At 40.2% G+C, this 494,872-nt stretch overlaps 3 protein-coding genes across 9 annotated transcripts; 2 read left to right on the top strand and 1 right to left on the bottom strand.

The window, feature by feature from the left end:
• The first annotated feature begins 108,109 nt into the window (after positions 1–108,109).
• Positions 108,110–370,445, top strand: LDLRAD4 (low density lipoprotein receptor class A domain containing 4). 5 transcript variants are annotated; one of them, XM_075213261.1, is made up of 9 exons: positions 108,110–108,259; positions 120,837–120,992; positions 137,302–137,383; positions 166,920–167,027; positions 207,761–208,226; positions 231,371–231,511; positions 345,379–345,533; positions 365,288–365,341; positions 367,749–370,445. In XM_075213261.1, the coding sequence occupies exons 5-9, from the start codon at positions 208,187–208,189 to the stop codon at positions 368,286–368,288; spliced, it is 930 nt and encodes a 309-aa protein (XP_075069362.1). In that variant the 5' UTR covers positions 108,110–108,259; positions 120,837–120,992; positions 137,302–137,383; positions 166,920–167,027; positions 207,761–208,186; the 3' UTR covers positions 368,289–370,445. The 5 variants fall into 5 exon arrangements, with proteins under 5 accessions (XP_075069362.1, XP_075069361.1, XP_075069363.1 ...); XM_075213260.1 differs by lacking the exon at positions 120,837–120,992; XM_075213262.1 differs by lacking the exons at positions 120,837–120,992; positions 137,302–137,383.
• Positions 370,446–410,210: 39,765 nt separating this feature from the next.
• Positions 410,211–431,233, bottom strand: FAM210A (family with sequence similarity 210 member A). Of its 3 annotated transcripts, none has more exons than XM_075213259.1 (5): positions 431,000–431,233; positions 427,389–427,510; positions 426,034–426,465; positions 418,051–418,162; positions 410,211–412,818 (listed from the first exon to the last, which is right to left on the bottom strand). In XM_075213259.1, exons 3-5 carry the CDS (start codon positions 426,450–426,452, stop codon positions 412,549–412,551), a joined length of 801 nt encoding a protein of 266 aa, XP_075069360.1. In that variant the 5' UTR covers positions 426,453–426,465; positions 427,389–427,510; positions 431,000–431,233; the 3' UTR covers positions 410,211–412,548. The 3 variants fall into 3 exon arrangements, with proteins under 3 accessions (XP_075069360.1, XP_075069358.1, XP_075069359.1); XM_075213257.1 differs by having other exon boundaries at positions 431,031–431,233; XM_075213258.1 differs by having other exon boundaries at positions 431,106–431,233.
• A 673-nt stretch (positions 431,234–431,906) lies between these two features.
• On the top strand, positions 431,907–462,670 carry RNMT (RNA guanine-7 methyltransferase). Its single transcript, XM_075213256.1, has 13 exons — positions 431,907–431,949; positions 433,279–433,420; positions 434,035–434,202; positions 434,873–435,040; positions 436,016–436,151; positions 442,144–442,269; positions 443,428–443,540; positions 444,860–445,041; positions 446,241–446,405; positions 451,719–451,836; positions 458,099–458,200; positions 458,611–458,644; positions 461,432–462,670. The coding sequence occupies exons 2-13, from the start codon at positions 433,331–433,333 to the stop codon at positions 461,467–461,469; spliced, it is 1,440 nt and encodes a 479-aa protein (XP_075069357.1). The 5' UTR covers positions 431,907–431,949; positions 433,279–433,330; the 3' UTR covers positions 461,470–462,670.
• Positions 462,671–494,872: the final 32,202 nt, after the last annotated feature.

The raw sequence follows: 494,872 nt of genomic DNA, 5'->3' as shown, positions 1-494,872 counted from the left end.
TCCCTGACAGCATGATTCAGACCATACTCCAGGCTAGAAAGCTGGTTTTAGTCAAGAATTCTCGTGATCTGTTAGTGAAGTTTTGTAACTTGATGATCCAGATGTCTTCTTTATTGGATTTCATTTGTGAAAACTGGTATTACCGGACCGGCAGGCGCTCTTTCCTGGTGTAGTGCATGTACAGATTCCATACATTCACCCAGTAGCTCCTTATCCTGGTGCTGATGGGAAGGATGATCTCAGTCCTCATGACATGATTATCTTGATTTCAGGCTTTACATCATATCACCTGCATTTTCGATAAGTGTGTAGACTTTTTTTATGTCCACTGTACAGTAGGTAATGGGTTTGTCTCTTTCCAGTCAAACTGAGGCTGGATCACAGTGGCAATCTGGCAGGGTTACTGATTCCTTATGGGCCGATGGCACTCTTGAGCAAGGTTGACCTTCTTTTTGTGTGGTACCTTCTGCTGTGTCGAAGGACCAGGTTTCTGAGGTGACTATTTCGTTGTCTGAAGCTCAAAAAAAGAAACGCATAAAGTCTACATTGTCTTTTTAGCGGAGGTTACTCAGGTTTGTGTATCTGTTTTACTTTGCTTATCGAAGTGACAAGAAAATAGAGCAAATTGGGAACAGGGAAACTGACTTGAATGGGAAGAGGGTTTTTATTTAGTTGGCAACTGTCATCATAAAACCATAAAATAATTAGGTGAAAGCTTTATACAATTTAACAGTTTTGCAAAAAGCGCAGGCTTTACAATCGGTAGACCAAATGCACCAACCATACTCGGCCAAGAACGAGACTTGACTCATTTCAGTTTAAAAAACAAAAAACATAAACTCATAATAAAATGTTAAATATTTTCAAAATGAAATATCAATGTGAGGAAATAATCCCTAAACTACATAAGCAAGTAATGGTATAATTAAGGAAAACACCCACATTGTTTCCAGCATAGTACTGACCCCCTTGTCAATAAAAAATTAGGTGTTGAATGATGACAGCCCAAGTGCCATAATAAGCTGTCAAGTCGATCTGCCAAATTCTGCATGGACTTTAACCTTCCTAATTTTTTATATCTAGTGGTTTGCTACCTATAAACATTTTGTGCTGCACTGTTACCACAAAGGATCGACATGCAAGCTGCACCAGTCAAAAAGCTCAACACACTTTAAAGCTTTAGTTATTAGATGCAGTAACAAATCAACATCTATTTATATAGCGCCAATAATTCTGCAGTGCTGCACAGGGAACTCATCCACATCAGTTCTTGCCTCATTGGAGCTTATAATCTAACACACACATGCGCTATAAATCCTAAAAGGAGCATCCCACTATTTCACTCAATGTATCCCATTGCCATAACTATGACTTGATGCTTTGTGTGTAGCAGTGTCTGGTGGCTTTCATGTATTTATACCTACCTGGATAACTACTGGAGCTTTGTAGAATACTTGTTACTACCACCTACTTCTCATTGACCATGGGGAAAGATAAAAGTGGAAGGAATCTACAAGAGGAAGAGATTTCCCCCCATAAATGGACATGCATTAATTTCTCAAGACCTCTCTGCCGCCAATGTTCTCTCCTCATCTCCTGGTTCCTCTCATTATTTTCCAGGACATAACCCCCACCCTTGTCCTCCACGGACATGTCTGCTGATCTTGGTGAGAAAGCAGGGCACAGGAAGTCCCTGTCTACTAAACTAGATCTTTTTACTTTGGAACAGAAATTGCAAGAAACTGTTATCTGCGGTTTCTTCTATTCATGTTGACCTTTCCTCTTTTGCTGACAGAATTACTTCCTTAGAGGACAAAGATATAGCTGCAGACTGTGTTGCAAATCTCCAAGACTCTATAGTTCGCTAAGCTGCAGAATTGAGATATTCACAAGCCAGAGTGGAGGATCTTGACAACCAAGGCAGGCGTAATAACCTCCGTGTCCGAGGTATACCCGAGGACATACCTTCTCGGGATTGTTGATGTCCTCATAAAAGTCTTTAATTAGGTCCTGGAGCAATTTGCACAATTAAGCGTACGAGCTTTGATTTTTGTCGGTCATAACCATCCTCTCAAACGATCGTGACTCACGATCGTACACACTGTGCAGATATATGGCCTCTCAGCTGCAATATGCTAAATAAATGTAAAAAATGCCTTTGATTCATTTGAATATAACGGCCACAATAAATCAACAGAAGATAGTCATTTGTTGCTTCTCGCTATGACAAGAACACTGCAAACACGGAGGGAAAGAAGTAGAAAGAATTGGACTTGTTGGACCAAGGAGTGGTTCCAGAGGAGATATTCCTTTTCACATATGCTCCTGCTGCAGGAGATTCGGGACAACAACCCAGATGCCTTCAGGAATTTCCTGTGGATGACTGATCCCACATTCCAGGAGCTGCTCCTGCTTGTCACCCCCCTCATCCAGAAGGAGTACAGCCATTTAAGGAGACAAATATCTGGCTGCTACCCTACGATGTTTGGACACCGGTAGCACACTGGCTCATCTGAAATACAGCACAGCAATTTCACCTCAAGCTCTGGGTTTGATCATACCTGAGACCTGTCAGGCTATCGTACAAGGTCTGTATGGACAATATATGAAGATCGGTGAAAAATAGTCTCATTTTAAACATTTTTTTTTTTCTTTTTATTAAAATAGAGACTTAACATATTAAAAACCACACAAACAAACCAGCATACAGTAGATGTGCTGATTTGGGCCAATAGGCAGGAAGGGTATGGAGGATACGATAGCGAAAAGAATGTTTGAGTGTTGAAGGCAAACGTGCTTCCACTGTATGGCAGCATGCAGTGTAAGCACTGATTTGGACCTATAGGTGGGAGGGGTATGAGACCCATATCTGGTGTGCAGACCAGAGATGGACTGAAGAAGGGAAAGCAAAAGTAATATTTTAAGTAAAATAGGGCACACATAAAACATATAAAAACATTTAAAAAAAACTTTATTAAAAGATCACGGTTGTCACAGCTGTTCATAATGGTAACGTTCACTATTTTCCAAGGATGACAGACCTCCTGTATACTGTGGCATACATGTGCTTTCCATAGGTGGTGAAGTGCTGTAGCCAGGAGGAGGGGTACTTGTTTGGCTTACCATGACTGGATGTTGCCTGTGAAATGGCAGTTGGTTAATACTTGGCACCTCCTACATCCGGCTCACATACTATACTTTTTATTCACACCCGCATTTGGCCTATTTGAGGGTAGATTATGTATTTGTCAGCCATAGATTTTTTACATTTGGTAAAGAAGGCCAGCAGGGGTCAAATTACTTGGTCGGATCATACCCCTGTATATCTCACTTTGGCCCTGGAGACTGAACGAATTGCAGAACCCAATTGGAATCCGCTATTGATGATGTCGAAGATATTTTTGAATGAAGTCAATTTATCAGCATGAAATATTTACTTTTGTTTTATCTTATTTTAGTGTATCGGGTTTTTTTTATGTGTTTTTTTTTTTTTTTTTATGTAAATTGAATCCTTGTGTTTATGCTGATGAGAGATGTGAACAGTAGTGGAAGAGTTAATTCAAAGAACAGTGTTCCTAATCAATGTTGTTGAACAAATACATTCCAAAATTTCTCAAAATGACCATTGCAGAAATGAGACCCTGATGGACCAAGGAACGCCTACGTGCTTCCTTGACCAATTATAATATGGCACTTGAATTGTAATATTTTGTTCATAAAATCTTTATACTTTTTTTTTTTTTTTTTTTTAAAGCATCTTCTACTGGAGACATTCAATTATTGCTCTATCAATGATTATAGAGTATCTCTCTTAATGATCAACCCAATGTTTCCAAAGTGATCATCTGGGAATGCCATAAGTGAGTCCTGATGGGTGCACTCATTCAATTAGGCTCTATCATGAAACGGGAAAAAGAAACGTATAAGACAGATCTTTTGCTTAAGATTAAAGATCTTGAGACTAGATATAAATCCTCCCTGACTGGAGATGCTCTTGTGAAATTGACGGAGGCACGTTCTACCCTGAATAAACTTTTACAAGATAAAACAAATTTGGTTCTGAAGAAATGTAAACAAGTACTTTTTTTATTCACTCCATAAAAAAAAATCATGAGGGTCAGGATTCTCAATCAAATAATGCAATAGTGAAGGCATTCCATGCGTACTGCACAAAACTATATAATATCCCTGGGGCATCCACCTGCTCTGCCATTTGTACATTGTAAAAAGGAAATAGCAGATTATATGTGTAGTTGTAAGTTTCCCAAAATTTCAGCAGAAGCCAGACTTGCCCTAGATGTGCCCTTCACTTTGCCAGAACTGGAAGCGGCAATTTAGTCTACTCCTTCTGGTCCAGATTGCTTTTCCATTGCATATTTTAAATCCTTTGGACCCAATTGAAACCCTCTCCTGCAAGCCAGTAATGATATTTCAGCTGATGTGGTTTTCCCAACAGTTATTAGAACTCATGTAACAATTATACCAAATTAAAGGAAGGACCTCTCCCATCGCTCCAGTTACAGACTGTTCTCCCTGCTGAATGTCGACCTAAAGCTGTTTGCGAAATTGCTTGCCAATCTCCTTGAGCTGCTTTTATTCTTTTTGATCAGGTTGGTTTTGTGCCAGGTCATGAGGCTCAGGACAACACCACCAAGGTCATTGACTTAATGCATGGTCAGGCATTCCGACTCTACTACTATCGACAGCTGCAGAAAAGGCATTTGACAGGGTCGATTGGTTATTTCTTTCTCGAATGCTGGAGCACTTGGCAGTGGGCACTTATGCAAACATAATTATTTCCCTATATAACAATCCCATCGCTAGAATTTAAATTAATGTTTCTCTTTCCAACCCTGTTAACATTTGAAATGGAACTAGGCAGGAGTGCCCTCTATCCCCTTCGGTGTTTGTCTTGTGCATAGAGGTTATGGCTAACTCCATTAGAATTAATCCTGATATCTTGGGTGTCCAGGTGGGTGGGAATACCCATGATTTGGTCCTTTTAGCAGACGACTTGTTGGCTATTACCAACCTAGTAGTCTCACTACCCAATTTGATGTGGGAAGCCCAAAAATTTGGACGACTTTATAATTTTAAAATAAACTTTTCCAAATCGGTAGCCTTGAACCTCTCGGCCTCTACTAATACACTAGCAGGCATCCAACATGCATTTCCAATTACCTGTCACCAATCACATATCAATTATTTAGGGATACTAATTACCAAAGATCGCCGAGATTTGTTTAGGGAGAATTTTGTTCCGTTATTGGCTAAACTATGAGTTGAACTTGCCATTGGCATCCTCAGTGCTTTTCTATGGCTATGGAGGATAAATATTATCAAAATTAATACATTACCCAAAGCTTATATATTTTGCGGACCTCCAATCTCTCTTTCAAGATTTGGGGCCTGACCCCTTTTGAGTAGTTGCGCTGGGATTCCCAGGACCTCAAACATACTATCTCTACTAACTATATATTTCTGATGGAAAATCTTTACGACTCCCATCTGAGATGTAACAAATTGTGGGATCAAGACTTAGCCAGGTCTGATTCTCCCGAGATTTGGCCTAAGATCTATCAATAATCAATACTATATCCACACAATGGAGGATATCCCTGGTTTAAATTAACCAAAAATTAAACCTTATAATAGTATCATAAATCATATAAAATATGTAAAATTTGTAGCCACCATTATATTACCGGCGAGAAGAACTTATGCAGCTTCTTATAGAGATTGTTGTATAATCAATATTATTGGAAAATAAATGGAGAATAGAAGTGCAAAAAATATATATTCTCGACAATTCTATACCACTAACACAATACTCTTTCGATATTCCCAGGTGAGCTTCTCTAGCATTTCAGTACTGGAGACCCAGTTCAAGGTACTCTCTCTAGGTGATACAAATGCCTGTCTCCGTTATCTAAAATGCATCGGTGTCTCGGGTAAGTGCTGGATGTGTGGATCGGAGTTGGGCAATTCCACATTTGGATAGCAAGAATTGACTTCTACATGGCAATGGATGATCTCTCCCTGTTCAGTACTGGCCATTATACAGATTATGTATCAACTTGGGCTATTTGGGTGGACTTCACAAGAGTCTCTTTCCTATCTGTGACATGAGACCAAATTTGAAAAAGGAAATTGTCCGGTCTCCGGTGCATATTTGGGTGGGTAGCTGGTTCAAGCTGTAACTTGGCTCTGGTGGTTCAACGCTCTTATATCATTTGCACTCCATTTTACCTTATTTGCTGAATTGATACTATACTATTTTAAGGATCAAACCTTTCCCTTCCTTTTCACCTTTCTTCCTATCCGTTTTGAAATTTCTGCATGCTTTTTGCAGACTGAACCGTATAGATATGAACCGTATATATGTTTGTCTTGCTTTCTTATGTACAACTATTGTGATGTCTCTATGCTGTGTTATGTCTCAAATTTAATTATTTTTATATATATATATATATATATATATAAACATTTTAGTGCCTTATTAGGTCAAATTGAGAAGAACAATGTGTACCATTGCCAATATCAGTTCCGTAGATTTGGAAAGGAGGGGGATGTCTTCTTGCTCTGCACACAAACAAAAAAAAAAAATCTTTACTAATGCATATCTCTGTATATTTATCAAAATGAAAGTATGATGTACTAGTTCACATTTCATCAAAATACTTAAGTCTGCAACCTAACTGTGATATTTTCATTTTTCTTGAAATATACTGACTTGCATTATATATATATATATATATATCACAGTTCCATACAGTGATTGTCTAACTCTAAACCACAATAAAATACATTTTCTCAACTGTGTCAATTATAAATGAAAATAATCATTAAGATGTGTCCTGTGTTCATTAGGTAGCTATGTACACTCAGGATTTTACTCAATGTTATTTTTCACCCCCCTACATTCAAATACAACAGTGAGCAGCAGGGGTTATGGTGGATGATGAAAAGACTACACCATGCTACTTTTGTTTTTTTTACCTTTCTTTTAGTATATTTTCTTTTTATAAGCCTGGCGGTAGGTAATGCTTATCTTAGAAAAACTTGTTTCTTATTGTGAGAACTATGTCACTAGTGGGAGCTGTCAGGTATGTCAGTCAAGTGACATTGTTGAGGTGTCAACAACACAATCATAGAGATTACGTGAATATAAAGGGCTGTGAATGTGCTTCTGAAATGCAGTCAGGACAATAAGTGTTAACAAGACTTTCTTTTTTGCCAATGTCTACTAAATAAGTGACGGCTAATATTTTAATGTTGGAACATGGTTATTGTGAATAGAGGATCTTTTCTAATGCCTAATTTATGCCATGTCTGCCAAAAACAAGTTTAGTTTAAAGCCTGGTTCACAAAACTTTCAATAGGGCTTTTTACAATAAAACAAAGCTGATACATGCTTGAACATCTGCTAAAGTAAGTTGAATTGATTTCTCAATAGGTAAAATTTTCTGAGTGACGTTATGAATTGTAGGTGTTTTACACTACCTTTTGTGCCAGTGTACAAAATACACACAAAGATTGCTGTGTGATAGCTCTTAAGACCACACAAGTACCTCTTAATTTAAAACTAACTGAGGCTGATTATTGGGAATGTTTCTTTGCTTCCAGTTTTGTTTTTTTTGCATATATTTTGCATTAGCTTTGCCCATACTTGGAATGGTAAAAGCCCAAATATATCATCTCCGGTTCTGGGCTACAGATGGACCCTGAGAAAGTTTGAGCAATCTTGGATTGGCCATGTCCCGCCACCCTCAAAGCGGTGCAACGCTTCTTCGGGTTCTCAAACTACTACAGACAATTTATCCAGGGGTATTCCACCATTGTTGCCCCCGTCACAGCCCTCACGAAAAAAGGGGCCAATACCAAGGATTAGACGGAGGAAGCCTTGGAGGCATTCACATTTCTGAAACGGGCCTTCTCTTCTGCACCCATCCTCAGACAACCCAATCTCTCGCAACCATTATTTTTTGAAGTGGACGCCTCTGCTATTGGAGTAGGAGCAGTACTCGCCCAGAAGTATCCTCCTAACAAACTTCTTCCTTGTGCCTTTTTCTCCCGCAAGTTTCTACCCGCAGAACGGAATTATACGATTGGAGACAGGGAGCTTTCGGACATGAAGTTGGCTCTGTCAGAGTGGCATTATCTTTTGCAAGGGGCTCAGCATGTGGTTACCATATTTACTGACCATAAAAATTTGTTATACCTACAGTCCGCTCAGTGCGTCAACCCTCGCCAGGCCCGTTGATCACTGTTCTTCTCTCATTTTAACCTCCGTGTGACCTTCAAGCCAGGTCATCTTAACAAGAGAGCAGATGCACTTTCCAGGGCCTTCAACGCTCACCTGAACTCTGATCTACCTCTCAGTCGCCCCATCTTGGATCCTAGATGTTTGGTAGGACTCCCTACGACCAATTCTCCTCCTCCTGGGAAAACATTTGTCCCTACTTCTCTTCGGAAAAAATTACGCCGCTAGTGTCATGCCTTCAAATTCTCTGGACACATGGGGTTTCACAAGACTTATGAGTTGATATACCGCTCGTATTGGTGGCCTACTATTCGATCAGATGTCAAAGATTTTGTAGCTGCTTGTAACGTATGTGCCCAACACAAAAGTCCTCATGCGAGTCCTATGGGTCTATTACAACCCTTGTCCATACCCACCATGCCATGGACTCATATCAGTATGGACTTCGTTACTGACCTTCCACACAGTAAAGGATGTAATACCATCTTGGTCATTGTGGACTGCTTCTCTAAGATGGCCCATTTTGTTCCTCTCACAGGTCTGCCGTCTTCATCAATCCTCGCTCAACACTTCATAAAATAAATATTTCGTCTGCACGGTTGTCCCATGGAAATTGTATCTGACAGAGGGGTTCAATTCACCTCTAAGTTCTGGCGTGCTCTCTGTAAATCCCTCGGTATACAACTCAGCTTTTCCTCGGCTTATCACCCACAATCCAACGTCCAAACTGAAAATGTGAATCAGGATCTGGAGACATGCATCAGGTTATTCTCTTCCGCCTCTCAGGACAATTGGGTTGACCTCCTGCCATGGGCCGAGTTTGCACATAACAATCTCTTCCATGAGTCTTCTGCTTCTTTATCATTCTTTATGGTTACTGGGCTTCATCATCTGTTTCCTAAATTTTCTCCTTTCCCACCTACCCATGTATCGGCTGGTGAGGATACCATTCTTGACTTTTCCACCATATGGAAAAGAAGTGGTTGCAAATCTTAAAAAGTCTTCCTCTCGTTATAAGACATTTGCGGACAAGAAGCGCCGAGCAGTTCCAGCGGGAGACAAGGTCTGGCTATCAACTCGGAATATTCACCTCAAGGTTCCCTCCATGAAGTTTGCTACTCGCTTCATTGGACCCTATAAAATACTTCGGGTCATCAACCCAGTGTCCTACAAGCTTCAGCTGCCCGCTTCCCTTCATATTTCCAACTCCTTCCATATTTCTCTTCTCAAACCCCTCATTATCAACAGGTTCTCCGTTCCAGTATCCACCTCCACAATACCCAAGTTTTCTCAGCAACAGGAGTTTGAGATCACACAGATCCTGGATTCCAAGATCTCCAGAGGAACCACCAAGTATCTGGTAGATTGGAAGGGCTTTGGTCCAGAAGAATGCTCTTGGGTCAACGCTTCTGACATCCATGCTTTAGCGTTGCTCCGAAGATTCCATGCCCCGTTTCCACGGAAGACTTCGTCTAAGCATCCAGTGGCCACTTTTAAAGGGGAGGGGGTACTGTAATGCTCCGGTCCCACAGATAGTACCTGTCTCGTTACCTGCAGCCCATTCATCTGGAAGCTGCCATGTCCCAGCATCAGACATTCTCCAGTTCATTCATTCAGCTATATTCAGATATGTGCAGGTGCAAGCCTATTGCACTTCAGGACCTCCTCCCTCTTTTTCATTGGCTAAGCACTTCTGGAGCACTATTTAAACCTCCTGGATTCACCTGTTTAATGTCTGTTCTTCAAGTTCACTTCCTGCAGCCTGTGGTTCTGGTTCCTGTTCTCCTTGTGGTTTGCCTGTGTTCCAGTCTGCTCTCAGTTTGTGGTCTGAGCTAACCATCGCTGTTCCAGTACCTCTTTTACCATCTCCAGTGTACTTCATTGTGACAGCTTCGGTTCTCTCATCACTACCACTAAGAGCCGCTACTACATATGTGACTCATCAGCTGTTGCCACGGGTTACCTCCGTTACTCCAGTCTGCTCTCAGTCTTAGGCCGTGTTGAACTATTGCTGCTCCAGTACTTCCATTACCATCTCCAGAGTACTTCATAGTGACAGCCTCTGTCCTCTCGTTGTATATCGCAGAGCACCTATTCTCCTAGTGACTAATTGGCTGTTGACCATCAGCCAATATTATTGTTGTGCCTGTATTTATACCACTCATCTGTGGACTCCATCGTCTCCATCCACTTCACCTGGCTCTTCCACATCGTTCTGCTGTACACTCGCTCACGGGGCCGCGTCCTGCAGACTTGGTGCAGCTAAGACCATACCTCCTTGCGGGAGTTCCTGGTGAAAATCACCTGTCTGTTAGACTCCGCGCCCATCGGTGGGCTTAGCCATGTTCAGCAGAGCCTAGAGATCAATTTCCTGTAAGCCAACCGTGACAGACATTTACCTGGCATATATGTTGCAGGTGCAGAGCTGGATGCGTGTGGAGATGACTATGACTTTTCATATGGGTGTAAATAGATTATTTTTTACAGGCTCCTTTTGTTGAGCATTAATTACGCCCAACATGCATCCAACTCTGCATCAGGTCTTTAATGTCTCAACTGACAAATATCATATCCTTTTCCCATTATATAGATTAACATATTCTGATCACATCAGACCTGTCTTTTGTAAAGGGTTTCAACCCAAAAAAGAGGATTAAGGAACAAATCAACATGTTTAGCAATATTGGAAGAGATAGAATTTATCCCCAAAATGATTGGTCTTCCAGAGGGATGCACAAACGTCATAATTTTTTATTTAAAAGACTAACATAACATGCTTTATTAAGCAAAGGTTTAAGACAAGCATTACAACTCCTTATCTAACTTTTAAGTACAATGCTGTAGTTCTAAATCAGAACACAACTTGCACGCAAGTTACAGTTTAAAAGAGCACAAAACATGAGTGTAATTCTGACTGCATTCAAATCCAAGCGGGTCTCAAGATGCATTTCGATTTGAATCTGGGTGTAAGAATGCTCTGCCTTCACTTCTTTGACTTATGTCAACAGACAGAAGAGTGCAGTATACGCACAAGTATATGTGCAATATAAGGTCACATCATAACACATACAAAAAATGTATATTATAAAATAAATTAACAAATCTAAACAGTATAATCATTAATAAAAATATGGTTGGTTTAAAAAAATATATATATTTTTTAATATATATATTTTACATTTAATACATAAATCAAGATGTTCTCCATGTGTACTGTATATATAATGCATTTATATAGTCTATCGTAGTGGTATATGGTCTGTGCTATCTAGTGGTACGTTTCCATACAAAGACTATGCCGTGCCAGTCATAACTATCAGTTGCCCCACATAGCAAGGGCTTGCTGCCTGCGGCTGCACACTATGTGCAGGATCGTTCGGCAGAGACAGGCAGACAGAGTCCTGCCCGGCTGCTCTGATTGTGTTTTTTGTCTCTGACTGTTGGCTTTGCATATTGAAAATTTCCCTCTCTGATTACTTGGTTTGTGTACAGATGACTCCTTTTTGCAGCATGCTACAGGTAGTCTGGATTCTCCTGCTTCACACTGAGGGCCTGTCTCAGGAGTGACCAGTACCTTGTATAGTACTGTGCATACTGATCCCTGCAGCATGGACTTGGCCCAATAAATTGTATTATCATTGTCTTACTTGCATACCAGTTTAATGTCCCATTCATCATCTGTACCAAGTGTGCCAGGTGTTTCCTGCTATACTGCGCCATTCACCATCTGTGTTAGTGACTTATCTATACCGTGTCATATATCATTTTTTGCCAGTGACTTTCCGTGGTTTACTATCCTATCAGTAACCTACAGCAGATTATATCATATTGCCTTGTCTTTTTTCATACTGGCTAATTTCCTATGTTGCTTTTGTGATATCTACATTGATTGTCTATACATATTGAACTACTTTAATAAATATCAATCTAACATTAAAGAGGAGGAACAGTAATTTTGGAGATCTTGATTTTAATGTCATCGTTTTTTCCTCAAGTTCCAGAGATTGGTTCACCTAATATACTGTACAGTACACTGTTTTAATGATTAGTAGTGGCTGTTTTTGGGACTCTACCATGCGCTTTAAGAGCATTTCATAAAGTCATATTGCTAATTTCATGGTTCTGATTTAAAGTAAAATAATCCTCTAGTGTTTGAACAAAGTAAGGTTAAAAATGTTAATAATGCAGGAGAGACTAATTTAAACACCAACCAGATAATAGTGGAAAGAGAGAAAAGTTAAGCTGCTATTGAGGTGTGGTCAGACAAGTTATTTTAAAAATATGATTATTGCCAATATTAGAGGTACCTACCTGGCCTAAGACCATTATATAAATTCTAGTGTAATAGTTGTCAATTGGAGAGCAAAGTTTGGTTTTTGAGCAGGGATATTAAGGCCTTAAAAGAGCATTAGTGGTTGAGTAGGCAGGATGGGGATTAGATTTATTTAATTTACTATCAAGTGTGGTATTATAATCTCCTGCCACAACTACTTCACTTTTCTATGTCGTTGGAGCTTTTGATTAAGGGACAAGAAAAAGGTAGTGAAATCAGACATAATTGAAAACAGTTCAGTCCTAGTCCATAGACAATGCACTACTACATATTTGTCAGCCTTCCCATTGGGAACTGCTATTGTGCGGACAGGATGTAAACCTACCAAATCACTACAGTCTGGACTAGTTGCTGGAATTACTGTTGCAGTACAATGAATGTTTCCCCTTGTATTAATTTCTACATTATTCTCACCAATTTCAGCCGCTGCCCCTGCTGGTGGGACAGTTCCTTTTCCTTGTCCTTGTGGTGTCTCTTGCATGTTACTGGCATGGGCAATGGCTGAAATGCCAGTGGGTTAATTTTATTCTTCGTTACTCTTAACATAACTTAATACATCATACAAATTACTAGTTACACTTTTAACATTTTTAGTATCGGCTGTACTTACCACCCCAACCGCATTTTTCGACGGGGGCGCGCTTGCGCTCAGTTCTCCATGCTTTGCAATACTTACTTCCGGTACGCTTACTTTCAGTACGCTTACTTCCTGTATGCATGTATTATTACCCTGCCACGTGTTGTTACCTTCCTGTTGCCATAGTTTTAAGCAGTCATAATATTTAATTCTCTTTTTCGTTGGTTCAATCAACCATATTTTATCAGTTACAGTATTTAGTGCCTCTAAATCGAAACTACCTTCCTTGGGAAAAGGTCTCACACACTCTCGGGTCATCGTGACCCATCTATCACAGTACGCCGATGCGTACTCGCCATATTCCTTATGCATAATATACCTCACCGAGCCATTCCTTAGGCAACACTTCCCTGACCATCTCTAGTGGTTCCATAACACACCACTACACAACAACTGGGATCATAAAAGTACCAACTTCAATACCCTGCCTTTCCAGTTTGAGTACTTTACAACTGTTAGCACCCGATGTTTATCAAAATATCAGTGGTTGCAGCGTATTTCCTCCCACAACTCCCAAGTCACAATCACGGTTGCACAATCAACCATGCAGTCCGATCGCACCGCTTACAGATACTACCTATCAGTAAGCTTTGCGATTACTATTGGTAATGTCATGAAAACCTCTTGCTTTCGCTCCGACGTCTATTTATACTCTGTTCTGTTTTAGAACAGAACGCCACAAAGGTTTCTTTAACTGTTCTTTTCAAACAGCCTTTATTTCGTTTCCAGTATACCTGCACTGTATACCAATTCTTGGCCGTCCAGTCCGCCTCATCAGGCAGAAACCGATGTTCCCTGTCTCTTTTCAACAGTAAATCAACTCTTCTCTTTAAAATCAAACAACAGAACGCCACAAAGGTTTCTTTAACTGTTCTCTTTTCAAACAGAGCCTTTGTTTCCAGTTTCCTCTCTTTATAATCACACAACAAAACACCACAATATACACCTTTGTATTCTGCACAGAAAAAAAAATCACAAACAATAGTAATATGTTTTCAGAGGCTTTAACAAGTGATTATACTATACATATAACAAACTATCAAAATGACTGTTTAAACACGTAGCAACAACACCGGAAGTACACATACGCTATGCAGGAAATACACATACGCTATGCAATGCAATACATTCAAAACGACAATAAAAAGAACCAGTTTTCTTTCTTGTCCCTAGATTCAAGTTACCGCTCCTTAGATTATGCAAAAATGGACATTCGGTTTCACAACACAGAATGATGAACACGTTTTAAACACATTGCGTTCTTATATGACGCATCTCCACCCTTTGTTGAGGAACCGAAATCCGTAGGCTTTGCGTATCGCCCGGTAGCATAACGTCCAGCTGCGAGCCCCCAAATTATTAAAGTAATTTTATCGTTTTCCAATAAGCATTGTCTATGCGATTTGTGTGGTTCCAAAGCACAAGCAATTTATTTAGCAAAAGTTTAACATTTCAATAAATGAGTACAGTACAGCCGATAAATGTTACATACACTGCGCCTGCTGCGCAATGCTGGGTCGAGCATACAGTCATTCAGTCCTGAAGTCTGTTGCCAATGTGACTGCTTGCTGGTCCCAGAGCTCCTGCTTATATACACTCAGTGATACAGATGATGTGGCTTGCTTCCATAGGTTCAGGCTTCAGGAAGGTCGAGTGTAATGCAGGTCATTGGCCAGTTCAAACGATGCCATCTAAGGGTGGGCTTGGCTTCTCCAGAAGATGCATACTTAGCTTTCCCACAAGAACTGGTTCAAACTGGTCTATTAGCATTACACAGACATCTAATCATTTATTCCCTATCATTGATAACTAGCGCACACAATGTGCGATCCTTTTGGCGAATGAATCGGACAACTGCGTATAAATAGGGGATTATAATGATACTAAACATGACATGCTTCCTGTGACCTGAACGCTAAATATCACTAAAGTGCATATAACATTACAATATTTAACTATAAACTAAATAACAATTGTTCATAAACGACTGTGGATTGGAACTATTATAAAAATTCACTATATACAAGTGAATGTGTAAGTGCAAGTGTATGCGTGCGTGATTTATGGTGCGATTGCGTCATAACAATATCAATCAATATACTTTCTTTCATCCAATTATTTGACTTTGACTCTACTGATTGGGACTAGCCCCTTTAGCTGGAGAAAGAGATACAGCAGAAAACCAAGTAACTTTCTGACAATCAGAGCTTGATTTGAACATGGCACGTCTCTACTAAAAATTCACTACGGTAAAACGCCCATTCCCCGCCTAGTTCACTCCCCAAAATCATAGGCTGTAGTAAGTGTCCTTTGCACTCGCAGGCACAGAGAGCATTCAGCTTTCACTGATGTTTTTGCTGATTATGGGCATGTGGAGAGTGATTTTGTGTATGATGTGCTCAAAATGGTCAGATACGTACCTTGGTGAATCAGGCTCATAAATTGGGCATACGCATATCCGTATTCAACAAGGTGCGAATGTAAAGTTAAGTCTGTTGATGAATACAGGAATAGGTGTGCTTTGCTCTAACAGACAATACACTGCTGGATACGTCCAGTACATATATGAAATATAAAGCCCCAAAAGAATGCACAGAAGAAAAAATAAACTATTTAATGTCACATGTTAATAATATAGTCATAAATGAAAATGTTGTTTTCAAATAAAATACATTTATTAGAGTGTTATGGATGTCTACTGTTCATAAAATGCATTTTTACAGTTGCTCCTAATTGCAAACAGATGTTCTAACTTACATATGCGGCCGTCATCATTATCACTCAGCACTTACATCAAACCTGTAGCTGGTGCAAGTAATACGACAGAAAAACACGTGCCGTTGAGATGCCCAAAGCTTGAATCGGACTTTGCTGCATGCGCTCGAGCTTGACACAACTTAACTGTACATTGGCTACGTGCATTCACACAGTCTCCTCCCTGTTCCGCCAATGAAATTGTAGTCTGTAGAAAGGGTCCTTTGCTCTTGAAGATAAATTGGTTGTTGCTGCGATCTCTGGTGTATGGTTCATTTCTTAGCATGCGCAGAATGCTTTAACTCAAAATATAGAGCGTATTGGCATTTACGTTTCTTAATGAATCGGGCCCAGGATGTTTAGCTCCCCGTTAGCTGTAATTGGCTTGTTGTTATCGTCGGTTGCTCACCTTTTTTTGTGTACCCTATCTAAGGCTTTTATTTGCTCTGAAATATCATGTGTTTTCTGGTTACTCATTTTTTATAATAAGAGGCAGCTCTTTTTAGATTGCCTTGTACCACTGCCTGGTGGGCATCCCATAATGTTCCATCCCATGGGATGGGGGAGATTACTGGGGTAGATTTAATTGAAAAATATTCACACATCTCAGTATAAATTTGCAGTTGGGGGTTTAGGCAGGGCCATCTTTTCCATTAGGCACGATGGGCAGTTGCCTGGGGACCCCACGGGCAAGGGGGCCCCATAGGCACGGCTCTTAATGAGAATAAATAATCCTGTAAAAGAAAAAAACCTGCAAAAAAAACCTACAAGGGTCACTGAGCAAGTACATCTATCTCTATAGATCTATATCTATAGCTGTATCTGTATACATCTATATATCTATATCTATATCTAGGGGCCCTGGTGCACTGCTTTGCCCGGGGACCCATAATGTTGTTAAGATGGCCCTGGGTTTAGGAGGGCTGATCATTTAGGCACCAAGAACATTGGCAAAGACCACAAAAGAGCTCTGCCTGATCTGCTGTAACTGGTTCACGACAAGACCATGTGCTAGGGAATATGGAAGCATTGGTAATGTTCTGGGCTCTCAAAGTACTGAGGAAGATCATTTCTAATCTGGAATGAACATCATGCAATGAGAAAGATAGTTTGTTTAATCTTTTGTGGTGGTGTCTTTAATCCTCCAAGCATTGAACAGGAGATGCTCAGTGAGAAGAAGCGACAAAGGTTTTTAAGGGTAAAAGTCACCTGCCATAACCACATTAAACAATGTGAATTTTGATATCAAAAGTATGATAAATTGTCAAACAGATTACGTGATTTATTTTTTACATAGCAGTTGCAAACTCTAATATGTGATTCAAATTAATCACTCGCTGTATGTGAGATTTTTAGCACATAGAAACGTAATAAAAATGTTACAACACACATTGTCTCACATTATTGTGCTAGATTTCATGATGGAGACCCACATGATTTATATTTAACTGGGTTTGAACATATTGGGCCAGATTCATTAAGGAAAGTAAAGCAAAAAAAAGGAGTAAGTTTTCTCCTGGACAAAACCATGTTACAATGTAAGGGGTGCAAATTAGTTTATTATTTTGCAAGTAAGATAAATACTGGCTGTTTTTTCATGTAGCACACAAATACTTGATAGCTTTATTTGTACACTCAAATATAGATGTGCCATCACATTTCATATTTGCCTTTCCCTCAAATTCAACATGGTTTTGCCAAGGTGCAGAGTTACTCATTTTTTTTTTGCTTTACTTTCCTTATTGAATCAGGCCCATTAAATCTACACAAAGGGGAGGTGATAAATTCCAGATGCTGTGCTGAAGAAAATTTACTGGATCTTTAACTTGAAATCTTCATTTCCCAAAGGATTAAATTAAAATATTGAGTTGAATAATATTTAATGATTCAGCAAGCTTCGAGGTTTGACACCATCCCCTCTTGAAGTATGACATAGTTCATCCTTTATTACACTTTTATGCTTGTAGTCATTGATTACATAAGGTATATGGCCAATTTAGGTGGCAGTTATTATTTATAAAGTTTGGTTCTAACCAATTTTTTTCACAGATATTTGACAATTATAGTTAGTTGTGAAGTGAATTCTTAGCTCTCTTCAATCATTATGGTCCAAATTCTCTTTGTAAAAGTTATTGTTTAATTTATAATTGTGTGTCGAACTTTATTATTTATATTTATTTTAAATTTATATCTTTGGCTTCATTAATGTTTTAATTTTCCTTTCTTTTTTTTCACTTATCTTATTTTTTTATTTAATATTTGTATTTTTCTTTGGTTTTGTTCCTATCATTACAATTAGAATTTAGAATTAAGTATATATACATGACTGTATATCCTTCATACAACAGTATGCATGAATACTACTCCAGCAGAGTCTGTGGTCTGGACTGTAAATCATGTCTATGATATTTTCAACATAATTATACAAAAAAATTACTATTCTAATAGATCCTGTGGTATTCTTTAATATTTAATCTATTTGTAATCATAAATACTGCGCTTAATTAATGTTGTCTTTTTCAGACATGCTCTATTATTATTAGTTAATGTTGGAATCTATATGTTTATAATATTAATGTATAAACTTCAGCTATATTATTCAGTTTAAAATCTAAAAAATTGTTATAACCACACTACATAAACAGTTTTTTTTTTGTTTTTTTTTTTTAATATTTTTATTGAAATATATATTAAACAATAGGGGTAAAGAAAACAAGATAGGGCATCATCTATTTATTTATGTAGCGCCATCAATTCCACAGAGCTGTACAGAGAATATTTGTCATTCATATCCATCCCTGCCCTATTGGAGCTTACAGTCACAGTTTTGAGAATGCCACAAATATTATTTTTCACAAATTTTGCTGCCTCAGTTTTTATGATGGCACTTTGCATATACTCCAGAATGTCATGAAGAGTGATCAGAAGAATTGCAATTAATTTCAATTACCATGAGAATGAACTTTATCCCAAAAACAACATTTCCACTACATTTCAACCCTGCCACAAAGGACCAGCTGACATCAGTGATTCTCTCGTTAGCACAGGTGAGAGTGTTGACGAGGACAAGGCTGTAGATCACTCTGTCATGTTGACTGAGTTAGAATAACAGATGGAAGCTTTAAAAGGAGGGTGGTGCTTGAAATCATTGTTCTATCTGTGTTAACCATAGTTACCTGCAAGGAAATACGTGCATTCATCATTGCTTTGCATAAAAAGGGGCTTCACAGGCAAGGATATTGCTGCTAGTAAGTTTGCACCTAAATCAACCATTTATCGGATCATAAAGAACTTTAAGGAGGGAAGTTCAATGGTTGTGAAGAAGGCTTCAGGGAGCCCAGGATTGTCCAGCAAGCACCAGGACTGTCTCCTAAAGTTGATTCAGCTTCTGGATCGGGGCACCACCAGTGCAGAGCTTGCTCAGGAATGGCAGCAGGCAGGTGTGAGTGCATCTGCACGCACAGTGAGGCAAAGACTTTTGTAGGATGGCCTGGTGTCAAGAAGGCCAGCAAAAAAGCTACTTCTCTCCAGGAAAAACATCAGGGATAGACTGATATTCTGCAAAAGGTACAAGGATTGGACTACTGAGGACTGGGGTAAAGTCATTTTCTCTGATGAATCAGATTGTTTGGGGCATCTGGAAAAACACTTGTCCAGAGCAGGAAAGGTGAGCGCTACCATCAGTCCTGTGTCAAGTCAACAGTAAAGCATCCTGAGTCCATTCATGTGTGTGGTTGCTTCAAGCCTTTGACACTCATGTAATGCTTGTAATTTTACTTCAGTATATCATAGCAATATCTGACAAAAAGGTCTAAAAACACTGAAGCAGCAACCTTTTTGAAAACTTTGTGAAAACCAATGCTTTTGACATTCTCAAAACCTTTGGCCATGAATGTACAGTCTAAATTCCCTAACACACGCACAAAGACTAGGGTTAATTTTGTCAGCAGCCAATTAACCTACCTACTTTTACAGTGTGGGAGGCAACCGAAGCACCTGGAGCAGTGCCGTAACTAGATGTTTTATTGCCCTGGGCGAGACAGGGCACCGGCGCCCCCATCGAAGTGAGAGTGACATTTGACAAGTGGGTGTGGCTAACCTAATGTCAGGGTGTGGCTAGCACTTTACTGAAAGAATTCTGTTACACATATTTGCAAATGCATGATATATATATATATCTATATACATATAGCCATCTCTCTCGCTCATTATATGTATATATATATATATATATATATATTATGACTTTATGACTATTATATTATATATAAAAGAAAATGGAGTATACCAGCGCTCTCCGTATGTATCTAAGAAGGCTGAAAAAACTGTGGGGAGATGGAGAGGAAAGACCTAATCCTCTCTAAATGAATATAAATTATAACAAAATACACTCCTCGGCGCTCAAAAGAAAGAATGCTAAGTAAAGAGGGATAAGGGTAAACGGATTTATATCTAATGAGTGAATGAGAGATCGATAAAACAAAATATTACAAAGGACTAAATACCAATATAATATATAAATAAACACATACCCTATGATAAAAAATATATATAAAATATGTCTGCAGACAAATATATAAAATAACATTTGAAATAATGTAAAAATGATGAAAAAACAGTCCAGAAAATAGTACCTCAGTTGAATAATATGTCCGGGAATGATTTATTCATGCTGACATGGAGACTGGAAACTTTGGACAGTTGAATCAGGTATTGTCCCATTGGAACGCATGTGCTGAAAGTTCAAGTAGGGCGCTGTGTGCAGTATTGAGCCAGGGCACAGAGACAGGTAGCAGGCGGCTGCTGCGCCCCCTTGGGCTTGCGCCCTGGGCGACTGCACCGCCCGCACCTGCCTAGTTACGGCTCTGACCTGGAGGATAGGGGAAAAGGAGTACAACCAAAAGATTTCCTAAAGAAGAGGTAATGTATCTGAAAAAAGTTTGTTGACCATCCGAATCTATTAGGGATTTAAGCTTGAGAGGGTTAAGGTAAATTAAATTGAGAGGTATGTAATGCGGACCACATCTGTGACATATTCATGCCAACTAAGCCATTTCATCAAGGTTAAGGAAACTGCAGTGAATTAGGGCACACCCAGTGTTTCCATATCAAAACTGAGAAAGGATTTTACTAAGAGGTGGAGGTAGTGGGTGTTTCCACTGTTGGACAATAGCTGTCTTAGCCATTTCCCCCCTCACATCCCACAGAAGTTGATTACTATGCTGGCCACAGTGAAAATTTAATAGAACAGGGAAAGCCCAGAAAATATAAGTAGATCACCTGCCATATTAGATTGTCTACAACAAAACATAAAGTGAGAAGGCTACATCTTATGTAACTTCACCAGAAAGATATATAACCTATTGATAAGCTTTATGAGCATTTCCGAGTGGTTGAGAAACCAGGACATACAAAAGGAATTCTAGAATACATGCTCCCACTCAACAAAGGAGAATTCACTACAGAGGTCCATTTCCTATCTCAATTGAACCTGTGACTTCTGTGGATCACCCACGGATGTTGTATATTTATACCAAAAGCTTATACTCACTCTACCATAACCAGTGCCAAGTTGAAAATATTTGTAAAAATAGTGACTAGATAGCTAGCAATGCTCCTGAGTTGGGCAAAAGAAGCAAGACCCTCAGAATCAAATAGATTGTTTAGAGTCAGGGTGCCCTTAGCGATTCAGCAAAAAAGATTAAGGTCTGGTATTAGCTTAGTAATAGCCTGTATTGATAAATTGCTAGCCACCGCGGCTCACTGTTTACATTTGGACCACTCACGGCCGTTGCCATGATGATCGGAATGTCACTTCTTCTTTGTCCCACTGTGCTGCCTGTTGTTCATTGGCCCTTAAGTGTATATTAGGCAGGTAGGGCTTATCCTCCCTGCCGATTATAAATACATCATCTTTGGTCAGAGAATCATCTTGAAAGCTGCTATTCTGCCCAACCGGGAGACCTCTTAACACATTCAAGATTTGGTTAGAGTAGTGAGCTGTAAGGAAAGATTGACAAATGTTATCCAAACTAATAGTGGTTTGTATGCCTAAAAAGATAAGGGCAGAAGTTTTCCAAGAATAAGTAAACTTTTTTAAGATGTGTTATTTTTCCATGAAGGATATTGATTGGAAGAGTATCAGACTTGGAAATATTTAACTTATAGAGGGAGGCCTTGCTATACAGAGCTAGGTTTTCATGTTTGGCCACCATTGAGGTCTCTAGATCAGAAATGAAGGGCAGCACATCGTCGGCAAATAGGCATAGCTTATGTGAAGAATTTTTCAAGGCGGTACCCCCACACTCATGGGAGATTCAAATTCATTTTGCCCAACGTGCGAGGTATAAGGAGCTTTTGCAATACATGCCATATGAGTGCCAGTTCCTGTTTAAGAGAAGTGTATAGACGAGATTTATTCTGAGTTTTCAAGTTTGTTTCTAGATTCTTCTGAAGTTGTAGATATGCCTTTCAAGCCTGGAGCCTATCTGAATAACTATTCCTCGTATAATGGCCTTAAGGGCGCACCAATAAGTAAAAATGGAAGTATCTTCTGGGCTATTAGTTTGCATGAATAAAAGTAGGGCATCTTTGATGGCTGATTTAGCTTCTAAAGAGGATAACAGATACGCAAGAGGGTTCCAAGTTCTAGAGGGGTAGTAAGAGGTTGAGTGGGCTTCCAGGTACATTTTAACGGAGTATTGTCTGACCATGTCGTGGGGAGGATTCAATTTTTTTGTGCATGGTGCGTCTCACCTTCCGATACAGCTTACCGGAAAATCTGGCGGTCCCCGATGAAATATCCATTGCCGGGTAGAGGACCCAGTTGAAATTGCCGCCCGTTATGAGAATGCCTTTCTTAATTGGGTCTACCTTATCTAGGAGCGTATCTAAAAGGTTGGTTAGAATTTGGGCCATATACATTCACAAAAGTGTACATTTGAGTGGAGATTGTGCAAGTCACCACCAAGCACCTACCCTCTTGCAATGTGTGTGTAACTATGTTTTGGACAGGCAAACATCTGGACAAGAGGATTGCCACCCCCAAGGACTTATTCTCAGAGTTGTTACTCGTGAATGAATGTGACTGTGCAACCGAGGGGCCGACCCTTGTTTAAAGTGCGTTTCCTGGAGGAAGGCCACATCAATGTTCTTTGCTATGAGATCTCGCAGCAATCGGGACCGTTTTTATGGTACATTTAAACCCTTAACATTAAGGGTGACACATCTGAGACTACCCACCATTACCAATCGACACTGAGTAGTAACGTGGATACCCAAGGAATAGAAACAAAATAATCACATTGCTGTAAGTGAGAAAAGGGAAGAGAGGGTGGCTAAGGAAAGAAGGGAGGGGAAGAGGATTAGGGAAGTATAAATGTTTACAGTAAAATGACAATAGAAGCATAGAACATAAATTGTGTAACAAATGTATTAGACCGTTCTGGGAAGCCATGTGAGACCGCAGTCCAGACATGACCCTGAAAAAACAAATCGGTCTAGGGGCACTGAGGGGATCAACGACAGCAACAACATAACATAAAAATTGGTATGCACATCCCCTCTAAGCCAGCCCAGGATGGGACGAGCCCAGGGTGATAGCATGGAAGAGCAGTGCAGCAACTTAAATGTGCATATGTATTTTCATAACCATAATAATGATATAGCATGGAGTGAACACATAACATATAGATCGTTAAGGAAAATAGAAAAATAATAAAATAAAATAAATTTGTGAACTAGAGAATAAGAGAACTCCACATTAGATTCGGAAAAAAAAAGGGAGTATATCAAACAAAACAAACTGAGCTATTTCTGCAGGTCAACCAGCACCAAGGTAGACAAAACGAGTACATGTATGTCGACAGGAAGCTAAACCAGAGGAATTTGTTATGGGAGGAGGATTTCACCAAAGTCCTGGTTATGTCGTCCCAACAGCTGAGCAAGATCCGCGCAGCAGGCTACCGATCCCAGCTTGAGCACCTGTAGGACTAGAAATGTAGATCTGGAGAAATATAAATGTCTGTTGACAGATTTTCCTAGAGAACCAGGAGCATCAGATAGGGAGCTGAATATTCACTCCCAGTTGTCAAGGACCACTAGATGCAAATCCCAGGAAAAATCCTCAGTCAGACATTGGAAGTAAACACTCAGAATGTATGGTCAAGTGTCCTCTTGAGTCTGCTGATTTTTACGTTTTTGTAGTTACCGTTTTGGTCTCCCTGATGGAACCTTTCTTCTTGGAAGCCCTCTGCTGCTGGGTATAGACGTTGATGACTGTCCTGCCACTCAGTAAGTGAGACTAGCGGAATGTCCAGAGTGGAACAAAAGGTCAGCAGATCCATTGGTACCCTGAGAACCGCCGATTTCCCTTCATGAGTAACCTGTAATTGAAACGGGAAACCCCACCGATATTTAATGGTCTTCTTCCGGAGCTCCTCCGTGAGAGGTCTGAGCATCCTCCGTTGTTGTAGCGTACTCCAGGAAAGATCCTGAAAAATTTGGATTTCTTGAACATTGAACTCAAGGCCTTGAAGACCCCTCAACTTGCGCACTCTCATCTTTCTGTGTGTAATAGTGTAGACAACAGATTACGTTTCTGGGTCATGCCGAGGGAGATCCCTCAGGACGTAGAGCCCTATGAGCCCTGTCAAATGTGATTACATTTTCTGGTGGTAGCTCCAAGACCTCATTAAACACCTTTGTCATAGCGTCTATCAAACCTTGAGTGGGAACATCCTCCGGTATTCCTCATATTCATAAGGTATTCCGACGGCCCCAGTTGTCCAGGTTGTCCACCCTTTGCTGGAACCATTGCAGGGTCTTTGCCTGTTCAGCCACCGTGTGTTCCAGGGCTGTAAAGCGATCTTCACCCTTTTCTTTGTGCTCCTCTAGGGCTACCAAGCGATGACCAAGGTGGGCAATATCCGTTTTCAACGAGGCCACTTCTTGGTGTACAATATTTTGTAGTTTAGCTTCTAGCGCCTCAGAATCTTTTTTGCATGGTAGATCTTGTTTAGTTGAGAGTGATTTAAGCATTTGCAGGACTTGAGATAGATCTGGTTGTTCCTCCGCCACAGACCCGCCCTGGTGATGTTTTCCCTCCTGATGTGAATCAGGAGAAGATGAGTTAGAGGCGGCATGGGAAGATGCCATTTCAGGTTCTTCTGAAGCCAAGGGAGGTTTCAAATAAGTACGAAGATCAGAGTGTTTAGGAGTTTCGAAGGTTTTTTAGGGTCTTTCTTAGCAGAGCTTTTCCGGTCCTTGCCCATCAGGGCGATTAGAAATCGTGTTCAGCAAAATTGTAAAAGACATTGCTATTGGTACATAATGCAAAGAGAGTGTTGTTGCTGCTCCTGTCCCCCCACGTCTAGTCTAGGCAAAAATCCCAATGGACATAGCCCAGGGTCTACATGGAAGAATATCGCAGTGTGACCACAAAGCGCCCGTCTAGAAAGATAGTCAGGAACAGAGGTGCAGGCTTAGAACCTTTAAATGTCAGATGTAATATTGTTGAACCACCACTAGGTGGCAGCGGTGCTGCACGAGGAAACCTGTAGTTAGATCCAAGTCTTTACTTATACAGGCTGCAATTAGGAGTTAGCAAACACCCCTGCGGTGAGATCAAATATGTGGCAGGTATCTGTTATGGGGAGAGACCAGGGCTGCCCTAACACTGCTCCACTGTCACCCAAAGATTAGTGAAGATCTACTGAAGTTTCCTCCTCCTTACAGCGTTTTTTTTTTCTTTCTCTTTCTGTACCTGTGGTTGGGATCTGTGTCCAGGAAGAGAGGGCAGCAATGGTGGAGCAGGCACTTCCGGTCCCACGGTCGCTGAACAAACTGTTGCTGTACTCAGGTAAATGGAGCCAGAGAGGACCCCACTAGCAGAGCGCCAGATCAGCGCTGCAGAGATCAGCCCCGCTCTCCTGTCAGAGCACCCCAGTCGGCAGCGGAGGCTGCAGGTGTCGGGTCTGAGGTCTGGTGTGCAGGGGATTGAAAAGCCAGCTGTTCTGCTTCATAGATGTTTGGGGCAGAAGTCCAGCATCAGCACAGTGCAGGGGGAGTGTCACGGGCACTAGGAGTCTTTACCCAGGGATCACCAGGTGGTAAGCTTGCCAGAGCAATATAGATGGTAATAGTGTACTCTGGTAGCAGGGTGATCACGGAACAGGCAATAGTAGATGATGAGATGCTCAGGAAAGTCTATGACTAGCAGCACTGGTAATATGGAGGTGATAATACACGAGGAACTGTATGGACAAGGGCAAGTGGAGGTAGTCAGTGGTCTGCGTTAGCAAGTTGTACCACTGCTATAGTGAGGAGGAATGTCCAACAGAAACGAGGAGGTGATGAGAGTCAGCGGTCCGCGGATAGCAAGTGGTACCGCTGTCTGAGTGAAGGAATGGAATCCAAGTGGAGGTATCCGGGAAGTCAGTGGTCTGCGGTAGCAAGTTGTACCACTGCTATGTGAGAGGAATGGAACAGGTGATACTGGAACAGGAATCAGTGGTCTGCCTTCAGCAAGTTGTACCACTGAAAATATATGTGAGGAGGTGTACGGGGAGAGACTGCAACACAGGATGTACACGGGCACATTAAACACGATCCACAGTAATATGCACAATATATATAAATGACTGAACAGGTCTGCAAATGTAGAAAGTCTCTGAAGTAATCCAGCACGAGGTAACACAGTCAATGATGGCAAAAGACTCAGCGGATTGCAAACTCCAGAGGAGAACCAACACAGTCCAGCAAGATATGCAATACACCAGCACAGTCAATGAGAAGTATGCATACCGTGGTTCAGAAGGCAGTCAGACAGGAGTGCAGTGATACCTGGGCGGCAGGAGACCGACAGGATGAGAAGTCCCTGGATGTAAGAAGCAGGAGTCTAGTAGGTGCAGCGCACAGGTAAGTAGACCAACAGGGACACGAATCCAATGCTGACAGGAGGGTAGCGACCAGGGGAGCCAGGAAGGCGTGGAGAGCGGATCAGCAGTAGATGGACGATAGGACTGGCAACGGCAGCAGGACTCTGCGAACCCACGGGAGAGATGAGATGACGCTGAGGTGCACAGGAGCAGCGGATAGAAATCAGCTAGCAGTCACGATGATGAACACAGGCGAGTTGCCAGCTGGAGGCTGTAGTGCACGGAGGCAGCGGATAGGAATCAGCTCACGGTCACGATGATGAACACAGGCGAGTTGCCGGCTGGAGGCTGTAGTGCACGGAGGCAGCGGATAGGAATCAGCTCACAGTCACGATGATGAAGACAGGCGAGTTGCCAGCTGGAGACTGTAGTGCACAGAGGCAGCAGCTAGGAATCAGCTCACAGACTTGATGATGAACACAGGCGAGTTGCCAGCTGGAGGCTGTAGTGCACGGAGGCAGCAGCTAGGAATCAGCTCACAGACTTGATGATGAACACAGGCGAGTTGCCAGCTGGAGGCTGTAGTGCACGGAGGCAGCAGCTAGGAATCAGCTCACAGACTTGATGATGAACAGGTGAGTGGATAAGGAGAGAAGGCTGTAGTGCACGGAGGCAGCGGATAGGAATCAGCAAACATTCACTATGGAATATAATAGCGTTGAAGTGGTATAGGAGACTGTAGTGCACGGAGGCAGCGGATAGGAATCAGCAAACAGTCACTATGGAATATAATAGCGTTGAAGTGGTATAGGAGACTGTAGTGCACGGAGGCAGCGGATAGGAATCAGCAAGCAGTCACTATGGAATATAATAGCGTTGAAGTGGTATAGGAGACTGTAGTGCACGGAGGCAGCGGATAGGAATCAGCAAACAGTCACGATGATACAGTTGATGGTAGAAGTGGTATGGGAACCAAAGTAGGAGAAGTGGTTAGGAAACCACAGAGGTAGAAGTGGTTTGGAAACCACAGGAATCAGCAGCGCTGAATACACGAGGAAACACAGGAACACCTTCAGAGGCTCATGGGGAATGAGACTCCAAGATCAGGCAACGTGGTGTTGACCACAGGTGCTTAATATAGGGAGTGTTGCCTGATCTGCCAATTGAGTTAAAGGGACATACACTAAAGTATAGGAAAGGGCTGCGCATGCGCAGACCCTCAGGATGGAGGACGGCCACGGTTCCTAAATGTCCGGGAAGAGGCACTCACGGTTCGGTGAGTGACAGTACCCCCCCTTTTAAAGGTGGGCACAGAACGCCTGGAACCGGGCTTGTCCGGATTTTTGAAATAAAACTTCTTCAAAAGGGCAGGAGCATTAAGATCTTCAGCTTTGATCCAAGAGCGCTCCTCAGGACCAAAGCCCTTCCAATGAACGAGGAAACGGAGTACTCCTCGAGAAATTTTTGCGTCTAATACCTCAGTAATTTCAAAATCCTCCTCCTGATGAACTTGAACTGGCTGCGGAGCTGAGGGAGGTTTTGAAAAACGGTTGATAATAAGAGGCTTGAGTAAGGACACATGGAAGGCATTAGAAATCCGAAGATTCTTAGGAAGAAGAAGTTTCACACATACTGGATTGATTACTTGAATGATCCTATATGGACCAATAAAACGAGGGGCGAATTTCATAGATGGGACCTTCAAACGAATGTTTTTAGTAGATAACCAGACACGATCTCCAATTTTTAGTGGTGGAATAGCCCGCCTCTTCTTATCTGCGAAAGATTTATATTTGATAGATGTTTTCTTCAAACAGGTTTTGACCTGAGACCAGATATTTTTAAAGGTCTGACAGGCCGTCTCCACCGCTGGAACTTGGGTGGGTGGGAGGGCAGGAAATTCCGGAAAAGACGGATGGTGACCGTAGACCACAAAAAATGGAGTTTTGGATGATGACTCATGGTACATGTTGTTATGGGCGAATTCGGCCCAAGGAAGCAACTCTACCCAGTTGTCTTGATTGGCTGAAGAGAACATCCTTATAAAAGTCTCAAGATCTTGATTGACACGCTCAGTCTGTCCGTTAGATTGCGGATGGTAAGAAGATGAGAGTGCTAATCGTATGCCCAAGGTTTTACAAAGGGCTCGCCAGAATCTGGAAACGAATTGTACTCCTCTATCTGACACAATCTCAGACGGACATCCATGGATGCGAAAGATCTCTTTAATGAAATGTTCGGCCAGGATAGACGAGGAAGGCAAACCAGACAGAGGGACGAAATGAGCCATCTTCGAAAATCTGTCCACCACCACCCAAATAGTGTTATGATTCTTACTAGGTGGTAAGTCAGTAACGAAATCCATACTAATATGGGTCCACGGTTTGGACGGAATGGGTAGTGGTCGCAGCAACCCTGCTGGAGTTCTGCGGGAAGATTTGAATTGGGAACATAATTCACAGGAAGCAATGAACTCTTTGACGTCTCTCCTCATTGAAGGCCACCAGTAAATTCGAGAGAGCATCTCAAAGGTCTTGTGTTCACCGGCGTGTCCAGAAAAACGAGAGGCATGGAACCACGAAAGGATTTTCCTCCTTAGAGTAGGAGGCACGAGAGTCTTCCCAAATGGTAGCGTTTTGGTGGATGAAGCAGCCAGTGAGATACATTTGGGGTCTAGAATGGTATGGTTGGAAACCTCTTCTATATCAGAGGACGTCACAAAAGCTCTAGATAAAGCGTCAGCTTTTTTGTTCTTGGCAGCTGGTTTGAAGGTTATTATTAATTCGAAACGGGAAAAGAAAAGAGACCATCTTGCTTGGCGAGGGTTCAAGCATTGGGCAGACTGAAGATATGACAAGTTCTTATGATCCGTGAAGATCGTCACTGGATGGCGAGCTCCTTCCAATAGGTATCTCCACTCCTCTAATGCAGCTTTGATAGCCAGTAACTCCTTGTCCCCGATAGTATAATTCTTCTCTGCGGGCAGAAGACCCCGAGAATAGAAGGCACAAGGATGGAATTTTTGCTGTTCAGAGCGTTGGGAGAGAATAGCTCCCAAGCCCACATTAGAGGCATCTACTTCTAGAAAGAAGGGGAGTGTCACATCAGGCTGTCGAAGGATTGGAGCCGAAGAGAAGGACTCTTTGAGTGTTTGAAAGGCTTGAGAAGCCTCAGGCGACCATTGCTTAGGATTAGCCCCTTTTCGAGTCAGGGCCACAATAGGAGATGCAATGGAAGAAAAGTCTTGAATGAAGCGTCTATAGTAATTGGCAAAACCTAAAAAACGCTGAATAGCACGAAGAGTAGTTGGCTGGGGCCAATGTAGTACAGCATTCACCTTGTCTGGATCCATCTTCAGGCCAACTCCGGAAACTATATACCCCAAGAATGGAATCTGGGGTAATTCGAATGAACATTTTTCTAATTTACAGAACAATGAATTTTTTCGTAGCCTGGAGAGGACTTCTGCCACATGTTGGTGGTGAGAAGGCAGGTCCTGGGAAAAGATCAATATGTCGTCCAGGTAGACGACGACACATACATATAATAAGTCCCGAAAGATCTCATTGATGAAGCCTTGAAAAACAGCGGGGGCATTACACAGCCCGAAAGGCATTACCAGATATTCGTAATGCCCGTCTCTGGTGTTAAACGCTGTCTTCCATTCGTCACCGGAACGGATTCTGATTAAATTGTAGGCACCACGAAGATCCAACTTAGTGAAAATACGGGCTCCCTTGATGCGATCGAATAGCTCAGTGATCAGCGGAATGGGGTACCGATTCTTGATAGTAATGGCGTTGAGTCCACGAAAATCTATGCAAGGGCGTAATGATCCATCCTTCTTTTTGACGAAGAAGAACCCAGCTCCAGCGGGAGAGGTGGAAGGTCGAATAAACCCACGCTGGAGGTTCTCCTGTATATACTCAGATGTAGCTTGAGTCTCAGGTAACGAGAGTGGATAGACCCGGCCCCTGGGGGGAGTCTTGCCAGGTAGAAGGTCGATCGGACAATCCCAAGAACGATGAGGAGGAAGACGTTCAGACTGAGCTTTATCAAACACATCAGTAAATGAAGCATATTGAGGAGGGAGTCCCGGTGAGGTAGATGAGATAGAAGATTGCTGTACTTTGAGAGGAATAACTTGGGAAAGGCAACGATGGTGACATTCAGGCCCCCAAGACGTGACTTGAGGGGTGCGCCAGTCAATCTGGGGAGAGTGACACTGAAGCCATGGAAGGCCTAAGACAATCGGACTTGTCGTAACAGGAAGGATTAAAAACGATATTACTTCATGATGCAGGGCACCAATCTGAAGTGTCACTGGAGACGTACTCTGAGTGATGAGACCGTTGATGAGACGTGATCCATCTATAGCCGTCACAGTAATGGGTGTTTTTAAGGTAATCACTGGTAGAGACCATTGATTTACTAATGATTTGGAAATAAAATTTCCTGCTGCTCCGGAATCAATTAATGCCTGTGACTCAAAGGTTTTGGTAGCAGAGGAAATCGTAACATCAAAAGCGCAGACTTTAGATTTCATGGAAGATGGAGAGGACTCCAGGGACCCTAACTTCACCTCTCCAGAACTAGTTAGGGCCTGGCATTTCCCGATCTCTTAGGGCAGGAGCTGAGAATATGAGTGGAATCAGCACAATAGATACAGAGTCTATTCTTTACTCTTCGTTTTCTCTCCTCGGAAGATAATTTGGAACGTCCTATCTCCATGGGAATCACAGAGGGTGAAACTGGACGAAATTGAGGGTTAGAACGAAGAGGTGCTTTAGCAGAAGTTGTTTTCTCAGCCTCTCTTTCACGAAATCTCATATCAACACGATGGCATAGAGAGATCAAATCTTCAAGTGATGAAGGAAGCTCTTGAGTAGTCAGTGCATCTTTAATTTTATCGGAGAGCCCCTGCCAGAAGGCGGCAACTAGGGCTTCAGTGTTCCACTGAAGTTCAGAGGCTAAGATCCTAAATTGAATGACGTACTGGCCTACTGTATGAGATCCTTGTCGTAGGCGGAGGATGCTGGAAGCAGCGGAGGTCACACGACCTGGTTCATCGAACACACTTCGGAATGTAGAAATGAATTTGGCACTATCTTGTAATATCGGATCATTTCTTTCCCACAGAGGGGAGGCCCAAGCCAGGGCTTGTCCTGAAAACAAAGAGATAAGATAGGCCACTCTGGAACGATGGGTAGAAAAATTTTGAGGTTGGAGCTCAAAATGGACTGAACATTGGTTCAGGAAACCCCTACAAGTTTTGGGGTCTCCATCGTACTTTGACGGAGTAGGCAGGTGAAGCGTGGAAGCTGTAGACACCTGGGATGGCACTGGGGAAACGGAGGAAAGCACAGAAGCCTCAGGAGTAGCTGTCACAGTCTGTCCAGATGTTCCTTGGGAGGTTAATGACTGATAACACTGAAGTAACAGCTGTTGGCGGGCATCCTGTTGCTCCACACTGCTGACCAGATGCTGCAGCATCTCCTTGGCTGTAGGTTCCGTATCTGGGTCTGTCATGGCCTGATCTTACTGTCACGGGCACTAGGAGTCTTTACCCAGGGATCACCAGGTGGTAAGCTTGCCAGAGCAATATAGATGGTAATAGTGTACTCTGGTAGCAGGGTGATCACGGAACAGGCAATAGTAGATGATGAGATGCTCAGGAAAGTCTATGACTAGCAGCACTGGTAATATGGAGGTGATAATACACGAGGAACTGTATGGACAAGGGCAAGTGGAGGTAGTCAGTGGTCTGCGTTAGCAAGTTGTACCACTGCTATAGTGAGGAGGAATGTCCAACAGAAACGAGGAGGTGATGAGAGTCAGCGGTCTGCGGATAGCAAGTGGTACCGCTGTCTGAGTGAAGGAATGGAATCCAAGTGGAGGTATCCGGGAAGTCAGTGGTCTGCGGTAGCAAGTTGTACCACTGCTATGTGAGAGGAATGGAACAGGTGATACTGGAACAGGAATCAGTGGTCTGCCTTCAGCAAGTTGTACCACTGAAAATATATGTGAGGAGGTGTACGGGGAGAGACTGCAACACAGGATGTACACGGGCACATTAAACACGATCCACAGTAATATGCACAATATATATAAATGACTGAACAGGTCTGCAAATGTAGAAAGTCTCTGAAGTAATCCAGCACGAGGTAACACAGTCAATGATGGCAAAAGACTCAGCGAATTGCAAACTCCAGAGGAGAACCAACACAGTCCAGCAAGATATGCAATACACCAGCACAGTCAATGAGAAGTATGCATACCGTGGTTCAGAAGGCAGTCAGACAGGAGTGCAGTGATACCTGGGCGGCAGGAGACCGACAGGATGAGAAGTCCCTGGATGTAAGAAGCAGGAGTCTAGTAGGTGCAGCGCACAGGTAAGTAGACCAACAGGGACACGAATCCAATGCTGACAGGAGGGTAGCGACCAGGGGAGCCAGGAAGGCGTGGAGAGCGGATCAGCAGTAGATGGACGATAGGACTGGCAACGGCAGCAGGACTCTGCGAACCCACGGGAGAGATGAGATGACGCTGAGGTGCACAGGAGCAGCGGATAGAAATCAGCTAGCAGTCACGATGATGAACACAGGCGAGTTGCCAGCTGGAGGCTGTAGTGCACGGAGGCAGCGGATAGGAATCAGCTCACGGTAACGATGATGAACACAGGCGAGTTGCCGGCTGGAGGCTGTAGTGCACGGAGGCAGCGGATAGGAATCAGCTCACAGTCACGATGATGAAGACAGGCGAGTTGCCAGCTGGAGACTGTAGTGCACAGAGGCAGCAGCTAGGAATCAGCTCACAGACTTGATGATGAACACAGGCGAGTTGCCAGCTGGAGGCTGTAGTGCACGGAGGCAGCAGCTAGGAATCAGCTCACAGACTTGATGATGAACACAGGCGAGTTGCCAGCTGGAGGCTGTAGTGCACGGAGGCAGCAGCTAGGAATCAGCTCACAGACTTGATGATGAACAGGTGAGTGGATAAGGAGAGAAGGCTGTAGTGCACGGAGGCAGCGGATAGGAATCAGCAAACATTCACTATGGAATATAATAGCGTTGAAGTGGTATAGGAGACTGTAGTGCACGGAGGCAGCGGATAGGAATCAGCAAACAGTCACTATGGAATATAATAGCGTTGAAGTGGTATAGGAGACTGTAGTGCACGGAGGCAGCGGATAGGAATCAGCAAACAGTCACTATGGAATATAATAGCGTTGAAGTGGTATAGGAGACTGTAGTGCACGGAGGCAGCGGATAGGAATCAGCAAACAGTCACGATGATACAGTTGATGGTAGAAGTGGTATGGGAACCAAAGTAGGAGAAGTGGTTAGGAAACCACAGAGGTAGAAGTGGTTTGGAAACCACAGGAATCAGCAGCGCTGAATACACGAGGAAACACAGGAACACCTTCAGAGGCTCATGGGGAATGAGACTCCAAGATCAGGCAACGTGGTGTTGACCACAGGTGCTTAATATAGGGAGTGTTGCCTGATCTGCCAATTGAGTTAAAGGGACATACACTAAAGTATAGGAAAGGGCTGCGCATGCGCAGACCCTCAGGATGGAGGACGGCCACGGTTCCTAAATGTCCGGGAAGAGGCACTCACGGTCCGGTGAGTGACAGGGAGCCACCTCTCGCCTGGTGTGAGCCTGATATTTTAGATTTTTATGGCCAGTTCCGCAGAGCCGAGGTGAAGCGCAGATGGCCGCCAAGCCACGCCCCCGAGGATTCAATTTTTTAAAGTATTCTGCAGAGTCCATTTATCCCAAAAAATAAGATCCTCTGGAGCAAAAACCCTCCAAATGTCATATAAAACATACTACACCATGAGTGTCTCGAAAGCTATAGAAGGATTAGTGAGCTTCAAACTTACATACGGGCATTGATTAGAGGATCTGTCCAACTAAGTGTCGGCTACAATATTAAAATCAACCAAGCTTATCAAGCTACTTTGTTTATAAATGAAGAAAAAATGCACTGCTATCTCAAGCCACAAAAACTGAAAATGCACTGTGAATATTTCTAAATAAGTTTTATTAAACACATGAAAAATCACACATAAATAGTAGAGACTCTACTCAATATCAGACAGATTGGATAGCAGTAGCTATAGTGTAAACAGTCCACAAAATCTATACTGTTGGCTCATGCGACCTATTCAATCCTTAAGGGAAATGGGTGATAAAATGTCAATTAGATGTCTAGATTTATGTAAAGTCTCGATTGTTAGAGAGTCAGTGATATCAATTGCCAAATTAATTTTGTAATATCCAAATAGATAGTCAATTCCGGAGATTTCATTCCATACAATTTATAGAAAATATGACAATTTCTTACCAGGGAACCGGATTAATACTGAAGCATTCAAAGGTCAGGATAATAAACCATAAACTGCAGCGATCAGTCGTTTAGCAGATCCCTGGAATAGTAATATGACATCCGACTAGTGGTATGCGGCGGCTCTGTAAATTCTCGTTCAGTGTATGAGTATGAAGAGAGATCTTAAAGCGCTTCTATCCTGGTAATGATAGTTAAATATTCTGTAGCCTCCGTGTAATTAACGGTACCTCTTCCGCCAGAGAATCAAATGGGTATTAAAGCGTTCAAAAGTCAGGGTACCGATCCGTAAGCTGCAGCGGTCAGTAGCTTACCAGAGTCCTGGATTAATGGTATAACATCTGACTTTTGTTTGTTCAGCAACTCTGAGTTTTCGCTCAGTGAGTTAGTTTGGATAGAGATCCCAGGCGCTTCTACCTTGGTAATAGTCGTTGTATGTTCTGTAGCCTCCGTGTAATTAGCGGCACCTCTTCTGACTGAGGTTATAAGATATCACTGGTAATCTCGTTAAAATTGAAGATACGATTCTTAAAAATAAAACAAAAAAATCTCGAGTAGTTGATAAATCGTCCTAGACACCCAAATATCCGTGCTGACAGGATAATAAAATGCTTGATTAGAGTGGGTAGCGATCATAAAAACAATTTAAAGCCTTCTAACGCGTTTCATTACCAACAGGTAACTTCCTCAGAGATAGGATACATGTTTATCAAAAACATGTAACCATTCAGATTACATTTATAAAGTGCAGTGGAGCATGACATGTTATATGCAAGTGTATTCCGCAGGGTCAATAAGAGTTGGCCGTCGAATGCTGAGAAAGAGGTCACCTATTGTGTTCCGGTAAGGAAGCGCAGGGGGAAAGGAAAGATAAAAGGGGGCACACCAACGGGTAGGGAAACTGAAATAACCCAAAACAAGAGAGAAGACCAGCCAAATATGTAACTTGGGTTGCATGGCTTGAACTAAGGAAAGCCATCACCCATGTATCGAAAATGACTTCAAGAACACTATGAACCTATATGAACCTATCACAACCTACGTTTGGAAATGTGACTGTGCATATTAAAAAAAACAATGACGTTTAAACGAAGTTTAAATCAAACTTCATAATAAGCCATATCAAATAACAATTGTGAAAATCACTCACATAATATTGTAGAACTTCTTCAGAGAGAGTCGGTGGTAGTAAAATAGGTAGAGGAAGACTTGATGATATAGCAAAATATGTAAGTATACAATGACGGAAGAAAAAAACCAAAACCTTGAAACATGTTAAATACAAAAAAGAAACAAAATATCTTATATATTAACATATAAGTAGATGTAACATTCTGAAAAAGACAGACATCAAGGCCCTGTGAAGAAAAGGGCAAACGGTAAAACAATATTTCGAGGACCATACCTAGGTGTAAATTTATCAAGCTGCGGGTTTTATAAAGTGGAGATGTTTCCTATAGCAAGCAATCAGATTCTAGTGATCATTTATTTAGTACATCCTACAAAATGACAGCTGGGTCATTCCACATCAGATCACCCAAAAAAACATGATTTGTCCACCACCCATCTCCAATTTTTTGGAAAATTTTTTAGTTAAGAGAGGATGTCAAAACAACTATTTCTGCCAAATATCTCGACTGTCTGACAATTAGTTGATTAAATATTGATTTTTTTAATTTATTAAATAATTCACTAATCGCGGCTTCTTTATCCAGTTTATTTGAAGTATTACAGGTGTTTATTAAGTAATCGACACAAAATTTGGACCCCTAAGGTAACTCTTCCCCCCGAATCCAAAAATCCAAACCAAATTACTTTATCTGCCTCATGTTTTGCGTTATGGCAAAAACACACGTTTTTCAAATATAATTAAAACCACTAGATTCAATTGACATTAGGGATCAAATATTTTTTTTTTGGGGGGGGGTTAAAAAAGGTATAAATTACTACCACAAAAAAAAACAGCTGGGTACTCTGTTTCATAGTGGAGAAAAAAAATATTGAAGTTGATGCTCTATTACTGCTGTACAGCATACATAATTTACACATTGTTAAAAACCATACCAAAAAAGTGAACTAAACTGAGGCAATGGGATAAAACTCCCATACAGGAAATGCAACAAACAGAAACTGATGGGAAGGGGATTCCCTTTAGAGAGACCAAAACTGAAACTTTCCAGAGAAAGAAAGAGGGAGACACAGAAAGAGTCAGTCATGGCAGCTGCTCATTTGGTAGTCTTTCAAATACGGACTGAGGAGAAAAAAATGAGGACGTAAAGGAGTTATATCCGGAAATGATGGCACATCCGATATCTGTTAATGAAGATTGGTCTAAAGCCAATTGTTATTGGCAAAGTATCATGGAGCATGCGTGTACAGCATAGTTATCGAATAACAGGCATAGAATTGTGGAAACTATACATTGTTGAATGATACTGCAGAGTTATGAAGAATGCTTGTGAAGTATTGGTGGTAGGGGAATCAGATCTGTTTAACAATTGTAGCAAGCTGAGGAGGGACAGGGTATCTCTAGATAGCTTTGAGATGGCACACAACAGCAATAAGTATGTGATAGTTTGTAGGCATTTTCCTTAATACATATGCATAATACTAAACCAACTGTCGGAATCAAAAGTCACCCCATCTCAATTTCCCAGTTAGCTTCATGGATTGTGGGACAGAAATAGAGTTCAGCCTGATGTAAAGGATAGTGATTAGGTCTTTAGAGGATGGATAGAACGGTGGTAGTCATTATAACGATGAGGGAAACACTGACATGAATACACTGAAGGTGTATTAATGTCAAAATCATGTCAGATATAAGAGGTGGAATATCTCTAAGGTAGATCTTACATAATTGGACAAAAGTGGGCCTCTAGAATGGAAAAAAGGATGAATAAGAACAAACTGGTAGAAATGCTTGTTTGATATGTGGAGCCTGGGCTGTAACACAATGAAGTCAGAGAGGTTTTGTGAGTTCATTTAAGAATCTTATTTTCCAATTGATCCAAGTTGACTAATGCTTGAACATACCTGCAGAAAATGGAGTATTAATGCAGAAGAGACAAATTGAATCAGGGAGGGAAGTATTTGATACTTTCTAGTGGCTAGATCCCACATTGAGCATGAGAAAGAGGTAACCAGGTTAAATCTTAAAATGAAGGGATTTTGAGTGATTGTGTTTACGGAGACAGGAGGATTTAATGTATATCCAAGATTTAGCACCAGGGAGAGAATTCATGTCTGCATTGTTTTTAACATGGAAGTGCAGAGTTCTCATTCTTATAGGCAGCTTCCTACCATATACCATACTTGCCAATATTTCATATTTTTTTTCTGGGAGCTGCTAGTAGGAGGTAGGCGTGTAGGGGGCGGGGCCCCGAAAATCGTGTAATTTCAGCCCCGCCCCGTTACGTAATGACGCAAATCGCGTCATTTTACAGGTGAATTGCGGCGTTTGAACCGTATTCTGCCCACTTCTGGGCAGATCAGGGAGATTGCCACACTCTCTCGGGAGTCCGGGAGACTCTCGCAAAATGCGGGAGTCTCCCGGACATTCCGAGAGAGTTGGCAAGTATGCCATATACTAATGCAGAGATCTGTTTTTGGATGCCCTGCAGAAACTTATTAGGAACTTTGACAAGATCTGGAACAGATATAGGAGACAAGGGATAACATTAATCTTAACAGATGCAATATGTTGATAAATGAAATAAGGAATTTGTTCCATCTGTTAAGATCTTTTTTGACAATGTGGAAAAGGGGAGGTCTGAGTATAATTGATTGTATTGTTTAGTGACAATATAATTGAATTTTGGGGCTGCCAGTTATAGTTAAATCTAAGCTCTAACAATTGTTTGGTATATGGTGGGATATTTAGGTCAAGGATTTCTGTTTTGTCAGCATTGATCTTATAACATGTCAAAGCCCAGTAATTCTGGATTTTCCAGGTCATGGGTCAAGTGAGCATAAGTAATATGACATCTGCATAGAGTTCTATGTTGTGGTCGGTAGGTCCTGCCTGGATGTGTGGAGGGACAGAAGATGCCGGAGCCGGTGCCCGTGAAGAGGGCGAAGATGTCCGGCAGCGCTGTGCCCCTGGAGGGGCTGAAGAGGTCCCCGATGGTGCCCAGCAGGAAGAAAGAAGAGAAGAAGAACTTACCCGTCCATCGATCCAGCGGCGGTGAGTATAACTTCTTTCTTGCAGGTCCTGTGCGCGGGGGAAGGATGAGCCAATCAGGGCTCATCTTTCCCCGCTGGCCAATCAGCGGCCGGATGCGCGAGCCAATCGCGGCTCGCGCCCGGCCATTCAAAAGATTGGCGCCGACGCGAGCCAATCAGCGCTCGCGCCGGCTAATGACGTCACGCCGGCGACTATATAAGTCGCCGGGTGGCGCCATTTTGGCAGAAGTCCGTCGGCGGAGAAGAGAGAGGACGTCTCTTCCAGACGTCCAGCAACTGAGCCAGCAGCAGCGGCGGCAGGGGGCCCTTGTAAGGGCCGTGAGCTACCCTGCCGCCAGAAGACTTCAAGCAAGCCGCCGGAGCGGAGATCGCCGGCGGGGAGCCCTTGTCAGGGCTGAGAGCGCCCCCGCCCCAGCTGCAACAGGAGACCCAGCGCCGAAGCGGAGAAGAGGCGCCGCCGGCTGGAGGGTCTGGAAGACCCGGAGAAAGAAACAGAAGACGGCGTGGCAAGTTGAGTATCCTGCGCAGAGCAGGTAAGTATACTCAACGATAAAGTCGGGCACTAGGCCCGTGGGCACAGTCGGGCACAAGGCCCGTGGCACGCTAAATTAGGGGCACAAGGCCCAGGGACCTGGGCACTAGGCCCCAACGAAGTAGTGGGCCAGTAGGCCATTAGTATATTGATATAAAAGGGGACAAGCCCCTGTTAGCTAGTGAGGGGGGACTCTGAGCCCCAGGTATACAAGGGCACAAGGCCCTTAGGTAGTTAGTGGCCTAGAGGCCATAGGAAGGCCAAAGGGCCTGGTTAGAGGCTGGTAGCCTGTAGGCTATTAAGGGCACAAGGCCCTCAGTTAGTTAGGGAGGCCACAGGCCTCAGGCAGGGGCTAGGACCCCCTAGGTAGTAGGGCATAAGGCCCTAGTGAGTGGGCTCAGAGCCCTGAGGTAGAGAGGGGGCTGAGGCCCAGGAAACAGAGCAGAAGGCTCTGTGTGTAGCTGGGCAGAGACCCATGGTGTGTAGGGCATAAGGCCCTGGTGGTGTGAGGTAGAGGCGTGAGAGCCTTATGAGTGTAGGCGCGGTCCTGTGTGAGGTGAGCACACGTGGTTAGGAGGTACGGTCGAGCGTAGGCTCCTGTGGTGCTGTAGCAACCTGCTGGTTGGCTAGCAGCGGTGTGTTCGGGTAAGTAGCGGGCAAAGTACTGTAGACTGTATTTATTCTGTCTGTGTGGCGAGTGTAGTTTACGTTACAGTATTTTGGTGTGCTATATAACTGTGTCCAGGGGCAAGACGTCAGGCCCCCATTAAAGGTAGGCTCTTGTTCCTGTGGTTTTCCTGTGCTAACCCGTGCTGTGGGGGACAAGTGTAAGTACCAGCATACACATAGTCAGGGGAGAACACACGTAGTTTTCCTGTCCCTTAGGTCCCCGGGGTCACACTGGTACCCAGAGGGGGTGGCTGAGTGAGTTGGTGGCAGTGCAGCACACCTTGAGGCAGTTCCAGGGGCGGCCGTGGTTCTGATCAAGGGTCCTCAAGGCCGGTTCCGTGCAGGTGGACCTGTGGTTCCGGACGTAGGGACACGTGTGAGATACCCGAGTACAGGCAGTCGGGCGGTTCAGTTCGATCGGCTGTTCCGTGCGGCAGTCGGCCCGCGGGTTAGTGTGCTGTTCTACTGAGCCTCAGCCGGGCTTAAAGAACCCGTACTTAGGGCCTGTGTGTGACTCCATAGCAAGAAGGCAGCTTCTTGGTACGACCTGGGTGAGGGGGTTAGGAACCGCCCTCCGGTTTAGGCTGTGAACACCGGCTGGTGTTCCCCGTAGCGTGTAACTGAGCAGTTCCGTTAGTGCACCACACCTGGTTAGTCCTAGTGTTTTGACTAGTTGCGTTGCCGACCATTAGAACGTTGTTAGGGTCGGGTCGCCGTTGTAGTCAGTTCAGTTTTGTGGGTGCCATCTTAGGCTCACGGAGAGAGTAGAGGGAGGCTGTGTGTTCTTGTCATCCGCAGGAGTCGGGAAGGTGCAGGAGAACCGGATCGGAAGTGGGAGTGTCCCGGTGAGTATCACGCTCGATTCCCCCTTTCGGTTAGGCCCTCACCGGCAGGTGTGTGAGGTACTTGAGGCGGGATTAGTCCTCGGATTAGTCTTGGCCTTCAGTGCCTGTAGTCCCCCGCGTCTTGGCAAGAACAAAGTGAGGAGGCGGCAAGGAGCTTGGACTGACTGTGCCCTTGTTCTTTGCCGTAGTCTCGGACAGCCCTTACCTGGTAGGCACGGCCGTAATCCCTGTCTCTATCTTAGAGGGACGTGATTGGAGGTGACTGCGGCTGCGGATCTGCTGGGATTGGATCGCAGCTGGGACATCGGAAGCGGACTGGAGGTGACCATCGTTTACAAGGTGAGTTCTTTTCTGTTGCGTCTGTCCCTGTCTTTCCCCGCAGGGGGCGTTACAGATGCCTGAAATATTGTTTCTGATCTTCACTGTAAGTCTCTATGACAAGGGAAAAGATGAAAAGCAAGAGATGGCCACAGCAGCGTGTACTGTTAGATATTTTAAGAGGGATGTTGAGAAACCACTGACAAAATGTAAAGTTGCCATTTAAGATGTTGCCTATAGCAACCAATCAGATTCTAGTTATAATTAATTTAGTACATTCTACAAAATGACTGCTAGAATCTGATTGGTTGATACAGGCAACATCTCCACTTTTTCAAACCAGCAGCTTGATAAATGTCTCCCTAGGACTGGGGTGGAAAGAGACTTAATATTTAATTACTGAACAAAACTTTGGCGCATAGAAAGCTGTCCACCTTTGACTTGTCAAGAATGTAGTAAAAGAAAACAATACCACCTTAGTTCACAAACCAATACATGATTATTGTAAAAAGAAAAAATCTTAATTCTTTAACATATTCAATAACATACATATAAATATAAGAATAGCTTAAAGTCTCTTTCTCTCAGTTTCAAGAACTCACAACCTTATTCAGAACACATATATAGGTGCTCCAGTTCCGTCTATAGCTAAAGTATTTGCTGTTCTAAGATCCAGTCAATGTAGAAAAACAGTATACCTGTGACCACATATACTTTGCTAAGTCCCCTGTAAGGATGTTTACACACCTTTCAGTTTACACACTTTCCTAAAGTTGATTTCATCCCAGGGGGTAAATGTATTAATGTCCAGATTCTTCAACTCCGGCGTGTTCAGCGTCTTCGGCAATTAAATTTAAAGTGGCGCTGCATTGTAAAGGGAAACTTCCCTTTACAATGCAGCGCCGCTTTAAATTTAATCGCCGAAGACGCTGAACACGCCGGAGTTGAAGAATCCGGACATTAATACATTTACCCCCTGATGTCTTTTACATCATAATTCAATGTGCATGGGGGCGTGACCTGGCGGCCATATTAGGCAGACGTGTGTCGCTCCAGGTCTGTGACTTCGGGGGAATTATTTAACAAACATTAGTGCCCACCCCGCTAATAAAAGAGCCAGCCCCTGTCTAAAATATCTTCTAACACTGGAGGCACCTGCTATTCCCATTCGGGTCGCGCAGAAATCACCTGGACCCTCTAGGAGACCCGAGGCCTATCCTATCTGTGCCTGACTAAAGTGCGCCCACTGCTTGTCCCAGCTCAGCCACTTGTGGGGACATTGCGCAGAGTGAGACCCTCGCGCCGGCACCCCCTCCATCTGAGGACTGACCTGAGCGCTGCACCGTTGGTGTTGGTGCACCTGCACTCATCCAGGACCCGATTTGCAGGCTGAACATCCTGACTTGTTGGCGGCTGTCTCCGGTGCCCGCTCTTGCGCCCATCCAAGGTCTGACTCGCCCGCTCACCGGCTGAACCCCCCACCCACTGCTGCGCCCTCTGGCAGGTGAAAATTCTGCATACCTAGCCAAGAAGCGCCCACACTGCAGCTCACCTGGTGGATCCCCGTCGGGTCAATTCTGGTCTGTGGAGTCATCCTCTTGGGTCTGCTACACCTGGAGCTCCGGTGAGAAGTTGGGCACTCTCCTTTATGTGTTATTGTAGATGGCAGCAGCCTAAAACACTTTGTTACTCTGCAGTTTCAATATAGTGAAGAATATGTATGCTGATTGCCTGCATTTCCATATAACTAATGAGACACTGCCATCTGGTGGCCAATTTTAGGTATTGCAGCCTTCATCAACATAGTCATTATTCTTACTCTTGTGCAAAATTCTGTTCCCCTTTAGTGACAACTTCACTCTCACTATATTACATCATCGATTTCACTGGGGACTCACTTTTCACCTCCTATAAGGAGCCGCGGGCCCTCCACTCCTGCAGGCTTTAAATGATCTAACCACCCACTAAATGCTGGCAGGGGGAGGAGCCTCCTGCATGCTGATGTACTGCCCAATGTTTCTGTGAGTCTCCTCATCTACGTGCACTCGTTTATTGCATTTTACTCTCACACTGTAACCCGGGGCTGTTGTCCAGCAAACCTTATCTCTCCTAATCATATCCTCCTTCACCATGCCTAAGGGCAAAAAGATCCACTCCAAAGGCCTTCCTTAGTATTTTGCAAGCAGAAGACTCCTACCTCCCGCCCAGAGAGAATGGACTCTCCACATACCTCCGCTGATGCTGACTCTGACGAAGATGACACTGCTCCTATCACTAGACGGGACTTCCTGACCCTAATTAAAGAAATGAAGGAGCTCAAGTCATCTGTCCAAACTGCTCTTCATTCACTGCGAGCAGAAGTGACCTCTATTGGGGATCGTACTGACGAGGTGGAGAAGAGATTAGAGACGGTTGTGACCTCCCAGACTGGAATGGAGGAAGACATCCGGCATATCAGAAACTAACTTGCCTCAGTTCAGGAGCAACAGGAGGACATGGACAACCGGGCCAGACGGAACAATCTACGTATCAAGGGCATACCTGAGTCAGTTGAGCTTCCGCAACTTGACCTATACCTTAAAAAGCTTTTCTCTCAGCTTGCCCCTGAGGTCCTGGAGGAACATTTGCTACTGCACAGAGCTCATAGGGCACTAAAACCCAGGTTGCCCGATCAAAACCAACCCAGGGATGTTATTCTGTGCCTACATTTCTTCACAGCTAAGGAGATGATCCTACAAGATCCCAGAAAGCTGTCCACACTCATGTATGAAGGCTCTACCCTGCAGATTTTCCAGGACCTCTCGCCGGTTACTCTAGCCAGGTGCCGGGAATTGGCCCCTGTGACGCAGATCCTAAGAGCCCGCAATATACAATACAGATGGGGCTTTCCCTTCCGCCTCTTCCTCTGGCACGAAGAATGTCAAGTCTCTGCAAGATCTCTCCCCGAAGCTCAGGCCCTTTTCCAGCGACTGGGCATTGCCCCAGGGTCTACCCCTGGTGCCTCGCAATCATCTGACTCAGAGACTTCTTCAGCTACCCCTCGACCTCAAAGAGCTCCTAAAAGTGAATGGTCCACAACAGGAAGACCTTCCACCTCACACAGGCCTGCCTCTTAATGCTGTAACTTTCTATCTTCTCACCAGTGAAGGCAAATCTACATAACAGTGGGTCCCTACAGACTCCTGCAGGCCACCGTATGCCCCCACGGGCAGGCATAGGAGACATGCAACAGGCCCGCTCTGTCCTGTTGTTGACTCACCAAAGTTTTGATTCCCCGTTGCATTGTTTAGATGTTATGGTTTGGTTGTTTCTCTCTTTTTCCTTATTATAGGTTGTTCATCTAGACTGAAGCCCTCCAAGCATGCCGCCTGTACTGGCCTTCCTATTCTCCCTTCTTCACTAACATGCAGGCCTGTTTGTTTCTATTTTTATTGCTGTTCTATTTTTGTTTTTGTTTTTACTTTGTATTTTATTATTTGCTATTGTTTTCTCTTTTTGTTTAAGGCCACGTGCTTTTCTCTTTCTCTTTTCTCTGTTTTTATACTTGATAATTGGAACTGTCGAAGTCATATAATTGGATGAACTAAAGTATATTGGTTAATATTGTTTTACCGTGCGATTGCGATCAGTATGCCACGTAACACATGGCATGGCACGATCACACGGTAAAATATGCATGCACACACTCGCACTCTCACATTTAGTTATTTATATATTTCATATTTATATTGGTTCCATTCCACAGCGATTTATGAGCAGATGGTATTTAGGTTATAGTTATATATATTTTATGATTATATGTACACTTCATTGATATTTGAGGTTCAGGTTGCAGGAACTATGTCATGTTTAGTATCATTTTAATCCCCTATTTATCAGCAGTTGTCCGATTCATTCGCTGAAGAGATCGCACAATGCATATTCTAGTTAGCGATGTTAGGGAATAAATGTTTAAAGTGATACAGACTGTAAAATGCTAATAGATAGTTAAAACTGGATTCTTGGCGGGAAAGTCGGAGCACATCCCCTGGAGAGATGACCCCCACCTTTGGATATTTTGGTTTGAACTGGCCTATGACCTGCAGCACACTGGACTTTCCTGAAACCTGGATCAATAGAAGCAAGCCACATCTTTTGCATTGTTTTCTCTGTAACACTGAGTGTATATAATACAGTTTTGCTGGTACTGGTTTCAGTCATTCTCTGACCACAGTATTCTGGAGTGAAGTACTGTAGCTGGTACCAGTGGAGCGCAGCGGGCGAGGTATGTATATATCTTTGGCATTGGCTGTACTGTATTATAATTATGTATTTACCTGCTAAATTTTGCTTCTGCTAAAATAAATTATTTATGCTTTGGAAACACAAGAAATCGCTTAGACAATTCTTATTTGAAAACGATAAAATTACTTTAATAGAACTCCAATGGTTTATCTAGTAGATGCATAGTTGCACCTGTTTGTTGTTTTCATCTCTCACTGAACTGCTCCAGACATGCACCCCCTGAGCCCACTGGAGACATGCTACATCTCCTCCCCCCCTGTCAGCGCCCTTTTTCACGTCACCTGATTTATGTCAACCAGTCACTTCCCCCTTAGAGCTTTCTGCTCTCAGCTGGTCCCCAGATACCTAGAGTATCGATCCCCTCTCCCTACCAGCTTCGTAGGCGGGTGTTCTGCACCACACCCGGCCTTTCCTTCTCTGTCCCTCACCACCCCCTCCATTCCTACCATACCTATTCTCCCCGGATCGTCATGTTTCCCTATCTCCTCAGAATGTAAGCTCCATGCCATTCAGCTCCTGTTTCTCTCATTTAATCCACCATCCCTAACTTTCTCATGACTCTCCGCCTTATATCCTTCAATGTAAAGGGACTTAACTCCCCCCAAAAACGAGTCAAACGCTAAACATCCCTGCAGGCTCTTAAGAAAGATCTAGTTTTCCTTAAGTAAACCCACTTTGTTAAACATCTACACCCAGAACTCAGGTCCAAAGATTCCCTCTCACTTTCTATGCATGCGACTATACTCAGAAGAGACGCGGGGTGGCTATTCTTTTTGTGCATCACCTTATTTTTGAATTACAGGATACACATAGTGACAAGGAGGGTAGATTCCTCATCCTGGTAGGCAATTTGAACAATCTGCCATGCACCCTGGTCACTATTTACGCCCCTAATCAAGACCAGCATAAACCGACAAGACCGCCAAAATTTTGGCCCCCCGACTCCGTACCAAAATCTCAGCTCCTAACCTCCTGGCCATTAGAGACTCCTCCGGAATTCGGGTTTATGACCCAAAAATGATACGTTCCGCTTTCCAAAAGTATTACTTAAAACTATATAACCTCCCACAACTTCTAGCGATGCTGCCCGCCAGAAGCAAAAAGAATGCATAGAGGAATTTTTGTCAAATGCCCTTCTCCCTAAATTATCCCATCAGGCGGCTACCTGTCTTAGTGAATGCATTACCCCAGATGAAGTTGAACAGGTTGTAAAGGCGCAGAAAGCCGGCAAGGCACCTGGGCCTGATGGGTTCTCGGCGGCTTACTATAAGAGGTTTGCGGTCCAGTTGGTCCCCTGTTTGTGCACCCTTTTTAATTCCCTTGGCCCACGGAGTGCTTGGAAGCGAGGATTTCCCTGATTTATAAAGAAGGAAAGGATGCTCATAATTGTGCTAACTACCGCCTGATATCTCTTCTAAATAATGATGTTAAGCTCTACGCCAAAATTCTCGCCAACCAATTTAACTCTGTTAAGTGCAAGCCTTATATTCCTTTCCTTCTGCAAGGGTTATGGTCAATGGCTTCCCTTCGGATTCCATAATGATTAGCAATGGTACACGTCAGGGATGCCCTCTTTCCCCTCTTATTTTTGCCCTTGTTATTGAACCATTGGCGGCTTTTATTCAAGCATGCCCGGATGTAAGAGGTGTGCACACGGGGGACCTGGAGAGCAAGATTTCTCTTTTTCCGACGACGTGCTTTTGACCCTTCAGCAACTGAGGATATCTCTGCCCAACCTATTCTTTATCATGTCCCATTAAGGAGATCTCTCTGGCTACAAAATTAACATTACTAAATCTGAGGCACTGTTCCTTAACCTCCCTTCCCGTGATTATCTCGATATCACCTCTGAATTCCACTTTCAAAAGAAAAAAATAAAGTACCAGGGGATCTACATCACCACCACCTATGAGTCCCTCTACCAGGAGAATTACTCAGCTCTCTTCCTCAAACTTAAATCTGATATCTTCTCTTGGAAGCCCCTAATTATCTCATGGCTGAGCAGGATCATTGCCGTTAAAATGTCTGCTCTCCCTCTGCTCCTTTACCTATTCCAGACACTTCCCGTCAGGGTCCCTATCTCTGACTTGAATACTATGCAACGACACTTAAATTTGTCTGGCGGGGCAGGACTCCCAGGGTCCGACTAGCTCAGCTTAAGAAACCTATAAATTACGGAGGTTGGGGATTTCCGGATCTGAAGGCCTATTACTGGAGGCCCATCTCAGCTCTGTTGTCACCTGCTTTGCTCCTCCGGCCTCCCACGCCTGGGCGGATATAGAAGCAGGCTACCTCTCTCTACCAGACCTCTCTAGTATTTGCGGCCTACCTAAACAATCTAGGCTTGCACGAATCAAGCGATTCCCTACCTTCCTATTTCCTGTCCGGAACAGGGAGACCTGCAAATGCCATCTCTCCGTCACCTCAACTTCTTTTAATATCATGCCCTTATGGCACAACCCTGCTTTCCCCCCCGGTGGACTCCGGTCCTTCTCTCTAACTCCAAATACCCCGAACTAAACCCGCCATTCTATCAATACTCACAAATCAGGCATTTTGTCCTCTCTCTCCTGCCCGGCAATTCACCTCCACTGATCTCCTCCTTTCAGACCCTCTTTCTCTCCTCACCATTTCAGAGAGGCACGATCTCTTCAATCTATAATTTACTTCTAGACAAAATGCTGATCTCTGGGAATGGCCACGAGAGAGAGTGGGACTGCCCCCGAGGAGGACTGCTGGGAGACCATCAGATCGAATGTAGCCTCTGGTCCATCTCCACATTAATTATAGGAAATGCATATAAGATTTTCTACAGATGGCATCTTACGCCTGATAGACTAGCTAAAATGTACCCAACTGCCTCCCCTGCCTGTTGGCGGGAATGCGGTCAAAGAGGTACCCTCTTTCATATCTGGTGGTCTTGCCCTGTCATCTCCTCCTTCTGGGATAAAGTAGCTACCCTCCTTTCCTCCCTTCTTCAATTCCCTATCCAGAAGGATCCTTGTTCCTATACCCTATACAATATGCTGATGTCCACTCTGCAAAATTGGCCTTGCATGTTCTGGCGGCCGCTATGTCTGGTTTATTGCTAGCATGGAAAAAATCACCTTCCACCTGCGAGATAAAGACAAGTTTTACCAAATCTGGGCCCCCTGGTTACACTAGTAATGCCCCCAATACTCCCCCTCCTATAGATTGCCTCTTCCGTGCCAGATACTTCTGCTTATAATATTCCTACAGGCAAAGTTATTCCCTCTGATATCTGAGATACCGCCTTGTATTATTTCACTATGACAGACGACCCCCTCCCATCCCACCTACCCCACCCTTTCCCACCCATTACCCTTTTAATAATATGGATATTGCTTGTGTCAATACAACTCTTCATTTATTTACCATGTTTTGCTATGAATAGCAATTACTTACATGTTTTGTGACAGTGGTTTTTTTTTCCCTGTTATCTTTTATATGTCTGCTGTCACCCATGTTGAAGTAATAAAAATTTGAGTTATAAAAAAAAATAATTCAGTGTGCACACTATAAGCTAATATCTTTACTAGTATTTTGCGTTCCAGTTGGAACTCACCTGGAATGCACAGAGCTTCTTTTTTTGGCTTCAATATGCATACTCCAAAGGGATGTTGACACATGTTTTGCAAACGTAAAAATTTTGTTACAAACATTGCGTAATTAGATGTATATAATAAGTTGCACATGTCTCAAGATACATTCACCTCAAAAAACAGCATTATTTCTTTGTCAAGCGTACAGATGGGTATATTTATTAGAGATGCTCACTGACTCCCGTGGGGTTGGGTACGGCTGGATGATGATAGAAAGTCCGACAGCGAGAAAAAAACAATTTAATGAAAAAACTTCATGAATATTGACAGACTTACCTTCAAAGCGACTCTGCAGATATCCGATGGAGGCAGAAGGATGACAGGAACTCCTTCCGACTGGCCAGCTCTCTGGCAGCACTGTCTGAAGTCAGTGCGACCTCAATTAATTAAAATTTAAAGCGGCAATGTCGGGACCAGGCAGGTTAACTGTTTAAGCAGTTAACCTGCGTGGTCCCGCAGATATAGCCAGCCCTATAATTTCTATTTCAGCACTGACTCTTATCAATGGAGCACTCCTATTTGTCTGTTACCTATATAACACAGTAGAATTTGCCTGCCAATTCAGAAGACAAGCCTGCTAGCCCTCCTATTTGTATTTCAGCAATGACTCTTAGCAATGGAGCTCTTCTCTTTGGGTGTATATAACACCGTACACTTTTTGGTGCAAATTCAGAAGAAAAGCCTGCAAGGACTAGTATTTGTATTTCAGCAATGACAATTAGCAATGGAGCAACGCAGCTTTCCATTATGTGTTACCTATATAACACAGTAGAATCGAACTGTAGAAATACATCAACCTTGTAAGCACTATTGTTTGTATTTTTATGCAATGAGATTTAACACAGGAGCTCCCCTTTCTGTGTGTTACCTATATAACACAATAAATTTGGACTGCAGAATTACACCAACCCTGCCAGTATTTCTATTTTTCTGCAATGAGATTTAGCACTGGAGCTATGGAGCTCTCCTGAATGTCACTGATTACTTTGTTTAACACTGCTACCACCCTTCTCTTTCAATTCTATAACTTTGCCTGCCCAACTGCTCTACACTCTATGCTACCCCTTCTGTGTCCCGTTCTCAAATGGCGCAAGATCGTCGTGGAGGGCGGTATTTATAGATTCCAAAACTCACGAGATCCGATGACATCACGAAAGTACCGAGCAGATTCGGCTCGGTACTTGGATCCTCTATGTTCGGTGTGTTCGGTTCCCGAGGAACCAAGCCTGAGCATCTCTAATATTTATGCTATACTGACTCATGTGGCTTGACAGTGTTAGTAGTAATTGTGAGAGTTGCATTACCCCACTCATTCAGAATATAAAGCAATGAACTGCCTTATAAGTAGAGATGGGCGGGCTCGGTTCCCCGAGATCCAAACCCACCCGAACTTTGCCTATCTGAGTACCGAGCCGAACACGCTCGGTACTTTCCCGCCCGTTCAGCATCGAAATCGAGGCAAAACGTCATTGGGACGTATTCGTATTTCTGAGCTCGGTTCTCGCGAGATTTGAAAAGCATAAATACCTGCCTCCACAGCAATCCATCGCCATTTGACAGAGGGAGAGAGCAGGGATAGGTCACAGGCTATATTAGCGCAGGGACAGAGCAATAATTGTACACATTATTGTTTCAATTCTATTCTATACAATTCTATTATCAATACTAATTCTATTATCAATTGTTAGAGCAGGAAGAGAGGAGGATAGAGGAGGCTTTTTTCAATTTTTTTGCACTACAAGTGCTTTGGGGTGTCCCATATTCCCCAGTGTTTTACACTAATTTTTCTGGCTGTCAAAAAAAGTCATATTTGTCAGCAGTATCTATCTAATACAATTTTTGCCACTACAAGTGCTTTGGGGTGTCCCATATTCCCCAGTGTGAAACAATAATTTTTCTGGCTGTCAAAAAAGTAATATTTGTCAGCAGTATCTATCTAATACAATTTTTTGCACTGCAAGTGCTTTGGGGTGTCACGTATTTCCCAGTTTTTTACACTAAATTTTCTGGCTTTCAAAAAAAAGTCATATTTGTCAGCAGTATCTATCTAAAACAATTTTTGCCACTACAAGTGCTTTGGGGTGTCCCATATTCCCCAGTGTGAAACAATATTTTTTCTGGCTGTCAAAAAAGTAATATTTGTCAGCAGTATCTATCTAATACAATTTTTTGCACTGCAAGTGCTTTGGGGTGTCACGTATTCCCCAGTTTTTTACACTAATTTTTCTGGCAGTCAAAAAAAAGTCATATTTGTCAGCAGGATCTATCTAATACAATTTTTGCACTACAAGTACTTTGGGGTGTCCCATATTCCCCAGTGTGAAACACTAATTTTTCTGGCTGTCAAAAAAAAGTCATATTTGTCAGCAGTATCTATCTAATACAAATTTTGGCACTACAAGGGATTTGGGGTGTCCTGTATTCCCCAGTGTTCTACACAAATTTTTCTGGCTGTCCAAAAAAAAGTCATATTTGTCAGCAGTATCTATCTAATACAATTTTTGGCACTACAAGTGCTTTGGGGTGTCACATATTCCCCAGTGTGAAACAATATTTTTTCTGGCTGTCAAAAAAAAGTCATATTTGTCAGCAGTATCTATACAATTTTTTGCACTACAAGTGGTTTGGGCTCATTAAAATGGATGCAAAACAGTCCACATATGAGCAGAATCAGCAATCAGGTTCTGTCACCAGTCCTAATGGTAGTGTTCCCAGTATGTCATCTGGTAAAGGCGATGTAAAAGTACATAGTCTTTTTAAATCAGGGAAAAGACACACAGCTAAAATTTTTTTACCGTGTTGAAGCGAAAAAGAAGTGTAACTGCCGATAAAAAAAAAATTGCGAACATGCCATTCTACACACGCAGTGTCAAAGAAAGAATGAGGCCTTCGCCTTTCTCTATTAGTGGCAGATCAAAAAATTTTACCGAGCCTTCTTCTTGTACGGTCACTCTTGACCAAGCAAGACCAAGTAATTTGGAGTCTAAAAGTGGTGCACAACTACTGTTACGCGTGAAAGCCGAGCTGCAAGAAAACCGTAAGGCATTAGAGGATAATGTATGCTCTGAATCAGAAATGACAACAATCCCTGTGGAGAGTTCATCCACCTGTGGTATGTCTAATCATGAGCATTCTGTTAGTGTACCCATAAAGAAGGGCCCTTTCAGCAGTTCTGCTGATGTTTGCCTGAACAACACGAGTGTAGCCGGTGATACACAAATTGAGGATGCCACTTTGGAATTAGAAGAGGATGAGGGGGAGATTTGCGTAGGCGACAAGGGCGCTAATGAGGATGTTGATGAGGATGAGGTTGTTTGTGTAAGTCCTGCACCAGTGGCAGCAGTTCTGGCACGTGACAAGAAAAAGGCCATTGTCATGCCTGGCCATAAAACAAAAAAATCCACTTCTTATGTGTGGAATTATTTCTACCCAAATCCAGACAACAATTGTATAGCCATTTGTAGCGTATGTCAAGTCACAGTCAGTCGAGGGAGGGACCTTAACCATCTTGGAACCTCGTCTATGTTACGCCATTTATTGAGAGTTTATGGCAAAGTGTTGGGAAAAGCTGAAAGTTCTTCCAAAAAAATTACAAGCACTCCATCATCAGCTAGGACCCTCCGGTCACCGACATCCCGACGGCTACAAAATACACCCACAACACCATCCTCATCAATATTCTCAGTAGCGCTCAGAGTTAGCCCTGCATCCCACTTATTAAGGCTGGATGTCTCCTGCACTATAATTGATTCCTCTGAAGAAAGTGTTAGTCCCACTGCTGCTGCTGCTGCTGCTGCTGCTGGGGGTGAATAGTCAGCCCAGAGGAAGGCCAAGAAAAAGAGCAGTCCTACATTTCAACAATTAACTGTGAAACAATCATTTGCTATGGGAAGCAAATATGACAGCAGTCACCCAGTCGAAAAGCGAATCACAGACGCCATGGCTGCCATGTTAGTGTTAGATCTGTGTCCAATATCCACAATAAACCCAGCTGGTTTTTTTTTACAGTTAATTGAGGTTTTGTGTCCGCGTTACAGTATTCCATCGGAGACGAACTGCACTCCTCTATCCGAAACAATCTCAGATGGACATCCATGAATCCGAAAGATCTCCTTGATAAAATGGTCAGCCAGAGTAGATGAGGAAGGTAATCCGGTCAAAGGAACAAAATGTGCCATTTTCGAAAATCTATCCACCACTACCCAGATGGTATTGCAACTTTTGCTAGCAGGAAGATCGGTGACAAAGTCCATACTAATATGGGTCCATGGTTTAGAAGGAATGGGTAGTGGTTGAAGTAATCCCGCCGGTGTTCTGCGGGGGGTTTTAAACTGGGAACAAACCTCACACGCGGCCACAAATTCTTTGACATCTCTCCTCATAGAGGGCCACCAGTAGCTTCGAGAAAGGATTTCTAATGTCTTATGTTCTCCCGAATGTCCAGAAAAACGGAAAAATGATACCACGATAATATTTTTTTACGTAGAGATGGAGGCACGAGGGTTCTCCCAAATGGTAGCACCTTGGTGGAAGAAGTGGCCAGAGTCACACATTTGGGATCCAATATGGGATGATTAGGACTATCCTCAGTGTCAGAGGAGGCCACAATCGCCCGAGATAAGGCGTCTGCTTTTCTATTCTTGAAAGCTGGTTTGAAGGTTATGATAAGTTCAAAACGAGAAAAGAAAAGTGACCATCTTGCTTGACGAGGATTCAAACACTGAGCTGACTGCAGATATAACAGGTTTTTGTGGTCAGTAAAAATAGTTACAGGATGACGAGCCCCCTCCAGCAGATATCTCCACTCCTCTAATGCTGCTTTTATGGCCAACAACTCCTTGTCCCCGATGGTATAGTTTCTCTCCGCAGGTAGAAGACCTCGAGAGTAGAAGGCACAAGGATGGAATTTTTGTTGCTCCGATCTTTGAGATAGAATGGCCCCTAGACCAACATTAGAGGCGTCTACTTCCAGAAAGAAAGGAAGGGTCACGTCAGGCTGTCGAAGAACAGGAGCGGTAGAGAACGCCTTCTTGAGGAAGTGAAAGACTTGAAGGGCCTCGGAGGACCATTGTTTAGTATTAGCGCCCTTACGGGTCAGAGCCACTATTGGAGAAGCAATGGAGGAAAAACCTTGAATGAAGCGTCTGTAGTAGTTTGCAAACCCTAAAAAGCGTTGGATTGCTCTGAGGGTAGTTGGCTGGGGCCAACATAGTACAGCGTTCACCTTCTCCGGATCCATCTTTAGACCTACTCCGGACACAATATATCCCAAGAATGGAATCTGGGATAAAGGAACATTTCTCTAACTTGCAGAATAATGAGTTTCTCCGGAGTCTGGAAAGGACCTCTGCCACATGTTGATGATGAGTGGGCAGATCCTGAGAGAAAATTAATATGTCGTCCATGTAGACGACGACACAAACATACAACAAGTCTCGGAAGATCTCATTCACGAATCCCTGGAAGACAGCTGGGGCGTTACACAACCCGAAGGGCATAACTAGATATTCATAGTGTCCATCCCTGGTGTTAAAAGCTGTCTTCCATTCGTCTCCGGACTTGATGCGGATTAAGTTATAAGCGCCTCGGAGATCAAGTTTGGTGAATATCTGGGCTCCCTTAATGCGGTCAAAGAGCTCGGTAATTAGCGGAATAGGGTACAGATTTTAAATGGCAATGGCATTAAGTCCACGATAATCTATACAGGGTCGTAATGACCCATCTTCCTTCTTAACAAAAAAGAACCCCGCTTCAGCGGGAGAAGTGGAAGGTCGAATAAAACCACGATGGAGATTCTCCTTGATATAATCAGATGTTGCTTGGGTCTCTGGTAGCGAGAGAGGATACACACGACCCCTAGGAGGGTACTTGCCAGGTTGTAATACAATCGGACAATCCCACGCCCGATGGGGCGGAAGGCGTTCAGACTGGATTTTATCGAACACATCCGCGAAGGAAGCATACTGTGGAGGAAGACCCAGCGGACAGGGTGTAATAGACGCTTGATTTATTTTGAGTGAAACAACTTGAGACAGACATCTATGATGACAATCCGGACCCCAGGAAGTGACTTGAGGAGTGTTCCAGTCAATCTGAGGAGAATGAAGTTGAAGCCATGGAAGGCCAAGTACAATGGGACTGGTGGTAACAGGAAGGACCAGCAAAGACATTTTCTCCTTGTGTAAGGCTCCGATTTGAAGGGACAATGGAGTCGTACATTGAGTGATGAGTCCATTAATTATGCGAGAACCATTGATAGCGGTGACAGCGATAGCTGCTTTTAAAGAAATCACTGGTAGGGACCATTGATTCACTAGAGAACTAGAGATAAAGTTTCCAGCAGCTCCAGAGTCTAGAAGCGCTTGAGACATAAATGACTTGGTAGCAAAGGAAACGGTAACATCAAAAGCACAGATTTTAAAATCAATAGAACATGGAGAGGACTCCAGGGACCCTAACCTTACCTCTCCAGAACTGGTTAGGGCCTGGCAATTTCCCGACCTTCTAGGGCATGAGTTCAGCATGTGAGTAGAGTCAGCGCAATAGATGCCGAGTCTATTTTTCACTCGTCGCTCCCTCTCTTCAGATGTTAGTTTAGAACGTCCTACCTCCATGGGTTCTACTGGAGGTGGAAGATGACGAACTTGAGATGCTGAGTGAACAGGCGCTTTGGAAGAAGTTACTCTTTCGGAATCTCTCTCACGAAACCTCATGTCTACACGGTGGCATAGAGAAATCAAGTCGTCCAAGGAGGAGGGTAACTCTTGTGAGGTCAGTGCGTCTTTGATCTTGTGGGCAAGACCCTGCCAGAAGGCAGCTATCAGCGCCTCAGTGTTCCATTGGAGCTCAGAGGCAAGAATCCGAAATTGGATGACGTACTGGGCTACTGACCGGGATCCTTGGCGTAGTCGGAGAATACTGGAAGCCGCAGAGATAACACGACCAGGTTCGTCAAAAATTCTTCGAAACGTAGAAATAAACATGGCACTATCTTCCAATAAAGGGTCATTTCTTTCCCACAGAGGGGAGGCCCATGCGAGAGCCTGTCCGGAAAACAAAGAGATGAGATAGGCCACTTTAGAACGATGAGTAGACAAGTTGTGAGGTTGAAGTTCAAAATGAATGGAACATTGGTTAAGAAAACCCCTAAAGGTTTTCGGGTCTCCATCATACTTAGAGGGAGTAGGCAGGTGTAGCGTGGAAACAGTAGACACCTGGGATGGCACTGGGGAAGAAGAAGAAGGTACTGGAGGATCAACAGTAGCTGCTACATTTTGCGCAGGGATTCCTCGGGAGGCTAGAGCCTGACAACATTGTAATAACTGTTGCTGTTGAACATCTTGTTGTTCAATCCGAGTAACCAGGTACTGCAGCATCTCTTTAGCTGTTGGTTCCGATCGTGGGTCTGTCATGGCCTGATCTTACTGTCACGGGCACTAGGAGTTCTGCCCAGGATTCACCAGTTGATAATGCTTACCAGAGGGGCGGGGTTTACACAGTGGTCCTCTGGCAGTAGGGTGAATAGTAGGAACGTATATAACAGCAGATGGAGAGAGAATGCCAATGGAATAGATGAGAGTTAGTGACTTGCAGCTATACTGGTAGGAGAGTCAGCGACTTGCAGCTGTACTGGCAGGAGAGAAGAGTGGACGTGAACAGGTGAAGGAAGGTAACGGGAGAGTCAGTGGTCTGCGGATAGCAAGTTGTACCACTGCTGTGAAAGGAAGACTTGTCCAGGTGCAGGTAGGTAGCGGGAGAGACAGTGGTCTGCGTATAGCAAGTTGTACCACTGCTGTGATGGGAAGACTTGTCCAGGTGCAGGTAGGTAGCGGGAGAGTCAGTGGTCTGCGTATAGCAAGTTGTACCACTGCTGTGAAGGGAAGACTTGTCCAGGTGTAGGTAGGTAGCAGGAGAGTCAGTGGTCTGCGTATAGCAAGTTGTACCACTGCTGTGATGAGGTGAGGACTTGTCCAGGTGCGGATAAGTGGAGGAGTGATAAGAGTCTATAACTGTATAAATACAATTGGAGAGCAGAGGAGCTAGTCCCAAACAGATATGCAGCGTCACAGCTAATAGTCTATAGCGGGTATGTATACTGCTGCTGAGTAGAGAGGCTTGTCCAAAGCGGATATGCAGGATAACAACTGATAGTCAATAACAAGTATGCATATCGCTACTGAGTAGAGAAGCTTGTTCAAATAGATATGCAGCGTAACGGCTAATAGTCTATAGCGGTTATGGATACCGCTGCTGAGTAGAGAAGCTTGTCCAAAGCGGATATGCAGGATAACAGCTGATAGTCAATAACAAGTATGCATACCGCTGCTGAGTAGAGAAGCTTGTCCAATGAGGATATGCAGGCACAGCAGGAGAGCTGAGAGACTGTAGCGGGTATGGGAACCACAGGAGAGCAGAGCAGGTAATCCAGCAGACAGCTGAAGACACGAGCAGGGCATAGGAGTCAGTAGCGGGTATGGGAACCGCCGATGAGCAGAGCAGGTAATCCAGCAGACAGCTGAAGATGCGAGCAGGACACAGGAGTCAGTAGCGGGTACGGGAACCGCCGATTAGCAGAGCAGGTAATCCAGCAGGAAACTGAAGATACGAGCAGGACACAGGAGACACCTTCAGAGACTCACAGGGAATGAGACTCAAGATCAGGCAATGATACAATGGCCACAGGTGCCTTAAATAGGGAGAGGTGATTGATCCACCAATTAGGTTAAAAGCAAGGTCATAAGAGTTCATGGATGCTGCGCATGCGCAGTCCATCAAGATGGCGGACGGCTGCGGCTCAGAACAGGCGCCGGCAGGAAGGATAGAGAACCACGCACCAGCGCAGAGGCACTCACGGTCCGGTGAGTGACACTCCGGGTCAAATCTGCTTGTTTTAACAGATGTCTGTGAAGAAATTTCAGGCCCACAACCAGTGCAACCCACTGTACCTAGGCCCAACTTGTGCCTGCAGGCAGAAATAGAGTAAATTGCAGATAAATGGCTTCTGTGGGTCCCTTCAGTGTCCCTGGTGGCAGCAGATTAACATGCTTTGTAAAGCTGCATCCTGTCTATTCAAAGTCCTGATTATTAATGTTGTGTCTATGTTAATTGCTTTGTGTGTGATATTAATGTTATGTGTGGGTGGGTGTGCAATATTAGCCTGTGTGTGTCATATTAATGTAATGTGTGTGTGTATAGTATTAATGTTGGGTGTGTGAGGCTGGATTTGCTGTTATGTATGGGGTATATTAATGTAGTATATTGGGTGCTGCTTAATGAGTAGTGCGGTGGATGAATATTATGTAGTTGTTGCTACTAAGGTTATATAGGGGGTCTATAAATGTAATGTGGATATTAATTAGAATTTGGCTGCTGTGGGGGCCTATTGATATAATGTGAGGGATATTCAATTAATGTATCAGCAGTTAGTGGCTCTCTATATAAAATATTTGGACTATTAATGTAATGTGGGATGGACGTGGGCTATTTATAGATTGCAGGGGCTAAAAATGCAATTTGGGTCACTGTATTAACTGTGGGAACTCGTAACTTAATGAGGGAACTAGTTAGGGGAAAGGAGGCATATTTATTGATTTAATGTTGAGGCTGATTGGTCTTCCTTTCAACTGCAGGGACAGACTGGAGGTATGTGGCACCAATCCACCCTTAGCAACAGATCTTACCCTGCTGCAGTGTCCAAAGGAGGAGGTGTCAGAGTACTGCTCTGCACTACACAGCTCATGCCGCTACTCCATGATGTGTGCAGATTGTGCAGAGCACCAGTGACATAATCAGTGGTAGTCCCCAGCGTTCTGCACAGAATTCCTTCCAACATGGAGCAGCGTTGGTGGAAAATGTTGTGAAGACTGAACCCACCCCCCCCCCCCCCCCCGGTCCAGCGGGCATTGTGGCAGGGGGTTTGGGACACACATGACAAGGAGAGAATGGTGGGGGTGCATATGTGACAAGGTGAATGTTCCCACACCATTCTCCCCGTGTTACATATACTGTGAGAGAGGGGTTCAAGCACTATTCTTGCACACAGGCCCACTAACTTCATAACACACCACTGCAGCCTGCCCATGGCTAGCTGGAGTACCAGAAAACCACTTTGATTGGCTGTTCATGTATTGATCTGTCAAGATCAATTAAGCTGAAAGTCTCATTTATACTATGACCAGCCCAGCTGGCATAGCCTGGTACTAGTTGCTGATTTTGCAGAGTGACCTCATGCGCGTTATTCCGCTGCTTTAGTTCTGGTTATAGCACTGGTGCTGGTTACTTATTGTAGTTGATGGTGATGACTGCCATATTGTTATCTTGATGTAACCAAATATTTATACCAGGTGAGGCGGGGCAGGTGAGCCCAGACTGGGCTCTTGCTTCTGGCTTCAAGCACGTGGCCGCTCACCAACAAGCGACTGGATTTTAGAATAACGGCAGATGAGAGTACACCTATAACACAGGTGTCCTATGGTGACCACAAGGAGGACAGAAATCTCTCATTGAGCAGAAGGTCACATATCCTAGGTTTGGACTGCAATATATAAATTAAGTCCATTATGTGGGAAAATGTGGTTAGATGTTCAAATGGGAGAGGAAATAAAGACAGTCCTAATGTACACAGGGCTGTTGCTGTCCACAGCACCCCCACATGGAGAACCGACCACTGACATGAAGGAGAAGCAGCCAGCAGTTTCTTACATGCGTAACTGCTGGCTGATGCTCCTTCATGTCAGTATTATGCTGGGAGTGTGGTGCAATGATGTTACAGCTAATCGTAAAAGTTCAATGAGGAGAGGATGCCACCCCCACCTGCTGCCTACTGAAGTCAGCAATGACGGAACAACGCGAGTGGGCTGGAGCAGAGAGGGCATTGCGGCCTTGAATGTACCCTTAATAATGTGGCTTAAAGAGATAAATGAGACAGTAAAATCAGTATTTTAGGAATTAACCTCAGCTGTCCTGCAAATAGCCTCTATTGAGACTACTACAAATGTAGAATAGCAAACAGAAAAGCACAATTTGCAAAACGTGTTCTATATGGCCTGATTTTTTTCTTGTTTCGTAATAACACTATGTAAGTTATTATGATTTTGGGTAGGTATAAGAATGTAGTCAAATGCTGATTTTACCCTTTTCAGGGAAGGAAAAAGCCACTATAAAATTAAAGAACGTGTAATATGAGGGAGAATTAAAAAATAACTGAAATTAACAAGGGAAAAACAGAAAACCGCACCATACACACTGGTCTAGTTCTCAATCACCATATAACATTGACAACACATAAACAAAAAATACTCACTTTGTCAGAGTACACACAAAAAACACTTCTCTCATAACACCGATAATACAAACATAAGCACTCCCCCATAACACTAATATTACACAGACATAAAACTCCCCTACCCTTACTTAATGACAACAAACACAAAAGAAGCACATATCAAGGCCCTGACAGACACAATACTCAATTGACATCCTTTTTGGAAGATCTAATGTGAAAGTCCAAGGGGGTAAATTTATCGAGCTGCTATAGCAACCAAACAGATTCTAGCTGTCATTTTGTAGAATGTACTAAATAAATGATAACTAGAATCTGTTTGGTTGCTATAGGCAACATCTTTACTTTTTCAAACCCACAGTTTAGTAAATATATCCCCAGGCCTTTAGTGCATCACACATGTTTTGATTAATTAGGAAGCACTGACTCCACACTGGAAGATGAGAAACATTCAATTCTGAAAGGTTAACCAACGCTGACAATTTCCAAAGAATCAGAATGCAAAACTATGCATTCCCCTCAAGAAACATAAGAAGCATCAATTGGAACATGCTGAAATCTAATTGTCCAGTAAGTGACATTCAATTCTGATTGGTTGAGCAGACAGAATTCAGTAATGCTCATTGGGCAGTGGTAAACTAGCACTCTCCAAAGAGCATGCTGTAGGTCAAGGGGAGGACACCAGAATTGGACATATACTCTGGGAATAGTTAGTAAAGTTAATTTGGGGAACCAGATGGAGGAAAAACCCAGAAACAAAAAAAATGGATTTCACAGTATGTGGAGAAGTCTATGGCATGTGCAATGACTTGATTATTTACAGCTCCTATCATGATGTTTATTTTCCAAGGTATCTTATTTTCATAAACGTAGTTTCAGCAAGAGGTGAAATATCACATGCAGACATGTAAAATATCACTTGTCTGCATGTGATATTTCACCAACATAAGATGTTTCAATGATAGCGATAATGGCCTGCTAGAAGGTTGAACAAAATAAATTACAACATTTCAGCCTAGGTTATCAATCTTGAAAAACAAAAGATAGGGGCAGACAGGTGTATCTATTTGTTAAGCACAACTTCCAGAGAAATTTATACATATATTCACATTACCTCCACCACAATAAATACTTTATTTTTATTTTTTACCCATAATTAGGAACTAGGAAAAAAACAAATACTTAGCAGGTTTTTATCCTCGCTGTGTTTGTTCACAACAGGGAATATTTGGGTAATTTTTGCTAATAGCAAGTAATAAAATAATTTTGAAATGCCCTAGTTCTCTTCTTCAAATTGTAATCTTTAAACAGTGCAGCCCTTTGGAGTAAATACAATGAAAGGTGTCTCTACTACAACAAGAATACTTATAACATGTCTGCTTACAAACTGTTATTCTACTTTGTGGATAAAATGTATCAAGATATAAAGACCTTACATACTTATTTGTTAGAGTCAAACTCATTTAGATTTTCCTGGGCTTAAACGACTTTTAGTCTATTAGAGAAGTGTTAGATGAACCCTTATTGTGCAGGGTAGTAACACACAATAACAAACATATAATTTATGGAATGTAGAAGGCATTTTCTAATTTACATAATAATTGCAAATGTCTTTTGAATGCATTTTAATATGTTAGTCATGATCTCAGGATGGCATTGGCGGGTCAAAGGACAGGGGTGGAATTAGTCACGGATCAGGCTACACGGCATGAGATTTGTATGCATTGGGGAAGTCTTTCTCATTATCATTCAGTAGGATACAGTTGCTGCCCTGCATGAGTCATTCCATCAGAGTGTGGACCTCAAACTGAATCATTGATACCTGACAGGGTTTCTTGTAATCTACTTTATATTTGTTTGCAGGAAAAGCAGATAAAACTATGTTTCATAAAGATAAAACAGTAAATAAACAACCCTTATTTAAAACTTACTTTGGCTCCCTCTAAATAAAATTGCTTTCATTCCAAAGGTACAAAGCATATAACCTTGTTTGGAATATGTTTAAACACATTCTAAAAAGCTGGAAACACATTCTTTTGAAGCACCATCACAAAACACTGTGTAGTTTTTTTGTGTGTGTGTGTGTGTGAGGGGGGTGGGGGGAGTATAGTTGATTTCCAAAGCAATGTGACTATGTAAGAAGTCTCTCTCTCATGTTATTTAAAGCTGCATAAAAGCACATCACTGGGTATGCTTTAGAGTTGAGGATACAGTTGTAAACGATGTCAAGATGTGCAGTTATTACCTAAGCCAGGCCAGATTTACTTGACATCTGTAAGTTCCTAAACATTCTGGACCTGATTCAGATGTTAAACCCCTTTGTGTGCCGAGTCTCTGCGCATGCGCCAGAACAGTACGCCAATCAACGCAATTGCATGCAATTCATGCCTGAATGCAAATGACTCCTACGGCTGCCTAAGACTTGAAAGAGCTGAACAGGAGGAGGGAAGAGGCAATGTACAGTAAGAGCGTGCGGAGGGCGTGCTAAGGCAGATCTGGTTAATTTAAGTCCTAGGTAAAGTACCTGTTTTTTTACCTGTACCATTGGCACCAGCTCCAGGAAAGGTATAAGTGCCGACTGATAGTGATGACTGTAACAGTATTGTCTTTGCACTAAAAACTACTTGTATGCATGCCACTAGTTAGCATAGAACATGTGTATGTAAGGAAGATAGACTATAAAAATACATTGTATGTACGCATTAGGAACATCCAGATTTATGTATTGTACTGTATTCATTTTTACAAATATGTTTATTAATGATTATAGTATTAGAATTGTTCATTTGCTTTATAAACTATTTTTATGTGCCTTTATATTGCACATAAGCTTGTAGGTATCTTGGTACTTTTCTCTGTCTGTCTATGTAACATTTAGTCTGAGCGTACTTCTACCCAGATTAAAATGAAAACTTATATTGAGATCCGCTTGTATTTGAACACGGTCAGAAATATGCTGAAGTTCCATACTTGTTTTGTAAAAGTAAGTTGTGTGCAGGTTGCATCTGAAGATGAATCAGAACCTCTATTGCTTAATGGTTCCTGGCCTGCTTTCTGTCTTTTACATCCACACACCTAACTGGCTTGTTCACTGATTTTATTTGCTTGAATCCTGTTCCAATGCTTACAAATTGATTCAAATAACTGTATGCAATGAATCAGCTCTTGGCTAAGCATGTGGAAGTAATTTACTAAGCAAACAATTGCCGTTGCATAGTGTAAAAGCAGCTTTGAATTTGCCTTCCATCTTGATTTGTGCAAGTGTACTTAGATTTCTACTAGGGCATATAGGTTTTTGGAGAAAGATGGCTACATTTGCAGAGGAGCCGCAGTTTGCGCAGTGGGAAGGACTTGGGTGGAGTGATTTCTACTGAAGGTCAGTGTAGGTGTACCAATATACTCCATTTTGCTGTACAGAAATGAGATTATATTTTGTGGAGTGAGGTTATTGTAATGATGTAATGGGGTGTAGAGAGTGTATGTTTAGAGGAATTACATGCTAGGCGGAGGAGTGCTTGGCCATTACAAACCTGTAAAAGGATTTTAGTTTTGTACTAGTTCGGAGGTGGTGGCCTTTGGGTCTTGTTGAATACTTTTAATAGGACCTACTTTATGCCATGTTGCGCCTCTGCAGAATTTTCCACTATCTGAACACATTTTTAGGCTGCAGAGACAGTTCCCTAGAGTGGTCGGTATGCATACATTTTGAAGTGTCCTGGTTGGCACTTTAGTGTATTTTCTGTAAAGCCGCCAGAGTTGTGAGTGTGTGCTCAATGTGGTTGGTGTTTCTGAGTCCTGCGATTGAGAGTTTGGGGTTCAGGGTTAAATATTGAGAAGAACAGTTGCAAGATTAACAGATACTCTCAAGTTCCGGGAGAGACTATAGAAAAGAATGAAGCTGCAGGGATTGAGTTAAAGATCCATACAGAACTAAGACAGAATGTGAACCACAGCAAATGTGGCAACTATGAGATGATGAGTAAACAGGTCTATATGTCAGTTGGATGGCAAGAGCTTGGATGCTTCCCCAGAGAGGTGCCCTACAGACTTAGAGGTTGTAATCTTAAATAAACTAAGATATATATACAACAATGAAAGAAGAGCAGAAAATAGTGCAAGTACACAATACAGTACATGTTACAATGTTGCCTCTTGTGTTCTGTAAAATAATGAAAAGGTGGTAAAAATAAAATACTGACAACACAAATATTTCTGTTACTAAAACAACCACAGAAAAATAAGCAAACCCCTTAAAATGTATAAACATTCAAATATTTCAACTTACATAAGTTGTGTTGAGCTCCATCTATAATTCCCTCAGCAATCTTTCATAAGTATCTCAGTATAGGGAGAATACTTTTACTGCACAGTATCATGTACACCATTGCCAGGGGCAGGCTGGGCTGGAGGGGCAGGGGCCACAGTGGGCTACCTTGGGCTGGTTCACTGGGCCAGCTGCATTTTTTTCCATTAAATAGGCTGCTTAGTCGAGTCGTGCCTCCGGGGCTAAAATTTGCCAACCCTACCCTGGCAGAGGTCCACAGTCAGTTATGAGTAGAGACTGCCACAGAAAGAAGATATATACACTAAAGAATTGAAATCAAAACAGAAACATGTTCTATTGTGTTCTGACCTACATGTGTGTACGTTGTGTTTCAGCAAAAAAGAGTTTCATCCAGCCTTGAATAGTGGGTTCAACCAAGGGTTGAAAGCGGAGATAGGGGAAACTCAGATCAGTGGCCCTAAGGCTGCAGTGTAGAAAAATAGGAGTACAGTAAAAGACAGTGGCAGTTCCACCATGCATGAGTGCCAGCTCTTGAGGCCAGTGATGTACTGCAAAGAACTAAGTGAGGAGGTGATTTGTACTGCAAAATAATGTGATGCAATGACATTATTAGTGCTATCAAGATTTTTATATAGTGAAAGTCAAGACATTGTAAATAAGAGACTGATCATAAATGTTAGTAATTTATTAAGCCAAGTTGATCCACCGCCCATGCTATTTCATGACTGGTAACTGCATCATTTCACGTACTGCATGACTTTTATTTTCCCGTTATTAAAAAACGGTTTGTTAATTTTGACCCACATGAGGTGACAAGCGCTGAGCTGCAGGCTGTTGTTTGACCCAAGTGTACTGCATGGTAGAAGTTAAGCCAAGCACACTAGCACCACCGTGATGGTAAGCAGGGGTTACATTTCTTAGATATGACTATTCACCAATTATTTGAAGTTGATAGGGAGTTACGTGACAGTAACTCATTTGAACTGTACCAAAACATTCAGCAGGGGTATAATGTGCACCTTAGTTTTTTGTTCTAATAAACATGTTTATTGCCTAAAAATACTTCTCTCTCTCTCTCTCTCTCTTTGTATATTGGAGTTAAAATTGCAGATACAATTTCATCATTTAATATGCGGGTTTAATAGGCAAACTAGGATTAAAATTGTAGTCTCACTAGGAATAGTGACCAGTGGGAATAGCCAAGGTCAAATCAAAATTCAGACAGAAAAATGTTTTGGTGTTTTACTCAGCAAAATACAACAGTTGCTCAGAAAGATAAGGCTGGTAATAAGCAGTTTATATAGAGCACTAGAGTGATGTCATGGAAAATGCACCCGCAGTACCATGAAATTTGCGTGTAGTTTCTAGATTAAATGAGTACCAGGGGGAAGCTTCAAAATTCATCCCCCAATACTACATAAAGGTGTGGTCATACAAATTAGTGGGCGTGGCCAGTGACGGAACTACCATTGGTGCAGCATGTGTTGTGCAACAGCGCCCATGTAGATAATGGGGCCCACTGCATGGCAGATGCAGAGAGTCGGAGGCCTCAGTTCCCTCCTCCCCGCATCAGGGCCTACAGCTCGCTAGTTCCGCCTTTGGGTGTGGCTATGAGAATAGTGACAAGCACATTGATGCCTCATAATGCCAAGTGGTACCACCCCAGTATTATCTGGAAAGGATTAGTACTGTTTGTGGTCCTCTTGTTCTGTACTGCGTCCAAAATAATAATTAGCTTATAATAATAATAATAATAATAATAATACAGCTCATGTTGTTCACCATATTATACAGCCCTCCAATTATTCAGAATATAATACAACTCACTTTGAAAAACATATTACAGAGCTTCCGGAGGTATGATTTCTCACCCCTGCTTACCTCCTTGTGCTTCCAATTTTTATTACCAGGGATTTAACTGTACTCTGAGTACAACAAAAGCAGGTACTAGCAATTTTTGCTTTTATATGATAACAAACACATTTACATGCTGAATAAACATTCAGTAAGTAATCTACAAGTGCACAGAAACACTATAAAGATCAGCAGTGTAATTCCCATTTTAGACATGTATACATACTCACATCACATCTGTGTTTTCCACCTTGAGATATAGTTTAGTACCTCACACTAGTCTTTGAAGAGCTACCGTCATCACAATACTGAGACTAACCTCTGAGTGTTGGCTTCTGTAATCACCTCTGAGTGGCAGATGACTAAGGCATTCAACAAAAGGCTAAAAATTATTGTCTCCATGGTTGGGTCATCTGTGCTTTCACTTATATCTAAAGCCTATTATCTTCTTAATGTCAAATCTTCAAATCCTTCCTTGTATTTCCTACTGCATATCTGAATGCATATGTTCTCCATGCCTCCTCTTACAGCTGCTTTTTTTGGACCATCTCTACTCTTCCCCGGGGGATGTTTCCTCTGTTCTCTTTGCTAATATTGACCATTTGTGTCTTCCCCATATCTGTTCGGATTGCTGCACCCCTTATGCTTTCCCTTTTGTCTTTTCCATTTGACTTGTGCTATCAGGCTCCCTGCATCAACCAGGTACCCTTTCTGGCACCCTTTTGTATTCAGTGTCCATCTCCTCATGTCTACCCAGTGTTCTTCTTGGCTCCCCCACAGTTTTTCTACTTCTTTTGAATCAACTCTGCCCAATTATCTCACACACCTCATATCTAACCCATTAGTCTTTCCGTGCCTCTTTCACCCTTTGCCCCCTTATTCTATCTATGTCTCTTTGTCCCTGTTCATATCCCCAGTTCTCATGTCTCTAACTTGTCTTATCCTACCCCCTTACCCACGGGTTGCCCGCGAAGAAAGCCCTGATTTTCCCCCTGGGCACTGTATGACCTGTTTTCTACCTTGGCATGAAAACAGTATCAGGAATATGAATACTTAGGAATTAGACCACTGAGCCCGTCTGGCCACCTTGGAGGGAAAATTAAGCCTCCCCACTGAACATTTGCAAGTAAAACACTTTGTTGATTCACTTTTTAAGTCTAATATAACTAGGCATTGACCTCATTTGAATGCATTTGGGCCTGAGTCATTAGGGAGAGTAAGGCAAAAAAAAGGAGTACATTTGATCCTGGACAAACCATGTTACAATGCACGTGGTGCAAATTAGTTTATTATTTTGCACATAAGGAAAATACTGGCTGCTTTACATGTAGCACACAAATACCTTAGCTTTATTTTTACACTGAAATTTAAAGTTGATCTAGGACATGACCTACCCGAAATATAAATCTGTCCCCATATTTAAAATTTACCTCCCCCTCCAATGCAACACGGTTTTGCCAAGGTGCAAAGTTACTCCTTTTTTATGCTTTGCTCTATATGTACACAATCCCCTCTTGAAGGGCATCATCACTGTGCACTATAACTTATTGGTGACCTATAAACAAGCCGCTGCCCTGAAGCATCTTTATGTATATGGTGCCACAGACTCTGCAGAGACGTATGATCAATAAAAAATGAACAGGAAAAAAATACAGATAAGTAAAGGACAAGAGAAACAATAGAATTAGTAAAAATGAATATAAGAGACTAAAGAGAAGTCAACTACATAAAAAGACACTAGAACAAAAGAAACATTACAAAAAGGATGAGGAGTTAGAGAGGGCCAAACTTGTGAGGGCTAAAATTAACAGGATTAGGATAGTTAATATAGAGGCATGAGGAGGAAATTGTTTTAGGATTGAGCCAGGAAGGCAAGTGTGAAAAGTTGAGTATTAACAAAGCGTCTGAAGCATTTGAGGTTGGGGGCGATTGTGATTTAGCAGGGCAGGAAGTTACAAATGTGGAAAGCAGCTTAGACAAAGTCCTGAAGGCGGAAGTGTCAGGTGGTGATAGGTGATGAGGAAGGGTGAAGGTCATGAACAGAACATGGACGAATATTATAATTATTATTATTAATTTTTATTTATAGGGCGCCACAAGGTGTCCATAGCACTGTACAGGGACAACCAATATCACAGTACAGGGTGAGACAGCACGATACAATTAACAATAAGCACAGTAACTCAGGAAGCTCAAAGCACAGCTAGAGAGAGAGGCGGGGAGGGTGGGGGAGGAGGATAATCCACATACGTTGGTAGCCTGAGCCCAAGAAGGAGGGCGCAGATGACAGGTAAGAGTCACAGAGGGGAGAAGGGAAAAGCGAGATTGGTCGAAGGGCAGATGGTCCTCAAGGAGGAGGGCTGAGTAGCTGGAGAGCAGAGTTAAAAGTGGTGGACAAAGGAGGAGAGATGGCACTGCTCAAAAGAGCGTACAATCTAAGGGAGTATTTGAGAATATGGGAGTATTTGTTGACAAGTTTGGAGATCTTGGAGGGGGAGGCCTTAAAGAGTGCTTTACAAGAGAGGGTAAACAACTTGAATTGTATTCTGGAGGAAATGATGAGTCAATGAAGGGTCTTGCAGAAAGGCACAGCGGAAGAGGAGGGCTGGAAGTGGAAGATTAGTCATGATGCTGCTTTCAGCACATATTTCAGGGAGGCAGACATTTGTCAGGCAAGCCAGAGAGAAGACAAAAGCATGGATGATGGTCTTGGCGGCATCAAGGGAGATAAAAAGGCGAATATTGGCAATGTTGTGAGAATGGAGGTTACAGGAATGGGCAAGAGACTGAATGTAGGAAGTGAAATTGAGGGCGTAGTGAATGATAAGGGAACACTAGCAACCTTTAGGTAGATCAGGAGAGGGGGACAGAGAAAGGAGTTGATGGTGGAAAATAGGTGATGTTTTGGGCTGGGAGGAGATAAGAGCTTTGAAATAGGACTGTTTGTCAGTAGAGGGCAGCATAATAGGATGACAGGATGAATTTGAAATGAATCAATTGAAAATCTGAGGTACGCACCCCACCAGATGAGGACTAAGGTCAGGCTGGGCTGGGGGTCAGTCCCATAGTGGGCTACCTTGGGCTGGGTCACTGGGCCACCTGCATTTTTTTCCCTTTAAACTATGCTACTGAGTCAAGTCTTACCCCCCTGGGCTAATATTTGCCAGTCCTCCCCTGATGAGGACACATGGTCTACTACAAGAGAAAGGGTCTCTAGCGGCACAATTTCCTCCCTTATAAAGGAAAACTCCTACAAAGAATATTGTAGGTGGTACCTGGTTCCCACTACATTAAGGAGGATCTACTGTGTTGCCTCTGAAAAATGCTGGAGAGTTTTGAGGAGAGAGGATCCTTCACTCACATCTGGTGGTCTTGCCCAAAGATAGCCCAGGTTGGGACAATGTTGCTAGCCTTATTAGTGATATTATCAAAGATGCAATCTCTAAGAACCCCTGGTCCATTCTTTTCAGTTCCCACTAGAGGAATAAGATAAGCACTTCGATAAACTCTCCATGCAAATTCTTAACACCGCTAAATGCTTAGTTGCAAGTCATTGGAAATGCCTTAATGCCCCCTACCAGTAGAGGCTCCTTAATAAAATCTGATACTTGGAACCATGAAGAAAATCTCTGCATTCTTAAATAACAAATCCCACAAATATACTCAAACCTGGTGCATTTGGTACATTTATAATAATTAATCCTATTCTTTTGTAAGTTATATTGAAGTATTGATCTTTTCAGCCAACCATTAACTTACGTGAGTTTATCTTAGTTGCCTTTACTCCCAACTTTGTGAGCTTTGGAGTGTCAGGGATAGCAGTATTGGCATCACACCCCCTCTGTGAGCCCTTCTCCCCTCCCCCCATTCACAACACCTTTTGCATATTCTGTTCAGTACTGTTTTATACATTTATTTGCCAGTTGAACGCAGAGACTTTTGATATACTTAACCTTGAATTGTTCTAGATACTTATGTCCACCACTATGTATCTCTTGCCCGCTTTGTGCCTCGCTTATATGCCTGTACAACTGATTTCATCTTGTATACTGACAATTGTTATTATACTGCATTCAAAAATATAAAGTTCTTTAAAAATATATATGTTAGGAGGTTTCATGATAGATGGATATATAAGACAAAATTTAACATGGAACACATTTGAAAGCTTTAATTTGATGTTTTTATATATCCTTTATGTATGCAGTTTTCAAAATACACGACAACATAACGAAAAACACCTATAATTAAAAAGAATAAACATAACAAGAAAGTAAAATTCCAGCAAGATAATACACATCGATAAGCGCTGACATTGTAATTAATGCAGAGTGGGTTTATCCCTGACCAAATCTCGCCTATTTACTAACCTGTGTTGACAAGCAATAGTGGGAATGACCATAGTAACCGGCGCACTGCTGAAACGGGCAGACCAAGCCTTTGAGGTGGCGTATTTAGCCCACAGAGTATTTAGCCCACAGAGGGTGTAGTTAACGCTTTACAAGCATTATACCGCTAAAACACGGGTTCCTGTTGTATACCAGCATACTCCTAGCTGTGCAGCAGTGTCACCTCTTCCTGCTCTGGTTACAGCTATGTATATATTAAGCATATAGCAGCACATGCAGCAAAAACCACAGTAAATGTGGCCATGGTAATTAATAGAGATAATAAATAGTAAGGGGCATAATTTTGATGTTTTGCCTAAAACTTATACCTAGATTGTTGCAAATATTTTCCATTTATTTGATAACATAGGCTGAAATAAAACAAACATCTATTCATCCCATATTTTTGCAACTAGAAAATAAGATGAAAAAGCGTTTTCTACATACATTGATCATCCTGTATAAAGAGATGTAAGTAAAATATGTCAGGTATGGCGATTAATTTTGAACACATAACCAGACAGTAAGCTCTACAGGCAGGGAATTCCTCTCTATTGTATCATACTGCTACTTACCTATCCACTCTCCACAGTAGCTTTTTACTTATGTCCAGGATGAGTCTGCCCCCCACTGGCAGCATCGTTACTTTGTTATATCATGTCCGCAATGCTTTTAAGAACCCGCAAGGTAGCAAAGAAAAAAAAGCTTCAGGTGGCATCTGCACCCATACTACTTTAGTTCTGGTGTGATGGGACCCTAAGTGGATGGTGCCGCCGGGGCAATTGAGCACTGGTTGAAGCACAGGGCCATGTGGTGCCTTCTGTATACCGATGCCCTCATTGGCCCACTGGCAGCAGTACCTCTTACACCGCTATCGGTAGAGGTCAATCTTGCTGAATTAAAGTAGTCACATTTTTGTTGGGTAGTGTAATTATTACCCATAGTAATTCTGGGATTGCAGATATAATAGTCTCAGCAATCATATACAGTCCCCTATTGGGGATCTCACTTATCCCTCTAACGAGGATGTCAAAAATAATACATAAAACAAACAAGCATGAATATGCTCTTGTCATGTTGTGGGGGTGATGGAATAAAGCAGACTCAACCGCCTGCCTATGCTAGATGAAACTTTCCCACACCGAGAGCTAGATTTACTAAACGGCGGGTTTGAAAAAGTGGAGATATTGCCTATAGCAACCAATCAGATTCTAGCTGTCATTTTGTAGGATGCACTAAATGAATGAAAGCTAAAATCTGATTGGTTGCTATAGGCAACATCTCCACTTTTCCAAACCCGCCGTTTAGTAAATATACCCCCTAATGTTTTATGAACTGTGATAATACTAAACCACCCCATTCAGTCTTCTGGGTACCCTGAAAACAGTGGGGTAGAGGGCAGAGTAAAGGCCCCCTACACTAGTGATGGGAGCCCTACCTTCTTTATGGAGGTGGTGGGGAAGAGAGAACCAAAGATTGTGCCCTAAAGCTCTATTGTGTAAGGCAAACGGAGCATTGAGAACAAATACCATTCACCACTCTGTGGTCTCAGGTTCATGTGACAGGGGGCTTTCAGGATCCCCATCATTTGCTATATGTAAGGGAAGGTTAGATTAAAAAGGGGTTATCAAAAAGTGAACACCCCTTAAGATTCTTTTTAAATGGAACTCATAGTATTCTTATTTTTTAAACTTTACACATTACATTATTTAATACTAAGTTTAGCCTAGCCTTAGGCCAAGCATGCTAGGAATATAGATCTTCACCCCCCTGAGGGATTCATAATTCTGTCCACTAATTATCACCAGAGGGGGGTGGATACAGCCCCCAGACCAGGGGGCAAGATGTTGGTAAGTAGGGCCTCCTTTGCAAAAGTAACATTTGCTTATGCAATGATTATCATATATCTTTCCTTGAGTGCCCTACATGTCATTGAGTAAAAGACATGCACTTTAATCAGTAAGTCTGATGTTTTATTGAAATTACAAATATATTTTTGATATAATATATATAGAGTTTTGGTGGACTGCATTGTAAACAGATTAATTCAAGTTTATTTAAGTGCAAGAAGAACAGTTCTGTTTTTGGAGCTTTTAATAGCTTGAAAACGTAAAATAAAGGAGCTTTTACTGCTGAGTACATACAGGTCATAGCCCTGCTGGGAGGCAACTGATGAGATATGTGGTCAGAAAACGGTTCAAAGGTCAGCAGCAGGCTGCAATTGTTCCTAAACAATTCAAGGTCAAGGCAGGATAAAACTAGTGAGGTCAGAAGGAACAGCCAAGTTCAAATCCAGAAAATCAGACAGAATGTTTAGCAAAAAACATCTGTTGCTCAGGCACAGAAGACTGGGAATAAACAATTGTACAGAGAACTAGAGTTATATAATGAATAATGTGTCAGGGCACTCGCACCAGTCTTCACCCATAATGACAGAACTGTAGTGGATCAATTGTGACCAGATGGGCACATAAAACTCTAGGGAGAAGTGCAGACAACAGCATGCATGTGGGCACTAGAACAAGAAGGGAACCTGCTAAGGATGGCAGATCTGTGGCCAATATGCAATTTTATCTGGAATAACAGTTATTGTAGTATGAAAACTTTTATATTGTTATTTCTCTTTCAATGAAATCTCAAACATCCTTGCAAATATTCAACATTAAAATTAAGTTATACAACCTGGTTAATTAAAACAGAGAAGAATAAAGTAGATCCAGCAATAAAGAAAAGTCAAATCACACAACAGCATCATATATTCAGAAAAATGGTAGTGGGCGAGGCCGCGCTTCCTTGTGTGTATAGATGCCGCCAGTTGAATGTAAGTGCATTGAGAATCTGTATCGTATATACGGCAACTGCACTTTATGTTTTGAATCTACACACGGATGAGACTTATCGGTATTACCATATATTGAACAACCATACATCTTTACATTTTTATGGACTACAGCTAAACTTATGTTTAGTTGGACTATTTTTACTATTTTTTCTATTTTGGCACACAATTTCCAATAGTGTGCTTTAACTCATCCCAACTCCCTTTTTTCACCAGCTTGTCTTTTCAATATTGAGACACTACCTGCTTACAATACAGACTTTATATTGCACTGCTTAGAGCCATTAATCCTAGACTGTGCCCTCTATTAGGTACATTTCAGTGTTTTATACATGTGTTTGTTCCAGCCGGAACATGTTTATATTCATATATGTGCGCTTACTAATAGAATAAATCCAAGTTTTAAACACACACCTTTTGCGCCCTGAACCTTACTTTGCTTTCTAGCATCATATATTCTTCTGTGGGGAACAGAAAACAGGCTGTCCAGGCTATATACACTTAAACATACAAAGGGGTGTATTTACTAAACTGCGGGTTTGAAAAAGTGGAGATATAGCCTATAGCAAGTAGCAACCAATCCGACTCTAGCTGTCATTTTGTAGAATGTACTAAATAAATGATAACTAGAATCTGATTGGTTGCTATAGGCAACATCTCCTCTTTTTCAAATTCGCAGTTTAGTAAATATATGTGTCATGTAGCAACATGGGCCTGATTCATCCAGACACGTATCTGCCTATTTTGTGCATATTGTACTCAAAATCACTTTGCGCATGCCCAGAACAGACAGCTACGTCTGCGAAACAGAGAGAAACGGTGGTGTACGCAAGCAAAGTACATGCAAAAGCAAGCGCAAGTGGCACTTACAATAGGCTATAACTTTGGGAGGGAAAAGGGAAATATGATGGGCAGACACCCCTAAGAAATACCTGCGAATACGTCAGATTCATACTCTGTCGCAAGCAGCAATTCACGCGTAAATCTTTCACCAGCTCGGGGTCTAGTCCACGCTGATGTTGACAGCGTTGGATAAACACAGCTGGACACTCTGGTCATCTGATGTCAGAGCGGACCATACACCTGCATACACTTCTCTCATTATAAACCATTATAAAAGACTTGTTTGTTTATTTAGTAGAATAGAATTGTTTCAAACATTGGTGTGTGTGCATTTTGCTTTAAATAATAATAATAATAATAATAATAATAATAATAATAATAATAATAATACATGAAATTATTTTATCCCTAGTGCACTACAGGTCCCAGGATGGCTAGTTTGCCATTAGCACAAGCACACGCATACTCCATGACTGCAAGGTGTCCCAAAGAAACACATTAATACAACAAAGCATCATTTTTAATGACATAAATCACACACGCATTATTGATCACCTACATGAAGGGTCTGTTATCTGTAATACATTGTGTGATTCAAATAAAACCAAACCCCTGGCAGATGATGCAAAATCAGCTCCCCTGCAAACTAAGCTCTTTGTAAATAAATTATTTATATTATTTAAAATGTATACAGACCAAAAAGTAATAATATGGCGCTCAACCTAGCAATTCTTATCAACCTATAGACTAGTCCCAAAGTCCAAAGCACTTCCTTATTTAAAATGTATATTACTATACATTTCTCTACATTGAAATAAATAAATAAATAGTTGATTTGAGTTATGCTGAGTTGAGTGTAGTTGTGTTATGTTTATTTTTTAATAAATAGCCTTGAGTTTACTTTGCAAGAGAGTTCTTAGGTAAATACAACATTCTGTATATATACAGTAAAAGCAAAGCATAAATAAGGTAAATAATGTTACATTTACCTAAGCGCTCTACTGCAGAGTAACCTCAAAGCTACTTATTGAAAAACATACTCAGCATAACTCTGCTAAATGGTTCGATTTCGAGATCGGACGCAGGAGTGCGCAGTGTCACTTTTACGTGACGTAAAGGGCTTATGAACTAATTCATCTCGCTACGTATCTTGAAATTCGTTCCTTGATGAATTCAGGAGTGCGCAAGTCATAGGTACGTGCGTAGAATATGGAGCACAAGTTGTACTCACAATGCATGTCCTAATGAATCAGGCCCCATGTGCAGAACTGCGTCGCTGTACCACATTTATAATGTTGAGATATCATGTGCTTATTTGTATGCAAATGCGATCATTATTACAGGAAACACATGGATGCATGTTAAGGTGGCAGCTCTTGCAATGGTGCACAATTTAGTATTTTGAAGGAAGGAATTATATGGATTGGTGTGTTGCTAGCTAAATGTGGGTGGGTTGGTTGCATGTAGGTTCCTTAAATTACAGACACACACAAAATGAGACTTTGTTTTGTGGGGAAGGATATTTAAATGAGATTCAAAAGAAGTAGAAAGCACATTAATGAGGGTGTTGTATGGTCATCATAGGGCCTTAGAGCCTCTTTCTCACGACAAAAGTGCTACTAGTTCAGATAGACTAAGCTAGTAGACTTATACACCATAAGCCATAGCTCAGTGGCGTATCAGTCCTTCGAGGACGCACTGGCAATGGTCAGAACATATGGGAAGGGGGCCCTATTGGCAAAACTTGATGTAGAATCTGCTTTCAAGCTCCTCCTGCTTCACCCAGAATCCTTTCATTTCATGGGTTTTAGATTAAAGGACAGTTTTTATATCGAATGGTGCCTTCCCATGGGCTGTTCAGTCTTATTTTAAACGGTTTAGCTCCTTCCAGCATTGGTATGTACATGCAGGGATGGGCCACACAGGGATAGCCCACTAGTTGGAAGTAATTCTTGTTCATGGGTTCCCCTGCCTCCTCGGTTTGCTCGGTCACCTTCTTAACTGCGCAGACTCTGTTATGGGGGTACCGTTGCGCACAATAAGACCAAGGGACCGTCAGCTTGCCTGTCCTTCCTGGGCAATGAGATAGACACCATTGCAGGATTCTGTTGGCTGCCCAGGGAGAAGATCATAAAGCTCAATTGTCGAGGTGCTTAGCTCACCCATTAGCTCGCTACATCAGGTGCTATCCTTGCTAGGTTCGTTCAACTTCGCGTGCTGGGTTATACCAATAGGCCGGATTTTCTGTAGAAAATTGCAATTGGCCATGTCCGGCTTACAGAGCCACACTGTGGCTGCATTTAATGGCCGAGATACTGGGAGACCTTCAGCTTTGGGCGTAATTCTCGCATAAGTTTTTAACGGAGTCCAAATCTGGCCTATGCCGTAGGTCTCTACCCTAACCCTGGAACTTTACACAGATACCTCCGAGGCCAACCGCTTTGGGGCTTTATTCCTGGGAGAAAGGTGCACTGCCCCTTGGCCAGCAGCTTAGAGACATAACAATGTCCTGAGTAATTTGCTAGTGCTGGAACTGTTCCCAGTTGTTTTATCGATTGAGTAGTGGTCCAAACGCCTTGACAGTCAGTATGTGGTTTTCTGCTGTGATAATATTGGGGTACCATCTCGTTACCAGCAGTAAACCTCTTACGGAAGCTGGTTCTGTGATGTTTGGAGAATGACATTACTTTCCAGAGTTAGCAGATGTGCTACCGCGATTTCAGTGGTGCTGTTTCAGGGACCTGACCCCTTATCTTCAACTAAATAATATACCCTGTCCCCATTATGCTTGGGAGATGGTCGAATTGGGATAATGGGACTGGCAGAAGTGTCCCTGGCCCAGTCTACAAGGAGAGCCTACAGGACGGCCTTGCAACAGTGGGAGCTTTTCATGGGTTCAAAGGCCCCAAGTATTTCAGGTTAGACCAACGAGATTTTAATTTTTATGTGGGACAGTGTTATGGCTACTAGCAATATCATTAGCCTACAGAAATATTGCAGAGGTCTTCACCTATAGCAACCGCCTTTCCAGTACAGCTATATATGCTTACAGGTACCTAAATGCCCCCAGGTCTTAAACTCAACGTAGTGTAAGCTTATAAGTAATGCTGCAGCACAGAAATAGGAGGTGATGCTGGCGCTATATAAGTAAATGTTGATGATGATGATGATGACAGAAGATAACGATGGTCAGGAACAAGACAGATTCCAAGGGCAAGAGAGGTCAATGAGTTCAGGTTCAGGCAGAGATCAGGGCCTGCAGCAAACGAGAGCAATGTCCAAAGTCAGGAAACAAGCCAAAGGTCAAATACAGACAGCAATCCAGAGATAAGTACAACAGGACAGGAGCAAGTCAGCAGCCAGGAACTGATCGCTAAAACCGGCAGGGAGCCTAAGCCCTTCCTGCCTTAAATAGTCTTGCTGCCCAATTAAAATGGGCACCATCTTAATTCGGCAGCAACAACTTTAACATAGCTGCACGTGCGCGTCCGGCTGTTTGACAGCTCGCTGGGCGGGGCGGCAGAGAGGAGAGAGTGTCCCCGGCTGTTGCCCAGACAATCGGGACAAGGAGGCAGAAGTGACATCCCGGTCATCATGGAGAAGGTCGGGACTCAGACAGGCTGGGGGCAGTGAGTCGCGGCGGCTCGTGACAGACAGATAACGAAATGGGGCTAAGAAAACATCCATGGCCTCAACACTAGTAGACAGTTCCTTTATGGCGAGGCTGCACAGTAGGCCAGACCCCACAACAAGCTTCATGATTTCTAAGGCCCTGAGAGGATGGGCAAAAATGCTCCCCACTGAGGCACACAATAGATGGATGAGTTCTGTAGACATCCTAAAGCAATTGATTAGATAGCTAGCGGCAGTAGCGGTCAGTTCATATGAGACCCTCTTATTCAGCGCTGCTTTTTCCCTTGTCTTTCACGGTCTATTTAGTGTTAGCGAACTAGTTGCGCGGTCCAGAGAATCCCTAGTTTTGGCTCTACACACATCTAGCTTGTAAATTGCTGCATTCCAAGACAGATCAATCGGGCAAAGGGCAATGGATAACCTTGCCCGCCCAGGACAACAAGGCCATATGCCCAGTCGCTCTATGTACCAAATTGGTGGGGGTTCGTCCCCGAGGGGGAGGCATGTGGTTGATACATGCTGATGGGTCCTCACTCTCTAAATTTCAATTTAATGCATTTATAAGACGCGCTCTGGTTCAAGTGGGCTTAGACCCAAGTCTCTACGGCACCCACTCTTCTAGGATTGGGGCATATACTACTGCATCCAAAAGAGGCATTTTATCCTCAGCCATTCAATCCCTGGGCCGTTGGAAATCAGAGACTTAGAAGAGATACATTAGGCCACAATCCTAGCTTAATGGCAGACTCACAGCCAAACCTCACTTAGTAACCCAGGGCTCAGCTTCTTGTTCCTTTTAGCAAGGGCATGAAGGGACTTTGTCAGGCGATTTCGCTTTCGTTTCCGCACAGGGATGGGCACCTGTTTCCCGTGACACGCTCGTGTCTGGTCGCTCGGCAACCAGACGCATATCCTCCGGCCACTAGCTAGACAGCTCTGCACAAGTGTGTTCTGTTGTTAGGCAACCTAGCTTAGACCCCTCTGGTAATTACCTTCCTTCCTCTATTTATATTGGACTCTGGCACCATTTAGGTGCCAAAGTATTGGGTCTTCTTACTCCAGCGCTTCCTGTGTGTTGGTATCCTGTTGCTCCTGTGTATTGACCTCAGCTGTATGGTGACCTGCTACTGGTTCACCCTTCTGGTTTAGGTGATATATATTCTTGTGATTGACTACAGCTGCCTGACTAAGTTTATGGATCTTCCTTCGTTACCGTTCCTGCCAGCACAGTTTGACCCGAATTGCCTGACTAAGTTTGTGGATCTCCCTTCGGCTATTGGTGGCAGGCTGTGAATCTGTTAAAAGATCCCAGCAGTAGGCAGGAGAGCAGCGCAGTCAGCGACTAATCAAGACGGTGATTGGCCGCATGTTACTGCCTCTTTCAAAGTAACATGACTCTTGGTCCTTTTGTGTGGAAGATCCCTTGACCTGCTTTGTGTGGGAATGTCAATGTCGAGTCCAGAAGGGATAAAGGTTTATTCCTGGAACCAGTGGTAAGGGCAATTTGAGCTTACACGGTTTTGGTTTAACGATTGGTTGTTAGCTGACTGCTTTGCTCTCGCCACCACCATATATATATATATATTATATATATATATATATATATATATATATATATATATATATATATATATATATATATATATACATATAGAATATAATGATTATTAATAGACTGCAACCTTTTGCCGAGTTAATAAAGTGTCTGTGTGGTTATTTTAGGTTAAGTGATAGTAACATGTATACCATACAAAGGTGACTGAGGTGCATGAAAAAGTCTGATTGAAGCCCCATTTTATGCCTTAAATACCTTATTATGAATTACTACTGAAAAGGTTGTAGTTATTTATTAAGAAGGGCACAGGTGTAATAACCCACAGCAATGAGCTTTGATCAAACTATCGGAAGTTACACTAGATAATAAAAACAGATATCTAATTAGTTGCTATGGTTACCACCCGTATGTAGCACATTTTCTGATTGGTAAGTGTAACTATATTAATGCATTGTGCAGAAGCAGGTTTATGTTACAAAGAGTAATCTCTTGGTCCATCTTTGCAGACACTTTGCATCATCATTATGGGTCTTTATTAATTAATGGCAGACTGGGCATGCTTGGACCTGTAGTGTACCAGGCACAAGATGCATTTTAAAAATTTAAATATTATTATTACCCCATACGCACCATCCAGGGACGTGGGAAAAGTCTGAGTACTATCAGCAAGGGGCTGGGGAAACCTATGGGGGGAGGCACACTTTTTTTTGCGGACCCCATCTCCCTATGCAATCCATTCCCGTACTGACCAGCCTGGGGATGATTGCCATTATGGCAGGGGGACCCCACGCTGCGGGTTTTTCTGCTGTAGTGCCACCAGCCCTGTCTGGCAAAGCCTAGCTCTGGTAATAGTAAAATCAGGGGGACCCCACACTTTTTGTTCCCCCAATTTTGCTACTACCAACCTAGGCTGGCAGCACTAGGTTGGCTAAGCTCTTTGGGAGGGGAGCACGCCATTGTTTTTCTTATTTAATTATTTATTTTCATCTTTTTCATACAGCAAGGTCTGTTGCACCAGCAGAAAGAACCAGCAGCAGATACGTCTCCTAGAGACCTTATCTACAGCTGTGTCCAACTTAGAGCCTGAGCACACATTTACATGCCAGGCTCATTCACTACCCTGTTCCGCCTCGCTAAGCGTAAAGAGGTGCAAGGGGGAGATGCAACTGACATGGGTGCTTTTTTTCCATTTAAGTTGGACTTACATCCGACTCTATAAGACCCTAAGCCTCTACTCATACATTTTTGCCTGTATACATGCCAGAGGGGTACTATCCAAATCAGTATCCATGAGGGATGACATGTACCAGGGAAGTCCCCTTTCATTGTTTATTTTTATCTTGTGCTTGTGCTGTTCTTGCATAAGATTTGCCCAAATTCGGAAATTTTGGAAATGTGAATAGTGAAACAACATAATAATGTTGCCAAATCTTTCACAGTGGAAAAAAAATTTGAATTCTGAAACATCTCTCTTTTCTAATATCCCCACTTACATCAGTCAAATACAGTAAAGAGTTCCCACAAGGTTTAACACCTTCTGCTCTGAAGAGTTTGGGGCTGATTCATTAAGGCACGCAATATGAACGTATTGTGCGTTATTTTTAAATGCACATAAGTTGGATATATGCACGTCCGTATTCAACTACAAAAAGGTCTGAAAAACCGTGTCTTGCTGAATACGGGTCTGGATACGCTCTGCTTATACGGCACTTGCCATATTGAGACAGACACAATACACTGCTGCAAATGTACACTGCATATATGGAATATAAAGTCACAGGAGAACGCACAGAAAAAAGTATTCAACTATTGTCACCTGGTAATAATATAGTCATAAAAACATTCCCCCCCTCCCCCATTTTTTTCCGCCATAAAATACATTTATCATGTTGTTATTACAGTCTATTGTACATAAAATGCATTTTTACAGTTGCTTCTAATTGCAAACACATGTTCTAGCACGCATACGCGACGGTCATCACTATCACTCGGCACTTACATCTGCCCTGTACCTGGTGCAAGTGATATAACAGAAAAACACGTACCTTTGAGATGCCCAAAGCTTGAATTAGGAGCTGCTGCATGTACTCGAGCTTGGCGTGCCCTTACTTTATATTGACTAAGTGCATATGTGATAACCGTAAGCTGTGGGACACTAGGACCGTAAAGAGCAGCAAGGTGTCACAATGTAATACAGTAGAGACAGTAGGACCCAGGGGAAAACCCTGTGCTGATAGGCCACAGAAAAGAAAAAAAAAGTTCCAGCTTTTGAAAGAGAGAAAATACTGTTGATGGAAGGAGCCACAGCGTGTATACTGAGGAGACACTGTCGTGGAGAAAATAGAGATAAACTGATAGAAAAAGACGGCTAACGACCTGGAGTGAGACAGCAGCAGTGAACAGGAAAATTGATAGAGCGACAGATGAGCAACAGTGAACAAAGGTGGTGAGACACAGTGGGAAGGAAATCTAGCATTAAAAAGTGTGGGAGAAATGGCATTATAAAGAGAAATTGATAAATATATAGAAAGAGAGAACAGTAGAGGATGAGACAGTGAATGAGTCGACAGTGAGAAATATATACCTGTTTGCAAGTAGTGATAGTTACTCTGACAGGAAAACGCACCAAATAGATTCATATAGTTATCGGAATATCTGAAAATCACTTGTATTATCGCTAAACTATAACCCAAGATACTTGCCAACTGTGGGAAGATTGAACCTGGGAGATCCGGGAGAAGGTGGGCGTGTGGGGGCGGGGCTCGGTGAATCGTATTACTTAGCCCCACCCTCTAAACGGACCTCATCTCTGACCTATTATTGCAGGGTGAGAGGCCACAATGACGTGTGAATTGCGTCCTATGCCTCGCCCCCTGCCACTTAACTAATGGCCAGAATCTGGGAGGTTGCCCTGCTCTCTCAGGAGTCCAGGAGGATTCCCAGCAATTCAGTGGTCTCACGGATATTCTGGGAGAGTAGGCAGCTATATAGCAGAAATTGTGCAAGAAGCTGCATATGAATTATATACAGTATCAATAGAGTCAATTACCTTAGAAAAGTTGTAGGAAAAAACATCTCAGGTTTATTATTTGTTCCACACAGTGTATCTGAGGAAATATGCGTAACATTTTTGCTGAAAGTTATGTTTAAATCACTAGAGAAGTGTGATGTGTGTCCAGGGACAGAGGCTCTTATCTCACTGTCTCAGTCACACAGAACTTTCATTTAAACCGTAAACTGTAAAGATATTCTCCATCTTGTGGTTGTCACCTCAGAGACATTCTCCATCTTGTGGTTGGCCTCCATATTTCCTAGCAATGTTTATTTTCACAAGCACAACTGATCTGTTGTGCAGAACTATAAAAATGTGTGTAAATCCGCTGTGCGATTTCCATAAACTTGTCGGCAAGGCACTGAAAGACAGTGAATATTGAGTTCAAATGTTTATTAAAAGTGTTTAATTTATTGCAAGAGAGGATGAAAAGACTAAACGTACACTGAGGTAACGACTATAAAACTACTACTACAGAGTTATTAAAGATACATTAAATTTAAAGTTAAAGAGACCTTGAAACGCAAGTCACTTTAGTACTACACTGAAGATGATCAATACAGCTAATAGTACATAGCAACTTATGCAACTACTAAAGGTCTGCTCCATTTTTCCTGTAGGAATACATTTTCTGTTAAGAAGAGTGCATCATGTATCCAGCTTGCATTGAGTTATATTAAGAGTAAAATGTATGTGAATAATATTGCTTTATAATTAGAAAACTATTGTTTTTGTTGCCAATCCTTCTTTGTCCAGACAGATTTTGTGACATACTGCATAATAAATCTGATGTCACTTAATTTAGTTGGTGTCCTACTTGTAGGAGTATCACACATTTGCCCATTGCCTTCCCTGTACTGGCTATGAAATCATAGGCTATCGTAAGTGTCCTTTGCGCTGGAACATTAATTGGATGTTCTTGTGTTCACTCACATATAGTACATTTTGGGCATGCGCAGAGCAATTTTATGCAAAATACGTCATGTATCGGCATTTACGTTCCTTAATGAATCAGTCCCTTGGTGCTTAGTGGAACCTTTATATGTCTGGCAGGTGGTGGGAGGTGGGAATATATCCATACCGGAGTTTATAAGAAGATTTTAACATTTCCAAGGAAAATTTGGGCATACATCCAGATGAAACATTACCTAGAGAGAACTAATGGGAACAGGAAAATATTAAACACAGTTTGAACTTCTTTGTACCATTAAGCGAGAAACTAAACATTTGGTCCCAACTATTAATAAACTACTTATAGAGAATCTCTGGCCCTCTCCTCCTAACACTTGCTTGGGAACAAGACCTAGAAAAACAGCTTGATGATCTACAGTGGTTAAACATTTTTTCCATAGACCCAGGCCCTCGGGTCTGGTTAATTACCCCTTCACTGTCTTTCTGTCAGGCGCCGTCCCTCCGCTCCTTCGGGGCGGCCGTCTTCTACCTCCCCCGATGACTTCACGCTGCCGGCATATCATTGGCTGCCAGTAGTATTTAGGACAGACTCTGACACCATGCTGGTGCCAGAGTATTAGGTCTTCCTTGCTCCAGCGTTCCAGTGTGTTACCTTGGCTTGGCTTGTTTGACTACTCTCCGCTCCTCTGTGTTTCTATTTGACCCGGCTTGTCTGACTATTCTTCTTGGATCCTCCCTGTGCATTACCAGTTATGGACCCGCCTGTCTGCCCATTCTATTTGGATTCCACCCGTGCACTGATGTCTTCTGATAGTTGCTGAACCGGCTATATTGACCATTCTTCTGGATTTCCCCTGCACTACTCCGTTGCCAGCACATTACCGAAGCGGCTTACTACCCTTCTTGTACCTCGCTATATGGCTCAGTAAGGGACCGCGACCTGCGCACCCCCAGCAGCAAAACCCTTACCTCCTTGGGGGCTTCCTGGAGAAGACCAGGGGACACGTTAGACTCCGCACCCTCTACTTGAGCTGTGTCAACGTTAGCAGGTACCCCTCATTCAGAATTGAATGAGGGGTACCTCATAAGCTGTCCCTGCGGTCCTCAGGCTCTGCTGGACTCAGATCTCTCTGCAGGATGCTGCCCAGTCTGTCTCCAATCCAGAGATCCCTCCAAAACCTGTACATGGCGGCTGCCATCTTGGATTCAGTCATCTGCTCTCCCTCAGCCAGTCAGAGTACTTCTTCAGCTCTGCTTACAATCAGGGGATAGCAGGCTCCACTGCGGGGTTGCCTCCAAAACCAGTTCCTGGGCGCAGCTATCTTGGATCTAGTCACCTGATCCCTCTCAGCCAGAGTGCTGCTTCAGCCAGTTGACTGCAGCCTACAATCAGGTGACGAATGTTAGTATAAAAGGACTTCTTGGATCCTTTACCCATTACCAATGCAATATTGATCCTTCAGATGCCAACCTGGTTCCCAGCAGCCTGCAGTCTTCCCAGTTATTCCTGCTCAGACAGTGCAGTCTGCAATCCGGTCCTAGTCCGGTCCAGCATTCCAATTCCAATCTGGTCTCCTTTTCTAAATCCGACCGTTTGCTATTCTTCACTACTTGCCAGTCTGCAGTGCCATTCATATTCTCTAGTCTCCTGAACTCAAAGCAGTGGCGGATCCAGGGGGAGGCGATCGGGGCGATCGCCCCCCCTAGCAGGGGCTAGCTGCTGGCGGCTGCACACTATGGGCAGGTCCGTTCGGCAGTGACAGGTAGGGACAGTGTGCTGCCCGGATGCTCTGATTCACAATCAGAGCATCCGGGCAGCACACTGTCCCTACCTGTCACTGCCGAACGGACCTGCCCATAGTGTGCAGCCGCCGGCAGCCTCAGATGTCAAAAAGGGGGCGTGGCCTAAATCCCCCCCCTAAATCGCCCCAGGTAGAAGTATTCTCTAGATCCGCCCCTGACTCAAAGCAACCATCATCTATACTAGTGCTTTAGGAACCTAATCAAGCCACCCACCTTTTTGCACATAGTCACCAGTTCTGCTCCAGAGACTCAACCCAGCCCGAATACAGACAGGCGGGACAATCTAATATAATGGTCTTAAAATCTAAATATAAGGCTTTTACCCACTGGTACAGACACCCTAGTGTCCTAAGTAAAATGTTTCTGAGCTTTCAAAAAAACTGGTGATGCAAACTTTCAGTAGGCAATTCTTGGCTGGCACATCTGGTTTAGACTGCTCTAAACTTCAGCCATTTTGGAAAAAGGTAAAAGACATTACTAAAAAGATCTTGGGAAATGTAGTGCCGACTGGTCCTGAATTCTGGATTTTAAACTTGCTAAAAACTGTTTCCAGATATAAGAATTTCCCTTGAAGGCATTTCAACAATGCAGCAAATGCCATTATCTCAAGTGGAAATCCTCTACTCCTACAATGACCAGGGACTAATTTGATAGACACAATTTCTATATATCTATGGAAGACATTACTTTGGTTGCCTAAAAATACAGAATTTTCTTCAACTTGGTTCAGATGCTTAGAATTTAAAGAATGGGATGCATACAGAAGATATGCCACTTGAGATATACCTACTACAGGCAGGAATGCAGGACAGCTCTAGAGCTTCGACTGATTAGATTACAATCTCTGTACAAGTACACAAAGGCCCCTCCTCCCTGAATTTCCCCCCTCCCCCCTTGTTTCCATTGTTAATGTTTTCCTCCAAATACATAAGAAAATACCAATAAGAGTATTGTAACAATTTATTAAGCATTGCAAAGCATTGTATATGAGCCTTGTTGGATAAATAAATAAAGTTTACATTAAAACATTGTAACATTCATAGATTACATACTTTTTGTCCTGAAATAGCCAATCATGACATTGCCTTACCTAGCTGTCAAACAGGAACATCAGGGGCGGGCTGGGCCCCGGGCTGCTCAGTCTGACCGCTGTTTGGGCCGGCCGCCCCGCCCCACCCGTGGAGCAATATTAGCTGAACAAGCCACGCGATGCAGCCGCGTCAGCGCACAGGCAGCCACATCACATGATACGCGATGCGGCCACGTCATCAATGGTGACCTTGGCCAGGGCATCATGTGATGCGGCCGCCTGTGCGCCCCCCGGGCTGAAATTTGCCCGCCCGCGCCTGAGGAACATAGTGTGCTTTCAAGAGATGCATATTTTCAAGATGATCATCTCAAAATCAGAAGCACTTAATTCACCTTAAGTACTGACCACGTATTTTTACTCTTTGACCCTGCAACGCTTCACTTGCTAAACTTCTGCAGAGCTACAGAGCCACCAACCTTTTTTGGATTTCGCTGATGCAATATTGCTAACAGCGCCTGATTTATGGTTCAGGCCGCCCTGGGCTTTTTCTGCTCATAGTGCCCCCTTGCCTTCCATGCCAGGCTAATATACAGTAGCTAAAAACGAACCCCTTCTTAATTTAAAATCAATCTTCCTTCACTACCAGCACAAATAATTTTAAGTTTCTGTGTTTTGGAAACTCATCTCTATTGGGCTTTTTAAAAGGGCCACGACAATTTTGCACCCCCTCCCCCTCAAGCCAAGCGACCTAGGCTTCAGCATGTTGGATAATCAGGCCCCGATTACTAAGATGAATATCCATCAACTTGTAATTTATCTTTATCTTCTGATAGGTATACCATAGCAATCTTTCTTCCACCTACAGGCCACACAAAATGTATCAGTATGAGCAAGCCTCACATCTGAATAGAAGTAAAGTTGCTGGATTTCAAAAGCTATGGCTTATCTGTGGATTAGGATAGTAGATTGGTTTCACCACTCTTAAAGAACTCTTGAAGAATGACATGTATGTCGTTCCCTGGCTTGTAGCAAATCAAACTGTTCGCCTTAAGTCACTGTCCTAAAACTGTATCTCCTTCACTCCCTCACTTATTCTATAAGCCTAGCTTCTCTCCAAGGATGGTGTGCCAGCTTTCTAGGCAATGGGAGGTCCAAGGAAACCTGCAAGACAGTCACATAATTAAAGATGACAGATGGGACACTCTAGAAGAATTACAAGTCAGTTTTGTTAACCGAAATCTAGACTCTTGGAAATACACCAATTCTTTAGCTCTATCCAGGGCCATCCTAACAACATTATGGGCCCCGGGTCAAAGCAGTGCACCGGGGCCCCTAGATATAGATATAGATATAGATATATAGATGTATACAGATACAGATATAGATATAGATATATAGAGATAGAGATAGATAGATGTACTTGCTCAGTGACCCTTGTAGGTTTTTTTTGCAGGTTTTTTTCTTTTGCAGGATTATTTATTCTCATTAAGAGCCGTGCCTATGGGGCCCCCTTGCCCGTGGGGCCCCCGGGCAGCTGCCCATCGTGCCCAATGAAAAAGATGGCCCTGGCTCTATCCCAAGACACAGCTCATGCTCAGAGAGCTAACCCTATTCAAAACTCAGGTAGACTGGGACTCTCCTTATCGATGGTTTACAATTATTATCATTATTATTATCGTTTATTTGTTGGGCGCCACAAGGTTTCCGCAGCGCCTTACATAGTACAAACAGTAGACCATACAGGGTGAAACATTACAGAACAATAAACACAAAGTACCAATGCTTCAGAAACTCCGGGCAGACATATGGAGTAAATACGGAGCAGAAGAGTCGGTATGGAGACAGGAGGGGAGAGGGGCCCTGCTCATGCGAGCTTACATCCTAAGGGAAGGTGGACAAAAAGGCACGAAAGGGAGGCAGTTATACGAGGGAGAAAATTGGACAGGGGAGAGGGGGGAGAACTGCAGAGTAGATGAGGGGTTAAGTGGATGGTTGGAAGGCTTTCAGGAACAGGTGAGTTTTGAGTGCCGGTTTGAAGGAGCATAGATTGGGTGCGAGACGGATGGAGCGAGGGAGGTCATTCCAGTGCAGGGGGGCAGCTCGAGAGAAGTCTTGAATTCTGGAGTGGGAAGAGGTAATTAGAGTTGAGGAGAGGCGACAGTCGTTTGCAGAGCGCAGGGAACGGGCAGGAGTGTGGATGGTGAGGAGGTTAGAGATGTAGGGGGCAGTAGACTGGGAGAGAGCTTTGTAAGTGGTAGTAAGGAGTTTAAAGAGGATTCTGTAGGGGAAAGGGAGCCAGTGTAAGGCATGGTAGAGAGGGGAGGCAGAGGAGGAGCGGCGTGAGAGAAAGATGAGTCTAGCAGCCGCATTAAGTACAGATCGGAGGGGGGCAAGATGGAAGAGGGGGAGGCCAGTAGTCAAGGCGGGAGATTATGAGTGCATGGATGAAAGTTTGTGGCGTCTTGTGAGAGGAAGGGTCGGATGCGGGCAATGTTGCGCAGTTGGAAGCGACAGGCTTGAGCAAGGGATTGGATGTGGGGGGTAAAAGAGAGAGAGGAGTCAAGGGTGACACCTAGGCAATGGAGTTGGGTGACAGAGGAGATGGTAGTGTTATTAACAACGATAGAGAGGTTGTGGTGGGAGGGGAGTCTGGAGGGAGGAAAGACAATGAGTTCAATCTTAGAGATGTTAATTTTGAGAAAGCGTGAGGACATCCAGGAGGAGATGGCAGAGAGGCAGTCAGATACGCGAGAGAGGAGGGTGGGAGAGAGGTCAGGAGAAGAGATGTAGAGTTGAATGTTGTCAGCAATAAGGATGATAGTGAAGACCAAAGGAGGAGATGAGCGCACCAAGGGAGGAAGTGTAGAGCGAAAAGAGAAGGGGGCCGAGAACAGAGCCCTGGGGGACTCCAACTTGGAGGGGGAATGGGGCAGAGGAAGAGCCAGAGGTGGAGACAGAGAAGGTGCGGTTGGCGAGGTAAGAGCAGAACCAGGCGTGGATGGAACCAGAGAGGCCGAGAGAGAGAAGAGTTTGCAGAAGGAGGCGGTGGTCCACGGTGTCAAAGGCCGCTGAGAGGTCAAGGAGGATAAGTAAGGAGAAGTGCCCCCTGGATTTGGCTGATAGGAGATCATTGGTGACCTTGGCCAGGGCAGTTTCAGTGGAGTGGAGGGGGCGGTACCCAGATTGGAGAGGGTCAAGGAGGGAATTGTCTGAGAGGTATCTGGTGAGACGACAGCAGACTAACCGCTCAAGTAGTTTGGAGGCGTAGGGGAGAAGTGAGATGGGGCGATAGTTGGCGACGGAGGTGGGGTCAAGATTGGGTTTTTTGAGGATAGGAGAGATAAGAGCGTATTTAAATGAGGAGGGACTACACCAGAGGAGAGTGATAGGTTGAAGAGGTGTGCCAGGTAGGAGCAGGCAGTTGGAGAGAGAGAGCAAAGAAGGTTAGAGGGGATGGGATCAAGAGGACAAGTGGAGGGTGGAGAGGAAAGAGCGGAACCCATCTATTTAATCCTCTTTTTCCCCAATGTTGCTAAGTGGAAAAAAAAACAATCATATGTTTTCAGGGAATCATTTGACTGAAAATAATGTTATTAAAAACAAAGGGCCTATATCTCCCAAAAACAACAGGAGGCAGGACACAAGCTACTATCATTACGTACAAAAAAAAATTGCTGAAGCATCTGATTACAAGAGACCACACCCTACAAGGATATCCTTGAGCCCTAACAGACACAGTAAAGAATATGTTCTTTATCTGACATGGGTCCCGCTCAACCCTACTCATTTATTACTTTTTACTTACTTATTTAGTACCTTTTGGGTGTGAGAGGCACATACATTTGCAAACACACATGTAGAAGGGTCTTCCCAATTCAGATGCCTCCAGATAACCTAGAAATAATCAAGGCACTGCTATGTTAACAGTTTTCTTAATGCCAAATACAATTCATATTATGGTTGTCCCTGTGGGTGTTATTATTCCTGACAAGTTACTCTTTCTGTATCAACATCATCTTCTCTTTAAACTCACTCTCCACAGCATGGTGGGGGTTTTTTTTTACTCTTTTTTCTAATTTATGTTAAAACTTATGCTGATTTATCAAGTTCTTTACTGGCTGTAGACAGTTCATTCTCTTTCAGAAAAAGCTTCCTAAACAGCAAGCAAGATCCGCGATGACTGTAGCTGTCACGTTCCACATGCCAAAAGAGCTAAGATTTGAGCAAGAAATTATGTTAACTGACTACTCTGAGTTTTAATGAGCAAGACTGCATGGGGTTTCTTATGCTGTGTGTTGACATGAGAGCTAAATAGAGACACTAGCTGCTAACCTGTAAGGCTTTTGGGGTTTTACAGTGTCTGGGTATACTGAAGAGAAGAAAAAAAAACTAGGACGGGTTGCAGTAACAAATAACTCTTTCAATGTACTTATGAGAATTGAAAAAGAAAAGGAATCAGCGTGGTTTCTCCTAGACCGTTGGGCTTGTTACCGTGGGCAGCTCTTTTTTTCTGTTTGAGGCTTGTAAACTTCTTTCTACCTTGCTTACTTGCAAAATACTCATGTCACTATCTGGCCTTTGGGTGGTGTTTATTGTAAATTGCAGAAAACTACTGACATGTGAAATGAATTATCTTTACAGTAAAACTAAATAACATATTTACTAGAAAATGCTTAAAAAGTTTCTTTTTAATGTGCAAATTTATGTGCAATAAGGTAAGTGTATCATAAATTAAATCCATAGTATGTAAAAATGTGTTGCCACAATTGATTTTAATTTAGGTATTGGTTCTGTATCCAGGGGTATATTGAGGAACATAGAAAGATAACCACTGGTGGAGGAGCTTCAGACCAGTAAATCAGAAGCTAGGATTCCCACAAGTGTTGTGAATCAGAATTACATTGCGCAGTATATCCCATTGACGTACACAGCACAGCCCATATGGGACTCCCAGCCAACCAGACATCTGATCATTGAAGCCTATGGCTACACACTTATTAATCTGCTGAGAGTATCAGACTGCAATAGAAAACACATTTTCTGACATGCTGGCATTTCTCATGCATATCTATTAAAAAATCATAGGAAAGTCTCTTGTCTAGATAAAGACATGGGTACATATTATGATCATTTCTTTCATTAGCAACTTGTAGATGATTAAACATGAAAGCGAGATTGAATGTATAACACAAGCTCAGTCATTAAGTCTTAGCTGCAGTACTGGTAGGCTATTAGGTTGTCTTTTGACATTTTTTTAAGCAACGCACAAAGCTTAGACACAAATATTTTACAGATCTACGAACACTTTTTTAATGTCACTTGGTATGGTGAGCTGAGACTTGGAAGGAATTAGATTCTCTCTAGCGTCTGCCTTTTGTGCAGTATCCCTATGTCCTGAACAGGATTTTGCACAGTCTAATCCTCCTTTATTCCCTTCCCTCTCTGCATTGGCCATCTAACAAGAACGTGGTGTGCTAGAGATTGAGCGAATGCTTGATTGACAAGCATTCCCCATTCAGAGGCCCCGAGAAAATTCTTAAGTTCCAAAGAGAACAAATCAACAAAATGCATAAGAAAAGCATTTAGTATTTTTATGATGTGCATATGTAGCAAAAACCTAAACACAAATTTGCATTTGTTAATGGTTCGCTTACTATTGCAAACTCATATCCTGCAACTATATGACATTAACAGGTGATTGGTCTGATTTTGGAGAGCTGAAAAGCATGCACTAAGTTCTGAAAAGCATGCACAGAGTGATGACAGTGTCCAGGATTATTTAAACAGCAGTTGTCTAGCTAGAAGTACAATTCATCTGATGCAGCATTCATGCAGCATATAGTTAATGTATTTATGCTAGCTATAACTTACTAGACATTATTCATACTGTAAATTAGATTAACCCTTTCCCTGCTGTAACAATTAGAATGTGGGACAGAAGATTAATCAGAGTGACTTACAGCCACATAATTAATCTCATTCTTGTTCCTTGAAATTATATTTCTTGGCACTATCCCTTCTAATATGGTCCAACTACACAATACTACTATTTTTGTTTTTGGCAATCCAGTTTTTTTTTTTAAGTGTTTATTTTTGAAACCGAAGTGACAGTATACATGAGTTAACAAACATAAATTCCAATCAACATTCTGTTATACTTGGTACAAAAATTCAAACAGATAACAAAAATTAACAAATCTTACTACAGCTAAGCGATGAACAAGTGGAAATAGCGTAGATAAGAGGAGAAGAACAGGCTCATGTACAGAACATAGATGCAGCCATTAGGATGGAGCGCTGGTTTTATGTTTTACGGGGAGGAGGGAGTGAAAAGAGTAGGAGAGTAGGGGGGGGGGGGGTATACACTGGGAAAGGTGGAAGGGGGAGGGAGATGGGTGTATCAATCAGGTAAGCACAGGCACAGAATCGTTCAGAAGGGCAGTGATATATTCCATGGAGGAAACAAACCAAATACGATTAAGAAGTTCTGTCTTTGAGGGTGGAATGGGTTGCTTCCATGCGCATGCAATGAGCAATTTGGATGCTTGACATATATGTGCTATTAACCTGTTGGCGGCCTTGTCGATCCCAGGGATAGGTTGGTTAAGTAGTATCTGTACAGGTATCTTGGGGACTCTAATACCAGTCACTTGGCGAGCAAAAACTAGGGTAAGATTCCAAAAGGTCTGTATAATAGAACATTCCCACCAAATGTGCAAGAAAGTGCCCTGAGCTCCACAAAGGTGCCAACAGCGGTCAGATACTGATGGGTACTGTGACAGGATGGACTGCCTATGCCACCCTGTCTGTTGTTGCTGGGAACCGGCTGGGCTTACTTTGCCACCATCCCCTTTCGTTATTCCGAATACGCTCCTCTTGCAGCAGTGGGAGGGGCTTGCTGTCACCACTGAGCTCATTCTATGGCATTAAGAACCACGTTCCTTCTGGGTAACTGACGCTGCTAACGTTCCTCGTTGCCGGTGTACCTGGGCTGATACTCCTGACCTCTCCCTATAGATCAGGGTTGCTGTGGATTGATCCCCCCTGGCGTATCACACTGACCAGAGCTGCAGGTATCAGGCAGAGCGGTGGTACTGAAAAGCTTGGGTCCAAACCTCAGACAGCCGTAGAACGGATTAGATTTTGGGTCTAATCTGCAGATCACAAGAATACAGCAATATTGAAGATATTTTCAAGCAGGACTTGAAGCAAGATATTTATTTGCTCTCACTGGTTAAAGGTCCCAGTGATCAGATCAGTTGAAATCAGAAGAATACATTTCAGTGTACATGTCAGTGCATTTTACACAGATTTGGACACAGGCTATTTTTACAATCAGGATGTAACCCTGTTTACCAAAACATGGATTTACATGCAATGCAAAACAACTAATATTTACACTTAGCTATGAAATTCTTAAAAACCTTGCTGTGATTTCCTGGATGTTATTTCAGTGGCAGGAGACCCCCTAGCAAGTCAAAAGGTCTGACTGGCATGAATACCTCAGACAGTCGCCGAATATGCATTCCCACAGAACAACAAAAAACCCAAAACAAGCCACTTCACCACATCACAATACACCAAAGGCTTGGTAAACAAAGGACCATTGTATCAGATATATACATCAGAAATAGGCATATCCTATAGCAAGGTTAAACAAGAGATGAATTTCTTCCCTTGGTCTCAGAAATTAAAGATTTCCCTATATTAAAACATACACAATATTAAAAATAAGTGCATTGGCAATTTATATAAATCAGCGGGCTGCGCTATTTCCTTTAAATAAATTCATACCAAAAGTTATTTATCAGTGATCCAGTCACAGGTACATACGGTGAAATTTATCCGGAACCAAGTACCAACGTGTATATATTTTATAACAATTTTCCTGTACACCCGCATTAATGGAGACCTTAGCGGTATGTGCTCAGATGATGGACCACTCCTCGCTGTCCAGTGAGATCCCAAGGTCGTGTTGCCACGCTTCTTCGTGAGGATCAAGTGTTTGATCAGATGTAGCAGTAAGCATGCGATACAAAATTGATATGTTGCATCTGCGTCCAGCAGAATATAAGCAGTTTCGTTCAAAGAAGGAGAGCGCGTGGAATCTTGCAAACTAGTTTTTATTGAAAGTGATTCAGCAGTTGTATTTTACCCAAACAGATTTGTACAGAGAGGTGAGGTGACATTCAAACATCAGTGCATTATTAAAACATGATGTTAGATATTGTCAGCTCTACTGCAAGAAGAAATCATGTTATACAGGAATATGCATATCAGTATATGAAATACAATAAATCACTTAAATTATATAATGGGGTAGGGAGGGTGGAGGAGGAGAGGAGGGAGTGGGAAGAAGAAGGAAAGTAAAGGAAGCTGAGAAGATAACCTGGATGAAGTCGTAGGCCAATTGCTGAAGAAGGAACTATAATTTGACTGACTAAAGCATGAAGGTGGGGAAGTATAGCAAATGAATCCATTGTACCAAAGAGCAAACTGGGAAGTTTATTTTAATTCAATCCAGTTGTACCATGGGGCACATTAATCATGAAATTTGTCTTCAGAGGATAAAATCAAGTCATTCAAAGGCATGTAACTGTCTAGGCCTGCAAACCATTCATTTATGAAAGGCAGCATTGAGGATCTTCAGTGAACTTTGCTGCACAGTTGAGATACTTCAGTGTAGATTTTTTGTATTGGGAGATGGGCATATTATTAGTAATGTTGATCAGCCAAAAACTTGGGCAATTTGAGACCTCGTATCCTGTGATTATTTTAGAGATGTTTATCACCGCCTCCCAAAAGGGGTGAATTTTAGAGCATTCCCACCAAATGTGTAGGGGAGAGCCAAGCGCCAAATTACACCTCCAACATTGGTCTGTAAGGCCTGTATACATCTTTGCCAACAGGCTCGGACATCGGTACCACTGTGATAGGACTTTGTATTGTGTTTCAATTACTCTAATACTAACCAAACTAATATGTGTAGTTCGTAAAATATTAGGCCAGTTTTGATCAGAAAACGATATTCCCTGTGTCCCTCTAGAAGTCTCTGGGGAATTTGGCAATGAGCTAAAGGAATAGTTGATCAGAGATTTGTATATAAAAGAGAGGGTATGTTTAGGGTGCTGTGTGGTCGTGCATAATGCTCTCCTGCCATCTTACGCATCTCTGGCTTCGACAGAAAATGTTTTAGCTGTAGGTATCTCTGTATGTATCTCCAGGCATCAGAATTGGGTAATTCCCATTTTGACAATCAGGTTATTTCCCATTTTCAACTGGGGAAATGGCTGGAATGTTAAACAATGGAGTCAAGGGAGAAGTCAGGGAATATACGCTTTATCGAGTTATTGTCGGTTGAAGCATAGAGAGGGGCATGGAGATCCAGCAAAAGTACTTGACCGAAGCCTTGAGCATAAATTCCTCTATCAAAACCCAATTTGTAACCCTTATCCAATACATGATCTGGTTTAACATAATTACATCATAGTATATGGTGAAGTGTGGTAATTGCATTCCACCTGTCACGTTTCAATGCAAAAATCACAGCTAAGGAGCCTGGAATATGGTGAAACACACACAATGTTTATTGCTGGAAGGTACAAACTGGATGGTGTAGAAATAAGGATTGTAGGGAGATGAAGAAAGCAAATACCAGGAACATGGCTGATGCAGGTAAACAGGTAATATGAAGAAATCCCAGGGAATGGGTGAACCAGGAGCACAGCAGGGAACAGCAACAACAATAACCAGCAAAGTATGCTGGGAGTGACAGGTATAAGTAGAGAGACACCCAGGTGCAAGGGATAATTAATGCAATAAGTTAACCCCTGGTGATGAAAGGAAAGGCACAATAGCAGCACCTCTGGTGAACAGAAGATACATGAAACACAAGTCAAAGTCCAGGAGGCAGGAGTTGCCAATGCAAGCAGCATGTAATGCAGAGGGCTACAGGTAGATCATGACACCACCCAGATGTTTGCATGTGTAAAAAGTGTTGTGCTTAAAGCATACTTACCAACTCTCCCTGAATGTCAGGGAGACTCCCTGAAATAGGGGTGATCTCCCTCACTCCCTGAAGAGTCTAGCATTCTCCCTGATGCTGAGCCAGTACAAGATGTGGTTGGCTTTACCATCTGTGGCATGATGACACAGTTCAGAAATTGTGTCCTATGTCCATGTATTGATGCCTATGGAGGTGGCCATTTTCATGGAGACCAAGATTTAATCAAAGACTGACAGGTAAGACAACATGACTTCAGTAATGGAGACAGAAATGTAAAAGACATTTCAGTCTCTAGATATTCATTAGCTGCTTTTCTTTAACACATAGTTGCCTACTCTCCCGGAATGTCCGGGAGACTCCCACATTTCTCGGAGACCTCCCGGGAGAGCAGGACAACCTCCCGGTTCTCTCCCCTGCAATAGATAAGTGGTGGGGGCGGGGCTTAATGATGCAAATATTGCATCATCTTTGCCATGTCATTGTGACAATCATTTATGGGTGGGGCCAAAATGATGTGATTTGTCACAGCCCCCCCCCCCCACATGCCCACCTCCCCCGGGATGTCCTTGAAGCTAACAAGGAAAAGTTGGCAAGTATGGCTTAAAGCATGACCTTCAGCCTTTACATATACAATCGCATATGTCACTGAACCAGGTGTTGGGGATGTGTAAAGGAAGAGTGTACAGGAAGTAAACAATTATTGGGAGAAGATTCATTTTAACTATAGTAACTCTCCCCTTAAAGGAAAAGCCCTTAGGGTGCCAATCTCTCAGGTCTTTACGTTTTGTTGTTAGCAATAGGTAAAAAATTATCAGCAAATGTCCTGGACAGATTTTTATTAATGATGACCCCCAGGTACTTTATACAGGTAGGATGCCAAGTAAAGGTGACTCAGACCTTCAACCACTCCCAAAGGATTCAATATTTTGAGAGCTACAGATTTCATATCATTAATTTTAAAATTAGACAGACCTCTAAATCTCTGGAGCTCAGACATCAGATTGGGGATTGAGACAATGGGATTTGTAATAACAGCCAGGAGGTCATCAGCAAAAAGAGCGAGCTTAAATTCTCTCTCACCGTCTTAATCCAGAAATATCTGGGTTGGCCCTAATGGATCATGCTAACGCCTCCATACATATTACAAAAATCAAGTAACCCAAAAGGACAATTTTAGCAAATGGGCTGCTGATCTAGCTAATGTGTTAGATATACTCTATAGTAGACTATATCTAGCAATTACCTGTGATTAAAAGATCTACTATGTTTACAATTAAAGGGCTTACAGGCTTAGCACACAGGCCAACACCCAATGCAGCATTATATGTTGCCAACAGTTATTATTATTATTAACATTTATTGATAGAGCGCCAGCATACTCTGTACAATTGGAGACAAACACAACACGGGGTATTAATCGACAGACAAAGCAGTAAGAGGGCCTTACTCACAAACTTATAGTCCATAAGGAAATAGTTGTTGAGCACACTTATTACATATTGGTGCCCTCAAATAGCACTGAGAAAAGTGCTTAGTGGGCTTATGTGATTCAGTAAGGGGTCAGATGGTTTTTGAATGTTAAAGAAAAATAAAGTTTGTGTGAACTGTGTATTATGGAAGTAATCAGGTAAAAGAGACTAAGGCATTAAGAAGGTGGCCCAGGAATTTGGTAAGCTTACATAACGAGATGAGTTTTCAAGGAATGCTTGAAGATTTGGAGGCAAGGGGAAAATCTTCTTGTACAAAGGAGTTAACTCCACAGAATGGGTCCAGCCCAGAAAAGTCTTGTAATCGGGAATGGAAGCAGGTTATGAGTAAGCTGCAGATCTTGGACAGAGCTGACGGGTTAGATATTTTGAGACAAGGAAAGAGATATATGTTGCAGCAATTTTGTTAATTATAGAGGAAAGGCAGAGTGCTGAAAGGAGAAAAGAAGTCTCCAATACATGAAGGGCTAGATTTACTAAACTTTGAAAAAGTGGAGATGTTGCCTATAGCAACCAATCTAGCTGTCATTTATTAAGTGCCTTCTACAAAATGACAGATAGAATCTGATTGGTTGCCATAGGCAACATCTCCACTTTTTTAAACCTGCAGTTTAGTAAATATACCCCCAAGTGTGTTCACAATTAATTTATAATAAAACATAGATGATGAAAGCATCCTTGGTGTTCTCCTGCAACATATCAGGCATGTTTACTTCCTCAATCAATTCAGGGAACATTCTAAGGTCACCATGCTAGAAAAAGAAACATATACTGTATATAGGGAACACATGGGTGTTGATTGCAATTACTGGAATAATGTAGCAGCAGTAGAACAACCTTTTCCAAGGAAAATAGTATAGCAGCTGTATTATAGATTGTAGTGGTGAAGGTCCGGGTAGAGGGAAACCAGTAAAAAAGAAATTGCAATAGTCAATCCTGGAGATTATGAGTGCATGTATTAAAGTTTTGCAGTATCTGAGAACAGAGCTGGATCAAGAGAAGGGGGGTGCTCATGCCCTGGGCCCTCCTCTGTAAGGGGGCCCCCATACCAGGTACTCTCAAGGGGTGCTAGTGGAGGGGGGGGGGGGTAACAGTGTGGTACCTGGTGGCAGGTTCCACCTCGAGGACCAGCCACGGATCTTATGATCTATTCCTCCCTCCCTTCATCTAAGTGTGGCCTCCTCCTATCCCTGTCACTGACAGATGTCACATGGAACATGCACCACATGACAGGTGCCATCCCATGTGTGCACTTCTGCAAGAGAGTCAGACAGCCTCTCCAACACAGCGTGGATGGAGCAAGGTAAGTGTGAGGGAAGAGAGGGGTGGTATCTTAATATGTTAGAGGGAAAGATGGGGGTCTTAATATAATGTGTGAGGGAAGGACGGTGGGAGGTAGGTTATTAATTTAATGGTGGACTGTGGGTCAGAGATAATTATTGAATGGTAGGTGCTAATAATTTATTTGTGGGGTGATGATGGGGCTATTTAATTTAATAGTGGAGCCTATTAATTTAAGGGGAGCTGATGGGACCTTTAATTTAATGCTTGAAGCTAATAATTTAATGTGAGGCTGAGTTTGGGGAGGAGGGCTATCTATTAAATGTGCGTATTAATTATTTAATGCCAGGGATGGTTATGGGAAATGGTTATATTAAATGTAAATGCTATTAATTTATTGCTGTGGCTGTTAGGAGGGAGAGAAATTGGTCTATTTATTAAATGTAGCAATAGGAATTTGAGAACCTGCGCTCCCTGTAGGTGAATATGTGGTGATGCTGCCATGAGGGGCAAAGGGGTATACGGAGAGGAGTTCCAACCTTACTTTGGTAATCAATAATGTTGTATGCCCTTGGCGCAAAGATTATACATCAGAGATGTACCTATGTCTTATAACCATATGACTAAGAGACATGTACCTTCTGTAGAATTTAATGTATTATAACAATGCACATGAGGTGGTGTAATGGTATATAACACTGCTATAGTGATAGCAGCCTAAATAGACCAATATCCCATATGTGCATATATAGCATCTTATGAAGATCTTAAATAGTGCAGTACTTTATAATTGGATATATATCAGTATAGATGCAAAAATTTTGTGTAGATAAAAAAGGCAAGTGGTGTAACATAAGCCTCAATGTCCCGCTGATAATTCAGCAGATAGATGTTAATCGTAGATGAAAAGTCTGTTTTCAGTAGTAGTCGAAATATTGAGAAATGTTCCTTATAGGGAAGGAAAGAATAGACTCCAGAAGATTGTATCAGGTGATGGTAATACGTGGGTGTCTTCCTTCCCCAGTGGGCATTAGGAATAATAAGAGTAATAAGCGTACCTCCTGTCAGTCCAATACGTTCTTGGTCAATGAAAACAGAAGGCAGGTCCTCTAAGATCACACGGTAGCAGGGTAAAAGTAAACCAGAATTATCCTAAATTGGGCTTCTTTGCAGAGATGCTGTGTTTCTTTTGGAGATCCCTCCGTGTGGTCCAAAGCATATGAGTAGCCAGATGTGGAAGCCTTGATTGTAGGGCAGTAATAGCCTCGGCTAGGACTAGTGCGCATGCAGCGATGTAGAACAAGAAAGGGCTGTCCAGCTGCCACGAAGATATCCTAACCCTGGAAATAGTGAACGTCCTTTCTTGTTCTACATCGCCGCTTGCACACTAGTAAAAAGCTAGATCTTGGTCAATGATGGTTTATCAGAGTGTTTTGGGTACGGTGGTTGAGGAGAGTTTTAAATATATTAATGTGGTAGGATAGAATTCCTGAGCAGATATGACAGATTGGAAATACGTTTGCTTTACAGTATCCAGAGCTTTTCAATAGGAGTGGTACATAGCAGTATATATATATTTTTTAAACTCTTTGGTGGGAATTCAATTCCCCCCGAAGTACCGCCGCGTTAAACGTATTACCATTATTACGGTAATATCAACATGGCTTTCTGCTCGCAGCTCAGGGAGCTGCAAGCAAAAAGCTGGCGTTAAAACTACTGTAATAACAGTATTTACCGTATACCGTAATAACGGTAATAGTGCGCAGGCCAATTGAATTCCCCCCTTTATTTATTACAAAAGGAAACAGCATGTAAAAATACAGACAGCAAATAAAACAGAAGATTATAAGTCAACAAGATGTCTCCACTTATTTTAATTTTTATAATAGAGGGGAGGGAGAGGAGAGAGAACAGGGATGAAGGGAAGGAGTAGAGGGAAAATGGGGAGGGGGTGAGGAGGGGGGGGGGGTTGGGGAGAAGTAAAGAAACGTATATCGCCATTACTATTTACTAATGAAATTATATGCAACATGTCCATAGATAAACAACCCATGAAATTAAAAAATAGACGTCAACACATACAGGGCTCTTACCTATGGTGCACGACAGCCTGGAGGATCCAGAGGCGGCCCAGAAGCTATGTGCCCATAGCAGTATATTTGAGAAAGTCATCAGCCAATGACGCTCTGATACGTGGGAGAGTTCTTGATGGCAACATGTTTCCTAAGAATGCTATGGCTGAGACTGTGGTTGATGCAAAAAGGAAAGAGTAGCTGGAGACACCTGACAAAGAGGTAGGGTTTTATTAAGATATGGGACTGTCAGATCAGGAGAGGAGAATGTAGAAATTGGGAAGAGAAGTTGTTAAGAGTGGTGGAAAGTTGTTGAAATATAAAATAATAATAAAAATAGTTGAGATCTCTGTGGGTAGGTGCAGACTTGGTAGAGTGCAAATAGGTTAAGGTACTGGACTGCAGATTGTGGTTTTGGCATGGCTGTCAACTTCAGGGGTGGATCTAGATTTTTTTTTACCCGGGGCGATTTAGTCCCTGCCCCCTTTTTGAAATCTCTTGCTGCCGACGGCTGCACACTATGTGCAGGTCCGTTTGGCAGAGACAGGAAGGGAGAGTGTGCTGCCCGGCTGCTCTGATTGTGTTTAAAATGATCGGATCGGATGAAGAGAAGCAGGGCATTTGTAAATAATGAATTGTTACGCGGACAGAGAAAGTGGGCTATTACGGCAAGAGGTGGTGAAGCCGTTTCCGTAACTAGACATTTTAGTGCCCTGGGCGAAACAGAATTTGGTGCCCCCCCATGTACCTTTATGGGAGTAGATGCTGCCTCTCAGTGGTTAAGCATCGCCAGTGTCTTCTGCCTGCTGGTGTCTTATGCTCCGTTGATGCTTAAACGGATCCTGGAATATTGGGGGCCTGTTTGGAAGATTGTTATTACTCACCTCCTGGAAAGTTGAGTAGTGAGTGAAGAATCTTGGTCTCCCTCCCCACAACCAGACAGACATTAAATCAGTAGCTTTTCTGTTTAAAAACAGGCCTCCTTCCACCCAATCAGCTCCAGAATCTAATTAATAACATGAACAGTAAATGTCTATTTCCCCCCATATAGCCCCAACATCAAATTAATAGCACCCAAGTTTAATAAATAAGCCTCCCCCAACCAGTTCTGACATTAAATTAATAACATTCACATTTAATAAACAGACATACCCCACGCATCAGCCCATGCATTAAATTAGTAGTATTCCCATCTAATTAATAGACATACCTCACCCCTCACCAAAAATCCCCATTTAATAAACCAAATTATTCCTCACCATACCCAACATTAAATTAAAAGCCTCCATATTTAACAAACAGACTCTCACCAGCCACGACATAAAATTATTAACATTTCCATTTAACACAAATCTTACTTCTCCCATCAGCCCCACAAATTGTGACTTCAAATTTCCCCATATTGAATAGCAATTATTATTATATAATTAATATATTCTCTTCTCTCCAGACCCCCGCTCCATTCACTCCAGACACCCTTTTCATCAGACCCCTCAATCCTTCTCTCCAGACCCCCGCCCACCAGACCCCTCACTCCTTCTCTCCAGACCCCCCCCCCACCAGACCATTCACTCCTTCTTACCTGACCCCTCACTCCTTGTTTCCAGACACCCTTCTCACCAGACCACCCCATTCACTCCAGTCACCCTTTTCATCAGACCCCTCACTCCTCTCCAGACCCCTCGCTCCTTCTTTCCTGACCCCTCGCTCCTTCTCTCCTGACCCCTCACTCCTTCTTTCCAGGCCCATCACTTCTTCTTTCCAGACCCCTCACTCCTTCTTTCCAGGCCCATCACTTCTTCTTTCCAGACCCCTCACTCCTTCTTTCCAGACCCCGCCCCATTCACTCCACACATACCTTCCTCTTCAGCCCCCGCTACTGTCCTCTCCAGCCCTCGCTCCTGTCCAGCACTGCAGTATTTTACTCCCCTGAGCGTTTCTTCTTCTATCCTCTTCTTCCTTCTGCGCCGGCTCCTCGTCGCCCGTGTCTTGACAGCGTCCTGACGTCATTATTTGTACGTCAGGACGCTGCAAGAGCAGGAAGCCGGCACCCTCGCCCTGACTGTCTTCAATGGACAAAGTAGTCCTGCGGTGCCAGCACTGGTGATATGAAAAGGGCGGGTGGGTGTTGTGTCCACACTAGGCCTTACGCCCTGGGCGGTCGCACCACCAGCACCACCCTCGTTACAGGTCTGGATGAAGCTGTGAAGGATCTCCACAGAGTCAAGCACTGAATAGCGATAAGTGAAAAAAATAAAAAAGAAAATAGGGTTATCAGAGGACTAAATGTTTAGCATAGCACAGTATTACTATTAACAAAGGGTAACAAAGCTATAATGCCTTATACGATAAAGAAGGGCATTGCAAACATTATACAGATTGTAACATCCACTATTGTATAACCGGGACCCCTCTTGTTATTCCTAGTGTCAGTAAAGTAGTGGAGAAGAGTATAAGAGGGCTTACTGGGAACTCTTAATTGGAGGTACTTATTTATAACTGACATTGCTTGTGACATTATATAGCGGGTGAACTTGGTATTGCTTCTGCAGTAAAGACTTATGACGCTTTAACAGAACGTTAACAAATTAAACTATTTTACTACCAGGATTCTGACATTAAGTATTTTGGAAAATTTAAGTTGTTACATCCTGAATGCAGATTAATCAAGCCCTTCTTGTCCATATAATATACCTCTATACACTGGTACGTGGATTTAAGAGCAGGAGGAAAATCTCTGCACTAAAAGGATGACATTAAAATGAAAAGATAGAGTGCTCTTACCTAAATTAGAACTTTTGTGCTGCTGCTCTTAAAGAGAAAACAAAATACATTATGGTTATGGAGTGCAACAAAAAGTACATGTAAAAGAGAAAGGTATAATAAAACAATATGTTATAAAATGGAAGTAACAAATAGATTCTAGCAAAATCAGGTAAAAATAGACAAATAAATAGAGAACTAATAATAACAATAAATAAATAAATGGCAAATAGATATTGACATTAAATGTTTATAGCTCTTATCAGAAAGTTTGCATGGCGGAGTGGCAATGGACTTGTACCAAAGTTCAATCAGGAACGTTTAAAAGTTCTCACCCTATTGTTTCCTTAACCACATCCCGCTGAAATTGTATATTTATATCAAATACATTTCCATTGGCCCTCATCACTACAAAATATATTGTTTTTAGATGACACTCCCTGATCCAGTCTACTATTTCCCTCCTCCAGCTGTGCTCTACAAATTAAGAAGTCAGCAGCCTGTCAAATTCAAAATCAATCACATCAAATCTGAGGTATTAAAAATATCACCTTACCTCAGCAAGTTGAAAAATCACTAAAAATTAATTTTAATTCAAATGGAAACCTAATTTTGTGTAATATTTGGAAATATGGTTTCCCTCGCATTTGGATTTAACTTATAAAGTCAGTTTCTAATATTAAAAATGCAATTGGTTACCTGGAGCAAGTTCTCTATTGGAGAGGCCATATAGACACAATCAAAATGAACATTTTCCCTTGAATTTTATATCGATTTTGCTCTTTAGTGATCCCTCTCCTACAATCACAGATTCCATTGTTACAAACTGCAATGGGAAAATTTAATTTGGCTAATAAACCCCACTGCATTGGTTTGAATGACCCTGATGATACCTATAGAGATGGCTGTTCTTTGGTTTCTTAGCTACGCAAAACTTGTTCAGGTGGCACAAACTATGCAAAGACATCAGAAGCCTGCTTATAGTAAAAGCGAACAGCATACCTCATTCCCTGATTATTTTGACCCCAATAAAATATCCTCCCTTTTTGTCTGAACACTATGCATGTGTCTTGTACATTCTTTGTTTACGTCTCTGGACTTTGATCTTGATTATTTTGTTTGTGACCCTTTAAAGAGCTGCACTGTATGGTCATGGCCAAAAGTTTTGGGAATGACACAAATATTATTATTCACAAAGTCTGTTGCCTTAGATTTTATGATGCCAATTTGCATATACTCCAGAATGTCATAAAGAGAGATTAGATGAATTGCAATTAATTTCAAAGTCCCACTTTGCCATCAAAATGAACTTTATTCCAAAAACCACATTTCCACTGCATTTCAGCCCTGCCACAAAAGAACTAGCTGACATCAGGTCAGTGATTCTCTCGTTAACACAGGAGAGAGTGTTGAAAAGGACAAGGCTGGAGATCACTCTGTCATGTTGATTGAGTTAGAATAAAAGACTGGAAGCTTTAAAAGGAGGGTGGTGCTTGAAATCATTGTTCTCCTTCTTTTAACCATGGTTAACTGAAAGGAAACACGTGCAGTCATCATTTCTTTGCACAAAAAGGGCTTCATATGAAAGGATATTGTTGCTAGTAAGATTGCACCTAAATCAACCATTTATCGGATCATCAAGAACTTCCAGGAGAGAGGTTCAATAGTTGTGAAGAAGGCTTCAGGGTGCCCAAGAACGTCCAGCAAGCGCCAGGACTGTCTCCTAAGGTTGATTCAGCTTTGGGATCGGGGCACCACCAGTGCAGAGCTTCCTCAGGAATGGCAGCAGGCAGGTGTGAGTGCATCTGCATGCACAGTGAGAAGAGTTTTGGAGGATGGCCTGGTGTCAAGAAGGCCAACAAAGAAACCATTTATCTCCAGGAAAAATATCAAGGACAGACTGATATTCTGCAAAAGATACAGGGATTGGACTGCTGAGGACTGGGGTAAAGTCATTTTCTCTGATGAATCGCCTTTCAGATTATTTGGGGCATCTGGAAAAACGCTTGTCCGGAGAAGGAAAGGTTAGCACTACCATCAGTCCTGTGTGATGCCAACAGTAAAGCATCCTGAGTCCATTCATGTGTGGGGTTGCTTCTCAGCCAAGAGAGTGGGTTCACTCACAATTTTGCCTAAGAACATAGTATTAATAAAGAATGGTACCAAAACATCCTCCAAGAGAAACATCTCCCAACCATCCTAGAACAGTTTGGTAACGAACAATGCCTTTTCAAGCATGATGGAGCATCTTGCCATAAGATAAAAGTGATAACTAAGTGGCTCGGGGAGCAAAACATAGAAATTTTGGGTCCATGGCCAGGAAACTCCCCAGACCTTAGTCCCATTGAGAACTTGTGGTCAATCCTCAAGAGGCGGGTGGACAAACAGAAACCCACAAATTCTGACAAACTCCAAGCATTGATTAGGCAAGAATGGGCGACCATCAGTCAGTATGTGGCCCAGAAGTTGATTGACAGCATGCCAGAGCAAATTGCAGAGGTCTTCAAAAAGAAGGGTCAACACTGCAAATATTGACTCTTTGCATAAACTTAATGTAATTGTCAATACAAGCCTTTGACACTTGTGAAATGTTTGTAATTTTACTTCAGTATAACATAGCAACATCTGGTCTAAAAAAACTGAAGCAGCAAACTTTGTGAAAACCAATACTTGTCATTCTCAAAACTTTTGGCCATGACTGTATAACCTCCCTTCTCCTATTTTCTTTTCTTATTCCTTCATTTGTTACTACCAAGAGAAAAAACACTTTTTTTAAATAAATAATAATAATGATAAATGAGTGTATTAGACTTTCATCCTGGAAGCAAACGAGCTCTGTTTAGTGATGAATTTCAAATGATTTTTTTTTTCCAAATAAACACCTGTAGAGCCTTAACAAAGTAATGACGGTTGATGATCTAATTCAAATCCCTGACGATTAAAAGTGTAAATATCCTCAGTAAATTTCCTGAACAAAACTAAAAGCTGGAACTGTCCCTTTATGTTTGGGATAATTGTCTGTTATAATAGAGAATACTCAAAGCAGGTGAAAACCACTGAATTGGGACACTTTGTACTCATAGATTTGAAGTTGCACTAAACGTACTTTGTGGTTAATAAAACTAACATTTAATTAGATGATTGTCCCAAATGTTAAATTCACAGGCCATAAAGTATTTTTCAGCACTATTATTGTATTATTAATTTTCGAATAATAGTATCCATACTTCGCATGCCATCTATTCACGATAGAGACATTACTAAGAGCAAGTGATCCCAGCGCAGCATTTAAACATCCGCCCAGTAGGTGTCAGTGTAGCCTGTGAATCCGATAGTCAGGGCTGGGCAGGAAGCTTCTCCCCTCCCCCTCACACCTCCCTCTAGAACTTGTCTCCTCTCTCTGGCTGTCAGAGTGAGATCTAGACTGGCTGCAGACAGAGGGCTGGAGGAGCTATTGCTAGTCCCAGACAAGGACCCTGTGTGCGCAGACACACTGCAGGGGGAGGTAAGACCCTTTCATTTGCTCTGCATAAGAACAAGCAACAGCACCGGCAATGAGGGGCAGCTGAAGGGGTGTGAGGGGAGGCAAGTGCAGAGTCAGAAAGCTGCTGTGGGGTTGCAGCTGGAGCTTTTCTGGGAGTCGGGGAGGAGCTGCTGCAGGCAGAAAAGTGTCAGAGGCCCAAGTTTAATTCTGTGTTTGAGAAAGCCACATCTGCCCTGTCTCTGCTAGTCGCATCTATGGATGCGCTCAGTATGAAAGGGATCCAATGTGGGTTTAAGGTGATAATCCCATTATAGGGTGTTAGGGCAGCTGATGCTCAGGAGAGTGGTGCTTGTTCTAAAAAGGGTGCTGCAGCAGTATATGGGTGTCGCAGTGAATGAGTTCAATGAAAGTAAAAGGTATTGCGAGGTATGTGGAGGGGGTGTGCCTTCTGCACATGCTCCCTTCAGCATTGTATACTTGTCCTCACCTACAGGATGTATGCAGCTCACATCTTGCTCAGCTGGGTACCACAGACATCTACTACTGTTTTGATGATCCTTTTGGCAGATCTTTGTCTATATTAATGTAACATGTGATGTTCATTTATGCTGACACTGGTCTCATTTTTACTGTACAGTTTTAAAATATTACAAGGTATAAGTGATGAATTAACCCTAAACTGGGAATTCTCAGTCACCGTAGTGCAAGTGGGCTTTGTGTTATGGTTTTTATTAATTTTAAGGTATATTGTGTTAATCTAGTTTTACTCCTTGTTTTATAAATGCATGTGAGCATTGACTTTTTTTCCCCAAATTTTTTTATTTTTTATTAGTGAATGTTCTTTGGTTTTTATGATTCACTTAGTGATAGAATTAAAATATCTTGCTAAAATGTATAATTATAAACTGGCTCCTGTGGAAGTGAGTGATTTCAGCTGTCTTTCACTTGATAATTGCACAGCATTTGTGTTTTAACTGTCTGATCGACAGGCTGAGGCAGGTAACTTTCGGAAATGTTTGGATGGTTGGTGGTAAGGTTTGTCTTGTCTCAGCATAAGTGTCCACACCCTTTATGGTGTACACACTTCAGAATTCTGGATGCATTTATGTGTAATAGTTTTTCAGGTGTCTACATTCTGGAGTTAACCCTTCTTAAACCAAATTGTGCTAATTTACATTGACTATGTGCCAAAAACTGTTTACTATGTGCAGTAGTTGATTTTTACTGGCCATGTAGTTAACATCATATTCTCTTAACTAGGCTGGTCACAAATTAGCATTATAATAGTTAACGTGCATCTCCCCTGAACAAATCTTGCTGCTTTTATGCTGGTCGCTACAGTTTTAACTAAAAGTAATTTCTAGTATAGTCTATTTCTGATAAATCTATTATGTTTATAAACTGTGGTATCCCTTTGTTTGGGGTGATCACTAGTTGATTAGTGTGTCTATAGTCCAAACAAAACTATACAGTCTTAATCCCCTTCAGTGACATGTATCCAATATGTTTAGTGTTTAACATATTTCATACAATCTTCCATTCTGGAAAGGGTAAAGTTTGAGGCATAGTTCTGTCCTGTATAGTAGCCTCGCAGGGTTGCAATTATAGAACGAAGGACTAAAAGGTGAAACTTTCTTTTCTTCTGCTGGCAATCAGACGTACTTTAAGACCAGCAGGATTGTTGTATGCGTTATAATCCCCTCAAGGTGTGTCTACCAGATACAGAAATCACTGTGGATGCTAGGGGGAGTTCACCTTATGAAACTCACATGTTGATGTAGAGCTCGCAAAATTGAGTGTTAAAACTCCCCTCCCCTCTTCTTCTAAAGCCTTAGCTCCTCAAGTGTGGTACACAAGTCAAACTTCTCTGTCAAAGCTTATGTTTACCTTACGAGCCTGCTCTTATTCCTTGATATATACCATCTTGCTTAGTTCAGAACATCCATCTAATATTCCTCTAGAGCCATCTTGCACATACGGTAACAGTTGTCTTTTATAGTTCCTCATCCTTGGAACTCCCTGCTTACTAATGTCCCACAAGCTTGCATTTCTTTTCCCAGGAAGCTTTTTCAGTAGATTAACTACTTGCTTATTCTATTCACTTTTCTCATTCCTCTTGTTTAACGTTTGTTTCTTCTCCTACAAAGACTGTAAGCTCTTTGGAACAGGGATCTCTAACCTGCATTATCATATTTTTTTCTATTATACTATATTCAGCAGTATTTAAGTAAACTCCTTAGGTTTTGTAATAGTCAAAGACTGGCTAGTTATGTTGTGTATAATAGTCACTTGGCTGTATGTATTCATTAGATTCATTAGTTACAGCTGCTTATCCATCTGAGTAATGGCTGCCCAGTTGCTAAAGGCAGCTGTTGACAGTGGTCAGGGCAGTTTGAATTGTCGGGCCTCTGTGTGCAGTGTGATTGGCTGATTAGGGACCATCAATCAGCCACGCGCGCACACTTCATACAGCCCTGATAACTATCTGTGGAAGCTTTATTCAAGCTTAGACAATGGGGTGAGCGAAGCCAGTTGTTTCTGTGATGGATCGAACTATCAGACAGTTGTATCTAGTATATATATATATATATATATATATATATATATATATATATATATATATATATATATATATATATATATATATATATATATATATATATATATATATATATATATATATCATCATATTGTTTGCCATGTGCATTCATAGACTGCAAATATTTAAATGATTTACCTGTACAAGGTTGTTGGCATCCTTGAAATGTGGACTGATGCTGTTAAAGATGTGATGTATTGTCACTTTCTGCAGAACTAGTAGTTAGATGTAGTTGCACATATTTGAGATAATTGCTATTTTTTTTTCATCCCCCAATAACAGCAGACTATTTGATTTAAGCATGATTTTAACGCTGGGAAAAAATAAATAACTGAAATGCTGCCCTATTTGTCTAACTATTAAAATAGGTGGGCAAAATAATATGGAGTTCAGAAGTCTGTCAAATCTAATAGCCCGCATGATCTTTTAATTAGCCAGGGCAGATAACGTCCACTTTCAGAAGTAGTAATTCCGGAATAGTAGGAGACAGGTTTTTTGTTTTTTTTCTTTAAGGTGCGCTGGTTAGCTGGATCCTTAAATTGGTCCTGGCCTGTATTAAGTACCATACAAAGAAACAAGTGGGTGTGGTCATTGAGGTTACCGTATTTTTATGTAAATGTACTTTTTAGAAAAACAAAACGCATACACACTACTTCTCATGCGGACCATGGTATGTTTCCAAATTCTTGTTACAAAGGAGGGGTTTCTACTCCTGATCCGAGAACTTCAGTATCAACTGCATCTTTGAGACTAAGATAAATGTTTTGACCACATGGACAATATTTCATAAGTTATGCTGCAGAGTTTTTCAAGGTATCCAAAGTCTACAGACAGGGTTTGGGGGGGGGGGGGGCTACCTTTGATTGGCCATAGATAGCTGAAGACGTAAGACTATATTAGTCTACATAGCTATGTCATTATTACATGTTTGATTTAAAATGGCCCTGAAAGTTTGGGGAGACATGCCTAAAATCTCTAAATTATTAGGAATTGCCAATTCCTCCCTGCGCGTCAGTGTTATTACTGCTCTTGTGAGCTTCATCGTCTTTGCATGTTGGATGGAGCGGTTGTGTGGGCTGATACATAATGTATTATGCATCTACATAGTCTATCAATTCACTAAGTACCAGGGGCGGATCTAGAACCTTTTTTTTTTTGTTTAATAGGAGGGGTGATTTAGCATACCCCTTACCCTCCTTCAATCTGATTGGAAATGGGACAGAGAAACAGACAGTGGATCATATCGAGCTGCTCTGATTGTGTTTAAAACCTAATCGGAGCAGCCTCTATGCAAATATATGTGGTGTGCTTCTAGATTAGGTGATTGCACCCCTCTTGATCTGCCTCTATGTACTGGTGCACGTGTATACCATGCTGAGAAGTGTCTGAAATGGTCTTGAGAACAGGAGTCTGGTAACAAAGGTAAAAACATTATATATATTGCAGTGCACATATTTATCCTCTGTGGTGGAAAAAGGTAATAAGAAATTTAGTTTTTATTAAAAAAGAGAAATAAAAAAAACCCAACTCATTTAATGCACACTTTCTAAGTATTAGCCCCGATGTGATGTGTCATCATTGGCCTGGTCACAGCTGTGCATTGATGTAAATCTTGATCTTGTGGGGGGGGGTCTGATGATGCCAATTGCACCCCCCCACCACAAACACTCTACGAAAGAAGATGTGGGATACGTGTATTGGCCTACTCTCCCAGGGGTCTGGGAGGACACCATGAGATTTAAGTGTGTCCTGGACATTTCAGGGAAATAGGCGAGTATTTAATATTTAGCTGCTTAATTCAACTGCTTCTGCCCAATATAAAACTATTCAGCTAAATGTAATTATTTCTTTTGGACTTTACCATTTTTTTTTTTTTTTTCAACTTAGCGCAGGGAGTAAACATTAATTTTAAAAGTGCAAAACAAAACAAAAAACCATGCGTTTCTAGTCGGATTTCTATTTTTGTGTGTGTGTATATATATATATATATATATATATATATATATATATATATATATATATATATATATATATATATATATATATTATTTATTTATTTATTAGTGGGGAGTTTGATTGGGGCGGTACACCTGTCAAACCGTAACGCAGGTGTCCTAAGGCGAGCTCAGGGAGGACAGAAATTTTTTTTAATTTTTTTTTTACTAAGGATGACATGCAGCATATTCACAAAAAATACAGCACACTGCTTTTTACTGCACAAGTGTAAACTATTTACTTGACTTACATTGGATGTATTTGTCATGCAAGAGAATAGCAAGAAATGAAGATGGGAGGCTGAAATGTGTGAATGTTCCATAAAGAAAGGAGAAGAAAAAAAAAAACAGTTTTGCCGAGATTGGGCCTCTCTGCTATTATAGTGGCACATGATTGGATGCCATTTCTCAGGTTCACAGCCAGTCACATGACCTCCTTTTTATACTAGATTGCTTATAAAGTGTCTCCTGTCCAAGTCAGTGGTCTAATTTTTTTTTTTTTTTAATAACTTCCTCCTTTCTTCCCAGTACTCCCCTTTCTTGGACTTATTTTTTACATTTATTTATGAATATATGGTTTAATGGATGCAGTAAATACTGGTTGGTCAGTATAACCATATGTGACATACATGAAAAGCTCTTCATGCCACACCGGATTGTGGAATATTCATTGTTCTCTAAGGCTGTGGTGGGCAACCTGCTAGATCTTGTTGTGGGGTAGGGGACAGACTCACGGGCAGCACATTGCAAAAATGTAAAGCTTTCAGCAAGAATCTAATTTAGTAAAACATTTCCTCTACAATCTACTGGAATGCAATGGGATAAACTGGTACTGTGAGCCACTGATGCAGAGACTCCTCATTGTGGAGCATCAGTAGTACTATATTATAGTATTATGGCGCCTATAGAACGATGCCCATTGATATGTAAAGCAGTAGTAGTAATGGTTGGTAACCTCCACAAAAACAATAAAGGCCACCAATATGCCTGCAGCATAATTGCACCAGTGCTATATAGAACTGTAATTATTAATCAAAATGGATTAGTAAACGTGGGTCTGCCACACCACCACTTCTACTGCTTTCATTGCAAAACTATCAAATTCACATTCCCATTACGTTTTTCTTACTGCCACTTCTAAATTTCCTCTTTGACCACGGCTGGTATATTTAAAACACCAAAACAGATTTTCTTCTTGTACTATGTGTCGTCAAATAAAGTACTATTAAGTTTTGTTTGTTTTTGGTTTTTTTTTGTTCTCGGACAATACAGGACAACCATCCAACTGTTCCAATTTAGGCAGGACATTTCTTGGGGACTGTCCAAACAGTCTGCACTGATTCCCAACTGCCAGGGTTGTTGTGATGTGTCATGCTTACCATGTACCCGTGGAAGATATTTTTCCATACCACCACATCTAAATTTCCCTGTTGACCACTGACTGTAATAATAAGTCGTGAATGTGGCTGTCGGTATTTAATTCTGCTTCTACTGCCGTTGGTAGGAAACTGGCTGCATGTTCTCAACATCATTCTAAGCACTGTGACCCTAGTACTGATATAACATACAGGCTCACTGCAACCTGAGATCAGCGGTCTGTACATACAGGTGGTGGAAGGGGAGAAAAGTAAAATAAAGCATTACAGAATTCTATATAGTCATGTCAATTCACACATGCGTGTAGAAGGGCTGCCAGTTGGGCACTAGTGCTCTAGGCAGTATGAACTTTACAGTACACATCAGTGTTCTCGTTGACGTTCAGTACTGGAAAGTGAGAGCCTTTTCAGCAAGACCCTTCTTAATTTTACAATGAATATAAATGAACCATTTCTACTGAGACGTATGTAGGACATCTGGTTAATACAACATAACAGTAATTAATTTAAAGCCTGTAATTTAAAGTGCAGACCACACACAGGCTAATTAGATTTATTGTGTTAAGTGGCAGATCTACACTTTAAAGTCATTGGTCATTGCCATTAAAATGAAGAGGGACTGAACGCACAATGGTTTGTGCTGATAAAGCACACAATACACTCTTTATAGTATGTAGCCAGCAACTGAGGTAGTAGTACTGATGATTCACACAATAAAACTGTACATTACTATAATTTACAATTTCTAATACCTGAAGCTGTGGTGCAGCGCCTGGTCTTGACAAGTGTGTTTTTACTTCTGATTTATGTGACCTGCCAGTTTCAATACCTGGCATAAGCACCTTAATGTATCTTTATTATGGGGTGTTAAAATGGTTACAGCTTTAGGATTACAGCGTAACCTTTAGATTATTTGAGAATAGTGTGTAGACAGGCGTACGCAAAAAAGAAATCATTGCTGCTGTGCTGATTCATTTATCATTAGTGTCATCGGGTGCTGGCTAAGAACGCTGGAGCATTGGAATGAACAGTTTTTACATGAAAACGAGGCCACAGGTGTCGTGTATTCTGCGTTCACAGCCAGCCAGTAACAAATGAAAAATGTTCTTCTCTTGAGAAGATGATAGCAAGAGGCTAAAATGGGGGACTGTAGAGTAAAGATAAAAGACGAGCCGTCCATGTAAAAGACTAGTAGAGGTGACCTATTTGTTACTCCTTGTGCAGCACAGCATAATTGTAGAAATAATTTGGTAGAGGACGCAAGTCCTTGTCTTGATGTGGATGGAAATTATTGTTTTCAAAATAAACATACTCCTTAGAAGATTGGCTGGTGTGTGTTTTTAAAAAGGAAAACAAAAAGCAAAACAAAATGTGCTTCGTAACTTTTATATAACAGACCCTTGATGATTTTTGTTTTCTTTTTTATTAAAAAAAATAATAATTATCTAACAGTCTTGTAGAATGGGACTTATTTTTGAAATGGAGAATAAAAACCCCCTTTCTGATCAGGAAGTCTGTGGAGTTTCTAAAATAAACTCCTTTCAAATACAATAAATTTATTTAAAATAAATATATTGTAATCTTTTATTCTATTTCCAAAGTTAGTGCCAGTTTTTCTGCAAAAAATCTGTCTTATGAAAACACATGGGTGACTTACACCAATCAGCCACATTAAAACTGACAAGTGAAATTAATGACTTATCTCATTACAATGGCACCTGTCAAGGGGAGCAAGTGGGCAGCAAGTGACCAGTCAGTTGTTGAATACGATGTGTTGAAAGCATGAAAAATGGGTAAGAGTAAGGATCGGAGCAACTTTGACAGGGGTCAAATTGTGGCTAGTACCCACCAAAAGTGGTCCATGGAAGTGCAACTGGTGAACCGGCTTCAGGATTATGGTTGACCAAGGCTCATTGATGCGAATGGGTAGTGTAAGTTAGCCTGTCTGGTCCAATCCCATAGAAGAGCTACTGTTGCACAAATTGCTTAAAAAAAGTTAATGCTGGCTATGATCGAAATGTTGTAGAACACAGTGCACCACAGCTGCGTAGTCGCAGTCTGGTGAGTGCCCATGCTGACCCATGCCCACCAGCCAAAGTGCCTACAATGGGGACGTGAGCACCAGAAATGGAGCAATGGAAGAAGGTGGCCTGGTCTGAATCACGTTTTTCATTTACATCATATGGACAGCCAGGAGCATGTGTGTCTTTTACCTGGGAAAGAGATGGTACCAGGATGAACTATGGGAAGAAGTCAAGCCAATGGAAGCAGTGAGATGCTCTGGGCAATGTTCTGCTGGAAAACGTTGGGTCCTGGCATTCGTATGGATGTTCCTTTTACACATACCACCTACTGAAACGGCTTAATCCAATCAAGCATCCGTTGGATGTTCTGGAAAATCCAAGACCAAGCCATGGAGGCCCCACCTCGCAACTTACTGGACTTAAAGGATCTGCTGATAACGTCTTGGTGCCAGATACCACAGGACACTATCGGAGGTGTTGTGGAGTCCATGCATTGAAGAGTCAACTGGCATGAGGGGGACCTACACAATATTAGGCAGGTGGTTTTAATGTTATGACTGATCAGTGTATATCATAGTGACAGGCAGGATAGTGGGGTTGGAACAAGTGGTTTTTTTATTTTTTTTTTATTTACACTATAATTTTCTAAAATGGGTGAATTGGTATTTCTTTTTAATAGTATTCCAGACAACTTATCGCACGTGTAACCATACAGAGATATGTTGTGCACACCTACTGCCTTACTGAATATATTGGATGTAAATTAAATTCTTATAGCTATATAATATATCGCCTTTAGCTGTGTAAGTCCCTGTGTTGCGATGCTAGTTTCCCTGTAACGTTAGTGGCATTCTATGTAAATTGAAGTAGACCCATCCAGCAGACATTATAGTGGTTACAAGATCAATGGTGCCCTTAAGAAGACAGTTTTGGTTTTGTTTTTTTATTGGTTTTTTTTGCAATTTTTTAGAAAGAAGGTAATTTTTATTCATTTTGAAATGTGAAATGGTTGCCATTCTCTTTCCAAAGTGCTTAACTAAAGTGTTTGTATTGTCTTCCAGAAGCAATCCTAATGGCACTGCTATTTTTAGAGAATTAGGAGGGAGCTGTTGCACACTGTCTTCATTTCAGATCCTGTTGTTGAAATGATTTTGTACTTGACTTAAAAGGCAAAAAACTGTAAGAGAGCTCAAAACTGTCTGTGTACTCAGCCTGTGCCATTATGTAATTGTTCAATGCGCACACAACCCTATGTCTGTGTGTTATTAAACCCTTCAGTGCTTCGGGGGCCTGTGCTGCATTGACTTTATTAGCCTCTTCAGTAGCTAAGGAGCCTGTCTCTCATTAATATCATTAACTCTTGCCACATAAGGAGACCCTGTATTGCTGTGTTAGCTAACCCCTTGTGTGTCATGATAACAAGCATCACAGGTTGCTGTTTTGTTAACTTTCTTCTGTGCAAGTTCTATCATCCGTGGTTTTGACTGTTGCATAAACATTAGAAATATAAAAACAACTTTAATGAAGGAACACCAATTTATACAGTAGCGAATGGGAAGATACATTTAATGTTGCTATAGGCATCAAAACTGCATGGTCCCCAACAACGGCAACAACCTAGATGACCAATTGCAGGCTTGTCAAACCCTGGAAGCAATATTTATACAGTATTACCAGTCCTAAAACGTATACATGTAGATGACCAGGGGAAGCTTAACAAACACAAGTTACGATATGGACGAACAATGAAAGTCACAACTACTCTTCATGCTGTTGTAACACTGTAACAAACTGCAAACAAGCCCTTAAACTGGTTGCATATAGAGCGGTTGCTGTATTTTACATATTTTACATTTAATGTATTTTATGGGAAGGTGTTTCCTACAATGGTTACTCAATATTCCGGTTTATTTTACTTTTTTGTTTTTTTTACCTAGTACTAGACTGACATGAAAAGTTTTTTTTTTTTTCTCTCTTACTGCTTTACAAATCATTTTTCTAATTTCCCTGTAGAAAAAAATATGCCCAAGGGTGAAGCAGTAGTAAATGTTTCAAGATATAAGCCAGTTACATTGGATGCATAGAGCTTGCTATATATTAGTTATAAAATCATTGTCCTTGAGCAAGAAGGGCCGTATGGTTTAATAACAATTAAAGATTCATTATCTTAGCACCTGCATAAATTACACGTTACCATTAATCTTATTTGGCAACTCCTTATTAATTTACAGCAAGCTTACAGATCAGGTTTCAGCAATTGTGGCTCTAATTATATAACTCACAGCATAAATGTACTATACATTTTCTTCAGCTGCATGTCTGTCTTAGCCTTTTGTATCTGCATTTATAAAGAATAAATGCATTTGTCACCATATCTTATATGTTCCAGCTCACTGTATTTACTTCCAAAAGGCTTAAAATAAGCTATTTGATCATCTGTTTCTTTTTTGGCTTGGTTGGCCTTACCCAAAGACTTTTCTCCGTGGGTGGAGTGAAATGACCCTAGCGCTGTTTGCATAACAGTTTGCAAACATTGGGGCAGCCCTTAAATCTGATTGGGCTGTTTTGGGAAGAGGAGTTGACCGCAGCAAGGACTATAATATTATTGGACATTACTGTTCTTGCTGTACTTAATATTGGTGGCTTAATAATGGGCTTTACTATTAGTGCTTGTCTGCTAAGGGCCCTGGTGTAAATGGTAATGTATTGACAGGCATCATTACTGCTGGCATATTACTGGGCACTACTAAAATGGGCGGCATGTTTATGAACCTTACTGCCGACTTACTTTTATTGACATTGCTTTTGCTGCTGTCATTTTATTGGATATTATGACTGTTGGTGGACATATTTGGCATCGTTGGCATATTACTGGGCACTGCTGGTTACTTATTTCTGTTACTGGGTATATTACTGGAGGAAGTTAAGTTTATCCATATCTGACTGTAGCAGTGGCTGCCAAATCACTCTGGAAATACTTGTGGTGGCTAAAGTTATCTGGGAGTGATGAATTTTGTGGTGGCCATGTGTCCTCCATCTTTTAGGATTCCCGCAATATTAGCACTGTGACGTCACCGCTCCTGTACAGGCTGCCTGACCATTCCTATTGCAGAGCACCAATAGCAAATACTTGAAGCTGTTTGGTTCTCAAGTGTCCTTTCAAAGATTCTCTGGTTGTTCTTGACACTGGTACAAGCATCTCTTTTGAACCCCGGAGGCGGTTCCTCCCCCCAATCTTTTGCAGCTGAAAAGTAGGCAAAATATAAATTGTATAATTGTTTTTTGTAATCACAATGAAATTGAAGGAGATGGACATGTGAGGCTTCCAAAAGTATTGCCATTATAAGATATGTTTTTGTGTTTGTTTTAGCCAACAGTTCTGAGAAAAGGCAAACACTAGCTGGCAATTACTTCTACATAGTAGTTTTCCTTCCCATCCTCAGATCTGGAAAAAATGTAGTTACATGCTCCTTGATCTGTTAAACTAATAGATCCTGATATTTGCTCTTAAGGCTGTGGTTAAGTCAAAGACCTTTGGGATTGCTATTGTCTTGCGAGAGTGTCCTGCTGTCTATTAATTTTGTTGCTGGCTCACCTGTATCTCCTGTAGGTAATTATGTGGCACAGTATGCTTAGAAAACAGCTTGTATTTGGAAAATGAAAATAAAGTGTTTTAATTATATCTGTTTATGAAACCAAAATACTGCAAAACAATGTGTAGAGGAAGACCCATAATGCAGATGTTGGCTTTTCTCATAAAATAAGTTCAAGTTCAGTCTCAATCTCTAGTTTTATGCCCATCTGCAGCCTAGCTCTTATTCAATATGTACAGGGGTGAAGCTTGGCTAAGCATTAAGCCTGGAATAAAACCTGGGGCTACGAGTGAATAAAAGTAGCTTGTATGAAGCAGAAGAGGATCTGTTGCCTGTCACTAGGTTAGAGAGTAGGAGATGGCCACCAACTTAATAGGTACAAAAATAGATTTCTGTGCTGCATTAGATATCCCATGCAGGGGTCCATGGCGTGAGTGCAAGTGCTTATGTAACTTTTACAGATGTTTTAAGTATAAGCTTTAAAAATATGAAGAAGGTAGCTATTATGGCTTGTGCAAAGTGGTATTTTTATGTGTTTTGTGCTCCTTTCTCCCTGAGCTGCTTTTACCACTTGGTGGAGGATCAAGTTAGAAACACTGAACCCTATGAGGAATTCTACAGTAAGTATGAGTGTTCAGAATGACTGACAGATGGTATGGTCCATCTAGAGCTTACTCTTAGACTTGCCCTTAATGCCAGAGCATTGTTGGTAAGGTTTAGCAATCTCCAATTGAAGTGCTGGTTATGCGGCGTCGGTCAACTGGTAAACACTGTTCAGACAGAACGTACCAAGGGTGCCTAAAGTGTATTTTGTATGTAATTACTTTTACTACTTTGTATTTGTGATTGTATATGCAAATGATATTCTACTGCCTCTACTCTTGCGTACAAAAACTAGAACTTTATTGTGCTGGTACATTAAAATATCCTCTGTACTTATAGCATTTACAAGTTTTACATGATATATATAGCACAATGCATTAAGCACTTAACATTTTTTTTTTTTCTTTAGTGCTCCCCTGCCTACATTGTTGGGTTTCACTGGAGTGGCACGAATAGCATTTGTGACGCACAGGCCCCAGTACAGCTGCCCCATCTGCAAACTATTACAGTATAGGGATCATATTTGAAGAACGGACCTGTTTTGTTTAGTATTTAGTCTTACAAAGTGAGTCGAACCTGTTTCTATTCATTCGTGCTATATTCATGCTATATAATATTTTTAGGAACACTAATGACCTGTGTTTTTTTTAACAAAAAAACAACCCCATCAATGCTGTTACATTGTCTGAAAAAGCATAATGTATAAACAGAATTAATGCTCTTGTGCTGTGTTCTATTTATTGCGGCAGGTTTATAGAGCTGCGGGGGTGTCTGAGAAATGGACATATGCTTTTATTGCAGCAGTGTAGCATGTAATGTCTAGCAAGGGAAAATGGATAAGTAGGTCATGTCTTGAGAGGAAGAATTGTGTAATAGATATACCTTTTCTCTTTCTAGTAATAGATCTAATTGTGTTGTCGTGGTTTTGGTTTTTTTTTTGTATTCCTTAACTAAAAATAGTCTTGAATCTTTAGAAGACAAAGGGGAGGAGGGAAGGAGAAATAGGAGATGCTGAAGGTGCCTTTTCATAGCCTAGTGAAATGATTTCTTAGAAGGACTGAGATCATTTTTGGCTATTACCACCCACGTGAAACATGTTAATGTAACCAGTATAAGTACGGAGTGCACATCCACAAAGTCTTCTGGTCGGTCTGCACGAGTTGTCAGTAAGAAGCATTGGAGAGTCCTTTCAGTGCTTGGAGGTCTGGGGAGTCATTAATACCTGTAATTCACCCAGCTCATAAAAATTCTAACTGGTTTAGTTAAGGGGCTAATTAGAATTTAAAAGAGCACTGATCCCATTGATTTTAGTCTCATTTAGCCTTCATTGAAATGTTAGACAAGAGGTAGATGGACTGAGAGGTGGGGGCTGCTTAAACCGTTGTGTATTCTTTTGTTCCCTCAACACGCTAGTAGTTGATGATGGCATTTCACATAGTGCTTGCATAGATGACTGTCTCCATGTTCTGCTTACTTGCCTGTTCGTCACAAGTTTTTAAGTGAATCAATCCCTCTAGCTCCAAGGCTCAAATTGGCAACATTTCACAGTAATTTAACTTGGGTCATTTTTCTATATACCCCCAGGTTTTCATTCTTGTCAACAGGGGGAATAGAATCAAAAGGAATTAACAGTTGCTGTGGCAGGCAAAATTAAATTTCTTATTCACTGAGATCTGTTAAGCTTTTGCACCTATATGGAAGAGCTTAATTGGTGTGCTCCACTGACTGAGAGGTAATAAAGAATCATTTGTGGTCGTTATTCATGCCCTGTAGCTAGTATGCGTTACCATTGGTATATAGTATAAGTTAATACAAGCAAATTCTCTTATCGTATTGAGTCAAAGTAGGTTCGGATTTCTGAAAGAAAGCAGCTTTAATATAACTAGTACTACTTTAGTAAACGCAAATTTAGAATTTACTAGAATTCTCTAAATCTACATAGAGCGTGAAAAAATAAACTATTCATAACTGAAAATTAAATGGGAACATTTCTGTTTCTAAACCGTTTCTTATGCCTAAACTCTAGCTAGGTATAATTATTCGTTTTCGAACCGTTTTTTTTGCTCCGTGTGTGACTTTCAGGACCAGAATACTTTGCCTTTTTTATATACATTTTGACAACTGGCTAGTGATGGCTTATAAACAGTTGACTAACCATCTATACATTAACCTAATGTTCAGGCTATGTGAACATTTCATGTTTTTAATATGACCTGATGCTTCTTGATGATGTTTGAACACCTTTTATGGGCCCACAGGTCACTTCTGAGCCTCCTAAAACAAATCTGTTGGCTACCACCAATTATGTTTCCACGGTTTGGATTGTTGATTTTGGTTGATATTACTGCACCTGTAGGTCAGTGATGGTCTATAAGAAATACCCTGACTGGTGATGAACCATTGTTGTAACTACATTCCAGTCTCACTACTTTGAAGAGCTGTTACTTGTTGATTACTCAGGCAAATTGGTACAGTGAGAACAAGACAACTTTGATTGTTTATAAACTTGTACATGGTTTTCAATGATTGTGCCAATAAGACATACTGTATTGTTGGCACTGATTTGTTTTCTGTTCATCTGCATATTTTTGCAATTTCAAAGTAGACTACAACATTTCCATGAATCTGCCTGAGGACTATACTAGGAGGAGGGCTTAATACAGGTGTAATAACTGCTTCTTAAAATATGTACATATCAGAAAATTGTTAATTTTAAAGCAGATTGGTCTAAAAATATTTTTATCTCTGTAGAAGAGTAAAGGCAATAGCTGAAGATCAATTTCTTGTTATATATTGACTTCTCACCCATCTTCACCAGAGACTTTATTTAAGATTAAGTGATCATTGTTGGCTTCCAAAAACAGTACCTATATAGAGATATGCCTCCCACATCGCCTTATATCAGTCTTGTGAGGGGGACAATATTCCTGCTAGCTAGAATATTATCCCAATACATGAATGTAAAGTAAGCACCCCAGTATTTGTATTAATAACGTGATGGGCATCATTACGACAATAAGGTCCACCTCTGCTGGGTTTTGGCAGGGTGCCTGCTCCTCTTGGAGGACTACCCGAAATTCAAGAGCCTATTGGACATTCTGGGAGAGTAGGCTAGAACGTTCTATGGCAAACTGCTGGTTAGGAGGGAGGTACGTCTCTAGCAGAACATTCACAAAATTAATGACAGTTTGGTAGAATTGTTTTGCAGAAATAGAATATGGAGATTGTTTCATTTGTAGACTAGAACGTTTAGTTCACATCAGATCAAATGGCTCCAACCCTGGTCAAAAAGCTGAAAATTAAGTCATTTGGACATTTTTCTAATGTGAGAGGATCTGACTGCTGCAGTGGAATGTCTGATTAACACTGAACAATATATTATACCTTCATGGTTCATAATGGTTCTTTTATGACTGATCTCCAAATCTTAAATTTAGGAGTTTTTGGGTTTACTAGCTATCTTCCTGATGTAATCAGTTTGGTTGTGCTAGGTTGCAATTTACCCTAAACAATCAATGAGGCACTTGGTGAAAGTCACTTACTTTGTGACTTTTGTTATGTTTACATTTTTTATTTTTGTATGTAACTAAAAAAGTCCCACATCATATGTCTGATATATACCAGCTGACTTCTGTTAGGTTTATAGGTGTTACAGCAGGCATCCCAATTTTATGGGTGTTATGTAATTGTTGTTATTGTAATGCAAATTGAGTGTTTGACTAAAAGTACTGTCTAATTTAAATACTGTTTCTTTAAATGCTAACTTTTTTCTTTGCTATATACACTATGTAATGAAGAACCTTTCAATGCTTATTGTATATGAATTGCCCGCCTTCCTTAATCAGTGTCAAATCCAGAAGTCTGACCTCTGAAGCCTTTTTTTGTTAATTGGAATCCTCATACAGTGTTCTAGACAGGCAAGAAAGAGTGTTAACTGTACAGTGTTCTATTTAGGGAAGGTGTTTTGTCCTTTATAAATTCCATATAAATAAATGGGGATGGCAGGCTTTCTGCACTGTTCAATGTAGCATTTATTTAGTTCACAAATGGTCTTTTGTATTCAATAAGTTTACATTTTTGTGCTTGTATTTACATGTCTGAGATGCTGTGCAGCAGCTGATTACAAAATAAAAATAATTTTGATCTGGTAATATTGCATTGCTACAATTTAAAATAAACGCTGTATAGATTCTTCATAAATTTGTCGCTGAAATTGACAAATGTCCTGAAGGCAGTTAACAGGACTAGACAAATCTGATCCATTTCTAGGAACTAGGATGGCTAATATGCAAGTCCTCCACTTACATTAGTTGTCTGTATTTGGTTAAATGGGAGGCCTAAAACAAACCACCTAATGTTTGGGTAATTGGACACTTCTAAAAGTTTGGCTGCATCAAGTTAGGGACATGGGCATATACTACAAATCTAAGTGTGCAACATCCTTCTAAAGAGCTGGCTCAAACCTTTCTTTACCCAAAATATAACCCCTCTATTGTACATGGCACAGCTCCTCTGCTGGTGAGAGAAGCTGTGCAGATTAGGGTATACCTGACTGGGTTGCAGAATCTGTTTCTAATCAAAAAATAATTTGTTGCTCTTTGCACCAGGGTGACATGCGTTATATGATGGTGTTTCTATTGGTACAATTCTACCAGTGTAATAAAACATTGTAGTACAAACTTCACGTTGTAAATGGTCCCGAAAATCTTCTTACACTGAGTTATTGAAAACATGAATGTGGCTCAAACAAGGAGTATTTTAGAAATGAAATGTAGCATTATAATATAAAGTCACAGGCAGGACTTTAAAGCGATCTTGTTACTTTTTTTTTTTCCCACCAATTTTACATATGGGCCTACAGTCTGGCAAGGCTGCAGAAAGTATTTGTACCGAGGCACTTTCCAAAAGCAGAAAATGGAAGTGTACTCCTGTGCTTGTAACACTCAGCTCATTTTTCACAAAGCTGAATGCTCTGTTCTCAATTTGCAGTTTCTAAGTGACATGTAACGTCATGGTAGCGCTTTAATAGGTGTTTCAATAGACAGTTTCTGAGAGAAATGATCACGTTTAGTGTGACTACAGTGGCAAAATAAATACCTGTGGATTTAAATTAATATGTTGCCAAGTGTAAAGGAAAACCAGCACAGTGCGTCCTCTTCAGGAGTCCATTCTTATTTGTTTCTCTCATTCTACCATAAGATCTTATATGGAGTATTGCATATGGAAGAAAAAAACGCTGTTGAAAACTGCATACTTCAAAAAACAGAACATTGTTTCTGATTGAGCAGTTGTCTAGGCAATATTTAGAAAACAGGTTCAGCTTATCGGATATTACTAGGGCTGTCGCTGACATCTCTAGTGACGGAGGCCCCTATTTATTAGACAGCATTTTTAACAAACCCTTTCAATCCTTATCTCAAGATAAGGATTGAAAGATCCTGTGTATTTATTAAAAATCTTCAACAGGAGCAGCAGTCACGAAAAACTGCTGTTCCTGCGAAGACCCATCTCCTATCTTTTCTATAGTCACATTTGCAAAGTGACCACCTTTGCGATGGTGACCGGAGGGGAGAGCAGGAAGATCCGGTGAGGGATCCGAACATCTCTACCACAATGCTCTCCTCATAAAACAGAGCTGAAATTTACACACAAGGTAATGTACACCAGCCTGAGCTGAGTAATTGCCTTTTAATTCCTAATTAAAATGTGGTATTTAGCAGTCCCAGTATACTTCTATGGGGACTGCTCTGTATTTTGAGGGGAAAAAAGCAAAGCGGCAGATATCTGATATCTCCTGTGATGCACTGCTGATACATTTGCACAATACTTTGATTTGTCTGTTCAGTTTTCGGGGAATTTCAATGAAAATGAGAATTAATAAATAGGCCCCAGAGAAACGTACTTTTTATAGACTAATACATGCCAGTGTTTTTGGCAGAGGTGATCACCTGAAATGCTTTTAAGGTGGTCAGTGTTTGAGCACTTGTAATTACACAGTAAAGCAGTGGTTCTCAAACTGTGCACCTAGGTTCCCTGGGGGTGCCTTGGAGATCTCATAGGGGTGCCTTGGCCAGGGCCAGTGATAAGCAAGGTGGGGGACTACTTGGTAATTATTTTGGCTTAGGGCTGCCTTGAAAATTTTTTGGAGACCCTAAGGGTACCTTGAACTGAAAGTTTGGAATCCACTGTATTAAAGGATGTTGACATAATCCACATTTGTTGAAGTTTGTTTCTGGTGTTACTGCCAGGTCTCTAGTAGCTTATTGTGCACCTGAAACTGCCCCAATTTACATAAATTTTTACCCTGATTGTTTTCACAATATATAGGATTGCATTTTTCGTTCTTTATCTGAAGATAATTTGTTTTTGTTTTCTCCAATATGGGCAGCAGAATATACTGCATATGTAAAGCTTTCTTGCACCTATTGTTAAAGTCACAATATATAAAAAAACAGAGGACTGTATATGGTTGATATAAAATTTGTTTATTAAAAATATATTCAGCACAGTAACTAAATACCACCCATACTAGTCTGTAATAAGATATGCAAATTTCATATGTAATGAAGCATAATTTATAAAGGCATATGGGAAGGCTCTCATTTTATTGTTTTTGCCCAGCCCTCCCCCCACTCAAAGTTCAGAGTGAATTGGGAAGGCTTAAAGTGTTTGATGTGTTTGACGTACTTGGTCCAATCCCAAGTACTGTCCCTGGAAAGCTAATGTCAAATTGCCTAAAATGAAAGTTGAATCAATTTGTTTCCTCCTGATATCACAATTGTTTTGTTGTAAAGCGTGAAACATGGGAAGCTCTTTGCATATAGTGATTAATAGAGGTACTAGCAAAAGATGAGTGCAAAATAAAATGACTTTCGATGCAAAGATTCCACATTTGAAGACTAGAAATGTCTATACACCATCTATAGTGTTGGCGTTGTATGGCTTTGTACACAAGTACATATTGTCAGCAGTCGCGGTGGCCACGGGCACCGCCGCGACTCACCTCCTGTCTGCAGGTGTCCCGGCCGTCGCTATGACGACCGGGACGTCACTTCTGGGATTTACCTGGCCGTTGCCTAGGCAACGGTCGGACGCTAACTGCAGCAGCGCCGCGTCCCGGCGGCTGAGGACAGCCGGGCGCAGGAATAGGCAAGCCTGTGGGCTAATTAACTAGGTAATTTGTATTAGGACCTCTGTCCATGTGATTCCACTGCCAGGCTCTGATTGGCTGGTACTGATATTTAAGGCAATGAGGTCTGCTACCTCATTGCCGGTTATAGCTTCTGTACTCCAGTCTGCTGACCTGCTTGTTCCCGCTCCTGTCTTCTGAACCTCTACTGATTTCCCGTGTATGACCCTTGGCTTTGAATTGGACTTCGCTTGTGTATCCTGTGACCCTGACCTTTGGCCTGTTTACCGTTTCTGCTATCCGCTTGTGACCCCTGACCTCAGCTTGTTTACTGGTACTGTTGTCTGCTGCCGGCCCTTGACCTCTGCGTGGACCTCACTCTGCTTGCCTGGGTTCTCCACAGCCGGTACACACTTCACGACCCTCTGTCAGTCTGCGGCCCAGTCTGTCCCCACCATCAGGGGCTCCAGTGAACACCTGATTGCAGAGTAGATTCCGGGTTGTGTTGTGCCGGCTGGAGGGGTTCCTAACACATATGTGTTGGTTTTGTTGGTTTTTTTTTTTCTTCTTTACCCCTTCCACCATTACCCCTAGCCACTTCAGCACAAGAATTGCTAGGAAGAGCTGTTGCATTTGTCAGTGCTGGGCTGGATGTAACTTATTAGAGGAGGGCCACTCTTGTTTGGGCCACTCTTATACTGAAAAACTCTGCACAGTGTAGTCCGACAGCTGGCCACATTGGAGTGAGTAATCTGTGGTGGTGGTTGTCCTCAATTAGTTGGGAGGTCTAGAGCTGGAGGTCTTTTGACCCTCATATCTTACACAGTTTGCCCTATGAAAATGCCATGGCTCAGAAGTGGAGTGTAGCCCTGGAAGTAGATGCATCTGTGCTAGTATCTCATCCAAAATTACTATCCCTATTGAAGTTGGTCCCCTCAGAGATCCAGGATAGGAAAACGGAGAGTTGTTTTAAGAAACTGCTTATTTCATTTGGGGCTTCTTTTGGCTACAGTTGCAGAGCACTTAGATTATGGGGAGACAAACTTTATAAAGAGCCCTGGACTGAATAGAGACGTTCCCTTATCTGTCAGCTGTCGGCTAGGGCAGAAATAGCCTTGCAAAGCTTTGGTTGTCTACAATCGTTACTAAGACTTGTGCAATTTCTCTTGTTCCTGCAAGTCAATACTTTTCCTTATTAGAAAGTCATCAGGGGCTTTTTGCACAGCCCTAGATTTGAAGAGTGTTAACAAGCTTGTTCGTACCACACATTTCTACATGGAGTCTTTCAATGGCATGAGGACAGAATTCACAAAGACTTTTTCTCACATGCATAGACCTTCAGGATATGTGTTTTTCATATCCCTGTTGCAATTCATCACAGGATTTTTCTCAAGTTCTCTATCCTGGGCCAACACTTTCAGTACATGTACCTGCTATTCAGGGTTAAGACATCTGCAATAACTTTTTGCCAAAGTGTTAGTTGGTCTGAAGGCAGAACTGAGGAAGCAAGGAATCAAGGTATGGCCTTGTCTGGATAACATTCTTTTGGGGTGTGCGGGGGAGGGGGGGGGGGGGTAGTTCAGAACTTGTTGTCAATTGCAAGACAGCTCAGGCTATAATTTTCTGCAACATGCCTGTTTGTGAATAGGGGGAAGAAAGTGATCTGTATGGTGTCTGTCTGAGATTAAAGTGCATTTGTTGCAGGAAAGGTGTATCAAGATCCAGTCCCTGGCACGTCAACTCTTCAAGTGTCCATAAGAAAGGTGTTTCAGTTTTTCACCATAGGGATCATCCTGTGGGAAAGTTGGAACATGCAATATCTCTCCTGTGGGGACTTTCAAGAAAATGGCAGACTTCTCTGAATCATGCCATCACCCTGTCAAGACCTCTGGTAATCTCTCAGGTGGTGAAAAATCCCGACTTAAAGGCAGTGTCTTTTTTTTGGAGCCAGGATAGATGATACTCAACAGATGCTAGTATCACACGCTGGTGTCCCCACCCTCAGGGATGAATGGCACAAGACACTGTTATAAAACAAGAAGAGTCTTCACTGTTTTGGAAATGAGAGCAGTGTGGAAGACAATTCAGCACTTAAAGGGAAACTTGTCAAACAGCATGACAGTGGTAGCCTTCAGAAATTGTCAGAGGCACCAGAAGCCACACCTTGATATGAAATTAGCAAATTTCATGTCTTGGCAAGGGAGAAACCTGAAGTCACATGGGGCCTTAAATGTAGCAGGAAAACACAATGTTAGCCGATTACCTGCCGAGAACAAATTCAACCAATAGAATGGCTCCTTCATCAGGAGTGCTCCAGCTGTTGATGGAAAGATCTGGGCTTCTTCAAATAGATCATGGAAACAGGCCATAATGCAAAAGTTCTCAGCATGGGACTCCAATGTCAGAGGGAATAATTTCTCTGACTGTTCCATGGACATTTGACCCTGGGGTATGTCTTTCCTCTATTTTACACATCATTCGCATTTTAAAAAAGAAAAAAAAAAAGGTAGAAGTGAGCAATTCTCTTCCATTTTGGCCTCGACCATCTGTGGCTTCCTGTATTCTGGGAGAAGCTCAAGGAACAGCCTCAGCCTATTACATCATGGGTCAAATCTTTCAAATCCAGAGAGACTAGCTTTGATGGCATGGAGACTGAGTGGAAGTTGATCATGAAAAAGAAAAGTGGCTCTTAGGACAAATCAACATTGTTACAGGCAAGAGAGAAGAATTCTTCAGAGATCTTACTGGATTTGGGAAAAAATGTATGGTATAGCATATGTAAAGCTTTCTTGCACCTATTGTTAAAGTCACAATATATAAAAAAAACAGAGGACTGTATATGGTATATAGTCAGTCCAGCAGCAGCAACCAATGCTTGACTTTCTTCAGCATAGTTTCAGCAAAGGACTTCCTTTATATGCACTCTAAAACACACTCAAAGTAGACACATGTGCTTAAATACCAAGTTAGCCTCATGAGATTTGAGTATTTGTCCTTCCATCAGATTTCTTGTGGCTCCACAGTACCGTAATTTGGTTCTAAACACTCTGATGTCTGAGCCTTTTGAAACACTGCATTAAGTTCATTAAGATGGATGACACTGAAAATGACTTTCCTGGTAGTAATTAGATGGCAGTTGGATAAATGTCGGCATTGTTGTGCAAGGAACCTTTTCTCAACAGCTATGTGGATTAAAATGGTGCTTAGAGCCAATCCAGAATTTCTAGCGAAGGTAGTATTTATGTTCCACATTAATAAGGAATATGTGCTGCCGAATTTCCATTTAGTCGAAAGATTAAAACAAAAGAAAATTGCTTTCAAAAATTTCTTTCTGACCCAATTTGGTGAGAGCAATTTCAAAATATCGCTCCAGGACAGAAGGATTCAGAAACGCTGAACAATACTTTGTGATTCTGACTGGGCCTTGGAAAGAATATGCTCCTTCTAAAAATTGTATTTCCAGATGGATTAGGAAAATTATTATAAAGGTGTATAAGAGTAATAGGTGTAAGGTACCAGAGATTGAGTGATAACTCAACATGTGTAGTGTCAATATATTGAGCAAGCAAGGCTCAGTCTTCTGCAGTGATGCTTTGAAAAGCAACTGGGGGGTTGTCTGTTCATATTTTCGCTAGTTATCATCTGGATATCTTATTCTACTCTAATTCTCCATTTGGGATACGTTCATAGTTCAACCACTAAATAAATTCTTGATTTGCTGTGTGGCCCTCCCTACTATTTTGCCTTGGTATATACCAGAGTTATTGCTACAATGGAGGGGAAGTGTGAATTATGATTACTGATTCCTTTTTCTTGAAAAACGCCATAACAGCCCATTTTCCCACCCATACTTGTAAAGTGGCTTTCTTTTTGTAAAGCTTTTTATGAAGAAACCTTGTGAACTCTCTCTATTACATATGGAAAGTGGAGGAGCTACTTTGTATGCCATCCAGGTTGTGTGTGGTGTGTTTTTGTTTTTTAAACCTGTCTCTACCTAAACTGGAAAAGGAAACTGTACTGAATAATGGCTGCATGGAGTATTTTGAGGAAAAGGAAATAAGGGAAATCATAATTTGCACCTTTTTACTTGTTCTATGACATTCTTGTCTGCACACCCTATTTACTACACGTTTCACTTAAGATACGTTGGGTGTTGTCGCCATGAAGTCATTTAAGTCAGCCTAGTCACCGAGTTACCTTTTTCTTTTAGTTTAAAACCTATAAGGGGGAGGTAAACCTCTCTGCATCTGGTATTGGTCTTTCTAACGCCTTTTTACTTGTACACCGGGATGTTTCATGGACTGGTTTTCTTTATGGAGTCCTTTATAAAAAAAACAAATTGATCATTAATATTGACATCACATAGAACAGTAGAGCTATTTTTAAAATTCCAGAAAATCACGAAAGATGAAGGAAAACCGAACAGGCAATGTACGTATTACCAACAACATGGCAAGAAGTGACAGGGTAATGGTGAAGTGAACTTTGGATCAGGTTAGCGGACAAGTAGGGAGGGGATAGGCTATGGGGAAAAGGGGTTAGAGGGAGAGCATTGGTTAATAGCAAGGTTGATTTTTAGGGCTTTGGAGAGACTGACCAAATTTATTTTTATTTGTTACCGTGCATAAGTAGCTTCCATGTTCAAGTACTTCGTTTAAGTAACATTACTTTGTACAATTATATTATTATTTTGGAATGCAGAGTGTTTTGTTGGCATACTTGTTCTGCCCACCCTCCAGCAACTAATTCAGGCCATTCATTGTGGGGTATTTCAGAATGCTCTTGTTACATATATGTCCTGCATTAACACTGTTCACCATAAAAGTAAAGGTGTTTTTGTTGTCTAGAGCATTTCTTTAGGTTGGTCACCCCTGAGCTTTTTTGTTTTGGAGATCTGTACTTTGATATGCCCTAAACTACAGACTTTGAGAAGAGGCTTCAAGCATATTGTGTAGCTGACAAGACATGGTTTGCTTTGCATGAATACAACTTGACAAGAGTTGACCTGCAGTCTTATCAGCTTGTCATCCATTCCCTCCCATCAGTTGATCCAGACACACTCAAGACCCTTCAGGCTAAAATAACAGCAGAACTGTAATTGGTCATCATGGGTCAGCTGTTAGTGACACATTGGTTATATTTTTAATGCTATGAAGAGTGATAATCTATTGCTGAACAGCAATTATCTTGCTAAATTTTTCTACATAGCCTACTCTACCCTGATATCAAGCAGAAAAGTCTAGCAGGTCTATAATGGATAAAATTAGAGCAATAAATTAAAACTAAAATTGCTACTAGTACTCAACAGTATTCACATGTTTGTGTAACTAAAAATGTTGTATGCAAACTTTTTAGTTAAACATGGATAAATATATAAATAGCCAGTCTTTGCTTCCTTAATTGTTATGACCAACACTAATCCATGTACAGACTTCAATTTTCCTTCTGGCTGCAAAATTCTGTAGGATTTCATATTGTAACTAGCTGTGAGAATAGATTGTCTATGGTTTGTCATTGGAAGTGACAAATCTTAAGAACGTAATTGCAATTATTTTTTCATTGGTGCTTATTTTAAGACTGGTGTTGGTGTCCATAAGGGAACTTGCTTGAGGGATATTCTGAGTAAGTAGCTCTAGACTAAATTTAGCAGTTTAATGTATGACTGCTGATGGTCCATGGTAAGAAATCTTTGTATGGCTTCCAGTAATCACTTGTAACTCAAGTCTATATAAACCCACTAAAATAAAACTTATCAAGTACCTGCTATAAATGTCTAGGAGTATTTGTTATACTTGATTTCTGTGAATATGCTAGAAAACATCTGGACAATGTTGGCATTAGGAAGTCTATATCCTTTTAGAAAGTTTTGTAGTTGGTTTGTAATACTGCATGGCATTGGTGGAAAAAAATGTACAATCTAGGATCTAAGAACTTGTCTGCAGTTATTAAAATTAAATTTCACTCTAGGGTTCCTTAAATTGTGAAAACTTAAATTGGTTACTCATTTTGTAGGGCAGAAAAATGTGAAACAGACTTGGGTTACTAACAAAGCGAGGCAGTTGTTTGCACAAACAATAGTCTGATCCTGTGAAGTTCCACTCTGTGCAGCAACAGAGGTGTCTAGAAGTGACAATGACCCTATGTTAGCCAAGGGCAAACAAATCTTAAAAGAAAATGTTCGACATTGCACACTTTCACTTTTCAGTTCCACTTTTTATCTAGTCTGAGTAGTCTTTAAAAAACACTTTAGGTAGTTAAACAATCACAACAGATAACACAGCCAACTGTTCCTTTCCCACCATACCGGTCAGTGAATCCATGCAGTGCTACCCAAAATAGACAGTAAACACGCTAGATGGTCATTTTTGAAGGTGCCATAAAACTGCAGCTCCGCACAGTCTAAATGTCAAATCCTATAAAAACACAAATCCTACATAAAGACAACCACGTATGAGGTTGATCAAGAAGTTGTTGTGTTTTTATCGCATAAGTGTCTAATTGAACTAACTTGGAATGTATTCTGTTAATTGGTGCACCAAGCTTTTTCATTCCCATAATGTGCATTTTCTTTGTGCAGTCTGATGTAGATGGGGATTCTGGGAACTGCCAGAGTTGAGGCTAAACTTTCTAGCTGTGGCAGAGAAGGGCTGGCTCAGCAGCGGAAGTGGACAAGAAAGCTGTCTCGACTTGACTGACTGGTTACATATAAATGCAAATGTTAAATTCCAAAAAATTGGGTAGCTCATGATCCCTATGGAGTTGTCTAACATTTGTTCCATCTGAGAGAAACCCATACGTAACTCTGGTCATGATTGTAGCTTTTCAGAATCTGGCACACCAGCCCCTTGAGGTGTCTATAGATTGCTATGTTTAAACCTGGAATTGTTGCGGAGACACCCAAGTCTTCCTTCAGTTGCTGAAGGAAGAATCAGAGGATATGATGGGAATCATCTGGAAAATGCAGAGTAACCGGGGAAGCATGGCCATATTTTGTTTTTACTTTGTTCTGCATCTTCTCAAAGTATTAATGTCTTATGCCACTTACCTAGGTCCACTCTTTTTGGCCACATACTATGATCAGATATTGAAGGCTTTTAGCAAACTGGTTCTAAAGTGTCTTATGGCTTTCAATTGCTAAGCAAATTGAAAACCTTCATGTAGGTGTGTGTCTCTTTCTCATGTCATTCTGGCATATGACATACACAAGATGAGCAATGCGTGTAGAAAACGGGAAAGCAGCAACATAGTCTACTTCCTTTTCAGACATTAAGAGTAACAAAATGCCATTACTGTTCATAGTAGTCTTGGGGCCCTGTATATAAGGATTTCACTCTGTCCACTACTTCAGACCAGGCCTGTCCAACCTGCGGCCCTCCAGATGTGAAACTACAAGCCCCAGCATGCTTTGCCAGTAGACAACCAGTTGATATCTGGAAGGGCATGCTGGGACTTGTAGTTTCACAACATCTGGAAGGCCGCAGGTTGGACAGGCCTGCTTTTAGACCCTTGCCAAATCTGGAGCAGGGCTGCCCTCAAAAATGACCAGTGGATCAATTGGATGTTTTCCAAGTAGATGGCGAGGAAGCACATAGGGACATACTATAATTTTGCATGTGAAATTGAGTTGAATCTTTATATTGTCCTGTTTCTCCCTGTGGTGCACCAAACCGCTTTCCTATAGATTAAACTGGGAAATAAAGCCTTTAGTTTGCTAATATTCTGACATCTTAATGTCTACATGTGTAAGGGAGATTTTGTGATGGCAGCCACACATGGAAGTGTCCTTGGCATTAGGAGGAATTGTGATATTGGCTTGGAACGAAAGAAGCATTAGCATTAATTGCCTTTACTACAACCAGTGCCACATGTGCCCTGAAAAATGTATAGAAGCCAATGATGAATCCATCTGGGCTGGGCTCCTGATAGAGGGAGAGGCTTGCATTGTTGAACTCTTAGACCGTTGTTTGGTTATTGATCAGTCTGGTCCAATATAACTAGTAAAGCAGTCTCCTTTTTATATACTCATATTATCTCCTCAAAGCCTGATTGTGGCTGGATTACTTAAAAATAACTTATTAGTGGCTGGATCATGAAGAAATGTATTTCAATCAGTGGTGGAGGCACCAATGTATAGAATTGTAAATGCACTTATCGTGTTACATTGGGATGTTTGGTATGGAACTATCTTGTTTGGGGTTGTAACTTTTCTTTGGGAATTCCCAAGTTAGCAATAGAATGGAGGGGGTGTGTTTTTGAAACTGCCTAGAGACAGGTAAACTCATGTTAATTAGCTCTGTTCATCACTCAGTGACCAACATGTTTGTTTAGCCTGTATACACAACAGGGGGCTGCTGTCTTCCTGTCTGGTGTGGCTGTATTTTCAGATAATACAAGCAGCAAGTTTTAGCATATAAGAGTAGTGTTGTATCCTGATACTGAAAATAGCTCAGACGTGTTGGGGCGGGAGAATCTGGGGGCGGTGTTACGACCTGCTGACATGGGTCAGAATGTGTATAAAAAGCGAGCTGTTTTAGCATGTAGTGTATCGTACCTTTCTGGATGTCACTAGTACCTTCAACTAGTGACTAACTGTCCTTATTAGCACACTGGAGCTAATAAAATATCATCTTGCTTCAAGAACCTGCTTTGATGACTAATTTCCCTGCTGTAAATTCCCGTGACCTACAATTTAGACCCAAATCTAATCCGTTTCAAGCTATTCTGAGGTGGACCCATCATTCCAGTACAAACGTTTTGTCCACTACCTGCAGCTCTGGCTAGTGTGATAAGCCAGGGGGAATCATCCAAAACAACCCTTATCTGAAGGCCAGAGGTCAGGGAAACCAGCCCAGGTGTACCAGCAAGGAGGTACTCTAGCAGCAAGAGTTACCCAGAAGAAAGCGCGTCTAGGTGCCGGAGAAAGAGCCTAGTGGTGGCAGCAGGCTCCTTCTTTTGCCACAGGAGAAGTGGATTTGGGATAAGAGTAAGGTGGGAAAGTAAGCCCAGCTGGTCCCCAGGGACAACAGACAGGGTTGCATAAGCAGTCTATACTGTCACACTGAGGAAGGACTAGATTTTCTTTGTTGTAGAATTCAGAATAAAACTCCTGTAACACTGAAGCGTTTTCGTTTGTTTTTATCAAATTTATGCACAAGGCCTCCCCTGTGTGTGGTCATTTTTGGTATGTAGATGGTACTTGATCACTGATGTAGTAGATTCCCCTGCCTGTTACTAAACATTTTTTAATTTTTTTTTTTTTTAAACCTTTCTGAATGTGAGGCCTATTCTGAAAGATAGTAATTTGGCTCTAATAGTTGTCCACTCTTGGAAGGAGGACGGCTCTGCCCTGATCTACTGATTGCTAGCTGATTTATTGTATTTCCAACTGAAGGTTTTGACAAGTCATGGTACTCTTCATAACACACATGCTTACGGTATGTCTCTATAAAAATGATTGTATCAGACTCTTATCTTAATGTACATTTTTATTTTATAACACTGTTCAGTGTTAGCTGGCTTTCTTTTTTTTCTTTTTTTTTTCATAAAAAGGCCCATTCACACAAGTTCTGTTTACCTATTAAACTTATTTTTTGAAGTTGTAAGGTGTCTGCAACATTTCTTTAGGTTTTATGTGCCTTGCATTATGTGATCTGATTATGCATGTGTCCAGTGACCTCCATAAGCTTGTGTTCATAGGAGTTAATAAAACAATATGTTTCATGTTTTTTTTTTTTTTATCTTTCAGAGCTGATTGTGCTTGCAAAGCAAGAAGTTTCATCTGAAGATATCTGTTTCTCTGGACTGATCGCAACTGGAGAGAACTTTTAGTATGTTTTTATATTTCTATATTTGCCTCGAGTATACCAACAATAATTTATTTATATAGCTCCTTTCTTCCCAGTAGTGTTGAATGCACTTTATATTATTGCAGAAGAGGAGGCAGCCATCTTGGGTGTACTCACCTGCTATTCTATGGAATCCTTAAGATCAGTATCTCCAGCATTGGCGGTAGTCTATAAAAACACACACAGACACTTTTCCATTTTTGTCAGAAGCCAATTAACTTGACTGTTTGGATGTGTTTAAAAAAATATTCTTTTATGCCTAGATGAATCATGCAAAATGTATTTTGGTCCTACAGAGAAAGCTGTCACTTTTGGACAATTTACATATTGCATGACTCCAGCATGAACAGTCCTGGCGACTTCAAATGCAGAAAGTGCCATTTGTTTCTGACACAGGAGCTTATTTGACAGATCCGTGCTTCAGTGGCTTAGAATTAGTGTCCATACCTTCTGTCCGTGGTCGTTCTACCACCACTGCAGGAGAGCTGCTGGGGGCCTGGCGATGTTCCACTCTCCTGAGGCCCCACTCTCAAATTTTGCTGTGAGCCTAGCAATGCAGTTTTCCATACCTGTGTGCTGTGATTTCAACTTGTAATTAGGCCATTCTAGACTTAATTAGCAAATTTGCTGCTTGTATGGGTCCAAAAAGACCACTAATCCATGTTCGCATTTGGTTGGTATCTATTGTATGTCGCAGGACAAATGGTAAATACAGTTGAACAATGGCTGCATCTGATCTGTGTGTCTAGTCCTTTTTTGACTGCGCTAATGGTGCTTTGTCAGATCTGACTGTTCACAGTGCCAAATGACCAGATCTCTCCTATTTGGAGACTTGTGTGTAGATGTAAGGCCAAAGCTCTGGCTGCTCTGCTATTGGGCTGTCTGGCCACATAGATTTGTAAGCATTAGAATTTAGTGGAAGGAATGGGAATGTTTGTTGCTAAGTATAAGACTCTAAAGGAGTAAAAATAATTTATCTATATTTCTCTCACACACACACACACCCTGAAGCCTAGGATTGCTAAGGGTTGGTGTGAAAGCTGTCTCTTGCCAGAATTCTCTTGATAGTCCTATGGAGTTGTAGACCTAAGCTATTTTGTGTCATTTAAAAAAATAAATAAATTGCTACCTGCCTATACTTTTGAAGCCAATTCCCATTAAATCATGCTACAGCATTTGACGCAGGCACTTTCACCAACTCTTCAATTACCAGGCAATAGCATAAATCTGGTGATGACCTTCATTATATGCACACTGTAGCCCTCTGCACTAATAGGATTCATCATTGGCTCCTTCTATAGCGCCACTAATTCTGCAGCACTGTACAGAGAACTCGCTCACATCAGTGCCTGCCTCGTTGGAACTTGTCTAAATTCACACACACACACACACACACACACTCACACTATGGTCAATTTGATAGCAGCCAATTAACCTATTAGTATGTCGTTGGAGTGTGGGAAGGAACCAGAGCACCCGGAGGAAACCCACGTAAATACGAGGAGGATATATAAACTCCACACAGATGAGGCCAATGTTGGAAATTGAAATTGTGATTCTAGTGTTGAGACAGAAGTGCCAACCACTGAGCCACCGTGCTGTCCAGGATTGCACAACACCACCCACAGAATAAGTCCTGTTAAAGCCCCACTCTTAAATTGTGTGAAGTGTTTGGGGCAACTGACGTCCATTCCTAAGCCAGACGAGCTCATGTTAAAATTAGCCAATTAAACTTCAGCAGCAGACTTATTTGTTTTTTACGTGTGCAGTTTTTCCTAATTGGTGCTTATTTCACAATAGCTGTTCAATTCAGTAAAATATTCCTCATCATTCTCTTGGTATATATGCTTGTGTATTATTGAAGGTTCAAACTGTGCCTTTAAACCTTTCAGTACAAAATTGATTAAAACATGTTAGTAAAGCAGTGGTCTCAGCACACATTATGTTATGCTGTCTTTAATTCCTGTAAAGAAGACTTTTATTTTCTTTCACTAATGTTTTCTGCCTTTTTATATGCACAAGCTTCAGTTCAGCTTGTATTGTCACTTTAAATTAACTCTGTTTAATAGGACCATACCCTTTCGTCTGATTTGCACCTACTCCCATGTGTTTAAGCGGTAGGGGTCTCTTTAATGAGATGGTGAAAGCCGGGGTCTTGGGATCTTTTCTGTGCTGCTTGGGCCTTTTTGTTTTTTTGTTTTCTTCTGAGAGTGAGCCCCATAAGAAGCCAGTGCCTGGATCTCTGCTGTATCCAATTTGATGCATCAATAGGGTTTGTTATTTAGGGATGCATTTGTTTTCCTTTTGACACATCAGTCATTTTGCTGAATTGTTGCAGAACACTGGTTGGTCCAATGTGGTACTCAACTTTCAACCTATTAGGTGGAATCATGTATTTGCTTAATTTGGAGAGTTTACCGTAGAGGTTCAGTGGTAACGTGACCACCATCCCTGTGAGTTTCAAGAAAGCAAAATTGAGTACTTAAATGGTGTCTATAGTTATATAGCCTGAAGTACCAGAGAAACCTTATTTTAACAATGTTGTAAGTAAAAACTTTGGATACGTTAATGTACCACATCAGTGCAAATAATTGTGGCCCCTGTGTATTTGGCTGAGAGATTCATGCTTTCAGATCACAGGAGGTTTTGCTTTTCGGAGGTATAATGTACAACTTGAGTTGTTTAATGTTTTTATGCCTTAACATTGTAGACCTGTTTTTTTACAATGCTCTTTCAAAGTGGAGGGCCAGGTTTATGGGTATCCATTGCCTCATGTCTTAAGATGCCTAAACAAAAGATTAGGCCTGACTGCCCAGTGTCCAGATAGATGTCTGTCTTACGTGTTCATATGTACATACACCTGTGTGGTCGACCATTTGGCGTTTGGGCTGAAAGGCCAGATTTATAGGCCACAATTAGCATAGTCATATACACGACTATATGAGCTTTGGTCCAACCAGGTTTACCAGCTATCTGGGCATTCCTGTACAGATGTTGATCAGAATCGGCTATCTTTTTGGTACCCATACACTGCAATTAGTGGCCAAGTAGGTTGACCTGCTCACACATACTGCACATTTACTAGCTGGTTACTTGTACAGTGTAAGCAGTCTTTTAAACTATTTTCTTGTGTATCTAATTTTCAATATATATTTTTTAGAATTGTGTATCGCATTTAGTATTTCTTAGGTAATGTTTTGTGTATAATAAAAAATGACTATATACACAGCTTCTAGATTTGCAAATTTATAATTTTAATAGGGTTGCACAGTTCTTCATTCTTTTTATATATTGCGTGTGTTGAAGGATTATTTTCCCTTTATTCCCATCTGACACCAGAATAAAGAAAAACAATTTAGCTGGTAGCATTTGGAGAAGAACAATACTTGGCAATACTGGTCATTGGCAAAGTTTTCTGTCTCTGTATCTGATAAGCACAATTACATTGGTTTGATTTTTATCCTTTTTTTTGTCATATCCTTGTCTACTCCTGTTTCAGTTGGGGCTGCGGTTGCCTAGATATACAGGGAGTAGCGTGTCCTTCGGTATGTGCGGTGTTTACGGCATCTCAGCCTTGCAGCCAGCAGATTTTAGTACAATCTTGCCTCAGGGTGGCCTTGTCCTATTTTCCTCTTAGATGGTTCTGGCATTTGTAAAGCTTTGGAGATCGAGCTTCCGAATTTTCCAGTCTGAAGAACTCGAGCCAAAACAGCAGGGAGGACAGCAAACCTGCACGTTGGATAGCTGAAGGCAGCTGGGCCTGTTTTTTCTTTGACCTGGAGCGATTGTCGATTTTGGCAGGAGGTGGAAGGAAGAAAAGGAACAAGAGGGGAGCAAATTTCAACAAAGGAGGGTGAAGAAAGCTATGGAATTTCTGTTCTTGTAAAAGTATCATGCTTCAGCTTCATGTAATAGTATAACTGCAGGCAGAATGTGTGTTTAGTGTAAAGTTGCTAATTATACTCTTGGTAAAAATCTCATTAGCTGTCACTTTTCAGGCACCCTAGAAATCTAAATTGGAGATTAATACATTTCGGAGCAGGTCTTATTGTGGTGCTCCATTGTAAGACAATGGTAAAGATGCATATACTAAGCAAATCTATTCTTTTGCAGCTTTATCCACAGGAGAGTAGCACTATAAAACGTAAGCAGCCATGGTTATTGGTAAGGGACTAAGTGGCTATTTATTGTTGCCAAATAGCTTTGAGTCTCTTCACACCTGTGCTGTTGGTGTACTTTTTTTTTTCTTCCTTGCAGTGACTGTAATTGCTTTATAGAGAAATCAGCCCATGCAAAGTGTCAATATAAATAGTTTTCTGTAATGTTTTGTTGTGTATGGTCATAGTCCATACCTGTTTTTTTGCTATATCCATATATTTATGTATACTACATGCATTATCCATACTTTCCTACTCTCCCTCAATGTATGCGATGCTCCTGAATTTCAAGGAGTCCTTCCAGCAGAGTATGTTGCCCTCTTGGATCCCAGTTCACTTTTTTTTTCTGAAGTGGATGGGTCCTTGACGATTCAAAGTAGGCAAGTATGATATTAGACACTGAGAATAATTTTTATGCAGTGCAAAGAAAATGCACTGCCAGTTGTCTTGCCAATGCCTGGGTTTTCTGTAACTTGTATGATGTAGTATAAAAGGAATTGAGACACAAATGTAAAATGTGGAAACATTTATTATTCAGTATAAAATTTTATTTCCTTTAGTTGTTTGCCTGTTTTTTTTTTAATTTAACTGTGTTACTTGTTAAACTCTACTTTGCTTTCCCCTCAACCTGAGTTAGTTGCAATCTCCTGATGTTTTGGATAAAGAGAATAAAAATTAATATTTTCATTAGAGGTTAGTATTTCTTAGGATCTGGGCCTGCTCCTCTGCTCACCTCCAGAAATGCAAGCACCTCCACTTACCTGTACTTCCAGCAGTGTATGGCTGGAGTGTTCCTGATGGAGGCTCTTGCGTTTTGTAGGCATTGAGGCAGACCCTCTCCTTGGGAATGCATTTGAGAGCTAAAATGCAAATTCATTCCAGCCTGGTTTCTGCAGCCATATAAGGCTTCTCACAGCCAGATTTTGCAAAGAAAAGACTGAATTTTAGGAGGGCAACCTACAAGAGAGAAATTATTCAGGTTACGAAAGTTATCGAACTTGCAGTTTAAATTAAGATGACTACTGTGGGATTGCAGCTTCAAGATAGTAACCAGTAATGACCATATAGCATTTATATTTGCCATTGTCCAGAGGCTGTTACAGTGGTTAAGTAGTTCGATGGTAAGTTAAATTTGTACATGCTGTTATAACTCAATCGGGCAAATAAAAACTGATGAAACAAATCTGCAAAAAAGTAAATTTTTGCTTTTTCAGTCTTCATGGCAGCCCACACAAATGGTTTAATTCTTAGTCAGCCGAGTAGACCGGAAAAAAGGAGGAAAGTGTTTGCATACTTTTGCATTGTTGAATACTGGACTCCAAAAGCCAAAGGATATCAAGTCTATGTAATCCTTACTAAGGGGTGTTGGAGGTCTTGGTCTTTCTTCTATATTCCTTCTTGGTACTCTTACAGAGCCTGCTGAAGGAAAGAAGACTGGTAAATTGCATAATCATGTTGGTGGAGCTTGTGATAAAGGGTTATTACATGAAGGCTTTGTTTGGATTATATATAAAGAACAGTATAATAAGTTAATTGGATGAGGAAAACTTGTGTCTAAAGAAGCGGTTTCAGACAACTCAAGAAGCTAAGAGCAAGATCCCACATGGGGATAGACTGACATAATGTACAGGAATTGTCTTTGTAGAAATCTATGTCAGGCAGGTTCAACTGATACTAAAGGGAATAAGATGAAGAGAAATCTGGAACATATAATCCTGAAGTAGAGGATACATTAATCAAAAATATAAATAAGACTGAGGATACAACAGTTACGGTCTTCAACCACTTTACTTTGAATACCCTACGCTATGTGGCTTTTCATAAAAAGTAATCCTGCAAACAGTGATTAAGTAATTCTTGGCTAAAGAATGAGATCCGTTGAAGAAACAACAAGCTAATATGAGAAGTTCGAACATTGAATCCCTTTCAGAGAGTTGAGTCTAATAAATGGAATTCGGTACCTAAAGTGGATTATGCAGGAGCTTACTTGGCCACAAAACCTGCTATACCAGTAGAAAATGGAGGCTCATTTTAAGTTCTTCTGGATAGGAAAATGGAGAGCGGTTTTAAAAACTTGAATGTTTCCACAGATGCTACAATAAAGCATGAGTAGCCAATGCTACCATTTCCAGGGCAATCAGAATCTGGATGGACGGTGTACTATATATGGGGTGTCAAGATAAAGTGGATAATACTAAAATGGAGATTATGAGAAAAGGAATGGACGTTCTAGTTGTGGGCATCACTGAATAGTCTCACTTTCAGCTATAAAGTGTAGTAGCTTCCACAGTGCTGGCTAGAAGAGCCCTCGGGCAGCTGATCATTTGCCCATACACATAGCCAAAGAGCTGCTTTACTGCACTGCCCTCTTTAAGGAGGTATTCTGTCTGGTAGAAAACTGGATATGAGAGTAAATTACATCCATAACTTATTGATAGTAAAGCATACATTATGTTTCTTCAAGGCAACAGTTCAGGAAAGCCATAACTAATTTGCCATGGCAGAGACTATACCAAACTGTATTTAAGTAATCCTTCCATGTGGCTCTTGCAATCATTTTGAGGTTAGGAAGAAAACAAATACACGCACAATGACTGATGGCTATTCCAGTCTCCAGAACCCTGGTGGGTGGTAGCTTGAAATCCTATGTGGAAACTTGGACACTTACTACACAGGGCCGCTTGGTTCAGGACGTTGTAAGCAATGGGTACAAAAAAGATTTTCAGAGAATGCCCAAGATAAATGCCTACAGTCTCTGGTGCAAACAGAAGCATTATGTAGCACTCTACCCGTTTCTACAAAAGTGTTTGTAATTTGTCCAGTGCCTACCAATTAGAGGGAAACCTACATTTAATGCAAACTCCTGGGAGAAAAACAGGAGAATTTCAAATTGTTCTTGATCTTAGAAGCCTTAGTCAGTAAAAACAAGAACTTTCCACTTGGATTCTATAAACTCAGACTCCAACTTACAGGATGCTTACTTTCACATTCCAGTTGTTTTCTCAGATTCTTCGTTAAGGGACACCATTTTCAGTTTACTCATCTACCATTTGACTTCTCACCTTCTCCCAGAAAATGCACAAAGGTTGTGGTCCTGATGGCTTTTCTGAGGAAACGCAGGATTGCAGTGTTGCCATATTTGAATAGTATTCTGGTAATGGGGAAATCGGAAAACCGTGCCAAAAACAATGTACTCAAGGTCATTGTGTTGTACAAGAACATGGTTGGATCATAAACTTTCAGCAAGAGTCATCTCGTGTCTTCTCACCAGCTGCAATTTCTGTGTTAAAGATATAGTGAGACAAATCATTAGTGTCCTAAGACTCCTTAAGATTCATCAACTGATTTATCTAATCTCCACAAAAGTCTTTTGTCAAAGAATATCTCAAGCTCTTGGGAATGTTTTTCCTCAATTTTAGGTATTCTTCCATGGGCGAGGTGGCACGTGAGAAATCTACAACTAGAGGTATTCAAACTATGGGCTCACAATCAGAAATCCTTCGATCTCTGGAATAGTGGAAATACTTCTCTCAGAATCAATGCGGTCTATGGTAATGACCAAGTCAAGCTCCAAAGGTTGGGGTGCTCATTTAAATACAGATTTCTTGCATGGTGCATTGCTCTTGCTTCCAGGATGTTTGCAATACACCACCTTATGCCTCTATTGCAACACAAACGTTTTCAGACACTTTTAGCACTTCCTGTAGCAGTAAAGGACAATAAGGTGGCAGATTCTCAATCTCTCCCAGACCCGTCCAGAAGAAAGAATAGAAGCATTTCAACAAATAGAGAAATTTTGTTCCCACAGAAAAATCTGACACATCAAAATGGCAAAGAAAGAAGATTCTACTTCTGTCTAAATGACTTTCAAATCGTTAAAATTAGAGGGAATAGATGGTCAAAGTTCAAACTGAGGTATGTGTTCCCTCCTGTGCCTTTTATTGCACATACTCAGAAGAGAATAAAGAATGAAGCAGTGGAAGTAATAGCAGTCCTTTCAATTTAGCCTTGCAGACCATAGTTTTCCAATAACATGGGAGATGCTTGTGGAACAACCATGGCCTCTTCCAATTCAGCTGGACCTCTACTCAAATAGCTTTCACTCAAATTTAATATTTTGATAGTAATTGCATCTGCTAGAAGAATGGGAGAGCCTCAGGCTTTGTGCTACAAAGAACCTTTTTTGAACATACTCTGTTTAAAGTGGTGCTGTGAAAATAAATATATATAATTAGGATGGACCTCCTATTCCACCCTAGGTTGCTGGGGATTGGCTGGCCTTGCCTTGTCGCTGTCCCCTTTCTTTATCGCAAATTGCACCCCTCTAACCTCAATAGGAGGGGCCTGTTGCCAACACTAGGCTCTTCCACCAGCGCCTAGAACCGCTTCCTTCAAGGTATCTCTTGCTGCTAGTGTACCCCCTATCTGGGCACCTGGGCTGGTACTCATGACCTCTACCTTTACATCAGTGTTGCAGTGGATGGTTCTCCCTGGCCTATTACACTGGCCAGAGCAGCCGGATAACGGATTAGATTAGTCTAATCTATAGGTCACAAGAATTCTCACAGGTGAGTAGACATCAAAGCAGGATCTTAAAGTAGTGATGTTTTAGTAGCTTAAGTATCCTAATAAGGACACTTACACTAGTTTGTGGTACTAGTGATCTTCAGAAGGTACAGATGGTATAATAATACCACTTGGTCAAACAGTGTGCTTTTTATACAAATTTACAGATACCCTGGCAGAAGGTAATCCAGTCTCCTTCCCCTTTAACCAATCCAGTTGCTTTCATGTAGCCTACACACAAATTGGCCTGGAGGGGTTTAACACCTTTTATACATAGCTGCTAGTGATGTTTTTTTATATTGAATGTTTACTATCGGTATATAACATTTTCTCTAATCTTGCTTTTAATGCAATTTAACTTGCAAAATTCACATTAATCTGCATCCTGAGTCTTACAAACATAGAATGTCTACCAGCAATTACTCCCTCCTGTGCTGGGTGTTGGTCACTCAGTGATGAAAAGGTTACCTCTCTCCAGACAGTTTCAAAAACACATCCCTTCCACACCTATGCCTACTTGGATTTCCTCTAGAAAAGTTACAAAACCCAAACATGACTTACTGTCTTAGAAAGCAATACATTTCCATACGAAACACATACCAATATAAAAAGTACATTTGCAATGTTATAAATTGGCACCTGCTTCACTAAGTGGAATAAATTTCTACAATAATTATTTCTACGTGATCCAGCCACAATATATTAGACTGATCAGCCACAACATTAAACCACCTGCCCAATATTGTGTACCCCTCCTGTCACCAACAGCTCTGATCTGTTGAGTCATGGACTCCACAAGAGCTCTGAAGGTATCCTGGGGTACCTGGCACCAAGATGTTAGCAGATCCTTTAATCGCTGTAAGTTTCGAGGTGAGGCCTCCATTGCTCAGACTTATTTTTCCAGCACATCCCACAGATGCTCTATCATACAGAGAACTGGGGAATTTAAGAAAAATGACAGATATCAAGGTGTTGACTTTGCTTCCAAACTATTCCAGGATTTTTTTTTTTTTTTTGCAGTGTGGCAGGGTGCATTATCCTGCCGAATGAGGCCGCTGCCTTCAGGGAATACCATTGCCATAAAGGGGGTGTACTTGGTCTGCAACAATGTTTAAGTAGGTGATGCATGTCAAAGTAACATCTACATGAATGCCAGGACCTGAGGTTTCCCAGCAGAACAGTGCCCAGAGCATCACACTGCCATCACCGGCTTGACCTCTTCCCATAGTGCATTCTGATGCCAGCTCTTCCTCAGGTAAGCCACGCACCTGGCCACATGATGAAAAAGAAAACATGATTCTTCAGGCCAGGCCTCCTTTCATTGCGCCATGGTCTAGTTCTGACTCTCACGTACCCATTGTTGGCACTTTCGGCAGTGAACAGAGGTCGGCATGGGCATTTGATGGTTTGCGGCTGCGCAGCAAGTTGTGATACACTATGTTTTGATACCTTTTTATCATAGAAATTTGTGGTACAGTAGATCTTCTGTGGGATTGAACCAGAATGCCTAGTCTTCGCTCCCCATGTACATCAGTGAGCTATGGGCACCTATGACTTCTTCACCGGTTGTCCTTCCTTGAGCCACTTTTGGTAGGTACTAACCACTGCCTACCAGGAACTCCCCACTAGACCTACTGTTTTGGAGCTCTGACCCAGTCGTTTAGCCCTTGTCAAAATCTCGAAGATCCTTACGCTTTCCCATTTGTCCTGCTTCCAACACATCTTCAAGAACGAACTGTTCACTTGCTGCCTAATATATCCCACCCTTTGACGGGTGCCATCGTAATATAAGGTTATTCACTTCACTTGACAATTGTTTTAATGTTGTGGGTGATATGTATGTATGTATGTATGTATCTATGTATGTACACATGCGTGTGTGTATATATGTAGCAAATGTTTGGAATTGTTGTGGTAAAGTAGGTATGTATGTTAAAGAAATAAAGCCATGACTGGGTTTTTTAGTTATGCAGAGGTTCTTCAGGCATTATTCCAAAACTAATACGAAATATATAAATATATATATATATATATATATATATATATATATATATATATATATATATATATATATATATATATATATATATATATATATATATATATATATATATATATATATATATATATATATATATAATTTTTTTTTTATTTTTTTTTAATGCTGAATTAGATTCAATAATAAGAATATCACTTATTGGAATGCAATAATGATTGCATGTGGATTTGCAAAGCTTGTCATCACAATGCATTAAATATACAGCCTTTTTATTGTTTTTAGTAGCACACCTTATAAAAATATATTTTCAATTATGTATGGCAAATGATCGGTGTAAAATTATATATATATATATATATATATATATATATATATATATATATATATATATATATATATATATATATATATATATATATATATATAATCATTGTCCTGTTCCCCTTTTTTTTTTTCTCTCCCCCCCCCCCCCCCTTTTTCATAATGCATCAAATAACCCTTGATATTTTGTTAAACATCTCATTACTGCATTTTCAGACCTTGCTCCTTTCCATGGAAATAAATTCTCTAATCTTATTACTATCTCAATAAACCCTTTGGATAAATGGAAAATAATTTTTCTTCCTGTGTGATGACTGGAATATAAATCAGGTTGAAATATTTCTTCTCCCCCCTTTAGGGACAATAAATATGTCAGGAACAGATTTGTTCAGAGTATGAGGCTTAATCAACATGTTACAATATCTTTGCTTTATCTGCTTTTGTTGGTTACATGTATCTTTGGTACACATTTCTTAAAGCCCATTGTTTTGAACAATTGTATATTAACAAGAAGGGAGTAACATTCCAGAGGAATTGTGTACAGATAAATGATAGGAAAGGGATCTGTGTGCACACGGATTAGTAAATTACTCCACTGCAACATACTTAAAGGGTAACATCACTCAAAAATTGTAACAAATATTTTCTATTTAAGAATATTTTTAATTGGGCAAAATCATTTGTGTGATTCCACAGCTGGAATAATTGATACTAGACATATGATTTCTTCCCTAAATCGGCACTTGAAGTCTGACGTGTCTGTTGCTGCAATTTGGCAGATGTTATGAATGTCTGACACTCCTTAGTTATTACTAAGCACAGATGTTAGTTACTGTTTCCATGGTTGGATGTTAAGGTGTGTCAGACGTGTCTGCTGCTGCCACTTGAATAGGAGTATTAAAGGTATGACTTATTCCTATTTCAAGTACCAGGAATTATTTCAGGAAGCCTTGGTACCTGGCATAATTTAACTTCCTCTTCAGCCCTCCATGACAACCTTAACAATGAGTTGGTTTCATCTAGGCTTAAGGTGAGACAGCAAATATTTTCTGTATAGGTGCCTACCTTTATTTAGAGGCCTAGTGACTACATTGCTACTGGTGCAAGCCGAGATGCAGGGTTGACTCGCTGGGGACCGTTCGTTACTACACTGTCATAATGTGCAGTTCGGTACTGGAAGCAGTTGTTGGTCATGGACGCTTCGCAAATCTGCGTGTGCCACGTTCAGGTTTAATGATGCCAACATGGAGTACAGACTAGGCAAAGTGAAGGGCCTCAGAACCATAAGTACTACCGCTCCCTGTACCCCTGGAAAGTACTACTGGCCACCTTGGAATTCTTCTGGAAGGGAAGGAATCTGTTCAGATGTGTTAACAGTAGAATGAAACCTTTGACCAAGACCAAACAAACAAGTGAAGAGCACCCATCCTATATAAGCTGGATAAGGTTACTTTGTTTCAGATCGTTATTTAGTATAATTCCTTTGTGAGAAACATCTTGCCATTTCAGCTAGGTCTATTGGTTCAGCGGAAGTAGTTAAAACTCTGCGTCCATTGGCAGCTGCTCACTCGGGCTTAAAGATGGCCTTTCTCAGCCCTCATTAATTATGGTTGGCAGCAGGATCAGAATTGACAGAAATGTGGACAAATTCTGTTCAGGATCAATAAGTTCTTGAAGTTGTCAGGAGAGGATGCAAATTAAATTCTTTGAAATCCAGAAGCTCATCAGCTCTAGTGGAATTGGAATAGATACGCAACATTGTAGGAAACCCGAGTTGTTGTTTTTTGGGGGGGTTTTTTTGTTCCGATGGACTCAGCAAGGACCCATGTTCAGAGGGAGGGTAACTAGATTAGTGGAGGATTTTACTTTTCCACATTTATTTTTTTTCCTCCTATGCATTAAAGGGACTTAATACTTGTATTAAACCTTTTGTGGCACAATCACAATGTTGTCCTGGATGTTGTAATGTCTATTCCTTTACAAGAGGTCTTAAACTTAAGATGTTTCTGGTTTCAGTCTCGTCTGCACAAATAGTGGTGTAAACTAAATGCTCTATGGTGCAAGCAGCCATTTTTGAATATCTGTACAGACCAGGTGTTGATGCAGGCTAATCCTATTTTGCTACCCAGGGTAGTTCCCACTTGCTACCCAGGGTAGTTCCCACTTTTAATATCAATTGGGGGAATCATACTTCATCTCTCTCGGCCCATAACAAACTATTAACATGGGGAAAGATTACATACACTGTATCTTGTCAGGGCAATCCATCCAAAAATACACTTGCAAGATGGATGAGAGAGGTCATTGCATAGGCGTATAAGTGTAATGGACATAAGATGCTAGAAATCCGTAGGCCTGTGCTTATTACACTGGACTGAGATTTATCTTTTGTCATTTATTTAATATATTCTGATTCAGTTTTATATATTGCTATATCCATTATTACATTTAAGTATTTTTTTTCAGCATAGAGAGACAATGAGTTTTTGTTTTTTTAGTTGTATGTTGTTTTGGAATCAAGAAGGGAGAATTTTACAACAGTGGTTGAGCATGGGTTTGTCTTATCACTGGGTAACCTTTCTGAGAAGTTCTTCCAAACTCCTTGTCCTGTCATGAACTTCGAAGGGATGTTTTGACCTTATCAATAAGTGAAGAAAATGTGGCACAACAGGAACATTGCCAAGTGTTCAATGGAACATGTCATGACTTTGAAATTCTCTTATGCATCTCTTCTGATTTGGTACCTTTTAACTATGATATCCTGTAGATGTTTGAAAGCTCCTTGCGGACCATGGCTATCCCAGTAGGATGCAACCAAGAAAACTGCAAGGAAATCCTGCAACAGCTGATCTTTATTCTGGGTTACTCACAATTGCTTTCACTGCTGTCAGGTGTATGCTATTTATCTTTTCAATGGGATTTTACATGTGATTGGTTAACTCTGACCACAGCTACACCCCCATTATGAAAGAGTGTGCACACTTATGCAGCAAGTGTATTGTGGGTTTTTAATCTTTAATTTTGTTTCCTAACGTTCTTACTTTTCCATTTGAATTTTGTTAGTTGCAATCACATTTAAGGGTGAAAATAATTTGGATTGATCATTATTTTAGACTTTTCATCACAAACTCTTCAATAAGGGTGTGTAGACTTATTATATCCACTGTTGCAATCCAATGTTTGTGTGGATATAAATAAAAATTGAGACTTTGGGTTCTGGCTTTAACTTTCCACCTTAATAAAAATTCATAATCAAATTGTTAGCTTTTATAGCTACACAGGATAACATTCATGTTGATGGGAGTTTATATTTGGGTCTGTTAACAAGAATGTTGATAGACAGATTCCTAGAAAGCAAGTACATTCTTAACCTTGCACATGCAATGAAAACGCTTGATTTAGAGTAATTATCCTGATATGTTTGCTGTGTGTCATGTTCCTGTCACAGACTCTGTAATGAATGCACTTTGCTTGTCTGACTGTTGTAAATTTTCCATTTCCTCCTAACTGCGCCAAATAAAACATTTAGCAAACACTTTAAATGTCTCCGGGACCTCTGTGCTTTATTTATTACAGTGATTAATAATATACAGAGTTAATAATAGTATGAATTGGTTTTAGAGATGGCAAGTTTAGTTGTGTAATGGGAAAAGTATGTATTTTTTTTAAATCTTGAATTTTTTTGTGGTGTTTAGTTTAGTCCTACCTCTGGGTTGGCTGGATGTCACTTGTGATGAAATCATACTTATCTCCTTTTTGAACCTCCCTTATGGGAGATCCACAGGGGAGCAGTTCACGTCCTCATGGGTTGCCTACTCTGCCAGGTGTCTGCTGGCAATAATTCAGCAGAATCTCAGACATTCTGGGAGAGTAGATTATTATGAATGAAATGAAGAAATTGGACAAATGGTTTGTAAAATGGTTTTAGGGTCCTTTTATATACAGGTCCAGTGTTTGGACTCGGGCATGAAGGGCCCACTAGGGATACCAATGACTGGAGCCCACCTAATACCATGTAACGCTGCAAAGGGGGTGTTGGGGGGCCCTGGTGCACTTAAAACAGGGATTATCATATTAGACAAATGCACAGGCAAAATTCTGTGCACTACTGTTAGCACTCAGTTCTGCCTTCATGAGGAGTATAGTGTGAAGCAGGACATACCTCCCAACTGTCCTTGCAATCAGACCAAATCCTGACTAGGCAAGAGTTGACCAAACTCAGGATTGCCCCACCAGATTCAGGACAGTTGGCAGACTGTCCTGCTCTTGCCACTTTCAGCACCTGTGGCTGTTGGTGTCTTCAGATCAGTTGCTGCTTGTCTGGATCCTGGGGAAAAAAATGGGTACATGAAATTTAGAAAATTCCAACCATCCCCTGCATTAAATCAACAGCACCCACATTTAATAATTAGGCCTCTCTCCAGGCCCAACATTAAAGTAATACTAATCACATTTCATAGATAAACCTATTACCCTCCCTCTAAACAGTTCCAGCAATAAATGAATAGCATTTACGTTTAATATAACCATTTTCCACGACTATTCCCAGCATTAGATAATCACATTTAATAAATAGCCGTCCTCCCCAAACACAGCCCCATATTCAATTAATAGCCCATAACCACCCCAGCATTAAAATATAGGTCCCGTCACACTCTTTAATATACCCCACCAATAAATGAAATATCCCCACAATCACTCCCAAATAAAATAGCATCCATTAAATAATTGGCCCCACCTAAACTCCAGCTTTAAATTAATAGCCTACCTTCCTATGTACTCATAAGATAGCCCCCCCCCCCATTCCCTAACACATTAAGGCCCCCCTCCCCTATAGTTTAGCGTAGGCAGCCCCCTGGTCACTTACCTTTTAGTTGGTCTGGCCGACGTTTCTTCTTGGATCAGGAAGTGAAGTGAGACTTCCGGTCTTCTGCACAGCACTGTGGGACCCCATACAGCAACAGGCAGTCCCACCTGCCCGGCGTGTCAACAAAAAAGAGTTGCGCACTGCTCCATCCCATGAACGAAGGGGGCTGGGCTATCGAGCATCCGGGGGCCACTGGGGAATACCCCGGCGGGCCAGTTCGCTGTATAGGTGTATCTTGGTTTTGTTTCTGGGGTGGTTTTTGTCTTTCCTGAAGTGTATTATACCTTACAACTGTCCCGATTATCAGAACTTTTGTGGACAGTTATGGAGATATGTCCCACTTAAGTGCTCCTCCTCTAATTCCAAGCATACTAGTAACATATGCTTTCTGCAGGTATGTTAGGAAGCAGGCTGGTGCAGAAGTGCTGGGGCACGCTATTTTTATGCAAGCGCTTCTGCAGAGCATGCAAACTGTCCCAGTTCCAAATTCATATATATTGGAGGTATGGTGTATCTAAGCTTACCTGAAATACGAAAAATCACATTACGGTCTGTTACACTGGATGAACGCTGAACCCTCCATCCATAATGTCTTTGTAATATAAGGCAGAAGGGTATCATTGCTTTCTGATTTACCCTGCTAAACACCAAGTAAAGTAATTTGTTACCCACATTTCTGCAACAGCCAGGAAATATGTAAATTTGGGTTTTGCTTACTAAAATAGTTTGTGTGCAGAAAGCCATTGGCAAATAAACAGAAGTTGTCTTCACTGCATCCATTGACAAATAGAAGTTTCTAGTTCCAGCATTTTCTTAGTTAACTAAGGCAATGGGGATTACATGCTTAATTTCACAATTCTTCAATATTAAAGATTTCAACTATCTATTTATCGCTTATGTTATTTACCTTAACTCAATACCAATACGTTTATATGTACATTGCATAACTGGTTTATTGTTGCAGCAAGAAGTGAATAATGATAGTTCTGCAGTTGACTGATTGTATTTAGATTGATGCAGATCTGAATGCTATTTGCATTAAAATGTATATAGGAATGTAACTTGTCAAATTATATTGACAAAGTATTTTGATGGCTTTTTCCTTGTTACGTGTGAGAGCTGTGTGATGTCTGGGAGTAACTGAGCCTTCTGCTGCAGCATATGGTATAGATACACTTTAAGGGGCAAGACTTTGTGATGAGACTTCACACAAGACAGATGGTAGGATGATAGCCTGCTTGGGATTGGGAAATTACATAATATCCTCTTTTGGCACCACCAGTAAGTGTGTTGTAGAGTGTGAAGTATTTATTTCAGTCCCACTAATTTTTCCCATTCATTTTTCGAGCATTGGTTTATGGAAGTGCCCCAAAAAAAATTCTGCTTTTTAACTTTTGTGAAAATTGGTTGCAGGTAAGTTTGTGGCTAAATTGATAGGTGGAAGATAGCAGCTAGCATGCCCATGGCTGGTCTGCCAGGCCTCTAGAAATACATGTAAATTCTTTGCACTATGTATGTGAGGCTATTAATAATATATCCTCTTTTCTGTAGTAATCAAACAGCCATCTATATAGTTTAGTGTCTGATTATGAATAAGTGTGCTAGTCTTGCAATAATATCCATGTAAACAATAAACCTCAGTATGAAATGTTGTCTGTTCGCTAAATCAAATGTGCACTGTGGTTTATGGTAGTTTAGGATTTCAGCATATAGTAAACACTTTTTTTTTTTTTTTTTTCTCCTTTTCAAAACTTTTGTGTATCAGATATTTTCTGAGCCACCCAGATTTTAATTTTGACACTTGATCCTTCTGGGCATGATGACCCTATTTGACTCCCCAGAGGCCAACCCCCAAATCACAATGACTTCTTCAGGCAGTGGGTGATGGGGCTATGATGTAAATTGCATCACTAAGGCTTTGCATGGTCTCTTTAAAGGGAGAGATGGAATCAGGAAGTGTGGCCTATTTTACCAGACTCCTGAAAATGAGTCGAGTGTAGAGCTGTTTGGATGTCATTAGAGAGGTTTACTGACCCCCGTGTTTTTGGTTTTGACAAAACCGCCTTCTTGTGTGTTTGTTTGTTTATTTAGAGAGGATGGTATCCACCGGAAACAGTGAAATTGTGTTTTATTTTTGGGGTGGGGGTGTTCAAAAAAAATAAACATCTGCCTCAAAGGGATCTAGTTTTATTAAACGGGTATTGAAACATAGTCTTATACAGGAGCAGTGGGTTTTCTATAAAAGGGGTACCAGTGATCGATAAAATAATAAAAATGTGTTATAATATTCAGCGGCGTAACAATGCCACCGCAGCACAGCACATTTTCCATTTTTTTCATTCTAATTTTTTTTTTTTTTATTGTATTACACTCAGTAGGACTCAAAGCACTTAACGTATTTTATGGAAGATGAGGCAGCTGTCTTGGGCATCCTCATTTGCTGTCCTATGTCATCATTCACCTCAGCCCTTGCCCATTGTAGTATACGGTCTACAGTCATACATGGTGTTTATTGCATCCTGAGGACCTGTCTGGAAGATGGCACATAGGGATGCTCTCCTAATGCTTGGTCAAAAGAACAATCATATGGGTATGTGTAGGAGCGGTTTGTCACCAGAAGTACCACTTGAGATTTACACTTTGAGTTTGCTTAAAGTACTGACATGGTCTGCATGGTGAGAAAAGTTTCATGTATTTTGTCTGTGAGGACATCTGCATACACCGAGCCATATAGATTACAGCCCTGTTCAACCACTGCATATCATTTCAACAAGTTTAATTCCTCTAAAGCTGTTATGCAATTCTTTATGTAGAATTTCACTGTGACAGGATGGACCACCTATGCCACCCTGTCTGTTGCTGGGAACCGGTTGGGCATACTTTGCCTCCGTTCCCTTTCTTTATACCAATTGCACCCTCGCCGTAGTAGGTTGGGCTTACAATGCTGCCACCATTGAACTCCTTAACGGCATCCAGAACCGCGTTCCTTCTTGGTAACTGTCGCTGCTAGTGTACCCTCTTGCTGTTGCACCTGGACTGGTACCCCTGACCTTTTCCTATAGATCAGTGTTGCTGTGGATGGATACCCCCTGGCTTATCACACTGGCCAGAGCTGCTGGGTAGCGGGCAGAACGGTGATACTGGAAATCTGGGTCCAAACCTCAGAGCAGCCGTAGAACGGATTAGATTTAGGTCTAATCTGTAGGTCATGGGAATTACAGCAGGGTAAGTAGTTCTTGAAGCAAAATGATGTTTAACTCAAGTGTTAACACTGGTTGATGGTACCAGTGATCAGAAAGTCAGAACAAACCAGTGATGTTTTATACAGCAGGGGATAAGCCAGCCCCCTGAACTCTTTGCTGGCCCCAAGAAGTTATTTTTAGAATCTGGATGCAATATGTTTCCCTAAACATGGATTTAAATGCAATTTTATACTTGACAAAATTGACACTTATTTGTGATATCCTACATCACGTGCTGTTTACAATGTTCAGACAGGTTCTAACACACTGGACAAAAGGCCACTCGAACACCAACAGACCTCCTGTGGTGCATTTAGACTAAAAAGGACAAGTTTGTTTCCCACATGAATTAGCCTTAATGAGGACTTCCTCTCAAAGCTACACTACAGAATCCTCAAACAAATGCTTTTTGCATCAATGCAACAAAACCAGTACATCTGCAATTATATAAATATGAGCTCTGCGCTATTTCCTTTAAATAAGTTCATACAAGAAGTTATTTATAAGTGATCCAGCCACATTAACCTCTTCCAGTTCCGATCTTTCAGCATGGATGGTTCAGCCATGAGGCACACAGCAGTCACGCATTCCGGGCACCTGGCATTTCTGTATAAACTTCATCAGGTGTTTAACCACAGCCTGGATCTCCTCTCTTTCCCAGGTTTTTTCTCCGCACTACTTTGTATTTTGCAGAGTCCTAATGGACCGCTATACTTCCTTTCAGGTTGCAGAGAAGGCAGAGTGCTTTTACTTAATGAAACTGTGTTATACCTACCTGTGGAAGCCATGGCCGATTACTGGTACCGTGTTGCCCAATTCCTACACTGCCTCTCTAGCTGGACCGGTTCTGAATAGAAACAGAGGGTAAAATTTCCTACTTGCTGTTCGGATCAATGCGCATCTCATCTAAATTCTTGCTTTTGAATTTGGCCAGTCTGCCCCTCTTGAGTCATTAACAGTTTGCTGATCTTGGTAAGTTGGTACCTTCTGGGAGGCAGTAATACTGCCGGGAAACACCCTGATGTTGTGCCCAAGGAAGTACACCAATTGATCCAGCTCTCTGTCGTTAAGGTTGAGGACCTATTGAGCGAGTGGTAACATGCTTTCAAAGCTTTGTTGAAGACAGAGTGTGAGGATGTTTGGCCCCACACTCTCTTGGGCAAACAGTCATATGCAATTTGAGCATCTGAAGATGTGACAAGGCAGCTGGTCTGGCAAACATGTAGATATTTCGATTATCTATTACACTTTGCATGGCTGCTGTCGGCAGGATGGGGACTCTTCTCCCTCCTTTTGCCTGGATTTAAATGCGAATTTAGTACCGGCAGAGATTTTTGTCAATCTCGTAAAGCGTTCGGGCCACATCTTTATGGAGACCTGAAGTATTTCTTGAGAAGGTAGTTAGCAACATCTTGGAAATTTCTCCTTCCCTTCTTCGATGGAACAAGATCACCTGTGCCAGGGTGACTTGCAAGCCATGCTCAGTGGATAAGTGTAGGCACAGTGGATAGACCACTTCAGTAGGCTTGCTGCTTTTCATCGAGGTAAAAGTGCATCTTTTTCACAACGTCTGTGAATGATAAGAACTGAGGCATGTTCCACTTGATCTCATTGACTGCGTTGAAAACACTTAAGGAGTCCAACTCCTTCCATCTCGCCTAGTATATTCCTGACGTTGCATGCATTTTCAAAGGCAGCAGTGCAGCCCTCCATGGCTCGACACTCCACAATGCTTGCTATCTTTCAGGCCGTGCCCGACCTTGAGTGCCAATTAGGGTGTCTTAAATGTACTTGTCTCCTTATCATAGCCAGCTACCAGCTTCACAGCATCTATGTGCAGAAAGTTCGATCTGCTGGAAAAATCTTCCATCCTCTCCAAGGGGGGTAATGCTTCTGGTCTGTAGCAGTAGCCTTCTCATTTCTCTAAGTTTTATGACTGATGGTCAGATCAGATGTTGGCAGGCACGAGTACCAGTTGAAGAGATGCTGCACCATCTGCATGATGCATCGTTCATTTTTGACTGCGAGTAAGACTTTATCTTTTGTCATGTCGCTCAAGAGATTCCAGTAGCTACCACTGATAGGTTTAGCTTACCTATTTTTTTCATGTGTCGCCAGAGGTATTTCTTTGCAAACCAACCTTGGCAGCACAGTGCATGACATCTTTGACATCCATCTCTTTGACTGGATGTTTGCACGGGACCAGAACACCATGTCCTGTTCTCATCTGTGCTGTGTGCAAAGTGGCCCCTATTGCAAAGATGTGGCAGTTGCATGCACCTTTCTTTCGAGTGCTTGGGGAATTTTATGGCCCTTGCAGTGAACATGCTCCATGTGCCGGGCTATTTTTGAGAGGGGCTTCTCACAGTACAGGCAGTACTGCTTTTTGTTATACGCCCTGGAGCCATCACTGTTTCTTGATGGCATTTGGACAGACACCGCGTTGTCTCTCCGACCCTCTGTGTTTTAAGAATCTCTCCTGCCAGCAGGTCGAGAATGGACGTGCGTAGAACAAATCGCTGGGTATCTGCACTTTGCTCCACTGGCGGCCAATGGGGCATCACCGCTGGTGTCATCACTGTTCTCGTGTCAGGGCATACTCGTCTCCACTGCTCTCTGGGCAATCTCTGGTGGGCTCTGTGATGCTCCACTGTCCCCACTTTACTTTCAGCAGCAGAGGGTTGTGACCATATCTTTATCCCCATTGAGTGTAATACGTGTGGGTGTGCTGCACGTGAAACATGTCTGCTTACATATGACCTCTACTCTACATCGGACACACTGTTGATCCAACAAGTGACTCATGGGGTCTTGCCAGATTTTTATGCCGAGCATATCACCAAGGTCCTCTGCATTGATTAGCCTTGGGAAGCTTTGTGGGGACCTCAATTTTCACTACGACTAAGGTCTACACAGTGTTGGTGTGTGTAAACAGGTCAATGTCCCCATAAGCATATGAATAAAAGTACGAACACACACGTCCATTTTTGTCAGAAGCGAATTGGACTGTGAAAAGAAAGCAGAGTACCTGGAGGAAACCCACTGAAACAAGGGAAGAATATGCACTCACCCAGGGCCCTGGTTTGTACTAAGCCCATCTCCCTAGCGATGTGAGGCAGGAGCACTAACCACTGAGCCACCATGCTGGTATAGATAGATGGATATAATATTTCCAACTGTACACAAAGTGAGGTTCTAGTAATCAGACCTATATGTATACATCATTGTATTGTAGCCTAATCAGCAGTGTATTACAAACTACCTCTATTTGTTCACACATGAAATTAGGTATTTATCTCAAAGTTAATCAGCCTTTGTCACCAACCGTTTTTTTCAATCTGTTCATTGTTTAATACACTATTTGTTACCTCTCATACTTTTTCACCTTCATCTAACTTGTTTAAAACAAATGAGCAGCACTGAAGTGTAAAATGTGCTGTTGCCAAGGTCAGTTTCTTGTGATTGCTCGCCTGTGGCAACTACTGCCAGTTGTGACAGACTGAGTCTCAGCAGTCGACAAAGTCACATTGCTGTGCTTGCAGAGGGCATCAATGTAGGTTATGAACAATACCAATACCTTGCAGGGAAAGGGGATGTCAGAACATTGTGCTAGGAATCCAGATTCTTCCTAATATGTTAACCTGCAGCACATTAATCACAAAAACCTAGCTACTTTATCTATAAGGTCATATTGCTTTTAGTACAGTATGAGGGTACATGGACAGTAACTTAGTTTAACATATATGCATAATTCAGTACTGTTGCACTACTAATTTAATTTACTAAGCTGTTAAATGCATCAGTCAATATCTGTAATAAGTAGTTGTTAGAGGACATGCCAGTCATTTTTACATAATGCCTTGTGCACTATGTATGGTCTAGATCAGTGCCGGGCAACTTTTTCAGGAGCGGGCCAAATAAAAAAGAAAAACTTTAGGCGGGCCAATATAATTTATTAAAAAAAGCAAATATCAATATATATAATACAAATTTTTGGAATGGGACGTGAGGGTGTTTATATAGCAGTGTTACCTCTATAAGTGCAGCGATCGTACAGACACAGCACTTATTTCAGCAGGTTGTTGCAGATACGTCTTTCTGGTGAGCCACTAACTGACAACACAGCAGCCAATCGAAATCCGCCTTAGTATATGGCCCAGCCTATCTCTTCTCACATGACTCTCAGCCATTAGGGGGCGGGCAGGTGTTTGAGTGATTGACATACAAAGTGTCCTTTTAGGAAGGAGGATGAAGTGTAATGGAGGAAATAGCTGGGAAGGCATAAAAATGAAGGTTCTGACACACAGGGTCGGCCCTAATAATTTTATGCATATTTTAATGAAATTTTTAAAATATTGGCGGGCCGGATAGAACCTCTAAGTGGGCCGGATCTGGCCCGCTGGCCGTAGTTTTCCCATCACTGGTCTAGATCATAGTGCACAAGTTTGTATGTTAAAAGGACTGTCAGAAGTAACAGGTCGTCTTAAATATATTCCCCAAATTGGTGGCCAGCAATATAGTAATGAGTGACACCCCTTACTTGGAAGTCATGTTTCACCAAATGATATAGTGAGTCAAACAATGGCAATGCCCTCAAGGCAATGGAATGGCAACCATTGATGTCTCAAACACTCCAGTAAATAGGATGTAAACCTGATTATTTTCATTATGCGCAAATTTTGGTTTAACAGCACACCACTTTAACTGCTTTCTGTGGTCCATGGCAGATGCCTGCATCTTCAGACTAAGATTTGGCCAAGTCTAAAGCTGATAATATATGAAAATAAAATCCTCTTCTAACATTCCTGTCAAACTCCAACCAAAGACTAAGTTAGTGTCCTTGTTCTCTTTCTGTCCAACACATTGTTCGATGTATCCTAGTACCTTACACTTTAGTTACTCCAAGGGGTTGTTTCTCACCATCTCATTTGGAATTATCTGGCAAGCATACCTTAGATACTCCAATTTCTAAATACACCATACCTTGCTTTTTCTCATGTATTAACATCCTGCTTGCGCACACAAGTTTTAATCTACACATTCACTACAAGACTTCTCTCATTGTTCGTTGTCTGCTGTAGTTACTGTTGATCACCACCTCATCCAAACCTTGAGCTTATTTGGCAAGTGCTTCCACATATTGCTACATTCTATCATCTCCACTACACCTCTATTGTCTCTTTTGTTAATGATTACAATCTCTGTGATAAACGTAACCTATGAAAAGATTAAACACTTGGTATTCCCTCGTTGTGCTAGTATTGCCCATCTTGCCTCGCTCAAGCGCTTTCAAAGTCCTGTATTTTTCACTGCAATAATTTGCAAATTCAGCTATGCTATTAAAGCGGTTTAGATCTGGTCGTTCTTCAGAATTGCATCAATGGTTAGCATTTGTGCTTTGGAGCACTGGGGTCATAAGTACTATTCCTGACCAGGGCCTTATCTGTAAGGAGTTTGTATGTTCTCCCCATGTTAGTGTGATTTTTTTTTTCCTCCGGATGCTCCAGTTTCCTCCCACACTCCAAAAGCGAAGTAGTAGTTTGACTGCTGTCAAAATTAGCCCTAGTCTGTGTGTTCTGGAATTTAGATTGTAAGATCTAATGTCAAAGACAAATATTCCCTGTACAGAGCTGCGGAATTGTTGGCACTATCTTAATGATTATGGTGTTACTACACTTTGTACTAAAATAAGTTTAATGAAGCAGTAAGGTTACTTTTGACACTGCAGGTAACACGTGCTATAGAGGAAACTTCTTTGAGATTAGTTTGTGGTAACTCCTAATTAACAGACCTTATAACATGGGTACTTTGGGTATCTCCTCCAAAGACCATTATTTTTATGTCTTCTAGGGACTCCACTTCTAGGTCAAGGCCAGTGGAATAATGTTTTCTGTAAAGTGGTCAATAGGTTCTTTAATATAATTCTATGATTTTGTGTTTTGTGTGTTTTTTTTTTTTTTTTGTTTGTTTTTTTTTTGTACCTGTACAGCTGGTGCTTGCTATCAAGCTAGTGGTCCCTTGAACGACCTCCTGCAGCCAGCTCACTAATACCACCAGTGACTCTGGCTTACCTGCTGTAGTTTTAATGGCAGCTGGACAATGGCCATTTGGGGTGAAACATCAGAAACTTGAATTTTTACTGGTCCCTGCCCAATAAATTTGTCTATTGCTGGCGTAGCTCTCCTTTATAAACAAATATATACACTAATGTTTAGGATAGATAAGACTATTACCTTGCGTAATTTGAAAGGGTGGTTGGGGGGGGGGGGGGGGTTCCCATCTCTTGGCAGCATTAATAGGTGCTTTTTATTCAATGCTGTGCCCATAGATCTGGTGGATCTGACAGGCAACATACCTGAGACCTTCATTGCCCTCTGCTGGTAGATCTAACGGATACACTGCATTGTTGCAGGACTAACCTTAATGTATGGAAAATTGCTTATTTAGTGTCTTGTCACACTAAAACGGACAAATCAAATTAAATACATATAATTTATCTTAAAGTGTAACTAAACCTGTAAAACGAAGGAAAATTTTAAACTTGAGTTCTCTAGTCATACATTGATACTGCTCTGCGTAACTTTTGCTAACTGGGGTCAACCATGACTACAGTATATAAGGAAGTTAAAGTAAATTGTATAACAATGGAGATGTGTTAATTGACTGTTGTATAAATAGGCAAAAGATGTAAAATCAATTTTCTTACAGAAAACTGTCATTATTTAGTAAACGGGGCTGTCCTTACATTCTGGGAACCCAACAAGATACTATGTGGTGGTTTTCGAACATACTAACCGTTTAGTGGTATTCTATTTGGTTTTTTCAAGGCTGCTGTGGTTTTTGGGGCGCCCTAGATCTAATTTTTGTTTTGCGTTTTATGTGGTTTTTGTTTATTTGTTTGCAGGAAGAAATTCTTGCACCTGTTATATACTCTTAAGAAAAAGATTTGCATGTAGTCACTGGGCCTGGTTTTACAAGTTTTAATAAGTGTACATGTATTATTAATGTAAGCATCCTGCATCTAGATACATGGCTCTCAGCTATAATTATATTCCACAAGCTTCTGCTTGAAGCAATGTTGCCATTAATACCTTCAGCATTAGAAGCCAAATGACTCATAAGCGTTGGATTATTCTGTGTCCCTTATTGCTGTATAATTCAGGGCTGTAGCAATTGAATTAGCATAAAACCACGCTTCGTGTTAGCAACAGTAGCTGGAAAAATACCGCTGTCAATTTTTTCCTCAGGAATTATCTCCCCCCCCCCCCCCCCCCCCCTTAGATGATATTGTTCCAGTAAGACTGCATATTCACTGGCATTAAAATCATCAATTTTAACATGCGTTTGGTGCATTATTTAGAATGCTCTCTGCTCTATTTTGGTATGTTTGCCGGATGTTGAAAGTTGAAAGCTTACATCTAATTCAGTGGGAGCACATTGTAAACAAAATGAGGTATAGTTAAGAAATGTCTACATGTGTTTGGCTTGTTTAAGATCACTTCCTGCTCTGTCAGATGCATGTATGAAAGACACATTCATAAGTATAATGTAACTGCATATTAAATGCGTACGGTAACGCAGTGCTGCTTAAATGCATTTTACTTGCGTTTTTAAACTTATTAAACACATTACTAACTGCAATGTTTATGTACATACAGTTCAACTTTTTTTTTTTTTTGCACACCTGAATTTTAAGTGCAATATATGTATTATGTAAAATATTTCCTGAAGGAAAAAAAAATTGTAGTGAAACAGCTTTGGTCTATTTACGCTCATGGTTGGCACAGAAGAGCTAAGGATAACACAATAAGCATTTAAAAAAAGTAGTGGTAGGGAAAAGTATTAAAATTGACAGATTGCCATGACAAATTATTGGCACCTTTTTGAGCGATTCAAATGAATTTGAAAAAGAGAGATTGGACTTGTGTGATAAATTAGACATTAGCATCACCTGTAATTGTCAGTGCTCACTTGACTTTAATTGACCAATGAATGATAGCTGTAATGTTTAAAAAGGCTACTTTTGAGTGTTACTTTGCCACAATGAAGACAAGTGCTATTATCACCAAACACGACCTCTAAATTATTCCATGTATTTGGGAGATCTGGTTTCATCTAACAAGAGTCCATGGCTGCGTTTTATGCAAACAGTAGGAATTTTGTTGGACATGGTAATCTCTAGATCGGCTCAGTAACTCGAGCTGATGAAATGGTAGCATTAACTGAAATATATAGACTCTCTGAAAAATAGTTGAGCAGTAGAATACTGTCACTAGATATGCTTCATAGACCCAACTTCAGGTCAACCCCAGAAACAGATAGGAGGAAGTGGAATGAATGAGGATTTTTTTGTGTGTGTGTGTGTGTGTTTTGGTTTTTTTAAAGAAATATTTGGAGATTCTTGTAATATGTATCCATCCTTCTCCCTTTCCAGACCCTTTATACAAGCAAAGGATTCCATCTGTGTATAACCTTACAAACTATACCATGGTAGTACAGTTATTTCTCATTTAGCATGCCTCCTCCATAGGTGTATTGGAGAAATTAGTATTTAATGAAGCCTATGGACCAAAGATAATCCACTCCATCATAACTATATAGTTTTGGCACCAATCGAATCCTGAATTTGCATAAGTTGGAGGGAGCCTTGGTTTCCATGTCAGAATAAACATGAACATAAAAAGGCTCCTTGGGCCAAGGGTCTTGCAATGTGTTTAAGGTTTTTTTTTTTTGTTAACAAATTTATTTATTTTTTCTCAAGATGATGAGTATATTATTGATCAGGTGCTAAATTTCTACAGCTTGTGTGCTGCAATGCTATAAATGGAGCAATTTGGATTTTTAGATGCAATAATAAACTTTTTAATATGGAGTGCTGGTCTCCAGAAGTTACTTGGACAAATATGTGTGTGTGTGTAAATTATAATTTACACTGTTCTCCGGAATAGCCAGTTACAGACAATACATATTTTGTAGGAAAATTGCTGGGGGTGTAAGTGAACAACTCTTAACAGGCAGTGGGAACCATATTCACTATTTAATTTTTGGGGTTAATGCAGAACTGACAGCCTGACTTACAGTACTACATAAGCAGCCATTCAAAAGCGGGTTTTGTAGGTCAGTATTTATGTAGAGTGCAGGACCATTTCATGTTATAAATTTAATAAAACCAAAATAGCTAATGTTTTGTACGTTCATAATTCTGCCTTAGGTTTTCAGATATATACTGAAGGGGTGCGGCATTCAAGTTAAATAGAACAACGAATAACATGCAATATATTAGTAAATGCCAAAACGTTTGCAAAACTAATTGGGAAGAGTATTTATTTTATTTTCTAAAGTCTTTTGAGTGCATAAAGCGTGGCTTGGTATCAATTTGAATAATTTTAGTATTGCACAGGGATACACGTTAAAAATTGAGAAACCCAGTTTTAGAGACTGTCCTTTTTCGAATAACTTAGAAGGTTGATTCTTTTCTATCTTGCATCACACGGGGGAACTCTGAAACCTAGAGTAAAAATTGTTTTGGACAGATTGCGTTCACACACAGGTCAACTTGGTTAGAAATACCATAACACTGTTAAGTGACATGCTATTTTTTTACCATGTGAACTTTTTTACTCTGTGTACTAAATATAAATTTACAGCTGAACTACTACCTGAAAGTAATTTTGCTTTTTCTCATTACTGGAGCCATGGGGTTCGTGCCTGAGCCCTAGGAAAACAATGAGGGTGGAGAGCCAATGAGAAGCAGCACTAGCGTCCATTACAGGTTTTGATTGGTCCTCCTGCTGACATCCACATTCTGCAGCCATTTTACAGTGTTGACAGAAATTATCAATGGAATCTGGGGCTGTGGGACAAGGGGGCATGTGCTCCTGTGGCCAGTCACATACTTGGCTACCTTTGACTGGACCACCTGCATTTTTTTAATAAGAAAAAATACCTGTTTTTAACACTGGATGCTAATTTAGCACACAGATTACTGCACATGTCATAAATGCATGTTCAGATGCCTCTTCCTAGCAAAGTGATCATGGGCATTGTAATAACATTTATAATTTATTGTGTAGATTCCTTTTTTATAGTTGTTGCTGTTTACAATGAAGTGTAGGACATTAACCTTTACTGCAGAGTATTGTTTTGTTTATAAATCACGTGTTTTATTTGTAAAATATTAGTGTTTCCCAAGCCACTATTCCAATTCCTTTTTAATATATTATGTCAGAATGATTTCAAACCATAAACTATTTTATTTTTATTTTTCATTACTAGTTTGGTCCTCACATGTGCTACTTAAAGAGAGAAAAGTGTGTGTGCTATGGTTTTTTTTTATTACATTTTTTTTTTTTTTTAATCCTTGTAGGGCAGCTTGATGAACCCCTGACACCCACAGTTTCATATTTTTCTTCCCGGATTCCGTGATGCTTTGCAGACGCTTGGCGTTCAGCAGAAGAAGATTAAAGTTGAGGATGTGAGTGGAAAAACAGACTGTATTTTATATGAAAAAAATGCATGTGTGAGACTATCTATGCTGTGTAATTGCTTTGCTGCAATATCATGTTTCTAATGGCTATCTGTAATTAAGGTGCATAAACTGATTCAGCTATCATTCAGACATGTGTATGAATTATGCTATATAAATGCTCCCATGAGGAATGGTTGAAGTGGTTAAATCAGTGGTCACTTATTACTTTCATAGTTTGAAATAGAGTTCCGTAGGGAAATAATGCATGTAAATATTTTATACACATGTATTATTCATGACCTTTTTGCCAAACCATCTCTGCAGTTAAACTGACATTCTAGTTTTTTGGTGGTGTTTAATAATTGATTAATGCCTAGGTGTATATTATGAATGCAATATTCCTGCGATTATTCCATGAAAATGGCTTGAATAGCAACACATTTGTCCCATTTCTAGTTTTGGAGTTGATGACCAAGTGAACTGACCTTGTTTAGAGCAGTGAGTTTGTATGATCATCAAGCAGTTAATTATTGTAACTACTGTAGATGTTGCGGGGTACAGCTGCCATAGGAGTCACAGCTGAGGGGGAGGAGGGAGCCTTCTCTGTCAAAGTTCCAGGTGTATGAGTTGTTCACCATTGGGCAGTACAGGGAGGGCCCTTACAAAGCTTTGTTATGGGGACCACATATATCTAATTACACCCCTGGTGTCCAGCAACCATTTCATCTACGTCTTACGTTCATGTTTCTAAAGCTGGGTACACTACACTACAGAATTTTCCACCAATTTTTTATGCTGATCAATTTTACATGCGATCGATGGTCCGATCGCTCAGTCCTTGGACTGCATACACACTAGCCTTGTTTTAGACGATAAAGGGAAGAGCAACTGTCCCGTTAACGACTTTTTACAGCTATGTTGTCGTGAGCAATGACTGTAATTTCGTACTCACTGTTGTGGAGCGGTCGGAAGTTTATACACACTACACAGCGGAAACGAGATTGGAACGAAAATATTAAACTGTACGACCAACCAAATGAGGCGACAATCGTCCATTTTGGCAGACTTTCGACCATAGTGTCACTACACACTGACCCGACTTTTGAACGAGCGGTCGTATGTCGGCTGATTGAGCCGATTATTGGACGAAAACTGTGTAGTGTGTACCCAGCTTAAGTCTTTCAGGTTTGCCACAAATTATTGATGTCTTTCTGTGAAATATTGAATAAGGGATTTTTAGGTTTGATTAGATTTTAGAGATGGTGTCAGTTTTATAATGTACCAAAATGTCTTCATTTCGAAAACCTCATTGCATAAGACTAGCAAAGAGCTTTAAAGATCACTTTCCTATTCATATACTACAGATCAGTTTAAAGTACAAAACAAAAAGCAGGATAGGACTACAGGGCCAAGTAAAAACCACAGAAAAAGAGCAAACTAAATTTAATATTTAAAATGAGGCTCTCCCCTCCCACAATGGGTCATTATTGTCACATTGTGGGTCACCTTGGGAAAGTATGCTTGTCTTGAAGAACCTGTCACTTTTGCTCTTCCTGGTTTACTTAGAGTTTTTCTAGCATTTACGTAGTACGCTTGGCACGGACTCCGAAAAGAGCATTGAAAAACAATGGGCTTTGTATATAAATTCAGACATTCCATAAGATTTCCCTTTAGACAGGAGGCAGTGCCTTCTTTCATCACTGCTACCCTGCTATGTTGGCACTCGAAGCTGAAGACTACAATAGGGTTGCCAACTTGTGTAGGGTGAACAAACCTACATCTCGGCTCAATGGTATGACTCTTGTTTGCCCAGCAGTAAGTTTACTGGCCCCCTTCTGACACTACAATACTGCACATATTTTGCTGCTTCAGGGTGTAAATACATTTACTGATTTTATCGCTTGGCAGTACCTGGGCATATTTTAATTCAGAATGCCTGACAATGCTTAAGCATGCTCTTTCTATGTTCATTTCTAAGCTCTGGGCAATTAATAATTTTATTCTTTACATTTTGCTGCACTAGGTTCCCCATTTAACAATTTATCAAATGTTTTTTTTACTGTAGCAAATTTATTTATACTTCACTGTCAGAGTTGAATTTTTATACTGTATTGTGCATTTGAATATACTCGGCTGCATTAAAAACGCACAGTCTGCTCTAGTTCTGTCATGGTCTTCGAGTTAGTGTACATTTTATGGTCTGGTCATCCCACTGGGGACTTCAGAATTAATTGTTAGTGGGTGTCTTTCGCACCCCTGCCCCCATTTCTGTTCCCCAAGTGTTGTAAGTCCATAATCCAATATCCTGTTTTCGCTCCATGTAATGAAGAGTCACAAAAAAACCCAAAAACTTTGTTTATATAGAAGTTGAAATGCAAGATTCATTGGATTTTCTTCCTATTGGTATTCTATGCTGGTACAATGGGTAAAAACACATGAAGATAAATGCATACTTAGTGATGTGAATTTTATATATGCTGCATCTTTACCAGCAGAATCTAGAGTGCACTGGTGGCACGTGTTAACGTATGAGAATAAGTCGTGCTGCACTTTACAACTTTGAAAATGCAATGGCATTATTGCCATCATTTGTACTATTTTATAAATTCTTCACGAGTTCATAAAAGGGAACGATAGAAGCTCATATCTGTGCCACCCTACTGTGTGTAAAGTTGGTCATTGTACTGCTTGCACCTATCTATAGGGGACTGTTGGCACTTATTTACTTCCTCCTGCTTAAATTCTGTGCTCATGACACAAACTTCTGATTGCCAGTTTTTGTTCCTGATGTTAGAAAACACCCATGTGACACCACTCTTCAGTGGGAATATGATTTAAGTAAATATTAGTGCTGTGCTTCTAACTAAGGAAAATTATATGTATGGCTCCAGAAACTGTACTTTTCCTAGGAGAAAGTTTATTTTCTCTGGTATTGTGTATATTATGATTTGATTATTGTCGTGACTGTAAGAGTGTGCAAATGTCCTGTGCCATAGTCCAGTGTTGGGGCAGGAGACCATGATTGGTTGCTGGCACTGTAGACCAGAGGTGCTCAAACACAGTCCTCGAGCTACGAACAAGTCACCTTTTTAAGAATTTATGTCTGTAGAAACAAGTAGAATAATTACTGACCCAGCCATATAGATTCACCTGTACATGATTTAAGGTTATCCTGAAAACATGATCTGTTAGCTCTTGAGAACTTGGTTTGGGCACCACTGCTGTAAACACTAGAGTTGCTCGGGCTTGGTTGTCGGAAAACCAAGCCCACCCGAACGTCGCAGATCTGAGTACCGAGCCGGCTTGGTACTTTTGCGCGCCCATGGAACTGAAAACAAGGTAAAACGTCATTGTTGCATCATTGAATCTTGTGAGTTTTGGATTCTAAGTACCACCCTCCACGGAGATCCAGTGCCATTTCATAGACACAGAAGGGGGAGCAGTGTTCTTGGCAGTCTCCAGTGTCGGTGCCATTGTAGCATCATTGCTGAAACAGAAACGATAGGGGTGGCAGTGTTCTTGTCGCTCTTCAGTCTCTGTGCCGTTGGTCAAACAGAAACTGGGGTAGCAGTGGTCTTGTCACTCCAGTGTCCAATTACATTGCTCTGTGCCATCGATATGGATTCACATCAGTCCACAGAAGGCCAGGAACACCTATGTTCAAATACATAGTAGTTTTAAATTGGGGAAACAAAAATGTACAAAAAAATTTTTTTTTTTTACATTGGTAAAAAAAAAAACCCCTCACCTGTAATCAAGGCAAAGTTAAATGTAGAAAGACCTAAAATTGTCAATCTAGATAAGCAGTGGCAAGGAAAGAATCAGGCCTTCGCCTTTCTGTATGAGAGCTAATTCTGCAACGGTCAGTGAGGCATCTTCTTGTAAGGTCAGTCATGATGATGCAAGACCTTGTCATTCTTACTCAAAAGAGGTGCCCAAATACTTTTACGTGTAAAAACTGAGCTGGGGAAAGACAGCAAGCTAGTAGAAGAAACTGTATTCAGGTTCAGAAATGACACACATCCCTGAGGAGTCTATCAATGAGTGTTGTGTAAGTCTGACCTTTCTGATACTGTACTCCTAAAGAAACCTCCTTTCAGAATTTCTGCAGATGTGTGGATGAGCAGCCCAAGTGTAGCCAGTGGTACACAAATTGAGGATGTTCCTTTGAATTTGCAACAGGATGAGGGTGCGAATGAGAATGTTGATGACGATGATGTTTGTGTAAGTCCTGCACCAGTGGAAGCAGTTCTTGCTAGTGATAAGGCCATTGTCATGCCTGGGCATAACGCCAAAAAATCCACCTCTTATGTGTGTAATTATTTTTACTCAAATCCTGACAACAGTTGTAAAGCCATTTGTAGCGTTTGGAAAGCCACAGTCAGTAGAAGTGTAGGGACCTTTACCATCTAGGAACCTCATCCATGTTACGCCATTTGAAGAGTCCATGTAAAGCTTTTTGGAAAATCAGAAACTTGTGCTAAAAACAAACAAACAAGCAGTTTAGCATCAGCTTTTTCAATTCTGTCAGCTAGATCCCGGCACCTGCAATCTACACCGACAACACTTTCCTCATCAATATCCGCACTAGTTATTTGAGTTAGTCCTGCATCCTAGTTGCTAAGGCTAGATGACTCCTTCACTATTCAGGAATCCTCTGAATAATTCTTGAACGTTGGTCCTGCTGTTGCTACTGGGGGTGAATCTTCATCCCAGAAGCAGACCAAGAAGAAGACTACTAGTAGTTTACAACAATTGACTGTTAAACAATCCTTTGCAAGAGGAAGTAAGTATGAAAGCTGTCACCCAGTCGCAAATTGGATCACTGACGCCATGGCGACTATGCTAGTATTAGATCTGCGTCCATTATCCACTATTGATGCAGCTGGTTTTAGTCAGTTAATTGAGGTCTTGTGTCCCCGTTGCCAAATTCCATCATGACACCATTTTGCTAGAAAAACTATTCACCTCTACCAGAAGGTTTGTAAAAATGTAATGATTGGGCTACAAAATGCCTTTCTACCCACTGTACACTTAACTGAGTTGGTGATTCGCCTTCACCAGCAGGAACAGCAGCCGCATGTACCCAACTACATCACGTTTTTCATAGGCAGAATACTCTGTGCATCACCAGCTTCACGAAGAGGCATACACCTGACAATCTGGGATGTCATTACAACATGCCTTATCCCACTTGGCACTTATGATATGTCATTTCTGATAGCGCCCTCACATTCCCTGTTTTGCTCGCATAATCAACTTGGTGCTGCAGAGCATTTTGAAAAATGACAGGGATGTTGTCTGTGGCCCAAAAAAATTTCAGCATTCAGCAACGGCATGTAGGAGATAGCAACTACAAGAACAATTTAATTTGCCATGCCACTAACTGAAGCAAGAGGTTGTAACAAGGTGGCATGTTTCGGAGGATGGAGGAACAGCGAAAAGCCATACACGCTTACTCCACAAGCCATGACATTGGGAAAGGAGGGGAAATGTATTTTAATTCACCACAGTGGAGAATACGTTCCGTGTTGCGCTGAAACCATTCGAAGTAGTCACCTGTGAAGTGAGTTCAGAAACTGCTTGCTTATGCCAAGTGATTCCCTCAATTTGACATTTGCAAATGCAGCTTGAGAAATTTGAAGGAGATGAAACAAAGCAATTTCGCTAACTGTCAGACTTGTAGATCAGGTACTTTATTCGCTTCGCCAGGTTCCAAGAATTATCAACATCTTGAAATCGGATTACTACATTTTGGCAACTGTGCTTGATCCTAGGTTTAAGAGCAATGCCTTCTCTTTATTTCCAACTGACCCAGATCACAAGAGATGCAATGAACTCCTCGTGAGCAAGTTGACAGCTCAAGTGGTGCGTGACACAACTGTGTCTCCTCCTTTAGTTTCTCTGGCTACTGCTACTAGGAAATAACTAAGCTTTTCCAAGAGACCCAGGGATGATGCAGATTTGTCAGCACAACATTTTGATGTCTGATCTAAAAGAATTGTCCAAAAATCGTGGCACCTCTGGATGTGGAGGATAGGATCAGGTGGGTTTACAGCAAAGAATGGTGGAAGATTATTTTAACTATGGTATAGAAAGACAGGCAAGACAGTCCCTTTACATACTGGGAGGAAAAAAGGCAATTTAGAGACCCATGTACCAACTCTTTTTGCAATACCTAAGCTTGCCCCCCTTCAGTGTGTACTCAGAGTTTTCAGCACAGCCGGTTACCTTGTCGGCCATTGGCGAAGGACGGTACTCAATAGTGGCACTCCTTGTTGCTGAAGTGCTTGCTTTGTTAAACTGTGCATGTCCTTTTTAAGATTCATCATATAAGGGTAGGTGGGAGGGCCCAAGGGCAATTCAATCTTGCACCACTTTTCTTTTCTGCCGCTGCTGTGTGGAAATGTTTTCTATATGTGCTATGAACTGCTGTGTGTTTGTGTCGTTGCTCTGTCACTTATCATTCAGCTAAATCGTTGCAGACTTTGGCCGAAAGTGTATGAAAATAATATTGTTACCTGTGAAGTGGTCACAATTGACTGTAAATTAGTGTTGTTGGGGTTAATAATGTAGGAACAAAATAAGAGCAAAATTTTGTGGTTTTTTTTTTTAAGCAATTTTTTGAAAAAGATACAGATCCAAAACATGCAAGGGCGGTTTTACCAATATCAAATCATGAAGTTAATATAGATCCAAAACCAAAACTCGCGGGTCAGTGAACATCTCCAGTAAACAGATCTGCAATTGTATATTGGTTACATGTTCATTGAAAAGCAATGTGGTTTGTGTTTTTTGTTTTTTTCTTATCTTTTGTTTTAGAAAAAAAAATAAAATGGCAATTACATTGTGCAAATGTTCTAGTTAAACTGTGTTAAATAATGTGGGAGATGACAGATGTTACTGTCTATATTTTGCGTTTCATAAATGGTTGTCAGATACTGACATCAGTCTTCTGAAAAATTATTATAAAAGCTAGGAGATTACTGTGACCATCCAATGCTATCTAGGAAAATAGAGTGCAGACAATCTGTTCAGATATGGTAAGGCTGTAGGTTTTGACATGGAAATGATTACCAGCTATTATCCGCACTGTGACTCCACAATTGTGGACTGTAATATGACTGTTACCTGAATGTCTAACATTGAGTGAATCATCCCAAAGATTGAACACAGATAAGAGGAGCAATTGGTCCATGAGATGATCATTCACTGCAGTTCCTATAATTGTGGGCTGCACAGACAACCCACTTGTCAGGATTTTCCCCTCTCATTAGTGCAGAATACGATTTGAAATGCCTTTTGATGGATGGTCACCAGGCAGTTTGCAGCTTTTTAATGGCAAGATTGTGAAAGGAATTGCATGCCGCTATTTGAGTCTATTGAGTAGAATTGCTATAAAACTGTACAGATTGAAGCAATAAGGTTTTATCTTTCCCTCTTTATGGAACATACATGCTGCTGATGTCAGATTGTGCATGGGGTTTCATTTGGCCTGAAAAATGTGCTTTGTGATTTTGTTTGTTTTTTTTGAGTGGGTGAAAGGGGATCATGGGTGTTTTTTCCATGAGCTCTTCAGACGTGTTTTTTTGTGGAGAATAACCTTTTGAAATGCAGCTTGCAAAGTCTTGCATAGCTCTATAGACACACTAGTACGTATCACTGTAGTACATTCGTAAGTAAAAATGTGTTAATGATGCCGCTGTGAACAGTGCTATATGCTTGCATTAGTGAGGCCAAACAAAAATACGTTTTATTAAAGATTGGCCCATTGGCTAGGGGCCATCTACACCAATATTGTTACAAAGTGTAGCTATATCTGTTGTGCTGAATAGGATTTGGGAGTGAGAATTGCAAGCTGAAGGCATAAAACAGATGCATGTCTTTTGTCAGACTTTAAGATACAAAGTTTTATTTCAAATTTGATTTTAATTTTATGACTTTTTTTTTTTCTTTTTTGCTTTGAATAGGCTTGACTTATTTATAAGGGATTATGAACTTGTGGGCTTCATGTCCATTATACGGTCTCTGGTTTCACTGTACCCTTCTTGGAGCATTCCTACATACAAAACCCAAACCTGTGAAGTCTCAGACTTGCCAGCCAGAGACTGGGTGGTATATTTTGAAGGGCCCTAGTTGTCTCATGTTGCATTCATAATTATAACTTCTAACCTGTAGCTGTCAATACCTTCTGATGTTTAGAATGGAGACCTACACACTTCATGGTTTCATCCTAGTGATATTAAGCAACCTAGCCAATCTTTTATGGAGACTTTAGTTCATACCGTACATGGGCACTTATTTCTACAATATTCTGTATGCTTCTCCTACTATAGAAAGTTGTCTTGGCAAAACATGTTTAGGAGCTGTCTCCCTCTGTGTGAAAAAGTAATATGTTAAATAGCTTAATTGCCTTATCTTTGGCTAAAGAAATCCTAGAAATATTATCTGCTGGGATTAATTAAGGATGAGAGAAGTCCTGCACTATAGCCGTAGATCTATAATAGATGGTAATAGACAAATGGTCTACTGTGTAGAATGTCAGCCCAGAGATGTGTTTAATTTAAATAAAACTAAAGGTCAAGGTTTTTTTTTTCCCCCTCTTAGCTTTGCCCTTGCAAAATCGATTTTCCAGGTTTAGCATTGTATACATGACATGTTTTATGCCAGTTTTTGGCTTTTGAGGTTCTCAATTATGCATTTAAAGTCCTTTCCATTACTGGCCTCTGTGGGGTACTCCCTGTGCATTCAAAGATCTAGCAATCATATTATGCCTTACTCCAATACATTTAATGTCTTCATACAGACATCTATCAAGTTAAGGCCATAGACAAACTTTCTTGAAAGAGTTTGGAGTCAAGTGTTGGCAGTAAACTGCCTTAAGAAATCCTCAATGGAATGACGAGTACAGACACACATAATTGGGGTAGGGAACAAACTTGCTCTCCCAAACTTAAAAATGGACCAGTTTTTGTATAGAAGTTTAAAATGCTACATAAAACAAATGATTAGTTATTTCTGTTTTTATTATGACTAATGGCATTAAGTTATTGAGAATAATGGTGATATAACTAATGAGATTCATCACTGTTAAAATTAGAAAAGTACTTTTAACAGCTTGCAGTGAGAAATATTGGTGATGGCACCATTTGCACTTAAGCAGGCACTTCTTAAGCTACATACTACAATCCAACATGTCTGGGGCTTCACCAATGATGCTCAAACTGTTAAAATCATCCAGATTTTAGATATTTTCAGGCATAAATCCAGTCAGCCAGTGACTGCTATCACTAAGTAAATAAATAAGCATATAGGTATGTCTAATTGCACTGTAATATGGAACTCTAGTAAGCCCAATAGGGTGTTGTGACTGGATCACTGATAAATAACTTCTGGTATGAATTTACTTAAAGGAAATAGCGCAGGGCACATATTTATATAATTGCATATGCACTTATTTTTTTTATTGTATATATTCTGAGATGGGAAATTGTTGTTTCTGAGACCAGGGTAGAAACTGTTTTTTTCCCTGTTTTCACCTTACTAAAGGATATGCCTTATTTCTGATGCTTATATCTGATACAATAGGCCTTTGTGTATGGAGGTCTTGGGTGTATTGGGATGTATTTTGTATGGAAGTGTGATTGTTTGGGATTTGTAAGGTTGCTAGTGGAAACCTCCAATTAGGCATATGTGGAAGGGAGACTGATAGCAGGAAGTACTAACGAAGTGTCATGCCTGCTCTGGCCAAAGGCCCAGCAGGGAGTCGTTACTGTGTGGCCTTTTGTCAAGAGTGAATTTCATAGATAAGCGCAAATTTTGTTAGTTTTGCAATGCATGTAAATCCATGTTTGTGTAAATAGAGTATATCCTGATGCTAAAAATATCCTGTGTCTGAATTGTATAAATGCACTGACTTGTACACTGAAATGTGTTCTTCTGATTTTCATCTGAACTGATCACACTGGTATCTTCCACCAGTGTGTGAGAGCAAATAAACATCTCTCTTCAAGACCTGCTTGAAAACCTCTTCAATATTGCTGTATTCCTGTGATCTACAGATTAGACCCTAAATCTAGTTCATTCTCCGGCTGTCTGAGGTTTGGACCCAAGCTTTTCCAGTACCACCGCTCTGCTCGCTACCCAGCAGCCCTGGCCAGTGTGATAGGCCAGGGGGGGGGGGGGGGGGGGGAATCCATCCACAGCAACCCTGATCTATCGTGAGAGGTCAGGGGTACCAGCCCAGGTACACCAGCAACGAGGTACGCTAGCAGCGTCAACTACCCAGAAGAAACCCGGTTCTGGTTGCCGGTATAGGAGTCCAATGGTGGCAGCCTTTGCAAGCCCCTCCTTCTGCTGCAAGAGGGCGCATTTGGGATAACGAAAGGGAATGGTGGCAAAGTAAGCCCAGCCGGTTCCCAGCAACAACAGACAGGGTGGCATAGGCGGTCCATCCTGTCACAGGTGTCCAATGAAAATGGGAATTGGTGTAATAAGACCAGCAGTCACTGGTTGGGCACTTGTATGATTATCTCTGTCATTTCTTGGTGGTAAAGTAATAATACATTTTGAACCTATTACAATATTTTCATTTTATTTTCTCCTTCTGTTTTTTGAGTGGAATATACGTCTATGGAGAATACTAAATGTGAATGAAGGAGGAGTTTTACATGTCACACAAGTTATGTGAATTACTCATGTGAAAAAGTTTGAATAATGGACCGATTTTGAATGGTAACATCGAGCACACCATTACACACGGCAATAGGGGCAAGTATGAGGTCACAGACTTTGACGTAGTTGAAGGACTGTGCTCCTTTCACTATATCAAAGTACTGAGGTTGAGGTTCCTGTCAAACTGATGGTGGAAAATTGTGTGGTCAAATGCACCTCCTGATATAAAAAGCTTTATACAGCCAACTTTTATTCATGTTTATTATATCTGAATTTCTTTTAGTCACAGGCTAAACCTCTTCTTATGTATACTAATGACTGCAGTGGCACTTACAGGTAATAAAAAAAAAAAAAAAAAAAATGGGAAATATGACTAGTATTTTAATTTGCTTAATTTCCCCACAGCGTTTTTAAAAATGTTTTTGATATTGTTCCCTGCATGATTTCAGCAGCTGCAAATGTATACATGAAGATACATTTGTTCATTAACTTGCTCTAACTGTATACCTTAACCTGGCGGTTCCCAAACTGTGCGGTAGCCGCGGCGCTGTCACTGGGGTGCCGCAGGCCAGACAAAAAAAAAAACTAAAAAAAAAAAACTTACCAATCCGCCGGGCACCGGGACCCAACAGCCTCCTCTCTCCTGCAGCTGTCACTGAATATCGACGTCAGTAACAAGCTGCAGGAGAGAGGAGGCTGCTGGGTCCCGGCGCCCGGCGGATTGGTAAGTTTCTGTGGGGTTTTTTTTGTTTTTTTTATGGCTGGCGCGGGGCAGAGTGAGAGGGATCGTGGCAGAGGATGGTGACAGCGGGACAGAGGATGGTGACAGCGGAACAGAGGAGGAGAGCAGAGGATGGTGACAGCGGAACAGAGGAGGAGAGCAGAGGATGGTGACAGCGGAACAGAGGAGGAGAGCAGAGGATGGTGACAGCGGGACAGAGGAGAGCAGCAGAGGATGGTGACAGCGGGACAGAGGAGGAGAGCAGAGGATGGGGACAGAGGTGGGTGACAGCGGGACAGAGGAGGAGAGCAGAGGATGGTGACAGCGGGACAGAGGATGGTGACAGCGGGACAGAGGGGGGCAGAGGATGGTGACAGCGGGACAGAGGAGGAGAGCAGAGGATGGTGACAGCGGGACAGAGGTGGGTGACAGCAGGACAGAGGAGGAGAGCAGAGGATGGTGACAGCGGGACAGAGGATGGTGACAGCGGGACAGAGGAGGAGAGCAGAGGATGGTGACAGCGGGACAGAGGATGGTGACAGCGGGACAGAGGGGGGCAGAGGATGGTGACAGCGGGACAGAGGAGGAGGGCAGAGGATGGTGACAGCGGGACAGAGGATGGTGACAGCGGGACAGAGGATGGTGACAGCGGGACAGAGGAGGAGAGCAGAGGATGGTGACAGCGGGACAGAGGATGGTGACAGCGGGACAGAGGATGGTGACAGCGGGACAGAGGATGGTGACAGCGGGACAGAGGATGGTGACAGCGGGACAGAGGATGGTGACAGCGGGACAGAGGAGGAGAGCAGAGGTGGGTGACAGCGGGACAGAGGTGGGTGACAGCGGGACAGAGGTGGGTGACAGCGGGACAGAGGTGGGTGACAGCGGGACAGAGGTGGAGAGCAGAGGATGGTGACAGCGGGACAGAGGTGGGTGACAGCGGGATAGAGGAGGAGAGCAGAGGATGGTGACAGCGGGACAGAGGTGGGTGACAGCGGGACAGAGGAGGAGAGCAGAGGATGGTGACAGCGGGACAGAGGTGGGTGACAGCGGGACAGAGGAGGAGAGCAGAGGATGGTGACAGCGGGACAGAGGTGGGTGACAGCGGGACAGAGGAGGAGAGCAGAGGATGGTGACAGCGGGACAGAGGATGGTGACAGCGGGACAGAGGATGGTGACAGCGGGACAGAGGATGGTGACAGCGGGACAGAGGATGGTGACAGCGGGACAGAGGATGGTGACAGCGGGACAGAGGATGGTGACAGCGGGACAGAGGAGGAGAGCAGAGGTGGGTGACAGCGGGACAGAGGTGGGTGACAGCGGGACAGAGGTGGGTGACAGCGGGACAGAGGTGGAGAGCAGAGGATGGTGACAGCGGGACAGAGGTGGGTGACAGCGGGATAGAGGAGGAGAGCAGAGGATGGTGACAGCGGGACAGAGGTGGGTGACAGCGGGACAGAGGAGGAGAGCAGAGGATGGTGACAGCGGGACAGAGGTGGGTGACAGCGGGACAGAGGAGGAGAGCAGAGGATGGTGACAGCGGGACAGAGGTGGGTGACAGCGGGACAGAGGAGGAGAGCAGAGGATGGTGACAGCGGGACAGAGGTGGGTGACAGCGGGACAGAGGAGGAGAGCAGAGGATGGTGACAGCGGGACAGAGGTGGGTGACAGCGGGACAGAGGAGGAGAGCAGAGGATGGTGACAGCGGGACAGAGGTGGGTGACAGCGGGACAGAGGAGGAGAGCAGAGGATGGTGACAGCGGGACAGAGGATGGTGACAGCGGGACAGAGGAGGAGAGCAGAGGATGGTGACAGCGGGACAGAGGAGGAGAGCAGAGGATGGTGACAGCGGGACAGAGGAGGAGAGCAGAGGATGGTGACAGCGGGACAGAGGAGGAGAGCAGAGGATGGTGACAGCGGGACAGAGGAGGAGAGCAGAGGATGGTGACAGCGGGACAGAGGAGGAGAGCAGAGGATGGTGACAGCGGGACAGAGGAGGAGAGCAGAGGATGGTGACAGCGGGACAGAGGAGGAGAGCAGAGGATGGTGACAGCGGGACAGAGGAGGAGAGCAGAGGATGGTGACAGCGGGACAGAGGTGGGTGACAGCGGGACAGAGGAGGAGAGCAGAGGATGGTGACAGCGGGACAGAGGTGGGTGACAGCGGGACAGAGGAGGAGAGCAGAGGATGGTGACAGCGGGACAGAGGTGGGTGACAGCGGGACAGAGGAGGAGAGCAGAGGATCGGGACAGAGGAGGAGAGCAGAGGATGGTGACAGCGGGACAGAGGAGAGGAGCAGAGGATGGTGACAGCGGGACAGAGGATGGTGACAGCGGGACAGAGGAGGAGAGCAGAGGATGGTGACAGCGGGGCAGAGGATGGTGACAGCGGGACAGAGGAGGAGAGCAGAGGATGGTGACAGCGGGACAGAGGAGGAGAGCAGAGGATGGTGACAGCGGGACAGAGGTGGGTGACAGCGGGACAGAGGAGGAGAGCAGAGGATGGTGACAGCGGGACAGAGGAGGAGAGCAGAGGATGGTGACAGCGGGACAGAGGAGGAGAGCAGAGGATGGTGACAGCGGGACAGAGGTGGGTGACAGCGGGACAGAGGAGGAGAGCAGAGGATGGTGACAGCGGGACAGAGGTGGGTGACAGCGGGACAGAGGTGGGTGACAGCGGGACAGAGGTGGGTGACAGCGGGACAGAGGAGGAGAGCAGAGGATGGTGACAGCGGGACAGAGGTGGGTGACAGCGGGACAGAGGAGGAGAGCAGAGGATCGGGACAGAGGAGGAGAGCAGAGGATGGTGACAGCGGGACAGAGGAGGAGAGCAGAGGATGGTGACAGCGGGACAGAGGATGGTGACAGCGGGACAGAGGATGGTGACAGCGGGACAGAGGATGGTGACAGCGGGACAGAGGAGGAGAGCAGAGGATGGTGACAGCGGGACAGAGGAGGAGAGCAGAGGATGGTGACAGCGGGACAGAGGAGGAGAGCAGAGGATGGTGACAGCGGGACAGAGGAGGAGAGCAGAGGATGGTGACAGCGGGACAGAGGAGGAGAGCAGAGGATGGTGACAGCGGGACAGAGGAGGAGAGCAGAGGATGGTGACAGCGGGACAGAGGAGGAGAGCAGAGGATGGTGACAGCGGGACAGAGGAGGAGAGCAGAGGATGGTGACAGCGGGACAGAGGATGGTGACAGCGGGACAGAGGGGGGCAGAGGATGGTGACAGCGGGACAGAGGGGGGCAGAGGATGGTGACAGCGGGACAGAGGAGGGGGACAGAGGTGGGTGACAGCGGGACAGAGGAGGAGAGCAGAGGATGGTGACAGCGGGACAGAGGTGGGTGACAGCGGGACAGAGGAGGAGAGCAGAGGATGGTGACAGCGGGACAGAGGTGGGTGACAGCGGGACAGAGGGGGGCAGAGGATGGTGACAGCGGGACAGAGGAGGGGGACAGAGGTGGGTGACAGCGGGACAGAGGAGGAGAGCAGAGGATGGTGACAGCGGGACAGAGGTGGGTGACAGCGGGACAGAGGAGGAGAGCAGAGGATGGTGACAGCGGGACAGAGGAGGAGAGCAGAGGTGGGTGACAGCTGGACAGAGGAGGAGAGCAGAGGATGGTGACAGCGGGACAGAGGTGGGTGACAGCGGGACAGAGGAGAGCAGAGGATGGTGACAGCGGGACAGAGGTGGGTGACAGCGGGACAGAGGAGGAGAGCAGAGGATGGTGACAGCGGGACAGAGGAGGAGAGCAGAGGATGGTGACAGCGGGACAGAGGAGGAGAGCAGAGGATGGTGACAGCGGGACAGAGGATGGTGACAGCGGGACAGAGGATGGTGACAGCGGGACAGAGGATGGTGACAGAGGTGGGTGACAGCGGGACAGAGGAGGAGAGCAGAGGATGGTGACAGCGGGACAGAGGTGGGTGACAGCGGGACAGAGGAGGAGAGCAGAGGATGGTGACAGCGGGACAGAGGATGGTGACAGCGGGACAGAGGATGGTGACAGCGGGACAGAGGATGGTGACAGAGGATGGTGACAGCGGGACAGAGGAGGAGAGCAGAGGATGGTGACAGCGGGACAGAGGAGGAGAGCAGAGGATGGTGACAGCGGGACAGAGGAGGAGAGCAGAGGATGGTGACAGCGGGACAGAGGAGGAGAGCAGAGGATGGTGACAGCGGGACAGAGGAGGGGGACAGAGGAGAAGAGCAGAGGATGGTGACAGCGGGACAGAGGAGGGGGACAGAGGAGAAGAGCAGAGGATGGTGACAGCGGGACAGAGGAGGGGGACAGAGGAGGAGAGCAGAGGATGGTGACAGCGGGACAGAGGAGGAGAGCAGAGGATGGTGACAGCGGGACAGAGGATGGTGACAGAGGTGGGTGACAGCGGGACAGAGGATGGTGACAGCGGGACAGAGGATGGTGACAGAGGTGGGTGACAGCGGGACAGAGGAGGAGGGCAGAGGATGGTGACAGCGGGACAGAGGAGGGGGACAGAGGATGGTGACAGCGGGACAGAGGAGGAGGGCAGAGGATGGTGACAGCGGGACAGAGGAGGGGGACAGAGGATGGTGACAGCGGGACAGAGGAGGGGGACAGAGGATGGTGACAGCGGGACAGAGGAGGAGAGCAGAGGATGGTGACAGCGGGACAGAGGTGGGTGACAGCGGGACAGAGGAGGAGAGCAGAGGATGGTGACAGCGGGACAGAGGTGGGTGACAGCGGGACAGAGGTGGGTGACAGCGGGACAGAGGTGGGTGACAGCGGGACAGAGGAGGAGAGCAGAGGATGGTGACAGCGGGACAGAGGTGGGTGACAGCGGGACAGAGGAGGAGAGCAGAGGATCGGGACAGAGGAGGAGAGCAGAGGATGGTGACAGCGGGACAGAGGAGGAGAGCAGAGGATGGTGACAGCGGGACAGAGGATGGTGACAGCGGGACAGAGGATGGTGACAGCGGGACAGAGGATGGTGACAGCGGGACAGAGGAGGAGAGCAGAGGATGGTGACAGCGGGACAGAGGAGGAGAGCAGAGGATGGTGACAGCGGGACAGAGGAGGAGAGCAGAGGATGGTGACAGCGGGACAGAGGAGGAGAGCAGAGGATGGTGACAGCGGGACAGAGGAGGAGAGCAGAGGATGGTGACAGCGGGACAGAGGAGGAGAGCAGAGGATGGTGACAGCGGGACAGAGGAGGAGAGCAGAGGATGGTGACAGCGGGACAGAGGAGGAGAGCAGAGGATGGTGACAGCGGGACAGAGGATGGTGACAGCGGGACAGAGGGGGGCAGAGGATGGTGACAGCGGGACAGAGGAGGGGGACAGAGGTGGGTGACAGCGGGACAGAGGAGGAGAGCAGAGGATGGTGACAGCGGGACAGAGGTGGGTGACAGCGGGACAGAGGAGGAGAGCAGAGGATGGTGACAGCGGGACAGAGGTGGGTGACAGCGGGACAGAGGGGGGCAGAGGATGGTGACAGCGGGACAGAGGAGGGGGACAGAGGTGGGTGACAGCGGGACAGAGGAGGAGAGCAGAGGATGGTGACAGCGGGACAGAGGTGGGTGACAGCGGGACAGAGGAGGAGAGCAGAGGATGGTGACAGCGGGACAGAGGAGGAGAGCAGAGGTGGGTGACAGCTGGACAGAGGAGGAGAGCAGAGGATGGTGACAGCGGGACAGAGGTGGGTGACAGCGGGACAGAGGAGAGCAGAGGATGGTGACAGCGGGACAGAGGTGGGTGACAGCGGGACAGAGGAGGAGAGCAGAGGATGGTGACAGCGGGACAGAGGAGGAGAGCAGAGGATGGTGACAGCGGGACAGAGGAGGAGAGCAGAGGATGGTGACAGCGGGACAGAGGATGGTGACAGCGGGACAGAGGATGGTGACAGCGGGACAGAGGATGGTGACAGAGGTGGGTGACAGCGGGACAGAGGAGGAGAGCAGAGGATGGTGACAGCGGGACAGAGGTGGGTGACAGCGGGACAGAGGAGGAGAGCAGAGGATGGTGACAGCGGGACAGAGGATGGTGACAGCGGGACAGAGGATGGTGACAGCGGGACAGAGGATGGTGACAGAGGATGGTGACAGCGGGACAGAGGAGGAGAGCAGAGGATGGTGACAGCGGGACAGAGGAGGAGAGCAGAGGATGGTGACAGCGGGACAGAGGAGGAGAGCAGAGGATGGTGACAGCGGGACAGAGGAGGAGAGCAGAGGATGGTGACAGCGGGACAGAGGAGGGGGACAGAGGAGAAGAGCAGAGGATGGTGACAGCGGGACAGAGGAGGGGGACAGAGGAGAAGAGCAGAGGATGGTGACAGCGGGACAGAGGAGGGGGACAGAGGAGGAGAGCAGAGGATGGTGACAGCGGGACAGAGGAGGAGAGCAGAGGATGGTGACAGCGGGACAGAGGATGGTGACAGAGGTGGGTGACAGCGGGACAGAGGATGGTGACAGCGGGACAGAGGATGGTGACAGAGGTGGGTGACAGCGGGACAGAGGAGGAGGGCAGAGGATGGTGACAGCGGGACAGAGGAGGGGGACAGAGGATGGTGACAGCGGGACAGAGGAGGAGGGCAGAGGATGGTGACAGCGGGACAGAGGAGGGGGACAGAGGATGGTGACAGCGGGACAGAGGAGGGGGACAGAGGATGGTGACAGCGGGACAGAGGAGGAGAGCAGAGGATGGTGACAGCGGGACAGAGGAGGAGAGCAGAGGATGGTGACAGCGGGACAGAGGATGGTGACAGCGGGACAGAGGAGGAGAGCAGAGGATGGTGACAGCGGGACAGAGGAGGAGAGCAGAGGATGGTGACAGCGGGACAGAGGAGGAGAGCAGAGGATGGTGACAGCGGGACAGAGGAGGAGAGCAGAGGATGGTGACAGCGGGACAGAGGAGGAGAGCAGAGGATGGTGACAGCGGGACAGAGGAGGAGAGCAGAGGATGGTGACAGCGGGACAGAGGAGGAGAGCAGAGGATGGTGACAGCGGGACAGAGGAGGAGAGCAGAGGATGGTGACAGCGGGACAGAGGAGGAGAGCAGAGGATGGTGACAGCGGGACAGAGGAGGAGAGCAGAGGATGGTGACAGCGGGGCAGAGGATGGTGACAGCGGGACAGAGGAGGAGAGCAGAGGATGGTGACAGCGGGACAGAGGAGAGCAGCAGAGGATGGTGACAGCGGGACAGAGGAGGAGAGCAGAGGATGGTGACAGCGGGACAGAGGAGGAGAGCAGAGGATGGTGACAGCGGGACAGAGGAGGAGAGCAGAGGATGGTGACAGCGGGACAGAGGAGGGGGACAGAGGAGAAGAGCAGAGGATGGTGACAGCGGGACAGAGGAGGGGGACAGAGGAGAAGAGCAGAGGATGGTGACAGCGGGACAGAGGAGGGGGACAGAGGAGGAGAGCAGAGGATGGTGACAGCGGGACAGAGGAGGAGAGCAGAGGATGGTGACAGAGGATGGTGACAGCGGGACAGAGGATGGTGACAGCGGGACAGAGGATGGTGACAGCGGGACAGAGGATGGTGACAGCGGGACAGAGGATGGTGACAGCGGGACAGAGGATGGTGACAGCGGGACAGAGGATGGTGACAGCGGGACAGAGGATGGTGACAGCGGGACAGAGGATGGTGACAGAGGTGGGTGACAGCGGGACAGAGGATGGTGACAGCGGGACAGAGGATGGTGACAGAGGTGGGTGACAGCGGGACAGAGGAGGAGGGCAGAGGATGGTGACAGCGGGACAGAGGAGGGGGACAGAGGATGGTGACAGCGGGACAGAGGAGGAGGGCAGAGGATGGTGACAGCGGGACAGAGGAGGGGGACAGAGGATGGTGACAGCGGGACAGAGGAGGGGGACAGAGGATGGTGACAGCGGGACAGAGGAGGAGAGCAGAGGATGGTGACAGCGGGACAGAGGAGGAGAGCAGAGGATGGTGACAGCGGGACAGAGGATGGTGACAGCGGGACAGGAGGAGAGCAGAGGATGGTGACAGCGGGACAGAGGAGGAGAGCAGAGGATGGTGACAGCGGGACAGAGGAGGAGAGCAGAGGATGGTGACAGCGGGACAGAGGAGGAGAGCAGAGGATGGTGACAGCGGGACAGAGGAGGAGAGCAGAGGATGGTGACAGCGGGACAGAGGAGGAGAGCAGAGGATGGTGACAGCGGGACAGAGGAGGAGAGCAGAGGATGGTGACAGCGGGACAGAGGAGGAGAGCAGAGGATGGTGACAGCGGGACAGAGGAGGAGAGCAGAGGATGGTGACAGCGGGACAGAGGAGGAGAGCAGAGGATGGTGACAGCGGGACAGAGGAGGAGAGCAGAGGATGGTGACAGCGGGACAGAGGAGGAGAGCAGAGGATGGTGACAGCGGGACAGAGGAGGAGAGCAGAGGATGGTGACAGCGGGACAGAGGAGGAGAGCAGAGGATGGTGACAGCGGGACAGAGGAGGAGAGCAGAGGATGGTGACAGCGGGACAGAGGAGGGGAGCAGAGGATGGTGACAGCGGGACAGAGGAGGGGGACAGAGGAGGGGGACACAGCGTTTGAGGGGGCAGTGGAGGGGGACACAGCGTGACAGAGGGGGCAGTGTGTCTGGATGCAGAGGGGGCAGAGTGCCTGGATGCAGAGGGGGCATTTTTGCATACAACTAAATAAGTATTTCTGTCCTGACCCAAATACTTATTACAATTTTTTGACCCAACTACTTCTAAAACAGGACTGCTCAATAATTATTTTGGAGGGGTGCCTTGAAAAAATTTGGAGACTCTAAGGGTGCTGCGAACTGCAAAAGTTTGGGAACCACTGCCTTAACCATTTGCTTAGGGTATGTTTGTGTGTGCGTGTGTGTCATATACAATGTGTGAGTATTTTTCCATACACATTTACCAAGGAGACTTGTAATATTTTATAAATAAAATGGTAATGGGAGCTACATAAACTAAATCTGTGTTGGTATGGTTCACTTGGGGTCAGGGGGCCATTTCATGTGATCTTCATATTCACCTTTCCCTTACTTGACACCTTTTTGTAACCGTAACCATACTCGAAACCTTCACATCTTATTATAGCATCTTACTACGTGCTAGTTTGTGTTAATGCCAATCACACCTAAAATATCACCAGATAAATATGTAAAAACAATAGTGATCCATAAAAAGCAATTTGCTGGTGATTAGTGGCTGCTTGCATTCAGTGAACTCGACATGCATGTTTTTATGCAGTATAAAGTTAATTGTTGCCACGTGTTTGTGTGTTGTGTTTATTAAAAAAAAAAATAAAGAAGATTCTGGTAAAAAGGACTTTCAACATTTTTACTCTGATCCTGGACTTCCAGGGAAGCCCAGTTTAAACTGTAGTAGTGATTTAGATGTTTATGTTTAAGTAGCACATTGTAGCTTGAAATTATAGTGCTTTAAAATTTAAAGATGTCACAATCTGGTCCACTACGTGCTAGGTAGCCTTTATTCCCACGTTTGGTACTATTTGGGCTTGTGAGCTGGACTTGTATAGCAGGTTATAGGGAAAAAAATGGCACCATATAGATTTTTTTTTTTTTACATTTTTTTTTTTTTTTTTAAATGATATACTGACTTGTATGTCTAGTAAAGTAGTTGGGGTGGTGCTTAACTAAAATCCACACGAGTAAGTAAAAATAAACTGCACTGAAGGTGTGACTTGGAGTGCTCCTAAACACAGTGCTCCTAAATGAAATGTATTTGTCTCACCATGGGATGTCACAACGAAGACCAAAAATAACTGAACATTGTTTGAATTCTATTTATAACTATAAAACACTTTTTTTTTTTTTTTTTTTTTAGTCTAAAGGCAGAGTGGTCAAGGTTCTTGAGGTTAGGCATTTGAAGATGGTTACACAGTCCCACCTTGTCTAAAATTGGCCTTTATCTATTGAGATTAAGACAGAAAATTGCCTTGCTCCCCTCTCTTGCACGCACACAGACTTGTTTTTATTGCGTTGTGAGGAAAATGTGTCCCTATGAGCCATGTTCCAAATGCACCATCAATAGAACAGTCATATGGGTATTTGTAGGAGCAGTTTGTTACCAGAGGTACCACTTGAGATATACACTTTGAGTTTGCTTAAAGTACTGACATGGACTGCATGGTGGGGAAGGTTTCATGTATTTTGACCATCTGAGGACATCCACATTCCTGCATACATAAATAACAATGGTAGGAAAAGGTTTGTGTATTTTGGCTGTCTGAGAACATGCACAGACAGACACTTAGCCCTGGAGGTTACAGCCCTGTTCAACCACTGCATATGATTTCAACAAGTTTGAGCGCTCTTTAAAGCTGTTATGCAGGTCTTAATGTTGAATTTCACCCCTAACCAGTTCCGATCTTTCAGTATGGATGATTCAGTCATGAAGCACACAACAGTTGCGCTTGCTGGGCACCCGGAATGTTTGGATAAACTTCATCATGTGCTTCTCCACAGCTTGGATTTCCTCTCTGTTCCAGGTTTTTTGACGCACTGCTGTACAACCTGAAAGGAAGTATAGCAGTCCATTGCGACCCTGCGAAATACAGAGAAGGCAAAGAACTTTTGCCTAACGAAACTGTGCGCTAAACCTACTTGTGAAAGAGTTGGCTGGTAATAGTCCCGTATTACCAGGTCCCTACACAGTCTTTCTTCTGACCTGGGAAGTGTCGACCGAACACTTGACCACTTGTCCCTCTGTCACTGGGGATTGCTCATCATCCGGTATGTTGCTCTGTAGCTGAAGCGGTTCGGAAAAATAAAAGATATGTAATTGACTAAGGTAAAAGTCAAAAGCATACATCAGATCACAACATGCTGATGTTATGCCCAAGGAAGTCCACCAACTGATCCATTTCTGTGTCATTTAGTTTGAGGACTTTTCATAGAGTGGTAACATGCTTTTGAAGCTTCGTGGAACACCATGTGGGGATGTTTGGCTCCACGCGCTCAGACAAACAGCCGTATGTAATTGGAGCCTCTGAAGTGTCACAAGGCAGCTAGTCTGGCAAATATGTAGACATTTTGGATATCCATTCTGCATTCTACACACTTCTTTGCCATTGCAGCTTGTATGCCTGGTGTCAGCAGGATGGGGACTTTTCTACCTCCCTCTTCCCGGATTATAATGCAAATGAAGTGCCGTCAGAGCTTCCTCTCAACCTTGGAAAGTGCTATGGCCACATCTTCTCAAGAAATACTTCAGATCTCAACGAAGGTAGTCGGCAACATCTCGGAAACTTCCCCTTCCATTCTTTGATTGAACAAGATCACCTGTGCCAGGGTGACTTTTGCAAACAGTGCCCAGTGGTTAAGTGTAGGCTCAGTGGATAGACTACTTGCTGCTTCTCATCGAGGTACAAGTGCATCTTTTTCACATCTTCTGTGAAATGTAAGGGATGAGGCATGTTTCACTTGGCGTTTTCAAGGCAGCCGATGAGATCAACTCGTTCCATCTTGCTTAATGTATCTTCCTGAAGGTGCCTGTGTTTTCAACCACAGCAGTGCGGCTCTCATCATAGTTCGACACTCCACAATGCCCACCATCCTTTGCAGGCGATGCCCGACCTTGAATGCCAGTGAGGGTGTCCTAAATGTACCAGTCTCCTTGTTACAGCCAGCTACATAGCATCTATTACGTGCAGAAAGTTCGATGGGATTGAAAACTCTTCCATCCTCTCCAATGGCGTAGCTCTTTTGGCCTGTAGCAGTAGCCTCCCGTTTCTCTAAGTCTATAACGGATGTACTCGTGCTTGCCAACATCTGAACCGACTCAGTTGAATAGATGTTGCTCCATCTGCATGATGCATTATTTTTGACTGAATAAGATTTCATCTAGGGTCATGACGCTCAAGAGCTTTTTGTTTTTTTTTTGGACGCCCTGGAGCCATCACTGTTTCTGCATAGCGTTTGGCCAGACACTGCATTGTTTGTCAGACACTCTGTTTTAAAATGGCACTTCCAGAAGGTCGAGAACTTATCTCTGGATACCTGCACTTTGCTCCACGGACAGGCAATTGGGCATTACTGCTGGTGTCTGAACTGCTCTCCTCTGAAATGTCAGGGGCATACTCCTCTCCACTGCTACCTGGACTATAGTGTGAGCCACTGGTGGGCTCTGTCAGGTTCCACTATCCCCACTTTATCTTCAACAGCAGACTGATGCAATCATGTCTAGACTCATTTGGTGTATAAAGCCTTCCCGGGAAAGCTGCAGTCACTTCTACTTCCTGCTCCTTCTATATGTGGATGGTATACTTCTAGCAGTGGAATGCAAACATAATGTCCCCTTCACATTGAACAGACGCACACTTTTGATCTGAAAAGTGACTCGCAGGGACATGCCAGATTTTTATGCCAAGCATATCCGCAAGGTCCCCTGCATTCTTTAGCCTGGGGAACCTTTGTTGGGACCTCAGTTTTTGTCCCTAATATGACTAAGGTTACCACAGTGTTTGCGTGTAAACAGGTCAATATCCCCACAAACATATGAATGCAAGTACACAAACTACATGGCCAAAAGTATGTGGACACCGGATCCCCACCATCTATGGGCATTAATATCAAGCCGGTCCCCCCCCTTTGCTGTTATAACTGCATCCACCTTTCTGGGAGGACTTTCCACTAGATTTTGGAACAAGGCTGCAGGGATTTACATCCATTCAGCCACGAGCATTATTCCTCCCCCCACCAAACTTCACGGTTGGCGGTATACTGTCGGGAAGGAAGCATTCTACTAACATCCGCAAAAAAGGATTCAGCCGTCAGACTGCCAGATGGTAAAGTATAATTAATCACTCCATACAACACACTTACACTGCTAGAGTATAATGGTGGTGTGCTTTACACCACTCCAGTCAACATTTGGTATTACTCATGGTGATCTGAGGCCTGTGTTCCAATGCTCGGTATTGGAAACCCAATCCATGAAGTGCTTGACAAACCCTTCTTGTGCTGATGTTTCTTCCAGAGGCAGTTTGGAACTTTGTAGTTAGTGTTGCAACTGAGGACAGATTTTTACACATATGCGCTTCATTACTCGGCAGTCCCATTGTGTACTTTGACAGTCAGAGTCCTAGTAACTCCCACTCTTTGTTTTTTATAAACTTATTGGCAATGACTGTGGCTTAAATGGCCATGTAACGCACTTTGACCCCCTGTATGCTACATATATGAAATTAACTACTAAATTACAGCCAGTTTTTCTAAGTTTCTCGCTCCCCCCACCAACGAAGAGGGGAGCGATTCAGGTTCGGAGCCTACTGGTGGATAGCCCGGTCCTCTGGTGGGCCAGTCCAACCCTGCACAAGACTGCAGCCTCCACTTTGTGTAGTTTTGATGGGTACACTTTCAGCTTTTGGATAGGTCTCGTATTTAATAAATGTTGCCTTTTTCAAAGCAGATGCCATTGTTTTAGACCTTTTTGTGTTAGAACAGGTTTGCTTGGTTTATGGCAATAATACACCACTATGCTTCTCCCATGGCCCCTCCGTTATTTTAGTGTATATGTTGAAGTGCACTTCAGGCCTATGGTTTAATGCTTTTTAATGTATTATTCATGTGCAGAAGACTTTCAAAGATTTTTCTGCTGATTGTGTTCTTTAATGTTCATGTCTGTAGAAAAAAAAATTCTATAGAATATTTTAATTGTAGCAAAATGTGACTGTTTAATGTAATGGATAACTGACTCACTGTATCAGAATATAATCTGTAATGAAAGAAATAAAGATGCTCTCTGCCTGATTTGTTTGAGGACCTTGAAGTAATGTAAGGAGTTGATTGGAATTTTTGCTAAGGGTCAATTTCTTTGATTTATGACGTGATATATTTGTACTTTGTTTTTATGTATAGCTTTTTCTGATCAACTTCTCTTATCTGTGTGTGTGTGTGTGTGTGTGTGTGTATGTATGTGTATATATATGTGTGTATGTGTGTGTGTATATTTATATATGTATATATATATAATATATATATATATATAATGTATGTATGTGTGTATATATATATATATATATATATATATATATATATATATATATATATATATATATATATATATATATATATGTATGTATATGTGTATATCTATATCTATATCATATGCATGCATGCACTGAATATTTATTTTTTTGGTTCCTAGGTAGGCAGCTAGGTAACAGAGGGTAACAGGCTACACCTGGCACAAATAATAATAATAATAAAAAAGTAAATATGCGAATTTGATTGTATTGGGAATTTCAGGTTATTAGTAGAATTACTGGAGCAGATTTTTATATTTTGTATAAAATATTACACAGAACTTAACATAGAATATTCAGTCCTTCACGTCACATTAGTCCCTGCCTTTATTGGAGATTACAATTTAAATTCCTTCACACATGCTCAACTAGAAATGGACTTTTTTTTTATACTATTAGACAATAACCTGAGCCAAGTTATAATTAAACTGGATGGGTGGTATTTGGAGTTAAGTTAGTGAATCGTAACACAACTAATGTCTAAATATTATGGTATTATTCAGGCAGAGTTTGATATATTTTTTTTTTTTATTTCTGCAAACGACATAGATTTCTAGTGTTTCATTAGCTGTCCAAAATACATAAGAACCCTCAGAAAGACCCTTTATTTCAGAGGTATGATCTTTTACACCTTGCCTCTCTAAATATTTAAATTTCATTCTGCAGCCAATAGCATACTCCTGGTTGTCATTTACTAAAGATTCCACTTCTGCCATTAAAGAATTTGAGGCCGTTCCATGGGAACCTCATTATGCGTTGGTAACATGCAACATAAAATCCTTGTATTCAGTAATTTACCACACACAGTGGACTGATGTAAAAACCATAAAACAGCTTTGGTACAATCTCCCTGGGAAGATTACCTTTTTAATGGAATGTATTCAAATTTTAATTACTCATAATGATGAGGAATGGGTTCTACTTGCAACATTCCAGAGTTGCAATGGGAACTTTGGTGGCTGGAAGTTTGGCAAATCTTCACATATTTTATGGGAGCTTTTTTTTTTTTTTTTTTAAATATAGCCCAACGATCCTTTTTAAGCGACCAGATCTGTAAATGGAAACAGTAAATTTGACAATTTGATCTTAATTTGGACTGGCAATTTGGTGGAATTACAAAGTGTCATTAGCTGTTTGTATTGTAGTAATTTTTAACCTTATTTTTACGCCTCTGGTCAGTCAAACATCAATGGTATTTTTAAATCTTCTGGGAGGTCACAATATTTCTCTGCACACCTCCAGGTCTGTGGCATCATTACCTGTACCTGCCTTTGTCATTACCTCTGGATGTATCTGTCACTGTCAAGGCAATCCTTGTATATTTGCCCATCTACCACTCTAGATACCCCCAGAAATATACACTGCTTGTATTCATCAGGTAGAGCAAGTACATGCAAAGACACATGTGCTTGACCTAGTCCTTACAAATATAGAAAAACCTAAGATTTATGGTTCAAATTAGTGTAACTTAACAAGCCATTGTTTTTTTTGTTTTTATTTGCGTCTGTTTTTTGCCTGCACATATACAGATTAATGGGCACACATGGATACACAAATATAGACACTTGCACGCATGCACACACACAAGAGGATAAGCTATTGAAACTACTTGATTTTAAATTCTAAAACAGATACCTTTCTGAGATGAGGTATTTTGGGATGAGGAATACCATTGAAAATGCAATGTGTTACCTCTAGGCACTCACACGATATAGATAGCTATAGAGAGATCCACTGTTGTGGTCACTACACAATTATCTGTTTTCAAGAATGCGAACATTGATTTATTTTTTTTATTTTATTTTTTAAAAATAGATCATCAGTCCATAAAATGCTATATGTTTAGATGTTGACTTACGACATTTATGCATATATAAACAACAAAAAATCAATTAATTGCAAGCCAGACTATAGGAAATTGTTGCACCTGAATATGAAATTATGTCCTCCTGACTGGTTCACTGGTCTTAACCTGCCAATGTCCCATGACATGCAGCCCATGAAAACTGTTGTAGACACACAAGGACTGTGCCAATGTAGATGGGCAACATCCAGGGCCGCAAATGGCCATCCGACCATTCACCTGTGGCCTTTATTTCCTTGCCTTTGTCAGCTTGTTTAAAATGCCTGCTGATGGCTATAAATCTGCGTAGGCTTTTTTGTCATCTGCAGCTGCCCCACCCTGCGGAGGAGGCGGTGGTGGAGTCCTTAGATGCTGCTAGGGCCTTTTACTCTGTAGAGTGGTGGTACTTGTGGGCGATGTTGTTGAAATTCAGGTTTGGACCGGTTTTTATTCAGTGGGTTCGATTGCTGTACTCCTGCCCTACAGCTAGAGTCTGTGTAAATGGCTTCGTGTCCCGTCAGTTTGTTATGGGCAGAGGTACCAGACAGGGGTGTCCTCTGTCCCCCACTATATTTGCCCTGGCCATAGAGCCGTTGGCATGTGTGGTTAGAATGCAGTCAGATATTACTGGATTGAGGATGGGCTGCAGGACTGACAAAATTGCACTTTATGCAGATGATATGCTGCTTTTTTTGTCATATACTGATAAATTGTTGCCAATCCTACTCCGTGTGGTCTCAGTGTTCGGTGGGTACTTGGGGCTTTTGATCAATTGGAATAAATCCAGTGTAACTCCGATTAAGGGTACTTGCACTACGGGTCAAGTTTTGCAGACTCCTCTTAAATAGACCCCGGTATTTAAATATCTTTGTATCTGGATTTCTAGTGATATGGGTCAATATATTCAGCGTAATGTTCAGCCTCAGATTGACTATCTTAAGAGCCGGATTGGGGTATGGAAACAGCTGCCATTGACGGTCACAGGTAGAATTAATCTAGTCAAAATGATAATTCAACCAAAGTTTCTGTATGTTTTGCAGCAGTCACCGATATATATCCCTCATAGTATATTCCGTTACATTGAACGTCTCATGGCTTCTTTGGTGTGGGCAGGCAAGAGAGCAAGAGTTAAGCTTACCACTTTATATCATTCTCGAGGGTCTGGGGCTTGGCTTTGCCGAATCTGCGGCTTTATTATTTTGCCTCCCAGCTGACACATATTGAGGTATGTTTCCGGTTGCGGTTGGGTATAGATTTGCATGATTTTCTAGTCTCTGAGACTGGTTCTAATCATACACTGGTGCAGTTTCTTCTGGCTGGTAGAAAGGTTAGGAGGACCCCCCTTTATTAATACAGGCCATGAAGGTTTGGCGATTGTCATCCCAGATTGGGGGTGGATTGGACTTGGATCCGTGCATGCCACTCTGGGATAATTTGGACTTTGGAGAGTTGATTAGGATGGGAGGGAGCTGGAGCTTGGCGAATCTATAATATAATACATATTGGACAACTGTATGAGAATGGGATATTATATTCATTTGAGCAACTTCAGGGATTATATGAGCTACCTAGGGGTTACTTTTATAGATATTTGCAGTTAAGACATGCTCTGGCCTCGCAGTTTCGGGGAGCTGCCCCGAGCTTCAATGTAGATTCTTTTGAGGGTGCAACTGGCAAGGTTGGGCCAAAGGCAGCAAATTTCATTTTTGTATTCAATATTGGTGGAAGGATCTGGTGTGTGGGGCTTGACGGAGCTGCGATGCAGGTGGGAGGGTGATCTGGGGCGAATTAGTGACAAGGCATGGGATATGGTGTTGTGTAGCCCGAAAGAGATCACTGCATCAGTCAAATTTCGCCAGGTCCAGTTTTTTCTGTTGCACAGAACGTATCTTACCCCTCTTCGGCTTTCTAAGTTTAGTGGGGGTCAGGTGGTTCTGTGTCCTAAGTGTAGGAGTGAGAGGGGACTTTTGGCATATGCTCTGGGAGTGCCCATTAGTCTCATGTTTTTGGGGAGAGGTGGAAGACTGTCTTAAAAGATTGGAGGTGGGAGTAGTTGCCTTGACCCCAAAACTCTGTATATTTGGTTTAGGCTTGAACAAAAAAACCTGTAGACTTATTAGACTGCTTATTAATAGGTTACTTATGTTGGCAAAAGTGGTCATAGCTAGGAAATGGATGGCACCTGAAGGCCCGACTTAGCTGGATTGACCTTGTTAACGATACAGTGGGCCATGAAAGGTTCATGTACACCAGCAGAAACCTAGTGAATAAATAGGAAAGAATATGGTACAGGTGGAGGATATCCCCATATGTCAAGGAAGGATTGAGGGAGGTGGAGCTCTCCTAATGTAATGCTCAGGGCAGACATCCAGCCGCCTACTCTGTTGTTAAAGTCAACGATTTATATTTTGTATTAGTAAAATTGTGCTATTTCATTGTACCCTGAAATTTTGGATGTGCATACCCTGGTTTGAAAATCTGAATGTCAATGCATTCTTTTGATCTTATTATATATGAATACTTGACACTACTTGTATCACTGTGTGGGCTATAGTTGTTGGTTTAGCCTAATGTTATGGGCTTTTATGATAAAAGTGTAAAGAAAAGCTAAAAAAATTCAATAAAATTTTACCTGATTTAAAAAAAAATAAAAAATGCCTGCTGATATGTTGTTGCAGATAGGTGTTCCTTTATTTGGATAAAGGTATTGTTTACTTATTACTGTGTGCCTACTTTAGAATATAGTGGCACAAGTAGCTATATTTGGTATAACAGGTTACCAATAATGATGATGTATACTATAAAATATTGCAACCTTTGACACTTGCTTTCTACTCTGGAAAACAAACTGGAGTTGGTCATGAACATTTAGCATATGGGGTTGTCTTTATTAAAACAGCATGGAAAAAAAGTACAAAAACATTGAGTGCATAATGTACAACTGTGTGAAGTAATCTATTGTGTAGTTCAGTGTTAAAAATGAACACATTATGTTGTACATGTTCCATTTATTGGCAGTTTTGCTTATTTCTTGTTCCCACTCCTAACTGCTTGAGCCTTAGAATATTGTAACATGGATAGTGATGATAAATAGGGACTCCCAGCTGGATAAATTGGACTGTTAATGGAGATCAGGGACATGATGGCGATCTATACAATTTAAACAAGACGGATATGGTGTAGTGTACCTTTCTTTTACTGGTTTTTGTCTTGACATTGTCTCATCTAAGGTAGCAGCAGCGAATGAACAGCAGGTTGTGTTCATTGGATTGTTTGGTTATGATAATATTGTTTAATGAAAAGCCATACATCCATTCAATGCCCAAAGTAGTGTTTGAGACTACCCTGGATACTTTAATTATTTAGTATTTTTTGAAAACTGATGTTTGTGTTTGAAACAAATAACTGTTCAGAGAAGTGGGGCTAATCAGAACACTAATCTTTATCCTATTAATATATAACCTAGAGTGATAGACTATATAGAGAAGTTTGCTAATTACCATTTTTCTTTTTTCTTTTCCTCATGTCACTACTAATTATGTATAATTCTGCACCATTTCACCAGTGTCAAGTGATTACCATAGCAACCAGTCACATGACATGTGTTGTAGTTAGACAGACTTTAATGGCCCACTGAGTTCTGTCTGCACTGTAAGATCTCACCCTCTGCCTTCACATGCTGAGTCTGTGTATGTGACTGCCGACCAGAGAGACTTTAAAAAGGGGATAATGATTTCATATATATGCTTAAAAGGTACTTAAAGGTACTTATTGCTGCTGTAATAGTCTGCTTAATAGTTGTCATAAGACATCACTTGGTCAGATAAGGGAATATCTGTACTTGGTAAGTGAGGATCTAAATTTGCATGTGGCACCATGACATCAACTCGGCAGCTACTGATTGGTCATGTGTTCATTACATGTTTATGCACTCTTGTCTCTATGGAAACGCTTGTAAATAGGCTTGCTCTGAACAGCCAATCAGATGTTTGCTTTCATTTCCTAACATGCGCAACAAAAATAACAGAACATAATTGATATGGGCAACAGTCTTCCTGTGCACTAGATTTTATTTTAGAAACGGTATCTAGTATTAAGCCCACTAGCGTTGGCATAAAAAAAATACAGGTGAAAACACAAATACTATGTAAATGCGCATGTGTTTGGTATCAGCTTTACTATCTGTATACCCAAGGTGGACATGGACTGAATTCATTTCAATGAGGTTACCTGTATGTGCGCTTCATGTAGAGCAGGGTTTCTCCAGTCCTCACGCACTCCTAGCAACTCAGAATTTCTTTAATCCTGCACAAATGGCTTATCTACTTGGTTGGGTTTGTAATCATCCTACCTGTCTCCACAGACAGAAACCCTAAAAACATAAGCTGCTGGGGTGCTTGTAGCGTAAAGAAACCCTGATGTAGAGTCTCCATTTTTGTAGATAGATCAAATTGGGCCATTTGGCTGAAGGAGAATTCCAGACACACCTTTTGTTTTAATTGAACTTTTGATTTGAAACTCGACTCAAAACTTGATGTTGGGGGGTGAAGATAATTTACAATGTTGGGGAGCTCCATTTAAGTCAGTGGTCAATAATTTCATAGACTATTGCAATGGAGTTTCTATGTTTAGTGGACAGCTATATTGTTCATAATGTAGGTTTATAGTGCACATTATTGGGCCGTTACCATGAATGTGGAAAAATAAGGCCCAACCCTAGTTAACCCCTAGTTGGTATGTGACACGCTTTGAGCTCACTGAAATGAAGTTGGGGCAATGTTTAAAGGCCAGTAGGTAACGTCCCTTGTGTATACAAATCCTACAACCCGTGTGCATTTTTTTGCCACTGTTGAATTTCATATTGGAAATAAAAGCTCTCTGCAACACCATTTAACCACCAACACCCAGGTCTGTTGCAAACTGACTACATGGTTCCACTAGCACATCCTGCTTTTTGCCTGCACAGTCCACTTATATTTCTTGAATATTTTGTTGTATTTGTAGCCATGTTGCCACTGCCCCATTCTTATATTCAGGATGATCAGTCAAATTTAGTTGTCACGACCAGTTTTTACATTTCACTAATTTACTTTTCTTTACTCATCATTGGTATTGTGCAGTTACTCATACCATTTTTTGCTTGAGAGCATAATGTTTTTTTGATTGAAGAAGCTTGTTTACTAAAGAGAAAAAAAACCCTGCATAAATTTATACTATAAATCCATATATACCACACTAAACACATTAATATGCGCTTTTTTCTTTAGAACATCAAGTTGCAATTTCTCTTTAAGGGGAAGAGTGATTTGCTTGTCCTTATCTGATATGTTTGACATTTAAGGTCCCTTCTCTTTTCATGTGACCTACCGCCCTACATTTTAGGCTTGTAACTTTGGGCGTGGAGAGTGATCACATGGCATTGGGTGCATGACTGTCATGTTTAAGTTTCTATAACACCCCTAACCTGGTAAAATCTCTGCATTGCTGCACATGCCATTGGTAAATACTTGCAGCACCCACTCGCTGCTTTCTTTTTCTGCCCTGAGCAGCTTCCCCCAAAATCGTTTTACCTTCTAAACTCTCCAGTAGCACCACCTGCTGAATAAACCCTGCTCTGGACGAAGACCTTTGTCGAGGTTGATATACGCAGACAATGACAACCTGTTTTTATGGTTTTCCTATTAACCGAACTACTGTGTCCGTTCATTATAGCAGGTACCCCCTCCATATGTTTCATCTATGCCTGCTTTTTTTCTTTTTATTTCTCTGTATTCTTAAAAATAAAAGGCTGCATACTTAGTATTGCCAGGTCCATTCACTTGTACGTATCTGAAAAGCAAATGAAAAATAACTTTGGATTTTATGGTAACTCAATTGTGGTGGTTTATTTATTGTAAAATTGTACTTTTGTGTAGATGGACTTTGTCACAGTTTTAAGGATAAAAAGTACTGCATTCTGAAGCAGAATGCTGGATTGCTTTCACTAGCTACCGTCTTACAATGCAAATTTCTTTTATTCAGTAAGCAAATCCCGTAGCTAGGATTTCCCATTCCCTGAGTACTTTTTTTATAGGAACAGAATACAAAAAACTTACTTTGAAAAGACTTTTCTGATAAACCACCCATAGCAGACAGAATTCATTCACTTTTATGTTCTGCAGAAATTCAGCCGCTACTACCACCACCAATATGTAATGTGCTCAGAGATAGTGAGATACCTCTACAGAAACACATTTTAATTAATGTCCATCCAGACAGCAATTGTACTGTGAACACACTAGGCTGGATTCCTCTGTTCTCTTCCTCTCTCTTTCTCTCCAACTCTATTAGGATTTGTCTGCATATTTTAATGATTTTCTTTTAAACTGCAGTAATAGGGCTTATGCACAGTGGGAAATTGATTAATTTGGTTTCAGCAGCCACCTGCTTTTTAAATTGCATGCGACTAAAACTCTGCTCGTGACAGAGTACAATAGAAAATTAGTTTGGACTGTGGGTGGGCTGTGAAACAAAAAGAATTTACTTCAAATTGCTCAACCCAGTCAACATGGATTGACAGAATTCTGTACAGAGCAAAGGGGGAAAAGGCTGCTCTCTGTTCAGTAGAACTCCAGAAGTTGGCATTTCCATGAAGCTGCCAATAGGTTGCAACATTTTGTACTTGTTACTAGTTGCCTGCTATGTAAGATCATTGATTGGTTGACAATGCTTGTAGTGGTGCACGGCAAACCAGACGTAAAGAGCTGTAAAAAAAAAAAAATAATTCTGGCTGAGTTGATTGGCATGTTCTTATGGAGCCTTTCTGCTTCCGATTGTTTGACTATAGATCAAGTTGGCAGACATTATAGGTCATTAATATCAAATGGATGTTCTGTGGCTATATATCCAATGTTACTTTGATATACCTGGTGACTAAAGATGGCCACAAGAACACAGATATCAAAGTGTTGGTCCATTGCTTCAACTCATGAAATATGCTATGATAGGGCTTGCTTTCTCTGGTATTGACCCCAACACCAACTAGGGGGTTGCTGAAGTGGTTATTGAAATAAAGCTGCTGTTTTTGCATACATGCCTCTGAGCCCCACACCAACATTGTTGTGTAATTAGTTCACAAAGCACCTTGCCAATTTGAATCTGGCTGCATTAATTTGCAATATATGGCACATTACCTCATGTATCAAACTACCATTTTCCTATACTTTGTAAGCTTTGGAGCAGTGCCCTCTCACCCGTTTGCTTTTTAATACCCAGTTTTGTTTTTTTTTTTACTGTATTTTGTTCCAAATTGTAAAGACCTGAGTCTTATTGGGCGTTATAGAGAAATGCATGGGAGAAGTCTTGTAGGTGGGAGTGAGAGGTGGTTACCAGAGATGTGGCGAGGTGCAGGCCAGATGTAGATTTAACAGGGCAAGATGGATAGTCTATTATGACATCTGAGATTGGGGATGGCATTGTATGTTGGTGTGTAATTTGAATTGGATTATTTAAGACGTGGGAAGTCCAGTGTAGAGATTTACACAGTGATGCTGTAAGAGGTCAGACTTGCTGCAGAATTTAAATTGGATTGAAGCTGGGATAGATAGATAGATGAGGGGAATACCAGATAAGAGGAAGTTGCAGTAGTCAAGGCCGGAGATGACTGTACGGATTAGAGTTTTGGTATCATCTTGGGTAAGAAAAGGGTGTAAATATAAATAGTTGTTAATAACCACACACTGCAAGGAAATCCCTCACTCTGTCTAGCTTCTCCTATTGACCAGTGCTAACTTATACAGCCCTGTGGGCACATAAATCCATTCACGTCCCCTCGGGACCAGTTGCAAATATCCAAAAGTAGGCATGGTATGTTGCCAAAGAGCATTTCTGCTGTGATTTTACATTTTTGCCCTTTGTAAATGACGCTTACTGAAGAGTTCTGGCAGTTGGGCTCCACAACTTTGGATTTGCTGAATTTAAGGGGCAAACCTTGGTTCGCATTTTGGGTGTTGTGATGTTATAGTTATGAATACTTTATTGAATGCGTCATTCTATGTTGTATGTATGTGCTTCAGTCAAGCAAAGCGCATATTTCAACTGTGGTTAAGAATAGCTGCACAAGGCATTTGTTGTGCATACTGCCTCTTAATAAGTAGTTAATTGATTATATGTTCCAGGGTTCACTAAGGCTACCATATATTATGTACAAGTGCGCTTCTTTACCATCTGTTTCATGGCATTTGTATGATGATCCTTTCAATGTAGTGTTGTGTAATATGTTGTTGCTTCCTAAATAAAGGATGAGTTGAAACAAGACAGAAAAAAAACCTCAGGGATATTCTTTCAGTAATGACTTATTATATTTAAACTTGTGCAAATATATTAGAAACTGGATAAAGTCCAACTCAATCTCTGCTCTGCATAACTGCTCCTACACTCAGGGTCTGATACCAGTGAGACATTCTTAGAAAGCAGTGTGTGTGTGCACCATTAATGCAGTAGCTGCTTGCATTATTCTGCTTTCTCGTTGAAAACCTATAAATCTCTTGGAGCATACTGACATTGTAAAGTAACACATAATGACATCTATGGTAGATGATCTGCCCAAAGGTCCTAGTTTACCCGTTTATCACAATATGTTTAAGATTTCCCTGAAAGCCTTCCACAGCCTGAGCGTGTTGATGCTCAGTCAAGCCAAACAGCACTAAAACAGAAATTAACACATACTTTATTCTTCTGCAAACTGAATCTGACACTTCCTTATGATTCGGTTGTTAGTAAATTAGTAAGCGGGGACCTTGAACAGAAGAAACAGCTTTATTGAATTAACTTTCTGCCTACTGAGCAAGGGCATCTTTATTTGATATTGTTTTAGTAACGTTTTACTTTTTATCAAATTAATATTTCATTAACCCAATTTATTTGCTCTTGTAGTAGTGCTGTAAAAATGTACAGGTATTTAGTAAAACATAGTTAAAGTGGAGCATCACCTACAGAGAATTCTGTTGTCCACCTAGATTTGTGTCATGAAGATTTGGGGCCAATTTGATATAAATTGGCAAACGCTGTTAGAATTGTATTTATGGTTAGCCAAAATAAAAAATATAATTCTCTGATTTTATTACACTGTGTAATAGATTGGTTGACCCGTCTGATTATGTATCACTGGTTTGGTTATTGTGGTGAGGAAAGGGGCAGGATTGGAATTGATCGTGTATTAGCAAGATTCATATTCATGGAGGAATAGCTGGATTTCTCTGAGCACTGGGTGTGAGAAACCCTGCTCTAAAGGACCCCTTACACTGCAGGTTTTACAGGTGACCAGGGATATACCACCTGTGGATGTGTTACAATGTGTCAGTCTGTAATGAATACACCTGTGCTAAAGCAAGGAGATATGGAAAACATGTACTGTTAGATCCTGAGGACCAGGTTTAAGAAACACTGGTCTAGAGGTCCAGGCAGGTCAGGTAACTAGTCACTTGTGGGCCCCACAGCAAAAATTTGATAAGGGCCCACATGAACTGCCTTGTGGTGAAAACCTTGCATGAATATAGGTATTTGACAGGATAGGCAGGCCTCATAGCAGCTGCACACTTTGCACCTATGGTTGTTACGCCCACTCATGTCATCCCCACTACTAACAACATGGAGATGTTTGTTCTCCAGGTAAATATGTTAAAGATAGTGCCTGAAACAGAGGTTTTTTCTTTCTTTGGTTTTTTTGTCTCCCTCCTTTTTAAACGATTACAGAAAAATATCAAACCAGTTCCTATAGGCAGCCACATTTATTTCAAGTGTCACTAGATACCTTCTATTTAAGTGGAATGTGCCTTCATTAATATATTCCCATAATGGAACAGTCTAAAAGAAAGTGTTTCGTAAGTTTTTAAATAGGCTACATACCAAGTACAGGATTGGCCAGTCGCAGGTATTTTTAAACTAAAAATGGCATAACAATTTTTCTCTAAAGTTCATTGTAATTATGGAAAAATACAAAGTTTAGTTGATTTTTTTTTTTTTTTTTTTTTTCTATTACAGATTGTTTATGTTCTTTACTTAGAAATTATGTGCACTTCTATCCACGTGTACCCACCATGGGAACAATAATTAGATCTTGGTTCTGAATATTACACTGCTGCTTCCTGAGTTCCATTTCAGGACAGTTACACACAGTACTTAGTTTTAGACAGATTAGTCTTATTAATTCAGTGAATGCAGCATAATAAACGAAAATTGCTCATATGTGAAAATCTGAGAATATAATTACTTATACACTAAATCAACTAAATGACTTATCCCAAAATAGAGTAATGGAACATGAACACCTCTTGATGCATAGTAGTCAAATTGGTGGTGTATTTCCAAACATACCTTGGTATGATGTTTGCTTCCACATGGAAATTGGTTTTCATGAATTGTAGACAATCATGTTTATATTTAAATGTGTATATTGGATTGTACGCAAGGGAGGGCTGGCAAACTTTATCCTGGGGGGCAAGCCTGGCAGCCTATTGGGAGCATTTTGATGGGAAAAAGATTCAGATGACCCAGCCCAGGGTAGCCCACTATGGGATCGGCCTGGGGGGCAGATGTCCCCCTGCCCTTGATTGTACTGTTCACCTGTAATCAGTGGTCAAAGGGGGCGGGGGGTGTTTGTGGTTGTGCCATACTCCCCCCTTCTCCTGCTGCCTTCTTTGTAAATCTGTCAAATTCCGTTCACTTACTCATTTAAATTTTTTATGCCGCCACTTCTAAATTTCCACGATGACCACTGCCGGTAATGATCTAAAATTTCACAATATTTTACCATAATTAGAACTATATTAAAAAAAAGAAATACACTATAACACATTGATACATGGCTTAAATTTCCATGTGGTTTAAAATCTAGGAAGCATGGATAAATGTCATTGGTTGATGCATTGCACTTAGGTTGTGAAGGATAAGCCACAGAAGGATGGAGAGTTAACATGAAATTTTAAGGGTGGTTTACGATGCCTCTGCACAAATATCCTTTTCAAAGTACATACACATGCAGTTTGCAGCATGTGATCCTTTTACATTAACCATGTACTGTATGTTGAGCAATGAACAGCATACTGTGATAAGATATTTTAAGTAATGCACATAGAATGTGTTTGTGTCTCTGGTGTCTTCCCATATGAAATGAACCATACTCTCAATGTTTCTGTGGACACTAGTTTAATTGAAATATCATTAGTCACTTTCCCAGTCCATTTTAAGAAGAGGCTTTTTAATACAATTGTGATCTCCTGGTGCAGTGTTTATGCTTCTTCATGGGCCGCATGATAGTTTTGTCTCAAAATACTGTTTGTTAACCTAAATATATATTCTAGCCCATATTGAGGAGAATGCACTTAAAGAATTGTTGGTGACCGTCTTCATATTTGTGCAGAACATTGTCCTATTAGTGTGTGCAGGGAACGGTTTGCTATATTTTTCACAGGTAAAGAAATGGTAGCTGCAGCTGAGTATGCTGGCGGTTATAGTTGGTGGCTGTTGTTGTTCCTTGGCTGGCTTTCAGTAAGCATAATACTGTACTGTATATTCCTTTTCATGTAAAGCTTTAGAAATACAGCCGTAAAACCCAGAAACGGTTGTATGATATGATGCTGGTATACAGTACTGTAGTTGCTTTAAATCCAGTTTGTGAATGGCAGAACATCACATCTCCTGTTCTTAGTGTACGATATTGTACATGTAGGTTATGCTCACATCAGGTATGCTTCAGTGTTTGGATTAAAGTGATTTATATTTTCCAAGGTTTTCAGCCCTTTATGGCCTTCCTTACATTGTCAATATGTAATCTTCCTTTTTGAAATGACAGCACAGGCTTTGATCAAGCAAGACACACTGATCTATAGTGGGGTACTGTATGCTTATAGGGCCCAAATACATCTTTTTTTTACTTTTTGTATAGATGATATTGTTCAGAGTACTCATCATTTTGAAAGCAATCTCTTGGCGTAAACTTATATTTGATTAGTACAATGTTTTTTCTATTTCATTTATTGCCCTGTACTCCTAGTAGTGTCTGTTCATTGCGTTAGACTTCATAGGTTGGAATCAATTAATCAAAATTTTAATAAAATTGCTAAAACTGAAATGCCCAATTCTATTGAAACCATTAAAGAAACAATAACAAACTGGTAAGTATCCTAAATCAGCCATTATACAGTGACTGTTTGCAAATTGTAGAGCAGGCCTTTGCTCCAATAGTTTGAGCGCGCTTCTTGGTTCTATTAAGGGAGCATTTTCAATAGCTGAACCAGGAATTCCAATCAAGCAGCCTGTTGTAGTCATCTGTAAAGGTTTCTCTGCATGCTGCCTTGACTATTTTATGTATTAATTCAGTGCTACACTAGTTATGCATTATTTTATTTTTTTGTGTTTGGTATACCAACTTAAAGGAACATCATTCAGGCGTTATGTAGCACACAATCATGCTTGACCTTTAGCCACTGCACTAACTGACTGTATAAAGTAAACAGAGCGCCTGCCAGTGTGTACTACTGTAGGTGTAGGGTTTGCAGCATCGGCAATGCCATCCTATTACCCCCAGCCCACCTTCCCCCTCGAGTTCCCTGCTTGTTACTCCCCCGAACAGACTGATTTGCCTTCATTTCCTATGAGTTTCTACCTCCTGTAACTGGAATCCAGACTTTTGTGGTTTATAAATACCCCTCTTCACAGAACTGAAAATAAAATGGAATAAGCTTTGTGGTGCTGCTAAAATGTATTGTGAAAACTTTACAGAAAACATTGCTTATGTTTGTTATTACTATTTTTGCCATTACATTATTAGAGACACTTAATCCAAAATGTCTGGTGCATTTAAAGTGTGGATTAACTACAAAGGTGTGTGAATTTCGTCTTATAAATTCTATTTGTTTTTCTGCAAAGCTTCTAACAACATTCACTCAATTTCAATGAATACATTTCGTCCACATTGTGGGAACATGTTTGATTTTGCTGTGAATTCTGCTTTTGCAGGAGGGGATAATGTTTTTCACTTGGCAATAAATCTAGCCCAAAATGTCCTAATTGTTACAATCCTATTGCATTTTTCACCAAAACTGGTATTGCATGCTAAAATCAATGGGTGTTTTGTGCACATTTATTCCACTGTTTGATTTATTTTTTTATCCTCCATATCTGTGTTTTATTTCAGTTCTGTTGTTGTTTCGCCCCCACCTCTCCCTCTGTGTCTCTTCGATCTATAGTAACTATGGCTTTGAAGTGAAAAGATAAACAGAGCTCAGGGGGTAATATGCAACGCCAAGCTCATGATGAGATTTACATTTCAAAGTGCTGTGTGGTCACACTTAGCATCTCAGCAAAATTGTAATATTTACCTATTGAAAATCCGTTCTAATGTGGACCACCATTTCCAGAGGGTTTTCTTTTTTCTTTTTGCTTTGTTCACTGTTGGCAGAGACCATTGGGTAACCTAATCTCCACATTTCTTTTCTCATCTCTTAGTTTGCATGCCTGAGGGACTAGTGATGCTCTACACAGAGTGAAGGCCAGAAACTGTCTGAAGTCAGCACTAGACAAACTCTGCAAGATCAAGGCAACTTCGGACCGATGGGATTTCTGCTGGAAAAGGATAATACTGCACCATCTTTATAATATCTGGCTTTCCGCTTCAGTCTTGTATTTACCATCATGGCGACATATTTTTGGTTGGATGGGTAAACTGTGTTAAACCCTTTTCTACTAACAAACTTTGCATTGCCCTATCCCACCAGCCATTTGGGTCTTGTGATAACTGTAATTGGATGAATGGAGACACAGTAAACAATGGACTCTGACTAAAATGGAAGTCACCTGACAGTTTCCTGCCCATCCGTTATCTCTGGGAAGGACAGGCTAAATTTGGACATATACCTTTGCTGGAAAAGCAGTATGCAGGAAGCTGGTTTTCAGGCCACAAATGCTTTCACAGGTAATAGTCTATATCTTTTGGATGGGGTTGAATTTAAAGCTGAAATGGGTTACTTTGCCAACAGTAGATTTGTACCTATTAAACCATATGTATATTTTTAAATCGGTGGGAATAATTCAGATAATGTTCACTACTTTTCACATCAATCCTTCTAAATACTTCCAAGCCTTTTTTAAAAAAAATTATTTTTCACAATTAATGGTCCAAAAAACTGTGTGTGTGCGCAAATGGGCCTCAGTCTGTCGTCTTAGCGCCTGTGTAAGTGCATGACCACATTCTGCTTTTGGGAACTGACGCTGTATAATCGCCCTGTGGTACTTTTACAAATATTCATGGAAATGTGCATAGGGTGGAAAGCCTTGCCTAGTACATCTTTAGGACCTACTCATTCAATAATTTAAATCCTGGTTGATCCTCATATGTTCTAATAATCTACCTATTTTCCCATGTCTGTCTACTGTCTGACTGCCTCGTGCTTCCTGTCATGTCTTTTCCTGCAGGCTGTGGTAGTCCCTATAGCATTACTCGCACTCATTGGTGCTATGTATCTATCTGTATTACCACATCTATTTGTTACTTGCTTCTGTATCCGACACTACAGAATCTGTGGTGCCTTATAAATAAAAAAAGACAGGCTCGATGCCCTTCACTTCATTATTATTAAGTACATCTGTCACACTCTTACAACTGAATGTCTATACATTAGCAATAAATATAAAAGTACATTCTTTGTGGGGAGAAAATGTCACTGCAATGTTAGTTGTGAAATTTTTTTTTTGTTGTATAAATACAATACACTTTTTTTTAATGAAAAATATCCACCTAATTTGGTATATATTTAATTATATTGGCTAGACTGACACTTTTTTTTTTTTGTTTTTTTTGTTTTTGACTTATTGGTTATCCTGCTTTTAATTGTCGGATGGATGGTATTGTGTAAAATTGCTAAATCTCACTGCAAAAGGACAGTTGGCTTTGAAAGATGGAAGGGGAGTGAATTTATAATAATGAAGTTGGACAGCCTTCACATAGTGTCTGATTTTTTTTTTTTGCCCATTCATGTAATATCTATATTCTGCAGTACTGTGCAGCAACCTAGTTTATTTTACACTGTTGATAAAGTTACAGATGGCTGCTCAATAAGGACACACCTCATTGAGTATTGGGAGTAAAAATGATTATAATTGTAATGTTGCTACTTGGGTACCGCTCTGATACAGTTAGAATACCAAGTGGCCAGTTGGATTGGTTTAAAAAGTTGAATTATATTTACCTTCTTTTGAAGGGTGGTGGTATTTTGACATAATTGGTAAGTTTGGATGTCATCACTTCTATGTATATTGGGAACAATTGTGTATTATAGGGCATAATATACCCATCTAGTGTAATTTTATGAATGTTAGAAGGCACCTTAGTTGTCTGTGACCAGTATAAAAAACTGCAGCCTTAGTGACTTCTATTTTTTTATCATGTTTTATTGTGTAATTTGTGTCCTGCATAAATTACTAGTGGTTGAACTATGTATATTGGCAGGTAACCACATACCTTGCAATGGACAGGAAATGTTTTCTTCAAAAATTGTATGGTAAGCAACCCAACTGCACAAAAAAAATACACAGCCTGCATTCATTATTTCTCTTTTTTTCCGATTTGTGTGACCCCAGACATTGGTGTATTATAGCAGCAAGGACACTTTAAATTTAATTAGCTGTAACTTCTCCCCTTCCTTCTCCGTACCCCGGGCCTGCCGGAGCAATAACCATTTTTGTTTTTTAAAGTGCCCTTAGAGCGGGACCTTTTAACAGCTGCTATTGCAGACCCGACCATGCAAGTGAAATGTCAGGTGTTAGGAGCAACAATGCATTGCACAGAACGGACAGCTGTGCAATGCAGAAGCAGGGAGTGGAGGTGCAGAGATGTGCCTCCGATGCTGCCTCCCTACTCCCAGTGATGGATAACTCTGGGGGAACCAGTCATTGCTGTTGCAAGTAGTGACTGGGAGTCCCATGGGGTAAATGCAGGAGGCAGCAAAAGCTGTGGTGAGGCTCCAGTGTTGGGAACTGTTTATTGTTTTGTTTTTTAAGTGTATTAATAATTTATTTGACTTTTTAAATGGCAGTTCATTAGTTGGCCTGAACCAGGTCAGGTAGAGGTTACTATGACAGTAAGCCCCTGCTAGGCACTAATTTGGTTGAAGGGGTGGTCCTTCGTGACTGTATCCATCTTGGTGTTGGGTTGTTCCTTCATAAGGTAGATCCTTAGGCCGTCCTCCTTGGCATGCAATTTCACTGTAATAGAAGCAGCAGACTTCCTTTTTTTTTTTTCTTCTTTAATCCCCAAGCCTTGCTCTCCGCTTCTATACCAGCTGGTGTTGTGAGTATTAGTTGGGGGGTAGTTTACGAGTGAAGTATAACTCTGTGTACCGGGCTTGGGTCTGTTATACATGTTCACTTTCTGTGTTCTGTTATTGATTTCTATAGTCTGCCTTTCTGCTATGTCTGACAAGGGGAGTTCTTCCAAAGCACAAATGAGTTCTGTAATGGTTTTTACATGTTGTAAATGTCATGTTACATTACCTCTAGGGCATTAAGGTGCAGATGTCTTATGCACACCCTGAGGATCTTAAGCTGTGTGCACCAGAGGGCTCTGGTACCGATGTAGTGGAACGGAAACCAGCCTGGGATAGATCCTTAGCTACTGCAATTGCTGAGCTTGCTCAGCTGACCTCTTCTCGTGAGAAGAGTCCTTTTTAGATTCCCTCAGGCCCAGAGTTAGTTTCTGGCGGACTTGTGTCAGCTTTGGTCATGCTTAGCCAGGTATCAGTGGGGACCATGAAGGCATCCCAGTAGGAGCCGTTGGGGCAAAAAAAATCTGTCAACTTCTGTGCAGGGATTAGTAAGGGTTTCCTCCTCTTTAGAAAAGATGTTGGATTCTGCAACCCCTCCCACCTCTCTCAATAGTAGAGGTATGGTTCCTCATTGTGAATTGGAGTCAGATTCTGACGAGTTCTCCCATGAGGGGGATGAGGTAGTTGGTGGTTCGACTCTAGAGGATACTTCATACTTTATAGAAGATCCTTATAGCCGACATGGGGGTGGATGATCTGATACAGGCTGTGCACCTGGTATTGGACATCCAAGACACAGTGGTTCCTTTTAAATAGAGAAGTTTCTGAGGAATGAGGGAGACAGTTTTTTTTTTGTTTGTTTTGAATTTCTCTTCCCTTTCTCTCCCCAGCTATAAGATTTGGGTGTGGTTGTTCTGGTTTGCCAAAAAGGTTTTAGGAAAACCCAAAACTATAATTTCTGGTTCGAAAACCAGACAGTTCTTTCAGGCCCATCTTGAATCTGGAAACCCTGAACACCCAACTCTGGGTGGATAGATTGAAGATGGAGACCCGGAAGTTGGTAGTGAACGGCATGGAAAAGAACGAGTATATGATGTCCTTGGGTATCAAGGACTCTAATTTACACATTCTTATTTGCAAAGGACATCATTGTGTTAGGTTTGCGCTACAGTCCCACCACTTACAATTTTGAGCAGTTTCATGATGGTTTTAATTAGAACTTCTCTTAGTGGAAAGTATCACACCTTTATCTGTCCAGCCAGGTAATACGCCTTTCCCAGAGTGTGCGTCACTCGCTCCTTTGATGGCTGAGGGAGGCTCTCAACAGTGGTCGCCTGCTCTTCATTAGCGTTTGTAGTCGCCAGAGTCCAGTCCTAAGTCTTCAGGGGCTGTTATTAGTCAGGTCTGTTTTCAGGGCCTTTGGACTTCGGAGGAGTGAAAGCTCTCAAACATGTTAGAATTGTGAGCAGTGTTCTGTATTCTATTAAGTGCAGAACATTTGCTGAGGGGGGCATCTGTAAAAATAGTCTGACAATGCCACAGCTGTGGCATAACTCCTACTACCAAGGAGGGACAAGAAATTATCCCACCATGTGCGAGTCTAACAGGATTTTTCGATGGGCGGATCGGAATATCCAGGCCATCATGGCAGTCTTAATCCCAGGGGTGTAGACAACTGGGAGGCAGACTTACTGAGCAGACAGACTGTTCAGCCAGGTGAATGGACTCTTCACCTAAGGGTTCTTTCACCAGATTTTGAGCAGATGGGTCATCCAGAGATCGATATGATAGCATCACGGTTCAACCACAAAGTGTAACTGTTTTGTTGAAGGGCAAGAGACCCAAGGGCAGTCTTGGTAGACGCCATGTCATTCCCTTGGCAGTCATCCCTGGTTTTTGATTGTGTAAAAGGAGGAGAGGGGGTTCAGGTCATCTTGGTGGCTCCAGACTGGTCGCTTTGTCCTACGACAGACATCCACCCCATGTCAGCGAGTCAGTCATCGCATGTGTGTCTCAGAACAGACTCTTTAAGTCGAGGGCCATTTTTGCACTACTGTTTACAGTGGCTAGCTTTGACGGTGTGGCTTCTGAAGTCTTTATTCTGAGAGCAAAGGGTTTGCCAGATACAGTAATCCAAACCATGCTTGAGGCAAGGAAACTGGTTTCAGCAAAAAATTATCACTGAATGTGGAGACATTTTATTGCCTGGTGTGAGAGGAAGGGTTTCCCACCTCTTCTCCAAGTGCTCAGGCTCCCTATGTTCGTACAGGAGGATGTGCTGGATGCCGAGCTGAGCCTTGACTCCCTGTAAGTTCTGGTGTTCGCTCTCTCTGGGGTTTTTTTCAAAGAAGACTGGCTTTATTGCCAGATATTAAGACATTTTTTACGGGGGGTCTGCATATTATTTCCTCTAACGTTTTTCCTGTGACTGCATGGGAACTAAATTTGGTGTTGGATGCTTGACACCATTTGAACTGTTGAGGTTGAATTAAAATCCCAGATTTGGAAAACTTTCTTTTAGGTCATATGAACGGCGAGAAGAGTTTCACAGATGGCAGCTTTGTCCTGCAAGCGATTTTCTAGATCACATTAACCAGGATATAGTGATTCCGGCTTTGGTCCACGGTAGGCCTCCAGAGAAAGAGGGCTCTCTTCAATATCTGGTTTGAACAGAGGTCCTCAGAACCCCAGCAACAGAGTACAAAGTCTCTTGTTCCCATTATGAGACCCATAGGAAGGGTTGACCAGCGTCCAAGGTATCTATTGCAAGATGGAATATGTCCGTAATCCATCAGGCTTACAGGGGAGCAGGGCATCTTGTTCCAGAAATTATCAGGGCTCAATCCGCCAGGTCAGTGGGGGCCTCTTGGGTGGCACAGTATGGTCCTCTATTCACACATTTAGCAAATTGTATAGGTTTAATGTGTCTGCATCTAAGTGTGCCAGTTCTGGGAGGAGGGTCCTTTGTCCTTTGCACTGCGCAAGACCTGCCTGTAAGGGTAGCTTGGGGATGTCCACAATGGTCAGGGTCAGCCAATCAGGGGACAGAGTAATTTAAGACTTTATATCTGCGTTAAATGCTTTTCTCTTAATCCAATGGGGGACACCGGACGCCCTCCCTTTTTACACTTACTCCTCTCCTAGTTTTTGTGTTTTTCCTACTCTGTCCTGTAGGCACATGGTATTGAGCTGTAAGGGGAGGAGCTTCAATTACATTTTTAAATTTAAAGTGCCCTGACTCCTATACTTCTCAATATCCCAATGTCTAGTGTCCCCCCAATGGACTAAGAGAAAAGGATTTAACGCAAGTATAAATTATACATCATACAACACCCTAAACTAATGTGCCCAAATCTCTGCCTCTAAAAATGTATTATCTGCCACCCTTACTTGCCAAGCCACATCTGTTTTTGGTGCATGGTGCTGTACACTTCTGAACAGAAATTCATTCTCGCACGTATGGCATCCTGTGTCTTCAAATGGTATAGAATACTGTGTGCAGCCAAAAGAAATTGTAGTTTAAGCTTTTTGTGTTTTTCCGTTTTCTTTTTCCCCCTAATTGTAATTGGGATCTTTGATCTCGAAACTGTTTGACAGTTGACCGACAGACCTTGTTACAATCTAATCTCCTGTCAATTTCAGAATCTTTGTGGCTATAGTCGGAGCTAGGAGGCTAAGCTCGCTTCCGTGCAAATCCTGTTGTCTGTGAGAAGGAGGCTGTTTTAATTTGTCTCATTAGGGGCCTGTGTTGTGGTTATATTTTTGGTCTTTATTTTAGATATAAGGTTACATATCTGTGCTTTATAACTGATAAATAATCATTTATTTACAGCATATTATGTAGCTCTTTACAATTGGGAACAAACAGCGTTTTAAAACAATACTGGGTAATACAGACAGAGAGAAAGGTATGAGGGTCCTGCTTGCAAGTTATAATCTATCGCACAATGGTAGTTTTTTACAGGAGGTTATGTGCTGTGTGTTGCTTATTGCACCAACCAGATGGCAAAGATTAAAAAGTACTGTATGATCCAGTCAACAGCCCTCTGACCAGCACTGCTGTGTGTCTAGTGTGAGCTGTATAAAGGATGGTTATAGGGTCCTCTAGCAAGGTTAAGAGGTGGTTGAGGAATTTTATAATCTTGCCTGAAGAGATAAGTTTTCAGAGAATTCTCGAAAGTTTGAAGACTAGTGGAAAGTCTTACTGTGTGAGGGAGGGCATTCCACAAAGTGGGTGCAGCCTGAAAATAAAAGACTTGTAACAGGGAATGGGAGCATGTAATGTGTGGATGAGAGATGCAGATCTTGTGTAAAACGGAGGTGTTAAGTTGGGAGATATTTTGAGACAAGTGGAGAGATGTATGTTGATGCACGTGTCTTTGGGGGTCTTTATGGCTTGGGTTTTTTTCCTACCGAAATTTGCATGGTTATACCTGAAATATAAGAGTGTTTACATTAAAACATGCTTTTACACATTTTCTCTTCTCACTTGTTTGCTAATTATCTTGTTTAACAGCTCTCCTTGCAATGTGACTATGGCCTTTTCAGTAAGCAACTGCATCTATTTTCCTTCTTGGTTTTCAGAATTTCCTGGATAATAAAAACCCCCAAAACATCTTGATGTATTTCCAAAATATCTGCAGGAGGGTCAAATAATAATGGATTTAAGGCAGAGTACTCCTGTGATAATTCAGAAATGGTTTTGAATACAATATCTACTCTTGCATTTCCATGGAGCCCCAGCTTAGATTTTTAGGCAAAGGCACGAAGCACTTGGCTACGGCAATAATCATGCTAAATTGATCATTTCTTCTATTGTTACCATATCTTCTGAGATCTGACTGTAGTCATTGCATCAACCATAGTGGGGAAATAAAGAAGCAAGTGGATCTTGCAGCAGAGAATTTACAAAATTGTTAGCTTGGTTGATAGCAGATTTAGACCGCCATTGATTTTAAGCTTTTGGGTTTATTATTTTTGTTTGTGGGGAAATGTAACATGGGATTTTGTTCTACACATGAGTCATCCTTTTGAAGCTCCCAATATTATTTTTGTGTTGTGTAATATTTGTGGCTGAGCACAGTGAGCAGTCTTGTCGAAATTGAAGGTTTGAAATATTTTCATTGTGCTTCTGTCAAGAATAAGCAATGGTGGGAATGTGCAGTCCCTGTGATTAAATACCCTAACTGCCATTATGTAATTTGACAGAGCACACCATCTCTGCAACACTTCAGGGATCTTTCATATATGGTTTGATTGTAGTTTTCCTGTAAAGCCCTTTGTATTGTACTTTCATAAAAAAAATCAGCTTAGTTAGTGCAATCCAAAGTTTTCATAGAATAGTGTATTTATTATGAATACTCTTAACAGGCCTCATCCAATTTGTAAGCAAAACAAACATATAAAAAACAAACAAACACTCAGGTTAATTTGGGTTATGACGGACCACATCTTGGACATCGCTGCTGGCAGGGGAGGGCTGGCAAATTTTGGCCCGAGGGACAAGATTTGATCCACAGCCTGTTTTAAAGGAAAAAAAAATGCAGGTGGCCCAGTAACCCAGCCCAAGGTAGCCCACTATGGGATCAGCCCGGGGGGCAGATGCCCCTGTCTGCTGGGTATTAAGTAAATAGTATGCACTGGAAATGCACTGGCACACTCTCACTTGTGGCACTAGACTAAGGTCTTAATCTTAAACAATTAAGTCTGGTATTAAGGTGCTGAGTACGTTGGGAGTGTGTTAGCAATCCTTATTCATTGTGACTTATGTCTAATGAACATGGATATGCCATGTGTGCATTAGACACATTAGGGACGTTTGTAGGTATGCTTTCTATAGCTGTGGGTGCATATGCTACCTCTGTCGGTGTTTTCACCTGTTCTAATTTTAGGTTTAAAAGATCAGATGGAAGCCAAGTAAATGAATGGGTTTATTAATAGCCATGTGTTCTTTAGAAAGAGGTACTTCATCTTAATCTTATCCTAGTTGCAGTATTGATGATAAAGTCTTTAATTTTTTTTATATGCTCCATGAAACAGCTGGCAAAATAAAATTAATCCACACCCGGTTTTCATCCACAAATACATGACGCGCAAGACAGATGGTCTCTTCAGAAGAGATCTTCCCTCAGACTTCATTATACACTATTGCCAGAAGAAAACATTTTGTCCTGTTCTTTGTATAGTATATAAAAATAAAATTACATTCTGAAAGGAGAACTAAAGGCAGAAACTGAGATTAAAAGAAAACGTTTGTGAAACTTCCATGTGTTTTTTTTTATTTTTGTCATTGCATACTCAAAATACACATTTCGAGAATGGATCTTCAACAGGTCACAGTAATTTGCATAAAAATATAGGCAATACAAAATGCGTAGTCAACACCATATTTGTTGGTCTGTTTCTGCATATGTTTGGTAGGGAGCAGCTGAGGGCTCACATGTGACTAATATGGTCTTCAATCAATTTTTGCTTGCTCCTTAACTGAGAATCTCTTGATCTATTGTCTACTTTTAATGGTTTGCCTTTTGTCTAACTGCAAGATACAAATTTTTCCTGAATGCTGAAAGGAATTATCAGTATCTGTTTTAAGTCTGTATCGTCTAACTAGTTTTACTCTTTTCATATCCAAGACAAAGTACTGAATTCTCCCATTGCGAATTCGCCATCCGATTCATGCGTATACACGTACGCGATTTATTGTCGGATTTGTGATTTTCGTCTGTCACAACCATCGGCTCAAACGATCGTGACTCCGTACACACTGTACAGATGTCGTTCCAGCAGCAATATGGTAAATTAAGTTAAAGCTATGAACCTCGGTGCCCACAAACATACATCCTGAAATAGGCAGTACCATCATTTTCATTCATTCCATTCAGCTTTGTGTATAGCGTATATTCAGCAACTCCATTCACAACTGTACCCTTGCTCTCATTTATTGAAATATAATGATCACCGCTTCAAATAAACGAATAGCTTATGCTTTGTTGCTTCTCGTCTTGGTAAGAATGCGGCATACACTGAACCAGAGGGAAAAAATCGGACTTGTTGAACCAAGGAATGATTCCAGAGGAGTCTCCTTTTTCACATATGCCACTGCTATAGGAAATAGGTGAAACAATCCTGATGACTTCAGGAACTTCAGATATCCATATCTGCAGAGCAGAGACTGGTTGCTACCTTTATGATTTTTGGCCTCGGGAAGGATATTGGATGATCTCAAGTACATATCGGCTATTTCATGGGTGCTAAAGGCATTAATAGGACCCATATCTGCATTGCGAAGACTTGTCACATTTTCTAAGCAGCATCAATAGTTCATTTGCTTTCGGTGATGGAACAGGTGTGGCTGAGAAAATGGCAATTCAAAGAATATTTTAACTGAGGGCAAATATTAAACTTAAAAAAAATAAGTAAAAAAAAAATACAAACTCAAACTTTAGTAATAAAAATATAAACAGTACACAGGGGTTCATAGTAGTAGTATTCCATGGCTTTCCTTGAGGATGGACTTCCAGTGTAGTGTAGCATATTTACACTGCTGGTTGGCTTGGAACTCCTATAAGCAGAAGGGATACTGCCTTTACTTCCCATCGTTGGACGTTGTCTAAGGGGTGGGAGCGTCTGAAATGTATGGGATGGGTGCAGGTCGGAAGAAATCTTACTAGTGTGTTGGGGGCAGTCTGTCAATCTAATGTGTGTCGTAATTTCCCACCTCGGCACCCTATAGAGCACCTCCGTAACTAAACGGTCTACTTCCAGTCTGCTCTCAACTGGCAGCAGTTTCATTTTTGACAGCCTCTTTTTTGCATGAAATGGTTTGCTGATTCTGTTATCTGGCGAGTCAATGTTCTTTTGTTCGTGCTCATGTTGCCTTTTCTTTCCTCTCGACAGTTTGTTGCCCTTGTTGCTGGGTGGCTTGCACAGTGTACTACATAAATAGATAATACATGTATTGAGTCAACATTACAACAATCTTGTGTTCCCTTCGACAGTCGAGCAATGGCGAACTATTGCTGAAGATCTTGACAAATTGTGGAATTTCCCAAACTGTGGCTAGGCTTTAGCTGGCAAACATGTAAGAATTATTCCACCCTGGATCATATTTCTATAACTGCAAGGGGTTCTTCAGCTTTATCCTCATGGCCATAGTGGATGTCAAATACTAATTTGTTTGTGGACATTGGGAAAAATGGAAAAGTGTCAGATGGTGGGGTATTGGAGCAGACTCCCTAATATGACCGTTATAGACACAGCCCAAAAAATTCTCACACCTGAAAGGAGGATCTTTAATTACTGATTAGCAAGAGCTTTGCAAGTAGTGGAAAATGCTTTTGGTATTTTGAGTAATAGATTTAAGATTTTCCATACTCCATAAATCTGCACCTTGACAAAATCGAGAAGGTGGTGATGTCTTGCATCGTACAGAACTTTCTTAGGTGTAAAAACCCCATTATGCGTAGCACAGCTTCTACTATGAAGCATACTGTAGAAGTTTGAAGTGATGAGGTTGACACCACAGGAGTTTTCTCAGATGAGAAATGTCAGCAAAACGGCAGAAGTAAAGAGGGAAGAGTATTTGCAATATTTTAATGGTGAGGGCCCTGTGTCTGGCAGAATGAGATGTTATCTACAAAGATTGAAATTCTGTGTTGGAAGTACTCCTGTTTACCAAAATGTGCATAAATATTTTATGCATTCATGATTTTGTGTTTACTTGTGTAATTTGCCAGTATGTCTTCAGTTTCCGGGGGGACAGATGAGGAACTCTGCTCCATTTGGAGCACGTTGCTAGTTGATGGTCTGGCTATATCCAGGTCCGCTGTGAAGCGCAGGAAGTCAAAGTGCCACAACCTTGGTAAATACAAAACTTGAGTCCCTGCCCCAGATCTTTTGGAGGACTCCAATTTACGGAGTTCCTCCTTGAACACAGTCATGTTTTGGATCTTCTCCTTGACCAAATCTACAGTAGCCTCTGGAGAGTGGGTAAGGCTCATTCTCACAAAGTCCAAATAAGCAAAGATCCTCTTTTGCCTCAACACTTGTCAGATGCCATCCTAAAAATTCTATAAAAAATTTAGCATGTATCATATTTTCATAAGTAGATAAAAGGATCAAAATAAAGTCTCATCTAGAAAGCGTTTGAATCCATTTATTCTTAAACATTAATAAAAGGTATGAAAACGTTAATAAATATCAATGCAGAGCTGCAAATTCCACTGCTGGAGGCGAATTAACGTTCGCTTACAATGCTCCACTCTGCAACTAGAGCTGCCGTGATTGGTCCATTCCAACTGCTAATGCCCACATAAACATTAGAAGCGTCTACATAAACAGAGGGGAGCCAACAGTGTATGGCAGATGAGCAAGGGGAAAATAAGTGAGGGAGGGGGAAGAGATGTCATTTGAATAAGTTAGAAGAGCCAAACTAGGGAGATGGAGATTTTAATTTTTCAGCTGGTTAGAGCAGTGTTGTCTAACCTGTGACACTCCAGCTGTTGTGAAACTAGAATGCTTTGCCAATATATAGCAACTTATTGCTGGAAGGGTATGCTGGGACTTGTAGTTTCACAACACCTGGAGTGTCACAGGTTAGCCAACACTGCTCTAACCAGCTGAAAAATTAAAATATGTAGTTATATCACGGTACAGTCATGGCCAAAAGTTTTGAGAATCACACAATTAGTTTTCACCAAGGTTGCTGTTTCAGTGTTTTTAGACCTTTTTCAGTTTATGCTATGGTATACTGATACTGTATTACAAGCATTTCATAAATGTCAAAGGCTTTTATTGACAATTACATTAATACCCTGGCATGCTGTCAATCAACTTCTGGGCCACATACTAACTGATGGACACCCATTCTTGCCTAATTAATGCTTGGAGTTTGTCAGAATTTGTGGGATTTTGTTTGTTCACCCGCCTCTTGAGGATTGACCACAAGTTCTCAATGGGATTAAGGTCTGGGAGTTTCCTGGCCATGGACCCAAAAATTTTGATGTTTTGATCCCCGGGCCACTTATCACTTTTATCTTATGGCAAGATGCTCCGTCATGCTGGAAAAGGCATTGTTCGTCACCAAACTGTTCTTGAATGGTTGGGAGGAGTTGCTCTTGGAGGATGTTTCGTACCATTCTTTATTCATGGCTGTGTTCTTAAGCAGAACTGTGAGTGACTCCACTCCCTTGGCTGAGAAACATCCCAACACATGAATGGTCTCAGGATGCTTTACTGTCGGCATGACACAGGACTGATGGTAGCGCACACCTTTCCTTCTCTGGAAAAGTGTTTTACCAGATTCCCTAAATAATATGAAAGGGGATTGATTCATCAGAGAAAATAACTATACCCCAGTTCCTCAGCAGTCCAATTCCTGTACCTTTTGCAGAATGAGTCTGTCCCTTATGTTTTTCCTGGAGAGAAGTGACTTCTTTGCTGGCCTTCTTGATACTAGACCATCCTCCAAAAATCTTCTCATGGTGAGTGCAGATGTACACTCTCCTTTCTGCTGCCATTACTGAGCAAGCTCTGCACTGATGGTTCCTTGATCCTGCAGCTGAATTTAATGTTAGACAGTCCTGGCGTTTGGATGTTCTTGGGCGCCCTGAAGCCACCTTCACAACCATTGAGCCTCTTTGAAGATCCAATAAATGGTTGATTTAGGTGCACAATATTACTAACGGCAATATCCTTGCCTGTGAAGACCTTTTTGTGCAAAGCAATGGTGACCGCATGGGTTTCCTTGCAGTTAACCATGGTTCAGAGGAAGAACAATGATATCAAGCACCACCCTCCTTTTGTCTGTTTTTCTTACTCGATCAGCATGACTGAGTGATCTCAAGATTTGTCCTCGTCAACACACTCACCTGTGTTAATGAGAGAATCCCTGACCTGATGTCAGCTGGTCCTTTTGTGACAGGGCTGAAATGGAGTGGAAATATTTGCAATTAATTTCAAACTCCCCTCAAAAACAATTCATCTGGTCACTTTTCATGACATTCTGGAGTATATGCAAATTGCCATCATAAAAACTGAGGCAGCAGACTTTGTGAAAAATATTTGTCATTCTCAACTTTTGGCCATGACTGTACATACATGCGATATCGAACCAGTCGTTTACTGTGGGATTGGCAGGATAATCTGGTGAAAAACTACTTCTGATGAAATCGCCTTCAGGTGATGAAGCGCGTAATGTTTTTAGTGAGACACAGCGGTCACTGGGGCACATTTATCATTATTCGGCAAAAGTGAGAAATAGTTATCAATCCTTATCGCAAGGATAAGGATTGAACTATTTCTCACATTTATTAAAATGGGAACACAAACAGCAGTTCCGAAAAACTGCTGTTTCTGTGATAGAAAAAATCACACTTACCTCCCTCTTCGGACGCGCTGTCTCGGGATCTCCTCCTCTTCCTTCGCGCATGTGCAGTGCACATGCGCACAAAGTCCCCACTCTCTCTCTGCAACTATCGTTGCAGAGACAGCGCGCTGAGTGACAGGGAGGGATCATGTGATCCCTCTACACATGCGCTGTCCAGCTCTGCTCGTCGGAGCAGAGCTGACAGCAGTGGATTTGTTCAATTAGGATGATGTGCTGGCGTACATTAACATGACAAGTTCCCGAAAAAAAACATTTTTCGGGACTTGTTAGATTGCGGCCAGGAGCAGTCACCATTCTGTTGAATGGTGACTGCTCGCAAAAACGATCAGGAGTGCAAAGCAGCAGATATCCATGATATCTGCTGCGATGCACCTTTAATAAATTTGCGGAGGGCACATCGGGACTTTAATTCCACGGTAAGTGCACAATAGTGCACTACCGTGATTTGTTAAATATGCCCCATAGTTCCTTACAGCTATCTTGGATCGTAGCACGGACTTTTTGTGCAGCATTTGTCTATTATTGAATTATACTCCGCTCGGCTTCGTGAATGGTTGTTTTTCTGAAGTTCTGCAACCTTATTGTAGGACAGTGTTGGTTTCTACACTTCGTGCGAATTAGGACGAGCATCTCCGATCAGGGTAAGACTGCACATCAAAGGCTATCATATGCAATTCATTTTTTGCTAAACATCCCGAAGATTCCCATACCAAGCCACATTGAAAGGGATCGAATTGATTTCACTATCCAGCAGCACGTGTAAAGGTCACATCAGGCTCAGACAGAAACGGACATCTCAAGCCAGGAGGAGACCGTTTTTAACGGTAATTTATATGCATTTTCATTTTTGCCAATACCCTGGGAACTCCATTATATTATCTATTGGATGAACATTCTATTTTCTATCAATGGGAGTCTATTGTCCTGGAGTGATTTATAATATCCAGTGTGGCCACACTATTTTTTACTTCAATATCATAGGTTTTTTGAGCTGACACATTTGATATGCTCCTTCGGGAGCACGCTTATGAATTATTCATTCTGATACTTTGTTGCTTTATACTATAGACATTGAATTATTCAGTCATAGTGATTTCATCCAAAATTGCAATCTGCATGTATATGCTGTATGGACAGCGATTTATTCATTAGTATACTACCATTCACATCTGGTTTTATGCTATAAGAATTGTATTTTTTTTATGTATATTTTCATTTTTATGATATTTTATCTGTTATACAGTGAATAAATATTGTATCCACACTCCACAGATCTATCACTGGGTGTTGAGTTCATTAAGTTTCCAGCGCTGTTGTTTTTATTGGTGTGTATCTAGCTTAAGACTAAGTTTATTTTTGAGAAAATTCTAAAGAAAAATATGGGATAGTGGCAGGCATCTTATGACAATGTGGCTTTATGCTTGAGTTGAGTTTAAATATAGCTTACACTTGCAAATTAATCAAGTGGACCCAACAATGTTCAGAATAGTATTGTGTAGCCAAAAAGTATCCTCCTTAAATGATCCTGAATCTTTAGTACAAGTTAAATGAGGGGTATATGGTATGACGTTTAGTGGATATCTGTAAATTGCTATGGACTACAGACTAGAAGAAAACATTTTTGTGTACCGTGCTCTAATTTATGATTAGCAGAATTTTGTCCTTGACCCAAACAAATTATAGTTGTATGGGCTTTCTGGTTTTGCGTTCTTTTTTTCTTTATTGCTTGTATATGTTGGCATTTTCATTTTTACAGTCTTTATATAATTAAATATTTTTAAAACTACAAATATAAGACATAATTCTTTGATTCACGAAGACCATGCATTACAGCAAGAGAGTAACTATCCAGAAGTATCTAACTCGGATTATATCATGTATAATACGTCTTACAGATGAACGCAGGGGCGTTCTTTGGCATCTTACTCGTAAAACCATCTGTGGTGGCGGCAAAAAAAAAATCCTGGTAAATGTGTGGATTGATAGTATTTGTTTAATAATTGCAACTGGGGTCAGGTCAGTGACTACACAGCAAGCTACCTGATGTGTAGTATCTGTCCTGTAGCAGATACACATAGGACCGTCTTTTAAAGACTTAAAATGGGACCTAAGCTATATATAATGGAGGGGGGGGGGGGAAATTGGTGAATACAGTGTTTTTCAACATTGTTGCACCAGAATAGAATACCTATCGTAAATTTACATTAATAAATGGTCATTGAATAGACTTGGGAGGCAATGGTCACCTGTCTTCCATCCCCCTTCCTCCTCCCCCCCCCCCCATCCCAATTAGAAACTTATTCCAGAGTTTCTAATTGCAGAAAACAAATGCCTATGTATCATGTCACCTATATTTTGTATTGGTTCCATAAAGGTCAGATGCACTGTACAAAAGGAAGTTGAACAAAATAACAAGGAACAGCGTTATATTTGGAGAACATTAGGCGATCTTCCATAGTGCTAAATAAAGCTGGGTACACACTACACTGTTTTCATCCAATAATCGGCTCAAACAGCCGACATACGACTGCTCGTTCAAAAGTCGGGTCAGTGGGTGCAGTGACACGATGGTCGAAAGTCTGCCCAAATGGACGATTATCGCCTCATTTGGTTGGTTGTACCGTTTAATATTTTCGGTCCAATCTCGTTTCCACTGTGTAGTGTGTATAAACTTCCGACCGATCCACAACAGTGAGTATGAAATTAGTCATTGCTCACGACAACATGGCTGTAAAAAATCGCTAAAGGGACGTCCGCTCTTCCCTTTATCGTCCTAAACAAGGCTAGTGTGTATGCAGTCCACGGACCGAGTGAGGGGATCATCGATCGCATGTAAAATCGCTCGGCATAAAAAGTTGGTCGAAATTTCTGTAGTGTGTACCTAGCTTTAAGCTACCAATAGCACAATGCAGTGGGGGACAGAGACATGCTGTGAGCAGACCAGAGTGAGATCCACCTGTCTGCAGCAACATAGGTTGTCTCTTGCACTGCACATTGTGAATAAGTTGAGGCTTAGAGAACCAGACAGAAGGTGACGTGACAGGGGTGTGCAGGTGACAGAATAGGGGTAGGCAGGAAAACAATTGGATAGAGGCCCTTGCTTGTGAGCGCTTACAATCTAAAGAGTTGTCAAACTGCTCGTGTGCCTTCGTCCTAATACTAGCATTGTATCATTAGTGTTAGATAAAATTATTATTCCATTTATCTCACGTTATATATATATATATATATATATATATATAGTGTAAACTAGTCTGTCTCAAAGCTCCAAACGATACAATAAAGTACATTAGACAGAGTTTATAGCTATGAAATCCTGCCCTTGAAATGATTAGACTAACAAATATGGTGTCATATTTCTTAATGGTCTAATACATATTTTCGATTCGTAGCACATCAATACTACTATGCATTGATTGGCAAGATTTAATCATTTATGTGTAACTGTTTCTGATCTATATGTAATTCCTAACCGTTGTTACAGGAGCATTAATAGGGAATTAAGTCCGCTTCACATATTAATCCATTTAAAAAATGGGCAAACATTTTTGCCTTTAAAAGAAAAAAAAAAAATCTAGTATAACAAAGAATATGAACTTTTACTCTCCAACTATGAATAATAAAACCAAAAAGTTGATCGTCCAAGATGCTGCACTAATGGCCAATCGAAAACCTGTTTTTAATGAAGTTGTATAAACTATGCACTTTGTATACCTGCCAATGCTGGGTGCTGTTGCTGCTGCACCCCCTGCATATACACATTACATTGTATTCAATCCTCAAATTCTGCTAATCTGGGATGTCCTTGGTTTGGAAGTGGGCGGGATAGGATAAACTGTACCCAGTTACACCATTGGCTTGACCTGTCCACTTGTGTCATTGCTTTGGTCACATGCAGCCCTGATTGGTCTTTACAGTATATTACCACGTAATCCCCTATACATTTATTCCTTTAAATAATCCTATTTTTAGTTTTATTTACTGTATATTAGACTATATCCCTTTAACATCTAACCTTTGAAGAGTTTGTTTACCTGTGGATTTGTGCTGAAGTGCTTTACAGTTTTTACTTTATTTTCCCAAATCCTTCATATACCAATTTGTTAGTGTGATACGGAAACCTGTGTGTCTGTAGGAGTCCTTTTCAGTTTTAGATTGTGTCTGTCTAGTAGTAGTCTAGTAAGTTAGACACTGAAAAAAGTGTCTTGTTGCTATAGGCTAGTGTAAATTTTGTACCTAACCCAGGGTTTCCCAAACCCAGTCCTCAGGGCTCCCCAACAGTGCAGCATTTTCTGGATCACATGTGACATAATTAGGACCACCTGTGGATCTGTTACAATGTGTCAGTCCGTAATGAATACACCTGTGCTCCAGCAAGGAGATATGGAAAACCTGCACTGTTAGGGAGCCCTGAGGACTGGGTTTGGGAAACACTGACCTAACCGCTAGTATAGTAAAAGATAAATTATGTGTTCAATTTAGAGAGGATCCATACATTTTGGAGCAAATGCTTTGGTTTGTATCCAGTAATGCAATTAAGGGGGACACAAGGAAATCTTTATCCATTTTTATTTTTCCTGCAGTTGGTCAAATCATTACATTTCTCAGTAAAGAGGGATTTTGGTTTTAATTTTCCCAAATATGACCCATCCAGGACTTGGTAACACAGTTTAGTCCAAGCAATATTTTTATAGCTAATGTAGAGTGCCCTTCTCTGGCCATATGAATTATTGGGACCCAGTGCTGCTTATTTCCTGTTCTAAAACTATGCGTCACGGAATTTCTTTTTGTTCCTGCAGCATTTTACTCAAATACCTTTCTATTGCAACATGTCTAAATATTTGATAATACCTTAAATTAAAACTATAATTTAAAAATATAATACTCATGGTTTAAGCCTTAAGGCATAATGCATTGTTATCGTCACCCCCAAAACTCCTAGGTAATATAAAAAAAAGAACGAGGGAAATGATGAAACCTAATGTTCTGCTGTGACCTCACTGTAGATGCTTATGTGTGTGATACTGGGAAGCCAGTCACTCAAGTCCCAGGTACCAAACTGCTACAGGGTGGTCTGTCTCTTTAAAGTGCCTGTGTGCATTGTGTATCCAACGATCACAATGTGAGTGTCTATTCCATTCTTCAGTCAAAATCTAGAACAGATGGGATACTTTACAAAGCTCAATTAGCAGATCTTATCAGATGCTGTAGCTTGCGATAAACATCCAATCATAGGTTCTAAATTGCATTAGAAAAAAATTGCAGAAACTGGGTGCTATGGGCAACACCATTGTTCTCTTTTTGCAACAGTAAGTATAAATATTCCCCTTAAGGTATGCACACATGAACACGCATACAATGTGCACTCTATTTGGCAACACTTTAAAATATGACTCATGGACACTTTTTGCTGCTGAGCCTGTGTACAATGTGATTTTTTTTTTTTTTATTTTTTTTTACTCAGTGGAACAATACTGCATGTTTTTGGCATCTTAAATACCCTTTTCAATAAATCATCTAGCATGCAGAAAATAGGACTCTTATTGTACAGTTGGTAAATACTGATAAATAGGGACATTTCCAGGGTATGTGGTCCACAACTAGACATTCATTTGATCCACAATTCAAATGTCGACAGTATTATGTGGAAAAAGTTATTGTCAACCCAATGCCACAGTCTACATTTGAATTGTTAATACTGTCAATGTAATTGTCTACTTTTCAACCCTGTCTGTATTATGGTGTCGACAATATACATGTCAATCATGTCCCTGGAAACGTGTGTGATAGAAATGTCTGACAGTTACAACTATCTTTTAGTGACAGTTGTAATCTATGAATGCAGCACTAAGCTAGGAGCTGACAAATTCAGGCCTTGTCTCTCTGACCTGTCTGCACAGAATTGAAAGCCTAATGTACTAAGAGCAGATTTAAAAGATTTAGATTGTGGGACTTAATGTAAGCGTTAATTAAATTATCCAGATCTGCTAAACTTTATTGAAAAATGCTGTTCTCCTTACTGATTTTTGTATCCATGTTGCCAGTTTTCCCAGATGCAATCTTTCATCGGTGTTGCTTTAAATAAAATATGGTGGCTCCTCCAAGCCATTTGATTTTTTTTTTCTTAATAGGACTTGTGCTAATATTTTGGAATCAAATTCCCTTGGATAGTAATTCAATTGAAAGTCATTCTCTGTTACACATTCATTGGCCCCAAAGATGCTAATGGTTCCAATTTGCATAAGACCATTGCCCCAGTTATGTTACTGTAACATGTAGTAATTTTATAATTCTTAACTTGCATGTCAGTTAAGACATGGCTAATTAAAAGTATTGTTCATGCATTACTATTCCTTTCAAGAGTCAACTACAACATGCATTAAACCTGAAAGCTATAAAAGATTGTATAAACTTTGCTTATGACATTGACTTGAGATACAGATTCTTAAGTATTTGAGCAGGAAAACTACTGATCACAATACCAAAGTGGAAATTTAGAAGATGCGATATGGAAAATGTAATGAATGGAATTTGATAGCTTTACAATGAAATCAGTAGGAGACTGGCGTTATGACATACCACCATATATAGCACCTAATTTGTCACTGATTGTGATTATAAATGGCTTCCTGCATAAACTGCACTCTTCTGACAACCAAGTAAGTGAAGAAAATACAGCTTCCACTTCAATTCAAAAAATATAAATGCTAAGTGCGAAAACACCATTAAGCAAGCTTTTATGTCCTATTACATAACTAGGTATCCATGACTTTAATAAATTTAACCAATTAAATGAATTTGTTGTTTTAATCAACTCCTGTTTTAATTATGTTTTGAAAGCTTTGTTTAAAATGTGCTTGATTTCAGTACCGCAAGTATTCAACCATGAATATATTGGCCACTTAATTTAGAACACTTGTTTAATGGCATGTATAGAATAGCACATATGGTAATGTTAATTAGCAGTAGTAAGGTTTGTTGTGTAGATTAAATATATCTGCATGTTTCAATGAACATGTAGCAAAAATTAAAGGTACAATTTAAAAAGTCTGTTCCAGAGCGTTTTAGGTAAACACTGGGAATAGGCAATTGGCCTTAAACCTGGAAAATATTTGAACTATGAAAGATACCACATAGAATTCATTTTATTCTTGAATTTGTGTATTTAAGTTATATAATACTGAAGAATTCATATTCCCTCTTTAAACACTGCAATGTTTTTTTTTTTGTGTGTGTGAGGGGGGGGGGGGGGTCTTCTGAAGCTGACAGATGAAAATAGTGTTATTCTATTTATAAAACGTGACTGTGTGGGAGGAGAGGATACATGCTGTGAGAATTATCCCAGATGGGGGAAATATCCCTTGCTATGCTCTTGATATTATCATATTCCATGATATGATTTCCTCTAGTTATTTCCCATTAGACAGCGTTCAGGCAGTCTACACTAAATGTAGAGCTAAATGGGGATGTGATTATACAAGAACAATGATATGGTACTTAATATTTTATTTTTTAAGAAATTTGTTGTATGAGTATGTATAACATGTAGTAGTAGTAGTAACACATGTATTGGACCCAGCTATGGAAATACACTACATTGCCAAAAGTATGTGGACACCCCTTCTAACTAGTGTGTGCCTAATTCAGCCACACCCACTGCCAACAGGTGCATAAAATCAAACATAGAGCCATGCAATCTCCATACTCAAACATAACGGCACCATTGTGAGACTGAAGAGTTCGGTGACTTTCAATGTAGCACTGTCATAGACACCACCTTTTCAACAAGTCGGGTTCATTAAATTTCTGTCCAACCAGTGCTGCCCCCGTTAACTGAAATTGCGGTTATTGTTAAGTGGAAACATGCAAAGCAGTAAGCTACACAAGCTCACAGAATGGGACCATCAAGTGGCGAAGCATGTAAAATAGTCTGACCTCTGTTGCAACACTCATTAAGGCGTTACAAACCATTTCTGGAAGAAAGGTCTGTACAAGAACTGTTTGTTGGGAGCTTCTTTGATTTTGGTTACAATGGCTGAGGGGTCACACACAAGCCCCACGTGCAATGTCAACTGGAGTGATCACTATCACGTCACCATCTGGCAGTCTATTGGCGAAATCAGGATTTCGCAGATGCCAGGAAAATGCTTCCTACCCGAATGCATTTTGCAAACTATACAGTTTGGTGGGGGAGAAGTAATGGTCTGGGACTGATTTTCATGGTTTGGCCTGGGCCCCTTAGTTCCAATAGTGAAATCTTATACGGCTTTCATGCTTCCACAAGGCAATATTCTGGGTATGTGAACTTGGGATATTGCCGGGGAACAGAGGGGGGAAGAAGCTCCTCCGTTGTCAAATTCCCAGGTAGACCGCAATCATACTGAACACAGGTCTGCTCCTCTTGTGATGTCCATGACCACATCGCAAGAGGAGCTCTGATTGGCTCCTCTTGTGATGATTTTTTTTTTTTTCTTTTACATTGTCTGAGACCTGGGTTGAAAAACCCGGGTCGCACCATTCGTAGTGCAGGCTTCGCGGGACGGACCGGGAATTACCCCACCAAAAAACCCGGGTCTGATGACGCGGGAATTAGATCTGGGCCCATTCATACTGCACCTCGATCCGGGTCATCTGAGCTTGCCCCGCAAAAACCCGGGTTTTTGGTGCAGTGTGAATGGGGGTATTAATGACATCTAGAGAGTTGTGTGCTTCCAACTTTGTTGCACTTATTTGAGGAAGGACCTTCCCTGTTTCAGCGTTAAAAAAAAAAAAAAAAAAAGAGTGTTTTGGTGTAGAACTTTGCGGTTGAGGGCTCTGTATAGGCCTGCAAACACCTTTGAGATGAATTGGAACGCCGAGTCGCCCAATGCAAGTGTCTGACCTCTCTAATACTATTGTGTCTGAATAGATGTAGCCATGTTTCAAAATCTAGTGGAAAGCCTTCCCAGAAAAGTTGAGACTGTTATAGCAGAAAAGGGGGGAACCAACTCCATATTAATGCCCATGGTTTTGGAATGAGATGTTCAACAAGCACATATGGATGTGATCGGATAGCACACTTTTTACCATGTTGTCTCATTGGAGATAACGGATGTACTGTAATGTGGCTAATATTACACAGACCACCAGAAACGTTTTAGCTTTTATTGGTACTAAATTGTAGCAGTCAATTCCATCTTTGTTGTCGTCATCAGTTGAGCGGCAATATCTTGTGACAAAGAAATTATTCATTTTATTTTCATGGTTCTGAAATTATTATAGCAATAGACATTTAGTTATCTGAAAAGCAGCTGCATTTTGCATTTCTCTAAGTAGTGGATTGCTACCATTAACATATATTAAAAAAACCTTGTTAGAATTGTATGATCATAAACATTCTAATCAATACCTTCTTTTCTCCCCAAACCTTAGAGTGCAAATTTACCTGCACCAGTGGCAAATGTTTGTATCTTGGATCGCTGATTTGTAACCAGCTAAATGACTGTGGGGATAACAGTGATGAAGAAAACTGCCCCTTAGTGACAGAGCACCCTCCACCTGGAATATTTACCTGTGAGTACTTAAGCTTTTTTTCTAATTGCATGTCATTACATGTCCTTTATATTTGTATTCCATTGTTTTATTTGTCCTTTTTTTTTACAGTGTTTATCATTATTTTGTCTTTTTTTTTTTTTACATTGGTTATTTTTTTCTCTGTAGCCAAAAAATTTCTCTGTTGGCACTGTACATGGGTGGGGTGGCAAACACAGCATTATTTGGTCAGAGCTTGCTTGAGATGTTTGTTTTTCCTACTTTCCTCATTTGTGTGAGTTCACTTTGACATCAGAGATGCTGTGCAATGATTTTTTCTGTTTGCGTTCAATTGCAATTTAGATGTTAACACTGTCATGGCAATATCACACAGGAGGACGTTTTGGGTGGGCATTGATAAGAAAATTACATTTATTCTTTTGCATTGGCGATATCCATTATTGAGGGATGCTTACCAACATAAAATAAAACTGTAAGGAAATGCTCTCTCCCTGTCCAATAAAGATGATTGATGGACATAACTAATTTGTTTATGGTAATATAGATCACGAAGAAAAAACACATTTAGAAATCATCCCTCTCTCGTTTACATTTGCCATTCCATGGTGTACTTGGGAGTAGAAGGCATGGAGCCAAGAGGTGACCAGTTGGTGTCTCCCAGAGGTGCTAATTGCCTTGTGCAACCAAAAGACCTCAATGTAGTTTTTGAAAACTTGGAGGCTTTAGTCTGAAGTGTTGCAAAATAATCTACAGTAGTTAGAGGAAAATTGGGCTGTATTGCAAACAAGGCAAGTCTATTTCCCTGAGGTATCCCAGAAAAGGCCAATGTCATGCTAAAGTTGTCTGCCAAATGATTTATTTTTGAGATATCAAGTGAAGTTTCAACTTAACACTTAATAATAAACTTTTAATAATTAAAGTTTTGGTGGCTACATGATAGGATAGTTGATCTACTTAAAGACCACCTCTTAATCTGTATACCTGCTGAGGTAATCCTTTTAATCACAGAGCTGTCCATAATCATGAACACCAAAAGCATACCAGGAGTCTGTAAAAAATATTAATGACTGTTCTTTGCTGGCTGCTACCGGTGCTAAATACACTGGCGGTAGTAACTCTCAATTACTTTGTACTGGGAACAGACAGCATTAACTACAATAAGCATAATAGTTTTATTTCTTAAACTGGCAACAATATAAGTATTTCCCTGTGATTTGGGTACAGTAATGTCATGATAGTGAAGTGATAAGTACAGAATATTTGGTAATATAATAATTTACAATTAATAAGTAATTCATATGTTGCATGAGGTGTGGGCGCTGAATGTGGGGAGGCTTACATTCTGCCTATCGCTCATCTACCATTAACATCAATTTTCACCTAGGGTTAGATGCACGGTCTCTCAGAGCTTTGTCTCTGATCAGTCTTTATGTTTAGGCCAGCTATTTAATTCATATGAAATCCATGACTTTTCAGACTTAAGAACAAAACTCTCATTAACTGACTCAGATTGTTGGACTTGCCTACAGCTCACACTTTTTTGCTGTAGTGGGCTTGGCTTCTGCTCTAAATAGGGAGGTTTTCACATTTGAAAAACTCTGGCTGATCACTACTCCAAACAGTTTCTATATTATGTAAAATACTAGTGGAAATTCTATTGCCTATCTTTCGTGGGAAACCAAAATGAAGGTATCAGAAAAAGACCTTATAATTTGCTTGAGGCACAATTTTTAAAATGTGTATTTGTTGATTTAGATGCCCAAGCCAATTAAGCAAGATTTTTTTCAGGTCTTCTGAACATTCTCCATTATTTGTTGGAATTTCTACTAGGTGTCTCCCCTGTTTGGACAAATGTTTTTTTTTTAAAAGAAAGAAAAAGGTTGCTGAGGATCTTAGGTGGAGAGGTTCCAGTAGAGAATAATTCTGACTCCTCAACCTAATTGATATTCCGAATTCAAGATACAGAAAAATCCTACTAACACTTAAATAATGCAGCAAAAGCAATCATTCCTATGCACTGGAGTTCACCTTCTGCACCATCTAGGACAGTGTTGGCTAACCTGTGACACCCCAGGTGTTGTGAAACTGCAAGTCCCAGCATGCCCTTCCAGTAATAAGCTGCTATATATTGGCAAAGCATGCTGGGACTTGTAGTTTTACAACACCTGGAGTGTCAAAGGTTAGCAAACACTCATCTAGGAGAAAATGAGTCAATAGGCTACACTTCTATATGTTCATGGATGATATCACATTGTCAGCAAGAGACTGCTATTAAGATTTTGTGAACATGTAGTTTCTGTGGTTTGAATATGAAGAATCGAATATCTACAAATCTATCCGTACCCACCCCCCTCCTGTAGAAGAGAAGATTCCAAGTCTTACAAAGACGAGAAATCCTTAGTTTTGTGGGAAGGCAGTTAAGAGTATACCCCTACATTCAATGTTACTCCCCTTCTGTGTGTTGAGTCTGGGTGGAAACAGCCTCGCTCCCTACGCTCTTGACCTCTGGTCCCCACTACTGTACTGATCCTCATCCTGATTTGTAAATCTAAATGAGCCTATACATTAGGCTTAATGAACGCCTTAAAAAGAAATGCAAGTTATGCAGCTTTGTCCGTACCCAAGCGGTTTCTCAGTTTTGACTGCACCAACCCAAATGTGGAAAATATTCTTTCCACTGAAGCTAATGTTAGAAAAGAATATTGCTCTACTGCTACCAGCTACAGTTTCTGAACCAATGTGTATTTTCCACCAGTCTATTGGTGCCACTGTTGTCACAACATTGTGGTCAAACAAGAGGTCTTTAAACAAGGTTGCTTTTACAGTGATAAGTTACTCCTTTCAACTGTTCTTTCTCTCTGAACTTGAAACACTGGTGTGGTGTTGGTCATTATCTCTGGATTCTGGAATTATCTGTTTCTTGTCTGGACTTGTCTGTTGCCTGTGCCTCTTTGTATCACATGAGTCATAATTAAATTAGGTCAGCAAGCAATAGCCATAGATACAGACCTTTTATTAGTAGAGCAGCTAATGAAACCTCAAAGGACTATGGTCCATATTGCACAGTATGCCAATTACCATTAAAAACTTGTTAAAACCCTGGATTTTTTTGATGATTTAAATCCATGCTTTTTAAAAAAAAAAATCAAAAAAAAATATCGTGATTTAAATCACAATTTAAAACGTGATTCAAATCCAAGTTTATTTAAATCGACACAGCCTGCCAATGTAAGTACCATCGGCTGTTCAAACTAGCTTGCATAAAATTTTATCTACCTCATTCTCCCTTTTCTGGTGATACTGTCAGTTGACTGTCTCCTTTTTTCACATATGGTGGTCATGTCTTCATATACTACCTCCTCCTAAAGTATGCTCTTCTGCCACTCCAAGATCTCCTGAAACATCTCAATAGGTTCGAAAGACTCTTACTAAGCGCATCTACTTGCCTGGTAGCTATCTCTTTGAAAAGCTTATCCTCTCAAAAAATGACTGAGGATAGGGGGGTTGGTATACTTGTAAAATTGAATTGCTCACTAGTGTCCTGAGGAACTTGTTGGCTTCAGTTTATAAACCTGGAGTCCCTGGATTTAGCTCAACAATGACCCTTCATTTCACTTCTAGTTTCTAATTCTCTAATCTCTGGAATTTACAACCCCCTCCTGGTTCTGCATTCCCAGGGCGGTTCCCCTACCTTCCCTCATCCTTCTATTCCTTCACCCCCTCTTAACTCTTCTTACTCCTATGCGAAGGATTTATTTTCTATTTTAATGTTTGTACCGATTTCATGCAGTTACTAAAATGTTTGCGAAACCTGTTATTTCCATCTGGTTTTTATTGCTCATGTTTTATCTCATTAAATTTGATAATGTTGGGGTTGTCTATTGCTCACAGATTTATATTTATACTATTCCGGTTATCTTGACATGTAAGAGACTAGGTTTGTTAAATCCACAAAAGATTGTTTATTGATGTCATAATGTGTTGGAAATGTTGTATTTGTTTTTCTTTTTATCTTTTAATTTATCCCTATAAAAAGATTATACAAAATAAGGTGTTTGAAGCTAAAACAGTATTTGTAAAATATTCCTCCAATATGGCCACAGCTGCTACAACCTTCATGTGTAAGGTAAAAAAGTTTAAGCTAAAATGTCAAGTAATGTGCCATAATAAGCTATTATACTCTATTCCCTATGCTTCTGTGCCAATGCCCCTAATGCAAAATTGAGTTTTCATGACAGAAAAGTGTAAAGTATTTTGTGTAATCAGGGAAACTGAATACTGTAATGCTGTAAATGTTTAATGGTAGAAAAGGCTTCAATCTCATGTGTCAATTTGTAAAAGATTACGGCATAGCCCAGTATCCACTGGTGACAATCACGCATGCCCAAAAAGAAGCATATTTCATATTTTGAAGTTTGTCTAGGAACTCTGATTGTCTGAATCCTGTTCTAAGAAATACATCTTTGTTCATGTGTTCTATCAGGACCCAGATAGCAAACATTAGGCAAACTGTTTTAATTATTCTTTTTGAATCCTTATGACTGTATAATGCAAAATGTATGAATAAATCTAAAGAAACCAGTTTTGTGTTCGTCATAAGAAGCAAATTGTCTACATAGTGTGAGGACAGAACCCCTTGGAAATGAAATGTCATCCAAGTGCTCCTAAAGGGTTTGGGAAAAGAGGGTGGAGTTTTGCATATACCTTGCGAGAATATGGTCAAGGTATATTGTCTTCCTTATCAAATTGAAACTAGCTGTCTGGTGGCACAGAAATACTAAATGTACAATAAAGAATTACTACTGTAAAGTATTTTATCACCTTAATGTGATAAAGTATTGGTACATGATTGAGTACCACAGGGAAGATAGTTAAGCCTACCTTGTTAATAGCTTTAAGATTTTGTGCAAACCTAGAAGTATTTTGCCTGGCATATTTCCTGCTTGCACTGGTATATGACGGGTACCTTTGAACTGGAGTACATAAATCCTTCTAACAATTCCTGTATTACTTGCCTTATGTTCTTATGGGGTATTGTTGCGCTCTCGGAGGGGGCTTGGTAGGGATAACTGGTGATTTTAACCAGTGAGTATTTATCCTGTCTCATTTGTATTTTGGGACATTTGTATTTGAACTAGGATCTCACTCTGCATATCTTTGCTATGTACTTTCTAGAGGGCGATCAACGAAAAGCATGTTCTCAGTTATAGGACCAGTAACTAGTCACAACCTGTGTAATAGTGTTCTATAGTCTGGTGAGAGAGACCCACTGTTATGTGCGATGAGTAAGAACAAAAGATAAGTAATTGTTTTTAAAACAGACTTAAAAGCAGCCATGTCTATTAGACATTTCCCTAAATTTGAGCAAATAACCAATGACTGATCTACTGGAATTTACGTGCAGTAAAATGTATATATGCTGTCAGATTTTAGTCAATAGTATGTCTGGGAATAGACAAGGGTTAATATTTTGTTGCAGGGTTTTTCTATATGAATATTGTGATTTCCAATGACCTATTTCATGTGCCTAAAAACATGCTCCATCTACTTGTTCCCTTATGTGTTTGTCCGTCTGAACGGTTTGACTTCCTAAGTGTACCTTCCTCCACTTCTCTGAGTAGTCAAATTCTCCAATTTTAAAGCCATAAAATTTGTTTCCTTAACTGCTGCCTTAGATTTTTGTGTATTCATTCAGTGGATAGCAATTTACAATTTAACTTTTTTTTTTTTTTTTTCCTGCTATAACCTAGTGCTAGTTATTTGGATAGGGTCTTGAGCGGCGGCAAAAAGCCATTGACGCAGGCAGCAACCACATCCTGCTGAGCTTGGTCAATGGGATCTGTGGTCCTTAAATAATACATGTTGTTTTTAAAAATAGGCTACTGATTTTTTACTATTGCTTTTTTAAAGGCGCAAGTTTCCAGTTTTCCAGCTTTAGTAGATTGTCCCCCATACAGATATGAAGTTGATATTTTCATGGAAAAAGAGAGCCTCTGGGGTCAGTGCATCCCATATTACAATTGGTGCAGGCGTAGATATTGGTGGATTTTGGTACAAAGTAAAAGTGATCAAGGAATCCTGTGTTTGTGTTCTAAGTGTCTGTTTAATGAATGCCATAGGCACAGTGGTGGAGTAGCAGTAAATTCTTGTTATAGTGGCTGAGAAATACTTTTGGACAGTTCTTGATGGGTAAGCTTGTCCCACTTCTGCTCTTGCTCCTATAGTATAGCATACCTCTAATTGTTCCAATTTTGGCGAGACATCCCGATTTAGTAAGTTGCAAAAGCAGCCAGTTTAAACCAAAAGTGGGTGGAGTTTTACACATGTGCCCATTTGTGGATGGCGTATGGGTGAAATGGGGCCGGACTTATTATGCCCCGATTAGTTGATTCTAAATGTTGGGAGGTATGGTTTTAGGTTGGAGGGAGGGGGATGTCTGAGATATGCCATAGACCAGATATTGGATTCTATGCTTTTTGAGGTGGAGGTAGTCTCTACTGGGGAGAAATTCCCTGCAGTGTGTGTTCTTCTCCATCTTCGTTTTCATGTTTATGCAGAAAATCAGAAAATTCTAAAGGGTTCAAAATCTTTCTAGCACCATTGTAATTCATCTCCTGCTAGGGCTGACTTTGCGCTCTCACTGGATGTGGCTGCATCAGTTTCCACCACCTAATAATGTGAGTGTTCATAGTTTAAAGGACTAGGTCTTATGTCCTCCATTTTGGTGTAAATTGTTTTGCTTGTTTTTAAGACTATTTTACCAGATCTAGTTAATGCTGCATAATTTTTCCATGTGAAACATTGAATATGTATTGACCGTTCCAGCAGTATCACTATACATCCACATTTTAATGTAGAAAGAGGGATGGGGAGTGAAGCAAAGAGGTTGTTAAAGTACATCATCATGTCTGGGCAGATGATTTAAATCGGTAGAATTAAGACTGGGATGAAATTATGAGTGTGAATTTCACGTGGGAGTTTATGTTGCTTTGCCAAGAATCGTGCAGGATTCTTGTCACCTCATATACTCCATGGAGTATGTTTGCCAAACTCTGATTATCATGGTGACTGAAGGAGTGGCATGTTAATCCACTTTTAAGAGATTAACCAAATGGTGAAAATTGCAGATATGCCTAATTCATTTATTGGTGTGCTTTGGATTGTTGCGTATGAAGAGAAGGGCTAGCTGTTCCTGGGCAACAATCACCCGGACACTCTTGATTGTCAGGATCAGATCTTTGATTTGGTTACAGAAGGGTCATATTGTCAGGCATACTTAAACATATATGTTGAAAGTGTCAATCTGTCTCCAGCAAAGATTTCAGACAGTCTGGTTTATGGTGCATAATCTGTCCTGGATCAAATATCGGCAGTAATGGAAATTGTAGGATTTTTTTTTTTTAATGTGACCACAAATTAAGTTCTTGGTCTTAAATCGTGAAGATCGGAAGAGTATCGGAAACAATCTTACCAAGTGCTGAATTTAAAATATTGAAAGAATTGACGACTTGATAGCTGAAAGGGTGAGCCTACCTCTGAGAAGTCCAGGAATGAGAGAAGCAATGCTATGTTAGAGATATCGGATGTTCTTGTTCATCCAAGGTTGCAAATTTTCCGGAGACATACACAGTGGACCAATGCTTGGTGGCAACAAAAGTAACAATTGTGTTGCATGCTCTGTTCCATATTTCACATGAGAAGGACACTGTTGGGGAAACATAAAAGTCAGATTGGCAAGATTGTTGATGGGATCCAGAGTATTGTGAGGAGAGAAACCAGCTCTAGCAAAGCGGTTCCATTGTTTACTCATGAACTAGTGCCGGATGCATGTACATCTATTCAGCTCATCTCACCCAGTGAATCTGGATAAGTCTGGATAAGTTTGGATATCTGGCACAGAGTCCGCTATGGAGTGTGAACATTGTTGTCCCGGGCCTTTTTTGCCCAAAGGAAACTAGAAATTACAGGCTGGTGGCCTTTGAAAATTTTAGGCGGGATTTTCAGTGTGAAGAGGTAGAGGAGTTGTAGAAGCAAAATAATTTTTAACCTCATTCATGAGGCCGATCCACGAAATTGTCTGCTCCATTTAGTCAAATCTACTTTTAAGGTCTGCAGAATGGGGAAATAGGGAGATGGCTAATATAGGCCATGGTAGGGTTTGGTGACCTCTTTATCAAGACATTTTAAGCTTAGATGTCTAACTTGAAATTCAATGTTTGCTTCTAGCAGCTTTTTAAGGTACAAGTGAATATTAAGGTCAATTGATTGTGTCCTGAGAGATGGCTGTAAATCTCCAAAAACTGAGTCTCCAAGAGGATATTGGGGAGTGAAGTCATGGGGAGTGAAGTCATGGGGAGTGACAGGGTTAAGAGTATATACGTGTAGAGGAAGATTTTGTTCCCTTGATACCTCAGCTTTTTATCTCCCGCTATGTCAGGGTTCACCCTGATTTTTATCTGCCAATGGCTTTATGGCAAGGGTGAAAATTTATGGGGGAGTTCGTACAGCGTTACCGGCTACCCTTCAGAAATTGGGAAATGGGACGCAGAGAAGATGTCTGTAGTAACTGCAGATGGATTGTGGTAAGGAGCCAGAGCCCGCTTTTTGAAAGTTCTCTTCAAAGCCCATGGCAGATAGTATTATTTTTTTCTCCCCCCTGAACTTCCAGCCAACTGTGTTAAATGCCCTCTCTGCATCTAGTGCCATTATTAAATTGATCTTATCCCCATTACCCAATAGAGTACATTGATAGTTCATCTTGTATTGTCAGAAGTCTGTCTGTTTGGTATGAAACCCACTCGGTTGAGGAGTGAAATGATCCCTTGACTCATTCTGGATGCCAAGACTTTGGCAAATAGCTTAAGATCCATGTTCAAAAAAAACCAAACAAAATTGGTCAGTAACTTGCACGTTGTGTTGGTACCTTACCCAGTGTGTGGTTAAAAATAGACTCCAGGTCGCATTGTGCCCTTTGAGTTGCTTATAGCCTACATCAGTAGTTCATTGGATTTCTTGTAGTATTGAACAGAGAATCCACCCGGGCCACACGCTTAAGACATAGTTTTGATTGCCTGGATGAAGTCTAACTCTAGTGATTTAGCCATGTGATCAAACCAGGAGATAGAGGCAATATCTGTTTCTGGGATTAGGAAGCATCAATATATGTTGCGTCTATACAAGTGTAGATCCGTAGGGTCTTGAATAGTGCATGAAATGTTTAGCTGATTGTGTTTTGTCCACTAGTTGTGTAGAACATGCAATTTCAGCAGTGCTACTATCTTTTATACACCACTAGACAATGCCAGAATACTGGCAATTTGAAGAGACTAGTTTAGGGTTCACAAATTATATTGTAAAGTTGATCAAATAATTTTGAAAATAGGTTTGGTGAGCATAAACAGGTGCCTTTGCTAGTCTGATTATTCTATATACAACTGTTATGACACAGCAAAGGGCACGTTATTGTGGTTCAAAATTGTGAAGCCTCTGTTAGCTAGTTTATAAAGACAAAAAAAATAGCAAAAATAGTTTTCCTAGCAACTGCAAGTGGGGTTTTGTAAAATACATTTCTTGCAAAAACATATCTGCTTTTAGTTTTCTGTTTTTCCTGGTCTAGAGACATTCTACATTTTTTTTTAAGGGTTTTTGACCCATTAAAGTTCAAGGAGTTCCAGTAAAGTTTAGACTCATGAGTGAGGAGAGGAATTGGGAAGGGCAAGCGAACCTAGAAGGGTCCTGGCGAACCTGGGGGGGAGGGGATGGGGCTGAGTAGGGGAGAAACAATATTTAACACCAGCCAGCATCTGAATAAGAACTAGTTGCAGCGTGTTACAGTAATTAGGGTTGTTAAGGGGGTGAAAATCCGCTGTTTAGCAAATGTGAATCAATTGACAGGAATGGTAGGGGGGAGGGCGTTGTTTCATGAGCTATCAAGATTCCCTGACCACATCTTATTCATTACATTATTAAGGAAATTCAGGGAAGGAATAGTAGAACTGCGTCGCAAAGCAGTTTCCCCCAAAGGATTCTTAAACCCACTTGCAGGACTGTGGCTCAGAGTACCACCACTTGGGCTGAATTGAAAAGGCTCACAGTGGGGAATGATGTATTTGAGATGGACTAGTGCTACTATGTGGGGCTGTAGAAGTCTATTTCATAGTCCATCAGAAAATGGTGGTCTCGACCAGGTGCAGGATTTGGAATGATGGAGCTATATCGGCAAATCATTGATGATTTTCACCCTGAAAGGGAATTAAATGTTTGTTTTATTTGGTTGCCATAATCTATCTTATCTCCAGAAAATGTTGACAGCTGGGTGGGGGGTAGTTGTAAAATTTTGGAGATTATTGCCCACATCTGCCAGTACTGGTCAGACTGGTGGTCAGTGATCGAACACACACTACTGACTGTAGTGCTCACATAGTACCTGTTATAATAGGAGAAGCAATGGTTTATCCTATTAAAATAGCACTCTGTTGGGCCCCAAGAGCCGGGTGGCAAGTAAACACAGCTGGGTGGAGCACCCAGGAAATAGGTGCTGCGGAGAACACTGCCATAACTATCTCCTTAATAAAGTAGTAGTATAGTCTATTACTTCACAGGGTGGCTGGACACGAACTCCAGATATGTAGGTAAAGTAGCGGCCTCGGGAGTCTGGTTTATGTGGATAATCCCTCCTGCACTGTTTTCAAGATCTTCCAATTTATTTTTGACTCCTCCATTCATGATATCATGTATTTAAAGTAGCATACTGTAAAAGGTCAACTTGATGTCTTGCACTAATGAGTCCTTCATTGTATTTACATTTGAGAGTAAAAACTACTTATACGAAGTTTACACCAGTCTGGAGCCACTAGTAGAAGGTTGGGTATGATTTGGGTAAGGTTTTGCTTGTCCTTAAAGATTTGAGCTGTCACCCTGGCTTGACTTCTGGTGGTTTACCATTAGAGACCATTCAAAGTACAGACTTAGTGTCTGGAGGATGGTCCAAAGAAGGTTGTGGTGTACCAAATGCTAGGTTACATATAGAATAACATTTTTGCCACCACTATGGACATGGCAGGAATGGAGTATTACTGGTGTAAGGAATGTAAGGCAGGTGAAATGGCCATAAGTGGGATTAATATAGTTGTACTTGACTACGACCTGAATTAAGATATCTGTCTGCAGTGAGGGCTTAAGGTGATTAAGGGTGTACTGTGAATTTGGGGAAGAGAAGAGCAGAGAGACAACATACTGATTTAATGCAAATGTTACATAGTTGCAAGAAAAACACTATGTAAATAGCAACTGATACAAAGGTGCAGTATTAGCAGAGCAATAATAGAGTCCTAACAAAGGTTTTTCTAGGTGCTGTTGGTCTGGATCTGATTTTCTGTAGCACTAGTATTGAAGATATAGCCCAGATTTGCTCAGATCGGCAGAAGGGAGAAGTGACTTTGGAGGGGAGTTGGAAAAAGAAAGGGGGAGAAGCTAATAAAGTAAAGAGAAAAGCAGAGTAGCTACTGTGAGGGAGACAGGTGGGCAGGAAGGAAAGGAGGGGAAAGTTGGATAACTGGAGGGGATACTGAATGGAGAGGGGGGGGGGGATCTGAGAATCTCATTGTGAGAACTTCTATGCTGTTTTGGACCAATGTTGATTTCTCAGCACCAGATCTTTGGTGTCTCCTTTATTGCTGTGCTTGACAGACCTTTGTCTTGAAACAGATATAAAGGGCCTGGAATGCTTGATATAAAGGGCTGTACTCAACCGAACTCTACTCTCTGAGGGGAGAGTAGGGTTTGGTTGAGTACGGTTGTAGGCAGAGGCCCAAAGTGGGGAGAGCAAAAAAATATGAAGTAGATGAATGGAAGGGATGAGACTGGAGGAAAGGATTCAGTGAGGCAGAATGAGATGAATAGCTGTCTTAAAAGGTGGAAGTAGAAATCTATCTAATTACATGTAGGCAACTGCTAGCTAAAATTATTTGTCTAAGAATTATTTAATCAAGTTATGAAAAGAGTCTGCAGCTTATAATTAGTCATTTGAACTATTGTGGTATTTTTTTTTTTTTCGTTTGGTGTTTTTATCTGGCATGTGTTTAGCATATTATGAACCTGCTCTTTGCATTTTCAAAATCTCTCCATATAACAAGTCACTATTCATCTTGTCCACTAAGCAGTAGTTATCTGTATTGGTTCTGCATTAGCTGATCATGATCAGGCTGTCAGCCATAAAACTTATGAAAGCAGCACCCAAGTAATTGTAAATGTGTTAATAGACCATTGTGTTGCTGTGAACATCATCTTTCAGTGGATGGCTTTACTGTGGTGGCAGCTGATAAAACTTGAGTGAATTTTGCAAGATATAAATGTGTATCCTCGGCAACTTTCTAGGAAATTAAATTCCTCAAGGACACACTATTTATAGATGAACTCTGCTTGATCCTGTAGACCAAGGTTTTTATCTTGGTTTATGAAAAAATTAAATCTATATATCAGGCTACTTCTGGAAGAACTGGTCCTAGAGGCACACTACAGTTAGTCACATTACTTATTATTGTATTGCTTTTTCATAGATTAGTTTTAAAGGGACTTAAATTGTTTACACCAGTGGTTATGTAGCAGATTTTAACACCATTAAATCCTGGCACTGTGCAGGTACAGTATGTTTTATGTTTAAATGTAATTTAAATTTCTAACTCACCATGGTGGTTCATTAAACAATTAAGGGGTGGGGGGCTCATCTGGCGTAATTACACAGCGGCTCTGGCTCTGATTTGTAGGAACCAGAGCATTGCCAGACCAAGTTGTTCCTTGACTCATTGTGGTGCAGAGGAGGGCTGCAGGAACACTCAGTCTAGAGGCAGCATGTCACCCCTGCCATCCGTCTTGGCAAAAGGGCTGCCGGAGTGTCTGGTGATGGCTTCTCCTGGGTTCAAATGAATCCAGGAGACTCCAGGCTTTCTGGAAGAACCAGCATGCCAAAAAATATCGGAGCTTAAAGACCTCCAGGAGAGGTAGCAAGAAAATTGCTGTCCCGGTGTCTAGCTGACAACCCTCCAGCGCTGATTTTGACTTGAAGAGGGAGCCAGATCCCGCAGCAGGTTCTTGTTGAGGTATTTTAGACCTTGGATGTGCGGTGCCTGATCCTCCCTCTCCCTGGCAGCTAGCCAGAGGGAGGGAGGCTCCTCCTGCTGTTAGCAACATTGTTAATTGTGTGTAAAGCCCCTCCAGGCTAATGCACAGCAGGGGCGGATCTAGAGAATACTGCTACCCGGGGCGATGTAGGGGGGGGGTGATTTAGGCCACGCCCCCTTTTTGACATCTGAGGCTGCCGGCGGCTGCACATTATGTGCAGGTCCATTCAGCAGTGACAGGCAGGGACAGTGTGCTGCCCGGATGCTCTTATTGTGTTAAATACAAAACAGAGCGGCCGGGCAGCACGCTGGCCCTGCCTGTCACTGCTGAATGGACCTGCACATAATGTGCAGCCGCCGGCAGCCTCAGATGTCAAAAAGGGGGCGTGGCCTAAATCCCCCCCTTCCCCCCCCCCCCCCGGATCCGCCACTGATGCACAGGCTCACTATATTCATCAGCCTGGGTTGATTTTAAGTGGCTGGATTACTTCCTGCCAGGTTGTATGCAAAAACTGTATAAAAAGATATATTGTGTATTCCAATTTTTATTCCATCTGTGTCTCTGGATAATCACCAGTACCTCTAACTGGTGTAAAAACTGCCTTTATAAAGACCATTTAAGAACAATAAACCATTATTGCTTTCAAGATGTTGCCTTATCTTATTGCCTTGTGCATTCCTGTGACCAACAAAAAGGAGCGAGCACATATGTCGTTTATCAGGTGATTGGCCCGATAATCGGCTGAAAACCCTGTAGTGTGTACCCAGCCTTATTTTTGTTGAAAGTGGGGGAGGCTACTAACCGTTTGTTAGGATATCTTTGTGAAGCCAATTACCTGACGCACATGTCAATGTATCGATCATGTTCATCCTCTTCTCTCACTGGCAGGTAACACCAGTAGGAGTGGTCAGTAACGGTGGGTTACTGACGGAAGAAGATCCAGATAAACTGTAGTAAGACCAAAAAGCACAGGGTGGCAGAGTAAGCCCATTCGTCAGACTGCCAAGGTTAATAGTGTGTATACCAAGCACCCGCACAATTTTTTTTATAATCTTTTCGATGTCTCTATAATAGCCTTTGCCATTTTATTGCCAATTTAACTGTTGTCGGAATGATGGACATTGTAAAGTTGTCTACCACCGATCTTACTGGTGGATGTGATTGCATGCCAACATCAGTACATAATATAAATGTCTTTAAAATATGCTATGTAACTTAATTTTACTTGCCACTAGAGCAAAATGTTGTAAACATACCCCTGTCTTTACTAGAGATGAGACGGTAGTTAATGAGTTAGCAGGGACTATGAATGTTGTAGTTGCCTCTCTCTCGGCAAACATAGAGCTCTTGAGCTCCTTATTTTTGTTTTTTTCAATTTCTCTTACCAACATATGCTCTTTTATGGAAACTTCAACCCTGCTTTATTTAGGTTCCGAAATGTTTTCTTAAAGTTGCGTTAGGACATGAAGGAGACCAAGTAAAAAGGTATGATTCCTTCTGAGGTTCAGTTAATCAGTGAAAAGCTTTGGTAAGCCTTATGGTAATCTGTGTGATGAAAGTAAGATACTAATAATGAATATTGCATGTATCTTGTTTTTTTGGAAGGGTACAGCAGCAAGTAATTTTCTAGATATGTAGCCTGCAGTATGAGCTTTATTGAAGTCTACTGTCACAAATCTCACAAATACTTCTGACTGTTTAACATTATGTTTAATTTGTGAATAGTTCTGTTTCAGGTCTGAGTTTAATATGCACCATATGAGCAAAACGCTGCCAGCTGTAGGATTTTTAGAGCTTTTAATGCATCTGCGTTTTTTAAATAAAGAGTATTGCGTGCAGCAGTAAGTGAACAGAAGTGACTCATCATGAGCAACTAAATCAGCAGCTCTGGGTTTTGCTAAATTTTCCTCCTTAAAACAGAAATGAGAAAAATGATTTAAAGCAATACCATTTGTTGCTTCACTGGATATAATTAATAAGTGTAAGGGCAATCACTCTGGCATTAAAAAGCATGTTTTTACTAGTGTTTAATGCAAGGTCAAAGCATGCAAATATAAACGGGATGGAACCCTTGCAGCAATGGGTATGCTGGTGCTTGTAGAACTACAAACACCAGACATGCCCAGACTGTTCATGACAGTCCAGGCTGGCTGGGACCTGTAGTTCAACAATGTAAAATAGCGTTTAATTTGTTTTTGTTTAATTTTTAACCATTTATTACTTCACCCCCACCACCCAGGGGTGTGGGAAGAGTCTGGGTACTCCTGGGGAGGCAATTTCTTTGCGGACCTCAACTTCCTAGGCAATCCAGCCCCGTGCTGACCAGTTTGGGGCTGGTTGGCATCATGGCAATGGGACTCTCTGCTGTGGGTTTCCCTGCTGTAGTGCCACCAGCCCCATTTGGCTAAGCCTAGGTTTGGTTGAAGGAGAATCGGAGGGACCCTACACTTTGTCCCCGCCTATTTTTCTCCGACTAGCACTAGGGTTAACATGATGGGAGGGGGGATGCTGGGTTGTTTTTTTTTTTTTAATTAAATTATTTTTAAGATGGTTTACTGCAGGCAGTTCCAGCACGACCGTGTCGGCCAAATTGAAATACCGACATTTAGCCTGTCTGCATTTTCATGTCGGCAGGATAAGTGTTTGTATTTCTTCCGTCTATGACTACCACCGCCCATATCCACATTCGCTTTCATCTGTAGATGCGAGTTGTTTGCCCAGTTGACTCATGTTCAGGTCTTTGTTAGACATAGATTTTTTTTTTTACATTTAAGTTATAAGTGTATTCATACTATTACCTTGTTAAAGAAATAAACACCTCTAATCAAGGGAAAGTTAAATGTAGAAAAACATAAAATTGCCAAAATGCCATTCTACACACGCATTAGCAAGGAAAGAATCAGGTCTTTGCCTTTCTGTATGAGTGCTAGTTCTGCAACTGCCAGTGAGGCATCTTCTAAGGTCTGTCATGACGATGCAAGGCCTTGTCATTCGAAGTCAAAAAGAGGTGCCAAAAATGTTTTGTCTAAAAGCCGAGCAGTGAAAGAAACTGTTCAGAAATGAGACACAGCACTCGTGAATAGACTCTCCTCAGGCATATGTGTAAGCCTGACCTTTCTGATACTGTACTTCTAAAGAAGCTTCCTTTCACCATTTCTGCAAATGTGTGGATGAGCAACCCAAGTGTATCTGGTGATACACACATTGAGGATGCCCTTTGGATTTGCAACAGGATGAGGGAGATATTTGTGTAACTGTCAACAGCGCAGATGAGGATGATGTTTGTGTAAGTGTGTAAGTCCTGCACCAGTGGAAGCAGTTCTTGCCAGTGATAAGAATGCCGTTGTCATGCCTGGGCATAAGACAAAAAAATCCACCTCTTATGTGTGGAATTATTTTTCCCCCAAATCCTGACAACAGTTGTCTAGCCATTTGTAGCGTTTGTAAAGCCACAGCCAGTAGAGATAGGGACCTTAACCATCTAGGAACCTTATCCATGTTACGCCATTTGAAAAGAGTTCATGGGAAGCTTTTAGAAAAATCTGAAACTTATGCTAAAAAAATAAGCAGTTCAGCATCAGCAAAAACTCCCTTCTCTCACCTAGATCCTGGCACCTGCAATTTGCACAACACCTTCCTCATCAATATCCTCATCATTGATCGGAGTTAGTCCTGTATCCAAGTCTAATGTTATGACTCCTCCCCTGTCCAGGATTCCTCTGAAGAATTCTTGAGCGTTATGCCCGCTTTTGCTGCTGGGGGTGGATCTTCAACCCAGAAGCAGACCAAGAAGAAGAGTACTGTTAAACAATCCTTTGCAAGAGGAAGCAAGTATGAAAGCTGTCACCCAGTCAGAATAATTTTGCGATATTTCTGGAATTCTGCAACAGCGTATAGGAGATAGCAACAACTACAAGAACAATTTAATTTGCCATGCCACCAACTGAAGAAACAGGTGGTAACAAGGTGGCATTTTTCTAAGGATGGAGGAACAGTGAAAAGCCATCCATGCTTACTCCACAAGCCATGACATTGGGAAAGGAGGAGAAATGTATTTGTCCAAAGCAGTGAGAATACTTTCTGTGTTGTGTAAGATGCTGAAACCATTCAAGTAGTCACCTGTGAAGTGAGTTCAGAAACTGCTAGCTTGAGCCAAGTGATTTCCTTAATTAGCCTTTTGGATATGCAGCTTGAAAAATTTGAGTAGATGAAACAAAGCAATTACGCTTAGTATGTTGGACTTGTAGATCAAATACTTTATTTGCTTCGCCAGGTTCCAAGCGTTATCAACATCTTGAAATCGGATCACTACATTTTGGCAACTCTGCTTGATCCTAGGTTTAAGAGCTATGTCTTCTTTTTATTTCCAACTGACCCAGATCACAAGAGATGCAATGAGCTGCTGGTGAGCAAGTTGACAGCTCAAGTGGTATGTGACGACTGCATCTCCTCCTTCAGTTTCTCAGGTAACTGCTGCTAGGAAATAACTTGGCTTTTTCATGAGACCCAGGGATGGTGCAGATGACTCGGCGCAACATTTTGACATCTGGTTTAAAAGAATTGACCAAAAAGCGTAACACCTCTGCCATAATTTAACCTGATTCTACGATCAACATCCAAAGAATGGTGGAGGATTATTTTAATTACCGCATAGAAATGGACACATCAGACAGTCCATTTACATACTGGGAGGAAAAAAGACTTTTTGGAGACCTATGTACAATCTCTATGCAATACCTAAGCTGCCCACCCTCCAGTTTGTATTCAGCTTTTCTTTACTTGCGCTTACATCAAAGTACAAAGTCTTCTGTAATGGTGGATTCCAGCAGGGATGAACTAATATTGTGTGAGAATGATGTACACACTGATGAAGATGACAATAACATCTTGCCACTGTTGGCATACATGCCTTAAGACCAATAGTATCTTGTTTTGTGAGGGCCCAAACAAACCAAGCACTTTAGGCACAAAAATGGCAGTCCTTGTCGCTGAAGTGATTGGTTTGTTAAACTGTACATGTCCATTTTAACATGTATTTCCAAGGACACTTCAATCTTGCACTGTTTGACATTTAGGCCTTTGTCTATCGGCTTGTGTAACACTCGGCAATTCCGGTGTCAACAGTGTTATTAGGTCGCCAATTCTCATGGACAGTATTATAGGGATAGGGACAGGGTTAGTTATGGATGATGTTTACATTTTAATTGTCAACCTAATAAATACTGTCTACATTTCAATTGTCCTAATAATGCTGTTGATGTCATTATATTATTGGCATTATAACCTTCTCTAGTCTGCTGCCCATCAATTATGTCCGTTCGAGATAAGGGTGGGTGGGACCAAGGACAATTCTATCTTGCACCACTTTTCTTTTCTGCCACTCCTATGTGGCAATGTTTTCTAGATGTGCAATGAACTGCCATATGTTTGTGCTGTTGCACTGTCGCTTATTATCCAGCCAGCCCGCTTCAGTATTTGGCTAAAAGTGGATGAAAATAATATTATGACTTGTGAGGTGGTCAAAATTGACTAAAATTTGGTGTTATTGTTCCTACATTATTATTAACCTCAATAAGAGCCAAATTATGAGATTTTTTTTAAAAAAAATACTGAACCAAAACACGGTGGGTCAGTGAACCTCTATATTCAATTTATTTGCTTTTTTGATGAGAACTCTGCTGCAGTGATTTGCAAGGCTTTGTAGATCATGATTCGTGATAAACTATGATACCCGATGCGCAGTTAGAATATCCATTCAGAACAGTATGCTGTCACAGTGCTCTGTATTGCTTGTTTATTACAATAAGTGGTCATAAAAACAAATATAAATGTTTTGAATTATATAGTAACGATCTTTTCTTCCTCACAAAATATTCTTTACCTTTTTTCCTTTACTTTTTTGAGAGGAAACATACAAGCAAATCTATTAGATCCTCTTTAATGTATATAATGTTATATAAAATATATAGTGGCTTTATTGGTTAGTACGTCTGTCTCACAGCACTGCAGTGGCGGATCCAGGGGCTTGTTGCCGACAGCTGCACACTATGCAGGTCCGTTCAGCAGTGACAGTATGCTGCCCGGCTGCTCTGATTGTGTTTTAAACACAATCAGAGCAGCGGGACAGCACACTTTCACTGCTGAACGGACCTGCACATACTGTGCAGCCGCCGGCAGCCTTAGAACACGGGGCGGGGCCTAAATCCCCCCCCCCCCCTAAAATCGCCTGGGGTAGGACAAATGTCTGGGTCCGCCCCTGCAGCACTGAGATCATGAGTTAGATTTCCAACACTGGCCTTATCTGTGTGGAGTTTGTATGTTCTCCCTGTGTTTGTGTGGGTTTTCTCCAGGTGCTCCGGTTTCTTCCCACACTCAAAAAATGCTAGTAGGTTAATTGGCTGCTATAAAATTGACCCGTGTGTGTGTGTGTGTGTGTGTGTGTGTGTGTGTGTGTGTGTGTGTGTGTGTTATAGAATTGAGGCTGTAAACTCCAGTGGGACAGGGACTGATGTGAGCAAGTTCTCTGTACAGCGCTGCAGAATTAGTGGTGCTATATAAATAGTTGATATATATAATTTATACATTTTGATTGTACCCTCTATCAAAGATTTTGTATGTAGAAAAGGTAAAGATGAAGCACATTTTCCTTATAAACTAAAAGTACATTTTTAAACACGACATGGTAAAGTTTTAGATTTTTATTTGGTTATACACTGGCTTTTGTGCGTCTTGCACCCTTTGAAATGAATCTTTTACTTTAAATATTTAGCAGTCTAGTGAAGATGTTAATGCAAGTCTGGCACTGCCATTGTAAGAATTACAACAATGTTAGTAATTTGCAGCATCAGGTTACTGTTTCGTAGAGGGAAAGGAGATGGAACAGAGGAACTAAAATTGTTTGAATTGTTGGTGTTTGCCATCCGCCTGGCTTGCCAGACAGATGGATCATGAATACTGTCTAGACGTATGAAGCGAAGCTGTGGTCTCTCAGAGCAGACTGAGACGGAGGGACACAAGGGAACGCTCTAGTAATATACTAGAAATCAAAGTGGCTTTTGCTGATCGTATCAATAGACCTGTATTTTTGTATATGTAGTTGTGTAAATGGGATTGTGTCCCTGCAAGTGTGTGTGTATATATGTCTGTGTGTATAAACTGGTTATCAGGAGGGCCAATATACTATTAATGCTAATATTGTAATGACCATTTAATAACCACCTTCATTATCACTTACAAAGGGCAAGTTCCAGTTTAAACCCAGTTCTTACAGTAAATAGAGCAGACATTGAAATAGAATTATCTTTCTGATTACCACAATATAATACAGGGAATAATTTATATCCTATCATGAAATGATTTCCACAAAGTCTTAAGATAATATGTATTCTTGTTAACAATAGGTGTTTTCAGTAAGTGTTTGCACATTTAATAGTGTAGAAAGCATAATACATTTTACATAAAATACAATGCATTGCCTGCTTCAGATATTTTATATGTATGTATAAATGGGCCTTTCTTATCTATGTTGCCAAGTTAACCTCATAGTTCTATATGTGTATATCAGATTTCAGTGTGTGGGTGTGCAAGATGGATAGACCAGACTGCTTGGCTCTGAACAAAGCTTCACACACGGCTCTCACAGGAGCCATTGGCGCAAATTCAGTTGGTTGCGATTTTCTCAGGAACATCGCGGGCATGCTTTATTACATTTTGTATATGGCAAAAAGTAACGCTTACTTTTGCTCGCACCTCTGAGGTCCATCTATTAGTCTATATTTCCTATATGCGTTCCAGCCGATTCTGGTTTTGGTTATTTAGGTGTGTTTACTTGGATTGTATAATTTTGCCATTCTGTTTTATTTTTAATAGCTGAAGTACCTAGTATTGCTTTGTTTAAAGCTTATCTTAAGTTATTCATTTATCAATGAATTGGATGTCACTGTTAACCTTGAAAAATTGCTTATTAGCTGTTCCAACACACCATCAAGCAGGATCACACGACGTTGCACGTGTCCGACTTGTAATGTGTAGCAGTTTTTATATCTTAGCAAATTATTTGGTAAATAGACTAAATTACTATATAGAAAATTATATTTGTTGTTTTTGTTGCGTTATGTCGAGGTTTTATTCCCGCAGTAAAACAATTGTTTACAACCCAAAAATATTTTCAATATTTGGTGTTGTCGCTATGTGTGTGGTCAAATAGTTTATTTTTTCGATATTCAATAACTATGTAAGATTTGACAGCATTACCTTTAGCTGTGTAAGATATTTGCCAACAAAGTGTGTATATGTATGTGCATATATGTATTAGTTTATTTTGCCTTCATTTGTTTTTTTTCCTTCCCGTTTATGAACATCTAAACATAAACTAGTTTTGATTTATTTGGTGCTAAAATGGACACTATGTACACCTAGGATTAAGGTTTTGTTTTTTTTCTGTTAGGCACTTTGATATAAATATAAATTTACTCACATGGTAGTTAAATACTTGACAAAGGTCTTAGTATGTGACAGATTTTGAGGGCTTCCACAGGCGTGGCTCATTTATAAGAATGATAGACTGCTATGGTTTCTTAAATATATTTTAATGCGGCTAGCATGGATACAAGAGAACACCTCAGTGACTTTAAAAGAGGGGCTATTGTTTGAGTGCATTTGAGAAAAGCTTCACTGATAAAGATGGCTCAACTTGCAATGGCGTTTAAGGTGTCTCTCTCAGAAGTTTCTTCGCTCTGGGATATTTTTAAATTGTCTTGCATGTTTGAGATCTCCTCACAAATTTTCAATAATATTTAAATTTAGGAATTTCCAAAACTTTAAGCTTTTGTTCCTTAATATTTAGTCTATGAAGATATGGCTTGTTGCTGCTGTTTGTTAAGAAATGGATGCTGAAAACAAACCAGAGTCTAGGGGGTATATTTACTAAACTGCAGGTTTGAAAAGTGGAGATGTTGCCTATAGCAACCATTCAGATTCTAGCTGTCATTTTGTAGAATGTACTAAATAAATAACTAGATTGTGGCTGCTATAGACATCTCCACTTCTTCAAACCCACAGTTTAGTAAATATACCCCTAGAACATTAGATTTTAGGTTTTGCTGATATTTAGATGAATCCATTTTCCTTCCATCCATACAGTATGCTGCAACACCGCACCAAAGCATAAGACATACATCCTTACCTTTGAATTTTCCAAATTTGGATGTTGTGTGCATTCACAAGATGGGTGAGCATGGTCACTATAAATGGGCAATGGTCATATTCCCCAAGTCATCACCAGTGCATCTGAAGTGATGGCCTGTCCCTCCTTTAAAAAGACCCTGGCAATAACTGCACACCATTGGCATGTTCAGGGCAGACATATCTCCTAGCATTCTTGGCAGCTGGGACAAAAATCCTGGCTCGCCGGTCAGTACCTTGGAATCTAGACTATATAGTTGGAAGGTATGAATAAGGCCACTCTATGCTTAACAGCTGGAAAGGTGTATAATTGCTTCACCTGTTTTTCCAAATGTAGGTCTTGTGGCTGTGGTCAAAAAGTAAAATTTTTGTCTCCTCAATCCACATACCTTTTTGTGCCTCGCGTTTAATGGCTTATCAAGATATTTTGCATACATCAGGTGTTGTGTTAGGAGGTTGTAGGTAAGGTTTTTATCTGATATCTATTCCATACAGATAATTTCCATAATTTTTGTGTAAACAGCAGTGTCGGCTTAAACTTTTTGCAGGTCATTTGCCATGATATGTGGGTTCTTATCTGACCATATAACAAGTGGTTCTATTGAGTTTTTCTGGGTCTCCAGATCTTGTCTTTACTTCAAAAGTTATATTTAACTTCCACTCCATAATTACCTGGAACTTTCAAACTGAAAAGTGTTTAGATACCCTTTCTATGCTTTATAACATTCCGTTATCTTTATTTTCAAGTCAGCAGCCTGCTTAGAGGAAATTATGGTGGGAGTTGAGAGTATCCACAGCATCCAGAGGTTAGATGGGTCAGCGTAGTTATTCCACTGACTTTGTGTTCACCAAGCTTATTTAAGGTCTAACACATGTATACAACTGTGTATATGTATCTATAAATATGCGTGTGTGTGTGTATAGGTTTCCTTAGTTTACTACAGCTCAGTGGTAACAGGTTGAGCCATTTACTCTGAAGAATTTTCCTCAATCGGTGGATTGTCAAAAATGGTGCTGCCCTTTTAAGTTCCTCTGCTGTGTAACCTCTGTCAAAGACCTCATCCAAACCAGCATTTGTGTCCTTTTTTAGTCTTAATGGGTATTTTGAGGGAGAGAATTGGCAAGTAGTTTTAGCTACTTGTGACTTTAGACAAAATACTTTGTTTCCCTGTATCCCAGAAACTAAAATGGATAGTAATCTTTATTAGAATATAAATTTAAATATTGTGATAAAATATACAATATTAAAATGGAAGGCATTTCCTCTCTTTTGGAAGTGTGTAAAGCCTTCTACAGGACGATTTGCCTTTTTTTTTTTTTAACATCAGGCTGTTGCTTTATATTTTAACAAGGAGGGTAGGTGCAGAACAATCAGGTAGATCACAGAAAGGTGGAGTCTTCAACAGGTAGACCTCATGGCAACGGGCAAATGCAAATAATTTTTTTTGTTAGGTATGCAGACAACAAGACAGAGGTTTTGGATGCCATCTCAACAAAGTGGCAGTTCAGTTTTGCCCCATACATCCCCTAAAGAACAAAAACAAGGTAAGGGTGATATGAATTCTGCCTTTCTGGCCACGCAAAGTGTGTTAGACAATATGACCAGATATTTAGCAGGGTCAAATATATCATCCAAACCAATAGTTTTTGAAACTGATGGCAAGGCTGCTGAGTGAAGATTCCTGAGATGTCAGGGGTTCTCCTCAAAAGTGATTTCCACTCTACCAAACGCTAGGAAATGGTCTTCGTTCAAAGCAAATTCTGGATTCTAGCACACCCTGGGTTTTTTGGATTTTCCTTAGGCTTGTTAACACTGGTAATCATGGATTTACATAAGTGCCACTTAGGGTTTGAAATCGGTTTGCAAACAATACTATCCTGTTTTACTCTGACTACATATAAATGGATACATGTAGGGGTGTGTGATTTTTTTATTTTTTTTTTTGTTCGTTTTTTTTTTTTTTTTACTCTGCACCATCCTGTTATGTTCCTTCAAAAGGATAGTTAGAAAAGACAGTTGTATGCATTATCCTTAGAATTTCAGTATGTTTACGACAAAACTTGAATGAATGAATGAATTTTCCTTAGTTTGAAGTGTCATTAATTCCTAATGCATTTCCAAAAGCCAATTTTCTTAATTTTAAACTTTTCACACACTTTACACCATAAAAATTACAGCACAGTAATTTTTGTTCGGTTATCACTGCAAGTCTTGAGCGGTCAAAAATTCAGATTTTAAAAATTCAATAAATACTTTGGATAATGTATGATATATGGTCCATACATATATCATACAACCTCCTTCCTACCTTAAGATCTAGTTATGAAATGGAATATGGTTCCCCATGCAGAAGTCGCTAATTTTAGCTGTGTGGAGAAGTCCTCTTTAGGCAAAGCTACAGGTCACAGTGATATGCCCTTTATGTTCTGCTTATCACATACACAGTTAGAGTGCATTTAATAGCGCATGTTCCTGTTTTTTGTTTTCAGCTTTTTAATTTGTATTCCTGATATTATTGGCCCTTTTGTCAATTGGACAGTTTTAACCTCTGTGCTAGTGTGGTGTTAGATTTGTATTCCTTTCGTAGCTTTAGAATCAATTTTTTTTTCTTATTTACTTAGGATAGGTGGCACTCTTAGATTTAATTAGTCTTTTATAATTAAGTCAATATTTCTAGGCTATTATACAAAGTGATCCAGGGTGAAAAAAACAAACAAATTTATTGTAATGAGAAACCTATATTGGGTGGCACAGTTATTAGCATTACTGCTTCAGAGTGCTGGAGTCATGAGTTGGATTCCAAACTGGGCCCTGTCTGTGTGGAGTTATCCCCACATTTGCAGGGTTTCCTACGGGTGCTTCCCATACCCCAAAGACATACTGGTAGGTTAATTTAAATATTAGATTTAGGCTTAATAAATATATAAAATATAAACCATCTTCACCTTTGTATATGGTAAGGTAGCTTTTTCATATAACTGTACCTTTACTTCATCTACCTCCATCCCTTCCCTGGTGACATTTTGTGTATTTTACTATAATATATATATATATATATATATATATATATATATATATATATATATATATATATATATATATATATATATATATATATATATAGTTGATGTTGTTCTTTCACACTAGTTGGACATTGCTCACCTTAGGTCATACTTACCAACTTTCTGTTGGTGAAATCCGGGAGCCTGCAGAGGAGGTGGGCGTGACGGGGGGGCGGGGCTCCAAGTGACGTCATTTTGGACCTGCCCCCATGACGTGATGACGCAAAATGCGTCATTTGACAGCGGGGGGCGGGGCCAAACGCCGCGATTCACCGGGAATCGCGGCGTTTGGGACTTAATTCTGCCCACTTCACTAGGAAGTGGGCAGAATTATCCAGATGCGGGGGATTGCCACACTCGCCCGGGAGCCCGGGAGACTCTCGCAAAATGCGGGAGTCTCCCGGATATTTCGGGAGAGTTGGCAAGTCTGCCTTAGGTTATAGAGGGCACTGTGGGACTAAAGGCACTAAAAAACTTGTCTAGCTTTCTCCCCTCCCCGCTCCCTCCAGCGGAAGTACTCAGTTGTTTTTTTTAATATTGTCTGTGGAGTAGGGCACTTGTTAGTCTGGTCTTTCATTTTTAATTGTAGCTTTTAAATGTGTGTTTTTTTTCACGGCGATCACCCGGTGACCGCTGCAGCTACTTAAAGGAGAGCGCCCATATTGTCTGGTGGGGAACTGTCGCTGGAGCACAGTCCCCACCAGGGTCTCTATGTGGGTGTATGTAGTTGTGCTTTACATAGAGACTGCACTATTACATAGACAAGCCATATTGAAGGCCTGGCTTCACAAGGGTTAACTTCCCCCCCCTTTTTTTTTTTTCCCCCCAGACTTCTGAAGCTCAGCAGTCCTTTTCTCTATATACCTGTGGTGCACACAGATGCGGTTATTACTGGAGACTGAAAACCTGTAGACATAGTGGCTTAGCGTATTCTTTATATCTATTGAGTTTCTACTTTACACCTTTTGAGATACCTTGTAGAGCAGATTTTGGTTCCAGTTATAGATGCTACACTATTATATTATAAATATCCTTAGTGATACAGTTTCACTAAAATACTTATAGTGGTGTTTATATTGTCAGACCTTCTTATCATAGATAGCTTGTAAAACAGAAGATAATGACACACTGTAGAGCTGTTAGAAAGAGGGACCAGTTCCGAGGCTGTCTCTGATGTATTTCACCTGTTCCAGGTGTGATTCCAAATTGCCTGGTGGATGGTCAGACCAGTTAGGCCTGTGCAATGTCGGTGAGGCCGAAGGACCTGGGTGGGCGCTCATCTACGGGTGCAGCAGATATTGTGAAACCAGCCTGGGCGAAGTAACTAGCGTGTTCCATTTCAGAATTGGAGACAACCCACGCCTGGAAACAGTAGGTGCTGATACCATTTCTTCTCTGAGTACACAGTCGTCAGATGCCCCTCCTTCAGGACAGGTGTCTCTGTTATAGCAGGGTGGCTCAGGAGTCTCCCGGGAGCCCGCCTATGTGATTATTTTGGAAAGGTTAGTTCGGGGTTTGACCATTGTGTCCACTACCCTTGAAAAATTGTTCCATACTGGCACAGGGGTAGACAGCATAAATGCTTGCGTCTCCCTATTTCACTGGAGTTTGCAGATTCAGACACTGATCCATCCATCCATACAGTTAGTCTGAATCATCCAGAACCATCTGAGGATCTGTCCATTGTTGAGGAACATCTCTCTAGTGGAAAGGGAAATGAGGACCTGAACCTGGCTGTAAGACAGGTCCTTAATATCTCTGACGTGGAACAAACTGCTTCCCAGACTTCCATGTTCAAATGGGCAAAGAAAAAACTGTTCCTTCCTCCTTATCCCCAACTATTGAAATTTATTATCAGGCTTAAGTCTGATAATAAATTTCCGATACTCAACTTTACTACTTTTTTTTTTTTTTTTCCCCCAGTTTCAGGTATGGGGTCGTGGGAGACACATGCCAGCATTGATGCTCTTTTTGCACGTTTTGCGAAGTCTACTGTCTTTCCATTACCAATGCGCTTCATGTCTACACCTCTTCCCAGGGAGTCTGTATTGCTCTATGAAGGGTCTCTCTTCTGACAATCACTTCGGGATTCAGGAATGATAGTTTTGGTTCTGCTAGGGCAGAGAGGTCAGGGCTTCGACTAATCTTTTTGGTACAAAAACAGGATTGGTCCTTCAATTCTATCCGAAACCTGGAAAACCGCGATTCCCACTTGAGTGATACTCATTGAACAAGGGTGAGTATTTGACCTCCTTGGACATCAAGGATGCTTACTTACACATACCTATATGGGCAGATCACCAGAACCTCCTGCAGTTTGCGTTTGGTCAGGACCATTTTCCGTTCAGGACCCTCCCGCGAGTGTTCACGGAGGTGATGGGTTTCATGGCAGCTCAGTTACCTCTACAGAGGATGACCTTCTTACTTTGTCTGGGCGATATCCTGATAAAGGAGTTGATATCTCGTCTCCAGTTGCATCTGCATCTGACTAAGGACATCTTGCAAGCTCACGGATAGGTGATCAACTTCAAGAAGTCAAGTGTGGTGCCTACCCAGCAGATGGTGTTTCTGGGATTGTTGATCAGATCCTCGTTTGGAAGGACAATTATTCAGGTTGTCAGTGATGACACGCTTGATTCTTCTCTGGTGCCTGAGGAAGGACAACCTCACTCTGGTGTTCCTTCTCTGTTTGGAACTGGACTGTGGTGACCACAAACGCCAGTCTTTTGGGTGAGGTGGACTTAGACACTGGGGCAAGGTTACCCATGAATGTCCTGGAACTTCAGGTAGTATTCAACTCCCTACTTCAGGCACAGTGCTACCTGCAAAATTGGCCAATCCTATTCCAATCTCACAGTGCTATGGCAGTAGCATACATCAATCATCAAAGAGGAACAGAGTTCTCTAGCCATGAGAGGTGTATCAAAATTCTTGAAAGGGGCAGAACAGCAGGTTTCTGCCATTTCATTCCAGGGGTGGAAAACTGGGAGACAGACTATATAAGTTAGCATGCCCTTCACCCAGGGGAATGGTCTCTCCATCCGGACGTGTTTGTGTATATAGTCTATCGATGGGGTCAGCCAGAGATGGACATGATGGTATACTGGCAAAACCGCAAGGTGAAAAAAGTACTGTGCAAGGACCAGGAACCCTCAGGTGTTCTTACTGGATGCCATGACTGTTGACTGGAACTTCAGCTTGCTGTACCTATTCCCACCACTTCTGATGCTACCTTTGATTTTGAAAAAGGCAAGTTGCAAACGAGTTCCAGTGATTTCTGCTGGTGCTTGACTGGTCGAGAAGAGCTTGATACACAGATGTCCTTGACATGTCCATGGTTCTGCCTTGGCATCTTCCTCTCATTGAGGATCTTCTCAGCCAAGGTTCATTCTTCCATAAGGACCTCGCTTGGCTTTAACGACTTGTAGGTTGAATCTTTGATTCTCTGGAATAAAAGGCTTCTCAGAGAGTGTTGTCAAAACTATGATCCAGGCAAGAAAACAATAATCTTCCAACAGCTATCATCCTGTTTGAAAGTCCTACATCGGCTAGTGTGAGAAGCGCAAGGTGTCCACCTGTGTTTTTCGGTTGGCCAGGGTGTTGGCGATCCTTCAGGATGGTCTGGACAAGGGATTGCGGCTGGTATTCCTGTATGGTCCAGGTTTCAGCATTGTCTGTGGATTTCCAGAAACGGCTGACTGTTTGCCAGACGTGCACACTTTTCTGCAAGGGGTGCTAAATGTCCAGCCACCCTTTATTCTCCAGGTGGCTCAGTGGGACCCTAATTTGGTCCTTTCAGCGAAGTAATGTTTTGAACCTTTGACGTCTGTTTTGTTTAAACTTTCTTAGAAGGTGGCCTTTTTGCTTGCCATTTCTTCGGCTAGGCATGTCTTGGAGTTGGCGGCTCTTTCTTGTCGCTCTCCCTTCTTGATTTTTCATGATTGTGTGGTCATCAGGATGAAGTCGTCTTTTCAACTCGTCTTTTCAACTCAGAGGTTTCGAAAGGTCCACACAAATCAAGACCTTGTTCTCCCAGTGTTCCCTCTGGATTTTGGGGCTACCAGTCAGGACTCTGACTCATTTAGATGTGGTTAGATACTTGAGAATTTTTGTGGACTGTACGGCTTCTGTTTGGAAGACTGACAGTCTTCTAGTGTTGTATGACAACCGTAAGTGTGGCTGTCCAGCCACAAAAAAAAGTCGCCAGATGGATCACTGCTACTATACTTCAGGCTTATATTTCTGAGGGATCTCCAGTTCCTGAAGTTTTTACTGCTCATTCCACGAGGTTGATTAGTGCCTCCTGGGTGGCGCGGCAATGTGCCTCAGTTGACCAGTTGTGCAGGGTAGCTACCTGGTCTTCAGTTCACATGTTAGCCAGGTTTTAGAGTTTTCATAGACTCCGGGTTTGGCCTTAAAGTTTTACGTGCCGCTCAGTGTTAGCATTCCTACCCATAGGGGCAGCTTTAGAATGTCCCCAAGGTGACCAGTGTCACCCACCTAGTGTGAAAGTGAGAGCAAGATTTTTGTACTTGCCATAAAATCTTCCTTTTGAACACGAGTTGGGGAACACAGAGCTCCCACTATTTTGATGTTCTGACAGTTTTGTTCAGTGTTCTGTTGGTTGTGTTTCACACTCTATTAATAATAGTAAATAAACGGAGTACTTCCAGTGGAGGGGGCATAGAGGGGAGGTGAGGAGGCTAGACAAATTTTTAGAGCCTTAACTCCCACAGCGCCCTCTATACCCCAAGGTGAGCAGTGTCCCCCAACTATTGTGTTAAACAAGATTTTTCTACTTACTGTAAAATCTCTCTGAAGTGGCAGTTTTGTATGAAGATTAGGGGAAAATATTTTTTACATGAACTGCTTGTCCTTTCCAGCAGAAACAAGACTGGGTAAACAAAAACCTGAAATACATTGAAATGTTTTAATCTAATCAGACAAGATGTTTAACATGCATATATGCATACATGATATAGGATTATCACCATATAGAGTAGGTACTCTGTTATAAGCTTATTTCTTTGTAATCTTTTAATAGGCAAAATACTTTTCAATTGAGATGTCTAGTCGTGGTTTAATTTTCTGTAATATAATTTTTTTCTCTAATTTTGTTTATGATAATTCAGATGACCTTTTGGGGCACACTCAACTCCTGTCTTACCAGAACATAAACATTAATTTTAATTTACTCCAGTGGTTGAATGTGAGCTTGTTTGTCTCAAACTGAACAACCAATGTAGGCTTAGTTGCAGTCAGTTCTTTACTTTAGTGCCCCCGGTATTGCTAAACCTGTTACTTACGAATATATTGTGCCAACTGGTCAAATTCACAATGTATGGAAAATGACTAGTCATCCCGATCCACAAACGTGGTTACAGAAGCATTTTTTCTAATTATAAAACTATCTCTATTATCTAGATTAAAATCCTTGTCAGCGGGGCAGATGTACAGCAGCACCGCGGCTGCTGTACATACTAAAATGGGCGAAATGGAGCTGCAGCAGCTCCTTACAGGCAAGGACAACTGTGAGAGACGTGAGGAGTGGGCTGATCGTGGCTTCCTAGGTGAGTCACACTTTCCCTGGCCAATCTTAGTTGTAATAATAGTTCACTTAAATATATCATATACAATTTTTTTTTTTTTTTACTTTAGAAAGTTTTTATTTGTTTTGAGTTTTTGTTTTTAAAGGGGTACAGAAATAAAAAGAGGGGGGGGGAGGAAGGGAAGGACAATAAAAACAATCGGGGTAGGGGGGGTACATAGTGGGTGAGGAACACATATATCAAACGGTACATGCTTTAGCCAAATGTAACACATCAAAACCCTTGCAATATACTGGCACAGTATCAGACCGGATAGCCCTACAATATTCCCTCTCATGACGGAACTCGTCCAATATATTAAATTTATTTTAATTTAAAGAGGTAGTGAAGAGAATAGGAATAGGTATGTAATAGAATAATCCCCTACTTTATTAATCATTATTAAAGTATTACTGAAGCCAGCCACTTATATTAAAGGTTGCATTAGATTTCAGTGTGTGTATATATAATGTGCAGTATCGATACCCATTTTAATGTGGTTTTGATTATTGTTTTAATGTACAGTATTTTAGTTTGTGGATGCAATGATTTGTCTTATGCAGACAACCTAGGCGAGCGCTCTGGGAGAGCTGTAAGTGTCATACTGTGGGCTGTAGGTGATGTAATGCAGGATGTGTCACTATGCCCTTAATTTTAGATTTTAGGGGCCCCCCTGTCTTAAGTGCCCCGGGCCCCCCGAAGCCTTAATCCAGCTCTGCTCACAGCACCACCTTCTTTGCAGTGTACAGCAGTCTGATTTCTCTCTGTGGAACCCTAGATAACTCAAAATTATTTATTTATTTTTAAACCATATCCATGTTACTTGCAGTGTTGTAATCTGTTTAGAATAAATTCCAACAATTGTCAGACGTAAGTATCCAAATGTAAATACTTGTTCATAACCTTTCATTTGATTTGCATATACACATCTTGACATCCAAAAACATTCCATACTGGGCTTGTCTTTTAAAACGAATCCTGTATAACTGCTATGGCTAAAAAATAGACTGTGGGGATGTAGTTTATGGTACAACTGCACACATTTTGCTTTGGCAAGGTTGATCGTTCTTACAACTTAACCTACCATTTACAAAACAAACAATTGTGATGTGCTAGTCGGTTGTTCACACTGTCTAGATGTAGAGTTCTCTTTTCCTGTTTGTCCTTAACATTCTTTCTGGGCAAGTTACTAAGATATATGAACAGAATCCTTACTCATGCAGCTAACAGCACTTACCACCTAACATCTACCTCCAGAAGCCTTCTATGGTTCCTAAATTCAACAGGAAATATTGACATACGGTCTTCCCTTACCATGCTCCCCATTTTTGGTAAATAACAAGTCCCTTAAATGTGCTACCTGAGTTTGTAACTGTATATGTTAATGCCTTTTGTTTGTAACTTTGTCACAACTATATTTATATCAGTTACAATCTATATTATTCAGGATGTGCTTGAAAACAAGAGTTGACTGTATTTCTTCCTTGTAATACCCAATAAATTTTGTTTTTGTAAAATGCTGTAAGCAGGTTGCTAGCCTAACAGAATTGTTAGAACACTGGCCTCTTAAGTCACAGTCTGGCCAGCAATCTGCCATGATTCAACAGTTGATTTCTATGTTTTTTCTTAGGCTCTTTGCTATAGGCCTGTTTTTTGTTTTTTTTCTTTTTACTAATGAGGCAAAACCATTTTAACTAAATTACCCTATACCAATGTTCAAAGTCCTAAGTACGCAGAGTCCATTGAAAACTGGATATGTAACATCTATAGGATGTCTCTTTCGAATTTGAACACTCAAAGCGGAGGACCAATATGGAAGTGAAAAAAGTGATAATTGGCCGTGGTTTCCGTCAAAAAGTGAATACGCTTGGGGAAATGTTCTTATAGAACAGAAGAGTCTGTTGTGCTCTGCAATGTACAGTCATCTCAATAAGTAGTTGTAGCTTGAGAGCACTCCAGAATGTCTGGTCCATGCCATGCTTTTAATGCCATGTTTGTAAATACATAAGCAATTGAAAATTATTTTCACCTTTTATTCTACATCAGTCTAGTTGCCAGTTAATGTAAAGAGTAATTGATTTCAAGTATACAAGATGGGTCTTTGTATAAACAAATACATTACTATAGAATTATTTGAAATTTGTACTGTTTTTAGCAAGAAGTTTTTGTATTACAAGTGAGTGGAGGAAATTGTAGAATCCAGTGTACGAATGTTGAATCTTTAGAAATGGCATGTATACTATGAAGGGCATGTGCTCAATTTTTCAAGGAAAATTTTGTTGAATTTTCTTTAACTGTGAATTGTTACATGTAGAGGTAACCCTAGAGTTTTGCAGAGCCCTCGGTGAAATATGTAAAAGGGTCTCCGTTTCTGTTAGAGCTACCGCACGACTTACAGCGTATAAATTCTGAGTATTTAATAATGTTGTCTCTACACTGTTCATATATTTTCTCTGAAGTCTAAAGTGGATTCATTGGGGGAAATTCAATTCAATGTGAGGATCTGCCGAACAGTGGCTCAATGTTCAGTTGTGGATATTTACACTATTTACGGCAAGAAATCTCTGCTCATTTTTCTATGCACCTCTGGAGGAGAGCGGAAAATGAGTGGAAATTTAATTCTGATAATAGAAGCAATGTGTCTCGGTGTACGGTCCGTAGACACATTGGGCCTGACTCGTTAAGGAAAGTAAGGCAAAAAATAAGTAACTATAAACCTTGGCAAAACTATGTTGTATTGGAGGGGGTGGTAAATTTTAAATGTTGCGACAGATTTATGGTTGGGATAGGGCATGTTCTAGATCAACTTAAACTTTCAATTTAAATTAAAACTTTCAAGTATTTGTTTGATATATGGAAAGACAGACATTATTTATCAAATGTGCAAAAGAATAAACTAATTTGCACCCCTTGCATTGTAACATGTTTTGTCCAAGAGAACATTTACTCCTTTTTGGCCTTACTTTCCTTAATGACTCGGGTCCTAGGTGTTTTTTTTCATTCATGTCAGAATTCATTATTTTAGGTAGTCGTTTCTTCATGATACTTTAAATAAAACTAGAGTATTTTAATATAATTCTAAAGCAACATTCATGCAGGAACTTTAATCAATGTGTTCCACTAAAAAAAAAAATATTTTAAAATGAGTGGTGCAAAACAAGTGGGAAGTTTGAGCAGACAGATTGAATTGTTTGCATTTTGGATTAGGAAATGCACTTTCTGTTTTTAAATTTTCTTAGAATGCGATCACTCTAATGGCTTCATTCAATTGGCTGCGAGCAAAAATCTGCATTAAAATTACCATAGTAGCGGTAATACTGTGCGGGCCGCGTTATTCCTAGAATAATGCGGCCCAATTGAATCCCCCCCAAGGTGTGTGGCAGTGACAATGATTAGTTTGTGTCTAATCTGCTTGTTTAGAGTTTTTGTTTTTTGACAGACCATTAAAAAAAGCTAATTATATTTTCCATGAATACCTCCTTTCTCTAAATATTCTGATGCTACCTTAACAATGGGTTAGTCCCTTCTAGCCTTAAGTAAACACTGGAAACAGCCCAGGTAGTAGTCGGCAAGTGAACATTCAGTTCTTGAAGTTGTTGTGTTGGAAGCAGTCTAAAATGAGAAGGAATACAGCGCTGACACATATGAGCAACCAGATCAGTGTAATTGATAAAAATATAAGACTCACCCCTAATAAACTCTGGACTATACACTATGGGAAAAGTGTCAAAGTGGTTCTCACAAAAACACTATAATAACATATAAAAATAGACACAGGAAAAATCCACATCATGTTGTGTTGGAAGCAGGGATAATGGGCAAGCGTGAGGATCTGAGTCACTTTGATCAGGGACAAATTTTGATGGCTAGACTGTCAGAACATCTCCAAAAGGCAGGTCTTGTGGGGTATTCCTGTGATGCGGTGGTTTGTACCAACCAAAAGTGGTCCAAGGAAGGACAATCTGTGAACTGGCGAAGCGGTTGTAGGGTGGCCAAGGGTCATTGATGCGCATGGAGAGCGAAGGCTAGCCCGTGTGGTTCACTCCCACTAAAGAGCTATTGTGTCCTTTTTAAAAGAGCACATGCACAGGGATGCATGAATGGAGTACTGCTCGACCTATCAAAATGACTCCATTTAAGTTAGCAAAATCCTGAAAAAGGCTTCAAAAGCACACATGTATTAAGGGTTTTTTTTTGTTGGTTTTTTTGTTTTATAAATTAAGTTGAGCACTTGCTGAACATTGCCAAATATCACTAATCTTCCTACTCCGTTTGTGCTACCCAAGCTGTGATGTGTGCTCAGGTAAATCGGGTGCATCACTGTGTAGAACATGTTGGCCATTCTGTCGCCACCCCACACCCGCTGGGCACGCATAGTTACTGTCTAGGCTGAGCTGGAGCAGCAGTTTTCTTGCCTTTGTTGCAGTAAGTCAGGTGGGTTTATATGGGGGGCAGGGGAATGCACTCCTTGGAATTGGTGTGTGTTGGATGGAGTACAGTCTTGGGTGTATGAGATGGACTTAGTTTTATGAAAGTTGAGTGAAGGCTTATTTGTAGGATGTATTAGAGATGAGTGAGGACTGAATGTATGGTGAAAAAGTGTGTGTGGTTAAAGATTAATCTACTGTTGTCTCTTAATGTACATAAAAAATCTTTTGTTGTGCTGCACATAAACTATTGCGTATAATTCTCATTAAACATGTTTAGCACTACTTTGCACTTTGCTATATACCCATGTATGTATCATGGTAGGTCACAATTAAAAAAGGCTTTTAAAGAACTCATGTTGTATTTTGTACAAGAACATTTTGTGTCCTCTCTAGGTTAAGTACCAATTATGTGCATGAACTTTGGAAAGCACTGTAGTGGCTGAAATCTAAAAGCTTTCTAAATCTTCAAGCACATAGCTACATAACTACAAATGACATATGAAACGTGGATAACCATTGTGCTTGTAAACACAGCAATATTTGAGTCACAAAACATGGAAAAAATAAGTTCTCTTAGGGCGAGGGCAAAAAAGGTAATGCGAGCAATTTCTGGAGTGGTTGTAAGGCAAGGTAAAGTGACCAAACTGTTTTTAATACTCGTAATACAGTAACAGTTATGAACAGTTTCATATTAGTCCCTTGGTCCCATAAGGGACTCCTGTTTCTTTTCAATAGAACTGGAGTACTCATCAAGGCTTAATTTAAGCTGTAAACCCATGTCTATAATGCCCTGCAATATCATGAAGCACTAGTACAATGTTTGTCTTGGCTGTTACGTTTGTAATCATCACCAACACACAATGGAGGGAGTTACTTTATTGGCTGAATCAAAATCATGGTAATGCTGCCTATCGATGAGCTAGTAAACTGTATTTTCACTGAGACCTACACCACAAAACTTCTATTTTAAAGGCCTACCATAAAATGTAATCGTTTCATGTAACACGCACACTGCATTAATACATTGATAAAACACACTGCACTAACACTGAAACACCCATACTATATTGACAACAAACTGAACCACAAACACTGAACAAACTACACATTTTACGACACTGCACTGACACCAAGGTCTGCCAGGTGCCTCGCGCCGTTACAAGTAACTGTGTTTAATCCTTATAGGCATATAAATTGCAAAGATTGTGCAAGCTATGCTGATGCACATTTACAGGAACACACGTAAAAATATACAAATGAGTGCATAGGAATAAATCTCGTTATTGCTAATGTAACCCTTGCACAATGTATATCATGTAAAGTGTTTTTGTAATGTTGGGGATCTTACAGTAAAATGTCACTTGTCCATTATACCATATGACCCAGATCAGTGTAGGTATATATGAACTTGTAACTTGGATAGTCAGTGTCCGCCTGCACCAATGTAGTAGTAAGTGCACAAACCTGAAGCAGTAGGTTAACCCATGATGGTGGATATGTCGGTGATGCCATTTCTGTTCAGCTTGTGTAAATATATAGTTTCCACAAATACCTAGCATAGTTACCTACTTTTGGGACCAAGAGGCAAGTGCAGGGGTTTTGAGGTGTTATGCACGTCAGCATAGTCCATGGGGCCATTATGATGCGATTTGGATCACAGCCCACTTGCGACAGGATGGACCGCCTATGCCACCCTGTTTGTTGTTGCTGGGAACCAGCTGGGCTTACTTTGCCACCGTCCCCTTTCGTTATTGCGAATACGTCCCTCCTGTTGCAGTAGGAGGAGCCTGCTGCCTCCACTGGACTCCTTTATGGCATCCAGAACCACGTTCCTTCTGGGTAACTGTCACTGTTAGTGTACTCCCGTGCTGGTACACTTGGGCTGGTACCCCTGACCGCTTACTATGGATCAGGGTTCTGTAGATGGATCCCCCCTGGCCTATCAGATTGGCCAGAGCTGCTGGTTAGCGGACAAATCGGTGGTACTAGGAGCCGGGTCCAAACTTCAGAACAGCCGGAGGACGGATTAGATTTAGGGTCTAATCTGTAGGTCACAGGATTACAGCAATATTGAAGAAGTTGTCAAGCAGGGTCTTGAAGCAGAGAGCGAATAATTTGTTCAAGTGTACTGACAAGGACAGTTCCAGTGATTAAAGGTATCAGTGGTCAGGTCAGATGGAACATCAGAATGATAAATTTCAGGGTACAAGGGCTTTTTTTTTTTTATATACAGTTTTAGACACCGCCTCATAGGCTGATTTTTAGAATCAGGATGCAATTTGTTTACCTAAACATGGATTTACATGCAATGCAAAGCTAACAATATTTACGCTTATCTGTGATATCCTAAAGCCTTGCTGTGATTTCCTGCTTCTTATTTTGGACACAGTGGACATCTGACAGCAAGTCTAATTACCCCTGCCTTTCCCTTAAGGGGTATTAGACACTCACATCAAAAGGTCTAATTAACATGAGATTAGCATGGGAGATACTATTTGAATTACAAGCGTCAGGTGGGTAATCAAGGCTCATTATGATTACTCTACAGTTCTGCTGCTGTATATCTGGGACTAGATAGCCTTTCCACCTATCCAGGATTGTGAGTATACCTCTTATTATGTTGCCAGTAGGCTCTTCTGCTCTGCCCTATTACTGAACATTATGGTTTAACCAGTATAAATGTACAATAACGAAGTAAAACCTGCTCTGTCTGATAACTAGACACTTGTGTACACACAGACATTCATTTATATCTAATCTTTTCAGCTTGGAGTTATATCTGAGTTATTTGTTTGCATGTGTCCTTGTGTTCCTGTCCGTTAAGCTTGGAACAGTGTAGCTGTTGAAGGCTGTTTAAAAAGTGTTATAAAAGAACCTTGTAGAATTCTGTCTAAAGAAAGGACTCTAATGAAGTGTAGAAAGTCTTGCAGATGGGGGGAAATAACAATGCAGGTTGTAAGAGTGCACATAATTTCCCCCCCACTTACAGTGATGATGCAAGAGACACAGATCCTGTTTGACGATCATTCTTACCTTGGAATGTCACCTACATGTGATTGTTAGATTACAAATGGCTGATGTATAAAAGAGTTCTCATAAGGCTGCTAGCAAGAATAGAATGTGATGAACCATCGTTATTTACAGTCGCTCTGCTTAGATGCTGAATAAAATTGGTCATTACTTCCTTACTGGAAACTGAACTTGATGCTTCACATTCTCAATTCTATTTCCTTTTTCCTGAAAGAAAAATGTTAAGAGCCTATATGGTGAAAAATTGTGGGGGTTATTTTTGTTTTCTTTTTCAAGGCTTTTCCTCAAAAACAAAATCTGTGCTAGAAATAATTTTTGTGGTACATTAAAATTATATTGTTACTATCGTGGCACAAATTAAGGGTGACTGCAGGCCTGCATCCAAGGGGGGGGACTTCAGAGCCACAATGGTCAATAGGGCAGCCCCATGGCCCGCAGATCCTTAACTCAGCCCCCCCCCCCCCTACTTTTTGCTTTACTGTCAGTTTTGTTATTTATAACTTGTAACGCTTGTTTAAAATGCCTGCTGATATGTTATTACAAATAGGTGTGCCTATCTGAGATTAAGGATAATGTGAGGCCCTTTTTAAGATTAAACGGCCTGCTGCCCCAGAAGTGTACCACGTTGCCTATCACTGGTTTAGAGGCTAGCTGCTCTTTTTAACTTATTATTATTATTATTATTATTATTATTATTATTATTATTATTATTATTATTATTATTATTTATTTATAAGGCGCCACAAGGCATCCGCAGCGCCGTACAGAGACAAACAAAATCACAATACAATGGGAGACAGCACAGTACAGTAAACACAGCAACTCAGTACGCTCAATGCACAGCTAGAGGGCGGGGAAGGGGGAGGGAGGATCCGCAAACGACGGGGCCTAAGAAGGAGGGCGCGGAAGACAGGGAGACCCCCAGGGGGGAGGAGAGAGCGAGAGTGGACGTGGGGTGGAGGACCCTCGAGGAGGAGGGCTAAGTAGCTGGAGAGCAGAGTTAGAAGTGGTGGAAACAGGAGGAGAGATGGCCCTGCTCAGAGGAGCGTACAATCTAAGGTTATTAAGCGTTTACAATCTAAACTTATCTATTTAAACTTCAAGCACTCATCCAATACAGCTATATGTGGTTGTTTCCAATACATACCTCATATAATTATGATGAGGTGTGTGTGTTGGGCTGTATACATATTGATCAATCTATCTGCCTGGCTAAGGCAATGATTTCATAGAGTGGCATTGAATATGTGGTGTCACACTAATAACATGCATATTCCTGTGTAAGGCTAAGATTCCATAGAATGGCAGTTGTTATGTGGTGAGATATTACTGATATTTTTTAATCTAATTGTATTTCCATCTTTTTCTTTGAACTGCACTGAGGCATCTTTCGTCTGGTGAAGTACCTATGAAAAAGGAGGATCCATACGTATTAGGATAGAAAGTATGTCATCTGTATTCGATAGGGGTCCGTATTGGGTGTTTTTACTTTAAGAAAACCAGACCTCGTTTTGGAGGAGGAGAGATTTCTGCATAACGTCTCACACCAAGCCTCGGTCTGGAGAAGGGGGGAGGCGGACTAATTAGTGGAGTACTATAAAGGACACTAATGGGATTTAACGTTTACACCTTGATAAAGACTTCAGGAGGAAGTTGAAACGCGTTGGTTTTAATCTATCTGGGAGCCGATCGGTAGAGGAAGTACAAGTGAGAACGATGAGGTCTGTGAGAGGGACTTAACCATTCATATATCCGCTGCTTGACTTACCTGATCTCCGGTACGGTTCCTTATGTGATATCTGGCTATCTGTTTTAAATAAAAGATAAAGCACTAGATTGCTTTCCTTTTTCTTTTATACTTATTACACTGCACGGTCCGAGGGGAGTAACGGTGAAGTAGGTTATCAGACCATCCGGACGGATTCGGGCTGTGTGAGACAAGTTGGTGTGATTCGTGGTCAGGGCCGGATTAAGACACTGTAGGCCCCTGGGCTAGGGGTACTGTGAGGCCCCCATTTTTCAAGCGACTTATGCCTAATCCGATATTATTGGGGGCTCCCCAGTAATATTGGATTGGGCATAAGTAGTTTGAGCTGTGTTCCTTTTAATATACCATATCAGTATTCTCAAAATGCCAAAATGAAGTAAAATACAAAATTTTATTTTTTCTTACAAGGTTACTTATAAACAAATATCACCCCCAAAAGTGCACACTTTGCCGGCAAGCCCCCAAACCCGCCCTGCAAATATCTCCCCCAACACTGCACACTGTGCCAGCCAGCCCCCAAACCCCGCCCTGCAAATATCACCCCCAAAAGTGCACACTATGGTACCAGCCAGCCCCCCCTTGTAATTCTCTGCACCAAAAAGACAATGTCTGAGCCAGCCAGCTTACCTCTGTGTTCTTCAGTCAGCTCACTCCCACTGCCTGCCTGCTTGTAGTGTCCGTTCCGCGGCGCGCACCTATCTTCTTACTGAGCAGATCTCGTGAGAGTGAGACTGGCTCACTCTCACGAGATCTCCATTGCAAGGAGATTAATGAGCGCCGCGGACGGACCATTGCCAGCAGCCTGTCAATGGAGGTGAGTGACGTCGCAGACCGCTGTACAGTCTGTATCGCGGCTCGCGCTACAGCTGAACAAAAAAAGTAATACTTCCAAGAAAGGGCCCCACGGATGCCCGAGGCCCCTGGGCTGTAGCCCAGTTAGACCTCGGGTTAATCCGGCCCTGTTCGTGGTGTAGGAAAGACATCTGGTTATCCAGTTTGGGGCGCATATCCCACATACATCTTGTAAGTGGAAACCCTTAGGGGTGTGAAACGGCGGTGTCAACACGGGGCTGGATGGTGTCATCCTATAAAAAGTCACAAACTTTCCCATAGAAATCCCTTTTCGTATATTTAAAACTGTATTATACTATGCAAAGTTATGTTTTATATTTAGATATTTGCTGCAATAGAACATCATTTCAACTGTGGTGAAATATCATCAGGTGCAAGGAAAGGAAGCGCTTTATGTATGTTTTATCCTCTTTTAGTTATCTATTTAAAATGTTTGAAACCCTGACACAACAAGGTTGCTTGTGTAAAATAATGCCCTATGTGACTATTTTCATTAGTTGGATACTTGCTAAGAAACAACCTGAGGGGGGGTATCCATTCTACAATAGTGAATCTATCCAACAAAAGTAGGCAGGCAGGGACGCACGCAGGGGGGGAGGGGGTTTCTGCGTCTCTAGAAACCCCCTCCCCTCCGCTAACGATGTGCCCCATGTATTGTATACAGCAGCGCCGCGGCTGCTGTATAGTACAGTGCTGCGGAAACGGGGCTTTTGTGTGTTTGTTTTTTTTGTTCGGGTTTTTTTTGGGTGGGGGGGACCCCTAGCAATCCTGCGTGCGCCGCTGGCAGGTATGCCATTCTTACGTTAAATAAGTATGCATGAAATTGTGCAAAGAAGATATTGTCCATATTTTGTCAATGATGTATATTATGGTTTAAATAGAAGATAAAGGACGTAAATATGAAGGCTGTAAATCGAACGAATGGGAGTTCATATTTATCAATGATTTTAAATGGTGAAGGAGGGTTCTCTCTAAAAAAAACAAAAACAGAAAATAACAGACACCAAAACCAATCCAATTTTTTATCCATAAGTTCCTAATTTGGGGGGATAGTTCTTATGCCAACTGTTATTTGTATTTTGAAAATGAGTTGATGAGCAGCATGGTGGCTCAGTGGTTAGCACGTCTGCCTCACAGTACTGGGGTCATGAGTTTGATTCCCAACCATGGCCTCATCTGTGTGGGGTTTGTATGTTTTTTCCTCGTGTTTGCGTGGGTTTCCTCCGGTTTTCTCCCACACTCCAAAAACACTAGTAGGTTAATTGACTAATATCAAATTGACCTTAGTGTCTCTCTCTCTCGGGTACCTCTTAGCGATGACTGTAACCCCGACAACAGATAACACGACATGAATGCACCAGAAGTGTATTCCCCAACAGAGTGGTAATACTGACAGGTTGGAAGACAGACCTCAAACAGTGAGAACTAATGAAGAAGCCTGCAGTCAGCGATTACGTCACTTTCAAGGTGCACACTCTTTCCTGCTGTAAACCTGGTAATTTTAAGGACGCGCCGCCTCTACAATGTACTCGGCTTATTAAACAGTATTGTAGAGGCGGCGCGTCCTTAAAATTACCAGTTTACATCATTTTCAAGGTGCACACTCTGTTTCCTGCTGTTAATCGCTGGCTGATGGCTTCTTCATTCGTTGCCACTGTTTGTGAGGTCTGTCTTCCAACCTGTCAGTATTACCACTCTGTTGGGGAATACACCTCCTGTCATGTTATCTGTTGGAGTTACGGTCATAGGGGTTAAGACTACCACCGTGTGTGTTTGTTAGGGAATTTAGACTGTAAGCTCCAATGGGGGCAGGAATTGATGTACGGTGCTGCGGAATTGTTGACACTATATAAATGATTATATGCTTTGCCTCCTTTTTGTTTAATTATTTTGTTAACTATTTTAGATTCTTGAATGTTTGCTCAAAAAATGATTACATTTAATGTGTATCTGATTGCTTGTACCTTCTCAAGGATTGTCTGATCTGGTGAGAGTGTGTTTGGCTAAAAAAAAAAAAAAATTATCCCTGGAGAAGCTTACAGATTTCCTGTAAGTAATGCGTTATGGGCCTCCCATAGTATGGTAGGTGATGTGTCAGAGCATTTAAGGTAAAATATGCTGTTTAGTAGTAATAGTGGTAGGTTAAAGTCCATTTTGTAGTATGATGGCGAGAAGTTAGATGAGAAAGATCAGCTAAGATTTGGGCATGGTTTGAGCCCTCTATTGGGTGTACATGAACATTAGACAGTTTAAATTTGAAACATGGCTTAGAAGGTTCATTTCTTGAATAAGTATCATGCACAGCAAAATTAAATGTGTTTTCTTTTGTTAATGGCTCTTTAACTCTCCAGGATTTTAAGGAAATTGGCTTGCGCTTTAGATTTTTGAAGGTCAGACATTTCTGTTCAGTGTGCCTCAAGGAAGGATCTATCCATGGTTCTATTTAAGACTGTATTAAACTCGACTGCTATTAGTCTTCTAATTTTGACATAACAGTTTGCAGAGCGCAAGGCCAGATATCGCTGTCAGAATTGGCCTAGTGTGCTGGCAAAGGTAAGTCAAGAACAGAGCAAACAGCTCCCATATGCAAGCAAAGGTCTCTAAGCCCAGAGGGGACATAGCAAGCCTACAGGTGGCATTAGAAATAGTTTGATGGGATGAAAATAAAGATATTCCTGTCCTAGGGGGATCCAGACCCAGCAATATTGAAAAATACAGTATTTATATATAGGATCCAGCCCCATATATACATAGCACGTTTGTGCCATTATGGGTATACATTGTGCAGTATAATTTCAAAACAATGCAATGTGAAGTGGAAAACATTTACAAGGCAATAACATGTACATATATTAACCAGAGGGACTCTAGAGAGTCCCCTAAATAACTAGTACAACGTATTGGAAAGCGTTTCATGCGTTGAGAGAGGGATTGCTTATTTGCCTTCATGTAGGTACTGGGGGTCCTGTTCTTAATTAGTCTGAGGGGAAGGTAACTTGAAGGGTTACCCGGCATTTCTTTATAATGTACATCATGGTACCTGATGGGTTAGTCAGTGGATTGCCAAATAATAAGTAGAGTCTTTTTAGGTGGTCTGAGCCAGCGGGTAGGGGACAGGATCTTCTGAATAAATTCAAAGTTGACATTTATAAATTAACATTTTTAAATACTACTCAGTTGAGTTTCAAACACTAGATGCAAAGTAGATATTTGTTGACAATATCTCTGATGTATCGGGAAGTGAAGTGTGTCCATGTACTATTCCATCTCTAAACCACGTCTGGTAGGACATGATTTAAATTAAAAATGTATATTTAGCACCTTTAGAATTTCCAGGGATCATTTTAAAATGGATCTTCCTCTGAGGTAATTATTTAGAAATCTTCTATAATCCAGTCTCAATCAGCATTTTATTTACTAAAGTATGTGCATCCAATTCATTCACAGAACTCAATGTTCTCTTTAAGTTGTACATCTAGCACTATAGGGCGCATTTATCAAAATGTCCCAAATTGCAGCGATTTAAAAATATTCAATTTAATGATAAAATATTGTGAAGGCAGATAAGTGGTGCTACTTGTTTGTGTGTTGGAAAAAAAAAACCAGAACAGGTGTCGGTCTATTTAACAAATATTTTAGTGGCGCTTGTACTGCACTAAGGAATGAGGAAGCCACCTTCAGCGAATCTTAATGCTTGCAGGGTTATAGTCGGACGTAACGCCTTTTGTTGGCAAAACTAAAATAAGCGCTTTCACTGGCAAAATTTTGACCCTAAGTTGCTAAAGCTTGCCCACTATATTTTGCCTCCAAAGCCACAACTGAAACATGAATGCCTGCCCCTATGTTCTGTCGTCTTTGAACTATTGTAACACCCTGTTTAGTTTCCACACCTCCACTCTTAGTTTTATTGCTAGTATTATCCCCCCCCCCCCCCTCCACACAATGTCTTCCTATTAGTATTCCAGATCTGTCTGAGAACCTTCAGTAGTCTACTGCGTATCCTAAAAAAATCTTCATTCCCTTATTCAAAGCACTACACACATCTGTACCTCCTTACATCTCAGCTCTCATTTCTCCACATATCCCATGGCATGCATGTAACTAGATATTTCTGAGCCCCATAGCACAATTGTATAAGGATCCCCATGTACCCACCACTGGTGAAAAATTCCCATACACAGCAGGGAAGAGCCCCCTCAGCTGTGGGCCGCCATAGCACCTACACCCCCTTCACCTATGCTAGTTATGTTTTTTGTTTTTTTTTCTGTATATATTGTTTGCTCCTCTCAGCTGCCTGTATATATATATATATATATTATCTATTGCTGCTAACTGATTAAAAATAATCATTGAAAGCTCTTGAATGTAATTTCATTATTCAACTACGTAAAAATCTGTCCATATCTAACTTTAAATCCATTTCTCCTAAGGCTACTACAACCCCTGTACAGTGAATGTACTTACCTGTAACTGCTACCTTTTTCTTTTTATTCCATCTTCCATTTAGATTGTAAGCTATTCCAGCAGGGTCCTTTATTTCCCTATTTTTCTTATCGTTGTACTAGTTTCCCAATAACGTGGTGGTTACCTTAATGTTCGAAGGTGCCATATATGTAAATATGTGTAATACTGCTGCTGAAATCACCCATGGGCATTATATAGATACTGATGTTTAACGCTCAGTGCTCTGGACAACAGGACATGTGCGGATCGGTGTACATTTATAAATGGATGACATGAACAAATCCCAAGATGTCCATCTTGTTACATCTTTGGGATCCTGTACAGTTAGTTTACAGATTTATTTTATAAATAGAAGTTTACATTAATAGGTTGCACATTCCACTGTGGGGGGTGAGGGGGGGTATAATGTGCTCTAGGTGGGCTGGTCTTATTTCTTGAATCTTTTGCCTTCACAAACTGGTTTTGTGGGTGTCTTTTGAAAATGCAGTCAGTTCATTAAGGGCCTGTGACACTGCTAAGGCTTCTTCTCAAAGTAATTTGATAGACTTGATTTTTTTTTTAGCTCAATCAATGGATATCGCCACTGTTTTAGGTACCAGTTGCTTTTTTCCCCTTTGGTAAAACACTTAACAGCTATTAGATTTTGCTTGCTAAATGGAGAACTACATTTTATACATGTGCATGGGTTTTTGGTAGGAAGAGCTAAATCAATCACATTCCTGGTATACATGCCAAGTGAATCAGGCACTGTGACTCCATACAGCGGGAAAGGCCATTGCAGTGGAATCTGCACTCTGTGAGATGAGTCAATGCCATGAATAACTGAATCTGCTAATTACTTACATATGCTGTGATGGAAGCAGCAGCATCAATCATAGTCATGTATGTCTATTCGGCTCCTGGTGTTAAGCACAATTTTGCTGACGGCTCTTAAGTTCATGTACAATTAGATGATGCTGGAAAATCAAATGGTTAAAGATAAGGAGTAAAGTTTACAAGGTAGATGGATATGTGTGTGGGCCATAATAGAGCTTTAAGTAAAGATGCAAAACATACAAGGAAAAGGTAGAAGACTTTGATGCAGAACAGCCCACTTATTAGGGTCAGTATTGACTTCTAGTTTCTGAGAGATGAAAATGGGATTCCTGTGGTTCAGGAGATAAGGCATGAAATTTATTTCAGAGAAGGTATTTTCGTAGCAGGATCAAAATGCAAGACAGCATTCAAGAAAGAACATGGTGTTGAAGAGCCCTATAATTTATAAAACACAATTTCTTTTTCATTGGCTGAGATATAGATAGATATATGTATCACTCTATCCAGATCACACACACACTATATGGACAAAAGTATTTTTTATGCCTGACCATTACACCAACAGGGATTGTAAGGACATTGTATTCAAATACATATACTTTAAGGCATTGGTCCCCCTTTTGCAGCGATAACAGCTTCCACTATTCTTGGAAGGCTTTCCACAAGATGCTGCAGTGGTTTCTGTGGAAATTTGTGCCGATTTCATTCTGTAGAGAATTTGAGGTCAGGCACTGATGTTAAATGAGGAGGTCGGTCTTCCAATCTCCATTCCAGTTCATCCCAAAGGTGTTAGATGGGGTTGAGGGCAGGGCTCTGTGTGGACCAGTCAAGATTTTCCTCACCGAACTCCTCAAACCATGTCTTTTGTTGTCTTTGCTTTGTGCACTGGGGCACAGCCATGTTGGGGCCTTCCCCAAAGTGTTGCTACAAAGTTGAAAGTATAGCATTGTCCAAAATTACTTGGTATGCTGACGCATTAAGATTATCATTCACTGGAGATAAGAGGCCTAGTCCAAACCCTGAAAAACAGCCCCTTTCATTATCCCTCCGCCACCAAACTTCACAGTTGGCATAATGCAGTCAGGCAGGTAACATTCTCCCGCTATCCGCCAAACCCAGACTCTCCCATCTGACTGCCAAGCAGAGAACAGTGATTCGTCACTCCATAGAACACATTTCCACTGCGCCACAGACCAGTGTTGGTGTGCTTTATACCAGTCCATCGACACTTTGCATAGGTGATGTGAGGCTTGCATGCAGCTGCTCGGTCATGGAGCACAGTTTTTGTACTTGCATTAATGCCAGTGGAAGTTCGGAACTCTTCAGCTATGGAGTCAGTAGAGCGCTTGCGACTTTTACACACCATGCGCCTTAGCAGTCGTTGACCCTGCTCTGTGGTTTTATGTGGTCGTCGGCTTCATGGCTGAGTTGCTGCTGTTCCTAAACTCTTCCACTTTCTAATAATATCACTTACAGTTGACCGTGGAATATCCAGCAGGGATGAAATTTCACAAATCCTCTTATTGCAAAGGTGGCATCCTCTCACAGTACGACGCTTGAAGTCACTGAGATCTTCAGAATGACCCATTTTGTATCAGAAATCTTTGCAAATGGACTGCATGGCTAGGTGCTTGATCTTATACACCTCTGGCAACGAGTCTGATTGAAACACCTCAATTCAATAATTAACAGGTGTGGCCAAATACTTTTGTCCATATAGTTCATATATGATATGGGCAAGTGGTGAATGGCAGAGGTATATGTCCCAGGCTTTGTCTTGTATGCTTTAAAAACCCTGGGAGACTGGGTAGCGCCTTCCCACACAGAAACAAAGTGTTCGGCTACAGGAAGAGCTGTAGAAGTGCTTCCCAATCTCTCTGGGGCTTTAAAGCATACAAGACAGCTTTGGACGTATACTTCTGCCATTTACCACTTACCCAGTGCTCTCTCTTATGGCTTGTACATACAAATACCTGTCCTGTGCCTTTTGGTTGATCTGTGTTCACAGCATAAATTAGGGGTTATTGAGCAAACTTTCCATATACATGGACAATGGGAAATTATGAATAACTACTTGACAAACATTGGGAACACCAAACATCTGTCAAAATCCTGCAGTTGATCCTGACCTATCAGTAGGGACTTTTGGGACTTTAATGAAAACTGGTGTAAAGGAAAAGGTGGCTGCCCATAGAAATTAGATGTTTGTTTCAATTTGTAAAGTAGACTTGAAAATTAGAACAACTGCCCCCCCCCCCCCCCCCCCAACTGCTGGATTACTGGGGATTGCAGCATTTTAAAGTAAGAAGTACTTATTAAAGGATTGCAGAAGCATTTTTGATCGCAAATATATTACCCATAGGTGACTATGGGGATTGGGAACATGTTACATCCCAAGTTTCAGAGCTTAACCCTCACAGCTGGCTATGCCCTTTTATCCTATGAGGATAGCAGCACAGGAGAGAGGTGTCTTTGGATACCCCCTCGGCAGGCTCTTCATGCTCCTCTTCATTGCGAGTCTACTTTACTTACAGGTTCCGATGGCCATGGACACGTGTTTGCGATTACTTTATATACTATTTGCTGGAGCGGGCTCCTATTTGAGCCACTGTCCCGGCTGAAGTATTTTATTAAATAGCAACTTTAAATAATTTATCATTGTGATAAATTATTAACGTGACTAAAATACAATTGGTAATAAATTGATCCCATAGACACTAACTGACCTAACATCTCAGTGTGCCGATTGCTTTTACCCCATAATCATTGTCATCTAATGTTGATCAGGACGCCTGAAAATCTGGGCAGCATATCACTGCAATTTGCCAGTAATTTTGTGCTCTTTGGTTGACCAAAGTAACTGGGCCCCATGTGTATGCAGGGCCAGATTAAGGGTTCCAGCCACCCTAGGCTATTACAGCCGCAGCGCCCCCAACCCCCACCACCCAATATAAGTGTATAGGAATACTTCTGAATATGTATATTCAGGAGAATTCGCCAGCATTCAAATTCAGATAGATTGTGCATTCTCCCTTACCAGTTCTTGCTCTTCTCTCTTCCCTGTTCTTGCAGCTTTGTTGTCTTTTAGCTGGCTTCTGGAAAGTTAGGGTCCTGTTTTTGAAAATATGCAGCAGTTGTATTATAATGCTAAATGTTAACAAATCCTGAATGATTAGGCTCCAAAACACAACAGTCCATTATAGCCAGATAAAACTACCCCATAGCACAGGCATATGTAGGCAATAGAATATATGAAAATTGTTGTCAGAGATAATCCAATATAAACCTCTATCAGCCCCACCTGACTAATATTTAGCATTGTAATGACCCTAGAACCACAGAGCATTCTCATAACCGCCACACAATAAAAAGATCATGCCCCCCAAAGCTGCTCTATTTTTTTAAATGCCCCCTTATAGCATCGTCCCCTGCCCCCAGACATTAGGACTTACCTGCTATTGTTCTGCCGCAGCAGTATTCTCTCCAGCGCTATACCTGACAGGCAGTCTGGCAGCGATTACTGCTAGCTGCCTGTCGGTGCGCACAAATTTTTACTCTGTTCACATAAGGTGTGGATGTCCTTATCTCACGTGACCACAGTAAGAAGCGCCTGCAGCTAGCGGCGATCAATGCCAGACTGCCTGTCATGTAGTAGTGACTAGGGGCGGTCCCGATGATTTCCGCCCCATTGCTGCCATAATTAAAAGAAATGGCAGGGGGAAAAAAATGAGTCGCTGCGCGCCCCAGGCTGCAGCCTGAGCAGCCTATTGGTTGATCTTCAGCTCTTTTTTGCTCACGTCTCATAGAGGTACGCAGAAAAATGAACAGCGTTTCCCTTCCATAATAGGCAAAAATGTGTGCATCCAAATTATCGAGGCAGTATTTGGCGGCTCCTTGCTCCTATTTGAATCTTTGACTCTACCCCAGTAAGTAGCACCAAAATTATCAACATTATCTGATTAGTTAGAAGGGTACAGAGCTAATAATTCATTTAGGGTGGAGTACTATAATAGATTTTAATTTTTTTTAATAAGCATTTTCTTTTTCAAGGTAGAGATTTAGCTGGCAGCATTTCTTAACCTAAATGTTTCCCAAAAGTTATCCATTGGGGTGGGCCATTTTCTTCTCCTACCTCATTTCATGCCTACTTTGGGATCCCAGAACCTTCTCTAGTAAAATGTTGGAGTATGCAGATCATACCTCTTGTTAGGAAACTTGTGTTAAGAACTAAGAACTTCTTCTGGGTTAGTAGAGCTTAGAAAATATCTCAACTGGACTTATCTAAAAAATCTGAAAAAGAGGTAGGGTCTTTGTTTTATATTGTATTGAATGTGAGCCAGGTGTCCCCTGTAAAAGGACCTGTGGTAGCGCCTCACATGCGCACGCTATCATCTTATTCTGTTCAGATACTTGTTATAAAACTCTTTATGCACTTTTCCTTACACAATGTTGCCTTACTCAATCTTTTGACCACAGTAAATAACACTTAAGCTTTACAGAATTATTTATCCAATAACCACTGTATCGCACCAGTACTTCACAGTATATATTCTTTATAAATAACCAATACTCACAACATATGTATTTACATCAAAGTATTTTACTGTTAACACAGAAAAGCTTGTATTCACAGTTCACACATATCATAACGTTGTTCAACATAACATAGTATATCAATAAAAAAATTAACCCTAGGTTCACCACCATTATTCCTTACACTATCCTAGCTTTACATATGTATCCTTGATAAGAATCAGTATTTATAATATTGATTTAACTATCACAGATATCAAACAATAGCTACAGTCATATGTATATAAATAGTTAAATCCACATTACAAACACACATATAGCTTCATATGTATATATTATCAATGATACTTATAGAATCCTTGTATCCTGGATCCACTTCTTAGTATGCAGTGTAGAGAACGTTCTTGTAGTATAGAATCCTTTCCTGTAGCTTAGTGTAGGTTTTCTGTAGATCTTTCCTGTAGTGCAGTATAATATGTATATTTTCTGTAGTGTATCTATACTATACCTTTTCTGTAGTGTAGTGTGGCCCTAGTGTAGTGCAGTGCAATGTAATGCTCGTTGTCCAGGGGCAGCAGGCAGCAAGAGAAAGGGGCAGTCCCGGGTCTGGCATTTTGTAGTCCAGACCCGGAAACTTCCAGCCTTCCCAGCAGCAACGTGTGTGTGTGTGTGTGTGTGTGTGTGGTGATTCACCATACACTCGTGGAGCTTGAGGGTGTCCAGGGCTTAGCTAGCTGAGAAGTGTCTGTGTCCAACAGTAAAAAGCAAGTGACCCTCCTTTGTGTCTGTTTGGTCAGTTTCAGATAACAGCTTTAATACCTGAGTTGTGTGTGGGGCTTTACAAACACATGCAAAATGGCTAATGTTGCCATGTGGCTGGGAGGAGGGGAGATACTTTGAACAATGCATGAAATGGCTTGAGAATCATATCATAGGAGAAGATTCTTCAACACCCCTGTCTGAAAGGACATAAGCAAAATGGCAGCTTGCCTTTATCCAAGGCTGGGATCAATGAGCTGCGTGCTGGGATTATGTCACGATGGGAGGATAAGTAGATGGGCCAAGTTTGCAGAGAGGTGGGTTTTGCACATGTCCCAAATTTTTGCAGAAAAGCTCAAGGTATGGAGTGTTAAAAATGTTGGTTCTAGTTTGTTTACGAAATCCCCAGATGGGAGAGCTTGGTAAGGTCTGGGGTTGAGGAAGGTTGTATAAGTCAATATAGTATTTTTGAAATTCCAAACGTGTCTTCTGGTGGTCAGGTAGCCTCCCAAATCTCTGAGCCATGATGAGATTTTGGCACTACATTTTAGAGGCTAGAAGCCTATCCTCCTTCTCTCCCTTATAATAACTTTGCCGAAGTCATTAAAGTTTGTTGCTGGTTGAGGTAGAAGGAAGTTGTGTTTCTCTCTAGTTTTAGTGTTAAGATTCCAAAGTATATAGGGTATCCCTTAAGTGCATTGTTTTTACCAGTTTTGGGTTTTTTTGCACTGGAGGTCAAGGAAATCAGATGGCCTCTTAAGGGAACCTTCTGGGTGTCGCAGTGCCTCATTGGGGGAGTATCATTGATTTTGAAATAATGAGAAAGAACGGTCTGAATTTATGAGAGAAGGGAAGAGTCATGGAGCAGAGATTCCATTAAATCCTTGGGAGGATGTAAGACAATGTTTCGCAAACCCAGTCCTCAAGGACCCCTAACTGCTTGTTTTTCATATCTTTTTGCTGGAGTACAGGTGTATTCATTACTGACTGACACACATTTTGAAAGATCGATATGTGGTACTAATTGAATTTGTGACCTGGAAAACATGCATTGTTAAGGGTCCCTGAGGACTGGGTTTGGGAAATGCTGATTTAAGAGCCAAGTTTGAGAGAGAGGCTGTGATAGAAACGTTATCAGACCAGGTCCTGGGAAATATGTGGGTGTCGCATAGTTTCAGTGCGAGATCGAGACTGAGCGGGACTGCGTGGATTCTTAAAAATTCCTGGAAATCTTTGCAGTTATGGTTGTCCTTGGTGTCAAGCAGGGAGGAGGATCTTTCAGAATTAGGTATGAGTACAAAGATAGTCGCCGCCAACTCTCAATTCAACTTTCCTAAGATGTGTTAACAAAGTGCCCAACTTCCTAGAGTGTATACTGATCTTGATTAGGAAAGTAGATGTTTACTGGAGTGCAAGGAAGATTATTCAGTGTACCTAGAATAATCTATGCAATAAGTAGTGATTGGGACCTATAGAAGTATAGCTATGTGACCCTTTGAAGGCGGTCCTCACAAGCTTACACTGTGATGGGAATAAGAGTAATAAGCTCTGAGTCACAGCATCTGCCTAGATCAGATAGTCAATTAGCCACTGAGCCACTGGTATAGGCAAGATAACTGCCCTTAGCGAATCTGGTTCACTACATCTCAATTCTCTGTAATCTGGGGTGTCACCGTTGATGAACACCTGATATTCCTTTTGGATTGAAGGAGCTCTTATACACAGCGTGGTCAGCTCTGGCAGGTGGGAGTACCATGTTTCGTCATGGTTGTCGTGCATGGTAGGCCCAAGTTGTATCCAGAGCTGCAGTTGGATAAATCAGCCCGATAAAAGGATCGGAGAAGACCTCAAGGTGTCAGAGTTGAGGATCTGCAGTAATCCTGAAGTATTTGGAAAGGGGAACTCCTAATATCTTATGTTTTAGGCTGTGTCTAGCAGTGCTCTAGTGAGATATCATCATCATCATTTATTTATATAGCGCCAACATATTCCGTAGCGCTTTACAATTGGGGACAAACGTAATAAACTAATAAACAAACTGGGTAAAACAGACAAAGAGGTGAGAAGGCCCTGCTCGCAAGCTTACAATCTATGGGACAATGGGAGATTGACACATGAGGTTAAGTATACATTTTGCATCTTGGCCCAGCCAGACTGCAAAGGTAGGGTGACTCATAAGCTAAATGATCCTGTCACACAACAATGTTGGTCCGGGGGTAGTTGTCTTGTGTGAAATTGTGTAACAGGCTAAAGGTAGTGAGGTTAAGATGGTGGTTGAGGAATATTATAAGCTTGTCTGAATAGGTAGGTTTTCAGAGAACGCTTGAAAGTTTGTAGAACAGAGGAGAGTCTTATTGTGCGAGGGAGAGAGTTCCATAGAGTGGGTGCAGCCCGAAAAAAGTCCTGTAACCGGGAATGGGAGGATGTAATGAGGGTGGATGAGAGACGCAGATCTTTTGCAGAACGGAGTTGCCGAGTTGGGAGATATTTTGAGACAAGAGAGGAGATGTATGTTGGTGCAGCTTTGTTGATGGCCTTGTAGGTTAGTAAAAGTATTTTATATTGGATTCGGTAGAAGACAGGCAGCCAGTGTAGAGACATACAGAGTGATTCAACAGAGGAATAGCTATTTGCAAGGAAAATCAGTCTTGCCGAAGCATGCAAAATAGATATGACTTCACTAATATGGCCTCCTATCGAGTTATCTGTTTGTTTTAGGTGGATAAAGCTTAACAGCTACAATTGGTAGAATTGTAATTAAGGAGATGCATCTCTGTTTATATCTGAACTGTGGATTAATAGAGAGCAAAGATTTGTAACTGCTTACAGTTTGATCATTTTGTTATGCACTATCAGAGCCAACTTTTGATGAGAACAGGCAAGGCCTTTAGGCCCTTAGGTCTCAGGCTACAAATGAGGTAAACTACTTGTATATTAAATATTGTGTTGGTACTTGTACGGCTGTTAATGCCTGTTCTTTTAACACTGTCAAGGGATTTTAAGAGATTTTTTTTTATTGTTGAAAACATTTTTTTCAGTAGAGATCTGTTGAATAATACCTAATGCATTGTCCCTCCTGAAAATAATACTTCTGAGGGGGAAAATCCAAACTTTTATATTTTATCTAATTTCAATTATGCTTCCTGTGGGTAGCATATATGTATATATTTGTGTAAGGGAACAATGCATTAACATTTAATTTAATAAAATTTAAAGAACAATATAATTTGAAGCTGAAGATGGTACTGGAACCATAAAATAATACATATCTTTATTTTCGTATTACATCCACAATGAATTCATGACTTGTGACTCACTTAATATGCCAACTACTAAACTAAAAGCCAATTATGAAACCAAAATTGAATGTGTGGGTGAAACAGTCTCCTGAAAGTTTAATTTTTATTTTTTTATTTTTTTTTTCATGCAAATTAACTCTGAAATGTTACTATTCAGTAAAACGAATTGTCAATAGTGAAACTGTAGGGTGTATTTAATAATGTGCCAGTATACATTACAACACATTTTTTAAGTTTTTTTTATTTTACACATTTTTGTTTTTTCAATTTGTTTTAGCTTTTCTAAAGTATCCTGATATGGTTGATGTAGTCTCCAGGCCTTGAAAGTAGACATAATGCTTAATGCAATCTTTACCAAATGCAGTCCTCGGGGAGTCCCAACAGTGCATGTTTTCCAAGTAAAATAATTAGTTAACCTTTGGATCATTTAAAATGTCAGTCAGTAATGGATACACCTGTGCTTAAGCAAGGAGATGTGGAAAACCTGCATCAGGATACTTGGTATGGAAACAAAATGCCTAGCAATCTAAATGTCACCAATTGTGTTTCTTAAATCTCAAAGTTGTAGTAGTAAGGGGGATAATCGTAATTTTGTATAACTAATATACCTAAGATGCACCCAATGATTTGTTTTGCATCCAGTAATATGAATATTGTTTAATTTTATTACATAGGCTGTAATACACTAATGCATTTTTAACAGCTGTAGAACAAGCTTCTTACTAGAAAAATAACTTCTAGCATTTGCATCAGGGCTTTTTACATTATTAGCAGCATACTTCTCACTGTCCTGATTTGTGAGCCTCAAAAGAGGTGGGGTATATTTTGGGGGGATTTTAGAAGTTGTGATAGACATGGTGTTTAAATCTTTTGGAAACACAGCTGCAGTGACAGACAGGTAATGGGCACTGTACATTGAGTTGCTACAGATCAATAGCTCTTTAACACGCTTGTAATTAAATGGTGAATATTGCATTAGTAACGTCAGATTTTGTGGCCCTTATGGAGCCAGGCTCCACTTCAGAAATTGATGCTACATTTTTAATTTTAATATGTTTATTTGTGACCCAAACAATAGGGTTTTAAGGTAAACCATCCTATATGCCTGTCATTAAATGCTGACTGACTTTTAGAAAGGAGTAAGTAACAGCCATATAAACTAGATAGACTTGCTATTTGTAAATAGAGTGTAATAAAGAAATATAAACATTTTTTTAACCAAACCTTTTTTTTCCCCCTCAGCTTTTTTTTTTTTTGTCCACTTCTCAAATGTTTTTATTTTTTTAATCTTGTATATACTTTTTAGCTTAAGGTTTGAGTTGTCTGATACATTAGGTAATTGTAAACCACAGCATGTTACATACTCAACTCTGTACAGTAAGTATGTTATCTGACACATTAGTTTTTATTTTGCCTGTATGTACACAAAACTCCGCTGCTTGCAATACACTTTTTATGATTTTTAGCTAAGATATTTAGCATAGGTATTGCGAATGAGACTGGGTTGCGCGTATATCTTGGCTTCACCATTCACCAGTTGAACGTCAAACACTTTATCAGGATGATTTATTGCTCTTTTGTACATGTGGATTAGTCATTATGATGCTGAATAAAGACCATACTTACCAACTTTTTTAAGTTGGTGTCTGGGAGACTCTCTGTAGCAGGTGGGCGTGCGGGGGGCGGGGTGCCAAAATACCGTCTTTTTGGCCCCGCCCCGCGACGTCATGATGCAAATCGCGTCATTTGACCGCGGGGGGCGGAGCTAAACTTCCTAGTGAAGTGGGCAGAATTCAGGAGATTGCCACACTCGCCCGGGAGTCTGGGAGACTCTCGCAAAATGCGGGAGTCTCCCGGACATTCCGGGAGAGTTGGCAAGTATGATAAAGACATGTTTAATTGACTTTGATTGAAATGCACAATTATTAGTTAATTACTACAGTGTGTTACTTAAATGTTACCCAGAAACTAGAAGGTACTTAACTTCTATTTACATAATCACGATTTCAGTGTTTTAAAGACAAACTGTACTGTCTCCAAATTTGTGTTCCTTGTTTGCCTTATAACCCTGGTAACCTTTTTAACTTAGCATGTTTTTTTAATTTTTATTTTAATTGATATTTTGTATTTTTTTTATATATAATATATCTAATATATATAAGCCTAGTGGCGTGTGTTAGTCTGTGTGTAAAAAAAAAAAAACAAGCTGCAGCGCCACCAGCTGGGCGGAGTTATACACTGACCTACTAAATTCTTAGTGTGTGTGGAAAAAAAAATCAGAAAGGGCTGAAATTTGGTATACTAAGAGGTTTTTAATTTGTTAATTGTTAAAAGTGTTTAAAGATTTTAAAAAAAAATATATATATATATTTCTTGAAGGAGAAGTGACAGTGGGGAGTGGTTGGTGGTTGCCGGGGGTGACAGTTGGGAGTGGTTGGTGGTTGCCGGGGGTGACAGTTGGGAGTGGTTGGTGGTTGCCGGGGGTGACAGTGAGAGGAGTGTGATACTCAGGACCGCTGAGAGAGATCCCTGTGTCTGGATAGATGTGGCGATAAAGATGAAGGATGAGGTGGTGGAGAAAAATGATGAGGTGGTGACATGTGGACAAAACCACGTTAAAAAAGGGCGCTTGCGTCGGGAAGTAACGCTCTTCCCCTGAGGAGGCCTGGCCTAGCCCCAAATGCATGACAAGAACCTTTTTAACACCTTAGGTAGCTTGATTTGACTAGAATGCATGAGTATCATGCACGGGTTAACGTGTGTGTATGTATGTATATTTATGTGTATATGTATGTATGTGTGTATATGTATTATATATATATATATATATATATATATATATTATAATTTTTTAAAGCAAAAACAAAACGGGTATTTTATGCGCCTAGATTAACAGGGTAATCAGAAATCGGGTAGTACAAAAAAGGTTTTATTCTGCACTAGGGGTGGAATACGTATTATCGATAATTAGTAATTCAATCTTTTGGTAATGTATTGTATAATAAAATATCATAAAAGAGGAAAAAATATGGCTAAGTTTTGAATAAATGTAATATGGTTTTCAATACATAAGATATAAACACATCATACTCAGATTTATCCTTAATTTGATAACAAATAGGTGTTAATAATATTACACTAACATATACCCATAGTGTGAAAACAAATATACTTTCAATATGAGTCGTATATAGAATCAGTGAAATAGAAGTATAACACATAATAGGGGACAATACATGGAAAACAAAACACATGATAGGCTCTGTGATGCCAATCAATAGCAAAGATATGAGATTGGTTAGATCCAGCAGAAGATAAAACCATTACTTCCAGTCGGGTTACTCCTTTGACAAAGCCAATTGGGTAGTGACGTCGCTTCCGATGACAGCACAAACCCGGAAGTGGGGGCTGGCAGAGGCTGTAAGCCACGTCTCTCGGACACAGAATAACGAGCATTATTTGCCTGAATACGTGATTATTTAGTTTAGAAATGGTTTTCTCAAATATAGCAGTAAGGAAACATGTCAATATAACCTAGTAAGGTTTTGGAGTGATAGTTACGCGAAGTAATAATAGGAGGTGTCATAGATAGTAATAAGTAGTTTTCTGCTGGTGGCATTTAACATTTGTTTTGAGGGGGGAATGCCAATAGGATTCCTTTCTGTATAAGATCTAGTGACAGTATGGCAGGAATTGTGAACCTGTAATGATCCTCATTACATCGCGGCCGTGCACTTTTACCGTTACTATGGTAGTAATCTTGTCTCTATGGAGTGCGAGGGAAAATGAGCGTAGATTTCTGTTGAAATCGCCGCCGCAAAGCGTCTCCAGAATGCCCGTGAGATACTTTGCGGCTAATTGAATTCCCCCCCAATGTATCCCCACCGAATCATATAGTAAGGACATAGCCTACTGTAAAGCTTTGGAGTGACAGTATAAGTAGCAATAAGTTAATGACATACACAGTAATAGGTTCCTACTGGTGATATATAATATCTTGTTTAAAAGGGAGGACTACCAATGTGGAAGGGGGATCCTTCACTCATGATATCACAACCGTATTATGTATAAATAAAAATTACACGAATGATGTAGTTTCTTTACTGTTGATGAGGTCAGGGGCGAACGGAGGATTGTCCGGGGGGTGTTCCCCCCCCCCCCCCCCCCCCGACCCCCCCAAAAAAACACCCCCCGCGAGAGCTGCTGCGCATGCGCAGCAGCTCCATTTCTTCAGCGCTGTCCTATACAGTAGCCGCGGCGCTGTCTAAGAAGCGTCCGCAGCGGTGCTGTATACACTACAGCACCGCCGCGGACGCTTCTTTGACAGCGCCGCGGCTGCTGTATAGGACAGTGCAGCTATAGCGGCCACTTAGTTAGCGCAGGGGGGGGTTTCTGGAGACTCAGAAACTCCCCCTGCGTGCGCCACTGGAGGTAGTTGGATAAAATCTAAAACCTGTGAATTGTAAATATGTTTTAATGAAAGTGTGATATCAGATATCCTCATTTGTGATCTCAGCCTCAATGGAGTGAGGGAGATCCAACTACTGGGTTTATAGGATAACCATACTCTTTGAAAAATACATTGTATATAATCATAAAACTTATTAATGATTAAAAATAGAATACATTGCTGTAATTTTTTAAATAAGTTTGGAAGAACATAACAAACACAAGAGGAATAGCAAGATCAAGGTATAAGATATAATTAAGGAAGTATGATATACTAGAAATTAACTTGTTTGTCCTTGAAATGAGGCATATCTCAATGGTAAAAGAAATATATAGTAAGTTTCTCACCAAACTCCTTTCCTTCTATACTGTACGTCGGTTTCCACCTAAGGGTTTGATATTTTTAATTTTGCACACTATTTTCTTTGTTTCACTTCTATAAATCTTTTTTTTTTATTTTTTTAGATTTTGCCAAGATTTACCTAAAATACGCTAGATATTGCCGTCTTTAGAATATTAATAATTGAAATTGGACTTTTAATGACCAGAGTTATGAATTAGTGGACCGGAGTGCCATCCTATGTCGCTTTCCAACTCTTGTATTTAAATATAATTAGAAATTGGATCATGTCCTTGTTTTGTATTTCAAAATGATCCAAACCTGCTTACTAGCTCCACTATACAAATAGTGTATACCCTCAGCCCATCACTGTGTAATTAGATTATTGAAGTTTTTTTGGACATTGTGGGCCTTTGCCTCCTGTATGCAAACTACATATATCGCCTGAGAGTTAAATGTAAAAATGAGACTCTTGCGTGCGCTCAAAATTGCGCCCTGTAAACTTCTATTTTAGCAGCTGGTCTTTGGGGTGCACATATTTAATAGTTCTGCACTCAAAACACAAAAGGGCTGCACGAATAAGGTGTGTGTAGCGTAAGCTTGTCAACTTGCACATTTTTATGTGTCCGAGATTGAATTCAGTCCATGTGCTGGTTGTCCCCAAATGGTACAAACTTATGTTATCTGTAACAAGCAAGACATTCTCACTGGCTGTCCTGAGCCAGTTTTTTCTTTATCTCTATCCCATATGCAAGTAGTCCTCCTCCAAAGCATGTGCCCATTGGCACAAACTATTACCTAAAGTTAGTGCTGGGATCCTTGTGTGTGATTGATTCTTATCAGCAAATATCAACAGGCCAACATTTTATTACATTCTAAAAGTCTTCTAGATTGTGGTGAGGAATTATTGTGTTCTATACTAATGATGACAGTTCTGAAGCTAAGGGAGACTTATAGTTGTGTTAGAAATAGATCTGCAGAATTGTTATTGTACTCCCAAAGTTCATGTTTTGGGAATTTTTCTTTGTGATTACATTAGATTAACTCACTTGTCCATGAGTTAAGGAAATAATGTCTTGTTTGGGGTACATAAGAACCAGAGTTTAAAGCCTGGACTACAGTCCATCATAAGAAAACACTGGCAATTGTTTATTTCCAAATGGGCAGGGACTTATTTTGTAGCATGTTGACGTTACAAACTCAAAATGGAATGAATTAAGGATGTTACAAAGCAGTATTTCTCAATCCAATACTGACTATTCAATACATGCCACATTTGTTAAAGGTTCAAAGTAGATACTCTAAAGTCTCAAATTACTGCTTGGAATATGGTAGCAGCACCAAACATGCCTGTGGTCCAGCAGAAAGCAATATTCACCAGTGTGTCCTGCTAGTGAGGGAGATTGGCATTAGAGCCAGACATTACCTCATCTCCCTGGGAAGACAGCCGATTTCTATGCTAAGCAAGTCTGCAGTAGTGAGCAGCTCAATACCTGCCTGATTAGTAGCAGATCTGTTTTTGAAGTGATGTCTTTCAGCCCTTTTCTGTTCCCCTCTCCCTCTGCTTGCTTATCTCTGGAAGGTGTGTCATGGTGTTATTATAATACTGCCTGTGAAAGGCACATTGCTGGGTAAAGTCAACAAAATTGCCAGACAGGTCAGCAAATATTATTGCTGATTCACATCAGAAAGGTCAGACGGCACAGAAGTGAATAAAACAAATAACGTGCCTGTTTGTGCCAGCTAGGTGAGACAGCACCTGATATACACTGGGAGCTCAGACAATGCTAAGGATTGAAGTGGAGAAGTTTAACTTGTCAGATTAAATCCTGGCGGCTTCATGTGGCAGTTCTCCTTGTTTTCGGATTTGTGGCAGCAAATACTTTTAAGTACCATTTAGCAAGTGGTATGGACAATGACAAATCTTTCTTCTATGAGAGAGATTTTACAGCAGGAATGGGCAATTTGACTCTGATTAGATATTTAGCCCATGTTGTTCAGGCAGCCGCACCAATATTGTTGGAATTGTAGCTCAACCATTCATATTCATAAGCTAGGTACACACTGCAGGTTTTTCACCTGATTCTCATGCCAATCACATGATAGGTCCAATATCGCATTAGTGTTTACTATGCACATTATTAAGCCTGTTTACAGATGACAAGGTCAGATCATCGGAAATTAGAGAATTTCAGAAATTTACTATAGAAACCCTTGTGGAAGATTTAAAACATGTATTGTAAGAAAAAAATATTCTCTCCTCTGTAATTAATAAAGCTATTACAAGACCAATCAGGTTGCCATGGTTAAGAATAATTTACCCATTACTTTTGTTGGTAATTCCTCAGTGGCTTATCTGGCTCTATAAAGGTGGTTTGTAGAGCCCTGCATCAGCCCCTATCCTGGCGATCGCAATATAATTTCATGTTTGAATACACATTTGAGCAAGAGCATGCAGTAAATCAGGAAGCTACTTCTTCCGAAGTCTCTTGGCTGCATTACAGAGGTAATCCATGCCCCTACTCACCTCTGATTGGCTGAACCTGCTCAACTCCTGAGACTAGTTGAGCAACCAACTGCTAATGTGTATAGATCATAGGACTCCTGAATCCTGGACAGGTCCATTTTAAACAGGACATGGCTCCTGAGTACTTATTTGATCTGGTGGAAACCAAATGGCTGGCAACTGTAACTGGCATTAATTACTGCCCACATTCTAGAATTTCATGGAGAGGAAGAGTATAGAACATATATTTTTGAACAATGACGATCATATGCTCATATAAATCTGAAGTTATTAGTGGTTTCTTTAGATTGTGGTTACAGCAACATGCCATCACTTTATTTATTGTGTAATGTAAGTAAAAACAATTAGGTCCAATTTATCCCATGTAGTCTTTTGTCATACAAATCTATTAAATTCCCTATGGGAAACTGTTTTTGAAGATCGCATAATATTACATTAGTGTCCTATTGGGTGCAAGAAATTCATTGTTGCAGTTCTGCAGATTTTAATAATAAAACCTTTCATGCTGAATATTTTTGGATGGTGAGTAAATTTCCCTACAGAACATAAATTGCTTCTAGATGTTAATATTCAAAGCCATTTGGTAATTTATAAGTTCATGGACTTCATCTGCAGCACAGTCAGTCAGGCAAGAAACATAATTCTAAGAGAGTTGCAGGCTTCTGCAATAAAGAGAGAAAAAATCAATACAGTCTTGTAAGAACATATAAAAATGTAGCTGAACTGAATTCAGAACACCCTTAAAATGTAATTAAAAAGCACACAGAACAGAAGGTGGGCAAAAATTGTCTCTAAACTTAAACACCAATTCATTTGCTGGGACATTGTAATTCATATGTGTGGTTCATGCATCTATTACATGTGACAAATTAGTTAGATTAAAATAGTGAAGCATATGGAAATACATTACTTGGCCAAATGTTGGATTTGTGACCAGTTTATGATAAATTCGCTGATATTTCTGTCATTGTTCTACAACGTACAAGTTTGGGAGTTATTGCTGTATCTAAACTTACATTAATTGATATCTTTTTCTTGGTAAAATGTCTATAGAAAAAGTTGCAGGTTAGAACCTACCAATTATCTGTGTGCTGCAAACGAAAAATAGACAAAAACAACTGACTATTAATCTAGAGTTGACTGCACAAATGGAACTAAATCTATTTTCACAGTATTCAAGATAACACTCCTGAATGTTTTAATACAGCAATTATAACACACTATTAATAACATATATCATCATTACTTGAGGATAAAGCAGTATTCATTTTCTAAACTGTGTGGATGAGAATTAATAGAAATACAATTACTTTACTATCCCAAAGGATCATTCTCTGGTCTGTTACTTGCTACTTTTTCTTTGAGCTTTTTAGTGTATAAAATATAATGTATGTAGTAAGTTAAAGAATTGGCTGAAGCTTTTATTAAAAATGTTAATCTAGTATAGTCAGAACTTTCATTTAGGTTAATTGTGCACTTTTTCTGATGAATAGAAGAACATACAGAACAGATCAAGGGGCATATTCAATTAGGTGCCGGATCACGATGATACGCGGAGTGTGCATTACTGAAGGCAATATGGTACCCCAATAATGCAGATTTTCCTTCGCATCCCTTTGGGGTGCGAAGGAAAATCCGCCTTATTGCGGTGCCGCGGGTTACCTTTGCGCCCCTTTCCAGCATGTTATCGCGATCCTGGGAACTAATTGAATATGCCCCTTAGAATTCTAAAAATATAAAGTTTATTTCGTAAATCTCTTGAATGTTTAATTGTAGTATTACTTCTATTAAAAGCCCAAGACAATCGCAGTATGTTATCGTTGATGCTTGTTTGGACAGCGTTTTTACATGTGAGAGTTTTACTCTACATGGATTTTATTCTGTTAATGATCAACATATTTTATTGTGCACATTTACAGTTTCCATATGTATTTATAACAAGATGTCTCAGTCTGAGGTAAGGATTCAAGTTTTGTAGGCATTTCGCATGACCCTAGAGCTTGCATTCATTATGTAGCAATTATGCAACTCTGTTCCTCATTCCATGTTTTGTGTTGACTTGTTGATCTGACTTGAGAAAATGCGGTTATGCCCTCCTTTCAGTTTTGTTGGCTTTATCGCCTGTGTGACCAAGAATTGAATAGTACATGGCTGGATCCTGTAACAAAAGGCTGCTCCAGCTTCCTTGGCCCCGATCTGCCATTCTCGGCATGTACGGCCTCACTGCGCATGGGCCGGAACGCACAGCAGAAGAGGGGCCTCGGTAGGGTAAACCAGCATCGCCAGGCCCTGTAGCAGCCAATACCACCTGCAGTGGCAGTAGTTCTGCAGCTGACCAGTTTATAACCACACATTCAACACGCCTCTACTCGGGGCTGTATTTTTACTTACTGTGCCCTAAACTGCAAATGTGTACCTGAAGTGCTGCTCTTCTATCCAACAGTACCCTCCTATCATTTTGCTGGAGAAAAGAAGTGGTTTGTAATGCCAAATGGGGAAAAATGCAAACACTTAAATTAACTTTTTTTTTTTTTTTTTTTAAATAAAATGCCTAGGTACTGACTTTCTATCTCGTATGTTTACTGGTGCTAGTTGCAAGAAAGCTCTTCATATACAGATGGCAAATAGACCTGAACTCTTTAAATGCATACTACTACATTAACGTTTCTTCCCCAGTACCTGTGAGTGCCCCCAAATTAGCAAGATAGTGCATGTGGCCACATTATACATTAACCAAAAGTCACCTCTTGCATCAGTATATACCTGCGGTAAGAAGCAAAATAAAGTCGCCTTTACAATGTATATTAATATTTGAATAAAAATAATCTTCCACCGCCAATATATGCAGCCTCTTCTGGTGACCATTACTGACGGAAATTAAATTCACTTGTTAAATTGTTGTCTAATTGACCCTTACTATAAATTCTAAATTTGATCTTTATTACTATGACATTCAAGGCTGTATGTTGCAAAGCATGCCAATCTCGCATGTATTTTTAGAAGACCCCAACAATGCATATTATACTTGACTGGTATATTGGCTGCAATCCTGGGAATAGGCTTTTGCCTTGGTAAACCAGTTAAATTTATATGGTTTTCTCCAACATGACGTGTGTATCCAAAATATGATCTTGCGTTTAGAACTACTCCTTTTTATTTTTTATTTTTTGTCGCCAGTATGCAGAGTAAATAACTGGGATTAATCAATAAATGTGTGTTGACCACCATAACATGATCTTGCATAGCTTTAACTGATTGCAAACAATGATGCAAACCAATCAATGAAATGTAAACAAATGGGATGCAGGCAGGGAGTTGGGATAGAGGGTAAAAGATATGAGTGGTAATAAAGTAGCCTGTCTAGTACCTTCAAAAAAGTTTGGAATCCATGTGCTCACAGTGTACCAGATCCCTGCCATTCTTATTTATTGTTATCCTTTCATATAGGGAAATTATATTGCTCAGCACTTTACATTCATGTTCTCCTACACGCACAAACATGGGGAGGACATAGAAACTCCACAGAGAGACTGCCCTGGTCGATATTGAACCTATGGCTCCACGGCCGCATGAGATATGGCTTATTTAGTGAAGAGAGATTAAAGACAGAAGCATGGGATTATCATAGAAAGGCAGTTATCAAGCAGGTAGAAAATCCCTGGTTTCAGTGCCAAGCAAAGCTCTTGTGTGCCCCTGATGGGTCCTTGGCATTAGGAAACAGGTGTCGTTGAAGAGACTGGTTTCCTTGTCTTTTTTTACTCCAATGCTTGCACGTATCTATCATACTCTCTGTATTCCTGTGCCCGTGAAGTCACAATCATTCAAGGATTTGTCAGGGTTTAAACTGACAAACCTACAGGGCTAGATCTACTAGACAGTGCCGATATCTTTCAAATTACACCTGCTAATTGTTCTGAAATATCAGGAAATTACATAGACCTTAATGAACTGTGATAGAAGGCAATGTGCTCCAAATCATCTAGATTAATTTGAGACGTTAGAATCTGTATAATTTGCAGCATATTGCATTTTTAGCCTGTAACAATTATTGTAAACATGGTTATCCATAGTACTTAGATTTAATAGGTAGCTTTAATTTAGCTTTTTTATGTATCCAATTACTATATTATATATAACACACATTAAATTACATTGTAGGTTAGTTCAAACAAAGAAGGGTATTTATATCCGCACTAACATTTCTTGATAGAAGCATCATCCAAACATTGCCTTCTATTATCCACATCTTAAATGATCATGGGACTCTTGTTTGGCTTTACCACTTAAGTAATACATTGCTCTGATTTTGGATTACATTTATTTTGGAAAGCTGACATACCAAAAAAAAACATTAGTTTAAATATTGTTTATACCTCTTTAATTCTAACAAACGGTCAGTCCACTATGATTGCTCTAAGTTCCCTTTTCTTGCATTCCTTTTGCTGGACCTTTTCAGTTATTTTCTTAGATTTAATGACTGTTTTTTATTTTATTCTTCACACAGCAATAATCGAATAGTGTGCGCACTTTGCTATGTCGGCACAAGCTTGACAACTTGTATTAAACTTTGCTTCCATACAGATTTTGTCTTGCATGTTTAAAAGGCTTTGGTAATAGGAGTGGTTTGAGAGTTCCTACTGTGCTTTCCCTCCCTACGTGAAGGGAGCATTTCAGGGCATGGCTTGTTTTTGTGCACACTTGTTCCGAGGTAATCTTTCCTTCAGTGAATGGGGAGGTTGTCCTCAAGTGACTCATCTGATCTGTAGCAGTTTGAAAATTGCAGAATGAAAGTAGTAATAAGGGGGGAAAAACAAAAACCACTCTCGGTTAATTCAATGTACTGGGAATTACAAACTTTTTAGAATTTCTGCAAACTTTATATTGTTAGTGCGCAGTGACCTCGTGTCTTAACACAGCTCCTACCAAACCGCCCCCACCCTTTTCCCAAGGAATCGCTGCCAAACCATATTCTGTGGGAGCAAGTCCAATTTTTTAGAACTGTCTATTTTCAAACAATTATTACTTATCATTCTGGAACTTCTAATACTATGGTTTATACTGTATGGAGAGAAGACAGTTGTACTGAACTCTGAGTTTGTCTTCAGCTAACTTACTTTAGGTAAATGAATTCCGAAATTCAGAGGAGTCGTTAAGTAGAACTAACATATGCTGTACTCTGCAGGGTAGCTCATAATCCTATAGCAGTTCCTGTACACACATTTTGGGTGTTGTCCAAATCCTAGCCGCCTGGAAACACCCTATGGTTACCTGATATAAACTTGTTACATGAGGAAATACAGATCAGCAAGATTATGTGACTTCTAGGATCTAATTGCCCTCCACATCTTGCTAATGAGCTGCAAAGTACAAAGATTTTTTCTTTTCTGTGTTATGACATGGCAGAGGGCAACTAAAGAAGACCAATTTTGATGGGCAAATTTAACTTTACTACACAAACTATTCTCCTCGCAACTAGTAGAACCATGGTGTGTTCTATCTGTCCGACATCCCCTGTTTTGGAGTTACTTTTTGAATCTGTGCATGTAATAAGACAAGTTGACAATGAAAGCTGATTGAACTAGCTGCTCAGTCGAATGTTTTGTCGAGTGATTGCTAATGCTTACATCCAGCAGGATAAGAATCTCCCAAATAGTGAGGGTCCGTGGGAAATTTCCCTAATTTGTACTTGGGGGCATAACTACTATAGATACAGGGGGTGCAGCTCCTATATTGCCCCCGACTGTCCCTGTCAATGTCTGTGTATATGAGTTTGTCACCATCCTGTCTTTTCATCAACTTTACTGGATTCTATGGTTATGTTCCTTGTTAATGAAGAATGTTTCTTCTTATTTGTGGTTGTGGGTGTTTAGAAACGTTTATTCAACTGGACTTCTACATGGACTGTACCTACCTAAGTTGGAGTACCGCAAGGCTCTGCTGTTTATCTATACTACTTCTCTTGGAAATCGAATAAGTTCCTTTGGATTTCAGTATCATCTCTATGCGGATGATACCCAAATTTATCTATCCTCTTTTGATCTCGCTACGTCTATTGTCCCGTGTAACTGACTGTCTTTCTGCCATTTCATCTTGGATGTCCTCTCGCCAACTCAAACTCAATCTTTCTAAAACAGAGTTAATAATATTTCCACCCACCAACAAGAGCATACCTGACATTTCTATTTCTTTAACATGACCATAAATCCCACCCCACATGCCTGCTGCCTAGGTGTAATCCTCGACTCGCACCTATCCTTTGTTTTACCACATTGACTCTATATCAAAATCATATTATATACATCTTAAAAACATTTCCAGAATTCGCACATATCTCACACAAGACACTGCAAAAACCTTAATTCATGCACTTATCTCCCGCATTGACTATTGCAATTTCCTCCTTAATGGTCTTCCCCAAAACAGACTCAAACCCCTGCAATCTATTTTGCATGCAGCGGCAAAATTGATTTTCCTTGCAAATCGTTATTCCTCTGCTGAATCACTCTGTATGTCTCTACACTGGTTGCCTGTTTTCTTCAGAACCCAATATAAAATACTTTTACTAACCTACAAGGTCATCAACAAAGTTGCACCAACATACATCTCCTCTCGTCTCAAAATATCTCCCATCTCGGCAACTCTGTTCTGCACAAGATGTTCATCTCTCATCCACCCTCATTACATCCTCCCATTCCCGGTTACAGGACTTTTTTTTGGGTTGCACCAACTCTATGGAATTCTCTCCCTCACACAATAATACTCTCCTCTGGTCTACAAACTTACAAGTGTTCTCTGAAAACCCACTTCTTCAGACCAGCTTATAATATTCCTCAACCACCCTCTTAACCTCATAACATTACCTTATTACCATCCGTTACGAAATTTCACACAAGACAACTACCCTCTGACCAACATTGTTGCGTGACAGGATCATTTAGCTTATGAGTCACTTTTACCTTTATAGTTTGGCTGGACCGAAATGCAAAATGTAGATTTAACCTCATGTATCAAACTCCCATCGTCCCATAGATTGTAAGCTTGCGAGCAGGGCCTTCTCACTTCTTTGTCTTTTTGCCCAGTTTGTTTATTAGTTTACTGTGTTTGTCCCCACTTGTAAAGCGCCATGGAATATGTTGGCACTATATAAATAAATGATGATTGGTGGGGCTATATAAATGATGATTTGCAGTACCATGGACCTACAAATGGCGCATTCTCTATTTCCTGGACAATCTCCCACTCATTACGTCCACAGTAAGTGAGGCAGCTCCTTCAGTCCCTTCAATATCACAAATGCTTGTAAGGAGTTAAAAGGAGTTCCTCTTCATCCACAGGGATTAGGAATTTCATTAACCAGTTCAGACCACTATTCTCAACTGGACCTTAACAGTGAGGCTTAGCAGGGGAGGAATGAACGTGTAGAGAATCTTGGTCTCTACCAATCTTCATCCCACTAACACCTCCCAGCTAATCCCATTGTCATTGACTTGTGAATAACCCTGCACAAAGGAATTCCCAGCATGGAAAATTTGGACCCCCTAAAAAGTCTGCAGGAAAGATTTCAGGGTGTTCTAGGATTTCTTTGGCATGGTGTAGAGTGGCGGTTCCCAAACTGTGCTCAGCGGCTCCCAGGGGTGCCGCGGGCCAGCCATATATAAAAAAAAAAAGAAAGAACACAGTAACTTACCAATCTGCCGGGACCCAGTAGACTCCTCTCTCCCGCAGCAGCTGTCACTGATGTCGACATTCAGTAACAGCTGCGGGAGAGAGGAGGCTGCTGGGTCCCGGCGCCCGGCTGATTGGTAAGTTACTGTGTTCGTTCTTTTTTTTTTTTTTTTTTTTATATGGCTGGCCCGCGAGCAGAGGAGTTAGAGGGATCGTGACGGCAGAGGCGGAGGAGGGTGACGGCAGAGTGTCTGGATGCAGAGGGGGGCATTTTTGCATACAACTAAATAAGTATTTCTGTCCTGACCTAAATACTTATTACAATTTTTTGACCCAACTACTTCTAAAACAGGACTGCTCAATAATTATATTGGAGGGGTGCCTTGAAAAAATTTGGAGACTCTAATGGTGCCACGAACTGCAAAAGTTTGGGAACAACTGGTGTAGAGACCTGTCTCTCACCAGCTATTATGTGATTCCTGCTCCATGTTCTGTGATCTAGACACCTATGTGGAACACATCCTTTCTAGCTGGCTAGCTGTGGAGAACCTTTGCTCCATCCAGATATGCTTGTGGATCTGTTTACACCTATTAACCTGCTGGAACAGGGAGATTGGTGTTCGGATAAGTCGATTTAAGCGCTTTTGAGCCAAGTGGCCGGGAATATCAAGCAAGAAGAGGACCGACCATTGCAACTGTTTGGCCAGGAGCGGTGTTTTTGGAAGGAGCCAAGCAATCTAAAAGGATTTGTTGCTTCAGCAACCTATTCAGCACCCAATCACTGGATTACAACTTGCCTGACCGAATAGCTTCACTTGATTTGTGTACAGTAAAGACTTTTATCTTTATAACAGGGTTTTGTTTTTTTAAATACCCTGGGGAATTTAGGGGGTGGTTTTTGGAATGTGGTGACCACTTGGGGGTTGTTTAAAAATGTAATCATCATTTTGGCTAGTGATGTGCAATTGAAGTTTTATATTTTGTAATAACATAGCTTTTTGTGTGATCCCGATCCCCTAGATACCAGGACTTTCCTCTGGGTGCCTATTGTCAAGTTTTTGTATCATAACAGGTGGTACATGGGTCTCTGGGAAGGGGGGGTGGGTGTAGTTTGCTATTGGGCTCATAAATGCCTGGTCACGCGCTTGTGTTTGGTGGGACATGATTTGTTAGAGGGATTCCTCATCAAGAACCCATATTTATATTGATCTGTATCCCTCCTATGTAAGAGGGAAGGAATTAATATCTGCTTATATACTATGTAGCTAGTTATCTTATTTTATTCAGATACAGTATGCCTTTTTACACATTATCCATATTGGGCTGAGTCCAGGGGGCATTTTATTGAACACCATAGCCAGTTTTTAATGGCTGTTTCCTTTATCCTCACTCAGTGTCTAGGAGTCCTCATTTTGTATGCCTGTACCTGGCTTTTACTGAATAAAAATGCTCAAGGTTGTTAAAGAGGGGAGAAGTATTTGTTTTTTGTTTGCCAGGAGTATATCTTGATGTATGAAGGTTCTTCAGATACGTGCCAAAAAATGTTTGTCTAGGCACAACCTGTGGTGATAAAGTTTGGGATTTATTTATGCAAAGGCATATTTAATACAATGTTAACTAATCCTTAGAATAGAGGTGAAATACTGTTTATCCCTTTTTTATCCCTTTTTTTTGTGGTTGTTTCACAGAAGCCATAACAAGACAACATTACCAAAATGCCAGCCCTAAAATGTCCTGTAACCTTATCTAAAACTGGGAATCGAATGCAGAGTTTTTTGCACTTATGAGTTCTTATTTTTCATCACCACTTTTGTTTTTTTTTTAGAAATGTATGTTGATTACTTTTAGATCTATATCTATATATCTATATATCTATATATCTATATATATATATATATATATATATGGAAAGTCAAACAAGGATACGGCGCACAATGGTGTGTTACTAGGAATTTATCCCAGGTTCAGTGGGGAAGTCCTGTTTGAGGACGAAACGCGTAGAGGCTTCTTTCCAACTGTTCCTGTGTATCTGGGTCACCACACCATTAGTCGCTCCTGTGCGGAAGACTGTGGGAGGTTCCTGCTGTACCTGAGGACATGGTATATCTGATACCTGAATTTCAGATAAGCTTACATTATTATTACTCTTTGTGAGTGTGCATTTTATATGTTAATATCCTGATTAAATACTGTTACCTTGAAATACTACACCATATAGTGTATTATCCCCTTTTTTTCTTACCCATTGAGTGGAAGAAAGATATGTTTACAGTATGCTGATGTTTTTGACTGGAGACCAGACTTGCAGTTGCTGAGTATGCTGACCACATAATATTGAAAGTGAAGTGGTTGTTAAGCTGTGTTCCAGTCTTTGGATTAATCATACAGATAAGCGATATAATTTCCTTTGGGTGTGTAATACTATGGTGATGGGCTATCACTAACACACTGCTTCTACTAATCCTATGCCTATATCATTCTGTCTTTTATATGTGCAAACTGGACTTATACCCTTGGTCCTATAAGACCGTCCAGCAAACGTGGAACTTTGATTTATTGACTACATTATTTCCCCACTGAACCTGGGATAAATTCCTAGTAACACACCATTGTGCGCCGTATCCTTGTTTGACTTTCCATTTGACTCTGGACTTACCCACCTATTATAAGGAAGGCTGCCTCCATATGTGGAAGAGGTGTATGTGTGGACTTTCTCTATACTAACTTTATACAATACTGCTGTGAGCGCCATTGTTTATTACGTTTTTGGATATATATATATATATATATATATATATATATATATATATATATATATATATATATATATATATATATATATAATTTTTTCTCCACATAATTTGGAAATCCATTTTGGAGAAAATATACAAAACTGGGTATTAGTTACGGTGTTAATCACTATCCTAAAAGTGACTACACTGACATTTAAAATCCGAAGTGACACACCGATATGATAGAAACAGCGACTTACCATTATATACATATACAGTAGTAAATTCCTGACCTGATCTGTTCCAGACTGTTGAAAATTACGTTACTTGAAAACGTGACTGCTGTTAAAGTGCCAATGCACGGACCCGGCTTACTATAATCTCATGTAAGTAGTGGGTTAGGATTAGTGGTTATGGTTAACCTTACCGTCAAACGCCGGATTCATGTATTGCTTTATAAAAATAAAAACTTCCCAGTCGCATTTTCAAATGACGTAAATTTCAACTGTCGAACAGATCGGATCGCAAATTTACTGTGTCTGTGTAATGGTAAATCGCTGTTTGTCATGGGGCGTCACTCTTCGGATTTTAAATGTCCGTGTAATTACTGTTGGTGTGGTCACTCGCTATCGTTCTGTCGTACCACACCCATTAGTTATCTTTAGGCGCGTGTCTAATCATCATCATAATCATTTATTTATATAGCAGCAACATATTCTGTAGCACTTTACAATTGGGGACAAACATAGTAAACTTATAAACAAACTGGGTAAAACAGACAGAGGTGAGAAGGCCCTGCTCGCAAGCTTACAATCTATGGGACAATGGGAGTTTGACACATGAGGTTAAGTCACTTATACCTCCAAAATGGCACCCTTTCTTCCTGTAAAGTAGGCAGGTACTGATGACGCAGTTCATTTCACCAAGATCCCACAATATTTACAAGATGGAGAGGCGGGTTTCGTAAGGGTGACCTAGTGATTACGCAAATCACATAGTCTCTCCACCCGCATTTGCCCTTTGGACCTTACCTCCAAAAAAAAAGTAGGCAGTATGGACAATGCCAACATGATCTAGATTTCTGATGATTTTCATATGCGGTTTGCCTCTTTATTTTTAAATGATGACAGTGAAAATGCTTGTGGATGAGAGCTGATGGAAGTTCTTGCTGCAAGTTATTAAATATATTTATAGCCATTACTTAGCAGAGCTAGGAGATGATTATTTCCTTCCTTGGCAGCTGTTGGATTATTATGTATTTTTTTAAACTGTTGTGCCCCATGAACATAAAACAAAATAAAGGATTTTGGATCATAATGACCAGTTACAAAGATTAGCACATGTTACGTAACCGTGTACTATAGGAAGTTACTGTTATGTAATGTACAGATAATAAATGACACTAGGTGACTGGTTTTTTGTTGTTTTTTTTTTCATTCTAATGTATTCTAGATAGTTCGGTTTGTAGACTAGTCTTCCTACTACATGGAAAATAGATTGTGGGGGATCTGCGCGATCTACGTGTGGGATGAAATGGGCAGCCAGAGGAACAAACAGAAGAGGTGGTCTCAAACCCCTATGGGATACAACAACAATAGATTTCCCAGCGCGATAGAGGGATAGAAAAAAAGGGGGGGGGGGTTGGTGTCAGTGAAAAACGTAACGTAAGTTACAACGGTAATGTTGGTGAGACTGTTACTTTCTGTTGTAGACTCTACAACAGAAAGTAACAGCCTCTTACTGCCCAGAAACACTTCAGCTTGGTCTCGCCAACATTACCGTTGTAACTTACGTGGATGCAGAGACTTTGAGACTGTTTTCTGTTACATCGCTAAAAGCACCAACTTTCTAGGAATAGGATCGCTACCTAGAAGGAGGACCTCTATACGGACGATCTGGACACATCTGGGGAGGAAGGTAAGTGCACTACCCAACCTTCCCAGACTTGTGGCCCCTTTGTTTCTCTGTGACATTGTTTTAATAGTACCCATAGACTGGCAGTTGCTATTTTGGACTGTGAGACATATACAACTAGCAACCTGTCTCTTACATATAAACGGATATCTTTTACTTTAAAGATGCCTTCTTGTTTTTATCAGTAAGTTAACGTTTATTTTAATACTGTCACATCTATATACACCTACATATCTCTCCCACTTTCCTTTTTCACTGACACCTACCCCCCCCCCCCCCCCACCTTTCTTCTTTCCTACTACATGGGGCATTCATTTTGTTCAGGTGTTTTACAGTTATATGTTTAGGACAAATAATTGAAACATACCAATCAGACACTGGCATAAAATAGTCACCTTTTTCCTTACTCCTACTATTTGGTTAGAGTAACCATGCAGTGGAAATGACCATTTGATTTTCTTGAGCTCAGCTCCTTTATACACCGATCAGCCACAACATTAAAATCACTGACAAGTGAAGTGAATAACATTGGTTATCTCCTAACAATGGCACTTGTCAAGGAGTGGGATATATTAGGTAGCAAGTGAACAGTCTGTTTTTGAAGTTAATGTGTTGGAAGCAGGAAAAATGGGCAAGCATATTGTGATAGCTAGACGACTGGGTCAGAGCATCTCCAAAACAGCAGGTCTTGTGGGGTGTTCCTGGTATACAGTGGTTAGTATGTACAAAAGTGGTTCAAAGAAGGACAACCAGTGAACCGGCAACCGGGTCATGAGCGCCTATGGCTCATTGATGCACATGGAGATCGAACGATAGTTCATCTGGTCCAATCCTACAGAAGAGATACTGTAGCACAAATTGCAGAAAAAGTTATTTCTGGTTATGATAGGTGTCTGAACACACAGTTCATCACAGCTTGCTGCGTAGCCGCAAACCGATCAAATTGGCCTTGATGACCCCTGTCCAACTGCCAAAAGAGCCTACAAATTGGCAGGTGAGCGCCAGAACTGGAACATTCAGCAATGGAAGAAGGTGGCCTGGTTTGATAATTCACGTTTTCTTTTACATCATGTGAACGGCTGGGTTCCTGTGCGTCGTTTACCTGGGGGAAAAAAAGGCACCAGGATACACTATGGGAAGAAGGCAAGCCACAAGTGTGATGCTCTGGGTAATGTTCTGCTGGGAAACATTGGGTCCTGGCATTCACTAGAATGTTACTTTGACACATACCACCTACCTAAACATTGTTTCTGGCCAAGTACACACCTTCATGGCAACAGTATTCCCTGATGGCAGTAACCTCTTTCATCAGTATAATGCGCCCTGCCACACTACAAAAATTGTTCAGGAATGGTTTAAGGAACATGATAGAGTTCAAGGTGTTGACTTTGCCTCCAAATTCTCCAGATCTCAATCTGGTGTGTGCTGGAAAAACAAGTCCAAGCCATGGAGGCCCCACCTCCAAACTTGCCAGACTTAAAGGAACTGCTGCTTATGTCTTGGTGCCAGACACCACAGGACACCCTCAGAGGTCTTGTGAAGTCCTTGCTTTGACGGGTCAGAGCTGTGTTGGTGGCACGATGGGCACCTACACAATATTAGGTAGGTGGTGGTAATGTTGTGACTGATCGGCTTATAGTGTGACTGACTATGCCTTTCCTTCAATGTCATTTTTTTTTTTCCCCTCAGCTGAGTGTAGTAGTGTTTTGTTATGTTGGGGCTTACGGGATCCTGTCAAGTGCGGTACAACTAGTGGTGTCAACAGGGATGTGGTATGCACCCTTGGGTGGCTAGTTTCTATTTCAGAAGCAAACATTGCATCCTACTCACTTCATAAAGCTCCATAGGAAATGGCCCAAATGCACACTCAGAGCGTAACCTCAGTAAAAAGAATGGTTAGATAGTGAAGTTAATAGTTTCTGCTTCTCTGTACTCTCAGGAGCCTATTAGAGAAGAGCAAAGCAGCTAGCCTCATCTTCATGTTTGTGCATCATGTGATGTTTGGCAGAAGATTTTAATGCAGATTTAGGTGTGGAATGTACACTTAAACATAAGAAAAATATTGCCTAGCCCTCTGTGGGTCTTTGGACTAATTTTGCAGGATTGGAAATCCTGCAGTGAACCACAATAAATTGAGGAATATCCCACATCATTTAACCATGGTATTGTGGAGTCTGTCTTAAAGCAGATTGTTAAATCAATGACGATACTCCAGTTAACGTAACTCTCCTCTATTCCAGGAACAACAAAAGCAAGGCAGAGTATTTAAGGTACACCGAGTTATTAAAGAGCATGTCAAAAAGGAGTGGGTGCATCTTTTTATTTATTTCTATTTTTTTTTATTTTTTTTATAAGCTGTACCAACTTAATATAAAAAAAAAACCACATCTGTATTTGTTTTCAAGATGTTTTCCAAAGAGTGTGATTATTACCAGAGTGTTTCCAGACTATAACACATACATGTTATAGTCATGTTATTTGACTTTTCAAACTTCTTCTCGGGGGGAGAGGTCATGGGTCATGTGACGGGGGGAAGGAGGAGGCACGGAGACGTCACTGTGGCCCACCCCTGCTGGGAAATGCCAAATTTCACTGCATTTTATAACAGGTGGGGCTTAATGACACAAAATTGTATCATTAAGCCTCCATCGCAGTACCGGTGGATGCCTACTCTTCTGTGAGTCTGGGAGGACTCAGTGAAATTCTAGGAGAGTAGGTAAGTACGCTGTAGCAAAAAATTCAAGTAACATATATTTTTTCGAGGCCTGAGGACCTGGATCCTAGCAAGGAATACCTGCAGAAATGGCTATTGCTATTACATCCACTTTTTATTTTTTTTTCTTCAGGACATGTGGGAATACTTGGGTAGAATAAGAAATTTAAAGTAATTCTTGGCTAAAACCAAGCCGTGCAGAGCAATAGCAACATAGGCCTGGTCATAGGGGGACAGGGCCGGATTAAGGGAATGGAGGCCCTGGGCTAAGGGGGCCTCCATTCCCCCGCGAGGCCCCCCCCCCCCCCCGTGATCCGAGCTGCCCACCACCCCCCCCCTCCTTCCCCGGCACTTACCTCCTTCTCCGGCACGCTGTACGCTCTTTACTGAGGAGATCTCGCGAGAGCGAGACTCACGAGATCGCCTCAGTAAGGAGACTACAGCAGTGAAGCACTGCAGTGAAAGTGCTCAGCAGCACTGATCGCTCCGGGGGTGCCCCCGCCCCCGACCGATCAATATTGCTGCTGAGCACTTTCAAGGGCCCCCTGGATGCCATAGGCCCCTGGGCTGTAGCCCAGTTAGCCCTATGGTTAATCCGGCCCTGTAGGGGGATAATGTTATGAAATACCTTGGGTATCGCTGGTGGTAAAGTGTGCCACCTTTTCTAGGACACAATGCAAGCCTTTTTTTCTGTGAAAATAACTGTCAAGTGCCATCACTATTGCCAACTCATCCGTTTTAGTTAGACATGTCTAAATTATACAGATTTTTTTTATTAATTAAAAGCAGATAATTTAAAAATTATTTCAATCATATAATTTACATGTGTTGATAAGGAATGTGTTGACATCTTTGATTCAGAGCTGAATACTGAAAAATATTGGTTTTGCTTCATCCATTTTCCCTGTTCTTTAATGTTCTACTTCAGTTGTTTTGAGCAGTATAGCGTTCATATTAGACTCCCACTGCCTTGATAAAGCATGCAACTACTCGCTGGGATGCATTTAAATGCACTTCTAAATGTTGATGATCTGCTTTGCACGGACTATACTAAATTATTCTATGTGCACATTTATAAATGCCATGACCTGCAAGCCTGCCCATTGCAATAACTAATTTGTTCTGATTGAGATTGCTCAAAGGTAATTTTCATATATTATGTGAAACAGTCATTTTAAGTTATATGATTTTGAGTGTGATCTCTCATTTTAAGAGGTGTTTTTTTATTTTTTTCCATTTAACAGGATATTTTATTAAGGAACGTAATAGGATTAATGCACATAAACATTCCTTGAAAAGCAATTCTACATATAAATCTGTAAAATCATAAATTAATTCTGAAAGCAAACTGTGAAGAACCATTTAAAGTGCATTACCCACAATACAGTTCAAGAAAATCGTATAACCTTTGTTGTTTATAACCTTTGTTGTTAAACTCTCCCTGTAATCCTATAAAGTTGAGTCCTCTCCTGTCCCACCATGATCTCGCATATGCATTCAGAGTGCACAATATAAAACAAATCTGACTGAAATAGAGCAGTTTTCTTGTATTGGTGTGGTAATTCTGCAAACTATACAGCTGCTTAGGAAATAATAGCTTTATAGATTGCTTCAAGGAACTCTTGACTGTGGAGTCAGCTCACTTTTCCCAGTATCCATTCTAAAAGCATTAATCTGCAGCAACAATACAAATTTTTTCCACAGGGTTGCACATTTGAAAATAATTTCTTGCTTTATTAGTAATGCTGTAACTGCTTTCACAACCGGCATTCAACAGCACTGTGAAGCTTATACAATAAAGTGCTAAGCATTATTACAGAACGCTTTTGTGTGTGGTATTTTATTTTTTTTCTTCCACCTCCTACCTGCACTGAATCAATGCAGTCAAACTGGTCTACACGTGCAGCCAAATTAAAGGAACACTGCTCCCTTTTAAGTAAAGCCTAAAGGGCTTCTTTCTTGTACGGAGTGTGTATGTGTTTTCGGTACAGCTTTTTTTTTTATGTCCTTAAGAAGTAACCCTATGTTTTGCCACCTTATATGTCTGTCTTCTATCTCCCAAATTATACCTGCTGTCAGTCTAAAGTTGCTTTGATATGCACTATCAACAGAATGTCTTCATATAATACCCTATGTGCAATTCAAAGGCTTGTCCAGCATGGGGAGATCTATCAGATGCCTTCAAAATCAAGTGATATGTATGCTCACTTGCGGACAGTCCTTTAATCAAGAAGAACAAAAAAAGTGTTCAGACCCAAAGTGCAAGGACTACAAGGGGACTGCATTGACTCTGACTGACTCAAGTACACACTGTACAATACATAGTTGGCAATCGTCCCTAATTTCCACGGATCATCACATGATTTAAAAAAAATTGTCATGGCTCAGCAGCAGAAAAGTGTACCTGGAATTTTTTTTTATTTTTTAAAAAAAAAATATTGGAAACTGTGTATAATGTTGAAAGGTTAGTATTAGGTGGAGAAACTATTTTCTTGTCTGAATTACATGCTATATAGTGGTGGTTCAGCAGCTGTGGCATACTCTGCCTTTGTCCTTAGCATGGACTGCAGTTGGGTCCTACTTTTACCTCAGGAACGCAATGATGGCAGAAGCTTTTATTGAAAGAGCCATTATTTAAATTCACACAGTGAATGTCCGGGATGTCACAGCATCCTTTCCCCAAACGTATGAACCAGGAATACAATTCTGACCCCTTATTTGTACACTTTCATTTGGAAGTGCAAGTTAATCGTGCTGATCCATTATACCATGTAATCATAGGGACATGTTGTGATGCACTTACGGTGTAAGCAGATGTGAAAGAACTATATGCCAGTGATCACACGTAGCATCTGATGAAGTCAACACTATTTGAGATTATTGCCAATTATATCCATACAAAGCTTTTAATGTCCCTGGACAAATTAAAGACAGCACTTGCCTCTGTGAATGGGCAAATTATATATAGTTGGAGCGTAAAAAAAGGTTTACTATGATGTGAAATGTGCACAGTGAAGATGAGTGTGTAGGACCTATAAGGCTGTATGTGGTAGTGATGAGATTTGTGATGACAATCCTGGTAATTATTCACAATGTTAGTTGCTACTGACCGTACACCATCTGCAGGGGCTCATGAGACTACTTCATTGCTGGTGGACATCAGTTTAACATCTGCTGTGTGCTGGTTGTTGAATATTCATGATATGTTTTTGGATTTGCTTGGACCAGTGCTTGTGTTCACCACTAACTGTTCTGACTTTTCAATAAAAGCCATGAGTCTCTCACGTGTTGTATCTGTTTTTACGTTTTGGATTTTTTATTTATTTTTTTAGCTTAGATATTACAATTAATTTGATGGCAATGAATTACTGCATTTTACAAACATTGCTCATTATGTTTTTATTATTATCAAAGGAGCAGGTATTACCATAGAAACTCACCAGAGATGCATGGAGATGCACTCATGTTCCCTGTGAGAAATGTTGTTGTTGTGCAGGATGCCTTGGACTCTGCACGACCTTCTGTGTGTCCCGAGACAGTCGAGAGAGAGAAATATAGATATATATATATATATATATATATATATATATATATATATAGATCTAGTGTTTCGAAGAACAGAATATAGGTTTAATAGCATATGTTAATGCACTGACTTTTAGGATTCTGCAAATACCGACTTTTGTATATTGCATTAGCCAAATACTGAACCTACGCCAGGGGAGGGCTGGCAAGTTTTAGCCTGGGGGAAAAGACTTTACTCGGCAGCCAGTTTTTAACGGGAAAAAATGCAGTTGACCCAGCCCAAGGTAGCCCACTATGGGACCGGCCCGGGGGGGGGGGGGGGGGGCGCGGCAGATCCCCCCCCCCCCCCCCCCCCCCCGCCCAGCCTGCCCCTGACCTATGCACAGCAGCTATTTTTAAGGTAAAACTAAGTGTGGCTTAAATCGTATTTTGTCATTTTAGCACATGAAGTGGTTACTATGTTGTGCATGCAGATTATATGGAAATTAGAATCTGGATTTGGTTGACTAAGCCTATTCAGCCAAACCTGATAAAATTTATAATTTAGTTAAATAACAAAAAAAACAGAATCCTACGTTTGGCATCTCCCTAATATAATTAGTTTTTGTTTTTAGTGGTTATTTTTGGAGCATTGAGAGTGTATTACTCCTGATTTCTTCTTTTTCCTTTTTTTGTATGTGCAAAGCAAAACTGTTTCTCATTGTTAATATGTAATATTAATAATATAACACATACTGAGAAATGCCATATCATTTGGTGTTTCATTTCATTTTAACCAGGGTAGGGGGCAGTGGAGAGAGGGTATATAAATCGGGTCTCAGGGAGAGTGTGTCAGGGGACTTGCTGAGATGAGGGTGGCAAGAAAGAGGGTCCCAGGGAGAGGATTTCAGAGGACAAGGAAGAGGGTAGCAGAAGGGAGGTTGTCAAGGGACAAGGGAGAGGACAGTGTGGAAGGGAAGAGGGAGATGGATTATCATCCCACCCTGCTCACCTAGAATAAATGCATTTTTATAGAACAAAAAATATGAATCAGTTATTTTATAATACTTTTTATATACTACACCCAACCTCCAATATAATGGAGATATGGGGCACCTTTTGAGATCAATAAGCATGGTAATTGCTAGCATCGCCAAGTGTTTAATCATCGCTAATTGCAATGGTATTGCACTATAGGGGACTCCAGACTGTCATTTCAATGTGATCCCTCATTGTCCCTGGTACCTCATTTATCAGTGATACAGAAAGAACCGAATGCTGCAGGGGGAACCGAACCACCAATTTTATTTAATTTGTAACCGTACATACCCAGAAAGACCTCCAGTGTGTTTGTTTTGTTTTTTGTTTTGTCTTTTTCCCCAGACTTATTCAATTATGAATAAATATCGATACACCAGTGGTCTGAGAACTGATTTTGCATTTTAGTGAATGTATTTTTCAAGATTTATTGTAATGTTTTTCAATAGCCCCACACTATTTCTGATAAGCCACACGCCTTTTGGGTCCCAAAAATGATTGTTGGCAAGTATTCATTTACTAAGACTCCAAATACATTGGAAAAATGGCAGAGTTGCACTACAATTCATACATTGACAACATGCACTGTAGTGACATGGCGCAGTGTGTTTCAGTTGGATTAAAACGTGTAAATGCCAGAATACCGTGTTACTGACCAACTGAATGCTGCCGGCAATGATCTCATTGTCACAATTGGTGTGGTGGAGATATAGAAAATTTTGTATGCTGCATTTATTTTTCTATATACCGGTAATTCAGTTGGTTTGTTGTGTGTATGGCATCTAATTGTCACATCAGTAATAACTACATGTAGTATTTTTATAGTTCAAACAAATGCAAAAAAAACAAACAAGTTACAGTTGTTGAGTGCATTACTCACTTTCTTTTTCTATTTTTTTAGATTCAATGTATCTGGAAATAATTGTTACTAAAGTTTTTGTGAATGGTCAATATACTTTTATTTACTGCTATACTGTTTTGATTGTTTTGTTATTTCAATCCTTGTGGCTTTAAATATTTTGTTAGCTTGACCTATGAATTGGACTGTTGTCTTTAGGGGAAGTTTGTGCCTTCCAAGATGCCACTGTAAGATCATTTGTACTGTAGTTAAGGAAGAACATAATTCAGAGTTTCTGGGAGATCAGTGCTTTTCGGTCAGCCATTGTGCTGATGAACCCTTGGGAGTTTGTGGTACTACAAAGAAGTGTTGTTGTTATTTTACTACTGTCGCAACCTACAGAATCAAACAGGGTCTACTTCACCTCTTCCTAAAGTATTTAATTTACCTCCGAATAAATCATCTTTAGCACAGCAAGTTCCTCCTCTGGTGTGTGTGTGTGTATATATATGTATATATATATATATATATATATATATATATATATATATATATATATATATATATATATATATATATATATATATATATACATATTACTATTTACTGCAGGGGTCGCCATAGCAGAGGATAGTGAATAGAGTAGTCATTTATATGGTTAAAGATTATTAGTCTCAGACTTTTTATGCTCTTGTTTATACAAGACAGCGATTTAATAATATGTGTTTAAAAGGAAGTTTTTATTTTTTTATTAATGTTTGTGCCGCTTTAGTTTTATGTGCAAAACAGTGTCCTATAATCAGATGTCGAGTTAATGATTTTCCTTCACACATGCCAGTTTGTAAAATAGTTTGAAGTTGTTTGGTTTAGTTCCAAGTTGTTGATGATTAGAGCTTTGGTTAAATCCCATGTTCATGTTTGAAAAGCATTTCTTAGTGTAACTAGAATATTGAAACCGTAGATAGTACCTGTTGCCCTGCACCCCTTTCTTAATACTCTGCGCTGATCACCTTTTAACATTTCATTCTCCTGCTACCATTTGGTAATTTCTGTAGTTTCTTATTGTACACCGTAGGTAGTATAATGGGGTTCCTGTCACTTGGCTTATCCTGCCTGCTGTCTGTCGCTGGTGCCTTAAAGCACAACTGAGATCTGATTAACAATTTATAGTGAGTAGTTTGCTTAATCTAATTGCACTAGTGGTAACCCCCTCTGCTTATGTTCCACACTGTGCAGCCAGAAGCTACGTTTTCATACAGCAAATAACATGAAGGTGATGAGGTAGTGGAATAGAAAGACATGCTCCTAGGTGGTCCTAGATACTCTGTTTCTTGGTGATTCTGTTAGCTGATCCGTGCAATTGGGGAACTATTTGATATATTTCAGTAGTAACTAATATGATTTTTTTTATTGGTTATTTTCACCCATTAAAACACTGACAATCATTGCTCAAAAGTAAAGCTGGAAGATAGGATATTGTTCTCTATTTAAATATAGGCAACTAGTGTCATATTAGCGTTCAAAAATATGTTTATTCTGCCCGGCAGAGAATTGAATTCTTGATACCAGGGACAGTAAATATATAATTTAAGTCACAAGTAGATATTAGATTATTCTAGTCATCTCTGATTTAGTCTTCCCCCATGTTTAATTATACTGTATTATCCTGTTTTTCCTATAGAGGCACATATGTGATTTTTATGGTATACTAAAAAAATGAGCTTGAGGCTGACCACAGTTTGCATACTGTAAGTAACTTTTCTCTATAACACTGCCATGCAATGTTACTAGATTTCATTGTGTATATTGTTCCTGAAACTATTTTTCCTTCTAATCTTTGTATAGCAAAACCAAATAGTTGCAAACCTGAATTTTTGAGCCCAATATAATTTAGCTGAAAATATTCTTATTAAATAAGTAATGGTTGCCCTTTGTTCTAGGAATTCTTTTATTTTTCCTCTCCTTACTGGCAGCCCTTGTCTAATGCTGTAGCAGAAGAGATGAAGGTGGATTCAGCAGGGATGCCGCGCGTTTAACCTCTTTGTCTCTAACAGATGTTTATTAATATCCTGTTTAGGCAGCTTGAGAATCCCATCATGTAAGGTATCCAGTTAATGTCTAATTCTGTTCTTGGCCAACTGATTGTTGCAGGGGAAATGCATATATGTGCACCTACAGTATATCTACTACTGGTAACAAGGGGGCATCTGGGCAACATGTCACTTTTCAGTTGTGCAATCAGAAGTTGGCAGAGCATGCTGGAATATCTACCGCCCCAAAATCTTCCCTCTGAAGTTGAATTTCACCAAATTCATCTGGTTAAAATAATTATGGTAAAATATCCTGGTGCATGACATGCCCAGATAATAATAATAATAATGTATGTCTGTGATTTCACTACTTTTGTTGTTGTAATTTTTCCTATGACATTGTATAGTGTCATCATGGCCACTGCATCACCCTCTTAGTTCGCAAAAAAGTTTGAGATCCGGGAACAATGACAGAAACTTGGAAGAAATAGGGCCGCACAATGGTTTATTGGTTAGCACTTCTGCCTCACAGCACTGGGTTCATGAGTTAAATTCCCGACCATGGCCTTATCTTTCTCAAATTAACTCTACACTCTCTGACTGTGTATGTTAGGGAATTTAGAACAAGCTCCAATGGGGCAGGGACTGATGTGAGCAAGTTCTCTGTACAGTGCTGCAGAATTAATTACTCTATCTAAATAGCTGATGATAAAGTCCTAAACTTTACAGGAGATTAGACAATAATGTCCCAAATAAATACCCAATACCTTATAATCCTGTTTACTATGCATGTTTACCTAACTGACACAGGTACGGATCTATATCTGTGCATTATATGCAGAAGTTAAAGAATTCTATTACACATATAGATTTAATGTAATCACAGTGGGCCCTTTGCTACTGGTTTTTCTTTTGGCTATTGGTCCCTTTATACTGGCAACCCCAATTGCTGTTGCAAAAGCTTCTGTCTACTGTTCTGTAAAATTAAAACAAATGGTATACTTTTTCATTTGTCACTAATTTTTTAGTTATGGCTTAATATTAGGGAAATTTATAGGCTGCTAAAAAATATCAGCATTAAATAAGAGAAGTTGAGAGCGAGTGTCGTCTTTGCAATAAATGTTGCTAAAGGCAATTTTGTCCTTGAATAAATCTGGTCAGTTGCAAAGCATCACATTTACAAGAGTTTAGTAACTAGACCTCACATAGATTTGCAGTTAAGATGTGTGTCATTTAATAAAATATTGTGTTCGCTTGAACAGAAGCAGCTTTTAAAACCTGTTCTGTATGTTTTGTGCTTAAGTGCCCAGAAGCTAACTCCTTTTGACAAAGCTGATTGTGCTCTTAGCAAGTAGTCTGTGCATGTGGAAGTGGCAGGGGTAACATTCGGAAACATTTCACTGCCAAGTTTCCTGAACTGAGGTTTAAAATAGACAAGACTGGGAAAGGAAGTCAGGACTTTAACCAGATGTCTCTGCATGAGACAGACTTGTACTTCATTTTTCAAAATGCTTAAGAACACAACCCACCCATTTCCCATTTTTAATCTATTTAAGTTACTTGTGGGGGTTTTTTGCCTGACCAGCTATAATTTGTAATTGCAGATGAGTTTTTAAAGCGAAATGATTCTTTCTGCAATGTACTAGTAAATAAAATCCCTTCACAGCTCCTTCATTACATAGTTGGCTTAGCATTTAATGCAAATGTATCGCTTTATTGAAGATCAGTTCATTTGAATGTTGTACCGAAACAACAATGTCACAAATGTGGCTTTTTCAGATGGATGTAAGCAACAACTGGAACTTGTTATGCAGTGATAGTCCTGTTTTTATGTTCGACATTGGTCTTGGTCATGTCTGAAAAGTGAAAATGATGCCTGTTAGTGGGAACTGTGGTTTCTTAACTTTTCCTGCAATACCTAATCTTCTGCATGCTTGGTTTCAATATTTTTCCCCCCTAATATTTGGAATGTTTGGGATACATTTGCATGTATGATATAGGATTGGTGTTATCTGTATAGATGAAAATAAGGTAGCAGGTTAATGCAGTGATTAAACAGAAATATTGCTGAAAAGCATGGAGTACAAATAAAAGGGTATGAGGAATAATTAAATCAATTTAGACTCATTTATTTAAAACTTTTAATGAAATATTTTTGAGGATGTTTCAATACAGGTAAGGTGTGGCAGGCAAGAGTGTTAGGTTTATCTGTGTGAGGACTATTCTATTTATCCTTGTTTAACTTTCTCTAGGAGCAAAAACGGACGTTATGGGTTAAATTGAACATTAACTAATTTTGCATTGATAGCCTGTGTTGTGTTTTCTGCCAGTTTCCAAAAGTAAGCTCGGAGTAATTTCAACTTCTTCAGATGAACATTGTTCCAGTGTGTGCCAGTGTGACAGCACAACATTCTTCATATAATAGGACATTATTCCCTGATGCATTCTACACAAAGAATCCGAAAAACGACTCCCATAATCAGAGGCCTGTGGTTGGCACAAGCTAACATTCATATCTAGCAGCTGGGTCGTGACATTGGCGTAGGGTTCCTTACACAGCTGTGTAGTGCCTGTGCCAGTATTTAGTCTCATTGTGAATGCCTGACCCAGCTGCTCTAACATTCATCCTTCACTATGTATATCTATTCTTCTTGATTGTACAAAAAATACAATAGTAATAGGAGGCTGAAGGAGGGAACTGTACAAGAAGGGAATAATGATTAATGCTATATGTAGAGGTGTGTTAAGTCATCTGATTTGGGTCTGAAGGTGTCACTTGTATTTGTGTTTTTCTGATTATGCAAATGGTTGTAATAAGGAAATGGCTAATACAGCGTTCATAGAGCGTTTGTTTTACCGGCGCTTACACGGTCTGCTATGTGCAAGAAAATACAAAGTGTAAGTGCTACAATCCAAGGGCCTGAAATATACAGGCACAACATATGCCCTTTTAGTACTAGACTTACAATTGCTGGGGCTTTGATGGCCATGCTCCCGTGAATGAATCCACACAGTTTGCTCTGAGTAAAGGTAAGTGAGGTTGTGATGGCAGGTCACATGAATCAGGTCGTTTCACATGATTGCAAAGTTCTGGCGATAAGGTCTTTGCGGTCCACTTGAGTTTCTACGTACTTCTAAAGTCAGCATTTCAGAAAATGTTTTAGTCTATAAAGAGCTGGGATGATGCTGGTCATTTCATTCTACTCTGTGGGGTGCTTGGGTTGTAATAAGGGAGAAGTCTGAGTGGATCAAAAATGATAGAGAATTATGCACAGAGGACTTGAGGTCAAATTCTGCTGGAGAAATGCGCGAAATTCCACACACCAGTTTTAGAAATGTCACTAATTTCTAGTAGAGATCATTCCTATAATGCTTCGAAGCAACTTTCTAGAGATAATAAATGTCACAAAAGAAATGGGATAGGTCACATACTGGACAGATTAGTTATGGTTACAGTTACACTATCTTATGACTCATTAATATACAGACATTGATTATATTAATGTCCAACATTGTGTTTAGTTGTTCACACCAAGAGTATATGTCCCAAGGTGACAGATAACTTCAAGCAAGGACTCAAGAAAACAATAAACATTTTCTTGATGAGCTGATAAAGTCTGTTTTTTAAACATCTTGGCACTCATTAAACGCATAGTTGCCAACTCTCCTGGAATGTCCGGGAGACTCATGAATATTTGGGCGTTCTCCCAAACTCCTGGGAGAGCAGGGCAACCTCCTGAGTCCAGCTCACCACGTGTGTGAAGTGGGTGGGGGCAGGGCTAAACATGTCATCCTGGCCTGCCCCCACCCACTGAGCCTGAAATTGACAGATTGGCGGGGGCGTGGCCTAACAACGTGATTCGCGTGGCCACTCCCCCATGATGGAGCCAAAATGACAACTCTGCTATTCCTGCTTGTTGTAAAGAGGCTGTGCAGTGTTATCAACGCCCCTTCCTAGTAAACTTCCCAAAGCCATAGCTTATTATTTGGTGGCGTTCTTCTTTAAAGAGCAGTTGGTTAGCATTTCTGCCTCTCAGTGCTGGGGTCATGAGTGTGATTTCCGACTAGAACTCTAACTGTGTGGAGTTTGTATGTTCTCCCCGTGTTTGCGTGGGTTTTTCCCCACACTTCAAAAACATATTAGTAGGTTACCTGGCTGCTGACAAAATTAACCCTAGTCTGTATCTGTCTGTGTGGATTTTAGACTAAGCTCCAACTTGGCAGGGAGCTTGGCGATATATAAATAAATAGATTATGGTGATAAGTATATAGTACCTGAAGTAAGTTAAATGTTATTACAGGTTATGCTATGATACAACAGTTTACTGAACAGCCTTCTGGTTTTTGAAACCTTATAAACAGTGAGTTTCTGAATTAAAGATCCTACAATCCGTGCATGAATAGAGATGTAAGATGCCCACAGCACATTTTTTGGAGAAGCCTCATGGCAACACAGTGCCTGGGGTGCAAACATATATTTAAGCTGTCGCTGAACACTCCGTTGTATCTATAATGAGAACACACAACCAGCGCACACTATTTTCATCAGTATAAAATAACTTATATATTACCTTTTATAGAGCCTAGAGAATAAGGACAGATGAATGACATCTAACATGCAGAAAAAGATTAATTGTATCCCGCTTTTGGCTAAAAGTGAAAAATAGGCACTTTGCCTTGATAAACATTTCCAGGGACAAATCTTTAAAACCTGGGAATGTCCCTGGAGATTAGGGAAAGTTGGCCACTATAAACACGTGGGATGATACATACAATAAGAACAAATTGGAATAGCAAGGGAGTATATAAGCAGGGCCAAAGAGGCAACATATTTAGGACACATGAGGACAAATTGAACCGCCAGGTTGCACAGAGAAAAAAACCTGTGAATGACTATATATATTCATCGTGCAGCCCTGAGCATTCTGGACAATTTACATCAGTCTCTATCCCATTGAAGCTTACAATCTAAATTTCCTACCACCCACATGCACACCCTAGGGTCTATTTTGTCATTAGCCAAATAACCTACCAGTATGTTTGTGGACTGTGGGAGAGAACTGGGGCAATCGAAAGAAGCCCGCTCATGTGGAACTTACAAATTCTGCAAATATTGGGTTGGAATACTAATACTAGTCTGTCTTCATAGATGCATGCAGTTCTCAGGATTTGTTTTACTAGGTTTACATTTTGATATTTGTTTGAGGAGTTTTTAAAATGCATAAAGTACTACAATATAGAGATGAATTGACCAGAGAGGTAGGGCAGAGGCATATAAAACTTTCTCTGGGCCCCACTCCGAACCATGTAGGTTACAAAGCTTGTGTACGACCATGTAGGTTACAATGCTTGTGTACGACCATGTAGGTTACAATGCTTGTGTACGACCATGTAGGTTACAATGCTTGTGTACGACCATGTAGGTTACAATGCTTGTGTACGGCCATGTAGGCTACAATGCTTGTGTACGGCCATGTAGGCTACAATGCTTGTGTACGGCCATGTAGGCTACAATGCTTGTGTACGGCCATGTAGGCTACAATGCTTGTGTACGGCCATGTAGGCTACAATGCTTGTGTACGACCATGTAGGCTACAATGCTTGTGTACGACCATGTAGGCTACAATGCTTGTGTACGACCATGTAGGCTACAATGCTTGTGTACGACCATGTAGGCTACAATGCTTGTGTACGGCCATGTAGGCTACAATGCTTGTGTACGGCCATGTAGGCTACAATGCTTGTGTACGGCCATGTAGGCTACAATGCTTGTGTACGGCCATGTAGGCTACAATGCTTGTGTACGGCCATGTAGGCTACAATGCTTGTGTACGGCCATGTAGGCTACAATGCTTGTGTACGGCCATGTAGGCTACAATGCTTGTGTACGGCCATGTAGGCTACAATGCTTGTGTACGGCCATGTAGGCTACAATGCTTGTGTACGGCCATGTAGGCTACAATGCTTGTGTACGGCCATGTAGGCTACAATGCTTGTGTACGGCCATGTAGGCTACAATGCTTGTGTACGGCCATGTAGGCTACAATGCTTGTGTACGGCCATGTAGGCTACAATGCTTGTGTACGGCCATGTAGGCTACAATGCTTGTGTACGGCCATGTAGGCTACAATGCTTGTGTACGGCCATGTAGGCTACAATGCTTGTGTACGGCCATGTAGGCTACAATGCTTGTGTACGGCCATGTAGGCTACAATGCTTGTGTACGGCCATGTAGGCTACAATGCTTGTCTACGGCCATGTAGGCTACAATGCTTGTCTACGGCCATGTAGGCTACAATGCTTGTGTACGGCCATGTAGGCTACAATGCTTGTGTACGGCCATGTAGGCTACAATGCTTGTGTACGGCCATGTAGGCTACAATGCTTGTGTACGGCCATGTAGGCTACAATGCTTGTGTACGGCCATGTAGGCTACAATGCTTGTGTACGGCCATGTAGGCTACAATGCTTGTGTACGGCCATGTAGGCTACAATGCTTGTGTACGGCCATGTAGGCTACAATGCTTGTGTACACATGGAAATTTCTTGATGTTAAATATTATTGCCCCTATAGTAGTAGTAGGTTTTGTGACTGGAAAAGACGACATACTCTGTCACAAACACACTCCCAGCTTCCGTGACTTTGAGTGTTTACTGTATGGGGTTACACACGATTCCAGCACTCAGTCTCTCTTACCTATCACACAGTTTATAGATCTGCTCAATCACCCCCGAACCAGAACGCTTTTTTCCTGATATTTTGTCATTAATGACTATAATATTAACAGGTGGTATTAATTGAATTTTTTTACTGTGCTTTCTATTTCACATATGTATTGGACATATCCTGCAATGTCCTTTCTGTTAGAGCAGATCAGACCTAGACCCTTTTGATCAACAGATGTATCTTTACATCCACTCGTTGAATATAGAAGTGCGTATGCCCAATGTACGTGCGTTTTTTAAAAAGCGCACATTACATTCGCTTTGCACTCCTTTATGAATGAGGCCCAGTAGCTGTTAAACCACTTGCATCTGCGAAAACCAACCCTAAGACAGTTGTATTTTTATTTCTTCTTTTATGTTAGGTTGGGCAGTTGGTGAAGAAGTCGTGTCACTATTTTGGCAATACATACACCATTTTCAGAGAGAGAGAACGCTGTTGTATTACAGTATCCTATCCTGGTACTAGATGGCCACTCTAAAGATGTCTGTCTGACATCGCCCTTAACAAGGCTGTGCAACTCTTAAGTATCTAGCTCCAAACTCTAGTGATATTCTCAATATCAATGTAGTAATAAACTTGTCTGCCTCTGTCACGGACAACAATTAAGTAATTGGAATATCTAGAGTTCTGACCAGCTTGTAGCCAACAACTCTAGTTGTGCAACCATGGCTGAAAATGTTTACCAAAATAATTACAAAAACAATGTGGTGTGAAATATATTGATTGCATCATTCAACTCTTATTTTGCATATCACATAAACATATACTTTGATTCTCCTTTAATAAAAATGCAGCATGTTCAAGGAGTGTTAGTGCTGCTTTAATCTGCTTATTGGGCTATCTACTTTCAGGTGCATGTTTAGCAGGTGGTGTGTGTTTAGCCTGTCTGAGCTTAAGCTTGTACTCCTCCCAAACATACCAGTGAATTTGGAATTTGCTTTACCTGAGTGTCTAGACAGGGCTGAAGATCCTTAGCTTGCAGGTTTGCTGTGTGCTCTACCCATTTTGACAGGTGTGTGAAGGATAGAAGAGATGACATCAGCAGTTAAAAGTACAACATTGTTTGTAGTGTTTATAGCTTTGTTCCACTGTGTCTATGGGAACAGACACATCAAACTAAGAAGGCTGTAAACACTGGACTTTAAAGTCTGGTGGACAGTAATATATAACCATATAACTGTCTTAAATCATGCTTGAACATAAGCTGTGGAATATTTTATTGCTACTCAAGGCAAAATGTTAATTGGGTTTTCTTTTTGTCTTTTGTGTCTTGCTCAGTTATTTTACAGAAGCATAATTCATGTTTTAATGGCCGCCTCTTCTTATCTCATTTGCTCCTTTATTGAAAGCTTGCACTTATGGCCCAAACAGAATGTTGTCCATCAGAACATAAATGTAATGTAGCATTCTGTTGGAGTAAGTTATTATCATTATTGGTCCCCATACCAACACTTTTCTGCTGTTACAGCAATGTATACCATGCATCAGACCAGGGTTTCCCAAACCCAGTCCTCAGGGCTCCCTAACAGTGCAGGTTTTCCATATCTCCTTGCTGGAGCACAGGTGTAGTCATTACTGACTGACGCATTGTAGGAGATCCACAGGTGGTCCTAATTATGTCACATGTGATCCAGAAAACCTGCGCTGAGGACTGGGTTTGGGAAACCCTGCATCAAACTAAAACACTATGTTTACCATGAAATTAATTTTACAATCTGATTGCTCTTACCTGATTGCATCTGGCTGTCAAAATCGATTCCCCCAATTGTATGATTGTGCTTAAAACTTGGGTTTTTTATTTAAATTGTCACCCATAGAGAGGGACCTCATATGCAGCGCTGAGCTTAGGGAAAAAAATGTTCACAGGGGTTTGCCTTTTCAGTGTTACGTGAGATTTTCCCACAACTGCATACAACTGGATTTGGTTCATAAAAGTGAATGGATTCCCACCATTGTGAGACAACACCAGCGCTTCTCCTAGGTGATTGTCCGGACAGCCATGGTTTAGGGGACATAATGTCATTCATTCAGTGGCTGTATTGTCACCACCCCACACTACTCCCACCATGCGCCCGTCACTGATATGAAGGGGCAGCTTCTTACCTGTGAAGCAGCCGACTACTGCACCTCTATGTTTGTAATGGGCTAGAAGTGTGGCATTGGGCTATGATGTCACAGCTTGGTGCTACACTCCCAAGAGAGGAACATGCCACCCTGCCTCTGATCCACACAAAGTATGAAGTAGCATGGGAGTGGGGCAGCACCCAAAAGGAAGAAGCAGGGCACCCAAATGGAATGGGAAGGAGAGGGGCACTCACCAGCCCTGTATACACAGATGTGTGTTTTTGTGTTGTTGTTTTTTTCTTTTATAGCCATCCTGTGATTGTTAATTGATGGACTACGGTTTATGTGACAATGTCTTGGATTTAGCATATTTTCCAGACTTGAAAGAGTAACTTGTTGCAGCTACATTCTGTATAGCTGGTCTGGTCACTGCAGTTTAGGTAACACATATGGATCAGTGAATCAAGGACCATGATTCTGTTCTGCTTTAAACTTTGTAACCTCTTTATAGAAATTAAGAGGTTTAATGTTATGTTTATGCACCACAGTGCTAGCTTTAAAATAACAAACTTAATAGCAAATTACATTGCTTTATTATTATAGTGTATTTAGTGCCAATTATACTACATAGAGATGTACAGAGAATATGTCCCTGCCCTATTGGAGCTTACAGTCTAAATTCCCTACCACACAGTGTGGTCCATATTGACAGAAACCAATTAACCTGCCAGTATGTTTTATATACTTGAATATATTCTTCTAATATAACATTGTTTAACATAATCATACAGCCTCCTTACCTTGTATGTTCTATATTCATATGTTATGAACACACTGATCATCTTAAAATATACTTTTTCTTATGTATTTTATGTGATGCTCCTTAGTATTCTCTCCTCATAATGTTTTTCTTGATTTCTGTGTTGTTGTGGCTGCACGGTCTAGCTTCCAGCTGGGATATACAGACAAGAGACTGCTTTATGAGCTGCAGGAATGCTCTCTGAATCAACAGCCAAATAATTCCCATCTTATCTCTGCTTCATCTCAAGTAAAATGACTTATTCTGCAGGCCTGTGATGGCTCTTCTGTGCCTCGTATGCTCTGCGCCAGTTTAGAAAACAACTGCTTAGTCATAACAAGAACTTGCGCACGTACCACTACACATCTACATCGGAAATAAGCTAGACCTAGAATAGAGGACTCTTAAAGTGACGTGACCTGTTATATGAACATTTATTACAATGCTGTGCAAGTTATTGGAAAAGCCATTCTTGAGACATTTGGCTGATCTCATCCAGACACACCGCATTATGTAGAATGTAATTATATGAGTAGTAGCAGAAAATAATTAAAAATATTGGCAGACTACATGTAGAGTTTACTTGTTTTATTTCTCTGAAGATGATGTTCTGTAAAACACATTGTAGTTTATGCTACACCGGTATACTGGTATACACATTAATAAGCCAAGGTAAAAGTAAAGATTTCTTAGTCACAGTGGCTACTTTATTTAAATTATAGTAGCATGTGTTCTTTACTCAGACGAGGGACTCTTTATGGGTGTACTAGTCTTTATCACTGAGAGCAATACAAAATTCTCATGAGTACAAAATACTGTTTGTTTTTGCATGTGGTCTGAGCAAAAGTAAATCTATTTCAAACATGTGATCCTACATAACACTAGTGGCCTATTTAACAATCTTCAGATTTCTGCCCCATTAAGGAACGTAGTGATGACAAATGACTTAACGGGGCAACTTACTAATAAAGGCCTGTTGGGACAACGCATCCAATAGGAGGCTGTCCTGGTGATGACTCTTTTCTAATGACAGCTCCTGGTTCTAACTCGGAGTCTTTGGCAAGTGCACATGTGACCCTACTTTTATCAAGTGCGCAGTGGAGAGCAGGAAGGCTGCCAAAGAGAGATCCGAAAATCCCTCTCCTGCAGTGCTCTCCCCATAGCATTGAAAGGCTAACTCCATCTTTAGATGGCATAACCATCATTGTCAAGTAAGGCCGGTATTTTTTACGAAAAAAAACTAGGCAACTCTTGTTTTGTGACTCACTAATCTGCAAAAGTCTCTTAATTGCTGATGTTGATCATCCTTACCACTCAATAAGTCACTTTCTTCGTTAACACTGAACAGGCTACTATTACACCTATGTTTTCTAGTAATACTACTCAAACTCTTCGCGGCGCAATCAAGAAACACATTGTTCTGCAAACAATGTCCTTCGATTATTTCCTGTAATTTTGTAGGCTTGCGTGTTGTGTATTGACTGCGTCGCCTGAAGAAAATACATCATATAACCTAAAGTACAAAAACAATTTTACACTTTCTGATTACCTTATGAACTCTGTTGACAAAAACATATAAACCTTGTTATTTACAGAGAACATTTTCTTGTTGTCAAGTGTCTGGGTCCTTGACGTGTTAGATTCATTTGCAGCAGCCTGGATGCCAGAGATAGCAAATATGCATCAATACAACACATTGTAAACATTCTTAATAGAGGCTATACAAAACAAGATATCTTTTAAGATTTATTGTAATATATTGTGGTAGTCACACTATTAGCAATAACCCAGTATGTTTATGGTATTCATAGATATTTACGAAGGATGTATTTTTATTATTGGTACCGATGGTTAAATGCTTAGATGCTGTTAAGATGCCATTATAGATGCACAAACCTGCACACAAGTCTAATGTGTTAGAGAAAGGAGCCGTTGATATGAATGTGTCCAGTTGTTATAATTTATTTTTTTTGTAAGGTATGAAGGTTTAAAATGCATTTGTATTCATTCAGTGGTGATATTTACACAGCAACATTGAGGTTTATGCTATGATGATATATGCAAAGAAGACTGGTGTGCGGATAGCATGTTTTTATCCTCATAAGGTATAAGCTGCTTATATCTGACAGCTAGTTCTTAAAAGTTGCTGAGTCTGAGGTTTTGGCACTGGAAAATAGTTGAACGTAGCATACAGTTCAGGAAATGCGCTTGGCAGCTGAGGTATGATCTACATTACATACATTACTTTGTGAATCCGTGAGCCAGCTCATTGGTATTGTATTAGGGGGGAGGGGGCTTCTGTCATTTATGCTACAATATTTTTTTGGGGCACTCATTTGAAGGAAATTAAGAACAGTATGCATTTCATGCTGGTTTTTTTGGATTTTTTTGTGCATTGCTCAAACTAGCTCTTATAAAATGTTAACTATATTTTACTCATAGCAATCTGTGAGAAAGTGTTTAGAAATGTTATATGTGTCTTATCTGCCTCTAATACTAATCTACTTGCAACAGCCATAGTGTATCCTTTACAAAATAGCACCTGATGCGGACTGTAAAATACCTCACTTTTGCATCTTTGAGCCTCGATCTGTCATCATTTGAGTATACCAAATGTGTGTTAACTCATACTTGCCTACTTTCAGTAGGCGACGTCCGGCAGAGGGGCGTGACTAATGGGCGGAAGGGGGTGGGGCCCCTCGAATTGCATCATTTTGGCCCCCACGAGTAAAATGCCGTTTTGTTGCGGGGGGGCGGGGCCGAAATGACGCGATTCTCTGTGAATCGCGTCATTTTAACAAGGGAATTCCGGGGATGCGGGAGAAATGCCAGCTCTCGCGGGAGACTGACCTGAATTTCGGGAGTCTCCCGGACTTTCCGGGAGAGTTGGCAAGTATGTGTTAACTATGTGTATAGTTGGTCAGATAAATATGCATATCTATTATTCTAAACTAGATCTATATACGGTTGATGCAATATTCAGTGCAGCATTTAATTGTCTTGACTGGCCAATTAGCATCTATAGTGGAAAGTGGATATCATTGTCACTTTATTTTCTCTTCTAACATTCACATATATACCACACAGCATAACAATAGCTAAATAGCATGATTTAGTAATCCAAAGATTTTTAGGGCTAAGCTAAATTAGTTGCACCACAGCCTGTGATTCATTTAATTATACCATTGTGAGATCTGTTACTAATAGTTTCCAATGAACTATGCTGCTTTTGTGATTTTGTCCGACAGAGTGCTGCAGTTTAATCTGACCGTAGGGATTCTTAACTTCTGGCCAAGTATATTCACAACACAGCAATACTTTCACATGGGGAATGTTTCATATTTTGACTTACATTAACCTTTTCATATTATCTGTAAATGTATACTCTGGAAATATCACAAAGAAACTTTTTATGCGGTGCCGCCTGGAAAAGGCCACAAATCCCAGAGCCCTGCAAAGAAACCAGTAAAAGTACTAGAAATTGTTTAATGATTTTCCCATTCTCAGGAAACCCTCACTTGCTCCACCCCTGCCTTCCATCTACTTATGTCTTCACATATGTAGCTAATTATTTCTAAATTGTGTTTTATGCGTGTGTGCGAGTGCAGTATAGTAAACATCTTAAAGAATGATTCAGTAATTCTCTACAGTATAATATTCCTGTTTACCTGTTTGCTCTTAGGGTGAATCCATTCATAACCCCAGGTTATACCTTAGTAGCACAGCTGTTACTACTACTGGGGCACTCGCCTCCCTACATTCTCTCTGTATTTAAATATTTGAAGGCAGTGTCTCATTAGAGCAGGACATTTTAAGTTTACCAGCTGAGAAGCCACAGTGGGTTATTGTAAAATATGAATTAATGTGAAATGCTTTTACTTATGGGTATTTTTGTTTTGTGGCGGGTTGTTTGTTTTTTTTAAGGAAAGTTTTTGCTATAAACTAGAGCATGGATTTAGATCTCCCCACGCCTGGAATTAAAAAAAAAAAAAAAAAAAAAATGCTAGGAAAAAAAAAATGAGGATTCCACTGAAAATGTTGATTAAAACAGAATATACAATAAACCTTGAGTTTTATGGCTTTTGAATAGATTACATTTATTTTATAGTTTTAGAATTACTTTGTAAGTTGATGATCTATAAGTCGCCTCTAATGTATGCCCCCCTCAGTTACTGCAACAATTCTAACCAGCCGGCTAGTAGGAGCGACTGAATAGATAAGTTGTCGCCGTATGTTACTGGCAGTGTTAAAGCTGCTTTCTCAGCAGCCAGAGCCCCTGACAGCAGCGCCTGCTATAGCACAGACATGCTCACCAGCTTAAAATAGCAAACAAGGTCAGTACTCAAGGCATAGCTTAGTTGGAAAAAGTCAATATATAAATGAAATTTATTTTATTTACAGCTTTAAACATGAGTGGCAATTTGTTTCAGGCAGCACCCATAGGTAAATGAATATAATAATGTGACCCTTTACACACACTTCAACAACAGTGGTGAACGTTAACACAAGTATGGCAAAACATGAGCTGTTGTATGGGCAGCACAGTGGCCTAGTGGTTAGCACTTGTTCTTCACAGCACTGGGGTCATGAGTTTGATTCCCGACCATGGCCTTATCTGTGTGGAGTTTGTATGTTCTCCCTGTGTTTGCGTGGGTTTTCTCCGGGTGCTCCGGTTTCCTCCCACACTCCAAAAACATACTGGTAGGTTAATAGGCTGCTATCAAAAATTGACCATAGTCTCTACCTCTCTGTATGTATGTATGTATGTATGTGTGTGTGTGTGTGTGTGTCTGTGTCTATATTAGGGAATTTAGACTGTAAGCTCCAATGGGGCAGGGACTGATGTGAATGAGTTCTCTGTACAGTGCTGCAGAATTAGTGGCGCATTTATAAATTGATGATGATTGTATAGTGGCATAAAATGACAAAGATAAATTGCAACCTGGTTAGTTGTAATTAACATACATTTCTTTCCAACTCGATCCCTCGGCTCTGCCCAAGATCTGCTCCCTCATCTACACTCATTGTCTCCCAATTCCAATTAGAGATTGTACATACTCCTATTCCCTCTCTTGTACAAGACTTTCCCCTAGCCTTCAACTATTTAACTGTTCCCTGGATATTCGCCTTTCACTAAGCCCTCTTCACCTCTCTATGCCTTCCTACCCTACCCAATTCTAGCCCTCTAAACATTTCAATCAAAACTTGCATATCTTTTCCTATCTGCACTACTCAAAAATACAAAACATCTGACCCCAAAACCAACATTGCTGTGTGATTGAATCTCCTAGCCCAACTAATATGCACAGCCTAACAATATGCAGTATGTGACACCAAAGCTCACATATCTGACTCCTCTTCTATAGATTGTAAGACCTCTTACAGCTTTTTATGTTTGGACGAGTCAAGCAGGTTCTTTAGGAAACTGAAAAATGTACAGGTAAAAGAACACATTGATGATAGGTATGCACAGGTTATGCATTTTGTGAGGAAAAATTGGGGTAAAGTCATTTTTTAAAGTTAAGTTCTCATAAATTTTGTCAGTGTTTACATTTTAGAAACTTATTTTTGAAATGTTCTGTGTACATCATACCTCCTAACATTTGGGTAGGTGGCCTCAACACTGATGGGGGTGTGGCTACAACACGATGGGGGCTTTTGTACCGCTAGGTTGCCCCTTCCCTCCTCCCCTCCATGTGTGCGGCATGGCAGAGCAGCAGTGAACAGGCAATACATCCATAGTTTCCCACAGATCAGGATAAAGCTGTCACCTACACACCTCGATCTGGTGGCCGACATGGTGGTGGCGTTGCCCTCCCACTATCATCTGGTTACACTTTGTGTGTCATTCCCCAGAATTCCCCATCCTCTTCTTGTAAACTGAAGTCAGTATCAGACGTCATTTCTCTTTGCTCCGCTTCTATGTTGCAGTTATTTATTGCTCTGCAGGCCCAGTCTCCAAATTCAACTTTGCAAATGGGTTTTCTCAGTTCCTATACACTGACCTTTCCTGCTCTCATTCTAGAGGGTCTCAACATCCCCATTGATAACCCTACTGAAACTGCCTCTAAAGTCTTCTCACCATTGGTCTTCCCCAGTGTACTCACCTACCACCCATTCTGATGGACACTTCCTGGATGTAATGTTCTCCTATCTTTTCTCCATCTCCAGCTTCTGCAGCTGTCTTCCCGCTCTACGATCACAACTTCTTTTCCTTCTGCCTCACCTTGTCTCCTGCACACAAATTTGTGTGCACACAGAGGCACCGAAATATATTCAACTTGATTTGCTTCTCAGCCTCACTTGTACCAGTACTTAATCATATTATTACACTGATGTGACAGTCTTTCTACAACACTACTCTCCCTATAGCCGTAGATTAGATCGCCATCAATAAAGTAACCATAAATGTATCCCTAGCTAAGTCAAAGGCTCTCTTATCCCTACTCAAATTCCTTAACCACACAGATCCATCACAGTCTTCTAACCCGCAACCTTGACACTTGAGTAATTTCTCCCTATGCCTCCTCCTTGAACTTTCTGGCACTTTTGGTACAATTGACCACTCTGCAAACAGTTCACTCACTCGGCCTTCAAAATAATGTTCTCTCCTGGTTCCCCTTTACTTTTTGACATCCAAATCTACCTCGTCTCCCCTGACCGCTCTCCTCTTTATCCTCTGTCCCTCAAATCCCTCTGACATTTCCACTTGGAGATCTCAATGCTATCTAAAGTTCAGCATTAAACTCCTTTTCCTCCCAACAGTGTCATGACCCCCTCTCAAGTCTCTCTCTCTAGTTCCACATGCCCTCTGACTTGGCATTATCATAGGCTATGCCCTCAGCTTTACACCACAAATCCAGTCCCTCTCGCTATCAATGTGCCTCCGTAAAAATATAGCCATGATATGCCCCTATCTTACTACAGTTACAAAAACTCTTCTGTTTTGCCATTATCTCCTACTTTAACTAACTACCTTTTACATCCTGTCATCTTCCCCTCACCCAGCTATCCCTGCTACAAAATTTTCTAAATGCCACTCTTGTCCCCTCCCCCCTCCCCCTCCCCCTCCCCCCACTAGCTCCTATTGTCCTCACTTTGCCCTCCACCCCTAGACCGTAAACCTTTCATGATCTTTCACAACCATCTTTATCCCCCATCTCACATCTGTAACTACATCATCCTCACATATACTTGTTTTTGTTTGATTTGTTATACAGTGGCCGGCACTTACAAATATCATAATGTACATTTTGCATAAGGGGCAGTTGTCCTAATCCTTGGTACAGTTGGCACACCATTCACCAAGGTGGTGAGGCTGATTAATAAATAGTGTCCTGTGCATGAGACCAAATAATGAAAATTTCTGTGACTCCCAGGAACACCACAGAGACTTGGTGGCTCAGGTTTAGTATACTTGACACAGACTTTTTTTTTGTGTGTGACCTTTGCACACTGCTCAGTAGGGGAGAGGTTATGCTCAGTATGTACACAGATTCAAGCTGCTTCATGCCAACCTTAAACTATTGTGCATTCCCAGTCTGGCCTTTGTGCTAGACGATGAGGTAATCTGTGTAACAATACCTGATACATACAGGTGTATTGTAAAGGGTCAGCCATTAGATCCTAATTTTCAGACACACAATTAGTTTTAGATTTTTTGTTACAAATTACATCAGTATTTGCTTTTAAATCTAGTTAAGCTAGTAAGAAAGCAACTTTATTGTTGTAATTACTTCTGGGAATGTCATTTATATGTCAGCCCCTTGAATCAGTGGTTTACCAACTGGGTATTCAACAGTCACAGGCAGAAGCGGAGGCATAGTCCTACTTATAGACAGATTGCTACCTACCTAAGACATGCCTGTGTAGAGTAAGGCTCACATTTCTTTATTGGCTGGCACAAAGGCAAGGCTTGGTATTTGCCCCACACCTTAAGAGCTTGTACACATGTGTATTGAAAAACAGCTGTTAAAAGTGTAGACAAAACCTTGTACTTTCCCTCAGTTTTAACAGAGCATTTCAGGAGTAGATCAGGGGCTTTTCTTTCAACATGTTGAGCAGTAACGAGATGGCCTTACTCAAAACGAAAACTGCTTGAGCACTTTTGAACAATTCCCTAAAGATAATATGCAAATATACAATGAACCCCAAACAGGGTGAGAGTTGTGGGTTTCTGACTTTGCACTTGGCTGTATCGTGGGCTGCAGTATTGACTCTTAATGCTTTACAACAAGAACATAGGACTGTCATGTAAATGACGTTCCAAAAAGTAACTGCTGCTGTGCTGGATTTGCTTATTGTCAGTGATGATATGCTAGAGAGGAACAGAAACATGTTTTATGCTGCTTGTTTGCATTGTTTTTTTGTAATTTTTAAGTGGTGGAAAGTGGTTTGGCTTGAATATAAAAATAAAAATAAAAAAAAAATTGAATGCAGGAGAGGAAGTGATTGTTAGGATTACTGAGATTTGCCTGCATCCGTTTTCTGCAGTCTGTATTGGGGTATCTGTCAGGGAGCGTAAAAAAAAAACCAATGGTGTAATGTCAGTGAAGGTTTCCTTTTTCCTTCCCTATTGTGTGCACTATTTATTCTTGCAAATAGATTTCTCCAGAAATGACTCATGCCTTAAGAACAATAAAGTACTTTAAATATATGAATAGATTTTGCGTCTGTTATTAAACTGCTTCTCTCAATCCCAGTGATAAGTTAGCTAGGTTCATGAGTTATGTTGGGATTCATAGTTTTGCAGAACAAAACTTTTATTGTGCTTGCCTATTGCAGTGATAGAACTACTGCCACCACATGGGTGCAGTGGTCATGGGGCCCCGGAGGTTAGTGGGGGGCCTGGCGATTTTTGATCCATCTGCTATTCTAAGCATGCATACTCCCAGCCATTGCCCCCTCCCCACACACACTTCTGCAAAATGTTAGTCTGTTTACTTTGCAGCAATTACAATGTTGCCTGCAGCATTGATAAGTGTTAACGCAATGTAAAAATACATTGGTGTTCTATAATAACGCTCATTACATAAAATAGTAGACTATGATGCAGGGAAACTGACATGTCCGCAAGAAGTACAAGGTTTGCATTGCTTTAGTTTAGTGTAATGCTTTACATCTCCCATATGTACAAAACCTTACTGATGGGTATGTCAGGGTGGATGATTGCAATGAATGTTTTTCCTAGAATTGTGTAAAAGTATCATTTGGGCCATGTGAAAAGATCAAATATATCCTTTTGGTAATTTGTTTAAAGAAGTGTGATACCATATTAATTTGTTTTGTTTACTTAACAAGTAATGCTGCAGTTCTTTAGTCTTCCCCATGCTTTGTATGGGAAAGCTATAGCTGGCGAGACTCTGGCGACAATGGGCGTTATCAATGGGTCACCTTTGGAGAGGAGATTCGCAAACAGAAGGCTTTTCTCCATTTAATAAATAGTCCTAGTCCTCCTTTAGCCATTTTAAATTTTGAGTGTTAAGTACATGACCATATTGCATTTATTTCTGACTGAACTGCCAAATTGTTTTGTTAGTATAATTTGAGTAAATGCTTATCATGGTATAGCAAAAATTAATAGTGGTCAAAATTGTACAGAATGTTATATGGTCACATAACCAGCATATCATAGAGCCCAATGTACAGCACATACAGCCTCACCTAAGTGTACCTTATATTGAGTGTTGCGGTGTTAAAGTTGTATTTCCTCTAGTTAATTAATACAGATTTGAAGCAATCTGCTTTGATTACAACAATGATAGTTTCCAGTTATGTATCTTTTTGTGTAACTGAATCTTATGTATGTTTGTTTTCTCTTATGGAGTTGGGAGGCAAACTGAGAGAAGTGATTTGTAAGACCGCGCAAAGGCTGTACTTCCTAACAAACTTCACACAATGTTCACTGAAAGTACAACTTTAGTGCTGTGTAGACGCTCATAGTGATTGTTATAAGTCTTAGACACATCACGGCACATCCACCGGTATAGACGAGCAGAGTGGAGTAATGTTGCGATGAAGCTCAGAGATGCTTTATTTATTTTTTTCAATTTTATGTGGAGCTTGCAATGCGATGAGCTCTGTATATTTGACTTGGCAACTAATGATATTCCTGGAAAGGTTTTCTGAGTTTTAGACTTCCTAAAAGGCATGGCCCATTTTAAATATTTTAAGGGGGATGCTTTACCAGCTTGTTTGTGTTAAATTTGGAAAATACAATGGTTTTTTACCATACATTGATTTTGTTTTGGTATTCCTGAATTTCAATTTAGCCAGTAGAGCTTCTTTCAGTGCCATCTGCTGGTCACTGTAAGAATAGATTTAGATATAAGAGTAGGTGTGTTTGGTAAAGGAAAGAAGCATCAATTGAGTTTGTTTAGTAGTGTGACATAGTTAAGCTTAAACATTTGTTCTGTGATGCATAACCTTATCTGGCAAAAAAAACAAACAAATGTTTCATACTTTGTGTTTTCACTTCTGCATTTATTTTGTCTACCTTGTATGTCCCTGTTTTATGTATGTTCCGTTGTCCCTACTGTATGGTGCTGCAGAACACAGTGGCGCCTTCCAAATCGAAGATGATATTATTATAACCACACTATTACTATCATCAAGTAAGCCACTTGTTTCTGTGTCTTGGTTTTACAAGTCCGTGCTGTGTCTGTGGGTCGCCAAGTCATTTAGGCTGGATTCTCACCTTTTTGCAAAACTTGTTTTTATAAACAAATACTTGTATTTTTTTATTTGTATTCTATGTACTTGTAGCCTGTAGTCAGTTAAAAATACATTATTTTTTTCCCTGGACTGAAGTATATTTAGTTAGAGCCTCTGTATTGCACACAAGGGAGCGTAGTAATTGGCATGCCCTTATGGCTGCAGCGAGTATAATTTTTTTTTATCAATGTAATCCGCTTCACTAGGCCAATCTGCATTGTTTTGCACATGCGTGAGCCAGCTTGCTGCATTTTTGGTCAACTAATATTGTCAAAACACCACACCGAACCCTTATATTTAATATGAGGTATTGATTAAACAAGTTCAACACCAGCCTAATGTTTTATAAGCATTACATTTCCTTAGGTCAGATTCAGTACCCATCAACAGTCCATCACTGTTGCTCACTGATGAGTAGAGGCACACCATAGGAAGCGTTTATTATAATGACCACATGAACCAGAATTACCCATTGCATGGTATCATACCCCTAGTGAATGCTCCAATGGCTCACCCTACTGTAGGCTGAGCCATTGACAGCTGACAACCTGGTCAGAAAAAAAAAGTAACTCTATTTTAAACAGAATGCATTAACAACAAATACATTTTATTATTTAACCTACTGAAATTTGTGAATTAAATTCTGATAAAATAAGCTCTTGAAAGTAGTGTAAATGCTTCCCCTCCACATACAGCAGTCTGAGCAGGATGCAAGTAGAACTTTGGCCCCATAGCAACATTTTTATTGGACACCCAAGTATCTAAGGATGGACACCGCTGCCCTTCCCTCCCTCCCTTTACTTACCTTAATGGTGGCCACCTGCTCTTTCTCCACCACTGCTCCTGCTGCACTTACTGCTCAGTGAGGAAGGTAACATTAGTTACACTCCGCACTGAACAAAATTTAAAATTAAAGCCTAGAATGCTGGCTCATGTATAAGGTATTCTGGGGTTTTAAATTCCTTGGAGTGTGAGCAGTCGCACAGCAGGGGGTTTAGTGACCATGGACACAGCAGATAGGAGTAGGGCCGCATCATGGGCATAGTTGCCTACTCTCCCGGAATGTCAAAGACTCCCGAATTTCTGGGAGTCCTTCCGGGCAATGCAGAGCAACCTCCCGGTTCCTGGCCCGTGCGATTAGTTGGCTGGTAGGGACAGGGCTTAGGTACATGCGTCATCGCGGCCCTGCCCCCCACTAGAATAGGCCAAACTGACTGTGACACATTAGGGGGTGGGGCCAAGTGACATGTTCCGCTTGGCCAGGCCCCAAAAATTGCCTGCGAGATCTCCCATCCCGGGAAGGAGATCTCAAACATTGGCATGTATGAGCATGGGTGAAAACTATATGGGACCCTGCTAGTCCAACTAGATTTCTAAGCCCTGTAGTATCTGTTACCCTGGTAGTTAATCCTCTGTTGCTGCTGGGATGTCGTCCTTTCCTTGCTACCACCCATGGACTAGCCTTATGATCTATTTTCTGTGTATTGTAAATGCTTAAAGAATGGAGCCACCAGGTAAGAGTCAAATGATTATCATCTGGGTTTGTCCACTAAAAACTGCTCCGGTCGGAGTGCTGTTTCCTGTGCACACTCCCCATTTACAACAAGTTTAAGCTTTCCTGGTGATGTAATCCATCCATCTCTTGGGGGGGCTTAGAAAATGGCAGCAAATATAGATCAGTTGATGATTATAAGGTAAATGATCTGCCCAGTGGAAGGACCCTACTGGCTTCACAGGTGAGAGAGGCTCTCAGTTTGCTATTAAGTTTTACTTAGTTGCCTTCTATAAATTGCTTTTAAATGAACATATCTGAAATTCCACTAAAAGGGTTCTTAACCTAGATAAGTTTCCCCACCCTTCTGTAAGAATTAATGTGCACCTCACTAGGGGTAAACATGTTTGTTTATTGAAAAGCTTGAACGTTACAAAGGAGTTTCATAAAGAAAGCAAAATAACACCCCCACACCCATTCACCAAGGAGAGGGGCCACTTTGACATGAGGTAAAGTCCTGTAAAAAAGTTTTATATATTCATTAAAATATTTACATGATTTTATTATAAAAGTAAGCATGCAGAGCTCGGTATTTTCTACACTTCCACTGTTTACTTTCTCTTCCCTATAATCCCTGTATCTCCTTCGAGAGCCTCATGTCAATCTAATTGAGGTGTGATGGTCTAACACTACAATTGCTTGGGAGCATGGCAAGGGAAATGCATGATATCATTGGGACAGTATATTGTGTCATTAGGGTGTGACAAGGTCAGGAAAGGTGTGAAAATATGACAGAGCAGACAAGTAGGTGTTCCTGTAATATAAGGATGGCTACTCAATAGTCATCTTTAAGTGCTTAACACTGCTGCAGATTGTACACATTGTAATCACCTATAACTATCAGAGCAGCCAGAGACTGTGAACACTGACACATACGGTGTAATAACTTGTGATATTGAGGTCCTAGGAGAAGTGTAAATGCTTCAGTGGTAATGGTCAGGGCTGGTGCACTACTATATGTTAAATATGCTTAGTTACATTTATTGTCTGTCTTAACCCCATTAGTACGTCTCATCGGTGCAAGCTGTGAAGCAGTGGTTTGTAGTGTAGTTGTTGGATATTCTGTTTTGAGAAGGCTTTTCGTAATTGGCTTGCTATAAGTCCCACACTGTAGAAGTAATTACTCCGTATTTAGTGTAAATGAGTTCTAATAATAATAAAGCGGCTGGTTTTTATAGTGGTGGCATGTGATTATTTATTTTATTTTTGGTCCATTGAACCATAATCATACCTCCCAACAATTAAGTTTTGGGAATACAAAAAGAGGGCACAGCCACATCAATGCCACAGACTTGGAGCTTCTGCTCCTCCCTCCCTCCACTAAAAACAACCCTGTATTGCCATGCACACCTTTCACAGATGCTTAGTGAGCAGGACACACAACCCGACAATCCAGGCCTTTGGGAAACCTTCCTGAGTGTTGGGCAGTTGGACAGTCCTCTAGAATTGTCCTGCCTAAATTGGCACAGTTGGAAGGAGCATTGAATGGTTGCCCTATATAGTCTGCGAACAGATACTTAACAGTTCTTTGTATATATATGTGTGTGTGTGTGTGTGTATATATATGTGTGTGTATGTGTGTGTATATGTGTGTGTGTATATGTGTGTGTGTATATGTGTGTGTATATGTGTGTGTATATGTGTGTGTGTATATGTGTGTGTGTATATGTGTGTGTGTATATGTGTGTGTGTATATATGTGTGTGTGTATATATATATATATAATATAATTTATTTTTTCTTTTTACATACATCTTGGGAGGAGCATTTCGTAGGAGAAAAAGTTGTTGTTTTTTACACTTTTTTTTTTTTCTCATGTGTATAAAATTCACATACTGTTTCTTTCTCATTTTCCTCATAGGTCAGTGTTTTTCACTTACTAGTTTTTTGCTACTTTTCTAATTTGTTAGTAATGTCCTAAAAATAATGCCCTTTTGTATGCTGCAAATATTGCAAAACAAATCTTGCATAAAACATGTATGTATCCGTGTTTGTGTCTGACCCAAACTGTGGTTACAGTGTAGCCTGGTTAGCTGCTGTGTGTCATTGTGGATGCGGGTGCACCACTGGCAAGACAATGCTAGCTGGGGAGGGAACAGGAGCAGATGAACTGTTGACAGTGCAGCTGTGACATCCACTTTTTCCAAGGCAGAGCTGGCTTAGCGAGCATGTGTGAGGAACTGCCAGCAGTTGGAGTCGTTTGGCACAGGGAGAGCGGGGAGGGAAGATGAGGGGGTTGCAGAGAACATCAGACAGTCTTCACTAAAGTGTTTGGACTATGGGATGACGCACACTCTGCCCTGTACCAGAAATGCGGAAGAATTAAAGGCCTTTTTACAAGTGTCAACTTCTCCCCGTCTCAGAGAGCAGACAGCCCAGCAGAAAGCATCGCGATTCCCAGACCCAGCTTCTGTGCTCGCCTCAACTTTTTTTTGTTTCCCAAGCTGGTGAAGTTGAAGTGGGTTGTTAGAGGAAGAGCATAGCGCACAGTTTCCTTGTGGTTTTGTATACTGAGGAATGTGAACAAGGAGGACCGCTGTAACCCTTTGCAATGTTCTTCTCTTGACGTGTGTTCAAGCGTTTCTTTCTCTCTGGTAAATGTTGCTAAACAGCTGATGGTTCGCTCCAGACAGCCTGGGGGACATGAGCCTGCATTTCTGTTATCTCCTTCCACAACACAAGCAGTTTCCTGCCACAGCGCCGGTAGCGCTGTCCTGATGGCAGCTGATAATTGGAAGTCGCAGTCTGCTGTTTGAGTCACAGTAGTTTGTGTCTTGCACCTGGGTCCTGCTGATAGAAAACGCAAGAAAAGAGTCAAGAAAGAAAGAAAAGTTTAGGCTACAGACAGGACTTTCACTTTCTTCGGTAGACTTGTCTGAAAGGAAACCGTGGGATGCTATAAGAACAGGGTCTTGTGCATACAGGACCTGAGTATGTCCAGTGATCACTTCAACACCACAACACTGGAAGATGCTAGATTAAAAGACCTGTTTTTGGTAAAAGGTATTAGTATATTTTCATGTTGTACTTGTGTTTGTAACTGCTGCTAGACACATGGCTCCCAGGATTCTTACAATGTTTGATTGTATGCCTTTGTTTTTTTATTATAAGTACCAGCCAGCAGTACAAGTTGCTTTGTATATACACTGTTTTGGAGTTGCATTATTTTGGCAGGTTAAGAAGTCTAAACTTTTACTCTTGTGCTGAAAAAGATGCTTTTGCACTACTATGAATGACTGTGCTCACTAGTGGAAACACCTACCGCTTGGACTCTGTTGGCACACAGTCAAATTACTTATTTTTCCAATTTTAAGCATAAATGCAAGACATTGTATATAATGTTATTACTGTTGTAAACAGCTGATGACGAGCTTATGGGGAGACAATGATTATGAAGCACAGTTGTTAAATCTTTATTTCCTGCATGTACAGTGTGTGTGAATTAGAACTGCAGATTCTCAATAACTATTGTCTATGGAAGTTACTGTAATACAGTATAACTGTAGTGGTTTACATTGAACCTCACATAACGTAACAGATATATCAGAGTTTTACAGTTACAATGCCAACTATGTTGATGCATGTTTTAGGTATGCAAGTGGAGTTCTGTGTTGCTTAAGACAGGTGAATTGAGTTAACTTAATGTACTTTATAAGTGTTATTGAAACTACTGATTACAGCATGTTTCCATGTGCTAGGGTTTTGTTTTTTTTAATGATTCATTTGGTGATTAAATCTTACAGTGAAAAACATAATTTGTTTGTGCTAAGTAAAGTAATTAAATGTAGTAGCTAAGTGACAGAGCCCTAAATGTTTCTGATTCTTCCAAATATACATACAATTTTGAAGTGAAATGAATTCTGCATAATAAGGGTTGAAGTTTACAGTCTGGCATGGGTTTGGTCTGATTACCGATGGAGCTTATGACATCATTACAGAAGAACTTTGTGTTGGTTGTTATGTATTTCTCAGTCAAGTTCATACTATGGGTGAGGTTTAGGCGGAAACTTACCACAAATTTTCCAGACTTCAGACTACTGGAACGCTTTGATGTTCTAATGGTAATTCAGAGAACGGATGTGTCTGTCTCTTCATAGAATCCTCCCCTGAGCCTTGGTAAATTTAGAAGTGGTATCTCTTGGCACTTGTATATGTGCCATTTCGTCCCTGTGAACTCTGCGTTCTAGGAAAGACTGAGTGGACTGTACTTTTTTCTTTTTCTTGTATGTCTGCCCAGAGTTTAATGATAATACTATTGACCGCTGTTGCCTTTGCTTTTTTAGTTTATTTCGGCATTATGTGACCTGCTTAAAGTTAATGCATTCAGCTACTGCAATACACTTATTTTTATTGAAACCAGTGATGTTTTTTTTTGGGGAATTGCACATATACATTGAACATTTATATTGAAAGACAATGTACCGATTGAAATAGTTTAACTGTGTATTCTGTTGACTTTTTATTGGAATCAAATAAGTTCCAGGGTCTAGTAACATTATTTTTGTTTTTGAAAATAATCCTTACATGTTTTATGGGCCCATTGCTTGGTGGAAAATCTTAAACTGTACGTAGCACAATGTATGCTTTAAAAAGAAACTATTTGATCTATAAGGTAATGGGGGTTTGACACATGAAGGGAAAGTCACTTTTTTGTCCTGATATCCAATGCTGTTTTGTTTACGTAGGTTTATCACCTACCTGTGTGTCTTCAGGTAATATGAATTGCCAGTCCAAATTTGTAGGTAAATCTTTCTATAAACAAGATCAAGGGCAATAACTTGGGTAAATACAAATCCTGTATATGAAGATTGTTCAAATTGGTGTATAGTTTAGTCTTTTGTTTCTAGAATGGGCATTGTAAAAAAAAAACACAAAAAAGGTGGTTATGTGCCACAGTTTCTGGGATTTTATTTCAACTGTCCACTTAATGCTGTGTACTGGCTGTGATCCATGTAATATTTTATAGAGGTATAAATGTACAACATAAATTGCATGGAAAAATAGTACAAGAGAAGACTTTGCAGAAGGCTACCGTTCTTTGAGGAGATTGCAGTTGCTTGTAGCTGCAGATGGGGTTAAACAAGCCAGCTGTTAATAGTGTAGCATTGAACATTAACAAAGACCTTTGTTACAAATACTCTAGTATAGGGGTCCTTGGCGCTAGTCCTCTGGCCTCACACTGGCTAAGCTTTTGGGAATAATAGCTACCTCTGAACGGAGGGAGAAAGAGAAGTAGAAATCTTACCTGCCTGCAGCCACCATAGAGGACCCTTGCATATTAACACCTCCCAGATATTAATCAAGTGTTTACATTGTGGTGTGCGAAGTGGCGGGTAGAGTGGGCTTACACCACTTAGCAGCTTCTTCCAAAACAATCTACAATGGGAGTTGTCACCTTCCCTAGTATTGAAATACATGTGCTAATCTGTTAATGATGAGACCTGTTCAGTGTATTATTTCTACAAGAGATGTGATGACACAAATGTAATACAATGAAACTCCCATTCAGTTATGCACATTTCTACCTTAAATGACCATAAGTGTTTTGAAAAGTGAGTGAGTGCATTCAGTCTGTAGTACTTTAGCAGATGCCTTTTTTGTATACTATCAGGAATATAATGGTACTTTAACTTCATTATACATCACTGCTTTTAGTCAGTCAGTTTTACACAATAGTAGTTTACACACTGTGCTTATTTGGATAAAAAATAGAAAAGGGAATTCTTATTTTGAGCTTGTTTTGAATGCAAAATTGAGTTTTTCTTGGTTCTGTAGTGTTTTTCTTTCCTTTCATAATTTCAGTCGATTGTCCTCATGTAATCTGTGACCTGCTTTAATCTTTTGTTTGCTATAATTTCCTAATGGAATCTGGCACTATATTTTAGTATTTCTTCATACCCGGTCTCTTTCGAGTCAAGTATTCAGGGGATTATAGTGCCTATAAAATATTCACACACACGCACACACTGACACTTTTTTCACTTTATTCATAGAATCAAAATGGATTTATCCGGGAATTTATACTACTGATATCCACACAAAATACTCTGTCAAACGAGCAATAACATACAGCTCTTAAACTTTTCATTTCTTCTAGAATAACAGATGATTAGTTCAGAATTTATCCCCCATTCTTAATTCTTAGTAGAAGCACCATTTGCTACTATATTACAGGTGAGTCTATTTGGGAAAATCTATACCGCCTTTGCACCCTGTTGATTGGGGATTGATGGTCAACATTAATTATCAAATCATTCAAGAGATTCTCAATGAGATTGGGATTTGTCTGATTATATTGCTCCAGCCATTTTTCTCTTAACAAGTTTTGCAGTCCCTGAAGCAAAGATGCTTCATGGTAGGTTCAGTGTTCTTGGGAGGGTGTGCATTGTTAAGCTTACTCCAAAGGACATAGCATTGGAGGCTAGACAGGCTATTTAATCTTCACTTAAGATGTTGGGTTGTGCCATATTCTCTCTATTTTTTTTATGGCAGTCTTGGCAGTTCTCAGTAGTCATTTAATAGCCTTTGAAATTTACTTATAGCCTTCTGAGGTGACATTCCAGAAACTCTTCTCAAATTTGCTTTAAATTGCATTGAGGCTTCTTGCTGTAGTGAAAACCTAGCTCAGACTGGTAAAGTCAGCACTATTTCCTCTATGTGTAGGGGGACTGCAAACAGCATGCCCTAAACCCTCCAAGAGACTACCAACACTGCGCTGAAAGAGGCAGCGGGGCTCTTACAACAAACTGGGCTGTGAGGACAGGGGTAATAAAAAAAAAAAAAAAAAAAATCATTGCTCTGTAGAGCTGCAATTTTTCCACCTCAGTGGTCCAAGTGTATTAATCCTAGTTCCTAAGCCTAGTTTTATTCAACGTTGAATAAAACTTTAAAATTGTAATAAAAAGTATTATCTGGATGTACACAATGTTAGTGGTCATTGTATTCAGTGCTGCTTGTACATACTGCATAGAATCTGGAGTTAACGCGCTGGTCGCGTAATAAAGTATTTACACATGGAGTCTAGTGCAAGACACTATAGAAATATATATATATATGAGAGCGCTAGAATGTGACAGATATCCTAGATAGCTGTAGGATAGCCCCTACTCTCTGACAGACTGACACCATGGTCTCATGCAATATCCGTTGTGAAAATGCATTTTTTTTCTAACCAAATTCTAAATTAGTGGTGTTTCTTTGCAATGTTTTCAATACTGAATACAATATTTGTCACAGCTTATAAATGAATGTACTTAAAATATATGGTTATGTTGGTTTGTGTGATGAGTAAGAAGGGGTGTATAGTATTGCAACAAATGGTCCACCCATCGTTTTGTCTGTTTGGTAATACACTTAATAAGTTTTTTATCTTTCTTTTAGCGGAACTGGAGTTTGTCCAGATAATTATCATAATCGTGGTTATAACGGTGATGGTGGTTGTGATCATCTGCCTTTTGAATCACTATAAACTCTCAACGTGGTCCTTCATTAACAGACAAAGCCAAAGCAGAAGACAGGAAGAAGCACTGCAGCCGGTGAGTTCTAGTCTCCTTTCTACTCTCTGCCTGTACAACAGTTACTTTGTGAAAGGAGGTGATTCTTATGATTGCCAATTGTTGCAGTGCATTCTATAAGACTAGTCACTGAAACTTCAATAATCATGGCCAAGTATTCTACAAGTACAGGAAAGTGATTGATTGTGTTTTATGTTTGTTTTTTAACTCAAAAAGATTTTTATTAGGTTTTTCAAAGAAAAAGCGCAAAAAATAACACAAGTGAGGAATGACAGAGTAAATATACCTATGTAAGGGCAAACAAAGGTCAACTGGCGTTTAAAGCTTCAGGTATTAACACATACAAAACATATCAAACCAAAAGAACAGAGATGGTGGAATAGTACAAGCTAAAGGATAAAAGTGGGGAGGATGGGGGGGGGGGTATAAGGGTTGGAGTCAACTTGTGATTGGGTTTTTTTTATGAACAGAATATTTATTAAACTTGAGATGTATGTTGGAATGGTGAATATGTACAGAAAAAAAGAAGGAAATATGGCTTTACAAAAAATAAAAGTAGACATAACTGTTAGCAATCCTCAATATTCTCTACATCAAACGTCAGTCGGAAAGTCTAATTCCAAAAATCCAAATTTGTGTATTAGACAAAAGCAGTATTTTTTTGCCGTTGGTCGAATCAATGTCTCCTTAGTTGATATTAGAAAGTAAATATTGCCTAAACATAAAAAAGGCAGATTGTAGTTAATGAAAAGCCGCTTAGGAGTCTATGCATCAGTTTGATGCGGTACAGCTATATATGCATCGCTGCACATCACAGTGATGCATATTTATGTACGGCTAAGATGCATCATGCTGGGGCTACTCTGGGAGCCCCGGCGAACTCACCACTCTGGAGCAATGTTTTTTTTCCGGCTTACCAGCAGCTTAGCGCTGCCGGTAAAACGAAGTGCTGTGCACATGCGCACAACACTGCCACCGTAATGAGTTCTGCGAAACCAGAGAGGTTTCTGCAGAATCCATTAGGAAATGACAGGTAGCGCCATCCTGAGATGGCACTACCTGTCCAGGCAACAAAGCTTGATGCATTGCAGAACATCGCAGTCTCCATATAAATCTATGGGGACTGCGATGCTGCACGGTATTGGCCTAAATGTAGGAGATTTCTGTGAAATCTACGTTAGGTAGCTAATGCATAGCAAATTTACTTAAAAGATGCGGAAACGGCTGTTTTCGCACCTTTTAAATGGAAATTTTAAAAGGAAATTGGCTTGATGCATAGACCCTAGTGAGCAAACGAGAAGTTGGGAGATCCTACATAAACCAGCCTTAGGCCTTTTGATTTTATCTATATTCATACCTGGCTTAAAGCAAGACTGGGTGATGGTTAGGGACAAAGCTACAAGAGAGACTAAGAGACTAAAGTATCTACTGTAAATTATAGTAGCAACTCCCAACTTAGTTCAAGGACAGCTGATCTAATATAGTTGCATTATAATATCTTTATATGATAGGAATTACTTATCTAAACCATTATCAACATTTATTTACATAGCGCCAACATATTCCATAGCGCTTTACAATTGGGGACAAACACAGTATTCAATACTGGGTAAAACAGACAGAGGTCAGAAGGCCCTGCTTGCAAGATTACAATCTATGGGACAATGGGAGTTGGATACATGAGGTTAAATCTACATATTGCATTTCAGTCCAGCCAGTATATAGTATGCTATATGATCCAGTCACACAGCAATGTTTGTCAGAGGGGTGTTGTCTTGTGTGGATTGTGTAAGGGTGGTAATAGGGTAATTTAGTGAGGTTAATAGGGTGTTTGAGGAATATTATAAGCTTGTCTGAAGAGGTGGATTTTCAGAGAACGCTTGAAAGTTTGTAGTCCAGAGGAAAGTCTTATTACCAGGTAGATAACCTTGGGTAGCTTTTTCCTCTATGAAACAATTAAGTAGGAAGGTGATAGTGCAATTGAGAGCAAATAACATGCTCATGCTCCATTGCACATCACTGTGGAAAGTCTGAGGCAGGAATTACTTTGTCTTCTAATCAAAGCTGTTATTTAATGGGATGGGAAGTTTTTTTTTAGAAAGGTGCAGTGTGACAAATTTAAACAGCTTGTGTAACCATTTAATTGGGAAAAAAACAGTAATACTCGGAGTACACAGAAAAGTTTTCTTCTAACTTGTATTTTATTCAAAGTTTATTTAGTTGTTTTGAGTGTTTGTATTTAACAGTGGAAGGAGTAAATGACAGTTTGTTCATGACTGTGCATTCTAGTGCCGCTCCAGGCATTGAAGTTCCACTTTGCGTTTTGTGATGGAAGGCATGTGTCATGCATGACCCAGACAGCTGACTGAACATTGTGCCTTTGCTCTGTAGTCTGTATGAAAGGCGTTGCTGCGGGAGGCAGTCAGCTCTCATTAGGACAGGCAATGGACAGGATTTTCTGGTGCTCTAGGGGTGCCGCACGGTAAAAGTCCTTTTGTATGTTTGAATTTCATTTTTTTATTTTTATTTTTTTATTTACCAGCCATTTCAGGACAAGAACTGGTCCTTGTATATTAGAGAAAATAAATGTGTCTCTTGATTAATGTGTAGTTTTATTGTAACTGGAGCAGGGTTCCTTAACTTTATTCTTGCAAACCCCTGTTGTAAACCTAAGCCTTTTCTGAACCCCTGTTGTAAGCATCCCTAGGGCAAAAGTAACTATTTCTTTTGTCCTTTTGTGTTTTGTATTGGTCATGTTATTTTTTCTCATTCATCCTATCTGGGGGACACTGCTACCATGGGGTTGTATGTGGGGAGCCTTGGAGTTGGTTCTTAATAAGTTAATAAATTTGTTTGTTTATACTTGCTGACTGAACTCCTCTCCTCTGCAACCCCTCCTAGTCTGTGTATTTTAAGTGCCCAAGGAGTTGGGCTTACTGTGGCTGCTCTGCAGCTATCTTTTGCTGATATTTTATTATATTATCTCTTTTCTTAAACTTAGAAATAGGGGTGTATGTGCTGCACTGCAGCACATGCACTTACTGGGTCAGTAGTGGAAAGTATTGGGGCCCAGCTTCCACAGGAGGTGCACAGGGCATACCATAAAGATATTGCTTTTGCAGTTACAAGCAGTAACAACGGTTTTCTATCTGACCGCTGTCTTTCAGAACCGCGCTAGATGTCTGGCGCTGCCATTAGACAGAGAGCGATGGCCACTAAAAATGTGCATGCTGATTTGGATCATGCCATTCTCCCACGGAGGCGGAGGGGGGACTGGTGGGGATCACCCTCATCCTGTATCTTCTCGAACCATGGGTTAAGATATACTGGGGTCTCAGTTCTTTCTTTGATATCTGATTAGCCCTTATCCGGAAGCAGTATAGCAACAGGACTGGTAGTACTAGGAGAAGGTAGAAGAGCTTGCTCTGGCTACCGCAGGCTCTGATCTGGTATGGCAGTACTCCCAGGACCGGTACTCCACTTCTTAGAATGGGTTTTTCCAAGCGAGGTCTGTACCGGTAGGTGAGAAAGGCATGAACCACATGAGTCCCTGGCTCCCCAGCATTAGGAGAGATGCCTTTAACATTACAATTTCATCTGGATGGCTTTTTGACCTCTTCCCAGTTTACATCAGGGCCCTCGCTTTTCAAGTCTGGCTTTTCATGTAAGCAAGGTCAAATATTATTTGCGCCTCGGCTGGTCTTTGTCAGCACTGAATGTCATTATCAAGGCAGGTTCAACCTGCATGCCATAACAGCTTCCTACCTGGGCTTCATGGTTTTGTCTTCAGTGGATTTACCCAATTTACATCTCGGGTCACCACGACCTAGATCCTGTTCATGGCCGGAGTTCCTACTGTTGAGGTGGCAGTCATGTCCATGCAGTGAAAGTCCCGAAGAGGAGAACCGTTCCCTCCTCTATGCAGATTCCCCTGAATATCCAGTGGGTATATATAGGAGCCTCTGTTTAGAATGCTGATGACTTTGAATCAGGCCTATTGGATCAGAATACAGTATTCTAATCATGTGGTGTCTGTGGGGGAAGAGGTCTTTTGGCTTAACACAGTCCTCCCTTTGGGCCCCCCCCTTACAGCCGTGATCATTCTTGGCTATCCCTCTTGATCAGGATTGTTATGGCTGGCTTCTGATGGTTACAGAGATTTGCATCCAGAATAGTGACCACCCTTGCGGTAGACAGGAAGCCTGTGGCTACCACAGGACGTGCAGGGCCTTCGTGGTGTGGTCACTTTCCATCCTGGTCTTCACTTTCCACAGATCAGTTCCTGACTGATCTGGTATCTGCTCATATTCCTGGACTTCCTCTGTAAAGACAGAGATTTGTGAATGGGCGAAATGTGTGTTCCCTCTGTCTAAGGGCTCGGTCCACCCCTTCACAGTTCCTGCCATGGCTCCAGGAGGAGGCCTGACACTATGTTCTTTTTCTCGAACTAATTCCTTACCATCTATGATTCTGCTGAAGTGTGGTTTCCACATGGAGTTTGATTAGGACCTTGGTGTAAGGCATCAGGCCAGGGGCCACTTGACTGTAAACCTACTTTCCATATCCGTCATGTCAGGGCTATGGCTCACAGTTCACTTATTCAGCCTATGAGGCTGTATAAGGTTCAGTTTAATCTGGAGATTCTGTTCCAGTCTTTCAGGAGGTAATTACCTCTTCGGACCTTATCTCAGCGTTCTCTCACCAATTGGGTCATGTCCTCCATCTTATGTGGAGTGGCTGTCCAGATTTAGGAAGACTGACTTCCACTGGATTGGAATTTTGCAGAGATTGGGAAAATCTGGTGGCTCAGCAGACCATCACCAGGAGTTTCTGTATTATGAACGACACGCATTGCAGGTTCTGTTGGACTCTGTCTATATTGACTTTGTGTTCATTCCTCCCACTCCGTGGGAGTAGACTGGGCTGCACTCATGGGTGCTTTGATGCATCATCTCAGCCGAGAATTCCTATAGTCTCCTGGCTGCTATTCACATGGGTAACCTTGTTACTGTTGTCCCTACAGCCGCTGTTTTTTGGTCGCAGTGTTGCGTGTCGGATTATCAAAGCGTTCCCTCACTTCAAGGGGCTGTTTTGGTATGTCCCCATGATAGCAGTGTCCCCCAGATAGGAGGAATGAGAAAAGAGGATTTATGTACTTACATTAAATCTTTTTCTCTGGATCCATCTGGGGGACACTGCGTTCCCTCCCTTCTGCTCTTCTACTGATTGGTCTTGGTTGTTTGACTTCCCTTTCTTGGAGATTTTGTATTACACTGAGGCTAGGAGGGGTTGCAGAGGGGAGGAGTTCGGTCAGCAAGTATAAACAAATCTAATAACTTGTTAAGTGCAAACTCCCAGGCTCCCCACATACAACCCCATGATAGCAGTGTCCCCCAGATGGATTCAAAGAAAAAGATTTAATGTAAGTACATAAATCCTATTTTCTCCAATTTCTAAGCTAGTAAAGTGTAATTAGCATAATCTATTCAATCTTTTTAAAATAGTCCCATGCTAAAACTACTAAGGCCCCAATTCATAAGCCCAATAAAAAAATATAGAAAATCACTAACACCGTAAATTGTCAGGTTTGCTAAACATAGTGCATATTTCTATCAAAGTACAATTTATACACTCGTATACAGCAGGGACAAAATATTCTTGTTCAAAATGTCAATAACCCACTGGGTAATGAAATTAAATGTTATGATCTTTAGAAAACTAAGACCATGGGGCTGGTTCAATTCTCTGTGATGCAGGTGAAGTTCGGCAGGAAAATTCTCGAAGTTGCTGTTATGTTACAGGAAATGACCCCAGTAAAACTTTGCAATGAGGTTCAGCAGCCCCTAAGGATCAAAATAGGAAGTAAGTGGAAGGTTGACCCTACAGAGAAGACGGGCAAATATAGACATAAATGAGTGTTCAGTGTGTTGCAGCTAAGGGTCTAAATCGGCTAGTGTAAGTAATAACATTAGCAAGTGGCAAACCTGGGATATGTTCTTTCTCCCAGCTGGCACATCCCATGAGCCCATCTCTTTGATCACTTCTTAGATCCTCTTGTTGCTAACAAACCCTGTCTGGTGTCTAAAGATTCCTTGGTGCCATCTCTTGTCAAATGAGGTGGTGATGGTATTAGATATGTCAGTGATATCACTGGAGTTTGTGCAGCAACCCACCAATATATTTTGAGACTAAGCCTTTCTTTTCATAAGGGAATGCTGCTGCCCTGTAATATTCTTTTACAGCGGCTAAGTACAGCAGTCCTAATTACACTTTAATTCAACTTTTGGCTGGAAAGTTGCTTGGAGTACATATAGCATCCTTGGCTTTTTGACTCTAGAGGTGTAAAAACTTTAGATCTCAGCCTCCTCTCTCACACTTGGTTCTCTGCTTAACCCAAATAAACCCTTTCTGACGATAGTTTAGTGCTGAAACCGACGGAAATAATCCGACCTGTCATCTAACTGCATTAGACTTTTCAGAACCATCCTTACTATGCAGCAACATTTAAAGTTGTTCTCGGCTTCTTCAGCCCTGTAGCTGAGAACGGTTACGTCATTTCTTTCATCCTCTTACCTTACATCCTCCTTTCTCCATCCCATTACCTCTAAACTACTGGCTGCTCATTACAACATTTTGGTCCCAGCCTTGTCCAAAACATCCAACCTTTCCTACTCCACGGGATCACTCTGCCTTTCCAACACACACAACAAGCCTTTCTGTTCTCAAGGTATGCTCACGTCAGTCGTTGCTGCCATCTAGCTGCAGACCTGTTTTTCTGCTAACCTCAGATTACAATAGGCTCACTGTCTTTATTGCCCTTAATTTCTTACTGGATCCTCTCTGGCTTAACTCTGACGTTTGTGTTTCACATCTTATAGAAAGTTACCCAATGACTTTCTCACAGCTAAATCAAAGGGCAAAACTTCTTTCCTTATGAATGGCTACACACTTTTACTGCAAACCCTTTTCATTTGGCATCTGTTGTTGTCTCTCGCTTTTCATTATATCTGTCTGATTCCAACTGAAAACATAAACACTGAATAAGCACTCATTTTTACTGTCCTGCAAGGCTCCATCTTTAGCCATCTCGTTTCAGTTTTCATTTGGAGAGCTATTGTCATGCTATGGGTTCCAATATTATGTTCACATAGATGAGATGACACGAAGATCTTGTTATCATCTGCCATTTCCTCATGGATGTCTTGAAAGAACATATAACGAATAGTAGAAAAATTTAACAGATCTTAATTTATATTAGATATCGGCAATATAGATTATAACAGTCATTCTGTCAAACTCCCAAGTTTACTACATAGGAATCACCTGTAACTTTGCACTATCCTTTATATCCTTTAGAGATTGTATGACTAAGTCCTACTATGTTTGCTATGTTTTATGCAACATCTCTACCAATGTGTCCATTTTGCATACAGGATGCAAGGATTCCTGTCATTTCCCATATTAATTACTAGAATAATATCCTTCTAAATGCTTCTCACTGATAAAACTATCACACTCCAGTCAGCCATGAATTCTGCAACATCTGTCTACACACCTATAACAGCTGCTGGTTTTTATGTCTTAATTTTCTCCATAAATACTATTATCCCAGGTGTCGCTCTGCGCTGCTAACTACTATAGCTAACTACTATAGCTAACTACTATAGCTAACTACTATAGCTAACTACTATAGCTAACTACTATAGCTAACTACTATAGCTAACTACTATAGCTAACTACTATAGCTAACTACTATAGCTAACTACTATTACCTTTCATTGTCCTTTTCTCTCTTAAATTGATCCTAACAAGACTACAGAACCTTTCTTGAGAAGCCACCCATGATCGGAATTCTCTACCCTGCCCTATCACTCCCCTTAACCTTAGCATTCTTTTAACGCTTCTTAAATATACACAACTTTATAGAAGTATATTCCTTTATTTTTTTTATTTTTTTGGCCATAATGGCGGTGCACACTCTGTGCACACTGCCTTTGTTAGACCCATGCAATCAGTGACAGTCCAAGGGTTTTCTTAAGGGACAGGGCCTGAGCGAATTCAGTTCTTGCCCCCTTGGCTTCCAGCACACTGTGTCCACCGTGTGCAGAATGAGAAACTGGGAGCCACTTCAACATCCAGCAGTGCGGGAATGCAGGGTAGGGTAACCTGATAATGTCATGGTGACATATAAGTAGCTATTCAAATAACACTGGATCGAATATTGTTGGTGTGAGAGAAGACCCTTTAGAGCTGCCCCTCATTATTGGGTCACAGAATTAATGGTGTCCCAATCCCAAAATGCTAAATTCCTCAATATTTGACTTCCTAATCCTGGACTTATGTCCTCTCTACCAAACTGTAAGAATTTGTGCTCACAAACACATTGTAGCAGTGTGCACTGATGGTGTACCATAAGAGGGGAAAAAAGTAATTTAGAACTGAAATATACACCTTTTAGATTACGGGTCTTGTAACTGTGTCATACCTGATTACATTTTGGGATAGATTGTTTTAATTATATAAAAAGAGTTGTGGGAAGAATCAGAAGAAAAGTGTGTTTTCGTATTAGTATACTTTTATTTTATGCGTGTTATAGAGTGGAAAATTAGCACTAAGATGCTAACAGAAGAAATTTCTATCTGTCCTAAAAAAATAATCTACTAATCTTATTGACTAAAGCATTTCTTTTAATATGTCTGATTGGTCTGTCGGTCTCATCTAGTTTAAGTGCATTCTTTTTCTTTTTGAGTAGGAGGGATAATTTATGGAAACCTAGAACCTGCAGAGAAGTAGTGACCATTATTATCATTTATTTCTATACACCAGTTTACACAGAGCTGTACAACGGATATTTACCAGACACGTCAGGCAATTTAGGCCAAGCTCCAATGGGGCAGGGACTAACACCGAAATACACCTAGTGGCCCTAGTCAGCAGCCAATGAAACGATAAGTATGTTTTGGGTTTTTTGACACTGGGAGGAAACCAATGCAAAAATGGTGACAACATACAAACTTGACACGGGTTCCCCCCTGTGCTGCCCCAAATATGACTACCATGGACATACAGCAGTATGATTTTGTGTTTAAAAATTGTATATTTTTTTTTTTTTTTTACATAGGCTGATGTGTGTGACATTTATAGGAAAAAATACCCTTGATAACTGTGTTGGGAGGTGTCATGGTTTAATTGTTACTGTAAGTGAGTAAAAATTCTAGAACTTGCCAGTTATTGTGTCAGGGTTACATGATCGATATTTATATGATGGACACTATAACATAGACAGGATTGAAAAGTCATCAGTAATGACATTAACAGTATTACTAGGTTGACAATTCCACGTGTAGACAGTATTATATGGTTAGTATTAGGTTGACAATATCCCTATTCTTAACCCTGTCTACCTTTGAATTGTAGACCTAATAACGCGGTCGACCTTTCAGTTGGCGACCAAATAAATGTCTAACCGTCGGCCACATACCTTGTACTAAAAGAGAGTATATACAGCTGCATAACAGTCCTTGTTGTAAACGTGGCTTCATACTTCAGAATTGGTGTTAGTTATCATCTTTTAACAGTTCACATGCAGTATTCCTTATAAACTTCCATCCATTTTACATCCAGCATTCACTCACTGACTGTATGTACTGTCTGTATTTCATAAGGCTCAATGAATTCCTATTTGCAGTTTTGGGTGGGCTGCATTTACTGCACTTGCCATAGTGCCTGGAAAAGCACTTCTATTGAGCCCTAATAAAGTAATGGCTTTCATCAGTGCCATTCACATTGCTTTTGAAGAAGAATTTGGTTTGCATTGCGCTCTTATTTCTAAGAAGCAGCATGTGATGTATAAATGTGGTTTATTTTGGTGCATATATAGGCCTTGTTTGCAGTGTGGTTCAGTATGTAGTATGTGTATTTCTCCCAACTTTTGGAAATCTGAACAAATTTGTGCACACATGAGAAAGGGAAGTGGTCATGCTATAAATGGGATGTGGTCACATTGGGGCATCATTCCCAAAGCACTGATTCACCCACAGCCCCCTTCCCCTCACCTATAAACACCCTTGCAATGTTGCATGCATTGAAGGACCATCAGTCATTGGTGCAATATCTCTTAACCATCACAGAAATCTTGAATCATGGGACAGTCAAATCTGGACTGTCACACCTAAAATGGGACAGTAGGGAAGTATGTATGTGTGAGAGTGATGGGAACATGTTTGCCTAACTAGTAGTATTTTAGATGGTAGGTACCTGGACAGAGCCAAAACTCATGCCCAAAAGGCATGGATTTACATCCATTCAGGTGTGTTTTTATTTGCATGCCTGTGTCTTTATAGCCACTGTGGACATTAATGTAAAGAACAATGATATTTACAGCTTCATTAAGCTCTTTTGATAAGTGGTTAAAACTGATTGTGCAATGGGAACAGAAGTGAGTACTTTCAAAAACATTACTTTGGGTTTGGAAAGTGCACTTTTAGATTTATTTTATTTGAAATGTGTTTGTGTGGCAATGTTATCATTAAGTTTAGATTTAATTAGTTCCCTGTGTTGTTTCCTGGACTACTAACTCCATATTGTTTGTAGTTCCTGCTGAGTGAGTGTGCTGAGTTTGTAATTGGCATTTGTATAAGCACTTGAATAGATAACTCCTCCCACTGTTGTGATTGGTTTGTGAGCATTATATAAGGAACAAATCCGCTATTTTAGAACGCAATTTAAATGGACGTGGAACAGCAGAAGTGAGTGGTTTCAAAAACATTGGTGTTTTCACGCTTATTGAACTGTAAAATAATTACTATTATATGGATTAGTACAGAGCAATGGCTGCTTGGCATTCATATTGTGCAGCATTCTGGAGATGTGAAAATTGTTCAATCTTTTGAAGTTCTTATATTTGCATAGTGAGATTCTGTCACCCCATAAATTGTCACCACTGCTGTAGAAACCACCTATGAAATGAGAAATTTGGGCCACAGTAGGATGTGAAAGAGGTTGGACGGGGACAGCTCGATGGCCTAGTATTCTGGTACTAGGTGAACACATGTTCTCTTAACCTGTAGTGCAACATCTGAACTCTTATTTCAACTATTTTAAGGTGGAGGAGTGAAGGGTTGATCCCTTTTCATCCCTAAAAATTATGAAACTTGTTTGGTAATAGTGGCTGATTAAGGAAGTGTTAATTTAAATGTAATCTGTACACTTGCTAACAGTCTTGGACATGAGCTCCCTGAGAAGATTTAAATCATATCAAAGTATAGTTTAGATATCATAGTTGCCTGTTACTTAGTCAGCAATGGACACGACTGGTACATCTTTATTCAGTTTATACTTTTAGAAAAGACATATGTATGGCCATATTCAATTAAGCCGCCACATCACAGCTACACATATAAAGTGTCAAAAAGTTACCGCAACAACGCAGATTATTTCCGCAGCCTTAAGGGGGGCAAAGGGAAATCTGCAATGTTGCGGTAACACGAAGTCCCGTCCTTTCCAGAGGAACCTCGTGTTTAATTGAATATGCCCTATAGTTATAAATCAATGCCAACTCCCTTTTATTTTTAAGTAAAGAATGAGGTAAAAGCATATTTCACAAAGGGCCCTACAGGTACTATTTAGTGTATTCCAGTAACTTTCAAAAGTGGTGAGAGGTTTTTCGATTAGTACCAATTTAACACCAGGACAAGGTGTGGCATTGGATAGACAATTTATGGAGAAAATCACAGATGGTGAAGTGATTATGGGATGTTGGCAAGGAGTAATGTCGTTCTGTATTGCATGTGTGGGACATTAATAAGGGAAGTATTCCTAGATTTAGTTGCACAAATGCATTTGTAGCTCCAAATGTATCTGTAGGAGATAACTTGTGGTCTAGTGATCATCAGTCAGTGTGGTTTTATTGTACAAGCAGCAGTATAACTGAACCACACCAAAACAGAGGTTGTAGATTTTAGAAAAAAAATATTTAATCATCATGAAAATTTGTTTATCTGTGAATCTGATTGGAGACCAGGAATGGTGGAATAAACTAAATATATGCATTATTATATGCGACAGAGCTATGTGTCAGATATGTTAATAAAAGCACAATGAAGAGAAAGCCAACGTGGTTTTCAAATAAGATTGCAATTGTTTTAGGAAAATTACATACAAGTAAGAAATAGACATCCTCATTCAGAGGAGGATTAAAACGCACATAATCTAAAAGAGACAGTGACAAAATGTTCTTTAAATGCGTAAGTGAAAGGTAAAGGAGACAAAAGTTGAGTACACACCTATGCAATCATACTTCAGAAGCAATGTCTCCGATGATTACACCAATGATTGAAAGTCCCAAAGAGCATGCCGATTCATGTGTACACAATTTACCTTCATCTGTCATAACCATCTGCTGAAACAATTGGGATTCTACACACACTACAGATATCTGCCTTTGCTGCCGGTCGTCACAATTCCACTTTTGCCCAACATCTTTCTATCGATGACCGCGTTTGTTAGGCAGTTTAGAAAACGTAATCAACAGATGCAATGTGTTTATGTACAATAAAACACAATCGTGGGCGTGTACACACTTGCAATATCGGACCAAACGATTGTGAATCGTGTGATCTGCACGATAATTGCATAGATATGTACTCGGCTAAAAAAAAAAGTAACTTTAGAACTATAGTCCAACAAATGACCCAAAAAAATATAGTGTGCTGTTTTTGGGGTTTTTTTTGTTTTGTTTTGTTTTTATTTAAACTCTGGTAGACTGGTAGATAAAGCTTGCTTAGATTTTTAGCAAGGCATTTCACACGATATGCCAAAATTTATTGTGAGCAAAATTCTGAGCTTAGACTAGATTTGTAAATGTATATTTTGTTAAATTGATATGAATAGATCTGGAACAGCAACGAGTTCATTTGAGATGTGCAAAGTATTGTGGACAAATGTGAATATTTCTTTGAATAGTGAAAATTCCGCTCAACTCCAACCACAATAAATTCAGAAACTGTATAGCCTTGGCTTTCACTCTGTAGTGGAATGGGTAAATGTTTGGTTAAAAGGTAGCAGACAGTGTTCAAATCAATGATGTAAGCTTAAATGAAGGGCTGGTAACCAGTGGAGTGCTTCAGGGATCAGGCCTGGGTCCTGTTTTGTTTAATTTATTAATTTATGTATAGTCAATAAAGTTATGTCTTTTTTTTTTTTCTTTTTTTTCCTTCCGATTAATGCAATGATTTAACCAGAGCTTGACATCCCAGGGATGAAACAAATGCATATTGATTTAGAGGAATAGGCTGAATTGTGGGATATTTATTTTAACTTCTATGTAAAATAATATATTTGGGACCCAAAATATGAAAGCAACAGTGATGGAAAGGGACCTTTTAGTCATAATTGTAGATGATATGAAGATGAGCAAGCACTGGGAATAACCAGTAAAGTACTTTGTTGTATAGGAAGTGGTAGCAGTAAGAGATGTTGTTATACTGGCACGTTATAGGTAAGGATGAATCCGAGCCCACCCGAACAGTGCGGATCCGACGGGATCCGAGCACTGTTCGGGTATTTCCGGCGCCAAAAAAAATGAAAGTGAGGCTCTGACGTCCAAGTCTCGCGTCGGATCTCGCGAGACTCGGATTGCATAAATTCCACGCTTGCGGCCGCCATCTTCATTTTTGGGCTGTGATCAGGGAAGAGGGAGGTTGTAGGGTAGTGGTGCTCCTGCTACTGTGTGATCAGTCCAGTGGTGCTTTATTCTTTTGTCCTGTGCTCTGTCTTGCTCAGTCCAGTGGTGCTTTTGTCCTGTGCTCTGTCCTGCTCAGTCCAGTGGTACTTTGGCCAGTGCTCTGTCCTGCTGAGTCCAGTGGTGCTTTTGTCCTGTGCTCTGTCCTGCTGAGTCCAGTGGTGCTTTTGTCCTGTGCTCTGTCCTGCTGAGTCCAGTGGTGCTTTTGTCCTGTGCTCTGTCCTGCTGAGTCCAGTGGTGCTTTTGTCCTGTGCTCTGTCCTGCTGAGTCCAGTGGTGCTTTTGTCCTGTGCTCTGTCCTGCTGAGTCCAGTGGTGCTTTTGTCCTGTGCTCTGTCCTGCTGAGTCCAGTGGTGCTTTTGTCCTGTGCTCTGTCCTGCTGAGTCCAGTGGTGCTTTTGTCCTGTGCTCTGTCCTGCTGAGTCCAGTGGTGCTTTTGTCCTGTGCTCTGTCCTGCTGAGTCCAGTGGTGCTTTTGTCCTGTGCTCTGTCCTGCTGAGTCCAGTGGTGCTTTTGTCCTGTGCTCTGTCCTGCTGAGTCCAGTGGTGCTTTTGTCCTGTGCTTTGTTCTGATAAGTCCATAGTAATTTTATAATTATTAACAAATCATAAAAATATAAAAAATAAAAAAATTATACAAAAAAAAATAAATAAAAAAAATAATTTAAGAAGTATAAAAAAAAATCTAGAGATATTGTGTGTTCCATCCCCTTTATGTACCCTTTCCCCTTTTTTTTTTTTCTTCTGTACCCCTTTTGAAAAACCTTGAAAAAACCAATAAAAATTTTATTCGTTAAAAAAAAAAATTCTAGAGCAATATATTCTTGCAGTCCAGAAATATTAGTACTGCTATATTTACATACGTTCACTGTTCTTGCAGTCCAGAAATATTAGTACTGCTATATTTACCTACGTTCACTGTTCTTGCAGTCCAGAAATATTAGTATCGGATATTAAAGTACGTTCACTGTTCCTGCTACATCAAAAAGCATGAACCTGCCCTGCCATCAACTAAAACAAGAGGTAGTGACGTGCTTGAACTCCACCCTCTATATGCTGCAGAGGATGGAGGAGCAGCAAAAGCCCATTCAAGCCTACACAGCCACTTGCAATGGGCCACATGTTTGTGCCACCCACTTGTGTCGCTTAGCTTAGACATCCAGCTACCTCGGTGCAACCTTTTGGACTAAAAACAATATTGTGAGGTGTTCAGAATAGACTGGAAATTAGTGGAAATGAATGTTATTGAGGTTAATAATAGTGTAGGAGTGAAAAAAAAAAAAAACCCCCAAAATATGGATTTTAGCACTTTTTTATGCTTTTTTTTAAAAAAAATCAAAACCCAAAATCAGAACCAAATCCTTTTGTGGGGTGTTTTTGGCAAAACAAATCGGAACCCAAAACACCAAAAGTGGCCAGTGCACACCCTTAGTTATAGGTCACAGGTAGTAGTTCACCTTGAGCACAATGGGCACATCTCTGGGTTCCATCTCCAAAATGACATTAATAAAATTGGGTAAAAAGAACTAAGGCCTGCTGCAATAACGCATGGGCTAAATAACAAAACGCATGAAAGATTTCAAGACCTGAACTTCTACAGCTTAGAGGAAAGAAGGGCCAGAATGTTATGACAGAAGCATTACTAAGTATTCATGCTATATTTTAAAATAAATAAAAAAAGATGAAATTGGAGGCAGGATGACTGAAATGTAACATCTGTTTGTAGAAAGAGCATTCCACAGAATATTCTCCCAGCAGTTGTAGTACAGTATAGTTCTAAAATAAATAAATAAACAATATATCCAAACAGATTTTTCTGGGTGCTGACTTATAGTAGCAACCACAACAATATCAAATCAATGTTCTAACCATACAATGCTACGTGTTATATGGATGTAACTACACTTCTTATTGTACTTTGGAGAAGGTAACTGCTGCTCCTTAAATGAACCATTGCGTACAGATTCTCAATGGAGTATACTAAAAAAAAAAAAATGCATAAAAATACAAGCGCAAAAAACTTCTTCCCAGTATATAGGCCACCATACATCTATTTAGTTAAAACAAATTTTTTTAAAACAATTATAAAAAATCAACATTAAAACTCAATTATTTCAAATTGGCTAAATGGTCATGCTTATGACTCTTTTAATAAACCAATGTTTAGACCCAGTTTGTTCTTTCTGTAGAATAAAAGAACAGACTTGGGCAAGGCAACATGATGGCAGATTATCTCTGTCAGTATCAAATCCAACCAGGAGAATGGGTATTATAGAAGGTGGTCTTGCAACAGTTTGTTGAAAAGAATGGGGGCTTCAGATCTGATGGGAACCAGTCAAAACGCAAAGACTCTAAAGCAGAGGGAATAGATGCTCTTACAAGGCCTTGGGACGTCAAACTGGGATGTGTTCCTTCCTGTTCCTTTCATTGCATGGGCACTGAAGATCAAGAGAGGCTATAGAAGTAATGGCAGTTCTTCCATTCTGACCTCTCAGGCAGTGGTTCGCAGAGATTCTCTTAGAACAACCTTGGCCTCTACCACTTTGACCATATCTTCTGCATCAAGGTGATAGTTTTTCTTTTTTTTTTCTTGCTTGCAATAAAACCTCATACTTTCATTATGTATTACAATATGTGGAAACATTCATACTTTGGAGCAAATCCAGATCGACCAATCCTCTTGCTGCAAATCTTCAAGGAGGTTTACAGAAGTGCTTCGCCCTTAGTACGTTGAAAGTATAGGTTTTGGCACTTAGCGTGTTCCTAGACAAAAGATTGGCAGCAGATGATCTCGTGGGAAGTTTTTTGTCAAGCAGCTAAAATTATTTGTCCTCCCATCAAATCTTTTGTGGCTCCTTGGGACCTTAATCTTGTCTCGGGGACTCTAGTATTAAAAGCGTTTGACCCCCTATTATGAAAACTTCAGATATTATTCTAAGAGATGCGAATGCCGCTAACAAGAACATCTACACCAATTTAAAATAGATTTACGAGCAAATCATGGCTTGTTGCCCAAGGTAGTTTCCACATTTGATATCGCTCAAGATATTGTACTTAAGCCCCTTTTGTCAAAAGCCAATGAAAGTGAGAGAAAATGACATACTCTAGACCTGGTCAGAGCGATTGTTTGTTTGAAATCCTTTCTCAAGAGGTGCAAAAAAACAAAACAAAACAAACAAAGTGATCATCTTTGTACTTCTTGTGAACGGTAAGCTCTATCCAAAGATACTCTTGAAAGATGGATTTGATATGTCATTATACAGGCTTATGAGAGGATCTGATGTGACGTGCCAAAAGTATTAAGGGCATATATGCATGGGGTCGGTGTTCAGCTCCTGGACACACAGGGATCAGGCTTCTGCAAATTATATGTGAGAGGCAGCGGGCTGCTCATACCTTCTCCAGACATTACCTTCTGCATGCGATCACTTCTGCTGACATTCAGTTTGAAAGGAAGAGGTTTATATATGATCGCTGTGTGCCTGATTTTTATTTATTTATTTTAAATCCACCCTGTGTTATTGATTGGGTACATCCCATTCATTGGGGCTGCCTTGGAGGCTGAAGAGGAAATAAGCAAATTGTAATCACTAATTTCCTGGATGTACTCCATGGTAATCCCAATATTCCCTTCAATGTTAATTGTTTATATGTTATTCAGAGACATCTTAGGAAGCTACTCAGACAACAAAGGAAGTCACACTATATACCTTGGGGAGTCAACTTTTTCTTGTCTAGTCAACTGACCTAGGGTTAATCCATTTGTGAGGGTTATCATGGAGTACTTCAAGAAAATGAAATGGTCTGTTAGTATAATTTGTTTAGGTAGTTTGCTCATTTATTATGCAACCAACTTTGCAACCACAATCAAGTTATATACTGAGCAGAGAGGCTTTAGGACACCACACTTAGTGGGCTCCTTCACAGCAAAATTCACCCACCCCCTCTTTCCTCTGCAATCGTGAATGGAGGGCTTTGACTTTGATCAAGTGATCCTCTCCATAAATGAGGTTGAGTACTGAAATGCAAATTATGAGACTCTGCAGCAACGTAATTCTCCCACACAGAGATTTAGCAAAGGGAATGCTGAGTTGTAGGAGGACTACTTCGAAAAACATCAAATTCATGTTAAACAGGTACAAAACTTGTGAGTTTGCAGCTTAATACCATAGCTGTCTACTCTCCCCAAATTTCTTGGAATTGTCCTTGGTTCCCAGGTGTAGTGCACCTTCCCAAATCTTACCTACTTCCCTAGTGAATTAGGTGAGGGCGGAATGCAGTGATGTGATTTACAGTGAATTTCATCATTCTGACGACCCCCCCTGCTCAATTATTTTGGGAATCCTGGCAATAGGCAGCCGAATGCCGGGCCGCAAGTACGCAATCCAGGAAAGATCCAAAATGTTGGCGAGTATATTTAATTCACAACATTTTGTTATTTATTTTGCGTTTAGGAGATTAATACATTTAGAGTTTACATTGAGGTGGCGAATATATATATTTTAATGGATTTTAATTATTTTGCACCCTCATTTTAAAGGCTTAATTTGTACACCTCCAAAAAAAGAGAAAAAGTACTTAAAACTAAACACTATGTTGTAGAACTTACCATGTTGCTGGCATTTGCCAAAGTGTGTTTTTTTTTCTGTTGACTTATGATCATTTCTTGGCAATATGTGACAATTTTGAGCATTTTACACATAGTGATTGATATTTTCTTGTTGTCAATCCATATAACAGTGGTGCCATCTACTGGCTGTTTGTATTGTTTACATGTATTGATTACATAATATAATAATACTCATGGGATCCAAAATGTTTGGCAGTCATTTATGCTTCAAGTGCTGTAGACTAAACCTGTTCAAGTCACTCACATAAGTGCTAGACTTTTACTCTTCCAGATCCAGAAGCTGAGAAAGTGGGAGGGGGATTCTTTAGCCATCAGTGTGTATGGGATATTTGGCTCATTAACGTGACTGAATTACACAGAAGCACTGCCTGGTTTCTAGTGCAATACATCCAGCTTTGTATCGGGTCCGTGATCACTATAACAAAATATAGGTGTACAATTTAATACAAAGATTCTAAATGATATATTTTTCCTACATTTTCTGTTTAAAAATATGTAAACATGTTAATTACACACTACATAAGTGACCTAAATGTGAGTGTGCTGTATGTTTCGTTCCTACCTGGCTGGTAAACATGAGGCTTGAAGCCAGTGTTAATAGGGCAGAAATGTAAGACAGGTAGGTAATACATAACTATATACTGTTATACAGTCTGAACACGTTTTGGAAAACAAATTTATTCTTAAACCATCTATATGTATATGCCCTGACATGTTTCTTTAGACCACAGGAGTGTTCTACAATGATATCGGACTCCATCCTTTTGACAGTGTGACATAATTAAACTTTTCCTGAAGAGGTGCCACATTTTGCCTGACTAATGGCTACAGGAATAGTTCTTATTCATGGTCTCAGGCAGAAGACCAAGAGGGTTTCTCCTTTTCAATGTATCTTATCCAAGCCTGGCCTATGTTACTGATTGATATGTCAAGTGGTGACTGGCTCTCAATATGAGTGAAAGAAATAAAAGGGCTGTATATCCTACCACCACCACCTCATGCCTTTGCAGGCAAAGCACATTATTCTTGTAGTGGCAGACCTGCAACACAGTCTAGTTCAAATATGATTTTTTCATTAAACTATTTTTGATGGGTATATTATTATGCCAAGTATTTTTAATTTCAACATTTTTTTTTTTAAGTTTGATTCAAAGTATTCTACCAATACAGTAGGTTGAAACAATGCGAAAAAAATAACAATTGGTATGTTCTAGTTTTAATTTTAAAGTGATAAATGGGTTTGGTAATAGCAGCTTGTACCAGGCAATAGAGCTGTTTATACAGAACTTTATCTTTCTGATTTTACATTTTTGCAAAAGAATGGGATTTTTATGCCAGTGTTACAACCTTTAGTATTTGTTAAAAATATATGATGATTGATACAAATCATTTTCTTTTTACTCTCATAGGAAAGGTGTTTGTGGCCTCCAGATAGCTTAGTGGCACCACAAGGACCGTCGGAGGTATGATTCATCATCTTTATTTCATTTGATTATGAGCTCAGTGCACAATATGATATAGAAAATGGAGTGTGTAATGCAGTCTCTACACTTCAGGATGTCAACAAAATTATTTTGACTACATGTACAAAATAAGTGGCTTTTTCTTAGGTAGTTGTACCCAGTGCCGGATTAAGGGAATGGAGGCCCCTGGGCTAAGGGGGCCTCCATTCCCCTGTGAGGGCCCCCCCCCCCCCCCCCCCCCCCGGCACTTACCGCCTTCCCCGGCGCGCTGTACTCTCTTTACTGAGGAGGTCTCGTGAGAGTGAGACTCACGAGATCTCCTCAGTGAGGAGACTACAGCGCGCCGGGGAAGGACTGCAGGGAAAGTGCTCTGCAGCACTGATCGTGCCGGGGGCGCCCCCGACCGATCAATACTGCTGCTGAGCACTTTCAAGGGCCCCCTGGATGCCATAGGCCCCTGGGCTGTAGCCCAGTTAGCCCTATGGTTAATCCGGCCCTGGTTGTGCCCAAAGATTGTGCCTATGTGAACCAACCCATATGTGGACAACTTATGGTGATGAACAATGTTTATTTTGGCCCCACGCATAGTATTGTGGATTGAGCCTTTGACCTATATATTATATATATCCACATAAAAGTTCCATACAAAGGTTTGGGGGGTGTGATAAACGGGGGGGATGCCATTTAATGTTATTATAATGGTATACAAATATTAGTGCATTGTGTGTGTGTGTGTAGGTTTCCATATAGGGAGAGAGAACTCTGTGTAATACATGTGAAAAAGAAAGTACACCCTCTTTCAAATCTTTGTTTTTAGATACCAGTATATAATGAACGTTCATCTAGTCCTCACAGAGTCCTAAAATGTAATGACTAATATCTCATGTAAAACAAAAAACATAATGTCACTTATTCAGCAAAAAGTGTGGGGGGAAGAAACACGTGTCCTTACTGCTACCATATCAAAAACAGAAAGTAAATGCTGCTGCTCAACTGTGCTTCATTATTTGATCATCAGTAAATACTACCACCTCTGTATACGTTGTGGAAGTTTGGTCTGGAGCATTCAGGTTTGTTTTTCCGCCATACCAAGGAAAAATATATCTGCAATGATCTCACAGAAACTGTTGCTTCTCGTCAGTCTGGAAATGGTTATAAGGCAATTTCTAAACAATTTGAAGTCCAACCTTCTACAGCATTGTTTTTAAATTGAGAACAGTTGCTAAACTTCCCAGGAGTAGGCTTCATGGCAAATTTTACCAATAAACAAGGCTGTATAATTGCAAATAACTCAAACTTCATTTAGGGATCTTCCAACAATGGAAGCTTTACTGAAATTTGATCATGCAGCCGGACAATGAACCTAAGCACACCAACAAATTTGCAACTAAATGGCTGAAAAATAAAAGAATCAAGTTTTTATAATGACTAAGGTTTTAAGCTCGAACTTAAACCCATTTAGAATCGGAAGTGGGACATTAAAAGAGCTGTGCATAAAGTGAATGCCCACAAACATCGACAAACTTGAAGCATAAGGAAGAGTGGGCCACAATTACTCAAATATGTGAGACCTGATGAAGTCCTAAAGAAAATGACTACTTAGTTATTGCTGCTAAAGGTGATCCTACAAACCTCTGAATCATGGGGTGTACTAATTCCCACATTGCATCTTCATGTTCATAATGACAAAGAAAGAAAATGTTAGGTGTCCTGTGTCACAAGATTAGATGTATCAAATTTTAGTACTTTGTGAGAACTAGATGGTTGTCATTATGTGTATGAACATAATTAACTAAGATTTTAAATAGGGTGTATTTTTTTTTCACATGTCTGTATAGGAGTCTTAGTAGTGTGTGTAGAATTAGTAGTATAGACCTCAGAAGAACACGATGTGTGGGGGCCTAGTGGGGTGGGCGAGGAGAAGCTCTTTCCCTTGTACTGATCCCATAGCCAGCCATGATTAGGAAAGTCTTGGTACAGCACCCACAATGGGTGATTAGGGGAATGCTTTAAGGTATGATGGGAGGTAGCATACAAATGAAGTGGGATTGCAGGCAGGGGAGGACTGGCAAATTTCAGCCCGGGGGGAAAACTCGACTTGGCAGCCTATTTTAAAGGGAAAAAAATGCAGGTGACCCAGCCAAAGGTAGCACACCATGGGACCAGCCTGCCCCCCTACCCCCAGCCCTTCCTGATTGCAAGATTAGAATAATGTAAACTAGAGAGCCCACAGTTGAGTAACAAAATGTCATAGCGATGCAGTATGTATTTCTGTGTTAATGTTGTATCTGTGTGTTAGTGAATGTCTCTTGCATACAAAAAGGATGATAATCCATTACAGAGAACATTGTTTAGCTTTCTTATATGTGTGTTTAATATATGCGTTTTTACTACTGAACTTTTCTAGATCATGTATGCGCCAAGATCAAGAGACAGATTCACGGCTCCTTCGTTTATGCAGCGAGATCGTTTCAGCCGCTTCCAGCCAACATATCCTTACATTCAGCATGAAATTGACCTTCCGCCTACTATTTCACTCTCTGATGGAGAGGAGCCTCCACCATACCAGGGGCCATGCACTCTGCAGTTGCGAGACCCGGAACAACAGATGGAACTAAATAGAGAATCTGTCAGAGCACCTCCAAACAGGACCATTTTTGACAGTGATTTAATAGACATATCAATGTACAATGGGGGCCCTTGTCCACCTAGCAGCAATTCGGGCATCAGTGCAACAAATTATAGCAGCAATGGCAGAATGGAAGGTCCACCACCAACCTACAATGAAGTTATGGGACATTATCCAGGCTCATCTTATTTCCACCACCAGCAAAACACCTCCCCCCAATCTCAGACAGGTAGTAGACTTCCATTTCAACCGAATGATCAAGAGAGCACAATAGTTCCTCTCAATGGAAAAGACAAGCAGCCAGGGAACCTTGTCTGAACCCCCCCAACCTGCGCTTAACCTGAAGCGAAGGAAGTAGTCATCACAGTTGTCTTGGGACTTCCTGAGCTCCATGCACAGTGCTGTTGAGCTTCAAGTGGTACAATTAATTTAAACCAAATGCACATATTATTGTATGCTTATTCTGATACCAGTCAGAGGAAAGCATGCAACTGGATATAATTATACACACTTCCTTTCTGTTTTTGACCTGTACATTTGTTTCAGGAAAAGTGTTTGTTATAGTATTTCAGTTATTTAAGATTTTAAATAACTTTGCACAGTACTCAAGCTTTGCAGAGCATCTTTTATATTACACATTAATGACAGTCATATAGAACAAGTAAGTATTAATTTAGAAGTGCTAAGGTTTGTAGGGAGATGGCCAGTGTTTGATAGGGGATATGTAGGGGCAATGCTAATTATTTTATATAAATCCATAACTCTTTTGAGTGTGCCAATGTATACAGTGAATGAATGTGATGAATGCTATACCTGTTTTTAAAAAGAAAAAAAAGTTGCACTAACTGATTGTTCAGATTATCCTATATGAGGGAAATGTATTATGTAAGTTTTCATTTGCAGTACACTATTTTCAACTGAGAGGTAGAAATAAAAATTCTGACATTAAGATGCTGGACAAGGAAGACATCACGCAGGGTTGTATATTCGTTTCAAATATTTTTGCTAGACAGTTGCTTTTTTATTGTTTTACTTTTTTTGGTTTTTTTTCAGTAAACTGGGGCTGGGCAACTTTTGGCTCCCCGGGTGCCCTGTACTACAGCTCCCATGCTGCATACTCATGTGGGAGATGCATTTCAGAGGCATCGTACAGAAAGTTGCCAGTTTGTGTTTCCTTATTGCCACAAACAGTTAAAGTTGTGCAGCAAATGAAAAACACAATGCCTCAATGTGTTGAGGCGGTTGGATGGAAGATTCTCCCCCCTTTAGGTTGTGACATTTCTTACACACGTCTACATTTACTTCCTTAATAAAAAATATTTTAATGTATACAACTTTACCTTGTATTGGTTACAGAGGAAAATGACATCAAAATAATTATAGCTAAAAAGTCTATAGTTGCATTATTCATCAATCAGCATGAAATAAACTGGCTGTAATATAGACTGAGGGGAGCGGTTTCCTGTAGTATGTTGGCTCAGGGCAGTGTTAGTTAGCTTTCTGTTTTTATCTTCTAGTTGAACTACAGATTCCACCATCCTTAACCAAAAATTTTTTTAAGTAAAGGATAATTGTAATAATTCCACGTTAACTAGATTTCTAAAGTATGTTTGTTTTGATGTCTCAACACCTGAATTCTTAGCCATATTCTGAGCATCTTAAATCAGGTAAGTGTCTCTATATTCTCAGCCATGCTTAGGCAGCCTATGGCTCTCCAGCTATTACGAAACTACAAATGCCAGCATGTCATGCTAGCCTATCACAGCCAAGGCATGCTGCTTATTGTAAGTCTACAACAGCTGAGGAACCATCGGGTGTCTTTCTGGCTAAACCTACTTATGAACACACATGGCTATATAGAACAAAGACTGAACATTTTAGTTTAAGTCCATGATAACATCAGTGGCATTTGCATACTAGGTTGTAGATGGCTTATTTATTTTAATTGTTTATAGTGACAGTTGTGGAATTGCTGAGCAGTGAAGGAAGAAAGTCAGAAAATTGCTGTGCTTGGTAACACTAGCAGTTTGTCATCCTCTTAGAACTGTTCATAATATTCCCTTGTGGTAACAATAATGTGTGCGTCACTCATGGATGAACACCTCCCATATAAGGACGAATGAAACTTGGAGAGATGTTGTGGTCATTCATGGCTTAGATACTGTGTGTTTATTTAATGTGTAGTGATTTCATTTCCTTGCATTTTCATCTTGTTGTTTTCTTTTTACTTCCTCATACTAGTTATTAACAGCACATTATGTGTCTGTTTTTAAAACTGATTATGGAAATGATTGGGTTGTTTGTGCAAAATAGCAGAAAATACTACTTTTATTCATGGACACCGTATGTCAATGTGTAACAAAGACAGGGAAATAGTTTTATTTTTAGCATAGTACAAAAATGTAAGGGCACAGAAATCACCACTGGCGACTTGGGCACTCACCCCTAGCTGCTCTTTGAGGGGTTTCTTTTTTTTTTTTTTAAAAAAAAGAAAGTTAAATATTTTTTTTGTTTTGACCAAAATCTTATAGCTGCACAAATATCAGTGTTATATTAATGAGTGGCACGAAGCACACTTACGATGGAAAACGGTGTGTTTTTATTAGAAAAAATAAATGTAAATATATTCTCAAACTAATACTGTGTTTTTTAAATGCCTCTGTATAAAAGTGTCCTCACTAATAGGAGATTAATTTTCCAGAGATTAGAAGATTGTTTGTAAGTACTGTTGATTCGTTTAAAGACTTATTCATATCGGCATTGGAAAACTTCTGTTGAGCATAGTGAAAACCTTGTATTTTGTCCTCGCTTTTAACAAAGCGCTGACATAGAATTCCATTGGCGCAAAATTGATGCAAAGCGATGGAACAGATTGTCCTGGTATGTTAATCCAGACAAAAATATAGATGAATGGACCTGTACTATCAGCATTAAAGCTCATTGCACACGTCATATTAAAAACCCTGCGTTTGAGCCCTTATGGTTGAAAAGCATTTGTTAAAGTGATTAGCTGTCTTCAACAGTAATGAGGGTTTCAGGGTATATCGCCATTATTGCAATAAAGTTTAAAAAAGTAATTGTGAGTGTCCATTTCTATCCTAGAGACAGAAGGATGTGACTCAGACTAATGGCTTTTCAGACTGGTTTTAAACATGTCCGCTGTAGTCTCTTAAACACAAATGCATACAAGTACATACCTGAAGCAAACTTTAATACAGTGCTCCTTCTTTATAATACCGCCCCTCACCTACCACATGTATATTCTCTATCTGATTATATGGCACCCACTTTAAATTGCCACTCTCTTTCTAATGCCTGTTTGGTTGTGTTTTAAACTGGTGACTTAATGAAGGAGCACTGTATGTGGGTTTTTTCACTTGGGTTAATTATCAATGTAATTGGGGGGGGGGGGGGGGGGGGGGGTTCCCATTTAAATCTTGCATCCCTTCCGCAACATTTAGTTCATAGCCCCCAAAAGGAAGTACAGTTTGTGGTAAGTTTTTGTGGGTGATCTGTACTGGACTGTATACCACTGCTTTAGTCACCTTCATGACTCGGCAGATGGATAGTACAGTAGTTATTTTAATACCTCTGTTCCCAGTATACCCCGAGGAGTGACACTTTCTGAAATGTTTTGGCTCAGCTGTGGAGTGATTGTTCTTGTTTGCCCCCCCTCATACTTCTCTCTTCCCTTCATCCTCCACCATAGTGCCCTCTTCCCCTCCTCCCCCTCCTCTTCCACCCTTCAATCGCGCTCTCCCCTCCTCCATATTTTTTCTCCTTATATAGTTAGCTACGTAGTAATGGACACTGGGAACCAGATCATATACAGTGGTTTCACTTCACATTTTTACTATTTTTAATTGGTAGACCTTTTGAAAAGTAACATAGAAGTGATAACAGCATAATATTCAGAGGACATTCCTGTATCCATCATGTTGTGAATTCTAATACCCAATGCAAGATTTATTTTCACACACAAAATGTTGTGAATCCCTGAACTGGTTATTGCTGGACTACAGCTGCCACGCTATATAGTAATGCACAGGCTGCATTGATTGTATCTTCCATCCAACCTTTATCCTCCAAGAAAGATTTTAATTTATCACTATAGCAGATTGATGAGCAGCTATGAAAGCACAAAGACAATTAATACAGTAATTGGCATGCAAATGGGTACAAAACTATCTTTTACATGTAGATCCAGGGGTAGGATCGTGCACACTCAGAAGAGGCCTCCACACTGCTCTAATGAGAGCAGCGAGGGGGACTTGAGACAAGAATGGCAACGTCGGGCCCATCCCAAATTTTGCTTTCTGGCCTGTCAATGCGCTGTTCCACCTCTGTATAGATCTTTTATGTTCATTCCAGGGCATCATTCAAAAGTTATGCATAATGCTGCAAATGTTATATTTGGAGTGTAGCATGCAACAGTGATTGTCATTGTAGTCATAACAAGGTTTAACCACCGGCTAAAAGCCGTTTATGAAACGCACATGCAGGCTTTAAAAATAAGTTATCACTGAACATGCTGAAATAATTGGAGGGATAATTTTATCAAAAATAATTGTTTTTCATTAGGCAAAATTGTTACACAGCCTACAATCACAGTAATTTTTTTTGTTATAAAACTTCAAAATCGACATTGGTTGTTCATTGCTGTGATGTATTTAGTACCTTTAATTGTACAAACATCCATTTTTTTTCTGCATATATATTTTAGCCTTTATCTTTTGTCATTGTTAAGATATCGTTGCTGAAATTACAGCCATTTTCTTTCCCAGTATGCAAATTTTTAAAACTTTTTTTTTTTTTTTTTTATGATCATAACTTTATTTAAAGTATTGGTACAATAAGACATTACACTGTGAGCAGCCCTGAATAACACAACAATGTATTATGGCATTTTTTTCCCTACAAAATATAGACATCTATATTAACGGCTTGCACTAGATTTGCATTGCCGTACATTAAAGGGAGAAAATACTTGATACTCAATAACTTACATGATAAAATGATTTAGTTATACATCAACAGAAATAAAAATAGAAGCAAAAAAAAAAAAAGGTTTCATGTTTGCTATGGTTTTCTTGTACGCTAAATTACTGCTGCTGCTTTTACTGCCAATGTTGACGTGTTCAGTGATTGTAAAGTGTGGTAATATGTGCTAGATATGACATTGATACCACATGGTTCTTCATCTTGTAAAATAGGGTGTTGTAAGAAGAGATCTGCATGTCTATTGTTATGGAGCTTCCATAATGGTCAGAGAGTAAGGGAAGCTCTGTCACCTCCATTTTTGCTGTGCCTCATTTGTAAAGGTGCTTTTTTCAGTTTAGCGTTTCATACGTCTTATTTGAAGTGTTTTTGTTTTTTGTTTTTTTTTAACAAGCTGTATATAATTTGGATATTATGCACATATCCTACCCAATGGGTAGAACAGAAAACAGATATTCATTGTTAATACTGTAATATAATGTATAGCTGATATCAATTTTAACTACAATGGCATAGAATTTGTGAATGCCTAACATGTCTAGTCCTTTTTTGTAAGATTTGCAAATGAATGCATACAGATGACAGAAATCTATGTATTTTATTTTCCTATTAAATATCAATATATCACATAAGGAAAAAAGAACAAATCTAAGTTTTTATGTACTTGTTTATATCGTTCATGATGTGAACTTTTTGTCTCTTTTGTTTTCTTTACTTTATTTTTATTTGTTCCAACATGATTTCAAATAATGTTTAAGCTTAATGCTTGTAACGTTCTTGTCACATAACTATCGCTGTTCTGGACCAGTATTATTCTTGCACCATGTTCAAGAAGTACTTTTTTAATTACTTTTTTTTTCTTGCCAGCCTAGTATTGATTAAAGCACCTGTTGATCTGAATATATTTCTTGTCATTTGAAAATAAAGCACTTTTTGTGCACTGCATTACTACAATATTTATATGCTTTTTGTACATTTTGTGGGCATGTTTCGTTTTCTCCACATCCCACTCGTCAATGAAACAATCTAATATAGAGTTGTTTCAAAGTGTTGATTAGTTAAGATCAATAATGTTAGAAGTTATGGATATCTCTGCTTTACCACAGATGAGATACTTCATCAACTCATTGTTGCATGTTGACTGACATACTAGTAGGGATTAGTAGAGAGCTGAGTTATTCAATCACCAACATAAAGGATTTAAAAGGGATTTTCCACCGTTGAGGCAACAATTTTTGCCTTGTATGATTTGGGGCATATTCAGTTACTTGGGGACATCGGCGGTGTTGTGATAACGCAGAGTGCCTCCGGAATAAGCGCGAGGTCACTCCGCGCACAATTGAATATACTCCCTTATCTCTGCATTTTAGCCATCTATGAATTTAATTCAGATATTTGTTTCCATTGATACTGCTTTCTCTGAATTGGATACATTTATATCGAGAGTTTTTTCCTGGGGCAATAAGTGATATAACTGACTGACAAATTCAGAGAAGGCTAGAAAGAAAACCAATAGGGGACATTCATGAACATTAGTTAACTGGAAAAATAGCAACCACTGATTCTAGCTGTATTTTTATATTAGAATTTTATTCATGAATGTGTGTAGAAAAGATTGTATATCCCATAGGAATTACAAAGCTATTTAAATGTCCTGTGATGTATTTGCTAAATGATGAAGTACAGGCAAATAAACGTCATGACGATAGGAACTTTTTTTTTTTTTCTTAAGAGTTCATACTCTTTGTGGTTCTGATCTCATAATTCCATCTGATGCTTCTCCATAAGCACTAGATTAACCTTGATTAATTGGCTAATCAAGCTCAAATACAGACTAAGGCTGGGTACACACTACAGACTTTTCAGCCAATTATCGTGCCAATCGCATAATAAACAACTGTTTGGCCCGATATTGTATTAGTGTGTACACTGAAATGATGAACCATTATCATTCCAAAGCTCATTGTATAGTTTGATTTTTAGAAACGGACTAAAAATCTCATTCAGCTATGGAACGACATCCTTCCAATTCCAATCAGGATCTCCATAATATTTACAGAGTCAGGATCTTTTCAGCAGATGGTTATAAAAGATGAAGAACAGAGATCTTAGTGTAAAGCTTTTAAAACATGTATAGTGTACACATGAAGTGGCATACTGATCGGGACTATTATTTCTTTTCAGTCACTCCTGATATGGCATCGGGAGAAATTTTCTGTAGTGTGTACCCGGCCTAACCTCCCACATAGGCGCTAAGGTTAAATAAAAAAAAAGCAAAAAACCATAGTGACGAATCAGAAATCTGCTTACATTGATCACACTTGATCAACCAAAGCTAATTGCTCTATGGTTGCAATGGTTTACTGCACACTGACACTTTTTCCCTTTAATAAACAACCCATAGTAGGCAGGGGTGGATCTAGAATTTTTTTTTTTTACCTAGGGCGATTTGGGGGGGGGAATTAAGTCCCCATCCCCTTTTTGAAAACGAAGACTGCAGACGGCTGCACAATATGTGCAGGTCCGTTCGGCAGAGACAAGCAGGGAGAGTGTGTGCTGCTCTGATCACAATCTGAGCAGCCGGACAGCACACTCTCCCTGTCTGTCTCTGCCGAACGGACCTGCACATAGTGTGCAGCCGTCGGTAACAAGCACCTGCTAGGGTAGGGGGGGGGGGGGGGGGGGCGATCGCTCCCCCTTCCCTGGATCTGCCACGGATAGTAGGTATTGCACTCATTCTGGTTTTTACCCAATGCTCAACTGAAAAGATTTTGATGTCCTAAATGGCAACAGAAGCAAATGCAAAAGTACTGCACAATATCTTGAAAAGAGAAGCAGAATTGTAGCCAAAAATCGAATTCATGTAAGATGCAATATAGGCTGTTGTGTGGAGTACAAGAATAATTTATCCCATTTTCAAGAGTAAACTTGTTAGACCTCCAGTAGTTTTCTGTTTTGTTTTTTTTGGAACAGAAACATGGGACACTCATGGGACATGATTAGCCAGAAAAGCAAGCCCTTTCTTCCTACTAGGTTCAAAGTGCAGTAAAACCGTTATAAGTGTCAAATCCAGACATACCAAGAATCTATATTCTTGGAAATAATCTGAACGTATTGAAGCCCACTCGTGATAAGATCCAGACAAGACAAAACAATGTGTCCTATTTTAAAAATAAAGTCTATGTGGCATGGACATGAATACGATGATAAATTGCTACCCAAGAATTGGTTTGAGAACCTCTCTTGCTCACCACCTTTATACATTCATGTACACACAAAAGTAAAGTTCTTTAAAAGTATGGTATTCAAATAATATACATTGTGTTTGCTATACTTCAATGTGTGCTCTGCGATCAAAGCATTTCTTCTGATCCTCCACTTCTGTCTAGACTAGATTATTTGTGAGTGTATTAACCAAAGTGGCGATGAATAAGAGATGCTGTAAAACCTTTCTGATTATCTTTCTCTAAAGAAAAAAATTATAACACCTCTGTCCTCTGTGTGTCAGTTTGTTCTTTCAATAAGAGATACATTTCAACCTCTGTTCACTTTTAGTCTGAAACAAAGTAGTATATTCGCTCTAATCGTATGTAAACTGATGAGTTTGACAAGTTAATGCATAAATGAAACTACTTTATACATGGCTATTTAGTGTCTTGCAATAAATGTATCACCTGCTGCTGTACACACTACTAACCTCAGGAAACGAATCATGTCGTACAATTGCTGTGTGTCCATCAGCCATTGCTTGTGCCAAATGAGACTGCTTTTACTGTAGTTTAATGCCAGCTTCAGGCAGTAACTCTGCAAGGAATCCTATTTGCCTCCCTTTAACCCCCCCCCCCCCCCTCCTTTTTGTTGTTGAATTATAAATGTATACATTTGAGCTGATCACAGACTGTAGATGAGCAAGCACTACAGAGGACCTTGAAATACTGATGTTTAAGAAGTCATTTCACTTTTGTTGATGGCCAGTAAGACTTGATATTTTGCCATTATACGAAAAAGTCCCATGTTTTTTATTTTGTTTTCTTATAAAGTGCTATTTAAAATACCTAGCACTAGTTTGAACAGATGTAAGGGTGTGAGCCATTTAGAGTAATATAACTTCTATTAAGGTCCTATTTAGAGTAATAGAAGTTGATAACACTTACTAGGAGCACTTAATATGACTAAACCTAGCACTTATACAAGTAATTTTTAAATCTACTTAACTCAAACATATTTATTTTTTACAATATATTGTCTATTAATCACTTTCCTTGTTTTTGCTCACTCTACTTAATATGCAAATTTACATTTTGGGAAAATAATCCTCAATTTCAAACATAATGAAACACGAAAGCTTCTGTTCTGACGTCCTGCATTAAGTTTTTTTTTACTGGTATTTCATGGCGTTTGGAACTCGTAAGAGCAAAACCGATTGTAGATTCCATTTGTCTGACTTGTTGTTGTGGTTAGGTCCTTGAGCTCTTTATCATTTTGTATTTTTTTGTGCAGGTTTAATTTCCTAAGATTTTACACCTCACTGGCACATCCCTGTCTTATTTATGTAAAGGCAGATGAATGCCACAAGATCTTAGCTCTGCAAAATTAACCTGGGAATGATTTAATTAGTGATGTGTATAAATAAACCAATGCTGGTTTAGACATGTAGTAGCATTTAATATAGCTTGCACAATGATTTTCCTTAAGGGTACTGTTCTTAAACATGAAGTTGTTATGTAATTATGGCAATTAATCTTATGATCTGTTAATCAAGTCTCATATTCTTACAATCACCACTTCTATCTATTCTGTGTTAAAATTTCTATTATTTGTACAGACGAGCTGGCTTCCATCTGGCCTCAAATCAGTATTATATGTATTTAAGAAACATGGCAGATTATGTGTTGCGTTAGTTATGTTTTAAGTCACACTTGGACCAAAAAATAAAACCCCAAATGTAAAACCTGTAAATGTGCTGTGATGTTGCTGCTAATCGTATTGATTGTGGTGCCATTGAAATGATTCTCACGCTCACTGGGGAGGAGTCAGTCATTTTGCTACATATACAGTCTGTTTATACATTGTGAAAGAAAACAAATCCATCCCTAGAAATGGTTATATAATTTTCCTGACCTGAGCACATAATCTTTCTTTCTTGCAAGATGCGATGCCCTAACTGTGTGTGTTGTGGTGGTGTAGGATGAAATGTTCCACTATGTAAAGTGTACTAGCTATCTACACACAATCCATTTTATCAATAATGCTGCAGCCTATCACTTCACAAAGTGCCTCGCTGATGTTACTTGTTCCTAGTCAATGTATAGGCTGAATATTGGATCATTATATACAATGGCTGTCACCACTGTGTATAGGCGAAAGATATGCTTAAATACATTGTACCTTAATTGTGGAGCATGAATGGGGAAAAGCTTTTTTTTTTTTTTTTTTTTTTTTTTTTTTACTTCCAATGTATCAAGGGGCAATTTGCTGAGCTTGTCTACTTAGGAGATTTTTCAGGGTACTTTTGTCACTAAGAATACAAGCTGTTTTGCAAATTTAAAATAATGGGTAACTATTTACCATTCAACACGCCTACAACTCACTAAACAGAGGTATATTGTTGGTTGTTCCAATTTTTTTTTATGTTCAGAGGAAAAACAGATGTATTCATATCAACAGCATTTAAAAACAGTTACTCGTTTTATTATTATGTAAGTGTCATGTGTTTGCACAATCAACTTCATGTAACACTACATCTTGCTTGATATGTAACTTTTGGGATTCTTTTTGCAGCACCTTATACATTTCATAGCATGTTTACCAAGAACTTTGCACATTAAGTACACAATGTAGCATAAATAAAAGGCTCAAACTTTGGCTTTTTTTTTTATTCATGTTTTGCCAGTGCAAATTTGTGTTCAACAGGCCCACTCTAACATTTTGTGTTTTATAACCTATGTTTCTGCCTTTAAAGATTGGCAGCGCTTGTTATATCTAAATTCTAATATTTAACTGGTAATTACTTAATTTAGTCCGACTCTCATGGGAAAGACCACAGTATAACTATGCTGTTTCATAGACTTCATCTGAGACGGAGTTATTGTTGATTTATGATGACCCTTACCCAATAGAAAGCCTCTTACCGCTTGCAGTGTCAGGTGTTGCATTACACAGTGCACTTTTTCCCCACGTGTTTTTGCGGCAGCGTTTTGCTGGCTACGTTTTGTTTGTTTTGTTTTACAACTTTTGTGATCCAATAGTTTATTCTTGTGTTTGAGGCTGTTGTTAAATGTCATCTTGTTTGACCATTGTAAAGAACACATGTTAAATTGTCATTATGTGGACATATGCCCAGTACAGGTATTAGTATTTCTTTGTTAAGTGTAATTCCACTTGTAGAGCAACAAATCACAGCTCTATTGGTGTCTGGACTTTGCTTTGTTCATATTTGCTTCTGATCTTTTATAACGCCCTCCTCACTACCATTACTTGCTTACTTTTCAGTGTTTTTCCTCCAGTTACTGCAATGAAAGAATTGTTTGTGTACATCAGCCTATCTCTTAACTGAAAAATGATGTCCCTTTTTTTTTTTTTTTTTAGAATTTTAACAGTTTTGTTTAAAAGAAAATGTTCTATGTGCTGTTTAGCTATAAATTGAAAAGTTTTATGCTTGTTAATATCACTGGGGTTATACTACAGTGATAAATCAATAAAGTTTGAATATTCATTTTTTGGTTTGTTTTAATTTTGGTGTCTAAAATAAAACGTTTGCTACAAATGTATAAATTCACAATAATTCTCTGCAGTTATCTAATCATACATTAGAAAAAAAATAATAAACTTTTAACATGCTATTAATGTAAATAATCACAATTTTAATGACTTAATGTATACTTTGATGGCAGCCCTTAACACCACTGTGAAATAGATGATTATATATTTAAAATGCATTCTAATACTTTTATGAGAATTAAGACACATGAGTGGCTTTATACCTAAATCAACTGAACCATGCTGGTGGGAGACTTTCAGAGGGGTCATACAGGGTTAACAACCGTCAACCAGTTAGCATAAATAGCCTATAACCCTGCTCAATGGTGAAAAAATTATCAGATAGTGTGCGCACTAACTATAATCAATATATGTACCAGAACTTGCACTTGATAGCTCATCAAGGTAGAGGACATCAAGGGTCATTAGTATCAAATGTTAAATTATGGATAATGTGGAATTCATTCCACATTATCCATAATTTTATAGGTTCCATTTTATAGGTTCAATGAATTCCACATTCATTACATAATGGTATATTTGAGATTAGAACACAAACAATATAAACTTAAGCAGCTTATGTGTTTGTGCAATGATGATACACGTCCACTCCTAATAGTCCTGGATAGGAATCTTCTTGGCCAAAGATCAAGATAATTCAGTTAAAGTGAAAGAGCAAACGGGACAATAACATCCGTAATATTGAGTAACCAGACACCTACCCTACGCATTTTATCTGTGTGTGTTTGTCTCTCAGTAGCAAAACACCCCAACCCTGACAAAGTATTTAAATTATCATTCAGGTGGTCATTAAATAGTTGTCATTAATCCTTGGTGTATACCTTGGAAGGTACTGAACGTTGTTTTGCATGTTGTCTGCACAAGTACGGTGTGTCTCAAGTAGTGCAAAAAATGTTCCAAGAGGAATCAGGGATAAAAATACTCGTTTGGTACACCCTGTGCATGTGCTGTGTATCAAGAGGACCTGGTATATAGAAGAGCAATTATAGTTTTAGTGGTTGAAGCTACACATGCACTGTAATACCAGAATACTTGGACCACTAGTGTAAAGTACTTGTGCATGTGTGTTGATACAAAATAAGGATTGTGTTTAAGAGCCATTCAAAAAGTACAGAAATTAGAGTGCAGTATTAAAAGCCTAGATAGTAAGGGTCTGTATATGCATATAAAGAATGTTCCTATGTGTTGGGGAAGAGGTGTTGCACTGGGAACCTATAACATAGTTTGGAAAATTATTATATTTTAATATATCACTTATAGAAGTTATATAATTATGAATTGTACAGATTTTACAATACATTGCCATAAAACTATTCATAAAATCACTCTGTAATGTCTCACACAATATTTCCATGAACATAATAATAAAGAATTGTATATCCATTCCAAGAATCATATAATATACAATGAATAAAGCAATACAAGTTTAAAAGAAATAAGATATTAAAGAGAATTCTTGTTAAATCTCAAATTAAAATCGGCATAAGTTTAAAAACGGGAGCAATTTTGTGATGGTCATTAATTCTCTTGGGATAAATACATACCTCCAAACAGTCCCACAAGTTGGCACCTTGTGTCTCGACTCGTGGGAAGTTTTGAGGTATGTCCACACGTGTCTCTTGTGCGCACACCAATTCAAGGGTGTTTTTGAGGGAGGAGTTGGGGGCTGCATAGTGCTTCAGAAGCATCAGACGCTCCACCGGGGGTATACAATCGCACACCCCTTTTAGAGGAGGCATGACTGTGCCCTATTTTAGGAATCTTAAATGTTGGGAGATATGGTTCAGTTTGAAACCGTTAGAAACCGTGTCCTGACCGTTTTTAATATTGCTAATATGTTCTTGTCTTATTTTAAATTAGGTCAAACCACTAGAGATGCACCAGAAAACCATATTCTAACACAGCACCACTTTACATATTGCCATAACGATTTTTACCATGATAGAATTGCAAACCATCACATTGCTCTCTACAGCACCCATTTCCCGGGTGCTCCACCTGGCTGGTTTTACTTGCCGCCCGGCTCTTACAGCCCAACAGAGTTCTATAATGATATAATACCATTGTTTCTCCAGTTTTAACGGGCATTATGTGAACACTACAGCCATCCGTGTGTGAGACCAGTCCAGGCAGGTGTGGGCAATAACCTCCAACATTTTTCAATATTATTGCCAAGTATTACATTGCCCCCACCCATCTACTTCTTAATGCCTCCCAGCTGGCAAAATTTTCTAGCGTTAACACCATCAGATTTACTATGCTGTGGATTGATAAACCGGCTACATAACAATCACAAGAGGTGATTGTGCGAGGTGAGATTGCTAAAATCGCATGCAATTTTGCTAGAGTTAATGATGCCTATTTAAAGTAACATGTTTGCAGATAATATTTGCTCTCATAGCTAGGCTATATGAACAGTCCACTGGGTTCCACTGGAAATTGGTGTCCACATTTCATTAAATAATGAAAGCAATATAAATTGGAATTTTACTAACTAAACACAACCCCATGTGGTTCTTTTCACTGAGAGCTATCCTCCTTCCATTCCTTCATGGTCCAGTTCATATTCACGTGTCCATTGTAGGCGCTTTCAGTGGTGGACAGGAGTCGGCAGTTTTCACTCTTGTGAATAATTAATTTTAGACAATAGGACACCCCCTGTCCTAAGTGCCCCTGGCTCCCCCAAAGCCTTAATCAAGCGCTGCTCCTTACCATCCTTTAAATCATATATAATGCAGCATACATGCTGAAGCATGAAAGCACCAAATCTCAAATGTTTCTACCAGCACCAGCCAACCAGTAATAAGGTTATGGCCGCCCAAGGCTCATTGATACACATGGGCCCATCTGGTCCAATCCCACAGAAGAGCTACTGTAGCACAAATTTTTTAAAAAGTTAATGCTGACTATGATAAATAGGTGTCGTAACACACAGTGCAATGCAGCTTGCTGTAGAGCGGTCAGAGTGTTAATGCTGACCCCTCTCCACCACTGAAAGCGCCTACAATAGACACGTCTGTATGAACTGGACCATGAAGGAATGGAAGAAGGTGGCCCGGTCTGACGACTCAGTTTCTTTTATATAATGTGGACGGGCCGGGTGAGTGTGTCGTTTACGTGGGCAATGTGATGCTCTGGGCAATGTTCTGCTTGGAAATCTTCAGTCCTGACATTCATGTGGATGTTACTTTGAGATGTACCACCTACCTAAATGCACACCCATTGATGGCAACAGTGTTCCCTGATGGGAGTGACCTCTTTAAACAGGATAATACGCCCCGTCACACTGCAAAAAGTGTTCAGAAATGTTTTGAGGACCATGACAAAGAGTTGAAGATGTGATCTGGGGAATTTGGAGACCAAATCAACAAGCCGATCAAGCATCTGTGGGATGTGCTGGAAAAACATGTCCGAGCCATGGAGGCCCCACCTCGCACCTTACAGGACTTTAAGGATCTGCTGCTAACAGCTTGGTACCAGAGACTTCAGGACACCTGCAGAGGTCTCATGGAGTACTTGGCTCAGCGGGTCAGATTTATTTTGGCGGCATGAGGGGGACATACACAATATTAGGCAGGTGTTTTTATGATGTGGCTGATCAGTGTATATTATTATAAAACACCCTTTTATCATTTTTATGTCAAACACTCATGTAACATCAGAGAAGGTTTCACAAAGTGCTTTATATTCTAAAACAATCCTTTATTAGATGGTGTTTCACTTTAAAATAGAGTATGATAAGCTTCTGCTATCAGCTAACTAGTGATAATTAGATAATTATAGCATATCTAATTAATTTAAATTTTAGTGGCAGGACCTAGATTATAATGAGGGATAGCTCTCGGTGAAAAGAACCACATGCGGTTGTGTTTAGTTAGTAAAATTCCAATTTATATTGCTTTCATTATTTAATGAAACGTGGACACCAATTTCCAGTGGAACCCAATGGACTGTTCATATAGCATAGCTATGAGAGCAAATCTTATGGTAGCCCATATGAGACACAAGAATAATACATATTTACTGGTCATTTGTAGATTGTATTTCCTCATTCAAGCTGATTATTGACTGCAATATATAAACTTTGTTTTATAGAAATGTTTCCCTTATATTTTTATTAATAAGATTGTAAGTATAGCCAGATCCCTTCCCTTTTTCATTCCTGACTGAATAAGAGATCTCACAGTCTACTCTGGCAGAAGCAACATTTATTTTGAAAATATTGATAATGTGGGCTATTAATTTAGTGGTGAGGGATAATTATTTAACACTGGGTGGGAGATATTAATTTATTGGTGAGGTGATGGTATTGATTATTTGGGAGTTTATTAATTTAAGGTGGATGAATGGGCTATTTCATTATTCAGGTACTCCCATGTATGCAGCTTAGTACATATAGAAGATTCTGTGGGATCTTTATATAAGACAAATATAAACAAAATATATACTTTGGTGCCTACAAATATAAAAAACAAGATTTCCAAGGGTATGAACTTAAAAACAATAATTAACTCTAGATGATTAATTCTTAAGGTAAATGTGTATACTCTGTTGATGCGGATACTGTCTTCTCCTAAATGAAGACTCAAACATAGAAAACAAAGGGAAAAAACAAAATATAGTGTATTATATTGGTCACATTTAAAACACCACTCCCAATCTCAGAACATATAGTAGGAAAATACATAAAAACATATCTAATATGTAATACCCTTTATTATATCAATAAAATGGTATGAAACGCTCACATTTCACTTCTGTGAAACAAGCATGTACTAACAATTATAAAATCAGGGTCACCTGTATAAACAAAGGGTGAATCCTCCTACCAAAAAGTCAACATAAGTTTGCAGAAAGAAATGGTATGGATGGAATCAGTCTGGGCTTGGTATTTGCCTCCACTAGATTCCAATGAAGCTGAACAATCCTAGCGAATGGGAAACTGATTAAATAAGGGTTTTGATTTTTGGTTTGAAGTCTGCGTAAGGCATACATTCAGATTCTAACAGAAAACATAGAACATTTTATAGGGATAGAATTTTTGTATAAAAAAGAAACCTAAAGATATTATTCACCCAAATTAGATCAAAAGGAAAGAATTTAAGTAGAACGACACAAATGATACAGTTTAATAAAGAAAAAATTAATCCAAGAACATTGGAACAATAAACAATAAGGAAAGGAGACGAGAACAATCTCAGAAGGAGGCACATTTATAGGAAGGGAGATAGGACATTTACCAATAGAGAGAGGAACAGCAAACGGAGGAATGAGTATGCGATGAGACCATTAGAAAATAATGTAAAGTGAATCCATGGAATAGATTTACGAAGAAAAAAATGTATATTGGGAAAAAGGAAAGGGAACACCCCAAGAAATGGATTTTTATTTGCCCTTAAAAAATTGATTTGATTATTTGGAGGAACATGAGTCCCATACTATATCTTTTTGTTAGACTGGGAAAAAGACAATAAAAAAAATATTCCAGAATAAAATAGACCTAAAAAAAACAAGATGGGCAAAAGAGGAGGAGTAAAAATGAAAGCACACAAAAGTAGGGAGTATAAAAAGGCTGTTACAGTTATTCCTGAGGTGAGCTGATTTGAATAAGGAAAAACAGAAAATGCAACGGGTTTCAATTTGAGCTCACAATCCCTGAAGAGGAGAATTTCCTCTTCAGAAAAGGATTATAATTTGCCCTTACTAATCGTCTTTTAAATTTATTTGTAGTTGTGCAGAAATTTATTAGAAAATTGCCAGTAACAATTATTTTTTAAATAAGAGAAAAATATACATGAGTCTGCAGGAGATAATCCTCTCAAAAATTTAGAAACAGATGTAGTTTTTAATGTGACTTTTTAATGAGCTCTTAATATTATTGATAATAGCTGATTTGGTTAATATAGTAACAACTATCTGATTAAGACACATGGGGGTAAATGTATCATACTCCGGTTTCCTCAAGTCGCCGGAAATCGGCGAGTTGACAGCTAAAATTTAAAGCGGCGCTGCCTTGTAAAGGGAAACTTGCCTTTACAAGGCAGTGCCGCTTTAAATTTTAGCTGTCAACTCGCCGATTTCCGGCGACTTGAGAAAACCGGAGTATGATACATTTACCCCATGGTATTTTATGCTGATTTTATTTATGTATTTATTTATTATTATTGCATTTTTATTGTCATGAGATATAACTGTTGGAAGAATTCACACTGAAATATCTATATTGTGTGCATTAAATAAATTGTTATATTTGTGTTTTACTTTTCAGCATCATGTGTGTTTTTTCTTGATCAGATTCTGTGCTGTCTTTTTAAGAAAATTATTCAAAATAGAAAAAAGTGGTAGTGGGAAAAAGATTTTTTCTTGTTACTGTTGATGTAGGCTCTTTATACACAATGTTCAGACATGACAAAGCGATTGAGGCTGCCAAATCTTTCTTAAATAAGGGCCATCCAGAGAATTTCAAATAATGTATAAATCAAGGTATTTATTTCTTTTTGGCTAATAATTATTTCCACTTTAAGGACCAATATTACGTGCAAGAACAGTACAACCATGGGCACCAGGTTTGCCCCAAATTATGGTTATTTATTGATGACTTATTGGGATAATTTGCATATTTGGAGCAGCCATGACTCTGGGTCGAACTTAGTGACCTAGTACAGGTACATAGATTATGTATATTTTATTTGGAGGTGAGAGAAGGGGAAACTTAGTTTTTGTGATTATCTCAATATCAATGCATTAATCATCAGTTTTATTTTTGACTTCAAGTTAACTAGTTTTGGATATTACAATTTGTTATAGAGGAAAGAAGTTATACAAAAACTTACAAGAAACCTTATATGTACATTTAATGTGATAGTAATTCTCATATGAACTGGCTCAACGGTATAAGAACTTGTACTGAAAAAGAAGTATTGGACAGCCAAATTAAAGAAATGAAAGACAAATTAAATAGTGCAGATATTGAAAAGCCTGAGGAAGAGATGCATAAGATAGATAGATAGAAATATAGATAGATAATATTTATTGGAATTAAAGGAAGATTATGTTTTACAGAATGATAAAAAAAGTTTCCAAAACGTTTGAATCTTACTCCATCTGAGAAAAAGTGTTTTTCCATTCAACCCGTTTTACTTGCTGTGTTGACACTCTACTATGGTGTGACGATTATGCAGTATATCTAATGGCTGATTGTCATACATTCAACAGAAAATAACAATGTATATTGTATGTAACCTTGTAATGTAATCTCAGCGTGTGCTTTGCTGGATGATATGAGTCTGAACTGCAAGTGTCAATAATCTGTTGAAAATAGCCAGACCAGGGAGAGGGAGGCATCTCTGAGGAGTTTGAAGCCCCAAAGTTGTAAACCATCTAGCCAAGCATAACAAGCAGGGGTGAGAACTCAAGGTCCTGTGAACATTCTCGATCTTAGGACATCCATAGCTCGCTTTGAAAGCCCTGTGACATTTGGGAGATCAATCTGTCCTTATTGACAGCTAAACTCCAAAGGTGGGGGGTGAAAGCTATGTGGAAAAAGGTTTAAATCTTCTGACGATAACATGTGCATTTTCATGAGGGCGTCTATCAAGACTGAAATGTCCTATTTTTCTCAATTGTGTTCCCTCACACACCAGGTCTTAACTAGTAAGTTGTACTCTGATTTTATTCCCTATTTAATTCTCTGAAACTTATTTGTGCAACATATTGTATGTCTTGTTCATTTTTGTAACTAAGCCTTGGAACCATTTTTCAGATTAAATAAATTTAATCTAGTGTGTTCTCCGTGACTTGTGTGTGTTCTTATGAACTTACGAAGCCCAGGGAGGCTCATGCTACATGTGTATATGATTTAAATGTGAAATAGTAATAAGTGGTTCTGGTGAACATAAGGATACCATAATAAATCCTTCGTGGTGACTAAGGTGACGGCAGTCACGGCCAGCTGTTCAGATTGCTGTATCTGGGACAGGCTTGGCGTTCGTGACATATGGGAACTGGGGAGACCTTCTTCACATAGAATGGGAAATGTACATGAGTACATATAAAACGCACTTTTATGTTATAGATACATAATAATACATAATTATCCATCCAAATATAACAAAAAAATGCCCCTGTCTTATGGACACAGCCACATCACTAATCCCTTAATAATCCAATACTTGAAGTTACAGGTTACCTCTTCACTTGAATGCAATCTAAACCTAATGAAGCAAATGGAGAACATTTCCTTTATGTGCTAAATACATATGACTCACCTAGCTTGAAGTTAATCCTTTTGGGCTTATAAGGATCTTGTGATATCGATATTATAGGGTTAAATTTTCTCTTAAGAAATACATTACATTGACCCTCGTTGTTGAGAAAAGAGGTGTCAGCTCGCACACTCTTATACTCTCTTCCCTACTCCTTCTCTCAACTCTTTAATTTGCATAAGCTAACCTGATTAGTCACATTCCATACTCTAGAGCAGGCCTGTCCAACCTGCGGCCCTCCAGGTGTTGTGAAACTACAAGCCCCAGCATGCTTTGCCAGTAGACAACCTGCTGATAGCTGGAAGGGCATGCTGGGACTTGTAGTTTCACAACATCTGGAGGGCCGCAGGTTGGACAGGCCTGCTCTAGAGCTTCTGCTTTCTACAGTGCAATTCTGTGGGGGTCCAGCTCTCAGCCTCAATTTCCCCTTCCTTATCATACCCCTTTCCCACGTCATGACCTTACATATGCCGTTATCCTTTGACTATATACTCTCTTCCAAAGCCAGTCATATGCACCAGTTCTTGATATATTATTTAATGTTCTATTTTGTATAAATGAGTCTTCCTTTTTGTACTTTTTATTCATCCTATGGCATGTTTATGTACCTCTACGTTTGCTATCATCTTTGAAACTGGCAATTTGTTATTATTTTAAAAAAAATATAAGCTCTCAAAAATAAATAAATAAAATCTCTGATTGATGAGAAACAATATCTCCAATCATCTATCACAGGCCTGGTCAACCTGTGGCTCTTCAAGTGTTGTGAAACTACAAGCCCCAGCATGCATTGCCAGGTGAAAGCCAGACTATAGCTGACAGGACATGCTGGGACTTGTAGTTTCACAACACCTGGAGAGCCACAGGTTGGCCAGGCATGATCTATCAAGTTATAGAACTTGAGATGTAGATGATTTGTCTAATCTTAAATACACTATATGGACAAAAGTATTTGCCCACAAGTGTTAATTATTTAATTGAGGTGTTTCAATCAGACCCGTTGCAAATAGGTGGGTGGCTTGATGAGGTTCCTTTGCATGGAAGATAAAGGATTTGTACAGATGGTGGTTGCTGTGAGTTCAGGAGACTAGAGAATATGAATGGCACTGGAGACTGGTAAGTAGTGAAGTCAGATTTAGCAAAGGCGACCAGGATGAAACCGGATTGCTGGACCGGACTGGAACCAGAATGATGAATTGGACTGGAACTGGAATTTCCAGTGGGACTGGATTGCTGAAGCAGCCTTGAACTGGAATGCAGACTGTACTGTCTAAGCAAGAATAACTGGGAAGACTGCTGGAAACCAGGTTGGTATCTGAGGAATCAATGTTGCACTGGCAATGGGTTAGGGCTCTAGGAAGTCCTTTTATATTAACTGTTATCACCTGATTGGAGGATGCAGTCAGCTGAGTTAACCTCAGCAGCACTCTGACTGGCTGAGACGGATCAGGTGATTGGATCCAAGATGGCGATGCCCAGGAACTGATTTTGTAAGGAACCCTGGAGCGGAGACTGCTATCCCCTGATTGGAAGCTGCAGTCTGCTGAGCTGAAGAGTACTGTAACTGAGGGAGAGCAGGTGACTGAATCCAAGATGGCATGGCAGCACCCATGTACTGGTTTTGGAGGGATCTGTAGAGTGGAGACCGACTTAGCATCTTCCTGCACAGAGATTTGAGACCAGCAGAGTTTGCAGACTGCAGGGACAGCTTAGAAAGACCGCAAAGAAGTATGTAACAGTACCTGAGAGCCTGGTGCATGACAAACAGTTCCCATTAACCCCATTTTACATTAATAGCCCCCACATTTAATAAAAGAGACACCATATTAAAGCAATAGCCTCTACCAGCTACTACCACACAGCTGCCCACACATTATATTAATATGCACCACTTACAGTAATACCCCTGCTACATTATATTAATACCCCTATACCACCACACTTACCTGCGCTGCAGGGCTTTTATACTATGTGAGGAATACTTTCTATCTGCTATGTGTGCTGAAGCTCGACAGGCTCACACAACAGGGTGGGGAAGGGAGGAGAAGGAAGAGAGTAGTCAGTAGATGGGAATGAGAAATACAGGGTAGAAGGAATTAGGAATAGCAGCAGGAGAGGGAAGGGGAGAAACAGAAGAGCAAGGAAAGGGAAGGGAGTGGATCAGCCCTTGGCCAGACTGGCTGTGCACCCTTTCTGCCATTCTAGTAATCCTATCCTAGGATGTTAGATTGGGAGCTGAACCTCGCTGACAGCAGCTGCACGTTTAATAGGTGACTGGGATCTGCGGAGTGGCAAGAAGGCCATTGGTGTCACTGTTAAGCTCAGACTGACCAGATCAGGGCCCTTGTTCACCAACGGTCAGCAGGAAATCAAAATAGAAAAGGGGAGGGGGGGGAGGGGGGAGCAGGGTGGATAGAAAACTATAAAAAAAAAATAGGGAAACAGACTGCATTTCTCCTGCAAGAGTCTCTTTTGAACCCAAAATCACATTGTCCCACTATACAGCCTCTATTGGTTCACAAATGTATCTTTATGACTACATTTATTAAAGTGTTAAGTTAATTTAATTAGACATTTTAAGTAACAAAGTTACATTTATATGCAATGGTGAAGTAAAATACTCAAAAAAATAATAGGTAAGATAAATAAAAAAACCTCATTAAAAACGTGTTGTTTTCTGTCTCTATATGCAAGAAGACAAGTTCACGTATCTCCAATCAGGAATTGGAATCCGAAAGTACAACAAGTTTCAGAACTCTTCTGCTTCATCCCCTGCCTATGAAATCACATTGAAAGATTAAGGAGACAAGGTGGTGTTACCTGAAATAGAGCACTAGGAATGTATGGTGTCTCAAAAATCAAACCCTCTAGGCCGGGGGTCAGGGAACTTTTTTACCTTTTACCCCCAAATATATTTAGATACACCCAAGTTACCCCCTTGATTTGAAAGGAAGGAAATCATATATTATTAATTATTGGAATTCAAAATTTTATTGAATCTATTCAAAATTTCTTTGAAAGCTTCAACTTCAAAAACTTCAGGTTTTGGAGAAATGATGTTGCTTCATTTTTGATACGAGAGCATCAATATTGGGGCATTTTTATGTCAGAGCAATTTGGATACAGTCTTCAGCGTCCAATCGATTTCTCTGCTTTGTTTTTATGTTCGTTAGAGTGGAAAATCTTTATTGGCAAAGGTAGGTTGTTGCAAAAGGCAGCAACTTTTTGACTGCCTCCTCATGTGCAATTTTGAATGTCTTTGCAGCTGTTGACATCCAAAAATATGACAGATCTGCTTTGTTTTCTAATGTAATACGTGCTTCATTATTGCATCGAAGCCCAAGAAGTGCCTCTGCCAACCCTGAGGCTCTTCTGGTACAACAGCAATTTCACATTTAAAGGGGTCTACAATCCAACTGACAGGATGTGAATCGGCAGCATTAACCACAGGAATTTCATTTTTACCCCATTTGGGGTAATTTACCCCTGTTCCCTGACCACTGCTCTAGGCAGATGTTAAATGTGAGTTAATCTCCCAAGTACACAATAAGGAATGCATTTTCACATCACATCACATCACATCATGGCTGTTAGGTAGATACTAAACTTCCAGTATATAGTCTTAGCCTTCTCTGGAATGGTTTAAATGACTGATGATATATATTGGTATTAGAGATTAGGGTTTTTTTTATACCAATGATTAAACATTTTATATTTTGCAATTATGAATTGTGTGTTTTAAATATTACCCCAGCATTATAATTTGAGATTTTCCAGTCCTAGATCTTATGTTCAAACCAAGTGAATGATAAAATCTGTGCTGTTTCTAGTCAGTGAGCCATAAGTCATACTTGCCTACTTTCCCAAAATGTCCGGGAGACTCACGATTTCCGGGTAGGTCCCGCGTACTCCTGGCAATTCCCATGAATCGCACCATTACGTCATTTTGGTTCTACCACCCTGCGACAAAATGACACCCCTGTCCACCCTCCCACAACGTCCCTTCCTTCTGGATCTCCTGGATGGCAGAACATACATTCAGCAAGTATGCCATGAGTAAACCTACTGTATTATGTCTAGTTTGACACTTTCACAAATCTTTATTTTCACCACCATACTAAAACCCTGTTATATCTGTATATACCCAATATCATTATTGTTTATTTGTATAGTGAAAAAATATTATTCATCACTTTCAATGTAATATTGAATCATTTGCATTCAATTGGAGCTTACATTCTAAATTCCCTACCAGACACAATATCATCATCATTTATTTATTTATATAGCGCCACTAATTCCGCAGCGCTGTACAGAGAACTCACTCACATCAGTCCCTGGCCCATTGGAGCTTACAGTCTAAATTCCCTAATATATACAACAAACTCACACACAGGGAGGGGGACAGACAGACAGAAAGAGACTAGGGTCAATTTTGATAGCAGCCAATTAACTTACCAGTATGTTTTTTGGAGTGTGGGAGGAAACCGGAGCACCCGGAGGAAACCCACGCAAACACAGGGAAAACATACAAACTCCACACAGATAAGGCCATGGTCGAGAATCGAACTCATGACCCCTGTGTGGCAGAAGTGCTAACCACTAGGCCACTGTGCTGCCCACAATAGAGACCTATCTTGTCATAAACCAATTAACCTACCAGGAAACCCACACACGGAGAGAACATTCAAGCTCCACAAAGATATTGTATTGTTGGAAGAGAGCCCATAGTCCCATTCCTGTAAGGCAGCAGTTTTAACCACTGTGCCACCCTTAATGTGGTAACTATTATGGGACATGCACAGATGTTACTGCACAAAACAGGAAGCCTGACCAGTAGAGTGCTAACATACTGTAATGCACCAGTTTATGTACTAGTATCCTTTGCTTAGAGATGAGTATAATCTGTACAAATTAGCATTGAATTATGAACATATGATCACTTCGGAGTGTAGTTGAGAAAAAAAGATCTCCCTACACCCAGTACAACCGCTCAAAAAAAGTTACTGTACCACACTGATCTATTATTGTTGTCATTGTTTTTTCAATTCATAAGTAATCTCTAACAAAATCACATAGTTTTAGTAGATGCTAATGGTTAACATGAATTCTGATATAATTTTGGGAATAAGAAGTTTGGTAGGAAGAAAACAAAACTAATAATCCATGAGATGTTAATAATAATTATCCTCACACCAAGTATTAAATATTAATTATTACCAGACGCCTAGATCATCACAAGGCTCCAAGCTATGTAAATCCATTACAAGAGCTTGTAAACTTGTAAGGAGATTAAACCGGTTATTTGAGAAGCTTAGTTTTTGCTGTTCCAGAAGTTTTGTCTAGAATAGCAGATCTGCTCAAAGTCAGCGACTACATTTTTAATCTCTAATATGAGCACCGCTACAACCAATTGTTATTAATCTATATTTCTCCATATACCTCTAAAGCTTGGTGACTATTGTGTATGTTGTCTTCAAATATTTTTACTGACATTCTCCTAAGAAACCAATAACCAATCAATTTGGCACAACCCATAGTACAAAAATTGGATAATTATCAAACATACATATAATGCATCTTCATATGAAGAAATTTAAAGTCCAAAAAACTTAGTTCACTGTGGATCCAAACAGATTTTGAGTTAATTCGATATCACAAGCCGATGTATAATTCTTCTAGTCCAAAACCTTGTAGGGATATATGTAGAAAGAAACAAAAAGTAAGCAATATTGTCATAAAATATTACCTACCACAAAAAAACAGTTATACAGTGTTGAAATACCAAAAACAGTGCTGCAGCTGCAATCCTCCCCTCTATTTATATCCACTCAAGCTATACTTTAATGTCTGTGCTTGTTCATTATTCTGTCTGACCTTCCGATACCAATTTGACTTGGTTTTGATCCCAGTCTTTTGTTTTGTGAACGCAGCCTGTTATACTGTTTTTGAACCTTTTCTTCTTATCCTGACCTTAGATATACTGATTAGGATTCATGTCCTTCTGCATATTTACCTGCTGCCTAATGCAGCTCGTTCTGGGGGCTGCTGCCTGTGGGTTCCCCGTGGAGAAGTCCATTGTGGGCAATACCTGATAGTTGACTGTTGAAGCTGCAGAATCTTCAATCCACATAGCTCCCTGGTTGTCAGCTCCCTGGTTGTCAGCTGACAGATTGACGACTATCATCTAACCCATGCTGCCTGGACATTTGTATTTCACTATAATAGCCTATATTGGGATAGCAGAATGTGACTCATTATGTTATTACAGATATCCCATTATAGTAAGGCAAGAATTCATGGAGATATGAGCTGGCAATCCATCAAATGGCATCCAGGCAGTTTGGGTGGTCAGTAATCAAGTCTGCAACCATAACAGTCATTGCTGGAACCTGTCCAGGAGCAATCTGTGCTGGGGGGCAGGGGGGCATCTGCCCCTCAGGCCAGTCCTATAGTGGACTACCTTGGGCTGGGTCACTGGGCCACCTGCATTTATTATCCTATAAAATGTTCCTAATTGGCTGCTCAGTCGAGTCTTGCCCCGAAACTAAAATGTGCCAGCCCTCTGCTGAACCTGTCTACCAGATTAGTATTGTTAATAATATGAAACCCTCCTGTCTTGTCAAAGGGTTTCAAGTACAATGGGTACATTGTTATAAAGGGGCTACACCTACAGTCGTCAGGGTATTGAAGATGGTGATTAGGCATGTAATATAGAGTGTAAAAGTAAATAGGGAGGGTGCAGGGAACAGGGTCTCTAAATTATATCAAAATATGTTTCTCTTGGAAGCCAAGAGACCGCAAACACCATCATTATCATCATCAACATTTATTTATATAGCGCCAGCAAATTCCAAGACACTTTACAATTGGGAACAAACATTTATAAGACAATACTGGGTAATACATACAGACAGAGAGGTAAGAGGGCCCTGCTCACAAGCTTACGATCTAAGGGACGATAGGAGTTTGAAACACAGGGGCATGTGCTACATCACATCATATTGCACATTAGAATAGCTAGAATGCAAAGGTAAAAAGTATTCAGTGGGCTATGTGATCAGTCACACAGCAATGTTGGTCAGAGGGTTGTTGTCCCGTGTTAGCTGTGTAGAGGGTGGTAATAGGGTAACCTAGGGAGATTAAGATGCTTGTTGAGGAATATTATAAGCTTGTCTGAAGAGGTGGGTTTTCAGAGAACCCTTGAAGGTTTGAAGACTAGAGGAAAGTCTTACTGTGCGAGGGAGGGAATTTCACAAGATGGGTGCAGCCCGAAAAAAGTCCTGTAACCAAGAATGGGAGGATGTGATAAGAGTGGAAGAGAAACGCAGATCTTGTGCAGAACGGAGGTGTTGAGTTGGGAGATATTTTAAAACAAGTGAGGAGATGTATGTCGGTGCAATTTTCTTGACGGCCTTGTATGTTAGTAGAAGAATTTTATATTGGATTTGTTGACATACAAGCAACCAATGTAAAAACTGACAGAGTGGCTCAGCAGAGGAAGAATGGTTTACAAGTAAAATCAATCTAGCTGCTGCGTGCAAAATAGATTGTAGGTGTTCAAGTCTGATTTTGGGAAGACCAGTAAGGTAGGAATTGCAATAGTCGATGCGGGAGATTATTAAGGTTTTTGCAGTGTCTTGTGTGAGATATGTGCGTATTCTGGAAATGTTCTTTTGATGTATGTAACATGATTTAGATATAGAATCGATGTGGGGAATAAATGATAGCTGTGAGTCAAGTATTACACCTAAGCAGAAGCTTGCAGGGTGGGATTTATGGTGATGTTATCAACAGAAATAGAAATGTCAGGCATGAAGCTTCTGTTTTTGGGTGGGAATATTATTAATTCAGTTTTAGAAAGATTGAGTTTGAGTTGGCTAGAAGACATCTAAGATGAAATGGCAGAAAGACAGTCAGTAAAACGAGACAACACAGATGGTGAAAGATCAGGAGAGGATAGATTGATTTGTGTATCATTTGCATATAGATGATACTGAAATCCAAAGGAGCTTATTAGTTTTCCAAGAGAAGTGGTGTAGATAGAGAATAGCAGAGGACCTAGGACTGAGCCTTGTGGTACTCCAACTGATAAAGGAAGCGGAGCAGAGGTGGATCCAGAGAAATTAACACTGGTAGAGCGATAAGATAGGTAGGATGAGAACCAGGATAGGACAGTGCCTTCAAGATCTAGGGATTGTAGCGTCCGTTTGCATGAGGAGAAAGTGGTCAACAGTGTCAAATGCAGCAGAGAGATCCAGGAGAATTAGAAGAGAGTAATGGCCTTCAGTTTTTGCTGTGATCAAATCATTGACAACCTTGGTCAGCGCAGTCTCTGTGGAGTGTTGAGAATGAAAGCCTAACTGAAGAGAATCCAGTAGGTTGTTTGCTGTAAGAAAGTGTATGAGGAGAGTGTAGGCTATTCTCTCGAGAAGCTTGGAGGGGCATGGGAGCTGGGAGACAGGGCGGTAATTTGAGAGAGAGTTTGGGTCAGAATTTTGTTTTTTAAAATAGGAGTAATCATTGCATGCTTGAATAGTGATAGAAAAATACCAGTAGAGAGAGAGAGAGAGATTTTAGTTAGAGGTGGAATAAGCACAGGAGACAGAGACCTACCAATTTGTGAAGGAATAGGATCAGGAGGACAGGAGGTAGAGTAGGAAGATGAGAAGAGAGTAGAAACTTCCTCTTTATTTGTGGGATCTCTTTTCCCACACATATATATATCTGAACGCTACAGAAATACAGCAAACCTCAAATGCATCACGTGCCTCCCCTCTCTTCAATTAAATAACATATGATACAGTTTGAGTGGTAGCAACTTAAATTTAGGAGGCTGGTTTAAACTTGTAGGAGTAGGTGAGTTAGTAATTTAAATGCTTGAACTTTTGTTTCAATACCACACCTGTCCCCACCACTTCTCAGAAGAGGCAACATTTGTCTTATACCTCTGTTTTAGATTATGTACATTAGCTGCTGCCTTGATATTTATATTTAATGACTGAGCATCTCCCTCTCTTCCTAGTCAGGGTCCTAGATATTCTATTGTGGCCAAGAAATTCCCTTTGAACAAGGAATGTAGAGTCACTTTATGTACCTTGGTATAGATGGGTGACACATAATAAAATGTATAAGTACTTGTTTGAAAGGGGAGGGTATAAAGGGAACCCATAATTTATTTACTACTGCAACTCGTTTAAAATGTACAGAGAAACAGAGTCTCCATTAGAGACAGTTGAAACCATACATCACGTATATAAATTAATATCTTAAGAGGAACTGATGCAGGGTAAAAGGGTCTACTACAGAGCACAGCTTATATGTCCCTGTAGGGGGTGTATCCACTAATCTTCAGTCTACACAGAGCATCATTGTTACCTTGGAAACTAGCTAGCCACTGAGACAAGCCCTCTCTTGCAGAATGAGTGAAGTGAGATAAAGACGCATCACCTTCCTATGCAATGTCTGCTATTTTGCATGGATATAAAAGACACAATGCTGGATAGATGAAGTATAAATAATTAAGATATTTTAGATATATTACTTTGTTCAGCAATACATAAACTTTCATATATATTAGCATCTTTGCTGACGCTGTATGAAATGTCACACATATCAGCGTCTACATAGCAAATGCAATCTTGTGCAAATATCACAAATTAATAAAACTCCAGGGCCATAATAGTGTCACAACCCAAAGACTGGTTCTGTCACAATGAGAATAAATCACATTAACCTATAAGAATTCCTTTTCACATCAGTTAAATCTTGTTGTTCATGTGATAGTCCACCTCCAGTTAATTTAACATTTTCCCACCTCAATTAATGACACCACAACAGATCAGCCCAGATCAGTTGATTTTTTTTTTTCTATTCCCTCAGTTCATTTTCTTTGTTGGTATAAGAAAACAAGCTTGACAGACTTGCAGTACAGCAGGAAAATAGGGCAAGACACACCCCTCAGCCTGTGCTTCCATTCATTATACACTATTGACTGGCCAGAAGTGAGAATAACGAAGGCAGACTGCAAGGTTTCAGTTAAATCCAATGTAGAAATAAGCTATGGGAAAATCATCTTGCTATTTGTTAACCTGTAAGTGTAATTTTGTTTATTTAATAGATGGGTCACTAATATTGACCCTTAATTATAAGACAATGCTTTTTCATGAATGGAGCTTTAAGCAGAGATATCAAAGTCAAACTATAATTGAAATTGTCTTTCTAAACCCAGATCTACTGCTATGTTTAAAGATTAATAACTGTTTGCAGCTCTGCAGGAAAAATATAACCCTTCTTGTTCTACCTCCAGGCTCCCGAAGCTTCTAACCCTTATTAAAAATTCCATATCACAAACACTAAGCAAGCCTTTTTCTTCCCAAATGCTGCGTTTCTAATGAGAGTTTGTTCAGCTAAAATTCATTACACATCTCTCATTATCGTTATGTTGAAGTGCACCATTTTACATGTTAATTAAAATGCACATTTTAAAACAGCCAAGTTGAATGTATTCCAGTCTTTTTCATAGTGTTTGCTTCCGTGGCATGATTTTATTAACAAAAGATTTTGCAGTTCCTTAGCTCCCACATGGTTTGAATAATAAATAATAGCATTTATGGGGAATTTCCAAGAATCACAGTCTGATTACTAACCTGTTGCTTCTACTGCAGCCTAACCAAAGGCTAATGTCTCCTACAAAAAAAGTGTTTTCTCTATGGAGATATGGATTAATTGGTGCAATTATTTCAGAGTGCCCAGTTTATATAAATGTATTTTACACGTGATGCTTTCAATATCTAAATGCATATATTACTACTGTCCACAGAAGTTGTAATAATTTAAAGCCTGCAAATCATTCCCTTTCTTCTTGGATAATTAAATTTGCATCAATAAAGATATCACAACAAAAGGAATTATGACAAAATGAAATGATCAGTGAATATGCAAGCGTTGAACTGTTTGTATCAAATAGTAGTAGTCACATATCCTACTTATACCCATAAGAATGACACTTTTTATTATCAGCATCAAATAGAACAATTGTGAAACAAAGCAGAGGATAAATACTATCAAAATCCAATTTGTTATAGTGCAATGATTTAAATACAGTAAATACAGATGTTCAATAAACATTAATAGAAAATAGAAACATTTTAATGCTTGGTTTATATTTTTCTTATGGGGGAAATAGAGGATAAGAGGGAAGTAAAAGAGGAATAGGGAGAGTAGAGGATGAGGGGTTTGAATGAAATGACGATAGGTAGCTGCTATTCTTACAATAAAATGTCAAACCTCAGACCAAAATTATACCTGGACATGTCCACCATACATGAAGAAAAGTGCCTGGCTCCTGAAAGCCTGTCTAACAAACACTCTGATAAATCTTATGCAACCTAATTGGAACTAGGTATCAGTGATATAATAGCTTGTATGTATTTTCTTTTATATGCACAATGGCAGAGGATTTGGCCACACCTGTCTATATGGCCAAATCCTCCTCCAAAACCTGTCCATATATTCAAGACTTTATATAAATTGCTATCCCAGATAAACAATCTAGGTCTCTGAAGGAGTGATTGCTCAAACAGTGGATGCTTGAAGAGATACTGATGAAAGGCAGAGAAAGTGGTGTTATAGTATTCTTGTAGGGAATATTCCCACTTTGGTTATGTTATTGAAAAATATAATATTAGCAATTTTCAAGCTAGGGAATGCATTATTATTATTATTATTATCTTTTATTGATATGGTGCCACAAAAGGTCCACAGTGCTGTACAAGACATTTTCGGTAGTATACAATAAACAGACAGCAATGATCTATAAAAACATTATATAATACATGAAAGACAAAAGAATACAAAGACCAGGCATTCTGATTAAACAATTACACACAGATAACTTGGAATGCAGATCAAGTTATTTACAGGACAGTGAGTGAGGGTGATGGTAATGTCCAACGTGAAGTAGTCCTGGGCTGAAAAAGACAGGGCTAGGGAAGCAGACCAAGAGGTACAGAGGGTGATGGAATAGTAGAATGAGAACACAAGCAAAGAGGGCCGTGCTCAAGAGAGCTTACATTCTTTAGGGAAGGGGAAAACACAGCTAGGGTGGTTGTCGGGTGGGGGGAGTGAAGGTGGTAGCTGAGGCAAAGTAGTTAGGAGAAGGGATAACAGGCTTGAATAAAGAAGTGCGTTTTAAGGGTACTCTTGAAGCATTGGAGAGTAGAGGCTAACCTGATATAGCATTGGAGATCGTTCCACAAGTGGAGAGCAGCCGGGGCAAAGTCGTGGAGTCAGGAGTGGTAAGAGTTAATCAGTGTGGAAGTGAGTGGGGATCATTGGCAGAGCAGAGAGGGTGGCAAGTTGTGTGGGTAGAGATGAGGTTGGGGATGTGGTGGAGCAGGAGTGATTAATAGCTTTCTAGGTGAGAGTGGGGAGTTTAAATTTAATTCTAAAGGCCGCAGGAAGCCAATGTAGCAACTGGCATTGAGAGATAGCAGAGAAAGAGCAGCAGGAGAGAAAAACAAGGCAGGCAGAATTTGAGGTTTGAAAGAGAGGAAGGAGTCAAGGATTACCTTTAGACAGTGAAAAGAGGATAGTGTTATCAACAGAAAGAGGGGAAGATGATCATTTCAGTCCTGGAAATACTGGGTATGATTCATCAGGACATGCATACTGAGCAAGCTGTGCATATGTTTCAAAACGCACAAAATTCGGGTCTGTGCACACCCAAATTCAACAAGGAGCAGATCATTAAATCCGCGCGCTGATGAATACAAGTGTAGGTCTGCTCTGCTCTACTACACAGGACACTGCAGGATACATCCAGTACCTATTGGAATATAGAACGCCGGTTCTGGGTATGCGCAGAGTGATTTTGCAGATTTTACACACAAAATTGCTGTTTACGTTCCATGATAAATCAAGCCCATTGAGTTTAAGAAAGCAGGAGACACAAGCTATAGGGGAAGGGGAGAGGTCAAGGGAGGAAAGATAGATTTGGGTGTCATCAGCATACAGGTGGTACTGGAGGCCAAATGAGCTGATGATGTCACCAAGGGAGGAGATGTTGAGCAAGAAGAGCAGGGGACCAAGAACGGATCCTTGGGGGACTGCGACAGGTAGGGGTTGAAGGGGAGGAGATGGAGCTGTACGTATTGACTGAAAACCAGGAGATGACAGAGGACTATAGATTGTAGAGTTTACAAAAGGAGGGAGTGGTCAACAGTAAAATGCAAACAAATTTTTTAGAGGGGTAAGCATACCATTTATCTAAATAGAATACAGCACATCAGATCCCTTTACAGATAACTTGTGCAGATGGCATAAGATATTTACCATTTACCATTTATATGTCCAGCAGGGTTCCTGAAATTCAGACAGTTTGAGGTTAGTGGGGTAGGAGCACTTATCGGACACACCTGTGTCTGGTTACTGTCAGGCTGCATCACCAGGTACTTCTAATTATTTTTGTTCCCCCAGTTGGCTATCAGTGACAACTTATTTGTCCCAGATATTGCCAAAGTACAATCAAGAAAGCTTTGAGGTTCAAGGAGTCAGCAATCTGGGTTTGGAAATTTAAGATTGTTATTTCTCAAACTGGGTCCAACTGAACCCCAAAGTTACAAAGGGGTTTCACAAGGTGAAAGTATGAGATGGCAGGAAAAATGTATTGGTGTTCCAAAATTTGTATGTACGAATTAAATTCATTCACTAACCATTCAACTACTCACTATCCACCACTGCTTCACTCCAGAAGATTCCTGGGGGTAAATTATGAAGCTGAGAGTTATCTGGCGGGTTTGAAAAGTAGAGATGTTGCCTATAGCAACCAATCAGATTCTATCGTTTTGTAGAATGTACCAAATAAATAATAGCTAGAATGTGATTGGTTTTTCAAACCCGCCGGAAAAATCTCCGCTTGATACATTTACCCCCTGGACTCATCACCAAATGCCGCACAGAGAGTTATATGCTACACTAAGCTTCAATTTATTCACATTTCCACAGAAGCAGATGACAATGCTTCACAACGGACCTAAAAGATAAATGAATGAAGATATCTTATATTTGACTATAGCCCAACTTCTCAGTTCTGTAGTTCTTTTATGGCTCAGTGTGCTAAAATAGATTTAGAACTGTTCTAGATCAAATGCATGGGGAAAACCACCATGCTCTAACCAATGTACTATAGAGAATTAATGCTTACAAAGCTCTGGCATTTTGCAGATTTCTTCAGCAATTTTTAAGGTTTCTGCAAATACACACTCTCTAGGGTTGGCTGAACAGTCCTGGTCCCGTAATCTTAACTGTTCTTATTATAATCCACAATGTTATAATCCACCACGGACACATACCAAAATAACTTTTATTTTGTGACTTATTATTTACTATTTTTATAAGCCAACAGGAGGTACTGTAAAACATTCATATATTCTTTGTAGGAGTGGGAAAATAATAATCAGTGTGGACATTTAATAAATTGGGGATGCTGGGAAAGGAATTAATATATTAATACACAAGTGATGCTAATATATACAATGAATAATGTAATCCTTACTGTTAATTATTACAGAAACTGTATTATAAACTACCTTAGTTCTCTATTCCCTGTATAAAAGTTATACAGGCAACTCTAATATCCTAATAATTTCAAGTACTCTTATAATTGATAGTATGGAATATATTATCCCATATTTATTTACATTCATAAACTGACAGAAAGTGATGCCAGTGGAATAACACTTTGATAACCTTGTCATATTTACTTATATTTAGAAATAACTATAATATCTACATTGAATTTTCTTTTTGTGTTTAAATCGTTTTAGTAGAGTTCTACCTGTTTAACATGCAGATAGAAGATCTACGTCCCCCAAAGAGCAATTATAATATCAGTATTATTTACACATTCTACCCATGGATCACTGCAATCCTATCATAATCATGCAAATTAATATCTTTCTTGTATATATTTTATTTGCGTTGAAATTAAGTGTTGAAATTGGTTTGATTATTAAAATTAGTTTATAGGACAGCGGAGAGTGAAGCAAACAGAAGCTCAAATTAATCAAATTAACAAAAGGTATGTTTTTCAAAAGCCAATGTACTCTGATCAGCCTATAGAACAGTCATCCCATCTATTGCTGGATAAAATGATTAAGTTCATACTCAGTAGGTCCCATCCATCCCGTTTTGGAATGAGTCATTCCAGCACGTCTAGTCTTTGGCTTGTGTCCAACCTATTTTGATACATGTCTTGAACTAGTCAACCCCAGGTTCAAATGCAACTGTTCAGATAAATTCCTTCTTCAACTGAATGAGCTACTCTATTGGAAGTGAAGTGGGATGTGGGCTAGAAACACGCAGAAGGGTATTATTCACTGTCTTCAATCTATGAAAGCTGGAGACAATTCATCCCTCAGGGGGGATACCAGTGTGGAGGTCCAAGAATGTGAAGAAATGAATGATGTCACTCTATGTAATGACAGTTGGTATTTGCACCCCTGCTCTGTTTAAATGTATGCATTGCTTCCCATTAAGGCTTTTTGTGTATAATATTTGGAATAACATGTTAAGAGCTGTCTTTGAATGTGAATTGTATACATTTGTATAGATTTCATTTTGTATTAAAATAAGACCTGGTTCCTCCATTTTCTCGTACATTTTAACACATAATTGCTACTAGTATGTTTTATGTTCTTTAGGTCTTAATTATCGGTCTAGCAATGAAAATAATAACTGTCCTATTCTATTGAATGTTAAACAAAATTAACCCTAGATTTAACATTTATAATATTTATTAGGTATTTCAGGGTTACATGAATTTCAGCATGATACAGATATTTTTATTTCTGTCATGGACTGAAATAAACCCCTGATCTATATTTGTTCATATGTATCTGTTATCTGCAAATATAGTCGTAAAAGAGAGGTCTACGTTTCAATAAATCACATTTACGGTTCTATGTTCAATGTATATTTCTGTGTTTTAAAAGAAAATGAGTAAATACAGGAACAGAAATAATCCCTAACCATTATTATTTACTAAATATTAGATACTTGAGTTGCGGACTTTAAATGTTTCAAGTGCAAATAATAAACAGTGCTACTCTTCTGCCCACCATGCCAAGACTATATAATGGTCCCCCCATTATATAGTTTCATTAATGGAGGAAATTGCTGGAGAAATAGCATGGCATAGAGCAGGCCTGGCCAACCTATGGCTCTCCAGGTATAATGAAACTATATACTGTCTGCAGTCAGCTGGCTATCTACTAGCAAAGCATGCTGGGACTTGTAGTTTCACAACACCTGCAGGATCACAGATTGGCCAGGCCTGGCATAGAGATTCATTGATCTCTATTATGGTCAGACTCTTCTCTCCATACATAGCATATATATCTCAGCAGTTTGGCGGTTGCTGCAAGAAAATTCTCAATGTCCCTTGCAAGCCATGTACCAGAGGTGGTGCAGCATAGAGATCTCTATGCAATGCTATTTGTCCAGCAATTTTCTTGAGTCACCCTCCATTTAACAAATAACCTGAGAACCACTCATGTGGATGAGCCCTTGTATAGAAAAATGAAAAAAAAAACATGTAGAAAAAACTGGCTAACAACATTAGTGAACTTCCCTATTTGTCACTTTGTGGATGATCCCCAGCACACACAATTTTATACAGTGCTGTGATGCGACAAAAAAAACACATACTTTTGAGATAACCAAAGCTTGATATCACGAAAACCAGCATTAGTCAAGCCAGCCGTGACTGGTGGCACTATAGCAGGGGAACTTGCAGCAGGGGAACTTGCAGCAGGGAGTGCCCCCCACCCCCCCTTTGTTATTACCAGCACTAGGTTGGCAGCACTAGGGTTAATATCATTAGATCATTAGGAAAGGGGGACCCACACTTTTTTTAAAATTATTATTACACTGTATAGAGCCTGCGGGTCCGGTGGCTGTAATGCTACTAAATCCGCAGGCTCAACTTCAGCTAGCCCCAGAGCTGGTGCAAGAGATATGCCAGAAGGCCAGGTTACTCTGACGGCAGTAGAGCTTGATTTAAATGTGGCAGCGTGCAGGCCCTATGTTATATATATATATATATATATATATATTATATACACATCTGCTAATCTAACTATAATGTCAGGTGAACGGTTGCTCTAGCTGGGTATAGATATCTGTGTGGAGCTAACTGTAGGGAGTTTCATTTTAGCAACTGAAGAGATAAGCTGCAGGGGCTGTGCCGGTGGTAGTGTGGTACCGCGATGCAGATGAGGTGTTCAGTGTATAATGGATAGCAAGGCCACATGGTTCCTTGTGTAGTGTGACTTTTAGGACAGGCTCTTGCTGTGGAACCCTGATGTCAGCAGCTTTTTTCTTCATTTCCTTAGGTTATGCTGCGGCAGAGAGACAAGGGTCTACCCCCAGATAGAGATTATAATAGATAAGTTACACAAAGGTTAGAGGCTGAATAATGTCTGGTTTTATTAATTCTGTCCATAGCTGTAAACCAGAGTCAAATTCGGTCAGCCTTAATATACAATCATAAGCATTTAATATGTAAACAATGTATTTTACAGTATAGTACCAATACATAATAAATTCAAAATAAAACACGTTAGTTATTTCCATCTTTATATGTAAGCTAAACAAACAGTGCAAACAATCATATGTATGGCAGCAGAATATAGATACACCTCTGAACACAGTAATTAAACTTGGCTTGTCAGTAACTTGCTGGAAATGTATTACCGAGGCTGCAATACTCTGCAATGAGTCCCACAGGGGTTTAGTCAGAGTTCCTGTTGCAATGTTACACACAAACCTATAGCTTAATATCTATATATAACCCAGGTTATCTTATCTATTTAATGTGCATATCGGGGCCCTTGCTGTCTGGGAAGTATAGGATAGGAGATGTTGGACTCTTTCACTTTCTTTACACAGATATGGATGTTACAGTGCTGTGACTAGAGATACCTATGGTGCACACATGGTTTATACAGTGTCTTGTTCTCTGGTTTGTCTATACCATGTAGAATAGGGGCTGGTCACAGGTGAGGTGAAGTGCAAATATAGATTGTAAGCTTGCAAGCAGGGTTCTCTTACCTCTCTGTCTGTATATATTACCCAGCATTGTCTTATTAATGTTTGTTCCCAATTGTAAAGTGCTATGGAATTTGTTGGCGCTATATAAATAAATGTTGATGATGTTGATTATGAAATTTGTGAATAAACAAAAATAAACACGTGTATTACTTCTCACCACTGCAGACTGTCCTGGGAGCAATAAGGGCCTGATTCATTAAGGATCTTAAATGAAGAGGTATCTTATTTCAGTCTCCTGGACAAAACCATGTTACAATGCGAGGGGTGCAAACTAGTTTTCTTTTTTGCACATAAGTTAAATACTGACTATTTTTTCATGTAGCCCACAAATATCAACTTTAAATTTCAGTGTACAAATAAGCTATCAAGTATTTGTGTGCTACACGAAAAAACAGTTAGTATTTAACTTATGTGCAAAAAAGAAAACTTACAGGGCTTACAGCAGGTGGCAGCGCCACATCTACCTATTCTCAGGACACAGGTTCCACTATGCTATTTGCAGAAAATTATTGAATTTCAAACAAGGACATAATCATTTGTCCATACAGATTTGATTTTTAAAAACCATTGGAACTGTGCATTTTATATAACATTTCTTGACAGGTATGTCATATATATATATATTTTTTCTTATTTTTGTTACATCTTTGTCTGCAAAATATTTTGTAGTTTGCTGCAATATAAACATAGCTACTTTGCACATTATTTTACATCATATCACTTGTGCACATTCATGAGTCACAGTTGTTGGAAAAAAATGTTGCTTAAATAAATGATTTCATCAGGAGAATCCAAGGAATATAGTCCCAGAGGGAAGACCCAAAATTCAGATAATGAAGAGTGGGTGATAACATATTTGGGAGGGTTTGAAGGTTGAATAATACAGTAAAAGACTGCAATGAAATACTGGAAATGGGGAACAACTGAAAATATGTTAAGGACCACTTGTCACTTCATTCTATTGCAGAGGCGTCATGGTGTGAGGATAGTTACTGGCCAAATGGCTTCTAAGTTCTACAGTTCTCTGAGACTGAGTCCAGCTGGCAGACTCAGTAGTTTATACACAGATGGCCTGTCCTAGACCTGGTGATCATCATGGTGGTGGACAAAGCATCATACGGTTTTTCTGGCTGTATCTACAATGTTGTCATCACCGAATCCTCTCTCTCCTCCAAAGATCAATCCATTTGTTTATTCTTTCTTTGTTTTACAACTTTGCTGCCTGGCTTTCTAAATGCTGACCTCTTTCACATCTATTCTTTGGGATTTCAACATCACCACTGACACCCCAAACAGTAATGCTTTCTCTCACACTCCACTTCCTAGGCCTGTCCCAATGGACACTGTTTTCTCCCACCTTTTTGACATGTCTACCTTCTCTATATCAATTCTCCCTCTCCTTACCCCATCCCAAAGTTGTGGGCACTCAGCAACACCTTCATAGCCTTGACCCTCTCCTCTTCTCGACCGCTCTAGGACCCCTCTTTGCTCCAATTTCTTCTTTGTCACAACACTGCCATCTCTCTTCAGCACCACACTAATGACATTGATGTACAGTACCAGCTACCCCCTTAATTTCCGTCACACCAAACCTTGCAGACTTGCACTGCTGGATGTGAATGCAGGAAATTCATTGGGTTTACCCCACACTTCCAGTCCCTCTCACAACTCTGCCTCCTGCACCTCAACATTGCCAAAAATACACCCCTTATTCATCAAATAGTAACTAAAACACCAGTCAATTTTCTCATTATTTCCTACCTTGACTATTGTAACTTACTCCTCCCTGGCCTCCCCACACCTATCTTTCCTGTTTCCAATCCATCTTGAACGCTGCAGCTAGACTTCCTCTCCCACTGCTCCTTACCAGCTTCTACTGTCTGTGAATCCCTTCACAGGCTCCCCATTGATTCAAGAATTAAGTTTAAATTTCTTACACTCACCTACAAGACCCTCCATATAGCAATGACCTCGTCATGAGATCTAACCCAGCATGACCACTCCACATCTCCCCCCCCCCCCCCCCCCCCATTACCTCCTACTACTGTTGTCTCCAAGACTTCTGCTATGCCGATACCCACCTATGGAATTCCGTGCTTTGTCCTACTAGAATCTGCCCAACCTTCAAAACTCACTTCCTCATGCTTAACTACCCTACCCACTAAACCCCCACATCCAATCACTGTGCCTTATTTGTTTATCACATTCACTCAAGCCCCATTTGTACCTACCATCTTCCATTAACCCTTCCCTCTAGAATATAATCTATAGAGAGGCATCAACCCCATCTAAGTCGGCACTTAGATGGGACTGATTCAAGCTCTGAGCATCTTTCACATACGTGTTTTTCTAGCTGTAGCACTTGCACCAGCTACAGGGCAGGTGTATGTACTAACTGATAGTGATGACTGTCACTGAATCATCTTTGTATTAAAAAGTACACATATGCGTGCCACTAGATAGCACAGAATATGTGTATGCAAGGAATATAATATAAAATATCTACTTTATGTACAATACCCACCAAAAACATCCCAATTTATGTATTGCATATATAAAGGGAAAAAGGTGTTTTTTTCCCCCCAAACACCACTGTGGTGATTATAGTATTGAGTGGGTAACTTCTTTTATGATTTTTTTTTTTTGTGTTCTCATGGGACTTTATATTGCACATATGCATGTGTGTACTTTGCATATGTTCTGTCTGTCTACACATGGCATTTAGGCAGAGCATACTTTTACCCAGCTTCAAATGAAAACATATCTTGAGACCACCTTATATTTGAATACTGGCACATGTACGCTAAAGTTCCACGCTTGTTGTAAAACACAACTTGTATGTAGGTTGCGTTTGAAGATGAATCAAGCTCTGTAAGACCAAGATACTTTATGTAATCACGTTTATGGGCAAGGAGATACAATACCTCTAGCTAGTAGGCTTGTTATTTACCCTTTAATTGGCTTGCAAGAGTTTCATAAAAGTGTTGGTGATGATAGTGGTATCCTGTTTGTAAAAGAGCAATATTAGATTCCTTTACGTGCCAAGGTAAGGTCAGAAGAGTTGCTACTGCGGCACATTCAAATAGTGTCGATGGATAATCCACAGGGAGAATGAGAGCTCAGCCAGCGTATCTTCTTATTGATTGGTAAAGATGGGTGTCAGAGGGGTACACATAATGGCTACAAAGAATATCAGGCTAAAGAACCTTTTATTCCTGTTCCTTAAAAAGCCTAAATGGCAGTGAATGACCTGGAGCTGCAGGTGGGTCTGCTTTTCCTTTACTGTGCGTGATCCAAGTATAAACAAGTTGTGTTATCAGATTTTGGGGGAAGAAAAAAAAAAAAAGAGCAGGTGAGAATATAGAAGTTCAACAAGGTGCATTAACCAATAAGCCCAAACAGACTAATCTTGCGAACAAGGCCTTTCACCAAGACAACAAAGTCTTGGAATTTCAGTGACACAACCAAAATGGGAGAACACCACTTTTTGGATAAGGTAATGTAATTTGAACAACAGGGACAACCCCCTATCACAAAGTGCTATTTTATGATTTTAAAAATAAAAAGGTATAGAGAAGAGGCATTTCTTGTTGTCTGTAAAATGGCTTGAATTTTGCACCAGCTCGGAGCTAGCACTTTGGGTCTATACTTTTATTGGGACCTGCTTTGCACATCCACATTGTACACTTTGTCAAAGAAGCACAATTTCTGGTGTCCTCTGAACAATGTGCTAAAAAGCTTCACACACAAATATAACACATAATAAAAACTAGATGGTCCACTATCATGATTAATTTAAGCCATAAATTTGATGGGACATTTACAGGTTTGAATTTGCCCCTTTTTATTTTTCTGCATACCTCGATGGACTTCTAGTTTGAGGTGTATCCCGAAAGCAGAAGGTAGGTGGGCACATTGAAAGGCACTGGCCAGACCACGCATGCACAACTGTGCAAAACCAAAGTGTCTATATTGTGTGCTCCATAAAGTTTCTGATGTGTCCTTTTGATATGTTTTTGGAAAAATTATTTAAAAAAAAAAGTTATATAAAAACTGAAATTGAATAAAAAATGAAACAATAAAATAGTATTAACATTTATTTCAATGGACAACTTGGTCAGCCTTTTAAACATAAATAATTACATTTCCCACAATGTTTTCTTCAACTCTAGTGTTGGTAAATCAGCAGATCTGAATAAATCTGTCATGCCGCATGGCAAAGTAGGAGAAAATTTCAGCTTACTTTAGGATCATCGTGACCCATACTAAATTGTAATCCCACATGAGTAATATAAATTGAATTGAGAAATACAAAAAGCATTTACCATTCCAACAAAAAAGAGAAAAGGTGTCAATGTTGAATAATGAACAATTCTCATCCTAGCCACAAACACATACATTTTTCTACTTTTGTGGCAAGTTAAAAGTGTACACAACCAATAACACTTTGAATATTTTTTATTTCTCACCTTTGGGAAGACGGATGATTATGCATTATTGTCCATTAACAATTTACACATGGAAATGCAAAAATTTATATTATTTCTGCCATATGAGTAGTAGAAAATAGTAAACTTCTCTATGTAGTAAATCAGTGCAAAATCTTTCAGGGCTGGAGAAATCTGTGCTGAGTGTAAACAAGCAGATACTGGATAAGATGGACATAGTGACCCTCTGTGAGAACTGGAAGAGATTGTAGGCGAAAACAGGAAAGGTCACATGGATATGAGTACACCAAACATTTAAATGGCAAATGCTACATGGAATATGGAGGCAGAAAATGTGTACAATATACACCATATAAAGTACTTTTATTTCAACATGACTCATCTATATGTAGGCACTGGAGATTGTGTTAGAATCGAACAGAAAATAGAACAAAATTTTAAGTGTGCTTGTCAATTGTGTATAAAATGTTGGGAAAAGGGCAGTAAAGTTAGATATTTTCACAAATCAAAATGATCATTCTTGATTTTAACAGTGCTCTCTTGCTCCAAACACAGACTAAGCCAAATATCATTGATCCCTATGTTGAACACATTTACTATACACATGGTACCATTATTAAACACTTAAGGAATCAAAATTAAAGCAGCTTGTATTGGAAGTCCATCAGGTGTATGAGAAAGTAGGGCTGCATCATATTGCAAATAAAAAGTTGCTTTACAGCTGAATGGGTACAGTTGTTGCCAATTTTTTTCTAGAGCCAACACCAGGTTCTGATAATCTTCACCAGTTAATTTGATGGCTATCATTCATCTCTATGCTGCAACACATAGCATAGAATAAGAAATTTTATATAATCCACACAAGTTGCACATTAAAAAATCTGCACACCACACTTGGAAGTATGTTGAGCAAAAACAGTCATGTCTGACTTAATGGACTGCAAGGGATCAGCCCCTCCTGGTTCTGCTACACCCAGCATGTATACTACACATGAATGGTGTGCTAGATGAACTTTAAATGTGGACTATAATTCATAGAACTATCCCCATGATCTATTACAGCAGCTTTGTGCCATGTTCTTAAATTAATTGTACATATATGAAATTCTCCAAAAGGCACACATGCATTGAAGCTTCCTTATTTTAATATTACACTTTAAAAGTGTCATTATGTATTTACAGTTATGGTGCACTTGTGTCAAAGCACTTTTTTTTGTTGGCACAAATTATCTTAAATTAATTCATAAATTAACAGTGGGAAAAAGGAATATGTATTCTATTAGCTTCAGAAAAGTTAATTTCAGATCTGCAGGCACCGTAAAAAATGTGAATAACTGCTAGCACAAATCACTGTGCATTAACACATTGTAATATTGGGAAATATATTTAATTGATCAGGAGGAATAATTTAAAGCTATAAACACCATGGTCGCCATAAGTTACATTATGCAGACTTTTACAGCTATGAGATTGCATTGCTGCTTTGCAACACTGGCAACATAGATATTCTAGAACATTGGTATCTGTACACAGAACCTTTTCATTTATTAAAAAGGATCGGGAATTAAAGAACTGTTTTAACTGCAAACAGTTTACTAGGTCATGTACCACATTCATATTGTTGGCTCCCAGTCACAATTGATATGAAGGAATTTTTTAGCAGTTAGTCCGCATGCAGCTCCTGAGAAATTAAACATTTATATTGGATTTCATTGAAAAAGCTTAGAATATTACGTCTGTTTGCAGACATTAAGACATGCTGTAAAAAGCCATAAACAAGATTAACAGTGCTCTAATCTATATAATTTCTAGGAATAAGATTTGGTGCAGACTAAACAAATATACTGATGTGTTCAAAGTACAGCAGCTCTCTGCAAAAGTCATATCAAAGCTGGTTAAAATAACTGATGAGGTTTTCTGCACAAAATTGCACTAATTTAATAGTTTACAATACTGCGACAATGGTAAACATTACTATTCCTCTTTCTTCTTCCTAAAAGATAAAGTATCTTTGGTTTCTTGAAGCTTTTCAGATATTCTATCTTTTGTTTCTTCCATCTTTCCACTGATCATGTCCCTGGTTTCTTCCATTTTCTCAGTGATGCGTTCTTTTGTCTCCTCCATTCTGTCCTGTATATATTCTTTCACCAATGGCGGTGTGGACAAGTAGCCGTACTTCCTGAGATATTTAACACTAATGGAAGTTCCCCCTAATGTGACAGTATATCGAACCGGCGTTGCAATCTGCATAACAAAAGAAAAATAGTAGTATAAATTAGTTTCCTTCAGTTATGTAATTCTGTTCACTTTTGTCATTTTCATGGAATCTACCAAACACATAAAAAAAATACATATGGGATTTTGGATGCCTCACCAGGACACCATTCATTGAAGGAATAGCTTGCTTGCATGAAAAATGAGCAATACAAGCCACTTTACTGTCAATGCAGAGGTGAAGGGTGTAAAAAGCTGCCCTTTCATACACTTCCCCTACATTGTCGATGCACAAAAACAGGATGAAAGAGAATACAGCGATTTCTATGGTGTTATTCCTGAAAATGCTATTTGTGCCTAATTTGTTTAATTGTCAATGCCAATCTTCCTGCTAATGTCGCAAAGCATAGATCCATCATGTATCACATATCCAGTAGTTTACTAGCTAATTATAGTAGTTAGGTTATGAGGCTAGAATACATACTGAGCATGGGCTACTGCGCACAAGCCTTAAGTGCTTACAGGTCACGGCCATGTTGCTCCAGAAAGCTTGTAAGGCTTAACTTTGAATAGCAAATACAATCTAGCGAGTGATATCTATCCTCTGTCTGTGTGTAAAGCCCTAGTGACAATTTTTTATCTCTTTATTCACAAGTGGATTCCTTACATTCATAACTCGCATATTCAAAGTTAGCGCAGCCGCCATATATGGAGATATGGAGCTAAATGACTTTAGAAATTAGAACAACTTTACTTATGTACAATATATTAATGGTTATAGGATGACATGATCACGTTACAAGCAACATTGGTGTAAATGGGCTGAGGAAATCGTATTAGAACAACAAACTAATCAGAAGCATGACTCTAAAATACTGCAATTAGTTTCATATCTCCTAAACCAAACACCTGTCCCTGGAATTATTCATGTTTTCTCCTTATGCTACAAAATAGTTAAAACTAAAGAACAGATATTATAATAGTAGAAAAATCATCCAGATGGCTAGATGGTTCTAAATCCTTTCATGGCAGCAGGGATATGTATGCAGTGAAATCTAGGCTTTTCTGGTAAAGTTGACAGTTCCCATTCTTTACAGGTTCTGGTGCAGTGTTCGACATGTACATGCTTCTGGTCCCTTCACAACTATGGCCTAATTATCATGGAATCCAAATATCTTGTGGAGCTGCAAGGGACAAATAATCCTATTTTCTGTCAGAAAACCCCAAGCAAGACATTAGTTAGAGCAAGCAAAATCACATGTAAATATTTAGAAAAAGATCCATTAAAAATCTGTGGTTTGTGCACTGGATTGTACCAGGTATGTTAGCAGACTGACTTGGGGAATATTAATTGCAGCACACTGACACATCTACTGACACATCTACTGACCATGCCTCCAGGCCATAGTCTAATCACCATGTCATAGCAAACCCCACTAAAAATCAGATATTGACCTGGACACTTATTCACTTCTCTTATGATCATCCTGTCTGGGATACAGGAATAAAAATGTGTCACATGTATTTTACAGTTCTATCACACACCCTTTATGGCCTGCTGTTCCCATATCAAGTCAAACAGGGTTCCATCCTTATACCCCACCTTAAAACACAGCCAAAACAGTTATGGTTAATGTTACATTTACCATGGCAAACACATGGGGCTAGATTTACTAAGCTGTGGGTTTGAAAAAGTGGGGATGTTGCCTATAGCAACCAATCAGATTCTAGCTGTCATTTATTTAGTATCTTCTACAAAATGATAGCTAGAATCTGATTGGTTGCTATAGGCAACATCCCCACTTTTTCAAACCCGCAGCCTAGTAAATCTAGCCCATGGTGTAAGCACTATCAAGATGCATGGTTGTATTTTTATATTAGTAATTTAGCAGGTAATCGATCACAGAGCTTTGTGATTTACCATTTAAATCATACAAGTGGCTGAATGATAAGGTTCTTCTTGGCTGCATCATTTTACACCTGAATGTAGTGAAACCACTGAGCGTTTGAAACCCTGGCCACATTATACACTATTACACACCATACTGTTGATACTTTCATCTATTGCAACCACCTAACTTAATTGTTAAAACTATGATCTATAGAATTAATGACACTTATTGAATTTGGAAATTAGGTCAGTTTATTTATTATGATTAAAATGGTGGCGGTGAGAGCAACTTGCAAGTCAGCCAACAACTAATATCAAGAACCAAACAGTGTACAGCCACAGGTACAACCACTGGTACCAGAACCAAGTCCCTTACGATTGGCCAGTGCTAAATCTAGCGTCATCATGACTGCTCTCCCTAGGCTCAAAATGATGAGCTCTCACAAAGCAGGCCAAGGGGTCCATCTCACAAAGGGATCAAGAGCCAAAGTGCTTTGAAGGTGGCAGTGACGTGCAGCCAATCAGTGATAGCAATGTATAAAATTAGTCGCTGACTACAGAGGAGGCACAGTTTGGCAGGAGAGCTCTTGCAAAGAAAATTAATATTAAACATCATAAGGTGGGGGATTCGTGCAGTAGAAGAGAACCCACCCACACTGCATGCGACAGCTCATCCCCCAAGCTTTCTATTGGGGCAATTTGAAATCTTAAGCCTTAAATGGTAAGTGCCATAGATTTATTACAAACAGTTGTGTTTAATTTCATTCAGCCCATGTGGCCTCTCTCTTACTACTGACAGAACCCCATAGAGTAAGGCAAAACACACCTACACATACAGAAGGCCAGATTTCTAGTCGTATACAGCATAGGGCTAGACATACTCTTAAGTTAAAGTACGAATACTCATAACTTATCTTGCGTGAGGAAATCGGACATCAGTAGCCATACTGTGTTATTGGTTATGTGGGCAGCACGGTGGCTCAGTGGTTAGCACTTCTGCCACACAGCACTGGAGTCATGAGTTTGATGTCCGACCATGGCCTTATCTGTGCCGAGTTTGTATGTTCTCCCCGTGTTTGCATGGGTTTCCTCCAGGTGCTCCGGTTTCCTCCCACACAAACATACTGGTAGGTTAATTGGCTGTTATTAAATTGCCCTTAGTCTTTCTCAGTATGTGTGTGTGTATGTTAGGGGATTTAGATTGTAAGCTCCAATGGGGCAGGGACTGATGTGAATGAGTTCTCTGTACAGCGCTGGGGAATTAGTGGCGATATATAAAAATAGATGATGATTGGTCCTGAATATAAGCAGACACACAGCTTAGCACTAAGGCACTAGTAGTGTCTTGAGTTTGATTTTGACCAGGAGGGTGTATGTTCTCCTCACAGTCACATTGAATTCTTCCTGCTCAGGTTTCCTACCACGGTCCAAAGACATACTGGTAGACAGACTGGCTTATGACTGAAATCCCATCTGGTAGGTGTTTGTTTGTACACCTGTAGGGAAGTTAAGCTCCATTGGTTTAAGGACTACTGTGTCTGGATACATTCTGATTGTACAGTTCTAAACAATGTTTTGGTGCTATATATAATCCTGTCTGAATACATGAATAATATTCAACACCTACAGAATATTCACATTACATATTCATCCATTACTACATTTTTTTAAAAAAATCTCTTTAGCCCTATTTGATTTGTACTATTTTTTTTGGCTAAGTAGTAATTCCCAAAATCTTTTTTTTTTCTTTTTCCTTTCTTTTATGTACTTATGTTTAAGCTCGGGTCCAAAACCACCCCACATCAGGGAGCCATAACTTTATTTTAATACAGAACACACTTTAATCCTTGTATGAACATTGTGTAAGTAGTTCACCCTCATATATACCATCTTAATTAAAAGCTAATCATTACTTTCAATACTTTTACTTTCGCACAGTACACACAGAGCGGATGTACCAGTATTAAGCACTGCAAAGGTAAGCAGCTTTCAACAAGCTGAAAAGCCTGCTTAACAGTCTAGACATGGGGGAAAACATGCTGGAACGGGTGGATAACTTCGCTGCAAGCAACTACAAAATCTCAGTTTAAGACTGGTACCGTGTCCTAGATCACATTCACACCTGTAATTTGATCATTACGTAATCTGACAGAAAAAAAAATAAAAAAATCTCAATAAACAGAAAGGTTATTTTTTGGCAGACAAAAGTACATTGTAGCAACATTATACAGAGGAGGGAAATATCCCACACTTTATATATTTGTGCTAAATTGGAAGTAAAACATATGGGAATGGTTTAATGTGTACAGTGTAGATGTGCCTTTGACTATATACCCAGGAAGCAGGGAGTGCAATTTGAAACTGCTCCATTCAATTCCAAAATATCCAGTTCTAGATGATTTCATGAATTTCTTTAAAGTGAGACAGACTTCCAAGACTGTACTCAGATGTCAAATAAATGGCAAAACACTGTTTTCTCCAAGAGTTAAAGAAACATTAACTGGAGAGGGTTTGCTCACAGAAAGTAAAAGGTGCAAGCTAACATGGAATGGTAACATGTGAAGCACGCTAAGAGTATGTTTTATACCTCTACAAAGCAAATCTATAGCCACTTATAGGAACTATAGCGTCTTCCAGATTCAGACATGCTGGAGTGCTTCTTGTCGTAGATGATGCAATCAGAGGCAATTTTCACTAAAAGCAGCATGTGTCAATGTCAAATATTTGTAAGGATAAAAAGACAATGAAGAAAGATCACTTACTACACCCCCACCAGCCCCAGCTCCCATCACCATGACTCCTCCAGCACAGGGCTGTCAAACTTGCCAGGGTTATAATGAGCAGGCAATAATGTGGCTTTGTTATCGAAATATATCACTACAAAAAGGGGATTTAGTATGTACTGGCCACAGCACAGAATGACTGAAGGGCATACTGAGATAATTGATGGCAAGTTAGCATTAATCCCAACTTTGATTGTGCAAGTAAATGAATACAGGTCACAAACAAGTAAGCCAGTGATTGAAGGTGGTCTGTATATCTAGAAGTGTTCGGCTTTCTGTTACACATTCCATCATACATTTTTTTTAATGCGTGATGTCATGCAAGTGGGCAGGGCCTATTTGTTATATTCAGACCGATAGACCATACACAGGCAGGTGGTTTTTGCAATTGGTAAAAAAGCAAAAAACAAACATACAGTACAGTCCCCGTTATCATTTTTCTGGTAGGTTTTATGTAATCATAACGCAGCATCATCATGCTGTAGTAAGTATTTTAGAAATAAAATTATAAGTAATGTGCAAGCATAGTCAAATGAAACGTGATTTTTAGCATTCTCTCCATAAATTGACAATGTTTATAAATATTACCTTATACAAGGCATAGGCTGTGAGAACATTCCCACTCTGAGAATTCTTCAGAATGTTCAATATACTTTCAGGCAAACCAATGAACTCCAGGAATGGAACCACATTTACGCCCCTGATGGGTAGAAACAAAGTATAAAAATACAACACTGAAAGACAGGTTTTTGACACTTTAGACCCATAGGCGCAGTACGAATTCAAGTGTGTTAAATTTAGTGATTTTCATTATTCCAGCAATATGGATTATTATGCAAGTAAATCCTTCACACTGTAAGAGAACAATACATTAAGAATCAGTCCTGTACAGTCTATCATTTTATGTTGCTGCATATGTCAGTGCAGATGCACTATATCGCCTCACAAAACCCCCCAAAAACAAACCAAAACATTTTTTTTTTAAAAAACCATTATAAAATAATCAAAGTAGTTAACACTGAATAATTAAATGAGAACAGATTGTAAACTAGATTTCATATTACTGCAGTATTTCTAGTCATAGTGCGCCCTCTCCTGGATCTTGTATGCATTTGTCAAATTAAATATTTGCTAAATCCTTATTACATAAAGGTTAATCAGATGTATACATATGCGGAGATATAGTTTTATATGAGTTACATATTTTTACGGAACCTGAGAAATATACAATACATTTATGAAGAGCAAAACCAACTTTGACCTGCACGGTTTTATCGCGCTAGGTGGCAGCATTTACGGAGTAGTTGCTTAAGTGCAGTGTGGGGTTTCTTGCAAAGTACTGAGAAGGTGCATCGATGCACCGAGTTTTGCAGAGCAGTACAGAAACTAAAATTTCCTTTTGTGGTGAGAGATCAATGAAATTAGAAAAAGGAGTGGAAAATTTCACTCCATTGCCAAAGCTGGCTGTCTTCAGGTCTTGTCCTTTACTTTTAGTGAGACCGTACTCTTTAGCAATGTAACATGCAGAACACATCTTGCCGTGTGCAGCTGTGGTGTTTTGTAAAATAGCTCACATTTGCTACGCATTGTCTAGCATTCCACCTCAAAAAAGGTTAGTTATGGGGTCCTTCAATAGGCTTAAACAAGGTTATGTAGAGGAAAACACAAAATATTCTAGTTGAAACAATCAATTGCTGGTGATGTGCCGTCGACCATCACCACAGTCTGCTTGCACATTGCTGGCAGATACGTTACAGAATCTCGGCTCATTTTAATCCTTGCATCCCTATGAGACACAAGGGAAAATGATTGGAGATTCGAGAAAAAAACTTGGATTGTTCCGGAGACACAATGTGGCACATCACGATAAATTGAGTTCCCCAGCATGTGTTTCCAGTTTTACACCTTTATCTAAAATATTTTTAATCCTGATAAGCTTCTTAAAAATGTACAAATTTATAAATGTGATTAGTAGTGCAGTTATATAAGGATTCTTGTATTTTCAGTTTAATAGCGATTTAAATTGCCAAATGGCTTCAAGTATACCTAGGGCCAATTACTTCAAGATACAATACAGCATATCATATTTGTTATATTATTAGGGCCAGCACTGGTGATATAAAGATGGGGAAAGAAAACTGTACGGCCATAATGTCACAACAAATTCAGCATTCAAGCATAAAAGTGGTGTCTGGTAAAGTGAACACCACAGGAGCAGTGTCTGGACATATTTGATAATAATCAAGCAAAAAGAATACCAATGATGTCGCATTGGAGGTTGTTGTAATTTAGTTCCTTTGTGCAAGAGAACAGTTATAACAAGTTATTTTTTTAAACCATCACATAGATTTGACGAGATGACGCTCGCTCTCAGTTCCGTTAACGGTCACTTGATGACATTCCGTGCAGGGTCAATCAGTTTTGTTAACACAATCAAAGTATTCACATATCAGCAAACTTTGGTTTTCAACAAAATATAGTGAGTGACATTTTAAGATTCCCACACAACTTGTTTGGACCTAATCGGACATAAATCGCTATGTGTATGGGGGTCCGTACTTACTGCCAAACCCAAACACCATGTGAACAGGGTGATCGATAGGATGTGTCTACTCAACAACCATACCAATTGCGCCACATAGAGTACACTCATTCAGCCTAAGTGCGGAATGGCTGGATCTCTATTTGTTCAGTACAATTCATTACCTTAAAATGGATTGGTTAATAAAACTGTGATAATCAAGATAACTGTAAAATGCAATAATGAAGAAAACTGGTTTTGTAAATCATTTCAGTGTTTTTCCCTTTTAAAATCAGAAACTTTATTTTTTGTGGTTTTACTACGCTCCTATTGTCATGGCAATGACAGAACTATTGATGTAATTACAATTTTATAATGTTTAGCTGCTAGCATATAGCACATACATTATTATACAAGTCCTACATCTAAAATACTAATTCCTATGAGAAATAATGCAACCAGATAAATTACTGGAATAAATCAAACACTGAAGTATAACCACAAAAAACGCTTCTGATTACATGTAGTGTATGGCAGATAGACAGACAATTCAAACTATTGAGAAACACAGAGTGGTCTGATAATGGAGGAAACCGTATAAAACCGAACTGTAAAACTATTTCACAGATAACGAAGTTTATGTAAAAGTTGATTTAATTGTTGGATGTGTTTCTGGAGATGAAATAAAACCCTGAGAGTTGGTACTACATAAAGCGTTATTCAATCAGTATAAAATGTCAGAACACAACACATTCTGCTGTCTGGGTCAAAGACCTAATACTTTAATAGCCTGGAACATATAATGCAAAGGAGTACGCTAAGTTTAGATTGACATTTGGGATCAGTAGCTGCTAGAAAGGGCAATAATGCCAGCTGGTTATGGGGTAACTAAAACAAACACTTGTACTATAATATTCGCTGATGTCAAGTGCTTAGCTTTCCAGCTGTAGGCTGGGTATGCAAAGTCTACAGCTGACGTGTATTACACACAGGAAATTGTGTTCCAAAACAGAAACAGGTGTGGAAACAAAACCACATAGCTACTAACTTTAATTGGGATAGACAAAAACTTTCTCCTAAATTCTAAATAAAGCCATTGTCATGCTATGCAATTTGAAAGAGGGAGAAAGTGATGTACTTATGTGGAAAACAACCTGCATATGTTTAGCGATCTGTGATATGTATAGTTTACTGCATTCATGTCATTATGGGACAGTTTTACAAAATGAAGGAAGAGAGGACAAAACACATTCAAAAACATGTGTAAAAACAAACACAAAACCCAATGATTAACAGGCAGAAAACAAATGGAAAGCAGTATGTAAATATTCTCCTCGTTACAAAAGTAATGAAATAAAATACCCACATGTAGTCACTGATCAACCACATATTTGGACCCAACAGATCGAATCCACTTGATTGAATAGATCTGGTGGGGGGCTTTGGGGCCACATGTAAAATAATCCTATGCTCATGTGGTTTAAAATGAACAAATGGCCTAATAAACAGTCAAATGTGTGGCTAAAGTAAGATATCAATAGGGGATCATTTTGGTTCCAACTTTAGGCAGCCCAATGAAAATTATAGTGCTGCACTAATGATTATTTTTCTGGGGACGACTAATAAGGTGTTCTTATAGCGCAGTCATATAACTATATTAGTTTCCATAATTCTTTATAAAGCTACTATCACACAAGTAATACCCTAAAAGTTTATCCCACAAATGAATTGGCTTTTGTGTATATTAAGGAAGCTTTGACGAAAGTATAGGGCCAGCAACATGAGTACATAGTTTATTTTTTTTGTAATGTAAGAAATATTCTGCATCTGAATATGGGTACAATTAAACTATGTGCAAAAGTCTTCATTGTGGGAGTAAGGGAAGACAGGGTAATAAACTGTTTAGTGGGTCCAGTTTTGTGAGTTTGGACAACATTCATTCTGTGTTTATATGATATGTGTACGTGTCATTCTGAGTGGGTGACACAATCTCATGATGCGTAGAGAGTTAAGGAGGGTGCATCAATATTTGTAATAAATACATTTTTTTTGAAATCCATTATTTATTTAGCTTATTTTTCCACCAGGGGTGTAGTGGGAACTGATGCGTTTCCCCTTTGCACACTAACATTGCAAAATCAACACTAATAAAATGTTATTGAAATAGCAGAGTTGCTATAGCGCTCCTTAGCACTCCAAAAATCTATGTCTTTTGTACTAAGGCCAAACACAGCATGTATAAAAGGTGGTCGCAAGGGGTTCTGGTTACAGAGAATTTCATGTATTGTGCAATACACACACTAATGCAACACAAATCCTCATGCACATAGCAACAACTGTCACTCTGCACATGGATGTCCCAATGCTACCTAAAGCTCAACATATCCAAAACAGAGCTTGTACTCTTCCTCCGCCCAGTCACCCCCCCCCCTCTCAAATGTCACTCACCGTCAATAATGCCACAATTCCAAAGCCAGCAGCCATAGTGTCACACTTGATTCCGCCATTTATTTCTTATATCCAGCCCAGTCACCTCCACCTTAGCGATATTGTTAGAATACTACCCTTTTCTTACCCCAAGATGCTACCAATACTTTTAACCGCTCTCTTACTATCTCTACTTCTACAACCTTCTCCTATCTGGCACTGCCTCCATCCATCTTTCCAGGCTTTAATCCATTTTTAATGCTGCAGAATGGCGGATTTTCTTCTGTTGCAGCTCTGTATCTGCCGCTCCACTTTGCAAATACAAATACTGGCTTCTGTGTGCTCCAGAATGCAATTCAAATTGCTCACCTTTACCTACAAAGCCCTCAACAACATGCGGCTACCCAATTATTGAATTTCCTACTACGTCTGATCAGACGCTCGGCATTCCAAAATTTACAAAGTCTATGAAAACCCATCTCTTTATATATACTCACATTGGTACACCATCCCAGCTGTCCCATTCTCACACTCCTTGCTCTTGTTTCAACTGTGCCCTCTTCTAATTAGAATACAAGCTCCATCATAAACAGAGGCATCCCCTCCTTACCCTTTGTTTTCATGTCTTTATCTACCTCGTTTGTATGAGATATGTTTGACCTGTGTTCCCCACTGTCTGGTTCTGTGGAGCACTATAGCACCTTACAAATTTACAATAATAATTATAATAATGCAAAGTGATTATGGGATTGTATCTCTTGCAGATGCACAATTCCTGGTTTTGAGGGCTGCTTAGCTTACAGACTTTTTTGATGTGTCAAATCAATTATAAATGTAATCAAGACTATTTTTCCCTCATTGACATGAGACTTTGGTTATAAACTAATGTTCCTTGTTGGTCCTCAAGTTGTGCAGACTTGGGAAATAGATTTAATTTTAATACGTTTCTACACAGAAATCTTGTTTTTGTTTCTTTTAAAAGGATATTTTTGAAATAAACATATGAATAGTATTCACTATACTAGGGAACTAGGGAGCCGGTTAGCAGGATTGTCCTGCGATCGTGCCGTGGACCAAGTCCATTACCAACTATATTTAGTGTCCCGGAACTAGGGAGCCGGTCAGCAGGATTGTCCTGCGATCGTGCCGTGGACCAAGTCCATTACCAACTATATTTAGTAGGTTCATTTGAAAATGCTATAATCCTGTTAGACGAATGGAACGATAGACCACATGCCGGTCAAATCCCGGCGAATTTTATAGGGAGTTCCGCATAGTGTATATGTGTCAATCAGACTAAGGTGGGACACTGTATCCATATAGGAATCGCATAATAGGGACAAGGTTACCAGTACCTCTTGCTACTATTATACAAATAGCAAGGATACCCCCTTTTAATATCATAGTGATCAATAGCTGGTGTTTCCCTATACTCCGATTTAGAACCTACCAATAACGGAGATTACACACTGCAGATATACCTTTCATGTGACAGGGCAATCTTAGTGTCAATCAGTTACAATTCGAGTCTTTAATGTTATGTGTGACAGAACAATAAAATATCTGTGTAATAAACCAATAACATACCTAAGGGTAATTATACCCTAACTGAACACTATTTAACAACCTTTTATTTTGTACCCTGTCTTAATAACAACAAACCTATCCTTTCTCTCTATCTAATGAAGGAAGTAATAATTAAAATATAATTAATAATAATAAATATGAATAAACCTTATATATGCACATATACTGATATTTAGATCGGTGGGAAGTGATCCCTAAGTGATATAATAGTATTTGCATATATTGAAAGAAATACATGAGCCAATCTTGGTTCACAGTGCACGATTCTGTTAATTGACAAATCAGAACTAATCAATTACCACTGACCTAGAGATATTTTCAGCCAATATATAAAGTAATTGATTAATAACCGGCTCTTCCTAGGGGTCTATTTTATTATTCTCATTACACCATTTTCTAATCTTTTTCACTTCTATATTTTTAATAATTCGCCTAGTCTGACATTGGATATTTGTCCGAATTTTTAACTATAATTACTAATAAAGTTGATTTTATTTTATTTCTATGGACAGGAGTGCCCCATATACTACTCTTTTCAGTTGATGTCTACTATCAATTGAATTTTCCTATATTCTAGATTTGTCTAGTTTTGGGAGCACCCCCTCACAATATATATTATATGCATTTAGGTTTGTCCTTACCTTAGAGCGGATTGGTAATCTCCTCTTTTTTTCCCCACTGTCTGGTTCTGTGGAGCACTATAGCACCTTACAAATTTACAATAATAATTATAATAATGCAAAGTGATTATGGGATTGTATCTCTTGCAGATGCACAATTCCTGGTTTTGAGGGCTGCTTAGCTTACAGACTTTTTTGATGTGTCAAATCAATTATAAATGTAATCAAGACTATTTTTCCCTCATTGACATGAGACTTTGGTTATAAACTAATGTTCCTTGTTGGTCCTCAAGTTGTGCAGACTTGGGAAAGAGATTTAATTTTAATACGTTTCTACACAGAAATCTTGTTTTTGTTTCTTTTAAAAGGATATTTTTGAAATAAACATATGAATAGTATTCACACTGCTTCTTATCTGTATAGCACTACTATACAGTGAAGTTGCTTCTGCAAGCTCAGCCAAGCACTCCTATTGTCCAGACACTGGGGCATAGGGCAGAGTATTACTGACCCACACCTGGCAGATTTCTCCTCAATGTTACATCACTGCAGAATGCCTTTGTGACCATTCCGGAAGCTCTCTGCAGCTAACTGAATATGCCCCATGTGGTTAAAATGTGTCTACCAAGCTTTAAGAATATGCAGTGAACGTGAATAAAAACATTCAGGTGCAATGAACCCTTATTACTTACAGTATACTAAAATATTAATTGTCCAATACAATTATAATTGCAATACAGGATTCAAATAGAATTCCTTACATCCAACAGAGCCAATGATTCCAAATCACATTTATTTCCATTTTAAAATCCTTTGATCTTCACATATTCTCTACTTCAATATACACTACTGATGCGGATATGTGCAGTACTAGAACATGAATAAGGCCATTTACTTTATCTAATAGGCACATTTTTAAAATATGATTTGCTCCCTCAGTTACATGTGTCTTTTTGCTGATCACACATTTATTAATGCTGAATATTGAGGCAAGTAAATTTTTGCATTCAGTTTGTTTTTATTCTGAAATACATGCATAGCATGTATCTCTATCCTGCCTGTTACAAACTGCACACAAAAACATTATAACACACAATATAAATCTTACAGCTAACTGAAAATCTAGGATTGAAAATGTGGAACAAAATAGATCAAACCTACACCAAGATTTGCCCAAACCACACCTATGCCCAAATGGATGAGGCTAGACTCTTTGGTCTCATGAAAATCGAAAAAAATACTAAACCGTTAATAGGTATGAACCCCCCCCCTCCCCCCCCAATGTATCCTCTCCTGAGTGCAGTATTATGAGGCACTGCGACCTCTCTATGCAGAGAGAATAAAATAGCAAATACAATTATATTTGACTAAACACAACAAAAAGTTATTTTGATTTATTGCCGTGCAGATACTTACTTCATAGCTGCATAATAAAAGGCTCCAAGCCATACACTGGATGTCAGCACATGTACGGTAACCATAACTTTTCCATATTGTTTAAACGTCTTTTTAAACCTCTGGACTAGGCCAATGGACTTGTCTTGCAAAGGATCTGTTTCCTCTGGAGCTACAAGGGGATCTTTGGCATCAAGTATTTCTTTACTTTTGAGTGAGTTATCGGGATCAGGAGAAGGACTGTGAAGGGATTTTTTGTCTTGTTGCGAATCTTGCCCAGGGAATGAATGAAGCCATTGCTTTTTCACTAAAGCCTGGCATCCAATCCTGGCTGAAATAAAGTATCTCCTCTGCTGTCTACATGTTCGCAATGACAAGGTGGAAACAGAGATTATATTGGTTGGAGTATATCTCAGATATAATGTCCTCAGTAGATGCATGCTGACATCAAGTCTATATGCAAAGAAAAAAAAAAAAAAAAAAAAAGATATTAAACACATTTTCCAGAAATAAAAGTAGGCTATATATAAAACAATTAAAAAATGACTTGGCTCAATATCATTCAACCACAGCCCCTTCCATCTCATTTTAGGCCTGTTCGCTCATATGTATTCTTTCAATATACATTAACACAAAAGAATGAATGTTTTGTATATGTTTTAAACATAAGAAAGTCTAGTAAAGAATTCCCCTCTCGAGGCCATGGACAAGTACATTGTACAAAGTTTTGTTGAACAGATTGCCTACATGGCTGCTGCCCTAGGTTTAGAACTTACGGTCTGGGCCTCCATAATGCAGATTTGAGATATAAATTAACAGAAATATAGTAATTTTAGGATCACATTTTAAGCCTTAAAAGCAAACTAACATTCACTTCCCATTTAAAGCAACAAGGAGATGTAGCCAAAAATCTGTGTTTTCTGGGCTGAGAGAGGCATTGCCCAACTGTCTAGGTTTGGCAATCACCCAATCACACACAGTATGATTCTGCTGCACATCATATAAGAGGCCACAGTTGATAAGATCTGGCCTTTTGGAACTAGGATCCATACTGGCATAATGGGGCTCCCAAACACTGCAATATGAGGTCTGTTGCCTGTTATCAACATGTGTGGCCAGCATTAGGCTACGTAGAGCTATTTTTTATGCCAAGAAACACATGTTGAACAGGCAACTTTCAGCAGAATCCCCTGCTGAAACTTTCTGGTGCATAAAGTTAAATAACAAAACAAAACAGAAGAACTGTATATATAGCACTCAAAATTAAATCCACCCATTTAAAATTAATTTATTTTTAGCCAAAATATTACGCAGTGCTTTTCAATCATACATACACTAATTGAATAGGAAACAACATATCAATAATATTACTGTACCTTATCCAAGCACATATAACAAAGCAGCCAGTAACCCAATATCCAGATAAGAGCTTTTAAGTGTTGTCACAAAGATGCTATGCTTGTAACCAACATTCTACAAATTCGTTATCAGCCAGTGCCTGGAAAAAACAAAATAAGATAAATAATAAATAAATGATGGAACTAAATTGGCCCATATAATCAGCTTGGTGACGGAGCACCCTTATTTAGAATTATTTAGGAATGAATAATGCGGTTTATAGTTTTGTCATGTAACAGGTGAACACTGCAAAACTATCCTGAAGAATTCAAGCACAGAAAGGATAAGACAGAATCTTTTTCGTTTTAACAACTGATTTGCTCAGCAAACCTTACCTTGTTGAATAAAGAACTTTTTCCAGTGCCTAAGTTAATATTTTGTAAACTCAAACAGTATATTTATGATAATTTAGTCACTAAGGGCATCACCCACATTTTGACAAGTTCTCATATGATGTTTTAAAAACATGAATATGCTTCTACAAGGGGTAATCTTAAAATTCCATCCCCCACCCCTTACCAGAATGGGACAACCTTCTCCTGTGTTGCTGAGGAACCTGATAAAATAGGACACCCACAAGTGTGGGACTGACTTGTGGGTATTTTGTTGAGGAGGAAACCCCACAATTAAAGTAAAGGGGAGGAGAATTCTCTTTTTTTGTGTGGGAACCCTCACAATACTATTTTTGGGAAAGAAAGTGATTTAATTTGGGGGTTAGTTAGTACAAATGGAGGAAAGGTATGTTATGGTGTCGTACCCGTCATACAGCATTAATAATAAATTAAAAAAATAGGAGTACAATTTAGTAATTTACAAAAACACATAAAAAGATAATTTTGTAGACATTTTTATTTGCTACTTTAATTTGTATATGACAAAGGATGATTATACCTGCTATATTATAGAGGGTCTGTAAATCAAACCAAATAGCAAATGCATTCAAGGCATTTGATGTACGGCTTCCATACACCTGGTACAGAGGTGTATGCATCTTGAGAAGTATCTGACTCCGCATGTGGGCGTAAGTGTGATATTTGTTTCACATTAGATTGATTTGAGCCTTTTTTTTATTTAACAAATATGAATCCAACTCAGCAACAGACCCCGTGTGTGGAAACACTAAATAACTCCTGGTAGGTCTACTGCTGGATTGAAAATAAGAAAGTATTTAGTGGGGCTGGTGTGTAATTATTATTTGGATGATAATGTATTATTTGTTTATAATGGAACTAGTGTGTAAAATGGTTTGGGGGTGCAGACCTTTTTACAATAATTCTGTGGAAACATGGGCTGGTGTAATAAGGAAACAGGGTAAAGTGTTTTTCTGTGGGACAGGCGGCTATGTACTCCATCTTCGTGGGGGGGCAGACATGCCAAGCTATGTACTCCTCTAGGGGGACACAAGATGGTATAGTGGGTTGTACGTGTTTTGGGCTTCATAATAAATAATATTTCGGTATGTAGCCGTTGAATAGCAAAGAGCTATTGTTCCCATCCCTAAAATGTTTGCAAGGCTTGCAAATTCTTTAATAAGAGGGCCACCTTTTTGCCCATCACTGATCTACTACTTTGTCCTGGTGTACAAAAAAAGGGAGGAGGTCAGATGGCTGTCCTTGGCCTTCACATACCTCCTTGTGAAGGGAAGGAGACTGCAGTACGCTGGTGACTACTACTGATGATGGCAAAACAATGTAAGAGATGGTGGAGGAAAGGAAAGACAATTGAGCCCTGCCCTACAATGACAGTAATACAGTGCTAATAGAAAGCTACACTTACATTCCCTTTCTATTACTGCAGTATCACTATGGTAACCAGTATATTGCCCTATTAAGAGGGCAAAAAAAGATGAAAGCCAAGCTTCTATGGAGTCAGATGGAGCTAAACACACAATTACAATATGGTCACAAACAGACATAGATGGATGTGAATTGTTATATACAACACAAAAACTGCTTTTTTTTTTATTACAGTACATTTTTCCTTAGGGTTATAAATTAATAACAATCGCTGTTGACTAGAGAATATTTTAATTATCAGTAAAGTGGTGAACAAGTGTTTTTAGTTCAATAAACAATGATTTAACAATGTTTATGTTGTAGTTCCATTTCTTTTTAGGATTTTAATATAAATGACAGAGGGTCCTAAGGACTTATTACCATTATATTGGAATCACTAAAGTGGCAAACTTGCTACTACAGGGGCCCCAATACTCCTCCTGCAGCCCAGGAACAGACCTGGCACTTTTTATAAAAAGGGTTTGTAGTCGCTGGGAGAAGGAGGCACTCCCCATCCCACAGGTTTTTCTGTTAGAAGTGGGAATAAGTTCAGAGAGTCTACCCTGTTTTCCATTGCAAACTAGTCCAGGCTGTTTAGTGCTGGGATTTTATTGGGGAGTTTTCCAACGGGGTTACTACATGTAGCACACATGCTGGGAATTTGACCGAAAGGAAAAATGGCTGAGGCTTAAGCACTAGCTAATAAGAGCGAACTTTCAGTCCGGCTCTCCTTGATTTGCAGTCCCACCTACCCACCCTATAGAGTAGACTTTTAAGCATATTACTATATAGCACCAACCTATTATGCAGAGCTTTACAGGGCATTTGTGTCCGTCCCTGCCCAGGTAGAGCTTACAGTCTAACTTTTCTACAACACAAATATTAACGGATTGAACCACGGAAGGATAACGAAAGCACCAGGAAGAAACCTACGTAATCATGGGGAAAAACATACAAATTCCACACAGACAGTGCCCTGGTCAGAATAAAATTCATGGCCCTAGTGTTGTGTGCAGCAATTCTAAAAGGAATTCAATAACCTGTGAAGTTCCTTCGGAGCCTTGTTGGATGTGCGCCTGCATGCATTTGGGAGTATTTAGACAAGTAAAACATTGCTAATTTGTCCTTGCACCTCTAAGCACCCTTTTGTTTGTAAACTATCTTTGATCAGTTCTTTATTAAAAACCAGCTGCAAATTTACACTCTGTAAAAGTGAATAAAACTTATACATAGCAGTGTACTGTTTATTAATAAATAGACATTCTTTTCCTAACACACTATAAAAATGTCTGCGTTAATACACTACTATGAGGAAAAGAGGGCAATGACATGCTTAAGTTAAAAGTTTTCCACCCGAGCCCAGCCCATTCCTGAGGGTTATTGCACCTGATTTTATTAGGTTCTCCACGAGTTTGTGTGAATTCACAAAAGTTCCATTCATTCACAATACCAGAATTACTGATATCACATTAAATAAACATGGGTTGTGCTAAACGTACACATAGATTTCAGACAAGTACTAATAATAAGATAAATGGATATTTTTTTTACACAAGTATCTTATTTGAACACACGCGACATGGCCAATGACAAGACATAATAATGTAACCCATAAAACCCCTTACAACCTTGAACTATGGTGTATAATTCAGCACATGATGTAATTGGATGCAATCATGCAACAAGCTTTCTGAAAAAAAAAAAAATATTCAATGTGCTTCAAAAGCTAAGTGATAGATACGGCATTAACAGAACTCTAAAAAAACAGATTTGATAAAATACAGACTATAGAAGTAACATGGAGAAGGAAATACCCAGGCGTAATACTGAAACTCATGCTTTCACCTCAAGGGTATGTGAGAAGGCCCAGGGCTTGCCCTCCAGACATGTCATTAACAGTCATTGTGCCCCCACTTGTACCTGTACCAGCCAACAAGCCGCTGTGTTCTATTTCAGCGCAAGGAAATGACAAAGTAATTGGAAGCTGGGACCATGCACCGTGCAGTCCTGACCCTCCCACTCCAGGCACTGCGCGGATAAGGAGGCCCTGCACACGCTCACCCAGCACTGAGGCATCACGGGAGTTGTAGTTTCACTTTCTAAGCAGGACTGTTATACAGCAGAAAGCCGCATCTGACACCTCACTGTGTGATCATATTCTGCTATTGATGATCTAATCCGAAATATCTCACAGGGATTATATTAAATGTGTTTTATATTATTAAACACTATTGCAATTGCATACTATATTGGTAAAGGATGGAACATAATACTGTTACACTGTTATATGACTCAAACTGGGGGATATGGAGAGGGCAAGCCTAAGCCATCTACATGCACCACATTGTTAATATTGCCCAATAGAAGTGCTTTAAAAAAGACGTCCACACATTACTTCGTTGGCATTATTACATCACAATGTAGAACACCACAACCTACAACTGTGACGTTATACCAGTCGTAGTAGACACATCGGATGTAAGTGCAGACGCCGGATTCTTACACCAGCTGTAGAGTCTCCTCCTGGCCACTGGGGGGTGCTGCTTAGTAGGGGTGAGAGCCGCACACATCCGATCTCAGTGGTGTACGCCGGATACACAAGCACCAGACGAGATACACACAGCTACTGGGAGCCCGGGAGCGGGTTGTTGGTTTCAGCTGTCTCGGTGCAAGTACAGCCTCGTTCTCTCTTACTGGTACCGCCTCGTTCTCTCTTACTGGTACCGCCTCAGCCGGAGGTATCACGGCAGCCCGCGGCTCACCGGTAAGTACGTGCTTTGTTCTCCAGGTGTATTGTTAGTAGTCTAGCACCACACGGCTGCTTGTCCATCGTAAGGAATCACCCGTGTGTTCATAATACACAATGGCTGAGAATACTAGGGGTACATCAGGGAAAGACTTCCCGCCTCCACAGAGGTCACAGTCTATGTAGAATATGTCTAGAGACAGGCTTTACTTTCCTATTACACGTAACAGGTAATATGACTGAGCTGGAGACCGCCGAGTAGTATTCTCAGATCAGCGAACAAGGGGAGTGTGGAGAATTGTACGTGTTGTAAAGAGAATGAATGACCACATAATACTTGTTTGTTGAATGGATTTGTTCTAGGAGTCAGTTAATCTATTGGGCCCATAGATTGTAAGCTTGCGAGCAGGGCCTTCTCACCTCTGTCTGTTTTACCCAGTTTGTTTATTCGTTTACTATGTTTGTCCCCAATTGTAAAGCGCTACGGAATATGTTGGCGCTATATAAATTGATGATGATTATTTGGCAAGTGAGTATCTCTGTGTACTTGTATTTCCTAAGTGAGATGACCCTGCTTAAGAAGAGCAGCACTTGGGTGCCCACCTTGGCTCACCCATACATTGAATCATACAGAGCATGAGATCTGGGTGGAAGCTCAGTAGATCTCGGGTTAGGAGAATGTCCATACATGAACTGAGGCCCAGGCTGCATTCACTCATCATGGCTATAAATTGTGACTGCTGAGAACTCTGATAGAAAGTCTGGATCATTGTTAGTCTTTCTTGGGATAAACTTTTTAGAATTAATTTCACTTTGGTAGGAAGCCCATTTATAACCCTTTTCTAAAGACTTAGGCGGTGATTTGTTTCCCCCCCCCCCCCCCCCTCTTTTTACCATAAAGTGAACGTTGTCAATATTTTACTTCTCCTGCCTTCTTATTTGCTATTGACACTATTTTAGTTCCCATGCAGTGCTCCCAACCAGGAATTTACCAGAAATATATATAACTTCATCCAATGTCGCTCAAGTCAGAGATTCCATACACCACTTCTCCTACTGCTTTCATTGTAAAACTGTCAGATTCCATTCACTTACATTTTCCGTGGCTCTGCTCGTAAAATTTCACTTCGACTACTGAGTGTGAATATGTATGTGTCTGTTAAGCTTATTTTTCTTTATATGGAGGTTAGAATGCAATCATGTTCTTTCAGTAAATGAGCAATGTTAGTACCAGCCTCTGATTATATCTTGCGTCGCATAACAAATGTTTTAAATACTGTTCTGAAAACACGTTTTTATTTTACCTTGCTTCCATTGGTATATAAAGTGTAACCTGTTTTATTGCAGGAAGAAGAAATTAATTTATGACTGAATTAAAAAGAAGTCTGAAAATGTATATATGGAAAAGATAGGAATCTCTGTAGACAGAAATACAGCCAATAAACACAAGTTAATCACAATGGAAAGAATCTGCCAAAACTCTGAAACCGTATGTCTTGTTCACTGTCTTATTCATGTTTTGTATGTTATGGACTTAAAAAAATGAAAAATTGATTTATCATGTGGATGTATCATATTGGTTATTTTATGCATTGATTTTCATTTTAAATTATTATTGTTTTCCCTTTATCATATTTTTTAACCACCCAAAGGTAAACTATGTTAATATGCTTTGAAAGGCTGACTATAATCTCCCTATGCCAAAAACAATACAGGACAAAGACACATTGAGTAAAGTCTGATGCTCTAAACTAGGCCTGATGAACCAGTGACTCCAGATGTTGTTAAACTAAAAGTCCCATCATACCTTGCCAGCTATCAGCTGGGCATCTACTGGCAGAGCATGCTGGGGCTTGTAGTTTCACAACGCCTGGAGAGTCACAGATGGACAGGCATGCTCCAAATTTATAATGTATCCTTGTTCAAACAGGTTATAAGTAAGTTTGGACTGCTAGTTTTTTAAAATAGTAATTAACTACATTTTTACATTACTGTTAAAAATAACTTTTTTCATAATCTGCCTTGTAACTTTATAATACACTCTGCTGCTTAATCTCACTTTATATATTCTGTTGAAATCTATTATTGCTTTTCTTTTTCTAGCAACATTCAGCTACTGAATCAAAATCAGTTGAACAATGTAGTCATGTTTCTGAGAGTGATCAGTCATGTGGCCTGGCTCCAAGTGAAATACCGCAACAGTCAAATGCCAATGTAAACTCTACAAGGAAGAGGAAGATTGATGATTTAGATTTGCCATCTAAGAAAGTGGTAAGTATCCATTCCGATTTTATACAATAGGTACAGAAGTCAAAGTTGAGCCACTGAAATCCATCATGTTATATTTTTGAAAGCTAATCCAAAGTGATTTCAGACAGCTTTGTTTTATTTATATGGTGACCTAAAAGTTTTTTTTTTTAACACTCTTACTTGTTGTGCACTTGACACCTCCTGTGGTGTGTCACTGCTTGTGCACATGCCAGCAGCTTATACTGCTATCCGGCTGCATGGTTTCAAGATAATCTGGCAAGATTTTTATGAATAAGGAAGTAATGCAGGCTTATCATTGGACAATCACTGCTCCAGTCTGATGAAATCCTTATCTGCAGTTGTCCCATGACATGCCATGCATTATTTCCTCAATGCTCTGCCAGCTATCAGCTGGGTATCTACTGGCAGAGCATGCTGGGGTTGTAGTTTCACAACACCTGGAGAGTCACAGATGGACAGGCATGCTCTAAATTTATAATGTATCCTTGTTCAAACAGGTTATAAGTAAGTTTGGACTGCTAGTTTTTTAAAATAGTAATTAACTACATTTTTACATTACTGTTAAAAATAACTTTTTTCATAATCTGCCTTGTAACTTTATAATACGCTCTGCTGCTTAATCTCACTTTACATATTCTGTTGAAATCTATTATTGCTTTTCTTTTTCTAGCAACATTCAGCTACAGAATCAAAATCAGTTGAACAATGTAGTCATGTTTCTGAGAGTGATCAGTCATGTGGCCTGGCTGCAAATGAAATACCGCAACAGTCAAATGCCAATGTAAACTCTACAAGGAAGAGGAAGATTGATGATTTAGATTTGCCATCTAAGAAAGTGGTAAGTATCCATTCCGATTATATAGGATGGGTACAGAAGTCAAAGTTGAGCCACTCAAATCCATTGTTATATTTTTGAAAGCTAATCCAAAGTGATTTCAGACAGCTTTGTTTTATTTATATGATGACCAAAAAGGTTTTTTTTTTAACACTCTTACTTGTAACACTCTAACACTCTACACTTGACCCCTCTTGTGCTGTGTCACTGCTTGTGCACATGCCAGCAGCTTATACTACTATCCGGCTGCATGGTTTCAAGATAATCTGGCAATATTTTTATGAATAAGGTAGTAATGCAGGCTTGTCATTGGACAATCACTGCTCCAGTCTGATGAAATCCTTAGCTGCAGTTGTCCCATGACAAGTCATGCATTACTTCCTCAATAAGTAATAATTGTGGTGGTGGGAGAACTACTTCAGGCGAGGGTCTGTCGAACATTGGAGAACCCCTTTAATTTGGGGTTTTATCATTTAAAATTTTTCTCTTTCAAAGTGACACCTGAGGACAGTTGTAAAAACTGGTACAACGTGAAAGTTGTTGCCCACAGTGTTTTGTTTTTTTTTGTGTGTTAAACTGTGCTAGGAAAATGCCAGAATCCAATGCATTGCCAACCCCCTTATTTCCTTTTTCACCTGTCTTCATAAATACCCTGCTACTCTGTTTTGAATTTACTGTGACCATCTTTCAGTCTTGGTGTGGTCATTAATGCATATGTACGTTGCTTCGTGAATGTGTTCTTTGATTATTAACACTAAATCAGTACAAGTTTATTAATGGGGTCGGTGCTTGGCCTGTTTCTCCCACATTAAGTCCTTCAGTGAACCACATTAAAGGTCTCCATTATTGTGTTGTAACAGCATCAGAATGTAAAGATATATATCGGCTACCACTGAGAATCTGTCTTCTTGTTGGTCTGCAATAGCCCAGCATTTTATTGTTAAATTTGACAGATGGTTATTCTTTTTGTGTGCCCAGTGTGTAGAAGGAGGCCACACCTCAGCAGTGGCAGCACATTACAATGAGCTCCAGGAGTGTGGGTTACAGCAGCGCAGTCAGTCACGCATCTTTTACCTAAGGAACTTCAATAACTGGATGAAAAGTGCTCTCATAGGTGGGTTATTTAGTGTATTGTACGTATGCATACTTCAGTACTTGTGATCATTTTGAAAGGTAAATGTTTACATATTGTCTGATTGTTGTATGTTTTCATATGTTTCCATAGCTTTCCAAGAATGTTTAATTTGTGGACATTCTGAATCATGTTCATTATTTACAGGGTTCTGCATTGAAAAACAATGCCACTATTATGCAGAATACTTTGTATAATTTCTGTTGCTACAGTGTGTCAGACCAAGATTGGGTCCTAGTTTTTTAACTATTCATATAGACCTCTTGACAAAGATAAATCTGTGGTTATCTGGATATCCTGTGCACTGTCCTTTGCTCATACTATCTGCTGTACCCCTCTGCCTTAATGTGTGACCCCTGCGGATAATGTGTAGCCTTTTTTTCCTCATTCATTTAAAATAAAACTCAATATGACTTTGTCAAATCCACAAAACGCCCCACATATCATCAAACCCCAAAATACAGTACACCATTTTCCCTGCCTCCATCATCAAAGCTGATAAATTCAGTACATCCCAAAGTGGGGTTGGTGGGGTTTTTATCATATCCTCTCTACCCTATGGGCCTCATGTAAAGTTGGACTCAATTTATGCCATAAACTTTTGAGTAAACTACGTCCATGAAAAGTAAACAATTTTCATTGTGTGCAGAATGGCCTATTTATTTTTAGAAAAACAAAACAAAAAGAGCATGCCCTCCGAAAAAGGAAACTTGCCCTAGCCTGGTGTCTGCAAAATCAGAGAGGGGAAGAAAAGAGTGGGGTCCCCCCAAAAGCACGTATCGGCACTAGACTATGCCAGCCAGGGCTGGTGGCACTATAGCACACGCAGCAGGGGGTTCCCCTTCCATGGTACCAACTAGTCCGGTGAGCATTGGGCTGTATTCCGTTGGGAGTTGTCCCTCTCTCCTATTTGGCAAATACTGGCTTAGGCTTCCACCTCTACATAGTATGTAGGGTGCTCAGTCTACACTACCCACCCTTCCTTCCTGTGTAGAGGCACAACAGGCAGATATGTCTGCATGCAAACTTAGACATGCACCATTTAACTGGTGTGCGAAAACAAAAATAAAAGTATTTGAATGAAATGACCAATTCAGATCCAAACATAAAAAAGAGATAAAATTGGACAAGTAAGGAATCAAATTGGACAACGCCAATGAGAGCATACCCCTCAAATCATGCTGCACCCAAAATTTACTGTAGTCGCCCACCTCCAAATTCCTTTTGCCTACAGGAAAATGTGTCTTTGGGTTGATATGAAGCAACTTATATGCAAAATGTAATTGCGTTTCAAAACAGGTCAAATTTAAATATTAAAACGTGATTTAGGAAGACTCTTGCATTTCTGGCAACATCTGACTGTTCCATAACTAAATCTCCAGTGGGGTAATTTTACATTGATAGAGGACAGTGAGCCCAGGACCCAATTAAACATAATAGACACATACTGCTTGAAATGTAACCTAAAAATGGCATTGCCCCTTTTACCTTCAACAATGTACTCAGCCTGGTCAGGAGCCTGTCAAGATGCAAAGAATGTCTTCCCTATAGGGAGAACTTGAATGCGCTGCTCTGAGTATTGTATTGTGCAGCCAGCAATGCTGGGGAAGGGGGCGATCGCGGGCACACTTTGGGGGGACGTTTGCCCCGATAGCCCCCATCTGGATCCAACACTGCTCCCCGCAGATAAGTAACTACATGAAATAGAGAATACACATACAAACTTCTGTAGCGAGAGTCCTGCAGAGTATATGTCCATTTCACTACAGATTAAATAATTTAACCCTTACCAGCATTAATTACTAATAAATAAGTATAGTGATGAAGTAGACAAAGCCTAGGTATTTAGACTAATGTAGAGTACTATATTCATATATAATTTGAACTGCTTGTAACCAGCAGGGATGCAATCAGAAATCGTGGGGCCCAGTACAAATGAAATAGGCAGCTTCCCCCCCCCCCCATGTTAGTTTAATATTTGTTCTTAAAGAGTCACATATTAACATATTCTTATATGTATCTCAGTGTTTCATCCATTTTCCCCTACTGCAATAACTGGCATTCTCTAAAACAGGCATGCCTTCAGTATGTAGGGGGGTACTGCAGTGCATATACACTGAATAATATTCAGGTGCCAGTATGTTCATGAGATCTCCTCCACTTCCATAAAGTAGGACAAATTAATTGAAAGCTGAGTGAAAAGGAGGAAACGAATGGCATCAGTAGAAAAGTTAAACGATCCATGGAAAGGAAATAGAAGTTTTCTATCTTGGTGTAGAGGGAAATTAGATTATAAAATGCGCCTTATGTAGGTACCTCACCTAAACTTTTGAGATATTTGAATGCTTGTACACCCTTAATCGCGCTTCAGTTATTTTGGTCAGTGTGAGGCAGAACACATGAAATCCATTGCAGCTGATGACTGTTCTCAATGTGTAGTACATTGGGGTGGACTGGTAGAGGCATAAAAAGCTGCTGATATCAGAGCACATGAGAAGCCAATATAGTTACTTTTAAAATAACATTACTTACCCATATATTGATTGCTGCAGGCTCTGTGCTCCTTCCTACAGCAGCAGCTGGGAACATCCAGTGTGACGTCGGGTCCACAATCGGCTGACAAGGAGCAGGGGCAGATCACATGATCTCAGGGGCAGAGTGATCATTCCCCTGTGATCGCGTTTGACAGCTGCTGGCTGTCACAGAGACAGCCAGGCTCACGGCAGCAGTGGGGACACCGAGGAGGACATCTCATTGGTGGACAGGGGGCCCCCTGGTGAGCCCAGGCCCCATACGCCAGTAATCCCTATACCCCCCTGATGGCGGCTCTGGTTACCAGCTGTAAACGGATCTGCCATGGAGATCACATAAAATTCATTATGTGCACAGGAATAAATTATTATTCAAATGCATTATAGAACTACATCAATTAAAATTTTAAGAGTACGCTTGTTGAATAACAGGGAGGGTCATCTTGCTCCTTTATTTAAGGAGTATATTAAATCTGATATAAACTTTCTAGAATGAATCACTTGATCAATTGAACAAATTGGTTAAGTGAATAGGAAACATTCTAACTACACAAAAGAAACTAAACCGTTCTAAAAAATTTCCATTTGTTACATTATCCAGTCAGCGAAGAGCTCATAAGTCCTCTTCTGACTCTGCAATGATTCTAATCATTTAAATGATACATTAAGGGGATGATTCAACTAATTGCAAGGTCTTATAGGTACATTGCGCAATGTGTTCCTGAGCAGAAATACTGCAACGCAACAAACAAAAAACTTCGAAATTGGTCACATTCCGTATATTGAATATTCATATGTATAAATAGAACGATGATAATTTTAACCAATAGATCTTATGTTAAAATAATATACTTACTACATATGAATACACAAATAATAATCTAATTAAACAAATTCCTAGAGTGAATTGTTACTAAAATATATAGGGATAGTATGGCCTAGATTTACTAAGCTGCGTGTTTGAAAGAGTGGGGATGTTGTCTATAGAAACAATCAGATTCTAGCTATCATTTTGTAGAAAGTACTAAATAAATGAAAACTAGAATCTGATTGGTTGCTATAGGCAACATCCCCACTTTTTCAAACCCGCAGCTTAGTAACTCTAGCCCTATGTCTTTGCTTTTAAGATACTGCATCTGTGTTAAAAATTAAAAAATGGATTCTGAGAGTACAAATGGTGCACCTAATATAGAGTGTAAGCTGTGTGCACTTTGAGCAGTAAAGCCTTTACTCTGTATATTTTAACAGGAGGTAATTCTTAGGACAAATCCTTCTTTCCCAAAGTAGAATGTTATGTAAATCTGGAGATTGATCTTCCTTCCCAATGCCCAAGGCATTGCACGACAAAGCCGCACTTTTATTTTGACTGGTAAAAAGAAAAGAGAAGCTGGCACTAGGGCAGCTATTGCTAGATGAGTTGCATGTTCTATCCCAGAGGCTTATAAGGTCAAGAAGCTCCAGTTTCTATTAGGTCACTAGAGCAGTGAAGGTATCTGCCTCTATTGAAGAATAATGGAAAGCATCTGGATAGTCCTCTGTGCATACTGTATCCAAACATTTGGCTTAGTAGAAAAGTGCTTAGCGCTGTAGTGTAAAAAATAAATAAATGCAAATCTAGTAAATATGAATGCAGTGAAGAGCTGCTTTGGATTTATCCCTTTGTGTCTGTTTCCATTGTGGAAATCAAGTAAACACACTTAATGGTGGTAATTTATTTATAATGTAAAATAGTGGAAAAATAATTTTTAAAGCTTTTAAAATACCTGTTTACATATCTTGAAACATTAAAATGTAGCTGCACAGAATGAAATTTCCATTTCACTTTTATAACATGCAGTAAATGATAAAATGGTAATCTTCAGTAGTACATGAGATAAACGACCTATATACCGTCTTGGTTGTATAGTAGAGACACTTACCCTTTTCACATCTATTACCTCTTTTTTTGTTTTTCTTTTTTAATACAAAAAGATACAGAATAGTATTATACAAGTGAAACGCATAACGGTATAGGATAATAGACAATTGCCATAAAAAACATCTGTTATACAGTAAGAAACCCTATTGGAGTTATAGGGTTCTTATCGCCGTCCAGGATTTGTTAATTAGATATTAATCACATGTTGAAAAGAAAGGGGGAGAGAAGTATAGTAAAGTGATGAGAAGCAAGACAAAGTGGTAGATTTAATTACCTACGTTGTTCTTTTAATTTTAACACTGATTTCTGCTTGTGGTTCAGGGAGCTTTGAGCAAAAATCAGCGTTTAAATTACGTAGTTACAGTAATAATGCTCAGCAATTACCATAATAACAATCATTGTGCGCGGCCCGCGTTAATCTAAAGAACAACTCTGGGAATTGAATCTCCCCCAAAGAGATACTTGCTTGTTGTCTAGAAGGGTTACCATTTGCATCAAAAGCTTTCCCGCCATACCCTTTCCAGTATTCTCCAAGGTATTGACTTATGTCCCCTCGTTTTCATGGACAACTCTTCCAGCGTTTATTTTTTTATTCATGAGGTCTTCACTAAGTTGCCAGTCTGTGGATTCATATATTTTTATTATGTTTTATTGGACATTCTCCTCCAACGTAACTATGTATGAACTCCACTTGGTGTAAAACTCACACTCCTTTTTCAGCATCCGGAAGCGTAGCTGTTCCATGATTGTAAAGCGCCACTTTGGGGCAGATTCAATTACTGGCGATGTGGTGCGCGGCCATCACTGCGATGTCTGTCTGGCTGCACACATTGCCGGCAATTACAGTAGGAATCTCTGCTCATTTTTTCTAAGTGGAGGTTCCAGATATAACATTGGCGCAAGGTGTCTCCACGGATGTTCTGGAGACACCCTGGTGTAAATGTATCAATCTGCGGTTTTTGCAAGTCGCTGATAATCTGCGACTTTGCATGGCAGATTTCAAACGGCAATGTCTTTAAAGGCAAGTGTAAAGACTTTTCCGTGCATGCATTAATTTTACAGAATTCCTTAATTGCACCAGTTTATATAGAAATTACAGGGTATATGAAATAAGCAATGATGTGCAGTTTTCTGGCATTATATGAATACAGTCTGGTAATGTTCAGTAGTGGGCCTAATACTGTTATTGGACAATAGTGAAGTTGTGTTATGGTCCAGCTGTACAATCTTCTTTGCCAGTCTACTATATTTGCAAATTTGCATGTTACTAAAATTGGTAATTTAGCCTGGATGGCAATTGTGAATTTTTTTTCTGATGTACATTGTGGTTGCTGTAAGACTTTGAATCGCGTCGGGTCACATTTTGCTGGTGAAATGTGGCAAATTTCTTGCTCAAATGTGGATTGAAGCCAACTTATTTTTTTATTTTTTTATTACATTTTTTGTATTCTGACTACCATGCACGTCCAATTCTCTTTTTTTTCCTTCTATGAAAATATTTAACTTTTTTTTGTCTGTTTTTCAGGTGAGTTTGTAGAAAAAGTACAAAAGAGGAAGAAAAGGAGCATCACTGTCTTGGATCTGGGCTGTGGAAAAGGAGGAGATTTACTAAAGTGGAAGAAAGGCCAAATAGATAAACTTGTGTGTACAGGTATGACCTTTTGTTCTGCAAGTTTAATTCAATGTCTGTACAGGTCTTTTTGAAGCAATACATGTACACATAATGGATAAGTTCAGAATTAATCACTCAAAATTACCTCCTCTCTTCCCATTTCGTACTGGGTGAAATTAACCTATATATGATATTTAGAATGTTACATATGCTAAGACCAATGAACGCTAACAATGTATTAAAGTACATGTTATACTTTAACATTCGTTAATTAATACCTTTTTTTTAGGAGCAAATCCAACAATGTTTTGAATGCAGGGTAAACACTGCCTGCTTTTGCATGTGGCAAACAAACCAAGATAGCTTTATAGTTTAGGTAGGATGTGTGCCAACTCTAAATCTGTTTGCACATTTTAAGTAATTTCATCCCCCAACCGCTGCATTCCATATTCAAGAGCTGCAGGTCAGAGGGGGTGAAGAATGTCTAGTAGTGGGCAATACTTTTAAAGAACAACTAAACCCAAAAATTCAAGTATTCATAAATATTTAAAATACTTTGTCAGCCACTAAATTATAGCACAGACACAACATAATGATTTCAAGTCACAAGTGTTTAAAATGTTTAAAATGCATTTGCCCCTTGAAGTCATGATTTAGTTAACAGAACTGCAAAGGCACTGTAGGAAGGAGATATATATATATATATATATATATATATATATATATATATATATATATATATATATATATATATATATATATATATATATATATATATATATAAAAAATTTTGTTAGTCACAGCTTAATCAATTTTTATTTCACATGCTGCTTTGAACACACTTTATAACTGTGATGGCTTTGGACAATTACTTGATACTTTTCAATGTTTTCCCTTTATGTACTTCCCACTCCCTTTATTTGAAGCTGTTATAAGGCTTTATAAAGGTTCATATAAAATATAGTGCGCTTTTTTTGTGTGTCTGTGAAAAGAGCTTTGTTTTGTTACTGCACGGAGATTATTAATTATGTAAAGACTGCTCTTCACACCACTCTGCAATAAGCCGCAGTCATTGTTCTAAGTCCTAATGTGCTTTTACCAATGCCTAGCTGCTTTGAATTCTAATTGGATGTATATAAATGTCATCTGTGCTAGGATTCATTGTAAAAAAAAATAATTTCTTCTTCATTTTCAAAGATATAGCGGAAGTCTCTGTCCAGCAGTGTGAACAACGGTACTTTGATATGAAAGATAGAAGACGTCATGAGTATGTTTTTGAAGCGGAGTTTGTAACTACAGACTCGACAAAGGTATGCGTATGTGTTTTGTTCATGGCAAAACAGTAATATTTCAACAAAAATTGCAGAATGTAAATACATAGAAAAGGTGTTTTTGGAATGCGGGATCTAAATTTTCTTCACCAGTCTTTGTGGTAACAACCAAATATAACTGCAACCATCATTTGAAGAGAGAATATACGTAGTTCCTTTTGTAATATTTTATGACATTACTGTAGTGATTTTACACCCTGTCCCAAAGGCACAATAGCTGTGTATTTTTGTTTTGCGAGTCTCCTGCCAGAAACTTACATGAATATCCTTTAGTGCGCATCAAGGAGTGACCACAGGGAAATATATTCCCAACATTGTGCCAAGTATACTTTGTTTTATGAAGTTATGGCAATTTTGAGACATACAATTGAGATTTTCAGTTTTGCGATTCACTCTATGCTTTTAACCTTGTGAAGTGTGGCATGTGCTATGAACATGGTGGTCATCCAGCCAGTAGACTAGTAAAAAGATATTTCTTAGCTTGTGGCCATGGAGCGCTGGGTGCAGTGATTGCAGTGTTTGTTGGCTGTAGTTTGTGTAGGTCTTGTCTCTCTGTTGCCGGTGTGAAGGGTTATCCCAAGCAGTTTAGTATGAGAGAGAACTCTGCATTTGTGTTGTAGTGTATAGATAAAGAAAGATGCTAGTAATACAAATTGAAATATGAGAAGTGCATGTGTAAGGTATAACCACATAATGAAACTGTGTAGAGTCAGGTGGTTTGACCAAATTTGTGTGGGTGCAGATTAAAATAATATATAGACAGATATATCTATATCTATAATTATTATTGTGACACGAGCACCCCTTCTGTGATGCGCGCACACACAACCACGTACTTGGTGAGTAAGCAATGCTTTTACTGTTATATCGCAACAAAACCGTTTACACCAGGCAACCTAACATTAGCTAGAGAGGTTCCTCCTGTCTACACACCAGCCACTGTTTGGCATCGGTTGCCTGTCTGCAGACCTTAACTGTAGACTATCAGCTGAATAGCTAAATACACCCACCACACTCTGTAAACCCACAACCACTCCACTCATGTCTTAATACAATTGAGCATGTTGCTTTTAGACCCACAATCTTGGATTCAGGCTGACGTTTCTTTGGACCTGATGCAAATACAGAATCCCCTGTGTACTAAATATTGTTTTTTCTGACCACATCATGCAAATTAATTTTGTATATGAATCCACTAAAAAGCAGTGTGATCAGATGATTTAAACAATAGCAATTCTTTAAACCTATATGAAGGTAAGTAGCTATCTCGCTGAATTTATTTTTGTTTTTCTTTTAAGGAGCTTTTGTCTGAAAAGTTGAAAAATCCAGAGATGACCTTTGACATCTGCAGCTGTCAATTTGTTTACCATTACTCATTTGAGACACATGAGCAGGCTGACATGATGCTAAGAAATGCTTGTGAACGACTTTGTCCCGGAGGCTACTTCATTGGCACAACTCCAGATGGCTTTGAGCTGGTGTAAATGTTCTTGATTCTTTCTGTTGTTAAACTGCTTGGAAAAATTTGCTATCTATTTTATTATGCTGCCAAACACTGGTAACAGACATCCTCTTGTGACATGTTTGGCAGAAGTGTTCATAGAAAATGTTAAGTTTTGGATTATAAACACTTGTCAACATGACATATAGAGAGATGAGTCTGATTTGGTTTTGGAACATTTAGTTTCGCTGTAAATGGTATATTAGTCCCTTAGATTTACAGATGTGTTCCATTTTTGTTTTGCAGTGTAATTGTACACAGTGTCCTGTATTGTATAGTTTTATTGTAGCAGACAGACTTTGTTAAATGCATCACTGTAGGATTAACTTTTTCTTTTTTTTGTTATTATTTTGTATTTCATTAGTAACATTTTGCTTTCAGCACTGACTGCAATCGCTCTAGGCTCTGTGCCAACTACGGCTCTTGGCTGCCCCTTCCTAAAGAAGCATATGATTGTCTAGTCGCCCCTGTACCATTATCGCTATAAATCAGTTTGCCCTATGTAGTGCTGTGTGGCACTGGGCTTTATAGTGATGACCGCGTTACATGATGGAGATGAAGCACTCCGACAGATCGATTTTAATGAGCTACAGTTTGGGGGTTTTAGTATTTAAAGAGCCTGTAATGATTGTAGTCAGACATGACAACTATGACCTGTGGGATTTGTGTAAGCTTTGAATAGGGTAAGAATTGCTAATGGTTAGCTGTTTAGTGGGGGAGTGGGCCTTTGAGCTTAAACCGCTTGTGGTATTAGCTGATAGGTCTTATCTCTTGATAGCAGCATCCTTTATAATTATGGCATACTTGCCTAGTTTTTAGACCCCCTCGCTTCACAAAAAAAAGAAGTGGGTTCCGGGAGAGTGGCATACTCTGAAGGCTCTCCAAAATTCAGGAGTATCCCGGGCTTTCAAGGCAAGTATGAGTTATGCAGCATACTTGAGTGACATACACGGCCATAAGTTCCTTAGGAAAGGATTGTGTATATTGACAGAAATGTACTAAGGGCTCATTGGATTAGGGATACTGTACAATACTACTAGTTTCTTTTTTTTGGTTTTTTTTTAGCCCATAAAATACTTTATCAATTGAAAAGGCAATTTGTGTTTGCATCCCGCTCCTAAATAACAAACTAATCTCTGGTTTTGCTAATTTATGTTGTTTTTTTCCCTTCCTTTCAGGAAGCGCCTTGAAGCTTCTGATACCAATTCTTTTGGGAACGATGTATATGGTGTCACATTTCAGGAAAAGGGAAATTATCCGCTGTTTGGATGCAAATATGAATTTAACTTGGAAGGTGTCGTTAATGTCCCTGAATTTTTGGTATATTTTCCAGTGCTCATTGAGTAAGTGTAGTATTTGGTTCCATAAAAGGGTTCATGTATCCTTGTATACCTAATGCACAAGTATTTTGGAGGCTTACATGCTATTTTTGTAGAAATTAAATCTAATGGCTTTGCTTGTAACAGATAATTCATTTATTAGTGGTTCATAAAACTCCGACACAGTCATTGAGAAAATGTACTTTCTGCAATCCATCGAATGAAATATATATTAAAGTCCACTCTACTGTATTTTAGCAAGTAGAACAAGCAACAGTGTATAATAAGTGTTTTTAAAGAGATCTTCTCAGCAAATCGATATCCTAGTTGCCCTCTTGCATCGACATTTCGCAATATCACTATCGCAATGCATGAAAAATATTATATTCTAAAATAAACTCAACAGTATAATCATTAAAAAAATATATAAAAGCATCTTTAAATCCAAATTATTTTTTTTAATGAAAGAATAGATATGCTTTTAAATTGTACTGTACATACAATACCTTTTTATAGTCTGTGTTGCAAACAAATGTCGTGCGCCATCTACTGGCATGCATATGTGTAGCTTTTTAAAACAAAGACTATACCATGTCAGCCATCACTCTGCACTTACAACTGCCCTTAAGCTGGTGCAATGATGATGAGGCTGAAACCAAGAGCACTTACGAGAAAGCCGGGACTTGGCGCATCTGCATCGCAACGCCCTGAGTACATACTTATTGGGCACGGCCTACGTTTTTCCACTCTCTCTCCCCAGTTCCGCCACTCAAGTCTTAGGCAGTCATAAGTGTAATTTGGACTTGAACTATACGGAATTGCGTTCGTTGCCGTTGGGTCCATTTCTGTACATGTGCAGAGTCCAAGATACGCTACGCAAATAGAAGTATGACCAAGCATTAATCCGGACCCTAATGCTTCATATCAGATTAAGAGAATAACAGTTAAAATCTTCAGCAGCGTCACACCAGGCTTTATAGCTGAAATTACAGCAGTGTGGTGTATACAGAGCTTCCCCACATAACTTGAAATGTGCCAGGGCACCCCCCCCTACACGGTTTGTCACCGGGATATTCTGTTTAAATAGATATCAGTTAACCAATAGGAGATTAGGTAAGTTCTGCTATATCCAATCAAATATACTTATTTCCTTAGCAAATCGAGAGATAGGGGGGGCAGTGTCATTTAGTGCACTTTAACCAATCTCAGTCCTTTCACTATAAACCATACTCCAGACAACTAAGATATAACTCCTAATTGTATGTAGTATTCCAAACATTTACATGTTGCGATTTGTAAATATAAATATTGTTCTCTTAAAATAATATTTTAAGAGAACAAAACTCTTCTCCCAACTAAATATCACCTATCAAACGAACACTGCATAAAATAAAAACAAGAAGCATATAAAACATTCTCCAACCTTATCATTTGCATTTGGGACCTGGGAGACCTAAACACCTGTCTATACCCGACCTCCCCTATACATTACTCCTTTATGGCTCGACCCTGATTTTCCCCCAGGACTATCAATGTACTCTTCCCAGGTTTGGACTGACTTGGGCACACTGTTTGTGGGCTTTTGGACCATGGGACCCCTTTACCCTTTGATGGTCACCCTGCCAAATATCCCAACCTATCTCCGAAATTTTTTCAGTATCTACAGGTTAGGTACTTTTTTCAGTCCCTCCTGTTGGCCGGTCCCCCTTGCCTGATTTTCTCTTTTTAGACACTATAAGCCTGATTTATTAGGGAAAGCAAAGCAAAAAAAAAAGAGTACATTTGATCCTGGGCAAACCATGGTACAATGCAAGGGGTGTAAATTAGTTATTATTTTGCATGTAAGGAAAATACTGGCTGCTTTTTCATGTAGCGCACACACTTGATAGCTTTATTTTTACACTATAATTTAAAGTTGATCTAGGACATGCCCTATCCCAACTATAAATCTGTCCCCACATGTTAAATTTACCTCCCCCTCCAATGCAGCAAGCTGCAAATTTAATACTTTCTTTGCTTTGCTTTCCATAATAAATTAGGCACTCTTCACCGTTGGAGAAGCATGATTACCTCCCTTTATAATAATCCCATTGGCAGAGCCGTAACGAGGCCGGTGCGGGCGGTGCCGCCGCCCCGGGCGCAGTCCCAAGGGGGCGCAATGGCCGCCCGCACCTGCCTCTGTGTGAGGAGTGAAAAAAAATAAATTAAACAGACCTCAGATTCAGACTGCCGGCCGCCAGGCGCATCCAAAATGGCGGCCGGCACCCGGCTCCACCCCCTTCTGAACTCTGCCCTCTGCCTCAGCGTCTGATGTCATGACGTTGCTAGGCAGCAGAGGAGCAGAGAACCAGAGAGGAGCCAGGCAGCGACGGCTGGACAGGAAGAAAGAGGAAAAAGGTAAGTTTCAAAGCAGGGGAAAGGGGATGTGTGTTGCTATAATGGAGGGAGGGGGGGATGTGAGCTGCTATTATGGAGGGAGGGGAGGGGGGGGGATGTGAGCTGCTATTATGGAGGGAGGGGAGAGGGGGGGATGTGAGCTGCTATTATGGAGGGAGGGGAGAGGGGGGGATGTGAGCTGCTATTATGGAGGGGAGGGGGGGTTGTGAGCTGCTATTATGGAGGGGAGGGGGGAATGTGAGCTGCTATTATGGAGGGAGGTGGGCATGTGAGTTGCTATGAGGGAGGGGAGAGGGGCATGTAAGCTGCTATTATGGAGGGAGGGGATGTGAGCTGCTATTAGGGAGGGGGGGTGTGCTGCTATTATGGAGGGGAGGAATGTGTGCTGCATCTTGCTATTATGGAGGGGGGATGCTGCTATGCTTTATGAGGGAAGGGGGGGTATGCTGCCATAATGTGTGAGGGAAGGGGGGGATGTATTAATGTGTGATATGAGGGTAGGGAGGTTAGGTGTCTTAGTACATGGGTGGGAGGTAGGCTATTAATTTAATGGTAATGTTTAGGTGGGGCCTAATTATTTAAGGGGTACTATTTTATTTGTGGGGTGCTGGTGGGTCAATTAAATTTATTGTTGGGGCTTTTTAATTTAATGGTAGGGTCTATTAATTTCAGGTGAGGTATTTATCTGTTTTGCAGTCACAAGAATGCTCTCTGTATTGTATGGTGGTCATAGGAATGCTCTCTGTATAGTATGGCGGTCATAGGAATGCTCTCTGTATAGTATGGCGGTCATAGGAATGCTCTCTGTATTGTATGGCGGTCATAGGAATGCTCTCTGTATAGCATGGCGGTCACAGGAATGCTCTCTGTATTGTATGGTGGTCACAGGAATGCTCTCTGTAAGGTATGGCGGACACTAGGAGGCTCTTTATATTGTATGTGTGTATGTGTGTGTGTATGTGTGTGTATATATATATATATATATATATATATATATATATATATATATATATATATATATATATATATATATATTCATTTCGTGCGATGGTGATAAGGGGGGCACGATGGGATAAAGATGGCTCCATGGCACGGTGTGATAAAGAAGAAACTGATGGAGGGCACAGTGTGATACAGATGGTACTGTTACATTTGTTTTAATTTGTTTCAGTGAGCTTTATTTCAATAACAAATTCATTTTTTATACAGCTAGCATGTGATAGCTGCATTTAAAGTACTTTGATCTATGGAGGCTTATTACATAAAGATCCTTACAAAGCCAGACCGAGAAGAATGGGGAGGGAGGTGGTTTCAGTGCGGTCTAGAACTTGTAAAGAGCTAGCTACACCCCCCACAGTAGGTTGACCACGCCCACTCGACAATTGACACTCCCACTTAGATGGGGGGCGCCGCTTCCCTATCTCGCCCAGGGCACTAAAATGGCTAGTTACAGCACTGCCCATTGGCGACATACTAGACTCTGGGAACAGACACAAGGGAGTGGAAGAGGCCCACCTAAGGAGGATTGATGGAGACCATCAGATTAAAAGCAGCCTGCAGCTACTTTGATAAAAGATAATTACTATAAAGTTTATTTTAGATTTTATCTCACTCCTGATAAATGCTATAGAATATATCGGACTAACTCTCTTGATTGCTGTGGACAAAGGGTGGCTCCTTTCTACACATCTGGTGGTCGTACCCAAAGATAAAGTCCAGTACCTTCTTTCCTCCCTCTTCCAAGGTCATGGTCCTTCTTCTGTTACCCTATCCAGGATATTGACACTCGCACAGCAAAGTTGGCTTTCTACATCCTGGCCGTGGCGCACTTTTTGGTCGCCAAGTTGTGGAAGCAGATTGACCCTCCCAGCGTCTCTTTGCTGAAATCTCATTTGGTTTATTGCCTGTATAGAAAAAAAATCACCTACCACCTGCATGATGGGGAAGATAAATGCCACCAGATTTGGGCCCCCTGGCTATACATGTAGCCTTCTAGGCTTTACCCTCCAGAATACCTCCTGAATAATCTGACCATCCTCCTCACTGTTTAACCCCTCCAGTTATTCCATCTTTCTCCTGCTGCAACTGACTGTTCCGATACTCAATGTTCCTTATTTTGCGATTTCCCCCCCCCCCCCCCCCCCCCCTTCGTGTTCAATATTGCATCTCTGCCGTTTCATGTTCCAGTTCAGTTTGTAAATCTGATTTAATTCCTGTTTGTAATTCACAACTGCTAATTAAAACTAAAAGTTAAAAACAAAAAACAATAAGCAAAATTAATAATTTACTCTTGTTTTGCATCAGTTTGACATTTTAGTATTTACATATATAAAGGTATTTTGCTCGTTTCCTAATAATAATTAAACTACCGTACCGTTGAATGCATCGGTTTAGTGTCTTTTCCATTTTCAGTTATGCAGCATACTTTGTTAAACATGACTTGAAACATTTTCATTTCCAGTAGTAAAATAAATGAGGAAATGAAAAAAGAGGAAAACAGTTGGTGCAGAAGATGATCGATTGGCTTGTTAAGCATGTACCTTTTGTAGATGCAATGTTCTCCAAGTTTGAGTGCACTAATAGCTACTACAACTATAGCAGACTCTCTGTTGTGGGTTCAAATGCACAGTGATTTGTGCTACATGATCATTACTTGCATTTTGGCAATCATTGATGAAATTAAGGTATTAACCAGTAGTTTAGGATGTTTGCAAACCAATCATTTTGGGTTCTCTGATTTTGTTTTCCTTCCTGCAAAATGTGTAACCTGTATCAAAATTACCTTACAAAAGGATTGTAGTTCTTTCAATGGCCATTAGATGTCACTGTGCTTATTCAATATGTTTTTTGTTCAGAGAAGAGACAAATGAGAATAAATGGAAATGGCAAGAATAGGCCAGGATTGATAGATGGAAGTAAACCAACCTTTTTATTTTGCAGAATGGCCAAAAAATATAATATGAAACTAATTTACAAGAAAACCTTTAAGGAATTTTTCGAAGAGAAGGTTAAAAATGAAGAGCAGAAAATGTTGCTGAAAAAAATGCAGTCTTTGGAGGTAATTTGCTAACCCTGTTTAATAGAGAAGATTGCAGTACAGCATAGTATGTCATTAGAATAGTAAGGCAAAGGTGTGTGGGGGGGCGGGGGGGGGGGGGGAATGTAGAAATATGTTCAAATGAAAGCCTCAAGCAGTCTTGCTGCAAAGGAAATGCTTCCTCATTAATTTTCAGTATTGTGCTTGTGGGGAAAAAAGCAGAGCAAAGTGACATTACTAGTAGTTTTAAGATGTTTCTGTTCTCTGCATAGACATAATCTTCATGTATTATAAAGGTAATTATTCTCCTACTCTGCATGTGGAATATGTGAAATATAATAAGTGTATCATTTTTCTGTAGTCTATTAATATCCATTTTGGTACACGTGGTTAGATCATAGCACTTATGAATTAATTATTAACAAAATAGGTTTGTGGTCATTTTAGTTCAAAGCCTTTAAAATAAGGGGATAAATAATGGTGGATATATAGCGATTTGTTGGTTCTTAAAGAGTAAATTCCCTTAAATATCTTTCCTTGCCCACCTACCTACTTTAGAGAAATAACTCTCTTAGATCTGTTCCCATTTCTCATTTCCCTGTTATCCAGCTCGCTGCAATGTTCCTTAGCAGTAGAGAGCCTCCAAACATTTGACAGATTTTGACTCCTCTGTCTCTAGTGGGCAGTTAGCTGCCTGACCATCTCTTTACAGATTAAATGTTCTTTATGTAATAGCTCATCATAGTACGTTACAGTGGTAATGTATTTAATTATTATAATAGGATACGTCCTAGAATAATCAATGTGAATTATATAGATGATAATATGGTTTTGTTTCGTCGGTCCTTACAAGTAAAGTTATTGACATACCCCCACATTAATCACCATATTTAAAAGGACCATTATGTAATCAATATTGATAGTGGTGTTTTTAATGAAAAACCATTTGCCTCAGGCAACCATTCGGGGGCACAGGGAAACATTGGGGCATAGTGTAGGGAGCAAGGTATGCAAGCACTTTAAGACTTACAATAGCTCCTTCCCCCCTCTATACACCTTTCATTTAAGGCCTGAGTTTATTTTAAGAGCCCAGTGATACAGGACCTGTTTTCTTAGCTGGGACTGCTAGGCAGCCTTTTTTTCATTTATTTCCTGTTTTGTCTAATTATTTATTTCACTCTCTTGGAGCTGAATTGTGGCCTGCAGCAGGCTGTTCCCGGGTTTTGCTAGGCTGTGGTTGCAGAAGCACAGATCATGTCACCACGAACCAGCGGCATGGCAGAGAGTATAACCCTCAGATGGCACAGTGCTGGGAGAGTTGTTATGAAGTCATTGTGGGCCCCAGGGTAGGCTGTCTCTCAATAGGAGTGGCTGCCTCTGCTGCTGGTAGGGGTGGCTGCATCAGGTTTATGTATTTTGGATTACTGTACTAGTGTAAGACCTCACTAGGCACTGCATTGGTGGAGGGGGCTGTCCTTTAGGATGGGTACCAATCTGGTTCTGGGCCCTGGGGGGACAGGGGGAATGGTATTCGTTCTCCCTGCACTTAAGCCTTGCTAGTCTCTAATACTACCCTTTTCTGTCCTACCACCAGCAAGGTACAAAGTGTGTGGGGCTGGTGGACGAAGTTTACTTGTGCAAAAGCTTGGTGTGCAGCCTGTCGGCCTAAAGATCCAGGTGCATTGTGCATCTAGGGGTTCTGGACTCTGGTTCTGAGGCAGCCAGCCTGGGCTATAGGTCTCAAGCCAATTCCATGGCTGAGATTGGTCAGCTCATCCATTTCCAGGAGGGAGGTCCTTCTAGGGTTCCCTCTGATTCTTTCAGGAGCTTGTAGTATCCAGTTCCTGAAGTGCAGGCCAAGGTGCTGTAGTTCCTGTGGCTGTCAGAAGTCTAGCAGCTTCAGTGCAGAGTCTGGTTACAGCTTGTTCCTCTTTAGAGATGGTGCTAGAATCTGCTATGCCATCTTCCTTGCATAAGCGCAGGAGTGTGGTGATGCCCCAAACTGGGAATGAGTCATATTCTGACTGTTCTTCCCAGGAGGAGGGTGATTTGCTTGTTGGGTCAGATGCAAGGACTATTCCTTTTAGGGAGGATGTTACTCCTGACCTTCAGGTGGGGTAGAGGAGCTGATAGGGGTTGTGCGCCAGGTGTTGGGCATCCCAGAGATGGCAGTCCTTCTCTGTGGTGAAAAGCACTCTTTTTCCCTCTTCCTCCCAACTGGCTGTTGGGTGAGGCTTTGAACTCGCCAGACAGGTGTCCCGTAAGCTGCAGTATGCAGTACTGTTATTCTCTTCCTTCTGAGGATATTAGAAAATGGGAAACGCCCCCTAGGGTGAATGCATCTATTGCACAGTTGTCTAGGGCAACTACTATTCCCAGTGCAGCCACGCTTAGGGATGGAACTGACCGGAAGGTTGAGGACATCCTTAAGTCCATTTTTGTGTTGGTGGGAACCTCCTTAAGACCCGCTTTGGCCTTTGCTTGGGTAAATAAGTTGTTGGATAGCTGTTAAGACCATTGTTCCACAGCTTTGTTAGTTGGCAGACCGGGATCTCAATAGCTTTCCTAGGTGGAGAAAATTTAGAAAGCTATGGAGTATTTGGGTGAGGCGGCACTTGATGTGGAATGATTGGAGCAAGAATCTCTGCCTCTGCGGTCTCTGATCATTGGAACCTCTAGCTTAAGACCTGGGAGGATGAAGTGGAATCTAAGGAGACTCCTGAGTCGCATCCTTTTTCTGGGGGTATCTTGTTGGACTGGAGCTTGACAACATCATTAGTCACACAACCAGAGGACAACATGCTTTTCTTCCTGTTAATGTTTCAAAGTGTCCAGGTTTCGCTCTGTTTTTCTTCTCTGGTTGAACGAGGTGTCAGCACTCTAGAGCACAGTCTTTTGCACCCAGGGATGGGTTGCAGCGTGTGAGGCAGGCCTTGACTGCTAGAGGTCCATCTGTCAAGTCTGTAACAAGCAAGCGGCATGTCGGACGTTCTGCCTACCCCAGATCCGCTGTGCTGGGACCCCGTCTATTCCTTTTCTGATATCAGTGGTTTCAGTCTAACACAGATGCCTGGGTGAGGCATACCTGGGATATATGATGAACCTTCTGGGGAGATACCAGAGAGGATCTATTACCACAGGGATTTACGCAAGTCAGACAAATGCGCCTTGCTCTGCAAGAAGCCATGCACTCCCTGATTTTTTTTATTTTTTTTTCACGTATGGTTATACCATTTCCGGACCATCAAATTAGATTGGTGTATTCCTTCAGGCAGATTCTGAAACTCAAATCTTCGAACACCCAGTTGCGGCTGACCAAATTCAAGATGGAGTCTTTGCTGTGGAGATCAAGGATGTACATTTACATGTTACATCCATCCCTTCTCAGGTTCACCGTTCAGTTCGAACAGTACCAGTTCCAGGCCTTTCATTTTGGTCTTGCCAAGATCATCATGGCGCTTTTGCAGCCCAGAGGAGTGACTATCATTCTCTATATGGAAGATCTTCTCATTAAGGCGCAGTCGCCATTGGTGCTTCGGTCTCTTGCCCAGGTGAAAGCACAAACTACTGAGTCTGAATGCTGAATTCTAAACTTCAGGGAATCCTAATTAAATCTGTCTGTCCCAGGCGATAACCTTTTGGGTCTCCTATTTTACACATGCAAATAGAAGGTGTTCTTGCCACTGGACAGGATTCATTCCTACAAAAGAATGGTAAGGTATCTGTTGGCTGTTAGACTGACACTCCTGCATGAAAGTTCTGTGCAAGATGGTATCAAATTTCGAGGCAGTCCAGTTGGCTCCATTTCATGCATGGGAGTTTCAGCTGGAACTTCTCTCTAAGTGGAACAGATCTCGCCTGTGTCTTTCCATTTAGGGGATTTGTCTTTCCCCAAGGATACGCCAGTAACTCATTTGATGGCTGCAGAAAGAATCTCTGCAGGGGTCACTCATTCTCAATCTGGGATTAGACTGGGGACGAATGCCAGCCTTCAGGGTTGGGCAACTCTATGTCCTGCTTTCATGATCTTTGGACCTTGGAGGAATCCAGGCTTCCAATAAATGTGTTGGAGATGCGGGCGGTGTTCCAATCTCTGGTCAGTATGGAACACTTTCTGTGGTGGAGGACACTGATAGTTGGATAATGCCACGGCGGTGGCATACCTCAATCACCAGGGTGGCACCAGAAGTTGTCTAGCTATTCGAAAGACACGCAAGCTCTTTCAGTGAGCCGAAAAAAAAATACGTTCAGGTCATCTTGGCGGTCTTCATCCTAGGGCTGGAGAATTGGCAGGCAGACTTTAACTCGGCGTATGGTCTCTGCATCCAAAGGTGTTTCATGAGATTGTGTACAAGTGGGGTCAACCAGACTTTGCCTGAGAATCTCTTGTCCTGGAACAGGGGTTCAACAGGGACAAATTCATAATAGTCTTGGTTGATGCAGTATCTGTTCAGTGGCAGTTCCCCCTGGTTTATCTGGCCATGCTTCTGAGGGTTTTGAAGAAGGTGAAGAGAGAGTGTAGTTCGGTCATTCGGCTTGCTCCATGTTAGTTTCGAAGAGCTTGGTACACCGATGTCCTCCCCATGATTGCTGATCAGTTGTGGTATCTGTGGCTCAGACCAGGCCTGCTAATTCAAAGGCTATTTCTTCACAGTTTAAAACAACTGGCTTCAACAGCGTGGTTGTTGAAGCCTTGATTCTTCGAGCAAAAGGATTGTCTGAGTGTTAGGTGCAAACCATGCTTCCACCAAAAAATTATGATCTAGTCTAAAGGATGTACATTTCCTGGTGTGAAAAGTTTTTTGGTTTTTTTTGCCGAGGTTACTTACAAGAGTGGCTGGATGCCAGTTTGCTTGGCTCTCCTAAGACTGGTATTTGCTCTTTCCATCTTCTTTAAAATAAAGAAAAAAAAGGCTCTGATGCCGGATGTGCAAATGTTTTTGCAGGGTGTACTGTCATGTACAATCTCCTTATGTTCTACCAGTGGCTCCTTTGGATCTAAACTTGGTGGTTAATCCATTGCAATGTTTCCCTTTTTAAACCTTGGACTCTGTTGATTTGAAATTCGTTACCTGGAAGACTTTTTCTTTTTGCCTATTTCTACAGCTAGAAGAGTTTCAGATTTAGCAACCTTGTCTTGCACGTTTTCTCCTAGTAGTTTTCCATGAGAATAGGACGTTTCTTCAGACTAAAACTTCCTTCCAACCTAAGCTGGTGTCCAGGTTCGACATTAGTTAAGACGTTCTCATCCTGGAACTGGTCAAGAGTAGGTCGGGACGAGGACTCTCTTTGTTCTTTGGATGTGGTCAGAACTTTTCAAGTCTGTGTATAGAGCTCAAGACATGTACAGGACTAATTATCTTTGGTCCCCTGATATGCATAAGAGGGTTGGCCAGCCTCTAAAGTTACTATTGCTAGATGAATTACAGCTGTAGTCCATCAGCCTTCTCACTTCAGCAGCTCGGTGAGTGCTTCTTGGGCGGCACTGCATTCTGCCTCGAATGAGAAGCTGTGTCGGATGACTACTTGGCCCTTTTTTCACACTTTTACCAGATTCTACAAGTTCAATGTATTTGCATCCAGGGATGCCAGTTTTGGGAGAAAAATGCTTTGCAATGTTTCTTCTGAGCATTATCACCATGGTGACAGCTTTGGGACATCTCCAATGTTTCTCTGTGTCTTCCAATGGATGCCTGGAAAAATATATTTGTTATTTTCTCTTAGTCCATTGGTGGACACCAAACGGCCTATCTTTACGCTCTGGATTCTCTTTTTGTATGACATATTCTGGTTTGTTTGTATTTAGGAGGATAACAGTCTTTAATCTTTTCTGTTCACTTCTCCTTCTATTTTTCTCCTTTTAGGCTTTGTTAAACATAAACTGAAGCCTTACAGGAGAGGTATATAGAAGGGGAGAAGCCAAAGTGAACTGTTAGTACGTCTTAAAGTGTTCACCTACACACTACTTGCCTGTGTTTCCCAACTTCCCCAATGAACTAAGAGAAAAGGATTCAACATATAAAAATCCTATTTTTTGTGCTTTTTTAGATTTAATGATGTGCCGAGCTCCATGTTGCATATTTAGTTAAGAGAAACTACAAAAAAATACAATTTTTATATAGATTTTTTTTTTTTTTCTTTCCATTGTTTTAGAACAGCAATATTTATTGTCTGAGTGGTTTATCACAGCTGACCATACAGTCTGACATTTGTAGTGTCACCATGTCTGGTAACTGTTGTATTATAGTTATAACTTAAACTGATCTGCTTTATCTTGTTATAGCAATATCCCCCAGCTTCAAACTCCAGTTTAGCCTCCAAAAAGGAGGAGGATTATGAACATGCTAGTAAGCTTAAGGAGAGTGGCGAGGCCAGGTTCCCGTTGGTAAGTATCTTTCCTGTTTATACTCCTGTAGCTTAGATTCCTGATGCCACACTGTTAAGAACATTATAAAAACACTACACCCATCTATTATGAGGACTATTGTTATTTTTTGTTTTAAAGGATGTTTTTCTGGGGTTTTTTCATTTCGATTTATTTCTTTCCTTTTCCCTTTTTTATTTTTTTTTTTATTTTCGTTGTTTGTATTTGATTGTCTCCCCATTTAACTTTCTGCCCCATTTATGTATTTATTTATAAAAATTCAAAATGGGAAGCCCTAAGGACAGACATAACCACTTAAGTCACCTTTATCGTTGTATCATAGCAATATGCTTCCGTGAAGACATTGTTCAGTGACGGTCGTGAGCAACTCGTAATTGTAATGTTGATAAATGTTTTCCCTTTTCTTTTAGGGAACCTTAAGCAAATCTGAATGGGAAGCAACAAGTAAGTTATTCTTAAAGATGTTAAAATGGCAAAATAAGATGATACAAATGTTTTGAGTACCACACAGTTTCAGGCCTTAGGAGCCAAGTTGCTAGCGCATTTCATTTTTTTTGTACAAACTGTACTAAAAGACTAATTTCAGTTGATTGCAGTTTTTTTTTTTTTTAAAAAAAACAACTTTTTCCTAGCTATATTGAATATGAGAATGTATTACATATGGGATTTTACTACAATTTCGAACATAAGTGGTACAGCTTGTTATCTAATTGGAGTTTCTATATATATCTTTGTTCTCCCATGTGTTTCTGAGTGTATGCTTCATAAATATTTTCTTCTTCTTTATGTTGTTAAATGTTTCATAGTATTTATGCTGTGCGGTTGTGTAGCCTAAAGCAGGTCACCACAATATCTTGAGAACATGTGTTTCTATATCCATTTCTCAGGCATTCACTATGTCAGCTGACAGTGGGGAAAACAATAATTTGCATTAGAGATTACAATAATGAACTAAGGGTTTGGGAGGGTTGAATAACTTAATTTAGTTAATATAATTTCTCTATGTGCTTTGCAAATTCGAATGGTTCTTTGTTATGGTTGTAAAGCAATGCTATATACATATTAGTGTTTCATATTCAGTGTTTCAGGCTCTACACATGAATAAATGTATCTTTAACTTGTTTGTAGTTCGCTGGGTGCTTTGTCTTCACGTACTGTACATTTCATTTAGGCACAGGCTAATAGTAATTGGCAGCAAAATGATGTATCATTAAGTTTTCACAATACTCTTTCCGCCAGCTGAATCCTCCCCCTGGCATATTACAAGTACACAAATCCGTATTTGTTTCACTAAGTTGACAATTTGTGTATGCTACATTTATTATCGTATTGTGATCTAAAAACTGGAGTAATCTTGTTCTCACGTGAAGAGCTTTTTACATGTGCATAAATACGTGTATTTTTAAAAGCTTCACATGGTCCATTTGCTATAACGGATAAACGTTCATATGGTATGGTGAATACACATCTTACACTGCAATATAATGTAAATTGCAGGTATTTTTCCTTACACGATTCAATACGCACGGGCATATAGTTTTAAAATATGGGTATTAACTCCTAAATACATATGGAGAATGTGTGAATAACATCCAGATTTAGGCTAAATTATTCACATCAGTCCCTGTCTCAGCTTAGTCTAAATTCTATACCATAAAACACTCTCTAGTCAATTTGGTCAGAAGCCAATTAACCGACCAGTTCGTTTTTGAACTGTGGGAGGAAACTGGAGCGAGGAAACCCACCCAACACGGGAAGAGCATAGAGTCCACACAAATCATTCCCTGGTTGAAATGGAAGCCATGACCCCCTGTGCCGCGAGGCAGCAATACTAATCCCTGTCTCGCCTAATTTTATGTGATATAATTGAATCGGAAAGCAGACATGCTTTCTGTATTTAACTCCTGCTGCTCTAGCTGCAAACTAAACCTTGCAGTATATCTCCTATTCTTATCTGGTCAGATATCAAACAGTTGCAGACAGCTTCAAAGTTACTAAAGATTTCAGTGTAGCGCTTTGCTACTTGGCAGGTCATTTACATAAAAGACTGATCACTTGTTGGATACAAGTGCTATAGAGAAATGCCTTCCCTTCAGGATCAGTTTTGTATGTCATTTTGTTTAGACAATTTGTTTGTGATATTCATTGTGGAATTCTGTGCCGGGTTTAGTAAGTGAAGCAATGATTATAGTTTTGTGTTTGCAGAGGCACACAGCTAGCAGTCGGACCCAATCTGACCTGCCTGTATTGGGAAAAAAAGAAGTCAGTTGACGGTGAAGTTGCAGTTGCTGAGTGACTGAACTGTCACTGAGCAGCCTCATTAGCCAGTCAGTATCTTTCATGAGGGTAACTTCACAGATCTGCTACTCAAAGATGGGATCTCGAAGACACCTAAACTGCAGCATTTTGTAATGGGTTATAAAATACATTTATGTAAAGGGTAAATATACATGCACATGAAAAAGTTGAGTCTTTATTGCAGTTTAATAAGTTGTACAGGATTGTGTCTTCAATTTATTTGAAATGCATTAAAAGGGCCACAAGAGGAATTTCAGGCCCCAGTACAGCAACTACTTGGGGACAGGTTAGAACACCAAGGCAGGCCTGGGCCCCGATATTTGAAGTATGCCCCCTCCCCTCTTCTTGGCGCCCCCTAGTGGTACTTAGAAGCTGGTGCATTAAAGTAAAAAATTCTTGTATTTTTATTTTCAAATGAGGTGCTAGCTTTTTAACCCATCCACTGCCAGAGATCCTTATCAAAATTACACATGGGGTTGGAGCAACTTTTTTTTTTTTTTAAATAAACTTTTAGTCAGAAACATGAAAAAGGAAAGTTGTAGTTGCTGCCTGCCAAGCTTCATTGTAGTGGACTGAGAAGGGATAGAGATGTGAGTGCAGAAAGCTATAGATTGATAACCTACCACATAATATCCAGCACACAGGTAGATGGGATAGAAATGTATTAAATCGATGTACGTCTTTTCAGCATAAGGCAGGCAGTAGAGTTAACAGTTTGCTAATAATTTGGCATGACAAAATTTATTTTTGATTTCTCTTTAAAATGTCTCTGGTCTTCTCGTTATAATCTGCATGCCTTCAATTTGTATTTTGTGATTTACTTGACAATTGGAGGTGTAAAAATAAACATATTGATTATTGTAAATACTCTAACACCTTCAATTATTTCTAAGAAATTTCCATATCTAATATGTTTTACATTTTCTCTTTCAGGTATATATTTATTATTTGCATTTGAAAAACAGTCTTGACTGAAAATGCATTAAGAACTCCTGAATTGGTCATCCTTTTATATTTTTTTCCCATTTGTTTTGATCTTTGTGTATGTCTTAGTGCCAGTTACAAATGCCTGTCTGTGACAGGCTAATTGTGTGTGTATATATAGAAAACAAGATCTTTTGTGTTTTCTAAGCAAACTTGTAATGCTTTTCGTGCAGACTAGATTACATAGAAAAATATTGCCTGGTGTGTGCAAAAAAAACAAAATTTTTGTTTTGCATTTAATTGTATAAAAAAAATATTCATGTCTGTTTTCTGTTCTGGAATAGTAGGATACAATTGTCACCAATACAAAGATTATTTTTTTTTAACAATGTTATTGTAGTTAAACTTTAAAAAAAAATAATAATACTGTAATTAAATGTCTGAAATGTGCTTAGAATGTCTGCTATAAAAAATATGCCTGTATATTCTCTTGGATTTTTTCTCTCTCAATATAACCATATGTTTAGTATTGGGAAACTTTTTGTTTTCGAGATGTTGAGCCTTGCTGGCTGAGCATCATGGGTTATGTAGTTCAGTAACCCACCTTTAGTGTCAGGAATTGTAACAATTGGCATTCACCTTTTTTTACTTGAGTTGAATATGAAAATTAAGAATCCATCCTGTTCAAACTGTTCTCACAGACATTGAATGAACACATTCAAATTGCCATTTTATTGTCCTTGAATGATCATGGTGTTTTCTTGAGAAAGCTGAAGCGTTGCCATGGCAACACAATGGGGACTCTAAAATTAGACCATCAGAAGTCAGAAAAAACAAGCAAGTTATACACCCAATACAAAAGGCAACACGTACTTTTTATTTACACCGATCTATTTATAGGATACATATTAAATTATTAACTACACAATGATGTGGTATTAAGCCTAATGAATGGTATGATGTATAAAGTGTCTAATAGTAATAATAACTATTAGTACAATATTTCTTTTTTTAGGTGGTAAATATCAAGTGCTTTCACTTGGAGTTTTGTAGCATGTGTGTCTTAATATAACTAATATATCAAGATGCATACACTCATACAATCCAGCCACACTGGAAGCTTTGTAATGCCCTCAATAAAGCATTTAGTATAAATTATACATTTATGTGTGGACCTGGCTCCGAGCAATTGTCTGGTCTTTGACGGGTTATCTTTGCAAAATAAACTTTTTTTTTTTTTTTTTTTTTTTACTCTGGTTTGACTTTTGCACGTTTTTAACCAAAGTCATTCGTGGAAATCTGAACTTGTCCTGTAAAAAAAAAGAAGAGACAAGAAGTAGAGATTTAAGCAAATGTATATCTTGCAGTGAATTTGTTTGCATACCTCAAAGCTATGAAGTATGGTAAAAATGTACTAAAGTGCGTAGCAGCAAAGCGCAGGTGTTCATGTGCTGTGGCTAAACTGCGATGTACTAAATGCCAATTACATCAAAGTGCATGAATTAAAACCGCCCTATCTGAAACTACAATCCTGAGTTTTACAAAATGTAAAGCTTACAAATTTGCCCAATGTGTTAAGTGAGCTATGTCACCTCTTGGATCTGAAAAAGAAAAAAATTCCCCATTTCTCACAATACCTAAAGGCACGGATCTCCCCGTGCCCCTAGTGCGTGCCAGCACCATAATGAGTAGGGCTGGCTGGCCCCTTCCTGGTACACCAGGCTTTGGTTACCATGGTTAAAATGTAAAAATATAGAGCAACCTCTTGTGACACTACTTGTGCCAGCTTCCACTTGGGCACAAGTGCATATGCATATATTTTTTACATTACAATTGGTAAGCATACCTGCACTGCTCCAGTATCAGTAAGGAAGGTAATTACAAACAGGGTGTTAATCAAGTGCACTTCATTATTTGATCATTGGGAAGTGCTACTATCACTATAAAAACAGAACCATTTGCAGTTTGGTTTGGAGCATTCAGGCTTGTGTTACCATCATTCCAAGGAGAAAAAAAAGCTGTAATATTAGAGATGCAATTATAGCTGCTCTTCAGTCTGAAAAGGGTTGTAAGGCAATTTTCAAACAATCTGAAAACGCTCATTGTACAGTAAGAAATATATTTACAAATGGAGTATTGTTTTTCAGGCCTCTATCAACATAGTAAATGTTAAGTTCATGACTCCCAAGTCAACAAAATGAGCAAGCTTCATTATCATGGAAGGGTAGGTGGATAGAGCCCTAGCTTAGGTTTACAAAGTTGCTTCTGAACAAAATGCAAGATTTCGGAGCAGAAGTCACTTGACAGATGAAACCAAAGGTGAGTTGTTTTGTTTACAAAAACCTAACACAATATATCTGTTAGGAGCCGTGGCGGCCATGGGCACCGCCATGATTCGTCTATTACCCTGCTGAGCGTCCCCGCCGTCTCCTTAGTGACTGGGACGTCACTTTCGTCAGCTGGTCCGACTGTTGCCAAGACAACAGAAGGACTTAATTACCTTATGTAGTGTTCCTGCTGTTGTTGACCCAAACATAAAGGTAACAACAACAGCAGCATTTACACAAACATTTATGTACTAATGTTTCAAGTATATAACAACGCACCCTTCAATGACTGAACAAAGTATTTGTCATTGGTAGTCAAAAGTGTACATTCATCCAATTTTGAAGGCGTAATGAAGGTTTTAATTCTTCTAATAATGATAATGTTGAGAGGAAGGTAGAGCAAGAGCAGGAAGATTGTTTACTCAAAAATGAATAAAGAAAAAAAATGTCAAAAGTGGACATTGTTATAACAGTAAAGGATCGGGTTGTAGTTATTCCCAGGACTGACATCTCGCCCATTTCCCCAGCCTGAAGTGTTTCTGCATAGCCTCTCAGTTCTGCATAGCATGATAATGATGTTGATATTAGTACCGTAGCTGTATTGCCTGCCAGGGACCCAGTTTACAATATACAGAGTGTGATTTCTGAATTTATCAGTAGAGTTTACAAATGAATTAATAGGGCTGTTTTATATACCTAGTTAGAAGTTATATTTTTACTTTATTTTTAATATACATTATAGTATCTAGAAAAATTATTCACCCCTTTGGAAGTTTTCACATTTTAGTTTGCTATATCATGATATATAATTTTAATTCATTAATTCTTAAGGCATAAAACCAAAAAACAAAAGCTCCAACCATAGTGTAGCATGTATATTATTTGTGATTCATAGAATTAAATGTGAATACCCATGTACCAAAAAAAGCTCATCTGTTGTAAAATCAAACTCTGACTCTGAAATACCGAATTTCCCCATGTATAAGGCGCTCCCATGTATAAGACGCACCTGTCTCTGCCGAACGGACCTGCACATAGTGTGCAGCTGCCGGCAGTAAGCCCCCTGCAATCACCCCTCCCCCTGGATCCCCTGCTGCCACTGTATGAGTGTGCTGAGATTGTAGGTACTATAGGATTCTAGAAGTACCACCCTCCACGGAGATACTGCGCCATTTCACAGACAGACACAAAAGGGGTAGCAGTTCTTGGCAGTCTCCAGTGCAGGCGGCCAGCATCATAACTAAGACAGAAAGAGGAGGGGTGGCAGTGTTCTTTGCAGTCTCCATACTGTGCCAAACTCACACTTAAACAGCAGGGAAGGCAGTGTTCTTCTTATCAGTCTTCAGTGATATTGCTCTGTGCCATTGTTCATACAGAAACAGGAGGATTGGTAGTGTTCTTATCAGTCTCCAGTGACAGCTGTGTGCCATTGGTCATACAGAAACAGGGGTAGCAGTGTTCTTGTCGCTCTCCAGTCACATTGTTCTTGTCACTCTCAAGTCAGTGCCGTTGCTCACACAGAAACAGGAGTAGCAGTGTTCTTGTCACTCTCCAGTCACATTTCTCTGTGTCATCGATATGGATTCACATCAGTTCACAGAAGACCAGGAGCACCAAGCAGCTGCTGGCACCAGTCATGATGATACTAATCCCTCTATGTCATCTGCTAAAGCCTATGTTCAAATGCATAGTGGTTTTAAGTCACGGCAACAAAAAATGTAAAGAAAAAAACACCTAATAAAAGTGAAAGTTTATTGTAGAAAAATATAAAATTGCCATCATGCCATTCTACCCAAAGTATTAACAAGCATATCAGCATCAGCTAGCTCCCTTATCTCAGCTAGATCCCAGCACCTATAATCTACACTGTCATCATCCTCACCCTCATCCTCACCTTCATCATTGTGTACATCATCCTCACATAATACTAATTCATACCCTCTGGAATCCACCATTACAGAAGTCTCTGTACTTTGATGTAAGTGCTGGCAATGGCTTATCGTTAGCTTGTTTTGTGGGCCCCAAATAAACCAAGCATTTCAGCCACAAAAGTGGAACTTTTTGTTGAACTGTACCTGCTACCCCTCCTGTTTCTGTGTGAGCTTGTTAAACCTTTATAATATATGGGTGGGTGGGAGGTCCCAAGGACAATTCCATCTTGCACCACTCTTCTTTTCTGCCACTGCTGTGTGGCAATGTTTCCTAGATGTGCTATGAACTGCCGTTTGTTTCTGTCGTTGCTCGCTGCAGTCTTTGTTTGAAAGTATGAAAATAATAATGTTACTTGTGAGGTACTCAAAATTGACTGGAATTGACTTGAAATTAGTGTTATTGAGGTGAATAATAATGTAGGAACAAAAAAGAGCAAAATTATGTGATTTTAGTATACTTTAGCAATCTTTCTAAAAAATACAGATCCAAAACCAAGAACACGCGAGGACAGTTTTGCCAAAACCAAAACATGAAGTTAATACAAATCCAAAACCAAACCAAAACAAAATTCACATAATATTGCTTTTTTTCCCCCCTGCATTATTATTAACCTCAATAACACTAATTTCAAGTTATTTTCAGTCACTTTTGACCACCTCACAGGTCACAATATTATTTTCATACTCTTTCAAACAAAGACTTTAGCAGTTTTTGTCAGTGTTAAGAAGAAGGCCATTGTCATGCCTGGACATAAGACCAAAAAAATCCACCTCTTATGTGTGAAATTATTTTTATCCAAATCCTGGCAACAGTTGTCTAGATCATTTGTAGCATTGTAAAACCACAGGCAGTAGAGGTAGGGACCTTAACCATCTAGGAACCTCAATGTTATGCCATTTGAAGCAAATTCATGGAAAGCTTTTTTGAAAATCAGAAACTTTTGGTAAAATATAACAACCAGCAGTCCAGCATCAACTACTTCCCTTCTCTCAGCTAGATCCCAGCACCTGCAATCTACACCCCCAACACCTTCATCATCAATATCCTCACAAGTGATTGGAGTTAGTCCTGCATCCAAGTTTCTAGGACGAGATGATTCCTTGTCTCTCCAGGACTATTCAGAAGAATCCTTGAGCGTTAGGCCCACTGCTGCTGCTCCTGCTGCAGGGGGTGGGTCTTCAACCCAGAAGCAGACCAAGAAGAAGACTACTAGTAGTTTACAACAATTGACTGTTAAACAATCCTTTGCAAGAGGAAGCAAGTATGAAAGCTGTAACCCTGTCGCAAAGTGGATCACAGACGCCATGGCGACTATGCTAGTATTAGATCTGCGTCCAATATCCACTATTAATGCAGCTGGTTTTAGACAGTTACTTGAGGTCTTCTGTCCCCGTTGCCAAATTCCGTCGAGACACCATTTTACTAGAAAAGTTATTCCTCACCTCTACCAGAAGGTTTGTAAAAATTGAATTATTAGGCTACAAAATGCCATTCTACCCACTGTACACTTAACCACAGATATGTGGACTAGCGGAACTGGGCAAACTAAAGATTATATGATTGTGACAGCCCACTGGGTTGGTGATTCGCCTTCCTATTATTTCTATTTCAGCAATGACAATTAGCAATGGAGCTCTCCTGAATGTCACTGGAGACTTTGAAGAACACTGCTACCCCTCTTTCTTTTCTACCTATGACGCTGCCCAACTGCACTAGAGACTGGCAAGAACTGTGCTACCCCTACTGTGTCCCTCTGTGAAATGGCGCTGGATCACCGTGGAGAGCGGTACTTATAGATGCCAAAACTCTCGAGATCTGACGACGTAACAATGACGTTTTTCCTAGTTTTCAATTCTGAGGGTGCCCAAAAGTACCGAGCTGGCTCGGCACAATACTTGGATCTGCTAAATTTGGGTGTGTTTGGCTCTCGGAGAAACGAGCCAGAGCACATAATAAAGAGAATAGTTTAATAGGTTCTTTAAAGGTGCACTACTTGAAACATCCTACATAAATATGTGTACCATAAGTAGTCTTTGCATTCCTGCAAGTACCACTTCCCTTTGAGTAAGGTCTAAACTAAACTAAACCACAGTAATATAATAAGTCTTTGTCTTTGTCAGTCAACAATTGGTAAATTGTTGTAATCTTTGTTGAGTGTAATTCCAAGGTGTTCTTTTTCCATAATGAAAAGTTGAAATGGGGCTCCAAGCCTGACAAATCCTAAGTGAGTTTTCATATTACAGGAAGGCCTTCTTGGCAGACATGGATTTAGTCTCTTTTCCTGGGCCCAACTGTAAATCAGTCTTTTTATTGGTTACATTATAAATTGGTCTCAATATCAATTGTATATGAGGCATAAAAGCTCTCAACCATCCCATCCAGATATTATCTATTTCTTTACCATAGTCATTTGTCCCAGTGAAAAAAAACTACATTATCCTTACCGTATTTTCTGCGTAGAAACATAGCTGAGAGGTTACTATGGGATCTTGTGGCTAATTAAATCAGCCCCTTTGACACAGATGAAAAAAACAGCAAATGCCATTACATACAGAACATTACACATTGGTCCATCCATGGTAAGCAAAAACCACCTTCCTCTTTTCTCTCCTTTTCACTCTAGGGGGTAAATGTAGCAAGATGCAAGTTTCTGGCAGGTTTGAAAAGTGAAAAGAGATAATGCCTATAGGAACCAATCAGATTCTAGCTATCATTTTGTAGAATGTACTAAATAAATGATAACTAGGATCTGATTGGTTGCCAAGGGCTGGCTGGCAGACTTATACTACATGCCCCCCCCCCCTTCTGACCAGCCCCTCCTTCTCACCAGCCCCCTCTTCTCACCGCCAAATTTAATTACCTGATTGCTCCTGAGCTTCTCATTTTCTTCTTTCTGTGTCTACTTTCTGTAACTTCTTACTGCGATTTCTTGATCCTCTTTCGTGCTGCTTCCGTGCTGACTTCTCTTGTCTCCTGTGTTCTGGCAGTGCCCTGACTTCATTTTTACACATCAGGACGCTACATTGAGCAGGGAGAAAGCTCTCTGTCAATAGAAAGTGTAGTCCTTCGGTAACGGGCGGTCAGGTGTTGCGTCCCCTGCTGATAAGGCGGCCCAAAATGTGCTGTGAATGACCGGACTGGGGGACACATGCTCCCCTGCCCCTCGGCCCATTCCGCCCCTGTTAGTTGCTATAGGCAACATCACCTCTCAAATCCACAGCTTGATCTGACTACATATGCTGCCTTCCCATAGTAGGAGTTAGTATGACTGAACCTTTTAGAGTGTGTTTCAGGGAACAGAACCAATAATGGAGAGGTCTTGGTGGAATAAATATGCTAGTAGGAACTCAATGTGGAGCACTTAATGGCAAATTTCACCAGAGAAATGGACAAATTTCCTCAGTCAAATGTGAATTATTTGTGTAATGGTTTTGAATAGTTTGTTAATTTCTAATTGTTGATCAATCATTGTGCACATAGAATCCCCTACTAATTAACCCAAAGTTAAAATTGTCACCTTCCACCTCGCTGTGCAAAGCCATGGGCCATGGTGTGAAACTATGTGCAAACTGTGCAAAAACAGTGGAAAGAAATAACTATAGAGGTAAAACAGCTTAAGGGGTTGATTTATCAAAGGAAGAAATGTACCTGCAAAAGGTTTTATTTCTTCATTTTGGCCTGTACAGGGCCTAAGGAATATCGTGCTGGAGACATGTCACCCTAAATTCCGAGTCCCTACTCTGTGGAGAACGGAGAAGGTCTCAGAACAAGCGTTGGGGTATGTGGGTGTGAGTCATGAGTATTGAAGACACTTACATACACGTGCCATAGTGTACCAAAGGCCTTCATGGTGCATGTGGCAACTATAGGCAAAGGGGGCACTGGAGCTACATCACCCCATCTGTACACCAAAGGGTTACCCTGTCGTATCAGGATGGTGATAACAGATTTAAACCAAGAACACATTTTTTTAAATAAAGCATTGATAATGAATATGAGTTTTAAAATATTTTGTTTACATTTTACTTTTTTTTTTCCTTCAGATTTAACCCTTGCCATGCCAGTGTCGCAGAGACAGCTGACTATTGCATAGTGGGCCCCATGATATTTTTGCTTTAAATTGTGGCTATGAGTGACTTTTTTATTGCTACAAATAAACAGTATTTTATCTATCTTGATAAATAAGCAAGCAAGTTCTTGTTTGTGTTGTAGAGTTCATTGCAAGAAATTAACATCAGAATAAATACATAATTTAACATGCATACACGTCTTTGCATTTATATACAATTTTACTTCCTTTCTGTATTTAGTGATATGGAAATTATTCATCTGGCTATGATATCATTTGCATATTACTGCTAAAGAAATGCAGTTTGTGGAAATTATTATTAATAAAATATATGTAGATGTATACAAATGTGACAAAGGTTTCTTCAATGATTTACAAGCTGTTAAAACATTAACAATAAAAAGTAAATAATGCAATGAGTATATTATTATCATGTGTATATATACAGGTAAAAACCTTTTATCCAGAATGCTAGGACCATCTACCTATCTATCTATCTATCTATCTATCTATCTATCTATCTATCTTTCTATCTTATCTTGCCTACACTCCCAGCTCATGAGAAAGAGTTGGGCTGGGCCCGATGATCAAAACTGCTAAGTTTCTACTCCCTTTTTGATGAGCTATGATCCCTTGTGAATATACATGTATGTAGGTCGGTGGTGTATATAATTTTCTAAGACTGTAAATGTCGGCACTTAACCTGCCAACATAAAATTTTTGTCAGGCTAAACGCCAAAACTTGCATTGTGTGAAAAGTGGACAGTGTCATCAGTGTGATTGGCGACATTCACAATGTCACCTATTACATTTCCAACATTAAAAGACTCTAATGCAACTGGGGCCGCAGGCTATACCCCATGATAATACTAAACTAGCAAACTATTTAAAAAGGAATATTGAAAATACTGTTGGATAATTGAAATTATTAACTGTTAAAATGGTAGCTTAGCTACCCAGCCACCTCGCTGCTCACTTAAATATGGATATTAGTAATTTTTATTATTCATGTTACTACATCTAAATAAAGTTGTTTATTAGCTGTGTGTGTTGTGATTATTATTGTTGTACATCATCACCAAAGTACAATCACATGAATTTCCATCGGTTCTGACATCTACACTGTTGTTATTTGTCTCCAAACTATGACTAGTTCATATATATCTCTGTATTTTATGCTTCATGTATAGAAGTTTCTTATTGATCAAAAGTTACTATAGAGATGCTTTACTACCAAATTTGTAGTAATTTGATGTAGTCTTATGATCAAAAATTGCTGCTGGGTTATAGAACAGCGGCTGGACTACCTTATGTATAATGATTTTATACAGTCTTACTCTCAGGTGTATCCCAATAATAGGAGACTACATCTGATGATAGTCAAGCAAACTGTTTTAGAAAGCTATACCAAGTGGATGTCTATACAAAGCCTGTTCTGAAAGGCACACACACACTTTTTAATCATTCATTCAACAGTATATCCCCCAACGTAACCAATATAATAGCCGGCTTGTTAGAGGGTAAGTATATTAAATCTGTTTGTATTTATAAATGAGTGAGTTAGCGACCGAGGCTTCTCGCCGACGCGCGTTTTGCTAGGTGCTTTTTCAAAACAAGCCTTTGGAATGGATCAACACGCTTCTTATAGTCTTAAGCCCACCCCCTTCCTTTGACATTCACCCTTCCTTGGAAATGTTTATTAGCAAACGCTTTCTAATTGGTGCAATCACAGGGCTAGTATTTCCTATATTGGTAAGTGCGGCGATTTGAAGGACTGCGTTGTCAGCCTTTCAAATAGTTTGCCCCGCCCTACAAACTTCCCCATTGATTAGAAACCTCTATTTACATTTGTTGGACAGCGTATATTCAATGGTGCACGCAGGGGGGGTTTCTTGGTCTCCAGAAAACCCTCCCCTCAGGCTAACCAAGTGCCCCACATAGCGGCACTATACTATACAGCAGCCGCGGCGCTGTCAAAGAAGCGTCCTCTCGCTTTTTTTTTTTTTTTTTTTTTTTTTTTTTGGTGGGGGGAAACCCCCCTAACAATCCTGCATGCGCCCTTGATATCTTCAGGCTACCCATATACCCTTGTCTAGGGCTCTTATTAAAAAACTTTTTTTCTATTATTTCACCTTATTTACATCAATCACTGAATTGTTATTTATTTTTAATGCCCTCATAAACAAACTCACTACATCAATTGTTACCTTTATATATAATTAATTGCAGGATTTCTGATATTAAAAATAATGCATTATATTAGAATAATTAATATAAATCTATATCTGCTTCATTAAAATCATATTACTATTCAATTTATAAATCTATATCTACTTATATTAAAATCATATTACTTTTCCATTTATAATCAGAATAATGACTGATATTTAATTGAATCTATGAAGGTCTCCCTTATTAGGAAATGTATACTATCATCAACATTATTATTGTATCATTGATCGTAAATACCATAATACAATAATCTTGGCTAACCCAATATGCTCGAACCACAACTCAATACAATAGGGTCTCTGATGGCTCTTAAATTAAAATTAATTGTACTGATATATGCTGTTCAACAAATGTAAACAGAGGTTTCTAACCAATGGGGAAGATTGTAGGGCAGGAGAAACTATTTGATAGGCTGGCAACGCAGTCCTTCAAATCACAGCAGACTTATATAGGAAATACTAGCCCCGTGATTCCACCAATTAGAAGGCGGTTGCTAATAAACGTTTCCAAGGAAGGGTGAATATCAAATGAATGGGGCGGGCTTAAGACTATAAGAAGCTTGTTGATCTGTCTTGTGTTGAAAAAGCACCTAGCGAAACGTGCGTCGGCGCTCTCTATCTCACTCATTTATAAATACAAACAGATTTAATATACTTACCCTCTAATAAGCCGGCAATTATATTGGTTACATTGGGGGATATACTGCCGAATTAATGATTAAATAGCGTGTTTGTGTGTTTCAGAACAGGCTTTGTGTAGACATTCACTTGGTATAGCTTTCTAAAACAGATTGGTTGACTATCATCAGATGTAGTCTCCTATTATTGGGATACACCTGAGAGTAAGACTGTATAAAATTATTATACATAAGGTAGTCCAGCAGTCGTTCTATAACCCAGCAGCAATTTTTGATCATAAGACTACATTAAATTACTACAAATTTGGTAGTAAAGCAGCTCTATAGTAACTTTTGATCAATAAGAAACTCCTATACATGAAGCATAAATTATGGAGATATATATGAACTAGTCTTAGTTTGGAGACAAATAACAACAGTGTGGATGTCAGAACCGATGGAAATTCATGTGATTGTACTTTGGTGATGATGTACAACAATAATAATCACAACACACACAGCTAATAAACAACTTTATTTTAAGGTGGTAACATGAATAATAAAAATTACTAATATTCATATTTAAGTGAGCAGCGAGGTGGCTAAGTAGCTAAGCTACCATTTTAACAGTTAATAATTTCAATTATCCAACAATATTTTCAATTTTCCTTTTAAAATGTTTTTGCTAGTTTATTATTATAATACGAGATATGATTACTCTCCATTGTTAATGTATATCATTATAGTGTAATGCATATTTTAATTATTATAGATAATACATTAAGTCACTGCCTGATAGATACACATTTTCTTTTCTTTTTGCCTTTTTTGAATTACAATATATGTGTGGGTGCACCTCCCTTCATAAAAAGAAACTGTACATAGCAGTCATAGTGTAATTAAACAATAGAAGGGACACATGACTTTTCTTAGTGCGGTGTTAGAATCTGTATACCCCATGATACCCAGACCATCCACTCCTCCTCATTACTCCTCTTTTTCTGTCGTCTCTGTCAAGGGCAATTCAGAGGTCCTCCCACCTCATCGACCCTGGGACTGTCCCATTGACAAGCAAGATTCCTCCAAGAAGCTACGTTTACCCGTTGTCGGTTCCTGAGACCAAAGCCGTGGGCAAATATGGCAACGAAAATCTCCTTCGCAGGTTTATCAGACCTTCCACTTCTTCTGCTGGTGCTGGTTTCTTCTTTAAGAAGAAAGATGGGTCCCTACTGCCTTGCTTTGATTACCGGGGATTACATTCGTTCACAATCAAGAACCTGTACCCCATTCCTCTGGTAACAGTGCTTTTCAATAGGATTAAGAGTGTACGGATCTTCTCCAAATTAGACCTACGCAGAGTCTATAATCTGATCCGGTTTTGCAGCGGATTCAAACGGAAGACTGCCTTCAACACCAGAAACAGCCACAACTAGTATATTGTCATGCTTTTCTGGCTCTGTAATGCCCCTGCAGTCTTTCAAAGCTTCGTAAATGAAAACTTCAGGGATCTACTCTATACAGAGCATCCGGAAAGTATTCACAGCGCTTCACTTTTTCCACATTTTGTTATGTTACAGCCTTATTCCCAAAATAAAATAAATTCATTTTTCCCCTCAAAATTCTACACACAATACCCCATAATGACAAAGTGAAAAAAGTTTTTGGGGGATTTTTGCAATTTATTAAAAATAAAAAACTAAGAAATCACATGTACATAAGTATTCACAGCCTTTGCTCAATATTTTGCGGATGCACTGTATCTGTCTAGATTTCACTACCCATTGTCGCCAGGTTTCTGAAGTTCAATCCAGACTCTGGAAGAACCCCCTATTCTGCAAAGTGGAGAAATGCTCCTTTGGGCCTTCAAATGAATCCTGAAAATGTCTGTGCCATTATGGAATGGCCTCAGCCTTCTGATCTCGAATCCATCCAGGCTTCTCCTGGCACCTTCACAGATCCAGTTGCTTGCTTTCCAGCATAACTGAACCTCCATGTACGCCTGCCCACAGACCATTACAACTCTGCTGATCCAGTCACTTGCTTCCTAGCATATCTGTACTTCCATGTGCTCCTGCCTGTGGATCATTCACGCCCCGCTGATCCTGTCACCTAGCTTCCTAGCATACCTGTACTTTCGTGTGTTCCTACCGCAGACTGTTATACCCTCGCTGATCCAGTCACCTTGCCTCCTAACATACCTAGACCTGTGTGTACTCCTGTCAGTAGACCGTTACACCGTTGATTCAGTCACTTACTTCCTAGCATATCTGTGCTTCCATGTGTTCCTGCCTGGAGACCATTACACCCTCGCTGATCCTGTCACCTAGCTTCCTAGCATACCTGTACTTCCGTGTACTCCTATCTGCAGACCGTTACACCTCCGTTGATTCAGTCACTTACTTCCTAGCATATCTGTACTTCCATGTGCTCCTGCCTGGAGACCATTACATCCTTGCTGATCCAGTCACCCTGCTACCTATCATACTTGTACAGACCATTACACCATTACCCTCTTCCATCCAGCAATCTCCACTGGTTTTCGCTGGGTACCTAGTTGGGGAACTGCAACCTATGGGGCATAAGCTGCAAAGCCCATACCTCCTTGTGGGGGTCACTACCATTTCCATTACAATTATTATTATCGTAATTTTGCAATAACCAGGTGTTTAGAAAATGAAATATAATTGTCGGGATATTGGCTAGCAGTCATTAGTGTCTGATGTGTTCCTTAGGAGCTCCGTGAGTGCCAAGACTAAATCTAACTTCATTAGTATGACTACTTGAGAAAAGACTGTTACTACTTCCACAGGATCAACAACACCTGGGGCTTCTCTGGATGTTTTAATAAAGCAATCCCCTCAGCTTCAGAAAGGGGGAACCTCTCCCTTCATCCTCCCCTGTAAGATCTTACCTGGTTGAGTGAATTGACAGGAATATTGCTCCATGTATATGGGATGACTGGAGCTTGTAGATAATCTGCGGCTCTAGAGTATCTAAGTATCTGTATAGAACACCACAACAACTCTGTGGATATGCCACTTTAGTCTCCACCTTCTATTGGGGTCACTTCTCAGTGCTCCTGTGAGTCTTTACTCTTGTCTCTAACCCTGCAGAGGTACTGCACAACTGGGAACCCATACTTCAGACACAAACTTTGAACCGGTAGTCTCCTGCCCAACTTTCACAGTTGTACTCTGTTGAAGTTTACTAATTGGATGAAGGTAGTAATCAGTAATTTCTGTACACTACAATCAGTTGCGATGCTATTTATACGCAATGTAATTATTATCGTAGAAATATGTAAATAAGTCTAATGAATTTATATAATTTAATATAAAATATAATGTGGTGGAAGAGCTAATTTATGTTTCCAACATATAAATTATATTGAGTTTGATATAATTCTTTTCACAATTGCATGAGAACGTTTCCGGTATTATTTATGTATCGTGCATTGCGAACGCTAGTTATAAATAATATCACTTTTCATATACCAAGTAGTAAGTCCAGTGATGTCATAAAAGAGTCAGTTTATACAGGTCTAAAGGCGGGAGCCTGAAGAAGGACACCTGGCCACCTCAAAGAATAATGACCAGAGGAATCAGCCAATGGGACGTCGAGTTCTTGAGAGGTCATGACCCATCGACCTATGAATGTGGATCTTAATACTGTAACTGTGTATCTTTGTGTACAGTTTATAAATTATTCACCTCTGACTTTGGAAACCAGAATGTTCTGATAGAAGCCTGTGTTGGTGTCAACTGCGCAAGCGTATGCATGTGATACTTTGCCTGTAATCTATTTGCGAATAAAACTCTTGTGCTTTGGAACCACAGCGATCACATCAGAGAATCTTTCTTTCAGACGATATATATACAAACATTTCAGCTCATACCTAGAAAGGCTCATCTCAAATCCCACAGGATCTGCAGAAGCTCATTCATATATATGCATTTGGTATGTAAAATTCAACATTTCTGTGCACAAGGAAAAATTTCCATCCCACATACAGCTCTGCTGCACTCTTGTGGCTATCTGAAACAGTGCATTGTTATTTTGTGAGCCTGATTCATTATCGTGGGAAGTCCTCTCTTTTCTCAGTATGGGGTCTATTTATGAAGCTCCGCTTATTATGAAAGATACTTTTCAATCCTCATCGCATGGATGAGGATTGCAAGTTTTCTCATATTTACTAAAAAAACAAACAGGAACAGCAGTTCCGAGAAACGATTGTTCCTGTCAAGTGTATCACTTACCTGACACTTCCTTTTCTCTTGCGGTCCTTCAGTGATGTTCTTCGGCTTCTTTGTAATCGTTGTGCGCAAGCACCGACCACAAAACTCGCGCATGTGACAGGGAGGGACACATGATCCCTCCACACATGCGCTATGCAGCTCTGCTCTTCAGAGCAGAACTGTCTTCAGTGAAATTTTTCAATTATGTTAATGTACGCCAGCATCAACTGGCATACATTAACAAGCTAAAAAAACGATAATTTTTTTTTCTCCAAATTTAGTAAATAGCGTTACTGAGCAGTGCTCATACACTGTTATGGGGACTGCTCAGTAAAACAAAGAGATATGCAAAGCACAGATATCTATGATAACTGCTGCGATGCAGTGATAGTAAATAAGAATTTTGCGGTTAATCCCCGAATCTATTAAATCTACTCCCAACAATAAGAACCCCAACCACGTTGGATTCTCTATTTCTTAGTACAAAGTCTTTAGAGATAAACTAATCCCCTTCTTTTTACAAGCATTCAGCGAAGTCTCTTACCAATCCTACTTCTCTAGGCAATCCTTAGATGCACTTTTGACAGTACTCTCTAAGAAGGAGAAGGACATTTCCCTTTGTTCCAGTTAATGCCCAATCTCCCTTTTAAATGTAGATGCCAAACTATTTGCAAAGCTTTTAGCGAATAATTTAAAGCTAGCTGTATACTGTTACCCTTCCATCAGGAACAGGATTAATGGTAGACTCTATTAGTTGCTAATGGCTATTAATGGCACCTGTTAGTGTTGTTCGTTGTTCCCGCTGATCTTCGTGCTTTTCATGAATGCATTAGCTAAGACTATTCATTCGACTCCTAATATCAGGGCTGCGGATTAGCACAAAGGATTAAGTTTGCAGTTTTCGACAGCGACCTGCTAATCATATCAAGTAGCTCTGATACAACATTAACGACACTGATGTAAAAATTCAAGAAATGGGCAGTTGTCTAACTTTAAGATTAACTACTTTAAATCGGTAGCCTTTAATATCCAGTAGGTGTGTCCAATGGTCTTATTCTGCCTTTCCCTTCTCATGGCATCCTACTTAGATTTGATACCTGGGCAGAATTCTGACTAAATAGTATAGGGTTCCAAGTGTACTTTATAGGTTCTCTCCTAATATCCCTGCCACATGTTGGACATGCGATGCAGCTAGAGGCCCTGTCCTTTTTTTTTAATTCTTTATTTTGGTTGGTCATATAAGCAAATACAGGGAATAAGACTGTGTTATTATTGAACAGACGTATAAAAACAGTCAAAACAATTGAATCAACATGTTGTACATAGAAGCTTATAATGAGAGACAACCATTTTTACAATTTTATATGCGGTATCAAATTGTATATAACTGTAGTGAAAGTGTGAAATGTGGGAATGTGGTGGGCGGAAGGGAGTCAGAGAGGAGGGGGGGGGGGAGACCACAAAGCAGGGATATGAAAGAGCTCAGGAGGTGTAGAGTGTGTAGATGACTCAAGAAGATAAGGGGGCAAAGCGTATAAGGGAGCCGGACTTACCCCACATGGGTCCTTATCACGGGGCTAATTGTTAGGGGGAAGCGAGCTTTCCACAAACTGCCAAGGAGCCCAAACCTGGTTAAAAACATGGCCTCTATCATGGAGGTAATAGGTAATCTGTTCCATGGCTGCGACATGAGAGATTTGTTTTTTAAGGGCTGGGGACGTTTTTTTCCAGTTTAGCGAGATAAGGGATTTAGCCGCTGTCAGTATATGTGAAGCTAGTTTTTTGTAAAATTTGTTGAGCTCTGGAGGAGGATAACATAGTAGAAACACCCAGGGGTCCTTTGCAACGAGAGCCTTAAATAGAGAGCTTAGAATGCCACAAACCGCATCCCAGAAGAAGGAGATAATTGGGCAGGTCCACTATATATGGAGCATAGTTCCCCTGTGGCCACAACCCCTCCAACAATAAGGTGAAGAGGAGGGAAACATGCTGTGTAGTCGAGCTGGAGTATAATACCAACGGTAATAGATTTTATAAGAGGTTTCTTTAAGTTTGGTGGATATGAAGCTTTTGGCTATCCCCAGTCTCATGTCATCCCATGCCTCGTCATCCGGAGGGGGGCCTAGATCCTTTTCCCAATCAGCCTCATGTGCCCTCGGAGTAGGAAGGACAGCAGCAATAAATATACCATAAAGTTGGGATATCAAGCCTCTGTCCCTAGGGTGATTTTTACAAAGATCTTCAAAGGGGGTTAGATCTTGCAAAACATAAGTAGGTGGCAGGGACCGCAAAAAATGACTAATATGGAAAAACTCAAACGGACTAAGTATGTGGGATGGGGAGTGACGCTGAAGTTCCGCCAGTGGGAGCCAGTGGTTTGCTTTGGAGAAGTCTATCGGGAATTTAAGGCCAGCTTTATTCCAAAGACGAGCTCTCGCGGCGGAGAGTCCAGGAGGGAATACAGGATTGTGCCAAATGGGGGTTAAGGGGGATAGTTGTGTGGTAAGCTTCAGTTTAAAGGAGTAAAAATCCCATAGCTTGATGTCAAACTTGATAGTAGGGAGCATTTTAGATGCAGGAGGACGATGTGCAGGGGAGAGACCCCATAAGGTGTAAGATAGGGCAAGGTAGTATAAGCCGATTCTATATCAAGCCAGGAAGTGGAGCCTGGGGGGGCATATGAGGTAACAATTTGTGAAAAGTGGGAGGCCAGGTAATATAGTTTAATATCGGGAAGACCTCTGCCGCCATAAGAGATTGGCCTTTTGAGAATGCTGGCTGAGATCCGTGGGGGTCTATGATTCCAAATGAAACGGATGAGGGATTTTTGTATGTTAGAAAGGAAGGAGGCGGCCCTGTTCTTTTTATTGCATGTATGCTGGGACTGTGTCAAGATCACCCAATACTGGCAACAATCTTTCTAGAGAAGTCTTTCCTAAAGCATTTGAACAACACTGAGAATGTTCTGTTATTGGTGCACTGAAGGTCACCGTACTCTCCCATACTTAAGGAATGATATGGATACATTGATTTTTTTATGACAATGATTGTAGTGGTAGGTAGTGGTCATTAAATTTTCCGCTACTTAGTGCCACTGGCTGGAGTTTAAAGACTCGCCCTCCCACAGAGTATATTTAACCTATCAAACTGCACACCCATAAGCTTTTTTATCTCTGGGCAACGGTAATGACCGGTGCCTGGAACTTTCCTTGGGTCCCCTTCCGCCCTCGCTAGAAAGTCCCTTTTGCTAATTTGTTAATAGTGCTCACACAGTTCCTGTTGAGCTTTGTATTCTTTGCTGACCCACCAAATATAATAAAAAAATTGTATACTGGATTATTGTGTTACCATCCATTGTTTGCATGTTACTTTTTTATTTTGTGACAGCCCTGTGTGCAACTAAATTAGGGTAACTATATTGATGCCTCCTTTAGTAATCTGCCTAGTGTCTGTGTTTTGTCACATAGCTTGGTTGTTTATATTTCAGAGAAGCCTGGGACTCAGCTACTGGATCTATAAATAAGATAAGTCTTTTATGGTGCCTCCAGATGTTGTGCGAACAAAGAACAATGTGGTCCATAAGAACTTAAAAGATACAGGAAAATAAACTTGTTTTAATTCATATTTGAGGGGTCTGCTGTACATATCTGTGATCAGTGCAACAAGATAAATGAAATGTGTCAACTATAACTGTCAGCCTAATATGTAACAGGGTAATAATGTATCTTGTCAAGGAATTTATTTAATATTTCATACTGATGTCTCATGTGTATCTTTGTAAAAGATCCTCCTCTGTATAATTAATGTAATATTATAATTCCATGATGCTCCTGAGAAACAATATAACATTTATAAGAATACCTGAAAAAAAATGTGTGTTGATCAAACGGCATTTAAAACAGTTCTAAAACCAGTTAACAGAAACACATACCTTCCTTTGTTGACCACAAGGTCAACAGAGGCACTGGTGCGTAGCAAAAAAATGTTATAAAATAATGTGTTTCTTTTAGAAATTGTCTGTTCTTGGGGAACAAGTTGCTATTGAAATTCTATCCATATTCCAGTCTTCTCAAGTTCAAATATGAAAAATATGTGAGTTATTGGTTTCTCTTTAATTCCTGTTTTTTTCTTAGAAACCATGTTTGCCATTGTGTTTCTGTATAGCATTTTGTTATATTTTTTAATATACTTTAAGCATTGCGACTTTCTTCGTCATATTAAACTCAATTTAATAATATTCTGTCTTTGTGTTCTTAAAGGAACCACTTTTCAGTTATTTATGGTTATAACTCACATTAAAAACAGATAATTGTTTATTGAAAGCCCGGGATCAGTTATTTGTAAAACCAAAAAATGCACAAAAAAGTTAAAAAAACAAAAAAGCGATAAAGGACTATTTGTCCATGACCGAGACCAAAAGGTCCCTTAGGGCAAAGGTCTTCACACCCTCTTTACCTGGGGATCTACCAGAGTTTCACCCATGATTCGATATCTTCTGTCCCCCCTTCTGGGAGAGGGGGACTTCAGGAGGTTCAAGGAGGATGGAACTATATGGTCCCACATCCTCCACTATTTGTGTATTAGAGCCCATGAGAATACTCGCACCCAGGCCATCCGTGACCCTCCCCCCACAAATTATATGTGATAAACGTGAAGAAAAAGAAAATAGGTACTATGTCAATATATAAAAATGATCCTGCCCAGCCAAAAGGCCAGGGATAAGGGAGGCAATGCAGCAAAACAAAAGTGCAAAAATGTGTTCAGAACAATAAAAAGCACATGAGGTGTTGCAGAATCCCTAAGTGATTCTCAGGCACCCTGGGTCGCCACTCCTGAGGCATAGGAGCCCGTGATCTCTCTGAGATTATATCTTGCGATAAATCAGGGTGTATTTAATGATCTGACTTTTTACACCAAGTCCTTACAAGTGGAGTGCTGAATATTCACCACCAGTGGCCGCTATTGGGATAATTTTACCCTAGAAGCAGCTGAGCTGCACCCTTCAGCTGTAGCTTGTAATTCTGATGACTACCCCATAAATACTAAGTGGAATGCTAAATTTTCTCCACGAGTAGCTACTATGGGGATCATGTGCCCTAGAAGCAGTTGATCTGCCCCCACAGCTGCAGCTGGTGATCCTGATGACTACCCCATAAATTGTAACCTCTTTCAATCAGACCTTGCTGGATAATTGCAATTCTTGTTTTCCAGTTTCCTTGCTACCCTGTATCCTGATTCTCATTATATTACTTTCTTGCTGCCTGATTGTGAACTAACCCGACTTGACCTCTAGCTATGGTACTGTATTAACCCTTGGAACTTTGCCTGAACTACTGTTTACCTGTATACTGACCTGGCTTGAACTTTGGACCACACTATTTGAATTTATACCTGGAACTTTTGCCTGTACTGCTGACTCACCTGTGTACTGACGCAACTTGAACCATGGACCATGCTATTGGTGTAAACACTTGGAACTTGACTATACTGCTGATCACCTGTGTACTGACCCTGCTTGACCTCTGACCACATTATTTGCATTAATAGTTGGAACTCTGCCTGTACTGCTGATTTCTGGCCCACGCTAACTGTATTAACCCTTTGAACCTTGACTGTACTGCTGTTCTTGCAATTGCTATTATACCAACACCGGGTATTCATCATCAATGTCTACTGAACACCCTATACAGCTGAATATGAATACAACACATTCAGTACTGCTGGGTCATGAACTGACATCTATTGGTTTATTGTGGTTCCGTCTCCACACTGCCTCCAGCTGTTGAGGTCTAACTGCTAGAGTACATTAGTGTATCTGTCAGTTTTGGAACAAAATATTAGTGGTGGCAGTACTGGGTAGTTAATAATGTGTTGTGAAAGGTATCATTTTGGGGGAGTTTAAGACTTTTTAGTCAGAGCAGGTGGTTTTGTTTTAGGCAATACCAATACCATACATCACAGTGTAGGTGTGAAAGGGTGATGTGAAGTGTAGGAGGTGTAATGGGATTTAAGTAGCTTTTTTCCATGTTTTCTAAGCTTGCAAAACTTCACCAATAAAAATAAATAGTACATTATAATTGATTAAGTATACAGGTATAGACATTTCATCCAGACTGTTCTAGCCATCTAGTCCTCCCAACATACTCCATTATTTTTTCTATATTATTTTGGGTGGTGTATAGTTTCCACACGTTTTCAGCTCCATTTGAGATGGCGTCCAGTGCCATCTAGCCTGTAGTCACCACATATCCCCCCCAGCTCACAATCTCTGAGGTAAGCAACATTAAGACAAGGTCAGTCATGCTTGAGTTCCTCTTCTATGACTTTATCAGGGTCTGACACCACCTTCAAGATCATCCTTGTTCTTTTCTCATCCGGTGGTTTCATCTTCCAAGTTTCTGTAGGTCTTTTGCTTCAACTGTGAGAACTTTGCATGTCTGTAGTTCTTCAATTGAGCCAAATTTCTGCTACTACAACAGTTTATCTTAAAATGATTGATGCCTTTTCCCTTCTTGACAATTGTCCTATATGGTTCTATTTCCTCCAGATTTGGCTCTACTTTACTGCCCATGTAATCAGTCAGCTGCATTTCATACCCCATGTGCACAGTTACCTGCTTTTAATGTTTACTGTTAGAGTTTTCCCAAATCTCTCTTATGATTTTTAGGAGCCTTTCCCATGGTGATGGGGAAGTTGTGCTTCTTAAGCCTGTAATATGCATTGGCTATGCTTTGTCTTTTGGCTTTTTGCTGATAATCTTTTATTATCGGACACCATTGTACAAGGGCTTAATTTTAAATAACTATGTATCTTTATTCCAGATTTCTCAATCATGTCATGAAATGTTATGTTCTTTTATTCAGAGATTTTCTGGTTCTGTTCTTTTCATTTCTGTTTACATCTTAGCTGCTTTTTTTCTTTATCGTAATTACAATTTGTATACCACATCCAAGACCAGAGGTAAATAGACCATTAACTTCTTTCCTAGACAAATGAGACATGGTTAGTCTTCTTACTGACCATCTGCTTCTGTATGTCATCACACATACTGCCATACCCAAAGGTGTCCTTCTTCAGAGCTTTAGGACCTGCAGTTTGGTCCATTTCATGGTGCTCTCGTTTGGAAAGATTCTCCAACTGGCAAATCATCATTAGGATAATCTGCAAATGCTAAGTCTTTTGTCAAAAAAATATTTTTATTTGGCAGTTCTTGGTAACAACTAGCCTGCATGGTTACCCTAAAGCCACCATCTTGTCCTCGAGAAGAGCCTACACCTCATTGGTTAACTCATTACGCTCACTGTCCAGAGCCCAGTTAAGCTTTTCTAAATTCTTTTTCGCCAGTTTTGTCTGCTCTAGCTGTCTAGGTTCTCCACATAGGTTCTTTGCATGTGTAAGTTTGAGCTCAAGGGGTTTCTATCTAATCATGCAACAAACTGAAAAGACCTGGAAAAACAGACCAATAAGACTGGTTCGTGGACACCTTATACTTTAGCATACCTTGTCTCTCCTCCCAAGAAGCCTTGCACACCGACATTTGGGATTCTGCCATCCGTGCTGCCTCTTCTGTTTTCGGATGTATGATCAGCTGCATGAATCCCTAGCGCATGCTCATACTTTTGTGTGTCTCAGAAGCTATTCTTGCTTGTTCTTGGCAATTCTGTCTGGCTTTCTGCTTGTTCACATTCATTATATTTTACAGTCACATGATCTTTCTCTAATTCACATTCTGCAAGATTCCCTTGTAAATATTCAATTAAATAGTTTCTTTCTTTCAATATCAGGGTTTAAGGGGCCACTTTCTCCTGTGCACTCTCTATTTCACTCTGACTTAAAATATACTCAATGGGGTATATTAACTAAACTGCAGGTTTGAAAAAGGGGAGATGTTGCCTATAGCAACCAATCAGATTCTAGTTATCATTAATCAGGGCTGTAACTAGGGCTGTGTGACAGGGGCAACCGCACAGGGCGCAACGCTGAAGGGAGGTGCAATTTAGGAATATTTTAGGTACATTTGTTTAAAATTGAGGGCTAGGGGGGCGGCATTTGTCTTTCTCGCCCCAGGCGCTAGAATTCTAAGTTACGGCTCTGTCATTAATATTCTGCAAAATGACAGCTACAATCTGACTGGCTGTTTTAGGCAACATCTCCACTTATTCAAACCCGCAATTTAAAAATATATATATATGAAACAAACACAGTAAGATAGTGAGTCATGGGGGTATATTTACTAAAGTAATTTTATCGTTTTCCAATAAGCATTGTCTAAGCGATATTTTGTGTTTCCAAAGCACAAATAATTTATTTAGCAGATGTAAAAGTTTTAGCAATTCAATACATAATTATAATACAGTACAGCCGATACCAAAAGATACATACATACCGCCGCGATCGCTGCCCACTCTACTGGATCCAGCTAGAACAGTACTTCACTCCAGAATACTGTGGTCAGAGAATGACTGACTAGCTGGTCCCAGGGAGCTTGTATATATACAATTAGTGTTACAGAGAAAACAATACAGATGACGTGGCTTGCTTCTATAGGTCCAGATTTCAGGAGGGTCCAATGTAAACAGGTCATAGGCCAATTCAAACAACCCCCTCCAAGGGTGAGGGTCAACATTCCAGATGATTCTCCCACCCAGAAACCAGTTTGAGCTAGTCTATTCATAATACACAGTCAGTAACATTTTAAACATTTATTCCCTAACATCGCTAACTAGAGTATGCAATGTGCGATCTCTTCAGCAAATGAACCGGACAACTGCTGATGAATAGGGGATTAAAATGATACTAAACATGACATAGTTCCTGCAACCTGAACCTTAAATACCACTAAAGTGTACATATAACCTTAAAATATATATATAACTAAAAACTAAATACCATCTGCTCATAAATCACTGTGGAATGGAACCATTATAATACGAAATATATAAATAGCTAAATGTGAGAGTGCGAGTGTGTGCATGCGTATTTTACCGCGTGATCGCGCCATGCCACGTTTTACGTGGCATAGTGAATGCAATCGCACAGTAAACCAATATTAACCCATATACTGTCGTTAATCCAATTATACGACTTTGACAATATATTTATATATATATAATGCATTTTATCTTCCTAGGAGAGTTTTTCATATTTGATAGATTTAATACACTGTTATAAAGATAAACTTATTGAAATATTTGAGTGCACTCTTTTAGAAAATAGATTTAAAGTTAATATTTCTATATAGTTTGCTATTAAACCCCCGTTATACAGCTGTTCTTGTTTAGAAAATAGTATATAAAGAAACATAACTATACCAGATGTAGAAAAATAACTTTTGTTATCAAAAGGTTTTTTCTGTTCAGTGAATAGTTATTTAACTCTCAGAATGTGGTTTACTGATAAGGAATACACATAGGAAATTATCTGTAGCTCCTATCAGTACCACTTCAAAAAAAATATTTATTATGAAACACATTATGAAATATCCACAAAAGTGCAAGTTCATCTATATTTATCATTCAGAAATGAAAAAGTAGAGAAGTGTAGTACTCACCGGAAAAAAAAGGAGAGCAGATAAAAACATACATCGCCTGCAGATTATATTAATGTAGTTACATTGACCTTCAGTCATAGAACAAAGTGTGTAAGAGTACCCAGACTTACGTGACAAAAAGCAGGATTCCATTTTTACTTTCAAAAAATGAGAAATATGTATGGTTTATAAAATAAAACATTATAATGTTATAAAAGAAACCATATGACAGTCTAAATGAGAAGTTAGCTGTAACTCACACATTACTTTGTACCCATTAATTGTCACAGCTGCCAATCGCTTTCTCCCCATGCACAATACTCAACACTGAATTAAAAAAAAAATTAGTTACTTTTCAACAATATCTTTAACACAGGTTGTAGGCAGAATTGAGCAACAATAAACTTTATAGCCAGTCTATTGCTTGGCTTGCCACCAGCGGAGGGCTAGCAAAAAAAATGCTGATGGCCCAGTGACCCTTCCCAGGATAGCCCAATATGGGACTGGCCCAGGGAGGCAGATGCCCCCCCTACCCCCAGCCCAGCCTGCCCCTGCTTGCCACCAAATTATTAAGTTGACAACTATTAGTGTAGAGTAAAGTGGGACTATTCCACAAAATAACCTGTTGAGGACATGTAGCATGTTAAGAATCAACGTTCAACTCAGGTGTGCAGCAGCAGATTAAATCTAGCATGTTCTGTTTAACAGTCATAGAAGACTGTCTAAATCAGAAGCACTATGCCGATTCATCACTGTACAACACTCCCACAAAGATTTACAATTAGAAAGTCATCCATATCTGCTAAACAGACGGTACGTCTGCACTTCCAAGGACCCAGCTCAGATATTTCACTGGAACCCAGGGGTCTTTATCCACGCCATTGATAACTAGTATAAACTGACAATGATAATTTACACAGTGTCTGTGGAACTTGTGCACCAAATTCAAATGTAATATGACAACATTCATATATTACAGTCATGTCCAAAAGTTTTGAGAATGACATAAGTATTAGTTTTCACAAAGTTTGCTGCTTCAGTGTTTTTAGACCTTCTTGTCAGATGCACTTTGGTAAAACTGAAGTAAAATAACAAGCATTTCATAAGTGTCAAAGGCTTTTATTGACAATAACATTAAGTTTATTCAAAGAGTCAATATTTGCAGTGTTGACCCTTCTTTTTGAAAACCTCTGCAATTCACCCTGGCATGGTGTCAATCAACTTCTGGGCCACATACTGACTGATGGCCGCCCACTCTTGCCTAATCAATGGAGTTTGTCAGAATTTGTGGGTTTGCTGGACGTTCTTGGGCACCCCTCATGGCAAGGAGGGACTTTGAAATTAATTGCAATTCATCTGATCACACTTCATGACATTCTGGAGTATATGCAAATTGCCATCATAAAAAACTGAGGCAGCAGACTTTGTGAAAAAATTATATTTGTGTAATTCTCAAAACGTATAGCCATGACTGTACTGTTCAGCATATATGAAGAATCTTCTTGGTTTAAACCAGATTTTCCCCTAAGGGCAATTCCAATTGCTATTTTAAGTAATTTTTAGCCTATGTTGCAGCATTTATTTTATACAAAGATCAATATCAACCAGGATGACAAAATACCTCTAAGGTAAGTTTAGCTTCCTGGTGGGTGTATGAACATGGCATTTGTCATATCTTTATAGATCACCTTATCTAATTTTTCAGCACTACACCAGAACTGTTTATATTATTTTATAGTGTATTCTAAATACATATATTATAAACATATACATTATATATTTTTTAAAGAAAATGAATTCATTTTTGTTCTTGTAGAAGTACTTTGAAAACCTTGGTTATAGATCAATGTTTCCCATTTTACAACATTTTCTGCATCAGAGTTTATAAAGACATTTCTTCTAGCAAATCAAAAGTTGTTCAAAATGAAATAACTTAAACGATTAGTTTGGGCATGGATTGATTAAACATAATGAGGATCATTTAGAATTAGACGTAAGTCTGTTTTTTGCATAAGATATGCATTTTCATACTTCACATGTGCACCAATAATCTGTAATGTACATTTCCCACTATAATTTTTGCATGAAACCCCACGTGGGTACCCCATGTGTTGCTTATGAGCAAATAGCCAATTAGAGTGACTTCCCAGTATGTAACCAATCAGAGCGAAGCCGTCTTTCATTGGATACCTGCTGATAGGTCCCTGGCCTGTCATTCATGTCATGGCTCCAGAAGGAGTGTCACATGTCATCTTTCAGATTTTTAGTTTTTAACCATTGGACTGACTGCAATAGAAGACAGAAGGAAAGAGGAAAGAAAACGGAAAATAAGATGAAAGAAGGGGGGGCTATTAATTTAAAATAAAGGGCTTTTAATACTTTTTTTGTTTTTTTGTAAATATTTTACTTTGTGGCACTGCAGTTCCCATCAAGCCATGGATGCCATGGCATGTTGGGCTTTGTAGTTCTACAAATGCTGACATGCCCATATAGTTTATGGCTGCTTGGGCTTTCTGGGATCAGTAGTGTCACATCTAAGAATACTCACTGCTCAGAGGTTATTTTTTGATGGGGGCCCCCCTTTATTTGCAGTTCCAATTCCCCTAATCCCTAGGCTATTTAACTGAACAGGCTGCACCAAATAGGAGCACCAAACACTGCGCGTTTCCCTGTTATAGTGTATCCATCCCAGTCGTTCATAGACTAGTGTTGGATGAGGCTTTAGTGGAGGGAAGGGATAGGGGGACCACAAAGTATTCTCACCTCTGCATTAGCGGACACTTGGTTCACTTTTTCTGGGGGTACCCGCTGTTGTTTTACATTTATTTTCCTTTAAAAAAACAAAAAACAAACAAACATCAAAACGCCATGAGTAGTGTATCTAGTATGTTGCTTAATTTTGATACTCTCGTTATGTATCTTGATGCACTTTAAATGTATTTTGATGTGGCCACATATATTCACACTATTTTCAAGTAATTTTTGCGGCCTGCACTTTACATTTAGACTTTGGGTTAGATTTACTAAGCTGCGGGTTTGAAAAAATGGGGATGTTGCCTATAGCAACCAATCAGATTCTAGCTGTCATTTTGTAGAAGGTACTAAATAAATGAAAGCTAGAATTTGATTGGTTGCTATAGGCAACATCCCCACTTTTTCAAACCCGCAGCTTAGTAAATCTAGCCCTTGGTCTCTCAATGAGCCCCAATATGTCTTAATGTGGTATTATATAATTTCCATAACTTTAAAGTGCATTACAGGTTAAATACTTGAGCACGCCAATTAATGTCATGCAGAGTATAACAGGTTATATATTTTTTGGCCAGACCAGAATAACAACAAAAATATTTACTGTAAATATGTGCAGAATTATTAAAATGGGAATTTAATTTAATTTGAAAGCTAGATTACTTAAAAAAGAGAGAAGGTATTTTTCTTCAACAGAAAATGTTAAAGTTAAAAGCATTAACTATGACTATAAGTACGCTTAAACTAATAGTTCATGCTTTACTGCACAAAATAAGAAGTGTAGACAGGAATACAGTGAACTTTAACAGGAAGGTCTTAAGAAATAAATGGTTGAAGGCAAATGTGGCATTGTTACACCTGGGATTCGCAGCTGCACATCTGATGTAAACATTGCATTAATTTCTAGTTTGTAAGCAAGTACAATTATAGCAGCATCAACAAAGTTCAGCAGATGATTTTCTCAACATACAGAAAAATAGATAAGGGGTATGTGCAGCAGTTTGGATACAGAAGGCAGAAATAAATAATTGCTAGTTTCAGAGGGCAAATGTCTTATTTTTAATGAACACATAGGCTACAAACATGAAGTCTTTAATTTGAGATAATAAAAGTCTATTAAAGAGGGAGACAAAATAATGTTCAGGTAAATTATTGAAAAACAATAAGGAGTGGTATTACAAAGAAGTACAACAAGGAACTCACCCAAACCTCCCCCACTCCCATCTCTCCCCCCTCCGTTCTGTACTCAATGCGGCCGCAAGACTCATCTTCCTCTCACGCCGCTCCTCCTCTGCCTCCCCTCTCTGCCTTGCCTTACACTGATTTCCCTTCCCCTACAGAATCCTTTTCAAACTCCTCACCACCACTTACAAGGCTCTCTCCAACTCTACTGCCCCATACATCTCTAACCTTCTTTCCATTCACACTCCCGCCCGCTCCCTGCGCTCAGCCAATGACCGACGCCTCTCCTCCACTCTTATCACCTCTTCCCACTCCAGAATCCAAGACTTTTCCCGTGCTGCCCCCCTTCACTGGAATGACCTCCCTCGTTCCATCCGCCTCTCTCCTACTCTGTGCTCCTTCAAACGTGCGCTGAAAACCCACCTCTTCCTCAAAGCCTACCAATCATCCACATAACCCCTTTCTCTATACTCCACTCGCTCTCCCCTTGCCTTAGCTGGCTCCCCCGTGCCTTATCTGGCTCCCCCTGTGCCAGTCTGTTTTCCCTCCCTTAGGATGTAAGCTCACATGAGCAGGGCCCTCTTCCCTCCTGTCTCCTTACCGTTCTTCTGCTCCTTGTTTACTACATCGGCCAGCCTGGAGTTTCTGAAGCATTGGTATTTTTGTTTATTGGTTTGTACTGTTTTACCCTGTTTAGTCTACTGTTTGTACTGTGTACGGCGCTGCGGAAACCTTGTGGCGCCTAACAAATAAAGGATAATAATAATAATAATAATAAATATATTAGAATGCAAAGGAGTATTGGTAGATATTACAAATATCAAAAATAAAGAAATGCTACTTTCTGGTGGTAAACTGGATGGATTGTAATATATAATGAGCGCATGCTTTATTGCCCTCCACATTCAGCTAATTTAAGTGAGATTAATGGACTTAAGCGTCTTTTAACAGAATGTAGAACATTTTGAAGTGTTACTTTGGCTTTTCCGCTCATATACAATGCAGATGGCCTCAAGTGCACGTGACAAGTGCTATGTCATACAGATTGTTTCTAACTTTCTTCATCTGTGTCAAGGAAACCTTTATGTTAAATGAGCAAAAGCAAAGTATGTGTAAGATGACACATATAATCTGAAATTCACCCATACTTTTAACAGAGAAACCATTAACTTCTTAGATGTTACAGTAGTAGCATGTGGAAATAGAGTTCTGACTTCTAATTATAATAAATTGGTGGATGTGTGCAACTATTTACACTATGAAAGTGGACATCATCGTCCATGGGTTGACAATATACCCAGGGGACAATTAGGGAGATTGAGAAGAAATTGTTCCGAAGATATTGATTTCTTGAATCAATCCCATAAGATGCTTAATAATTTTAAGGAAAGGGGTTATCCTGAAAACTTACTTAAAGAAGCTGCTTCTTATGCTTCCTCCTTAAATAGGAATGTCCTGTTAAAATCTTCAGATGGACGAAAGAAAAATAAAGTATTTGAAAAAAGTGATCCAGCTTTTATTTCCACTTATAACATCAAATCTAAGCAGATCCGTAATATTGTTAAAAAGAACTTTAGTATTTTAAAAGAAGACAATATATTAAAAAGTGTCTTAGAGGACCTACCTCAAGTCATATTTAAGAAAAATTTAGATCTGAAAAGAATGTTGGCTCCGAGTATGTTGAAACAGACTCATAAGAACCAGAGGGATACATGGTTCCCTAATAAACCCAATGGGTGCTATAGTTGTGGAAAATCACGATGTTTAACATGCAGACATGTCATGAATAGAACAGTCAAGGTAATATCTGAATCTTGTGGAACAGAGTTCTCAATTAAATCTTTCATCAATTGTGATACCTCATACATCATATACATGTTGGAGTGTGGTTGCAAACTCCAATATGTTGGCCGTACCATCAGACCCTTAAAAAACAGGTTCCGTGAGCATAGGCGGAATATACTTAACGGTCTTTCAACCCATAGTGTTTCAAGACACTACTCCGAGGCTCATGCAAGAAATCCGGAGTGCCTTAAGGTAGTTGGCCTAGAACATGTATCCGTGACTACGAGAAAAGGTGATAGATTCAAGAGACTGTGCCTTTGTGAATCCTCATGGATATTCAAAATGGGGACCCTTTCTCCAAAGGGCTTGAATGAAGCACTAGACTTTTATGGTATGGAATAGTGTAATATCTCTCTCTTTAAAGAGGAGAATATGAACTTATCTAAACCTTTTGTATATTATTTATTCAACTTCTAGTCCCTTTTTGATAACCCCTTTTTTTTTATATATACCTATATGGAGACGCATCTCCTATATGTAGGCAGTATGTTTCATAATACTTTTTTGTTTGAGTAGACCTCATATAGATGAATGGAATTTACCCTATAATATAAATGGGATAAATTGCGCACATATATATATATATTTATTTATTGGAGTATATGGATTATTTATACATGTCGGTGACGAATATGTGTGTATATATACATATATAGAGATGGCCGATCTATATGTGAAACAGTATACCATACCACAAGATGTGAGTTTGACATACATGTGGAGTATCACACTATATTATAAGACATGAAACATACCCATATATGCGGAGTAAGACAGTTTTTAGACCCCAAGCATTCCCACTAGGATTCCTTTGAGGTGTATTTTCTGTAAATATTTGCAGACTGGTAAAGCACCCATGTCAATAAGAGGACTCCAATACCAAATATGGGAGTCGAAGGAGAATTGATTTTTCTCCATGTGAGTAGAAAACCGCAATATATATATGTGAATTCCGGAGACCTATAGAACTCAATGGAATATGATCATTATGTCATATTTATATACCATCCCTACTACTGAATATGATATTTGGGAGATCTATGCGTATACATATACACTTTTACCTAAACCTTTGAGTTGGAAAAGGCAATTAGGCTCTGAAGGGTGAAAGAAAACTTATATAAAAATTTAAAAAAAAAAAAAAAAAAAAAAATTTTTGATTTGATATGTGAGACAATGTGGATCACATTTGTGTGCGAGACGGAGACCTAAATATAGCCATACTGATAAATATACTCATATTCGATATATATGAAAAGCTATAACAGAATTACTTTAGGATTATTATTATATCGATATGGAAAAGCCGATAAAGAAACAAAGCCCTAAATGGAGAATAAGACAAATAAACAAAGCCACAAATGTAAACAGAAACGGATGATCTAACCAAAGAAAATGATAAGGTTCACTTTAAGACCGAGACTGTTTCAATAATTGTCACGCCCATAGGCTCTTTAAATAGGAGCAAGTACTGTTGGTGAATTAGCTTTGAGAAAGTCCTGAGCTTACAGGACGAAACGCGTCAGCTATATCTAATTCTCTTGTCCGGATACATGGGTGTCATATATGGAGAAGGAGTCATAACAATATTACTGTGACCTTAGCTCCTTCGTTTTTCGTCAAGTGAATGGAATGATCTCTATCTCGCAATTGTTTCCAAGAGACGCCTGAGTGGGAACACCTATAGTGGAAACGACTACTGACAGCTGCAGCATTTGCAGGACGATTGGGCTCACTGCCGAGATCAGCATACGTTCATTATCCCTCCGGAGGGTCCAGAAAGTGGTAAGACACTCTGGTTTATTCCAATTCCCACTGGACTTTAAGCCATTCCCAAGGAGAGGATTTATCAGAGACATCATCTGAATCCGTGAAGAAGGTGGTAAGAACTTTTTTTGAGACATTATAAATACCATCTTTATCAGCTCTTATACGTGACCTTTGGAATTTGAACTCCCCTTTACTTATGAGGATTTTTTAATGCAATATTGCTTACCACGAAGCTACACTACATGTGGAGGACCTCTCCTATATATTTTTATGTTTTTATTTAAATTTTTTTTCCATATGGAGCTCTATTACTAATGCATGCTTTTACATATTTTTTCTACTGGAACCGGGACTCCAATAGATGTATTTTTAGTTTTTCCGTCTAGCGCATTTTATGCAAGCAGTACTTTTTCTCGTGCCCGGGCATTTTTCTTCCCCCTCTTTCCTCCCTTTCCTCCAATGATAGAACATGCATGTTCTTGTGTATCAGGATAATACTGTCTGGTTATTTGTTTAATATTTTAATATATTCATGTGATGTAACCTTAATAAATACTACATGTGTTTTTTACTATATTAGACTATCCCTATTATATTGCATGATACTGCATTTGAAAATAACATACATTCAGTGTGAAGAGAATAAGAAACACAGGTCTTCCCAGCGCTTGACATTTTTTGTATATAATGTGTAAGATGATATAAAACATTTTTTTTCAGGTAAATTAGTAAGATAATAAGGAAGAAGGAGCAGAAACCTGGGAAACTGTTATACTGTATAAGAGAATGCAACTATACTTAATGTACTATACTTATATTAATTTCAATAGCTGTTAGTAGGCCTTTTAAATTACATCTCACCATGAATAAAAAGCATGATGAATAACAATAAAGCAATGATAAAAGATGCAATGATGAATTTGCAAAGGCATATACATAAAAATTGAAAGACTGAGACAAAGAAA

Source organism: Mixophyes fleayi, chromosome 5 (assembly GCF_038048845.1).
Source record: "Mixophyes fleayi isolate aMixFle1 chromosome 5, aMixFle1.hap1, whole genome shotgun sequence".
Lineage (NCBI taxonomy): Eukaryota > Metazoa > Chordata > Amphibia > Anura > Limnodynastidae > Mixophyes > Mixophyes fleayi.
Note: the sequence above shows the minus strand (reverse complement) of the source record. Positions and strands in the feature narration are given on the sequence as shown.

Excerpts from the sequence above, each read along its gene's own strand:
- LDLRAD4 (XM_075213262.1), top strand. The coding sequence starts at position 208,187 with ATGCAGGAAGCTGGTTTTCAGGCCACAAATGCTTTCACAG. Across the intron at positions 208,227-231,370 it reads GGCCACAAATGCTTTCACAG|AGTGCAAATTTACCTGCACC; the intron begins GTAATAGTCTAT and ends CCCAAACCTTAG. Across the intron at positions 365,342-367,748 it reads CACCACAAGGACCGTCGGAG|ATCATGTATGCGCCAAGATC; the intron begins GTATGATTCATC and ends GAACTTTTCTAG.
- FAM210A (XM_075213259.1), bottom strand. The coding sequence starts at position 426,452 with ATGCATCTACTGAGGACATTATATCTGAGATATACTCCAACCAATATA. Across the intron at positions 418,163-426,033 it reads TTTTATTATGCAGCTATGAA|GGGCGTAAATGTGGTTCCAT; the intron begins GTAAGTATCTGC and ends TCTACCCATCAG. Across the intron at positions 412,819-418,050 it reads CAGCCTATGCCTTGTATAAG|ATTGCAACGCCGGTTCGATA; the intron begins GTAATATTTATA and ends TTTGTTATGCAG.
- RNMT (XM_075213256.1), top strand. The coding sequence starts at position 433,331 with ATGGAAAAGATAGGAATCTCTGTAGACAGAAATACAGCCAATAAACAC. Across the intron at positions 434,203-434,872 it reads ATTTGCCATCTAAGAAAGTG|CAACATTCAGCTACAGAATC; the intron begins GTAAGTATCCAT and ends TTCTTTTTCTAG. Across the intron at positions 451,837-458,098 it reads AAAAAATGCAGTCTTTGGAG|CAATATCCCCCAGCTTCAAA; the intron begins GTAATTTGCTAA and ends ATCTTGTTATAG.